Genomic DNA, 540,918 nt, shown 5'->3' on the forward strand with positions numbered 1-540,918 from the left:
TTAATACTTTAGAAAGCCTAGAGGGGTATAGAAAATGCAGGGGTGAAGTAAAAAAGGAAATTAAGAAAGCAAAGAGATGCCATGAAAAATTATTGGCAGGTAAAATCAAGAAAAACCCAAAGATGTTTTATCAGTACATTAAGAGCAAGAGGATAACTAAGGAAAGGGTAGGGCCAATCAGAGATGTATAACGTAACTTACACATGGATGCAGAAGATGTGGGCAGGGTTCTTAATGAATACTTTGTCTTTGTCTTCACAAAGGAGAGGTTTGATGCAGATAATATAATTAAAAAGGAGGAGTGTGAAATATTAGATATGATAAGCATAATGAGAGAGGATGTACTAAAGAGTCTGACATCCTTGAAAGTGGATAAATCAGGGCCAGATGGATTATATTCCAGCCTGTTAAAGGAAGCCAGAGAGGAAATAGCAGATGCTCTGAGGATCATCTTCAAATCTTCACTAGATACAGGCGAGGTACCAGAGGATTGGAGCTCTGCAAACGTTATACCATTGTTTAAAAAGGGTGCGATGGATAGACCAAATAATTATAGGCAGGTAGTCTGATCTTGGTGGTGGGCAAATTATTAGAATCTATTTTGATAGAAATGATAAACTGTCACTTAAACAGGCACAGATTAGTCAGGGATAGTCAGCATGGATTTGTTAAGGGAAGATCGTGTCTTACTATTTAATTTAATTTTTTGAGGAAGTAACAAGGAGGATCGATGAGGGTAGTGCAGTGGATGTTGTGTACATGGATTTTAGTAAGGCATTTGACAAGATCCCACATGGCAGACTGGTCAGAAAAATAAAAACCCATGAGATACAGGGGAATGTGGTGAGTTGGATCCAAAATTGGCTCAATGACAGGAAACAAAGGGCAATGGTTGACGGATATTTTTGCGAATGGAAGGCGGTTTCCAGTGGCATTCCACAGGGCTCAGTGTTGGGTCCCTTGCTGTTTGTGGTATATATTAATGATTTGGACTTAAATGTGGGAACCATAGAAACATAGAAAAATAGGAGCAGGAGCCCTTCGAGCCTGCACCACCATTCAATACGATCATGGCTGATCAATCAAACTCAGTACCCTGTTCCCACTTTCTCCCTGTATCCCTTGATCCCTTTAGCCCTAAGAACTATATCCACCTCTTTCTTGAATGTATTTAATGATTTGGCCTCAACTGCTTTCTGTGGTAGAGAATTCCATAGGTTCACCACTCTCTGGGTGAAGAACTCCCTCCTCATCTCAGTCCTAAATGGCTTCCCCTTATCCTTAGACTGTGAACCCTGGTCCTGGGAAATTTGCAGATAACACAAAAATTGGCTGTGCAGTTGATAGTGAAGCGGATAGCTGTAGACTCCAGAATGATATCAATGGTTTGGTTGAGAGGGTGGATAAGTGGCAAATGGAATTTAATCCAGAGAAGTGTGTGGTAATGCATTTGGGGAGGGAGAATAAAGCAAAGGAATACATAATAAACGGGAGGATATATTGAGAGGGGTAGAGGAAGTGAGAGACCTTGGAGTGCATGTCCACAGGTCCCTGAAGGTGGCAGGACAGGTAGATAAAGTTCTGAAGAGGCATATGGAATACTTGCCTTTATTGGCCAAGGTACAGAATACAAAAGCAGGGATGTAATGCTGGAACTGTATAAAATGTTGGTTAGGCCACTGCTGGAGTATTGCATACAGTTCTGGTCACCACATTACAGGAAGGACATATTTGTTCTGGAGAGAGTACAGAGGAGATTTACAACAACGTTGCCAGGTGTACAAAATTATGAGGGGCCTAGATAGAGTAAACAGGAAGGACCTGTTTCTCCTCGCGGAGAGGTCAATTACCGGGGCGTGGGGGTGGGGGGGGGGCGGGGTGGTGGGCACAGATTTAAGCTGATTGGTGGAAGGATGAGAGGGATATGAGGAAAAACTTTTTCACCCAGAAGGTGGTGGGTGGCTGGAATTCACTGCCAGGAATGGTGCTGGAGGCAGAAACCCTTAACTCATTTAAAGGACATGCACCTGAAGTGCTGTAACCTGCAAGGCTATGGACCAGGTGCTAGAAGGTGGGATTAGGTTGGGCGGCTAGGTTTGTCAGCCGGCGAAGACATAATGGGCTGAATGGCCTCTTCCTGTGCTGTAACTTTTCTATGGTTCTTTGGTGGTATTTTGTATGAACGGTTTTGTTTTTAGTTCAGGAATCAAGGTTAAAGAGAAAGGCCCACAGTTCAAAACAGCAAAGGAGAAAAGGTGAGACAATCAGAATAAAGTGGGTAACACCTTCATCCACTTTTAACTGCCTGAAGATTGTAGGAAGAAAGGAATATTGCAACTCAATAGTTTGACAGTTGAGATCCTGGGGAACAGGAAAAGGTGGCAATGACATAATGGTACATTTCCATCATGGCAAGGATGTAAAGGAGCAGCAAAATGTTAGAGGGATAGTATAGATGTAGATATTGGGGAACTTGGAAGAGAACAGTTCAGACAAGACCTGATATCAATAAAAAAGAAGAGAAGAGGTTATGTCAAGGCGACTGTTGTTGGGACAGGCCCTACTATCACATCTTACTCCAAGAGTACCAGAAATGCATATCTAAAGACTGCACACAGTATTGATTTCTGATAGATTTTTTTTTACAAAAGCAGACATCTATGCATTCCTAACAGGAAAAGTTGCATTTGGTACAAAAGAGGGAACAGCTTTTGGTGGAGATGATTGAGTGAGAAAGAGAGTGATTGAGAGACAGAGAAAAAGAGAGTTTCATGTAACCTAAATGATGTCAGGGTACAAATATTCAAGAGGATTAAGGATGAGCATAGGAAGCCAATGATATGAGCAAGGGACAAAGTGGGAGAGGAGACAACTGAATTAATGGGAATTGAAGTAAGAGCCAACAATAACAGAAGAGAGCAATAAAAGGAAGTTATATAACCAAGTTCATAGTTTCAGAAAAAGGCCATTTCAAAAGATCCTGGGAGATATCCAAAGCAATGATTGATGATTCACCCAAATGTTAAACATTGAGTCAGTGGACAAGACCAGGCAGCAAGGTCATTAGTGCAAATGTCATGACAAACACCATACTGATGATCATGGAATAGTCAAGAAGTTTCAAGCTGATGAATGATTTGAGCACTAACAGCAGACATAATACTAAGTTCCTATGTAAGGCCAATGTTGCACCCACAGGGCTGCGATGAGAAAGGTTTCAGAAAAACTGAACAAAAAGAAAGTTTCAAAATCAAAGACAGGTGGACTTGAGCAATGGTTTAAGATAGGGTTAAGTTTGGAGACAAGTATCTGGAGGCGGAGAAAGATATCCCAGCTAACAACACATGGTAACTAAAGGTTCCTTGGCAATCTTGGGTCATTAACCCACGTAAAACATGTATAGGGAAGCAAGTTTCAGATTGCCTCAGTCTCTTACCAACACCACATTTTTGTGTCAGTCAATACAAAAGTGTTGAGGTAAACCTCAAACTGTACAATCATGGCAGAATGGAAGACCACTTGAATTTGGAATTATACTTTTCGAGTCTGAAGTGCTGTGCCGAGAGTTTTGGAACTGCCATTTTGTATCAATAAAATTTGCACTGTGGTTGTTTCAATGGGAAATCTCTGTATATTAACTGGGGGAAGTAAAAGAGGAGCGGAGCAAGAATCAGAGGGAGGTGAGGGATGCAGCCCAGAGTCCCCATTATGCAAAACCTAGATATCTAGGCAGACATGCATTCACCTGAATTTGTCAGCAAAGTTCTACCTTTATAGACTATGATTCACTATGGAGGCTGTGGCAGGGTTATGTCACATGCTGGAACCTGAGCTCCAGCCAAACAGGGATGGGAACTGCCAGTGTCTGTCAAAGTCCCCACAACACAACTCAACATTCACCTCTGAAGCTCATTTTAAAGTGTTACAGAGAGAATCAGCAATTGGTGTCAAACTATAGTGTGCAGATGTATCAAGCAAATCACTGATGTCATGTTTGCTAGAGCAGGCAAATTCATCACATTTTCCATGGATAACTGGCAGCAGCAAGAGGGCAGGTTTTTTTGCAGGTTTTTGCAGGCCAATTCCCACATCCCAGCTAGTAGTTAGAAGCCTTTACTTGACTGTCAAGAAGAGTTCAAGGCTAGTTTCCAGAAAACCAAGGTTAACTTCATCAGTCCTGGCTCATAAAATTTGTACGGCAAGTGCTGAGCACAGATACAAGAAGGTCAATACATCTGCAAGGATTGCTAGGAAATCTAGCAGGATAGTTTGTATTAAAGAATCCATTTTATGTCAGGACTCTATTTTATGGTTAAAGATAGTCTCTCCAGAAATTTACTGTAACAGGCAGTATTTGCATAATGATAACAAAACAGCCCAAACCTCCAAGGCTACTTGCAAGGCTAGAACTGACTATGGTCAAAAAAGATAGTTTTCTGATTCCTTGTGTAGTTCTGAGCTTCTGGTAGATAAATCTATCTGTTTAATGATGAGATATTTACCTTTTCTGTTTTTGTATAAAGACATGACAGCTTATATTATGTTTATTATTTTATTATATGCTAGAATCTATTATAAAGGATGTGATAACTGGACACTTAGAAAATAATGGTAGGATTGGGCTGAGTCAACTTGGATTTATGAAAGGGAAATCATGTTTGACAAACCTGTTGGAGTTTTTGAGGATGTAACTAGCAGACTAGATAAGGGGGAACCAGTGGATGTGGTGTATTTGGATTTTCAGAAGGCTTTCAATAAGGTCCCACACAAGAGGTTCGTAAGCAAAATTAGAGCACATGGGATTTGGGGTAATATACTGGCATGGATTGAGAATTGATTAATGGAGAGAAAACAGAGAGTAGGATTAAATGGGTTATTTTCAGGTTGACAGGCTGTGACCAGTGGGGTGCCGCAAGGATCAGTGCTTGGGCCCCTGCTAGTCACAAAGTATATCAATGATTTGGATGTTGGGACCAAATGTAATATTTCCAAGTTTGCTGATGAAACAAACTAAGTGGGAATGTGAGTTGAGAAGAGGATGCAAAAAGACTTAAAAGGGATTTAGACAGGCTAAGTGAGTGGGCAAGAACATGGCAGATGGAATATAATGTAGAAAAATGTGAAGTTATCCACTTTGGTAGGAATGCAGAGTATTTCTTAAATGGTGAGAGATTAGGAAGTGTTGATGTCCAAAGGGACCTGGGTGTCCTTGTTCATAAGTCACCGAAAGTTAACATGCAGGTGCAGCAGGCAATTGGGAAGGCAAATGGTATTTTGGCTTTCATTGCAAGAGGATTTGAATGCAGGAGTAAAGAAGTCTTGCTGCAATTGTATAGAGCCTTGGTGAGACTGCACATGGAGTCTTGTGTACAGTTTTGGTCTCCTTACCTAAGGAAGGATATACTTGCCATAAAAGGAGTGCAATGGAGGTTCACCAGACTGATTCCTGGGATGGTGGGATTGTCCCGATGAGGAGCGATTGAAGAGACTGGGCCGATATTCTCTAGAGTTTAGAAGAATGAGAGGTAATCTCATTGAAGCGTACAAACTTCTCTCAGGGCTTGACAGGTGGGGGTGGTCTAGAACCAGGGATACAGTCTCAGAATAAGAGGTTGGCCATTTAGGACTGAGATGAGGAGGAATTTCTTCACTCAGATGGTGGCGAATCATTGGAATTCTCTACCCAGAAGGCTTTGGAGGCTCAGTCATTGAGTATGTTCGAGACAGAGATCAATACATTTCTAGATATTAAAGATATCAAGGGATTTGGAGATAGTGCGGGAAAATGGCTTTGAGGTAGACGATCCGCCATGATCTAGTAAAATGGCAGTGCAGGCTTGAGGGGCCAGATGGCCTATTCCTGCTCCTATTTCCTACGTTCCTAAGTCCTGAGACCCACTATGGACCTTTCATCAGCTCAAATCAAATCTCTGGATTGATGAGTTAATGTTAGTAAATGTAAATCAAGGGTAATGTTACGAAATGCAAGACTTGATGTAATGGTTTTTTAGCTGAGGAATAAAAGTGAGACTAGTGTAACACAAAGTTAGGCAGACCTTAGATGATATTTTGTTACTGAGTTGCGCAACTGTAACACAAGATCTCTTGCAGTGTCTGCATCATGCTGTGTTTTGTTTGTGATATTTCCTTCAGTAAATCTATATGGCACTCTGCCTCATGAGCTCACATTCCTGGCACAGAGACAACAGTTCCAAGCTTGTTTCTCTAGTGTTTATCAACAAGATAATTTTAGAAGATACCATAGGCATATTTAATCAACACATTTAGATTGCTTGACAGATCAGGTGGCATTCTATAATAGAACTTGACCAAAGTCTCTAGGGCCATTTTAGTTTGTTGCATAAATTTGGCATCCAGTGAGGCCTTACTGTGGAGTAAAGGCCTGCCTGGGTCTGCAAAAAAAACTGGACCCGAGCCCAACAGAACCACATACGACCCAAACCCGACCTGGCCCGAGTCCTTCCATCTTTTCCCGCGCTCGACCCACCCGACCCAACCCGACCATCAGTTAACCTACCTTCCGTTTTTCACTTTGTTGCTGATCTGCACAAGCTTAAAATAACTGTAAAAAAACACCTTCCTCGTCAAAAAATTACATTAACAGCACAGCCACTTACCTGTGTTCGAGCGTGTCCGACCTGACCCGACACGAGCCTGAATGCCGGACCTGGAAATGCAACCCGACCCGACCCGAACCCGACATGTCGTTGGGTCCTGTTGGGTTTGGGTCGGGCAGCAGGCCTTTACTGTGCCGTATCCAGAGAAGAGGATAACCAACTGGAACAAAAAAATGAACAATTTAAGCTAAGCAGGATGAACGGAATGATTCCACAGCTGACGCTGTATGCTTAGCTCTCATAGGCAAGACCTTCAGCTAGATCATCTGTCTGTCCTATATGCAGCTACAATCTTCTCCACATCTTCACAAAACCAAGAAAAATTTTAACGGAACAGTTGAATTTCCAATCAACCAGATATTATTTCCTTAAATGTAAAGTGCATTCTTCCCACGTTAGTGCTTCTTCCAGTTTATGATCAGTGCAGTCTAAAACTTAGTGCTCTTTGTAGATGATTCCCAGTGGCAAGAACAAATGAGATGGCCAGCAGTTCTCTGTCCAAGAGACCCTTTTAAGATTAGATCCTTGACCCCTATGACCTATGTCCTGACATGGCACAGCTACTGGCTCTGCCATACCTGTAGCTGCAGGGTCTATTTTGCCACACCGGGAGTCATTGGAGCTCATAAGCAGGAGGTCCCTGATCTTTTGTCATCCTTCAAAATAGCACCATCATCGATGCCCATTCCAGCAATCATGCTGCTGGGCACTATCCTACCATGCCCACTGAGCAGACCTCATGGCATCAATCAGATCAGTGATGTCCTACCTTATGGATCTCTCTAACCCACCCTCAAACCTGCTGAAAGCAAAGAGGTGCCCTATTCTACATGAACTCTAAGGCAGCAGTCTGAGCATTCATGAGAGCTGCTGCAACTGGCCTTCGGATTCTGATAGAGGGGGCTGCCCTGCAGATGTCCCTGGAGTTGACTCGTGTTGACCTAGCAAGGCTGCAAGATTGCAAATCTGTCCTTGATTGTCGCATAGATGTGGGTAGTCGACCCTTTGAAATTAACCCCAAGTGAGTCAGCATGCTTGCCAATAACTGTATCAATAATCTGTATTCAGAAAACACTTTTCTTTTAAACTGTGGCCTTTTGAGGTTGGAATCCCAGGGCTCTAACTGAGGACAGATAGAAAGTACCTGTACACACAACTGGCTCCTACTCATTCTCTGCCACCATCATCTACAGCTGCTCAGCTGTTCACTGTAACTCTATAATTCCCATTGAGTGGATGTATCTGAGATAGTGCGGACACAGGTAGGATGGTGGAAGGCATTAGGCATTTTGTAGGCCCATTCCTACAGCAATGTCCTGGGGCTCAGTGCAGACATAGAGGAGAAGATAATAGACCACAGTCACGATACATCCTGACTTATGTCCTGTAGATGCTGGAAAGGCACTGGGGAGTCAGGAGGTGAGTTACTCGCCACAGAATGCCCAGCCTCTGACCTGCTGTTGTAGCCACAGTATTTAGATGGCTGGTCCAGTTAAGTTTCCGATCAATGGTAACACCCAGGATGTTGATAATTGCGGGGGTGGTGGGGGGGGAAATTCAGCAATCATAATGCCATTGAATATCAAGGGGAGATGGTTAGGTTCTGTCTTGTTGGAGATGGCATTGCCTGGCACTTGTGTGGCGCGAATGTTTAGTTTAGAGATACAGCACTGAAACAGGCCCTTAGGCCCACCGAGTCTGTGCCGACCATCAACCACCCATTTATACCAATCCTACACTAATCCCAGATTCCTACTGCATCCCCACCTGTCCCTCTATTTCCCTACCACCTACCTATACTAGGGGCAATTTTTTATAATGGCCAATTAACCTATCAACCTGCAAGTCTTTGGCATGTGGGAGGAAACCGGAGCACCCGGAGGAAACCCACGCAGACACAGGGAGAACTTGCAAACTCCACACAGGCAGTACCCAGAATCGAACCCGGGTCCCTGGAGCTGTGAGGCTGCGGTGCTAACCACTGCGCCACTGTGCCGCCCAATGTTACTTGCCACTTTTCAGCCCAAGCCTGAAGCTTGTCCAGGTCTTGCTGCATGTGGGCACGAACTGCTTCAGTATCTGAGGAGTGGCAAATGGCACTGAACACTGTGCAATCATCAGCTAACATCCCCACTTCTAACCTTGTATTGGAAGGAAGGTCATTGATGAACCAGCTGAAGATGGTTAGGTCTACTACACTACCCTGAGGAACTCCTGCAGTGATGGCATGGGGCTGAGATAGAGTTTTCCCTCTGATTCCCATTGGCTCCAGTTTTGCTAGGGCTCCTTGATGCCATACTCATTCAAATGGTGCCTTGGTGACAAGGGCAGTCACTCTCACCTCACCTCTGGCATTCAGCTCTGTTGTCCATGTTTGGACCAAGGCTGTAATGATGTCTGGAGCTGAGTGGCCCTGGCAGAACCCAAACTGAGCATCACTGAGCAGGTTGTTGCTAAGTAAGTGCTGCTTGGTAGTACTGCTGTCGATACCATCCATCACTTTGCTGATGATTGAGAGTAGACTGATGGAGCAATAATTGGCCCGATTAGATTTGTCCTTCTTTTTATGCATAGGAAATATCTGGGCAATTTTCCACACTGTTGAGTAGATGCACATGTTGAAGCTGTACACGAACAGCTTGGCTAAAGGCGCGGCAAGTTCTGGAGCACAAGTTTTCAGTACTACAGCCGGAATGTTGTCAGAACTCAGTCTTTGCTGAATCCAGTGCCGTCAGCCCTCTCATGATATCATGTGGAGTGTATCAAATTGTCTGAAGACTGGCGTCTATGCTGGTGCAGACCTCAAGAGCAGGCACTTCTGGCTAAAGATGGTTGCAAATGCTTCAGCCTTTTCTTTTGCACTGATGTGCTGGCCTCTCTTAATCATTGAGGATGGGGATGTTTTTGGAGCCTCCTCCTTCCATTGGTTGCTTAATTGCTTACCACCATTCATGACTGAATGTGGCAGGACTGCAGAACTTTGATCTGATCCGTTGGTTGTGGAATTGTTTAGCTCTGTCTATCGCATGCTGCTTCCACTTTTTAACATTCACATAGTGCTGTGTTGTAGCTCACCGGGGTGGCATCTCAATTTTAGGTATGCCTGATGCTGCCCTACACTCCTCATTGAGCCAGGGTTGGTCCCCTAGCTTGATGGTAATAGTAGAGTGAGTATTATGTCGGACCATAAGGGTTGTCGTTGAATACAATTCTACTGCTGCCCAGTTTTATATATTTATTTAGAGACACATCACTAAAACAGGCCCCTTGGCCCACCAGGTTTGTGCCGACCAACAACCACCCATTTATACTACTCATACATTAACCCAATATTCCCTACCACATCCCCACCATTCCCCTACACTAGGGGCAATTTACCTATCAACCTGCAAGTCTTTGGCCGTGGGAGAAAACCAGAGCACCCAGCAGAAACCCACATGGTCACAGGGAGAATTTGCAAACTCCACACAGGCAGTGCCCAGAACTGAACCCAGGTTGCTGGAACTGTGAGGCTGCGGTGCTAATCACTGCGCCACTCATTTTGAGCTGCGAGATCGGTTCTGAATCTATCCCATTTACCATGGTGGTCATAGAGTCATAGAGTTATACAGCACAGAAACAGGCCCTTCGGTTCATCGTGTGCCGGCCACCGAGCACCTATCTAGTCTAATCCCATTTTCCAGCACTTGGCCCATAACCTTGTATGCTATGCCATTTCAAGTGCTCATCTAAATACTTTTTAAATGTTGTGAGGATTCCTGCCTCTACCACCCCTTCAGGCAGTGTGTTCCAGATGCCAACCACCCTCTGGGTGAAAACAAAATTCCTCAAATCACCTCGAAACTTCCTGTCCCTTACCTTAAAAGTCCCCGGTTATTGACCCCTCCCCTAAGGGAAAAAGTTTCTTCCTATCTATCCTATCAATGCCCCTCATAATTTTATATACCTCAATCAGGTCCCCCCTCAGCCTTCTCTTTTCTAAGGAAACAACCCTAACCTATCCAGTTTCTCTTCATAGCTGAAATACTCCAGCCCAGGCAACATCCTGGTGAATCTCCTCTGCACCCTCTCTACTGCAATCACATCCTTCCTATAGTAAGTGGTAATGACACACAACACTATGGACAGTATCTTCAGTGTGAATATGTGATTTTTCATCTCCACAAGGAATGTGCAATGGTCACTCTTACCAATACTGTCATGGACAGATGCATCTGCAATAGGTAGATTGGTGAGGGTGAGGTCCAGTAGGTTTCTCCATCTTGTTGGTCCTCCCACCACCTACCACAGGTTCAGCATGGCAGTTATATCTCAGGAATCTGCCAGTTCAGTCAGTAGTGGTGCTACTGAGCCACTCTTGGTGATGGACATGGTAGTTCCCCACCCAGAGTACATTCTGTGCCCTTGCTATCCTCAGTGCTTTTTCCAAGTGGTGTTCAACATGGAGAAATACTGATTTTAGCAGCTGAGGGAGAGGGGTAGATAGTAATCAACAAGAGGTTTCCTTGCCCATATTTTATCTGATGCCATGAGACTTCATGGGGTTCAGAATCAATGTTGAAGACTCCCGGAATAAATCCCTCTTGACTGTATACCACAGTACCGCCACCTCTGGTGGATTTGGCCTGCTGGTGGGACAGGACGTACCCAGGGCTGGTGATAGTGGTGTCTGGGAAATTGGCTGTAAGGTATGCTTCAGTGAGAATGACTCTGTCAGGCTGTTGCTTGACTAGTCTGTTGGACAGCTGTCCCAATTTTGGCACAACACCCCAGATGTTAGTAAGAACGACTTTGCAGGTTTGACAGCGTTGGGTGTGCCTTTGCTGTTTCCGGTGCCTAGGTCAATGCTGGGTGGTCCATCCGTTTTTATTGTTTTTCAACTTTCCTGTAGTGGCTTGATACAACTGCATGGCTTGCTGGCAGAGGGCGAAGAGTCAACCACAGCACAATGAGGCTAGAGCACATGAAGGCCAGATCAGGTAAAGATGGCAGATTTCCTTCCATAAAGGACATTAGTAAACCAGATGGGTTTTACAACAATTCGGTAGTTTCATGGTCACCATTGCAGGAGAGCTCAGTTCTGTGATATGCTCCTCCTGCGCTATGTGGGAAATCAGGGATGCTTCCAGTGTCCCTGATGACCATGTGTGCAGGAAGTGTTACCATCTGCAGCTACTGGCTACCCACATTATGGAGCTGGAGCTGCGTGTGGATTCACTGTTGAACATCCGCGATGCTGAGGACGTCGTGGATAGCACATTTAGTGAGGTGGTCACACCATAGGTAATGGCTGCACAGGCAGAGAAGGGATGGGTGACCACCAGAAGGAGTAGTAGGCGCAGGAAGGTAGTGCAGGAGTCCCCTGTGGCCATCCCCCTCTTAAACAGATATACCGCTTTGGATACTGTTGGGGGGGGGGGATGACCTCCCAGGGGAAAGCAGCAACAGCCAAGTTCGTGGCACCACGGAGGGCTCTGCTGCACAGCAGGGGAGGAAAAGGGGTGGAAGAGCTATAGTGATAGGGGATTCTATCGTAAGGGGTGCAGATAGGCATTTCTGTGGCAGCAAACGAGGCTCCAGGATGGTATGTTGCCTCCCTGGTGCTAGGGTCAAGGATTTCTCAGAACGTCTGCAGGACATTCTGAAAGGGGAGGGTGAGCAGCCAGAGGTTGTGGTCCATATTGGTACTAATGACGTAGGCAGGAAGAGAAATGAGGTCCTGCAAAGTGAATACAGGGAGTTAGGCAGAAGGTTAAAAAGCAGGACCTCTAGGGTTGTAATCTCAGGATTACCAGCTGTGCCACGTGCTAGTGAGGGTAGGAATAGGAGGATAAGGCAAATGAATGCGTGGCTGAAGTGGCGGGAGGGCTTCAGCTACTTGGATCATTGGGATCTCTTCCAGTGCAGAGGTGACCTGTACAAGAAGGACGGGTTGCATCTGAACTGGAAGGGGACCAACATCCTTGCGGGGAGGTTTGCTAGTACTACTCGGGAGGGTTTAAACTAGTCTGGCAGTGGGGGTGGGACCCAAAGTAGTAGTCTCTCCGATGAGATAGTTGAGGCAAATGTAGAGGTTAAAGCAAGCAAGTCCAGTAGGCAGGCTGGGCAAGTGCAGGACAGGGAGCGTGGAAGGTCTGGTAGGCTAAACTGCATTTACTTGAATGCAAGAAGCCTTACAGGTAAGGCAGATGAACTCAGAGCATGGATCGATACATGGGATTGTGATATTATAGCTATTACGGAAACGTGGTTGAGGGATGGGCAAGACTGGCAGCTCAATGTTCCAGGGTACTGATGCTTCCGGCGTGGCAGCGGTGGAGGTAAGAGAGGAGGGGGAGTTGCACTATTGATTAGGGAGGACATCATAGCAGTATTTAGAGAGGATATTCTGGGGGGAACGTCCAGCGAGGCCATATGGGTAGGACTTAGAAATAAGAAAGGGGTGTAGGATTTGAGGGGATTATACTATAGGCTCCCCAATAGTCAGAGGGAATTGGAGGAACATATATGTAAGGAAATCACAGATAGGTGTAGGAATTATAGGGTTGTAATAGTAGGTGATTTTAACTTCCTTAATATTGACTGGGACTGCCTTAGTGCTGAGGGATCAGATGGGGAAGAATTTGTTAAGTGTGTCCAGGATAATTTTCTGAAGCAGTATGTGGATGGCCCTACTAGAGAAGGGGCTACACTCAACCTCCTCCTAGGAAACGTGAATGGGCAGGTGGTTGATGTGTCAGTGGGGGAGCACTTTGGGACCAGTGACCATAACTCTTATTAGCTTCAAGATAATTATGGAAAAGGATAGGACTGGTCCTCAAGTTGAAGTCCTAAATTGGGGGAAGGCTAATTTCAATGGCATCAGACAGGAACTCTCAAAGGTTGAATGGGAGAGGCTGTTTACAGGTAAAGGGATGTCTGGCAAGTGGGAGGCTTTTAAAAGTGAGAGAGGAAGAGTTCAGGGCCGGCATGTTCCTGTTAGATTGAAGGGCAAGGCTGGCAAGTTTAGGGAACCTTGGTTGACGAGGGATATTGAGGGTCTGGTCAGGACAAAGAAGGAAGCATACATCGGGTATAGGCAGGTGGGATCAAACGAGTCCCTCGAGGAGTATAGGGGATATAGGAGTACACTTAAGAAGGAAATTTGGAGGGTGAACAGTGTCCATGAGATTTCCCTGGCAGATAAGATAAAGGAGAATCCTAAAAGATTCTATGTATATTGAGTAAAAGGGTGGCTAGGAAGAGAATAGGTCCCCTTAAGGATCAGTGTGGTAATCTATGTGTGGAGCCACGGGAAATGGGCGAGGTCTGAAATGAATATTTCTCGTTCGTATTTACCGTGGAGAATGTCATGGAAGCTAGTGAGTTCCAAGGGAGGGAACAGCGATATCCTGGAGCATATCAACATTATAAAGGAGGAGGTGTTGGAGGTTTTGAAGCGCATTAAGGAGGATAAATCCCCAGGGCCTGACCATGTGCATCCTAGGATGCTATGGGAAGCAAGGGAGGAGATTGTTGGGGCCCTGGCAGAGATTTCTGTATCATCGTTAGCCATGGGTGAGATACCGGAAGACTGGAGGATAGCTAATGTTGTGCCTTTATTTAAGAAGGGCAGCAGGGATAAGCCAGGGAACTACAGGCTGGTGAGCCTTACGTCAGTGGTGGGAAAGTTATTGGAAGGGATTCTGAGAGACTGGATTTATATGCATTTGGAAAGGCAAGGTCTGATTAGGGATAATCAGCATGGCTTTGTGTGTGAAAAGTCATGTCTCACGAATTTGATTGAGTTTTTTGAGGAGGTGACCAAGAGGGCGGTGGACGTTGTCTACATGGACTTTAGCAATGCCTTTGACAAGGTCCCGCATGGTAGGCTGGTCCAGAAGGTTCGAACACTTGGGATCCAGGGTGAGCTAGCCAATTGGTGATAGGAGGCAGAGGGTGGTAGTGGAGGGTTGTTTTTCAGATTGGAGGCCGGTGACCAGTGGTGTGCCGCAGGGATCGGTGCTGGGCCCTCTGTTGTTTGTCATATATATTAATGACTTGGATGCGAATGTAGGGGGCATGATTAGTAAGTTTGCAGATGACACCAAAATTGGTGGTATAGTGGACAGTGAAGAAAGTTGTCTAAGGTTACAACAGGATATAGATCAACTGGGAAACTGGGCAAGGGATTGGCAAATGGAATTTAACGCAGACAAGTGCAAAGTGATTCATTTTGGGAAGTTAAACCAGGGCAGGACATATACAGTGAATGGCACGGCCCTGGGAGTGTTGTTGAGCAGAGAGACCTTGGGGTGCAAGTACATAGTTCCCTGAAAGTGGCAACACAGGTAGACAAGGAGGTGAAGAAGGCTTATGGCATGCTTGCCTTCATTGGCCAAGGCATTTAGTACAAGAGTTGGGATGTCATGTTACAGTTGTACATAATGTTGATTGGGCTGCATTTGGAGTACTGTGTGCAGTTCTGGTCGCCGCACTACAGGAAAGATGTGATTAAGCGAGAGAGGGTGCAGAAAAGATTCACAAGGATGTTGCCTGGTTTGGAGGGCTTGAGTTATAAAGAGAGATTGGATAGGCTGGGTCTGTTTTCCCTTGAGCGAAGGTGGCTGGGAGGAGACATGAAAGAAGTATATAAAATTATGAGAGGCATAGATAGGGTAGATAGCCAGAGTCTGTTTCCCGTGATAGGGGTGACTAAAACTAGAGGGCATAGATTTAAGGTGAGAGGGAGGAGGTTTAAAGGGGATCAAAGGGGTAAATTTTTCACACAAAGAATAGTGGGTATCTGGAATGAGCTGCCTGAGGAGGTGGTGGAGGAAGAAACAGTAGCAACATTTAAGAGGCATCTGGAGAGGTACTTGAATGAGCAAGGCATAGAGGGATATGGAATTAATGCAGGCAGGTGGGATTAGTATAGATAGGCACTATGGTCGGCAGGGACGCAGTGGGTCGAAGGGCCTGGTTCTATGCTGTACGACTCTATGACTCTATGACTCTATTACTGAAACTACATTTTTTTCTAATTCCAGATTTATTAATTAATTGAATTGTTATGAAAGTGCTTCTATTTTTTAATATTTTTTGAGGACTCGTGTTTTAGAATTGTGGAGATGGATTCATTGGAGGACTGAAGTGCTTCATTAGATGCTGGACTTTGTGTTTTTAAAGGGTCACTGGAAGGACTCTGAAAAAATTTACTGGATGTCACATTTCTTCAGCTAAGTAAGCAACAGGTGCCTTCTGACTATGGGAGTTGTTTACAAGAGAAGTGACATGTCTAGATTTATGGTACTCAAGAGTGGGTTTAGTTTTTGAATACTGTTTTGAGTCAGTTGCGTTTGTAGTCTGCTGAAAGGAACATCCATCTCATCTTTTCTCCAACTCTCTGAGAAACCCTACAAAAAATCCAGTGTGTGATAGCTATAATGCCAGATGCTGCATTTCTCCTGCAAAGCTTTTGGAAGAGTTCCTCTCGACATCTCCTGAACGAACTGTTTCTGAAAAGATCCCAGTGATCTGTCTCCATGCACTCGGACACCAGACTATATGCCATCTGAAACATAACATATTTTATCCTTTTTCTTCAAGAATTAACAAGTACTTTGGCCAAAGCATCTTTATTTTTCCTTTAACTGGTGTGTATGTGTGTATGTGTGTGTGCTGAGTATTTAGAAGGGAATATATATTTACTGTCATATTTCAAATTGTGTGTTAAAGCTTTGCATTGTTATTGACTAAGTCTTGTTTTATAATAACTTAAGACTTTCATTGTTCATTAAAGAAACCTGGTAGTGGATTTTATTCTGAAACTAAAGTTGATGGAGTGTATAATTGGCTGCATCGGTAACTGGGTACATATTTAAGTATATGTTGTGACCTGTGGAGAAGTGGAACTAGAGAAACTACAGTGCACTCCTCCCGCCTTAGTCGTAACAGAATTTAAATTCCACCAGCTGCCATGTTGGATTTTGAACTTGTGTCACTGGACCATTAGTGTGGGCCTCTGGATTACTGGTCAAGTAACATTACCACTCCGCTACTATCCCCCTGTTTAGTTGTGTTTAGGAGGGTTGTGTGGAGTTGAAAACATCCTAATTCGTTTAATGTCTTGATATATCTAAGGTGAGTGAGATGGGTGGTGACAGTCAGGGCAGAGTAGACACACGGGAAGGAGGTCCATATGTTTTGAGAAATGATCAGTCTCGAGTGAAGTCCATATGATACTCATTTCAACTGACAGATGTCTCACAGATGTTTGTCCAGAGTGCAAAACTAAAGCACACTTCTTTTCACCATTAGTGAACAGGGCAGGGCAAGCCTAATAACTGCAGATCGCCCTCATTCACTAGGCAGCAGTCTGGGCATCCTTTTCATGAAGATTGAGGGGATTTTAAGATCAGTCATGCTTCTTATGGACTTCAGGGCATTTGTTCAGGAGGCAGTTGAGGAGAAAAACTGTCCTTTGGACAACCAGCTTTTTCTTACATTCTGCCTGGGAATGGGGGTTAGAGCGTAAGCACCTTTCCGATAATTATAAGAAATTTGCTTCATTCAGTCTGGTCCTAGCACAACTAAGTCCCTGTTTTTTAGGTTAGATCCTCTGTCATGGCATGAGTTTTAGAGTGAATATTTCAGTTAGACATGACTGATATTTCAAAGAGATCCTTTCTAAATCCATTATATTATCCTAATCCCATGACTGTGACTTTCCACTCTGAGGAGTTGACACGACTAATCCTATTTAGTCAGTGTTTGAAACCTGGATGGCTTTTGGGCCTCTCAAACAGTTCTAAATAACTGGAATGCTGTACTTTTTAAGAGCATGAATCATGATTGGTAACAGATGCTGAAAGGAATGTGTTATAGTAAATTGGAAATGATAGATATTCTGCTAATTCTTCCTGATAAACAACGACATAATGTTTTAATTGGATCGCAGAATAAACAGTTTAAAATCAGCTAGAAGGAATTTTTCAGGTAAAATTTTGCTTTCTTCCCATTTTTGCATGCAAGATTCATGCTGCCTCTTCATTTGCACGATTTTAACATTCAGCCGAGTGCAGCCAGCACTGCTGGCTGGCTGAATGCTCAACAGAATGCCTAACAGTGCGCATGGCTAGCACATGTTCCAGCTAGCCTGCACCTCTTAAAAGGGAGCTTGTCTCCCTTAAAGGGGAGCTGCATTCATTAGTATGAAGCTGCTGCTGACTGCCTGTAGTGCAATTGGCTACAAGTAGAAGCTGAACAAATGGAGTAACAGCCAAGACAGGAGGCTCCGAGGTTGATGGATACGGCACTGGAGGCCTTAGTGATGGAAGATGATATGAGGAGAAAGGCCGTGTTTCCACAGGTGAACGAGTGTGGGTAGGAAGCCCTCAAGGAACACCCTCTGAAGAAAATGGGAGCAGGAGGCAACGGAGGTAAATTCTCAGAGGCTGGCCTTGAGGACCTGGCAGCAATGTCTCAAGAAGTTCAATGACCTTGCACAGGTGCTGAAGGTTGGTGAATGTATCTTGACATGACATCTCATACCCACCACATCACTAGCCTCTCATGCTGCTCAATGCATCACACCCCCATCACCCAACCATCAACGGTCCCTTGCAGTCAGGATTCAGGCTTAACATTCAAATGTTGCATCTCACCTTCACACACCTTCCAATGATGCAACCCTCACACCACCTCTCACAGCCTCCACATACTGTTCCATTATGACAGGCACATCACTCAAGCACAATGTACAATCACTGACACTCTTCCCTCTCTGTCTTGCAGGTCAAGATCATGCAGGGGTCAGGCATGCCTACATCTCCTGAGCCCTACAAAGGAGATGATTTCCTGCATCGTTGGGTCATAACAGAGCCCATTCCACCTGGCATTGCTGAGGATGTTGGGGATGATGGCATGTTCTTGCCTTAAGCCCCATCTCAACTCCCACCTCACCCTCATCCTGCTATTTGGCATGATGGTCAAGGTGTTTAGGGTGTGACCATGGACTTCTTGCCTTCAACCCCTACTCTACACTTCACTCATCCCAACCCACCCCTTCTGATTTTCTGCATTCTGACATCCAAGAACTGCTGCCTGCCCAGTAACAGCAGCCTAAGGAAGAGGGGTGAGAGCAACACCACAGCACTGCTGAAGAAGCACTGTCTCTTGATCTGACACTCGCAGCCACCGGCTCAGATACTGGCAGTGAGCAAACTTTAGAAGGTGGCATAGAATCAGGATCTTCTTCTGGTAAGTCATGGGGTATGAATGGACTGTATTCAGGCCTGGGGGGCATAGTTCATGAACCAGCTCACCTGAGGACAAGATCGCACACGAGTTCTGCTGCAGGAGACTCAGATGAGGACTTCAATGGGGCAGCATACAGGAGAATGCTGATTGAACATGGGGTATACTGAGAAGTATGGTACATTGGCAGACCTGACAGACTGCTTCTTGTCACTGTCAAGGAGCAGGGAGGAGTCTAGTTCCAATGTAGCACAGGGCTTTGTGCAGAGCTTGGAGCCAAGTGGTGGTCAGCTCCATGACAGCAATTGTGGGCACAAGCATTATGCTGGGTCTGGTAAACGCTGTCTCAGATTCCACTGCAGCACAGGTAGTAGCAACCCAACATCTCAGAGCTGCAGTAGAAGCTCAGATGAAGGTCATGAGATCCATGCTTGCTGCAGGCTCAGACAGTGATTAAAGGGGCATGCAGGCTCTCACAGCAGCCCAGCAACCTGTCCACCAACAGATTACTGAGATCGCTGAGGTGTCACTCTAGAGGACCAGCAGTGGTACCATGGAGCATGAACCTGATGTCCTCTCTTAGGATGTCAGCATTTGTGCTCCCACCACTGCCAGTCAACCAGTGTCCTTGCGGTTGGTTTTCTGTCAGCCAACCAGACTGCTGCTATCCATGCCAAGCTGGTGTAGTCTAAAGCCAGGTGCAGGTCTCAAGGTGCAGAGTTGCTCGAGGTCATCCTGCAAGACCATTTACAGTCTGTCTCATAAGGTTCAGATTATCAATGGAGAAGAGCAAGGAATAATCTAAAGCAGAATTTCTAAATTGGAAGAGGTCTAACTTCAATGCGATGAGAGGGATTCCAGCCAAGGTAAAATGGAACCAAAGATTGACAGGAAAAACTGTTATGGAACAATGAGTAATCTTTAAGGAGGAGATATTTCAGGTACAGGCTAGGTACATTCCAACAAGGGCAAAAGGTAGCGAACCAAAGCCAGGGCTCCTTGGATGATACGGGAGATAGAGAATATGAGGAAACAAAAAAGAGAGTGTATGAGGCATGTCAGGTGAATTCTCCAAGTGACTGGCAAAGATAGAATATGAGAATAGAATGACAGTTAAAGAAAAAAAGAAAGACTTGCATTTATATAGTACCTTTCATGACCACTGGATGCCTCAAAGCACTTTACAGCCAATGAAGTATTTTTTGAAATGCAGTTACTGCTGTAATGCAAGAACATAAAAGGGAACCCAAAAGTCTTCTACCAACATGTAAATATTAAGCGTGTAGTAAGAGGCGAGGTGAGGCCTATTAGAGACAAAGATGGTGCCATATGCTTTGAGGTGCAGGGCAAGGCTGGAATACTTAATGAGTACTTTGCATCAGTATTTACTAACTAAGAGGATGTTGACAAAATATTGGTAGAAGCAGAGATGGATGGGTGGGTGACAATTGACAGGCAGGATGTACTGGAAACTCAGGCTATGCTTAGAGTGGGTAAGTCACCTGGTCCGGATGGCTTGTATCTCAGGTTGCTAAAGGAAGTGGGATGGAGAAATTTGGCTTGCCATAAACTTCCAATCTTCCCCAGATATAGGCGAGGTGCCAGAGGAATTGAGTGCGGCAAATGTGACAGCCTTATTCAAGAAAGAGTGTAAGGACATTCCCAGTAACTATAGGCTGGTCTGGTTAACTTCTATGGTGGGTGAGGTTTTAGAAACAATAATCAGGGAAAATAAATCAACAGGCACTTGGAGAAGTTTGAATTAATTACGGAAAGCAAGCACAAATTTGGAAAAGGCAGATCATGCTTGACTAGTCTAATGGAATTTTTTGATGAAGTAACAAAGAAGATTGATTAGGGGAATGAGGTAAATGTTGTCTATATGGATTTTAAGAAAGCATTTGACAAAGGACCATATAAAACTGGTTAGAAAAATTGGAGCTTATGGAATGGGGGGTGGGGAGGGGGTCAGTGTAAGCTTGGATAAAAAATTGGCTTAAGGTCAGAAAAAAGCATTCCTGTTAAATGGTCGTTTTGGAGACCGGAGAATGGTTGACAGTGGTGTTCTCCAAAAGTTAAGTGCTAGGACCACTGCTTTTTTTGATATACATAAATGACTTGGATATTGGAATACAGAGTAAACTGCAAAACGTGTTGATGATATGAAACTTGGAGGTGTGGTAGACAGAGAGGATGATATCAATCAACTGCAACAGGATATAGATAGGCTAGCAGATTGGGCAGACTAGTGGCAGATGAAATTTAATACAGAGAAATATGAGGTGATGCATTTTGGCAAAAGAGATAGGGAGAGGTAATATAGACTTAATGGTACAGTTCTAAAGAATGTGCAGAGACAGAGGGACCTGGCAGTTCAAGTGCATAGATCTTTGAAGGTGACAGGACATATTGAGAGAGTTAGCAAAGCATATGGTACCTGGGGCTTCATAAATGGATATATTGAGTTCAGAAGTGGGGAAGTTATGCTGAAGCATTATAAAGCTCTGGTTATGTCACAGCTAGAATATTGTGTCCAGTTCTGGTCACCACACTTTAGGAAGAATGTGAGGCCCTTGCAAGGATGCAGAGATTTACCAGAATAGTTCCAGAGATGAGGAAATTTAGCTACAATGCTAGGTTGGTGAGGCTGGGGTTCTTCTTGGAGCAAAGGTGATTGAGAGGAGATTTGATAGAGCTTTATAGGATTCTGACAGGTTTGGATAGGGTAGAAATAGAAAAGCTGTTCCCACTAGCTGATGGCACAAGGACTAGGGGACACAGATTTAAGGTTTTGGGCAAGAGATGCAGTGGGGATATGAGGAAGAACTTTTTTATGCAGCAAGTGCTATTGACCTGGAACTTGCTGCCAACAAGAGCAGTGGGACTAGAGATGATGAATGATTTCAAAAGGAAATTGGATGGGCACTTGAGGGAAATAAACTTGCAGGGCTATGGGGATAGAGTTGGGGAATGGGACTGATTGGATTGCTCTACAGAGAGCTGGCATAGACTTGATGGGCTGAATGGTCTCCTTCTGTGCCATTATGACTCTACCACTTTGACTGTATGCCTAATTCTAATTTTTGTGGGTTTTTAGTGCAATATGCAATTTAAGTGACAATTTATTTTCTCACCTTAGCTGTCAAGATCATTAAAGTTCTTCTGAAATTGTCTGCAGGTATCTGGTATGTGCCTGATGGAATTGACACTGGTAGCTGCTTCTTGATGTTCTTATTGGGCAACTTGCCTGGAAGATTTATGGAGCTGTGTCTGGAAGGCAGTTCCCCATCTAAGCCTCATGTCCTCCATCACAACTTTTAGGCCTGCTCTAACTTTTCCAAGACACATTGCAGCACTTCTTACTCTCACCGATTCTCTTACAAAATCTCAAAACTGTACTCTTTTTAAAACCCAAGTTTGGGGGTCACCAAACCAACATTTTTGCACATATCAGGTCATTCCTATCTCTTTTAAAGAGGCAAAGTTTTTTGTGTGTGCCATAAATGAGCATTTCTGTTTCTAACCAGCTTATTGGCCCTGGACTTTAACCGTCTGTCTGGTAGAGTTCTTCTGTTTCACTGTAACCATACACTCAGTGAAACATGTCCAGCTTTATCCATTAAGTACTGGATTGCAAAATAGCAATTTATCATCTTGGTGGTAAGTGAATGAGGTCAACACATGTCTATGATCAAAAATGCCTTTACATCTGCAACCTAAACAGGGTGTGCGAAGTTTCATCCAGCACTGAGACACTTGGAACTTTAGTGATAGTATTTCTAATTGTTTATAAATGCAAGCTGTGGAACCTCCTGTGTTTACCCTGTTAAATTCTGTTGACAGATTCTGTTGACTTTTTACATTGACGCACAGCAGCAACTCCTCAAATACTGTAGTCTAAACATTTTAAATGAAGAGAATTTTCATTGTACACAGGATTTTTCAAATAATCCCTTAAACAAATAATACAAAATCTAATTATTCAAAGCAACAGTACCCAATCCATTGTGTTTTTTTAAATGTCCTACTGTATGACCAAGGCAGGCAGAGTGCACTGTTAATTCAGTCCCACTTCACCACAGGTCACAACATATTTTTAAAAATTCTCCCACTGACTGAAAACAGTCAACAGATACACTATTTTCCCCAGAATAGAACACACTAACCAGGTTTCCTTAATTAACAACAACATTAACAGTTTATTCTAAAACAAGTCTTAACTAGTAATGTAGTAAAACAATATCACAGAGATCAAATTTTTAAAAATCCAACATTAAATTTTTAAAGTCCCCTTTCTATCTTAACCAAATGTTAAAATCCCTTTTTACATTAATCCCTTCACACACACACACACACACACACACGACTGAATTTTATTGGGGCACCGTGCTCCACAGCTGCGCCCTTTGAACTTGGTGGCGCGCCTGCATTCGTCGACCTCCGCCGAGCCCCCGCGGGGAGAGGCGGGACATTCGGCACAGTGAGAGAGTTTTTGACAGTTGTACAGCAGGTGCTGGGGCCCTATTTTAAGCGCCCCAGCGCCTGTTTCCTGACAGTTGTCAAAGTATACTTACCTGACTGCTGAAGAGTGGGACTGCTGTCAAACTGGCAGCAAAGCAGAAAGTGCTGCAGAAATCCAGCAGGTCAGGCAGCATCTGTGGAGAGAGAAGCAGAGTTAACTTGTCCAAGTTCACAAACCTGAAAGTTAACTCTGCTTCCATCTCCACAGATGCTGCCTGACCTGCTGAGTGACCCCAGCACTCTCTGCTTTGCTGCCACATATTTACCCTGCTGTGTCCCAGTGTCCTGTGAAGTTGCGATCCTCTTCTCCCACTCAAGTGTAACATTCCTTCTTGTAGGTGTGCCACACCTGGGTGAATAATCGTACATTTGCACATTCCAGGACGTGAGACTTAAATAGATCAGAAAAGGTATTACAAAGGTTGACAGAGAACACACTGATACAAATGGGAACACACGGGTGTCACACACCAATGTAAATACGTCTTTCACTAAATGTTCCTCACCGACATGTGTGTCCTTTTCTCTGTGCAAATGATGTGTGCCAGCATGTAGCACCAATGTCACATACCTTTGCACCGTTGACCCTTCAGGAAAGCCAACATAATAACATCATTTGCATGCCACCATTACTCATGAGTGTCTCCACAGATGGAGTGACATGGACATTGGTTCAGTCAGCTGCTGCCTCTAATGGTTTACACAGGGATGCTGAAGATGTGGACAGGTGCAGAGCTCTTGTCACTTCTTATGGAGCAGACAGCCTTTGGCTGATAAGCCACTTCCGTACGTCCCTACCTCACTGCTAGCCCTGCGTGCAGAACCTGGGTGCCATCTGCACTCCCAGGCGTCTTTCATGTTGTAGGTCGTCAGCGTCCTCATAGTCCGAGGAGGAATCCTGTTGATGTCTCTCCTTATCATGCCAGGCCTGGCCCCTATTGGGTGCATAGTTGTGCAGAGCAGCAAAGAAAGGAGCTGGCCTTTTCGGCATTACCCTATCCATCCAGGCATTGGAGGCGCTCTTTCAGCATGCCGATCTCCTGTTCAATGGTGGCTCATGTAGCTCAGTGGCTGGCATTGTATCTCTCCTCTGCAGCAGTGATGGGGTCTCTCACTGGTGTCGGGAGTCATGTCTGCAAAGGATAGCCCTTATCTCCAAGAAACCACCCCTCCATCTGAGCCAGTTCAGTGAACAGCGGTGGCAGCCGGCACTGGCACTAAACCCAGGTGTCATGGCAGCTGCCTGAGAAGTGGTCGCAGCAAGCATCTGCGGTGATCGCATACCAGCTTCACCTAGATTGAGAGGGCTCCTTTAATGGTGACGTCTGCAGGTGGTAGCCTGGCGGGAGGCCTGATGGCCACATGAATGATGTCTATGAACATTACAACCTATGGTTCTCTGGCAATGGTACCAGAACCAATGGCCCTCTGGGCCTGGCTGTGAGAGTCCGTCCTGAAGCAGACATACTCACTGGCCCTCCGGTGCAGGGCATTGGTGACCTCCTTGATGCAGCGGTGCACTGCTGATTGTGTGACCCCACAAAGGTCTCTGGTGGGCCCCTAAAAAGATGCAGAGGCATCAGGCTTGAGAACTGCTGCCATTATGAGGAACAAAGGCATGGGATGTCCACCAAAGCCCATGAGCTGCAGGTCATTCTTGAGCAGGGCACAGAGACGCGTCAACACCCTCTCTATATGCACAATCGCCTCTGACACTGGTACTCTGACATCCGGTGGCATGTCATGTTGGGCCTGTAGATGCACGGCAAACGTAATGACGAGCTCCCCTTGGGGGCTGCTGCTCACAACCGGGGCCTCTACGTGGATCACACCTGCCTGTTGATATTGCCCCTGGTGCACACGGATCCTCAGGAGCAGAGGATCACACAATGTGGGATAAGCCATACCTGTCTCCCTGTGATAAATAAAGTTGAACTTTTCATGTATTCAAAGGTTCCTAACAGGGCAGGGATTGGTGTTGACGGGTACACCAGCTGCTTTCCTGGATCAACTATGTGGCATGCCATGGCATTGCCCATTTTGGCCAACACTCAGAGTGGCACAGCATGACCACATCAATATCCTACCAGCTGAATCGATTGCCCTCACCATCCATACAAACTTAATGCTCCTGCCCTTTCTGGCACCCGCCCACACACAGGGTGCCTAGTGTGCCATTGCTCCCTCACAAACATGAACAAACACAGAGCATACACTGTTTACAGAGGGAGGGTACACAGTACATCCCTTCATACCAGCAGAGCTTTCCCTCCAGTAATCCCAGACACCTTCCCTTTAAGAACGCAGAGTGAGAACCCTGTAATGCCCCCCTCCCTCCTCCCTTTAAGAGTGCAGAGTGAGACCCCTGTGTATCACCCCCTCCCTTCCGGTAAGCAGAGTGAGACCCCAGTGTATCTCCCACTCCCTCCTTCCATCCAGTATGCAGAGTGGGACCCCTGTAATGCCCCCCTCCCTCCTCCATTTAGGTATGCAGAATGAGACCCCTGAAAAAAACTTCCCTTCTGTCGTGAAAACTTCTGCCTCTATGAACCCGCTGGCTTTTGCAATCATGAACGGGACGGCACGTTCATCGAAAAATCTAGAAGTGTCAGTGGCGAGGCGGTGGGGTGCATAATCAGCAAAGGTAAGTACTGTACACCATATGCTAATTGTGGTGCCGCCACCATGCAGCGGGGGGAGGGGGGGGGGGGCTGCACCGAGGTCCCGCCACCGACGGTAATATGTGGCAGACACTTCTCGATGTCGTGGGCCTAGGTGGACTGAAAAAGTGAAAAATGGTTTTTTTTAGATCAGAGCTCTGTTACAGACCAAAAGAACTTGGGCAGATTAACTCATTTCTGAAGGAAGCAGCAGATGGGACACACTGCACCAAACTAGCACACAGTCCAACCTCCGAGCACACATAGATAGGTCATAAGAGTCTTCCAGAATAGTTATCTTCAGGCGGCGTTAAAAAGTAATTTAGCAGGCCTTTCTTAAAAACAGGAACCAAGATGAATTGATGCAGTGAACTTCACAAATCTTTTAGGGAATTGCAGGGAAGTGAGCTGGGTTGTAGTCTTCTGTTCTTCATTGAAATTCTTTCCTTCTGTCCTTTTTTGACATTTCAGCAGCACTTGTCTTTTATCTCCTTCCAGAAGGTAATACACACATGCACTAACTAACAACCAAAGAGCTTGGTGAGTTTTTTCTGCCCATCCCAAGTGTGTTCTGTTTCTATTGGGTTTGTCCAACCAAAGGAGTGCTTGTCACTTTTCTGCCCCGGTTGCCAGTGCTTCTGCTCTAAGCCTAACCTGAGCCATGTGACAACCAGCAACACTGTTGCCAATCCGGCTCCCTCACTGCCCTTGATGGCTTCCTTTTTAAAACAAAAAACCCTGGTCCACAGTTATTCAGCTTAACCATAAATTCTTTAAAAAAAAAATGTTTTAACAAAAAACGGAATTACCTTCATAGCACTACATTAAACAAAAAGTATAAATCTTAGAAAACTGAAACAAAGCCATTGAACTTAAGAAAGAGGATTCCATTCAAGGTTAAATAGAAAATTTCTGAAAACAAGTAGGGGAACTGCAGGATATGATTTATTTGTGCCTTTTATTGTGTTGCAGGCGGCATGTTAAATTAGTGCTGCTTGAATTGTGCTGCACATCATTGCCAGGTGCAGCCAATGCTACCAGTGCTGTTTATTAGCAGCACGCATCAGCAGGAGGCCTGATTTTGTGAGTGGATAGCACTACTTAAAGGCTATCTGCACCTCATAAAGGGCAGGTGCATTGTGCCTGCAAGATGTGGTGGGAGTCCTTTGTGAATTGAATTTGTGCTCCAATATATTAGAGAATGGGTGAACATGAGAAACAGCAAATATCAAAGTCTTCACTGGAGGCCTTGGTGCAAGACATGGAGAGAAGACAGAAAGCAAATGCAAATTGTTGGGGTATGAATACCTTCTGATGTTTTTTGTGTCTGAATCATATGACCATTGGAAGAATCTGCAGGGGAACAGGAGGTTTTAATTGTATGTTAATTGTTTTTTAATTGTATGCAGGTAGTGGGCATTCACTTGTGCTCTTATAAATAGGAACAGACTGAACCTGTGGTTGTTGGATTAGGAGAAGCGTGTTTATAATGTATATCTCTGTGAATAAATGCTTATAAACGTGCATAAAGTTTGGCACCAGTTCTATCCTTCACCATCTGGCTTTCTGGAGTATAACACGGTGGCAAATGATGGTTGCCTAAAATAAAGGTTATTTGGAAACTAAATTACATTTTACAGACATAAACTACAATCTTAGTGGTCATTGTGGAAAATGGCAGAAAGCAAGCGCAAATTGTTGGGGTATGAATACCCTCTGATGTTTTCGGTGTCTGAATCATATGACCAATGGAAGAATTAAGTGCATATGTGGACATGGGTTACAGCCCTACCAAAGAGAAAACAAGTTTTGGTCTAGGCATTGCCACTTCCTACAAGAGGTAAAATCAGAAGTAAAGTCTTTTGTGAGATGGATGATTGTCAGTTGAACAGTGATGAAAGTTGAACCTTCTATTAGAGTTCTTGGTTGGAATCTACAAGAAATATAATTTGCTAAATGCTTATGAGGCATGGTCAGCATTTGATCGATTTCGGAAAACAGATGGTAATTCCATGGAAGAATATATAATGTACTTTAACAGATTGTATAAAAGATTAGCAATTTGGGGATTCCTGGATCAGTACTAGCATGTAAATTACTGAATTGTGCTAAGGTGTCCCATATAGACAGGCTATAGTTTCTAATTGGTGTTCAGTTCTCAGAGAAGGATAGCCTGTTTGATCAGATGTCTGCTGCCTGAAAAAAATCCTGGGGAAATCATCATTTCCTTCAGCCTTCATGGAACAAATGAAACATTCTGTGGTGACCCAAAGAATAAAAGACTCAATAATGGCCAGATTTCGAAATAGTCCAGCTACTGGATTCAGGCAGCAATACAACAGGATTAAATACAGGCAAAGTGAGGATGAAAGTGAGGATGATTTAGTTATTACAGAGAAGACAGAAATTGGACAAAAATAATGGCAAATGAATCCCAGGAATGCCCAAGGAACAGTTTCTAGGTGCTTCAGGTGTGATTCATAGTGTCATTATCTGGTAAACTGGGCAAAGCGCAGGATCCTCAAAATGACACATAACCAAGAGAGTTCTGTGGAAGAGGATGAAGATAATGATGAATCTAAACAAATTACACTGGTCACAAGGAGTTTTAGTCTTGTGATGAAAGTGTTAGTTGCAAACTTCTTTAACTGTGCAGTACTAGACAGTGCTTGTACTTCAACAGTACATGGGACAGACTGGTTAAAATGTTACCTTGATTCACTAAGTAGTGAGGATCCAGACAAGGCTGAGGAATATAAAAGTACTACTTTCTTTAGGTTTGGCGATGACAACAAGTCATTTTATAAGTACTGATGTAGTCTCTGATGAGATATCTATACTGTTGAGTAAACCTTCTGTGAAAAAGGCACAAATGAAACCTGACATGGAGTATGGTAAGGCAAATACTTTTTGGAAAGTCAGCTGAGCTGCAATTTATCCATTTGGGACATTATTGTACCCCCTTAACAAAACCTGATGTTTCTCATCAGTGTTAGACAAGTATTAATGGCATCAGGTGGCAAGAAAGAGAAAAAAAAACAAATTGCCTTAAAGTTACATATACAATTTGCTCATCCAAATTGTCAAAAGTTAACAATCATGCAAAAAGATGCAGGTGTGCTTGATGAAGAATATGCAAAGCTAGTCGATGAAATTAGTGAGAAGTGTGAAATCTGTAAAAAGTATCGGAGGATGCTGCTACATCCTATTGTAAGCCTTTCATTGACACGTGATTTTAACAAGCTAGTTGCCATGGACCAAAATGTATGGGACAAAGACAGAAATATTTTCATCCTATATTTTATAGACCTGGAGGCCAGATTTAGTCTTACTACAATAATATTTAATAAGGCCAAAAGGGTTATTATAGACAAAATCACGGCTAAATGAATAGCGACTGGACTTGGGACACCAGCCAAGTTTCTGACTGATAATAGAGGGAATTTTTCCAAGACAATTTCAGAGATGTATGAAAATATGAATATCATGGTCACGAATGCCGTAGCTGAAAGTCCTTTCAGCAATAGACTTTGTGAATGAAATCATAGGCTGATCAATGGAATACTGCATAAAATTTTAGCTAATCAGCCAGACTGCAAGTTGATAATTGCCCTGCCATGAGTGGTTCATGGAAAGAATTCACTCCAGATGGTTGGAGGATATAGTCTCTTTCAACTAGTCTGTACAAAATCTCAAATTGCCTTCTGTTCTATGCAGTAGTTCACCTGCACAAGAAAGTACTACAATTTGTTCCATTTTTTTCTGGACATTTGTATGCTTCACATTCAGGGAGATGGACTTTCATCAAGGCTGAGGTCTTGGAGAAAAGTCAGAGAGTTCTGAGGCATCGTATCAGGCAATCTGAGACAGAGTTTAATTTGGGAGATTTGGTATAAGATAAAAGAGAGAGTCACAGGGAATGGAAAGGCCCTGGTAAGAAAGCTTAAAGAAGGGCAAGATGGCAGCTCAACATCCCTGGATATAGAGTTTTCAGGCAGGATAGAGAGGGGGATAAAAAAGGAGGGGGGTGGCATTATTAGTTAAGGAATCAATAACAGCTTTCAGGAGGGATGATATGCTAAATGAATCATCAAACAAGGCCATATGGGTGGAGCTCAGAAATAAAAAAAGTAGCAGCCACATTACTAGGAGTGTACTATAAACCCCTAAATAGTGAGAGGGAGAGAGAAGTGTAAAGGACAGCCGTAGACTTCAGAATGATATCAATGGTTTTGTTGAGTGGGCGGAAAGGGGGCAAATGGAATTCAATCCAGAAACGTGTGTGGTAATGCATTTGGGGAGGGAAAGCAAAGTGAGGGAATACACAATAAACGATAGGATTATGAGAGGGGTAGAAGAAGTGAGAGACCTTGGTGTGCATGTCCACAGGTCCCTAAAGGTGGCAGGACAGTTATATAGAGTGGTGAAGAAGGCATGTGGAATGCTTTCCTTTATTGGCCGAGTTATAGAATACAAAAACAGGGATGTAATGACGGAACTGTATAAAATGCTGGTTAGGCCACAGCTGGAGTATTGCGTACAGTTCTGCTCACCACATTACAGGAAGGACATAATTGCTCTGGAGAGAGTACAGAGGAGATTTACAAGAATATTGCCAGGGCTTGACTGTTGCAGCTATGAGGAAAGATTGGATAGGCTAGGGTTGTTTTCCTTAGAACAGAGGAGGCTGAGGGATGACCTAATTGAGGTATACAAAGTTATGAGGGGCCTAGATAGAGTAGACAGGAAGGACCTATTTCTCCTAGTGGAGAGGTCAATTACCAGGGGGCATAGATTTAAGGTGATTGGTGGAAGGATGAGAAGGGATATGAGGAAAAACGCTTTCACCCAGAGGGTGGTGGGTGTCTGGAATTCACTGCCTGGAATGGTGCTGGAGGCAGAAACCATCAATTCTTTTCAAAGGTACCTGGACATGCACCTGAAGTGCTGTAACTTGCAAGGCTATGGACCAGGTGCTGGAAGGTGAAATTAGATTGGGCGGCTAGTTTTTTCAGCCGGCATGGACATGATGGACTGAATGGCCCCCTTCTGTGCCTTAATTTTTCTCTGGTTCTACGGTAAGGTAATAGGTGATGATCATAGAATCATAGAATGGTTACAGTGATGGCAAGACAGTACTTATCAAACATGGTAATCAAACTGTTAAGAATCATTCCTCACGATTAATCGGAATTAATTACAAAATCTCAGACTCTGAGCAACTTATAGAAGTAAACAATGGGTGATCTTTACGGTGGAGATGTTTCAGGTACAGGCTAGGTAGATTCCAACAAGGGTGAAGGAGAGAGGAAACCAAAGCCAGGGCTCCTTGGATGACGAGGGAGATAGTGAATATGATGAAACAAAAAAGTGGGTGTATGATGCGCATCAGGAAATTTCTTCAAGCAAGAAGCAAACCAAAAACACTAAGTTGAGAGGGAAAGTGAAGAGGCAGATTAGGCTGGCAGAGAAAGAATATGAGAATAGAATGGTAGCTAGCATAAAAGGGAACTAGTCTGAACTAGAATCTGGACCCAAACTAGTCAAAAGCATGAGGTGATAGCCAAAGTTCTAATATTTGCATTCCGTACACCATCAACATTCTATGTTAGCAATCTGTCGAGGTTGTAATTATGCTGAAGTTTTTACTTTTCATAAAATCTTGTACCAGCATGTAAATTGTCAATGGGTAGCAGGAGACAGAGTGGATCCTATTAGGGACAAAGGGTGATAAATGCTTGGAGGTGCAGGGCAAGGCTAGAATACTTAATAAGTATCTGATAATTGGTATTTACTAAGGAGAGGATGCTGACAAAATATCGGTAGAAGTGGAGAAGGTAGAGGAAATAGATGTAATGAAAAGTGATAGGCAGGATGCACTGAAATGCGATGTTTAGAGTGGTTGGCATCACAGTTTGCTCTAAGAAGTGGGGGTGGAGATAATGGAAATGTTTGCCATAAACTTCCAATCTTCCCAAGATATGAGGATTGGAGAGTGGCAAATGTGGCACCCTTATTCAAGAAAGGGTGTAAGGACATTCCTAGTAACTACAGGCTGGTCAGTTTAACATTAATGGTTGGTAAGGTTTTAGAAACAACAGTCAGGGAAAAAAATAGACAGGGATTTGGAGAGGTCTGAGTTAATTAGGAAGAGCTAGCATGGGTTTATAAAAGGCAGCCCCTATTTGACTACTTTGATTGAATTTTTTGATAAAGTAACAGAGAAGGTTGATAAAAGGAAAGCAATGGATATTGTTGATATGGATTTTAAGAAAGCTTTTGACAAAGTGTCACATGAAAGGTAGGTTAACAAAATTAACGCTCATGGAATTGGAGAGTCACTGTCAGCATGGATCAAAATATTGGCTTAAGGTTGTTTTTCAGACTGGAGAATGGTAGACAGTGGTGTTCCCCAAGGTTCAATGCTGGGACCAGTGCTTTTTGTCTTTGATATGTATAAATGACTTCCATTTTGGAATACAGAATATAATTTCAAAATTTGCTGATGATTCCAAACTTGGAGGTGTGGCAAACAGTGAGGATGGGCTGCATTTTAAGAGCCCACCGCTGATATTGGCGGCAAGCTCAAAAAATGGCGGCCTGCCTGCGTGGGCCGCATGCCAAAGAGCCGCTGTGATCTCCTGCATGGCAGCTCATTTAAATAGCTGGGGTGGCCCACCCCTCCAGTCATGTGGAAGGGGTAGGCTGTCCGTCCCCAGCAATGGCATCAGCAGCCTGTGTGCAGATGCTGGCGCCATTTTTAAAGGGCAGCCAACACTGCCGGCATATTTAAATTTTAAAGAAGGATCCCCCAAAATTAAACAAATCAATTTCTTATGCCCCTTTCCCACTCCCCTCAATAACAATTACAATAACAATTCGCACTTCCCTGCCAAAACACGTACCTTTTACATCTGACCTTCCCCTCCCCCCAAACTGCACAAAGGTTAAGGTTCAGCCCTTCCCACCATCCCCTACACCCATTACGTGTATTTGACCCTGTTTCCCCTCTCTCACACACTGACAAAGTTACCTCCTCTCCCCTCCCCACCAGTGTGGCACCGCGTTTCCCCGGACGGGGATCTGAAGGCATGGGAGTGCCAGCCACTACACTGAAGATCGCGGCGGGCCCTCAAGATTGGAGGTAAGTGTATTTAAATTAATTAATATTATTGATTTGCATATTTAAATTGTGGTCCCAGCGGCGTGGTGGGGGCCGCCACAGAGCCTCGCCGCCACAGGGAGGATTGGGCAGGGCCCTGCCTGCGCGAAGTCCATGGTGGGCCTAATCCAGAGCCATCTGCAGGCCCCCACTGCCACGGATCGTGATATTGAGGGCTTGTTAAAATGCAGCCTGATGATACCAATCGACTGCAACATGACATAGATCAGCTAGCAGAATGGGCAAACAAGTGGCAGAAGGAATTTAATACAGAGAAGTGTGAGGTAATGCATTTTGGCAGAAGGGATAGGATGAGGCATGAGACTTAATGGTACAGTTCTAAAGAGTGTGCAGATAGAGGGACCTGGGGGTTCATGCGCATAGATTTTTGAAGGTGGCTGGATATATTGGGCCTGATGTTCCTGCTGGGGTCGGCAGACGGATCGTGGGACTGTTTCCAAGTCTTGATCCCATCCCTGGGGGAAGCAGTCATAGCCCCCAATTCTCTGGGGGGCGGGTTGCTAGTTAGCTGGAGGCTGGGTTGAAGCGCCATTTAGCAGCCACGGAGGTGGGAATGGAGGCAGGACAGAAAGAGAGCAGGCCTGATTTAAATCCACCAAGGCTGCCATTACTATGGCTGCATTTTAGAGAATTACTTGTTGTATTACAAACAGGAATGCCAGGGGCTGGAAACTAGGGCTGGTCAGTCCCTTGCTTTACAGATGCCAACCTCAAGGTCCTCCTCAAGGCAGTGAAGGAGAAGAAGGAGGTCCTCTTTCCGGAGGGTGGCAGGAGAGGGCCACCCTCCCAGACCAAGCAGGCCTGGATCGAGTTGACGGAGACTGTGAGAAGATGAAGTGTGATCTGGAGGAACCGCGTCCAGTGAAGGAAGACTTCAATGATCTTATTCACTCTAGCAACGTGAGTGAAATGCCAAACCCTCAGGACAGGTCTCTGGGTATTCAACTTCCACCAGAAACACCAGCTGAGGAACCTGAGGGTGCATGCTGCTCCTGAATATGGGAGGAGTGTGAGCCCATTGCACTTACTGACTCCTCAGTAAGGATCAGAGTCATAGTGCTGCTGAGGACCTGCCAGCACTGATACATGCAGCTTCTTATGGCAATGAGCCGATGGCATTGGTCATGGAAGCCTGCAGTGCCTTATCTCTCTCTGTTTTGTCCTTGCAGGAGAAACGGGCTCACAATGGCCATGAACAGACCCAGACAGGAGGAGGGGTTTCCTTCCTACACAACGTCACCACCATGGAAGAGGGAGCCATGGAGACCATGAGCAAGTCGGGAAAGGCGAGATGGGCATCTCTGGTGGAGAAGGTAAATAGAACCTGGAATGTGTACATTAAGGGAGTGCCTTGCACTCCAGTCTGTCTGACAGTATGCTGAAGACTCAGCTACATTGGGAAGCCTCAGCACTGCAGAGGCTTCTGCTCTCAAATGCTGGTTCCCATGATTTCTTCTTGTGTCTCCTGCAGGTTTTGATGTTGAGGCGCAAAAACAGATTCCTGTTACCATCACTGGGCCAAGCACTGCAAGAGCAGACCTCAGACCATCACACCTTACAAGCGCAACCTCCACCAGCACAGATACAATCACTTTGGTAGGTCCTGGCGCGTGCAAAGATAGGGTGGAACTGGGTGATGAGCATGTCACGAGTGTGCAGGAGGAGGTGAGAGAGGCAGAGGCACCTGTGGGCAGCCCCCTCAGAGGAGGGAGGATAGATACAGCCATGTTCAGGAGGCACAGATGCAGGCCCTCAGGAGTCACAGGAAAGGAGGCTCTATCTAGACCAACAGATGTGCCCCCACATGTCAGAATTCCCTGAGGCAGTGCATGGATGGAGGAGTCCATTCAGCTCATGTGTGTCACCATGGGTCAGGGCTTTGAGTGTATGGGCTCCTCCATGGAGATGGTGGTCAACCTCACAGAGAGCTACAAGTGGCAGCACTCAAGAGTGCATGCAGGAACTGTGCACTGATGTTCACAGAATGCATGCCACACTCTAGCCTTGACTGGTCAGTGGCATTGATGGCGTAGAGATGTTTGGTGGAGATGTCAGATGCGCCCCAACAGGTGGTCCCCTCTAGGAATCCGCAGCGCCATACAAGGGCTGAGGCAGTCACCAAGGAGGATGACTGTGCCACCCCTCATGGAGTGCCATCATCATTAGCAGCCTCCTCAGCCCCTTTGAGGGACCATCTGTACAGCAGGGCCCAGTGACAGAGGCTTCCCCTGCAATGGTGCAAGTGGTCTCTGCAGGTGCCCCCACTGCACCTCCATGATGAGGACAACAGCCATGTGCATCTTAGCTGCAAGCTGAGACAATTGAGGAGGCTACTTGTACTTCCTCTGAGGCTACAAAGGGAGAACCACATGAATGTGGCCAAGAGCAGAGGCTACCACATCGAGCAGAGCACTGAGTACTCACTGGGGCTTCTTTCACCTGTAACTGTGCACTTTTTGCCTTTTTGAGCACCATGTAAACATTGACAAATGAAGCCAGACATGTAAGCCTCCTTTTATTAAAGGCAGGACAAGAAAAGAGGGCTGAAGTGGTGAAGGTGACCAAGGGCCCCTGAACAGTGACAGTGAAACCTCTGGCCAGCCATGGATCATTCATTGGCAGCAGGAGTGGATCTATTCCAGGCTGCATCTTCAATGGAAGTTTTCTCATAGGCAGCAAAATGGGATGAAAGAGTGAAAAGTAAGAAAGCACAATGAAAGTAGTGATAGTGAGTCTGGAAGTGATTCTAGTATCAGTAAATGATCACAAATGAGAGAAAGACCCTCCAATAGTGTAAGAGAGCAATCTTGCAGTAGTAGACCCAACAGACATAAAAGTGGAAGTAGAGGCTGTAGTTTGAATAGATTAGCCAATAAGATAAAGGCCACAAAACAGTCTCACAACAGAACTAGAAGCAGCAATCCTCATGACCATGAAGTTTTGGTGGCTGCCAATAAACTTGAGGATAAACTAATAAGAAAGGCAAAACAAAAGGAGTTGGATAGATGGAGAGAGTTTGGAGTTTATTATGAAGTACTAGATAAGGGGCAACCAGCTTCGTCACCTAGGTCAATTTTATTGAAAAAATCCTTGCAGATTGGACTTATAAGGCTAAAGTGAGGCTAGTTGTGGGGGATTTTGAAGAGTGACTGAACAATACAGATATTACAGTGGACTCTCCCACATCTGCAAGAGTAATTTAAAAAATCTTTTTAGCTTTTTTGGCTACATATTCATGGGAGTGTAGATCTATTGACGTAAAAGCTGCATTTCTGCAGAGTGATACTTGGCACCACCCAAAGAGGCAGCAGATGCAGAAAGGAAACTATGAAAACAAAACAAATGTGTCTATGGCCTGAATGATGCCTCTAGGCTATAATATTTTTCAGTGAGATCAGTTTTGCTGAAATTAGGTTCAGTTTAACTAAAAGCAGATCCTACAATGTTTTAATGGTATCAGACATTCTCATGATACATGTTGATAATTTCTTAAGCAGAATTTGAGAAATGTGTAAATAAGATGAGAACAGAATTTAAAATTAGGAGTCAGGCTTGTGGGGCTTTTAAATATATTGATTTAGATATTAAGCTGAGTAGGTCTGGAATGACTTTAAATCCACAATCCTATTTAAAGAATTCTACTCCCATCCCACTTAATCATAGAAGGCCATCACAGAAAGATGATGCTATATTTAAAGAAGAGGCAGAGCAATTGTGAAACTTAATCGGTTAGTTGATTTGGTTGTGTATTCAGACAAGACCAGATACTAGTTTTGATGTATTGGAGTTAAGTACTACAATGAAACACCTAAAGTGGAAAATGTTTTAAGGGCAAATAAAGCATCAAGAAAGTTAAATCTGAATAAATGCATACTCAAGTTCCCATTCTATGACTCCTTAGCTGAACCAAAGAATATGAAGCTAGTCATTTTGAGCGATGCTTCACATGCTAATTTTCCTGATGGGCATTCTAGTGCAGCTGATTTTATAATATTTATGATGAGTGAGAATGGGAAATGTTGTTCTTTAGCTTAGGAAGCTAAGGAAATAAAAAAGCTTGTCAAAAGTACTCTGGCTGCTGAAACATTGGTTGTTGTGAAGGCAGTGGACATGGGATTCTATTTGTCAAATATTTTAAGTGAGATTTTGTACATTTGGGCTCAGTGAAGATAATATACTTACTGAATGTTATGTAGATAATAATTCACTGTGGGATAAAATACCCTCCACAAGAAGTGTGAGTGAAAAAAGGTTACGGATTGACCTTCTGGGCTTGAAACAAATCGTGGAGAGAAAGGAAATCCCTAAAACTAGTGGGTGGATGCAAGTCATTAACTGTCTGATTGTTTTACAAAAAGAAATGTGTGTACAAAAAAAATTGTTCTGGGCCTTGTAGGAGGGGCATCTCGCAATGTAATGCTTTGTGCTGAATATGGAGATCGTTGATTTAATTTGCTTTGAAATTTTGGTTGCACATATAAACTCTAATTTTTATCTAAAGAGAGAGAGAAAGGAATCTATTAATTGTATTTTTGTTGTATTTAATTGCATGCAGGTGGTAGCATTAACTGAGGATTCACTTGTGTTTGTATAAACAGGAACAAACTGAAAGTGTGGTTTTTGGGTGATGAGGTGCTGTTTGCAATGTGCATCTTTGTAAATAAATACTTATACACATGTGTAAAGATTACAACTGTGTAAAGTGTGTGTAAAGGGTTCTGATGAAAGGTTAATGACCTGAAACATTAACTCTGTTTTTCTCTCCACAGTTGCTGCCTGACCTGAGTATTTACAGCATTTTCTGTTTGTATTTCAGATTTTCAGCATCTGGAGCATTTTGCTTTTGTATAGAGATTAGCTCCAGTTCTATTCTTTAGCTCCTGGCTTTCTGGAGTATATATAACAGGAGGCCCTCCAGACATATTCTCAGGAGGCAGTATGAAGAAGTAGCTGTGGATGTCATTGTGTGTAGATCCCAGAACATGAATGCAGTTAAAGAAGAAGTTAAATAATCTGACATAAGTTGTCAAGGTGAGTGAGTTCACTCTTCAAATAGCCTATCCTATAACTGCAGCACGAGCCTCAACCACTGTTCAATCAATGACCCAACATCACCCACCTACCAAAGATTTCCATCGATCAGCACTCAATCTTTCAATTCATATGGCTTAAGTCATCCTCACAAATTTAGCACTGTGGCAAGTCTCACACTCATAATTCACAACTAGTGCACACTGGCAGCTATTTAACCATGACAACACATTACCAAAGCATATTGCAGGACACTCAGTGACAGAGTGCCCTCTTTCCTGCAGGAGAAGGTGGCACATAACAGGAGGCAGCAGGAAAGCACTGGAGAAGGATGACTAATAAGTTAATAGCTTAAACAAGGTAGTATCTACATTCTAAAAAATGGAGTAGATATTTGATTTTTATATCATGTATGGGCAGCTAATACCTGTCACTTGCAATTCCTGCACAATGTGCGAACTTCAGCGCACTTCATGTGTTTTGAGGGACAACATAGGTAGGAAGTGTCTCCAGATGCATAAGTTTGAGCTCTGGGGAGGCGGTGGCCTCATGGTAAATTTCACTAGATGCATAACCCAGATCCCCATGCTAATGCTCTGGGGACATGGGTTTGAATCCCACCCACGGCAGATGGTGGAATTTGAATTCCATTAACAAATCTGGAATTAAAAACTAGTCTAGTGGTGATCATGAAACCATTTGTGATTGTTGTAAAAACCCATTTGGTTTACTAATGTCCTTTAGGGAAGAAAATTTGTGGTCCTTACCTGGTCTGGCCTACATGTTTTTCCAGACCCACAGCAATGTGGTTGACTCTTAAATGCCCTCTGAAATGGCCTAGTAAGCCACTCAGTTGTATCAAACTGCTACAACGCTGAAGCAAAGGAATGAAACTGGGCGGACCACCCGGCATCAACCTAGGCACCAGAAACGACAATGGCAAACCCAGCCCTGTTGACCCTGCAAAGTCCTCCTTACTAACATTTGGCGGCTTGTGCCAAAATTGGGAGGTCTGTCCCATAGGCTAGTCAAGCAACAGCCTGACATAGTCATACTCACCGAACCATACCTTACAGACAATCTCCCTGATACGACCATCACCATCCCACGGTATGTCCTGTCCCATCGGTAGGACAGAACCACGAGAGGTGGCGGCACAGTTCTATACAGTCGGGAAGGAGTTTCCCTGGGAGTCCTCAGCATTGACTCCGGATCCCATGATGTCTTATGGGATCAGGTCAAACATGGGCAAGAAAACCTTCTGCTGATTACCACCTACCACGCACCCCCCCCCCCCCCCCCACCACCACCACCCCGCCTACCTCAACTGATGAAGCAGTACTCCTCCAATTGGAAGAAGCATTAAGGGTAGCAAGGGCACAAAATATACTCAGTGTGGGGGACTTCAATGTCCATCACCAAAAGTGGCTCAGTAGCACCACTACTGACCGAGCTGGCCGAGTCCTAAAAGACGTAGCTGCTAGACTGGGTCTGCAGCAGCTGGTGAGGGAACCAACAAGAGGGAAAAATCTACAGGACCTCGTCCTTACCAATCTACCTGTCGCAGATGCATTTGTCCATGGCAGTATTGGTAGGAGTGACCACCGCACAGTCCTTGTGGAGATGAAGTCCCATCTTCACATTAAGGGTACCAACCAATGTGTTGTGTGACACTACCACCATGCTAAATGGGATCAATTTCAAATAGATCTAGCAACTGAAAACTGGCCATTCATGAGGCCTTGTGGGCCATCAGGTGCAGCAGAATTGTATTCAACCACAATCTGTAATCTCATGGCCTGGCATATCCCCCACTTTACCATTATCATCAAGCCAGGGGAACAACCCTGGTTCAATGAAGAGTGCGGGAGGGCATGGCAGGAGCAGCACCAGGCATACATAAAAATGAAGTGTCAGCCTGGTGAAGTTACAATCCAGGATTACTTGTATGCCAAACAGCAGAAGCAGCATGCGATAGACAGGGCGAAGCAATGCCACAACCAACGGATCAGATCTAAGCTCTGCAGTCCTGCCATATCCAGTCATGAATGGGGTGGACAATTAAACAACTGACAGGAGGAGGAAATTCCACAAGTATCCCCATCCTCAATGATGGGGGAGCCGAGCACCCTGTACAAAAGACAAGGCTGAGTATTTGCATCCATCTTCAGCCAGAAGTGCCAAGTGGATGATCCATCTCGGCTTCCTCCTGAGGTCCCCAGCATTACAGATACCAGTCTTCAGCCAATCCGATTCACTCCATAGCATATCAAGAAATGGCTGAAGCTACTGGATACTGCAAAAGCTATAGGTCCTGACAACATTCCAGCAATAGTACTAAAGACTTGTGCTTCAGAACTTACAGCACCCCTAGCCAAGCTGTTCCAGTACAGCTACAACACTGGCATCTACCCGGCAATGCGGAAAATTTCCCAGGTATGTCTTGTGTACAAAAAGCAGGAGAAATCCAACTGGCCAATTACCGCCCTATCAATTTACTCTCGATCATCAGCAAAGTGATGGAAGGTGTTGTCAACAGTGCTATCAAGCAGCACTTGTTCAGCAATAACCTGCTCAGTGACGCTCAGTTTGGGTTCTACCAGGGCCACTCAGCTCCTGACCTCATTACAGCCTTAGTTCAAACATGGGCAAAAGAGCTGAACTCCAGAGGTGAGGTGAGAGTGACTGCCCTTGACATCAAGGCAGCATTTGACCGAGTTTGGCATCAAGGGGCCCGAGCAAAACTGGAGTCAATGGGAATCAGGGGGAAACTCTCTGCTGGTTGGAGTCATACCTAGCACAAAGGATGATGGTTGTGGTCGTTGGAGGTCAATCATCTTAGCCCCAGGACATTACTGCAGGAATTCCTCAGGGTAGTGTCCTAGGCCCAACCATCTTCAGCTGCTTCACCAATGACCTTCCCTCCATCATAAGGTCAGAAGCAGGGATGTTTGCTGATGATTGCACAATGTTCAGCACCGTTTGCGACTCCTCAGATACTGAAGCAGTCCATGTCCACATACAGCGAAACCTGAACAACATCCAGGCTTGGGCTGATAAGTGGCAAGTAACATTCGTGCCACACAAGTGCCAGGCAATGACCATCTCAAACAACAGAGAATCTAACCATTTCTCCTTGACGTTGAATGGCATTACCATCACTGAATCCCCCACTATCAATATTCTGTGGGGGGGTTACCATTGACCAGAAGCTGAACTGGATGAGCCACATAAATGCTGAGGCTACAAGAGAAGGTCAGAGGCTGGGAATCCTGCGGTGAGTATCTCACCTCCTGTCTCCCCAATGCCTGTCTACCATCTAAAAGACACAAGTCAGGACTGTGATGGAATACTCTCCACTCGCCTGGATGGGTGCAACACCAACAACGCTCAAGAAGCTCAACACCATCCAGGACAAAGCAGCCCACTTGATTGGCACCCATCCAGCACTTTCAACATTCATTCCCTTCACCACCGATGCACAGTGGCAGCAATGTGTACCATCTACAAGATGCACTGCAGCAATTCACCAATTCAACAGCACCTTCCAACCCCATGTCCTCTACCAACTAGAAGGACAAGGGCAGCAGAAGCATGGGAACACCACCCCTGCAAGTTCCTCTCTAAGACACACACGATCCTGATTTGGAACAATATCACTGTTCCTTCACTGTTGCCAGGTCAAAATCCTGGAACTCCCTTCCTAACAGAGGTTCAAAAAGGCCACTCACCACCACCTCTTCAAGGGCAATTAGGGATGGCCGACAAATGCTGGCCTAGCCAGCGAAGCCCACATCCCATGAATGAATTAAAAAACATGGTTTTCAAGCTTGAAGTGTAGCCGGTGTCTCCGCAGAGCATCAGGGAGGCTGAGAGCTTCCTGGAACGTATGTTCCAGGAGCTGGCCATCCCACAAGCAGAGAGAGTTCAGCATAGTAGACGAGTGGCCATCTGGAAGAATAAGAAGAGGCAGGAAGTGTGGGAGTCTTTGGGGTGTGTGCCACTCTCAAACCAATACTCAGCATTGGAGACTGCTGGGAGTGGTGACATGTTAAAGGAGTTCAGAATATGGCACTAATGGGCAGTGGACTGCACAGGAGAGAACAGCAAAGAGTAGAAATGCATTCATTGTAGGAGATTCCATAGCTAGGTGGGCAGCCAAGTATTTCTGTAAGAGTCATTGTGAGTCCTGCACGATATGTTGCCTCCATGGTGTCAGGGTAAAGGACATCTTGGAGAGTGTGCTGAATATTCTGCGGGAGTAAGGGAGTGAACCAGAATTTGTGGTCCACGTCAGTACCAACAACATAGAAAGGGCAGGTATTGAGGTCCTAGGGTCAAACTTTCAAGAATGAGGGAGGAAGCTAAAATGTAGGATCTCGATGGTAGTTATATCTAGATTACGTCCAGTGCCATGCGCTAACGAGAATAGAAATTGGAAGATAGGGATGATCGATACATGGCCAGAGGCATGGTGCAGGAGGGAGGACTTCAGCTTCTTGGGACTTTGGGACTAGTTCTGGGGCAGGAGGCACCTATTCAAAAGGGATGGTTTGCACCTCAACAGGACTGGGACCAATGTCCTTGCAGTGAGTTTCACTAGTGTGGTTGGAACGGGTTTAAACTAAATTGGCAGGGGCTGGACACCAGCATATAGAAGTAGAAAAGAGGAATAAGGTGCATAAAGGAGTGAGAGTGTTGGATAGTACTAGAGAAGGAAGTAGTAGCATAATAGATAGGACCAGACTAAGAAGGACTACAAGGAATACAAAGGCAGGTTTGCAATGCATGTATGTAAACACACAAAGTGTGGTGAATAAGGTTGGTGAGCTCCAAGCTCGAATAACCATGTGGGAATATGATGTAATGCCAATAACAGAAAAGTGGCTTAAAAATGATGAGGACTGGGTGCTTAATATTCAAGGATGTAAAACGTTCAGAAAAGATAGGGAAGGAAAAAGGGATGTGGGGTGGCAGTACTGATTAGGGAAGAGACACTGCAGTGTTGGAAAGAGAGGATGTCCTTGAGGGGGCAAGGACAAAATCCATTTGGTTAGAATTGAGAAGCAAAAAGGGTATCATCATGCTACTGGGGGTATTCTATTGGCCTCTAAACAGTCCAGGCGGCTTTGCTAGATCTGGTGCTGGGAACTGAGGTGGGCCAAGTGGACCAAGTGTTTGTGGGGGGAGCACTTGGGTAAGAGTGTTCGTCGTATTATAAGGTTTAGACTAATAATGGAGAACAGTAAGGAAAAATTTGAAGTAGAACTTTTAAATTGGAAGATGGCTAACTTCAAAATGATGTGAGGGGATCTGGCAAGAGTAAAATGGAAACAATGACTGACAGGAAAAACTGCAACTGAGCAATGGATGATCATTAAGGAGGAGATATTTCAGGTACAGGCTAGGTACATTCCAATAAGGGCAAAAGGTAGGGAAATCAAAGTCAGGGTTCCTTGGATGACGAGGGAGATAGAGAATATGATGAAAGAGAAAGAGAGGGTACATGATGCATGTCAGGTGAATTCTTCAAATGAGAACCAGGTTAAATACAATACGTTGAGAGGGGAAGTGAAGAGGAAATAGATTGGCAAAGCGGAACTATGAGAATAGAACCCAAAACTCTTCTCCCAGCATGTAAATAGTATGCAGGTAGTGAGAGTTGGCGTGGGGCCTATTTGGAACAAAGGAGGTGATATATGCTTAGAGGCACACGGCAAGGCTAGAATACTTAATGAATATTTTGTATTGGTGTTTACTAAGGAAGAGTTGCTGTCAAAATATCAGTAGAAACAGCTATGGTAGAGGTAATGGACGGAGTACAAACTGATAGTCAGGATGTACTGGAAAGGCTGGCTATGCATAGAATGGATAAGTTACCTGGTCTGGATGGCCTGCATCCCAGATTGCTAAAGGAAGTGGGAGTGGAGATGGCAGAAGCGCTTACCATAATCTTCCAATCTCCCCTAGATATAGGGGAGGCACAAGAGGATTAGAGAGTGGTAAATGTGACACCCTTGTTCAAGGAAGCATTTAATGACATTCCTTGTATCTACTGGCTGGTCAGTTTAACATCAGTGGTGGGTAATATTTTAGAAACAATAATCAGCGAAAAAAATCAACAAGTACTTGGAGAAGTTTGACTTAATTAAAGAGAACCAGCACTGATTTGTAAAATTCAGATTATGCTGCGATCGGCTAGCAGAATGGCAGACAAATGGAAGATGGAATTTAATACAGAAAGTGTGAGATGATGCATTTTGGCAAAAGGAATAGGGTGAGGCAATATAGAATTAACAGTACAATTCTAAAGAGTGTGCAGAGATACAGGGACTTGGGTGTTCATGTGTATAGATCTTTGAGAGTGGAAGAACATATTGAGAGAGCAGTTAGTAAGCATATGGAATCTTGGGCTTCATAAAAAGAGGTATTGAGTACAAAAGCAGGCAGGTTATGCTGAACCTTTCTAAAGCTCTGGTTAGGCCACAACTGGAGTATTACATCGAGTTCTGGTCGTCATACTTTAGGGAGGATGTGAGGGTCCTTGAGAGGGTGAAGAGGAGATTTACCAGAATGGCTTCAGGAATGAGGAGTTATAGCTACAAGATTACTTAGGAGAAGTCGGGGCTGTTCTCCTCGGAGCAAAGGAGATTGAAGAGTGATTTGATGGAGGTTTACAAGGTTATGACAGGGTGTAGATGAGGTAGACAAAGAAAAGCTGTTCCCATTAGCAGGGCTATGGGGATAGAGAGGGGAATGGGACTGACTGAATTGCTCTACAGAAAGCATGGACTCGATGGGCCAAATAGCCTCCTTCTGTGCTGTAATGACTCTATGACAGGGGCGGCTGCATATATGAACCCTCCCAGGAGGAACTAATAATCGCAATCATGAGAAATGTCATCACTGGCGGCACTTGAGGGATCAATGTGGAGGGTCCCTGCTTACATAATCCTCCTTACCTCTTTCTACTTCTCCCTCACCCCACAATCTGTTCTGACTCACAAGTTGCATATGATGTAAGCATGCAGATCTTACTTTCTTCTCTCCCCTTACCACAAACTTGTCATGTTCTCAGTTCAGATACCCAAGAGCTGGAACCTTTCCAATCAGAGGAGAAAGAGGAAGACAGATACTGAGACTGCATTTATTTAGAAATGTGGATACAGGAAGGATCTGCATGTAGTGAGACCCTGGGCATAAATGCGCAGGAGCCAGTGAGCGGAAAGATTAGTACTGGTGCCATCTCACTGGACAGTGAGGTGGTACACTAGTTCTGCTGCAGAGGAGAAAGATGTGGACTCCAATGGACCAGGCTACAGAGAAGGCTGATGGGTGGACATAACCATATGCTTGGTGCACTGGAAAGTCTGTCAGAATGACTGCACTCAATGTCAAGGAGCATAGAGAAGTCCAGAATGAACTTGGCACAAGGTTTTGCTCAGACCTTGGGGCCCAGTCTTTCCAAAATGGTGGGCACCTCCATCATCACACCTTTGGAACCAACCATGATGCAGCGTCTGGTGGCCGATGTCACAGTTTCCATTGCAGCACAAATGGCTTCTATCAAAGGTCTGAGCGCCGCAATGGTGCTGGATACCACTGTTCAAAGGGATGGCCAGGGCAATACATCAATCTATCTATTTATTATTACAATACATCAATCTGTTTTCCAACAGATCAGTAGGGTTGCCGAGGCACCACTCTGGGAGAGTAGCTCCATGAAACACGAACCTGCTGTCCTCGCTCAGGATGACAGCATTTCTGCTCCCACCCTTGCCACTCTGCCAATGCCCTTGCTGTTGCCAGCCAGCCAGACCAGACTACTGCAGCCCAGGCTGAGATGGTGCAGTCTGAAGTCTGGCCTTCTAGACCTAGATCTGCTCCAAGTCATCTGTAGTCTTCTCAATTGAAGGTTAGCAGTATTCCATTATCCATGTTGCAACCACAGGGGAAGCATCTCATAGAAGCAGTAGGTTGGGCAAGGACAGACAAAAGACAGAAATTAAGGATATGAACAAAGGGATGAGTTTAATTTTTAAAATTATTTGAAGAGTGAGTTCATAAAATTGGATTCGAATTTGCATTTCCTGGTTGTTTTTATTTTTCTGCCATCAGCAAAAGGACAATGTGATGGTCAATGATAGAGGAAAGATGAGGAGTGTGGGACTGTTGGTGAATGGGGAACTGCAGTTGAAGTTACCGGCATCACTCATAGATAATCTGATCATGTAGCGCCTGAGCAGAAAGGTCTATATTGTAGCTTCCCTTCCTCTTGCTCCACTCCCTCTTTCACTTCCTGCTCCTTCTCCTTTTTCTTGCACTCTGTGCCACATCTTCTCCCCGATAGATGATGTAGATGATGGCAAGGGCTGTTCCCACTTAATGACCAGGCTGTGCAGTATGCCTGCTGTTCCTGTGTGCCTACGTTCCTGACTGGAGTGTTGAGCCAAGTCATGCGTGTATAACCCTTGGGCGCCAGTTTCCAGCCTTTGGCTTGCCATACTGGTTCAAATACAGGCGGAACAGAGGACTATCTCAGAATGAAGGAATCATGACTGCTGCCAGGATAACGGTCGCACCCCAGCTAAACATTGAGGGAGTGGAATCCCTTTCGGTTGACGCGTCTGGCCGAGTTCAGATAAGGAACTTGCAAGGCAATATGCATGTAGTCAATGGCACTCTGCACCATAGAGAAGTCTGCAATCCATGCAAACACCTCTGTCCCTCCACCTGCTTGTCTCTGCCAAGAAGGAATGAGATTAATGTGTTTCTCTTTGTACTGAGGGAGTGCTGCACTGTCAGAGGTGCCATCTTTTGAATAAGACATTAAATCGAGGCTCTGCCTGCCCTCTCAGGTGGATGTAAAAGATCCCATGGCACTATTTCAAAGAAGAGCAGGGGAGTTATCCCCGGTGTCTTGCCTAATATTTATCCCTCAATCAATATCACAAAAACAGATTATCTGGTCATTATCACATTGCTGTTTGTGAGAGTTTGCTGTGTGCAAATTGGCTACCACATTTCCTACATTACAACAGTGACTACACTTCAAAAGTACTTCATTGGCTGTAAAGCACTTTGAGACGTCCAGTGGTCATGAAAGGCACTATATAAATGTAACTCTTTCTTTCTTGTATAGAGAGCCTCAGTCACCTTGCTTATACTGCAATGCACTGCAAACTACGAGATGTTGCTTATAACTCCAACAACACCCTGAAAGGAATCAGGGACATAAAATAGGCATGATAATCTTGATAGCCACAAGCAATGCTTTGCTTGCCTTGCTTTGAGGCTGAAGTTGTTTCTGCAGCAGTTGGCTAGTTCCACTCATGATCTGTTTGTGAAGCAAAGATGTCTCATGTATTGTCCTCATTAAGGTGGAGGTAAGAGACTTGCTCCCTAAAGACCCTCGATGGATATGCCTCCTGCTAAGAGCCCTTCGCCCTTCCTCCTCCTCCATTTTCTAGCAGATTGCCCTGCTCTGCATTACTTTTCTTCATTGTCCCAGTCATTCAATTCCCAGAGGAAGGCCTACCAGGCCAGCCACATTGGAAAGCTACTTCTTCCAGCTCAAAATTTGTGTGACAAAAACGTGCTTCAAGACTAGTCAGACAATTCCCTGTCGAGTAGTCAAACTTTAGCCAAGTATCAGAAACCTCAAAAAATACTTACAATCGCACCCGCAGCCAGAAGAAATAATCCAGCAACTAACGTGTAAGTAGTTCATGATCCTTTTAAACAGAGCTGGTGCAGGTCCTTCATTCCGTTTGACACTTCTTCAGCTGTGCGAGGTTAAGACAGAGTGTTGGTTGGAGTCCAGAGTTTGAAAATAGCAATGTGGCTTCAAATCAGTGTTGCACACTAATTGGCATCATCATCTCACTGCTCTGCATGCAGTGGCAGTCGTGAGGTGCTCGCATGAAAAACCCTTTACCAGGCTGTTGTCCTGTGCATTTCCTATTGGAAATGTGTGCGCAAATCTTGGACCCATTTTTTGAGGCTAAGTTGCTGCTTAATGCCTAATGAAATGAATTCTACATGGCCTAATTTATAATTAACAGGTGGTGAGCTAAGGTTTCAATTGCAAAGCTCCAGTAAAAGTAGAAATGGACGTCTAATGAGTGGATTCATTCGCTATCATTTTGAACTTTTACGTTTACAGATCTTGATTCAAATTTCAGGTGGGATATCCTCTGTAAAATATTCAAGAGGAAAGAAAATAAGATTAAACAAAAAGCAACATTTGAATTAGGGCAATTACTGAATTGTTGGTTGTTATTGGAGGAGTGATTGCTTTGTTAATGTTTTCAAGTTACAAAACCAAATAGAAGGGCCAAGACCCAGAGCATGGGACACCAGTATTAAATGGAGTAGGAGAGATGTCCAGATATGTCAAGCACAGATGACGACTAGCGGTATAATATTTGCAGCTTGTTGGTAGGAAGGGAGAATTGAAGGAAATAAGGTGCTACACAGTTTTGAAGTCAAGAGAAAGAAGAGATTAAGATGGGAGATGGTATGATGAGACTTAATATGTTGAATATGTGTACTGGTAAGGGATAATTAAATGAAGTCGAAAGTCTAACTGAGCATAAAGGAACATAACATGTAATGTTATAGCATCTGGAATATGTAGTTTACAAGTTTTAGTGCAGCAGGGTGGTTAAAAATAATCATACACTACAATATTTAAATAAACAAATGTTTTATCACTTTCAGATGCTGAAGCAGACATTGTGGCTTTTTTTCAATATATTAAAGTTTTTCATTTCCATTAACAGGTCCTGTTTATTTGGTGCATAATAAAAGGGTCGACATGTTAAAATTCTATATCTTCGGCTAGTGACCATAAAACATTTCTTGATTAAAAAGACATGGCCTGTTTTGGAACATTTATATTTAATACTGATTCAACATTCAGTCTCAAATGTGCATTTATTTTATGTGTTAAAATTCAAAGAACCTAAAAACAATGGAGTGAACTTTACCCCTAAAAATGGGTAGGCTTGGGTCAAGTGGAAGAAAAGCATTAAAAATTTCAAACCTGAACCCAAACTGCCCACTTCCAGTTTTAATGGAGACAAGATGGCTGGGGTGCGAGGGGAGTAGGGGGGGGGGGGGGGGGGGGGGGGGGTGGAGACCAGTCTGCTCTGAAGAAACAGGTCAGTTAGAAAAATGTTATAAAGATGCTGCATGCCTCCATTTTAACATAATTTCATTTTTTAACCCACATTGGCAGGTTTCCTGGAATTCAGAAAACCCGGTAGGTAAAAGCTGGGATCCATGAGGTAAGTGTCTTTACAGCACTGCTAGTGGATCAGGAGGAGTCGGAATGCTTCTCTCAGGTCCAAATAGCTAACATTATAAATTGCCCTTCTACCACATCACCATCTGCATAACCTCTGACACACAATCACTGACAACCCCAAATAAAGCCTGGCTCGGGTATAAAATTAAAATCCGACCCAGGCCTAACCTGACAGCAGCCAATCTGAACCCGACCTGGGCCAGAGTCCTTTAATTTTTTTTAAATGCCTGACCTGACCCGAAAATAACAAACATATTATTGAAACAGAAAAACAATAGTATATTAAAATGAAAACAATACGGAACAAAATAGTACAGTCCAGCCTGACCTGACCCGAGGCTGAATGCTGGACGCAGAAAACAGTTCCGACCCGACATGAACCTGACATATGTAGTTGGGTTTGGTCGGGTTCGGGTTGGGTAGCCAGGCTTTACCCCCAACACTGAACTCGGACTCCAGGATACTGATCACCGACGCCCCCGACACTAATCACCGATGCCCAGACACTGATCACCGACCCACCGACACTAATCACCAACCCCTCCGGACACTGATCACCGACCCTCCCCGACACTGATCACCAACCCCCCCCCCTTCCCGGCACTGATCACCGACCCCCCCGGCACTGATCACCGACCCCCCCGACACTGGTCACCGACCCCCCCCAACACTGATCAGTGACCCCCCCTGACACTGATCACCGACCCCCCCGACACTGATCACCGACCCCCCTGACACTGATCACCGACCCCCCTGACACTGATCACTGACCCCCCTGACACTGATCACCAACCCCCCCGACACTGATGACTAACCCCCCCGACACTGATCACCGACCCACCTGACACTGATCACCGACCCCCCGACACTGATCACCGACCCCCCCCGACACTGATCACCGACCCCCCCGACACTGATCACCGACACCCCCCGACACTGATCACCGACACCCCCCGACACTGATCACCGACACCCCCCGACACTGATCACCGACCCCCCCGACACTGATCACCGACCCCCCCGACACTGATCACCGACCCCCCTGACACTGATCACTGACCCCCCCGACACTGATCACCGACCCACCGACACTGATCACCGACACCCCCCGACACTGATCACCGACACCCCCCGACACTGATCACCGACCCCCCTGACACTGATCACCGACCCCCCTGACACTGATCACCGACCCCCCTGACACTGATGACTAACCCACCCGACACTGATCACCGACCCCCCCGACACTGATCACCGACCTCCCCGACACTGATCACCGACACCCCCCGACACTGATCACCGAACCCCCCGACACTGATCACCGAACCCCCCGACACTGATCACCGACCCCCCCGACACTGATCACCGACCCCCCCGACACTGATCACTGACCCCCCTGACACTGATCACCGACCCCCCCGACACTGATCACCAATGCCCAGACACTGGTCACAGACCCCCCTGACATTGATCACCGACCCCCCCAACACTGATCACCGACCCTCCCGACACTGATCACCGACCCCCCTGACACTGATCACCGACCCCCCTGACACTGATCACTGACCCCCCCGACACTGATCACCGACCCCCCCCGACACTGATCACCGACCCCCCTGACACTGATCACCGACCCCCCTGACACTGATCACCGACCCCCCTGACACTGATCACTGACCCCCCCCGACACTGATCACCGACCCCCCCGACACTGATCACCGACCCCCCTGACACTGATCACTGACCCCCCTGACACTGATCACTGACCCTCCCGACACTGATCACTGACCCCCCCGACACTGATCACTGACCCCCCCGACACTGATCACCGACCCCCCCGACACTGATCACCGACCCCCCCGACACTGATCACCGACCCCCCCGACACTGATCACCGACCCCCCCCGACACTGATCACCGACCCCCCCGACACTGATCACCGACCCCCCCGACACTGATCACCGACCCCCCCGACACTGATCACCGACCCCCCTGACACTGATCACCGACCCCCCTGACACTGATCACTGACCCCCCTGACACTGATCACCAACCCCCCCGACACTGATGACTAACCCCCCCGACACTGATCACCGACCCACCTGACACTGATCACCGACCCCCCGACACTGATCACCGACCCCCCCCGACACTGATCACCGACCCCCCCGACACTGATCACCGACACCCCCCGACACTGATCACCGACACCCCCCGACACTGATCACCGACACCCCCCGACACTGATCACCGACCCCCCCGACACTGATCACCGACCCCCCTGACACTGATCACCGACCCCCCTGACACTGATCACTGACCCCCCCGACACTGATCACCGACCCACCGACACTGATCACCGACACCCCCCGACACTGATCACCGACACCCCCCGACACTGATCACCGACCCCCCTGACACTGATCACCGACCCCCCTGACACTGATCACCGACCCCCCTGACACTGATGACTAACCCACCCGACACTGATCACCGACCCCCCCGACACTGATCACCGACCTCCCCGACACTGATCACCGACACCCCCCGACACTGATCACCGAACCCCCCGACACTGATCACCGAACCCCCCGACACTGATCACCGACCCCCCCGACACTGATCACCGACCCCCCTGACACTGATCACCGACCCCCCCGACACTGATCACCAATGCCCAGACACTGGTCACAGACCCCCCTGACATTGATCACCGACCCCCCCAACACTGATCACCGACCCTCCCGACACTGATCACCGACCCCCCTGACACTGATCACCGACCCCCCTGACACTGATCACTGACCCCCCCGACACTGATCACCGACCCCCCCGACACTGATCACCGACCCCCCTGACACTGATCACCGACCCCCCTGACACTGATCACCGACCCCCCTGACACTGATCACTGACCCCCCCCGACACTGATCACCGACCCCCCCGACACTGATCACCGACCCCCCTGACACTGATCACTGACCCCCCTGACACTGATCACTGACCCTCCCGACACTGATCACCGACCCCCCCGACACTGATCACTGACCCCCCCGACACTGATCACCGACCCCACCGACACTGATCACCGACCCCCCTGACATTGATCACTGACCCCCCCGACACTGATCACCGACCCCCCCGACACTGATCACCGACCCCCCCCGACACTGATCACCGACCCCCCCGACACTGATCACCGACCCCCCCGACACTGATCACCGACCCCCCCGACACTGATCACCGACCCCCCCGACACTGATCACCGACCCCCCCGACACTGATCACTGACCCCCCGACACTGATCACTGACCCCCCGACACTGATCACCGACTCCCCCCCCCCGACACTGATCACCGACTCCCCCGACACTGATGACCGACCCCCCCGACACTGATCACTGACCCCCCGACACTGAGCACTGACCCCCCCCGACACTGCTCACCGATGCCCCGACACTGATCACTGACCCACTGACACTGATCACCGGTGCCCAGACACTGACCACTGACCCCAACGACACTGATCACCGGTGCCCAGACACTGACCACTGACCCCAACGACACTGATCACCGACCCCCCCCGACACTGATCACCGACCCCCCCGACACTGATCACCGACCCCCCCGACACTGATCACTGACCCCCCGACACTGATCACTGACCCCCCGACACTGATCACCGACTCCCCCCCCCCGACACTGATCACCGACTCCCCCGACACTGATGACCGACCCCCCCGACACTGATCACTGACCCCCCGACACTGAGCACTGACCCCCCCCGACACTGCTCACCGATGCCCCGACACTGATCACTGACCCACTGACACTGATCACCGGTGCCCAGACACTGACCACTGACCCCAACGACACTGATCACCGGTGCCCAGACACTGACCACTGACCCCAACGACACTGATCACCGACTCCTCCCCCACCATGATCACTGAACCCCGCAACACTGATCACTGATCCCCCCCGACACAGATCACTGAACCTCCCAACACTGATCACTGACCCCTCCCGACACTGATCACCGACCTCTCCCTGACACTGATCACCAACTTCCCAAAATATTGATCTCAGACCCCCCCGACACTGATCACTGACCCCCCCCGACACTGATCACCAACCCCCTGACACTGATCACTGACCCCCCCCCGACACTGATCACCGACCTCCCCTGACACTGATCACCAACTTCCCCCAATATTGATCTCCGACCCCCCCTGACACTGATCATCGACCCCCCCGACACTGATCACCGACCCCCCCCAACACTGATCACTGACCCCCCGACATTGATCACCGACCCCCACGACCCTGATCACCGACCCCCCCAACACTGATCAGTGACCCCCCCTGACACTGATCACCGACCCCCCCGTCACTGATCACTGACCCCCCCGACACTGGTCACTGACCCCTCCTCCAACACTGATCATCGACCACCCGGCACTGATCACAGGCCCCTCCTCCGACACTGAGCACTGACCCCCCTCGACACTGCTCACCGATGCCCCGACACTGATCACCGACCCACCGACACTGATCACCGGTGCCCAGACACTGACCACTGACCCCAACGACACTGATCACCGACTCCTCCCCCACCGATCACTGAACCCCCCAACACTGATCACTGAAACCCCCGACACTGATCACTGAACCCCCCCAACACTGATCACTGATCCCCCCGACACTGATCACTGAACCCCCCAACTGATCACTGACCCCCCCCCGACACTGATCACCGACCTCTCCCTGACACTGATCACCAACTTCCCCCAATATTGATCTCCGACCCCCCCGACACTGATCACTGACTCCCCCCCCCGACACTGATCACCAACCCCCTGACACTGATCACCAACTTCCCCCAATATTGATCTCCGACCCCCCCAACACTGATCACCGACCCCCCCCCGACACTGATCACCGACCCCCCCCGACACTGATCACCGACCCCCCCCGACACTGATCACTGAACCCCCCAACACTGATCACTGACCACCCCCGACACTGATCACCGACCGCTCCCTGACACTGATCACCAACTTCCCCCAATATTGATCTCCGACCCCCACGACACTGATCACCGATCCCCCCCCGACACTGATCACCAACCCCCTGACACTGATCACCAACTTCCCCCAATATTGATCACCGACCTCCCCCGACACTGATCACCGACCTCCCCCGACACTGATCACCAACCCCCTGACACTGATCACCAACTTCCCCCAATATTGATCTCCGACCCCCCCTGACACTGATCACCGTCCCCCCGACACTGATCACCGACTCCCTCCTCGACACTGATCATCGACTCCCCCGACACTGATCACCGACTCCCTCCTCGACACTGATCACCGACTCCCCCGACACTGATCACCGACTCCCTCCTCGACACTGATCACCGACTCCCCCGACACTGATCACCAACCTCCCCTGACACTGATCACCAACTTCCCCCAATATTGATCTCCGACCCCCCGACACTGATCACTGACCCCCCCCGACACTGATCACCAACCCCCTGACACTGATCACCAACTTCCCCCAATATTGATCTCCGACCCCCCCGACACTGATCACTGATGCCCCCCCGACACTGATCACCGACCTCCCCTGACACTGATCACCAACTTCCCCCAATATTGATCTCCGACCCCCCCGACACTGATCAACGACCCCCCGACACTGATCACCGACTCCCTCCTCGACACTGATCACCGACTCCCCCGACACTGATCACCGACTCCCTCCTCGACACTGATCACCGACTCCCCCGACACTGATCACCGACTCCCTCCTCGACACTGATCACCGACTCCCCCGACACTGATCACCGACCTCCCCTGACACTGATCACCAACTTCCCCCAATATTGATCTCCGACCCCCCCTGACACTGGTCACCGACCCCCCCTGACACTGGTCACCGACCCCCCGACACTGATCACCGACTCCCCCAACACTGATCACCGACTCCCCCAACACTGATCATCGACCCCCCCGACACTGATCACCGACCCCCCCCAACACTGATCACTGACCCCCCGACATTGATCACCGACCCCCCCAACACTGATCAGTGACCCCCCCGACACTGATCACTGACCCCACCGACTGATCACTGACCCCCCCTGACACTGATCACCGACCCCCCCGTCACTGATCACTGACCCCCCCGACACTGGTCACTGACCCCTCCTCCAACACTGATCATCGACCACCCGGCACTGATCACAGGCCCCTCCTCCGACACTGAGCACTGACCCCCCTCGACACTGCTCACCGATGCCCCGACACTGATCACCGACCCACCGACACTGATCACCGGTGCCCAGACACTGACCACTGACCCCAACGACACTGATCACCGACTCCTCCCCCACCGATCACTGAACCCCCCAACACTGATCACTGAAACCCCCGACACTGATCACTGAACCCCCCCAACACTGATCACTGATCCCCCCGACACTGATCACTGAACCCCCCAACTGATCACTGACCCCCCCCCGACACTGATCACCGACCTCTCCCTGACACTGATCACCAACTTCCCCCAATATTGATCTCCGACCCCCCCGACACTGATCACTGACTCCCCCCCCCGACACTGATCACCAACCCCCTGACACTGATCACCAACTTCCCCCAATATTGATCTCCGACCCCCCCAACACTGATCACCGACCCCCCCCCGACACTGATCACCGACCCCCCCCGACACTGATCACCGACCCCCCCCGACACTGATCACTGAACCCCCCAACACTGATCACTGACCACCCCCGACACTGATCACCGACCGCTCCCTGACACTGATCACCAACTTCCCCCAATATTGATCTCCGACCCTCCCGACACTGATCACTGACACCCCCCCGACACTGATCACCGACCTCCCCTGTCACTGATCACCAACCCCCTGTCACTGATCACCAACTTCCCCCAATATTGATCTCCGACCCCCACGACACTGATCACCGATCCCCCCCCGACACTGATCACCAACCCCCTGACACTGATCACCAACTTCCCCCAATATTGATCACCGACCTCCCCCGACACTGATCACCGACCTCCCCCGACACTGATCACCAACCCCCTGACACTGATCACCAACTTCCCCCAATATTGATCTCCGACCCCCCCTGACACTGATCACCGTCCCCCCGACACTGATCACCGACTCCCTCCTCGACACTGATCATCGACTCCCCCGACACTGATCACCGACTCCCTCCTCGACACTGATCACCGACTCCCCCGACACTGATCACCGACTCCCTCCTCGACACTGATCACCGACTCCCCCGACACTGATCACCAACCTCCCCTGACACTGATCACCAACTTCCCCAATATTGATCTCCGACCCCCCGACACTGATCACTGACCCCCCCCGACACTGATCACCAACCCCCTGACACTGATCACCAACTTCCCCCAATATTGATCTCCGACCCCCCCGACACTGATCACTGATGCCCCCCCGACACTGATCACCGACCTCCCCTGACACTGATCACCAACTTCCCCCAATATTGATCTCCGACCCCCCCGACACTGATCAACGACCCCCCGACACTGATCACCGACTCCCTCCTCGACACTGATCACCGACTCCCCCGACACTGATCACCGACTCCCTCCTCGACACTGATCACCGACTCCCCCGACACTGATCACCGACTCCCTCCTCGACACTGATCACCGACTCCCCCGACACTGATCACCGACCTCCCCTGACACTGATCACCAACTTCCCCCAATATTGATCTCCGACCCCCCCTGACACTGGTCACCGACCCCCCCTGACACTGGTCACCGACCCCCCGACACTGATCACCGACTCCCCCAACACTGATCACCGACTCCCCCAACACTGATCATCGACCCCCCCGACACTGATCACCGACCCCCCCCAACACTGATCACTGACCCCCCGACATTGATCACCGACCCCCCCAACACTGATCAGTGACCCCCCCGACACTGATCACTGACCCCACCGACTGATCACTGACCCCCCCTGACACTGATCACCGACCCCCCCGTCACTGATCACTGACCCCCCCGACACTGGTCACTGACCCCTCCTCCAACACTGATCATCGACCACCCGGCACTGATCACAGGCCCCTCCTCCGACACTGAGCACTGACCCCCCTCGACACTGCTCACCGATGCCCCGACACTGATCACTGACCCACCGATACTGATCACCGATGCCCCGACACTGATCACCGACCCACCGATACTGATCACCGATGCCCCGACACTGATCACCGACCCACCGACACTGATCACCGGTGCCCAGACACTGACCACTGACCCCAACGACACTGATCACCGACTCCTCCCCCACCGATCACTGAACCCCCCAACACTGATCACTGAAACCCCCGACACTGATCACTGAACCCCCCCAACACTGATCACTGATCCCCCCCCGACACTGATCACCGACCTCTCCCTGACACTGATCACCAACTTCCCCCAATATTGATCTCCGACCCCCCCGACACTGATCACTGACTCCCCCCCCCGACACTGATCACCAACCCCCTGACACTGATCACCAACTTCCCCCAATATTGATCTCCGACCCCCCCAACACTGATCACCGACTCCCCCCCCGACACTGATCACCGACCCCCCCCCGACACTGATCACCGACCCCCCCCGACACTGATCACTGAACCCCCCAACACTGATCACTGACCCCCCCCGACACTGATCACCGACCGCTCCCTGACACTGATCACCAACTTCCCCCAATATTGATCTCCGACCCTCCCGACACTGATCACTGACACCCCCCCGACACTGATCACCGACCTCCCCTGTCACTGATCACCAACCCCCTGACACTGATCACCAACTTCCCCCAATATTGATCTCCGACCCCCACGACACTGATCACCGATCCCCCCCCGACACTGATCACCAACCCCCTGACACTGATCACCAACTTCCCCCAATATTGATCACCGACCTCCCCCGACACTGATCACCGACCTCCCCCGACACTGATCACCAACCCCCTGACACTGATCACCAACTTCCCCCAATATTGATCTCCGACCCCCCCCGACACTGATCACTGACCCCCCTCCCGACACTGATCACTGACCCCCCTCCCGACACTGATCACCAACCTCCCCTGACACTGATCACCAACTTCCCCCAATATTGATCTCCGACCCCCCCCGACACTGATCACCGACCTCCCCCGACACTGATCACCGATCTCCCTGACACTGATTACCCACCCCCAACACTGATCACTGAGCCCAACTGCAATCACCAAACACACACATTGATTTCCGACCCTTCCACCGTGATCTTCCTGCTACTCCCAATCTCTCCCCAGTCTCTTGTCTGATCTGACTGCTTCCCCTGCCCCCGACCTCTCGGCATCCCCACTAAATGTCATCCCTCCCCTGATGTCTCCCTTTTCAGTGATCTCTCCTCCACCTCTGATCTCTTCCCATTCACAGATCTCTGCTCTTCCACCCCCCACGCCCTCCCCTCCCCCACTGGATCACATCAACTCCCCAATCTCTCTGCTCCCCCAGAAATTTGACTGGGGATGTAGCAGCACAGCAAACATTCTAACACAGGCACATTCCTGACTTATGTCGCGAAGTGGAAACAAGTTTACTGATTATAGTCTAACGAAAAATCAGCCTAAAGAAGATTGAGTGACTGAGGAATCAGTCCAGGAGCTGTAAAAACAGTATTGTTCGACATATATATATAGTATAAACAGAAAATGCTGGAAGCATTCTGTGGAAGCATCTGTGGTGAGAGAAACAGTTAACTGAATGGTCACAGACCTGCAACGTTAACTCTGTTTCTCTCTCCACAGATGCTGTCTGACCTGCTGAGTATTTTCAGCATTTTCTGATTTTTATTTCAAATTTCCAGCATCTGCAGCATTTTACTTTTGTAATATTGTTGAACTCCTGGAAGTAGAAAATGAGCCTCATTGAGCCTGTTTTGCAGGCAGTGAAAGGACACAACTGCCTAATTGTTGTCCAATTTCCTATCGGGGCCTGCAATTGCCATTCCAATTAGAGTGCTGAACACTCTCTGCACAAAGAGCATTTTACAATTATTGACCTGAGCTGATCGTACTGCATCAGGCAAGGTCAGCAGATCACTGACAGCACAGGATGAGTGACTGTTTGTTCCTCCTGATTTATCCTTTGAACTAGTTGGCACTGTGGCTTAATCACACCATTTCTTTCATCTCTTAGCTCCAAGTTCCAATGCAGCCCAGATGGATGCGATGCCAGCTTTGGGAAGGGAATTAAATGAAACGAAGGGTCAGCCTCTCTTCAGACCCTAGTAGGTGTGGGTTGGTAATACCATAACCAGCTACAATTTGGCATTAAATCTGCAGCCTTTCAACTGAAATGTGGGAAATGGAAATGGCACTGTGGTGTGATGATCGTACTTTATGCGTTAGTTAATAAGATAGGGTCAATTTCCCTCTGCCATGCTCCCACATAATAGCCTGAAAAATTTATGAAACAATGGACAATATTTGTCTCCCCATTTTGCTCCTGAACTGTGCTCCTCTTTGGCTTTTCTGGACTGCACCAGGTGAAGATGCAGCAATATAAATTTTGTGCAAATGAATGTCAGATGGCTCTGCACACGGATTTCCTCTAATATCACTAGGAGCAGATCAGGAGAGACGATCCCATTAAAATTTGTCACCAGTGATTCCTGAGCAGCTGTTTCGGCACTAGTTGTTTTGAGGGACAGCCTGTTATTCTTAAGAAAGATCTTTATTTTATTCTGTTGAACAAAAATAGTTTTACACTTAGTAATGAAGGTCTCTCCGAAGCTATTAATTACTATTTTCCTGCCATAAAAGTAGCAAACCTGCCTCTCCCATACCCATACAATTGCTTCATCTCACTGGACTAAGTCTCATATTCATGCTAGACCCCTCCTCCTATTCCCAAACCATCAATCTTCATACCCACACTTGTTTATCTTGTTCCTCCATTTACTGCTCGGCACAACAGGATGACCCTCTTCCAGCTCCCTCCAAGGCAGACTGCAAGGATTCTCAGTCTCCTGCTTGGGTTGGTGTAGCCATAGCACAGCAGCATTAGCACATGAAATAATTGTGAACTGTGAGGAGGCTGGTGTAGAACTCCAAAAAGACATAGACAAGATGGTGGAATGGGCAGACAAGTGGCAGACGAAGTTCAATGCAGAAAAATGTTATTCATTTTGATAGGAAAAACATGGAAAGACAATATAAAGCAAAGGGTACAACTCTAAAGGGGGTGCAAGACCAGAGGGACCTGGGTGTATATGTGCATAAATCATTGAAGGTGGCAGGACAGGTTAAGAGAGCGGTTAATAAACCATTCAGTATCCTGGGCTTTATTAATAGGGTCATAGAGTACAAGAGCATGGAGGTTATGTTAGACTTGTATAAGACACTAGTTCGGCCTCAGCTGGAGTATTACATCCAGTTCTGGGCGCTACACTTTAGGAAAGATATGAAGGCATTGGAGGGAGTGCAGAAAAGATTCACGAGAATGGTTCCAGGGATGAGGAACTTCAGGTATGAAGACAGATTGGAGAAATTAGGACTGTTTTCCTTGGAAAAGAGAAGGCTGAGAGGAGATTTGACAGAGGCATTCAAAGTCATGAGGGGTCTGGACAGAGTAGATAGGGAAAAACTGTTCCAGCTCGTGAAAGGATTGAGAACGAGAGGGCACAGATTTAAAGTGATTGGCAAAAGAAGCAAAAGTGACATGAGGAAAAACTTCTTCATGCAGTGTGTGGATAGGATCTGGAATGCACTGCCTGAGAGAATGGTGGAGGCAGGTTCAACCGAGAATTAGACTGTTATCTGAAAAGGAAGAATGTGCAGGGTTACGGGGCAAAGGCGGGGAAATGGCATTAGGCAAATTGTTCATTCAGCCGGTGCAGACATGATGGGCCGAATGGCTTCCTTCTGCTCTGCAACAATTCTGTGATTCTGTGATTCACTCACAGGACCTGTAATAAATGTAAATATCTCACTAAGAGGCAAAGTGCAGCTTCTGGCAGACATAAGTGAGTGGATTTAAAAAAACAAAAAGACCAGTCTTCCTGAGAGGCTGTCCATATGATCTGCTCCCATAAAGTCCATTTGGTTTTCCATTTCCCCTTTCCGGTTAAGGTTGTTGCTGCTCTTAAGCCCAGGCATTACACAGATTTCCTCTGCATTGCCTTCCTGCACCCAATAATTTTCCCCCAAATGCTTCTGCTTCATGGTAATGAGGCCTGATAGGAAGATTTGAGGATGTCAACATGGCATCGCACTCCTTGGCTTCCCTCAGCATTAATTTAATCTTGTACAGTCCTGGGAGAGGACAATCAGTCCCACTATATTTCTGGAACAGAGAAACAGGAATTTAATCTGTACTTATCCCACAGATTATCTGAAACAGAAGGTCAGAATGACATTTGGTGAAAAATGAAAAATCTGTTCTATTCCTCACCATGACAAAAACAAAACAATAAACCTTGATCAAAAACTAATAAAATAGAAAAAAACAAAAATCTGCACAAGAATCATAATTTATAGCATATGATAATATGTTTGGGAGCTAATTGGAGACTTAGGGCCCTCACAAAAGCACCATTAGCTAGGCTTGCATTTCAACTGATGTTCAAATAAAATTCCACAATGATTCTACAACAGGTCATTAGAAGCTTTGTTAAAGTTTTCATAAAATAATTGATCGAGGAATGGCAGCAGCTGGTGGTAATGACCTGGAACTCGCTGCCCACAAGGGTGGTGGAAGTGGAAATAATCAATGACTTCAAAAGGAAATTGGATGGCCACTTGAAGGAAATAAACTTGCAGGAGTATGGGGATTGAGCAGGGGAGTGGGACTGACTGAATAGCTTCATGGAGAGCCAGCATGGACTTAATGGGCCGAATGGCCTCCTTCTGTGCCGCAAATTACTCTGTAACTCTAGTGGATACGTTGCAAAACTAGCAATCTAAAAGGTTTGAACGAATGATTAGAGACATCGACTGTAATTTTACGGCCCCCTGGGAGCGGGCTAGCAGTGGGGAGGTGGGGGTGTAAAATTGACCGGGAGGTGGGGGATGGGGGGGGTACAGTTCCGGTCGCCTTCCCACCCTGCTGCAATTTTATGAGCGGCAGCGGCAGCGAGAAGTGGCTCACCCACCCTAGGCCGATTAAGGCCCTTAAGTGGCCAATTAACTGCCACTTAAGGGCCTCCTCCTGCCACCATTGGTATATTACCAGTGGTGGGTGGGCAGCTCAAGGCCTTAGGAGGCCACTCAGTAAAACCTGGCAGCTTCCTTGCGGGCTCTCCAGGTCCCTCCTACAGTCCCAGCAGCGGCCACTGCTCCTCATGGCGCTGCTGGGACTGAGAGCTGGCAGCCCGTTGATTGGTTGACAGCTCTTGGAGGAGGGACTTCCTGCCTCAGAGGGGTGGAAGTCCCACCTGAGGCCAATTAAGGGCCTGGGACACATAAAATCATAGCTTGGCTTCCAGGCCCTAGCAGAGGTGGGCTCACCACTGCCTATTTTGGTTAGTAAGCGGGGCTTCCAGCCCAATGTAAAATTTTGGGCATGATTTTGAATCAAAGTAGCTGGGAATTTAAATTCTATTAATGAAATATATCTGCAAAGAAAAAGCTAGTATCAGTAATGGTGACATGTAACTACATGATGGTTGTAAAAAAAAATCTGTTTCTCTTAATGTCCTTTAGGGAAGGAAATCTGTCACCTTACCTAGTCTGGCTAGTCTATGACTCCAATAGATGGGCACAAAATTGGCAAAATGGGTCCAAAATCAATTATGATCTCCCACGTTTAATTGACCCCTAAAATGCACCTCATATGAAATTGTATCAGAAGACTTTTTGTCAGACAGAGCATCCACCTGAAACACAAGCATGTTGACTTGGTTATTGGAATTAGGGTCCTACAACAGCTGTAGGTTCCTGATATGGAACTGGTGGGAAGTTATGCTGACCTTGTGCTGTCCAACATCTGATGTACACAGCATTCTTAAAGTGACCGTCCGACGCTCTACTAAAAGGTCCAAGATAGGCCAGATTTTGCTCTGAGCATCCAATGAACGGTACCAGTCGTTCGCTAAATTTGCACTTGCCCACAGAACATCTATGGGGTTTTGCACTGCAAGTTACTGTCAGAAAATATCCAAAAAGGGTGGTACCCTCCACAGGGCATTTGGGACCTCAGCGAACAGGGCAAACAGCTGTCTATTTCCTTAACTAATCAGATTGAAGAATCATTAATGAGGCACTCAGAGCCTGGACAAGGAACTGTCAATGACAAATCAGCAACAGAAAGTGAAATAGAGAGGGGGAGGAGAATGATTAGATTAATAGATAGAGATAAAAAGAAACAGGAAGAAAAAGTTAAAAAAAAGTTGATAAAATATTAACAATAATTGAAAGTTGAAGGAATGAGACTCCACACTTGTAAAAGTTAATTCAGTGCCAGGGAGGTTGCTTGGCACTAATTAAGACTTACCATGCCGCTAAAAGGTACTTAGATTTGAAGGGACAAGCCCTAACTTTTTTGTGGCAACCTTAGTCTGTACCAATGAGGTATGTACATCAACTTCATTCCATTCCATGTGTGTCAAAACCAAGCCTCTTGGCGAGAAACTGTTTTCCAGCAGCTTCTGGAGGAACAGGGCATCTTGGACAGCGATTTCCAGACTTCCATGTTTAACTGCGCAGGTGTGGTTGCTAAAAGTTGTTCTCCAATTTGCACATAAATAATGGTGAGCGCTGATAGCCTCACCACTACGTTTTACAGCAAAGTCTGGCCCATTATCTTTTGTGCTTTTGGAAGGAGCAGGATTGCTACTCCTCGCTCCAAAAAACAAGTGCTGATGTTGCAGCTGGCCCAGGCTCCCTCCCTCTCATCACTTACAATGAAAATTGCCATCAGTAATACTGTGTAATGCTGGTAATAATTTACATATTTTTAAAAATATTTGCTCAGAGGCCTTTGAGTTTTCTAATGAAGCTGTTTTAGGTGTGAATAACATGGACAAATGTTGGTTGGCACGGCAGGCATGATTTTTAAAAATTCATTCTCGGAATGTGGGATTCGGGGCAATGCCACCATTTATTGACTAGCTCTAGTTGCCAGTGAGCAGTGGTGGGCCTTCTTCTTGAACTACTGCAGTCCATGTGGTGAAGTTGCTCCCACAATGATTCAAAGGCCACTAATAAATAACAGTTAATGCCAGAAAAATGGCAGAAATATTGGATAATTACTTGGCTACAGTATTTACCAGGGAGACTAACAAGGTGGATATGACATTAGAAGAGAAACAAAATTATATAAATACATTTAATATAGAAAGGGGGAGATAATTGATAAACTAATCAAACTTATTGATTATAAAATCTCTGGTCTGGAAGAATTGTCTACACACAGTGCCTCCGGCACAGTGGCGCAGTGGTTAGCACCACAGCCTCACACCTCCAGCAACCTGGGTTCAATTCTGGGTACTGCCTGTGTGGAGTTTGCAAGTTCTCCCTGTGTCTGCGTGGGTTTCCTCTGGGTGCTCCGGTTTCCTCCCATATGCCAAAGACTTGCAGGTTGATAGATAAATTGGCCATTATAAATTGCTCCTAGTATAGGTAGGTGGTAGGGAAATATAGGGACAGGTGGGGATGTGGTAGGAATATGGAACTAGTGTAGGATTAGTAGAAATGGGTGGTTGATGGTCGGCACAGACTCGGTGGGCCGAAGGGCCTGTTTCAGTGCTGTATCTCTAAACTAAACATATAACATGAAGTAAGGGAAGAGATCACAGGGCAATATTACATGTGTATATAAAAATTAATTAGAAGAGGGAATAGTGCCAGAGGACTGGCAAACTGTTGATTCCTATGTATAGAACAAGTTTAGGGAACTATAGACCAATTAACTAAATGTCAGTGGTAGGTAAGATGATGAAATCCTTACTCAAAGATATAATTGAAAAACACCAAGAAACTGAAAATGTAATAGTCAGCACAGATTTCAAAAGGGAAGGTCATACCTCACCGTCCTTACCAAATTCTTTGAAGAAGTAACAGAAAGAGCAGGCAAGGGTAATGCTGTAGATTTAGTATATTTGGACTTCAAACTGCTTTCAAGAAGGCTCATGACTAAGGGGACATGTGGAGGCAAGGTAGCAGAATAAATACCAAACCGGCTACAAAACAGAAAAGAGAGATGAGAGGTTAAGGGTAGCTACTAAGAACGGCAAAAGGTGAGAAATGGTGTTCGACAGGGATCAATGTTGGGGCCATGATTATATTATTATATTAACGATTTGGACTTGGGAATTGGAAGTACAATTTCAAAATTTGCAAACGGCACCAAATTGGAGGGTATAGTTAATACAAAGGAAGAATGTGACAAAATACAAGAAGCCATTAATAAATTTGCAGCATGGGTATGTAATTGGCAAATGAATTTCAATATAGATATGTGTGAGGTTATGGTATTTTGCTAGAATAGTAGGGATGCCACAAACTGCTTGGTTAATGAATCTAAATGGGGTAGATGAGCAAAGGGATTAACAGATCACTAAAAGTAGCAATGCAAGTTAATTAAAAAAAGAAAACCCAGTATTGGGTTCATTTCTAAAGTATTAGGATTGAAAAACAAGAGCAGTTGGGCTGGATTTTACCAGCCCCTTGAGGTCGTGGGTTGTGGCGGCGGCCTGTAAAATGCTTGCAGGAGAGGCCCGCCACGACCCAAGATGATGAGAAGGCCCGGCTGCATATTACCGGTGGCAGCGAGGCCTTGGTGCGGCCCCCACCGCACCCACCACCCCCCCTCTGCTAAGCGGCAGGCCTTCATTTCCCTACTAAAATACATGCAAATAAATGTCCATGAACTTACCTGGACCCTGTGGCCATCCCACGCCGATATTAGGGGCCGCCGGCCACAACTCGCACGCTTTTGGAACTCCATAAGGAGTTCCCAGGCGAGGGACTGGTGGGGGGAGTGGCGAAAATTGGTCTGATTGGTTGTGCGGATGGTGGGAAGGGGTTTAGAGTCAAAAGAAATAAAGTTTGGGGGGGCAAAGGTCGTGAGTGAGAACTCACTTTTTTGGAGGGGATAGGACAAAAAATTAACTGTTTATTCATTGGGGGTTGGGAGTGCGGATTGCAGGTGTGAACAGTTTTTTATTTCAATTTGTAGACGAACCTGCCCCTTGAAACATTTAAATTGCTTTTAAGGGCTTGAAGCCCTTTAAAAACAGCGTCCGGCTCCATCGCGATGTGCGGCGTGCTAATAAAATTCAGCCTGTTACGTTAAACTGTATCGAACCTTGATTAAACCACACATGGAGTACTGTGCAAAACAGATTCAAAGATTGATACCAAAACTAAATGATATGCATATCAGGAAAGGCTGAACAGTCTGGAACTTTCTTTGCTGGAAAAGACAAGGCTGAAGGCTGACTAGATAGATGTCTTAAAAATGACAAAAATGTCTGATAGGCTAGACTTAGAGAACATTGTGGGAGAGTCAAAAACTAGAGGTCTAAATATAAGATAGTTACTAATAAATCCCTACGGAATTCAGGAGATACTTCTTTACCTAAAGAGTGGTCAGAATGTGGAACTCACTGTCACAAGGAGCAGTTGAGGTAAATAGCATAGATGCATTTAAGGGAAAGCTAGATAAGCAAATGAAGGTGAAAGAAATAAAAGGATAGGCTGGCAGTGTTCTATGAAGAACCATGGGAGGAGGCTCGTGTGGAACATAACTGCCAGCATAGAACCATAGAACCACAGAAAAATTATGGCACAGAAGGAGGCCATTCAGCCCATCGTGTCCGTGCCAGCTGAAAATACTAGCCGCCCAATCTAATCCCACCTTCCAGGTTACTGCACTTCAGGTGCATGTCCAGGGACCTTTTTAAAGAATTGAGGGTTTCTGCCTCCATCACCATTCCTGGCAGTGAATTCCAGACACCTACCACCCTCTGGGTGAAAATGTTTTTCCTCATGTCCCCTCTAATCCTTCTACCAATTTCCTTAAATCTGTGCCCCCTGGTAATTGACCGCTCCACTAGGGGAAACAAGTCCTTCCTGTCTACTCTGCTTAGCCCCCTCATAACTTTATATATCTCAATTAAGTCACCCTCAGCCTCCTCTGTTCTAAGGAAAACAACCCTCACCTATTCAATCTTTCCTCATAGCTGCAACATCAAGCCCTGGCAATATTCTTGTAAATCTCCTCTGTACTCTCTCCAGAGCAATTATGTCCTTCCTATAAAGTGGTGACCAGAACTGTACGCAATACTCCAGCTGTGGCCTAACCAGTGTTTTAAACAATTCCAGCATAACATCCCTGCTTTTGTATTCTATACCTCAGCCAATAAAGGAAAGCATTCCACATGCCTTATTCACCACTCTACCTACCTGTCCTGCCAAGGTCTCTCAGTTCTTCTACCTCTCTCAATATCCTCTCATTTATTGTGTATTCCCTCACTTTGTTTTCCCTCTTCAAACGCACTACCACACATTTTTCTGGATTGAATTCCATTTGCCCCTTTTCCGCCCACTCAACCAAATCATTGATATCATTCTGGAGTCTACAGCTGTCCTTTACACTATCAACTACGTGGCCAATTTTTGTGTCATCAGCAAATTTCCCAATCATGCCTCCCATATTTAAGTCCAAATCATCACTATATACCACAAACAGCAAGGGACCCAACACTGAGCCCTGTGGAACACCACTGGAAACCACTTTCCATTCGCAAAAACATCCGTCGACTACTACCCTTTGTTTCCTGTCACTGAGCCAATTTTGGATCCAACCTGCCACATTCACCTGTATCCTGTGGGCTTTCATTTTCCTGACCAGTCTGTCATGAGGGACGTTGTCAGATGCCTTACTACAATCCATGTAGATCACATCCACTGCACTACCCTCATCAATCCTCCTTGTTACTTCCTCAAAAAACTCAATCAAGTTAGTAAGACATGACCTTCCCTTAACAAATCCAGGCTGACTATCCCTGAATAATCCGTGCCTTTCTAAGTGGCAGTTTATCCTGTCTCTCAAAATTGATTCTAACTTACCCACCACAGAGGTCACACTGATTGGCCTATAATTATTTGGCCTATCCCTCGTAACCTTTTTAAACAACGATACAACGTTCGCAGAGCTCCAATCATCTGGTACCTCACCTGTATCCAGTGAGGATCTGAAGATGATCCTCAGCGCATCCATTATTTCCTTCCTGGCTTCCTTTAACAACCTGGGATGCAACCCATCCGTTCCTGATGATTTATCCACTTTCAAGGATGTCAGACCCTCTCGTACTTGCTCTCTCATTATGCTTATCATTTCTAATATTTCACACTCCTCTTTAACTGCAATGTCTGCATCAATCCTCTCCTTTGTGAAGACAGAGACAAAGTATTCATTAAGAACTCTGCCCGCATCTTCTGCATCCATGCATAAGTTATGTTATACATCTCTGATAGGCCCTACCCTTTCCTTAATTATCCTCTTGCTCTTAATGTACTGATAAAACATATTCGGGTTTTCCTTGATTTTACCTGCCAATAATTTTTCATATCCTCTCTTGGCTTTTCTAATTTCCTTTTTTACTTCACCCCTGCACTTTCTATACTCCTAATCTTAATACTTTCTGAAGTATTAAGATTTTTGTGATTGTCATAAGCTTTCTTTTTCTGCTTTATCTTATGTATGCTTCTGTATGCTTCTAGATAACCAGGAGGCTCTAAATTTGGCAGTACCACCCTTTATCTTTGTGGGGATATGCCTACACTGTGTCTGTAGTATCTTGTTTTTGAATGCCTCCCACTGGTTTGCCACTGATTTTCCTTCAAGTAGCTGTATCCAGTCCACTTTCGCCAGGTCACCTCTTCATTTCGTAAAATTTGCTTTCCCTCAATTTAGAACTTTTACTCCTGTTTTAACTTTGTCCTTTTCCATGATGATGCTAAAACTAACTGTATTATGGTCACTATCTCCAAAACGGTCACCCACTGTTACTTCATCCACTTGCCCAGCTTCGTTACCGAAGACTAAATCTAGAATTACGCCCCCTCTCGTTGGGCTTGTTACGTGCTCGCTAAAACAGTTCTCTTGAATGTAGTTCAAGAATTTTGTGCCCTCTGTGCCCTTCACACTGTTTATATCCCAGTTGATATTGGGTTAGTTGCATTCCCCAACTATTATTGCCCTATAGTTTTTGCACTCAGAAATTTGCCGACATATTTGTTTTTCTCTCTTCCTCTTACTATTTGGGGGTTTATAGTACACTCCTAGTACTAGGGCTGACCCTTTTATATTTCTGAGATCCACCCATGTGGCCTCATTTGATGATTCATTTAGCATATCATCCCTCCTCAAAGTTGTTATTGATTCCTTAACTAATAATGCCACCACCCCCCCTCCTTTTTTATCCCCTCTCTATCCTGCCTGAAAACTCCATGTCCAGGGATGTTGAGCTGCCATTCTTGCCCTTCTTTAAGCCAAGTTTCCGTTATAGCAATGATATCGTGTTGCTATGTGTCAATCTGTGCCCTCAGCTCATCGGCTTTATTTACTATACTCCTTGCATTTAAATAAATACCCTTTAATACTGCCAAATTCCTGTGCTGCACACTTTTTAACTTTTGCTTCTTCTGTCTTTCAGAGTCAGGTGCTAATTTTCTGCCTCTTGTTCCCTGCCCTGAGATTGCCCCATCTAAGACGGTGCTCAATTTTCTCATTCCCTGCCAAACTAGCTTAAACCAACCCCAACAGCACTAGCAAATCTTCCTGCAAGGATATTTGTCCCAGTCCTGTTCAGGTGCAGACCGTCCGGCTTGTCCAGGTCCCACCTTCGCCAGAACTGGTCCCAATGCCCCAGAAATCTGTAGCCCTCCCTCCTGCACCATCTCTCCAGCCATGCATTCATCTGGTGTATTTTCCTATTTCTATACTCACTAGCACATGGCCTGGGGAGTAATCCGGAGATTACTACCTTTGAGGTCCTGCTTGCTAATCCCGTTCCTAACTCCCTAAACTCAGCCTGCAGGACCTCATCCCTCTTCCTTCCAATATCATTGGTACCAATGTGGACCACGACCTCTGTCTGTGCACCCTCGCCCTCCAGAATGCTGTGTAGCCGCTCGGTGATATCCATGACCCTTGCACCAGGGAGGCAACATACCATCCTGGAATCACGTCTGCAACCACAGAAACGCCCATCTGTTCCCCTAACTATAGAATTCCCTACCACTATTGCTCTCTTGTCTTTCCTCCTCCCTCCCCGCACAGCTGAGCCACCCATGGTGCTCTGGTCATCACTCTCACTCTACTCTCCAGAGGAACCCTCTCTCCCATCGGTATTCAGAACTGAATACCAGTTAGAAAGTCGGCTGCTCTACGGGGACTCCTGCACTACCTGCCTTGACTTTCTTGTCCGTCTGGCAGCCACCCAGTCCCTCCCTGCCTGTGCTCTCTTAAGCTCCCGGGTGACTACCTCTGAAACGTGTAATCCACGTAGTTCTCTGCCTCGCGCATGCACCACCCTCTGAAAACCGGAGCTCAAGCTTCTGCAGCTAGTGACACTTCCTGCAGATGTGTTTGTCAAGGACACATGGTGTGTCCACGACTTCCCACATGCCACAGGAGGCACATTCCGCTTGGCCGAGCTGCCCTGCCATACCTTAGCTTTACCGAAGAAGGACTGCTAATATAAGTAGAATAACTTACCAGTTATTTGCCAATCAGCTTTTTCCCCTGTACCGTGGAGGCTGAAAAGGCAGAAAAGAAAAGAAAGACAGCAAAGACCACCTCCTTCCCTAGTCAGTAAAATCCCTCACACACAACTCACAGCCTTATACTCTCTCCAAACGGCACTTTCTAATTATTAATTACTAATAAATTACACTATCTAATACCTTACCACTTACAAGGCATGGATCTGTTGGGCTGAATGGCCTGTTTCTGTGCTGTGGACTTGATGTAACTGGATGTAAGAAATGAAAATATTAATATCAGACGATTTTGGGAAAAGCAATTTAATTCTGAACATTAGAAATTTATGGGACTTCAAAATGCAGACACTTTAGAGTAGCACTGACCGTTATGAATTGAGTCTCCCTGGCTCAGTTCCAAATTGATTTAAGTTCAACCTTTTCCATTTACATAGTATGAATGTTATGATTAATTATTCTGCCTTGGATTAGTTTCAGATTTCTACGATTTAATAGTCTTTTAAACAATGGAAAGTATTCTGATTTGACTTAGTCGGAGGAGTTGGATTGATTCATCTAATCACACTGCTTTTTGATTTATCTCATCCTTAATGCCAATATTTCAAAACATTATTCAACCAAACATTCATATTAAATGGAGTTTCATATTCTTAATCAGAAGATGTTGCAAAGCATTTGTGGGTTCTCTGCTGCAGATTTGTTGAGATATGCAGGTAAAGGGCCAAGGCCAATATTTCATCAAAGAGTTAGATCGAAGATGAGATAAAACAGAATTAGTGATTAAACTGTAGGAGGACGAGTATTTTCAGGGTGATGCCACAATTTTGAGATCCAAGCAAGGAATGAATTAGAGTAGGAGATTTTCATGAGACTTGGTTCAATATACAATGAGGAAATAGGGAGGAGGGGAGCAGGCAAGGTCTTTTAAGCTTAAAATATTGGTGACCTTAAGTAGAATGGAATTTAATCATTTCTGAAACAATGAAAATTCATAGGAAAAAAGTGTAAGGAACAAATTTCTGCTGTTTTTCATTCAAGCTCTTGAAAGGAATGTGCAGACAATGGGCGAGCCACAGCACTTCCCTCATTCTTTGCTTAGTTGTTGTGATTGGGGAGGGGGATACTAGTCCAGTTCTAATTCAAAAAGCATATTAAGAGAAATATAGGATTAGCCATTAAAACTATGGATTGAAATAAGCCACATAGGTTTGTTCTGTTGTAACTAACGTTAGATAGTGGACTTTGATGATGGGTAAATGGAAGCTCTTTAGGGCTCGGTGTTTATGTGAGTTGATTTTCTAAGTATGACTTTTCCTGAAGGGTATTTTGCTAAAAGTGGCAAATTGTAAAATATTTTAAAATGGTTGCATAAAATGACACTATTATCCCCGGTCACAATGGAGAGGACTGCTAAATTCTCCTCTCAATTATCCCTGAAGGCTTCTTTGCTGAGTGACTGCAATTGATTTTATACCAATAATTTGTATGCAGCTCTCCTCCACTCACTGCATTTTCTGGAGAGATAACCCTGCTATTATCAGAAGACTTTACTGTAGTTTTGCTCATGATTTCTGTAGTTAGTAGACACTTGTTTTAAATAGACTCTCATGCTTGCTTATTAATTAGACTTTGTTTACTGTAAAATACACTGGTGTAAGCCCTGCCATAAATCCCACCTCACCAACAACACTTTGGTTGATACAGGGAAACTTATTAGCTTACACAGTGGTTTGTATTTTAATCTCTTTGCTTTAACCAGATTGACACATTAAGGTACCATGTAAAAGGCTGGTTACCAAAATTGGTTTAAGTAACATTAAGTGTTACTTTCAAATGGGATAGATGGAGGCTGATAGTAGTTAGACAAGGGAGAGGTTAATCTCTAAATGCTTATCACTCTTCTCTGATTGCAGAATACTTGTGTAACACATAATTTAAAAGGGCTACAATGCTTGACAGAAGTTACCCTTTCTAAAGTGACAAACAGCAAAGAATAGTATAAAGCCCATACTGTGTGAGGGTAAATGTTACATCATAGTCATTCGTGGGTGTGAAAATTTACTGCTGGTAAAGTCATATTTCATTCTTACATTATAAATATTGCTGCTGTACCAAAAGTTGAAATTGTACAAGGCATGGCTTTCACTTTGGCCTTCTTTATCATAAAAGCATGGAAATCCCTCAACTATTTGAATTTAGCACTAACTACATCTATACTTGATGAAGGGAAAGCAATGGATGTTGTCTATATGGATTTTAAGAAAGCCTTTGACAAAGTACCACATAAAAGGCTGGTTACCAAAATTGAGGATCATGGTATAGAAGGGTTAGTGTCAGCTTTGAAAAAAAATTGGTTTAAGGACAGAAAACCGTGAGTCATGGTAAATGGTTGTTACTCAGATTGGAGAATGGTAGACAGTGGTGTTCCTCAAGGTTCAGTGGTAGGACGACTACTTTTTTTGATATCCAGAGTAAAATTTCAAAATTTGCCGATGATACCAAACTTGGAGTTGTGGCAGATAGAGAGGATGATACCAGGGCATAGATAGGCTGGCAGAATGGACAGACAAGTGACAGTTGGAATTTAATACAGAGAAATGTGAGGTGCTGCATTTTGGCAAAAGGAATAGGGAGAGGCAATATAGGCGATATGGTACAGTTCCTAAGAGTGTACAGTGACAGATGGACCTGGGGGTTCATGTGCATTTATCTTTGAAGGTGGCAGAACATATTGAGAGAATAGTTATAAAACATATGGGATCTCGGCTTCATAAATAGAGGTATTGAGTACAAAAGCAGGAAGGTTATGCTGAATCTTTATAAAGCTCTGGTTAGGCCACAACTAGAGTATTGCATCCAGTTCTGGTCACCACACTGTAGGAAGGATGTGAGGGTCTGGCTTGCAGGGATTTCAGAGACTTCAGTAAGGTTGATTCATAACTGTTTATTACATTTCAGGAACTATATACACTTTACTTCAACATGTCTAACTCCTCTGTTGGTCATGATGCTTCTTCTCTCTTCTTCTCAATTCTCCTTCACATGTGATCTCTTGCATCATCACAGTGGAAGGTATTACTCACACTGTCCCAAACATTAACCCTTTCAAACCGTTATACTACATCTCCCCTCAAATCTTTGTCCATATATTTGGCATTCATTTTTACATTTACTTACTACCCCATCTCTGCCCAAGTTTCTGACTTCACAGATTCAATCTGTCAGGAGGTTTCACAATTCTCCCTGATCGTGTTGTTGTCAGACTCGGAAGATCAGTAATCTTTCTCTGAACTCTTGTTTCTTGACTTGGACGGCCTTCATTGAGGTTTGTAGTATCCAGTGCTTTATGAATTTCAGGATCAACATCTAGTTCATCTAAATGTATGACTGATTGATGTCTTTGATGAATAGGAATACGATTTCTTCAGTTTCTCCTTATAGTACCTTCTGCAGTATGTACTAAATAAGATCACTGTTGATTATCATCTCTCTGGATAATTAATCCTTCTCTGCCTTGGTCTCGTACCCATACCTTTTCTCCTTCCATCAACTTGGGTAGGTTCCTGGTACGATATATTTTATTATAGTTAAAAGCTTGTTGCTTTCCATAAGACTTTTCTCTGTTTTGAAGTCTCTGATGATCCTGGAGTTCTAGTCCTGGAGGAAATTTTTTGGGTCAGATAGGAAGTTGTGTTTTGAGCTTCCTTCCCATCAACAGTTCTGATGGTGCTAATCCACATCAAAATGGAATAGATCTGCAGTTCAGGAGTGCTGTTTGAAAATCTTTATTCTTCTTTAACAGTGATTTGATAGTTCTGACTCCTCTTTCAGCTTCACCATTGGATTGAGGATATGTAGGGGAACTTGTAAGATGTACAAATCCATAGTTGTCTGCAAAAGCGCGTGAAGTAGTTGTTTGTAAATTGAGGACCATTATCTGACACAATGTGATCAGGAATGCCATATGCTGCAAAGATCTCCTGTAAAACTCGAATGACTGTCTCAGTTGTCGTTGTGTATGAATGTTTAACTTCAATCCACCTTGAAAAATAATCGCTAACAATCAGGTAGGATTTCCCATTAAACATGAATAGATTCATCCCCAGACGTTCCCACAGTCTAGTTGGAAATTGGGTCGATATAAGGGGTTCCCTCTGGTCTGGTCTGTGCACTGCACATACCTGGCAATTAGAAAGCATTTCTTCTATATCTTTCAATATTCCCGGCCACCACACGGATGACTGAGCCCGTGCTCTGCATTCGTGATACCCATATGGGCCCTGGTGTATTTTCTCCATGATGTCTGTCCAGATCACCAGCTTCTCATCATATACCAGCAAATTATCCACAATAGTAATGTGCTTTCTGTACTTAAAGAAGATTTTCATCATTGTTAACTGGGACCCTGCTGTGGCCAAACTTGCATGCAATATTGACGGATAGGGATGCATTCCTCAACTTGCATCTCAGCATGACAAATTTCTTGGAGCTTTTTTGAGCTTGCCAGCCATTGTGATGCAGTGAACTGAGAATATGACTCAATCTCATGAATAAAGTTCACATCCAATTGAGTAGGATGGCCAACAGCAGCTCTAGACAATGCATCTGCTGTCGTTTGCAGCTTGCCCTGTACATATACTGTTTCATATGTGAATCTCACTCACCTCAGCTGGAATCATTGGATTCTTGGAGGCATTCTCGCAAGTTCCTTTTCATCAAATAAGGAAAGTAGGGGTTTGTGGTCTGTATGAAAATCTTTAAGTTGATGATATAATCTGAAAACTTTTCGCCAGCCCACGTGACTGCGAGAGCTCCTTTCTCTATGACGGCGTACCTCGTCTCAGTCTCAGACAATGCTCGAGATGCATAATAAACTGGGCTACGACATCCATCTGGCTGTTATTGAAAAAGGACTGCCGCAACACTGTAGATGAGGCATCTGCTGCAATTGTGGTTAGTAGTGAGGGGTTATAATGCGCTAAGATATCTGGTGAAATCAGCATTTCCTTGATAATTTGAAATGCCTGCTCCTGATGTGCATTCCAACACCATGCTTAAACTTTCTTTAATAGTTGTCTTACGGGTTCAGTAACTTGCCCTAGATTGGGCAGAAATTTTGACAGCTGATTAACCATTCCAAGGAACTGTTGAAGATCCTGGATAGAAATAGGAATTGGGAAGACAGAGATGAGGAGAAGTTTTTTCTCTCAGAGGGTCATGAGTCTTTGGAACTCTCTTTTTCAAAAGGCAGTAGAAGCAGAGTCTTTAAATATTTTTAAGGCAGAGGTAGATAGATTCTTGACAAGCAAGGGGACAAAAGGTTTTTGGGGGTAGGCAGGAATGTGGAGTCGAGGATACAATCAGATCAGCCATGATCTTATTGAATGGCGGAGCAGGCTCGAGGGGCCGAGTGGCCTATTCTTCCTCCTAATTCATATGCTTGTATGTTTGTATGTATGTTTGTAATAATTCACTAATGGCTCTCTTTTGTGGGTCTACCATTATGCCCTTGCTACTAACAATATGCCCTTGGAAACAAATGGACATTTTCGAGAATTTACACTTCTCATTAAGTGTCCGACCTTCTTCTTGTAGACGATTCAAAACCACTCTAACCCTCAAGTCATGTTCTTTGATGGATTCACCATGGACTACGAAGTTGTTCATATGGCATATTACTCCTTTAAGGCCCTGGAGACCGTTCAACATTGTTCCTTGGAATATCTCAGGAGATGATGTTATACCGAATGGTAAACGATTAAAAGAAAATCTTTCGAATGGGGTGATGAATGTTGTCAGTAGCCTTGAGTTCTCATCTAAAGGGACTTGCCAAAAGTCACTATTTGCATTGAGCTTTGTGAACATAATACGTTTAGGTAACTTTACCAAGCTTTCGTCTACTGAAAACATCAGATGAATTTCTCGTGCGACAGCCTTATTAATTTGGGCTAAGTCTACAAAAAGGCAAGGAGTACTGTTAGGTTTAGGAACTGGAACCATTCCAGAGCACCACTCTGTACATTTAATGGCATGAGAAATGACTCCCATTCTGGTCATCTCTTCTAGCTGAAGTTGGACTTGCTTCATTAGTGGGTGTGGTATCTTCCTCGGCGTGAAAAGACATCCAGGTGTCTTTTCTCAATGTAATGCTGTATTCGTTCTTAAGTCTTCCTAGACCAGTAAATAATTTTGGAACGTCTTTTTGGAAGAGACTCCTGGATTCTTGCTGCTTAACTTCTTCCACTTTCTTAATAAGATGAAGGTCTGTACAAGCTCTTCTACTTAAAAGAGAAAATTCTTTATTCTGTAGAACATTCAGTGTTTCCAACATCTGCTTTCCTTTGTATTGGAGTGTTGCCTGTAGCTTTCCCTTGACTTTCAGTTCAATCCCTCCTGGACTGTGCGACTGAGTTTCTGTTGATAACCACGGTTCGTTGTCTGATAAGACTGTTACGCTTGCTTCAGTGTCTAGTTTAAAGTTGGTGATATGTCTATTGACATATATCCGTAGTGCAGAATGCATGATTAAGGTCATTGAGCTTACCAACGGAGTTTTCTGATTTCTCTTGTGATGGAGATTGTTCAACTTCATTAATAGCTCTATGCTTGAAGATTTTTTTCTTTGAAACCTTTGAAAGTAGAGATTTTATTTTGGCACATCTTCCCAAAATGGCCAACTTTCTTACAGTGAAAGCATTCTGCTTTGTTTGTAGGACACTTTTTGCACCTATGGGTCTTTTTGGTGCCACAGCACTGGCAGGGTTTCATGGAATCTTGCACTTTCTCTCCAAAGTGTACCTTCTTTTCTGGTGTTTCTTTTACAGTCCTGTGCTTAATGAATTGTATGGTCACTGCAGATTTCCTGAACCAAGTTTTTTTTTTACCTGTCAGAATTGCTCTGTTCTGCTTACGGACCTCTGCTCATCTCATCAGCTAATTTGCTTTTTCTAGGGTGAGGTCTTCCTTAGACGGCAATAAATCTGATAGGGATTCATCAGTATACCTACTACAATGCAGTTTCATATTAATTCTGATTTTAGGTCTCCATATTCACATCCTTCATCTAGTCTGGAAAGGACATTAATAAAAGCATCTATCGGTTCACCTGGTTTCTGGACCCTTCTGTTGAATTTGACTCTTCCTAGAATTTTGTTGCTGCTCAGGTTGAAATAGTTATCAAAGACTTTTAAGGCTTCGTCAAACTTATCTGATATCTCATTAATGTTTTGTCAATAACATTGTCTGCTATTGTTCTAATGAAGTAAAGTCTTGACTTGATCTGATTCAGACTTGCTGTCTAATTGAAAAGCAATTCTGTACCTCAAAAATCTTTTTTTCCACTGTGACCAGGTTTGAGGTTGATTTAGTCCTTCCCTGTGTTCAAACCTCTCTGGTAGCGTAAATTTAAGATCCATGGCTTTTCTAAACGTTCTGGGTAGTTTTCTTTTTATTGTAAGTAAATTTTTCTTCCTGTACTGCAAGGTTTTCCGTGCTTTTTGGAAGTTTGCCCATGCTTTTCAGCCCCATTGTCGCGTTATGTAATGGCGCCAACCTCGGATCTGCCCTTGTTAAAGATTTTGGGTTTTTCCCTGTGCTGTCTGTCTAGTGCGCCATTAGAAACACTTTTTTAGCCTTTTTTTAAGGGTTGCTGACCAGATCCACACTATTGCTTGGTTCTTCAACTTCGAAGCCTGTGATCACTAGACCGGGACCTTTTTTCACAAACCCACCACTCCTCTGTGATGCAGCCTAAATGCCTCTGCAAGCCGACTCCCTGATTCTCAGTTTCATCCATGGAGCAGCTCTGGAGCTCTTCGCAGCTTCTTCTTGAGTTCTGTAGGTTCGCTGCTCCTTCTTCAGGTCTGTCGATTTTTTTCATATTTTTCTGGGTGGCAAGAACCGTCACTGTTCACTATTGTCACCATGTTATATGCTTGGGTCAGTCTGGCTTGCAGGGATTTCAGAAACTTCAGTAAGGTTGAACCATAACTGTTTATTACATTTCAGGAACTATATACACTTTACTTAAACATGTCTAACTCCTCTGTTGGTCATGATGCTTCTTCTCTCTTCTCCTTCTCAAGTCTCCTTCACATGTGATCTCTTATGTCATCACAGTGGGATGTGTTACTCACACTGTCCCAAACATTAACCCTTTCAAACCCTTATACTACAGTTCTTCTTGGAACAAAGGAGATTGAGGGGAGGTTTGACAGAAGTGTGCAAGATTTTGATAGGTTTGTGTAGGGTAGACAAAGAAAAGCCATTCCCATTAGCTGATAGTACAAGGACTAGGGGATACAGATTTAAAGTTTTGGCCAAGAGATGCAGGGGGTATTTGAGGAAGAACTTCTTTACGCATTGAGTGGTAATGGCCTAGAACTCCATGCCTACGAGGATGGTGGAAGTGGAGATGATGAATGATTTCAAAAGGAAATTGGATGGACACTTGAGGGAAATGAACTTGCAGGGCTACGGAGATAGAGCTGGGGAATGGGACTGATTGGATTGCTCTGCATAGACAGCATGGACTCGATGGGCCAACTAGCCTCCTTCTGTGCCATTGTGACTCCATGACGCAATGTCTTCTTCAGGAAAGATGTAGGGAGTAATTTCCACCTGCCTACAACTCTGTTCACACTGAAAACTGGATAATAGGCAGAACTCATTTTTAAAAAACGACTGCCCACTGGTTGACCGAGGCCTGCTTGATTCAATGGTCAAGTGGGCCCTGGATCAGAAATTCTCTGTGGGTCAGTAGTGTGCAATTGCAGAGCTTTACATCTACAGCAAGTATTGCAACAGTCAAACTGCAACATAAGGATTGCAATACCTGTTATTGACACAACTGCCCTGAAATCTTTTGTACGTGACTCATTGCCCAACTAGCAATGCAATATCAGTTTATGTGCGGCTCACACTGCTGCTTTGGTCACCACAGCATGCACCGTCATCTTCTTTCCAAATGAATAGTATGATCCAGCTGCCGAACACTACCACATTGCTATGCTTTCCAATCACTGATGGCTTAAGCACACCCTATATGTCACACAGTGATTATGTTTGTGTTTCAATGGTTTGATATGTAAAGCCCTTGGAACAGGCAAGAGTTGCAAGACCTTCCATTGTAAATTGTAGCTTGAAGTTGTGCCTTACTGAAATAGCAGTGTGCACAAATATAATGAATAAGCTGTAGGGTGTTACCAGTAGAACTACTAGACAGTGCATTTCCAGTGCGAATCACAAAAGAAATTGCCCGCTTGGTTATCTGTTCTTATTAGGATTGCTTTGAGTGTAGTAATGAAACTCTCCTCCTATATTTTGTGAAAAAAAACTTGCATTTATTTAGCCACATCACCCTCACACACATTCTAATGATGCCCGCCTCAGAGCCAGCTCTCGTTGCTTCCGCATGCCTGTAGCTATTCAGCTGTGTCAGGCAGATCACTCAAATACAGTACGAAACAATCATTGATGTTTTTACCTCTTTTTTGTATAACAAGGTGGCACACAATAGATGGGAGCAGAGCAGAATAGGCGGAGGACAAGGATGCTTACATCTCCTGAGCCCTGCAGAGGATATGGTTCTCTGCATTATGGGACTGGCTGCAACAGAGCCCATGGAATCCAGCATCACTGAGTACATTAAGGATAATGGCCTGTTCCTGCTTTATGCCCTTCTCAACTCCCCGCTCACCCTCATCCTACTATCTGGCATGATGAGCAAGCTACAGATGGTGTCACTATCGACCTCTTGCTTTCCACTTCTTCCCTCACCACAACTTGCCACTTCTGATTTTCTGCTTCCAGACACCCAAAAACTGCTGTCTACCCAGCAACAGCAGCCCCAGGAGGAGAGAGAGCAACGCCACACCAATGATGAAGAGGCCCTGTCACTTAATCTGACTCTAGCAGCCACCAACTCAGAGGCACAGCATGTACTTTAGAGGGTGGTATAGAGTTGGGATCTGCACATGGTGAGTCACTGGGCACAAGTGGGCTGCAGCCAAGCCAGGAGAAAAGGACAGTTTGTGTGCCAGTTCACCGGGGTGTGAGGTCAGATGAGTTTTGCTGCAGACGACTCAGATGAGGACCTTGATGGAGCATCATACAGGGCAATACTGATGGGCATACACACAGATATGTTGGGTGCATTGGCTGGTCTGCCAGACAGCCTCTCATCACAGGTTCATGGAGGAGTCCGATCCCCAAATTAGAAGAGGGCATCATGCAGAGCTTGCCCCCTCTGCAGCTTCTGCTCCATCTCCCTGTAATCCTGCAGACCCAGAGGCACTGAAACTGCATCCTCTCTACCTGTTGCAGCCCTTGCATGGTCAGGTCACACATTCCTCTGCCCTCCCTGTGCGGATGCAGCAACACTCCTGGTCAAATCCAGGAACTCACCACAACACCTCCTAAAACATTCCACTGTACTTACAGAGACTTTGCAAGAGCAGAAATTCTACAAATTCACCTTCGCTACAATTTGGGTGCCTTGCCCTTTAAGTAATGCTAGTGCTGGGCCCATTTTACAGCTGAATACTGTTCTTTGGCGAGTGACGTGTAAATTCATTGAATGGACCTGTTTGGTCCAAATTTAGAAATAGAGTGCCACATAGACAGTGGGGCTGTGTGATGTAATGTTTGCACCAGTTCAGCTTGCACTGGACAACTGTGCAAGCATCCTTCGCAAGATAGGGCATCGTGCAGGCTGCCTCGGAAACATCTATAGGCACAGCGTGCACCAGATGAAGGCCTTTTGCCTTCTGTAGCACAGTCTCCAGCAGTGCTATGCATCCAGATATCACAACCACTATGTTAAGAAACCTACTGGAGTCTTCTTTCTCCTTCTGATTACCCGATCCACCACCATCCAAGTGCATGCCATTGCCAATCAGAACATCTATCCTTTGATCTACTGAGCAACTGCAAACCAAATATGCAACAGTCTTCTTAAGTTATCCACTGATTTCTTATTGCGACTTCACTAAATTGAAAAATTCTGGAAGGATATTTTTCCTGGGCGGGTATTTTAGAACTGATATAATTTCAAAGGGAAAAGGGCTGATCTCAGCAATGTTTTGGAGGCTTCCATTAACTTGGCTGTGGTTACCTTGTGGCTGGTGTTGACTATGAAGAATTCCCTAGGTTTTCTCTTAAATATTCTAATACATCATGGCAGCAAGACCTCAGCAAGTTCCGAAAGTTAGATTTGTAGACGTCAGAATTAGCTGTCAGGAATAAAGCAGTGCCACCAAATATTTATCACTTCAACTACCAACATGCTTATTAAGAACAGGAATGGGAAATGTTAGAATTGAACAACATTTGAATTGACATTTGAAAGGATATAAAGATGGTATAATGTTTTAGATGAAACCTGATATATCAGCACTCTTTGACTCTGATAAAGGGTCATATTCAAAACCTGTTTTGTATTTTCCAGCTGTAATTTTAACTCAGGGTGGGAATCAGGCAGCAGCTGAGGTTGCCTGTAAATTGTCTTGACCTCGGTAGGATGAAGCCCTGGGCGTTTTAACTCCTTGGTCATAGCTACATGGTTCCTGATCAGTTGCCTGTGCAAATGCAGTATCTGCTAACGCATAAAGTGATCACACAGAGTGGTTGTGAGAAGAATACAGCATAAGTAAGGTGCAAAAGTTGGAAATTCAGTGCAGAGGGGGAAGGACATGCTGCTTTTGTGCCTCCGGTACTTGTATTGGTTTGTGTAAGCTTGAGGCAATAAGTAATTAAATCTTTGGCCACCATTTAATGCTTAGTGCAAGTTAGTGTGTAGAAAAAGCAAAACTTACAACAAACTAATAAGTAGACATAAAGAATATTAGTAACCTAGATTAAAATATGGCAGAGCAGGTTGTGTGGGCTGAATTTTACCGGGACGGGTGAGGTCCTGCTGCCAGGGCCAAAAGTAGGAGGCGACCCTGCTTAAGCCAGTGGCAGGACTCAGAGAGGCAGATTTTGGTCTCACCTTGTAGTGAGGGGCAGGTTCAGAACAGGGTTGGTACGACTGATAGTGTACAGAATATGGGGAGACCAGGTGAGATAGAGGAGGAGGATCCACAGAAGCTGATCCTGTTCAATGGATGCATTGTGCTTACCAGCTATGAGGATGAGAATAAAGACTAACCAGAAGGACAGCCAAAATGTGGAACACGACACCTTGGAGCAGGAGGTGTTACAGAGTTATCGGCACAGAAGGAGGCCATTCGGCCCATCGAGGAATTACCAGCTCACTGGAGCAATCTAGTCAGTCCCATTCCTCTGCTCTATCTCCATAGCCCTGCAAGTGTCTTTCCCTCAAGTGCCTTTCCAATTTCCTTTTGAAATCATTGATCGGGTCCATTTTCACCACCCTCATAAGCAGCGAGTTCTGGATCATTACCACCCATTGTATAAAATGCTCTTTCTCACATTCTCTTATATCTTTTGCCAAAAACATTAAATCTGTGTTCCCTAGACCTTATAGAACAGCTTTTTGTTGTCTACCTTATCTAAACCAGTCATAATCTTTGCTCTAAGGAGAACAACACAAACTTCTACAACCGAACCTTGTGGTTAAAATCCCTCATCTCTGAAACTACTCTGGTAAATCTCCTCTGCATCCTCTCAGTGCCCTCACATCCTACCTAAAGTGTGGTATACTCTAGTTGTGGCCTAACCAGAGCTTTATAAAGGTTCAGCATAACTTCCCTGCTTTTGAATTGAATTATTCATTCTTCATAGTCATAGATGACCATGACATTAACTAGAATTCATTGAGTTAGGTTTCAGGTGCAATGTACCCTATTTTTGTACTCAACACCACTATTTATGAAGCCCTAGATCACACATGCATCACTAATTAAGCTTTCAATATGTCCTGGCGCCTTCAAAGGTCTATACACATGAACCCCTAGATTCCTCTGTCTCTGCACACTCCTTAGAACTGGAAAATTAAGTCTATATTGCCTCTTCCTATTCTTCCCGCCAAAATGCAGCACCTCACACTTCTCTGTATTCAATTCCATCTGCCACTTGTCTCCCATTACACTAGCCTATCCATGTCCTATTGCAGTCAATTGGTAACATCCTCACTGTCTGCCACACCTCCAAGTTTGGTACCATTGGCAAATTTTGAAATTTTACTTGATATTCCAATATCCAAGTCTTTTATGTATATATATCTCAGTAAAAGTAGTGATCCTAGCACTAAACTTAGGGAACACCATTGTCTACAATCCTCCAGTCTGAAAAACAACCATTAAAGGGAACAGATAGGATAGTTAGAGAGAAACTATTTCTGCTGGTCTGGAAGTTTTCAACTTGGGGGCACAATTTAACAAGCAGAGCCAGACCTTTTCGGAGTGAAATTAGGAAACACTTCCACATGCAAAAGTTGGTAGATGTTTAGCATTCTCTTCTGCAAATAGCAATCGGTGCAAGATCAATAGTTAATCTTAAATCTGAGATTGATAGACTTTTGCTAATGTAGGTATTAAGAGATAGGGGCAAAAGTAGAGTTAGACTGCAGATCAGCTATGATTGCACTGAATAGTGTAACAGGCTTGAGGAGTTAAATGGCCAACTCCTCTTCCTATGTTCCTAACTATTGTTATGAACACCCGACATGTCAAATGGGAAATATTAATTTCATCGATTGGAACTTTGCCTTAGACTTTTGCTGGAAATTCTTACAAATTACTTTTTAAAAAAAGAGTAACTTGGCAGCCAAGATGGCCATGGAAATTTACATTTGAGACACCAAAGGATTAGACAGGAGACAACATGACTGATTCAACCTAGCCAGAACAATGGGGTGCTCTCTGATTAAATTACTTGAAATGGTTTTGTCAACACAGTCATCAAGAGCCATCGACACCTATTGACTTTGAAAGAGCCAACCCCTTCCTAGTGTGACTGAACAGCTTAAGGTATGGTGTCTCAGAGAAGATTCTAGAAGGGCGTCATTAACCCAAAAAAGAGTTTTGGAAAATGTCATGTGACTGCTGTGCCATTCTGGGGATACTGATTTTTGTGAGTGAGAAAGCAGAACAGTAACTGTAAGCCATCAAGGGAGCAGCTCTCTCTGTCTCCCTCTTTCCAGTAAAGATCCAGAGAAGCCTCAGCTGCAGCTGGTAAAGCCAAGTCTACCGACCCCCACAACCAACAACTCAGATACAAGGGTCAAAACCCTCTCTTCTGCCTTCCGGAGCCTGAGAAGTAAGCCCAAATTGTGCACGTGGTCCAGTGAGGACTTCAGGACTACAATTTCAGCTAAGGACTCTGGGACTGCTGAACTGTATTTAAATTCCATATATTTCACACTGTACTCCAACTACCCAACTCTGTTTCCTTCTGTAATCTATTTGTGTGTGTGTCTGTGTGTCTCATGTGAATGTTAGCATGGATGCATAGCTTATTTAGTAATATTAAATGGTTTAGAGTGTAAGGATAATAAACTTACATCTTTCTTGTTTAAACCCAAGAAAACCTGTCTGATTGGTCCTTTGGCAATTATATACTGAGGTGGTAAGTACAATCACTGTGTTTAAAAAAGGATAAACCCTGTTGCGATCAAACCAGAGAAGGGGTGAAAGGGGGAGCCCGAGACCCTCCCTTCTCACCTGGTGGTAACACTATATGGATGCGACAGCTGGTTGGTAGGCTGACTGAAGAAACCATCCCCAGTATTCAAGTAAGTCACAGAGATGGAGTTTTGGGAGGCTTTGTAGATCAGGGATTCCTGCTCTTCTTGCCTGTATAAGAAAACAAAATGAAAGTTTTAAAACTTATCTGTTTGGTCCTCTTACTTCCATTAGATTCACCTGTTGGGAAAGTCACAATGGTTTCCCGCTTAAAATAGCTCCAATCATGTCAACAGTATATATTTAAAAAAAGATCCCGCTGATTTCCCTTGGGTGTCTTTCTTGTTTTATAAGGACTGCAGGCTAAAATGAAAGGGAAAGGAGCAGGACGTTGGCAAGTAAATCTCCTGGGTGATTTCAGCTGCCTGCCTGCCTGCCCAGCATCCATGGGACAGGCAGGGTTAAAATCAACCCTTCATTACTATCCTTAGCAATAGTTTTTCCATCTCTAGTTTTTGCACTGACTACCTACACATTGAATAGTGGATGAATTAAACTTTGAAGCATTTTTCATTTGACTAAATACTGACAAAATTCTATAATAAAAAACAAAGGGGGAAAAAAAAGATGAAAGCAAAAGCAAGAGAGGGAGAGGAGAGGTAGAGGTTTAATCCGTTGATCATAGAGCACCATTGCCTTAATACAGAACAATAAAACAATGGTATTTTTCACTTTTGGCAGATATTGGTAGAACACTTAGTGTTGCAACCACACATTCCTAACAGATTGCTTGCTGCTTAACAAATAGCCCAATTCTAGATACTTTAAGACAGGCGAAGGCAGTAAGAGGTGTAAAGCATCAAAACAGCCAAAAAACCCCAAGAGAAATGAAATCTGTCAGAACTTACAAGTATTGCGTACATTCCTAAAATATCTACCAATGAGTGGGTGGATTCTCACACACATCTCATTACAGGTCTCTTGTGCCGAGTTAAATAGAAATGAATTGTAAATAATATCCTTTAAATAATGAGAAGCAGCACCGGCTCAACATCCATCAACAGAAGAGTTTAGCAGATGCACATCTTGTATACATTTACTTCATTACAGCTGCTGTGACGGTAAGTGCCTATTTCACAAATCTAACGAGACAGCAGGAAGTAATTTCTTTAAGAAGCATTAAAGCTTCAATAATGTTTATTGTTTTGTTGTGCAAGATTTTATGGCATTTTATTTGCAAAAACAGATCAGCCTTACCGAGGATCCAGTTTGAATAGGGTTCCGAGTAGTATGTTTGTGAGCTGTTTAAGTATTTGGTTTACAATGATTATTTCATCTTTCTGGAACTATTGTAATAAATTTAGCTTCAAAATGTATTGGGGAAAAAAGTTTACTTTTGTTTTAAAAGAGTTGTCTCAAGGTTTCTGAATTAAGTCTTTTTTTTACATTGATGCTCTCTGAGGATTGAAATCATTTCAAATGTGATTATTTCCTGTATTTCGCCACACACCAGCTGCAGCTGACAAGGCAGTTGAGTGACCTGCTCATAAGCTTCACTAATGTTGCCTGGGACTGTATAATAAGATAATTTTCATTTGTCTCTATGGAAAATATTGGGCCTCTGCTCATTGTCTCCTTGCGAACACTTTAGTGCGGCACTGGGGTAACATTGCACAGTTAGAGCTGTTGTATTTCAGGTGAGATGTTAAACAGAGGCCCTGTATATACAGTATTGACATGCATAGGAACATAGAAATTGCTTGATGAAAAAAGACCAATGCCCATTGAGTTTGCCTACTACCATCCTAGTAGTATAATAAAAGCAAAATACTGCAGATGCTGGAAATCTGAAATAAAAACAGAAAGTGCTGGAAATACACAGCAGGTCTTGCAGCATCTGTGGAGAGAGAAACAGAGTTAACGTTTCAGGTCTGTGACCTTTTATCAGAACAGTGATAATGCAATCAGGCGCTGTCAATTAGTCTACAACAGGCTCAGAATAAACACATGAAAAACTCCAGTGTTGGAGAGCTTTGGGAAACATAGTCACCTTTATGTCCCAAGCATGCTACACTTATTACACATGGAGGGGAATTTTAACTTCAAAGAATGAGTGGGTTTGTGGTTAGAAGCACTGAAATAGACAGCCCGTTGGGAAGCCAGCTCGCACCAGCCGACATCTGTAGTTAGGTGCGGTGCATTTGGCTGCGTGTGGGAAACACCCTCAGGACAGGAGGGTTGTTAATTTAAATATGTTAAGAGGTAATTAGATGCTGTTTTAACATGGGTTTTCAACTTTAACAGTGGGTGCATAGGTTTCCCAGGCTTCCTGGAACTCACCAGTGAAAACAAGGCAAGTGTACGGTGGCAATTGAGGGCGCTGAAGAAATGACAGGCAAACAATCCCATAAATACTGAGACTTCACATCTGGTTACTTGTCTAAGTGAAATTCATTTGTTCACAGTACTCGATCTAAGTATGCTTTCACTACTTTGGAGGTGATTTCCACTACTTTGTTGGTTTGTATATCTGATCGCCAATTTCGTTATACATCAGATCAGCAGCTTATGCTGCTTTATCTTGAACCTCAGATGAGGACCAAGATGAGCAGCAGCATGAACAGCAGGACGACCACCAGTAGCAGCACCGCCAGCGGTCGCAGCACCACGAGTAGCAGCAGCACCAGCGGCCTCCTGCTCACAGAAATAGAAACATGGAAACATAAAAATTTACAACACCGAAGGAGGCCATTTGGCCCAGCATGTTTGTACCAGCAGAGAAAGTGCTAGTTAGCCCAATCTCAGATGGCGGCACAAGATGGAGTGTTGATACCGATGCTGTAACTGGCAGCCACATCCTGACACGCAGCACAATCAGTTTGATCTGTCTGCAGGAAGCACTTCCAATTAAAAGCATTTCCCAGCGGATGTGCTACAAAGTACGATTTGGCTCCTTCAAAGTACCCTCAGCAAATGCCTATCATGGCACCCTGACCTGCCACTGTGCTCTCACCTCCTGTGAGAAGACGAACTGCAGATGCGGTAGGGGTCCCGTGCAATGTTCAGAAAATATCACTGAAGAACCAAAATAGGGCTAATTGCACTTTCAAATACCTTAATTAGTTACCCGCCACTGTCAGGTAGCCGTTGCCACTGAAACACCTCCAGCAAAAACGCAATGAGGCGGAAACATCCCGATGGGATTCTTTCAGAATTTCCCAGTCCCCTGCCTCCAAAGTCCCCTTGGAAAATTCCAATCTTCCAGTCTGCTGGAAGAAGACTTGCCAACAAGTGAACCCAATGGCTTTGAGAGTGTTTGTCAAAGTGTCCACTGTTCTCAACCTCTTTGCCTCAGCCTCCTTCCAGGTTATAAAGTAACAATCCAGCCTAATCCCACTTTCCAGCTCCTGTCATGTGACTGGTCCTGACAATTAAAGCACTCAGGAGCTAAAACACTTTTCCTAAACATTTGCCTTCAGTCAGTCAAGAGATGAAAAGGGGAAACCATCCCTTTCTTCTCTCTCCTGTCCATACCATCCTGAATTTTCACTACATGGTTATGGATCCCTCAACCAAGGGGAATAGAACCTTCCTATCTACTCTATCTAGATTCCTCATAATTTATACACTTTGTTATGAGTGCTTCTATATTTTCTTTTGAGGACTCATGTATTTTAGAGCTGGACATTGGTTTATTTTTGGGAAAACTGAAAAGACTCCATTGATGGGTTTTTACCAGGGTCACTGAGAGGTCTGGCTTTGAAAACAAACAGTTACTCGAAGGCACCTGTTTTCATCAGTGGCGCAGTGGTTAGCACAACAGCCACACAGCTCCAGTGACCCGGGTTCAATTCTGGGTACTGCCTGTGCAGAGTTTGCAAGTTCTCCCTGTGACAGCATGGGTTTTCGCCGGGTGCTCTGGTTTCCTCCCACAGCCAAAGACTTGCAGGTTAATAGGTAAATTGGCCATTATATATTGCCCCTAGTATAGGTAGATGGTAGGGGAATATAGGGAAGGTGGGAATGTGGTAGGAATATGGGGTTAGTGTAGGATTAGTATAAATGGGTGGTTGATGGTCGGCACAGACTCGGTGGGCCGAAGAGCTTGTTTCAGTGCTGTATTTCTAAATATAAAAATAATTATCCAGCAGAGGTTGTTTTTGATTTGAGGAAGATCTGTACAGATAAGTGACAGGCCAAGATTTATAGAGGTCAGGAGGCTTGTCTCTTGTGACATTGTTTATGGTTTTGCTTTGGACAGTGAGTTGGGATATGGACAATGGTTTGAAAAGACAGTTGGAGAAAACTTGTCAAGAAGAACAAACCACCCAACTCAGTCTGTTCCAGCAGTTTGGAAAAAGCCTGCCAGTTTTCCAACTCTCAAAGAGCTGAAAAGCAAGTGTAAGAAGCAGACTAAAACTGTGTCTGCATTCCTCATGTAAGGCCTGTGTCTGAAATCTCTGTTGCTGCATTTCCAGGAAGCCTAGCCAAACTGATCTTCAACGTTGGCTGAAAAGAACTGTTATCGGAAGATCTCAGTGACAGCTGTCTATATGCCTTTGTGCCAAAGCAAAACAAAATACATCTTTCCATACCTTCTCTTCCTTCTTCAAGAATTAGCAAGTATTTAACCCAAGTGTTTTTTGTATCTTTTTTTTTGTAATAGAGCTCTAAAACACAAATCCCTTTATTTTTCTGGTTAACTAGTGTATGTGTATGTGTGTGAGTATGAGGGGCTATGGTAAAAAGGGAACTTTAATATTTCAATCTGTGTGTTTATGCTTTACTTCATTACTGGTTAAGACTTACAATAAACTGATAATTTTGTTGTTTATTAAAGAAACCTGGTTGGTGTGTTTTGTTCTGGGAAAAATAGAGTATATGCTTTACTGTATCGGTAAGTGGGAAAATGTAAATATGTGTTGTGACCTGTGGAGAAATGGAACTAGAAGAAACAGTGCACTCCTCCTGCCTCGGTTGTAACAACTTCAATTAGGTCTTCCCTGAGCATCCTCTTTTCCAATCTTTCCTCATAAGTAAATTTCTTCAGTCCAGGCAACATCCTTGTAAATTTTCTCTGTATCCCTCTGGTGCAAAAACATCTTTCCTATAGTGCAGTGACCAGAACTGTACTGCAGCTGTGGCCTATCTAGTATTTTATATAGTTCCAGCATAACCTTGCAGCTCTTATATTCTATGCCTCAGCTAATAAAAGCTGGTATCCCATATGTCTTCTTGGCACATTATCTACCTGTGCAGCCACCTTCAGGGATCTGTGGAAATGCACTCCAAGGTCCCTCTGTTTGTCTATATTTCTCAGTATTCTACCATTTATTGTGTATTCCCTTGCCTTGTTAGCCTTCCCCAAATGCATTACCTCACATTTCTCCAGATTGAACTCCATTTGCCACTTTTCTTCCCAGCTAACAAGTCCATTGGTATCGTCCTGCAGTCTACAGCTATCATCTTCGCTGCCAACCGTATAGCCAATTTTTGTATCATCTGCAAACTTCTTAATCATACCCTCTACGTTTAAGTCCAAATCATTGATATATACCACAAAAGGCAAGGGATCTAAAACTGAGCCCTACAGAACCCCATGGAGACAGCCTTCCACAGCCTTCCAGTCACAAAAACACTTATCGACCATTACTCTTTACTTCCTGCCTCTGAATCAACTTTGGATTCAACTTGTCACTTTGCTTTGGATCGTATGGGCTTTTACTTTCATGACCAGTCTTCCATGTGGGATCTTATCAAAAGCCTTGCTAAAATCCATATTGACTACATCAAATGCACTACCCTCAACGACCCTCCTTATTACCTCCTCAAAAAATTTAATCATGTTATTCATACATGACTTTTCCTTAACAAATCCTTGCTGTCTTTGATTAATCCGTGTCTTTCTAAATGAAGATTTATCTTGTCCCTTAGAATTTCTCTTAATAATTTTCTCATCACTGAGGTTAGGCTGACTGGCCTATAATTACTTGGTCTATCCCTTTCTCCCTTTTTAAACAATGGTACAACGTTAGCTATCCTCAGCCCTCTGACACTGCACCTGTAGCCAGAGAGGATTGGAAAATGATGGCTTGAGCCTCCGCTATTTCTTCTCTTGCTTACCTTAACAGCCTAGAATACAATTCATCCGGGTCTGGGGACTTATCTACTTTCAAAGATCTTAAACCCCTTAATACTTCCTCTCTCACTATGTTAATTTCATCCAATGCTTCACACTTCTCCCTGATTGCAATATCTTCCCTTTGTGAAAACAAGATGCAAAGTATTCATGAAGAACAATGGGCTGGATTTTAAGGACCGGCTGCCGATCTCGGCGGTGAGCTCAAAAATTTGCAGCCCAACCGTACGGGCCACATGCCAAAGAGCCACGGCAATCTTAAGCATGGCGGCTCATTTAAATAGCCAGGGCAGCCCTACCCCAATCACATGGAGGGGCAGGCTGTCTGTTGTCGGTAATGGCCTGTGTGCAGGCATGGTGCCATTGTTAAAGAACAGCGAGCCCTGCTGGCATATTTAGATTTTTAAAGATGCCCTGCAAAACTAAATAAATAAATTTCTTATGCCCCTTTCCCACTCTCTCAATAACAATTACAATACCTTCCCCCACAAAACACTTAACTTTTACATCTGACCTTTCCCCCCTCAAACCGCACAAAGTTTAAGGTTCAGCCATTCCCACCAACCCCTACACCCATTATATGTATTTGATCCTGTTTCCCCCACCCCCGCACTGACAAACTTCCCTCATCCTCCCTCCCCACCAGTGTGGCACCTTGTTTCCCTGGACGGGGATCTAAAGGCGCGGGAGTACCAGCTGTTGCACCGAAGATCATAGCAGGGCCTCAAGATCTCAGGTAAGTGTATTTAAATTTATAAATTCCATTGATTTGCATATTTAAATTATGGTCCCGTCTGCCCAGCAGCGGGGGTGGGGGGCCGCCACAGAGCATCACCGCCACCGGGAGGATCAGGCCGGGCCCTGCCGATGTCGAGGTCTGTGGCGGGCCACATCTGGAGCCATCTACAGGCTTCCTCCACCATGGATCATGACGTTGAGGGCTTGTTAAAATCCAGCCCAATGTGTGCAACCACAAAACGATCATCATGCAGCCGTGTCCAAGATTCCCAGGCAGCTGCCATGATGCATTCATCCTGTGTCAGCTACCCTTCCTGAGCTCTTTGGACTGTGGAACAGACTTACTAGCTGGATCCTTGGAGACAGGAGCTACCCACTTAAAATGTGGCTGCTGACAGAAGTGAAGAGCCTGAGCACTGAGGCAGGAGCACTACAATCGAAGCCACATGATGACGAGATGTGTAACTGAGCAAACAATCAGGATGCTGAAAGTACACTTCAGTTGTTGGACAGATATAAGACACCCTTCAATACGCACCAGTCAGGGTCTCGCTGTGTGCTGTGCTCTGCATAACATAGGCATAGTAGCCAGGTTTGCAGCTGCAGGAGGAGCAAGGAGCAGAGCACATCACTTCTTCAAAGGAAAAGGGGAAGGAGGAGGAACAGGAGGAGGAATGTGATGTGGCCACGCCACCAGCATCAGTGCACATTGCTGCCCAGGATGCTTTTATAATGACGTGATTCAGTTAGGTTGCACCAGTGCACCTATCTGGCAATCACATTCTGGACCCAACTGACCCCTCCATTCCCTAACATCAAGCAGTCCTGCAATCAACAAAGCATTCCTATTACAGACATCCATTGCTCAGCTTCAAGTCTCGTCTTACCATACGTCACAAGTGAAAAGACCAATTGCAGGCGACATGCAAAAATGGTCAAGAAGGGAATTTTTTAAAATTCATTCCTGGGATGTGGATGTCGCTGGCTAGGCCAGCATTTATTGCCCATCTGTAATTGCCCTGGTGAGTTGCCTTCTTGAACCGCTGTAGCCCATGTGGGGTAGGTACACCAACAGTGTTGTTAGGAAGGGAGTTCCAGGATTTTGACCCAGTGACAGTGAAGAAACAGCAATATAGTTCCAAGTCAGGATGGTGTGTGGCTTGGAGGGGAACTTGCAAGTGGTGGTGTTCCCATGCATCTGCTGCCCTTGTCCTTCTAGCTGGTAGAGGCGGTAAGTTTGGAAGGTGCTGTATAAGGAGCCTTGATGCATTGCCGTACTGCATCTTGTAGATGGTACAGACTGCTGCCACTGTGCGTCAGTGTTGGAGGGAGTGAATGATTGTAGATGGGGTGCCAATCAAGTGGGCTGCTTTGTTATGGATGGTGTCAAGCTTCTTGAGTGTTGTTGGAGCTGCCCCCATCCAGGCAAGTGGAGAGTATTCCATCACAGTCCTGACTTGAGTCTTGTAGATGGTGAAGAGGCTTAGGGGAGTCAGGAGGTGAGTTACTCGCCGCAGGATTCCTAGCCTCTGACCTGCTCTTGTAGCCAGCATATTTATATGGGTAGTCCAGTTCAGTTTCTGGTCAATGGTAACCCCCAGGATGTTGATAGTGGGGGATTCAGAATCATAATATCATTGAATGTCAAGGGGAGATGGTTAGATTATCTCTTGTTGGAGATGGTCATTGCCTGACACTTGTGTGGCATGTATGTTACTTGCCATTTTTCAGCTCAAGCCTGGATATTGTCCAGGTCCTGCTGCATTTCTACATGGACTGCTTCAGTATCTGAGGAGTCACGAATGGCGCAAACTAATAATTTTTATGTAACTCAAAAAATAAATAGAAACTTAACACCCTAACATTGTGTAACACACCCATGCGCATACCCCTGTGTAACTACAAAGCTTTATTCTTTCTTTTTCTGCCTATGTTATGCAACCCCCATGGCTTCAGCAGAGGGTGACACAGGTGGCTCAGATCCCTGCTCTGACTTCTGCAATGCTCTTGCCCAACATTCTCTGGGTTTTGAAGCCTATGAAGACCCTGGCAAAGACTACTCCACCTGCCCCTGTACAGGGGCAGACTCAGGCACTGGGACATGAGGCAGCATATTGGCGACTGACTAAGGGGGTGAGGTGAAATGGGTGAGAAGTGGAATTACTTTGAGCAGAGTCCCCACCTCCATGTCTCCTTTCTTCATGTTCCCTCTCATGACCCACCCATACTTCCCTACCAGCAATGAGCTGGAAAACACGTTACTGCACCTCAGTGGGGCACCGAAGGGCCAAGGCAAGGTTTTGATCATTCCTATTTGGTGGAATTCAGAGTGTTCCAGTTAATAAGGAGGGCCAGCATGCACTTGTTTAACCACTGTGCTTGATGCTTGACATGGTCAATTTTTCCATAGACAAAAATGTCATCACCAAGGTCTCATCAGAGCCTGCCAGTATCTCACGCATCTTTTGTTGCTGCTCCAGAATTATCCTGTCCATCGATGGGCCCTTAGGTTCAGCATTTGCATCCAGCGGAGTGAAAATTGGAGCATCTGTGTTCTCCAATGGTATTCTCCACTGCTGCCCCTGTCTCCACTGCTGTCCCTGTCTCCACCAACCACTCTCCCTCACTTGCATGAGATGCCATGTGAAAACGAAACTACCTGTCATGGTGCTCACAGCAAAATGTGTGTATCTGAGCTGGTGCACAGGCTGAATGAGTTCCATGACAGTGCATCCTCAGAGGAGTCTTTAATCTTCTTATATACCATCTCCTGTGGGACGCATGATGGGTCTGTGGGAGATTAAAGACATGGATTAGAACGTCAATGTAAAAAGGTGCCAAGTTAACATTATGCACATAATCATATTTCACTAGGGACTGACCTCCAGTCAATATGAGTGATTGCTGTATGCCATGTGGATGGCTAATATTTAAATTTGTCACTAGATAGCTGGGGGGTGGCGCACGTCTCTCTACCTTTGATGGCCAGGCACGCTCGGACGACACTATTTCCAGTGTCTTCTGCTGTGCAGCTGTCAGTATCGAGATGACTAGTGGGCCACCTCCAGTTCTCTGCCTCTCCCTGGTGTTCTGTACACTTTTCTACTGCAAGGAGGGAAAGAAGAAACCTATGAAAGAGAAGAATGGAATGTGCTGAATGGATGGACCACATTTGTTGGTGGTGACTATAGGGGAGAGGCATGACATTGTATTAAGATGAGAGTGAGTGTCAGTAGTGGGTGGACAGATGAGGATATGAGGGAGTGCTTTAACGTAGAGGGATGGGTACACCTGCAAGGTACGTTGGTATGAGAAGTGATGTGCAGGAGTGGGCTTGGAAAGGCACAGTAAGGCAGGTGGAGTAATGCACACAGCAGAATATAGTTGAATATGCTACTAAACTCCACTTTTCTGTCCTGATTAGGTCATTAAACTTCTTCTGGCACTGTATCAGCAGCATCGCATCATGCTCCTGCTGCTAACTTGCTCAACAATCTCCAGCAATGCCTTCTTTCTCTCTGTGACAGGCTACTTCCTCCTGTTGGTAAGGAAGAGTATCTCCCTGTGGGTTCTAACTCACCCCAGCATCAGCTCCAGGGAGGCATCTGACAGCTGAGGTGCAGCTTTCCACATTAGAAATCCAGTAGTACAGTTGCTTTCTCTGTTCCCTCACCTCTACAATCCTTCAACTGTCATCTTCCCAGCATCCCTTTATCTTGTTCAGCTGAAATAGACTCATGCAGATCATCATCACACCTGCTCGGGCCAATTGGTCAGGAAACCCAGAAGTTAGATGCAAATGCAGTGGCTTTGTTAAAAAGCCACTGACCGATGCGCTGCACTTACTTCCGGGCTCCCGAGTCGAAATGTTAAAGTTCCCGCCATCATATCTCAAAATACTCATATACTGTATCCCAATTTCCATATAATTTCCACCACCATTAGGATTTCCTGTAATACAAAGGGAAAGTGCACGACGTACATTGGAGAGCTGATTCTACATCTGGCTGCTCCCAATGAGGACAGACACTCCCAGCAAACCATAGTTGGGAATTTTCAAGCCTGGCAGCACCTAACTTTCTCCCCATTTCATTTAATGATCGAACATCAGGGGCTGCAAGCCGTTGACTAGTGCTCCCTGTGAGAGCCATTCCTTATTGTTTCCACCGCTGATCACCATCAAGTGACTGCTGCTGGGAAGTGGAAGCTGGTTGAGGAAAGGATCAGGTTCAGCTGTGCTGCCAATCGTAGTCAAATAGTCAGCCATGCAGCCATGAAACCATACCCCTGCATGAATCACCTACCACCTTCAAATTCTGTGCGACACAAGGAAGTCGATTTCCTGCGAGAACTGTGAAGTGAGAATGTAATATAGAAGATTTTGAAAATGCTCCAAAAAGCTATTTGATTTTTTTAGAATAGAATTATCTGTTTAAATCATGAGACAAGTTATTTCTCTTTTTTGGTATCATTTTTTTAAAAGCCCAGCTGCTGATGGAAATCTTCCCGTTTATTGGTGCCAATTTTGTGGAGAAACAGTTTGTTTACTGGTTACCTTCTCCAGTTTAAAGTGGTTATCAAATCCTTTCCATGATGTCTTCTAAACATGTAATTTGAACACGCTTCTTAAATTGTAATTATCAAATTAACCATGAGAAATGTCATAATATCTTGATGTCAACTGGGTGAAACTCCTCCCAATGAGAACTTTAATGCAAGAGAACAGTGGGACGACAACTAGCAAAAGTCCTCATGCTTGTAAATTATATTTTGAGGATGACTGAATTTTTGAAGATATGAACTTATTTTCCCTCTCTTTGACACTACTGAATCGTCCTATGTACCAGATGACTGTGACTGCATCAGTACTATCTTTTCACCAATGTGGCCCTAAAACAGCCCAATAGGAGGTGACCAAAGGAAAGGCTTCCTAACTTTCTTGCCATCCACTATTAACTGGTAGTCTTCTTCTTCTTCTTTGGCCTCCTTCTCTCGAGAGACAATGGGTAAGCGCCTAGAGGTGGTCAGTGGTTTGTGGAGCCTGGAGTGGCGAGAAAGGCCAATTCTAGAGTGACCGACTCTTCCACAGGTGCTGCAGATAAAATTGGTTGTCGAGGCTGTTACACAGTTGGCTCTCTCCTTGCACTTCTGTCTTTTTTCCTGCCAACTGCTAAGTCTCTTCGACTCGCCACTCTTTAGCCCCACCTTTAATGCTGTCTGCCAGCTCTGGCGATCACTGGCAACTGACTCCCACCACTTGTGGTCAATGTCACAGGACTTCATGTCGCATTTGCAGATGCCTTTAAAGCAGAGACATGGACGGCCGGTGGGTCTGATACCATTGACGAGCTCGCTGTACAATGCGTCCTTGGGGATCCTGCCATCTTCCATGCGGCTCACATGGCCAAGCCATATCAAGCGCTGCTGGCTCAGTAGGGTGTATATGCTGGGGATGTTGGCCGCTTCGAGGACTTCTGCGTTGGAGACACGGTCCTGCCACCTAATGCCAAGGATTCTCTGGAGGCAGTGAAGATGGAATGAGTTGAGACGTCGCTCTTGGCTGACATACATTGTCCAGGCCTCGCTGCCATAGAGCAAGGTACTGAGGACACAGGCTTGAAACACTCGGACTTTTGTGTTCCATGTCAATGCGCCATTTTCCCACAATCTCTTGGCCAGTCTGGACATAGCAGCGGACACCTTTCCCATGTGCTTGTTGATTTCTGCATCGAGAGACAGGTTACTGGTGATAGTTGAGCCTAGTTAGGTGAACTCTTGAATCACTTCCAGAGCGTGGTCGAACTGGTAGTAACACAATGGAAATTGGAAAGGGACATGGGGGTTCATGAGTAGAAATCCACCTACTACCTCTCCGTGGTTTAAGCTCATTGATGCACCAGTGCTGTATAATCCTTTGTAATTTAGTTTTAGATTTCGTTTCAACTTTTTTTACCATATGTACATGACCGTAGAAATGACATGTGTAAAAAGAGAATTAGTTTACTGCTCCATCAGTGAATAATTCAGGAAATGTTAACGAACCTTTACTTATTTACACTTCATTGATGTTGGGATCATGATTGTAATATAACTAAACCATTCAATTAAGATAAAGAACTTTGCATATTCAAATAAAAAAACAACAGTTTGTACAAATGTCAAAGTATCTGCTATAACATCAAAACCAACTTCAAAGCCTTGCCTAATGTTGAGGTTTTTTAAAGAGGTATTGTCACTAGAATGTTAGAACATTTTTTTAAACTATATTTCTTCCTGGGATATGAGCAACGCTGGCAAGGCCAGTATTTATTACCCATCCACTGTTCCCCAGAGAAATTGGTGCTGGGCATTTTTGAACCACCGCAGTTCTTACGCCGATATTTCTCCTGGGGCGATTTTAAGGATGTTGATGCAGCGATGATGAAAGAATCACAGCATATAGTATGTGACTTGGAGGTAATGACATATCATAATGATGCTCAGTTTCAACCCTTATTACAGCACAGTTGCTACAGATAGTCAGAAATACATTTTTTGCAATTACTTGTTGGGCTGGATTTTAACACTGAAAAAGGGGTGGGTTGGGGTGAGGTCAAAGGTTAAAATTTTAAAAATCTCAAACCCAACACCAACCCAACTCCAACCTGTTCATTTCCCGGTTTAATAGCAGGACAACATTTTAAAATATGTGTACCTGAATGTGGAGCGTTCAAAGAATGCAGGCTACTGTTGTACACTGATTTTCCCCATCTCAGTCATTGCTGGTCCCCTAATGGACAGCAATCGCCTTGCGAATGCCACCACTTACCCCTCTACTGGGCACCGATCTAACCGCGATCACCCCTACTCCGCCCTCTGATAGACATCGATCCCCGCACTGATCATCACCATTCCCCTATTTGGACACCAGCTGCCAATGCTACCTCCTATCCCAAACGCCAGCAACCCCCTGCCACTTCCCGGTCACCCCTTCCTCACTTACCTGACGGCTGCTGTGACACCGTCAGCAGCTTGATCTTCCATTGTACTATGTCAGCAAGCTGCTTGTTGCTGTCCAAAGCTCGCCGACTCCATGGAAATTAGGCATAATGCCCAACAGGGCCACTTCAGGCCTCACTATTCAGGTGCAGGGATCGCTTCCTGAGAGCCCAAATTTCTAGGCCACTGTCCGCATCTGTTAAGCTCCAAGTAGTAGAGTGGTGTTGGTTACTTGTCAGTATTCTGACTGAGGTGCCTGCTGTAGGTTGTAGCTTTGGAGACCTGGACAACCTACTGCAGGCACCTCAAAGCATTGGAGAAGTACCACCAGAGATGCCTCTACAGATTCTACAAATCCAGTGGCAGGAAAGTCGGTCCAACAGCAGCACCCTCTCCCAAGCCAACTTGCCCAGCATCAGGGTGCTAATCACCCAAAACCAGTTCTGCTGGGCAGGACTTGTCGTTGACATGCCTCACACCAGACTCCTGAAGCAGCTGTTCTACTCAGAACTTGGTCGCAGCAACAGACTCTCAGAAGGACAGCGGAAACGCTTTAGAGACGTCCTCAGGATCAAGGATGACTTGCTTCCACTCAGTTTTAAGGGTTCTGAGATGGCTGATAAGACCAATATATGATCTGCAGACTCTGCTACATGAGGGACAGGTGGTGCCTGAACGCTCAGGAAGATGTGTAGTTTGGAGGTTTGTGCACTCCCTCTGATGAAGAGATCAAACATCCCTGTTGACTCATAGGAGTCGCTGGCTCATGACGATCCTAGATGGAGAAAGCTCCTTCAGGAAAGTGTTGTGTGATTGCCTTTAAGAGCGATGCCCCTTTAAGATCTTAGTATGCTAATGAGCTAAGTGCTAGTATGTAGTCATGTGATTACTAGCTAGTCTCACTCTATAACTGTAACACCAAGAGGAAAGTCCTGTAAATAGTTAGCTCGACACTGTATATATTAGTTAGCTGTTTAATAAACCTGTTTGAGATCTTCAAATCAACTGAACTCCATGCATCTCATTTATGTTGCTTCAGAACATAAAAAGCTTCTCATTACATGGTGGCAGTGGTCTTCTCATTACAGAAGGCATTGTACACCTCGGGGGACTTCTTCGGGAATATGTGGAGGCGAAGTTAAGGCATCGGAGGGAGCTCACTAACCTCCAAACTACACATCTTCCTGAGCTTTCAAGCACCACCTGCCCCTCAATGGAGCAGAGTCTGCAGATCATATATTGGCTTTATCAGCCATCTCAGAACCCTTCAAACTGAGTGAAAGCAAGTCATCCTTGATCCTGAGGGACTGCCTAAGAGAGAGAGATTTTGTCTGCATTCGCATTTTAAAACTATCCTCTATAACTGAGGTCTCCAGGAACACTCAATGTTTTCAGGAGTCACTTTAGCCTTCTCCTGTACTTCCCTTTGAAAGCTGCTTGTGCCCCATGTAAACTTGGGTGAGTAGGTCGACAATGATTCCACAGGTTTCCCACTTGGTAATCTGTCAATGGGAAGTGTACTTCATTTTTTAAGCAGTGGGTCCTGAAGCCTCACCACAGAGCTCTCTTAAATCACAGATCGGCCCACTTTTCATTATTAGGTATGGGTGACTCAGATGGGTAAGACATGAAGACTTTATTAAAACACTGCATCTGGATATTAAATAGTATCTGGGATTCCTCTCTGCATGCAGCTGCAGATACAGGCATAAATTGACAAGAACAGGCAAACAAAAAGGAAATGCACAGCAAGGATCTGAAAGGAAGAGTGGGTGCCATATTTACCCACATAATAAAAATCACTGTGCTTCACAAGTAATATACTGTTTTCTATACAAATGTGAGTATTTTCATAATTCATTGCACGGCCAGGTATGTATTTTCGGAGCAACATTTTCTGTTTTGTTTCAGATTTCTAGTATTTGCAGTTTTCCTTGTATCAGTAATGAATCTAGTAAATGCTAAGCTTCATACACAGTAAGTACCTTCAGCTACAAGAGGTAACAGGTTTTGTGGGCAGGATTTTGCCTCTGGGGTTGGGAACCCAGCATCGGGGCTATTTCTGGCTCCTGACCTCGCCCGAGGGAGGGGGATGTTGTCACAGCCCTTCGGAGAGAGTGGGCTGGGTGGCTAACCAGCAGTGGCGGATGTGGGATGGAGGCGGGACTTCTCAAGTGTAGGCCTGATTTAAGGGCCTTATTGAGGCAGCCATTTGGAAGCAGGATACAAGCACCAGTGGGACAGGAGGAGAGGCAGAGGCCTGGCACCCAGAGCAGGGCTGCCCCTTGCTTCATTGATGCTGACCTGGAGGTGCTCCTAGAGGCTGTGAAGGAGAGGAGGGAGGTCATATTTCCAGAGGGTGGCAGGAGAAGTCCACCGAGCCAAACAAAACAGGCTCAGTTGGAGGTGGCTGAAACTGTTAGCAGCAGGAGGGTAGTGCGGAGGAACTGGGTGGAGTGCGGCAAGAGGTTCGATGAGCTTTGTCGCTCTGGCAAGGTGAGTGTATCACAAGACTCTGATGACAGGCCTCTGGGTATTCAATCTCCAAGAGACACATCAGCTGAGGAGCCTGAAGGGGCATGCTACTCCTGAACAGCAGAGGAATGTGTGCCCACCATACCGACTGACCCCCTCAGCAAGATTCAGAGCCCTAGCACTGTTGAGGGCCTGGCAGCACTGATACATGCAGCTTCTTTTTTGAAAGAGCTGCTGGCATTGGTGAGAGAGGCCAGCATTGCCTTACTTCGCTCTCTTTTGTCATTGCAGGAGAAAAGGGCACATACTGCCAGGAAGTGGGTTAACACCGGAGGAGGAGCACCCAGCTTCTAAGCACCTGTGCAATGGAGGAGTGAACGATGAAAATCGCCAGGGTGATCCCACAGAACCAAATGGGGGACAGAGAGGGGCATACCTGGAGGAGAGGATGAAAAGATATTGCTCTCTGTAGATGAATGAGGTGGATTATACTCCACCCCGTCACACAGCATGCCAAATACTCAGCTGCATTGGGAAACTTCAGCGCTGCAGAGGCTTCTGCTGCAAAGGCTAGTTCTCACGATCTCCTCTTGTGTCTCCCACAGGGTCAGTCATGGAGGGCAAGTGCCTGAGTTCTGTTGTGTCACCGGGGCCATTTCAAGAATCTGAAACAGCAGAGCCAGCACCGTCTTACAAACGCATCCTCCACCAGCACAGATACACTCACATCGGTAGCTCCTCGCATGCACTTAGAAAGGGTGACACTGGGTGAAGAGCACGGCACTAGTGCACAGGAGGAGGTGAAAGAGGCAGAGATAGCTGTGGACAGTCCCTCTCGGAAGATGGAGGACAGACACAGCCATACGCAGCTGGGTGCATTTGCAGGCCCTTGGAGTCACAAGACAAGAGGCTCTACTTTGACCAACAGTGACAGATGTGTATCCACATGTCAGAGTTCCCTGAGGAAGTGGAGTGGGGGAGCGGTGGTCATGGGCTGCAAATGGAAAAGTCTACTGAGCTCATGTGTCACTGTTGCTCAGGGTTTTGAGTGCATGAACTCCTCCATTGAGAGAGTGCCCGACCTCATGGAGAACGATATGCAGCAGCAGAGTGGATGCAGGAGCAGTGCACTGACATGCACAGAATGCTTGCCACACTTTGTATCATGGACAGGCCAGTGGTGCTGATGGCACAAAGATGCATGGAGTGGATGCAAGTTGAACCTCAGCTGTTGGCCCCCTCCAGTGATCCAGCGCGCCATCTAAGTGCTAAGGTAGTCGCCGAAGAGGATGAGGGTGCCATCCCTCACATGGTGCTATCATGGTCAGCATCCTTGGCCCCTCTGACTGCAGTAACACCTATGCAGCAGGGACTAGTGATGGAGGCTATCCTTGCATTGATGCTGGTGCAGCAGCCTCGGGGGCTGCCCCCACTGGCACCTCCACAACAAGGATGACTGCCACGGGCATCTCAGCTGCAAGCAGACATGTGATCAGGCTGACTCCACCTCATCCGTGCCCACAAGGAACGCACCAAGTAGAAGTGGCCAAGATTGGTGGCCACTGCTTTGGTCGGAGCACTAAATGGGTCACTGGTGTTTATTTCACTTGTAAATGTTGTCACGATCCTGTGTTTTTATTTCTCCTTGGGAAATATTGTGGTGCGCCTTTAAGGCTGTAAAAGATCAATACTTCTTTAAGGCAGCAAGCTCCAGAGACTGTTAGCCAAAGTGCATTCTGGTGGCCTGGCAACAACCATACAGAGAGGGAGAACAGGGCTTCAATGTATCCATTTTGACTTTGAAACTGGCTAGCAGAAACAAATATTTGAAAGATGGATCCAGCACGTGAAGGAAATGGGAGAACTCTCTTTAAGTCAATTTGTGTAGTTTCTCTCTCAAAATTTTAAAATAGCTTCAAGGCAGATTAATTCCTTTAAAAAATAACAAATGATTGATTTGCTGTGTTCATCGTTGGAAGAAAGAAGAGTTTAATACTTCAACTGCTGACCTGAACTGCTGAACCCCTATCTCTGGAAGGATCTTTGGATTCATTGGACCTTGGAAGACTGCAAATGAACTTTGACTGTGTTGTATCAGAAGACCATTCATTGGAAGCGTGATCAGCAAAGACTTTATTGTTTTTTCTATTTGTTTGGGCAGCTAATTAAAAAACAAACACTTGAGCATATGTATGCGAATGCGGGAGTTAGTTTTTTTAAAATGAGAAGTTATAAGGTTTTTAGATATTGGTTTATCTTAGTGGTGTTTAAGATTTTAGTTTTTCAAATAAACAGCTAATTTGTTGATATCTAAATGTACCTGATTTGGTTCGCCTCATTCGGGGGTTACTAGATTGTTTCAATTTGGCTGCTGCTTCCTTCGATTTGGAAAGCTTAAAGATATATAATCCAACCTATGGCGCGACAGGACTGAATTGACAGTGCGTTGCTCCCACCACAATCAGAATCATATATTTTGATTGGGGGCTTTGTCTTGAACAGTCATAACAATGTGCACTTTGTTACCTTTTTGACCACACTTTAAATATTGACACATGATTGCAGATGTGTCAGCTTCCATTTTTTAACGGTAAAACTGGAAAAGAGGGATGTAGTGGTGAAGGGAAGCAAAGATCTTTGAAGGAATCAGTGAACCCACTGGACAGATGTGCATTATTCATTGGTGGTAAGATTGGATCCATTCAAGGCTATGTCTTCAATGGAATTATTTTCACACGCAGCTCAAAGTGGGTTCCAGTCCTCCTGGGTTAGAAGCACTCAAATGAAACGTGCCTGGATCAAATGTTCCCTGATATTGATGGCATCCTGACGAGACCTTCCAGTCCTGTATTGGCCCTGGCCACCCTTCTGCACATCTGGGGCACCTCACTGCTCTGCATCCTCCTCTTCATCCACCTCCTCTTCCTTCTCCTCCTCTTCCAACTCAGCTCCTCCTCTCTTCTGATGAGCTGTGTCGTTCCAGGGTCTCATCCTCTTCAATGTCTACACCTCTCTACAGGGCTATGTTATGGAGAGCACAGCAGACCACCACAATGCATGAGACTCTGTAGGAGTGCACGGCACAATGTCACCTGATCGCTCCAGGTAACGGAACCCAATCTTCAGAAGCCCAATGGCCTGCTCGATGGTGGTCCTTGTGAGAGCTATCTTCTGTTATATAGCCATCTCTTGAAGGGATAATCCTTGTCCCCTAGAATACATCCACCAGTGGTTGGGGGAGTGGAAGGTGGAGTGAAGAACTGGGGCACCCTGGACTGCCAGAGGATGAATGAGTCATGACAGCTGCCAGCATATGAGTGCACACATGCATGAAACACTTCTTGTTGCCGCAGGCCAGCTTGAACGTTGAGGGAGTAGAGTCTTTCCTATTGATGAATCTCATTGGCTGCTCACTTGGCACCTTCATGACCTCATGGGTGCAATCGGTGATTCCCTGCACTGTGGGAATCCAGCGATGTAGGCGAATCCCATTGCCCTTTGTGCTTGCGAAGCCCAATCTGTTTAATATCATATGCACTATGCAGCCATCCATCAATATCAGCGACCATGCTCTGGAAGTGGTTCAAGAGTTCACCTACCTCGGCTCAACTATCACCAGTAACCTGTCTCTCGATGCAGAAGTCAACAAGTACATGGGAAAAGCGTCCGCTGCTATGTCCAGACTGACCAAGAGTGTGGGAAAATGGCGCACTGACACGGAACACAAAAGTCCAAGTGTATCAAGCCTGTGTTCTCAGTACCTTGCTCTACGGCAGCGAGGCCTGGACAACATATGTCAGCCAAGAGCAACGTCTCAATTCATTCCATCTTCGCTGCATCCGGAAAATCCTTGGCATTAGGTGGCAGGACCGTATCTCCAACACAGAAGTCCTCGAGGCGGCCAACATCTCCAGCATATACACCCTACTGAGCCAGCGGCGCTTGATATGGCTTGGCCATGTGAGCCGCATGAAGAATGGCAGGATCCCCAAGGACACATTGTACTTCGAGCTCGTCACTGGTATCAGGCCCACTGGCCATCCATGTCTCTGCTTTAAAGACGTCTGCAAACGCGACATGAAGTCCTGTGACATTGATGACAAGTCGTGGGAGTGAGTCAGTTGCCAGTGATCGCCAGAGCTGGCGATCAGCCATAAAGGCAGGCCTAAAGAGTGGCGAGTCGAAGAGACTTTGCCGTTGCTAGGAAAAAAGACAGAAGCGCAAGGGGAGAGCCAACTGTGTAACAGCCCTGACAACCAATTTTATCTGCAGTACCTGTGGAAGAGTCTGTCACTCTAGAATTGGCCTTTATAGCCACTCCAGGCTCTGCTTCACAAGCCACTGACCACCTCCAGGCACTTACCCATTGTCTTTCGAGACAAGGCGGCCAAAGAAGAAGAAATGCAGCTTTCACAATTAGGGCAAATAGGCCTGTGAGATGCAGTGCTTGAGAGATGCCACCAGGGTCCGCAGCTGATCCTTGGAAGGAGCAAGAGGTGAATAAGGCCACAGTGACATTGACAACTACTGGCAGGGTATGGTGAGCAGTATTGCAAGCTGTGATGTCTCTGTGACAGCTTGTTCCACATTTGCATCATTCTCTGAGAAAAGCAATGCCTTCAAAATTCTTTACTTGATCTGTTAGTGACTATCTTAGATTTATGTGCCCATCACAAACATTTTTAACAAAGTAAACAAAATGGCTACTCCTTGACAAAAATTGCAGTTTTGACATTAATGATTTTCCTGTTTGTTGCAGGCCCTACAGCAAAGTGCATGATACCAACAATGGAAATGCACCGGCCTGTGTTCCTGCTGACCATGCTTGGTCTAGTCCTCTCTTACTTGGTGACTGAAACGCAGCAGGGTAAGAAGCCACTAAAATGAAAGTCATGAGCATCTGTGCTCATCAATGGTGTTGACATGTGAAGAGTAAGCATGAGGGAAGACTATGTGATACCCTTTAGCGGTTTACTGTCATCTGATAAAAGCTAAGAGATTCAAATTAAATGGACAGAAACGTAAATGTAAAACATAGGGGTTTATACTGCAATACTTGTACATTGGTGGTGGAGCTTCCGCAGATAAAGGTGATCCTTTTTTGAGCTGAGCGGTACTGTGATTAAAAACATTTTTTGTCAATATTCAGTTATTGATTTGAAACCGTTATTTCTAATATCAGCATGTTAAGCTCACACAGAAAGGTTTTTTACAGTCTTTTTGAACTACAGATTGGTAATTCTATAACTTGTTTCTGATGGACAACATGATGTTTAATATGTTAATTGTTTTAATGAGTCAAGCTATTATTTTATTAAATCACAAATAATAACACCAACTTGCATTTCTAAAGTGTCTTTATAGGAACATGGAGGTCATTTAGTCCCTCACGCCTGTTCCACCATTCAATGAGCTCTTGGCTGATCTGTGACCTAACTTCTGTCTTTGCCGTTTAATACCTTTGGTTAACAAAAATCAATCAATCTCAGATTTAAAATTAACAATTGATCTAGCATCAATTGCCACTTGTGGAAGAGAGATCCAACTTCTACCACCCTTTATGTGTAGAAGTATTTCCTAATTTCACTCCTGAAAGGTCTGGTTCTAATTTTTAGACTATGTCCAACCAATGGCAATCTCTCTATCTACCCTATCTGTTCTTCTTAATATCTTGAAAACTTCGATCAAATCTAAATTCAAGGGACTACAGCCCTGGTTTATGTAGTCTTTCCTTGTAATTTAACCTTTAGAATCCATGTATCATTTTAGTACATCTATGTTGCACTTCCTCCAAGACCAATATATCATTCCTAAGGTGTGGTCCCCAGAATATAAGAACATAAGAAATAGGATGAAGAGTGGACCATACAGCCCCCTGAGCCTGCTCTGCCATTCAATACGATCTTAGTTGATCTTTTACCTCAACTTCACTTTCCTGCCCATTCCCCATATCTCTGTCTGTCTCACCCTTAAAAATATATTCAACAATGAAGCATCCACAACTCTCTGGGGTCGACAATTCCAAAGATTCACAACCCTTTGAGTGAAGAAGTTTCTCCTCATCTCAATCTTTATCCTGAGACTGTGCCGCTGTGTTCTAGATTCCCCAGCCAGGGAAACAACCTCTCAGTGTCTACCCTGTCAAGCCTCTTCTGAATCTTGTATCTTTCAATGAGATCACCTCTCATTCTTCTAAACTCCAGAGAGTATAGACCTAATTTACTCAGCCTCTCATCATAGGACAACTCTCTCATCCCAGGAACCAATCTAGTGAACCTTCGCTGTACTGCCTCCAATGCAAGGATATCCTCCCTTAATAATGGAGACTAAAACGGCACACGGTACTCCAGGTGTGGTCTCACCAAAGCCCTGTTAAATTGTAGCAAGGCTTCCATTATTGTACTCTTGAAATAAAAGTCAATATGCCATTTCCCTTCCTACTTACTTGCTGTACATGCATGCTGACTTTTTGTGTACCTTGTATGAGTACACCCAAGTCTCTTTGAATATCAACATTTGGAAGTTTTAGGCCTTTTAAAAAATATTCTGCTTTTCTGTTCTTACCACCAAAGTGAATAACTTTATACTTCTTCACATTATACTCCATCTGTCACCTTGTTGTCCATTCACTTAACCTGTCTATATCAGTTTGCAGCCTCTTTGTGTCCTCCTCACAGCTGCATTCCCATCTAGCTTTGTATCGTTAGCAAACTTCGATATTACTCTAGGTCTCTTTTCTAAGTCTTTAATATAGATTGTAAATAGCTAAGACCCCAATATTGATCCTTGCAGCACTCCACTAGTTTCAGCCTGCCAACTTGAAAACGCCCTCCTTATCCCTACTCTCTGTTTCCTGTCTGCTAACCAATCCTCTATCCGTGCTAATATATTACCTCCAGCTCCATGCACCCTTATCTTGTGTGTGCCTTTTGTGTGACACCTTATCGAATGCCTTTTGGAAATCCAAGTATACTGCATCTACTGGTTCCCCTTTATCTACCTCTAGTTACATCCTCAAAAACGTCTAACAGATTTGTCAAACACAATTTCCCTTTTGTAATATCATGTTTACTTTTTCTGATCAGAAATGTGCATAGTATTTTAATATAGGAAAGCATCCCATGGAGATATGAGGAGAAATGGATGCCAAGTCAAAGAAGGAGTTAGTTGGAGTTTGGGCTGGCCAAAAGTTTGGTCAAAGAGGTATCTTTTACAGGAGGAGAGAGAGGTGCAGAGGATTAAGGAGAGAATTTCAGAGCTTAGGGCCTCAGTGGCTAAAGCCAGAACCACCGATGGGGGAGGTTGGGGCATTGTAAGCCTTGAGTAGGTTACAGAGATAGGATGGGGTGAGGCCATGGAGGGACATAAACACAAGAGTGAAAATGTTATATCTGAGGCATTGGGGAACCAAGAGGTAATATTGGTAAGTTGGGACATATATGATGGGCAAGGATGACCTGATAAGATACGTAATGGGCAATTTTGAATGAGCTAAACAAGTTTCTGGAAGTGTGTGGAGAGTGGGGGTTGGAGGCCAACTAGAAGGCCATTTGGGATAAATAGGTTTGGTATTGATAAAGGCATAAATGGGGATTTCAGTGGCAGATGGGCTGAAGTGGGGGTGAAGACAGGCAATGTCACACATGTGGAAATAGACTCTGTGATGAAGTTGGATATTAGTGTTAAATAAGATGCAGAGGCTGCTAACAGTTTAGTTCAGCCTGTAGCAGTGGCCTGAGAAGGGGGTGGTATTGCTAGCAAGGGCATAGAGTTCGTGTCAGAATCTGAAATTGAAGCAATTTGGAAATGTTGGTTATGGATGTCAATCAATATTAAGAATTACTGTTAGGCAGCACTTCCAGATGATAGGTGTGCAAAATAGTCAAGCAGTTCAGTAGGTAGAATTATTTGGTGGGCTTGTGAGTGCAGATAAATAATTGCATAAATCAGATGCTTCATGCCATCCAACATGAGGGCGGCACAGCGGCGCAGTGGTTAGCACTGCAGCCTCACAGCTCCAGCGACCCAGGTTCAGTTCTGGGTACTGCCTGTGTGGAGTTTGCAAGTTCTCCCTGTGACCGTGTGGGTTTTTGCCGGGTGCTCCAGTTTCCTCCCACAGCCAAAGACTTGCAGGTTGATAGGTAAATTGGCCATTGTAAATTGCCCCTAGTGTAGGTAGGTGGTAGGAGAATGGTGGGGATGTAGTAGGGAATATGGGATTAATGTAGGATTAGTATAAATGGGGGGTTGTTGGTCAGCACAGACTTGGTGGGCTGAAGGGCCTGTTTCAGTGCTGTATCTATAAATAAAAAACTGGGGAGTCACTCATCAAACCAGCTATCCAATTCATGTGCTGTGAGCCTGTGTCAGTACAGCCCAGCAGAACGCAGGCAGGTCAGGACAGAGAGACTGTGGCTGGATTGAACTCCAAGGTGGGTTCACCACTTGAGCTGGGTCAGGGCAGGACTGCTGCCTGTGACATTGATCTTACATGTCTGTAATCAGTTTTTCTGGGTTGAGCTCATGAAGTACTCAGGGTGCTGGAATCCTCCTATGCAGAGAGAGCTCACCCACTGCAATACCTCGAGAAGGAAGATGTCTTAAATGGAGCATAAGTACTCCAAAGAATTTTCTTTAAATTTTAAAAGAAAAGGTGCAACGAAAGGAAGTGGCTTTCAGAACAATTGCCAACAAATCCACACAGCAACTCAATGGTGAAGGGAGTTTGATGAGCTCACAGGGATAACTAAGGTAAGAGGAGACAGCCTGAACTTGTAGCAATGCACAGTAATAGGCATTTTTATCATGTGCAGTCACCTTTTGTTCTATTATTGACCCTTATATTCAACTTATCAGAAAGATGCATGAGGCACCACGAGATCCTTTATAACCCCTTTCTTTTCCTGTAAGTGATCCTTCATTCAGAACCAAACATGAATGGAAGCAATAAAAGTCTCATCCCTATTAAGGAATGCTTATTGACATCATGGATTGCATTCTATGTTGATGGCCTCCACATTATTTGTTTTTTTCTTAAAGAAGAAAGAGGTCCAGAACCAATGACAGAGAACAGCTACACGTAGTGCGACATTTTCCTGACCTCATGCTGCAAATGAAAAGAAACTATGGGAATCGTGGGAAGACATGTAGGAGAAGCAAAATAGATGGCAACCTAACATTCACCGTGCCACATCTCTTCAGCTCCTGCAGGGCATATATAATCACAATACATTGTAAATGTTTAAGATTATACCTTGTACGAGAAGTACTGTAGCCGTTATGTATCCACTCCTACGTATTTCTCTCTTTGAGCGCTAAAATGGAGACGACTTTCTCTCCTGCCTTCTTAGGGAGTGGAGTTGTAATATAGTAAACTATCTCTCAGGACTTCACTGTTCTGATCAGTACCACTTGTGCAGTTTTCTTCCTGCTCATTCCGTAACTGGAGTCAAGACCCAGTTTAGTGACATGGCAGATGTCTTTAGCCATGCTGATCCTTTTTTAAGAACAGTACAAGGTGAATTTCCACTGGTCTACCATAGCTTCTCATTTTCTACCTTACCACACTGAAAGTGAGGGAGACAAAGGCTAGAATTTTATGCCACCCCCACCTCCCCCACCACTGGAGTGGGCTGTTAGCGGGGGGTGGGGGACCGTAAAATTGAGTGAAAGGTGTGGGGGGCCGTTCCTGACACCTTCCCGCCCCGCTGCAATTTTACGTGGGGTGGCAATGGCAATGCGAAACAGCCCGTCCACCCCAGGCCAATCAAGGCCCGTAAGTGGCCAATTAACTGCCATTTAAGGGCCTCCTCCCACTGCCTCTGATAGTTTATCTGGTGGCCCTCTTGCAGGGTGAGGGTTGGGGGGTTTCTCCTGATCAGGCACCCTGTGGCCCAGGGCCCAAATGCCCCCACTGCACAACACTCCCCCAGATCCCCCAGCTGACACCCCCTTGCCTCACCGGGGCCCAGCCGATTGTCCCCGGAAAGGCCCCAAAACTTCCATTCTTTATGGGTTCAGCGTCCCTCTTGTTGCTGCTGGCTTGGTGAAGTCCCAGCAGTGGCCATCGCTCCCAGTGGCGCTGCTGGGACTGCTGATTGACCAGCAGCTCTTGGAGGCAGAACCTCCTGCCTCAGAGAGGTGGAGGTCCTGCCCCAGGCCAAAAAAAGGTCTGGGGAGCGAAAAGTCCAGGCCTGCCGGAGGCGGGCTCACCCCCGACTCTTTGGTCGGTGAGCAGGGTTCCTGCCCAATGTAAAATTCCGGTCAAAGTGCGTGAATTTTCCACTTTGCCAATATGACCATGAACCTGTTGGTTGAAATTTTCTTCTATTTGATCATAGGATTTGTGAGCAGCTGCAAGAGGAAATTAAGTTGATGAGACATTCCACTAAATCCTACCACACCCCCCTTCACTACCCACCCCACCCCCACCGCCCCCCCCAGCAACACTCGTAAATTTTCTGCACTGAAAGTAAGGCTAGCAGCCAGAAACACCCACCCAAATATTGTCCACTCTATGTAAACAGCATTTAAATGCTGCTGTGATGTTAGCTGCCTTTTCCCACCATTTCCATCAATGCATTGCCCATTTCTTACATCTATGGTATATAAGGGGAAGGTAGCATAATCGTAACATTACTGGACTAGTAACCCAGAGGATCAGGACTAATGCTACGGAGAAAGGAGTTCAAATCCCACAATGGCAGCTCGGGAAATTTATATTCAATTAAATAATAAATCTTGAATTAAATACTAGTCTTAGTAATGATGATCATAAAACTTCCAGATTGTCGTTAAAAACCCATCTCATTCATTAATGCCCTACAAGGGAGGAAATCTACCATCCTTGCCCAGTCTGGCTTATAAGTGACTCCAGACCCACGGCAATGTGGTTGACTCTTAACTGGCCTCTGAAATGGCCTAGCAAACTACTCAGTTGCACCAAACTGCTACCGAAAAATCAAAAAAGAATAAAAATGGATGGACCAGCTGGCATCATCATAGGCACTGGAAATGAAAAAGGCAGTCCCAGTTGACCATGCAAAATCCTCCTTGCTAACATCTGGGCATAAGTTGGGCAAGCTGTCCCATAGACTAGTCAAGCAATAGCCTGATGTAGTCATACTCACCAAATTAAACCTTACAGCCAACGTCCCTGACTCTTCCATCACCATTACATAAGCGTCGATACAGTGGGGAGGGAGTGGCCTTGTGAGCCCTCAAAATTAAAACGAGACCCAATGAAGTCTCATGTGATGCGGTCAAACAGGGGCAAAGAAACCTCCTGCTGATGAATCAGTACTTCTGCATGTTGAACACCACTTGGAAAGAAGCACTGAAGTTAGCAAGCACAAAAAATGAACTCTGGGTGGGGGACTTCAATGCCCATCACCAAGCAGCTCGGTAGTACAACTGCTGACCGAATCCTGAAGGACATATCTGCCAGACTGGGTCTGTGGCAGGTAGTGAGGGAAATACAAGAGGGAAAAACCTACTGGACCTCATCCTCACAAATCTACCTGTTGCAGATGCATCTGTCCATGACAGTATTGGTTGGGGTGACCACCATCCAGTCATTCTGGAGACTTATGTTGTGTGGCACTTCTTCTTCTTTGGCCTCCTTATCTCGAGAGACAATGGATAAGCGCCTGGAGGTGGTCAGTGGTTTGTGAAGCAGCGCCTGAAGTGGCTATAAAGGCCAATTCTAGAGTGACAGGCTCTTCCACAGGTGCTGCAGAGAAATTTGTTTGTCGGGGCTGTTACACAGTTGGCTCTCCCCTTGCGCCTCTGTCTTTTATCCTGCCAACTACTAAGGCTCTTCGAACGCTGGCAACTGACTCCCACGACTTGTGATCAATGTCACAGGATTTCATGTCGCGTTTGCAGACCTCTTTGAAGCGGAGACATGGACGGCCGGTGGGTCTGATACCAGTGGCGCACTCGCTGTACAATGTGTCTTTGGGGATCCTGCCATCTTCCATGCGGCTCACATGGCCAAGCCATCTCAAGCGCTGCTGGCTCAGTAGTGTGTATAAGCTGGGGATGTTGGCCGCCTCGAGGACTTCTGTGTTGGAGATACGGTCCTGCCACCTGATGCCAAGTATTCTCCGGAGGCAGCGAAGATGGAATGAATTGAGACGTCGCTCTTGGCTGACATACGTTGTCCAGGCCTCGCTGCCATAGAGCAAGGTACTGAGGACACAGGCCTGATACACTCGGACATTTGTGTTCCGTGTCAGTGCGCCATTTTCCCACACTCTCTTGGCCAGTCTGGACATAGCAGTGGAAGCCTTTCCCCTGCGCTTGTTGATTTCTGCATCTAGAGACAGGTTACTGGTGATAGTTGAGCCTAGGTAGGTGAACTCTTGAACCACTTCCAGAGCGTGGTTGCCAATATTGATGGATGGAGCATTTCTGACGTCCTGCCCCATGATGTTTGTTTTCTTGAGGCTGATGGTTAGGCCAAATTCATTGCAGGCAGCCACACACCTGTCGATGAGACTCTGCAGGCACTCTTCAGTGTGAGATGTTAAAGCAGCATCGTCAGCAAAGAGGAGTTCCCTGATGAGGACTTTCCGTACTTTGGACTTCGCTCTACAAACATGCAAAATGGGATAGATTCAGAACAGATCCAGCAACTCAAAACTGGGCATCCATGAGGTGCTGTAGACAGACTTTTATTCAACCAAAATCTGCAATCTCATGGCCCAGAACATCCCTCACCCTATCATTACCACCAAGCCAGGGAACCAACCATAGTTCAATGAGGAGTGTAGGAGAGCATGCCAACCTGGTGAAGCTACAACACAGGACTACATGCATGCTCAATAGCAGAAGCAGCATGCTATAGACTGAGCTAAGCGATCCCACAACAAGCAGATCAGATCAAAGCTCTGCAGTCCTGCCACATCTAGTCGTGAATGATGGTCGACAATTAAACAACTAACCCATGAAGGAGATTCCGAAATTATCCCCATCCTCAATTGTGGGAGAGTCCAGCATGTCGGTGCAAAAGACAAAGGCTGAAGCATTTACAACCGTCTTCAGCCAGACGTGCTGAGTGGATGATCAATCTTGGCCTCCTCCTAGGTCCCCATCATCATAGACGCCAATCTTCAGATAATTTGATTCAATCCACGTGACATCAGGAAACGGCTGAAGGCATTGGATACAGCAAAGGGTATGGGCCCTGACAACATCCCAGCTGTAGCACTAAAGACCTGTTCTCCAGAACTTTCTGTGCCCCTAGCCAAGCTGTTCCAGTACAGCTGCAACTGAGGTATCTACCCAACAATGTGGAAAATTGCCCAGATATCCCCTTTCCACAAAAAGCAGGATAAATCCAATCCAGCAAATTACTGCCCCATCAGTTTACTCTCAATCATCAGCAAAGTGATGGAAGGTGTCGTCGACAGTGCTATCAAATGGCACTTACTCAGCAATAACCTGCTCATCAATGCTCAGTTTGGGTTCCGCCAGGGCCACTCAGCTCCTGATCTCATTACAGCCTTGGTCCAAACATGGACAAATGAGCTGAATTACAGAGGTGAGACCAGAGTGACTGCCCTTGACATCAAAGCAGCATTTGACCGAGTGTGGCATCAAGGAGTACCAGTAAAATTGAAGCCAATGGGAATCAGGGGGAAAACTCTCCACTGGCTGCAGTCATACCTAGCACAAAGGAAGATGGTTGTGGTTGTTGGAGGCCAATCAACTTAGCCCCAAGACATCACTGCAGGAGTTCCTCAAGGTAGTGTCCTCGGCCCAAACATCTTCAACTGCTTCATCAATGAACTTCCCTCCAACATAAGGTCAGAAGTATGGATGTTCACTGATGATTGAACAGTGTTCAGTACCATTCGCAACTCCTCAGGTACTGAAGCAGTCCATGCCCACATGCAGCAAGACCTGGACAATATTCAGGCTTGGGCTGATAAGGGGCAAGGAATATTTGTGCCACAAAAGTGCCAGGCAATAATCATCTCCAACAAGAGAGGAATCTAACCATCTCCCCTTGACTTTTATTGGCATTGCCATCACTGAATCCCCCACTATCAACTTCCTGGGGTTACCATTAATCAGAATCTTAACTGGTCGAGCCATATAAATACTGTGGCTACAAGAGCAGAACCGAGGCTGGGAATTCTGCAGCGAGTAACTCATCTCTTGACTCCCCAAAGCCTGTCCACCATTTACAAGGCACAAGTCAGGAGTGTGATGGAATACTCTCTACTTGCCTGGAAGAGCGCAGTTCTAACAACACTTAAGGACAAAGCAGCCTGCTTGATCAACTCCCCATCCACCACCATAAATATTCACTCGCTCTACCACCGATGCACAGTGGCAACAGTGTGCATGATCTTCAAGATGCAATGCAGCAACTGGTCAGTCTTCCTTCGACAGCATCTTCCAAACCTGTGACCTCTACCACCTAGTAGAACAAGGCTAGCAGACACATAAGAACACCACCACCAGCAAGTTGCCCTCCAAGCCACACACCATTATGACTTGGAACTATATCGCCATTGCTTCACTGTCACTGGGTCAAAGAACCTGAAACTCCCTCCCTAACAGCACTGTGGGTGTACCTACACAAGATAGACTGCAGCAGTTCAATAAGGCAGCTCACCACCACCTTCTCAAGGGCAGTTAGGGATGGGCAATAAATGCTGGCTTTGCCAACGCTGCTCACATCCAAAACAAATTTTTAAAAAGTGGGCTTCAGTATCGCTAGGCAGTCACCAACAGGCAGAACTGTATTTAAAGAGAATCTTCATAGGATCTTTAAACTTCAGTTGTAGCTTCATGCATGCTACCCATTGAAAAGAAGGATGTGGAGAGGGAATAAATACCCCATTGAGAGGAGAGTGAAATTTACACCAACGGAAATAGGTAAGGTGGCATAATTAGCTCATTATGTGAAGACCTCACAAGTAAGCTGATAGATTCCCACGTGAGGGTCCTTTCTAAAAGACAGAAGTGGTACGACAAAAATCTCCTTTATTTATTCAGTCATTGATTTGAAATCATTATTTGTAAGGTTAGCGCTTGTGTTGTTAAAACCTAGGCTCATACAGAAATAACAAAGCCCTTTCAGTACATGAACTGTCTGTGCGGACTACGCAAGTGTAGATGGATAATACTATGGCCAGACCCTAATGGACAATAGCAAATTGAATATATTCGTTTTTTAAAATGTCCTGCGCATAAAAACAAAAACATCTCAGCTACAAATTTACATGCTGTTTTCTACACTTTTTCGGCACCAAATTAGGGCATATTTTTGTTTTGGGTAAAGAAATGCGGCATAGACTATTGACACCAGTTTGCACCTCAAAAGTCAGTTCTTAATCAGAAAATCTGTGTCGAACAAAATCATAAATATAACACATTTAATAAAATCTGCAGTGCTGAGAGATTAAGGAGGTAGTTGCGCAAGGCTTGTGCATGGTGCTTCAGGTTCTGCCAATGATAGTGGAGCGGAAAGAGGGAGGATGCACAGATGACCACAACCAGAAAAGAGGCATTTATACCATAAAACAATTTCATACATTGTTTCCTGGCACATCTGATCAATGGTTGTAAATGTTGATTATGCTTTACTTTTGAAAAGACTGAAAAATACATTGCAGAGCTTTCGGCAGAAAAACACTTTTGGAAAAGTACAATGTTCATTAGTACATCCAGGAATTTTGACTAAGGTTTTAATTCAGGAATTACCATGCAGGAGAGTAGAACTTACACTTTGGCATTACTCTAGTATTAGTATCAGGTAGTTCCAGGCCTGGCATAACATGGTCAGATGTGAAGATAAACTCTCTCTACTCTTTACTGATCAAACATTCCCAGGTCAGAAAAAGCATGAATTAACATCAGACGACAGCTTCCAGAAGTATGCTAAACAATGTACCTAAACCACAGAAAGGCACCCACCACTGTGACAGTTTACATTTCTTCCTCTCACACTGCCCATGTTTACGACACCTCAGAATTGCAACTTAGGACTGAATTATGCACAGTATCACTATAAACTTTAGACTCATTTCACATAGGATCTTTACAGCTGACCATCTTGTTTAGCATTGAATCTCAGGCCCTGTAATGAAAGTATCACCCAGCTGTCCCACCCCAGTCCCTGTTTTCCACACTAGATTCTCTTGTAGTATAAGTTCTACAGGGAATATTTCAATTTAGACATGATGATATTTCAAAGAAATCACTTCCAAGTTCATCATACTTATCGTTGCACTGTGACCAAAGCTTTCCACTTTGACAAGCCAACACCGCTAATCCTATTTTCTGTGTTTGAAACCTGAGGGCATTTGAACCTGCCAAAACATTCCAAATAACTGGGTTGCTTCATGAGTGGTAACAGATGTTTGAAGCTGCATGTTGCAATAAACTGGAAATAGTGTCCTTTTTGTTGGTTCTTTCTGGCCAAACTATTATTTCTTTTATTGGATATAATGATCGCTTGAAATGAACTGTTTAATATAATTTAGAAAAGTCAGTCAGGTTGGGTCAAAACAAGGCAACTATCAGTTGTGACAACCCTCATGACGAATAGCTCACTGACACTCATTGGGCTGAATTTTACGCCGCCCCAGCAGGTCAGATGGTGGCATGGGGGCGGATGGGTGCGGTATAAAATTGAGCGAGAGGCTCCGGGAGGCCTTCCTGCCCTGCTCCTGCCTCTGGCCAAATTTACAGCGATCGGCGGGGTGGGGGGGAAACCGCCCGCCCGCCTGCCCCAGGCCAATCAAGGCCCTTAAGTGGCCACGTAACGGCCGCCTAAGGGCATTCGCCCGCCTCCACAGATATTTTACCGCTCCCGGTGGCGCTGCTGGGACTCAGAGCTGCCGGCCCGCTGATTGTCCGGCAGCTTACTGAGGTGGGACCTCCTCCCTCAAGCAGGTGGAAGTTCCACCTTGGGACAATTAAAGCCCTGGGGTTCCGTAAAATGCAGGTTGGATCTCTGGGCTAGGCGGAAGTGGGTTTGCCGCCGATGTTTACGTCGATGGCGAAGTCCCATCCACCTATGGTAAAATCCAGCTCATTGTCTGGTCTAACACATTAACACACGAAGAAAAATAGACCAGATGATTATCTTCATCTCTGGAAAAATACCCAAGCTAGGTCAGTACCTTCATGAGAGGAGGGAGAAGAGTTTTCAAAAAGTCATTTAGAAATCTGCAAACTTTGCAGAATTCCAGACTATCTGATGTGTACTATTTGCTAAAATGCTCCAAAACATAGCTCAAACTGCAGCGGAAACTCCATTATACCTCATTTCAATTACACATTTTTATTAATTGGTGAATTTTCATTGGAAAGCCTTGGACAAGGCTTCACATTATTGCCCAGACTATTAACACCTACCTCATTTTGTCTGTCATTAAGTAATACTAAAAGTTCTTTCCCGTACTTAGAGTGTTGATAGTAAGATATGTGCAAGTCTGGGAATTCATGGTTCTCAATCAATTTCCATTCTACAAAAAGAGGCTCCTTCATTATGGTATTTAATGGAGTATCTATTTATTGTGTTAGTTTTCTCTGAATGACCCTATATACACTAGATTAGTGTTGCAATCTGGATTGGTTCCACATACACACAGACCTGTTGAGCTTCTGCATAGCTACATCTAATTTTCTTTTCCTTTTAAAACTCACTTCACAGCAGCTGAGCTCCTGCTCGTAGCTGACATTGTTGCAATATTTCTGAGTTTCAAGTATGCATGTTACCATTTACATCTGACTTCATCTATAGTGACATTCCTGACCCCTCTATCTTCAGGATTTCAGATTATTGATCCCATTATCTCCTCTGATTTAAAACTTGTGACCTCTTTATCACTTTGGATTTCAAATTCTTGGCCCCACTATCATCTTTGATTTCACACTCTTGGGCACACACTCCTTCATTGTTCAAGTTGCCTCTAAAAATCTAGATTCCTTTCCTTTTTGATATATATGCAACTTGCATATTGCTAACTGAACACTAGATGGTCCACTGATGGGAGTAAACATTTTGTACCAACTATACTTCTCCTGTATCACCTTGTTATTCTTTGACAGAAGATTCCAGACCATCTTGGAAATAAAAACATCTTATTATTACCTCAAAAATGTTATACCTTATTTGGAATAATTTTGATCTCAGCAACTCTTAATTCCATAAAGCTAATTCCATGCAATATTGGAATACTACTTCCATGCCAGAGAATTATTCTAGAACATCATTCAGATTTCATCTGAAAGTTTCTCTTACCTCTATCTTCCAAGCTTGCTTGATTCCCAACCTTTCTTGACTCGCTCACACTTGTTTTTAATCAATAATACTATGGTATTTTTTTCCCCTGAAATGTCCTTCCTTTCAAACTCACTATTCTAAACACAATTTCTTCTTCCTTTATCTTCATTGTATTGAACTCAGGACTAATTGCACCATCCCCTTCTCTTAAAGTATTATTTCTTGTAGTTAAACATGGTTGATCTCCTTACACCTCAATCTACCCTTCCGCTTACAATCTATAAACTTATTTTTCACTTACTTAGTTTTCTTTCCTACTCTTGGTTCTGCGCATTACTATAAGCCTTGATCTCACATAGGTTCCTGAATAATGTGTCCTGCCTTTCCCTACATTACAACAGTGATAATACTTCAGAGGTACATCATTGACTGTGAAGTGCATCCTGAAGACATGAAATATATAAATGCAAGGTTTTTCTTTTTTAAGGCATTGTTTTGCGTTACCTGTTTGAACACATCGATCTTTTACATGCATCTTTCTTTAAAGTGCAAGAATCAGCTGACCTAATTTTCCTAATTGATGGATCGAGAAATTTGGGAAGTGATGAATTTCAGTTCATGCATTCTTTCATCGCAAATTTCATTGAAGATCTTAATATTGGCCCCAATGCCATCCAAATTGGCATGGTCCAATACAGCACCACCCCCAGGACTGAGTTCTATTTAAACACGTATCCCACAAAAATAGAAATCCTCACTGCCGTAAAAAACCTTCAACAGAAAGGTGGAGGTGAAGCCAACACTGGAATGGCGCTCCAGTTTCTGATTGACAAGCACTTTATTCCATCAGCTGGGAGCAGGGCAGTGGAGGGGGTTCCTCAGGTAATGGTCCTCATGACTTCAAGACGGTCCAGTGATGATGTCAGGCAGGGAGTGTATTCAATAAAAAAACGTGGCACATTTACATTTGTCGTTGGGGTGAGCGACGCCGATGCAGCTGAAGCCAATCAGATAGCGACCGATCCTTCGTTTTCAATGCTTGTTCCTGATTTCCAACGGATGGCTATCACACGACAACAGTTGATGTCACTGTTTTCATTGGTGGCTAGGAAGCAATTGGTTATGGAGGTGGAAGAACGGAAAGTTGAAGGTCAGTAGCTTCTGACTTTTTTAAACACTTTTTTTATCGAAGAATTAATTAATTGATGACATCTTCCCTAATCAAACAGCTTTGCTTGAGCACAGGCTTTCACTCTGGAGAGATGTTGGCCTTTTCAAAGATAAATATCCGAGTGATCAGAAAGTTTTGACTTGTTCTATTCAAGCGTTTGAGCCTAGAGTTGCCACCTGGCAAATATTGGGCAAGAGTTTTGTAGTGACCTGTCGAGAAATTTTAAAAACGTAAACTAGACAGTGAAGTCCTGCTTTTTAAAAAAATAACATTTCCCCTTTCCTTTATGTTTTGGGATACTGAGTCCATTGTTGTTAAATGCTGTTCAGGTTTTAAATGAATTTTCATCAGTAATTAAGAAAACATCAGATTCCAGAAATACTTCCCATTAATAGTAACAGGAAATGCTCATTATAGTCAACAGGTCTGGCAGCATCTGGAGAGAGAGAAACAGAGTTAACGTTTCAGGTCTGTGACCTTTCATTAGAATTCTGTTACACCCTCCACAGATGCTATCTGACCTGCTGACTCTGTTCAGCAGTTTCTGTTTATAGTTAACATTTTAAGCATCCACAGTGTTTTGCCTTTGTATTAAAGCTTCCCATTATTCTGCAGTGTCTGTCTGCCAAAAAGAAATATTGTTATTCAGGCCCATTCAGGGATTATCCAGTAATAGACCACTTCTCCAACTGACAGCTGAGGGCAGTTATATCTCCTTTAATTGGCTTGATCTTCCTCCACCCACACCTCAAACCTGTGGCTGAGGTCCTGTTGACTTCCTTGCCCTTTTATTACTTACTGAACAGAGAGACAGATGTAGTGATGGACACAGACATTGCTTCTGGTTTGTATTGAAATCTTATGATGATTTCACTATTAGGAGCTGTATCTTTTATCTCTCTTTGGTAGACATTTTATTCTTTATGCTGAAGGTATTTATTTAGGTGTTTTATATATACTTATTTATTAAATAAATAACAATCTGTCTAAGCATTTAATATGAATTGTAAATATAAATCTTCAAATGTCTTGGTATGTATAATTGTCAGGATTCATTTTAAATTTTATATCCCTGTGCATGCTAGACCATATCCTTCTTCAGCCATTATTTGGAAAATCCTATTGGGCATGTACTCACATTTCTCTCAGGGTGCTCGAATGCAAATCTATAAAATTCCTTGTTGTGTTTTATGATTAGCCCTGCTTCAATGGCTACTTGTGGTGATCAGTTCAATACTCTTAGAAACATAGAAAAATAGGAGCAGGAGTAGGCCATTCGGCTCTTCGAGCCTGCAATGCCATTCAGTACAATCATGGCTGATCATCCAAACTCAGTACCCTGTTCTCACTTTCTCCCTGTATCCCTTGATCCATTTAGCCCTAAGAACTCTATCTAACTCTTTCTTGAATATATTTAATGATTTGGCCTCAATTGCCTTCTGCAGTAGAGAATTCCACAGGTTCACCACTCTCTGGGTGAAGAAATCCCTCCTCATTTCAGTCCTAAATGGTTTACCCCTGGTCCTGGACTCCCCCGTCATTGAGAACATCCTTCCTGCATCTAGTCTGTCCAGTCCTGTTAGAATTTTGTAGGCTTCTATGAGATCCCCTATCATTCTTCTAAACTCTAGCGAATACAAGCCTAATCGATCCAATCTCTCTCCATATGTCAGTCCCGCCATCCCAGGGATCAGTCTGATGAACCCTCGCTACACTCCCTCCATAGCAAGAACATCCTTCCTCAGATAAGGAGACCAAAACTGCACACAATACTCCAGATGTGGTCTCACCAAGGCCTTGTATAATTGCAGCAAGACATCCTTGCTCCTGTATTCGAATCCTCTCGCTATGAAGGCCAATATACCATTTGCCTTCTTAAACTGTCTGCTGCACCTGCATACTTACTTTCAGCTACTGGTGCACAAGGACTCCAAGGTCTTGCTGCACCTCCCCCTTTCCCAATCGAAGCCACTCAGATAATAATCTGCCTTTCTGTTTTTGCCACCAAAGTGGATAACCTCACATTTATCCATATTATACTGCATCTGCCATGTATTTGCCCACTCACTCAACTTGTACAAATCACACTGGAGCTTCTCTGCATCCTCCCCACAGCTCCCCACAGCTCACACTCCCACCCAGCTTATAACTATTTGCATGAAAAGAAATCTTCAAAACTCTTCCTTTACACTGCTAAGCCTATATTTATTCTTTTGGATTAAGAAATGAGTTGAAGCAAAAGTTTCCATTATTCAACTAGCCTAAAATTATTTTGCAGCTCAAGTCAGCAAGAGGGACATCGTATTCCTGATTGATGGCAGCTCCAGTGTGGGAAACACTAACTTTTTGCAAATATGCAAATTTATCTTAAATATAACTAACAGATTTGTAATTGGACCAGATTCTATTCAGGTTGCAGTGGTACAGTACAGTGATGTTGCAACAACTGAATTTCACTTAAATTCCCACACAACAAAATCTGCTTTACAAACTGCTCTGAAAAGACTCAGACTGAGAGGAGGTTGGACACTTGACACTGGCGCAGCTCTAGATTACGTCTATAGAAACCACTTTACCAGAGCTGCAGGAAGTAGGAAAGAAGATGGCGTTCCCCAATTTCTGGTGCTCATCACTGCGGAAAGGTCTAAGGATGATGTGAAAAGACCTGCAGAGGCCCTGAAGCGAGCTGCTGTAATGACATTTGCTGTAGGAGCCAAGAATGCAGATCCAGCAGAGCTACACGAGATTGCAATTGACCCCAGTTTAGTCTTCAATGTTGATGAATTACATTCTCTACCTGAGTTACACGAACGACTGATGACGCCACTGTCAACGTTAGCTGGTGTAACCATAGTTTATGAGCAGCCAACTGTTCCAGTTATAAAAGGTATCCAAAATTTCATCAATTATTCTGATTGGGTTTGGATGTCCTAAACAACTATTATTGAACACTATGGTACGAAATGATGTAACTCTTCTGCAGGAACTTATTATGTGTTAAAGCATTCAGATTTACTAAAATAACACAGTATCATAGGGGAAAATGCATTCAGTATAAAGTGGTTGCATGTGTTTGCTTTAGATTCCCACATTATGTTTAAGTGAAGCCTACTTTTAATAAATGAATGTTAACTGCAGGTTTCCCCTTTTGAGGTTCCTCTGGAGATAGATGTTTCATTCACGTCAATCTCACTAGACATTGCACTTGAAAGATAATAACAAGTTACTGCGTGGCAATTATTGCCAATGAATGTACATGTTCTGCATGGATCGTCCTGTCTGACATCATTTTCATTTGATTCGAGAAGTATCTTTCAGTGGAACAGGACTTCAACTTTATGCTGTGTAAATCTATTTAAAAAGAAGGAAATTCTCAGATCTTAATTTACTGGCTGAGATGTATCATTGCCTAGAAATTAGGCCAGTTTTCACGCTTCAAGGATTTTGAAAAAATGGTCCTTGGAGCTCATATACAAGTGGTGAGATGCTGGGGCTTGTTGCGCTTCCATAGGTATCTCATCCAACTGAAAAATCACTGATGGGAATCTCAGGTAAGTTCCTAAAAGGTGTCGTAAGTGCTCAATCTTGCAGAATTACCTCTGCACCTTCAGAGATAAATCCAGTTATTTCACAAATCTAATATTAAGAGCAAATTATGCAATTAGTTTGTAGAACTTACAGATATTTGATATTATGTTGTAGTAATTGTGTATTTCATTTGGTAATGGTGACAGAAATGGACAAGAGAGATATTGTGTTCCTTATTGATGGATCATATAACATTGGAAAAAGAAAATTAGCTGCTATCCGTGACTTCATCACAAGAATAATTAGAGCCTTTGACATCGGAACTAATGGAGTTCGCATAGGCCTGGTACAGTACAGCGATGCTGCAGAAGCTGAGTTCTTTCTAAACACCTACTCATCAAAAAATGAACTTTTCTCTCATATAAGAAGATTCAGACAGAGAGGTGGCACCATTCTCAAGACTGGAGAAGCACTGAACTATGTACTGAAATACCTTTTTACCAAATATTCAGGAAGTAGGCAAGAGGAAGGTGTTCCCCAGTTTCTGGTGCTTGTTACTGGTGGAAAGTCAAGAGATGATGTGAAACAGCCATCAGATGCCCTGTTACAAGCTGGTGTTACAACGTTAACAATTGGAGTGGAGGATGCAATAAAACAGCTACAAGAGGTTAGTTCGGACCCCAGTTTAGCTTTTGGTCTGAAAGAATTCCATTCCCTCCCAGAGATACAACAGGAAGTGCTATTACCATTGACAACTCTGACTGGTGTGAGGAAGGCTCCTAAACTGCCGACAGCTCCAACTACCAAAGGTAACTGCATTTTGAACCACCACACTTTGGCTAAATTATTGTTTGCTGCAATAAATTAATTGGAAAGTCTTGGCTCTAAACAATCTACTCTCCTCCCTGAACACTCCAACATCATTCAGTTCCAAACACCAATTTATTTTTATTTTTTCACCCACACAATAAAAAAGCAATATTTGTTATTTTGGAGAGATTGTAAGATGTTTTTATCAGAAGATCATGGTATCACAGCATGGTGCTGTCTGAAATACACACAGAAGCAAGTTACAAAATGTCCTTATATTGGGGTATTGAAGATGAAGGAGGTAATTTTGACCTTGATTGTGTGAAATGGGTGATAGTGAATTGTTTTACGCCTTTCCCAATTTGTATTTCCATTGAAGTCAATGTATTTCTATTAGTTCGCTATCATCCATTTCACACTATCGCACAAAGTCAAAATTACTTCTGCAGAGTCTTGTTGAGGTTCTGTCAGTCCTTTAATGCATTGCCATGTGATCATTAATCATGTGTGAGTCTGGATAGTCCCTGCCAGTTGGCTAAATGACTATGAAAACATCACAGCACAGCCTACACTTGTCCTCAACTGATGCCCACTGCATGTACTTTCTACCATGAGTCACTGGATAGTGATCAGGAGCAGGAGTTTTGGCAACTCTAACCCAGCATTGCTGAGGCCAGTTCTCGTGAGCCATCCCTGTGCTGGCTAAGATCAACTAATGCAACACAGATCAGGGGCCACATTTTTAAATGCCAGCTGGGTTGGCATTTAAATTCTGAATGCCTCTGAATTCTCGTGCCTCTGGGACAGTCTGCAATATTCAAAGTGCTGACCAGGGGAAGGCAACGGGGAAACCACTTGGCTCCAATTAACGGCCCATTAAGCTCTTTGGGGAGGTTGGCATTACAATTTTTGATGGAGATTTCGGTAAACCTGAACAGTCTGGTGCATGTTGGCGCACAGCTGTCAGCTTCACTATGGGGCAAAGGAAAAGTTTTTAATGTTTAAAATTATTGGGCCTTCAGTATCCTGCACTAGAATGTGCACAGTACCTATATTTTGGCCGTTTCCACCCCATCTTATCCCTTTATGCGCTCGGCCCTCTGAGGAGCTGCCTGCTCTCTTTGGCAAGGCAGCATGGCTGCCATTTCGCCTTTGCTGCTGGTGCCAGGCAGGCAGCTGCTGCCTCCTGGAGGTACTCGACGCCATTAATTGGGCACCGAACTCACCTCCTGCCCAGTAAGGATATTTAAAAATAGCATTGCATGAGCGATGCAGTGGCGGTGTGGGGTCAGGGCCCGGAAGTCATCCTTGTGCCGGGTTCCCGACTCTGCTTTGAAAATCCAGCACAAAATATTGAATCTTAAACCTTCGTGGATTCTGTAGGTGGAATTTTATGCTGGTGGTGAGGTCTCGGCACTGGGGGAAACCGACGCCAAGATCCTCATGTTGCCACTTGTACGGAAGGCCCACCAAATTTAGTGCCAATCAGGCCCTTAACTGGACAGCAGTGGACCATCTGTAGGATTTAGGATCCCGTCGCCAGAAGACCCGGCTTTGCAGAGCCGCCGGCCAATCAGAGGCAGGCAGCTGCAGCATTCCCGCGGAGGTGGTGGCTGCTGTTGTAGCTGCAGCAACCAGACACTGAGGAGTTGCCCTGGAACCAGGCTTAAGGTAGGTCAGGGTGGAAGGGATCTGGCAGGGTGGAGGTTGCGGGGGAGGGGGGTCAGCAGCAAGGGCTGGCCCTCAGCGGGTCCCCCCTTCCTGATGCCGGGTCCCTCATTCAGGCATTAAGTGCCTTTGAATGAGGGACCCCACCTCCCCAACCCCCGCACCCAGGAAGCAGCCCGCATAGTTTTTCATGCTGTGCTTCCTGTACGGCCACAGGGCAACCCGCCACATGGGTAATTGCGGCTGCAGCAGGAAGAGGGCCTTACTTAGATGTTAATTACCCAGTTAAGGGCCTCAATTAATGGCAGGGCAGGAAGGCCAATCACAGGCCTTCCCGACCCAGACTAAATTTTGGCAGAGGCGGGATGGTGGCGAGGTCCCCCCCTCACCACCATCCACCCCGATTTTATGCTCTCTCCACCTCCAAACCCGCCAGGAGGGAGAGAATAAGAGTTTCAATATCATTCCATGTGATGCATTTCCTTCACAAGCCATTGGAATAGATAACAAATTTTTTGCCAGTGATTAAATGAAGGGGCAGTTTCTGTACCTTAGTAATCAACCAGATTAGAGGCTCCTACTGTGGTAGTGGAGGGTGTCCTAAGATTTCTCACATGGTTCGCTGACTGCCTCCCCTTTATAAATGCAGTCTAATCCATATGAAACAGATGGGTTAGCAGATTCTCTTTGTAGAAACAAAGGAATACTCAACCAGTCTCTTTACATCTCAATTTGTTGGTGTCCTCCTTATACAGTAGTCTTGTTGCTACTTCAGGAGCTGGTAACATAGGAATTTTTCCTTCTGAATAACAGGCTTGACTTTTGTAAATCTGAATCGATCCTCTATATGGCTAGAGAAAAGGGTCATGAGTTACACATGGTGATAGATGAATCCCTGAATCTCCCTGTCTACATCATGTAGTTTATGGTCTAGTTCAGAGCTGTCCAACTGAAATTGCTGCCGAGCTACAGGTGCAGCTACAATGTCACCGTTTTAGCCACATGCACTGCATTCAGTAACCAAGGAAGTAAAGCACTCACACTCATCATAAGACACCAGTTTGCTCTACTTTCCATCTTGCCATTTTCCCAACAAATGTGCAAAAATGGTTAAAATACGCATGCATATGCTGTGTGAATGAGTATTGAGATCACATGCTCAATGATTACATCTATTACAAGTTTTTATTTACTGATCACAAATGCAATTCACCATTTTGGATTCCCAATTACCCCAATATAGCCAGTGACAAATAAATTGGGGAACACTGGTCTTGTTCAGGAAGTGTTTTCTGGTTCAAGTCTATTAGTTGGGCAATTGCTGTCTTTCTTTGCAGCTGAAGCTATATTATAACACTATATTTACTGTCTCAGAATTCTCCCACAGCATGGAAAGGAAAATCTTGGGAAAGAATTACATTTCTGAAAAATGAATGGAGCTTCCTCTATAAATGGAAGAAAAAAAATGCCCTCCGGAACTAGTTTCCACCTTCTGGGTGAGGATTTGCTGCAGCGGTGCAAGTCCCATGGTCAGGGTGGTTTTTGTGTGGCTGCCAAGCTCAGGCAGCAGACGGGACGTTCCCTGTGATATTGTCAGGAGGAGGCAATTAAGAGCTGGCAGGTGGGGGAAGTGGACAATTAAGGGCAGCGGGTGGGTCTTCCATGCTGCTGGCCCAGTCAAAGGACTGGCAGACCTGGAGCTTTGGTAGTACCACTGAGAGAGGCAGCCACTGCTGAGGCAGCAAGGAGAAAGTGAGGGCATCTCTATTTTAAGGTGCCCTCAGATGGGTCAGCATTAAATACATTTTTACGTGGACCAAGCAAGCAGGGCTTGGAGGATGGCGGGGGAACCCCTCCAGCAACAGCATTGGGGCTGCAAAGATGCTATTTGCTGCCAGTGGTCCCCTCCCTGCACCCTGGAGCCTTGGCTCTGATGGCCGCCCCCCCACCCCTCACTCCTGGGAAGCCTCTGGGAAGCCGCCTCAATGTGACTTTCTTGGGGTGGGGGGGAGGTGGGTGCAATCCACTGCAGGCAAAGTTGGGCCATTAATCATTCAAATTCGCTGCCCTCCTCTGATCGCTGGGCAACTTGCCTGGTGGTGGGACTGTATTGGGGAGCCATCCCGATGTGACTCCCCGGCATTTTAGCAGCCTTCCACCTCCTCCGTTCCTGCCACCTGGGGGCCGGTAAAAATCCGCCCTCTGACTCGTGATCATCACAGCAAAAATAAGCAGGAAAATGGCTATCCTTTTTCACAGGTCAGCCAAACCTAACCACCCACTTGCTGCATCCGTCAATGTTTTTTTCCTTTCTGTACAGATTGTGGTACGAGCCCATTTAGACTGTCTGCATCAAAGGACTTTCACAGCAACTTATTCCATCTCAGAATCATTGCCAGAAGAGCAGCACATGGTCATGGGTCTTGGAATCTCTAAATGATCTGTAGAATACAAAATGGGTCAATGCTTGAACAGAATGGGTGAGATTGGGTGTAGGAGGAGTAGTTCCTCCAAAAACTTAGCTCAAACCTTGCCTCAGTTCCCGTATAGTTTCACTGACAATGGCAGTGTTGAACAATTGAAAGAGGTTGTCTACCTGTCAGTGTGGTGCATTAATGTTGAGATTTGAATGTCATGCCTCTATTTGAAAAATGAATACTACTTTTAATAATCGAGTCACTTCATACTAAGAACAAATCATGCATTTAATTTATAGAACTTATAAATATTTGTGCATATTTCCTGTTTTATTTGTAACAGAAGCAGACAAGAGAGATATCGTTTTCTTAATTGATGGATCATTTAATGTTGGAGACACAAATTTACAACCTATTCGTGACTTCATCACAAGAATCATTGAGCCCCTCGATATTGGAAGTGACCGAGTGCGAGTTGGCCTGGTACAGTACAGCGATGATACAGATGTCAAGTTCTTTCTAAACACTTACTCATCGAAAGATGAAGTTCTCTCTGCAGTAAACGGACTCAGACTGAGAGGTGGCACTGTGCTCAATACTGGAGCAGCACTAGATTATGTCCATAAACACATTTTTACCAAATATTCAGGAAGTAGGAAAGAGGAAGGTGTTCCCCAGTTTCTGATACTTGTTACTGGTGGAAGATCGAGAGATAATATCAAAAAGCCAGCAGATGCCTTGCTACGATCTGGTGTGATGACTTTAGCCATTGGAGCTGAGAATGCCATAAAGCAACAGCTACAACAGGTTGCTTTGGACCCCAGTTTGGTTTACAGTGTGGACGAATTTATTTCTCTTCCAGAAATACAAAAGGAAGTGCTGTTACCATTGTCAACTCTGACTGGTGTGAGGATGATTTCTGAACTGCCGACAATGAGGAGTATGAAAGGTACCTGAAATTTAAACTTTATAGTTTGATGAAAATGTCTTGCGTTGCTATAAATTAATAGGAATCATTAGGCTGCTAACAATTTCTCCTCTCTGAACACTCCTTTGTCATTCAATTCCCAACAACAGTATTGTATTACTCTTCCATCCACAAAGTGTGTATAATTTTGGGGCAATTGTAAGAGGGTTTTGTCAACAGATCATGGTATCACACTATGGTCCTTACTAAAATGCATGCAAAAAGCGTGTTACAAATGTCAATAGATTGGGGATTGTATGTAATAGCTGTACTTAAATCTGTTCAAATTTCTCCTCTTCAGTCCTGTAGATCGTAGGGCAAATTCAGTGATGCCAGTTAAATTGACAGTGTGATCAATGCGTTACAGTGGGATTCTGCACTACTGGATTGAATGAGATCATCGTGAATACATCTTGAACATGATTTGTACCTGTTTTTCACATGCATGCTGTAATTATCAGGGGCTAGCTAGAGAGCAGTAGTTCTTAAAGGGCTACTGCTTCCACTTCAAGGCAGCTATTTTCTGGCTTCAGGAAATCTACTAAATTAACAATAGAATACAGGTATAGGAAAATGGCTAGTACTATCATTAATATTCTGAGGCTTTAACATTCTGTTGCAAGAGATATAGCAAAGGAAAATAGCCACATTTGGGTTTGAAGGGAACCCTTTTTAGTGACATGGATGCAACAAGAATGGCAGGAGCTGGCTTAACCAGTCAGTTCTGTCTCCACAACTGTGTGTCATGGGGGCAGATGAAGAAAATATCCAGGCTGAGGAAAATGTAAGTCTGGCCACAATCTACTTATTCAAGTGAAGCCTTTGTCCTTAGCATGTATGTCACAAACACTGCACTCCAAACATAGTGGAGCTTCAACAAATGAGCATGAGAAGCACTGAGATAATCTCAGATATTTTACACCTAGAATCATTGAATCATACAGCACAGAAGGAGGCTATTCATGCCTGTGCTAGCACTTTGAAAGAGCTATCCAGATCCTCTAGCCCACTCCTCTGCTCTTTCCCCAAAGCTCTGCAATTTTTTTCCTTTTCAAGTACAAATCAAACTTTCCTTTTGAAAGTTACTATTGAATCTATTTCCACCACCCTTTCAGATAGATCATAATTCACTGTGTACAGTCCCACTCCGGAGACTTAAAATGCCAGTGTAATGCTGAGGGAGACTGCACTGTTGAAGGTGCCGTCTTTTGGGCGAGATGTTAAACTGAGCTTTGTCTGCCCTCTGAAGTGAACATAAAAAATCCCATAGCACTATTTCAAAGAAGAGGAGTTATTGATCAACATTTATCCTTCAATCAACATCACATAAAAAGCAGGTTATCTGGTCATTATCACATTCAAGTTTGTGTGACCTTCCTGTCTAAAAATTGGCTGCTGCGTTTCCTATATTACAACTGTGACTACACTTCAAAATGTACTTCTTTGGCTAGAAAGTGCTTTGGGGCATTCTGAGTTTGTGAAAGGTACCATATAGGTTCAAGTCTTTCTTTACAACAGCTTTATCTTTGGCTTTAAAGGAGAAGGTTTCCCAAAACACTGGGGAGACAATGAGAACTGGCGGTGACAATGCCCACTGACATGAAGAGACATTTAGTGGATGCTTCAGGGCAGCCCGATGAGGTAAGTGTTGTCTTTTATTTCATATACTTGCTTCAATTTCAAACTCATTCACTAAGATCCAGGTTTATTCTGCATAGCATAACTCATTGGGACAGCTTTCAAACTATGTGCCCACCCACGATAAAAAACATTTTCATTCCTCTTTTTACAGGGGATTCCTAAGATGACATACCTGACAGAAATCAGGAAACTGATGTATCACTGGAGCAGCAGCCACGATGTCCTGTTTGCACAAGCATCAGCTTAGATACACGTTTGTCACTGAATTAATTTAGTCAGGATCAGGAGGAAGCACCTGATGAAGTACCCAGCACATGAGGAGCAAGAAATGGTGGTGGCGATTGAGGAGCAGAATGGCAGCCCATTCATAAACCTTTCCCTGCTGCAGGGGCCCTGGACTCTTACTGTAACAGAGTTGCCGATAGAATGGAGCTCATGAATGAGCAAAAGTCCATTATTGCAGTATACTGAGCACGCGCAAAGCATGATATGTTGAAGACTTCATAGAATGCAGCTTCAGCATTCCTGCAACTATGTATGAAGTATCTCTAAAGCACGAGTCTACCATAGTGTGAACTCCACAACCATCTGTTGAGGAGCCCCCTATGGATAGAGAACCAAGGTGCTGATGTGGATTCCCTCATAAATGCCATGCTTGTGGTAACTGGGGCTTCAATTTACAAGAAGCTCTCAATTCTGGATTGCATCATATAGAGGATCAGCTAGAGAGAACCTTGATAGTGGCTTTACATTCCTTAGTAGTGGTCAACAGTCTGGTCCCATGCAGATTCATGGCCATTCAGAAGGAGTGCCCATCAGCCAGGGTATGGTAGGAGGTGGCATCACTGAGACAACTACCTCTTGGATATAGCCACACCCTTTGAACCTGGATGCTCCTGAAAAAGACTGCTAAATTGGCATCGAAATACAGAGTAGTTACACCGGGAAAAAGGTTATTCAAGTAGCGGGCAGGGCTGATGGCCAGCAGGGGGCTGGCATGTGCTGCTGAGGTTGCAGGTCCACCATGTAACCAAGCATAAGGAGGTATATGGTTAGTGTCCCATGAGACCACCTTTGGTAAGCAGGAATCTGAAAAGACAGTTCTTATCTCACTTAAGTCTTCTACTTAGGCAGTCCCTCAGGACTGAGGATGACTTGCTTCCACTCTGGTTCAGCGCATTCTAACATGGTGAATGAGTCAGATGCATGAACTGCAGACTTTACTACATGTGGGGTGAGTGGTATTTGAAGACTTGGATAGGAAAGTTACTGGAAGCGTGTACTCCTTCTGCTGCCTGGACTTGACTTCCACATGTTCCCGTCAAAATCTCACAAGGTGCTCGGGACTGGGCCCCCAGGATCGCAAATCTCGTTGCTGGGACTGGGTCCCCTGGATCACAAAGCTCACTGCTGGGACTCCTTGGCTGCCCCTACAATAATTGTTATTGAATCCCTTCCCTCTCCCTCAAACACACCTAACCGACATGGTCCTGGCCTCTCAGCCCACTCTTGGCGATGCCGTTGCTCAGCTCATCACTCACGAGCTACCATCACCCCAGAGCTGTCTAACCTCACAGGAGCACATAGGAGGAACACCAGATTAGGTCGGAAAAGACACGCACTATACGCTGTTACCAAGGGGAAGCATTGAGGAAGCTAATATTAACAACACATTCACAGATCATTAATAGTGAAATAAACTGCTTTATCTCAGCATAGTTCTGAATGTCCTTTTGAGAATGGGCAAGCAAAGGGTTGATGACCATATATAATAGTTGAAGTAGATTTGTTTGCAATGGAGGCAATGTTGCTTATCAGACAACAGTATTGTACTCAGTACAATAGGACTGCTTATACAGAGGCCACTTGGGTTCTTTGGACACATAAACTTCATTTTTTTCAGTGTTCCACATCTGTTTCTGGAGTTCTCAGTAGTTGTGGATGTAGTGGGCATTCTTGTTTCCCTATCAGCGACCTATCCATTCTGCCAACTCCATAGCAGTCCATCGTAAAAGGAAAACACTGTGGCTGCAACCAGGATATTGCATATTCACCTGCATGATTCTGCTCACGTGGTCTGCTACCACCTGCATGTTAATTAATATTAATGAACTATTTTCTATTTATATAGGCCATAGGTTATTGCTAGGGACCTGAATGGCTATTTATTAGGCCCTTCACCTTGGGGATGCATTTTAGCTGGTAAAAGTGTTGTGTTCTCTCATTCTGCTGCCTCCTTTCAATAGGGAAAACAAGGACATTTTTTTCTCTTGGCAAACAAGTTTTCTTTCACTTGTTTAATGCATGTGCAGAGACATCACAGCTCCAGCGACCCGGGTTCGGTTCTGGGTACTGCCTATGTGGAGTTTGCAAGTTCTCCCTGTGACTGCGTGGGTTTCCGCCGGGTGCTCCGGTTTCCTCCCACATGCCAAAGACTTGCGGATTGATAGGTAAATTGGCTGTTGTAAATTGCCCCTAGTGTAGGTAAGTGGTAGGAGAATTGAGGGGATGTGAGAGGGAAAATGGGATTAATATAGGATTAATATAAATATGTGGTTGATGGTCGGCGCGGACTCAGTGGGTCAAAAGGCCTGTTTCGGTGCTGTATCTCTCTATGACTCTATGACTGACTAATCCGAACATTGGGCTGGATTTTGTTCTCCCCCGGGCATCGGGTTCCATGGCGGGAGGTGCCTGAAGATGGCTCCAGATGAGGCCTGCTACGGACCTCAACGCCAAGAGGGCCCAGCTCAATCCTCCCAGTGGCAGCGAGGCTCTGTGATGGCCCCCATGCCGCTAGGCGATGAGAGCTCAATTAAAATATTCAAATCAATAAAATGGATACATTTAAATGGACTTACCTGCAACCATGAACCTGCCATGAACTTCAACATGGCGGCTGGGACTCCTGTGCCTTTAAATCCCCATCCGGGGAAACATGGTGCCTCACTGGTGGGGAGGGGGGAAGAGGTAAGATTTTCAGTGCGTGGAGGGGGGACGGGGTCAAATAAACATAATGGGTGTAGGGGATGGTGGAAAGGGTTGACCTTTAAACTTTGTGCAGTTTGGGGTGGAAAGGTCAGTTGTAAAAGGTAAGTGTTTTGTGGGGGGTGAGGGGCAAATGGTTACTGTAATTGTTATTGAGGAGGTGGGAAATGGGGCGTTATAAATTTATTTATTTAATTTTGGGGGTTTACTTCTTTAAACATTTAAATGTGACGGCACAGGCAATTGGCGCCATTGCCGGCGATGGACAGCCTGCCCCCTCCATATGATTTGGGAGCTGGGCCACCCTGGACAGTTAAATGAGCCGCTGTGCGGGAGATTGTGGCGGCTTTTTGGTGTGCGGCCCGCGTGGGCATGCCGTGGCGGTGAGCTCTTAAAATCCAGCCCATTGTCTCTGATGGTTGCCTGAAAGGACATGGGATTGTAGAAAACTCACACTGTGATCACTTTCAAATCAAAGGGTAGAGCTGTCTTTGTGGTAGAAACTAGCTGGCGGTCTATGCCTGGATCTGAATATGTGGTTTCTGGGACAGGGATGCACAGGCTCCTGGGAGAAGGATGCCAAATATCTAAGATGCAATTGCACTTGCCTTTCTTCCCACCAGAGAAACTTTTGGTCTCTTCTTCAAATGTAGGTCTCCCAAAGGAGTGCCCAAAAGAAGTCTCATGTTGAACAATTTGGCTTGCTGAAAGTGAATTGGCAGTGTTCAGCAAAACCTTCGTAGGAAAAGGATTGTGAACAGTGAGTTTTGCAATGCAAAAAAGAAAGCAGCAGCCATTAGCAGAAGATTTTGCACTAAGTATTTTGCAGATGCAGAAATCCACAACCAAAAAACACAACCCAGATGCAATTATAAACAAACATGTCCTGAAGAGAAAAACTCCAAAAGGATAGAGCATTAATTCCCAGGAAGTTCCTGCTTATTGGTGAACAGGTTAAAAAAGGCAGTGAGTTCAGCATAGAACTTTGTTCATTGGAGTCAGCTTTCTGCCAGATAGTTGACTGTCATGGATCTCCACATCTGTCTGTCCTGTGCTGCCTTTACACATTCTGCATAGGTCAACTGCATTCAGTCCATTATATCCATCATTCATTTTCTCCTCTGTTTCCCTCTCCTACATTTTCTGTCAATTTTTCCTTCCAATAATTGTCTCTGTCTACCTTCTGCTCTCATGATGTGACCAAAATATTGTATCTTTCTCTCTTTGATGTTATGCACTGATTTCCTAACTAGCATAAGATTGAATTTAGAGGTGTAATGAGGCTCTTGCTTGTCCCTTGAAAGGCCTTCACAAGCTAGCGCTTCTTTTTACAGGGTTTAGTCAGGTTTGGTGTGGCACCATTTTGAATCTGTGGATGCACTCACAGTGTGCACATTCATTGAATTGTCTCTTGCTGAAGCATGGTTCCATGCCTATAACAATGTATAAACTTTGCTCAGTGGTCAGTCTATATGTATGAGTATAGATGTTGATAGTCTGTGTGCTGTATCATGGTGGGAGGTGGGGCATTATAACTGAGCCCAATCCTATTGTCATCCAGTTGAAGTGCTCCTGGATAGAAATTGAGAGTAACAGACTTTTGCCTGATTTTTCTCCTCCTTAGCCCAGTGACATTGAGATGTCTCATTGTCTCTATCTTCTGGTGGACTTTTTAACCAACTGGGAAGACGATGGGATTGTCTGCTTTCTGCTTTTTTTCAATCAGCAGAAATCATATGGAGGTATGGGTAGAGCTGGGGGGGAGCTCCTGTTTCTGTTTAAAGGCTAGAAATTATATTTCTATTGCCTGGAATTGAACACAATGCCAGGTTTGTCTAGTTTCAAAGCAATATTGGCTGCCACTTTGCCGTACCACACTGAACTATTGGTGCAACATGTTGGAAATCTCAAGATAATATTGTCGTCAAAGTTTCAGGATAACAACACTATTATATTGTAGATTTGGAAGTGCTGGATGTCACATGTCAGGCTCAAAGAATCACATGTGAAGTCACAGATTTAACTTAACTAAGATTTACTAAGTGTTTAATAAAGACTTCTGTTCACTGCTGCTACGTATATACCATCTGACCTTACATCAATCCCCAGGTCAGGTGTTTTCCCAAAGCATAAAGTTATTTTCAGTTTCTCTTCCAAGTACCATATAGTCTCTAATACTCAAGCCCACACATACAATCATGACACTGGTTTCTCATGCTCTGAGGGAAGTTAAAACATCTATACTGTTGTCTTCGCTGCTCTAAACTTGCCTTTTTTGCTCCAGCAAAACTCCAAATATCCCAACCAATATGTCCTTCCTTTATCTTGCATCCTCCGGGTTTTGAAATTAAGATTTAATACATTGCATCCACTGTAACTGGTACTTTTACAAAACTGTAGAACTCCTTGCCTCCTCTGGTCTTCTCTTACTACAGTCTACTGGATTTGAAAACCTAGGTTTGGCATCATCTAACTACTGTTATTTAATTTACTTTTTTTTCTATCCAAACTTTTGCAGCCTTGATGATTTTCCACAATGTGGGTCTTTGCCCCTTACTTAGATTTGGCACACAACCTGAAAGAATTTGCATTAATAAGTCATGAATCCAAAATTAGGAGAGGAAGGGAAACAATTGAAAAAATAGTCAATAAACAAGTTCAAGGTTCAGCAATGCATTTTTAAAAATACATCTTAACTACAAAATTAATGGCTGTTGTCTTGGTAGATCTTATCGATACCCAGGAACGAGACATTGTGTTCTTGATTGATGGCTCCACAAAAGCTGGTTCTTCATTTCCTTTCGTACGTGAATTTCTGCATGGCGTAATTGAACAGCTCAATGTCGGGTTGAATACGATTCGCATCGCAGTGGTACAGTATAGTGAGGACCCAAAAGTCGAATTTCCTTTGAACGCCTATTCAAGTAAAAATGACATTTTGGATGCAGTGGAAAATCTGAAATCCAAAGGTGGAAGAGTGCTGAATACTGGGAGCGCATTGAACTACGTCATTGGGAATGTCTTCACCACGGCTGCTGGAAGTAGGAGAGATGCTGGTGTGGCACAGCTATTGGTGCTCCTCACTTCTGGAAAGTCAGGAGATGATGTTAAGAAGGCAGCAGACGCATTAAAAAGAGCTGCGATAGTGACATTTGTAATTGGGGCCATGGATGCGGATGGCAAAGAATTACAAGAGATTGCATATTCTACTAATTTGCTGTTTGCTGTCCATGACTTCCAGTCTCTTCCAGACATCCAGGATCAGTTGCTACAGCCCCTGAAAACGCTGATAGTTGAAATTATTAAAATGCCATCCAGTGTCACTGAAGGTATTTGAGTTTTGAGTAGTTTTCAGTTTGTGTTTTTGTGACTTTTAGTGTTAAATCTATGAAGTAACTTAGAGGTTTGATAACTCAGCTAGTAAGTGTGTTGTCTAGTGTAGACTAAAACATATGGACCAGGAAGGTTGCAGGTTTGAGTTAGTAGCTCTCAGCTAAGGAAGGATAAAAATTATGAGTGTTCCCACTCCAATCGTTGTCCATAATATCTTGCTGGAAAATGTGCCATGGTGCCATCTAATGAGAACAGAATTTCATGGTCTAGACTAACACATGAAGAATAGCCACTTGAGTGAGGTACTGGAGGCACAGCATGAATATCAGAGGGTTAGTCTGGGGTTCACTTCAGTCTCTCATTAAATTCCTTGGATAGTGAGATGTGTCTGAGCCCACACTGATGAGAAAGATTCCATAAGAGCAGGGGAAAGCTCTCAGCACTGACTCCCCAGAGTGTGAAGAAACTGCAGTACTCACCCAGATAAATACTGAGAGAGAGCAGAAAATACTGAGAATAGAAAAGAATTAAATAGCACAAGAGAAGAAATATTCAATGCAAGTAGCGAGGAACAAGAGTATTCATAATGAGGAAAGAAATCTAAAGGAAAGGTAAATGCTCAGAAAGAGGCAAAAATAAGCCATAGAGGGAACATTAAATACCACGAGAGGAAAAAAATATTGTGAAAAAGATTTAAATAGAATCACTGGGAATTGAATACCGTGAAAGAGACAAAAAGACAAAGAGAACAATAAATTACATAAGTAATACAGAGAAACAGGGAGTAAAATAAATTGATATTGAGGAATAGAGTGAGATACAAAGGACAGAGAGTGAGGAAGAGCAAAATAGAAATGAAGGAAGGAAGAGAGAGTGAAGACATCTTTTTGCAATATTCCTAATACTTGTATATATAGCTAGATGGGTGCAAAGACTATAAGAATATTTTGCTGTGATAGGGCATGAAAATTACAAATTACAAACAATAACTCCAATGAGCATTTATAAAAAGGTGATTATTTTAGCAGTGCTGTGGCCTGGGGAAGAGGGAGTAAAGAGAGTAACAATTGCTGCTGGGGCAGAAGGAATAGTGACCCTCTTGGGGGTGCTGGGTGGTGAAGCAGGATGAAGGGAGATCCTTCTGAGAGGGAATGAAGAAAGACAGCAAGATATCCCTGGAGTACCAGGGAGTGGGTTGTGAGAAAACTATTCTGGGAAGGCGTAAGTGAGAGGTAAAAATGGAAGAAAAGTAAAACGGTTGCTTCAGCAAATTTTGTCTGCTGGGACCTGAGCTTAGCAAGTCCATGTTTTAAAACAGTATGATGAGCATCATGAAAGTGCATGAGTACTTATAATATTCACTGGATAATCTTGGTGATAATTACTCTTCCTTCATTATTGCAGGCGACAAGAGAGATGTTGTGTTCCTAATCGATGGTTCTTCCAACGTGGGAACTTTTTTTTATTTAATTCGTGACCTTATTATTAACCTAATTCCTAACTTTAATATTGCAAAGGACAAAGATCAAATTTCAGTGGTACAATATAGTGACAATGCAAGAATTGAATTTCCACTAAATGCTCACACAAGTAAAGAACAGGTCTTGACTGCAACCAGAGAGCTTCGGCCTAAAGGTGGAACGATACTCAAGACAGGGTCAGCACTGGAGTTTGTCAAGAACAATGTCTTCAGCAGATCTGGTGGGAGCAGGCAACATTTGGGGGTCTCACAAATTTTGGTGCTCATCACTTCTGGAAAGTCACAGGATGATGTGAGGCGGCCATCGGAGGAGCTGAAGCGGGCTGGTGTTGTGGCGTTCGCTGTCGGCGTCGGGGATGTAGACAGAAATGAACTGCATCAAGTTGCATATTCACCGAGACTGATTTTTCAGGTGGATGACTACTGGGGCCTTTCAGATCTGGACCTGCATCTGCTCAGCATTTCAAAGAATGTTGAGAACGTCCCAATACCACCTATTACCAGCTCAGGTAACCAGCCGCTTTGGAAATTAGGAACAGTTTTGCTCTATTAGAACAACAGCTATGAACTGCTCCTTCTCAGTTTTGGTGGGTGGGAGAGGGGGGCGGAGCAGATGGGGGCTGTAAATATTGCATCAGAGCAAGGTGTTGAACCGTCCAGAGGCAATACCGTCTTTGAAGGGCGCACTGCAATATTAATGAGGCAGCGCACATGGCTCTGGAGATACAGGACACTAATTCCTGAGGTGGTTTTCATTCCTGCTGCCAGGAGCGAGTAACACCAGTGGAAAGTGTACCTGGTTGCAGCCATTTTGTTCTGGTTTTGAGAGACCTGGGCTCTGTCTCTCTTCTGTAGAAGCCAGCAATGCAGTTTTCATATAGGTGGCCATATCATGAGCTACAGCAATTGCAAGTGCACTTCTATTCCAGTGTTAATGATGGCATTCTAAATTTCACATTCCTTCACAAATCACATCAATTCAGAACATGGGTGATGCTATCATATTGCAGAAATGGGGCAATATTTTTCAGTAAAGATTCACTTTAGTTGGCATCAGTCAGCAGTGATAGAGGAAAGATTACTGCAAAAGCCAAAGGTAAAACATGAACTAGAAAACTAATTAACAGGAGAAAAAAAATCATAACACACATATGAATAAGTAATAAGAGCGTCCCAGAGCATTATGTAGAATTTACAGCACCGAAACAGGCCATTAAGTTCAACTGGCCTATGACATGGGAACTGGAGCACGCCATTTAGCCTCTTGAGTCTGTTCTGCCATTCAATGAGAACATAGTTGATCCATGACCTAACTTTGTATACCCGCCTTAGCTCATATCTCTTAATAACTTTGGCTAACAGAAATCTATCAGTCTCAGATTTAAAATTAATCATTAACCCAACATCAACTGCTATTTTTTTGGGAGCGAGTTCCAAACTTCTACCACCCTTTGTATGTAAAAGTGTTTCCTAATTTCATTCCTGAAAGGGCTGGTTCTAATTTTTAGGCTATATCCCCTAGTCCTAGATTCCACAACCAGCAGATATAGTCACTCTCTATCTATCCTATCAGCTCCTCTTAATATCTTGAAAACTTTGTTCAAATCACACCTAATGCAGACCATGACACCTTGGAGAAGGAGGCTGTCCAAAGTTGCAGAGAGAAGGAGGGGAATGTAATGTGGTAGTTGTCAGTCATTCAATAATTAGGACAGAAAGCATCCTTTGTAAGCAGGATCAAGAGTCTCATGATATGTTGCCTTCCTGGTGCAGGGTGAGGGAAATCTTGAACTGGCTTGAAAGGATATTGATGAGGGAGGGGCAGGATCTAGTCGCTGTGGTCCATCTTGAGGTCAACAACATATGGAAGAGTGGATATGAGTTCCTGCTTGGAGAGTACCAGCAACTAGGAGCTAAAGAGATATAGGGCTAGATTTTAAGGAGCCCTCGACGTTGGGATCCGTGGCGGGGGGGCCTGAAGATGGTCCTGAATGAGGCCCGCCGCGGACTTTGACGCTGGCAGGGCCCGCCCGATCCTTCCGGCGACAGCAGGGCACCGTGGCAGCCCCCCTGCCACTCGGCGCCGGGAGCACAATCACCAGATGCAAATAAAGTAAATTAATAGATTTGCACGTAGTTACCATTAACCTTGATGTCCCGCTGCAATCATCGGCCCGGTGGCTGGCACTCCCGCATCTTCAGATCCCCGTCCGGGGAAACGAGGTGCAACACTGGTGGGGAGGGGCGAGGAGGTAAGTTTCACAGTGTAGGAGGCGGTGGGTGATGGAGACAGTCAAATTAACTTCACGGGTGTAGGGGGTGGTGGGAAGGGTTGAAGTTTAAAGTTTGTGCAGTTTTTGGGGGGGGGAAGGTCAGATGGTAAAGGTAAGTGTTTTGGGGGAGAAGGGCAAATAATTAATTCAATTTTTATGGAGGGGTGGGAGAGGGGAAGAAGAGATGTATTTATTTATTTTCATTTAATCTATCTTTAAATATGCCAGTAGGACTAGCAGCCATTTAAAAGTGGTGTCAGCGCCTGCGCACAGGAAGCTGACACCATTTCCGGGGACGGACAGCCCGCCCCCTCCATGTGATCGGGCGGGCCACCCGCCCCGGCTATTTAAATGAGCCGCCATGCTTAGAATCGCGGCAGTTCTTTGATGGGCCATCATTTTGTTCGCCCAGGCTTATGAAATTCAGCCCATAATCTCTGGATTATTATCTGAGCCACGTGCAAATTGGCATAGGGATAAGCAGTTTAGGGAGGTGAATGTGTAGCTGAGTAGTGTGGGCAAGAGGGATTCCGTTTCGTGGAACACTGGCGCCAGTACTGGGACAGGAACAAACTATACCGTTGGGATGTGCTCCACCTGAACCAGGCTGGGACCAAGGTCCCAGCGGAAAGGATAAATAGGGCAGTCACAATGACTTTAAACTAGGAATTAGGAGGAGGCTCAGTTGAAAAGGATAGTATATAAATTATCATTCAAAAATAAATGAAATGGAAGTTAGCGGAGTAACTTTCAGAAATTGTGCTCTAGGCATTACTGAGAAAGGGGAAGTTAAAAGATGTAAAGTAGTTTAACTAGGAGAGAGAGAGATAAGAAATATGTAAGTAAAACATTAGAGCAGAAGTACAGGTTAGGGTGTGTGGCCCAAATTAGTGTCTTTTATTCAAACACAGAGAGTATGAGGAACAAACTGAACGAGTTGCAGGCACATGTGGCGGCACAGTGGCGCAGTGGTTAGCACCGCAGCCTCACAGCTCCAGCGACCTGGGTTCAATTCTGGGTACTGCCTGTGTGGAGTTTGCAAGTTCTCCCTGTGTCTGCGTGGGTTTCCTCCGGGTGCTCCGGTTTCCTCCCACAGCCAAAAAGACTTGCAGGTTGATAGGTAAATTGGCCATTATAAATTGCCCCTAGTATAGGTAGGTGGTAGGGGAATATAAGGATAGGTGAGGATGTGGTAGGAATATGGGATTAGTGTAGGATTAGTATAAATGGGTGGTTAATGGTCGGCACAGACTCGATGGGCCGAAGGGCCTGTTTCAGTGCTGTATCTCTAAATCTAAAAATCTAAAATCTAATGTTCAACTTGGAGGGTATGACATGGTAGCCATTACTGAGCCAAGGCTGCAAGATGGTCAGGACTGGGAATTAAATATAACAGGCTATAAGAGCTACAGGAAAGATAGACAAAATGATAATAGGGGAGCAATAGCTTTAGCGATTAAGGATGAAATCACTTCAATGATAAGAGAGAATATAATGAGAGGTAAGAAGGCAATGGACACTTTATGGATAGAAGTAATAAATAGAAAAGGACTTGACTGTAATGGGATAAAATAAAAACAAAAAGTGCTGGAAAATACTCAACAGGTCTGGCTGCATCTGTGGAGAGAGAGGCAAAGTTAACGTTTCAGGTCAGTGACCTTTCATCAGAACTGTAATGGGAGTTGTGTATAGTTGCCCCGGTAGCAGTTGTAAAGTGGCAAATATAACTGGAGAGATTAGAGAAGCATGTACAAAGGGCAGAGTGCTTTTAATGGGGGATTTTAACTTTCATATCGATTAGGATAAACAGAGTAGCACAAGTCATAAAGGTAGCGAATTTCTTGAGTGTGTCTGGGATAGTTTTCTGTAGCAATATGTCCTCGAATCAACAAGGGGGCATGCAATATTATACTTAGTAATGAGCAATGACCCAGATTTAGTTAACAGCCTCAGGTTGCATGAAAATTTATCTTAATAGCGATTATAACATGATTGAGTTCAAGCTAATGATTGAAAGGGAGAAACACAAAACAGGTGCTAAGAGTCTAGACTTAGGGAAGGCTGACTTCAATAGAATGAGACAAAGACTGTCAACAGTAAACTGAGCACAACTATTTATGTGAAAATGATAGAAAGTCAGTGGGAGGTGTTCAAAAAAGAATTTAATGTGACACATAATCAGTTTCTACCCCTAAGGAGCAAGAGCTTTACTTGCCAAAAAGTATAGCCATGAACAACTAAACAGTTGTCAGTATAAAACTAAAAGAAAAGCATACAAAATGCAAAAAATAGCACAGAATGGGAAAGATACAAAGAACAGCAAAACATGACAAAACAGAAAGCAAGAGCTACAAAAGGGGAGTATGAAAAGACACTTGCAAGGGATATCAAAATGGACACAAAAGATTGTTACAATTACATTAGGAAAAAGAGAAAGGTCAGGAGCCATTTAAAGCAGATAATGTTGATATTATCAATGAAAATAAGAAAATGGTGGACATGCTGAATAATTATTTTACCTCTGTGTTTCCAGTAGAGGAAAAGGTTAGCAGGTCAAGTATCCCAAGGAAACTATTATTGAATCAGGATCAATTACTCACCAAAATGAATGTAAGCAAAATAACAGTAGTGAAGAAAATAATGGCACTAAATAATGAGACTTTAATTGCACAAATATCAGTTGGGATACTGTTAAAGGGTAAGAAGGAGGAGGAATTTCTGAAATGTGTTCAGGTGAACTTCCTTGACCAGTATGTTCTCGGTCTATCTCGGAAGGAGGTATTACTGGATCTGATGCTGGGGAATGAAGTGGGCAGTGATCATATCATAAAGTTTAGACAAACAATGGAGAAGAACAAGGAACAATCGAAAAGGGACTTCTAAATTGGAAGAGGGCTAACTTCAATGGGATTAGAGGGGATATAGCAAGAGTAAAATAGAACCAAAGACTGACAGTAAAAACTATAATGGAACAATGGGTGATCTTTCAGGAGGAAATGTTTCATGTGCAGGCTAGGTACAGTCCAACAAGGGCATAAGGTAAGGGAACCAAAACCCAGACACCTTGGATGAACAGGGAGATAGAGAATATGAAGAAACAAACAAAGAGAGAATATGATGTATGTTAGGTGAATACTTCAAGTGAGAACCAGGCCATAAACAATAAAGTTGACAGGGGATGTGAAAAAGAAAATAAGACTGGTAAAGAGGGAATATGAGAATAGACTGACAGATAACATAAAAGGGAACCCAAAAATCTTCAACCGGCATATAAATAGTAAGTGAGTTCTTATTAGGGACAAAGAGAGCGATGTATGCTTAGAGGTGCAGGGCAAGGCTAGAATACTTAATGAGTACTTTGTAATGGTGTTTACTAAGGAAGAGAGTGCTGACATAATATCAGTAGAAGTGGAGCTAGTAGAGGTAATGGATGGGGTGAAAATTGATAGGCAGAATGTACTGAAAAGGCTGGCTATGCTTAGAGTGGATAAGTCACTAGTCTGGATGGTTTACATCCCAGATTGCTAAAGGAGGTGGGGGTGGAGATAGCAGAAGGGCTTGCCATAATCTTCCAATTTTCCCTAGATACGGGGGAGGTGCCAGAGGATTGGAAAGTGGGATACACCCTTATTCAAGAAAGAGTGTAAGGACACTCCTAGTAACTGCAGGTCGGTCAGTTTAACATTTGAAATAATAATCAGGGAAAAAAATTAACAGGCACTTGGAGAGATTTGAGTTAATTAAGGTGAGCCAGCATGGATTTATAAAAGTCAGATCATGCTTGATTAATCTAATTGAAGTTTTTGATGCAGTAACAGAGAAGATTGATGAAGGGAATGTGGTAGATGTTGATAAAAAGGATTTTAAGAAAGTCTTTGATAAAGTACCCCATAAAAGGCTGGTTAACAAAATTGAGGCTCATGGAATAGGAGGGTCAGTGTCAGCTTGGGTAAAAATTTCACTTCAGGATAGAAAACAGCAAGTTGTGGTAAATAAAAGCAAAATACTGCAGATGCTGGAAATCTGAAATAAAAACAAGAAATTCTGGAACCCTGAAGAGTTCTGATGAAGGATCACTGACCTGAAACATCTACTCTGCTTCTCTCTCCGCAGATGCTGCCAGACCTGTTGAGTATTTCCAGCATTTCCTGTTTTTAAGTCGTGGTAAATGGTTGATTTTCAGACTGGAGGATGGTAGATAGTGGTGTTCCCCAAGGGTCGGTGTTGGGACCACTGCGTTTTTCATATATGTATAAATGACTTGGATGTTGGAATCCAGAGAAAAATGTCAAAGTTTGCCTATGATACCAAACTTGGAGGTGTGGCAAACACTGCCGATGATACCAATCGACTGCAAAAGGACATAGATAGGCTGGCAGACTGGGCAGACAAGTGGCAGACAAAATTTAATACAGAATAGAGTGAGATGATGCATTTTAGCAGAAAGGATAGGGAGAGGCAATATAGACTTACATAAGAACATGAACATACGAATTAGGAGCAGGTATAGGCTACTTGGCCCCTTGAGCCTGCTCCACCATTCAATAAGATCTGATTGTAATCTCGACTCCACATTCCCACCTACCCCGATAACCTTTCACCTCCTTGCTTATCAAGAATCTATCTACCGCTGCCTTAAAATATTTAAAGACTCTGCTTCCACTGTCTTTTGAGGAAGAGAGTTCTAAAGACTCACGAGCCTCTGAGAGAAAATTGTTTGACTCATCTCTGTCTTAAATGGGTGACCCCTTATTTTTAAATCGTGACCCCCCTACTTCTAAAGAGTGTGCAGAGACAGAGGGACCTGGGAGTTCATGTGCATAGATATGTTTAGACATATTGAGAGAGCAAACCTATGTAATCTCAGGCTTCATAAATAGAGCTTTTGAGTATAAAAGCAGGGAAGTTATGCTGAACCTCAATAATGTTCTGGTTAGGCGACAACTGGAGCATTACGTAGAGTTCTGATCACCATACTTTAGGAAGGATGTAAGGGTCCTTGAGAGGGTTCAGAGGAGATTTACCAGAGTGGTTCCAGGGATGAGGAATTTTAGCTACACGATTAGGTTGGGGATCTGGGGTTGTTCTCCTTGGAGCAAAGGAGATTGAGGGGAGATTTGATTGAGCAGTACCAAGATTACAACAGGTTTAGGTAAGATCGACGAAGATCGTACAAGGACTAGGTGACACTTGGTGGCAAGAGATGCAAGGGGAAGGTAACATAGTGGCAATGTTACCGTACCTGTAATCCAGAGGCCCAGACTAATGCTCCAGAGACACAAGTTCAAATCGCACCATGACAACTGGAGGAATTTAAATTCAATTAATTATTAGATCAGCAATAAAATGCTAGTCTCATTAATAATGATCATGAAACCACTGGATTGTCCTAAAAACCCATGTGGTTCACTAATGTCCTTCAAGGGAGGAAATCCTCCATCATTACCTGGTCGTTCCTACATGTGACTCCAGTCCCACAGCAATGTGATGACTCTATGACTCTTAATAGTCCTCTGTAAAGGCCTAGCAAACCATACAGTTGTAACAAGCTACTGCACAAAAGTCAAAATAAAATCAGACAAAATTGGGACAGCTGTCCCACAGGCTAGTCAAGCAACAGCCTATCATAGTCATACTGACCAAGCCATACCTTAGAGCCAATGTTCCAGACTCCTCCATCACCATTCCTGGGTATGTCCTATCCCACTGGCAGGACAGACCCATGAGAAGTGGCAGCACAGTGATATACAGTTGGGATGATGTTGCCCTGGGAATCCTCAACATTCACTCCGGACCCCATGAAGTCTCCTGGCATCAGGCCAAACATGGGCAAGGAAACCTCCTGCTGATTACCACCTATTACCCTTCCTCAGCTAATGAATCAGTACTCCTTCATTTTGAATACCACTTGAAAGAGGCACTGAGGGTAGCAAGGGCACAGAATGGACTCTGGATGGGGACTTCAATGTTCATTACCAAGAACGGCTCAGTAGCAGTAGCACCACTATTGCCTGAGATAGCCGGGTCCTGAAGGACATATCTACCAGACTGGACCGGTGGCAAATGATGAGAGAAACAGCAATCAGGAAAAACCTACCTGACCTCGTCCTCACCAATCTACCTGTTGCAGATTCATCTGTCAGTGAAGGTAGTGGTATGAGTGACCACTACAGAGGCCTTGTGGAGAAGAAGTCCCATCTTCACTTTGAGGATACCATCCATTGTGTTGTGTGGCACTACCACCAGGCTGATGGGATAGACTTAGAACAGATCTAGCAGCTCAAAACTGGGTATCCTTGAAACACTGTGGGTCATTGGCAGAAGCAGAATTATATTCCACCAAAATCTGTAACCTCATGGCTCAGCATATCTCTCACTCTACCATTCCCATCAAGCCAGGGATTAACCTTAGTTCAATGAGGAGTGCCAGGAGCAGCACCAGGCATACCTAAAAATGAGGTGCCAATCTTTTGAAGCTACAACACAGGAATGCATGCATGCTGAATAGCAGAAAAAACATGCAATAGACAGAGCTAAGCAATCATACAGCCAACCGATCAGATCAAAGCTCTGCAGTCCTGCCACATCCAGTTGTGAATGGTGGTGGACAATTAAACAACTAAGAGGAGGAAGAGGCTTCACAAATATCCCCATCCTGAATGATGGGGGAGCTCAGCATATTAGTGCAAAAGCCAAGGCTGAAGCATTTATAACTATTTTCAGCCTCCTCCTGAGGGCCCCATCATTATAGATGCTAGTCTTCAAACAATTCAGTTCACTCCACTTGATAGTAAGAAATGGCTGAAGGCACTGGATACAACAAAGGCTATGGGCTTGATAGCATCCTGGCTGTATTCTGAAGACCTGTGCTCCAGAACTCGCCATGTCCTTGGCCAAGCTGTTCCAGTATAGCTACATAGAGGCATCTACCCGACAACCTGGAAAATTGCCTAGGTATGTCCTGTCCACAAAAGCAGGACAAGTCCAATCTGGCCAATTAACGCCCAATCAGTCTACTCTCGATCATCAGCAGAGTGATGAAACAGCTCTTACTCAGCAAACAACCTGCTCACTGACGCTCAGTTTGGGTTCTGCCGGGGCCACTTAGTTGCAGACCTCATTACAGCCTTGATCCAGACATGGTAGATCAAGAGGTGAGGTGAGAGTGATTGCCCTTGACATCAAGGCAGCAGTTGTCCAAGTGTAGCGTCAAGGAGCCCTAGCAAAATTGACGTCAATGGGAATCAGGGGGAAAACTCTACACTGGTTGGAGTCATACCTAGCACAAAGGTGGTTCTTGAAGGTCAATCATCTCAGCCCCAGGACATCGCTACAGGAGTTCCTCAGGGTAGTATCCTAGGCTCAACCATCTTCAGCTGCTTCAACTCCTCAGATACTGAAGCAGTCCGTGCCCGCAAGCAGCAAGACTGGGATAACATTCAGGCTTGGGCTGATAAATGGCAAGTAACATTCACTGAAGTGCCAGGCAATGACTTCCAACAAGAGAGAATCTAACCATCTCCCCTTGACATTCAACGACATTACCGTCACTGACTCTCCCACGATCAACATCCTTAGGGTTCCTTTGACCAGAAGCTTAACTGGACCAGCCATATAAATACTGTGACTACAAGAGCAGGTCAAAGACTGGGAATTCTGTAGTGAGTAACTCACCTCCTAACTCCCCAAAGCCTGTTCACCATCTCTAAGGCACAATTCAGGAGTGTGATGGAATACTCTCCACTTGCCTGGATGAGTGCAGCTCCAACAACAGTCAAGAAGCTCAAAACCATACAAGACAAAGTAGCCCGCTTGATTGGCACCCCGTCTACCATCTTGAACATTCACTCCCGGAGCACAGTGGCAGCAGTGTGTACCATATACAAATGCGCTGCAGCAACTCACCAAGGCTCCTTCAACAGCATCTTCTAAACCAGCGACCTCTACCACCTAGGAGGACAAGAACATCAGATGCCTGGAACACCACCACCTGCAATTTCCCCTCTAAGTCACACACCATCCTGACTTAGATCTGTATTGCTGTCCCTTTACCGTCGCTGGGTCAAAAACCTGGAACTCCCTAACAGCATTGTGATGGACAGCAGCGGTTCAAGAAGACGGCTCATCACCACCTTCTCAAGGGCAATTGGGGATGGGCAATAAATGCTGGCCTTGCCAGTGAAGCTCACATCCCATGAAAAAATTTTAAAAATTCCACATTTGTCCAAGTGACTATTCTCATGGATTATTGTTCCTAAAAGCTTTCCCACCACTGAGGTTGAACTACCTGGTCTGTCGTTGCTGTGTTTATCCTTACACCCTTTTTTGAACAATATTTGCAATTCTGCAGTCCTCTGGTATCACCCTGTATCTCAGGAGGATTGGAAGATTGTGGCCAGTACCTCCGCAATTTCAAGCCTTACTTCTTTACCCTCTTCGAATGCATCCCATCCAGTCATGGTAACTTAGAGTCATAGAGTCATAGACTTATCAACTTTAAGAACTGCCAGCCTTTCTAATATCCCCTGTATACCAAGTTTTTGCCCATCCAATACCTTAACTACTACTCTTTCACAATGACTTTGGCAGAATCTTCTTCCTTGGGAAGGACAGATGCAACATATTCATTTAGTACCTCAGCCATGCCCTCTGCCTCCATGTGTAGATCCCAGTTTTGGTCCATAATTGACCCCACCCCTCCTCTTACAACCTTTTTACGATTTCATATGTTTGTAGAATATATATTTTCATTCCCAGTTAGCAGCGAGTCTTTGCTAACACTCACTCTTTGCTTCTCTTATTTGTTTTTTCACTTCCCTTCTGGACTTGCTATATTCAGTCTTATTCTTATTTGGATTTTCAACCTGACATCTGATATATGCACTCTTTTTCTGCTTCCTCTTTCTATCTCTTTCATCATCCAAGTATCTCTTTTTTAGCTGCCCTATCTTTCCACCTGTGGGAATGTACCTCAACTAGACCCGCACCATCTCCTCTTTAAAGGCAGCAGATATTCTGTTACAGTTTTGCCTACCACTCTTTGATTCTAATTTACCTGGGACAGATCTGTTCTCACTCCACTGAAATTGGCTTTAGATTGCTCCTTTTCCTTGGCTAACCATGGTACTGCAATCACTGTTCCCTAAAAGTTCCCCAACTGACGCATGATCCACTTGACCCACCTCATTCCCTAGAACCAGATCCAGCAATGCCTCCTTCCTCGTTGGGCTGGAAACATTTTTTCTTAAGTCTAATAAAATAGATCCTGCCCTTGATTCCTCCAGGACACTCTCTCTCTTCAGCACTGTAATAAGCTCTTTAATCATGACAGCCACCCTTCCTCTGTTCATTCCTTCCCTGTGTTTCCTGAATACCTTGTATCCAGGAATATTTCGTACTATGTCCTGCCCTTTTTTTAGCCAGGTCATTGTTATCTCCATTACATCATATTCCCGTGATGCTGTTTGCATCTGCAGCTCACCAACCTTATAAACCACGCTCCATGCATTTACGTACATGCTTTGTAAACCTAATTTAAACCATATTGCATTCCATCTTACTCTGGTCCCACCTAATACCTTACTATTTCTTACTCAAGTGCCATCTGTCTCTCTCAATCCATTGTGCACCTTGTTTATCCTTCCTAATGTACAATTTGGTTCCTATCCCCCTTGCCAAGTTAGTTTAAACCCTCCTCAACAGCACTAGCAAACTGCCCTGTGAGGACGTTGGTCCCAGCTCTGTTGACATGCAACCTGCCTGGCCTATATATGTTCTCCCCCCCCCACCCCTGCCAACAGAACTGGTCCCAATGTCCCAGGAGTCTAAAGCCCTCCCTCCTGCACCATCTCTCCAGCCACACATTCATCTGTTCTATTCTTCTGTTTCTATGCTCACTAGCATGTGGCACTGGGAGTTGAATCAGTGCCTGTAGGGCTAGAGGGGAAAAAAGGGGGGGAAAAAACTAGCTTCTTCAGCAATTATGAAATGTGGTCAAAATTGTTTTGCTATCATTATACAAAAAGCTTTAAAGGGTGACTACTTTCTCTTGTTACAGATGTTGATAGAAGAGATATTGTCTTCCTCATCGATGGTTCTGCTAAAATTGGAAAAGGATTTCCGTCAGTCCGTAAGTTTATGGCTAAAATGGCTGACAGTTTTGACGTTGGAACGGAAAATGTTCAATTTGGTGTTGTACAGTTCAGTGAGAATCCAAGAACTGAATTCTTTCTAAATACTCACTCAACCAAGAAGGAAGTCCTGGCTGCAATCAAGAAACTCAAACTGAAGCGTGGCAAAAAAATCAACATTGGCCGTGCACTGGACCATGTCATAAAGAATGTGTTCACTAGCTCAGCAGGAAGTAGGATGGAGGAAGCTATTCCGCAGATTCTACTGCTTCTTACTTCTGGGAAGTCAAATGATGATATTTCACAGCAGGCAGAAAAATTAAGAAAAATGGGAATCGTGCTGTTTGGAATTGGCCTGAGGGCAGCTGATCAAACAGTACTAGAGCCGATGGCATACTCCGCCAGCTTGGCTTTTCCCGTGAAGAGCTTCCGAGGTTTGCTCGACATTCAGAATCGACTCCAGCAGATAATAAAAACAGTGGCGGTCGAAGTTATTGAAACGCCTGTTTAAGGTATTTGCCCAACATTTTTTTTCTGGTTTACAGCATGGGTGGAATAACTTAATTGGGGAAAAGACAAAATAATGGAAAAGTTATTGGTGCTAGCTGATGCCAGAGCTGTTTTGATTACTGTCCAGTGATGGGACCAGGAAGGCCTAAGCTATGATCTCAGCTGGATTGCTACAATTGGCTTCAGGACCTGCGGGCTAAGTGGCTGAAAAAATTACCTAAGGTTCCACCTGATTGCTATCCTGTGACTAAAATAGAAATTACAAAAGCACAAATTCACACACTCACCCCTTGCTAATATACCTTGACTCTGCTCTGGTAACATTTCATTCTTTTTCTACAATTTTCAGGAAATTGTAAGGCCTTGGTTCTGTGTCGTTTATTATATTAATTTATATATGTCCCAATCTCAAATCTGCATTTATTTATATATTGTGTGCTCAATTAAACATATACAACGATTTAAAAAGAAACCTGCAAAGAAGATGCAGCAATGTGTCATACAGGTATCTAAAAACAAAATTCAGAAGTAAAAGGTTAGGAAAACGAATGTGGTTAAAGGAGGCATTTCTTTAACCGCAATTAGTCGTTTGGAACCTCGGCCACAATACAATCCAATAATTATGACACCCAGATGGAAACACTGAAAATTAAATTTTGAAAAAAAGGGCTGGAATGCGGTTAGTGCCAGTAGAGATATATTCCAGCTCTAGTCAGCGGGCTGGATTTTAAGGAGCTCTTGACGTCAGGACTCGTGGTGAGGGGAGGCCTAAAAATGGCCCTGGATGAGGCCAGCCACGGGCCTCATTGCCAACAGGGCCCAGCCCAATCCTCCCAGCGGCAGTGAGGCACCATGGCAGCCTCCCCACTGCTGGGCGACGGGACCATAATTTGAATATTTAAATCAATTAAAATAATTAATTGAAATAAACTTACCTTGCCTCCTGATGTCCCACTGCGATTTTTCACCCGGAGGCCGGCACTTCCGGGCCTTCGGATCCCTGTCCAGGGAAACGAGGCGCAACACTGGTGGGCAGTGGGGAGGAGGTAAGTTTCTCAGTGCGGGGGGGAGTGGGTGTGGTGGATGGGATCAAATTAACGTTATGGGTATAGGGGATGGTGGGAAGTTTTATAGTTTAAAGTTTGTGCAGTTGTGGGGGAAGGTCAGATGGTAAAGGTAAGTGTTTTTTTTGGGGGGGAGGGCAAATAATTAATTTAATTGTTATTGGAGGAGTGGGAGAGGGGCAAAAGAGATGTATTTATTTAATTTCATTAAATCTTCCTTTAAATATTTAAACATGCCGGTAGGGCTAACAGCCCTTTAAAAATGGTGTAAGCGCCTGTGCACAGGCAGCTGACACCATTGTCGGGGACAGACAGCCCCACCCCTCCATGTAATCGGGGGGGTGGGGGGGAGCGGCCCGCCCCGGCTATTTAAATGAGCCGCCGCACTTGGAAACGTGCTGGCTCTTTGGCGCATTTTTTTTGGCCCGCTGCCGATTTTGGTGGCAGGCTTATAAAATTCAGCCCAGCACCTTTTCATTGGCACTGAAATTGGAGGAGAAGAAAAACAAGTGAATGTAGATTAAAGTATATTAAAGTTTGATAAAAACACAATCCCTTTGCCTAGGCTTCTGTTAAGTGGTTTACTTTTCTAAGATCTCTAAAATGTTACTGTTGACAACTATTGGAAATGACTGGCTACTATGGCTGAGCTGTATCAATGCAAAATGTTCAGCCATCATCCAGCTGAAATCTGAACTTCGAGAGAACCCTGGGCTCTGCTTCCAACATCCCCACTGCATTCTGCCTCAGTTTGGAATGCAGGACCAGACTATAAAGCTACCATTTCTCAAAGTGTCAGACATGACATGTAAGTTTTAGGTTTAGGATAAGGCTCACAGTTTGATTCTTAAGCATTCCCTGGACTATTCAAGACAGTAGGAAAGAGAAATTATTTTGTGCTGCTAGGTTTTCTCTTCCTCTCTTTATTTGCCCAGAAAGAAAAACACATGCTGGAAGTACCCAGCAGGTCACCAAGGCAGTATTGATGTTTCAAGTGTGTACACTTCATTAGATCTTTGAGTTCTCAGCAAAGGTCCTGCACTCAAAACATCAAAATGTGTTTTTTTTTCTTTACAGAGGCTGATGAGGTGCTGTGTATTTGCAACACTTTTGTTTCTGTCAGATTTCCAGCTTTTTAAAAAATGTGTACTCAACGCTTCACATATTGGGAAACATGCTGTGAGTCGAACCCTGGCTAGGCAGTAAAGTTTCGACCACTTCAAACATAGGCCCCAGCACTGATAATTAGTGCCTTCTAAGTGATCCAATTCCATTTCTTTCTTCACAGATTACTAACTTTGCTGATGGCTGTGCCTGTGGATTTATTGCCTTATAATTTGCAAGCTCCTCTTGTAACTCCAGGCATACAGAGTGATCAGAGAAAGGAATTGATTCATGACTCAAAACAGGAAGTCAGTCAACAGCATTTTTTTTTAGCTGCCACTGATAACTGCAGCAGTCATTAGGAGAGACAAGAAATTATCGGTATAAAACTCTACCCTACCACCAGTTTATTTTATAAAACTGTCAACAGTTACTGGTGTGCATGACTTGTGTTGCATGAGATCAAGTGGTTTCAATTTGAACACAATGTAAAGAACTCATATACTCTGTTAGAATTAATCCTGTTCTATTTGATTTAGGTGCACGGCTATAGTTCATGTGTATCAGTTAATGAACATTTTTGTTAGCTTAAATACAAAAGATAAAATATAAATTAGTGTCACCAAGAGAACCTCTTAAAAATATATAAATTACAATTGTTTTCCTTCTTTCTGAGTTGCACATTTCAAATGAAACATTTTTGTTCCAACCAGGAGTGCTGGTATTGTTTTGAAGAAACACTGGCGGTCTGAGGCTAACAGTGTCAAAGGAAAAACATTGAAATAAATAATTGTGCCAGCCTCATTTGCCTATGTTGCCTGATTTGAATCCAGCCCAGAATGAGAGTGTATAAATCTCCTCCCTCTGCTTCCTGCAAGGTTTAATTGCCAAATTACCTGTTACCAGGCGAGTGCAGTCCCACAACATGAAACAACCACCGAGTTTGACATTAATGGGAATTAACCTCCTCTGATAGAGAGAGCAAAGAAGGCTGAGAATTGGAAATGTCACATTACTGCAGTCACGGACGTTTTCCTGAAGCTGGGGTAAATTCACCCTGTCAGGGTAGAATAGCGGAATCTCAACTCTGTAGCTACCTTGCTACACAGTTAAGCACCAGCTCTAACTTTCTGTATTGAGTTTAATTGATATTTAATGTGCAACTGCAGAAATTTCATGAAACTCATAGTAAGGTTGATGGTAAGCTCAGTTTTACGCAAAGCTAACAGCAGTGCAGCACAATCATTCAGCAATTTGTACTATTCACAACTCATGGGGTATCTTTTACTCACCATAATTACTGAACAATATATACATTAGTGATGACGCGCACTAAAAGTGCCATTATTTTACCAGTACATTATGGCCCATTATGTCCAAAAAACACTGGTCTGTGTCCCGAACATTACTTGCACAGCTGGCAGTGAGACAACTCATCACCTTGCCACCATAGGAAATGCCTGGTTTTTAAATGGGGTTCTGATGGTGACACTCCCAGTTTTAATCTACTGCCACATGAGTGAATAACTGATCGTGGAGAACTGATGTATTACAGATTACTATGGAACTTCAAAATTTAAATGAGATAAATTGATATGTAGAAAACACCAATAATGCAGTCAAGTTTATATTCAAATAAACATTATGCTTTAATATTCAAATATGCCTTTGTTATTTCTGAAACTTGTGCAACATCACAAACACCATAAAGACTTCGGAAGCTACAGTCCCCAGCCCTTCTGGCTTAATCTGCCTGCAACTCCAGTGGGAGTGCAACAAAAGGGCTCAAAATAAGACCAGAATCCAACCTAATGTTGGAGATTCTATGGAGCATGTAATGACAGAGCCTCTTACCAAGCCAATGCCGTCAGGGACACCCTACATCAAGAGTCTCCATGACCTCTGCCCTTAAAGGGACCAGGTGCATCTTTGACAGTGAGAGAACAAGTTTTCAATCCACCACATGGTGGAATTAGGGCCACCTGGGTTTAGGCTGCGATTGAGATCTGGGACCCCTGAAGAGAAGAAGCTAATGGCTTAGTGGTCCCCATATAAAGAGAGTCACTGAAAGCAAGTCAGTACACTTTCTGGATGAGATCCCAGCAACCCCTGGACCTGGCAGCAGTTGCCAGATTTCTTGGAGGGTTGGGTAGGAGTATGGTTGAGATGCAATCGTAGTGGAAGCCATGATCAGTTAATGGGATGACCTCGCTCAACCCTGTATACTCCATGGGGCCAGTCGAGTTGATTTTGGTGAAATTAATGGGATCGCTAATCCATGGGATTTCTGGTCCTTAACAAATTTTTTTCCTTTAAAAGATATAGAGATTGTAACAACAACAACTTGTATTTATATGGCATATTTAACATAATAAAATGTCTCAAGGTGCTTCACAGGAGTGTTCGCAAACAAAATTTGACACTGCGCCACATAATATTAGAGCATATCACAAAAGTTTGGTCAAAGAGGTAGGTTTTAAGAAACATCTGAAAGGAGGAGATGGAGGTGAAGCGGCTTAGCAAGGGAATTCAAAGCTTGGGGCCTCGGCAGCTGTTGGCATGGCCACCAATGGTGGAGCTATTAAAATCCGTGATGCGAAAGATGCCAAAATTGGAGGAGCACAGAGATCTTGAAGGGTTCTAGAGCCAGAGGAGGTTAAAGTGGTAGGGAAGACCGAGGCTATGGAGGGATTTGAAAACAGGGATGAGAATTTAAAAATGAGGCATTGCTGATGGAGTTAATGTAGGTCAGTGAGCGCAGGGTGATGGCTGAACGGGACTTAATGCATGTTCGGAAATGGGCAGCAGAACTTTAATAGCTCAAGTTTATGGAGAGTGTAAAATTGGAGGAACATCAGGAGAGCATTGGAATAGTCAAGTCTAGAGGTAACAGAAGTACGAATGAGTATTTCAGAAGAAGATGACCTAAATCAGGGGAGGAGAAGGGCAACATTACAGAGGTGGAAGTAGGCAGTTTTGGCATCAAAGGGGATAAGTGGTCAGAGGCTCATCTCAGGGTTAAATTGGTTGCCAAGGTTGCAAACATGCTGGGGAGGGGGTGGTGTAGTGGTAATGTCACCGGTCTAATAATCCCGAAGCCTACCCTGATGCTCTGGGAATGTGGGTTTGAATCCCACCATGGCAAATAATGAAATTTGAATTCAATTAATAAATCTGCAGCTAAAAGCTAGTTGAATGGTGACCATGAAGTTGTTGTAAAATCACAGTTGGTTCACTAACATCCTTTAGGGAAGGAAATCTACTGGCCTACATGCGACTCCGGACCCATAAAAATGTGGTTAATTTTTAAATGGCCCAGCAAGCCACTCAGTTGTATCAAACCACGACAAAGCCTAATAAAGGGAATGAAACCGCATCAACCTGGGCACTGGAAATGACAATGGCAAACATGTCGACCATGCAAAGTCTTCCTTAATAACATCTGGGGTTTGTGCCAAAATTGGGAGAACTGTTCCACAGGCTAGTCAAGCAACAACCTGACATAGTCATACTCACCAAATCATACCTTACAGACAAGGGGACATGAGTTCAAATCCCAGAAGGTGGAATTTGGATTTAATTCAATTCAATTAATAATATCTGGAATTAAAAAGCTAGTCTAATGATGGCCATGAAATCATTGTCGATTGTCGTAGAAACCCATCTGTTCACTAATGTCCTTTAGGGAAGGAAATCTGCCGTCCTTACCTGGTCTGGCCGACATGTGACTCCTGACCCAGAGCAATGTGGTTGATTCTTAAATGCCCTCTGAAATGGCCTAGCAAGCCACTCAGTTGTATTAAACCATTACAAAGTCGATCAGGAATGAAACCGGAGGGACCACCCGTCATCGACCTAGGCACCGGAAACGACAATGGCAAACCCAGCCCTGTCGAACCTGCAAGGTCATCCTTACTATCATCTGGGGGCTTGTGCCAAAGTTGGGAGAGCTGTCCCACAGACTAGTCAAGCAACAGCCTGACATAGTCATACTCATGGAATCATACCTTATAGACAATGTCCCAGACACTGCCATGACCATCCCCAGGTATGTCCTGTCCACTTGCAGGACAGACTCAGAAGAGTTGGTGGCACAGTGGTATACAGTAGGGAGGGAGTTGCCCTGGGAGTACTCAACATTGACTCGGGATCCCATGAAGTCTCATGGCATCAGGTCAAACATGGGCAAGGAAACCTCTTGCTGTTTACCACCTACTGCGCGCACCCCCCCTAGCTGATAAATCAGTGCTCCTCCATGTTGAACACCACTTGGAGGAAGCACTGAGGGTGGCGAGGGCACAGAATGTATTCTGGGTGGGGAACTTCAATGTCCATCACCAAGAGTGGCTCAGTAGCACCACTACTGACCAAGCTGGCCGTGTCCTAAAGGCCATAGCTGCTAGAATGGGTCTGCGGCAGATGGTGAGGGAACCAACAAGAGGGAAAAACATACTTGACCTCGTCCTCACCAATCTGCTTGCCGCAGATGCATCTGTCCATGACAGTATTGGTAGGAGTGACCACTGCACAGTCCTTGTGGAGACAAAATCCTGTCTTCACATTGAGGATACCCTCCATCGTGTCGTGTGGCACTACCATCGTGGTAAATGGGATAGATTTTGAACAGATCCAGCAACACAAAACTGGGCATCTATGAATCTGTGGGCTATCAGCAGCAACAGAATTGTACTCAACCACAATCTGTAACCTCATGGCTGCACTCTACCATTACCATCAAAGTGGGGGACCAACCCTGATGCAATGAAGAGTGCAGGAGGCTATGCCAGGAGCAGCACCAAACATACTTCAAAATGAGGTGTCAATCTGGTGAAGCTACAACCTAGGACTACATGCGTGCCAAACAGCGTAAGCCGCATGCTATAGACAGAGCTAAGCAATCCCATAAGCAACAGATGAGATCTAAGCTCTGCATTCCTGCCACATCCAGTTGTGAATGGTGGTGGACAATTAACAGCTAAGAGGAGGAGGCTCCACAATTATCCCCATCCTCAATGATGGGGGAACCTAGTACATCAGTACGAAAGATAAGGCTGAAGCATTTGCAACAATCTTCAGCCAGAAGTGCTGAGTGGATGATCCATCTCAGCCTCCTCCTGAAGTCCCCAACATCACAGATATCAGTCTTCAGCCAATTTGATTCACTCCACGTGATATCAAGAATTGGTTGAAGGCACTGGATACTGCAAAGGTTATGGGCCCTGACAACATTACAGCAATAATACTGAAGACCTGTGCACCAGAACTAGCCGCGTCTCTAACAAAGCTGTTCCAATACAGCTACAACACTGATATCTACCCGGCAATGTGGAAAATTGCCAAGGTGTGTCCTGTACACAAAAAGCAGGACATATCCAACCTAACCAATTACTGCTTCACCAGTCTAATCTCAATGTGATGGAAGGTGTCATCGACAGTGCTATCAAACGGCACTTGCTTAGCAATAACCTGCTCACTGATGCTCAGTTTGGGTTCCTCTAGGGCCACACAGCTCCTGACCTCATTTCAGCTTGAGTTCAATCATGGACAAAAGAGCTGAACACAAGAGGTGAGGTGAGAGTGACAGCCCTTGACATCAAGGCAGCATTTGACCAAGTATGGCATCAAAGAGACCAAGCAAAACTGGAGTCAATGGGAATCAGGGGCAAATCTCTCCGCTGATTCGAGTCGTACCTAGCACAAAGGAAGATGGTTGTGGTTGCTGGAGATCAATCATCTCATCTCCAGGACATCACTGCAGGAGGTCTTCAGGGTACTGTCCTAGGCCCAACCATTCTCAACTGCTTCATCAATGACCTTCCCTCAATCATAAGGTCAGAAGTGGGGATGTTTGCTGATGATTGCACAATGTTCAGCACCATTTGTAGTCTGTGTAGGAATGCAGCAAGACCTGGACTTGGGCTGATAAGTGGCAAGTCAAATGCACTCCCCACAAGTGCCAGGCAATGACCATCTCCAACAAGAGAGAATCTAACCGTGTCCCCTCGCCATTCAATGGCATTAGGATTGATGAATCCCCCACTATCTACATCCTGGGATAACCATTGATCGGAAACTGAACTGGAGTAGCCATATAAATACCGTGGCTACAAGAGCAGGTCAGAGACTAGGAATCCAACGGTGAGTAACTCACCTCCTGACTTCCCAAAGCTTGTCCACCATCTACAAGGAACAAGTCAGGAGTGTGATGGAATACTCTCCACTTGCCTGGATGGGTGCAGCTCCAACGACACTCAAGAAGCTTGACACCATCCAGGAAAAAGCAGCTCCCTTGATTGGCATGCTATCCACAAATATTCACTCCTTCCACCACTGATGCACAGTGGGGCAGCTGTGAGTACCATCCACACGATGCACTGCAGCAATGCACCAAGGCTCCTTAGACATCACCTTCCAAACTGTGGCCTCTACCACCTAGAAGAATAAGGGCAGAAGATGCATGGGAATGCCACCACATGCAAGATCCCCTCCAAGCCACACACCATCCTGAAATGTAACTATATCACAATTCCTTCACTGTTGCTGGGTCAAAATCCTGGAACTCCCTTCCTAACAGCACTGTGGGTGCACCTCCCCTCATGGATTGCAGTGGTTCAAGAAGAAAGCTCACCACCACCTTCTCAAAGGCAATTAGGGATAGGCAATATATTCTGTTCTTGTCAGCGATACCCACATCCCCTGAATGAATAAAAAAAATGTCCCTGGCACCACCATCACCATCCCTAGGTTTGTCTTGTCCCACTGGCAGGACAGACCAACCAGAGGTGATGGCACAGTGGTATACAGTCGGTTGGGAGTTGCCCTGGGAGTCCTCAACATTGACTCGGGACCCCATGAAGTCTCAGGTCAAACATGGGCAAGGAACCTCTTGCTGATTACCACCTACCGCCCTCCCTCAGCTGATTAATCAGTGCTTCTCCATGTTGAACATCAATTGGAAGAAGCACTAAGAGTAGCAAGGGCAAAGAATGTACTCTGGGTGGGGTTTTTAATGCCCATCACCAAGAGTGGCTCAGTAGCACCATTACTGACCAAGCTGGCCCAGTCCTAAAGGACATAGCTGCTAGAATGGGTCTGCAGCAGGTGGTGAGGGAACCAACAAGAGGGAAAAACATACTTGACCTCACCAATCTACCTGTCAGAGATGCATCTGTCCATGACAATATTGGTAGGAGTGACCACTGCACAGTCCTTGTGGAGATGAAGTCCTGTCTTCACGTTGAAGATACCCACCATCGTATTGTGTGGCACTACCACCATGCTAAATGTAATAGATTTCGAACAGATCTAGCAGCTCAAAACTGGGTATCCATGAGGCGCTGTGGGCCATCAGCAGGAGCAGAATTGTATTCAACCACAATCTATAACCTCATGGCTCGGCATATCTCCCCCAGCCTACCAGTACCATCAAGCCTCGGGATCAACACTGGTTCAATGAAGAGTGCAGGAGGGCATGCCAGGAGCAGCCAGGGCATGCCAGGTATGTCCTGTGCACAAAACATACCTAAAAATGAGGTGTCAACCTGGTGAAGCTACAACACAGGACTATCTGCGTGCCAAACTGCATCAGCAGCATGCAATAGGGCTAAGAGATCCCACAACCACCAGATCAGATCAAAGCTCTGCGGTCCTGCAACATCCAGTCGGTAATGGTGGTAGACAATTACAGCTAAGAGGAAGAGGCTCCACAAATATCCCCATGCTCAATGATGGAGGAGCCCAGCACATCTCTCTCTCTATGACTCTATCAGTGCAAAAGACAAGGCTGAAGCATTTGCATTCATCTTCAGCTAGAAGTGCCGAGTGGATGATCCATCTCGGCCTCTTCCTGAAGTCCCCAACATCACAGATGCCAGTCTTCAGCCAATTTGATTCACTCCATGTGAGTGGTTGTTGGTCGGCACAGACTCGGTGGGTCGAAGGGCCTGTTTCAGTGCTATATCTCTAAATAAATAAAATAAATAAAAAGAAATAAAATAAATATCAAGAATCGGCTGAAGGCAATGAAGACTGCAAAGGCTATGGGCCCTGACAGCATTCCAGCAATAGTACTGAAGACCTGTGCTCCAGAACTTGCCACGCCCCTACCCAAGCTGTCCCAGTACAGCTACAACACTGGCATCTACTCAGCAATGCGAAAAATTGCCCAGGTATGTCCTGTGCACAAAAAGCAGGTTAGGTCCAACCCGGCCAATTACCACCCTATTAGTCTACTGACGATCATCAGTAAAGTGATAGAAGGTGTCGTTGACATTACAATCAGGCATCACTTGCTCTGAAACAACCTGCTCTCTGATGCCCAGTTTGGGTTCTGCCACAGCCACTCAGCTCCTGACCTCATTACATCATTTGCCCAAACATGGACAAAAGAGCTAAACTCCAGGGGTAAGCTGAGAGTGACTGCCCTTGGCATCAAGGTAGCTTTTGATCGGGTATGGCATCAAGGAGCTCTAGCAAAACTGGAGTCAATGGGAATCGGGGGAAACTCTCCGCTGGTTGGAGTAACACCTGTCACAAAGGACGATGGTTGTGGTTGTTGGAGGTCAATCATCTCAGTCCCAGGACTCATTGTAGGAGTTTCTCAGGGTAGTGTCCTAGGCCCAACCATCCTCAGCTGCTTCATCAATGACATTCCTTCATTCATAAGGTCAGAAGTGGGGATGTTCGCTGATGATTGCACAATGTTCAGCAGCATTCGCGTCTCCTCTGATACTGAAGCAGCCCGTGTCCAGATGCAACAAGCCCTGGACAACATCCAGGCTTGGGCTGGTAAGGGGTAAGTGACATTCGCACCACACAAGTGCCTGGAGAGAATCTAAACGTGTCCCCTTGACATTCAATGGCATTACTATCACTGAATCCCTCACCATCAACATCCTGGGAGTTACCATTGACCAGAAAATGAACTGGGCAAGCCACATATATGCTGTGGCTACAAGAGCAGGTCAGAGGCTGGGAAATCTGTGGAGAGTAATTTACCTCCTGTCTCTCCTATGCCTGTCCATTATCTACAAGGCACAAGTCAGGAGTGTGATCGAATGCTCTCCACTTGCCTGGATGGGTGCAACTCCAACAATACTCAAGGGACTCAACACCAACCAGGATAAAACAGCCTGCTTGATTGACACCCCATCAACCACCTTCAACATTCATTCCCTCCACCACCGATGCACAGTGGCAGCAGTATGTACCGTCTACAAGATGTACTGCAGCAACTCACCAGCACCTACCAAACCTGCAACTTCTACCACCTAGAAGGATAAGGGCAGCAGATGCATGGGAACATCACCACCTGCAAGTTGCCCTCCAAGTCACACACCATCCTGACTTGGAACTATATCGCCGTTTCTTCACTGTCGCTGAGTCAAAATTCTGGAACTCCCTTCCTAACAGCACCGTGGGTTTATCTACATCACATGGACTGCAGTGGCTCAAAATAAAGAGCTCACCACCACCTTCTCAAGTGCAATTAGGGATGGACAATAAATGCTGGCCTAGCCAATGATGCTCACATGCCATGAATGAATAAAATAAAAGCCTGAGATAGTGGCCAGGGAGAGGGATGGAGTCCATTGCTAGGAACTGAGTTTGTCACAGGGACTGTAAATAATGACCTTGCCCTTTCCAATATTCAGTTGGAGAAAATTTCTCCTTATCCAGTTCTGGATGTTGGACAAGCAGCATGACCATTCAGAGACAGTGGAGAGGTTGAGAGAGGTAGTGGTGAGGTAGAGCTAGGTGTCATCAGTGTACACGTGGATCTTGACTTCAGATGTTTTCAGATGATATCACTGAAGAGCAGCATGGCGATGAGAAATAGGTGTGGGCCAAGGACTTCAGAGGTAATGGAAGGAAATCAGGAAATAAAACCATTGCAGGCAATGTGGCTGTGACTGGACAGATAAAAATGGATCAAGGCAGACCGACCCAGTTGGAACACAGAGGAGAGGTGTTCGAGGGCAACATTGTGGTCAACCATGTCAAAGCCTGCAGACAGGTCGAGAAGGATGAGGAGGAATAATTTATCTTGGTCACAGTCATATAGGAGGTCATTTGATAAGGGCCATTTCAATACTGTGGCAGGAGTGTAAACCTCAATGGAGAGATTCAAACATGGAATTCTGGAAAAGTAGGCATGGATTAGAGAGGCGGCAACAACTTCATGGACTTTGGAGAGGAAAAGGAGATTGGAGTCCTCTTGATATATACCAAATCCCCAAGTCATATGAAGCTTTTTCTCCACTAAGCCCAGCAGCCAAGAATGCAACAACATTTTCCTTCACTAATCTAACTTATACCAACTTAGAACCTTCCTTTTTATTGATATTTAAAGTGTATGGTATTGCTGTGCTCAATAGTGCTTCCCACGAGTTAAAATATATGGGGTGTGTCTCGAACATCCTAAGTATAGAGTGTGCCTACGAATTCTCAGTACATCATGATAATGAGTTGACCTCACATTATCTAAAAAGGCCAGCGTCTTGGAGCATATGTATGGCTAGCAGCTGATGTGGTGCCAGGCCCACATTATTGGTCCCATAAAGAAAAGCCATTTGATGAGCTTGTGAAGGGCCATCAGTGCTTGTGATACTATGTATAGGTCCAGGTGAATAGGGAGAAGAATTGGTGGAGAATAAGGAAAACAGTTACAAATCTTCTTCTTTTTGATGGGTATCGACCAGCAATTCCAGAAAGTGAAAGTCTTATAGTTTGAGGAATGGTGTACTCCACAACAGATGGAAGGAAGGGGTGTTATGTAACAATAGAGAGAAAAATAGGGATGGGGCAGGAAAGGACACCATTGTTCAGAATATTTGAAATGTAATTGTAAACACATCATAGCTAATTTACTAGCTTAGGTTTTCTGCTACTCTGACTCCCTCTACTGAAGTTTTCCTTAAAAGCACCAATTTGTGTTTGGATACATTTCCAAGGATTTCAACAGCTCTCCAGTACCTCAATGAAGGAGCCATTATTCAAATGTAAGTCTAGATAACTACCCCTAATTCTGTCCATACCAAGCTTTCGCACATGCACACTGTCCAGCAAGGTTCACAGGATAGCAATCAAGAGCAGTAAACTCAGCTGTTTTTATCTCGTTCCTAGAATGGGAAGCACTCAGGCCAATTGTAGTACCCACGCTGGTGTCCTGAGAATAGTAAACTAAGTGCAGATCAAAGTTTGAAAATGGGGCCTTTGTGGCACATATTGTTAAGCAGAAATGTATTTGGACAATTAGTGATCAGTTGGTGTCTTAAATTGACACACCAATCTGTCATACGATGGTTCATTAAGGACCAGAGAGGGCATAAATTCTGGTCTTGCTAGCAATGGCCATATATTGATAATGAATTTTTAAAAATGATGATTCATCACGGAGTAAATTCCTGACTTGTCTGCGCTGTTAAGTGGCTTCATGAAGTGCTTTCCCCTCTATTTCCTGTTTAATACCAAGTTTTTATGTATCCTTATAATTGTTATATAACCAGGCCTATATAATTTGAGATTTCTCTGTGTCCATTTGTGTGCCACCACCTCTGCTGTGTTGGTCCTGGTGGGACATAGCCTTGCTGCTGGTGTCACATCAATCACAGGTGAAGCAATCTCTGATCATTTCCTTGTATCATTGTCCATCCACATCCCCCTTCCCAACTGTACTTCCTTCTCTGCCTGCCCAAAGGAAAAACTAACCCTAATTCACTTACATTGACACTTTCAAAATCCCAACCATTTAGCTGCAGGCCCTCTGTTCACCACAACCTTTCTGCAGCTACTGATTTGCTTCACCACACCCTCACTTTCACCTTTGATGCCATAGCCCCCACCAAAACCATTACACCCTCTTATTCTGGCTGTTCCCCTATTACGGCCCTCATCTCTGCTCCCTTAAGACTAAGGGATGCAGTCTTGGAAGGATTTGGTGGACATCTGGTTTAACCATTCACTGCCCAATCAGACTGGACCATATCATGTCCTGCTCTTGTCTGTCAAAACTGATCACTATTCCAGGATCATCCTGAAGTGCAAAAATAACATCCAGCTTCTTTTCTCTACTGAAAAGGATCTTCCTAAGCCTCTTTCCCCACCTCTTCCACCATCACCTCCAACAGTTTATGCGAGGAGCTGCTTTGTCACTAAGATTGAGATAATTCAATCAGCTTCCTCTGCCATCTCCCTCCCTTCGCCTAGACCACAGCCTCCTCTAAAGATTAAAAGCAAAATACTGCGGATGCTGGAAATCTGAAACAAAAACAAGAAACGCTGGAGTCACTCAGCAGGTCTGGCAGCATCTGTGGAAAGAGAAGCAGAGTTAACGTTTCGGGTCAGTGACCCTTCTTCGGAACTGACAAATATTAGAAAAGTCACAGATTATAAACAAGTGAGGTGGGGGTGGGGCAAGAGATAACAAAGGAGAAGGTGCAGATTGGACCAGGCCACATAGCTGACCAAAAGGTCACGGAGCAAAGGCAAACAATATGTTAATGGTGTGTTGAAAGACAAAGCATTAGTACAGATTAGGTGTGAATACACTGAATATTGAACAGCAGCAAGTGCAAACCTGAAGAAAAACAACCTGAAAAAAACAGTGGGTAAGCAAACTGAACAAACTAAGATGAAATGAAATAAATGCAAAAAAAGATTGTAAAAAATGTAAATAGGAATGTAAAAAAAAAGGAAGAAAAAATAACTAAAAATGAAAGTAAAATGGGGGGCTGTCATGCTCTGAAATTATTGAACTCAATGTTCAGTCCGGCAGGCTGTAGTGTGCCTAATCGGTAGATGAGATGCTGTTCCTCGAGCTTGCGTTGATGTTCACTGGAACACTGCAGCAATCCCAGGACAGAGATGTGAGCATGAGAGCAGGGGGGAGTGTTGAAATGGCAAGCAACCAGAAGCTCAGGGTCCTGCTTGCGGACTGAGCGGAGATGTTCCGCAAAGAGGTCACCCAGTCTGCGCTTGGTCTCCCCAATGTAGAGGAGACCACACTGTGAGCAGCGAATACAGTATACTACATTGAAAGAAGTACAAGTAAATCGCTGCTTCACCTGAAAGGAGTGTTTGGGGCCTGGGATAGTGAGGAGAGAGGAGGTAAATGGGCAGGTATTACACCTCCTGCGATTGCAGGGGAAGGTGCCCTGGGACGGGGACGAGGTGGTGGGGGTAATGGAGGAGTGGACCAGGGTGTCGCGGAGGGAACGATCCCTTCGGAATGCTGACAGGGGAAGGGAGGGGAAGATGCGACTGGTAGTGGCATCACGCTGGAGGTGGCGAAAATGGCGGAGGATGATCCTTTGGATATGGAGGCTGGTGGGATGAAAAGTGAGGACAAGGGGAACCCTGTCACGGTTCTGGGAGGGAGGGGAAGGGGTGAGGGTAGAGGTGCGGGGAATGGGTCGGACACGGTTGAGGGCCCTGTCAACCACAGTGGGGGGACATCCTCGGTTGAGGAAAAAGGAGGTCATATCAGAAGCACCGTCATGGAAGGTAGCATCATCAGAGCAGATGCGTCGGAGACGGAGAAACTGGGAGAATGGAATGGAGTCCTTACAGGAGGTAGGGTGTGAAGAAGTGTAGTCGAGGTAGCTGTGGGAGTCGGTGGGGTTATAATGGATATTGGTAGACAACCTATCCCCAGAGATGGAGACAGAGAAGTCGAGGAAGGGAAGGGAAGTGTCAGAGATGGACCATGTAAAGGTGAGAGAAGGGTGGAAATTGGAAGCAAAGTTGATAAAGTTTTCTAGTTCGGGGCGGGAGCAGGAAACGGCACCGATACAGTCATCAATGTACCGGAAAAAGAGTTGGGGGAGGGGGCCTGAGTAGGACTGGAACCAAGAATGCTCGACATATCCCACAAAAAGACAGGCATAACTAGGACCCATGCGGGTACCCATAGCGACACCTTTTACTTGAAGGAAGTGCATGGAGTTGAAGGAGAAGTTGTTCAATGTGAGAACAAGTTCAGCCAGGAGGAGGAGGGTGGCGGTGGATGGGGACTGGTTGGGCCTCCGTTCCAGGAAGAAGCGGAGAGCCCTCAAACCATCCTGGTGGGGGATGGAGGTGTAGAGCGATTGGACGTCCATAGTGAAGAGGAGGCGGTTGGGACCAGGAAACTGGAAATTGTCAAAATGACGTAGGGCGTCAGAAGAGTCACGGATGTAGGTGGGAAGAGACTGGACCAGCGGAGAAAAGATAGAGTCTAGATAGGAAGAAATAAGTTCAGTGGGGCAGGAGCAGGCTGACACAATGGGTCTGCCGGGACAGTCCCGTTTGTGGATTTTGGGAAGGAGGCAGAAGCGGGCTGTCCGGGGTTGTGGGACTATGAGGTTGGAAGCCGTAGAGGGAAGATCTCCAGAGGAGATCCTCTAAAGATTCCTCTTTACCGAGCCCTGAACTCACATCGTTCCCTCGTTTCTCTCCTATCTCCCCTCATGCCCTCTTCAAACTCATCTCGTCTGTGAGATCCATCTCATGCTCTCTCACCCTATTACCCCTGAACTGTTTTTTCCCTTCTTGGTTCCCATGTTTGCTGATATTATGAATGGTTCTTTCTCTTCAGGCACTGTCGCTGTCTTCTTCAAATCTACCGTCATCACCTCTGTCCTCAAAAACCACAATTCTTGACCCCTCCTTCCTTACAAACTGGTGCTGCATCTCAATCTACCTTTCTTCTCCAAAGACCTAAAAATGTTGTTCCCTCCCAAATTCGTGCCCATCTTTCCTAGAATTCCATGTTTGAATCATTCCTAGCAGGTTTCCGCCCCTACCACTGTACCAAAATGGCTCTTTTCAAAGCCACAAATGAGATCCCATATAACTGTGACAAAGGTAATCTTTCCCTCCTCATCCTTCTCGACCTGTCTACAGCCTTTGACGCAGTTGATCAAACCCTCCTCTTCCAAAGCATCTCCATTGTCATCCAGCTGGCTGGGATTGCACTCGCCTGTTTCCATTCTTATCTATCTAATCATAGCCAGAGAATCATCTACACAATGGCTTCTCTTGTCGCTCCTGCATTACTTCTGGTGACCCCTCCTATTTCTCTACATGCTGCCTCTTGATGACATCATCCAAAAACATAGGGCTAAATTTTGTTTTACCCATGGAGACAGGGGCGGGTTTGGGCAAACAAAATGGCAGGAGGCGCCATTCCCTACGTTGCCCAGGACCCCTGCCATTTTGTCCGAGGCCCAGGCCAATTGAGGTCCTTAAGTGGCCAATTAATGGTCATTTAAGGGCCTCTTCCCACCTCCACCTCAATTTTGCTGAAAGCAGAGGGACCCTCCACTTTGTGGAGACACTGCCAGATAAAGCCTGGTGGCCTCCTAGCGGGGCCGGGGTGGTCCCTCCTTTGGGGGAAATACAGGGCTCCTGGATGGCGTCTTTGATGTCGGCAGTTAATTGATTTTAAAATTCTCATCCTCTTTTCAAAATCCCTTGTCCCTCCCTATCTCTGTAATCTCCTCTCGCCCTACAACCCTCTGAGATATCTGCTCTCCTGTAATTCTGGCCACTTAAACACCCCTGATTTTAATTGCTCCGCCGTTGGTGGTTGTGCCTTCAGTTGTATAGGCCCCAAGCTCCGGAATTCCTTCCTGCCTCTCTACAGTCTTTCCTCCTTTAAGATGCAGCTTAAGACCTACCTTTTGATCAAGCTTTTGGCCATTTGCCCTAATATATCCTATGTGGCTCTGTGTCAAATTGTGCTTTATGATGCTCCTGTGTCGTGCACTGCAACATTTTATTATGTTAAAGGCACTATATAAATACTAGTTGTTGTTGTTGGCCTTACAGTCATGTTTCTTTACTCCATCTGCTCCCAGCACTTCACTAAATGCTCACACTCTTTCTAATTATTCACATTATTGCCTGTACTGGTTTAAAGGGAAAAAGCATATAAATGTCACGATTGTGAGGAATAGAACCACTCAAAATAGGTGAGAAGAATTCTGGGAAAATGGAATGGACAGTTTCTCCAAGAGACTGCGCTATGTCAGTATTGGGTGCTTCCAAGTCAAGTGCAGTATGATTTGGATACAGAATAAAACTCATCCTACCCTGCGCTAGCAAGCATTTGCATGTTTAGTCCAGTCCAAGTTAAGTGCAGCCGACAACATCTTTTACACTGCTCTGAACATTTTTCAATAATAAATTCAGGACAGCACTCTTATTGCAACAATGTGAACTTTTCCATTTCCCACACCAATCTTCCCATGGTCCCTGAGTGAGAGTGTAATTATATACTTAAGATTCCTAAATTATAGACAGTTTTGTGCTGTGGACTCATATCTTTGTTGGAACTGGGTCAAGACTACATCAGACTTAATCTATGTATGACCTGCATGAGCAACTGAGAAAGAAAACTTTAGCTCCAACAAGCTTACCTAAATTCTGATGCAGTTTCCAGTAATAAAAGGACTAGGTTCTGAGTCAGTCTACCACCCAGCCTCTCCATAAGTCTCAGTACTAAAGATTATTTAAAATGTGCATAAAAGCCAGTAAAGCATAGATATTGGCATCTGGAAAATTTAACTTGGAAACATCCATGTTGCATACTTAACCATAATCATAGACTAAAGAATTTAACTAAAGGCGCCTTTATTAGTCTCAGATGCTTGACCTAGATGTAATGTGTTTTGCTCAAGAAAACAGTATAATTGTTTCCATTTCACTTACTCTTAATACTGCAAAGTCCTGCCTCGTGGAATAAATATAATTGATAGTTGTGTCGGCAGATGCTACTAAACAGACCTTGATAAAAATGACACAGACTCCCAAAGAGCAGTTTACAGTATAGTCATGTTTACATTTTAATTGGAAAATTTACTTAACCGCATTCCAGTTAAAGGTTGTTTTATGTAAGTATTCATGTTTATAATTTTCTTTGATTAGAATGTTATTTATGGTCTGTAAGTTGCGGGTAGGAAATTGGAGTGGCAGATTCCTATCTTTTCCAGTGTTGATCCAAAATGGTTGACTCATTCCTTCCATCAACAACATGAATTCATGTTTTGTTTCAAGTTACTCTTTAGAATATTGCATCTAATTAGAGCTGGAGGCTGGAGTGTAGGGGAGAATTTTAACTTTTTGACTGGTTGGGAGTGGATGGTCCTGTAGCTTGAGTCCGAATTTCCCTGGGGTCAATTCTGGGAGGGGTGGGGGAAGGGATGGGCAGGGATGATTATGGGCTGAGGGTGGGGGGGGGGGTTGCGCTTGAGGGATTAGAGGCCAGTGTGTGAGGTGATCAGAGGCCTCCAGGGGGGCATCAGAGGCCTCGGGGGGGGGGGATTGGGAGGTTGGAGACCTCGGGGAGGGGGTGGGGGGAATCAGAAGAATCGGGGAGGTGGTGGGGGGACATGGGTGTCCCATTGCATGGGGGTTTGTGAGGCAGGTACATTGGATCCAGCAGGTAAATGGAAAGGCACTTACCTCCTGGATCCAAATGTCCTCACTTCCCTGTAGCTGCTGCATTTCCCAAGGCTCGTGAAACCTGGTCGTCCAGAAATAAATTTTAAATGGTACATAAATGTTGGGCACGCAGCCTCATTATTCCACCATTGTTCCAGATCCCGACAATTCCCTGAGTGAAAAGAATTCTCATCTCCCCTCTAGATCTTTTGCCAATGCTTTTAAATCTGTGACCTCTGGTTATTGACCCACTCGCCAAAGATAATAGTTTTTCTCTATCAACTCTGTAAAAACCAATCGTCCTCTTGAAATCCTCTATTAGTTCACCACTTAACCTTCTCGGTCTCAAGGAGAACAGTCCTAACATTTCCAATTAATTGCAAAAAAGTTGTGATTAGCTGATTTCAATTGTTTTTTTCTCTCGTGGCAATTGGGCTATTGAGTAAATTAAAGCTCAGTGTGAGAGACCAGTGGAGCGTGTGGAAGGTCGGAAGAGTGTAGGTGTTATGCCTCAGTGGGAGTTCAGCCATAAGGTGGCATTGGACAAAATGGTTTCTTGCCTAGAATGAATGCTTGTGTGAAATAAATAAGCCATTTTATTCCAGTAAGGGTGATAGTGGGAGTTCACCATCTACATTTATTTTTAAGCTAAACAAAATGCAATTAGATGGTAGTGCAGGAAACCCTAATATTGGCCACGTTATACAATATGTGGGATATCTTAGGTCTTCGGTGTAATCCAGAGAACTCAGTGTCATAAAATTAAATCTTTTGGCGGAATTGTCTGCAGAGGACAGACCAATAGGTTTCTCCATCGTAGGCTGCAAAATTTGGCACAGTAACACCCAGATTTGTGGCGTTATGAATGATGGTTTGTCTCCAAAAAGGTGTCTGCAGCATGCATGTATACTTCTTGTGTTAATTACACCAGACATTGGCTTGGTAAGCATGTTAGCGCACTCGCAGGGAGCGTCCACCAGAAGTATGGTAGATTCTGAGGTTAGTCAGCATGTAATGTGGATTTGATGCCAGCACTGCCATCTTAGAGCTTAGCACTTCAGCTAATGTTGCCTCTTAATCTCGCACAGCTGAACAAGCGTTCAGTGGGAGGAAGGACCCCGCCCTCGCCGCCTCTACCACCAGTGCTCTTTAAAGGGATCATCAACTACTTTCAGGTTAGTTGCTGATTGATTTCTCCTGGCTGTTGCTGTAATTGTAGAAGTGTTTGGTGGTTTTCAGAGCTGTTTAAAGTTGCTGAAGTCTAAAGGGAGTGCTGTGGCACATGGTGAGGACTTTGTCCTGACGTCAAGGATTCTGCACAAATCACTTGCGCCCAATTATGGGTGCAGTAGTTTGCATCTACCTTTGCTTGCATCATGACAGGGAGAATGAGCAGAGCTGACACAGAGCAGTTCAAGCTGCTGGAAGAGGGTGGAGGAGAGATCTCAGCAGGAAGCCATATCTGCCCAGGGTGCTCAGGGAACTCAGCCTCATCGAGACCAATGTGTCAGATGTCTCCGTTTCACTAAGGATGTCCTCATTGAAATCTGACAGCTGTTGCAGCCACAACAGCAGCCTCAGAGCAGGGTGAGGACCTCATTGTCAGCAGCTGTGAAGGTGACCGTGGTCCCTTCCAGGCTGGTGCAGGCAATATTTGCAACATCTCTCAGTTTTCCGACCACAGTTGCATAAGGGAGGTCACTGAGGCTCACTGTGCAAAGAGAGCTGACTGCATTTCATTCTTTCTTGCCAGAGAGCAGCAGGTGGAGTGAGCATGTGGCTTTGTGAGGATTGCAGGCTTCCCCCTGGTGCAGGATGCCATTGTCGCTTCACAGGCATCGCATGTCAAGTCTGTGATGTACCATGACTGAAAGGGATGGAACTCCCTCAAAATCCAGCTGGTGTGTGACTATATGCAAAGTATCCTGCAGGCATCCTGGCAGCAGTCACGATGCCTTCATTCTATGGCAGTCCACTGCACCAGCTACATTTGAGCCACCATGACAAACCAAAGGGTGGTTACCGGGTGACAAAGGATATCCTTTGACGACATGGCTCCTGACTCCAGTTGACAACCCACACGCATATGGGCAGCATGCATATGATGAGAGCTATGCTGCCACAAAGAATGTGATTGAGTTGACAATTGGACTGCCTAAACAATGCTCCCACTGCCTGGATCGCTCTGGCAGTACTTGGCAAGAGCATGTGTCAAGAGTTGTAGTGGTCTACTCAATGCTGCGTAACCTGATCATCATGAGGACACAGCCCTTGCCACCAGCTATATGGCGACCAGCTGAGGAGGAGGAGAAGAGGCAAGAAACACAGCCCTTTTCCGGCAAGGTTGTCCATGATTGGCTCATCTGACTATGGTACCATGGGAAGTGGTGGCATAGTGATATTGTCAGTGGACCAGAGACCCAGGGTATTGCTCTGGGACATGGATCCGAATCCCACCATGGCAGAAGATGGAATTTGAATTCAATTAATAAATATGGATAATATATATTATATTATTACAGTTTATATATGTCATTGTCGATTGTTGTAAAAATCCTTCTGGTTTAGTGGCACAGTGGCGCAGTGGTTAGCACCACAGCCTCACAGCTCCAGCGACCCGGGTTCAATTCTGGGTACTGCCTGTGTGGAGTTCTCCCTGTGTCTGCGCGGGTTTTCTCCGGGTGCTCCGGTTTCCTCCCACGTGCCAAAGACTTGCAGGTTGATAGGTTAATTGGCCATTATAAATTGCCCCTAGTATAGGTAGGTGGTAGGGAAATATAGGGACAGGTGGGGATGTGGTAGGAATATGGAATTAGTGTAGGATTAGTATCAATGGGTGATTGATGGTCGGCGCAGACTCGGTGGGCCGAAGGGCCTGTTTCAGTGCTGTATCTCTGTAACTGTAACTCACCAGGGCTCCTCAGACAGCACCTTCCAAACCCATGACCTCCATCACTTAGAAGGGCAAGGGCAGCAAATGCATGGGAACACCACCACCTGCAAGTTCTCCTCCAAGCCACACACCATTCTGACTTGGAACTATATTGCCATTCCTTCATTGACACTGGGTCAAAATCCTGGAACTCCTTTCCTAACAGCACTGTTGGTGTACCTACCCCACATGGACTGCAGTGGTTCAAGAAGGCAGCTTCCCACCCCTTCTCAAGGGCAATTAGGGATGGGCAATAAATGTTGGCCTCGCCAGAGATGCCCACATCCCATGAATGAATTTTTAAAAATGCAACCCTAATTCCCCATTCACCAATTGTCCCACCCCTTACATTCCCTCTGTCGCTGACCATCACAGTATTCGCTCGGCCACAATGCAAACATAAAAGGCACCAAAAAATAAACATTCCAAAATAAAGTTAGAAATTAAATCATGCCATATTGTGTAAAAGTGTCAACTGATCATCCTTGTGCATTCCCTTTACATCTGTCTTCCATATGCCTTTCTCTATGCAGTGATTGCAGCATGGCTGGTGGAAGATGCTGATTTTCAGTGGGGAAACTGCAGATTGCCTTGCAGGACAATTTCAAGCAGAACTGGCCTTTAGCAGATAGGGATGCAGACTGCACCATCTTGACATGGGTAGCAGCAGTGTGGGCTGGCCAGCTGACAGACAACAGCAAGGGCACTGGTAAATGGGCAGTGGTGGAAAGATGACTGCTGTCATCCTGAGGAACAACAGGTTCATGCTCAACAGCACCACTACAATTCTCCCAAGGGTGCACCTCAACAATCTTAGTAATGTGTTGCAGGACAGATTGCTGGACTGCTTTGAGATCCTGCAGGCCCCTTTGAACACTGGTATCTGCAGCTATGATGGCAGCAGTGTGACCCTGTATTGTAGCCAGCTGAGTTTGCATGACTTCCATCTGAGCTTCTACTGCAGCACCCAGATGTTGGACGGCTTCTGCTTGTGTTGCAGTGGCAGCTGAGACAACGGCCATCAGATGCTATGTCATGGTTAAGTCCGCAAGTCACCATATGGAGTTGGCTACCATTTGCACATTAGAACAGGATGGGTTCCCAGCTCTGCAAAGCCCTGTGCCACGTTGGTGCCAGTCGCCTCCACACTCCTTGACATTGACTGCAGTCTTTCTAACAGGCTTCCCACTGCACCAAAAATTTCATTGTGTATATTGAGTGGCGCAGTGGTTAGCACCGCAGCCTCACAGCTCCAGCGACCCAGGTTCAGTTCTGGGTACTGCCTGTGCGGAGTTTGCAAGTTCTCCCTGTGACCGCGTGGGTTTCCGCTGGATGCTCCAGTTTCCTCCCACAGCCAAAGACTTGCAGGTTGATAGGTAAATTGGCCATTGTAAATTGCCCCTAGTGTCGGTAGGTGGTAGGTGAATTGTGGGAAGGTGGGGATATATGAGATTAATGTAGGATTTGTATAAATGGGTGGTTGTTGGTCGGCACAGACTTGGTGGGCTGAAGGGCCTGTTTTAGTGCTGTATCTCTCTATGACTCTATGACCCAGCAGCTAATTTCTGTAGGCTTCCCTATAGATGTCCTCTTCTGAGTCCTCTGCAGCAGAAGACAAGCATGCCCTAACCCTGTGGGGAGCTGGCACATGTGCTACACTTGTCCCCTGTTCTGGATGCAGCACATGCCCGGTGCCCCACCATGGGCAGATCGGACCTCTATCCTATCCTGTAAAGTACAAGCGGGGTCAACATCTGAGCTGGTGCCTGTGAGTGTGAGAGCAAGTGATGGTGTTTCTTCTTCTTCACTGTCTTCCTGCTCTTACACCTGTTGCTGTTCCACCACTGCCTGGTCAGTCTGCAGATCTTGTTTTTTTTTTGATTCAGTCGTGGATGTGAGCATTGCTGGCAAGGCCAAAATTCATTACCATCCCTAATGGCCCTTGAGAAGGTGGTGGTGAGCCACCTTCTTGAACTGCTGCGGTCCATGTGGTGTAGGTATGCAAGGTATACAAGGCACAAGGGTAGAGTGGTAGTGAGGGCAGAGAGGAAAGTAAGGGGTGCATGTTAACACCATTTGGAGCTTGTACGTCAGAAGAGACTGTGGAATGAGGGGGAAGTGGGATGTGAGAGGAGGATTAGGTATGAACATTAGATTTTCAGCTGCTCTGCTGGCCACAGCCTTAGGCATGGCTGTTCCAATGATGGTGAGCACTGTCTCCTACATGGGAATGAGGATATGCAGCTGTGCCTGTCCCCTGCTGGTTAGACACTGCTGCCTCTAGTTATGCACCACCTTGTCCTGCAAGAGAGGGGGAAATGTGTCAGTATGAGTTTGGTGCAATGTGTTTGGGTGATTTGCCTGTCATAGTTGAATAACTGGCACTGTGTATTAGCTATGAGATGTGACTGTGAGGCTTGCAGCAGTGCTGAGTGTGTAAGGATGAGGTGAAGCTTTGAATTTAGGCATGAGTTCTGATTGATAGAGATTGTTTATCAGTGAGTGATGAGGTGTGGTGCATTAAGTTTTATGTGCAGCACTTGGTGGGATATCTCATTTGAAGCTACACTCACTGATCTTGACTACTTGTGCGAGGTCATTGAATTTCCTGCAGCACCGCATCCAGGTACTCAGGGCTAGACTACCCCAGGATGCTTCAGCAAAATTTGACACTGAGCCACTTAAGACGATGTTAGGGTAGATGGCCAAAGAGGTAGGTTTTATGAAGGATTTAAAGGAGGTAGAGAGGTTTAGGGAAGAAATTCCAGGGCTTAGTGCTAGGCAGCTGAAGGCGCAGCCACCAATAGTGGAGCAATTAAAATCAGGGGTGCTCAAGAGACCAGAATTAAAGGAGTGCAGATATCTTGGAGTGTTGTAGAGCTGGAAGAGATTACAGAGATAGGGAGGGGCGAGGCCATGGAGGAATTTAAAAACCAGGATGAGAAATATAACACTAAGGCATTGCTTGACTGGGAATCAATGTAGGTCAGTGAGCACATGGGTGATGGGTGAACCGTGCAAGTAAGGATGCGGGCAGCAGAATTTTGGATAACCTCAAGTTTAGAGAGGGTAGAATGTGTGAGACCGGTCAGGGGTGTGTTGGCAAGTTTAGAGGTAACAAAGGCATGAATGAAAGTTTTAGCAGCAGATGATTTGAGGCACAGGCGGAGTTAGGTGGTGTCATGAAGGTGGACATAGGCAGTCTTAGTGATGGCGTGGATATGCAGCTCATCTTGGGGTCATTTATGGCACCAAGGTTGCAAACAGTCTGGTTCAACATCAGGCAGTTATCAGGGAGAGGGATGGTGTTGCTAGCCAAGGAATGCAGTTTGTAGTGGGGACCAGAGACAATGGCTTCAATCTTTCCATATTTAATTGGAGGATGTTTTTCTCATCCAGTACTGGATGTCGGGCAAGCAGTATGTGCAGAAGCCAAGAGAGGCAATGGTGAGGTAGAGCTGGGCATTGTCAGTGTACATAGAGTCATAGAATCGTAGCTTCATGGAATCATAATGGCACAGAAAGAGGCCACTTGGCCCATCAAGGCCATGCTGGCTCTCTGTAGAGTAATCTAACCAGTCCCATTCCCTAGCTCTATACGGGTAGCCCTGTAAGTTTATTTCCCTCAAGTGAAACTAATGCTGAATTTTCAGCATGTAGATGAGAAATAGGAGGAGGCTACGGATAGATTCTTGGGGAAAACCAGAGATAGTGGTGCAGCAGTAGGAGAGAAGCCATGGCAAATGATAGTCTTGTTACATAGTTACGGAAAGGGATAATGTTGGGATAAGGCCAATTTTACTAAGCTGAGATGGGATTTAGCAAAAGTGGACTGGAAACAGCTACTTGAAGGTAAATCAGTGTCAGAACAAGGAAGCTTCAAAGGCTCACCAATGATAAGAAGGCGTTAGCTTAGTGGAAGGTCAATCCTGGCTACAATTGGCAGCCATTGCAAGAGGTCATGTGGTATTACAGGGAGGGTGTTAGCGAGTAAACTGCAGCAATGGCAATCTGGATGTTTCCCAAACCTGCCAAGCAAAGCATAGGCATCCTGATTGAGTGTTCTCTCTGACTTATCACAAGTGTGTACAGAGTAAAAGGGGTGGGAGGCCTTGTGAAGTGAATAAAACAATTTGAGGTTGGTCTCATTCATTCAGGTTTTGAGACCTCCAGTAAGGAGGAGCATCAGAGAGGGAGAGAGCTGCAGCCATGGGCAGGAAGGGGGCATGGACAAGGAGGTTGCAGAGGGGCACATCACCAGCCTTTTATGCGCAGAAGATGCTACCCACCAGAAAGGGTTTACTGTCAGAGTCTTTGCTTCCTGGTAATGTCGGAGCAGCAGTGTCGCCGAAGACTACACTTATCCAAGGAGATGGTCACCAAGCTGTGCGCCATGCTAGAGGAGGAGCTGAGACCTATGGGAAGTGGTGGCCACCTATTGCCTTTGTTTGAAGGTCATCGTGATGCTGCATTTCTAAGCCTTAGGATCATTTCAGGGATCTTCTGGAGATATGTGTGCAATCTCCCAGTCTGCGGCTCATCACTGCATCAAGATGGTCACAAATGCCATGCTCAAGAGGGCTGGCCCATCCTGACAGACTGAGAGGGCTATAGGATTCAGGCCCATCGCTGGATTTTCCCCGGGTACTGGGTGACATTGACTGCATGCATGTGGCCATCAAGGCTCCCATAGACCAGGCAGCAGCCTTAATCAATAGGAAGGGCTACCACTCGTTCAATGTACAACTGTTATGTGACCAACCCAAACGGATCCTTTAGGTCTGTGCAAGGTTCCCGGGAAGCTGTCATGACGCCTTCATACTAAGATAGTCCCAGATGCCTGAGCTTTTCAGGCCCCCCCACCATGTGCCTTCAAGGTTGGATACTGAGTGACAAGGACACTGAAGTTGTGGCTGCTGATGCCTGTGCACAGATGCAGAGGGGAGATACAACAGTTGCCACGCGACAGCTCGAGTGACCATCACGCAGGCCATAGGGCTTCTGAAGATGTGGTTCAGATACCTGGATAGATCTGCTGTAGCCCTTCAGTATACCCCAGCAAGGGTCTCACGTGGTGGTGTGCTGTGCTCTGCACAACTTGGCGCTTTAGAAGGGAGAAGCTTTGAACAATGAGGACATCGTGGAGCGAGGTGCCTCCTCCAACGCTGAGGATTTGAAGGGGGATGGTGACAATATAAGGAAGACCACGAGGGACAACAGGCAAGGTGCAATGAAATACGCACAAGGGATAGTTTGTCACAGTCGCATAGGATGTTATTTGTGACTTTCATAAGAGCCATTTCAGTACTATGGCAGGGGTGGAAAGCTGATTGGAGGGATTCAAACATGGAGTTCCGGTGAAGATGGGCATGGATTTGGGAGGCGAGAACACCTTCAAAGACTTTAGAGAAGTGGAGGGAGTTTGGAGATGGGATGGTTGTTTACAAGGATGGTAGGGTTAAGGGTTGGTTTTTTGAGGACAGCGTGATGATAGCAGATTCAAAGGAGAGAAGGACAGTACCTGAAGAGAGAGAACTGTGAACAATATCAGCTAATTTGGGGACCAGGGAGGGGAGTTGGGTGGTCAGCGGTTTAGTGGGAATAGGGTCGAAGGAACAGGAGGTGGGTGTCCTGGACAAGATGAGCTTGGATAGGGCATGAGGAGAGATAGGAGAGAAACTAGAGAAAGATCACAGAACTAAAGTATAAGGCTATTTTAGGAGGTTGTATTAAGACAATCGATATGGATTCACATAAGAAATTGGAACAGGTGTGTACATTTCTTGGTGCGCATTATAGGCAATCAAGCAAAAGAGAGAAGTTCTGCAAACAGTTAACAGCGATATGTAAGAACACAGAGAACTAATATTTGTTTTTTTTAACCATCCCGAGATAGAATGGAATAAAGATAATGCATGTGGTCAAAGTGAGGAACACAGCTTTTCAATAATCATAAATAATTTGCTTTATTTGCTTAAAACCTATTACATTTCTAACATTTGCCAGTTCTGATGAAGGGTCGCTAACCTGAAATGTTAACTCTGCTTCTCTCTCCACAGATGCTGCCAGACCTGCTGAGTATTTCCAGCATTTCTTGTTTTTATTACAGCTTTTGAATATTTTTATTCATGAATTTTGAACGCCACTGCCAAAGCCAGCATTTATTGTCCATCCCTAATTGCCCTTGAGAAGCTGGTGGTGAGGTGTTTTCTTGAACCGTTGTAGTCCATGCGGTGAAGGTGCTCCCACCGTGCTGCTAGGGAGTTCCAGGATTTTGACCCAGTGACTGTGAAGGAACGGTGATATAGTTCCAAGTCAGGATGGTGTGTGACTTTGAGGGGAACTTGGAGGTGATGATGTTCCCACATGTCGGCTCCCATTGTTCTTCTAGGTGGTAGGGGTCATGGGTTTGGAAGGTGTTGTCAAAAAAGCCTTGGAAAGTTGGTGCAGAGCATCTTGCAGATGGCACACACTGCTGCCACGTTGTGCCAGTGGTGCGGGGAATGAATGTTTAAGATGGAGAATGGGGTGCCTATCAAGCAGAGAGCTTTGTCCTGGATGGTGTTGAATTTCTTGAGTGTTGTTGGACCTGCAGTCATCCAGACACTTGGAGAGTATTCCAGCACAATCATTACGTGTGCTTGTCGGTGGTCAGGGGAGTCAGGAGGTGAGTCATTCACTGCAGAATACCTAAGACTGGATTTTACGTGGAGGCAACAACTTCCACCGCTGGGGTCAGAAGCGTGAGATTGCGTAAGGGGTGGGTGGGTGGGTGGTGCTATTATCAGGGCCAACCAATTAATGGCTGGCAAGCGGGGGAGGTGTCCAGTGAGACAGGATGAGCGGGGGGAAGTTCTGGAACATCAGCTGCTGGTGCCATCTTTAAAAGCCAGGCAGCAACACAGGCTAGTGTAGCAGCCCTGGAGGGAGGGCTAAGAGAGCCCTGGCAGCATTGCAAGTGGAGGAAATGGCCAAAGCCCGATCAAGAGTTGCCCCAAGATCCACCAATGCCTCCCTCGAGGTACTCCTCCAGGCTGTAAGGGTGCAGAGGGAAGTCATGTTTGCCCAGGATGGCAGGAGAGGACCAGTGCAGCAGACCAAGCAGGCCTGGATGGAGGTTGTAGAGGTGATCATCAGCCATGGGGGTTGTCCCTCATGCCTGGCTGCATTGCTGGAAAAGGGTCAATGAGCTGATGTGTTCTGGTAAGGTGAGTGCAGTGCTTAACATTAAGCTGGCATCCTTAAATGTGACAGAAGGTGAATAAGAGATAGGAGAAGGGTGCCCACCCAGTCAGTGGAGATGCCCAGGCATCAGCATTGGCACTCAAATGCAAGTCAGTCTCTCTGTGCAGGACACCAGTCAGGCAGAGGTGACTCCAGCACAGCCAATGCTGATTGGCTGCATGGAGGAAGCTTACCTGTAGCACTGTGTTGGACATGCAGGCTGCCACCAACATAGGAAGTTGTGTCTTTCTTTGATGGATGACCAGCAATGGGAATTTATGTGCTTGCAGGAGCGGAAAGCTCATAATGCTCGGGAAATGTTAGGAACCAGAGACGGCATGTCCTACATGACCAGCCTGAATCACATGGAGGAAGATGCGCTGAAACTGGTTGGAATGGAGGCAGGTTGGGCTATTGTGGATGGTGATACGGGTGTGGAGCCCCGAGAGAGTGAGTGGACTAATGGACGGGCGCAAGAAACTCTTTGACGAGCAGAAAGCATTGTGCCCATGTGTGCAATGCTGCTCACACAGACCTCCAGATGATGAGTAGCTGGAAGGACATGTAAGAAAGCATACAGCCCTCTCATTAGTCTTAACTCTCTTGCAGGTCATAGAAAAGAGCGGCCAGCCACCAATCCTGAGAAACAGCCCATCACCTCTGAGGAGGAGGATGAGACCTCACAGGCTGTGCTGTCACATCATTCTCCCACACCCTCCACCAGTGCAGATACTCTCATGACGATGGGTGATTGTGCACGGTTATAACGCGGGACACAATCTGGTGAGCACAGCATTGATGTGCCTGAGCAGCTGATGGATGCACTGAAAGCTGAGGTCACTCATTCGGAGGACTGTGGGAGGGCCTGGTGATGCTCAGCATAGGCTAATGACATGCCTCTGGAGTCTCCTCAAGGTGACGGATGCTGGAGCTGCCGTTTGAGGTGCGTGAACCAGCAGCCACGCACCCACAGCTCTGGCATGTATGCGCATGGCTTCCTCCATTGAGAGATTGGCGACCCTCATGGAGAGCCACATCCAGCAAACCACCCAGTGGATAACAGAGACGTGCGCGGACCTGCAAGCCATTGTCACCTCCATGAGCTCTGTGGAACAATGGCTGGGCGAGATGTGGTCAAGACATTTGGAGCCATCATGGGAACCTCGGATTCCTCAGGTAAGCAGGGAGGGCCAAGTGTGCCCTGAAAGGGTGGAGGAGAGGCTGTCTGCAGCATTTGGGGGCTCCTCTCAGGGTGCTCCCTGTGTAGACGGTGGCTCCTTGACCCCCCTGATTGTGACACAAGCTCCTTATGAAACCGCAAAGACAGAGGGGCACTTGCACTTGTGGAGGAGGCCCTCAATATGCCGGGGCCTTCCAGGCCTCCGGCAATCAGAGGACAACCGCCACAGTTATTGAAGGCCATGGAGCAGAAAGGTTGGCAGGCTGCCTCCATCTCAGCAGTCAGCGCAGGGGGAGCATCAGATCAGAGTACCCACAAGCACGTGAAAAAGCCCACCTAGCTGCATTTGCGTTGCATGGGGTTAGATCCTGATGTTAGATGTCACCTTGATGTATTCTTGTCTGATATGAATTGTGATACTGTGCACCACTGAAAGAATCCTTTACTTTTTTAAACTCTACTGAGCCATTAACAGTTCACTGGCTCCCGCAAAGGATATGATGAGAAGGAGCACACTGAATAAGGTTACAGCATTTCCCGTGCTGATGCCTCATGTGGTGACGGCTGCAGGAAAATGGTAAGGGCAATGAAGGACATTACAACAGGTCTGCAGAAGGTGGGAGATTTACTGGATTGATTGAGTGTGAAAGTAAGGCTCATGTAAAATGTATTTGTGTTATGCGTCTCTCATTGTGCCTTGCTTGCTGTCCCTCGGGGTCTTCATCCTGTTGTGCCTGGTCACCATCCCCCTCTCTTTCTTATTGTTGGAGGAGGCATCTCGCTCCAGGATGTCTTCATTGTTCAAAGCTTCTCCCCTCTGTGGCACCAGGTTGTGCAGAGCACACCACACCACCATGATACGCGAGACCCTTGCTGGGGTATATTGAAGGGCTCCACCAGATCTTTCAGGCATTGGAACATCACCTTCAGAAGTCCTTTGTCCTGCTCGATGGTCATTCGAGTTGCCCGTGGCAGGTGTTGTATCTCTCTACTGCATCTGTGCATGGCTTCCTCATACGTGTCAGCAGCCATCTTTTTAGTGCCTAATCCTTGTCACCCAGTATCCATCCTTGAGATTTCACAGGAGTCCTGGAACTGCCTTAGTATGTAGATGTTGTAGCAGCTTCTCAGGAACCTTGCACAGACCTGAAGGATCCATTTGCAGTGGTTGCAGACCAGTTGTACATTGAGCAAGTGGAAGTACTTCCTGTTGATGAAAGCTGCTGCCTGGTCAGTGGGAGCCTGATGGCCACATGTATGCAGTCGATGACACCCTGCATCTGGGGGAATCCAGTGATGGTCCCGAATCCTATAGTCCTCTCAGCCTGACTCTCCGGATCGGTGTGGAAGCACATGCACTGGCTGGCCCTCTTGAACATGGCAAAGGTGACCATCTGAATACAGCAATGAGCCGTAGACTGAGAGATTCCACAGAGATCCCCAGAAGATTCCTGGAATGATTCTGCAGCGTAGAAATTCAGCACCATGGTGACCTTCAACACCACAGGCATTGGGTGCCCGCCCCTCCCCATAGGGCTCAGCTCATTTGCCATCATGGCACACAGCTCGGTGACCATTCCCTGGGGAGGCACAGTCTTCTGGGGTATTTTCATTTGTGTGCAAGAGGCTGGTTGCGTGCCCCTCTGTCCCCTCCTTCTCCCCATTGCCTATCCCAGGCTCCTGATCCTGATGCTCCTTTGGTTGCTGCTGCCCCGCTGCCTCTGGCTGCAGCTCTCTCCCTCTCTGATACTCCTCCTCACTGGAGGTCTTGAAGCCTGAGTGAATGAGGCCCATAGCAAATAGCTATAATCAGATCTCAGGACCAACCACCTCCGCTTGCTCTGTATATACAGGTGCCAAGTCTGAGAGGGCACCCAAGCGGAATGCCCCACTGTGCTGGGCAAGTTTGCCCCTACTCCTGATTATGACCTCCATTGTCCAACCAGCTCCACCCTGCCACGACACTGCTCGCAATGGCTGGCGACTACGGCCAACACTGACATCCCGCTCAGTCTCCACCTCGATATAGCTGGCGAGGTCATGAAGCGCCTTCATTCCTGTACACCTGTGGAAAAACGAGAAAAACCTGGTAAAATCGCTGTTAATTGCCTGTTTAACAGGTTGAATCACCTTCCCGCTTGCTCCAGTGCATCCTCCTCCTGCTATCCCAGCCGCCTTTCACAATAGCCGGTCGAGACAAAAAGGCTTTGTGCTTCCCTCCCGCACCATCCACCTCAATTTTACCACTCCTCCAGCTTCCCAGCCTCTCTCCATTGGGCTGGTAAAATTCAGCTCCTAGTTTCTGACCTCCTCTTGTAGCCACAGTATTTATGTGGTTGGTCCAGTTAGGTTTCTGGTCAATGACAACCCCCGCCCGCCCCCCCTCCAGCAGGTTGTTGCTGGTGGCCAATTCAGTGATGGTAGTGCCATTGAATGTCAAGAGGATGTATTTAGACTCTTTCTTGTTGGAGACGAAGAACTTCCTGGATTTGGTGCAGTGTGTGCCCATTTTATATTCGATTTTAAAAAAGGGCTGGTTCGAGCACTGACCCCTGTGGCAGACCATTGTTGAGTATGGGTGTTTGGCTAGTCTCATCACCAAGGTAAAAATTCGACCTCCCACAAAGATAGTGGACAGCGATCAACCAAATCCGCACAGGGCATGAGCACCGCGACCACCTGCTCCAATAGTGGAAGATGAGGAATGACCCAAAGTGCGATTGTGGCCATGAGTCCCAGACCATGAAAAACATCATGTTGCATCAACCTGCCTACCTAAGATCTGTGGCACGAAGCACCTCATTTCTCCACATGGCATCTCAGGAGGCCTTCGAATGAATGGTCAAAATAGGCATCCCATTATAAGCTTTATGAAAGAGGAAGGTTGGTGATGACCATTACATGAATATTATTTGCCACTTACCAGCCCAAGTCTGGATGACTGCTTCATTATCTGAGGAATTGTGAATGGATCTGAACACTGCATCCAGAACTGCTTCAGAAGTCAATATGTTTATAATCCTTCAAAGAAGAGGAGAATGAAAGCGGCTGAACTTATGGGAAAACAACTATTGTAGAAAGTGCAACCAATTCTTAAAAAAACAATAAAAGAAAAACAAGGGAAAGCTGGGTCAAATTTCCAAAATATTGGAGTTAGGACTGGGTGGTATGAATGTGAATACATAAAGCATTCAAAACAAATTTGTGCTGGAGGGGGTGGGGTTGGTGATATGATGGAGGATTTCTGATCGGGTGGGTGGAGATTTCAATCACAGGACGGGGGTGCGGGTCCGATTGCAGAGGGCTCCGATCGCGGAGAGGGATGCGGGTTAGCTGCAGGTGCTGGGAGGAAGCACTGCTGCTCCTACTGGCCCACAAGCCATTCTGGAAAGGCACTTACCTCTTCAAGACAGCAGCCCTCGCCTCCCTTTAGCTGTCAGTTTTCCTGAGGTCTAGGTAACCCGGTCAGCCAGCATTCAAGTTGGGAGGCATATAAAATGTGAGACACGTAGCCTTACTGCAATATTATAATGTTGGTTGACCGCCACCTGTCCTGCCTTTGTTAAACTAGGAAGTGGGCAAGTTTGAGGCAGGTTGGGTTCGAGTTTGAGATTTTAAAAAATGATCACATCCCAATCAACGCAAACCCACCCTTTTCTGGAGATGAACATTTTCCTCACTTTTTCAAAGTTTCTCTTATCTGTTAGCAAGTGACAGAGACATGCCAAGTACTGAAAATGAACAATTCTTAATGCCTTTGGAAAGAAGAGATTGATCTATTAACTGGTAGAATGTTTACTTTCTGGGCCATAAATACAAGTATGAAGAAAACCCAGTGAAGAATCAGGATTTCAGGGCCATGTGTGAGGACCCGCTCACTTGGTATGATTGTAAGTCACAACAGTGGACATAGCATAAGATATGTGGATGACCATGCTCATGGTCATTCGATCATGATCCTTCATTATCCTTGAACAGCCGAGTGTCTTTGTTTCAAGTCACTAATTAGAAGAGATTCTAACAGAGAGGTTCCTTATTATTTTTGTGCTGTCTTGAAAACAAGCATAGTTGTGTTATGACCAGGTGAGAAAGGTGACTAGAGGTATTTTACTATCTTCACCTGGTCTTATTGTAACAGGGTTTATTTTTAAACACACTGTGTTCTGAGCTCCCCCTTTGTGAATCCTTGTTCATAGCTTTCCAATTATAAGGCACAGAAATCTTTTCTTTAGGTTTAAAGAAGAAAAGTGAAATTTATTAAACTTTAAACTTAAACTCTAATACGGTTAATGCCTACGGATATAACGATGCTCTCATGCTAGCATGCACATGTGATCTTCTTCTTTGGCCTCCTTGTCTCGAGAGACAATGGGTAAGCGCCTGGAGGTGGTCAGTGGATTGTGAAGCAGCGCCTGGAGTGGCTATAAAGGCCAATTGTAGACTGACAGACTCTTCCACAGGTGCAACAGATAAAATTGGTTGTCGGGGCTGTTACACAGTTGGCTCTCCCCTTGTGCTTCTGTCTTTTTTCCTGCCAACTGCTAAGTCTCTTCGACTCGCCACACTTTAGCCCCGCCTTTATGGCTGCCCGCCAGCTCTGGTGATTGCTGGCAACTGATTCCTACGACTTGGGATCAATGTCACAGGACTTCATGTCGCGTTTGCAGACGTCTTTAAAGCGGAGACATGGATGGCCGGTGGGTCTGATACCATTGACGAGCTTGCTGAACAAAGTGTCCTTGGGGATCCTGCCATCTTCCATGTGGCTCACATGGCCAAGCCATCTCAAGCGCTGCTGGCTCAGTAGGATGTATATGCTGGGGATGTTGGCTGCCTCGAGAACTTCTGTGTTGGAGATACGGTCCTGCCACTTGATGCCAAGGATTCTCCGGAGGCAGCGAAGATGGAATGAATTGAGATGTTGCTCATGGCTGACATACGTTGTCCAGGCCTCGCTGCCGTAGAGCAAGGTACTGAGGACACAGGCTTGATACACTCGGACTTTTGTGTTCCGTGTCAGTGCGCAATTTTCCCACACTCTCTTGGCCAGTCTGGACATAGCAGTGGAAGCCTTTCCCATGCGCTTGTTGATTTCTGCATCGAGAGACAGGTTACTGGTGATAGTTGAGCCTAGGTAGGTGAACTCTTGAACCACTTCCAGAGCGTGGTCGCCGATATTGATGGATGGAGCATTTCTGACATCCTGTCCCATGATATGCATTTTCTTGAGGCTGATGGTTAGGCCAAATTCGTTGCAGGCAGCCGCAATCCTGTCGATGAGATTCTGCAGACACTCTTCAGTGTGAGATGTTAATGCAGCATCGTCAGCAAAGAGGAGTTCCCTGATGAGGACTTTCCGTACTTTGGTCTTCGCTCTTAGACGGGCAAGGTTGAACAACCTGCCCCCCTGATCTTGTGTGGAGGAAAATTCTTTCTGCTGAAGACTTGAACGCATGTGAGAGCAGCAAGGAGAAGAAGATCCCAAACAGTGTAGGTGTGAGAACACAGCCCTGTTTCATGCCACTCAGGATAGGAAAGGGGTCTGATGAGGCACCGCTATGCTGAATTGTGCCTTTCATAGTGTCATGGAATCAGGTGATGATACTTAGTAGCTTTGGTGGACATCCGATCTTTTCTAGTAGTCTGAAGAGACCACGTCTGCTGACGAGGTCAAAGGCTTTGGTGAGATCAATGAAAGGATTGTAGAGGGACATCTGTTGTTCACGGCATTTCTCATGTAGCTGGCAAAGGGAAAACAGCATGTCAATGGTGGATCTCTTTGCTCGAAAGCCACACTGTGCCTCAGGGTAGACACGCTCAGCCAGCTTCTGGAGCCTGTTTAAAGTGATTCGAGTGTGATACACACATGCAAATGGGGACAGAAAAGATCAGAAGAAAAATAAAATGGTGAGGTTTGAGGCAGTCTCTAAAAAGGGTTTCTTGTTACTGTTTCTGTGTTTCCAGCTCACCGTAGAGTCCTAGAGTACTTTTCGTTGGGCCCAGTATTCTTCTTAAACCTTGTTAACTGGAGGAGACTTTTCTCTCTCGGGGCTCATATGTCTTCAATGGTTTCCAAAGCTGGTGAGAGCGAACTGAGAGCAGACAGGAGAGAGGTGTTCTCAGTCCAGGAGCTAACAGCCTAGTTAACCTGAAATGCTTCAATTTTTGGTAATCAAAAGTCCATTGTGGATTAAACTGGAGCAGGGAATAGCTCCTTTGTCCTTTGAAGTACTTGTCTGTTGATATGCTAATGCATCTCTCCAGCCAAAGTCTCCTATTATTTTTAAAGCAAGTTCTTTCTTCACCATCAGCAGTTTAAAATCAATGTTCACGTGGCAAAATTAATTTTCCTCATTCTTGGCAGGTTGGGGGGTGAGGGGGCGGCTTGCCTGACAGTTGTTAAATTTACGTCTTGGTGTTTCCAAGAATTTTGCAGAATACCTTAAAACTCCTTTTTAAGGACACTTCTAGGCAAATTTATGCCCAGTTAGTATATGAACACTCAGGGATGAAGGAGAAAGTCTATTTTTGTTATCCTTCTGTGTCTTCTTGAGGTGAATATATGGCAGAAATATTAAACAGTTTTTTTTTTACAAATGTGATTTGATAGAGGTGTTTAAACTCAGGAAGAGTTTAAGAAACTGTTTCTAATGCTGAACCAGAGGGCACAGATTTAAGGTGATTGACAAAATAACCAGAGGTGACATGAGGAAAAATGTTTTTATGCAATGAGTGGTTAGGATATTGAAAACACTGCCTGATAGGCTGGTGGATAAAGATTCAACAGAAGCTTTCGAAAGAGTGTTGCATAAATACTTGGAGCAAAAATACAGGGGGATACTGAGTGGCACAGTGGTTAGCACCGCAGCCTCACAGCTCCAGTGACCCAGGTTTGGTTCTGGGTACTGCCTGTGTGGAGCTTGCAGGTTCTCCCTGTGACTGCGTGGGTTTCTGCTGGGTGCTCTGGTTTCCTCCCACCGCCAAAGACTTGCAGGTTGATAGGTAAATTGGCCATTGTAAATTGCCCCTAATGTAGATAGGTGGTAGGAGAGCGGTAGGGAATATGGGATTAATGTAGGAGGGGATGTGGTAGGGAATATGAGATTAATGTAAGATTAGTATAAATGGGTGGTTGATGGTCAGCACAGACTTGGTGGGCCGAAGAGCCTGTTTCAGTGCTGTATCTCTCTATGAAAGGATGGAAGAGTGGGATGAACTGGATTGTTCTTCAGAAGAACTGGCACAAGCTTGATGGGCCAAATGGTCTCTCTCTGTGCTGTACTATGCTATGATTCCATGATGGTGTATTTGAGAACCTCAATGTACAAAAGAGGATGTGGAATTGTTGATAGAGATAATTGCATAGCAGAACAAAATATTAGCAGAACTTAAAATGGATAAGTCGCCAGGCCCTGATGACATGAACTTGTGGGCTGAATTTTATGAGCGTTCTGCAAATTGCAGTGGCGTACTCTGATCTCAGTGGTCCGCTCGTGTGGATCTGCCATCGCTGAGCCCCGCGATGTTTTGCGTAGGGGCTCATTTAAGTGGAGGGGGCAGAGTGGCCGTCCCTGATGACGTAGATGGGGCGGCTGCTCCGTACCCGGCAAAGGCGTCCGGCGCCTCCGCATAGGTGCCGGCACCATTTTTAATGGGCTGCAAGCCCTTACCAGCAATTTTAATTTTTAAAGGGGTCATGGAGGGCAAAGTAAAATTTAAAACTTAACCTATCGAAGCCCCTCTCCCCCCATGACCATTAAATGTATTTAATTCACAAAAAAACTTTTCGCCCATCACCAACTTTGCTACCTTTGTCCTTCAACCCCATTCCCAACATCCCCTCAGCCAATACAAAGTGTTTTCTCTGCTCCCCTCCTCCAGCCCTGATAATTTCACTCCTCCTCCCTCCCCACCAGTGTCACACCTCAGAACTCTGAACGGAGTTTCAAAGGCGCATGAGCGACCGGACTATCAGCATGGGACGGCCGCTGGAACAAGATAAGTTAATTTGCATGTGTTTAACTTAGTTTTAATACTGAAATGAAGTCCCCCCACTATGATGCCTGATGTTGGAGGACTCCTTCCACTGTGGTTGACAGAGCCCCCAACAGAGTCAAATGCAATTCCACACTTCTGTGCTCATCCCTTCCCCTTCCTCCCAGGACCAAGATGGGGTTGTCCTTGTCCTCTGATGATAGGTCATAGACCTGAAACATTAACTCTGTTTCTCTCTCCACAGATGCTTCCAGACCTGCTGTGTGTTTCCAGCACTTTCTGTTTTTATTTCAGATTTCCAGCATCTGCAGTATTTTGCTTTTAGAGTCATAGAGAGATACAGCACTGAAACAGGCCCTTTGGCCCACTGAGTCTGTGCCAACCCATTTATACTAATCCTACATTAATCCTATATTCCCTACCACATCCCCACCATTCTCCTACACCACCTACCTGCACTAGGGGCAATTTACAATGGCCAAATTACCTAACAACCTGCAGGTCTTTGGCTGTGGGAGGAAACTGGAACACCTGGCAGAAACCCACACAGTCACCGGGAGAGCTTGCAAACTCCGCACAGGCAGTACCCAGAACTGAACCCGGGTCATTGGAGCTGTGAGGCTGCGGTGCTAACCACTGCGCCACTGTGCCACCCCTTATTCCCTTTTCCTCACCTTCCATCCTACCAGCTTCTAGATTCAACTGATCACCTTCCACCATGTCTGCCACCTCCAATTCGATGCCGCAAAAACACATCTCCCCTCCCCTTTAGCATTGCAAAGGGACCGTTCCCTTTATGACACCCTGGTCTACTCTTCACTTATTCCTTACCAGAAACAAAGAGCAATAAATTAGATAATATCCAAATCCAGGCACAGGAATAGCAATGTGCACTTAACCTATGCCTGTTCATTGCAATGCAGGCATGATGACAATTTGTTGCTACCTGTTCATTTCCATGATGGCTGCATGTTGTCAGCACTCGCTGTGCTGTTGTTTGGCTGCATACATCAGCAGGGGTCCCAATACCGTGAGTGCCTATTACTACTTAAAGTTAGCCTGTACCTCTTCAAGAGAAGGTGCATTGTGGTTCCTGTGGTGCTGAGATCATTCTGAATATTGTGTTGTGGAAGATTCAACAATGGTTGTCCATGAGGGATAGCATGGACCTAGGTTTTCAGTCACTGCACTGCAGGTCTTGGTGGAAGTGATGGAAAAAAGGAGACAGGTCAAGATAAATTTCTTTACAAAAGGTTCCTGGAGCATGGAATATCTTCCCTCATGGTTGAGACAGAAACTATTGCAACTTTTGACAGCAAATTGACAGATATTTATAGCAGCAGGAGATACAGAGCTGTGCGGAGAGAGTGGAGTAGCTGTCCAAAAGGTCAAGTGGCAATTGTTGAGAAAACAACTTAATTGATGTTTCAGGTATAAAACTGTTCCTCAGAACTGGATTAGTTCTCAATTGCTTTACCATAGCACTAGCATGGACATGATGGGTTGTGTTATAAATATCTATGGTTCTACCATAATTATATGACTAATAGATATTAGAGATTAGATGCCATTCATCAATGTTAAATGTGTAATAATCTTTGTCAGTGGCAAGGATGTTGGTGATTGAACAATAAACACCTCAGATAATCATTGTACTGGAGTCCTTGCAGCCATTCCCTCTGGTCTGAGTTAGTGGCTTTTGTTGACTGATGCTTGTGTGATCTTGGGTGTAAATCTCTTACATGCTATTTCTAGCAATACGAAGTGCAAATTAAAAATTGAAAACAGACTCAAAGTGCATTTTTTAGGGCTTATGTGGTAGATCATTTTTATGTTGTATACTCAACAGCAATAAGTATTAAACAAAGAACACTAAATAATAACACTAAATAAGGCTAAAAAAGATTTGATATATACATACACATCAGTATGCCCGATTTTGGTATCAGGGTTATCAAGGCTCTGGAGAAAGTGCAGAGGAGGTGACCAGAATATGATATAGCCTAAGAGCTTTTAGTTATGAGAGCACACTTCAAGGATTAGAGCTAACGAGAGAAATGAAGGCTTCGTGGGGGTTGATTGATATGGATTCACTACATTCCTTTGAAAGGGAACCAGACAGCTTCCTATATGAAGAGGATATTTGTAGTTCTAGGGAATTTGCGAGTAGTCATAATTGTGATAAGTTATCAGAATTGCTGTCTCAAGGAGTTTTGTTTGATTGTCTTAGGGAATGGGAAAAGAATTTCCAGTTTTTCCTGAATTACATGTTCCAGGAGACTATTAGATCAGGAGTGGGTCAATTCTGTACACGGTTACACCATTTTTGGATGGGGATTGTTAGATGGACCGGGTGATCTTTTGCTATCTTTCTGTTTGTAATTTTGTATTTATGTAGATTCAGAGCTCACAGTGGAAGAGAGCTGGGTTTGAACTGTTAGTCTTGGAGGAAAAGAATAACGTCACTGTATTATCATTAGTTGTTCGTTTAGATCCCCAGTGATTTCAGGCTTAAGACTTTTTGCAATTCTCCACATCACTCTTTTGGTCTGTTGAATGTTAGGATTTACATTTTCTATAACCTGGGTAAGTTCTTTTCGATGTTAAACTGCAATTGCACCATAAGCATCAGATGACTATATATACAGAGTATATACACAACCTGTTTACAGAGAATTAGATGCCATAAATCCATTACAAACTCCTTAATTAGCTTATTAGAACAAAAGGCTAGAATGTTCTGCAGCTAAAGGAAACAACTAATCATTTTTTAAAAACCAGAACAGCTTTTAGTACTTACCCCAGAAGACCAAAGCCACATAGTTTGTTGCAGTATGTAATAGTATCATCTGTTTCGGGACACTGCAGCCTCACTGCAGATCGCTTGAGAGTCCCAAAGCAGATGTAATTGAGAGTTATGAGTTGGAGGATTCTGCTGCAAAGACAGCACTAGAATGAAACAATGGAATTATTTGAAATGGGTTGTGGTTAATCAGCCAAGCCAAATTAAGAAGAAAATGACATAATTCCAGTCATGTCAGTGAACCAGAATTGGGCATTAGGTAATAAAGGTGCCAAGTGTTCAACATTGGGTTCCAGTTCTTATCTTATCATTTGTTTCCTTTGTGACTGGAGAAAATAAAATGCTATTCAGATTCACAGCTCAATGTTCAAACATTTGATAGATTAACTACTGGACTTTCAAAAGATGTTTGATAAAGTACAACATGTTCAACTTGTTAGCAAAATTGAAGCCTATGGGAATAAAGGGGCAGTGAAAGTGTGAACCCATTATAGGCTAAGGGAGAGAATGCAGAGAGTAGTGGTGAACAGTTGTTTTTCAGACTGAAAGGAAGTTTACAATGGGTTGGGTTTGGGACCACGGCTCTTGATAATATATATTAATGACTTGGTCTTGAGTATAAAGGGCTTAATTTGAATGTTTGCAGATGACATGAAACTCGGAAATATAGTAAATGGAAAAAAGGTTAACAGCAGACTTCAGGAAGACATACAAACTATCAAAATGTGGAGACACATGCCAGATGAAATTTAATACAGAAAAGTGTGAAGTGATGCATTTTGGAAGGAACAATGAGCAAAGCCAATATAAACTAAATGGTACAATTTTAAAGTGCGTGCGAGGACAGAAACACCTGGGGGTTTACATACACAAAACTTTGAAAGTGGCAGGACGAGTTGATAACATTTAAAAAGTACTTGGATATGCACTTGAAGTGCCGTAACCTAGAAGGCTACGGACCAGGAGCTGGAAACTGGGATTAGGCTGGATGGCTACTTGTTGGCTAGTGCAGACATGATGAGACAAATGGCCTCCTTCCGTCCTGTGAATTTCTATGATTACGTTAAATCTTATAAATCACTGGTTAGGCCTCTGATGTGTTGTGCCCAATTTTGAGCATTCCACTTAAGGAAGTATGCCAAGACTTCGAAGAGGGTGCAAAAGAGATTTATTGGAATAGTACCAGGGTTGAGAGACTTCAATATTGTGGAGAAATTAGAGAAGCTGAAAGACGGTTCAATGGAAATTTAATACAGTTATTTAAAATATTGAGGGGCTTTGATAGAGTACATAGGGAGAAACTGTCTCCACTGACAGAAGTGGAGCCAGAGGACAAAGATTGAAGGCAATTGGCAAAAGAACAAGAAGGGAGATAAGGAGAATTTTTTTATGTAGCGAGTTGTTTGATCTAGAATGCATTGCCTGAAAGGATGGTGGAAGCAGCTTCAGTATTAACTGTCAAAGGGGAATTGGATAAATAATTCAAAAGGAGGCATTTGCAGAGGAAAGAGCAAGCAGGAACTAACTGGAAAGCACTTTCAACGAGCTGGCACAGGCACGATGGGGTGAATGGCCTCCTTTTGTTCTGTATGATTCTATGTCACACAATTTTTGACAGTTCTTTTATTGGATCATTCTTAAATAATGTTTTGTACCTCCCACAGCTTCATAAAGTCATTTGGAATTCAATGCAGATCCAATGATACAGTGCAAATGTTATAAACGTGGGTGCAACATTTTATATAGGACGTTTAAAAATGGCAACAAAATGATCCAAAACAGTTGATCCCTTCCTGCTGTCACAAATGGTGTGCATATATTTATGTATTGTCATAACAGAGCAGCAGAAATATGAGGAATGTCTGAATGGCTTAAGGAAATTAATTCTTGTAACAAGGACAACTCAAGCCAGACATTCTCTCACAATGAAATGCAGTACATAATATCCAAAATACCACTGGGGTCTTCAAAAAAACAATACTAGAACATAAGAAAAAAAGACACTGACCCACATATCATGCTTCACCTAGAACACGAGTTCTTTCAACAACTCGTTGTCTTTACTAAGGGATTAAGTCATTCCCTGAACTGAGAAGATATTCAAATATGGAGTGAAACAGAATCTCTCCAAAGATTTCCTAACGGGAGACAGGTATGTATTGCTTCATCATTTCCTTATAATTGTGTTGGCAACTATGTGCTCTATGTACATGTGAAAATAGGTGAACGTATTCTAATGATATTTGTAAGATGATCTTGCTGAATCTGGCGAGGTCAACTCTCCATGCTAGTCACACTGAGATGCAGAGGAATTGCAGTGGTCCTGGTACTATTTCAGCCAGGATTTCTGAATAAGCCATTATAGTTATGCCATTGTCATTGTCTATTATTTTAAAAAGCTTATTAACTATATTTAATCATGCCCAACTAAATACATTTCTGCCCTTGCCAGAATAGGTTGTGGGTTCAAGTTCCACTCTAGAGACTTCAGCACAACATCTAGGCTGACCGAGGGAGTGCGGCACTGTTGGAGGTGCTATCTTTCAGAAGAGATGTTAAACTGATGCCCTGTCAATTTCCGAGGTGCATGTAAAAGACCTCATGGCACTATTTGGAAGAAGAGCATGGAGTTATTCCCAGTGTCCTGGCCAATATTTATCCTCAATCAACATCACAAAAACAGATTATCTGGTCATTATCATGTTGCTGCTTATGGGAGCTTGCTGTGCACAAATTGACTGCTGTGTTTCCTACATCACAATAGTGATGACACTTTAAAAAGCAGCTCATTGGCTGTAAAGAGCTTTGGGATGTCCTGAGGTTAACAAAGGCACTATATAAGTGCAAGTCTTTTTTTTCTTTCATGTCACAGTTTCTCCAATTGACCCCTATCTTCACTGTCATCTGCAGATTGATTAATGTATAACTCTGCCCAGGGGTGATAATACAGCCAATGTGGAATAAAATTTATTGCAGATATAAGGCAGACTTTCATGATGATTCTACACTTCCCCAAATAGTCAAAGCATCTGAAATGCATTAGCAAGAAGTCAAAGGTCCTCTCACTCACACATAACTGAGTAGAATAATATTGCTGTGCTCTGCTGGAAGATGGAGATCTGGAAAGGAGCTAATTCACTCAGTCTTTAAACCATGCCCAAAAACTGTTAGAAAGAAGATAAACAACATATACGTTTCACTCCACATGAATGCCTAATTGCAAGTTTAGCCAAAGGTTATTTGCTTATCCATATTCTATTATTTTCTGTTTTTGGCTAAAATGGAGTGGCTAAAATGCAAGACAGGCACGGAATTTCCCAAATGCAATGAAATAATTTACATATCTAGTAATAATGGGATTAAAATAAGGAGTTTCACAATTAAGGAGAGAAAGAGAGACAGAAACAACTTGAATCTCTCTTTTGGATGTTATGCCAGTCTAAATACTTTGTAATGGATTTTGAGACTCATCCAACTAACAACGAATGAAAAAAGTCTAAGAGATTTTAAAACTAACAATTTGCATAGCTACTGTATCCCTGGGATATATCATTACATAAATAGTTTCTTTGAAGCCAAGTTTGTACTTGTTGTCCAGCATCAAACCATGGCAGAATAGGTAACTGACAGAAGAAAAAGGTGGCATCACAGCTGTTCTGGAAAGTGGGCTGTGACCAGCGGGCTCTGTTGAAAGTGGTTACTGACTAGCTACATGTTCACAGAATGGAATGTCTTGCAATTCATGAAGGCTCCAGCAATGTGTCCAGGAACACGCCAGGCTGCATGTGTGCAACCTGCAATTCCCCACACTTGAGGAAATCCTGTAATCTTTCTGAACTTCAAAGCCCTATCCTACTGCTTCCTGATATCCACAGGGAAAGAGATGAAGGTATTTGCTAGTGCACCAACATGTCAATCACATGTTTGATACCTGTATGGACTATAGATTGACTGATATTACAGATATCCCCTGTGGCAGGCTGAAATAGGATGAAGGCAAAAAGTGACTTTGACTGCAACAGTCATTTTTGTGCTTGCCCTACAGGTTGGCTGTAGGTCTTCTTTGAGCAGGTGAAGTCCATCACTGCCTGTCTGGAAAATTGCAGCCTCCTAAGTTTTGCTCTTCAATTAAGTGCAGGAATGATTGGCTTGTGCACTAGGTTGAGAGTGTAAAGGTGGATGCTAACAGGTCTCCTCCCATCTCTTGGCTCTCCAACGTTTTCTTCCTGCTCCCCCAAACAGACCAAATATGCTAGGATTTGTAGAGGTAGCGCCATAGATCAGCGGGCTTGGCTGCCTACGCAATGAGCACGCTATAATCCCTCTGCAAACCCCATTCAAAAGAAGAATGTCTCTTATATCACTTGCTGCAGTGACAACATATTTTTCAAGCAGTACCCTCAGCTACCACCCGTAGGAGGGTGGGGGTGGTGGGCAGGAACAGGAATTAATATAATGAGGGTGTGAATGGCACAAAATCTCATCAAGATTCCAATGACTTCATTTTGGCTGGATTTATATATTTTAAAGCATCTCTGCCATGTTTTAAGTCGGCACCCAAACTTGAGGAGTATGGGATAATAAAATCACGCTATGTAGCTGTTAGTTATCTGTGTGAGAGATGTGAAGAACCAAAACACAAAACACAACCCCAACCTGATGTGGATGTGCCTGCTGCTATTTTTACAGAGGTGGGACACTTCATTAACATATTTAAATCAGGCTCCTACAGCACTGCCACAGGTGTTTCCCAAGGCTCAAGAAACCTGGCAGTGAAATGGAGATGGGAGATGCCAATTCCAGAGGGTAAGTGCTTTTTATAGCACTGCTTGAGGGCCAGAGGGAGAAGGAGTCCTGCACCGACCCTCAAGGAGGCCTTTGGCCTCCACCCTGCCAATTATGGCCTGTCTCTCTAGGCCCTGCCAAAATCACAGACCTCCATTCCCCACCACCACCACTCACCACCCACCAATCCCGACCTGCAGTCTGCACACCCTGGCTTGGTGGGAAACAGAATTGAAAAATGATAATGAGATCCTCTTCATCCCTGCCTTAAATGTAAAATTTGTGCTGCAGGAAGTGCCACAGATGCATTTAAGGAAAAGTTAGATCAGTATATGAGGGAGAAAGGAATAGAAGGATATGCTGATCGGGAGAGATGAAGTAGGGTGGAAGGAGGCTCAAGTGGAGCATAAATTCTTGCATAGATCAGTTGGGCCAAATGGCTTGTTCCTTGCTGTAAATTCTATGTAATTCTGTTATATGGGACTTCAATCTCAATTATATTTCTATCCCTTCTTTCTTTTTTGAGCACGCTATACCCTAATTATTGAAATAATTGCCATTCTCTGGTTTCAGCCATAATCTTCCTAATCTTCCCACTAAATCAGTATTTCCTGCTGTCACAATTGGTTCCAATTCAGCCATCTTATTTCTAAGTCTTCTATTTATAAATAAGTATCTGAATGTAGATCTCTCGCAGTGTCATTGTAGAGGAGCTAGTAAAGGTAGTTGTGCAATCAGTACTCCCAATGGGATGTGGCACTCAAAGGGAGGACATCTCAGGTAATCATGGGCATGCAGCCTATGATTTGCCATTGATTAAAACGGAACAATTTCCCAAGGTGTGCGAAATGCAAGTGATACTCACCACTGGGAATTACTCCGAGTATTCACAGCAATCTGGGAATGTCAAGTGTATAGGCTAACAACTGATTGTTGCAATTCATTTTGAAAAATATAATACACATTTGTAAAGCAAACAGTGTCGGGGGACTTTTAACCCAAAGTTGGTGGATTGGGGGTGGAAAGTAAAAATGTTAACATTCTCAAATCTAACCCCAACCTGCCTCCAACTCACCACATCTGGTTTTAACGAAAGCAGGCCAGGGGCATATGACCAATCCATACACAGGAGGCTGGTCAGTCATTGCATGCCTCCATTTTAAGAACACTTTTGTTTGGAATTCATGAATGCCAGAAATCTAGGGCCTCAGGAAACCCAGCAGGTAATAGGAGATGAGTGAGGTTGACAGACAATGCCCCAGACACTGCCATCACCAGCCTCGGGTATATCATGTCCCACCGCCAGGACAGATCCAGCAGAGGTGGCGGCACAGTGGTATACAGTAGGGAGGGAGTTGCCCTGGCAGTCCTCAACATTGACTCTGGACCCCATGAAGTCTCGTGGCATCAGGTCAAACATGGACAAGGAAACCTCCTGCTAATTAACACCTACTGCCCTCCCTCAGCTGATGAGTCAGTACTCCCCCATGTTAAACAGCACTTGGAGGAAGCACTGAGGGTGGCAAGGGCACAGAATGTACTCTGGGTGGGGGAATTCAATGTCCATCACCAAGAGTGGCTCAGTAGCACCACTACTGACCGAGCTGGCCGAGTCCTGAAGGACATATCCGCTAGACTGGGTATGCAGCAGGTGGTGAGGGAACCAACATGAGGGGAAAACATACTTGACCTCGTGCTCATCAACCTACCTGTCAGAGATGCATCTGTCCATGACAGTATTGGCAGAAGTGACCACTGAACAGTCCTTGTGGAGATGAAGTCCCACCTTCACATTGAGGATACCCTTCTTCGTGTTGTGTGGCACTATCACCTTGCTAAATGGGATAGATTTCAAACAGATCTAGCAATGCAAAACTGGGACTCCATGAGGAGCTGTGGGCCATCAGCAGCAGCAGAATTGTACTCAACCACAATCTATAACCTCATGGCCCGGCATATCTCCCACTCTACCATTACCATCAAGCCAGGAGACCAACCCAGGTTCAATGAAGAGTGCAGGAGGGCAGCGTCACAGATGCCAGACTTCAGTTAATTCAATTCACTCCACATGATATCAAGAAATGACCGAAGGCACAGGATACTGCAAAGGCGATGGGCCCTGACAATATTCTGGCTATAGTACTGAAGATCTATGCTCCAGAACTTGCCATGCCCCTAGCCAAGCTGTTCCAGTACAGCTACAACACTGGCATCTACCCTGCAATGTGGCAAATTGCCCAGGCATGTCCTGTACACAAAAAGCAGGACAAATCCAACCCGACCAACTACCGCCCCATTAGCCTACTCTCAATCATCTGTAAAGTGAAGGAAGGTGTTATCAACAGTGCCATCAAGCGGCACTTGCTTAACAATAACCTGCTCAGTGACGCTCCGTTTGGGTTCCACCAGGGCCACTCAGCTCCTGACCTCATTACAGCCTTGGTTCAAACATGGACAAAAGAGCTGAACTCAAGAGGTGAGGTGAGAGTGACTGCCCTTGACATCAAGGCAGCATTTGACCGAGTATTGGCATCAAGGAGCCCGAGCAAAACTGAGGTCAATGGGAATCAGGGGGAAAACCCTCCACTGGTTGGAGTCATACCTAGCGCAAAGGAAGATGGTTGTGGTTGTTGGAGGTCAATCATCTGAGCTCCAGGATATCACTGCAGGAGTTCCTCAGGGTCGTGTCCTAGGCCCAACCATCTTCAGCTGCTTCATCAATGACCTTCCTTCAATCATAAGGTCAGAAGTGGGGATGTTCGCTGATGATTGCACAATGTTCAGCACCATTCATGACTCCTTGGATACTGAAGTAGTCCGTGTAGAAATGCATCAAGACCTGGACAATATCCAGGCTTGGGCTGATAAGTGGCAAGTAACATTCACACCACACAAGTGCCAGGCAATGACCATCTCCAACAAGAGAGAATCTAACCATCTCCCCTTGACATTCAATGGCATTACCATCACTGAGCCCCCGCCACTATTCGCATCCTAGAGGCTACCAATGACCAGAAACTGAACTGGAGTAGCCATATATATACCGTGGCTACAAGAGCAGGTCAGAGGCTAGGAATCCTGCGGCAAGTAACTCACCTCTTGACTCCCCAAAGCCTGTCCACCATCTACAAAGTACAAGTCAGAAGTGTGATGGAATATTCTTCACTTGCCTGGATGGGTGCAGCTCCAACAACACTCAAGAAGCTCGACACCATCCAGGACAAAGCAGCCCGCTTGATTGGCACACCATCCACAAACAGTCACTCCCTCCACCAACGATACACAGTCGCAGCAGTGTGTACCATCTACAAGATGCACTGCAGCAGTGCACCAAGGCTCCTTAGATAGCACCTTCCAAACCCGCGACCTCTACCTACTAGAAGGACAAGGGCTTCAAATGCATGGGAACACCACCACCTGCAAGTTCCCCTCCAAGTCACACACCACCCTGACATGGAATTATATCACCATTCCTTCACTGTCGCTGGGTCAAAATCCTGGAACTCCCTTCCTAACAGCACTGTGGGTGTACCTACCCCACATGGACTGCAGAGATTCAAGAAGGCAGCTGACCACCACCTTCTCAAGGGCAATTAGGGATGGGCAATAAATTTTGGCCTGGCCAGCGACACCCACATCCCATGAATGAATAAAAAAAAATCCATAAGTTAAGTGCCTTTATTGCACTGTTTGTGAGCCAGGAGAAGCAGGAATGATTCCTGCAGGCCCAACAAACTGACCTGCACATGATCAGAACCCAGTTATCGGTCGACCCCCATCACCCTTGTGATGACTACCTGGACTGTGATGCCCAATCCCCATGCAATGACCGACAACCCCAACCCCGTACAATGATTAACCCCTGCCTGTGTGATGTCCACCCCACCCCCGCGCAACGTCCAACACCCTACTAGGATGTCAGACTCACCTGGTATCCTCTCCACGCTTGCACTCATGCCCAATATATAGGCAGCCTGTCAGTTTGACTGGCTGTTGGATGGGAAACCTGTTGAAAAAATTTAAAAGATGCCCCGCAGTTAATTTCCACAGGACATCTAGGAAACCTATGTTTCCAAGTTTCCCATCTGAAAATCCTCCCCATTTCACTCTGTGGTCCTGAGTAAATATTAAGGCCAAAGCATCTGATCATTAGATGTGTTCTAATGGTAAACATAGAAGAGTTAACTGTGACTTTTGATCATTTATTACTACGACAGCAACTTACATTAATATATTGGACCGGATTTGACATCATTTGTTACAATTGTACCTTCCCATAGACATTTAACGGACTTTTGCACTGGAACTTACTGTAATTATAAAGCCATTTCAGTGCAGCCCCCATCTATCGTGTATCTGGGACCTGTATGAGAAGGCCTAGCAACTGTGTTATCTCCTTAGTTAATCAGATTGAAGATTTGTTTATGAGGCATGCACAGTCTGAACCAGGATGTTGGAACATTTAATCCAATGTCAAATCATGTATAGAAAGTGAAATAAAAAGAGGGAAAGATTAAAAGAGAGATAAAAAAGACAGAAAGGAGAGTAAAAATTTGTTACTTTTTTAGATCAACAATAATTAAAATCTGCAGGCATGAGATTTCACACTTGTTACAAGTTAATTTTCAGTGCCAAAGGGGTTGTTTGCTCACAATTGAGAGTTATCATGCCATTCAAAAGGAACTTACACTGGAATAGACAATCAGTAACCTTTTCTGGTGAGTTTAGTGCATATATACCAAGCGAATACAATGGATGAGAATTTTAAATGAAGCGTTGGGAGACTGGAGTCGATGTATGTGAACCAGCACAGGGGCAATGGGGCAGGACTTGGTGCAGCAGAGGATACGGGCAGCAGAGCTTTGGATGAGCGTAAGTTTACGGAGGACTAAGGGTGGAGAATAGAAGGCTGGCCAGGAAGGGGTTAGATTAGTCAGGTCTGGTGGTAACAAGGTATGGATGGAAGCAGGAGGGGGTGTTAGGGAGGTGCAAGCAGGTGGTCTTTGTGATAGAGAAGATACAGGGTCAGAAACTTTGCTTGGTGTGAAATAGTACGTCAAGATTGAGAACAGTCTGGTTCAACCTGAGACAGTGGGCAGGGAGAGGGGTCAAATTCATAGCATGTTGGTGTGACATTGAAACAAGAAATAAGTAGCCCTCATTTCCTAACTTCATTCTTTAAGAAGCCACAAATATGCTGAAAGTAACCAGTCAATGCAATGAGGAGTTTCAAGCTTAGGCAATGCTTACCAAGGGTACTTAATTCTAGGGAAAGAAATATTGGACTGGATTTTAAGAACTCTTGGCCAATCTCGGCAGCGAGCTCAAAAAATGGCGGCCCATCCGTGTGGGCCGCACACCAAAGAGCAGCTGCAATCTCAAGCACGGTGGCTCATTCAAATAGCTGGGCAAGCCCCCACCCCCAATCAGGTGGAGGGGGTGGGTTGTCCATCCCCAGCAATGGCATCAGCCTGTGCACAGGCGCTGGCGCCATTTTTAAAGCCCTGCCGACATATTTAAATTTCTAAAGAAACATTCCCCCCAAGATTAAATAAATATATTTCTTCTGCCCCTTTCCCACCCCCATAACAATAACTATTTGCCCTTTCCCCCCAAAACACTTACCTCTCACATCTGACTATCCCCCCCACAAAATCCCCCCGATGACATGTAGAAGTGGCCACCGTGTCCCCGGCAACGGCATCCTGTGCCACTGCGCAGGTGCTGGCGCCATTTTTAAAGGGCTTCAAGCCCTTCAGTAACATTTTAATATTTAAAAGTCCCAGTCTCTGGGATATAAAAATAAAATTTTATTTCAACTCTAAATCCCGTCTCCCACCCCCCCCAATGGGTAAATCATACATTAATGCCCTCTACCGCCATGATAAAATTTTATTCGTATCACGAACTTCCCCCCCTCCGACATTTGTTCCCTTTGACCCTCAACCCCTCCCCACCATCCCCACAGCCAATAATAAATGTTTTCCCCGCTCTTCCACTCCTCCCACCCTGAAAATGTTATTCCTCCCCTCTCCCTGCCAGATTCTCGCTTCGGAAATCCGTGCAGAGTTCCGAAGGCACGCGAAGGCTGAACAGAGGCCGTAAAATCGGCATGGGACGTCCGCCGCTTGCAGGTAAGTTTATTAGCATCTCATTTATGTTCATTTGAATATGCAGATGAAGGGCCCGCCGCCAGGCAGTGGGGGGGCCGTACCCAGGTCCCCCCGCCACCGATAATATGTGGTGTGCCCTTCTTGACGTCACGGATTAAGGCGAGCCTCTCCCTGCAACATTTTACCGGCCCCCGCGCCATGACCCGAGGCATTAAGGGGCCAGTAAAATTCTGCCCATTGTGTGTATTTGACCCCATACCCATCCCCCCCATACTGATAAACCTACCTCCTTCTTCCTCCCCACCAGTATGGCGCTGCATTTCCCCGGCAAGGGATCTGAAGGCACGGGAATGCCAGCCGCCACGCCAAAGATTATGGTGGGCCCTCAAGATCTCAGGTAAGTGTATTTAAGTGTATTAATTTTATTGGTTTGAATATATTAATTGTGGTCCCGTCGCCTCATGGCGGCGAGGATCGGGTTAGGCCATGCCGGCATTGAGGTCCATGGCAGGCCTCATCCAGAGCCATCTTCATGCCACCCCACCCCCCCACTCCGCCCCCACCATGGATCACAACGTCGAGGGCTGCTTAAAATCCAACCTATTACCTCTTATTACTCATGAACAAATTATATTTGGAATAATGTGCACAATTCACCTTACCTTTAGTAGAATACTAATTTATTATTTTGAAAAACTGCTGAGCTTACTCAGTATTAGGAACCCTGCTTTTCTTGATCTATATTAATGATCTAGACTTGGGTGTGCAGGGCACCATTTCAAAATTTGCAGATGATACAAAACTTGGAGGTATTGTGAACTGTGAGGAGGATAGTGATAAAATTCAAGAAGACATAGACAGGCTGGTGGAATGGCCAGGTATGCGGCAAATTAAATTTAATGCAGAAAAGTGTGAAGTGGAACATTTTGGTAGAAAGAATGAGGAGAGGCAATATAAAATGAAGGGTACAATTCTAAAGGGGTGCAGGAGCAGAGGGACCTAGGGCTATATGTGCACAAATTGTTGAGGGTGGCAAGGCAGGTTGAGAAAGTGGTTAAGAAGACATGTGGAATCCTGGGCTTTATAAATACAGGCATAGAGTGCAAAAGAAAATAAGTTATGATGAACCTTTTGTCATGCTAGGCCCCCACCTGCCAAGCATGAGGCACATTAATTTTGTCATGAACATTGATTTTAAACTGTTACTGGAGTGAAGAAAAGACTTGTTAAACAGATCAGCCGTGGCTGGAAAAGACATTTACATATTAACGGACAGTGTTTGGAAGGACAAAGCAGCCATTCCCTGACACATTCAACACACAATGGCCTTTTGATCACCAGACATTCAAGGTGGGGGAGCTCGCTTTCCAGATTGACTGCTAAGATGGCCGAATAAACAAACGGACATGGTCAAACCAGCTAGTCACATGACGAACCCGCTGGGCAATCTGACTTTTTTAAATTTGTACAAACAGTTTGGGCAGAAAGCAGAATGCTCCTGGACTGAGAAGATCTCTCCTGTCTGCTCCCATCTCTTTCTCACAAGTTTCTGAATCCACTGAAGGCACATGAATCCCAAGAGAGAAAAGTCTCTACAGTGAACAAGGTTTTAGAAGAATACTGGGCCCCAACGAAAAGCAAGATCTACCTACAATCAAGGACTCTACAGTAAGCTCGAAGAACCGTAACAAAAACTCTTCTGATATTGCCTCAGACTTTTCCATTTTATTTCTTCTACTCTTTTCTATCTCCATTTGCATGTGTGTATCGTGTATGCATGGTAACGTGGGCACATCGTGTATCCGTAGGCATCAACCGAATTAGAGTTTAAGTTTAATAAATTTCAACTTTTTTTCTTGAAACCTAAGAAAGCCTGTTTGTGCTGGTTTCTTTGCCTTATAATTGGAAAGCGGTGAACAAGGATTCACCAAGGGGGAGCTAAAAACACGGTGTGTTTAAAATTAAACCCTGTTACAGTAAGACCAGGTGAAGGCTGAAAGGGAACCCGAGACACCTTTCTCACCTGGTCGTAACACTTTATAAAACACTGGTTCAGCCTCAGCAGGAGTATTGTGTCCAATTCTGGACACCACACTTTAAGAAGGATATGAAGGCTTGAGAGAGGGTACAGAAAAAGTTACGAGAATGATCCCAGGGATGAGGAACTTCAGTTGCGTGGATAAATTGGAGAAGCTGGGGTTGTTATCCTTGGAGAAGAGAAGGCTTAAAGGAGATTTGATAGAAGTGTTCAAAAATATGAGGGGTCCAGACAGAGGAGATATAGAGAAACTTTTCCCATTGGCAGAAGGGTCGAGAACCAGAGGACACCAATATAAGGTGAATGGCAAAAGAGCCAATGGCGACATGAGGAATAGCTTTTTTACGCAGTGAGTAGTTAGGATCTGGAATGTCCTGCCTGAGAGTGTGGTGGAGGCGGATTCAATTGTGGTTTTCAAAAAGGAATTGGATAAGCACCTGAGAGAAAAAAAATGCAGGGCTATGGAGTAAGGGCGGTGAGTGCGACTAGCTGAGTTCTTCTTGCAGAGAGCCAGCAGGGACATGATGGGCCAAATGGCCTTCTTCTGTGCAGTAATCATTTTATGACTCTGTGATGCTAGTTTTTCCTTCCTCTATCAACCTAAGCTCTTTACAGCCAAGCTTAACAGCACTTACTTGTTTTTAAATTACTCTCAGTGATGTGTGACACCATATTTATTCCATTCCTGGTTGCCCTGAAAAAGTATTCATGGGCCACCTTCTTGCTTTGTTTTGTACAGCTAAGTGAAGTGCATGATAGGGACTAGAAACAAGTACAGTCTGGTTTGTGTGGCAGGTTTCCTGACTGGAGGACATTAGTGAATGGGTTTGGTTTTGATTGTATTCCGGTAGCTTTCACGGTTAAATTTTTCTGGTTTTTTGCTCTAAGATATCACTTGCTGACTTAACATTGAACTCACAAACCCAGGAGTTCTGGTCCAATAGAATAACCAATACCTACCCTATTTTTGTTGTCATCTGCCCTTGAAACTTCACTTAGCAACTAGGGATCTCAATCCATCCTTAATTTACAATGTTCCCAATCATTGTTGATGAGCCTTTGTGCCAGAAAGAGCGGCCAAAACAAATTAGGGCTGTCAAAAACAACATGGCACCAATTCAGAAAATGTTGCCCACTGCACAACTTATTTATTTACAGTAATTCATGGAATATAACAGATTGAGTGCAACATGAGTGACTGTAATGCCGTTGAAGCTTGAACAAAATGATCGAGGGTGAGAGTGAGGACGAGGGAGAGGATGAGAGCAAATGAGGTCTAATTATTTTCTGTTTCATTATCAGACCAACAGGCCTATTCTGGAATTGAGTGCAGTCCCATAATATGGCAAAGTTAAATAATCACACCTTAAAATGTTTGAGAATGTAAAGCTTATACCGATGGCATCAACAACAGCTGCAGTACAGTTCAGTTTGACTATATATCACTTCATGTAATCTGTTGGCTCCTATTAGACTTGCACATAAAGATTCCAATAATAATGTTTTCATGTCATAGATAGAGTCTTTTGATCAGATACTGGCAGCAGTAAAAATTGACATTTGTTGAGTACTTGGAAAGAATGATTCAAGGGGAGGGACGTGGACGAGCTCAATGAAATGGAATTTCATCTGTCATTTAACAGAAGAATTACATTTGCTTGTAGCAATATCCTCCAATGAGTAGGCTGATTCTCGAGCTCATTACTTGTCTCCTCTTAGGCATGAACACAAATGAATAGTACACTGTACAGAAGAAGTATTGAATGAGAACACATTCTGTACATGATACGGACAGTTCCATCCTACGAGTGCTTCCTCAGCTGTAAGTGATCATTTCGTATCTTTGACTAGACAGCAAGAACTAGGTTCTCTCCGAAATAAGTCACGCAAATTACAATGCTTTTTTTGGACTTTTAATGGTATTTATTCCAAAACTTGTGAGTGCTCTATTGCAACCAGCTGTATTCTTAATTCCATCAAGAAATGTTGGGAAAAGCTATGTCTTGTTAATATTTCACATTTAGATCAAATTCATTTTTATTCAAAAAAATATATAATTTATCTTCAGGTTTTTATCTGTGGAGTTTATTGTTTCACAAGATTTGATAACGATAATGAGTTCTGCGTACTGGTCTCTTTAGAATTTCTGTAAAACAGAGGAAAGTTTGGACTGTGGTGTGCAGAATTTAAACCTAAAAAACATGTTTCACAAAGCTGTCCTGACAGTTTCCTGGGGAAATGTACCACCCAGAGGCTTAGATTTCTTCTGTATGCTATTTGCAGCAGAAGTGTAAATGCAATTCAGTAAAATCAGCAAAAAAAGAAACTCTTTCCCACTGGTGTGTTTCTGTGCCATATGGATTGTGGTCTGTGCTGAGCCACAGATTTTCAGTTGGAACTGCACTACATTTGGCAACAGCAACCCAGGGCTGGACAAGGCAAAATGAAAGATGCTAGGCATGTTTCTGATGCCTGATTTGTATTGCCCCTGGAAAACAAAAATAGGATTGTGCTCAGCCATGATGCACTCCACAGTTGAACATCCTAAAAATTCAGTGTCTAGGCCCATGTTTGGATTAGCACCATGTGGGTGATATGCCTGAGGGTTACAGCTTCCTGTGGAACCACCCACAGTCAGATTCTAGATACCACAGAGGATTCTGCAACTGTGAAGGAAGTTACTAAGAATGTGATTGAAAGTACATAGCCAATATTGTGAAAAGAAGACATTTATTCACTATTTTCAATCAGAAAAATAGTGAAATGATTTTATTTTTGAAGTGTACTCACTGTTGCTTTGTAGGCACACACAGCAGCCAAGTTGGCACAGCAAAGTCTCACAAATAGCAAACAATATTAATGACCAGATGTATTTGGTGGTGTTGATTGAGGGAGAGAATGTTGGGTAGGACTTCGAAAAACTACCTACTCTTCTTCAAATAACGCCTTGCACACCTGAAGAGACCGATGGATGTCCTAATACCTCATCCAAAAAATGGCAACTCCAACAATAACAAATCTTTCAAGAATTCACTGATTATGTGTTCAAGTCTTGGAACATATTGTCATTAGTTTTCTCCCCATTGACAAGCGTGATTAAAATGGCGAAAAGGTTATAGTCTCTCATCTGAAAGAAACTCTTCAATATTTTTAAACACTTGAGCGCCATCTATGTAAATTATATGCTAAGCCATATTTAGCTGCAGGCAGAAGCTACTTGGACTTACAATGTCATGAAAGAATTGCTGAAATAAAATCAAAAAATGATGGAAACATACAACAGGTGAAAGAAAATAAGTACTGAATTAATGGTGAAAGCAATTGGCATATTTGTACTAGACCTGTTGTTTTCCCTTTTCTATAAAGAAATTTCACTCACCTGATAGTTCTGGAGAAGGGTTCCGCCTGAAATGTTTACATATCTTTTTCCCTTTCAAATGCTGACTGACCTGCTGGTCAGTTCCAGCATTTTCTGTTCTTGCTCTTCCAATATTTGTGTTTCTTCTTTTTACCTCTGACAATTGCTTAGAGTTCCACTTAACAAGTAGACTTAACCATCAATTGATATATCCTGAGCTTATGCCAGACTTCTACTCCCTTTAGGAGAGGCAATGCTTTTATTAAAACTTGAACAAATATTTTAGCACTTTGTAGTACTCAGTTGTGTTAGCATAAAGGGTGCATTTCAAAATGTATTTCTTTTGTTTGTGTTTGATTTGTACCAGTGATATGTATCATTCTTTGGGATAATTTGGAGAAAAAATTGGGAGTTCATTATTTTAAATTAGATCGAAAGGACGAATACTGTTTTCCCTATTAGTATAGCAATTGCTGTTTATATTAAGCCTAGTGACTGGTATTAGAACATTCCTAAACAATAATTTGATTCTAAATATTACAAAATTCTGTTGAAAGTTAGAGCTGAGGGCTACAGCACAGAAGAAGCGCAATTCTGCCTTTATCCTTGTTATTGCCAAAGTGATAGATCATTATGAAAACAACATACCACAGGGCTGATCTGTTGATGGTCTTGCCTAATTAACATAGGTGAGGAGCAAGCAGACGTATCCCATGGGAGATTGGATGAGTTGACCTTAGATGACTATTTGAATCAGACCTTCAGACAAGGTTGATGATGGAAGGCTGTGTCAGTGGCTGTGAAGGTGACCATAGGCTTGTAATTTTATACAACTAGATATCCTACTAGTGGGGTTATGTGCCAAATCAGTCCATTTCTAATGCACCAATGCATTCTGCAGGTGATAGGTGCCTTGTTTTCCAGGGCAAATTGTTTCATCCCGCTCCTCATGGAAAGCCACCAGTGACACAAAAGGGCACTGCACTTATACTATATGGTAAGTTTATCCAGTGAATGACATTATAGATTTGACCACAAATCCCAAGTTTGTACACTGCAAGGTTCCACATACAGCACTTTTTTTTAGTGATGTTGTTTGAGGGATAAATATTGGTCAGGAGACAGGGGATAACTCCCCTGCCGTTCTTCAAAATAATGTCATAGTATCTTTTGCATCAACCGGAGAAGGCAGACGGGGCCTGGGTTTGACGTCTCATTCTAAAAGACAGCACCGCCAACAATGCAACACTCCCTTAGTACTGCACTGGAATGCCAGCCTAGATTTTGTTCTCTAGTCTCTGGAGGGGGACAATAACCTACAGCCTTCTGACACAGAGGCAGGAGTACGACTACAATGGCACAGTGGAAGCTCTCTGGCTTGTGTGGTAAGTGCAAGTTCACTGCAACAGTTCAAAAAAGGACTGGACAAGTTCCTTACTATGCCTAGCATCACTACATTTTGAAGGTAAGTTGAATATGATATCTTGGAACTTGATTTGATCCTTTGAGGGTCAATGAGGACTTTCCCAAATTTTCCCTGACCGAGGGTGTGTCTTTTTTTGGCCTCTCCCAGGAAATGTTACAACTGTAAATGGGAGGGTACACAAAGAGTCATGAATCTTTGTTGCATGATGACATCGTGCAGTCATGATGTTGGGGGTTTACTACAGGCCTCCCAACAGCCAGCAGGAGGTAGAGGAGCAGATATGTAGACAGATTTTGGAAAGATGTAAAAGCAACAGGGTTGTAGTGGTGGGTGATTTTAACTTCCCCTATATTGACTGGGACTCACTTAGTGCTAGGGGCTTGGATGGGGCAGAATTTGTAAGGAGCATCCAAGAGAGCTTCTTGAAACAATATGTAGATAGTCCAACTAGGGAAGGGGCCGTACTGGACCTGGTATTGGGGAATGAACCCGGCCAAGTGGTCGAAGTTTCAGTTGGGGAGCATTTCGGGAACAGTGACCATAATTCTGTAGGTTTTAAGGTACTTGTGGATAAGGATAAGAGTAGTCCTCGGGTGAAGGTGCTAAATTGGGGGAAGGCTAATTATCACAATATTAGGCAGGAACTGAAGAATTTAGATTGGGGGTGGCTATTTGAGGCTAAATCAACATCTGACATATGGGAGTCTTTCAAACGTCAGTTGATTAGAATCCAGGACTGGCATGTTCCTGTGAGGAAGAAGGATAAGTTTGGCAAGTTTCGGGAACCTTGGATAACGAGGGATATTGTGAGCCTAGTCAAAAAGAAAAAGGAAGCATTCATAAGGGCTAGAAGGCTAGGAACAGACGAATCCCTTGAGGAATATAAAGAAAGTAGGAAGGAACTTAAGCAAGGAGTCAGGAGGGCTAAAAGGGGTCAAGAAAAGTCATTGGCAAACAGGAGTAAGGAGAATCCCAAGGTTTTTTATACGTATATAAAGAGCAAGAGGGTACCAGGGAAAGGATTGGCCCACTCAAGGACAGAAGAGAGAATCTATGTGTGGAGCCAGAGGAAATGGGCGAGGTACTAAATGAGTACTTTGCATCAGTATTCACCAAAGAGAAGGACTTGGTGGATGATGAGTCTCGGGAAGGGAGTGTAGATAGTCTTAGTCATGTCGTTATCAAAAAGGGGGAGGTGTTGGGCGTCTTGCAAAGCATTAAGGTAGATAAGTCCCCAGGGCCTGATGGGATCTACCCCAGAATACTGAGGGAGGCAAGGGAAGAAATTGCTGGGACCTTGACAGAAATCTTTGTATCCTCATTGGCTACAGGTGAGGTCCCAGAGGACTGGAGAATAGCCAATGTTGTTCCTTTGTTTAAGAAGGGTAGCAAGGATAATCCAGGAAATTATAGGCCAGTGAGCCTTACGTCAGTGATAGGGAAATTATTGGAGAGGATTCTTCGGGACAGGATTTACTCCCATTTGGAAACAAATGGACTTATTAGCGAGATGCAGCATGGTTTTGTGAAGGGGAGGTCGTGTCTCACTAGCTTGATTGAGTTTTTTGAGGAAGTGACGAAGATGATTGATGAAGGAAGGGCAGTGGATGTTGTCTATATGGACTTCAATAAAGCCTTTGACAAGGTCCCTCATGGCAGACTGGTACAAAAGGTGAAGTCATACGGGATCAGAGGTGAGCTGGCAAGATGGATACAGAACTGGCTCAGTCATAGAAGACAGAGGGTAGCAGTGGAAGGGTGCTTTTCTGAATGTAGGGCTGTGACTAGTGGTGTTCCGCAGGGATCAGTGCTGGGACCTTTGCTGTTTGTAGTATCTATAAATGATTTGGAGGAAAATGTAGCTGGTCTGATTAGTAAGTTTGCGGATGACACAAAGGTTGGTGGAGTTGCGGATAGTGATGAGGATTGTCAGAGGATACAGCAGGATATAGATCGGTTGGAGACTTGGGCGGAGAAATGGCAGATGGAGTTTAATCCGGATAAATGTGAGGTAATGCATTTTGGAAGGTCTAATACAGGTGGGAAGTATACAGTAAATGGTAGAACCCTTAGGAGTATTGACAGGCAGAGAGATCTGGGTGTACAGGTCCACAGGTCACTGAAAGTGGCAACACATGTGGATAAGGTAGTCAAGAAGGCATACGGCATGCTTGCCTTCATCGGTCGGGGCATAGAGTATAAAAATTGGCAAGTCATGTTGCAGCTGTACAGAACCTTAGTTAGGCCACACTTGGAATATTGTGTGCAATTCTGGTCGCCACACTACCAGAAGAACGTGGAGGCTTTGGAGAGGGTACAGAAGAGTTTTACCAGGATGTTGCCAGGTCTGAAGGGCATTGGCTATGAGAAGAGGCTGGATAAACTCAGATTGTTTTCACTGGAACGGCGGAGGTGGTGGGGCGACATGATAGAGGTTTACAAAGTTATGAGTGGCATGGACAGAGTGGATAGTCAGAAGCTTTTTCCCAGGGTGGAAGAGTCAGTTACTAGGGGACATAGGTTTAAGGTGCGAGGGGCAAAGTTTAGAGGGGATGTGCGAGGCAGGTTCTCTACACAGAGGGTGGTGAGTGCCTGGAACTTGCTGCCAGGGGAGGTGGTGGAAGCAGGTACGAAAGCGACGTTTAAGAGGCATCTTGACAAATATGTGAATAGGATGGGAATAGAGGGATACGGTCCCCAGAAGTGCAGAAAGTTTTAGTTTAGACAGGCATCAAGATCGGCACAGGCTTGGAGGGCCGAATGGCCTGTTCCTGTGCTGTACTATTGTTTGTTCTTGACTGTTTGGGACTTGATGGACCAGCCCTTTGGAGTGTCTGTCTTTCCATATGTTCGAAACCTGAGTTCTGGGCAGAAAGAATTTTAAGGCAGACTTTAATCAATGAGATCTTCACTCAAGCATCACCTACTGCAATGAAGTGAAGCAATAGAGTAATCCCACCATTGTCCTCTGCTCTATGAGGTAGATTAAAATAGCAGCACAAGAAGCAGCCAAAAGACTTGCAGGTTGATAGGTAAATTGGCCATTATAAATTGCCCCTAGTATAGATAGGTGAATATCGGGACAGGTGAGGATGTGGTAGGAATATGGGATTAGTGTAGGATTAGTATAAATGGGTGGTTAATGGTCAGCACAGACTTGGTGAGCCAAAGGGCCTGTTTCAGTGCTGTATCTCTAAATCAAAATCAAATCAAATGGATTTGTATCTATGGTAGTTATTTTAATCTGCCTCATTCCAAGTGAACTTTCAGGACAAAGCTGAAATAAAATTAACCAATTTTATTTTCCCCTGATACTATGAGTGTCTTACTCTGGTGCTTCATTCCCCTTTATAAAAGCATATGGTCTATGTCTTCTACTACCTGAATAAGTGATCTGAATTTCAGAGTGTCAGTTCAGGACTTTCAGGATGCAATAACTCTGTTAGAGAAATCTCCAAGCCTGTTTATAAAGAAAATACTGAGAGCAGGATGCTTTGATGGCTATTGTTTATTGCCTGTCACAGAGCTTTCTTCTGCCTTCTTAACAACAATCAGTACTGGCTGGCTCTTCTTTATATATAACACTTGAATACAATTAACATCCAACACCTGTTGACCCTATTATCTTGATCTACCAGGTAATTATCATCCATTAACAGAACTTCAGACCCTAACTGACTCTTGAGAAGGGTCATGAGGTGGCTCCACTGCCTGCATTGCAACTTGTGCTGAAGTGAGTGCCTGATCCCACAAGCTATCTGAACATTGAGCCATTTGATTTGGGTAGTTGGGTGAGACAGATGTGGCATTCTCCTGAGAGACAGCTCTACTATCAGAGCCAACTTCTTTCATTTCCCTCCTGTTGGACGGTCCCTCAGCATGCCCAGAAATTTGATTGGGAGTAGACTGTTAGGCAGCAAGGAGATTGTTTAAGACTGAATTATGACTCACTTAGTCTGATTACCCAGCATCTGGGAAGAAGAGATTCCTGTACATTGAAGTTCAAGGTCTCTAGAATTTCTTGGCAAAGTTGTTTCTGGGCTGAGTGCATCAATTACTGGAGACGCCATTATAGATGGGCCTGAAGTGATCACGCCCTCTATGACAGTCAGAAGTTTGGCTAGAGATTGACATATCATGCATAAATGAAGAAGTGGACTCCTCCACTGTTGAGGCTAGACTATGCAGTGTGTGAGACGCACTTTTAAGTGATTGCATGAAACATTGATATTCAGATAAAAATTTCAATTGAAGGTGACTGAAAAAGGATTTAAGGTATTTTTTGGACTTCAAGCTAATCATGGTTTGTCTGAAGGAAGTATATGAATGAATCAAGTGCAACAATGTGCTGCATTAAAGATAACAGGGAAAAATTGGATAAGACCTAGATATGGGCGTGAGGATCCTTGCAATTAACTTATGACCTTTGTTGTGATGCAGGCAGATGCAAACTTCATGCTACCAGCTAATTTAAATGATAGTAGCTTGCAGCTCAGTGCTAAACATGTTGCTGAGTGACTACATGCTTTAGCAGGGGCCCAAGTTTGTGTAAGATGAGCACCACTTAAAGCTAATCTGCAATACTTAAAGCCAGCCTGCACTTATTAAAGGGGAGGTGCATTCTGGTTGCAGCAGCAGATTGGAGTGGCTGGGGAAAACATTCTGGAGGCCTTGGTGCAGGAAGTTGACAGGAGGAAAGAAGTCCTCTACTCATAGGGGGTCAGAAGGCCCTGCAGTCAGACACTCAGAAGGCAGTGGGAGAAGATAGCCATCACTGTCAATCCAAGCAATGTAGCACCAAGGACCTGGATGCAGTGCAGGAAGAAGTTTAATGACCTCACACAAGTTGCCAAGGTCAGTGAATGCATCTTCAAATGTCATATCCTTACAAAAGAAACACTAGCCTCACACACTGCTCAATTCAGCACCTTCTCCCCCCTCCCCACCATCATATACCTATCTACATTCTCTATCAGGTATGATTCATACCTATTATTCACTTCCTCACCTCACAAACTTAGCACTGCTTCAAGCCACACAGCCACATCTCACAGCTTGCACACACTGTCAGCTACTCAACTATGATGGGCATATTACACTAACACATTGCACCACACTCAATGACACACTTCCCTCTCTCTTGTAGGACAAGGTGGCACAGAGCACAGGCAGTGACACATAACCAGCGGGGGACAAGCATGGCTACATGGCCTCATCCTGATGGAGGAGCCTGTGTTGGCCATCATTACATCAACTGTGACAGAGGCCGTGACCAGCAGCAAGGCTGAAACCGTTGAAGATGATGCTATGCTCCCACCTAATCCACCTTCTCAAATCCCACTTTCCCCTCATCCCACACCATCGTCTGATTTACAAGCTGCAGATAGTGTAAGCATGCACCTCTTGCTTTCCCCTAATTCCCTCACTGTAGCCCTACCCTTGTTGCTTTCTCCTTTTAGATACTCAAGAACTGCCACCTGGCCAGACACTGGTGCGGGAGCATGAACAGCAAGAGGAATAAGAGACTGATGATGCTGAAACACCTTTACTCAATCTCTCACTCTCAGCCACCAGCTCAGGTAGTGGCATTGCACAATCTTTGGAGGATAACACAGAGGTGGGATCTGTAGATAGTGAGTCACCAGGCATGAGTGGCTTGCAGTCAGGGCAGGAGAAAAGGATAGTGTGGGTGCCAGCTCCCTGGAGAGCAAGGCCATACATGAGGTGTGCTGCAGAGGACTCAGATGTGGACTTCGATGGGACGACATCCAGAAAAAGGCTGATGGGCATGCACATAGGAATGCTTTGTACATTGGCAAGCCTGCCAGAAAGCCCGCTGTCACTGTTGAGAAGCATGGAAGAGCCCAGCACCAATTTGGCACAGGGCTTTGCTTAGAGTTTGGAGCCCATCTTTTCCAAATCAGCCCATCAGATCCAACCATGATGCAGTTTCTGATGGCCAGTTGTCTCAGTTTCCATTGCAGCACAAGCAGAAACCACCCAATGTCTGAGTGCTGCATTGGAAGCTCAGACTAAGGCCGTGCAAGTGCAGCTTGCTGACATGCAGGCTCAAACTGTTTTCATCGTGGCTGCAGATACCAGTGCTCAAAAGGGACTGTGGGGTCTCACAACCTGTCCTCAAATGGATTACTGGGATTGCTGAGGTGCCACTCGGGATGGTGGCAGTGGCTCCATGGGGCATGAACCCAATGTCCTGTCTCAGGATGACAGAATACGTTCGTCTATCACTGTTACTCCACCACTGCCCTTGCTATTGCCCAGACTGCTGCAGCCCTTGCCGAGGTAGTACAGTCCGAAACTGGCCCTTTTAGGATCACTGCTGATTTGGGCTTCCTGCAAGGGCATCTGCAATCTGCCCCGCTGAAAGTCAGCAACATCCTGCCAGCCATGCTTCAGCCACTGGGGTAGCACTGCATAGGAGCACTAGGACAGTTAAGGGCACCCGCAGGCCAGGCACTAAGGTGATTAGTTGGCTTTTGTATGTAATACTGGATGGCTTGTTTGATAAAGTTGCTTTGGAATGGTTATTTCGTAGTGCCTTTTATTTCAACGTTGTGGTAAGGGCTCTCTGTGATGGTCAGTGACAGAAGGACGAGGAGCTGTTTTAAAATGGGGATTTGGTGTTGTGTTCACTGGAACTGTAGTCAGATGAGGCACTCATGGGTCAGAAAGGAGATATGTTTGTATTCTCATCACTTTCTCTTGTTCCTCCTCTTCCTCCTCCTTCTCCAGCTCCTGAGCTGCTTGCCATGTTGTTGGTGATAAGGGCTGTGCCCTCATGATGGCAAGGTGATGCAGGATACAGCACACTATGATTAATTGTGACACACACTCCGGCGAGTATTGCAGGGCTTGTCCAGAGCACTCCAAGCAGCGAAAGAATCACTTGAGCAGTGCAATTCACTGGGGCCATTTTAAGTGATATGTGCCGAGGCAGTTCAAGTGATATGCACAGATTGTTGTTAAGTGATATGCTCTGTGGCCATTTAATGAAATCTGCTGTGGGCTGTTTATGTGATATGCATTGTATCAATTCTAAATGTTATGTACTATGGTCACTCTGAACTCAATGAAGTCACATGATAGTAAATTAAACACAAGGATGGAAATCTCCTGCTGATCACCCCCACTGTCCTCTCTCAGCTGATTAATCAGTGCTCCTTTATGTTTGAAAAATACTTGGAAGAAGCACTGAGTGTAGCAAAACACAGAATGTACTCTGGGTGGGGGACTTCAATGTCCATCACCAAGAGTGGCTCAGTAGCACCACTACTGACCGAGCTGGCCAGGTCCTGAAGAATGTATTGGACAGACTCAGCCTGCGGAAGGTGGTGAGAGAAGCAACAAGAGGGAAAAATCTACTTGAGCTTGTCCTCACCAATCTACGGTCACAGGTGCATCTGTCCATGCCAGTATTGGTAGGGATGATCACCACACAGTCCTTGTGGAGATGAAATCCCATCCTCGCACTGAGGATACCCTCCATTGTTTTGTGCGACACTACCACCATGCTAAATGGGATAAACTTAGATTTAGCAGTTCAAGACTGGGCATCAATGAGGTGCTTTGGGCCATCAGCAGCAGCATAATTGTATTCAACCACAATCTGTAACCTGATGGCCTGGCATATCCCTCAGTGTACCATTACCATCAAGCCAGGGGCTCAACCCTGGTTCAATGAGGAGTGTAGGAGAGCATGCCAGAAACAGCACCTGGCATACTTAAAAGTGAAGGTACACAACAGGACTACATGCATCAAATGACACATCGAGGTCGGAAATCTGAAGCTCTTCTGGCAAACTCCCTCAATATGTGCAGCCAGGGTGCAATGGAAGGGCCAGAAGTTAGGTTGGGACCTGGTTAAGATTGGTCCAACCTTCTCTACTGGGGCCTTCTATGGGGGAAAGCCTTCTCCAACCCCAAACAAGGATAGTGGTGTTAGAGGAGCACAGTCAGGAAGGATCTCCCACCTCCCTCTGTTGGAGTAGCAGCAGGCCTCTGTATCAATTGAGATGGTTATAGAGCTACGACGGCATAAAGACATTCATTCGACCCATGCAGGAGAACTAAATTGGGGTAAGGTATTCACGGGCTTCCAGGCTGAATAGCCACTCTGGCCAGTATCAAATACACGACTTCTGTGTTATTAGCACCACCAGCCAACACATGCTGGCCCATTGCCCATTGGAAGTGGCCCCCACCAGGGACTCTAGGCCTGGGTCCTGGCCTTGGCTCTTGAGAATCTAGAAAGTTTTGCGTACAGTTTTTACTGTCCTTACAAAGGCACTGTGGGTCACACTTATTTCATTTTTCTGGAGGTCCTTTACTCTGTCAACCACACTTTGTGGCCTTCTCCTATGGGCATGCAAGATACATCCCTAGTGCAGTGGCACCTATTCAGATTATTTAAATTAGGGGACTCCCCTAAAGGCTGTCCTAGGAAAAAGTACTAGGACTAAAGGTTGACAGGTCCCCTGGACCTGATGCCCTGCATCCAAGGGTCTTAAAAGAAGTGGCTGCAGACATAATGGATGCATTAGTTATAATCTTCCAAAGTTCCTTAGATTCTGGAAAGGTCCCAGCAGATTGGAAAACAGCAAATGTAACATCTCTATCAAGAAAGGAGGGAGACAGAAAGCAGGAAACTATAGGTCAGTTAGCTTAACATCTGTCATGGGAAAAGGCTAGAAAACATTACTAAGGAAATAATAGAAGGATATTTAGAAAATCAAAATACAATCAGGTAGAGTCAACATGGTTTTATGAAAGGGAAATTGAGTTTGACAAATTTATTAGAGTTCTTTGAGGATGTAACAGGTAGGGTGGAGAAAGGGGAAACCAATAGATTTGGATTTCCAAAAGTCATTTGATAAAGTGCCCCATAAAAGGTTACTACACAATATAAGATCTCATGGTGTTGGGGGTAATATATTAGCATGGAAAGAGGATTGACTAACTAACAGGAAACAGAAAATCTGGATAAATGGGTCATTTTCGGTTAGTAAACTATAATTAGTGGACTGCCACAGGGATCAGTGCTGGGCCTCAACTATTTGCAATCTATATTAATGACTCGGATGAAGGGACCAAATGTATTATAGCCAAATTTGCTGACGACACAAAGATAGGTCGGAAAATAAGTTGTGAGGAGGAGACAAAGAGTCAGCAAAAGGATATAGCTAAGTTAAGTGAGTAGGCAAAAATTTGGCAGATGAAGTATAATGTTGGAAAATGTACGATTGTCCACTTTGGCAGGAAGAATAGAAAGCAGAATATATTTAAATGGAGAGAGACTGCAGAATGTTGCGGTATAGAGGAATCTGGTGTCCTCATACATGAATCACAAAAAGCTTGCATGCGGGTAAAGCAAGTAATTAGGAAGGCAAATGGAATGTTGGTATTTATTGCAAGAGGGATGGAGTATAAAAGTAGGGAAGTCTTGCTACAACTGTACAGGGCATTGGTGAGACTGCACCTAGAGTACTGCGTACAGTTTTGGGGCTGGGTTTTACCTGCTCGCTGGCGTTCTTGGCGGCGAGGTTCAAAAAAAGACAGGTAGACAAGTTGCCCATGTGACTTGTGGGCTGCTGAGCTGCTGCGATGTTTTGCCCAGCGGTTCATTTGCATGGATGGAGTGGAATGCCTGCCTTTGATGATGTAGAGGGGGTGGCTGCTCCGTCCTCGACAATGGCATCCGGCGCCACTGCGCAGGCACCGGTGCCATTTTTAAAGGACTTCCAGCCCTTCATTTAAATTTAAATATTCAAAAGTACCTTACCTAAAAAAAATTAAAGGAAAGGTTTATTAAGAGTTTCAATCCCCTCTCCCACCTGCCAAATGACTGCACACTTTATTGATTGGCCTTTTCCCCCCAAAAAACTTTTCTTTCGATCACGACATTTACCCACTGAACTTTCTTTCCTTTAACCTTTAACCCTTTCCCACCATCCCCTCAACCAATGGAAGATCTGAAGGCACGGCTGTCCCGGCCACTGGCAGCAGCAGGTAAGTGATTAATTCATTAATTACAACATATTAACATATGTAAATTGTGATGTCACCGCCAAGTGGCCGGGTGGGGGGTTGGTCGGGTGTGCCATTACGAGGCCCCACCGCTGATAATATGGGGCAGGGCCTTCCCAGCATGAGGCCCATGATGGGCCTTTCCCGGAAGTATTTTCCGGGCGCCCCCCGCCATGAACCCCGACATTGAGTATAATAGTACTTAAAGATACAACTAACAAATGACGGCCTGGAATTTGCAGTTGTTCTGGCAATGAAGCTATCAGCGTTGGCCATCATTAATCCTCTGAACTTCTGTAGTCCACACCTGCGCAGTTAAACCTGGAAATCCAGAAGTTGGTGCTGGTGACTTTATGCTTCCCCGTAGTATGCGCTGTTGAAGTCACCCCAGACTGAAATCAAGTAGCAACCGTTGAACTGATGAGATTGTGCCCTTTTAACCTATTGGTCTTGCTATAAAAACCCTTTAAAAAGTTACATATTTTTTGAATAAGGCGTAACTAGGTTTTTAATGGTGCACTAAGTTCATAATTACTGCTAAACAGTCTCACTGGCCCTGAAAAATGAATTTTATATTTGTGTAATTCCAAATTTCTGTATGATAAAAAAAATCACATATTTTAAAAATTATATATCGATTTTTAAGTTTGCTTATATTTCAGTTTCTACATTAATCCCATGGGTGTGTCCCAATCAGTTATTTTGTTCTCTGTCATATTTTAATTAAAGTGAAAAAATGCAATGAATTTTACTTCCTGGTTTGCTGTCTGTGGAATACTTCAATGTAATTGGCTGCTTTCCCTGCTTGATGGATGCCTGGAGATCGCATTGTCTTGGTACCATATTCAAACTAATGTTGTGAATGCGGAAATCAACACTTCAGAACTTGATATTTCTTTGTGGGAAGCTTTCTTCATGATCAGTGTTGAGCACCATTGCTTCACTGTTGACTGTGAAATCTGGACAAATACTTACAACCAGACCTAAAGATAATTGGTTGGAATTCAAACATATTTACAGTTCTGAGTTTGGTACCTTAGGCTTTTACAAATCTTAATGTCATTGCAAACATCCAATTTTTATACATTTCTCTTACTCCTTCCATGTGACAATTTTGCATTACATAATGTTTGTCCTTCAATCACCTCACTAAAACTGATTATCAGATCACTATCACATTACCATCTGTGGGAGCTTGTGTGTGTAGATTGGCTGCCTTATTTCGTACATTGTAACAGTGACATATCTTCAGAAGTATTTAATCGGCTGTAAAGTGCTTTGAAATGTCCTGGGATTCTGAGCCTTCCTTCTTCCCTTCCCTTCCTTTCCTTCCTTCCCTCCTTCCCTTCCCTTCCCTCCCTCCCTTCCCTCCCTCCTTTCCCTTCCCTCCCTCCTTTCCCTTCCCTTTTCTCCCTCCATTCCCTTCCCTTCCCTTCCCTCTCTCCATTCCCTTCCCCTCCCTCCCTCCATTCCCTTCCCTTCCCTCCCTCCATTCCCTTTCCTCCCTTCCCTCCCTTCCTTCCTCCCTCCCTCCCCCCTTCCTTCCCCCCCTCCCTTACCTCCCTTACCTCCCTTACCTCCCTTACCTCCCTTACCTCCCTTACCTCCCTCCCCTCCCTTACCTCTCTTCCCTCCCTTCCCTTCCCTCCCTTCCCTTCCTTCCCTCCCTTCCCTTCCTTCCCTTCCCTCCCTTCCCTTCCTTCCCTTCCCTCCCTTCCCTCCCTTCCCTCCCTTCCCTCCCTTCCTTCCTTCCTTCCTTCCTTCCTTCCTTCCCTCCTTCCCTTCCTCCCTCCTTCCCTTCCTCCCTCCCTTCCTTCCTTCCCTCCCTTCCTTCCTTCCCTTCCTCCCTCCCTTTCCTCCTTCCCCTCCCTTCCCTCCCCTCCCTTCCCTCCCCTCCCTTCCCTTCCCTTCCCTTCCCTCCCTTCCCTCCCTTCCCTTCCCTCCCTTCCCTTCCCTCCCTTCCCTTCCCTTCCCTTCCCTTCCCTTCCCTCCCTTCCCTTCCCTTCCTTCCCTTCCTTCCCTTCCCTCCCTTCCCTCCCTTCCCTCCCCTCCCTCCCCTCCCCTCCCTTCCCTCCCCTCCCCTCCCTTCCCTTCCTCCATTCCATTCCCTTCCCTTCCCTCCCTCCCTCCATTCCCTTCCCTTCCCTCCCTCCCTCCATTCCCTTCCCTCCCTCCCTCCATTCCCTTCCCTTCCCTCCCTCCCTCCATTCCCTTCCCTTCCCTTCCCTCCCTCCCTCCATTCCCTTCCCTTCCCTCCCTCCCTCCCTCCATTCCCTTCCCTTCCCTTCCCTTCCCTCCCTCCCTCCATTCCCTTCCCTTCCCTCCCTCCATTCCCTTCCCTTCCCTTCCCTTCCCTTCCCTCCCTCCATTCCCTTCCCTTCCCTTCCCTCCCTCCATTCCCTTCCCTCCCTCCATTCCCTTCCCTTCCCTCCCTCCATTCCCTTCCCTTCCCTCCCTCCATTCCCTTCCCTTCCCTCCCTTCCCTTCCCTTCCCTCCCTTCCCTCCCCTCCCCTCCCTTCCTTCCCTCCCCTCCCCTCCCTTCCTTCCCTCCCCTCCCCTCCCTCCTTTCCCTCCCCTCCCTCCTTTCCCTCCCCTCCCTCCTTTCCCTCCCCTCCCTCCTTTCCCTCCATTCCCTCCCCTCCCTCCTTTCCCTCCATTCCCTCCCTCCCTCCCTCCATTCCATTCCCTTCCCTTCCCTTCCCTCCATTCCCTTCCCTTCCCTTCCCTCCATTCCCTTCCCTTCCCTTCCCTCCATTCCCTTCCCTTCCCTTCCCTCCATTCCCTTCCCTTCCCTTCCCTTCCCTCCATTCCCTTCCCTTCCCTCCATTCCCTTCCCTTCCCTTCCCTTCCCTTCCCTCCCTCCATTCCCTTCCCTTCCCTCCCCTCCCTTCCTTCCCCTCCCCTCCCTTCCTTCCCTCCCCTCCCCTCCCTCCTTTCCCTCCCCTCCCTCCTTTCCCTCCCCTCCCTCCCTTCCCTCCCTCCCTCCCCTCCCTCCCTCCCCTTCCCTCCCTTCCTTTCCCTCCCTTCCTTTCCCTCCCTTCCTTTCCCTCCCTTCCTTTCCCTCCCTTCCTTTCCCTCCCTTCCTTCCCCTCCCCTCCCCTCCCTCACTCATCAATAACTATAGTTCCAATGAGTTCCACAGCTCCCCTAATTTGTTGTCTCATCGATTAGTTTCACTCTTGTTATATATAAGTGTCATTCCACCAAATTAAACATTTAATTGTAAATTTGTCTTTGTTTCAGTAGCATTTCATACCAGTCAACCCAGATTTTTATTTAATCTGTTTCATGGGATGTGGGCAACGCTGGCCAGGCCAGCATTTATTGCCCATCCCTAATTGGCCTCGAGAAGGTGGTGGTGAGCTGCCTTGTTGTACCTCTGCAGTCCATCTGGTGTTGGTACACCAACAGTGCTGCTAGGGAGTTCCAGGATTTTGATCCAATGACAGTGAAGGAGCTTCGATATAGTTCCAAGTCAGGATGGTCGGTGACTTGGAGGGGAACTTGCAGGCGGTGGTGTTCCCATGCATCTGCTGCCCTTGTCCTTCTAGGTGGAAGGAGTTGCGGGTTTGGAAGGTACTGTCAAAGGAGGCATGGTGAGTTGCTGCAGTGCATCTTATATGTGTGGTACACATTGCTGCCACTGTTTGCTGGTGGTGGAGGGAGTGAATGTTTAAAGTTGTGGATGGGGTGCTAATCATGCGGGCTGCTTTGTCCTGGATAGTGTCGAGGTTCGTGAGTGTTGTTGGAGCTGCACTCATCCATGTAAGTGGAGAGTATTCCATCACACTCCTGACGTGCCTTGTAGATGGTGGACAGGCTTTGGGAAGCCAGGAGGTGGTTACTCATCGCAGAACTCCCAACCTCTGACCTGCTCTTGTAGCCACAGTATTTATGTGGCTGCTCCTGTTCAGTTTCTGGTCAATAATAACCCCCAGGATGTTGATAGTGAAAGATTCAATGATGGCAATGCCATTGAATGTCAAAGGACGATGGTTAAATGTTGTCTTGTTTGAGATCATCATTGTCTGACTCTTGAGTGGCACAAATGTTACTTGTCACTTATCAGCCCAAGCCTGATTTTTGTCTAGGCTTTGCCGCTTATGGATGCAGGCTGCTTCAGTATCTGAGAAGTTGCGAATGGTGCTGAACATTGTGCAATCATCAGTGAACATCCCCATTTCTGACTTTGTGATGGAGGGAAGGTCATTGATGAAGGTAATTGGGCGTAGGGCAGTACTCTGAGGAACTCTTGCAGCAATGTCCTGGGACTAAGATGATTGGCCTCCAACAACCACAAACATCTTGGTTTGTGCTAAGTATGACTCCAACCAGTGGAGAGTTTCCCCCCAATTGCCATTGAATTCGACTTGACCAGGGCTCATTGATGACATAGTCAATCAAATACTGCCTTGATGTCAAGGGCAATCACTCTCACCTCACCTCTTGAGTTCAGCTCTTTTGTCCATTTTGGTCCAAGGCTGTAATGAGGTCAGGAGGCAAGTAGTCCTGGTGGAACCCAAACTGAGCATCAGTGGGCAGGTTGTTGCTGTTTAAGTGGCACTGTCGACGACACCTTCATCACTTTGCTGATGATCGAGAGTAACCTGATGGGGTGGTAATTGGCTGGATTGGATTTGTCCTGCTTTTTGTGGACCATTTGTTTTGCACTTTGTTTTACTCTTTTCTGTGCTTGTTATCAGCTGATTAAAGTTATCTGATGCACTGGAACGTCTTTTAATTAGGTTGATGTAAGTGACTAAACTGACCTTGCTTTTAAGGTCAACGCAAGCTCATTGGTACTTTAAATTGACTTCAGTATCCTGCTGAACAAGCAAAGGCAAAAGGTTACTATCACTACAATATAAAGAGAAATCAATCACAGTAGAACATTAACAGACTTCAGGACTGTTTGATTCACCCTTTCCTTACAATATGTTAATTGCCCCACACCAGCAGCTATCCAGTGCACACAAAGGCCTATGTATTTCAGGGTATCTATTAGTTCAATTGGGGCACTGTCACTCACATTTTCAACTGTAACTTTTTTCCTCATGCATTTTTTTTGCTTCTTGCTATTTTCTACATTAATTTCTCAATGTACTCATATATAATCATGGTAGGCAGTGGAGATTTACCTTTAGTTTAGAGATACAGCATTGAAACAGGCCCTTCGGCCCACCGAGTCTGTGCCAACCATCAACCACCCATTTATACTAATCCTACACTAATTCCATATTCCTACCACATCCCCACCTGCCCCTATATTTCCCTACCACCTACCTATACTAGTGGCAATTTATAATGGTCAATTAACCTATCAACCTGCAAGTCTTTGGCATGTGGGAGGAAACCGGAGCATCCAGAGGAAACCCACGCAGACACAGGGAGAACTTGCAAACTCCACACAGGCAGTACCCAGAATTGAACCCGGGTCGCTGGAGCTGTGAGGCTGCGGTGCTAACCACTGCGCCACTGTGCCGCCCCGTACCTTTCTCTTTCAACATTTGTATTTTCAATCTAATCCCCATTTGATTTGAGTTTACAATGCAGAATAAGCAGTGCGCATTTCTCTTTTGAATTGGAGTGTTTGCTGTTGCAAGTGGGGCTGGTTGGATGTGGGAACAGGAATTGTTGGGATCTACACCATTTTGTATAGAAATCATATATGTGTTTTAATCAGCTTTGCAATAAGAAGGAGGCAACTATTTAGGATTGATATTGACAATTCTTGAGTAAAGTAGATTTTGTGAGAAAATCAGAATTTTCTCCTTTTTCATGGAGACATTACTTAGGAGAATTCAGTGCTTTAACATTTTATAGCAGGTAAATAATGATTTAATTGTTTGGGAAATGTGTTGGGGCATTATTACATAAATATTGTGGTTGCCAACTTTTCTGTTGTTTCTGCTAATGAACTCATGGTCATTAATACCTACAGAAAAGGATCAATAACCTTTTCTCTTCAGAAGAGGGAAATATGGGTACAGTCTGGAATATAGAACTTACCTTTTCTGAAGTGTAATATTACATCTTGTGTGCAATACGTTGGACAATTTTCCATTAAAAGTGCCTAAAACACATAACTTGTAAATGTAGTTGAGTGAGAGAAATTGTTTTGAAGCTAAATCTGGTCAGTGCTATTTGATTATTTCATTATGTGGATTCAGCATCTTTTCAACATATGTTTTAAATAAATTTATGGGTATGGCAGATAGCATCAATGTATTTGAAATGGTACAATCCAAACCATGTGCCACTTTAGTACCACAAAAAAATGGGACCCACAGGATAAACAAAGGCCATATGAATAGATCTTTTCAAAAGCCGCATCACTGCCAATTTGGCGTTTATGTGCAAAATTAGTTTACGTGTGAAGAAATAAATTCTTGGCCAAATGAAAAAGGACACGCTCCAAAGAGTGGTCATAGGACATACTTCCTGGTTGAGTGAATATTCAGTAAGAATTTTCACTGGGTTTTTGAATTCAAGTCATTATGTAAACTGGAAACAACAATGGAGTTTAACACTGAGATTTGGAGCACTCCACTCAGTGCTTCCCTGCACCCATTTTATTCCTCATATGATGAGCATAAATAGTTTTCAAAAATAATTCCAAAGTTACTTCACTCAAAGTACTTTCCATCCCCTTCAACAAACAGCATAAATTACCCAATGGGACTCTGGATGTATCTTCAACAACAACAACTTGTGTTTGTATAGCACATTTAATGCAATAAAACATCCTAAGGTGCTTCACGGGTATTAAAAACAAAATATGATGCCAAGCGACATAAGGAGGTATTAGGTCAAAGAATTAGGTTTTTAGGAGTGCCTTAAAGGTGCAAAGTGCAGTCAAGAGGTGGAGAGGTTTAGAGAAGAAATTCCAGAGATTAAATCCTTGGCAGCTGAAGGTGTGGCCACCAATGTTGAGCAATTAAAACTGGGACCAGAATGAGAGAAGCACAGATATCTCGGAGGATTGGAGATTACAGAGATAGGGAGGGGTAAGGCCCTGGAGGAATTTGAAAACAAGGATGAGAATTTTAAAATGCGGGCATTGCTTAACTGGAAGCCAATGTAGGTTAGCAAGCACAAGGGTGATGGGTGAACTGGATTTGGTGTGAGTTAGGACACAAGAGCAGAGTTTTGGATGACCACAAGTTAATGCAGAGTAGAATGTGGGAGGCTAGTCAGTGCATTCGGATAGTCAAGTCTAGAAGTAACAAAGGCATGGATGAGGGTTTCAGGAGCAGATGAGCTGAGGCAGGGGTATAATTCACCAGTTTACAGAGATGGAACTAGATGGTCTTAGTGATGGCATTGATATGTGGATGAATGCTCATTTTGGGGTTAAACATGGCGCTAAGGTTGCGAACAGTCTGGTTCAGCCTCAAACAGTTGGGGTCAGTTGGTATGGAGCAGTGTTTGCGGTAGGGACAGAAGATAATGGCTTCCTCCCAATATTTAGCTGGAGGAAATCAGCCTGATAATTTAGATGCAGCGGAGGGATCGAGAAAGATGGTGCTAGTGCAGGGTGTCATCAGTGTGCATGTGGAAACTGACATTGTGGCCAGAATTTTATGCCCCTTGTAGGAGCGGGCTGGAGACTGGGGGCGGGGGGCGTAAAATTGAGTGGGAGGCGGGAATGCCATTCATGTTTGCTTTCCCACTCCCACTGTAATTTTACAAGCCGCGGCAGTGGCAAGAAGCAGTCTGCCCAGGCCAATTAAGGCCCTAATTTGCCACTTAAGGGCCTCCTCACGCTGCTGCTGTTGGTATATTACTGGCGGCAGATGCATAGCTCAGCTGCTCAGGAGACTGCTCAGCATAACCTGGCAGCCTCCTTGCGGGCTAGGGGAGGGCCCTCCACATCATACACCCTGTGCTCCATGGATTGTCCCCCCCCCCCGCCACGGCACCAGCCACCCCCACTGCACTACATTTCCCCCCACCTTCTGGGACCTGGTCGATTGTCCCTGGTGAGGTCCCACACACCTACCTTCATTCTAGGGCCGGCATCCCACTTTCTCTTCTGACTGGCTGCAGTCCCAGCAGTGACCACTGCTCCCAGCTGTTGGAGGTGGAACTTCCTGTCTCAGAGGGGTGGAAGTTCCGCCCGAGGCCAATTAAGGGCCTGGGTCGCATAAAATCATGGCAAGCTGTGTGGCTTCTAGGCCTGGAGGAGGCGGGCTCGCCACTGATTTTTTTTTTTTGGCTGGTGCGCGGGGCCTTCAGCCTAATGTAAAATTCCGGCCTGTGTTTTCAGATGATGTCACTGAGGGGCATCATGTAGATGAGAATTCGGAGGGGGCCAATGATAAATCCTTGGGGTCATCAGAGGTAACAGTGCAGGAGCAGGAAAAGAAGACATTACAGATGATTATTTGGCTACCATTAGATAGATAAGAATAAAGCCAGGCAAGTGCACTCCCACCCAGCTGGATGACAGTGGAGAGGCGTTGGAAGAGGATGGTGTCATCAACTGTGTCAAAGGCTACAGAAAGGTCACGAACATAGAACATAGAAGAACATAGAAGAGTACAGCACAGTACAGGCCCTTCGGCCCATGATGTTGTGCCGACCCTTTAACCTACTCTAAGATCAAACGACCTACATACCCTTCATTCTACTATCATCCACGTACCTATCCAAGAGTCGCTTAAATGTCCCTAATGTATCTGCTTCCACTACCACCGCTGGCAGTGCATTCCACGCACCCACCACTCTCTGTGTAAAGAACCTACCTCTGACATCTCCCCTAAACCTTCCTCCAATCACCTTAAAATTATGCCCCCTGGTGATAGCCCTTTCCGCCCTGGGAAAAAGTCTCTGGCTATCCACTCTATCTATGCCTCATCATCTTGTCCACCTCTATCAAGTCACCTCTCATCCTTCTTCGCTCCAATGAGAAAGGCCCTATCTCCTGCAACCTTTCTTCATAAGACATGCCCTCCAGTCCAGGCAGCATCCTGGTAAATCTCCTCTGCACCCTCTCTAAAGCTTCTACATCCTTCCTATAATGAGGCGACCAGAACTGAACACAATATTCCAAGTGTGGTCTAACCAGGGCTTTATAGAGCTGCAGCATAACCTCGCGGCTCTTAAACTCAATCCCCCTGTTAATGAAAGCCAACACCCCATACGCCTTCTTAACAACCCTATCAACTTGGGTGGCAACTTTGAGGGATCTATGGACGTGGATCCCAAGATCCCTCTGTTCCTCCACACTACCAAGAATCCTGTCTTTAAGCCTGTATTCTGCATTCAAATTCGACCTTCCAAAATGAATCACTTCACAGAAGGTTAAGGAGAGATAGTTTACCTTTGTCACAGTCATATAGGATGACACTTGTGACTTTGATAAGAGCTGTTTGGGTACTGTGGCAGGGATGGAAATCTGATTGGAGGGATTCAAACATGGAGTTCTGGGAAAGATGGACATGAATTTGGGAGCGACAACACGTTCAAGGACTTTGGAGAGGAAAGGGAGGTTGGAGATGGAGCAATGGCTTGCAAGGGTCTTTAGAGAAGAGAACAGATGATGGCAGATTTGAAGGGACAGAACCTGAGGAGAGAGAACCATAAAAAATATCAGCTAACACAGGAGCCCGGAGGGGAATTTGGGTAGTTAGTAGTTTAGTCAGGATAGAGTTGAGAGAGCAGGTTGTGGGTCTCATGGCCAAGATGAGCTCCATGCTTAAAAATCTGCACAAATCTAGTTGACTGCTCACATTCAGTGACTTCCCACTGATGACCATAGGTCTAACACTGTGTCTAACTCACATTCCTCAAGGGAACGGTAGCATAGTGGTTATTTTACTGGATTAGTAAGCAAGAGACCTGGACTAATGCACTTGAGATGAGTTTAAATCCCACCATGACAATAAAAAGCTAATCTCAGTAATGGTGACCATAAAGCTACCAGATTGTCATTAAAACCCATCTGGTTCACTAATGTCATTTAAGGAAGGAAATCTGCATCCTTACCCAGTCTGGCCTACATGTTAGAATTTTTAGAACATTAGAATTAGAATTAGAACATTACAGCGCAGTACAGGCCCTTCGGCCCTCGATGTTGCGCCGACCATCTGACCTACACTATTCCATTTTCATCCATATGTCTATCCAATGACCACTTAAATGCCCTTAAAGTTGGCGAGTCTACTACTGTTGCAGGCAGGGCGTTCCACGCCCCTACTACTCTCTGCGTAAAGAAACTACCTCTGACATCTGTCCTATATCTTTCACCCCTCAACTTGAAGCTATGTCCCCTCGTGTTTGCCATCACCATCCGAGGAAAAAGGCTCTCACTATCCACCCTATCTAACCCTCTGATTATCTTGTATGTCTCTATTAAGTCACCTCTCCTCCTCCTTCTCTCTAACGAAAACAACCCCAAGTCCCTCAGCCTTTCCTCGTAAGACCTTCCTTCCATACCAGGCAACATCCTAGTAAATCTCCTCTGCACCCTTTCCAAAGCTTCCACATCCTTCCTATAATGCGGTGACCAGAACTGCACGCAATACTCAAGGTGCGGCCTCACCAGAGTTTTGTACAGCTGCATCATGACCTCGTGGCTCCGAAACTCGATCCCCCTACTAATAAAAGCTAACACACCATATGCCTTCTTAACAGCCCTATTAACCTGGGTAGCAACTTTCAGGGATTTATGTACCTGGACACCAAGATCTCTCTGCTCATCTACACTACCAAGAATCTTCCCATTAGCCCAGTACTCTGCATTGCTGTTACTCCTTCCAAAGTGAATCACCTCACACTTCTCCGCATTAAACTCCATTTGCCATCTCTCAGCCCAGCTCTGCAGCCTATCTATGTCCCTCTGTACCCTACAACACCCTTCGACACTATCCACAACTCCACCGACCTTCATGTCATCCGCAAATTTACTAACCCACCCTTCTACACCCTCATCCAGGTCATTTATAAAAATGACAACCAGCAGTGGCCCCAAAACAGAACCTTGCGGTACACCACTAGTAACTAAACTCCAGGATGAACATTTGCCATCAACCACCACCCTCTGTCTTCTTTCAGCTAGCCAATTTCTGATCCAAAGCTCTAAATCACCTTCAACCCCATACTTTCGTATTTTCTGCAATAGCCTACCGTGGGGAACCTTATCAAACGCCTTACTGAAATCCATATACACCACATCCACGGTTTTACCCTCATCCACCTGTTTGGACACCTTCTCGAAAAACTCAATAAGGTTTGTGAGGCACAACCTACCTTTCACAAAACCGTGCTGACTATCGCAAATGAACTTATTCTTTTCAAGATGATTATAAATCCTATCTCTTATAACCCTTTCCAACATTTTACCCACAACCGAAGTAAGGCTCACAGGTCTATAATTACCAGGGCTGTCTCTACTCCCCTTCTTGAACAAGGGGACAACATTTGCTATCCTCCAGTCCTCCGGCACTACTCCTGTCGACAATGACGACATAAAGATCAACAACAACGGCTCTGCAATCTCCTCCCTGGCTTCCCAGAGAATCCTAGGATAAATCCCATCTGGCCCAGGGGACTTATCTATTTTCACTCTTTCCAAAATTGCTAACACCTCCTCCTTGTGAATCTCAATCCCATCTAGCCTAGTAGGCTGTATCTCAGTAATCTCCTCGGCAACATTTTCTTTCTCTACCTTAAATACTGACGAAAAATATTCATTTAACGCTTCCCCTATCTCCTCTGATTCCGCACACAACTTCCCACTACTATCCTTGATTGGCCCTGTTCTAACTCTTATCATTCTTTTATTCCTGATATACCTATAGAAAGCCTTAGGGTTTTCTTTGATCCTATCCGCCAATGACTTCTCGTGTCCTCTCCTTGCTCTTCTTAGCCCTCCCTTTAGATCCTTCCTGGCTAGCTTGTAACTCTCAAGCGCCCTAACTGAGCCTTCACGTCTCATCCTAACATAAGCCGCCCTCTTCCTCTTGACAAGCGCTTCAACTTCTTGAGTAAACCACGGCTCCCTCGCTCGACAACTTCCTCCCTGCCTGACAGGTACATACTTATCAAGGACACGCATTAGCTGCTCCTTGAATAAGCTCCACATTTCGTTTGTGCCCATCCCCTGCAGTTTCCTTCCCCATCCTACACATCCTAAATCTTGCCTAATCGCGTCATAATTTCCTTTCCCCCAGCTATAATTCTTGCCCTGCGGTATATACCTGTCCCTGCCCATCGCTAAGGTAAACCTAACCGAATTGTGATCACTATCGCCAAAGTGCTCACCTATATCTAAATCGAACACCTGGCCGGGTTCATTACCCAGTACCAAATCCAATGTGGCATCGCCCCTGGTTGGCCTGTCTACATACTGTGTCAGAAAACCCTCCTGCACACACTGGACAAAAACTGACCCATCTAAAGTACTCGAACTATCGTATTTCCAGTCAATATTTGGAAAGTTAAAGTCCCCCATAACCACTACCCTGTTACTCTCGCTCCTGTCGAGAATCATCTTCGCTATCCTTTCCTCTACATCTCTGGAACTATTCGGAGGTCTATAGAAAACTCCCAACAGGGTGACCTCTCCTCTCCTGTTTCTAACCTCGGCCCATACTACCTCAGTAGACGAGTCCTCAAACGTCCTTTCTGCCGCTGTAATACTTTCCTTGATTAACAATGCCACACCCCCCCCTCTTTTACCCTCTTCTCTGTTCTTACTGAAACATCTAAATCCCGGAACCTGCAACATCCATTCCTGCCCCTGCTCTACCCATGTCTCTGAAATGGCCACAACATCAGGATCCCAGGTACCAACCCATGCTGCAAGCTCACCCACCTTATTCCGGATGCTCCTGGCGTTGAAGTAGACACACTTTAAACCAAGTTCTTGCTTGCCAGTGCCCTCTTGCGTCCCTGTAATCTTATCCCCTACCTCACTACTCTCAACAGCCTGTACACTGGAACTACAATTTAGGTTCCCATTCCCCTGCTGATTTAGTTTAAACCCCCCCGAAGAGCACTAACAAATCTCCCCCCCCAGGATATTGGTACCCCTCTGGTTCAGGTGAAGACCATCCTGTTTGTAGAGGTCCCACCTACCCCAGAAAGAGCCCCAATTATCCAGGAAACCAAAACCCTCCCTCCTACACCATCCCTGCAGCCACGTGTTCAACTCCTCTCTCTCCCTATTCCTCTCTTCGCTAGCACGTGGCACGGGCAACAACCCAGAGATAACAACTCTGGTTGTTCTCGCTCTAAGCTTCCACCCTAGCTCCCTGAATTTCTGCCTTAAATCCCCATCTCTCTTCCTACCTATGTCGTTGGTGCCTATGTGGACCACGACTTGGGGGTGCTCCCCCTCCCCCTTAAGGATCCCAAAAACACGATCAGAGACATCACGTACCCTGGCACCTGACACCAGACTCACCAGACAGACCAACCGGTGTCGAGCTACGGGACTGGAACCAACGACGGCAGAAAGTCCTCCTCACTAATATCTAGGGACTTGTGCCAAAATTGGGAGAGCTGTCCCACAGAATAGTCAAGCAACAGCCTGACATAGTTATACTCACTGTCTGTAAGGTATGATTCAATGTCCCAGGCTCCTCCATCACCACTCTGGGCATGTCCTGTCCCACCAGCAAGACAGCTACACAAGAGACAGCACAGTAGTACATAGTCAGGAAGGAACTTTTTTTTAGTCCTCTAGAGTACATCTCAACAATAAAAGTCACCACCTGTCATTCAGTTGTATGCTTTGAGGTTTTTAGTCCACATGAAATTGATTGTACCTATTTGGTCATTTTCTTTAGCTTTACCAGGCTGTTCATGCTGATCTCCTGCTCCTTTAAACAGTGTGATATTCTTCTAAACCCACTGATACGCGTGGAAAAATCATCTGTGGAGATATACGGACAAACGTTTGCTCAGTTGATGTTGAATTATGCATAAGTGAATGAATACATCACAATAAGAGTTAGTAAGAAATTTAATATTAAGGATAACTGCATGAACTGTTGGGAAGCAAGTGACAATGGACCAAGAATATGCTTTGAAAGAGCTGTAAATACTGTTACGACCAGCTGTGAAATGTGTCCAAGGGTCTTTTGCTGTCTTTACTCGGTCTCATTGAGGAAAGATGAAATTTATTAAACATTAAACTTAAACTCTAATGCAGTTAACGCCTATGGATATACGACGCACCCATGCTAGCATGCACACGCAATACAGATCTGCAAATAGGGACAGAAAAGGGAAGAAAAGATAAGTAGAACAGTTCGAGGCAATATCTTGTTACTGTTTCTCAAACTCGCTGTAGTCCTTGATTGAAGATATGGTCTTGCGTTTCGTTGGGGCCCAGTATTTGTCTTAAACCTTGTTCACGTAGGAGACTGTTCTGTCTTTGAGTTTATGTGTCTTCAAAAGATTCAGTTCCGTGGGAAAGAGATGGAGGCAGGCAGACAGGAGAGGAGATGTTCTCAGTCCATGAGCGCACTGTGTTCTCTGTTCCAGTTCCTTTGTTGGGAGTTCAAATTCAAAAAATTCCCAGGTTGCCCAGCAGGTTAGTCATGTGACTAGCTCCTTATGTGCAACAATCTCTTCAAAATCCTTTGTTGGAAGTTCAAATTCTCTGAAACAGCCAGTTACTCATGTGACTAAAACTGGTCTGACCAGTTCTGTGTATTGGGGAAGTAACTACTGGTCCCCATCGTTTCAACATTGTCTGGTACTATGCAAATATCCTTCCAGTCAGGGCTTGCAATTTTAAGTTTTTGTTTATGTTGTGAAATAATCTGTGCCTCAATCTTGGCAGGTGGGGGTTTGCCTAACAATACATTGTTGTAGTCCATATTGTACAATGAGTAGTTATAGCTGAGGCAGCAACTACTTTAGGTAGAAATTTGCTGAATAATGTAACCGTACTGGACTCAATGAAGGCAGTGGAGATGCCAGACCTATGTTCATCCAATAGGATATCGTGAGCATCCATTCCTCCGCCAAGTTAGGATCTGCTTGCTTAGATTGCATTTTAGCTTTGTTGTTGAACAAATAAACTAGTTCTTTTTAGCCTTATGATACTTTATGACTAATTAACATTTTGCATACAGGTGACTTTGGAAAGATTGTTGTGTTTTTGCAATAATATTCCAATGTCTTGATGCCTTCAATGATAGGCATCTCACATCCTGTGCCTAAAAGCAAATCTAATTTCACAAATTGTTTTCAATTACTTGCTAAGGTGAAGGGTCAATGCATGTTTTAGGACACCACCAACCTTGAAGGTAGTTGGTTAAGATAATCAAGAAACAGGGAACAGGTGACACTCAGCTTGTGTATTAAAAGTATGCAGATTATAGAAGGTAATGTAGAGTTTTGAGAACCTGGGAAAGAATAAGTTGGAGTATAAAATGAATGGATGAATCTTGATTTGAAAATAGTGACAATTTTACTAGGTAGAATAAATAAAAAGTTAGACGAAAACAATGTCAGAATGGAATGATCTGAGAACTTGTTAAGGTAAAAATGCTATTTTTTCATCTGTCTTTACTTGTGCGAGGCATTCAAATACAGTTAAAATTCTATTTATTCCAGGTGGCACAGCCAATGGTTTGTTCTAACAATGAAAATGCACCTCTCGATGCCCCTGCTGGCTGTCTATGGTCTGATTCTTTCACTCTTTGTCACTGATACCCTTCAACAAGGTAAGTCGTATGTTGCCTCCCTGGTGCCAGGGTCAAGGATGTCACAGAGTGGCTGCAGGACTTTCTTCTGGGGGAGGGTTAACAGCCAGAGGTTGTGATCCACATTGGTACCAACAACATAGGTAGGAAGGTGGATGAGGTCCTGAAAGCAGAGTTTAAGGAGTTAGGAAAGAAATTAAGAAGCAGGACATCAGAAGCAGTAATCTCAGGATTACTCTCAGTGCCATGTGCTAGTGAGCTTAGGGATTGGAGGATTAAGCAATTTAACACATGGCTGGAGAATTGGTGAAGGAGGGAGGGCATCAGATTTCTGAGGTATTGGGATCCGTTCTGGGGTAGGTGGGACCTGTTTAAAATGGACGGGTTGCACCTTAGCAGGACCGGGACTAACCTCCTCACAGGGAGATTTGCTAGTGCTTTTGAGGAGGGTTTAAACTAAATTGGCAGTAGGTTGGGAACCTAAGCGGGAGCTCAGATTGGAGGGAAGCAAACTGGTAATAGGAAGTAGAAAAGTAGTAAGTGAAATTGGAAGGCAGATGAGCCAAAGGCGAACATCAAATAGGATCTAAATGAGGAATAATGTTCAGACAAAGTTAAGGGCACTCTATCTGAATGCACGCAGCATTCACAACAAGGTAGATGATTTGAAGGCACAAACAGAGGTAAATGGACACGATTTAACTGCCATTAGGGAGATGTGGTTACAGGGTCACCAGGACTGGGAACTGAATATTCAGGGATATTCGTCATTTAGGAGGGATGGGCGGAGGGGAAAAGGAGGTGGGGTAGCACGATTAATAAGGGACCGAGATCAGTACATTAGTGAAAGAGGATCTTAGATCAAAGGAGCAAGATGTAAAATCATTTTGGGTGGAGCTAAGAAATAGCAAGGGGCAGCAAACATTGGTGAGAGTTGTTTATAGGCCACCAAACTGTAGTGTTTTTTTTTGCATGGTATAATTAAGGAAATTAGAGCTGCATGTAGCACGGGGAATACAGTAATAATAGGCAAATTCAATTTACATATAGATTGGGTAAACCTAATTAGCACTAATGTTGTGGAGTCTGTACGGGATGGGTTTCTGGAGTAGTATGTTAAAGAACCAACTGGGGATTGGGCTATTTTAGATTTAGTATTATGTAATGATAAAGGGCTAATTAATAACCTTGCTGTCATGGAACCATTAGGAAATAGTGACCACAATATGATAGAATTTTACATGAAGTTTGAAAGACATATAGTTCTTTCTGAAACTAGGGTCTTAAATCTGAACGAAGGAAACTATGAAGGTATGAGGGGCAAATTGGCTATGGTGGACTGGGAAAATACATTAAAAGATTTGATGGTAGACAGGCCATGGCTAGTATTTAAAGAGGTATTATATGGTTTACAACAAATATAAATTCCTTTAAGACACAAAAACCCGAACAAGAAAGGTGAATCATTGGTGGCTAACAAAAGAAGTTAAAGTGGCGCAGTGGTTAGCACCACAGCCTCACAGCTCCAGCGACCCGGGTTCAGTTCTGGGTACTGCCTGTGCAGAGTTTGCAAGTTCTCCCTGTGACCGTGTGGGTTTCCGCTGGGTGCTCCGGTTTCCTCCCACAGCCAAAGACTTGGTATTTCCAAATTACTTTGTGTTTGTCTTCACGGAGGTAGACACAGAAAATCTCCCAGAAATACTAGAGAACCAAGGGACTTGTAAAAATGAGGAACTGAAAGAAATTAGTATCAATAAAGTGGTAGTACTCGAACAATTAATTGGATTGAAAGTTGATAAATCCCCTGGACCAGATGAGCTACATCCCAAACTATTGAAGGAGGTGGCTATAGAGATAATGGGTGCATTGGTGGTTAGCTTTCAAAATTCTACACATTCTGGAAAGGTTCCTGCAGACTGGAGAGTAGCAAATTTAAGAAGGAAGTGAGAGAGAAAACGGAGAACTACAGACCTGTTAGTGCCTGTGCAGAGTTTGCAAGTTCTCCCTGTGACTGTGTGGGTTTCCGCCGGGTGCTCCAGTTTCCTCCCACAGCCAAAGACTTGCAGGTTGATAGGTAAATTGGCCATTGTAAATTGAGTCAGTAGTACGGAAAATGTTAGAATCTATTATAAAGGATGAGATAACTGGACACTTGGAAAATAATGATATGATTGGGCAGAGTCAACATGGATTTGTGAAAGGGTTTGACACACTTGGAGTGTTTTAGTTTAGTTTAGTTTAGAGATACAGCACTGAAACAGGCCCTTCGGCCCACCGAATCTGTGCCGACCATCAACCACCCATTTATACTAATCCTACACTAATCCCATATTCCTACCACATCCCCACCTGTCCCGATATTTCCCTACCACCTACCTATACTAGGGGCAATTTATAATGGCCAATTTACCTATCAACCTGCAAGTCTTTGGCATGTGGGAGGAAACCCACATTGCATAACCTCTCAGCAGACACCGATTCCCCATCCACTAGGCCCTGATGCCCCCACTCATACCAGGCCCCGATCTCCTACCCTCCATCTGGTCCTGATCATCCCCCATCACCACCACCACCAGGCCCCAGTCCTCCCTCCCGACCAGGCCCCGATCACTCCTTCCCCATGAGGTCCCAAGCTGAACATTTCGTTTTGGTATGCAACAATGTGTTTGAGGATTCAAGGACAGAATCCATTTGGCTTGGGTGAAGGAGCAGAATAAGAGTTGTTTTGCTGTTTGCTGTATATTATAGACAATAAAATAGTGGTAAGGAGATAGCAGAGCAAATATCACAATGATGTAAAAACAGTAGAGTAGTGATAATAGGGGGCTTCAATGATCTTTTATAGACTGGGAAAAACATTGTAAAGGGCAAAGAGGGGCAGGAATTCCTGAAATGTGTACAGGAGAACTTTCTTGATCAGTATGTTTCCAGCCCAAAAAGGAAGGAAGCAGTGCTGGATCGAGTTCTGTGGAATGAAATGGGGCAAGTATCAATGGAAGAGAATTTGGAAAACAGTGATCACAACATCAGTAGATTTAGAGTAGTTATGAAAAGGGACAAGGAACAATCAAAGGTTTAGATACTCAACAAGAGGTCTAATTTTAGTCAACTGGAAAGGGGTCATGATTGGAACAAAGAATTGACAGGTAAATTAATATATGAGCAATGGGAAGCATTCAAAGAGAAAATTTGGGTACAAATTAGACACATTCCTATGAGAGTGAAAAGAAGGGTATCCAAAGCTGGTGCTCCCTGGATTGATTAGAGTTGTCGAAATTAAGATGAAACAGAACATGGAGACTTAAGATAAATGTCAGGTTCTTAATACAGTAGAGAATCAAGCACAATACAGAGAGTGCAGTGGAGAACTAAAAAAGGAAATAAGAGTGGTAAAGAGACTGTATGAGTAAAGGTTAGTGAGAACATATAAGGGACCACTGAAGTCTTTTATCAACATACATATAGTAAAAGGATAGTCAAAAGAAGGGTAGGGCCCATTAAGGACCATAAAAGACCAGAAAGTATGGCTGAGGTACTAGATAAGTACTCTTGCACCTGTGTTCACAAAAGCAGAGGATACTGCCAATATCGCACTAAAGGAAGATGTAGTAGAGAAATTGGATAGGGTAAGAAAAAAGAAGAGGTATTTCAAGGTTGGCAGCACTCCAAGTAGAAAAGTCACCCAGTCAGGATAGGTGCATCCTAGGTTGCTGATAGAATTAAGGGTGGAAACAGAAGAGGCTGAAGCAACAGTCTTTCAATCCTCCTTAAATATGGAGTAGCACCAGGGAACTGGAGGGTTGCAAGTGTTATACCCCTGTTCAAAAAATGAGAGAGGGTAACTAAAGACCAGTCAGCCTAACATCAGTGGTGAGAAATGTTTAGAGATAATATTAATTGTCACTTGGAAAAACATGGGTTAATAAGTGACAGGCTGCAGAGATTTGTTAAAGGCATTTAGTGTCTGACAAACTTGCCTGACTTCTTTGATGAAGTAACAAAGAGGATTGATGAGGATAATACAGATAATGTTGTGTATGTTAATTTTCAAATGGCGCTTAATAGAGTATCACATAATAGAATTGTTAGCAAAATGCAAGTGCATAGAATTAAAGGGGGAGTAGCACCATGGATATGAAATTGGCTAAGGGACAGAAAGTATACAGCGGTGTCCCCCAGAGATTGGTATTGAGACCACTGCTCTTTTATGATATAAATCAATGACCTGGACTTGAGTATAAAGGCCGTAATTTCAAAGTTTGCTGATGGCATGAAACTTGGAAATATAGTAAACAGTGAAAAGGATAATAGCAGGCTTCAGGAGGATTTATAAACTGGCAAAATGGACAGACACATGCCAAATGAAATTTAACCCAGAGACGTGTGAAGTGATGCATTTTGGAAGGAACAATGAGCAGAGCCAATAAAAATTAAATGGTACAATATTAAAGAGGGTGCAGGAACACAGAAACCTAGGGGTCTATGAGCACAAATCTTTAAAGGTGGCAGGACAAGCTAATAAGGCCATTAAAAGGCCAGTGGGATCCTTGGCTTTATTAATCGAGGCATTAAGTTCAAAAGCACGGAATTTATGGTAAGTCTTTATAAATCACTGGTTAGGCCTCAGCTGGACTTTTAGGTCTAATTCTGGGCAGTATTCTTTAGGAAGGATGTTAAGGCTTTGGAGAGGGTGCAGAAGAGATTTGCTTGAATGCTATCAGGGATGAGGGACTTCAGTTATGTGGAGAAACTGTGGAAGCTGGGACTATTTCTTAAAGCATAGAAGGTTAGGATGAGATTTAACAAAGGTGTTCAAAATAATGAATGATTGTGATAGAGTAAATAGAAAGAGCAGAAGAGTGGGATGGACATGATGAGCTGAATGGCTCATTTTTATATGTATATATTTAATTGCATTTTCAACAGCAATAAACATCAATCAATTCTCTGTAAATGACCTGTTGCCTTTTTAAATTGTCAACAAATAACTCAGTCACATTTTTCATTGTTCAGATAGTGTTTATCGGAGCAATTCATTATAGTTAATCATATAAGTTCATAAATTTAAATCAATTTCAGACTTGCCTAAAATTAAGCTTGGAAAATTCAAGCTATAGTTTCATTCAAAGTCTTCTAGCAAAAGCAAAGAAACTCACAAGTCCTCATAACAGGAAAAAACATGCCCTTCCACACCTTCTCCTGTTAATGGCATACGGTGCTGTTTGGAAATTCTGTAAAATGCACATACACAGATTGCAATCTGCATATAATGAGAATTCACAGATGTAGTTTCAAGTTCTTTCCAATTGCTGTGAAGCAAAATATCTGGCCTTGTTCTAATTTGTTCTTGGAATGTGAGCGATTCTGAAAGGCACTGTTTATTGTTCTTCCCTAGCTGTGATGTGGCCTTGGGAGGGTGAGACTGGAGTCACATGTGGACTGGACTGTGTAGGGATGTCAGGTTTTAATTAAAACTTCCACAGCTTTCATGCATATTTTTCTGCTACTGGCCACGTTGGGATTTGAACTCGACATCTGGGATGCTAACCCAGTACTAAAACCAAACAGCTACAGCACCCCATTCTTCTGAGTGAGGTTTGAATCAAAAAAAATTTATTATCCTTTTAAAGGATATAAAAGATAATCCAATTGTTACTGTTACTGTTAGGGACAATTTTTTGATTTTTTAAAAATAATTTGTTTAAAACCTTATTACAGCTTGAAATTTCAATTATTAAGAAAATGGTGGACTTTTTTTTGCTTACCATCTTATGTGATTCAGATGTCTGTCAACAAGTTACTGTTCAAAATGAAATGTTCCATTATAAATGACAGTTTCAATATTAAATGTTCACATAAAAATATGATAAAAGTTGACAAGACGTAGGCACTTACATAAGATTTTTAATTAGATAATAGGCAATTTGCAATACAAAGCGAGTCAAAACCAAGGGCTGGATTTTCAAATACTGTTGGGTGCAGGAGTGGTTGCGGACGTGATTTGAAAATCATGTTCCTGGAGGGCAGCACTGGGTCGTGCCAGCTCTGGATGCAAAGTGATTTTGAAAGGGATGCTAGGAGCGGGGTGGGGAAACGGGAAACCCACACCCGACTAGTTAAGTGCTCCTTGAGCTTGCTGAGGAGCTCATTGAAAGGCTTGTTGGGAACTGTTTGTAAGTTTCAATAGGAGGGCAAGGGGAAAACGCAATGTCTGGAACACAGCAGGGTGTAGAAGTTGTGAACACTGTGGGGGGCTATGAGGGCTATTGGAAGGGTCTGTTTAACATAGTTTAAAAATACAGAATAAAGCTCAACTGCTCAAACAGTGCCACAGAGTAGCCATTGCTGTAGCTGAAAGACTTGTATTTGTGAGTGGTGAGTGGTAGGAATCTGGAGTGGGACATGAGGCCACTGGCATAACTTGGGATCTGGGCTTGGCAGGGGAAGGCCTGGTGAATGAACGAGCGCCAACCGAGATAGTTGAGATAGGAACAGGCTACTCAGATATTGGACAGAGCAGCCAGGATGAGCTTCAGCACATGCAACCTCCTGGACAGGAGGAGACCAGAGGAACACAGCTGGGAGCTGCAAGGGGAAGAAGGCACGATTCAAGGTATTGAGCTTACTGTCCAAAAGTCAGCTACCTGCAAATGACAGAGTGACAGTACCATAGGTGGCTGCGCCTAACCAGGCAGATGGTCTTGGACATTTGTGTTCTGATCCACAATGGCTTGAGGCCTCATGGACCCATGGAAATTCCTTACCTGCAGGCATCAAGGACGCTATGGCATTGGATTTTTATACAACCAGGTTGTTCCAGGGATTAGCTGCGGACCTGGATCACATTTCGCAGTCAGCAGCTCATCACGCCATCAGGCAGGTCACAGATGCCCTATTCTGGAAGGTAGGGGTCTACTTCCACTTTGACACAGATGAACCAATGCAGGCAGAGAGGACATTGGGGTTTGTGCCATTGATGGATTCCCTCAGGTCCAGGGGGTCATTGATTGCAGTCAAGTAGCCATCAAGGTACCGACAGACCAGCTGGTCAGATTCCCGAACAGAAAGGGCTACCACTCATTGAATTTCCAGCTGGTCTGTGACTGCAGGAAGCAAATCTTGTAGGTGTGTGTTTGGTTCCTGGGCAACTGTCTTGACTCCTTTATCCTGCAAGAGTCCCATGTGCCGCACCTCTTCAGGCCCACATCTAGACTCCATGGGCGGCTGCATGGAGACAAGGGTTAGCCCCTAAAAAAATGGCTCCTGAACCCCGACGGACGCCCAGACACAGATGGAGAGAGGTACTATGACTGGAGCCATCTACGAACACAGACCTGCATTGAAAAGACAATTGGCATCTTGAATATGCACTGCTGTTGCCTTGACTGGTCAGGTGGTGCCCTCCAGAATGAGCCATCCAGAGTTTGTCATATCGTGATCATCTGCTGCGCCCTGCACCACATGACACTACAAACAGGTCTGAAGATGGATGAAGAGGAGGACCTAGTATGACACTCTACCTTAGAGGAAGTCTGATAGGAGGAAGAGAAGGAGGAAGGGATTGCTCCAGAGGTGGTCCAGGCATTGGAGAAAGACTGCCAATGTCATCCCAGATCTCAGGGCAAATGGCAGGCTGGCATGGCTGCAAGGGCCATGCTGATTCAGCTGCGTTTCAGCTGATTGCCTTTGAGCCCTTCTGACTGATGACCGCATAATTCACCTTCCAGCATAGAAAGCACTCATTCCATAATGACCTATATCTGAAGAGTCCCATTGGCACCCATCACCATAGAGAATGAGATTTCCACAGCCAACATTCCCCAACATCACAGGGCATGGAGATACCGCAAGCCCAGGCTCCCCCGCCCAACAGACAACCCCACCAAAACTCTTACCCCCCTTTTGATATGAAGCATCAATAATATACATATCAGATTGAATACATAAACAATTGAGATTGTAATGAAAACAAAAGAGAAGACAAATGTGAACAGGACCCAGGTGACTCATTGTGTGAAATTTTCAGCGTAGTACCTTTCTTTCCGTAACACTTCTGCAGAATGCTCCCCCTATAGCAGACGATGAGGTGGAGGCAGCCTGCTCCTTAGTCTCTGCCTCTGGCTGAGATGCCCGTGACTTCCGTCCTTATCTTGCATATGCCCATGGAGACCCCTCCACAGGCTGCCGTGCGTGCGCCATTGCAGGGGCAGCCTCTGTCACAGGGCATTGCAGCACAGATCACTCCTGAGCAGAGGCGGTGAGGGGTTGAAGGGTGACACCAGTGCCCTGAGGGGTGGCTCCTTTGTCTGCTTCTAGGTCCGTCTCAGCCCTTTCTTGGTGCCCTTGAATACTGGATGAGGCCACTGACTGGAACACAGTTGGCATCCACTTCGAGCATCTCAGCACCATCAGCGACACTAAATGGTCATGCTGCAGACAGTCTCACTCTTTCAGTGCACATCGGTGCGCTGTTCCTGCACCCACTCAGAGTGATGCTGCACATGGCTCTCCCAGAGATTGTTCAATCTCTCAATGGAGGAGCTCATGCGATTGAATCCCTGAATCATGACAGATCACATGTGCTCCATTATCTGCCCATGACTCCTCAAAGTCTCAGAGAACTCCGACAAACTGGAACTTATCTGCCTCTGATTCTTGATGAAGACACTCTCACTCCTTCTTTGTGACACCCGATGCACAGCATCTTTGTCCAGCAGAGCATCACTGTGTCTGAGGGGAACTGCCCACAGCTGACTTTGCCTCACCCTCCTCCTTCTCACATGATATGAGGTTCAACCAGTTCTCCTCATTCTAAGATAGTTTGTGACCCGACCACCATGAGTTTGTCCGCACTGGTGGAAGGTGCTGAAGAACGATGTAACGGTGTTGGCGCTGGTAGCTCTCTCCCTGCTGAGGAAGATGACGTCTTTTGCTCCCCCTTAGCTATTGACCCTGCGGGAGACACAAGAAGGTGGTTTTGAGAACTCGGACGGCTCATCGTGTGCCCCGAGCACAACCAACCCAATAGAATACTTCAGTCAAGGAGCCTATGTGCGCATCAGGCAGGGGTCTCCTCCATGCCCTTTAACCCAAGACAGAACTATCAATGACTCTGTTGATCTCGACCTCCCATCTCTTCATTGCCCATGGACTGGTGTGTCAGCACTCTGGCAATATCCAGCACCGCTTCCTCTCTTGGCATTAGACTGTGTAGCTTGAGCACACCAGCACCTGTTCTGGCCATTTCACAGGCATTATGGATTCCCTTTTCTTGCAAGATGAGGAGAGACAGATTCATGAGTAGGATGCCCTCTTTCACCTGTTCCAGCATGACATTCAGATTAACTGGCGCCCTCCTCAGTGATGCCCCCTTCTGAATACCACTTATAGGTGAGGGTGGCTACGATCTCAGTGATATCACTGGCCACTTGATCTGACAATATTCGGGAGATTTATGGATATTCTGTGAGTCCAGGTTCTCCGCATTCTGTTGCATATAGAACTGGTCACCCGACCACCATGAGTTTGTCCGCACTGGTGGAAGGTGCTGAGGAACGATGTAACGGTGTTGGCGCTGGTAGCTCTCCCCCTGCTGAGGAAGATGACGGCTTTTGCTCCCCCTTAGCTACTGGTCATCACCCCGGTGCCGCTTGGCACTCGCCTTTCCAGACTTTTTGGGGTCATTGAATCTCTTCTGACATTGGACCCACGTCCTTCAGGTCACTCCTCTGCCGCTGACCTCACTCGCCAACTCCATCCATGCCTTTTTTGTTTCCTTCGGCGGGTTCCTTCTCCTGGATGGTGGGAAGATGTCTCACTGACCGCTCCATTAATACCTCGAAGGAGGCCTCTGAGAATCATGGGTGAACCTTTGGCTGCCTGCCCTTTCCATCGGTTTTCATGGAAGTCCCCTGCTGCTTCATTTCTTCAGTGAGCAGCAAGTCCGGCCATGGCTGCCACTCACATTTTCAAAGGGCCCACCTTTACCGAGTCCCACCTCATGCTGGTCTCGACACCACCAATTGGGCTTCACTCTTGCCCCGGCCTGCTGTATGATTGCCTTTAAGTGTGATGTCCCTTTAAGATCTTAGTATGCTAATGAGCTAAGCATCAGGATGCATTCGTCTGACTACAAGCCAGATTCACTCTGCAACTGTAACACGTAGAGGAAGGTTCTGTAAATAGTTTGCCCTGTAGTGTATGTAATAGTTTAGCTGTAATAAGCCTGTTCAAGATCTTCAACCAACTGGACTCCACGCATCTCATTTATGTTGCATCAGACAACATAAAGAACTCATTATATGGCCAATTAGGCCCGTTAGATTTAAAAATAGCGTTGCATAGCAACGCAGCTGTGAAGAGGGGTTGGAACCTGGAAATGATCTTGGCATTGAGTTCCTGATCCCAGAATGAAAATTCAGTCCTGAGTGTTAAGTTCAGGTGAAGTGAGATTACAGGATAGAGATAATTCTATGAGCATTTATAACGTTATTCAGTCCCCAGTTTAAAGTCACACCCAATTTTAATCTAGGGTGGGAATCACAGGTGTTGTGAAAGCATGCCACCATCTACCATAATCCCACAGCATGAAGTCAGGGCAAATTTAACTCCTGTGCTTATTTTACTTCCCTCCACCCCCCCCCCCCCCCCCCACTCCCATTGACATCTGTCCTGAAGCCAGTGGGGTGGGTAGGAGTGGAAAATCCCACAACTTGCTGTTTAAAATTGCATCAGTGTGAGAATTACATCATCAGATGCTGACAATTTCATATTCATGAGGACCCTGCCTGCCTACCTCTTGACCTACACACTGATCCCTGCTCCCCTTTCACTCCCATTAACACCTGCCTTCCGACCACCCCTTCATCCCCATCAGTACCCCTACCTATTTCCCTTTAAGCTACATACTCAATCTCTCTAACCTACCCCACCCACCCCCACCCCATCATGCACTCCATCACAATCTTCAATCCAATTCCCCCTCTTGAAAAAACTAGAATCTAACTTACCCTCGATCTATTTCTGTTTTCCCCTCTCTTCCTGTTGGTATACCTCAATTGATTGAAAAAAAACACTCTTCCATCTGCCTCTCTTTTACCTGTGTCTTTATGTCTTTCTCACAGATGTAAGCTATTAGAACATTTTTCTTTTCTAATCATCAACAAAATACACATAGAATAATTAGTTGTCTTCAAAATACATTTTTGTAAAAATATGAACATTATCAAGACGCTTGTTCCTGTTCCCTCAGCTCAATAAATTTTCTGAAGTTTATGGAACTCAAATTCTACAAAGGTTATTTAATTAGTAATTTATTTTTTCACTTTCTCAAACACATAAACACACATCATCTTTGCTTGAAGGATCCATTGAATAAAAACTGTGCTTAAATGAAATTACTGAAAATTTTCCTCTTGTTTTTCTTCAAATAAGTTTGAAAAGCACCTTAACAGAAACTGTTAGAAATGAAGAGAAATATTCCAACAGTTAAACTACTCAAGCACTGCTGCACTCAGGGAAAGTGGCCAACTGCACATGCTCAGATTTCAGAATCATAATTCCTTGAACAACCCTGGGCAAAAATAAATTTAAGCCCAGGCTTTGAGAGAGGCTGAGAACGGCAATTAAAAACTTTAAGCGTTTATTAAAATACACAAAAGATGAGAGTGGATAAATATAGTTATGCTCTTGTGATGAATTAAGTGTTGTTTAAACTACTATTTTGTGACAGGCAGCTCTATAGGTTACTACCTGCGGAGCTTGCATGGCATTTTCCATTGATAATGCCGTGCAGGTAGCCATCCGTGGCACTCCATTTTCTCAGGGCATCAACATAGTCTGCGTAAGGTTGATTAAAGCAGTCCCACGTGAATTAATTTCTCCTCCTAGAAATTTTAGTTACTGAGAAAAAATTGCAATTACAAACAATCTTGATGAAAAATGCTCTGAATTCATTTTGAGCCATTTGTAACAAAATGACGGGAAGTCAGATTGTACAAATACCAGATGCCATGTTTACCTTGTGATTTCCATTATAAATACGATCATTTGAATTTATATTGGAAATAAGTAGGCATAAAAGTGTGGCAAAAAGTCACAACAGGAAGTAAGCTTTGACAGGAAGTGCACACAGACATAAGATTTTTAATAAGCTACAGGTAGATATACAAACAAATTAAATGAACAGAACTATGGTTGAGGGTTAAGCATTTGATTTAGTGAGAACCTTCAGAAAAGGTGATAAATCTAGGGATGTAAATTAGTGAGACCAAACAATAATATAATAACCCATCTATGATCTATGGAATGAACTGTTTCTTGACCTTTGGTAGAATAACACTGCAACTTGATAGCACAGAGATGTGGAAGTACAAGAACCGGTGACAAAATAGGATTGACGACGACGACAACAACGACTTGTATTTCTATAGCACTTTTAACACAGTAAAGTGTCCTGAGGTGCTTCACAGAAGTGGTATAATACAAAATTTGACACCAAGCCACGTAAGGAGATATTAGGGCAGATGACCGAAAGCTTGGTCAAGGATGTCGGTTTTAAGGATCATCTTAAAGGAGGAAAGAGAGGTAGAGAGATGGAGAGATTTAGAGAGGGATTGCCAGAGCCTTGGAAACTGAAGGCATGACCTCCTGTAGTGGAGGGATTAAATTCAGGGATGTTAAAGAGGCCAGAATTAGATGAGTGCCAACATCTCGGAGGGTTGTGGGGTGGTCGGGGATTACAGAGATAGGAAGGGGCGAGGTCATGGAGGGATTTGAAGACAAGGACGAGAATTTTAACTGGGGACCAATGTAGGTCAGTGAGCATAGGGGTGATGGGTGAATGGGATTGGTGCAAGTTAGGATATGGGTAGCCGGGTTTTGGATGGCTTCAAGTTTACAGAAGGTGGAACATGACAGGCCAGCCAGAAGAGCATTGGAATAGTCAAGTTTAGAGCTAACAAAGGCATGAATAAGGGTTTCAGCAGCAGATGAGCTGAGGCAGTGCATAAAGGCCATATCCGACCCGAACCCGACAACATGTATTGGGGTCGGATCGGGTTGCACTTCGGGGACCGGCCTTCGGGCTTCGGTCGGGCCTGGTTGGACACGCTCTATCAAGTGGATCCACTGTTAATTTAACATTTGGACTAGAAAGGTGGTTTTGTTACAGTTATTTTAAGCTTGTGCAGAACAGCAAGAAAGTGAAAAACGGAAGGTAAGTTAACTGATAGTCGGGTCTGGTTGGGCGCAGGAAAAAATGGAAGGACTCAAGCCGGGTCGGGCTCGGGTTGAATGTGGTTCTTTTGGGCTCGGGTCATTTTTTTTTTTTTGCAAACCCCAGCAGGCCTTTACAGCGACAATGTTGGGTGATGTTACGGAGGTGGAAATAAACGGTTTTAGTGATGGTGCAGATATGTGGTTGGAAGCTCATCTCAGGGTCAAATATGACTCCAAAGGTTGTGAACAGTCTGGTTCAGGCTCGGTGAGTTGTCAGGGAGAGGAATGGAGTCAGTAGCTAGGGAACGATATCAGCTAACATGGGAACCAGGAAGGAAAGTTGGATGGTCAGTAGTTTAGTGGAAATAGAGTCGAGAGAGAAGGAGGCGGGTGTCATTGATAAGATGAGCTCAGAGAGGGCATGATGGGAGATAGGAGAGAAACTAAAGATGCAAGTTCAGGGCTATGGCGGTTGGTAGGCGAGCGTTAGAGGAAGGTCGGCCCTGTGGGCTAGGGAAAAGTAGGGAAGTGGCAGAGGAAGCTGATCAGATGGTCTTAATCTTAATAAGAATGAGGTTCATGAGCTCCTTGCACTTGTTGGAGTTGAGAATTGAGGAGACAGGGAAGAGGGATTTCAGAAGACGATTTGCAGTAGAGAAAACTTGCCGGGGGTTATCTTTGCATTCTAGGATGATCTGTGAATAGTGAGCAGTTTTGGGCACATGGGACTGGATGGTGCTTTGTGATGTAGTCATTCACCACCAGATCTGACTCAACCAGTTGTCTGCCATAACCATTCAAGTCTACGTCCCTTGGACTGAAGGAAGTGGAGATGAGGAGGAATAGCCAGGATGAGAGAGAGGGAGTAGACCATTGAAGGTGGAGGTGAGGGTGTGGTTGAGCAGATTGGTAACTGCAGAAATATCTTGGTGAATGAAGGGCCAAAGGCTGTGCTGAGTGAGAACATAAGAACATAAAAATATAAGAAATAGGTGTAGGAGTAGGCCCATTTGGCCTTTGGAGCCTGCTTTGCCATTCAGTAAAATCATGGCAATTCATCAACCTCAACTTCACCTTCCCACACTATCCCCATTATCACAGAGTCACAGAATTGTTACAGTGTAGAAGGAGGCCATTAAGCCCATTGTGTCTGTACTGGCTCTCTGATAGTGCAATTCCCTCAGTCGCATTCCTTTGCTTTCTCCCCATAACCCTGAACATTCTTCCTTTTCATATAACTGTCTAATTCCATTTTGAATGCTTCAGTTGAACCTGCCTCCACCACGCTCTCAGGCAGTGCATTCCAGACCTTAACCACTCACTGCGTGAAAAAGATTTTCCTCATATCACTTTTGCTTCTCTTACCAAATACTTTAAATCTGTGCCCTCCTGTTCTTGATGCTTTCACGAATGGGAACAGTTTCTCTCTATCTACTCTGTCCAGACCCCTCATGATTTTGAATACCTCTATCAAATCACCTCTCAACCTTCTCTTCTCCAAGGAAGAGAGTCCTAACTTCTACAATCTATCTTCATAACTGAAATTCCTCATCCCTGGAACCATTCTCTTGAATCTCTTTTGTACTGTCTCCAATGCACTCACGTCTTTCCTCAAGTGCGGCTCTCAGAATTGGATGCAATATTCCAGCTGAGGCCAAACTAGTGTCTTATACAAGTTCAACATAACGTCCTTGCTCTTGTACTCCATGTCTCTATTAATAAAGTATAAAGTATCCTGGGCTTTATTAACTGCTCTCTCAACCTGTCCTGTCACCTTTAATGACTTATGCACATATACACTTAGGTCCCTCTGCTCCTGCACACCCTTTAGAATTGTGCCCTTTCTCTATATTGTCTCTTCATGTTCTTCCTACCCAAATGAATCACATTTCTCTGCATTGAATTTCATCTACCATCTGTCTGTCCATTCCACCAACTTGTCTATGTCCTTTTGAAGTTTTACACTATCCTCCTCACCGTTCAAATGCTTCCAAGTTTCATGTCATCTGCAAAGTTTGAAATTGTGCCCTGTACACCACAGTCTAGGTCATTAATATAGATCAGGAAAAGCAAGGGTCCAAACACTGGTCCCTGGGAAACTCCATTACAAACCTTCCTCCAGCCCAAAAAACATCCATTAACCACTACTCTTTGTTTCCTGTCACTCAGCCAATTTCGTATCCATGTTGTTACCATCCCTTTTATTCCATGAGCTACACATTTGCTCACAAGTCTGTTGTGTGGCCCTGTATCAAACGCCTTTTCAAAGCCCATGGACACCACATCAACAGCATTGCCCTCATCAACCCTCTGTTACCTCTTCAAAAAAACTCCAGCAAGTTAGTTAAACATGATTTTCCCTTAAGAAATCCATGCTGGTTTTCCTTAATTAAATTGCATTTGTCCATGTAACTATTGATTTTTGTCCCAAATTATTTTTTCTAGAAGTTTTCCCACCACCAAAATTAAACTGACTGGCCTGTAGTTGCTGGGCTTATCTTTACACCCTTTTTTGAACAAAGGTGTAACGTTCGCAATTCTCCAGTCCTCTGGCACCACCCCTGAGTCTAAGGAAGACTGAAAAATTATGTTCGATGCCTCTGCAATTTACACCCTCACTTCCCCTCAGTATCCTTGGATGCATCTCTTCCAGCCCTGGTGCTTTATCCACTTTAAGTTCACACAGCCTATCTAATACTTCCTCTTTATCAATTTTAAACCCCTCTAGTGTCTGACTTAACTCCTCTTTCAACATTGCCTGGGTTGCATCTTCTTCCTTGGTAAAGACAGACGCAAAGTATTCATTTAATACCTCAGCTATGCCCTCTGTCTCCATGTGTAAATCCCCTTTCTGGTCTCTAATCGGCCCCACTCCTCCTTTTACCACCCTTTTACTATTTGCCCATAGAAAACTTTGGGATTTCATTTCATTTAATGGTAGCTGCTAGTGTCTTCTCATGCTCTCTCTTTGCTTCTGTTATTTGCTTCTTTACTTCCCCTCTGGACCTTCTATATTCAGCCTGGTTCTTGATAGTATTTTCTAAGCACACTTTTTATTCTTTATCTTAATTTCTACCTCTTTTGTCATCCAGGGAGCTCTGGATTTGTTTGCTCTACTTTTCCCCTTCGAGTGAACATACCTTGACTGTGCCCGAATTATCTCTTCTTTGAAGGTAGCCCATTGCTCATCTACCAGTTTTCCTACCAGCTTTTGACTCCAATTTATTTGCCCCAGCTCCATTCTTATCCCATTGAAGTTGGTCTTCCCCCAGTTAATTTTTCTTACCCTGGATTACTCTTTGACCTTTTCCATAGTCAGCCTAAACCTTATCATACAATGATCACTATTCCCTAAATGCTCTCCTACTGATACTTGATCTACTTGGTCCACCTCATTCCCAAGATCCAGGTCTAGCAGTGCCTCCTTTCTTGTTGGACGACCAACATACTGTTGTAGAAATTTTTCCTGAACACACTCTAGGAAATCTTACCCTTCACTGCTTTTTACACTACTATTATCCCAGTCTATGTTTGGATAATTAAGTCCCCCATTAAAACTACCCCATAATTTTTGCACCTCTTTAATTTCCTTGCAAATTTGTTCCACCACATCCTTCCCATTAGCTGGTGGCCTATAGACAACACCGAGCAATGTAACTGCACCTTTTTTGTTCCTTAGTTTTAGCCAAATTGATTCTGTCCTCGACCATTCTGGGACATCCTTTTTCTCCAGCACTGCAATGCTCTCCTTAATCAATACTGCCACCCCTCTCCCTTTTTCCCTTTCCTATTTTTCCTGAACACCTTGAATCCAGGAATATTTTACACAAAGTCCTGCCCTTCTTTGAGCCAGGTCTCTGTTATAGCCACAACATCATATTTCCACATGGCAATCTGCGCCTGTACCTCACGATTTATCCCATAAATCCCTTTGTACCCAAATATCTATTGCACTCTGTCTTGAATATACTCAACAACTGAGCATCTAAAGTTCTCTAGGATAGAGAATTCCAAAGATTCACAGCCTTTTAAGTGAAGAAATTTCTTCACAAGCTCACAAATGCTGTGGTTGGGGCTCACCATGCACTATGATCTCTATATAACCCCCTTTTATTTAATTAGTCTTTGTATTTAATCAACTTTACTTATAGTTTTTAGTCATTTTAACAAATTACATGATCTAGTTTTAAGTTATACGTAACTAAATGAAATGTATACCTGTAAAATGAACATATACTAGTAGTGGTGGCAAAAAAGTCCCTCCACTTTCTCTTGTCCACTGAATTTCCACTTGCACCAAATTCCCAACTGTTACACTCTGTTTGCGATGTGCTCTGTTCTGCAACCACTCTGTGTCAGCCAACAACATCTACAGTGGTTGAGGTGAAACTGCTTTACATGGACCAGATGATAATTGTCGATAAGCATGAGTTGAATTTTTCAAATTACAGATTTCCACACACTATCTGTTGTCTAACATGTTAAGAATATTTTTCTTAATGAACACCTTAATTTATCAATGTAAATATTTACACTTATTTAATTTTAAATTTCTTCAGCCAGGAAGAGTGACATTGTCTTCCTAATTGATGGCTCTCCTGGAATGGGAAGATCATTTGCTCTCGTCCGTGAGTTTCTTAAGAAAGTAATCCAGGAGCTCGATATTGGATCTGACAAAGATCAAGTTGCTGTGGTACAATACAGTTCTGACCCAAGACTTGAATTTGGCCTCAATACTTATTCAACTAAAGATGAAGTTTTGGATGCAATAAAAAAGCTGAAATTTAAAACAGGAAAACCCCTGAACACTGGTGCTGCACTGGACTATGTCACAAAGAATGTCTTCAATCCATCTGCAGGGAGCAGAAGAGATGCTGGAGCTTCACAAATCCTGGTGCTCATCACAGCTGGGAAATCCAGAGATGATGTTGGACAGGCAGCAGATGCAGTGAAACAGGCTGGTATAGTGCCCATTGCTATCGGAGCCAAGGGTGCAGACACATCGGAGTTACAACAGATAGTGTCTAATCCTGATTCTGTTTTGAAACTGAGAGACTTCCGGGAATTGCAAAATATTCAACAAGAGCTACTATCTAAAATTAGACCAGTGTTTGTGGTAGAGGAACCAATTCTTCCCACTGAAGGTAAAAGTCTTTGCAACTTTACTTGCACAGTGAGCATAAAACCAGGAGCCTGCATTTTAAAATAACAGTGTCAAAATGGGATTATAGAGCAGAAACCTTTACAGGCCACCCTCACCAGCAGAGTAGTGGGTATTAGGAACAGACAGCAGCAATATCATTTAAGGCTGATTCAATTCATTACTTCAAAGTAAACATAATAAATATCTATTTGAAATCAGAACAGGTTATAAGGGTAGATAGAATGGGCAGCTTTCGACTTGCACTTCTGGTGGGGAGTCTTGCACACCAGAGTGGATGTTGGAAATTCAGTTGTGTGCTGTGTGTGTTTTTCAGCTGTTAATTTTAGCAGTTGGAAAATCATGTGCAGCCTGACCCAAATTACCTATATGCTTACCAAGATGGTGTGGTTCCCCACTGGAAGCACAAAGGGAGGCTGATGGCCTGGATATTACCAAGGGCAAGTTATGAAGGCAGATGGTCAGAGTTTCAGATGGAATCCTTAAGTCCAGGTTTCCTGCATGCTATGGAGTTTTAACTCCAGCGTGCATCTTTTGTCATTGACAGGTTCCCCATCCGGAAATCAGCCTGATTAACCGGCTTCCAGTTGGGCGGGGAACATTCAGGTGTATTCTGGAGCATTCTAGAGCAGGCCGCAGGAGCAGACCGCAGAAACAGGTAGGTCTGATCCACAACCAGGGAGGGGTGTCTGATCCTGGGGGTGATCTGAGCACTGACCTAGGGGTGGCTCCAATCCTCGGAGAGGGTGGGAGGGGTCCAATCCCTGATCCCAGAAGGGGGTCTGAGCCTGGGAGTTTTGTTAGTGGGGTTTGAGGGAGCGGGGAGGGGAACTTACGGGGTTCAGGGAGAAGCAGTCCAGCGCCTCCTTGTTCACAAGCAGTGCTATAAAGGCCTTCTCCTCGAAACTGTCCTGAGGCTTAGGAAATCCAGCTGTTATGTTTACGCTGGGTTGCTGGGTATGGTATATATATCTGATTTATCTCAGAGCAATGCAGTTATCACATTTGTATTAAATCACCAACTGGTTTATTTACAGAACATTAAACTAGATCAGTTTTTACATGATCTCAGTACATGTCTCCTCATAGCATTCAGTGTGTTTTCTGTAAAAGCTCCTAGCTGTGTCTTTTAGTTTCACTTTTAACTCTTAAGCTCTACCCATAGGCTTACGTAATCAAACACAGTGAACATAGATAAGTGGACAGACTAATGCAATCAAACCCAAATCAAACACTACACCAGCCACCCTATTTAAAAACTGCAAAGCAGATTAAATCAGCAACCTAGCTTCATTAAAATATTTAAATTATCAACCCACCTGCTGGCAATGGGTTGACTGCCTGCCTCTTGTCCCAGGAGTGAACAGGTTGGAGGTGGTTTGTGGTCAGAGTTCGAATTTTAAAAATGTTATTATCTGTCCTGACCCCAATTCACCAGATTTTGCACATTAAAATTTAGTCCAATATCTCTATAGGCTACCAAGGATAAATACACAGGTTCTCTGCTGCTGCAGTAGGCAACAGTTGGGAGGGTTAGTCGTGCAGGTCAGGGTTGAATGAAAATTTAAAAATGGATGAATATTCAGAAACTTTGCTCATATCTCTTTTGCAAATCAAAGAATGCAATATTTATAAAGGACTTTCTCTTGAGTGATTCAATGGGGTAGAACCCATCCTTGGTAGATAGATTTCTATTTCGGGGTCAGGACCCTGACATCGCATTCACTGCTGAGTCTCAACCCCACGCATGGATTGCAATTTTAAATGGCAAAGGAATTAATTGGCCCAGAGTCGCATTTGCCACCCAATTAGTGACAACAGATATGGAAAGGTGGAAAGGATCCCAATTTAAAGGGCAAGTGGCAATCCTTGCTGTGTTGCTGTTTGCCTCAAGGATGGAGGTTGAAGCTGAGCAGTGGGCAGCGAGGGCCCCCACGTGAGAGTAGCCACCCATTTTTCTGATGCCTCACCTGAGGTGCTGCTGGAGATGACAACAGCACAGAGAAGCATCCTGTTCCCTGCCAACGGCAATAGAAAGCCTGCAAAGATGACCAGGAAGGCATGGCTGGAGGTGGCTCGTGAGGTCAACAGCAGATGTGTGGTAAGGAGAAACTCGGTCCAGCGCAGGAAATGTTTCAATGACCTGCTTAGGTCTGGCAAAGATAGACCCAGATGCCATACCTCCTGGCAGCAGTCACCAGAATGCAAAAGACAGGGCTTCATGAGGGCGCATTGAGTTCTCCTGACCATAGGAGCGATGCGTACATGGCATCATTGATGACCCATAGGCATAGTTCATAACCCGAATGCTATTGGACAGTTGGCTACGGGGAAAACTGCAACATCCTATGCGAATGAAAAGCTGCAAGTAGTGAGGGAGAGAGGCATTGCCTGAACAGTATCTTTCTTCATCTCATAGGCCAAACTGGAGAACAACGCCAGGAGAACGAGAGCGCATGCTTGGACCATGAAGTCCCCCAGCCCACGTCACTGACATATTTCAAGGAGCTGGCCCTTGATCTGATCAGAGTGGCAAGCCACCGGAGAAATGGGAGTCCAACATAGACAGGGTGAAAAGATCTCAGCATCTTCAGGTTCAGCGGATGCATGGTGATCCTCCCCTTGCAATGAGCTGTCAGTGCAGAAGCTGTTATTGTATGATTTCATGCAGCTCAAGCATTGGTTGATTGTGTTGATTTCTCATAACCACCTTCTCTCATGTCTCTCACAGGGTCAGCTGCAGAGGGGGAGGAGTTGACACATCACCAACGTGTTCCAGAGGAGTCAGAGGAGTAAGACACCTCGGAATCTGCACTGCCACATCTTTCTTTTGCACCCTCCACCAGTGCAGATACTCACACCTGGGTGGGCCCTTGCGCTTTATTAGAGATGGTGGCACAGGGTGCAGCACACATCACTTGAGAGCAGGAGGATACAGGGGAGGCAGAGTCAGCTGTGGTCTGTCCCCTTTGGAGGATGGAGGACAGGCACAGCCCTGCTAAACAGGGTGGAGATGCAGAGACTAGTGAGTCACAAGACAGGTGACTCTACCTGGAGAACCAGTGTGAGATGTGTGCCCACATGTCAGAGTTACCTGAGGCACTGTGGAGTCATGGGATAAGAATAGAAGAGTCCATTCATCTCATGTGCTCAATGTCTCAGCGCTTTGAGCGCATGAGCTCTTCCACTGAGAGGGGCCAACCTCATGGAGAGGCAGATGCAGCATCACTTAGAGTGAATGCAGGAACAGCGCACTGACATGCACAGAATGCATGCTGCAGTCTGTGGCATTGACCAGTCAGTGGCTCAAATGGCAGAGAAGCATGGAGTGTATGCCAGCTGCACCTCCAGCAATCATGGGTGACATGAAAGGTCTGAAGAGGCAACAGATGGTGTTGAGGGGTGACCCCTCACAGGGCTCCATCATCTGTCTCAATGGCTCCTCTGATGGAGGAAGCATCTGTAGAGTTACACACTGTGATAGAGGCTGCTCCTGCAGTGATGCAAATACCTTTGGAGGTTTCCCCCAGACATCTCCACAATAAGGCATCTCAATCCCAGATAGCACTAGCAAGCAGACTGCCTCCACCTTATCCTCAGCCACAGGGGGAGCAACTTATAGGAGTGGCCGCGAGCAGATGCCACCATGTCGATGATGTCATTTTGTGGGTCACTTGGGTATTCCTAGTGTAAATGCTATCAAACTGCAATTTGATAAAGCACTGGGCATGTTGTTGCACTAAGGCACACTTCATCATGGCAAAAAGCAGGAGAATGGAAAATAAGGGTTAGCAAAACAAAGGACTGCGTTCGGGAAGTGTGTGTCAGGTGGTGATTCTGGAGCTTTGCAGTGATTGCACCATTGGAAGGTTGCTGACTTTTGATCTTAATGGATGCTCGCTCTCACACAGATTAAGGAGGATCTCCTCTCTAAATGCCCTGCAGACTCAGCCTTGCTCAGGTTAAACATGTCTGGATCAGTGTGGCCTTAGTGTCCCTGCCAACCTGATAAGCGCTCCACCTCCTGAGTCTACTGTGATGACATCCCTGCCTAGCATGGTGATCATTCTCCAGTTTCCTTCAGCCTCCTCATCCTTGGCTTTCTCCTCCTCATCCTTATCCTCTTCCTCCTCTGCGGAACTGTGCCATTCCAGCACTTCTCCCTCTTCAAGATCCACACCTCTCTGGAGGGCCATGTTATGAATTGCACAACAGACTACCACAATGCATGAGACCCTTGAGGGAGTGTATTGGAGGGCACTACCCAACCGGTCATGGCATCTGAACCTCATCTCCAGGAGGCTAATGGCCTGCTCAGTGATGACCCTTGTGCTGAGGTGACATCCGTTGTAGTCTCTCAACTTCCATGGCAGGGTAGCGCACCAGAGTAATCAGCCATCTCCTCACAGGATAGACCTTAATCCACTAACAGCCATCCACGGATTTCTGATGGCTGCATGAAGAGCAGCAGCACGTGTGATTGCTAAAGGATGAAGACATCATGGCAATTTCCAGGATAGCATGCATGCACCTTGCTGTGGTCGCAGAATAGCTGGTTGGTGCCTTGATGGCCACATGGGTGCAATTGATGAACTCCTGCACTTGAGGGAATCCAGCGAAGGAGGCAAATCCCACTGCCCTTTGAGCTTGAGTGCCGCTATCCACCTTGGATTCAATGTAATCCCTGCTCACTCGAGCAGAGCATCGTTTCCTCCAAAAGCCAATGATGTGCTGCTGCCTGTCAGTTGCCACCAATGTTTGCTGCTTGGAAGGACCTGGTTGCAGAAACGTGCAAGGCTATTGTGACTTTTACAGCCACAGGAAGGCCTGCAAACCCTCGGATACCCCTCATTGAGGGCACACAAGTCAGCAACCAAATGTCTGGGGAGGTGCAACCTTCTGTGGCACTGATGCTCCGATATGCCCCGGCAGCATCTCCTTTGGTGGTAGACCCCATGCTGAGTGTATCAACTTCATTGCCTTCATCCCTTGTTCCTGACCCCTGTTGCTCAGGAGTCTGCCTCTGTTCCTTCAAATGCTACTCCTCATTGCTAGTTGATCCAATCTCAGAGTAGCTTAATCCCATTTCCTCTTATGTCCTTCCTTCCCTCCTATTGGAATGTGCTGTCTTCCTGAAACCCCTCTCATGAACCACAAGGTCCATAAGCAGAGGGACCTGTCAACTCCTCCTCAAAGCCTTACCTCTCAAAATGCCCTTGTCAAGAGTGGAGAGGTATGACAAATAACTCTATTGACTCTGTACAACTAGTTGCTTGTGAATGAAAGCCTTTTCTGAGCTTTCCCTCCTTAATGGAGCCTTTTGCCGCTGTCTCGCTGTTCTGACTGGCTCCCCACTTAGCTTGCATTTCCTCCTCCCTGTCATGGTTCAGATTTTGAGTGGATCACATGCCTCAGAAAGAAAATTCAAAACTGGCCCTTAACAAGCTGACAACAAGCTTGTTAAATTGCTTAACTGGCCATTTATCGATCTCGGCGAGTTGCCTCCACCCGCTCTCGGTGGAACGTTTTAAACTTTGAGCTTGTCGGTTTCATGTTGGGAAACTAGCATGCCAACCCGAGGGGTGGGTTTAAGCCACCACTCACCCCCACTCCCACCCTCTCATATAAATAAAAATCCTACCCATATGGTCCGTAGTTGAAGCTGCTATGGGTTGAATGGCCTTGTCGTGTTCTTATCAGTTAATTAAATGATAGTTTTATAAATGAGATGTTGGAGCTTCACAAATCCGTTTGCTCATTACCTCTGGGAAATCCAGGCAGCAATTGATGTGAATGGTCTGGTATAGTGCCCATTGCTATCAGAGCCTAGTCTGCAGAGACATAAGAGCTATGACAGATTATGTATAATCCAAATTTTGTTTTAAAATTATGAAGCTTTGCGGAGTTCCGAACCAATTGTTCAAACAATGGAGGGACCAACAGTTATCATTGGAGGTAAATGCCTTTGCTAAACTATAACTGTCTTGTTTCACTGAACTTATGTAAGCAAATACCACGATTGTAAGGAGGGGAGAATACACAATCCATAAATATGTAACATCCAGTTAGTTCCAGAACTGAGGTATAAATAAATATTCCATAGCTTCAGCTAATTTCAGCACGTCAATACAACACCACACTACAAACCGTAATAAAACAGAAAATGCTGGAAATACTCAGGTCAAGCAGCATCTGTATAGAGAGAAACAGAGTCAACGATTCAGGCCGATGACCTTTCATCAGAACTCAAAGCTACAAATTGTTGAAATTTTTACATATACTCCTAATTTACAGAGACCATGCAACAATGTTTCTTGTGCTGATCAGAATAAGCCACTCCAATTTCAATTGAATAATATAAAGGATGCAAGAGTGAAAAAGAGCATGGAAGCCGCAGCTGAGATGATAGCAAACTAATGTACAACCAAGAGGGCAGAGAGGTTTACCTACTTCATGACAATGTGCATGCTTTACGATATTGGTGAGATGTGGCCTGTTTCATCAGAATGCTAATAAACTATGACCTTAGAAACGCTATTTTTTTTTCCAAATCAGCAATCCTTGTGGCCTCTGCAAGTAAGATTGTCATATCTGGGGCAAAGAGTTTCTGCAGGGCCATATCCACTAGATACTGTTATGTAAACAATGGGTGGAATCTCATGAGTCCTACGGAGGCAGGTTTGGAGGTAGGACCGGGAGAGAAATAGGAAAGGTTGACAGCAGGACGACGGGTCAACGCGTCCCTGCTTCTGGGTGAGCTTGCTGGAGGTGGATGTGCAACAAATTACCAACTATGAGGATAATTAGGGGAACGGGGAGGACTCCGCCAGGATCTTCCTGGTGGCAGAGCAGGCTTCCATGAGTGCTGAGCCCAGCAGCTCAGCGGAGGCTGCCTCCCAGCGACAGGCCAGGTGGCCATCGGTGGCAGAGGCTCCATGCCCCAATGACGGGGCAGCAGGCAAGCAAGGTTGCACTGGCAGCCCAAACATATCCACCAGGGTGGTTTCCCCTCTGCTGGGAGGGGCCTACTGGCTTTGGCCCTCATCATTTAAAATTTTTTCTGCGCCTCCGAAGGTGCCTCTGTTTTGAGGTGCCCACGAATTCTCCTCACTGCCTGAGTAGTGCCCACCTCTCCCAGTGGAGCTGCCAGTCTTCCAAAGCTGCAGGCCCTCTAGGCATGCAGCTTCAGGAATACACCTGCCGTCTTACAATGGACGGGCCCCCGGAGATGGCCTCTTAGTTGGCTGCCTGTGGGATGATCTTGCACTTGCAAGTGGGTTGGACTCAGACCATTTGTGAAGGAACCCGCATTTGTCGCCAAGGGAGGAATATTTCCAAAGGTGGTAATATTCCGCCCAATGATTCCACGTTTAAACCAGGAACACAAGGATTGTTAACCATAGCTGTACCATTTGATAGATTGCCCCTGCACTCTTCAGCTCAAATCATTTTTACCTACTAAGTTGTTGAAAATGTGAGTTGATAATGGCACAGCGAGGGAAGCAGAACATCTCGTACCTGAGTGAACAGGGCAATCGGCTGTGTATCTCCTTAATGAAATGGATTGAAGGATTGACAAATAAACAGTGGAAGGTCTGAGAAAGAAATGCAAATTAGAATGGGTGAATTTAATGTCAAATCAGGTGCAGAAAAAAAATAAGGAGGGAAGGAAAGATTGAAATTCAGAAACAGAAAAAGAGAGACAGAAAGGAAAAGTGAAAAAAATGTTCTTAAACTTTGACATTTTTAAAATCCACAAAAATTAATACCTGAATGATTGAGGCTCCACACTTTTAAGAGTCAACTTTCAGTGTCAGAGGGGTAGATTGGCCGTAATTAACACTTATCACATCATTAAGAGTTCTTACGCTTGAAATAACAAGACTTGACTTTCTGTGGCAAATTTACTTCATATCTACTGCGCAAATGCAGCAATTCATACATTTAATGCACTTCTATGGTGAGGAAACAGCAAAATACCACTTTTGCAAAGCTGACAGTGTTAGCATGTCAATACAACCGCACATTACAAAGTCACCATTATTTTGAGAGCAAAATTTGGGCCTATGGATCAGAAAGTGATGCATATAAAATGTACCCCTTGTCCTTAATCAGATCCAGTTTATTTTGTTTCCCAACCTTTGTTAATGCTTAATCAAGAAGCCGGTACATATTTCCTGTGCGTTAGTCTTCATTTATTTGTATTGAAATCCACATTTGCCCCATTCATTTAACTAGTCAAATTCCTTTGAATTTACTCAATCTGCCTGTATTTATCATCTAGGCACATAGCTAAATGTTACTGGCAAGCTTTATAGTATTACAAGAGGGTAGGCGGTGGCGTAGTGGTATTATCACTGGACTAGTAATCCAGAGACCCAGGATATTTCTCTGGGGTCATGGATACGAATCCCACCGTAGCAGAAGGTGGAATTTGAATTTAATTAATAAATCTGGAATTAAAAGCAAGTCTAATGATGGCCATGAAACCATTGTTGATTGTTGTAAATACCATCTGGTTCACTTATGTCCTTTAGGGAAGGAAATCTGCCGTCCTTACCTGGCCTACATGTGACTCCAGATCCACAGCAATGTGGCTAACTCTTACATGCCCTCTGAAATGGCCTAGCAAGCCACTCAATTGTACCTAACCGCTACGAAGTCAATAAAAAGGAATGAAACCGGATGGACCACCCGGCATCAACCGAGGCACCGGAAACGACAACGGCAAACCCAGCCCTGTCAACCCTGCAAAGTCCTCCTTACTAACATCTGGGGGCTTGTGCCAAAGTTGGGAGAGCTGTCCCACAGACTAGTCAAGCAACAGCCTGACATAGTCATACTCACGGAATCATACCTTACAGACAATGTTCCGGACACTGCCATTACCATCCCCGGGTATGTCCTGTTCAACTGGCAGGACAGACCCACCAGAGGTGGTGGCACAATGGTATACAGTAGGGAGGGAGTTGCCCTGGCAGTCCTCAACATCAACTGTGGACCCCATGAAGTCTCATGGCATCAGGTCAAACATGGGCAAGTTAACCTCCTACTGATTACCATCTACCGCCCTCCCTCAGCTGATGAGTCAGTACTCCTCCATGTTGAACAGCACTTGGAGGAAGCACTGAGGGTGGTAAGGGCACAGAATGTACTCTGGGTGGGGGACTTCAATGTCCATCACCAAGAGTGGCTCGGTAGCACCACTACTGACCGAGCTGGCCGAGTACTAAAGGACATAGCTGCTAGACTGGGTCTGCGGCAGGTGGTGGGGGAACCAACACGAGGGAAAAACATACTTGACCTCATCCTCACCAATCTGCCTGCCGCAGATGCTTCTGTTCATGACAGTATTGGTAGGAGTGACCACCGCACAGTCCTTGTGGAGACGAAGTCCCGCCTTCACATTGAGGATACCGTCCATTGTGTTGTGTGGCACTATCACCGTGCTAAATGGGATAGATTTCAAACAGATCTAGCAATGCAAAACTGGGCCTCCATGAGGCGCTGTGGGCCATCAGCAACAGCAGAATTGTACTCAACCACAATCTGTAACCTCATTGCCCGGCATATCCCCCACTCTACCATTACCATCAAGCCAGGAGACCAACCCTGGTTCAATGAAGAGTGCAGGAGGGCATGCCAGGAGCAGCATCAGGCATGCGTCAAAATGAGGTGTCAACCTGGTGAAGCTACAACACAGGACTATCTGCGTGCCAAACTGTGTAAGCAGCATGTGATAGACAGAGCTAAGATATCCCATAACCAACGGATCAGATCTAAGCTCTGCAGTCCTGCCACATCCAGCCGTGAATGGTGGTGGACAATTAAACAACTAACTGGAGGAGGTGGCTCCACAAATATCCCCATCCTCAATGATGGGGGAGCCCAGCACATCAGTGCAAAAGATAAGGCTGAAGCAACAATCTTCAGCCAGAAGTGCCAAGTTGATGATCCACCTTGGCCTCCTCCTGAAGTCCCCAGCAACACAGATGCCAGACTTCAGCCAATTCGATTCACTCCACGTGATATCACGAAACGACTGAAGGCACTGGATACTGCAAAAGCTACGGGCCCTGACAATATTCCGGCAATAGTACTGAAGACCTGTGCTCCAGAACTTGCCGCGCCCCTAGCCAAGCTGTTCCAGTACAGCTACAACACTGGCATCTACCCTGCAATGTGGAAATTTGCCCACGTATATCCTGTCAACAAAAAGCAGGACAAGTCCAATCCAGCCAATTACCGCCCCATCAGCCTACTCTCAAACATTGCTAAAGTGAAGGAAGGTGTCATCAACAGTGCCATCAAGCGGCACATGCTTAGCAATAACCTGCTCAGTGACGCTCAGTTTGGGTTCCGCCAGGGCCACTCAGCTCCTGACCTCATTACAGCCTTGGTTCAAACATGGACAAAAGAGCTGAACTCAAGAGGTGAGGTGAGAGTGACTGCCCTTGACATCAAGGCAGCATTTGACCATGAATGAATTTAAAAAAAAATTCTCTTCCATGTAATTTATGTTTAGTGTAAACAAACAGCAAATTTACTCTGTTCATCTCTAACAACATCTAGTTGTGATGAAAGATCACAGACTTAAAACCTTAACTCTATTTCTCTCGCCACAGATATTACCTGGCCTGCTGAGTGTGTTCAGCCTTTTTTGTTTTTATTTCAGATTCCTAACATCCACTGCTTTGTGCCACAGCTTTTATCCCTCTAGCCAGAGCTTTTTCAAATAATCAGTTCCTGCTTCACTTTTTGGGCTCATTCAGCTAGTTGCCATTCTTTCCATAACCTTTGAACCTCCACAAAATGTCAAAACTGGAATTTTGTCAAAAATGTTCTGAAAATTAAGGGAAATTATATCCTCTGCATTGTCATCATCCACTAAATTTGTTACCTTCTCAAAGAATTCCAATAGATTTGTAAGGCATGATTTATTGTTTCTAGATCCATGATGACTACTTCACATAGTCTGTGTGCACCTTAGATGAGTATGATGTTGTTCAGCATAGAGACATGATCAATGTGAATTTAACACGTCCATGATTTTCAGGCTTATGTCACACTCCTTTCTTTTGAATCACAGTATTATTATCTAGTTTCAGGTCCATCACCTGTATCTATGGAAATCTATGGCAGAGTGTTCTCACCTATTTCCTAACGTATTCTAAGGTATCTAGTTAAGTAAATACTTGATGTTTAATAGTTATGAGTGCTTTTCAGCATAATAAAATCTTCATTGATCTCAACAAATAATAGCCAAGACTTTCTCCCAGGAAAATCTAGGTGCACAGGGCTGCCAGCCGGAAAGCATGTGCACAATGTTGCAGCATATGAACAAGTCCAGATCTAACTTGTCTTATGGCTTTGTACAGAGCATAGAGATCTTTCTGTCCAATATTAACAACACAGTGGCACCCACCATGATGGAGCCTCTGATAGCACCTCTAATAGCTTCTATGGTAGCACACACGGCTGGATTTTGTTGATCTAAACTTCTAACGGCATGAAATAAGGTTCCAAAGAAGAGATATAAAGAAGCTATTTCCGCTGATATGGAATCCAGACCATGCAGACATAATCTTAAAATTAGATTGGACCGTTTAGATGTGAAATCAGGGAGCACTTTTTCACACAAGTACGGTGGAAATGCGGAGCTTGCTGCCCAAAAGTCTGTGGATGCTGCATCAATTAAAAATTTTCAAGACTGAAATTGACAGTTTTTTTTATTTGGTAAGGGTATCAAGGGATATGGATCAAAGGCAGGTAAGTGAATTTGAGGTACAGATTAACCATGATCTAATGGAATGGCAGAATGGACTCAAGGGGCTGAATGCACTATTCCTGTTCCTATGTTCCTAATAGCATTACGAGTGCATTAAGCACCAACTCAGGAGGAACAGGATGGAGGTATACTGGGAGCCCAGTTGCACTGAGTTGAGTCAGAAAATATCGAATCGTGGTCGACTTATATGCTTATCATTGGAATGAGCCACCAGTGGAAGTAAGAATTTTTCTGATTTGATGCAATTTCTATGGGTTTTATATAACTTAGTATATATTTGTATCTGTATTTTTTCTAGTTACATCTGAAATCGAGAACAGGAGAGACATTGTGTTTCTGATTGATGAATCAGATTATATTGGGAATTCAAATCTACCATATGTCCTTGACTTTATCACAAGAATAATTGAGAACTTCAATATTGGAAGTGACAGAGTGCGAGTTGGGTTGGTACTGTACAGCAATACTGCAGAAACTGAGTTTTATCTAAACACCTACTCAAGAAAGGATGAAGTTCTGTCTCTTCTGAGGGCACTCAGATTTAAAGGTGGCATGACACTCAACACTGGCAAAGCACTGGACTTTGTCCTCAGATATCACTTTACCAGATCTGCAGGCAGCAGAAGAGAGGAAGGTGTTCCCCAGTTTTTAGTGCTCATTACTGGTGGGAGGTCTGGTGATGACATCAAACCATCTGCAGATGCATTGAAGCGAGCTGCTATAATAACCTTGACTGTTGGAGCCAGGAATACAGACCCAGCACAACTAAAAGAGGTGGCTTTCGAACCCAGTTTGGCTTTCAATGTAAGAGATTTCAATTTTCTATCAGACATGCAAGAAAAGGTGATGACATCATTACAAAGGCTGCGTGTTCAATCGGTACCTATTGAAGAGGCAACAATACCTATCCAAGGGCCACTGGTTACCAGTACCGAAGGTATTTGAATTGTACTTAATTCAATTCTTAGTGCATTATTCATGGTGTTAATATACTTATATATTATCTTTATTCTCCTGTAAAATAATTAATGGCATCCACAAAAAAGACTTGATTATCACTAATGTATCTCCAATGCTTTGCTCATAAGCCAAGATTGAGATTGGGCAAATTCTGGTAGAGGCCTAGATCAACAGAAGGCACAGAATGACTATCAGGCAAAGGCAGTTAGTTCTGTCAGAGGGTGAGAACCTCAGGATTGAGTGGTAGGAAAGATCAAGACTGATGGCAGTAGGTTCATGTTGGACCGAGAACATACTGGCCAACATACTGGTCTCATAAACAGCAATAAGACATTTGTCAAGATAATCTGTTTTAGTGGTGCTGTTTGAAGGATAAATATTGGCTAGAACACTGGAAAAACTACTGTGGGATTTTGCCATCCACCTACAGGAGAGACAGGGCTCATTTAAAATCTCAACTGAAAGATTGTGTACTCAAGTCTCTGAAGTACGACTTGAACTCCTGTAAGACGTAACCTTCTACACTTAACATGTTACTCTACAATTCGGATGTGAGAATTATGAGAAATAATAAGACAACACTCAAAGGCCAAATTAAACACTAATGTCTTTACTAGGTTTGGTAGGAATACCAGTTAGCAATACAATATACCTGTTAGTCACAAATATGGTCAAGATGTTATACGTACGATCACCCAGTGAGCAGTCACCTCCGGTTGATTGTACTCTTCAGCAACTGACCAAGTTGCTCGGCTGCAGCACCAAATCATTCTTTATAATGATCTTTATACTTTTCAAGGTGGGTACGGATGTTCCATTGACAGGGTCTTATTGTCCTGTCATATCCACCTTAAGCTACAATTCCCCAATGTGATGTCTAATTCTTTGTTCACCCCATGGTTTTAGAGCCCGCCCTGATGTTGTACACTTTTCTTAAACTTTTTTCCTGGTCACACTTTCCAGAATCACCAGAATAATTAAACAATCAGAATCCCTCAAATTGCAAGTTGTTGCTTGGTGAATTAAAAAGAGTTAATCTAACAAAGCATAGAGAATAAACATAGCTTCTTGTGGAGTTAGTCTTCTCTGCATTTTAATGAAGACAGACTCTGACATCATCGATCAATGCCAGCTTGTGTCAGTTTCTTGAAGCTTTCAGGTAAATTTTACACTACTTAAGGCAGTTAAATCGACAACCTTTTTCTCTACCCTCTGAAACTGACTTCTATCTCCAGGTTCTTTGTATCCAGTTTTATTTCTTATCAAAATTATTGAATCATGAGGTTTCACTGAGGTTAACACAGCTTTGAAGCATGGTCATCTGTTGTGTTTAACTCTAATTGTATGACCCTGGGCCTCTGGCTAGACATTCCATGGCTTCAAAGTGTGATTTTTCTTCACCAACTAGTGGTTTTTGTTGCTGGTGTAAAATTTGGTCAAGTTTTTAAATTCAGTCAAGTGACATAAAACCTTTTATTCTTATACCCCCTTCCCCTTGCACTCCCCCCCCCCCCCCCCCCACCCCCCCAACCACCCCCACCCACCTTCTGACTTAGAGGCAAGAGTGCGACCATTTCACAAGGCTGACACCTGATGGACAAGTATCTGAAGGAAATTGGTGAGGAAAGGGATGTGCAGGCATTAGGAAAGTCTGTGGTTGGCATTGAGCAGCCCAGAGAACAAGCAATAGGCAATTTGTCATCAAATGCTAGTCTATTTCTTAGTCATATTAGTAGATCTTTCATAACGTTATTCATGATAAATCTCATCTCCCTGGTCCTTGTCTCTCTTTCTTACTCTGTCCTTCTCATCTATCTGTCTCTCTCTGTCATCCAATTTCTCTTATCCAATTTCTCTCACTTGTTGATGTCTCTTTCTACCATCAATCTCTGCCAACTATCTATGTGTCCCTCGTCTCTGCTCCCACATTTGCCTCCTTCTTGGCCTGTCTCTTCCTCAACCTTCTCCCCTCATTTCTCCATCTCACTGCTCCAATTGTTTGCTACCTTCCAGCTACCAGACTTTTTGCCCCATTTTTGTTCCCATATATTTCTCTTTATCTCAATCTCTTCCCTGAATATGTTCCATCTTTCTGTAGCTTCCACAACATCTGCATCTATGTTATCAATCTCTTTTTTGGTGCCAACTCTGTCTGTCTACCACAATTAGTAAAAGGAACCTGGGCCTTGACCAGTCAGGTGGTGAAACAGTTATTTTTGGTTGGTTGGAAAGAAATGCTGAAGAGGCTGCAAAGAGAAACATGGCAGCTAGGACCTCCAAATAACTGTGGAAAAGCCACATAAAGCAGCAGGGTGGATGGGAGATGAAGGAAGATCAGTGGAATGTCTGTGACAGGCTGCGGAGACCAGCAAAATGGTCAGGCCCACAGGGTCTTTGAGGCCCAAGGATGGGGTAGGGGAGGCGGATGATATATGGAATCATGAAAGCCAAATGCCAGACAGAAAATTAAGTAGGCAGGTGGAAATCAAAGCGGATGGGCTGGGACCAGTACATCTTGCGATCCAGAGAGCAGTGAGCAGGTAACCAAAGAAAAAGCCTCGTACAAGCAAATGATGTAGTAGACATGTGGATAAAGGAATTTAAATTACAAAGCCACATTCGAGAAAGGATGCTAAGAAAATATTTCTAGTTATACACTAAGGATCGTCATCAATTCCAGCTGAGATAGATGGGATAAAACTCTTTTGCTCTCGGCTACAAAGGTCCTCTGTGAACTGAGATTAAACACTTTCAGTCCATTATCTAATAAGTATGGGTCCATTGTGCAACATTGCTTCTAGTGACACAATATTGAGCAATCTCACAGAGTAGCATCAGTATAACTGTTGCAGTCTATAGTGTTGTAATCTAATAGTTGAGACAGAATAGGAATTGAAAACCAAAAACTGAAATAAAACTTGTCAAAATTCTACATTCTGTATAAAATTTTTAATAATATTATTGATATCATTTTGACATTTATGTTTATGTTCAGTTTCTTCAGCCAGGAAGAGTGACATTGTCTTCCTAATTGATGGCTCTGCTGGAATGGGAAGATCATTTCCTCTAGTCCGTGAGTTTCTTAAGAAAGTAATCCAGGAGCTCGATATTGGACCTGACAAAGATCAAGTTGCTGTGGTACAATACAGTTCTGACCCAAGACTTGAATTTGGCCTCAATACTTATTCAACTAAAGATGAAGTTTTGGATGCAATAAAAAAGCTGAAATTTAAAACAGGAAGATCCCTGAACACTGGTGCTGCACTGGACTATGTCACAAAGAATGTCTTCAATCCATCTGCAGAGAGCAGAAGAGATGCTGGAGCTTCACAAATCCTGGTGCTCATCACAGCTGGGAAATCCAGAGATGATGTTGGACAGGCAGCAGATGCAGTGAAACAGGCTGGTATAGTGCCCATTGCTATCGGAGCCAAGGGTGCAGACACATCGGAGCTACAACAGATAGTGTCCAATGCTGATTCTGTTTTGAAACTGAGAGACTTCCAGGAATTGCAAACTATTCAACAAGAGCTACTATCTAAAATTAGACCAGTGTTTGTGATTGAAGAACCAATTGTTGTAACTCAAGGTAAAAATCTTTGATAAAATGTGATTGTTTTGTTTAACTCAATTTATGTAGGAGAACATGCAATGAAAGATTGACTGAATGGACTGAATTCTAGATTCAAAATAAGAAAGAAAATGCTTTGTCTTTCTACTCCCAGAACTCAACAGAAGTAAAATGCATGTAATATTTTCCCTTTTGCATTTGTTTCCACCAAACACTTTTCCACGCTATTAATTTATATTAAAGCATCGTTGTATTATTGGGCTATTTGCCGGAAATGGGAAAAGTATAAGGCTATGCTGTTGGCTAGAAGCACAATGTCAAACTGGTGCCTTAGGAAGTATCCTTCTGACTAGGGCATATTTGATATGGACACTGGCAGAACTAGGCAAAGTGCTAAAGATAATATTAGCTTATGCTGTTGGCAGGATATTCATGTTCAGTGTTTAGGAGAGGCAATGGTCTGAGGAAGCTTTGTGCATTTGTAGAAATGTTTCTCATATTGAGCTTAGTTGGTCCTCATAGCTCAATCCTATGGATCTAATCAGGTCCATTTGGATATTACATATACCAGAAACTGCGACTAGAAGAGTAGTCACGGTTTTCTTTTCAAAAGTTTGTTTACGTTTTCTTTGGTCTTCCCTAACTTGAGGCAACTTTTCTTTGTGATGAATGGATTTGGTTTTTTGATGATCTTTCCTGGAGGCTGGAGAAGCACAGAGGAAACATCAGATATTAAAATGCTATTTGTTGTAAAATTTAGGAAATTTTGTAAAAACTGACTACATTTGTTTACCAGGTGTTATTTAATTTTTAGGTACTTTGTATGACCTGATGTGTATTTTTTTCCAGTCCTACCAATGGAAATAAACGGGAGAGACATCGTGTTCCTTATTGATGGATCAGACAATGTTGGAAACACAAATTTGCCCTTTGTCACAACTGCAGGATAGGAGACCCCCGTCCGGGGTTGTGGATCATTCACACCCCCTACCCCTCCACATCCCCAGTCTTTGATGTCAGTGAAGGATAGGAGACCCTATCCAGGGTTGAGGATCATTCACATCCCCTACCCTGCCACATCCCCAGTCTTTGACACCACTGCAAGATCGGAGACCCAGTCCGGGGTTGAGGATCATTCACACCCCCTATCCCTCCACACCTTACAGTTCCGCTCATTCCTCTCTCTGCAGACACCTCACATCTCCATCCAAACAACCAACATTCAAACTCACCCTCAGCCCATTGCCCTCTGGCACCTGTGCCTCACCATCACCTTCCACAAATGGCGTCCTCCCTCCTCTCCACACAAGCCATTATGAACATTCACACCTCTCTGCTTTCTCTCCTTGCAGGAGAAGAGAGCAGACAACTTGGCAAAAGGCAGAGACCTGGGGAGTGGCCCTCCAGTGACAGGTACCTTATCAGCCTCTGGAAATACATCTTGTTCCAGGAGGCTGCATATGTCAGCAGTGACTTGACATTACAGCCTGAGCTTCCTGAGGCACTGGTGCTCAGACATGTCGAGAGATCTGATCCTTTGCCTGTAAACTCTGTTTTGGGGTATTGCCTCCTATGAACTGAATCATGGTGTTCATCCCCTCTGTCCAGTGGAGGAGCATGCGGTTAAGGAGAAAGCATCAGGTGCTGCTGCTGGTCTTGCTCCTGCTGCTGCTGGAGCTGTTGGCAGTGGTGTAGCCTCTGCTGTTGTCCCTCAGCAGAGGTGGAAGGTGGAGCTGCATAATCTACTCCCATGCCCTGTTGAAAGCTGGCAATAAGGAAGCCCAGCTGAAGTTGAATGAAGTGCGAGACAGGTGAAGTGCCTTCCAAGAAGTTGGCAATCACCTATAAAACAGTGATAGCACTCTCTGAGAGAAGAAGTGCTTTGAACAGCAGTCTCTCACCTGGCCAGGGCTGGAGCACTTCAGTGCAACTGATCAAAGCCTTCCGAGCTTGTCAGTTTCACTGAAGAAGCTCTTACCACTATGCACTCACCTCAGTGACCATGGCAAGGTGCAGACACAACATGGAAGCAGTATATTGTTGGGAAAGAAGGAACTCGTGATTAAAAAAGGCTCCTAATTGCCTTTGTGATCTTCTCAATTGCTTTCCCGCCAGATCAAATGGGGGTTTCCCACAGGACTTAGACAGCCCAAGAAAAGCTGGAAGAGGGCAGAATGATGTTGGGATCCCGACCCCACATCATTTTCCAGGATGTCCCGCCCACACGCACCGGAATCGCTTCCATCTCTGGCTGGGAAAATTCTGCACTTACCTCATCCTAATTTTAATTCATTTCTCAAAAAGTGCTGAATTTCAAAGCAAACTTAAAGTCTCTAATTATCTTACCTGTGATTTGTTGAAAATGGAAATGCTCTAATTGCTGATATTTGTGAGACTGAGGGAGAAAAAAAGAATCACAGATATAGTGTCACACAGACAGAACATTGTCCCCATTCTAATTTAATTTTCTTCCCAAAAACAAGCTGTTTCTGTAAACAAAGTTCCCTTTGAGGGAAATGGAGGGGAGGGGAACGAGAGCAACAGGTTGATGATATAAGTGAGGGGATATGACTTTTTGCTACCCATCCCTGGAATAGAACGTTTGGACAGGGATTTAAGGGATAGTTCACTGTTAACCATATGGTGGTAGATCTAGTGGTTAAGCAGGTTGAGCAAAGGGGAAATGTTAGTAAATAGGAAGGGAACTGACGAGGAGTAGGGGTGCAAGTGAATGAGTGGGGGTGGGGCACAAGGTAGCGGGAAGGAAAAGTATAGACATCATTATAGCAGCAAGGCAGTGGGGAAAACAAATGATGGCGAGGAAAAAGGATCTTGGATAAGCCCATAACCCCACTAAAAAAATGTATCATGTTACCACTGGAAATTTCAAAACCGTTAATAACAGGACAAATGTTTACATCCTGTGTGAGACATCTAATGTTAGGGGTATGCTTTGATCTTATACATCTATGTTTATATTCAATTTCAACAGCTAAAAAGAGAGATATTGTCTTCCTATTCGATGGCTCTGCTGGAATGGGAAAATCATTTCTTCATGTCCGTGAATTTCTTAAGAAAGTAATCCTGGAGCTCGATATTGGACCTGACAAAGATCAAGTTGCTGTGATACAATACAGTTCTGACCCAAGACTTGAATTTGGCCTCAATACTTATTCAACTAAAGATGAAGCTTTGGATGCAATAAAAAAGCTGAAATTTAAAACAGGAAGATCCCTGAACACTGGTGCTGCACTGGACTATGTCACAAAGAATGTCTTCAATCCATCTGCAGGGAGCAGAAGAGATGCTGGAGCTTCACAAATCCTGGTGCTCATCACAGCTGGGAAATCCAGAGATGATGTTGGACAGGCAGCAGATGCAGTGAAACAGGCTGGTATAGTGCCCATTGCTATCGGAGCCAAGGGTGCAGACACATCGGAGCTACAACAGATAGTGTCTAATCCTGATTCTGTTTTGAAACTGAGAGACTTCCGGGAATTGCAAACTATTCAACAAGAGCTACTATCTAAAGTTAGACCAGTGTTTGTGGTAGAGGAACCAATTCCTCCTACTGAAGGTAAAATTGTTTGGTAAACTATGAATGATTTGGTTGACTCAAATTTATGCAGGAGAAAATGACAGAATATTTTCGAGACTGTAAGAATGGCCTAACCAAGACTGAGGTTAGACAATCTGTACATTTTACACCAAGTTACTTCACTGGCTGAATTCTAGATACATGCTCCATAGCCACTGCCAATGCCAGCACATTAATATAGTACTGCACAATATACACTGTGGTAGTTCTTAATCATACTCCTAACATGGTATAATTTTGCTGATTCTGATGAAAATATGTGCACTAAAAATATGGTAAACTATGAATGATTTGGTTGACTCAAATTTATGCAGGAGAAAATGACAGAATATTTTCGAGACTGTAAGAATGGCCTAACCAAGACTGAGGTTGGACAATCTGTACATTTTACACCAAGTTACTTCACTATATACATACTCCGTAGTCACTGCCAATGTCATTATTACAATAGTGCACAATATACACTGTGGTAATTCTTAAACATACTCCTAACATGGTATAATTTTGCTGATTCTGATGAGAATAGGTGCACTAAAAATATGTAACCCTGTCATTTAGAATGTAGAGATGAGAAGGAGCATTTCAGCCCATTCAGCTCAGCCCATGTTTCAGCAAATGGTTTGAACAATTTTTCATCTTTTTCCCACCATTACCCATGACTGCCTTTCTCTTAAGATCGAACTTTTCCTTAAACTGGCAAAAACAGGAATAGTTAAACGTGAGACATGAAAGGTATCAAGACTTGAAAAGTGTCACATTGGTGCCTTGGGAAGTACCCTTCTACTGGTGCATATTTGATATGGACACTGCCAGAACTAGGCAAAGTGCCCTTGTTATCATTGACCCAATGCTGTTGACATGATGCTCGTATACACTGAATAGGAGATCAAAGAATCTCAGAACGTTTTGTTCTTTGTGCATTTGTAGAAATGTTTCTCATATTGAACTTAGTTGGTCCTCATAGTTCAATGTTATGGATCATATAGATCCATGTGGATATTACGTATAGCAGCCACTTACGACGATAGGAGTAGTCACTGTTTCCTTTTCAAAAGGTTGTTTAAGTTTGAGTCGGTCTTTTCTAACTTGAGGCAACTTTTCTTTGTGATCAATGGATCTGGTTTTGTGCTGGTCCTCCCTGGAGGCCAGAGAAGCACCGAGGAAACATCAGTTATTAAAACAAAAACAAGAAATGCTGGATTCACTCAGCAGGTCTGGCAGCATCTGTGGAAAGAGAAGCAGAGTTAACGTTTCGGGTCAGTGACCCGAAACGTTAACTCTGCTTCTCTTTCCACAGATGCTGCCAGACCTGCTGAGTGAATCCAGCATTTCTTGTTTTTGTTTCAGATTTCCAGCATCCGCAGTATTTTGCTTTTATATCAGTTATTAAAATCCTATTTGTTGTAGAATTTGGGGAATTTTGTAAAATCTGATTACATTTTAACCTGCCAGTGAAAACAGATTTACCAAGTGTTACTTAATTTCTAAGTACTTTGTATGACCTGATGTGAATTTATTTTCAGTTCTACCAATGGAAATGAGCGAAAGAGACATCGTGTTCCTTATTGATGGATCAAACAATGTTGGAAACATAAATTTGCCCTTTGTCCGTGATTTTATGACAAGAATAATTCAGAACTTGGCCATTGGAAGTGACAAGGTGCGAGTCGGTCTGGCACAGTACAGTGATGACACAGAAGTTGAGTTCTATCTAAACACTTACTCATCAGAAAATGAACTTCTGTCTCATATCAGAAGCCTCAGCCTGAGAGGGGGGACAACAGTCAACACTGGTTCAGCATTGGACTTTGCCATTAAATACTATTTTACTAGTTCTGCAGGAAGTCGAATAAAAGAAAATGTCCCTCAGTTTTTGGTGCTTGTTACTGGTGGAAGGTCCAGTGATGATGTGGAAGCACCAGCAGATGCATTGAAGCGAGCTGCGGTAATGACCTTCGCTGTAGGAGTCAAGCATTCAGACCCAGCACAGCTAGAAGAGATTGCAATTGACCCAAGTTTGATCTTCAATGTAAAGGAATTCCACTCACTGTCAGATATAGAGAATCAGATGATAGTACCATTGACAACACTGACCGTTCCAACAGTAACTATTGTAGAATCAACAAAAAGAACCGAAGAGGAAACTGTTCCTCCTGCAGAAGGTACCTGAATTGTGTTTATTGCTTTTTTTCAGCAATTGCTGCAATATTAGTAGTTTTAGTATATTTACAAACTATTTTTACACACTTGTCAAATATTCTAGAGTCTGTCAAAAATACTACACAAGAATGGAGAGGCAGGGGATTGGGAGGTGTTTCAGTAATTTGTTGCCTGACTCCAGAACACTGAGCATTTCGGATGAAGTCAACTTGAAACTTGGATAAAGTTTAGAAATCTAATACTGCATCATCACCTTGATGAGGAGAATCACTCACCATGATAGCAGATTTTAGGAACTTTATTCCAGTGCTGCTAGAATCCAGACCCTTCCCAGCAACTCACAGATCTTCTTTGACAACCAATCTTGGGGCATCGGGAGAGAATTTATGATGGATCCATCCTGGCAAATAGCTTCAAAGACAGGGGAACCAAACTGAATTTCTGTCAAGCATGATAGTGTACCTGATTAGTAAGCTGTGAGATGGTTGCATTCATCTTTATAGAATGGTTGTAGCACAGATGGAGGCCATTTGGCTTGTCGTGTCTGTGGCACTGTCTGTAAAAGCAGAAATAATTGTCCAATTTTCTTTTGAAAGCCAAGATTGAATCTACCTCCATCACACTCTCAGGCAGCGCATTTCAGATCCTAACCACTCGCCATGTAAAATTTGTTTCCTCATGCCGCCATTGCTTCTTTTGCCAATCAATTTAAATTGGTGCCCTCTGGTTCTGGATCCCTTTACCAACAGCAACCGTTTCTCCCTATCTGCTCTGTCCAGACCTCTGATAATTTAGAAAACATTTGTCAAATCTCCTCTTAATCGTCTCTTCCCCAGGGAGAAGAGCCCCAGCTTCTCCAGTCTATCTACTTAAATGATATTCCTCATCACTGGACCCTTCTCGTAACTCTTTTCTACACCCTCTCTAATGCCTTCACATCCTTCCGAAAGTGTGATGCGCAGAACTGGGCACAATGCTCCATTTAAGGCTGAAACAGGGTTTTATACAGGTTTATCACAGCTTCCTTGTTTTTGTGCTCTATACCCATACTTATATAGCCCAGGATCCTGCATGTTTTATTAGCCGCTTCCACAAACTGCCCTGCCACCTTCAATGATTTGTACACATATACTCCCAGGTCCCTCTGCTCCTGCATCCCCTTTAGAATTGTACCCTTTATTTTATATTGCCTGTCCTCGATCTTCCTACCAAAATGAATCAGTTCACACTTTTCTGAATTAAATTTCATTTGTCACTTGTCCGCCCATTCCACCAGCCTGTCTATATCCTCTTGAAGTTTATCACTATCCTCCCTAGAGTTCACGAAATTTCCAGGTTTTTTGTTATTTACAAATTTTGAAATTTTGCCCTGAGAACCCAAGTCTAGGTCATTAATATAAATCAAGAAAAGCAGATTTCCTAACACTGACCCCTGGGGACCCCCACTGTGAACCTTCCTCCAGTCTGAAAAACAACCATTCACCACTGCTCTGTTTCCTGTCACTCAACCAACTTTGTATCCATACTGCTGCTGTCCCTTTTTTTCCATATGCTCTAACTTTTCTGACAAGCCTGTTACGTGGAATGTTATCAAATGTCTTTTAGAAGTCCATGTCCACGACATCAACCACATTGCCCTCATCAACCCTCTCTGTTACCTCATCAAAAAGCTCAAGCAAGTTAGTTAAACATAATTTGTCCTTCATAAATCTATGCTGGCTTTCCTTAATTAATCCACATTTGTCCAAGTTACTGTTACCTTTATCCCAAATTATTGTTTTTAAAAGCTTTGCTGCCACCGAGGTTAACCTGACAGGCCCGTAGTTGCTGGGCTCCTCCTTCCAGCCTTTCTTGAGCAAAGGTGTAACATATGCAATTCTCCAGTCCTCTGGCACCACCCCTGTATCGATGGAGGTTTGGAAGATTGTGGCCAGTGCCTGCACAATTTCCACCTGAACTTTCCTCAATACCCTTGGAGACATCTCATCCAGTCTTGGTGACTTAACATTAAGTACAGACAGCCTATCTAATACTTCCTGTAAAAGAATGACTAGAGTTAGATTAGGGCCAATCAAGGATAGTAGTGGGAAGTTGTGTGTGGAATCAGAGGAGATAGGGGAAGTGTTAAATTAATATTTTTCGTCAGTATTTACAGTAGAGAAAGAAAATGTTGTCGAGGAGAATACTGAGATTCAGGCTACTAGGCTAGATGGGATTGAGGTTCACAAGGAGGAGGTGTTATCAATTTTGGAAAGTATGAAAATAGATAAGTCCCCTGGGCCAGATGGGATTTATCCTAGGATTCTCTGGGAAGCTAGGGAGGAGATTGCAGAGCCTTTGTCCTTGATCTTTATGTCGTCATTGTCGACAGGAATAGTGCCGGAAGACTGGAGGATAGCAAATGTTGTCCCCTTGTTCAAGAAGGGGAGTAGAGACAGCCCTGGTAATTATAGACCTGTGAGCCTAACTTCGGTTGTGGGTAAAATGTTGGAAAAGGGTATAAGAGACAGGATTTATAATCATCTTGAAAAGAATAAGTTCATTAGCGATAGTCAGCACGGTTTTGTGACGGGTAGGTCGTGCCTCACAAACCTTATTGAGTTTTTCGAGAAGGTGACCAAACAGGTGGATGAGGGTAAAGCAGTGGATGTGGTGTATATGGATTTCAGTAAGGCGTTTGATAAGGTTCCCCACGGTAGGCTATTGCAGAAAATACGGAAGTATGGGGTTGAAGGTGATTTAGAGCTTTGGATCAGAAATTGGCTAGCTGAAAGAAGACAGAGGGTGGTGGTTGATGGCAAATGTTCATCCTGGAGTTTAGTTACGAGTGGTGTACCGCAAGGATCTGTTTTGGGGCCATTGCTGTTTGTCATTTTTATAAATGACCTGGAAGAGAGTGTAGAAGGGTGGGTTAGTAAATTTGCGGATGACACTAAGGTCGGTGGAGTTGTGGATAGTGCCGAAGGATGTTGTAGGGTACAGAGGGACATAGATAGGCTGCAGAGCTGGGCTGAGAGATGGCAAATGGAGTTTAATGCGGAAAAGTGCGAGGTGATTCACTTTGGAAGGAGTAACAGGAATGCAGAGTACTGGGCTAATGGGAAGATTCTTGGTAGTGTAGATGAACAGAGAGATCTTGGTGTCCAGGTGCATAAATCCCTGAAGGTTGCTACCCAGGTTAATAGGGCTGTTAAGAAGGCATATGGTGTGTTAGCCTTTATTAGTAGGGGGATCGAGTTTCGGAGCCACGAGGTCATGATGCAGCTGTACAAAACTATGGTGAGACCGCACCTGGAGTATTGCGTGCAGTTCTGGTCACCGCATTATAGGAAGGATGTGGAAGCTATGGAAAGTGTGCAGAGGAGATTTACTAGGATGTTGCCTGGTATGGAGGGAAGGTCTTACGAGGAAAGGCTGAGGGACTTGAGGTTGTTTTCGTTGGAGAGAAGGAGGAGGAGAGGTGACTTAATAGAGACATATAAGATAATCAGAGGGTTAGATAGGGTGGATAGTGAGAGTCTTTTTCCTCGGATGGTGATGGCAAACACGAGGGGACATAGCTTTAAGTTGAGGGGTGATAGATATAGGACAGATGTCAGAGGTAGTTTCTTTACTCAGAGAGTAGTAGGGGTGTGGAACGCCCTGCCTGCAGCAGTAGTAGACTCGCCAACTTTAAGGGCATTTAAGTGGTCATTGGATAGACGTATGGATGAAAATGGAATAGTGTAGTTCAGATGGTTTCACAGGTCGGCGCAACATCGAGGGCCGAAGGGCCTGTACTGCGCTGTAATGTTCTAATTCTAATTCCTGTTTATCAACTATTATGCCTTGGCTGCCTGTCCAAAATTCCAATGAATGTTCCTGTTGCATTAAGTTCTACATTAGGAGCACCACATTTATTTCATTCATAGGTTATGCGCACGTTCCATTATTTCCTCAAAGAAATGTATTACGTTTTTTAAACTTGCCTTTTACAAATCTGTGCTAGCTGTCCTTCAGTAATCCAAGAACTGAGGGTTCTGCTGCCAAAGCTATTGTTGAGAAATGAGGACAACCTTCATAGAAATGTAGCCAAGATGTCCAAAATTGTATATATCAAAATATCTCTTTAGTTCTTCATAATCCACTTGCAAAGTGATAAGCTTGGAAATTACTATTCGGAATATTAGCAGAGGAAAGTTTACCGTGTTCATGGGACATACCTCTGTTCAATGTATTTACATGGACATCAACCCATTTACTTTAAGTGGAGAAAAATCTGTGCTAAAATAGCAAAGAAAGGAATATCATATAAATAGGTTAACTCTTCAGCCACTAATATCAGCAATACATGTTTCGAAGGTATCATGATATGGTCTCAAACGTACACTATAAAATTCTAATGAGGGTGAACGACAGAGTTTTCTGTAAATATTCACTAAATGGGTTGAAATTTATACTGCTGGCGCCAAAATCAGCGGCGGGCGAAAACAATGGCAGCCCGTCATGTGGGCCGCAGGTCGTGGAGCCGCCGTAATCTTCCCTGTGGCGGCTCATTTAAATAGCCAATTTGGACTGTCCCACCACCGCCCCCAGATGATGTGGAGGGGACGGGCTGTCCATTCCCAGCATTTTTAAAGTGCTTCGAGCCCTACCATTCAATTTCAATATTTAAAGAAACATTTCATTAAAAAATTTAAGTACATTTATTCGGCCCTCTCCCACTCCCCCAATAACAATGAAATTAATTATTTGCCCTCTCCCCCCCACAAAATACTTACCTTGTTCACCTGAACATCCCCCCGCAAAGTACATATACTTTAATCTATAATCCTTCCCACCATCCCCTCCATCAATGATATAACATTGACCCTGCTCCGACCCCACCCACCACACTGAGGATCTTACCTCCTACCCCCTCACCACCAGTGTTCTGTCTCGGTTACACGGACGGGGATCCAAAGGCGGGAGTGCTGGCCAGTGGCACAAACATCGCACCGGGACAGATGCCGGGAACGTAGGTCTCATTAATTAATTCATTTTAATTAATTTAAATATTTAAATAGCAGTCCCATCACCGACGTAGGGGCAGCTACCACGAGGTCTCACCGCCGCTGGCAAAATCGGGCTGGGCTTTCCTGGTATTAGGGTGCGTGGTGGACCTCTCCCAGAGGCATTCCCGGCCCCCAACCCCCGCCACGACCCCGACATCGGGGTTCTGTGAAAATCAACCTGATATTTCCTCAATATACAACATGACTCTTTTCTCAAATATTTATATTGTATTTTTCTATAATCATTTTATTTTGAATTTCTTCAGCCAGGAAGAGAGATATTGTCTTCCTATTCGATGGCTCTGTTGGAATGGGAAGATCATTTCCTCTAGTCCGTGAGTTTCTTAAGAAAGTAATCCCAGAGCTCGATATTGGACCTGACAAAGATCAAGTTGCAGTGGTACAATACAGTTCTGACCCAAGACTTGAATTTGGCCTCAATACTTATTCAACTAAAGATGAAATTTTGGATGCAATAAAAAAGCTGAAATTTAAAACAGGAAGATCCCTGAACACTGGTGCTGCACTGGACTATGTCACAAAGAATGTCTTCAATCCATCTGCAGGGAGCAGAAGAGATGCTGGAGCTTCACAAATCCTGGTGCTCATCACAGCTGGGAAATCCAGAGATGATGTTGGACAGGCAGCAGATGCAGTGAAACAGGCTGGTATAGTGCCCATTGCTATCGGAGCCAAGGGTGCAGACACATCGGAGCTACAACAGATAGTGTCTAATCCTGATTCTGTTTTGAAACTGAGAGACTTCCGGGAATTGCAAAATATTCAACAAGAGCTACTATCTAAAGTTAGACCAGTGTCTGTGGTAAAGGAACCAATTCCTCCTACTGAAGGTAAAATTGTTTGGTAAACTATGAATGATTTGGCTGACTCAAATTTATGCAGGAGAAAATGACAGAATATTTTCGAGACTGTAAGAATGGCCTAACCAAGACTGAGGTTGGACAATCTGTACATTTTACACCAAGTTACTTCACTGGCTGAATTCTAGATACATGCTCCATAGCCACTGCCAATGCTAGCACATTAATATAGTACTGCACAATATACACTGTGGTCGTTCTTAAACATACTCCTAACATGGTATAAATTTGCTGATTCTGATGAGAATATGTGCACTAAAAATATGTAACCCTGTCATTTAGAATGTAGAGATGAGAAGGAGCATTTCAGCCCATTCTGCTCTGTCTGTTTTTGAGCACATGGTTTGAGTTTTAATCTTTTTCCTGTCATTACCCATGACTGCCTTTCTCTTAAGAGCGAACATTTCCTTAAAATGGCAAAAGCATTGATAGTTAAACGTGAGACATGAAAGGTATCAAGACTTGAAAAGTGTCACACTGGTGCTTTAGGAAGTGTCCTTATACTGGTGCATATTTGATATTGACACTGCCAGAACTAGGCAAAGTGCCCTTGTTATCATGACCCAATGCTGTTGACATGATGCTCGTATACACTGAATAGGAGATCAAAGAATCTCAGAACGTTTTGTTCTTTGTGCATTTGTAGAAATGTTTCTCATATTGAGCTAAGTTGGTCCTCATAGTTCAATGTTATGGATCATATAGGTCCATGTGGATATTACGTATAGCAGCCACGTATGACTATAGGAGTAGTCACTGTTTCCTTTTCAAAAACTACGAAGTTTTAGTAGGTCTTCTCTAACTTGAGGCAACTTTTCTTTGTGATCAATGGATCTGGTTTTGTGCTGGTCCTCCCTGGAGGCCAGAGAAGCACCGAGGAAACATCAGTTATTAAAATCCTATTTGTTGTAGAATTTGGGGAATTTTGTAAAATCTGATTACATTTTAACCTGCCAGTGAAAACAGATTTACCAAGTGTTACTTAATTTCTAAGTACTTTGTATGACCTGATGTGAATTTATTTTCAGTTCTACCAATGGAAATGAGCGAAAGAGACATCGTGTTCCTTATTGATGGATCAAACAATGTTGGAAACACAAATTTGCCCTTTGTCCGTGATTTTATGACAAGAATAATTCAGAACTTGGCCATTGGAAGTGACAAGGTGCGAGTCGGTCTGGCACAGTACAGTGATGACACAGAAGCTGAGTTCTATCTAAACACTTACTCATCAGAAAATGAACTTCTGTCTCATATCAGAAGCCTCAGCCTGAGAGGGGGGACAACAGTCAACACTGGTTCAGCATTGGACTTTGCCATTAAATACTATTTTACTAGTTCTGCAGGAAGTCGAATAAAAGAAAATGTCCCTCAGTTTTTGGTGCTTGTTACTGGTGGAAGGTCCAGTGATGATGTGGAAGCATCAGCAGATGCATTGAAGCGAGCTGCGGTAATGACCTTCGCTGTAGGAGTCAAGCATTCAGACCCAGCACAGCTCGAAGAGATTGCAATTGACCCAAGTTTGATCTTCAATGTAAAGGAATTCCACTCTCTGTCAGATATAGAGAATCAGATGATAATACCATTGACAACACTGACCGTTCCAACAGTTACTATTGTAGAATCAACAATAAGAACCGAAGAGGAAACTGTTCCTCCTGCAGAAGGTACCTGAATTGTGTTTATTGCTTTTTTACAGCTATTACTGCAATATTAGTAGTTTTAGTACATTTACAAACTATTTTTACACACTTGTCAAATATTCTGGAGCCTGTCAAAAATACTACACAAGAATGGAGAGGCAGGGGATTGGGAGGTGTTTCAGTAATTTGTTGTCTGACTTCAGACACTGATCATTTCGGATGAAGTCAACTTGAAACTTGGATAAAGTTTAGAAATCTAATACTGCATCACCACCTTGAGGAGAGTCACTCCCCATGATAGCAGATTTTAGGAACTTTATTCCAGTGCTGCCAGAATCCAGACCCTTCGCAGCAACTCAAAAATCTTCTTTGACAACCAATCGTGGGGCATCGGGAGAGAATTTATGATGGATCCATCCTGGCAAATAGCTTCAAAGACAGGGGAACCAAACTAATTTCATGCAAGCATGATAGTGTACCTGATTAGTAAGCTGTGAGATGGGTGCATTCATCTTTATAAAATGGTTGTAGCACAGACGGAGGCCATTTGGCTTGTCGTGTCTGTGGCACTGTCTGTAAAAGCAGAAACTTTTGTCCAATTTTCTTTTGAAAGCCATGATTGAATCTACCTCCATCACACTCTCAGGCAGTGCATTTCAGATCCTAAGCACTGACTATGTAAAATTAATTTCCTCATGCCGCCATTGCTTCTTCTGCCAATCAATTTAAATTGGTGACCTCTGGTTCTGGATCATTCTTCCAGCAGCAACCGTTTCTCCCTATCTACTCTGTCCAGACCACTCATAATTTAGAAAACCTCTATCAAATCTCCTCTTAATCTTCTCTTCTCCAGGGAGAACAGCCCCAGCTTCTCCAATCTATCCAGGTTATTGACGTTTCTCATCCCTGGAACCATTCTCGTGAATCTTTACTGGACCCTCTCTAATGCCTTCACATCCTTCCTTCAGGGCGGCACAGTGGACGGCGGCACAGTGGCGCAGTGGTTCGCACCGCAGCCTCACAGTCCCAGGGACCCGGGTTCGATTCCGGGTACGGTCTGTGCGGAGTTTGCAAGTTCTCCTTGTGACCGCGTGGGTTTTCACCGGGTGCTCCGGTTTCCTCCCACAGCCAAAGACTTGCAGGTTGATAGGTAAATTGGCCATTATATATTGCCCCTAGTGTAGGTAGGAAGTATGGGATTACTGTAGGGTTAGTATAAATGGGTGGTTGTTGTTCGGCACAGACTCGATGGGCCGAAGGGCCTGTTTCAGTACTGTATATCTAAATGAAAAAAATAAAATAAAAATAAAGTATGGTGCGCAGAACTGGTCACAATTCTCCAATGAAGGCTGAAACAGGGTTTTATACAAGTGTAGCATAGCTTCCTTGCTTTTGTGCACTATACCCATACTTATAAAGCCCAGGCTCCCGTATGCTTTATCAACTGCTTCCTTAACCAGCCCTGCCACCTTCAATGATTTGTACACATATACTCCCAGGTCCCTCTGCTCCTGCATCCCCTTTAGAATTGTACCCTTTACTTTATATTGCCTGTCCTCGATCTTCCTACCAAAATGAATCAGTTCACACTTTTCTGCATTAAATTTCATTTGTCACTTGTCCACCCATTCCACCAGCCTGTCTATATCCTCTTGATGTTTATCACTATCCTCCCTAGAGTTCACGATATTTCCAGGTTTTTTGTTATTTACAAATTTTGAAATTTTGCCCTGAGAACCCAAGTCTAGGTCATTAATATAAATCAAGAAAAGCAGATTTCCTAACACTGACCCCTGGGGACCCCCACTGTGAACCTTCCTCCAGTCTGAAAAACAACCATTCACCACTGCTCTGTTCCCTGTCACTCAGCCAACTTTGTATCCATACTGCTGCTGTCCCTTTTTTTCCATATGCTCTAACTTTTCTGACAAGCCTGTTACGTGGAATGTTATCAAATGTCTTTTAGAAGTCCATGTCCACGACATCAACCACATTGCCCTCATCAACCCTCTCTGTTACCTCATCAAAAAGCTCAAGCAAGTTAGTTAAACATAATTTGTCCTTCATAAATCTATGATGGCTTTCCTTAAATAATCCACATTTGTCCAAGTTACTGCTACCTTTATCCCAAATTATTGTTTTTAAAAGCTTTGCTGCCACCGAGGTTAAACTGACAGGCCCGTAGTTGCTGGGCTCATCCTTCCAGCCTTTCTTGAGCAAAGGTGTAACATATGCAATTCTCCAGTCCTCTGGCACCACCCCTGTATCGATGGAGGTTTGGAAGATTGTGGCCAGTGCCTGCACAATTTCCACCTGAACTTTCCTCAATACCCTTGGAGAAATCTCATCCAGTCTTGGTGACTTAACATTAAGTACAGACAGCCTATCTAATACTTCCTGTTTATCAACTATTATGCCTTGGCTGCCTGTCCAAAATTCCAATGAATGTTCCTGTTGCATTAAGTTCTACATTAGGAGCACCGCATTTTTTTCATTCATAGGTTATGCGCACGTTCCATTATTTCCTCAAAGAAATGTATTACGTTTTTTAAACTTGCCTTTTACAAATCTGTGCTAGCTGTCCTTCAGTAATCCAAGAACTGAGGGTTCTGCTGCCAAAGCTATTGTTGAGAAATGAGGACAACCTTCATAGAAATGTAGCCAAGATGTCCAAAATTGTATATATCAAAATATCTCTTTAGTTCTTCATAATCCACTTGCAAAGTGATAAGCTTGGAAATTACTATTCGGAATATTAGCAGAAGAAAGCTAACCGTGTTCATGGGACATACCTCTGTTCAATGTATTTACATGGACATCAACCCATTTACTTTAAATGGAGAAACATCTGTGCTAAAATAGCAAAGAAAGGAATATCATATAAATAGGTTAACTCTTCAGCCACTAATATCAGCAATACATGTTTCGAAGGTATAATGATATGATCTCAAATGTACAGTATAAAATTCTAATGAGGTTGAACGACAGAGTTTTCTGTAAACATTCACTTAATGGGTTGAAATTTATACTGCTGGCGCCAAAATCAGCGGCGGGCGAAAACAATGGCAGCCCGTCATGTGGGCCGCAGGTCGTGGAGCCGCCGTAATCTTCCCTGCGGCGGCTCATTTAAATAGCCAACTTGGACTGTCTCACCACCGCCCCTAGATGATGTGGAGGGGACGGACTGTCCATTCCCAGCATTTTTAAAGTGCTTCGAGCCTTACCATTCAATTTCAATATTTAAAGAAACATTTCATTAAAAAATTTAAGTACATTTATTCGGCCCTCTCCCACTCCCCCAATAACAATGAAATTAATTATTTGCCCTCTCCCCCCCACAAAATACTTACCTTGTTCACCTGAACATCCCCCCGCAAAGTACATATACTTTAATCTATAATCCTTCCCACCATCCCCTCCATCAATGATATAACATTGACCCTGCTCCGACCCCACCCACCACACTGAGGATCTTACCTCCTACCCCCTCACCACCAGTGTTCTGTCTCGGTTACACGGACGGGGATCCAAAGGCGGGAGTGCTGGCCAGTGGCACAAACATCGCACCGGGACAGATGCCGGGAACGTAGGTCTCATTAATTAATTCATTTTAATTAATTTAAATATTTAAATAGCAGTCCCATCACCGACGTAGGGGCAGCTACCACGAGGTCTCACCGCCGCTGGCAAAATTGGGCTGGGCTTTCCTGGTATTAGGGTGCGTGGTGGACCTCTCCCAGAGGCATTCCCGGCCCCCAACCCCCGCCACGACCCCGACATCGGGGTTCTGTGAAAATCAGCCTGATATTTCCTCAATATACAACTTGACTCTTTTCTCAAATATTTATATTGTATTTTTCTATAATCATTTTATTTTGAATTTCTTCAGCCAGGAAGAGAGATATTGTCTTCCTATTCGATGGCTCTGTTGGAATGGGAAGATCATTTCCTCTAGTCCGTGAGTTTCTTAAGAAAGTAATCCCAGAGCTCGATGTTGGACCTGACAAAGATCAAGTTGCTGTGGTACAATACAGTTCTGACCCAAGACTTGAATTTGGCCTCAATACTTATTCAACTAAAGATGAAATTTTGGATGCAATAAAAAAGCTGAAATTTAAAACAGGAAGATCCCTGAACACTGGTGCTGCACTGGACTATGTCACAAAGAATGTCTTCAGTCCATCTGCAGGGAGCAGAAGAGATGCTGGAGCTTCACAAATCTTGGTGCTCATCACAGCTGGGAAATCCAGAGATGATGTTGGACAGGCAGCAGATGCAGTGAAACAGGCTGGTATAGTGCCCATTGCTATCGGAGCCAAGGGTGCAGACACATCGGAGTTACAACAGATAGTGTCTAATCCTGATTCTGTTTTGAAACTGAGAGACTTCCGGGAATTGCAAAATATTCAACAAGAGCTACTATCTAAAGTTAGACCAGTGTTTGTGGTAGAGGAACCAATTCCTCCTACTGAAGGTAAAATTGTTTGGTAAACTATGAATGATTTGGCTGACTCAAATTTATGCAAGAGAAAATGACAGAATATTTTCGAGACTGTAAGAATGGCCTAACCAAGACTGAGGTTGGACAATCTGTACATTTTACACCAAGTTACTTCACTGGCTGAATTCTAGATACATGCTCCATAGCCACTGCCAATGCTAGCACATTAATATAGTACTGCACAATATTCACTGTGGTAGTTCTTAAACATACTCCTAACATGGTATAAATTTGCTGATTCTGATGAGAATATGTGCACTAAAAATATGTAACCCTGTCATTTAGAATGGAGAGATGAGAAGGAGCATTTCAGCCCATTCTGCTCTGTCTGTTTTTGAGCACATGGTTTGAGTTTTAATCTTTTTCCCGTCATTACCCATGACTGCCTTTCTCTTAAGAGCGACCTTTTCCTTAAAATGGCAAAAGCATTGATAGTTAAACGTGAGACATGAAAGGTATCAAGACTTGAAAAGTGTCACACTGGTGCTTTAGGAAGTGTCCTTATACTGGTGCATATTTGATATTGACACTGCCAGAACTAGGCAAAGTGCCCTTGTTATCATGACCCAATGCTGTTGATATGATGCTCGTATACACTTAATAGGAGATCAAAGAATCTCAGAACGTTTTGTTCTTTGTGCATTTGTAGAAATGTTTCTCATATTGAGCTAAGTTGGTCCTCATAGTTCAATGTTATGGATCATATAGGTCCATGTGGATATTACGTATAGCAGCCACGTATGACTTTAGGAGTAGTCACTGTTTCCTTTTCAAAAGGTTGTTTAAGTTTTAGTAGGTCTTCTCTAACTTGAGGCAACTTTTCTTTGCGATCAATGGATCTGGTTTTGTGCTGGTCCTCCCTGGAGGCCAGAGAAGCACCGAGGAAACATCAGTTATTAAAATCCTATTTGTTGTAGAATTTGGGGAATTTTGTAAAATCTGATTACATTTTAACCTGCCAGTGAAAACAGATTTACCAAATGTTACTTAATTTCTAAGTACTTTGTATGACCTGATGTGAATTTATTTTCAGTTCTACCAATGGAAATGAGCGAAAGAGACATCGTGTTCCTTATTGATGGATCAAACAATGTTGGAAACACAAATTTGCCCTTTGTCCGTGATTTTATGACAAGAATAATTCAGAACTTGGCCATTGGAAGTGACAAGGTGCGAGTCGGTCTGGCACAGTACAGTGATGACACAGAAGTTGAGTTCTATCTGAACACTTACTCATCAGAAAATGAACTTCTGTCTCATATCAGAAGCCTCAGCCTGAGAGGGGGGACAACAGTCAACACTGGTTCAGCATTGGACTTTGCCATTAAATACTATTTTACTAGTTCTGCAGGAAGTCGAATAAAAGAAAATGTCCCTCAGTTTTTGGTGCTTGTTACTGGTGGAAGGTCCAGTGATGATGTGGAAGCACCAGCAGATGCATTGAAGCGAGCTGCGGTAATGACCTTCGCTGTAGGAGTCAAGCATTCAGACCCAGCACAGCTCGAAGAGATTGCAATTGACCCAAGTTTGATCTTCAATGTAAAGGAATTCCACTCTCTGTCAGATATAGAGAATCAGATGATAATACCATTGACAACATTGACCGTTCCAACAGTAACTATTGTAGAATCAACAATAAGAACCGCTGAGGAAACTGTTCCTCCTGCAGAAGGTACCTGAATTGTGTTTATTGCTTTTTTTCAGCTATTACTGCAATATTAGTAGTTTTAGTATATTTACAAACTATTTTTACACACTTGCCAAATATTCTGGAGCCTGTCAAAAATACTACACAAGAATGGAGAGGCAGGGGATTGGGAGGTGTTTCAGTAATTTGTTGTCTGACTTCGGACACTGATCATTTCGGATGAAGTAACTTGAAACTTGGATAAAGTTTAGAAATCTAATACTGCATCATCACCTTGAGGAGAGTCACTCTCCATGATCCCAGATTTTAGGAACTTTATTCCAGTGCTGCCAGAATCCAGACCCTTCGCAGCAACTCACAGATCTTCTTTGACAACCAATCTTGGGGCATCGGGAGAGAATTTATGATGGATCCATCCTGGCAAATAGCTTCAAAGACAGGGGAACCAAACTAATTTCATGCAAGCATGATAGTGTACCTGATTAGTAAGCTGTGAGATGGGTGCATTCATCTTTATAAAATGGTTGTAGCACAGACGGAGGCCATTTGGCTTGTCGTGTCTGTGGCACTGTCTGTAAAAGCAGAAACTTTTGTCCAATTTTCTTTTGAAAGCCATGATTGAATCTACCTCCATCACACTCTCAGGCAGTGCATTTCAGATCCTAACCACTGACTATGTAAAATTAATTTCCTCATGCCGCCATTGCTTCTTCTGCCAATCAATTTAAATCGGTGACCTCTGGTTCTGGATCATTCTGCCAGCAGCAACCGTTTCTCCCTGTCTACTCTGTCCAGACCACTCATAATTTAGAAAACCTCTATCAAATCTCCTCTTAATCTTCTCTTCTCCAGGGAGAACAGTCCCAGCTTCTCCAATCTATCCAGGTTATTGAAGTTGCTCATCCCTGGAATCATTCTCGTGAATCTTTACTGGATCCTCTCTAATGCCTTCACATCCTTCCTTCAGGGCGGCACAGTGGCGCAGTGGTTAGCACCGCAGCCTCACAGCTCCAGGGACCCGGGTTCGATTCCGGGTACTGTCTGTGCGGAGTTTGCAAGTTCTCCTTGTGACCGCGTGGGTTTTCACCGGGTGCTCCGGTTTCCTCCCACAGCCAAAGACTTGCAGGTTGATAGGTAAATTGGCCAGTCTAAATTGCCCCTAGTGTAGGTAGGAAGTATGGGATTACTGTAGGGTTAGTATAAATGGGTGGTTGTTGTTCGGCACAGACTCGATGGGCCGAAGGGCCTGTTTCAGTGCTGTATCTCTAAATAAAAAAAATAAGATAAAAATAAAGTATGGTGCGCAGAACTGGTCACAATTCTCCAATGAAGGCTGAAACAGGGTTTTATACAAGTGTAGCATAGCTTCCTTGCTTTTGTGCACTATACCCATACTTATAAAGCCCAGGCTCCCGTATGCTTTATCAACTGCTTCCTTAACCAGCCCTGCCACCTTCAATGATTTGTACACATATACTCCCAGGTCCCTCTGCTCCTGCATCCCCTTTAGAATTGTACCCTTTATTTTATATTGCCTGTCCTCGATCTTCCTACCAAAATGAATCAGTTCACACTTTTCTGCATTAAATTTCATTTGTCACTTGTCCACCCATTCCACCAGCCTGTCTATATCCTCTTGATGTTTATCACTATCCTCCCTAGAGTTCACGATATTTCCAGGTTTTTTGTTATTTACAAATTTTGAAATTTTGCCCTGAGAACCCAAGTCTAGGTCATTAATATAAATCAAGAAAAGCAGATTTCCTAACACTGACCCCTGGGGACCCCCACTGTGAACCTTCCTCCAGTCTGAAAAACAACCATTCACCACTGCTCTGTTTCCTGTCACTCAACCAACTTTGTATCCATACTGCTGCTGTCCCTTTTTTTCCATATGCTCTAACTTTTCTGACAAGCCTGTTACGTGGAATGTTATCAAATGTCTTTTAGAAGTCCATGTCCACGACATCAACCACATTGCCCTCATCAACCCTCTCTGTTACCTCATCAAAAAGCTCAAGCAAGTCAGTTAAACATAATTTGTCCTTCATAAATCTATGATGGCTTTCCTTAAATAATCCACATTTGTCCAAGTTACTGTTACCTTTATCCCAAATTATTGTTTTTAAAAGCTTTGCTGCCACCGAGGTTAAACTGACAGGCCCGTAGTTGCTGGGCTCATCTTTCCAGCCTTTCTTGAGCAAAGGTGTAACATATGCAATTCTCCAGTCCTCTGGCACCACCCCTGTATCGATGGAGGTTTGGAAGATTGTGGCCAGTGCCTGCACAATTTCCACCTGAACTTTCCTCAATACCCTTGGAGAAATCTCATCCAGTCTTGGTGACTTAACATTAAGTACAGACAGCCTATCTAATACTTCCTGTTTATCAACTATTATGCCTTGGCTGCCTGTCCAAAATTCCAATGAATGTTCCTGTTGCATTAAGTTCTACATTAGGAGCACCACATTTATTTCATTCATAGGTTATGCGCACGTTCCATTATTTCCTCAAAGAAATGTATTACGTTTTTTAAACTTGCCTTTTACAAATCAGTGCTAGCTGTTCTTCAGTAATCCAAGAACTGAGGGTTCTGCTGCCAAAGCTATTGTTGAGAAATGAGGACAACCTTCATGGAAATGTAGCCAAGATGTCCAAAATTGTATATATCAAAATATCTCTTTAGTTCTTCATAATCCACTTGCAAAGTGATAAGCTTGGAAATTACTATTTGGAATATTAGCAGAAGAAAGTTTACCGTGTTCATGGGACATACCTCTGTTCAATGTATTTACATGGACGTCAACCCAATTACTTTAAGTGGAGAAACATCTGTGCTAAAATAGCAAAGAAAGGAATATCATATAAATAGGTTAACTCTTCAGCCACTAATATCAGCAATACATGTTTCGAAGGTATAATGATATGGTCTCAAACGTACACTATAAAATTCTAATGAGGGTGAACGACAGAGTTTTCTGTAAACATTCACTTAATGGGTTGAAATTTATACTGCTGGCGCCAAAATCAGCGGCGGGCGAAAACAATGGCAGCCCGTCATGTGGGCCGCAGGTCGTGGAGCCGCCGTAATCTTCCCTGCGGCGGCTCATTTAAATAGCCAACTTGGACTGTCCCACCACCGCCCCCAGATGATGTGGAGGGGACGGGCTGTCCATTCCCAGCATTTTTAAAGTGCTTCGAGCCCTCCCATTCAATTTCAATATTTAAAGGAACATTTCATTAAAAAATTTAAGTACATTTATTCGGCTCTCTCCCACTCCCCCAATAACAATGAAATTAATTATTTGCCCTCTCCCCCCCACAAAATATTTACCTTGTTCACCTGAACATCCCCCCGCAAAGTACATATACTTTAATCTATAATCCTTCCCACCATCCCCTCCATCAATGATATAACATTGACCCTGCTCCGACCCCACCCACCACACTGAGGATCTTACCTCCTACCCCCTCACCACCAGTGTTCTGTCTCAGTTACACGGACGGGGATCCAAAGGCGGGAGTGCTGGCCAGTGGCACAAACATCGCACCGGGACAGATGCCGGGAACGTAGGTCTCATTAATTAATTCATTTTAATTAATTTAAATATTTAAATAGCAGTCCCATCACCGACGTAGGGGCAGCTACCATGAGGTCTCACTGCCGCTGGCAAAATCGGGCTGGGCTTTCCTGGTATTAGGGTGCGTGGTGGACCTCTCCCAGAGGCATTCCCGGCCCCCAACCCCCGCCACGACCCCGACATCGGGGTTCTGTGAAAATCAACCTGATATTTCCTCAATATACAACATGACTCTTTTCTCAAATATTTATATTATATTTTTCTATAATCATTTTATTTTGAATTTCTTCAGCCAGGAAGAGAGATATTGTCTTCCTATTCGATGGCTCTGTTGGAATGGGAAGATCATTTCCTCTAGTCCGTGAGTTTCTTAAGAAAGTAATCCCAGAGCTCGATGTTGGACCTGACAAAGATCAAGTTGCTGTGGTACAATACAGTTCTGACCCAAGACTTGAATTTGGCCTCAATTCTTATTCAACTAAAGATGAAATTTTGGATGCAATAAAAAAGCTGAAATTTAAAACAGGAAGATCCCTGAACACTGGTGCTGCACTGGACTATGTCACAAAGAATGTCTTCAATCCATCTGCAGGGAGCAGAAGAGATGCTGGAGCTTCACAAATCCTGGTGCTCATCACAGCTGGGAAATCCAGAGATGATGTTGGACAGGCAGCAGATGCAGTGAAACAGGCTGGTATAGTGCCCATTGCTATCGGAGCCAAGGGTGCAGACACATCGGAGCTACAACAGATAGTGTCTAATCCTGATTCTGTTTTGAAACTGAGAGACTTCCGGGAATTGCAAAATATTCAACAAGAGCTACTATCTAAAGTTAGACCAGTGTTTGTGGTAGAGGAACCAATTCCTCCTACTGAAGGTAAAATTCTTTGGCAAACTATGAATGATTTGGCTGACTCAAATTTATGCAAGAGAAAATGACAGAATATTTTTGAGACTGTAAGAATGGCCTAACCAAGACTGAGGCTGGACAATCTGTACATTTTACACCAAGTTACTTCACTGGCTGAATTCTAGATACATGCTCCATAGCCACTGCCAATGCTAGGACATTAATATAGTACTGCACGATATCCACTGTGGTAGTTCTTAAACATACTCCTAACATGGTATAAATTTTCTGATTCTGATGAGAATATGTGCACTAAAAATATGTAACCCTGTCATTTAGAATGTAGAGATGAGAAGGAGCATTTCAGCCCATTCTGCTCTGTCTGTTTTTGAGCACATGGTTTGAGTTTTAATCTTTTTCCCGTCATTACCCATGACTGCCTTTCTCTTAAGAGCGAACTTTTCCTTAAAATGGCAAAAGCATTGATAGTTAAACGTGAGACATGAAAGGTATCAAGACTTGAAAAGTGTCACACTGGTGCTTTAGGAAGTGTCCTTATACTGGTGCATATTTGATATTGACACTGCCAGAACTAGGCAAAGTGCCCTTGTTATCATGACCCAATGCTGTTGACATGATGCTCGTATACACTGAATAGGAGATCAAAGAATCTCAGAACGTTTTGTTCTTTGTGCATTTGTAGAAATGTTTCTCATATTGAGCTTAGTTGGTCCTCATAGTTCAATGTTATGGATCATATAGGTCCATGTGGATATTACGTATAGCAGCCACGTATGACTATAGGAGTAGTCACTGTTTCCTTTTCAAAAACTACGAAGTTTTAGTAGGTCTTCTCTAACTTGAGGCAACTTTTCTTTGTGATCAATGGATCTGGTTTTGTGCTGGTCCTCCCTGGAGGCCAGAGAAGCACCGAGGAAACATCAGTTATTAAAATCCTATTTGTTGTAGAATTTGGGGAATTTTGTAAAATCTGATTACATTTTAACCTGCCAGTGAAAACAGATTTACCAAGTGTTACTTAATTTCTAAGTACTTTGTATGACCTGATGTGAATTTATTTTCAGTTCTACCAATGGAAATGAGCGAAAGAGACATCGTGTTCCTTATTGATGGATCAAACAATGTTGGAAACACAAATTTGCCCTTTGTCCGTGATTTTATGACAAGAATAATTCAGAACTTGGCCATTGGAAGTGACAAGGTGCGAGTCGGTCTGGCACAGTACAGTGATGACACAGAAGTTGAGTTCTATCTAAACACTTACTCATCAGAAAATGAACTTCTGTCTCATATCAGAAGCCTCAGCCTGAGAGGGGGGACAACAGTCAACACTGGTTCAGCATTGGACTTTGCCATTAAATACTATTTTACTAGTTCTGCAGGAAGTCGAATAAAAGAAAATGTCCCTCAGTTTTTGGTGCTTGTTACTGGTGGAAGGTCCAGTGATGATGTGGAAGCACCAGCAGATGCATTGAATCGAGCTGCAGTGATGACCTTCGCTGTAGGAGTCAAGCATTCAGACCCAGCACAGCTCGAAGAGATTGCAATTGACCCAAGTTTGATCTTCAATGTAAAGGAATTCCACTCTCTGTCAGATATAGAGAATCAGATGATAGTACCATTGACAACACTGACCGTTCCATCAGTAACTATTGTAGAATCAACAATAAGAACCGAAGAGGAAACTGTTCCTCCTGCAGAAGGTACCTGAATTGTGTTTATTGCTTTTTTTCAGCTATTACTGCAATATTAGTAGTTTTAGTATATTTACAAACTATTTTTACACACTTGTCAAATATTCTGGAGCCTGTCAAAAATACTACACAAGGATGGAGAGGCAGGGGATTGGGAGGGGATTCAGTAATTTGTTGTCTGACTTCAGACACTGATCATTTCGGATGAAGTAACTTGAAACTTGGATAAAGTTTAGAAATCTAATACTGCATCATCACCTTGAGGAGAGTCACTCTCCATGATACCAGATTTTAGGAACTTTATTCCAGTGCTGCCAGAATCCAGACCCTTCGCAGCAACTCACAAATCTTCTTTGACAACCAATCTTGGGGCATCGGGAGAGAATTTATGATGGATCCATCCTGGCAAATAGCTTCAAAGACAGGGGAACCAAACTGAATTTCATGCAAGCATGATAGTGTACCTGATTAGTAAGCTGTGAGATGGGTGCATTCATCTTTATAAAATGGTTGTAGCACAGACGGAGGCCATTTGGCTTGTCGTGTCTGTGGCACTGTCTGTAAAAGCAGAAACTTTTGTCCAATTTTCTTTTGAAAGCCATGATTGAATCTACCTCCATCACACTCTCAGGCAGTGCATTTCAGATCCTAACCACTGACTATGTCAAATTAATTTCTTCATGCCGCCATTGCTTCTTCTGCCAATCAATTTAAATCGGTGACCTCTGGTTCTGGATGATTCTGCCAACAGCAACCATTTCTCCCTATCTACTCTGTCCAGACCACTCATAATTTAGAAAACCTCTATCAAATCTCCTCTTAATCTTCTCTTCTCCAGGGAGAACAGCCCCAGCTTCTCCAATCTATCCAGGTTATTGAAGTTGCTCATCCCTGGAACCATTCTCGTGAATCTTTACTGGACCCGCTCTAATGCCTTCACATCCTTCCTTCAGGGCGGCACAGTGGCACAGTGGAGGGCGGCACAGTGGCGCAGTGGTTAGCACCGCAGCCTCACAGCTCCAGGGACCCGGGTTCGATTCCGGGTGCTGTCTGTGCGGAGTTTGCAAGTTCTCCCTGTGACCGCGTGGGTTTTCACCGGGTGCTCCGGTTTCCTCCCACAGCCAAAGACTTGCAGGTTGATAGGTAAATTGGCCATTATAAATTTCCCCTAGTGTAGGTAGGAAGTATGGGATTACTGTAGGGTTAGTATAAATGGGTGGTTGTTATTCGGCACAGACTCGATGGGCCGAAGGGCCTGTTTCAGTGCTGTATCTCTAAATAAAAAAAAAAAATAAAAATAAAGTATGGCGCGCAGAACTGGTCACAATTCTCCAATGAAGGCTGAAACAGGGTTTTATACAAGTGTAGCATAGCTTCCTTGCTTTTGTGCACTATACCCATACTTATAAAGCCCAGGCTCCCGTATGCTTTATCAACTGCTTCCTTAACCAGCCCTGCCACCTTCAATGATTTGACGGGGATCCAAAGGCGGGAGTGCCGGCCAGTGGAACAAACAGCGCACCGGGACAGATGCCGGGAACGTAGGTCTCATTAATTAATTCATTTTAATTAATTTAAATATTTAAATAGCAGTCCCATCACCGACGTCGGGGCAGCTACCACGAGGTCTCACCGCCGCTGGCAAAATCGGGCTGCGCTTTCCTGGTATTAGGGTGCGTGGTGGACCTCTCCCAGAGGCATTCCCGGCCCCCAACCCCCGCCACGACCCCGACATCGGGGTTCTGTGAAAATCAACCTGATATTTCCTCAATATACAACATGACTCCTTTCTCAAATATTTATATTGTATTTTTCTATAATCATTTTATTTTGAATTTCTTCAGCCAGGAAGAGAGATATTGTCTTCCTATTCGATGGCTCTGTTGGAATGGGAAGATCATTTCCTCTAGTCCGTGAGTTTCTTAAGAAAGTAATCCCAGAGCTCGATATTGGACCTGACAAAGATCAAGTTGCTGTGGTACAATACAGTTCTGACCCAAGACTTGAATTTGGCCTCAATACCTATTCAACTAAAGATGAAATTTTGGATGCAATAAAAAAGCTGAAATTTAAAACAGGAAGATCCCTGAACACTGGTGCTGCACTGGACTATGTCACAAAGAATGTCTTCAATCCATCTGCAGGGAGCAGAAGAGATGCTGGAGCTTCACAAATCCTGGTGCTCATCACAGCTGGGAAATCCAGAGATGATGTTGGACAGGCAGCAGATGCAGTGAAACAGGCTGGTATAGTGCCCATTGCTATCGGAGCCAAGGGTGCAGACACATCGGAGCTACAACAGATAGTGTCTAATCCTGATTCTGTTTTGAAACTGAGAGACTTCCGGGAATTGCAAAATATTCAACAAGAGCTACTATCTAAAGTTAGACCAGTGTTTGTGGTAAAGGAACCAATTCCTCCTACTGAAGGTAAAATTGTTTGGCAAACTATGAATGATTTGGTTGACTCAAATTTATGTAGGAGAAAATGACAGAATATTTTCGAGACTGTAAGAATGGCCTAAACAAGACTGAGGTTGGACAATCTGTACATTTTACACCAAGTTACATCACTGGCTGAATTCTAGATACATGCTCCATAGCCACTGCCAATGCTAGCACATTAATATAGTACTGCACAATATACACTGTGGTAGTTCTTAAACATACTCCTAACATGGTATAAATTTTCTGATTCTGATGAGAATATGTGGACTAAAAATATGTAACCCTGTCATTTAGAATGTAGAGATGAGAAGGAGCATTTCAGCCCATTCTGCTCTGTCTGTTTTTGAGCACATAGTTTGAGTTTTAATCTTTTTCCTGTCATTACCCATGACTGCCTTTCTCTTAAGAGCGAACTTTTCCTTAAAATGGCAAAAGCATTGATAGTTAAACGTGAGACATGAAAGGTATCAAGACTTGAAAAGTGTCACACTGGTGCTTTAGGAAGTGTCCTTATACTGGTGCATATTTGATATTGACACTGCCAGAACTAGGCAAAGTGCCCTTGTTATCATGACCCAATGCTGCTGACATGATGCTCGTATACACTGAATGGGAGATCAAAGAATCTCAGAACGTTTTGTTCTTTGTGTATTTGTTGAAATGTTTCTCATATTGAGCTTAGTTGGTCCTCATAGTTCAATGTTATGGATCATATAGGTCCATGTGGATATTACGTATAGCAGCCACGTATGACTTTAGGAGTAGTCACTGTTTCCTTTTCAAAAGGTTGTTTAAGTTTTAGTAGGTCTTCTCTAACTTGAGGCAACTTTTCTTTGCGATCAATGGATCTGGTTTTGTGCTGGTCCTCCCTGGAGGCCAGAGAAGCACAGAGGAAACATCAGTTATTAAAATCCTATTTGTTGTAGAATTTGGGGAATTTTGTAAAATCGGATTACATTGTAACCTACCAGGTGTTACTTAATTTCTAAGTACTTTGTATGATCCAATGTGAATTTATTTTCAGTTCTACCAATGGAAATGAGCGAGAGAGACATCGTGTTCCTTATTGATGGATCAGACAATGTTGGAAACACAAATTTGCCCTTTGTCCGTGATTTTATGACAAGAATAATTCAGAACTTGGCCATTGGAAGTGACAAGGTGCGAGTCGGTCTGGCACAGTACAGTGATGACACAGAAGCTGAGTTCTATCTAAACACTTACTCATCAGAAAATGAACTTCTGTCTCATATCAGAAGCCTCAGCCTGAGAGGGGGGACAACAGTCAACACTGGTTCAGCATTGGACTTTGCCATTAAATACTATTTTACTAGTTCTGCAGGAAGTCGAATAAAAGAAAATGTCCCTCAGTTTTTGGTGCTTGTTACTGGTGGAAGGTCCAGTGATGATGTGGAAGCACCAGCAGATGCATTGAAGCGAGCTGCGGTAATGACCTTCGCTGTAGGAGTCAAGCATTCAGACCCAGCACAGCTCGAAGAGATTGCAATTGACCCAAGTTTGATCTTCAATGTAAAGGAATTCCACTCTCTGTCAGATATAGAGAATCAGATGATAGTACCATTGACAACACTGACCGTTCCATCAGTTACTATTGTAGAATCAACAATAAGAATCGAAGAGGAACCTGTTCCTACTACAGAAGGTACCTGAATTGTGTTTATTGCTTTTTTACAGCTATTGCTGCAATATTAGTAGTTTTAGTATATTTACAAACTATTTTTACACACTTGCCAAATATTCTGGAGCCTGTCAAAAATACTACACAAGAATGGAGAGGCAGGGGATTGGGAGGGGTTTCAGTGATTTGTTGCCTGACTCCAGAACACTGAGCATTTTGGATGAAGTAACTTGAAACTTGGATAAAGTTTAGAAATCTAATACTGCATCATCACCTTGATGAGGAGAATCACTCACCATAATACCAGATTTTAGGAACTTTATTCCAGTGCTGCTAGAATCCAGACCCTTCCCAGCAACTCACAGATCTTCTTTGACAACCAATCTTGGGGCATCGGGAGAGAATTTATGATGGATCCATCCTGGCAAATAGCTTCAAAGACAGGGGAACCAAACTGAATTTCGATCAAGCATGATAGTGTACCTGATTAGTAAGCTGTGAGATGGGTGCATTCATCTTTATAAAATGGTTGTCGCACAGACGGAGGCCATTTGGCTTGTCGTGTCTGTGGCACTGTCTGTAAAAGCAGAAATAATTGTCCAATTTTCTTTTGTAAACCATGATTGAATCTACATCCACCACACTCTCAGGCAGTGCATTTCAGATCCTAAGCACTGACTATGTAAAATTAATTTCCTCATGCCGCCATTGCTTCTTTTGCCAATCAATTTACATCAGTGCCCTCTGGTTCTGGATCATTCTGCCAGCAGCAACCGTTTCTCCCTATCTACTCTGTCCAGACCTCTTATTATTTTGAAAACCTCTATCAAATCTCCTCTTAATCTTTCCTTCTCCAGGAAGAACAGCCCCAGCTTCTACAATCTATCCAGGTTATTGAAGTTGCTCATCCCTGGAACCATTCTCGTGAATACTTTCTGGACCCTCTCTAATGCCTTCACATCCTTTCTAAAGTATGGCACGCAGAACTGGACACAAAACTCCAGTTGAAGCTGAAACCGGGATTTCATAGCTTCCTTGCTTTTGCGTTCTATACCCGTACTTATATAGCCCAGGCTCCCGTGTGCTTTATTAACTGCTTCCTCAATCAGCCTTGCCATCTTCAATGAATTAAAGAACAAAGAACAAAGAACAGTACAGCACAGGAACAGGCTATTCGGCCTTCCAAGCCTGCACCGGTCTTGATGCCTGCCTAAACTAAAACCTCCTGCACTTCCGGGGTCCGTATCCCTCTATTCCCATCCTATTCATGTATTTGTCAAGATGCCTCTTAAACGTCTCTATGGTACCTGCTTCCACCACCTCCCCCGGCAACAACCTCCAGGTATTCACCACCCTCTGTGTAAAGAACTTGCCTCGCACATCCCCTCTAAACTTTGCCCCTCTCACCTTAAACCTATGTCCCCTAGTAACTGACTCTTCCACTCGGGGAAAAAGCTTCTGACTATTCACTCTGTCCATGCCGCTTATAACTTTGTAAACCTCTCTCATGTCGCCCCTCCACCTCCATTGTTCCAGTGAAAACAATCCAAGTTTATCCAACCTCTCCTCATAGCTAATGTCCTCCAGACCAGGCAACATCCTGGTAAACCTCTTCTGTACCCTCCCCAAAGCCTCCACATCCTTCTGGTAGTGTGGCGACCAGAATTGCACGCAATATTCTAAGTGTGGCATAACTAAAGTTCTGTACAGCTGCAGCATGACTTGCCTATTTATATACTCTATGCCCTGACCGATGAAGGCAAGCATGCCGTATGCCTTCTTGACTACCTTATCCACCTGCCTTGCCACTTTCAGTGACCTGTGGACCTGTATGCCCAGATCTCTCTGCCTGTCAATACTCCTAAGGGTTCTGCCATTTACTGTATACTTCCCACCTGCATTAGACCTTCCAAAATGCATGACCTCACATTTATCTGGATTAAACTCCATCTGCCATTTCTCCGCCCAAGTCTCCAACCGATCTATATCCTGCTGTATCCTCTGACAATCCTCATCACTGTCCGCAACTCCACCAACCTTTGTGTCATCTGCAAATTTACTAATCAGACCAGCTACATTTTCCTCCAAATCATTTATATATACTACAAACAGCAAAGGTCCCAGCACTGATCCCTGCGGAACACCACTAGTCACAGCCCTCCATTCAGAAAAGCACCCTTCCACTGCTACCCTCTGTCTTCTATGACCGAGCCAGTTCTGTATCCATCTTGCCAGCTCCCCTCTCATCCCATGTGACTTCACCTTTTGTATCAGTCTGCCATGAGGGACCTTGTCAAAGGCTTTACTGAAGTCCATATAGATAACATCCACTGCCTTTCCTTCATCAATCATCTTCGTCACTTCCTCAAAAAACTCAATCAAATTAGTGAGACACGACCTCCCCTTCACAAAACCATGCTGCCTCTCGCTAATAAGTCCATTTGTTTCCAAATGGGAGTAAATCCTGTTCTGAAGAATCCTCTCTCATAATTTCCCTACCACTGACATAAGGCTCACCGGCCTATAATTTCCTGGATTATCCTTGCTACGCTTCTTAAACAAAGGAACAACATTGGCTATTCTCCAGTCCTCTGGGACCTCACCTGTAGCCAATGAGGATGCAAAGATTTCTGTCAAGGCCCCAGCAATTTCTTCCCTTGCCTCCCTCAGTATTCTGGGGTAGATCCTGGGGACTAGATCAGGCCCTGGGGACTTATCTACCTTAATGCTTTGCAAGACACCCAACACCTCCTCCTTTTTGATAATGAGATGACTGAGACTATCTACACTCCCTTCCCTAGGCTCATCATCCACCAAGTCCTTCTCCTTGGTGAATACTGATGCAAAGTACTCAGATGCACAGATACTCCCAGGTCCCTCTGCTCCTGCACCCTAATTAGAATTGTACCCTTTACTTTATATTGCCTATCCTCGTTCTTTCTACCAAAAGAATCACTTCATACTTTTCTGCATTACATTTAATTTGTCACTTGTCCGCCCATTCTACCAGCCTGTCCATATCCTCTTGAAGTTTATCACTATCCTTCCTGCAGATCACGATATTTCCAGGTTTTGTGTTATTTACAAATTTTGAAGTTTTGCCCTGTACTCCCAAGTCTAGGTCATTAATATAGATCAGGAAAAGCAGGTTTCCTAACACTGACCCCTGGGACCCCCACTGTGCACCTTTCTCCAGTCTGCAAAACAACCATTCACCACTACTCTTGTTCCCTGTCACTCAACCAACTTTGTATCCATACTGCTGCTGTCCCTTTTTTTCCATATGCTCTAACTTTTCTGACAAGTCTGTTATGTGAAACTTAATCAAATGCCTTTTTGAAAGTCCATGTCCACGACATCAACCACATTGCCCTCATCAACCCTCTCTGATACCTTATCAAAAAGCTCAAACAAGTTAGTTAAACATAATTTGTCCTTCATAAATCCATGCAGGCTTTCCTTAATTAATCCACATTTGTCTAAGTTCCTGTTACCTTTATGCCAAATTATTGTTTCTAAAAGCTTTCCTGCCACCGAGGTTAAACTGACAGGCCTGTAGCTGCTGGGCTCATCCTGCCAGCCTTTTTTGAGCAAGGGTGTAACATATGCAATTCTCCAGTTCTCTGGCACCACCCTTGTATCTATGGAGGTTTGGAAGATTGTGGCCAGTGCCTCCACAATTTCCACCTATACTTTCCTTAGTACCCATGGATGCATCTTGTCCAGTCTTGGTGCCTTATCAACATTAACTACAGGCAGCTGATTTATTCCCTCCTCTTTATAAATTATTATGCCTTGGCTGCCTGTCCAATATTCCAATGAGTGTTTCTGTTGCATTATGTTCTACAGTAGGAGTACCACATTTATTAATTTCCTCAAAGAAATGTATTACGTTTTTTAAACTTGCCTTTTACAAATCTGTGCTAGCTGTCCTTCAGTAATCCAAGAACTGAGGGTTCTGCTGTCAAAGCTATTGTTGATTATTGAAGACAACCTTCATGGAAATGTACTGCCAAGATGTCCAAACTTGTATATATCAAAATATCTCTTTAGTTCTTTATAATCCACTTACAAAGCTTGGAAATTACTATTCGGAATATTCGCAGAAGAAAGTTTACCGTGTTCATGGGACATACATGTTCAATGTATTTACATGGACATCAACCCAATTACTTTAAGTGGAGAAACATCTGTGCTAAAATAGCAAAGAAAGGAATATCATATAAATAGGTTAACTCTTCAGCCACTAATATCAACAATACATGTTTCTAAGGTATCATGATATGATCTCAAACAGACAGCAATGAATTCTAATGAGGGTGAACGACAGAGTTTTCTGTAAACATTCACTTAATGGGTTGAAATTTATACTCCCGGCACCAAAATCAGCAGCGGGCTAAAACAATGGCGACACGTCATGTGGGCCGCAGGTCGAGGAGCCGCCGCAATCTTCTGTGCGGTGGCTCATTTAAATAGCTGACATGGACCGTCCCACCCCCCCCCCCAGATGATGCGGTGGGGAAGGGCTGCTGGTCCCCAGCAATGGTGTCAGCTGCCTGTGCGCATGCAGCTGATGCCATTTTTAAAGTGCTTCGAGCCCTACCATTAATTTAAATATTTAAAGAAACAGCTAATAAAAAATTTTTAATACATTTATTCTGCAACCCCCCCCCCCACTCCCCCAATAACAATGAAATTAATTACTTGCCCTCTCCCCCCACAAAATACTTACCTTGTTCACCTGAACATCCCCCCCCAAAGTACATAAGCCTTAAAATATAACCCTTCCCACCATCCTCTACATCAGTGATATAACATTGACCCTGTGCCCTCCCCCCCACCCACCACACTGAGGATCTTACCTCCTCCTCCCTCACCATCAGTGTTCCGTCTCGGTTACACGGACGGGGATCCAAAGGCGCGAAAGAGCCGGCCAGTGGCACAAACCTCACACTGGGACAGATGACAGGAACGTCGGTCTCATTAATTCATTGATGTTAATTTATTTAAATATTTAAATGGTGGTCCTGTCACTGATGGCGGGGCACTTGCCACTGCCAAAATCGGGCCGGGCCTTTCCTGACTTCCAGGAATTGCAAACTATTCAGCAAGAGCTAAAGTTAGACCAGTGTTTGTGAGTGAAGAACCAATTCCTCCTCCTGAAGGTAAAATTGTTTGGCAAACTATGAATAATTTGGTTTACTCAAATTTATGTAAGAGAAATTGAAAGAATATTTTCAATACTATCAGAGTGACCTCGTCAAGACTGAGGTTGGATAATTTCTACATTTTACCACCAAGTTACTTCATTGACAGAATTCTAAATACATACTCCATAGCCACTGCCAATGTCAGCACATTAATACAGTCGTGCACAATATACACTGTTGTAGTTCTTAAACATACTCTTAACATGGTATAATTTTGCTGATTCTGATGGGAATGAGTGTTATATAACCATATAACCACTGTCATTTAGAATATAGGGATGAGTTGTAGCATGTCAGCCCATTTAGCTGTCTGTGCTTCAGCATATGGTTTGAGTTTTAATCTTTTTCCCATCATTATGAATGACTGCCTTTCTCTTAAGATCTAACAACTGGTGACTAATCTTGATTCTCTTTTGAAACTGGAAGAGTCATAGAGTCATTTACAGCACAGAAGAAGGCCATTTGGCCCATCAGGTCCATGCCGGCTCTCCATGGAGCTATGCAGTCAGTCACACTCCCTGGCTCGATCCCCATAGCTCTGCAAGTCTATTTCTCTCAGGTGGCCATCCAACTTCCTCTTGAAGTCATTGATTTTCTCCACTTCCACCATCCTTGTGGGCAGCGAGTGGTCAATACCACCCACTGCATAAAAAAGTGCTTCCTCATATTCCCCCTGCCCAAAACTTGCAAGCTGTGCCCCCTAATCCTTGTACTATTTGTTAATGGGAACAGTTTTTCCTTGTCTAACTTATCTAAGACTTCCTGGAATTGCTAATTATTCAACAAGAGCAGCTATCTAAAGTTGAAGCAGCAATTCAGGAACCAATTCCTCCCACTGAAGGTAAAAATCTTTGCCAAATTATTTGCACAGTGAGCACAAAACCAGGAGACACAGTTTTAAAATGACAATCCTGACGTGAGACTTTAAATCTTTCCCACCCACCCCTACCATCATACTCGTGCGAATTGGGAACAGCCCTCAGCAATATTATTTGAGGCAGGGTCATTTCACTCCTTGAAATCAAACATGATACATATCCAATTGCGAACAGGTTATAGGAGTAGATAAAAGAGGTAATTTTCCAACTTTACCTCTGCTGGGGAGCCTTGCACACCACAGTGGATATTGGAACTTCAGTCATGTACTGTGCATGAATTTCCAACTGTTAATTTTAATCTTTGAAAAATGATGTGCCACCTGGCACAAATAGCCTCTATGCTCACCAAGAAGGTTTGGTTTCCCACCAGAAACACAATGTCAGAACAATACCTCTACAGCCTCTCGAGGATAAATAATCTGGCTGGAACAGGCAGCAGTTGGGAGGATTAGTTGTGTAGGCCAGAGTTGAAATAGATGTGAAGATGAATGAATATTCTGGAATATTTTGAGAATCAAAGAATGCAATATCTATAAAGAACTTTCTCTTGAGACATTAGATGGGGTAGAATCCATGAACTTATATAGTTCATGGAATTGGCCAGTATAATTTAAATGACTTTGTCATGTTTTTGCCATTTAATGAACTAATAGTTTTATAGAAACAGAAAATAAAGCTGACCTATGATAGATTTCAAAAATAGTTGAATGAAAGACATAAATCATCAATTCTTAACTGACAGAGACAACCCAAACAAAGAAAGCAGCAAATGGGCTAAAATTAAAAGTAATTTTTCCCTTTCATAATTGTACATGCAAGATAGTATAACTTCACTTAGTATTTCCTGTGGACTCATGTTCCATTACGATGTGCTGAAAGTAAAACACAACTAAATGGCAAGCACATGAGTTAAACAGCTGTTGAATCCAATATAAATAGCACACTTGTGCCGATTCAGCTATGGACAGTGTGATTTCCATGAGAAATGAAGGGAGAAAGCAGAAGATATAAATCAAAATTTATCAATTAAGACCTGCTGAAGTACCTGGCCAGATACATCAGGTCCACAAAAGACCATATTGCTCTGTTTGGTAGCAGATTACAAAAACCTCCATGCACTAATTCACGTTGCCATTAGGAACAGGCCCTGTGGCAAATGTTAAACACACAGCACACCTTCATTATTTTCTTCAATAACGACACAACACATTATAGACATTCCCAGGGCACTTTCCCATGCAATCGCAGGAGGCGTAATATCTGCCCTTTTACCTTCTCTCTCCTCACTATCCAAGGCCCCAAACACTCCTTTCAGTTGAAGCAGCGATTTACTTGTACTTCTTTCAATTTAGTATACTGTATTCACTGCTCTCAATGCTGTCTCCACTACACTGGGGAGACCAAATGCAGATTGGGTTTGTTGAACACCTCTGCTCAGTCCGAAAGCATGACCCCGAGCTTCCGGTTTCTTGCCATTTCAACACTCCCCCCTGCTCTCATGCCAACATTCCTGTCTTTGGCCTGCTCCAGTGTTCCAGTGAACATCAATGCAAGCTCAAGGAGCAGCACCTGATCTTTTGATTAGGCACTCTACAGCCTTGCGGACTGTACATTGAGTTCAATAACTTCAGAGCATGACTGGCCTTTTTTAATATTTAATTTTTTAACCATGTGCCTGCTTTCCATGTAGTCAGAGCTGCTCATTATTCCACTATTGATATTCTCTCTGAACCAATGCTTTGTCTTTCACCACAAGTATTAACGCACGCTTTGCCTTTGTCCATGGACAGCTTTGTTATTTAATCACTCCTGCCCTATCAAACACCTTCCCCATTGTTCTCTCCCCCACCCCCCTCCCCTTCGCTTGCTTAAAACCTAATTTTCTTCGAGCCTTTGCCAGTTCTGATGAAAGGTCACAGACCTGAAATGTTAACTTTGCTTCTCTCTCCACAGATGCTGCCAGACCTGCTAAGTATTTCCAGCACTTGTTGTTTTTGTTTCACATTTTAGTCATTGTTAGCTTTCAATATCAATAGTTTCCTCTAAAACAGCACAAATGAGGAATGATCATGGAATAAAAAAATCCAATCATACAAAGGTAAACTTCATGGTACTTGCTGCAGTGACTGCTGAGCTTCTGCTAGTTCTTTATTATCACGTTGTGCTTCCTCCTCCTGTGCCATGGCTGGCTGCTGTTTATTTTCCATAAACATGCACATTTCGTAGCATGCAGCACTCCATTAGCACTTTTCCAACTCTTGCCAGGGCAAATTGCAGAACAGCCCTACTGTGGTGAAGGCATCAGAACTAATGTTTCAGCATGCCAAATACCTGCATAGATGTATTACTGCTTCCTCCTGTTTGTCATTGCATTTGTTTGGAAAGGTAGGAAAGAAGGTCTGCAAGGTAGTGTCTCAATTTGGAGTGGGTATCATTTTTTCTCCATGGATCCAACTGTCTAACATGGAGTAAGTGGGAAAACTTTAATTTCTTTAAGATATGGTCATCATGGACATTCTCTCAAGCCATGCAATCGTGCATAATTAGCTGGTATTGACTATTGCACAGGAGTGTTTAGGAGCAATTGATTGCCCTTCTGTACATAGGCCATACCTTTAAAAAGAACACTGTCAATACTTATTGCTGTTGGATACGAGAACAGAATTTTAGGTGGTTATTTTGGTGACAGGGTGAAAACAAGTGTTAAGTGGGTGCTATGTAGATAAAACAAGCCTGTTTGAGTGTCAGGTTTTAACATGCGTCTTTTGGGCTAATTGATTATTACCGTGATTGAAAATTGCCTAGAAGTGTTCAAGCGGATACCTGCAATTGCAGCACCCAAGTGCAGGCTAGAAGTAATTTTCATGGTGCACCCACTTCCACTGATCATGTGGAGTGGGCTAGCCCTTTAAAAATCCTCTGGGCAGTTGTTCCCTGCACAAGCTTCAGACCTTTTACCAAAAAGCTGCCTTGTGCGAAATGCGACCTTAAACCAGTGTTTCAGATAAAGACCCCATCCCAGCCACCTTGGAGGCTCTTTATTGCCTAAAGGATCTGAGAAAAATTGCCACCATAATGTTTTCAATATCAGGTTGAAACAGGGTGACTGACCAGGGTTATGCGACCATCAACCCACAAACTAGACAGTGCCAAAATTCCTGCTATTGCCTAGAAAAAGCCAACTGTAAAAAAAGAAAAAGATGAACACTAGTCAATTTACCAGTATCGATAATGAAGTGCTTTGGTTGTCCTCTGGGGGACAGGTTTGGGACCAGGTGATGACAAAATTCATCTATGGCTTTTTTGGTGAGACACAACCTTCTTGCACAATGCTTCTGGTGAGATCAAGGTTGCAGTGTCACCAATGGTAGACATGCTGTACAGGGAAGTCGTGGATTCCAATGATTGCCCTGCTGTACCCTTAGTCCTCCCTGGGCTATCTTCCCCTTCTTAGTCTTTTTTTTTAGAGAGATACAGCACTGAAACAGGCCCTTTGGCCCACCGAGTCTGTGCCAACCATCAACTTTATACTAATCCTACATTAATCCCATTTCCCTCTCATATCCCCACCTTACCTCAATTCTCCTACCACCTACCTACACTAAGGGCAATTTACAATGGCCAATTTACCTATCAACCGTAAGTCTTTGGCTTGTGGGAGGAAACCGGAGGAAACCAACGCAGGTCACAGGGAGAACTTGCAAACTCCGCACAGGCAGTACCCAGAACCAAACGCGGGTTGCTGGAGCTGTGAGGCTGCGGTGCTAACCACTGCGCCACAGTGCCACCCTTCCTGTAAGACAAGACTTGCTGTGTGTACTGAAAAAGAGTGCCAGTCCTTACAATGTCTCCTGCTCTGCTTTCTGCTAGACATCAAACACTTCTCTCCACTGCCTGCCCAGCACCTTAGCATTAGCATCATTAACATGATGTGGGTGGAAGACAACCACATGAAGTGTACTTACACAATCATTTCTTATTTGAGTTTAACAAGCTTGTAAATAATTCAAACACACCTAGCAGGACATGTGAGTTGACTTGCATTAAATCAATCAATTGGGGAAAGTGAATAAAAATGTTCTAATGCTCAGTTTACCACTGATGCACCAAATTTCTGCACTGGAACACACACTCAGTATGTGTTAGCTCTAATGCTGAGTCAAACCAACCATTTAGCTTCCACCAGCAATTCGAAGATGTTTTTATGTCAGAGGAATACAGCTGAGAGTGGAGTGTAATTCTTTAGTTTTTCACTGTGTTTGTAAATGTAACTAACACACCTGCCGAAAAACTAGAGCACTGAGACCCACAAAAATGTGGGTCTATGATTATGCCAAGGGTCTAAGTGGCTTCTATCCCACTCTCACGCATTTGTACTGCTTTAACAATTAGATCCGCGCATGTGAAAATGGAGCCCAACAGGCCTCTTAAGACCTCATTCTGAAGAAACCTGACAAATGGGGGAAAGCAGTACATGGAGATTAATTTCACAATTTCCAGCATTTTTTGCTTTTAATTTCACAATACTGGAATGAGAATAATGCTAACGGAAATGCACCTTATAAACACATGGCCATAAAGGCATCCATAACACTGGTTAAACATTACAAGTAAGCTTCTAGGACAGTAACTTAAAAAATGCAGCATATTTCCTTAACAGACAAAACTATGTGATGCAGAATTGATTAAGTTCTCATAGTGCAGTCCACCAATGAGAGCAGACATTTTGCTGCTGTTATACAATATTTAGTGATTTCGTATGATCGTAATCATTTTAATTCTTTCACTTTTTCCAGTTGCACCACAAGAAAGGGATAGAAGAGACATTGTGTTCCTTATCGACGGATCAGTTGGGAATGTTAATTTTATTCACATCCGTGATTTCATCACCAAGTTAATTGAGAACTTGGACGTTGGAAGTGATGGAGTGCAAGTAGCTGTGGCACAGTACAGCGATGATGTAAAAACAGAATGTTATCTAAACAGTTACCCAACAAAAGCTGATCTTGTATCTCACGTGAAAGGGCTCAAAGTGAAAGGTGGCAGAACGGTTAACACGGGGGCAGCACTGCACTATGTTCTGAGAAATCACTTCACCCAATCTGCAGGAAGTAGGAAAGAGGAAGGTGTTCCCCAGATACTGATGCTGCTCACTGGTGGAAGGTCCAGAGATGAGATCAAATCGTCGGCAGATGCCCTTAAGCGAGCTGCTGTAATGACCTTTTCTGTCGGAGCCAGGAAAGCAGATCCAGCACAGTTAAAAGAAATTTCAAGTGACCCCAGTTTGGTCTTCAGTGTAAAGGAATTCCGCTCTCTGCGAGATATACAGGATCAGGTGATGACACCATTATCAACACCAGTGATGACAACAATGATTGTTCCAACAGTTACTACAACTGAAGGTACCTGGATCGTTTACTGTCCTGTTCAATTATTATTGCACTGGTAGTTGTGTAGATAGATGTATTTATCACTCTTACGTGGGAAATACCAGTGTAAATGACTGGTTACCCACAGAATGATAAGAATATGGAACACACTACTACACCAAGTAGTTGGAGTGAATTAATGCATTTATGGAGAAGCTAGATAAACAGAAGAGGGACAAAGTAATAGTAGGATATGTTGATAGGGTTAGATAAAGAGGGGTAGGATGAGGCTCATGTGGAGCATAAATGCCAGAATGGACCAGTTGGGCCTAATGGATTTTTTATGTGCTGTTGACTCAATGTAATTTTATGTAAGTAAAAGTCAGATTTACACTTGTACAAAATCCAAATGACCAAGTCATATCTGAGGATATCTTGCCTTGATTTTTTGGGTGCAGTTAAATGTTGCCAGCAGTTTCAGAATAGGAAAGAAATGTAATAAACAGAATGTTCTGGTGTCATCCATATAATAGGAAAAATAAATCCTCCTGATAGTTCTCCATAACTCACTCACAGCTTCATCTCTGTATATCACCTGAGTAGTCTTACATTTAGATATCTATTGTTGCGTTGCCTTCTATCCTTCAAACATAAACTCACCAATCACTCAAGTAGGACTGGTAAACTATACTGAGTTCTTTATTTGAAGACTACAGTAGTATATACACATTGATGGAGAGCGCTCACTAGTACGTCTTGCTTGGCCATCTAAAACATTCCAACTGCTGTGTCACATGACAGACAACATCATATCCTGTCTGATGATGTATACATGATTATGGACATACCTACTTAAAGACATACTACAATATTCCCCTTTTTTCTAATTTTGAGATTGCACACATATATTAAATAAACAGATAATAGCAGGGATGTCATAACACTATTTACATTACAGTAAAACCTTCGTGCATTGTGAGTTCACAACTTTACGAACTTATGAGTCTCTGAAGCATAAAGGGGGTTTGCTAATAAGACCCAATCTGGTCACATTGAACCTTCTTTGAGATCTTTGACTGTGAGCACAGTGGTCTTGATTCGTATGTGCGTTGCTTTCTTGCACAACAACATCGCGTTGATTGTCTTCACCATGATCTTCCACAGTGCTGTGTTCAAGTCTCGTCTTTGAATGTGTTCTATTTGCAATAGGATTGCTAGATGTTTCATAATTAGACATCTCCCTGAATTGGCATTGATTCCTGCTTAATGTCGCTCCACTTGGTGTCACCACTTCATAAAATCTCAGCTCTCAACAAACTTTAGCTATTTCAGGTGGAAACCAGGTTCCCTCTGTCGGATGTAGAACCTGATCATTTTGTCCTGTGTTCAAATTGGTAATTCTTTACCGGTCATGCATATCCTTCATTCTCCTGTTTTTCCAGTAACTTGTCTCGTACAACTGTACGCTTGGCTAGGTGGTGGCTTGGAAAAGTTGTTCTCACTTGCGTTGCAAGCATGAGCTCAGCTGGTGAGGGTTAACTTGCACTCAAAGGTGTTGCCCTTAGTTGTAGCATTGCGACCTGGAAATCCTGCTTCATTTTCCAGCATTTAATGATCAAGGACTTAACATTATGAACCATTCGCTCCGCTAGACAATTTGATCAAGGATAATGTGGTGATGACGTAACGTGATCAAGGCCCCACTTCGCACATCTGTCTCAAAATGGTTTTTCTGTGTACTGAAGACCGTTGTCTGAGACAATTTCTTGTGGCATCCCAAACAAACTGAAAATGGCACTCAGTGCACAAGCAACTGTTGCACTCAAAATGTCATGTAGTTGTCGAATTATCGGAAACTTGGAAAAGTAGTCTATCAATAGTAAAAAATTGTCATTACGAATACCAAATATGTCTGTAGCAATTCTAGTCCATGGGTGTGATGGAATCTCGTGAAGTGTCATTGGCTCCTTAATCTGGCTTGGCTGGTGTGCCTGACATGCCTCGCACATTGCCACAGCTTTCTCTATATCACTGCTGATCCCTGGCCAGTATACAGTTTCTCTCGGCAGACGTCTGGTGCGCTCAGTGTCCATGAGAGCTTGGTGTAATTGTGTCAAAATGTCTGGTCAGAGTGACTCCGGTATTAGAATCTGACTACCTTGGAATATTACACCTCTGGATATTCCTAATTCATCGAGGTAGGCCCAAATGGTCTTAAGATTCCCTGGACTTCCTGTAGTGCATCAGGCCAACCTTCGATTATGGTTTTCCATAGTGCCTGGAATACTGGGTCTTTGGATGTCTCTTCTTGCAATTGTTGACATTTGTGTTGCCCAAAATTCACCAAATCAACTTGTAACACATCTTCAACTTCTGTATCAAGTGAATCGACTTGCAAATCCATTTGGAAAATCTGCTTTCTTTATTAGATTCAGTAGCCTGCTCAAGGTGTCTCAAGTAACCATCAAGTTGCCTGGCTTATAGCGAACATGGCAATTGTATCCTTGAATTTTGATCAACAATCGTTGCAACCTAGGCGGTGCACTTGCCAATGGTTTTCACCATATCATTTCAAGGGGTTTGTGGTCTGTTTCCACAATGAATCTCTTTCTAAACAAATATGTATGAAATCATGTTATGCCAAATACTAGAGCTTGCATCTCCCACTCTATATTTGAATATTTTACTTATACTGGAGAGAAGCTTTTTGACCTGACTGCAATGCGTTTTCCATCCTACAGAATGCAAGCTCCAAGTGTCGTGTTTGACTGATCACTTTGATTGATTAAACCACCAGGTGGAGCTAGAGAGCAGAAGTGGAATTGTGGGAGATTTCTGGAGAGACATTTTGAATCCGTCTCACAGACACAGGCTGTTGTTAAGACATGTGCCACAATCTGTAAGATCTTTTATAGTCAATGTCAATGTGCTTTAAATAAACCTGTTAGTTTTTTAACAAAGTGTAATATCTGCATTGTTCAGAGTTAAATCGGACATTGAAATTAAACCAGCGTAAACATAACACTGAGTCCCTTCTGTGATGCATCTCGCTCCAAGGTAGTTTCTTTCCTTGGGTTGTAAAATTGGAGTGAGGATGGTTCCTCTGAGTGCGTTTTTTAAAGCCTCAATCATGTGCTGATGGTCCTCTTGCCATATGAAAGGTACTTCCTCAGTAGCTCACAGAGCGATGATGCCTTCTGAGCAAAGGCGGGAATATATGGTGCAAGTAAGTTAAACAATCTCAGACACTGTAGATCCTCTCTGTCCTGTGGAGTAGGCATGTAGTGTATGTCCTCCAATTTGCTTGGATCCGGATGAATACTGTCGCTCAAATATATAGAATTGAAAAAGTTAATGTGACGTACGCTCACTTTACATTTTCAACTATTGAAGACAAGGCTTCACGATGTGCTGTCTTTATTCAAATGTGTAAATTGAGATCGTGTTCTTCCTTCATTTTGCCAATCATGGCAATATCATCAGTGATGCAAGTGCATCCCGACACCTCTCCAGTGATTCAGTCCATGTGCTGTTGGAACACATCCTGGCTGATTGACAATCCAAAAGGCAATCTTTGAAAACAGTGCCTTCCGAATGATGTCCGAAATGTTGTCAACTCCTGTGAGCATTCCACGAGATGGACAGACCAGTAACCGTTTTTAGCATCCAACTTGGAGACGAATTTCTCACTGAGCAAATTTTGGATTCAACACCTCCAACTTTTGGAATCTTGTGTGGGCATCTTTTTAATGCTCGGTTCATTCATCTCAGATCTAGACATATCCTAAACATTCAGTCCTTCTTTACCATGCATGTAATCAAACTGCACAAGTCTGCGATTGTACTTTACGGATAATACTGTCTTGCTCCATTTTTCCAGTTTGACTTTTAATTTGCCTTCGATATGAATGCTGCATTTTCTCAGCGGGTGTATTGACGGAAATGCATCCTCTCGTGGATGTAAGACTGCACCCCCTTTAAAACTGTCGATTGTATTGTTGAGGACTGACTCAATGCGGTTGTTTTTGATACCTGGTACCTTGTTGATCCATTGAATATTAACGAGCTTAAGGTCTCTGCATGCTAGTAGGCCTGCAATAGCTGGACCTAGTGTATTAATGAGATAAAAGATCTGTGATGGTTGCCGATTGATGTTAGCTGGACTTCAGTGTTATTATACAAATGCAATGAAATGTCGATAAATTATATGCAGTTAACTTAGCTGTGGTTGGTTGTTCCATTGCCTTCCAATGTTGGAGGTACATATCCTTCAGTATCCTTAGGGGAAGAATATTGGCGCTCGATCCAGTGTTAATTTTGGCCCTCAATGTGTGCTTTCCAATCTTCCTAGGACACACAATATTAATGGTTGAAAATGCTTCCAGTCGTGTGATTGCATGTATGGACCTAGTAATGTTTACAATGTGGAACACCTGCTTGCTCTCTTTTGTTGAAACTTGGCCATCATCTTTTTCCATGGTGTCTGATGTGTTGGTGACTTTCTGTTTCCACTCGCCACTACGCCTGGTACATTCTGTGTTGCTGCATATGTTTTCTACTTGGTTGTGGCTTGCGGTGACTTCTTGCCACAGCTTTGGAACTGGGTTTCTTACATTGGTATACCCAATGCCCTTTAATACCACATGCCTTATAGTGATCCTGGCATGCTGGATAGCTTTTTGGAAGATGGCTTGGTTGGTTTAGCCATCTTGGCTACTGTGCCAATAGTTGAAGCCACACCTACTGTTTGCAAATTCTGTTGGCCCGCAAGGATAACTTCTTATTTACACCCGCATTTTAATAAAGCTTCAATGTCAAGACCTTTTGGTTTTTCTAAGAGGTCCTTTTGAAAAGCTTCAATGGGTGTCAATGCTATTACCAGCTCTGCAATTCTTTTAGATAACTCAGCTTCAGAAAAGTTGCAGTCCCTGTCTTTGTCCCTGCAGCGACTGACAAATTGGTCGATTGACTCTTTCGGTTGCTGCCTATATGACATAAATTCCAACCAATGTATCCTGAAATTGACTTTCACATTTAGTTGGTCCTCTATGTGGTCCATATGTTCCTAGGGTCTTTCTGATTGTCTTCCAATAAGCCTGAAGTACTCAGCCTATGAAGTCCTTTGTTTCCGATAGCTATCTTAATTTTAACTGCTTGTTTATCTGGTTCTGACACAGACAAATTAAGGAACCACAGCTCTATTCTTTGCTTGAAAAGTTTGAATTTGGAAAGAATATCCGCTGCTTTCCAATTCATACAGTGGGATTTTACGAACATCTTGCTGACATTCCTGGGATTTTCCATGATTTCCTAGGTAGGAAGAAGATTTCCTGCTTTCCTCCACAGAATGGTTTCAATGTGTTGCAGATCTTGTTGTCTGCAGTACTTTTACTTGCCATGGCCTGTTTCTAAACTCTATGGAACTGTGGGTCTGTTACGCTGTTGCTTCCCTTCGCACAATTTTTCAGGCCCCACCCACGAAGCAGTGTTTTGACACGAATGGCACCACGACACCCCAAATAGCTGTAATGGCCGTGATGGCTTTTTGCAGCCTTTTTAAGCCTGCCATTGAATTGACCTGCACTGGTCCAATCTAAATCGACTGGTTGCACCTCTTTGTTGCCAATCTGGTGGCCCCTTTGTACAATTACTTACTGTTCCCAATGGAGCACTGCCTGATGATTCTGCTTCAAATCTCAGAGCTCTGTTGGCAGCTCGTGCTTCCCTTGCAGACTGTTGGTATATTCCCAAATTGAATCTGATGCTCTCTCAATGTGCCTTATAAGCTCAAAATCCCACTGCTGCCACCATATTATGTTTCCTTCTATCCTTCAAACACAAACTCACTCAAATGCACTCAAATAAGACTGATAAACTATACTGTGAGTTATTTATTCAAAGATTACAGTAGTATATGCACATTGCTGGAGAGCTCTTACTAGTACATCTTGCTTGGTCAACTAGCATATTCTAACTACTGTGTCACGTGACAGACAACATCATATCCTGTTCGATGATGTATACAGATTATGGACATACATAAAGACAGACTACAACATCTATTGTATCATTACTTACCACAACAAGTTATTACATAGTTTTCCCACAATTTTAGGACAGTACAAATGATAGGGGGTGGGGGAGGGGGGTTAATTTGGGGCATAATACCAAACTGCCTGGCCTGCATAACTTTAAGGCTGCTCAGCAAATTGCACTCGAGGGCTGGCACTTCTTTGGTTGGTGTCTTATGTTGTGGCAGCACCATTGGCATATTTCTGTTTATGCTCCCAGGCTTTCTTGGGAGTTCTGTTGGCAGCAACACTAATGATTGGCAAAGGTCCCACTGGGTCTACGATCAGGTGTAGGTTCTATTATGGGCCCAGTCATTATGGACGAGGTGGAAGTGACTTCGCCACTGACTTTTCAGTCGGTGGCCGGCTCCCGTTCGCTTAGGGTAAAATCCTGGCCAGGGTTTCCAGACGCAATAGGGAGGGGGATAAGAAAGGAGGGGGAGTGTCAATTTTGGTCAAAGAAACAATTACAGCTGTGAGAAGGGATGATATGTTGGAAAATTCATCAAATTAGGCCATATAGATTGAGATAAGGAACAAAAAAGGGGCAATCAAACTGCTGGGCGTGTACTATAGACCCCCAAACAGTCAGAGGGAGATAGAAGAGCAGATATGTAGGCAAATCTCTGACAAGTGCAATATCAATATGGCAGTAATAGTAGGGGTTTTTACTACACCAATATTAACTGGGATAGTTTATGAGTGAAAGGAATTGAGGGAGCAGAAATCTTGAGGTGCATTCAGGCGAACTTTTTTGACCAGTATATAGAAAGTCCAACAAGAGAGGGTGCAGTTTTAGACTTAGTTTTAGGAAATGAAGATGGGCAGGTTCAAGGAGTGGCAGTGGGAGAGCATTTTGGTGGTAGTGATCATAATTCAGTCAGTTTTAACATAGTTATGGAAAAGGACAGAGATAGAAAAGGAGTTAGAGTTCTCAATTGGGGCAAGGTCAATTTTACTAAACTGAGGAGTGGTTTAGCGAAAGTGGACTGGAAGCAGCTACTTGAAGGTTAACCAGTGTCAGAGCAGTGGGAGGCATTCAAAGGGGAGATTCAAGGGGTTCAGAGTAAACATGTTCCCACAAAGAAAAAGGGTGGGATGGCCAAATCTACAGCCCCATGGACGTCAAGTAGCTTACAGGGGAAGATTAGGCAGAAAAGGAAAGCTTATGTCCGACACTGAGAACTCAATACTACAGAAAGTCGAGAGGAGTATAGAAAGTGAAAGGGTGAAATCAAAAACGAAATTAGGAAAGCTAAGAGAAAGCATGAAAGAATATTGACAAGCAAAATCAAGGTGAACCCAAAGATGTTTTATCAAAACATTAAGTGTAAGTGGTTAACTAAGGAAAGGGTAGGGCCCATGAAAGACCAAAAAGGTAACCTGTGCACAGGGGCGGACAATGTTGGTATTGTTCTTAATGAATACTTTGCGTCTGTCTTCACAAAAGAGGGGGACGATGCAGATATTGTAGTTAAGGAAGAGAGTTGTGAAGCATTGGATGGGATAAACAGAGGGAGAGAAGTATTAATGGGATCATCATCCTTGAACGTTGATAAATCACCAGGGCTGGATGAAATGTATCCCAGGCTGTTAAAAGAAGCAAGAGAGGAAATAGTGGAAGGTCTGACCATCACTTTCCTGTTATCACTGGATACAGGTATGGGGCCGGAGTATTGGAGGACTGCTAACGTTGTACCTCTGTTTAAAAAGGGGGTGAGGGATAGACTGAATAATTACAGGCCAGTCAGTCTAACCTAATTATTGGGCAAATTATTGAAATCAAGTCTGAGAAACAGGATAAACTGTCACTTAGAAAGGCTCAGATGAATCAAGGACAGTCAGCATGGATTTGTTAAGGGACAGTGGCGCAGTGGTTAGCACCGCAGCCTCACAGCTCCAGCGACCCGGGTTCAATTCTGGGTACTGCCTGTGTGGAGTTTGCAAGTTCTCCCTTTGTCTGCGTGGGTTTCCTCTGGGTGCTCCGGTTTCCTCCCACAGCCAAAAGACTTGCAGGTTGATAGGTAAATTGGCCATTATAAATTGCCCCTAGTATAGGTAGGTGGTAGGGAAATATAGGGACAGGTGAGGATGTGGTCGAAATATGGAATTAGTGTAGCATTAGTATAAATGGGTGGTTAATGGTCGGCACAGACTCGGTGGGCCGAAGGGCCTGTTTCAGTGCTGTATCTCTAAATCTAAAAAATCTAAATCTAAAATCTTGTCTGACCAACTTGATAAATCTTTTGAAGAAGTAACAAGGAAGATTGATGAGGGTAGTTCAGTTGATGTGCTCTACACGGATTTTAACAAGGCTTTTGATAAGGTCCCACAAGGCAGACTGGTTAAAAAAAAATAAAATCCCATGGGATCCAGGGAAATGCAGCAAGGTGGATACAAAATTGGCTCAGTGACAGGAAACAAAGGGTAATTGTTGACAGATGTTTTTGCGACTGGAGGGCTGTTTCCAGTGGCGTTCCGCAGGGCGCAGCACTATGTCCCCTGCTTCTTGTGGTATATATGAACGATTTGGACGTAAATGTAGGGGGCATGATCAAGAAGTTTGCAGACGACACAAAGATTGGTCGTGTGGTAGATAGCGAGGATGATAGCTGTAGACTGGAGGAAGATATTGATGGACAGGTCAGATGGGCATAAAAATGGCAAATAGAATTCAATCTGGAGAAGTGTGAGGTGATGCATTTGGGGAGGTCAAAAAAGGCAAAGGAATACAAGATTAATGGGAAAATACTAAGAAGTGTAGAGGAAGTGAGGGACCTTGGAGTGAATGTCCACAGATCCCTGAAGGTAGCAGGACAGATTGATAAGGTGGTTAAAAAGGCATATGGAATACTTTCCTTTATGAATTGTTACGGCCAGGTGAGAAAGAGGTCTAGGGTTCCTTTTCAGCCTTCGCCTGGTCTTACTGTAACAGGGTTTACTTTTTAAACACACCGTGTTTTCAGCTCACCCTCGGTGAATCCTTTTTCACCGCTTTCCAATTATAAGGCAAAGAAACCAGCACAACAGGTTTTCTCAGGTTTAAAGAAGAAAAGTGAAATTTTATTAAACTTAAACTCGAATTTGGTTAAAGCCTATGGATACACGACATGCCCATTCTAGCATGCACATGCGATACACATATGCAAATAGAGACAGAAAAGCGTAGAAGAAATAAAGTGGAAAATGTTTGAGGCAATATCAGAAGAGTTTCTGCTATGAGTCTTCAAGCTTACTGTAGAGTCCTTGGTTGTAGATGGATCGTGCTTTTCGTTGGGGCCCAGTATTGTTAGCTGTAGGAGACTTTTCTCTCTTGGGGTTCATGTGCCTTCAGTGTATTCAGAGGCCTGTGAGAAAGAGACGGGAGCAGACAGGAGAGATCTTCTCAGTCCAGGAGCAAGCAGCAATTTTTCCCAAACTTTTTGTACAAATTCAAAAAACTCAGGTTGCCCAGCAGATTATTCACGTGACCAGCTGGTTTGACCATGTTCCTTTGTGTATTCGGCCATCTTAGCAGTCAACCTGGAAAGCGAGCTCCCCCACCTTCAATGTCTGGTGATCAAAAGTTCATTATGGGTTTAATATGTCAGGGAATGGCTGCTTTGCCCTTCCAAACACTGTCTTTTGATATGCAAATGCATTTTCCAGCCATGGCTGATCTGTTTTAACAACATACGAACATACGAATTAGGAGCACAAGTAGGCCACTCGGCCCTTTGAGCCTGCTCCTCCATTCAATAAGTTCATAGCTGAACTGTTTACTTCACATTTCCACCTACCCTCAATAACCTTCCACCCCCTTGCTTATCAAGTATCTATCTACCTCTGCCTTAAAAATATTCAAAGACTCAGCTTGCACTGCCTTTTGAGGAAGAGAATTCCAAAGACTCACGACCCTCTGACTGAAAAAAATTCTCCTCATCTGTCTTAAATGGGCGACCCCTTATTTTTAAACAGTGACCCCTAGTTCTAGAATCTCTCACAAGAATCTCTCATCCTTTCCACATCCACCCTGTCAAGACCCCTCAGGATCTTATATGTTTCAATCAAGTCACCTCTTACTCTTCTACATTCCAGTGGTTACAAGCCTAGCTTGTCCAATCTTTCCTCATAAGACAGCCTGCCCATTCCAGGTATTGGTCCAGTAAACCTTCTCTGTACTGCCTCCAATGCATTGACATCCTTCCTTAAATAAGGAGACCAGTACTGTACACAGATGCGGTCTCACCAATGCCCTGTATAGCTGAAGCATAACATCCCTACTTTTGTATTTAATTCTCCTCGCAATAAATGATAACATTCTATTAGCTTTCCTAATTACATGCTGTAACTGCATACGAACCTTTTGTGATTCATGCACTAGGACACCCAGTTCCCTCTGCATCTCAAAGCTCTGCAATCTCTCACCATTTAGATAATGTGCTTCTTTTTTATTCTTCCTACCAAAATGAACAATTTCCCACTTTCCCACATTATACTCCATTTGTCAGGTCTTTGCCCACTCACTTAACCTATCTATATCCCTTTGTAGCCCCCTTATGTCCTTTTCACAAGTTACTTTCCTACCTATCTTTGTGTCATCAGCAAATTTAGCAACCATACTTTCAGTCCCTTCATCTAAGTCATTTATATAAATTGTAAAAAGTTGAGGCCCCAGCACAGATCCCTGTGGCACACCACCTATTACATCTTACCAACCAGAAAATAAGCTATTTATGCCTACTCTCTGTTTCCTGTTAGCTAGCCAATCTTCTATCCATGCCAAAATGTTACCCCCTACACCATGACCTTTTAAATTCTGCAATAACTTTTGATGTGGTACCTTATCAAATGCTTTCTGGAAATCTAAGTACAATACATCCAGCAGTTCCCCTTTATCCACAGCACATGTAACTCTCTCAAAGAACTCCAATAAATTGGTTAAACGTGATTTCCCTTTCACAAAACCATGTTGACTCTGCCTGATTACCTTGAATTTTTCTAAATGCCCTGATATAATGTCTTTAATAATAGCTTCTAATATTTTCCCTAAGACAGCTGTTAAGATAACTAGCCTGTAGTTTCCTGCTTTCTGTCTCTCTCCCTTTTTGAATAAAGCAGTTACATTCGCTATTTTCCAATCTAACGGAACATTCCCCGAATCTGGGGAATTTTGGAAAATTAAAACTAACACATTAACTATTTCACTAGCCACTTCTTTTTAACACTTTAGGATGAAGTCCATTCGGACCCGGGGACTTGTCAGTCCACAGCTCCAACAATTTGTTCAGTACCACTTCCCTGTTGATTGTAATTTCTTGAGTTTCCCGCTTCCTTCCATTTCCTGACTTACACCTAATACTGGGATGTTATTTGTATCCTCAATAGCGAAAACCGATGCAAAATATCTGTTCAATTCATCTGCCATCTCCTTATTATTCGTTATTAATTCCCCAGACTCACTTTCTATAGGACCAACACTCACTTTGTTAACTCTTTTCTTTTTAAAATATCTATAAAAACTCTTACTATCTGTATTTATATTTTTAGCTAGCTTTCTCTCGTACTCTAATATTACCTTCCTTATCAATCTTTTAGTCATTCTTTGCTGTTTATTAGATTCTGTCCAATCTTCTGACCTGCCTCCCATCTTTGCACAATTATAGGCTTTTTCTTTAAGTTTGATACTTTCTTTAACTGTTTTAGTTAATCAGGGATATCAGGTCCCACCCTTGGAATTTTTCTTTCTCGTTGAAATGTATCTATTCTCTGTATTCTGAAATATCCCCTTAAATGTCTGCCACTGCATCTCTATTGACCTATCTCTTAACCTGATTTGCCAGTTCACTTTAGCTAGCTCTGCTTTCATGCCCTCATAATTGCCCTTATTTAAGTTTAAAATGCTAGTCTTGGACCCACTCTTCCCTCCCTCAAACTGAATGTAAAATTCAATCATATTATGATCGCCGCTACCTAGGGGTGCCTTAACTATGAGGTCATTAATTAATCCTATCTCATGGCACAATACCAGGTCTAGTATAGCCTGCTCTCTGGTTGGCTTCAGAATGTATTGTTCCAAGAAATTATCCCAAAAACATTCTATGTACTTCTCTTCTAGGCTACTTCTGCCCATCAGATTTTTCTAGTCTATATGTAGGTTAAAATCCCCCATAATTATCGCTGTACATTTCTGACAAGCTGCCATTATTTCTTCCTTTATGCCACATCCTACAGTGTGGTTACTGTTAGGTGGCCTGTACACCACTCCCACAAGTGACTTCTTGCCTTTATGATTTCTCATCTCTACCCAAACTGCTTCACATCCTGGTTCCTGAACTTAGGTCATCCCTCTCTATTGCACTAATACCATCATTAATTAACAGAGCTACCCCTCCACCTTTTTCCAACTTCCTGCCCTTCCTAAATGACATGTACCCTTCAATATTCAGGTCCCAATCTATGTTGTCCTGCAGCCATGTCTCTGTAATCGCTATCAGATCGTAATTATTTATTTCCATTTGCTCTCTCAGTTCATCTGTTTTGTTTCGAATGCTACGTGCATTCAGATACAGAGCCTTTAGTTTTGTCCTTTTATTATTTTTGTAACTTCTAGCCTTATCTGTTGATTTATTCTTAGATTTGTATGCTCTGTCCCTTCCTGTCACAGTCTGTTTATCATTTCCCATATTAATACCTTTCGCTCTTGCCTTGTCTCCACTCCTTGATTTACCATATCTTCCCAAATTTGATCCCTTGCCCCAACTATTCAGTTCAAAACCCTCTCTACTTCCCTTGTTATGTGGCTGTCTAGACCACTGGCCACAGCATGGTTCAGGTGTAGACCGTCCCAACGGTACAGCTACCACTTTCCCCAGTACTGGTGCCAGTGCCCCATGAACCGGAACCCACTTCTACCACACTAGTCTTTGAGCTATGCATTCATTTCTCTAATCTTATTTTCCCGATTCCCATTTGCTCGTGGCTCAGGTAATAATTCAGAGATTATTAACCTCTGATGTTCTGCTTCTTAATTTGGTGCCTAGTTCTTCATACTGACTATGCAGAACCTCTTTCCTTGTCCTGCCTATGTCGTTGTTACCTACATAGGCCATGACAACTGGCTCCTCCCCCTCCCACTGTAAGTTCCTCTCCAGCCCTGAGCAGATGTCCTGAACCCTGGCACTGGGCAGGCAACACAGCCATCTGGACTCTCGCTCTTTGCAGCAGGGAACAGTGTCAATCCCCCTAACTATACTGTCCCCTACTACCATTACATTCCTTTTTTCTTCATCTCCTTGAATGACTTCCTGTACCATGGTGCCATGGTCAGGTTGCTCATCCACCCTTCAGCCCCCACTCTCATCGAAACAAGCTGAAAGAACCTCAAACCTGTTGGACAATCGCAAAGGCTGAGGATCCCGCACTCCTGCCCTCTAGGTCCCTGTACCTGCCTCAGCTTAGCCACACTCTCGTATCCCTGACCATTGACCAAATCAGAAGACTCTATCCTAAGGGGTGTGACCACCTCCTGGTACAAAATGTCCAGGTAACTTTCCCCCTCCCTGATGTGTTACAGCGTCTGCAGCTCAGACTCCAGTTCAATGACTCTGAGCCGAAGCTGTTCGAGCCACAAACACTTACTGCAGACGTGTTTGCCCTGGATCACACTGGCATCCAGGAGCTCCCACATGCTGCAGCTGCGACACATCACATGTCCTGCTATCCTTCATGTGTTTTAGTTAACTACTTCATTATTTTATTCAATTATTTATTTAATATTCCTTTTTAAATATATTTTATTAAGCTTACCACTAGTTCCTTTACGATTTTAAATGTTAGGATCAGAATGGACCTTAATCACTTACCAGATACTTACCAAACAGGTATCTTCTTCCCAAACCAATCACCTACCTGTTAGCCTGTGATGTTTGATGCTATGTTTGGTTTAAATTAAATTAATTTGAAAGCTTATCTGTCTACTCACCCTGGTGGCTCTCTGTTTCCCTGCTCTCACTGTTGATTGTGACGTCACCCTGATGTCACTTTTCGATTTTTTTTTTCCCTGCTCCACTCCTGATGCTCCTGCCGTGCTCCTCTCTCTCTCTCTCCGCTCCCGCCGTGCTCCTCTATCTCTCTACTCCCGCAGTGCTCCTCTCTCTCTCTATCCACTTCCGCAGTGCTCCTCTCTCTCTCTCCGCTCCTGCCATGCTCCTCTCTCTTTTTCTGTTCCCACAATGCTCCTCTCTCTCCCTCCGTTCCCATCGTGCTCCTCTCTCTCCCTTCATTCCTGTCATGCTCCTCTCTCTCTCTTCATTCCCGTTGTGCTCCTCTCTCTTCTCTGCTCCTGCCATGCTCCTTTCTCTCCGCTCCCACTGTGCTCTCCTCTCTCTCTTCGCTCCTGCCATGATTCTCTCTCTCTCTCTCCGCTCCCGCCGTGCTCCTCTCTCTCTCTGATCCCGCCGTGCTCCTCTCTCTCTCTCCGCTCCCGCCGTGCTCCCCTCTCTCTCTCCGCACCTGCCGTGCTCCTCTCTCTGCTCCCACCATGCTCCTCTCTCTCTCTCCGCACCTGCCGTGCTCCTCTCTCTCTCTCTGCTCCCGCCGTGCTCCTCTCGCTCTGTCTCTGTCTCTGTCTCTGGTCTCCGACTCTGGGCTTTTGGCGCACTTTTTATACCTCCAGTCCTGCTGTGCTCCTCTCTCTTTCGCTCTGTCTCTGTCTCTGGTTCTTTCTTCACTCTAGTAGCAGTTTAAAATCAATGTTCATGACAAAATTAATGTGCATCATTCTTGGCAGGTGGGTGTCTAGTATGACAGAACCGAGGTATAGAATATAAGAGCAGGGAGGTTATGCTGGAACTGTATAACTCATTGGTTAGGCCACAACTTGAGTACTGTGTGCAGTTCTGGTCACCTCATTACAGAAAGGATGTAATTGCACTAGTGAGGGTACAGAGGACATTTACAAGGATGTTGCCAGGACTGGAAAAATGCAGCTATGAGGAAAGATTGGATAGGCTGGGGTTGTTCTCCTTGGATCAGAGAAGGCTGAGAGGAGATCTGACTGAAATGTACAAAATTGTGCGGGGCCTGGGTAGAGTGGAGGTGAAGGGCCTATTTACCTTAGCAGAGAGGTCAGTGACTAGGGGGCATAGATTTAAAGTGGTAGAAATATTAGAGGGGAGATGAGGAAAAACTTTTTTCACACAGAGGGTGATGGGGTCTGCAGCTCACTGCCTGAAAGGGCAGTTGAGGCAGAAACCCTCAACTCATTCAAAAGGAGTCTGGCTATGCACCTCAAGTGCAGGGCTATGGACGAAATGCCGGAAGGTGTGATTAGACTGGGTGGATCGTTTTTCGGCTGGCACAGACACACTGGGGCAAGTGCCCTCTTTCTGCGTAGTAAACTTTCTATGATTCTGTTCTATGATACCACTAGTCACAACTTGCCAATTTGAGTGCATACCCATTATCTCTACTCTCTCTCTCCTATCTCCTTCCCAAATCCCTACCCATGATAATAGGTCGCCTCCAATTCCATTTGCTTCCATTTACCCTATCAGCCCCTTGTGTCATGTTGTGTCCAATGTTTAGAACATTTTAAACATTAGTGAATAAGGACAGATTTTAAAAACAAATGTTTTGAGGGCTGAGGGACCAACAATGTTTTGTCAGGACAGGGGTGATAGTGGAGTGAAACTCGGTACTAAATCAGATGCCATACTTTAGTTACCTCCAGATTCAGCTATTCCACTGTTCTCCTGGCTGACCTCCCTTCTTCCATCCTCCATAAACTTCAGTTCATCCAAAACTTTGCTGCTTATATTTTATCTTTTACCAATCCTGTTCACTCATCACTGTAATGCTCGCTGACCTATATTGTCTCGTGGTCCAACAAATCCTCCAAGTTAAAATTCTCATCCTCATTTTCTAATACCTTCATGACAGCACCCCTGTAATCCCCTCCAGCCCTACACTCCTGGGATATCTGCGTTGCTCCAATTCTGATCTCTTGCGCACCCTAATTTCCTTTACCCCTCTATTGGTGGCTGTGCCTTCACTTTTCTTGGCCTGAAGCTTTGGGAATTTCCTCCCAAAAGCTCTCTGTCCTCCTTTAAGAAGCTTCTTAAAACCTACCTCCTCGACCAGCCATTTGGTCACCTGTTCTAGTATCTCCCTATGTATCTCGGTGTCAAATTCTGCACGTTAACATTCCTGTGAAGCACCTTGGAACATTTTACTACGTACAAAGTGCTATACAAAATGCATGTTGTTGAAGTAGTAAAAGATTTGATGAGAAGCAATTCATTTTGGAATCAGGTCTGGAGGTAACAAACGTTTTCAGTCACAGTGGATGAGAAACGGGTGGTGGAAGGTAAATGTTATGGTGGTGAAAGTATGCAGTAAGCTTCCTGTATAATCATTACATTTCAAAATAAACAAATCTGTGTCTCTCACAAACAGAGGTCAAGTTTTGCAGAATGAAAGAATATTTGTTACAAGTTCTCACAGTGCTGTCCACCAATGAGAGCAGACATTTTGCTGTTTTTTCTACAATATTAGAATTAGAACATTACAGCGCAGTACAGGCCCTTCGGCCCTCGATGTTGCGCCGACCTGTGAAACCATCTGACCTACACTATTCCATTTTCATCCATATGTCTATCCAATGACCACTTAAATGCCCTTAAAGTTGGCGAGTCTACTACTGTTGCAGGCAGGGCGTTCCACGCCCCTACTACTCTCTGAGTAAAGAAACTACCTCTAACATCTGTCCTACATCTATCACCCTTCAACTTAAAGCTATGTCCCCTCGTGTTTGCCATCACCATCCGAGGAAAAAGACTCTCACTATCCACCCTATCCAACCCTCTGATTATCTTATATGTCTCTATTAAGTCACCTCTCCTCCTCCTTCTCTCCAACGAAAACAACCTCAAGTCCCTCAGCCTTTCCTCGTAAGACCTTCCCTCCATACCAGGCAACATCCTAGTAAATCTCCTCTGCACCCTTTCCATAGCTTCCACATCCTTCCTATAATGCGGTGACCAGAACTGCACGCAATACTCCAGGTGCGGTCTCACCAGAGTTTTGTACAGCTGCAGCATGACCTTGTGGCTCCGAAACTCGATCCCCCTACTAATAAAAGCTAACACACCATATGCCTTCTTAACAGCCCTATTAACCTGGGTAGCATCCTTCAGGGATTTATGCACCTGGACACCAAGATCTCTCTGTTCATCTACACTACCAAGAATCTTCCCATTAGCCCAGTACTCTGCATTCCTGTTACTCCTTCCAAAGTGAATCACCTCGCACTTTTCCGCATTAAACTCCATTTGTCATCTCTCAGCCCAGCTCTGCAGCCTATCTATGTCCCTCTGTACCCTACAACATCCTTCGGCACTATCCACAACTCCACCGACCTTAGTGTCATCCGCAAATTTACTAACCCACCCTTCTACACCCTCTTACAGGTCATTTATAAAAATGACAAACAGCAGTGGCCCCAAAACAGATCCTTGCGGTACACCACTAGTAACTAAACTCCAGGATGAACATTTGCCATCAACCAACACCCTCTGTCTTCTTTCAGCTAGCCAATTTCTGATCCAAAGCTCTAAATCACCTTCAACCCCATACTTCCGTATTTTCTGCAATAGCCTACCGTGGGGAACCTTATCAAACGCCTTACTGAAATCCATATACACCACATCCACTGCTTTACCCTCATCCACCTGTTTGGTCACCTTCTCGAAAAACTCAATAAGGTTTGTGAGGCACGACCTACCCGTCACAAAACCGTGCTGACTATCGCTAATGAACTTATTCTTTTCAAGATGATTATAAATCCTGTCTCTTATAACCTTTTCCAACATTTTACCCACAACCGAAGTAAGGCTCACAGGTCTATAATTACCAGGGCTGTCTCTACTCCCCTTCTTGAACAAGGGGACAATATTTGCTATCCTCCAGTCTTCCGGCACTATTCCTGTCGACAATGATGACATAAAGATCAAGGACAAAGGCTCTGCAATCTCCTCCCTAGCTTCCCAGAGAATCCTAGGATAAATCCCATCTGGCCCAGGGGACTTATCTATTTTCACACTTTCCAAAATTGATAACACCTCCTCCTTGTGAACCTCAATCCCATCTAGCCTAGTAGCCTGAATCTCAGTATTCTCCTCGGCAACATTTTCTTTCTCTACTGTAAATACTGACGCAAAATATTCATTTAACACTTCCCCTACCTCCTCTGATTCCACACACAACTTCCCTCTACTATCCTTGATTGGCCCTAATCTAACTCTAGTCATTCTTTTATTCCTGATATACCTATAGAAAGCCTTAGGGTTTTCCCTGATCCTATCCGCCAATGACTTCTCGTGTCCTCTCCTTGCTCTTCTTAGCTCTCCCTTTAGATCCTTCCTGGCTAGCTTGTAACTCTCAAGCGCCCTAACTGAGCCTTCACGTCTCATCCTAACATAAGCATTCTTCTTCCTCTTGACAAGCGCTTCAACTTCTTTAGCAAACCACGGCTCCCTTGCTCGACAACTTCCTCCCTGCCTCACAGGTACATACTTATCAAGGACACGCAGTAGCTGCTCCTTGAATAAGCTCCACATTTCGATTGTTCCCATCCCCTGCAGTTTCCTTCCCCATCCTATGCATCCTAAATCTTGCCTAATCGCATCATAATTTCCTTTCCCCCAGCTATAATTTTTGCCCTGCGGTATATACCTGTCCCTGCCCATCGCTAAGGTAAACCTAACCGAATTGTGGTCACTATCACCAAAGTGCTCACCTACATCTAAATCTAACACCTGGCCGGGTTCATTACCCATTACCAAATCCAATGTGGCATCGCCCCTGGTTGGCCTGTCTACATAAAAAAATAATTCACTATTCAATACAAAGCATGTACTCAATCCTAAGGATCCCCAAACATGTACTAATGGCTTATTCATACAGATAACATTTTAAACATAATCCATTGCAAAAATGTTGCACTCCTCTCCTTGGGAGAGAAACGTTTACCATTCTACAAACTAAGAACGAGGACTCTTGCCCATGCCTGCTTCCATTCGCCCTTGCTTCAGACCCAAATAATAACCAGTGTGATAGCCACTCATGTACCATGCTATTAGCATGCTTCCTAAAGCTTCATCATCCTCATCAGTTGAATCAGGACCCATTGGAGGTGGAGGGGGAATTAACGGTGGTCCTGCTGGAATCGTTGGTAACCATCCAGGTAGGAAAGGTGGCGGACCATGAAACTTTGCATCAGGAAAACCAAATATCTCGTGATTTCGCTGTGAATCACAATTCTTTCATTTTTTTCAGCTGCACCACAAGAAAGGGATAGAAGAGACATTGTGTTCCTGATCGACGGATCAGTTGGGAATGTTAATTTTATTCACATCCGTGATTTCATCACCAAGTTAATTGAGAACTTGGACGTTGGAAGTGATGGAGTGCAAGTAGCTGTGGCACAGTACAGCGATGATGTAAAAACAGAATGTTATCTAAACAGTTACCCAACAAAAGCTGATCTTGTATCTCACGTGAAAGGGCTCAAAGTGAAAGGTGGCAGAACGGTTAACACGGGGGCAGCACTGCACTATGTTCTGAGAAATCACTTCACCCAATCTGCAGGAAGTAGGAAAGAGGAAGGTGTTCCCCAGATACTGATGCTGCTCACTGGTGGAAGGTCCAGAGATGAGATCAAATCGTCTGCAGATGCCCTTAAGCGAGCTGCTGTAATGACCTTTTCTGTAGGAGCCAGGAAAGCAGATCCAGCACAGTTAAAAGAAATTTCAAGTGACCCCAGTTTGGTCTTCAGTGTAAAGGAATTCCGCTCTCTGCGAGATATACAGGATCAGGTGATGACACCACTATCAGTATTGCCTGCTTTACAACAAACTACTGAAGAGCCAACTGTTGCCATGAAACAAGGTACTTCAATTAATTTTCCTGTGCACTTATTATTGCCTTGGTAGCAATATTAAAACTTTAAAAAATTCATACAAGATTACTTGATGCTTAATAATTCAAAAGAATCTTCTTTTTTAATGCAGATATAAAGCGTGCAATTAACTTTCCTGTATGCACTTATTATTGCCTTGGTAGCAATGTTAATGCACTTAAAAAATTTTCATACTTGATGCTTAATAATTCAGAAGAATCTGCTATATGTTTTCAAGCAGTTATAAAGCGTGCAATTGATTTCCAGAACCAAGTTGAATGAAGCCTTTGCTTGCTCTCTCATTGGTACTGATCATTGAGTCTGTCACATTGGTCATTTTAATATTGCTCCTCCTATTATTTTCACACTTTTCGAAAATCATTAGCGGCTCTGCTGTTCAACCTAATCCTATTTTTGGCCTCTTAGAATTAGTGCTCATTTCCTGCATTACCGACCTGTCAACTGGCATGGTGTTCAGAACTCATAGATCTGTACACTCAGACCATAAAGAGCCGTTCAGTTGTTGAACAGTCAAAGTGCGTTCAGCCTTTAGTATTTTAGGGAGTTGATCTATGTAATCATAATAGCTGAGCAGTGCATTGGGACCTTTACACAATTTTGCTACTTAAGTTGCAGGTCACTTGTTCAACAGCACTTCTCATCAATACTTCAAACATCTGGGCAGCATTTATTCACAATTTAGGGTTGAAAACAGACCTACAATACATCATGTGATATTCCCTGCTAATTTAGTATTCATTCAATTCTACTGACTATTTGGTGATCTGTCCAAATTAAATATAACTGAATTCACTGAGTTAACCGATATGAACTGCATATGTAAAGGGGGTTTGAATCACTGCTCTTTTTTAACTGAAATGAAAAGGAAGCATTTTGAATGCCTAAAGGTCACTATTTCGGAAAAAGATACAGCTAAGTGACGGGGGAGCTCGAGAACATCATTGTGACAGAAGAAATCCAGCAGCTGAATTTTTGAAAAATTTGGAAATTATCTTATCCTTTACAGAACTACCAAAACACAGAAGCAGTAAGAAATAAAAACAGAAAATGCTGGGAATACTTGTCAGGTAGTATCTGGGGAAAGAGAAACACAGTTAACATTTCAGCTCTGCGACCTTTCATCAGATCTGGAAATGTTACTGATATAACAGGTTTTTAAGCAAGTGTTGGGGAGAAAAGAACGACAGGGCAGGTCTTTGATAGGGTGGATAGCAGGAATAATTACATTGCAAAAGGGATGATAGTGCGAGGCAAAAGGGGTGGGAGTCAATGTTGAGAAGCAGCATCAGACCTGCAATTTAACCACTGAGTCGTCGGAATTACTGCACAGAAGGAGGCCACTCAGCCTATTGCACCTGTAAAGGTGCTAGATCATTAACTTAAGCTTTATACTCTAATTCTATTTCCTTGCCTTTACACCAAATCCTTTTTATATTCTTCCTTTTTGAATACTTATCCCATTTTCCTTTAAATAATGTTACTCTTAATCTCATTAGTTACTTGCACTAAAGCATTTGCTTCAGCGAAAGCAATCATAAGTTCCTTAGAGGCAATGACAGGAGAAACTTAATGGGGAATAAGGAAATGACAGTTATTTGTCATCTATCTTCATAGTAGAAGACACAAAAAACATAACGGAAGTAATGGGGAACCAGACATTGAGGGCTTAAACTCATAAATATAATGAATATATTTATAAACAGTCTAAGAAAAAGTACTGGAGGAATTAATGAAATCCCCAGACCTGATGGCCTATATCCTGGAGTTTTAAAAAAGATGGCTGCAGTGATAGTGGATGCACTTCAGAATTGCCTAGATTTTAGAGTGACCCCATGAATTGAAAAGGAGCAAATGTAATTGCTGGAGCTCAGGATTTTCTGGGCCTGCTGGAGTCACTGCAGAGCATCAGGGAGGATGAAAGTTTTCTAGATCGTATGTTCTAGGAGGTCGTCACCTCACAGGCAGTGACAGTTTGGATTCGTAGTTGGGTGACCGTCTGGAAGAGGCAGGAGTTACAGGAGTCATTGGGGTGTGCGCCACTCTCAAACTGGTACTCAGTATTGGACACTGCTGAGAGTGACGCCAACTTGAAGGAGTGCAGTCCAGACCATGCTACCAATGGACGAGGGACTGCACAGGAGGGAACAGCAAAGAGTGAGAAATGCAGTTGTTATAGGAGATTCCATAGTTAGGAGGACAGTCAGGCATTCTGTAGCCGTCATCGTGAGTCCCACATGGTGTGTTGTTTTCATGGTGCCAGAGTAAAGGACATCAGGGAGAAGGTGCAGAATATTCTGCAGTGGGAAGGGAGTGAGCCAGAAGTTGTGGTGCACATTGGTACCAATGACATAGAGAGAACAGGTATTGAAGTCCTATGGTCAAATTTTCAGGAGCTAGGGAGGAAGTTAAAAAGTAGAAGCTTGAAGGTAGTAATCTCTGGATTACTCTGAGTCCTATGAGCTAGTGAGAATAGACATAGGAAGACAGGGAAGATCAATGCTGGCTTGAGGCATGGTACAGGAGGGAGGGCTTCAGATTGTTGGGACGTTGGAACCAGTTCTGGGAAAGGAGGCACCTATTCAGAAGGGACAGGTTTCACCTCAACAGGACTGGAGCTAATGTCCTCATGGGGAGGTTCATCAGTGTGGTTGGGGAGGGGTTAAGCTTAATTGGCAGGGGGGTGGGCACCAGCAAATAGAAATAGAAAAGAGGAATAAGATGCATAAAGCAGCAAGAGTTTTGGATAGTACTAGAGAAGGAAGCAGTACCATATTAGATAGGAACAGACAAAGAAGGACTATGAGGAATACAAGGACAGGTTTACAATACATGTATGTAAATGCACAGAGTGTGGGAATAAGGTTGGTGAACTACAAGGACAAAGGGCCGTGTGGGAATATGACGTAGTGGCAATAATGAAAACATGGGTTAAAAATGGTGAGGACTAGCTGCTTAATATTTAAGGCTACAAAATGTTCAGAAAAAATAGAGAAGGGTAAAAGTAAGGTGGAGTGACAGTACTGATTAAGAAAGACATTGTAGTGTTGGAAAGGGAGGATGTCCTGTGGGAACAAAGACAGAATCGATTTGGTTAGAGTTGAGAAGTAAGAAGCGTTTGATCATGCTACTGGGGGTATTCTATAGCCCTTCAAATATGAGAGAGAGATAGAGGAGCAAATCTGCAGGGAAAATCACAGAGAGCTGCAAGAATTCTAGAGAGGTGATATTTGGGGACTTTAATTACCCAAATATTGATTGGGATAATATTGGAGAAAAGGGAAAGGAGGAATTTCTGAAATGCGTTCCGGAGAACTTCCTTGAGTAGTATGTTCTCAGTTCAACTAGGAAGGAGGTATTCACAGAATCACAGAATAATACAGTGCAGAAGAGGCCCTTCAGCCCATCGAGTCTGCAACAATGCACTAAAGACACCTGACCTGTCTACCTAATCCCATTTGCCAGCACTTGGCCCATAGCCTTGAATGTTATGACGTGCCAAGTGCTCATCCAGGTACTTTTTAAAGGATGTGAGGCAACCTGCCTCTACCACCCTCCCAGGCAGGGCATTCCAGACCGTCACCACCCTCTGGGTAAAAAAGTTCTTCCTCAAATCCCCCTTAAACCTCCCGCCCCTCACCTTAAACTTGTGACCCCTTGTAACTGACCCTTCAAATAAGGGGAACAGCTGCTCCCTATCCACCCTGTCCATGCCCCTCATAATCTTGTACACCTCGATCAGGTCACCCCTCAGTCTTCTCTGCTCCAGCGAAAACAACCCAAGCCTATCCAACCTCTCCTCATAGCTTAAATGTTCCCTCCCAGGCAACATCCTGGTGAATTGCCTCTGCACCCCCTCCAAATCAATCCTATAATGTGGTGACCAGAATTGCACACAGTACTCCAGCTGTGGCCTTACCAAAGTTCAACATGACCTCCCTGCTTTTGTAATCTATGCCTCGATTGATAAAGGCAAGTGTCCCATATGCCTTTTTCACCACCTTATTAACCTGCCCTTCTGCCTTCAGAGATCTATAGACAAACACGCCAAGGTCCCTTTGTTCCTCGGAACTTCCCAGTGTCAGGCCATTCATTGAATACTTCCGTGTCACATTACTCCTTCCAAAGTGTATCACCTCACACTTTTCAGCATTAAATTCCATCTGCCACTTTTCTGCCCATTTGACCATCCTGTCTATATCTTCCTATAACCTAAGACACTCCACCTCATTGTTAACCACTCGGCCAATCTTTGTGTCATCCACGAACTTACTGATCCTACTCCCCACATAGTCATCTATGTCGTTTATATAAATGACAAACAATAGGGGACCCAGCACAGATCCCTGTGGTACACCACTGGACACTGGCTTCCAGTCACGAAACAGTCTGACATCACTCTCTGTCTCCTACAGCTAAGCCAATTTTGAATCCACCTTATCAAGTTACCCTGTATCCCGTGTGCATTTGCTTTCTTGATAAGTCTCCCATGTGGGACCTTGTCAAAGGCTTTGCTGAAATCCATGTAAACTACATCAACTGCACTACCCTCATCTATACACCTGGTCACATGCTCAAAAAATTCTATCAAATTTGTTAGGCATGACCTCCCTCTGACAAAGCCATGTTGACTATTCCGAATCAAATTTTGCCTCTCCAAGTGGAGATAGATTCTCTCCTTCAGAATTTTCTCCAATAGTTTCCCTATCACTGACGTGAGACTCACTGGTCTGTAGTTCCCTGGCTTATCTCTACAACCTTTCTTAAATAGTGGGACCAGGTATTGCTGGATCTGATGCTGGGGATAGAGGTGGGCCAAGTGGACCAAGTGTCTTTGGGGGAACACCTGGGTAAGAGTGATCATCGAATTATAAGGTTTAGATTAGCAATGAGGAAGAGTAAGGAACAATCTAAGGAGAACTTCTAAATTGGAAGAGGTCTAACTTTAATGGGATGAGAGGGGATCGAGCCAGAGTGAGATGGGTCCACAAATTAACAGGAAAAACTGTCAGAGAAATGGGTGACCTTTAAGGAGGAGATGTTTCAGGTACAGACTAGGTACATTCCAACAAGGGCTAAAGATAAGGGAACCAAAGCCAGGGCTCCTTGGAGGATAAGGGAGATAGAAAATATGATGAAACAAAAAAAGAGCGGCTATGATACATGCCAGGTGAATTCTTCAAGCAAGAACCAGGCCAAATACAATAAATTGTGAGAGGAAGTGAAGAGGAAAATAAGACTGGCAAAAAGAGAATATGAGAATAGAATGGCAGTTAACATAAAAGTGAATCCAAAAATCTTCTACCGGCATGTCAGTAGTAAGTGGATAGTAAGAGGTGGGGTGGGGCCTATAAGTGACAAAGAGGGTGATATATGCTTAGCGAGCAAGGCAAGGCTAGAATACTTAATGTATTGGTGATTTTGAGGAAGAGGATGCTGACAAAATATGGGTAGAAGTGGAGATGGTAGAGGTAATGGATGGGGTGAAAATTAATAGGCAGGATGAATAAAGTGGCTGGTTATGCTTAGAGTGGATAAGTCACCTGGCCCAAATGGCTTGCATCCCAGGTTGCTAAAGGAAATGGGAATGGAGATAGCAGAAGGGCTTACCATAATCTTCCAATCTTCCTGAGATGCCAGCGGATTGGAGAGTGGCAAATGTGACACTCTTATTCAAAATAGTGGGTTAGTAAATTCCCAGTAACTACAGGCTAGTCAGTTTAACATCGGTGGTGGTTAAGTTTTTAGAAACAATAATCAGGGAAAAAATCAATAGGCACTGGGAGAGGTTTGAGGTAATTAAGGAGAACCAGCACAGATTTGTAAAAGACAGATGGTGCTTGACTAATCTAATTGATTTTTTTGGTGAAGTAACAGAGAAGGTTGATGAAGGGAAAACAATGTTGTCTATATGGATTTTAAGAAAACATTTGACAAAGTACCACATTAGAGGCTGGTTAACAAAACTGAGGCTCATGGGGTAGGAGGGTCAGTTTCAGTTTGGATAAAAAATTGGCTTAAGAACACAAAATAGTGAATTGTGGTAAATGGCTGTTGTTCAGATTGGAGGATGGTAGACAGCAGTATTCCCCGAGGGTCAATGCTAGGACCACTGCTTTTTTTGATATATATACAACTGACTTGGATATTGGAATACAGAGAAAAATTTCAAAATTTGCCAATGATACCAATCTTGGAGGTGTGGCAGACAGTGAGGTTGGTACAAAATGACTGTAACAGGACACAGATTGGCTAGCAGAATGGGTAGACAAGTGGCCAAGGAATATAACAGAAAGTGTGGTGTTTTGCATTTTGGCAGAAGGGATGGAAGAGGCAATATAGACTAAATGGCACAGTTCTAAGAGAGGTACTTGGGGGTTCATGTGCATAGATCTTTGAAGATGACAGGATATGTTAACAGAGTAGTTAGCAAAGCATATGGGATCTTTAGGTATTGAGTACAAAAGCCAGGAAGTTATGTTAGGCCTTTGTAAAGCTCTGCTTAGGTCACAACTAGAGTATTATGTCCAGTTCTGGTCACCACACTTTAGGAAAGATGAGAGGGTGCAGAGGAGATTTAGCAGAACGATTCAAGGGATGAGGGATTTTAGCTACATGGTTCGATTGGAGATGCTGGGGTTATTCTTCTTGGAGCAAATGAGATTGAGGGGAGATTTGATGGAGATGTACAAGATTGAGAGGTTTGGATCAAGAAGACAAAGAAAAGCTGTTCCCAGGAGCTGATGATACAGGGCTAGGGTTTGGGCTAGAGATGCAGGGAGGATGTGAGGAAGAACCTTTTTTACACAGCAAGTGGTAATGACCTGGAACTCATTGCCAAGGAGGGTAGTGGAAGCGGAGACAATGAATGATTTCAAAAGGAAATTGGATGGGCACCTGATGGAAATAAGCTTGCAGAGCTACAGGGATAGAGCAGGGGAATGGGACTATTGTATTGCTCTACAGAGAGCTGACATGGACTTGACGGGCCGAATGGCCGCCTTCTGTGCCATAATGACTCTATGACTCTAATGACATCGGTAGTAGGGAAAATGTTAAAATCTATTCTTAGGGACGTGGTAACAGGGTACTTAGAAAATCATAATATGATTAGACAGAGTCAACATGGTTTTATTAAAGGGGAATCATATTTGAAAAATCTATGAGTTTTTTGATGGTGTAACTAGCAAGGTAGATAAGAGGGAATCACTGAATGTAGTATATTGAGATTTTCAAACGTTGTTCAATATGGTGTCACACAGAGGTTGTGACACATGATTAGGGCTCTTAGGATTGGGGGTAATATATTAGCTTCAGTTGTGAATTGGTTAACAGACAGAAAAGAGAGCAGGAGTAAATGGTTCAATTTTGAATTGTCAGGTTGGCAGTGGGGTGCTGCAAGCATCAAAGAACAACAAAGAACAAAGAACAGTACAGCACAGGAACAGGCCATTCAGCCCTCCAAGCCTGCGCCGATCTTGATGCCTGCCTAAACTAACACCTTCTGCACTTCCGGGGCCCATATCCCTCCTATTCATGTATTTGTCAAGATGTCTCTTAAACGTCGCTATCGTACCTGCTTCCACCACCTCCCCTGGCAGCATGTTCCAGGCACTCACCACCCTCTGTGTAAAGAACTTGCCTTGCACATCCCCTCTAAACTTTGCCCCTTGCATCTTAAACCTATGTCCCCTAGTAACTGACTCTTCCACCCTGGAAAAAAGCTTCTGACTATCCACTCTGTCCATGCCGCTCATAACTTTGTAAACCTCTATCATGTCGCCCCTCCACCCTCCGTTGTTCCAGTGAAAACAATCCGAGTTTTTCCAACCTCTCCTCATAGCTAATGCCCTCCAGACCAGGCAACATCCTGGTAAACCTCCTCTGTACCCTCTCCAAAGCCTCCACGTCCTTCTGGTAGTGTGGCGACCAGAATTGCATGCAATATTCTATTCTATTCTATTCTATTCAGTGCTCGGACCTCAATTATTTACAGCCTATCAATGATTTAGGTGAGGGGGACCAATTCTAATGTATTCAGGTTTGCTGGTGTTACAAAGCTAGGTGGGAAAGTAACCTGTGAGGTGGATGCAAAGGGATATAGTCAGGTTAAGTGATTGGGCAAGAAAGTTGGCAGATGGACTATAAAGTGGTGAAATGTGAAATTATACACTTTAGCAGGAAGAATAAAAAGTGTTTTTTTCAAAGGTGAGCCATCAGTAAATGTTTGCATGCAGAATGATTTGGGTGTTCTTGTCCATTAATCACAGAAAACTAACATGCAGGTACAGCAAGTAATTAGGAAGGCAAATGATATGTTATCTTTGATAGTACATTGGAACCGGAGAAGGCCATTTATCCCCTTGAGCCAGTTCTACCATTCAATGAAATCATGGCTGACCTGCAACCTAACTTAAATACCTGCCGTTGTCCCATATCCCCTAATACCTTCAGATAAAAAAAATCCTCAATCTCAGATTCAAAATTTACAATTGATCTAATATCAATTGCTATTTGCAGAAGAGAGCTCCAAACTTCTACTGCCCATTGTGTGTAGAAGTGTTTCCTAATTTCATTCCTGAAAGGTCTGGCTCTAATTTTTAGACTAAATTCCCAAGCCCTAAACACTCCAACTGGTGGAAATAGTTTCTCTTTATCTACATATCTTGAAAACTCTGATGAATTCATTGCTTAACTGTCCAAATTCCAGGGAATACACCCTAGTTTGTTATAACCTCACATTTCTCATTGCAAGGGGTTTGGAAGTCTTGTTGCAATTATATAGGGCTATGGCAAGGCCACACCTGGAGTACTGTGTACAGTTTTGGTCTCCTTAATTAAGGAAGGATATACTTGCCTTAGAAGGGGTGGCGGTGGGGGGGGGGGGGGGGGGGGGGGAGGAGGAGGGAGGAGCTGCAATGAAGTTTGACTAGATTGATTCCTGAGGTGAGATGTCATCCTATGAAGAGAGATTGCATTGCATGGACCTATATTCTCTGGAGTTGAGGAGAGTGAGAGGTGATATCAGCAAAATGTATAAAATTCTTAGAGGGCTTGACATGGTGGATGCTGAGAAGCTGTTTACCCTGGCATGAGAGCCTAGAACTAGCGGGGTCACAGCCTCAGAATAAAGGGTTGGCCATTTAGGACTGAGATGAGGAAACATTTTGTCATTCAAATGGTTGTGAATCTTTGGAATTCTCTACCTCAGGGGGTTGTGAATGTTCAATTGTTGAGTATATTCCTGACTTACATCAATAGATTTTTGGAGTCCACGGGAATCGAGGGATATGGGGATAGGGCAGGAAAGTCGAGTTGAAGGAGAAATCTGGCCATGATCCTCTTGAATGGTGCAGTCGACTCAAGGGGCTGTGTGACCTACACCTGATCCTATTTTTTTATGTTTTTATGTTCCATATTCTAGTAATCAATGAAAGGAAAACATTATTTCTACCCTGTTTTCTAATTTGGTTAAGGCCTTACTGAATTCCTGAGGGAAGTGCTGCATTGCTGGCACAATTCCCATAAATCTCAAAGATTTTGGAAAATTATGTTTTTTGCCTCTATTATTTCCTTCTCAACCTCTTTCAATATTCAGTGTTGTAAATTATCATGGCATACTGACCCTTGTATTTTTAGTCCGATTAACTTTTTTAATATGGTTTCCTTGTCACTCTCCACATCTTCCTCAAGTTAACCTTCTTTTGTACAGACTAAGGCAAACTATTTATTAGGCATCTCTACCTCATTCTGAAGATGTTCATCTCTAGGCGGCCACATCCTTTCTTAAACTATCCTATTTCTTATGTGGTTATAAAATCACTTGCTATTTTGCCTTTTGTGCACTGCCAGTATTTTTCCTGCTCCCTCTTCCTAAACTACTTTTATACTTGCCTTTTTGTATGCTTCATATCATGCCGTGTGTTCTCTTATATTTAAATGTAATGAGTGGGAAGCATTTTGATTTTTAAGTGGGTGCCTAATGGTGAGTGTTCTTTTAAAAGAAAAGAAAAGTAGCATGAGAGGGCGATATGTAGGAGCGCATAATCAAAAACCGTGAGAATTATGGAATAACAAGGATTCATCATGGACTTATGGGTGTAATATCATGCTTGATAAATCTATTTTTAAATGAAGAACTAACAGAGCTGATGGATAAAGTGAATTCAGTAGACATTGCAGCTGGAGTTTTCTGCCTGTACAATTGCCAGCCTAAACTTTTCATGTGCATCAAAATGAATGGGAGGAAAATTGCGGGTTTAGTTTAGTTTAGTTTAGAGATACAGCACTGAAACAGGCCCTTCGGCCCACCGAGTCTGTGCCGACCATCAACCACCCATTTATACTAATCCTACACTAATTCCATATTCCTACCACATCCCCACCTGTCCCTATATTTCCCTACCACCTACCTATACTAGGGGCATTTTATAATGGCCAATTAACCTATCAACCAGCAAGTCTTTGGCATGTGGGAGGAAACCGGAGCACCTGGAGGAAACCCACGCAGACACAGGGAGAACTTGCAAACTCCACACAGGCAGTACCCGGAATTGAACTCAGGTCGCTGGTGCTGTGAGGCTGTGGTGCTAACCAGTGCCCCACTGTGCCGCTAGTAGTGGAAAACTTAGGCCTATATGTTTAGGTTTTAGAAATATTTTTAACACATTGCAAACTGAGCAACAGCAGTAATTAGCAAGAACCTTGCTTTAATTTATCACCATTAATGTGGCAAAATGTCTTTAAATATGTCACAAAGTGGGGACTGATTTGAGTAGGATTAAGGTGACGAGCTAGTGAAGATAGCTGAATATCAAGCCAAAAAGGTTTAAAATAGTCTTTGGAAAATGGGGAGATATGAGTTTAGGAAGGGAATTCTAGAAGTATCCCACAGATCTGCTACTGTTTTGGGCCAGGGAGGAGGAAGGAAGGGATACACACAGTAGACTAGAGGCATTCGATGACACAGAGCAACAATGTAGGGCTGGAGGAGGCTCCAGAGGTACTGGGGAACAAAATCCAAGGAAACATTTGTTAATCAGAATGAGGGTTTTGAAATCAACAGACTGAGCAATTGGGGGTTAGTGGAGCTCAACCAACACAAGAGCCGGAATTTAACGTTGGGCGGGATGCCCTGTCCACCGGCCAAAAGGTTGGTGGCGAGACTTCCTCCGCTGGACCTGGGGAGCCACACCAGGATCTTTCGCTCCCCAGGCCCTTAATTGGCCTTGGGCGGGACTTCCACCTCCTTGAGGCAGGAAGTCCTGCCTAATGGAGCTGCCGGCCAATCAGAGGGCCAGCAGCTCATAGTCCCAGCAATGTACCGGGAGCGATAGCCACTGCTGGGACTACACCCAGCTTCAGCAAGAAGAGGAAGGACGGTCCCGGTAGGAAGGTGAGTTTTTGGGGCCTTGCCAGGGTCAATCAACCAGGCCATGGCGAGGCAAAGGGGGGGTCAGTTGCTGGGGGTGGGGGGGGGGGGGGCGGAGTATTGTGCGTTGGGAGCGTTTGGGGCTTCAGGGGCGGCCCTCCATGGGGCACAGGGTGCCCGATCTGGAGGGCCTCTCCCCAACCCACAAGAAGGCTGCCAAGTTGTATCTGGCAGTGTTCTTGGGGCCTTTGCTACCCACCTGCTGCGGGAAAAATACTTATGGCATGGAAGGAGGCCCTTAAGTGGCAGTTCATTGGCCACTTAAGGACCTTGATTGGCGTGGGGCGGGCAGGCTGTTTGTCGTTGCTGCTGTTCCACATAAAGTTGCAGCAGGGCAGGATGAGGTCAGGAAGGGAACCACCCCCCCCCCCCCCCCCCCCAACCCCCAGTCTCCCACTCAATTTTTCGGCTCCTCTCACCCCACCCCCACCCCACCTGCTAGGGGTCTGTAAAATTCCAGCCCAGGACAATAGTTGAACAAAACTAGGATAGGATATGGGTCAGTTATAGTTTATACAAGGTGAAGTATGGGAGGCCAGCAAACAGTGTGTTGAAAAGTATCACAATGGGATGTGCACGAGGATATTAGCAGCAATGGAGCTGAGGCAGAATGAGGGACAGCCAATAATTTGGAAGGCACAAATTATTTGTCGATGATGGGATAAATGCGAGATTTGTAGGTTGCCTCTGAGTTGAAATTGCCTCAGATCCTCAAGGCTGTGCAACTTTTGTGTTCAGTCAGAAAGCAACTTAAATAGCAGTGGCTTTGTTTTTAGTTTAGTTTAGAGATACAGCACTGATACAGCAGACTTTGTGGTGCGAGCCAAACTGGATAGTTACTTGCTTAACAATGTTAAGATGTAGAAAATTCTGGTTCATCTATAACTTGATCTTGGATAAGCAGTCAGATAGCACAGCGACAGTTCTGAAATCAAGCATGTTCAGAGGAATTTTCTTGATCAGTATGTTTGTTGCCCAATGAAGAAGGAGGCATTGCTGGATCTAGTCCTGGGGAATGAAATAGGTCAAGTGGAGAATGTCGCAGTTGGGGAGCATCTCAGGAATAGTGAGCAATATATTGTAAAGTTTAGATTAATTATGGAAAAGGACAAGGAGCAATCTAAAATGGAGGAAGGCTAATTTCGGCAAATTCAGGAGGGATCTGGCCCAGGTAAATTGGAGTCAAAGACTGGCAGGCAGAAATGTATTGGAGCAATGGAGTTAAAGAGGAGATGGTTCAGATACAGTCTCAGTACATTCCCTAAAGGACGAAAGAGAGGGCAGCCAGAGCTTCCCTGCACTGAGTGGGAAGAAGGGAGTTTGCTAAGTGAGTACATTTTAAGGGTTAATCTGTCAAGACTAGTTTTTGTTTTGTTTTGTTTGCATCTCGCAATTAATTAAAATTCCTCTTTTAGTTAAGAGGTAAGTTAGGTTTCTTGCAGTTTTAAACAGGGGTATACTAACACTCTGAGAATAGCTGCAGCTAGTTAATTAGGTAGCTACTTAAACTGGTTTCAGAGCTCTAGCAGAGCTGACACAGCATTGTTTTCAGAGTATAAATTCAGGGGACTCTCAGTGCTGCTTGTCTCTACTGAGTGCTGCTGGAGGGCACAGAATGTTAAGAAGGGAGTTTGATAATTGAGTGAGTTCGATAAGAAGGGCAAATTCAGCAATGAACTTATTGAATGGCGGAGCAGGCTCGAAGGACCGAGTAGCCCACTCCTGCTCCTAATTCGTCTGTTCGTGTGTTCGGGATTCGACAGTCAGGGGATCAGACAGGCGTTTCTGAGCAGTAAACATGACTCCAGGATGGTGGGTTACCTCCCTGGTGCAAGAAGGTCATGGAGCGGCTGCAGACATTCTTCTGGGGGAGGGTGAACAGCCAGAGGTCATGGTCCACATTGGTACCAATGACATAGGTAGGAAGAGGGATGAGATCATGAAAGCAGATTTGAGGGAGTTAGGAAGGAAATTAAAAAGTAGGACCTCCAATGCAGTAATCTCAGGATTACTCCCAGTGCCCTGTGCTAGTGAGCATAGGAATAGGAGGATTGATCGATTGAACATGTGGCTGGAGAATTGGTGTAGGAGGGAGGGCATCAAAGGCATTGAGACTGGCTCTGGGGCAGGTGGGACCCGTACAAGATGGACAGGCTACACCTTAACAGGACCAGAACTAATATCCTCGCAGGGAGAAATGCTAGTGCTGTTGGGGAGTGTTTAAACTAGCTTGTCAGGGGGATGGGAACCTGAGGGGTAGCTCAAATTGGAAGGAAGTAAAACTGGTAACAGGACGTAGAAAAGTAGCAAGTGACATTAGAGGGCAGGAAAAACAAAGACGAGCGTCAATGAGGCTTCGAATACAGAATGTCAAGAATACGAGTTTGAGGGCACTCGACCTGAATGCATACAGCATTCGCAACATGGTAGATGATTTAAAGGTCCAAATAGAGGGAAATGAAAATGAACTAATTGCCATAACAGAAACATGGCTACAGCTTGACCAAAACTGGGAACTGAATATTCAAGGATATTCGACATTTAGGAAGGACAGGCAAAAAGGAAAAGGAGGTGGTGTTGCGTTGATAATAAGGGATGGTTCAGATTGTATCTGAACCATCTCCTCTTTAAATCCATGGCTCCAATACATTTCTGTCTTTGACTCCAATTTACCCGGGCCAGATCCCTCCTGAATTTGCTAAAATTAGTCTTCCTCCATTAGTAAGGGAGGATCTCGGATCGGAAGAACAAAATGTAGAATCTGTTTGGGTGGAGCTAAGAAACAGCAAGGGGCAGCAAACATTGGTAGGAGTTGTTTATAGGCCACCAAACAGTAGTGGTAGTGTGGGGCGTGGTATTAATCAGGAGATTAGAGAAGCATGTAGCATGGGTAATACAGTAATCATGGGCAATTTCAATCTGCATATAGACTGGGTAAACCTAATGAGCACTGATGCTGTGGAAGACAAGTTTCTGGAGTGTGTTAGGGATGGTTTTCTAGAGCAGTATGTTTTCTAGAGCAGTATGTTGAGGAACTGACCAGAGAACAGGCTATTTTAGATCTAGTATTATGTAATGAGAAAGGGCTAATTAATAATCTCGTTGTAAAAGAACCTTTAGGGATGAGTCACCACATTATGATAGAATTTTACATTATGTTTGAAAGTGAGACAGTTCAATCTGAAGCCAGGGTGTTAAATTTGAACAAAGGAAATTATGAAGGTACAGGAGCAAATAAATTGGTTGTGGTGGATTGGGAAAATACATTAAAAGATATGACAGTACATAGGCAATGGATAGGTTTTAAAGAAATATTACATAGTTCATAGCAACTATACTTCAAGGCACAAAAACCCCAAAAGTAAAGGCCATGGATAACAAAGGAAGTTAAGGATTGTATAAGAAAAGGCCTATAAAGTTGCCAGAAATAGTAGTAAACCTGAGGATTGGGAAGATTTTAGAATACAGCAAAGGAGGATGAAGAAACTGATTTTAAAAAAAGGGAGAATAGAATATGAATGTAAGCTAGCAAAAATATAAAAATGAACTGTAAAAGCTTCAATAGGTACATAAAAAGGAAACATTTAGCTAAGGCAAATGTGGGTCCATTACAGGCTGAGTCAGGAGAATGTATAATGGGGAATAGAGAAATGGCAGAGAAGCTAAATGATTACTTTGTGTCTATCTTCACTGAGGAAGATACAAGAAATCTCCCAGAATTAGAGATCCAAGGGATTAGGGGGGAATGAGGAATTGAAGGAAATCAGTATTCGTAAGAAGGTAGTATTGGAGAAATTAATGGGGTTGAAGGTTGATAATTCCCCAGGACCTGATATTCTAGATCCCAAGGTGTTGATAGAGGTAGCTATGGAGATAGTCGATGCATTGGTGATCATCTTTCAAAATTCTATAGATTCTGGAGCAATTCCTGCAGATTGGAAGGTCACAAATGTCACCCCACTAGTTAAGAAGGAAGGAAGAGAGAAAACAGGGAATTACAGACCTGTTAGCCTTACATCAGTCATTGGGAAAATGCTAGAATCTATTCTAAAGGATGTGATAAATGGACATTTGGATAATAATGATCTGATTGGGCATAGTCAACATGGATTTATGAATGGGAAATCATGTTTGATGAACATGTTGGTGTTTTTTGAGGATGTCACTAACAGAATTGATAAAGGGGAGTCAGTGGACGTGGTATACTTGGATTTTCAGAAGGCTTTTGATAAAGTCCCTCACAGGAGGTTGGTTAGCAAAATTAAAGCACATGGGATAGGAGGTAATATACTGGTATGGATTAAGGATTGGTTAACAGGCAGAAAGCAGAGATTAGGAATAAACAGGTCATTCTCGCATTGGCAGGCTGTGACTAGTGGGGTACCGCAGGGATCAGTGCCTGGGCCCCAGCTGTTCACAATATAGATCAATGATTTGGATGTGGAGACCTAATGTAATATTTCCAAGTTCGCAGATGACACAAAACTAGGGTGGGAATGTGTGTTGTGAGGAAGATGCAAATCGGCTTCAAGGAGATTTGGACAGACTTAGTGAGTGGGCAAGAACGTGTCAGATGGAATTTAATGTGGAAATATATGAGTGTTATCCAGTTTGGTAGGAGGAAGAGATGTGCAGAGCATTTCTTAAATGGTAAGAGCTTAGAGAGTGTAAATGTACAAAGGCACCTGAGTGTCCTTGTCAATAAGACACTGAAAGCTAACATGCAGGTGCAGCAAGCAATTACGAAGGCTAATGGTATGTTAGCCTTTATTGCAAGAGGATTTGAGTACAGGAGTAGTGAAGTCTTGCTTCAATTGTATAGAACCTTGGTTAGACCGCAACTGGAGTACTGTGTGCTGTTTTGGTCCCCTTACGTTAGGAAGGATATTAGACATGGAGGGAGTGCAACGAAGGTTCACCAGACATATTCACAGGATGGTAGGACTGTCCTATGAAGAGAGATTGGGGAAACTGGGCCTGTATTCTCTAGAGTTGAGAAGAATGAGAGATGATCTCATTGAAATCTACAAAACACTTAAAGGGATAGAATGGGTAAATGCAGCTAAGATGTTTCCCCTGGTTGTTCCCCAGGGGGCACAATTTCAAAATAAGGGGGAAGCCACTTAGGACAGAGGTGAGGAGAAATTTCTTTACTCAGAAGGTTGTGAATCTTTGGAATTCACTACTCCAGAGGGCTGTGGAAGCTCCGTCATTGAGTATGTTTAAAGTAGAGATTGACGGATTTCTAAATTCAAATGACATAAGGGGATATGAGGATAGTGTGGGAAAAAGGCATTGCAGTGGAAGATCAGACATGGTTGTGTTGAATGGCGGGGCAGTTTTGATGGGCTGAATGGCCTACTCCTGCTCCTATGTTCCTTGGATGAAGGAGTTAGAAAAAGGTTGAAGCAGAAAAAAATGGCAATATGTCAGATGTCAGCTTGATACTACAAGGAGGAATTAGGCTGAAAATAAAAAGGACCAGTATTATGAAAGTGCTTTTATTTAAAAATTTTTTTTTGAGGATTCATGGTTGAAGATTGTAGAAATGGATTCCTTTGGAGGACTGAAGTGATTCCATAGATGATGGATTTGGTTTTTTTTAAATCACTGGAAGGACTTTGGGACTTGAGCTTTCTGTTTAAAAACAATACTTACTGGAAGTCACATGTCTTCAGCTAGGTAAACAGCAGGTGCCTTCTGATTATGGGAGTTGTTTACAGAGAGGTGTCGTCAAGATTTATGGTGGTCTAGAGTTGGTTTCATTTTGAATACTGTGTTGAGCAAGTTGGGGGTCAGCCTGCGAAGAGAGAAGATATTTTCATCCTTTCTCCACCTCTCTGAGAAACCCTGAGAATCCAGTGTGTGATAGCTGAAACCCCTGATGCTGCATTTCTCCTGGAAAGCCTGCCAGACTAATCCTCAATGTTGCCTGAAGAGAACTGCCCCAAAAAGATCCCAATGACAGCCGTCTATACGTATTTAGGATGCCAGAAAAGGGACAACTGATATCATTCCATATTTTATCCTTTTCCTTCAAGAATTAACAAGTATTTGACCAAAGTATTTTTTTGTCTTTTTTTGTAAAGAGATCTCTGCGGAGAAAACGTCTTTAGTTTTTCTTTAACCGGTATGTGTATGTATGCGTATGTGTTGGATTAATTTAAAAGGGAACTTTCATATTTCAATCTGTGTGTTAATGTTTTGCATCTTTACTGAATAAGTCTTGTTTTATAACAAATTCATAACCTTTTTGTTTATTAAAGAAACCTGGTTGGTGGATTTTATTCTGAAATAAAAGTAAAGTATATAATTGGCTGTATCAGTAACTGGGTAAACATTTAAGTATATGTTGTGACCCGTGTAGAAGTGGAACTAGAGAAAGACAGTGCACTCCTGCAACCTTGGTTGTAACACATTGCATAAGATTAATTTGCAATGTAATTTATTCACCAGTCAGGAACAGTGGGAACCATCCCAGATTTGCCTATTGAAGGGTGGATTTGTTGCTGGGGAATGACTTAGCTTGGGGCAAGGTATAGTGCCTCCAGTAGTTTCGGAAGAACCGGTTGAGGTTGCTGAAATGAAAGTTTTGCAGGAGGAATTTCCTGGAATATTCCCAGATTGTATAGAGACAAAATACCAGGCTCATAAGATTAAACAAGATGAGAATTCAGATGTTGTGGAGGATATTTCGGGTGTTTGGTTGGCTGAGACTTTTTTCAAGAATTTGGATGGGGATGTTGGTGAAAAAGGCTCTAAAGCTAGCAATGGTGAATTGTTCAGCAGATCATTTTCGATTGAGGCCCAACAGGCAGACACTCACTTAAGAAGTTTGTCTCAAACAGCCTGTTCTGAGGAAGAAGCTGGAAAGGTCTCTGAGTGCTGTTATATTAAGTATGACATAATGAGAAAGTGGAGACATCCCCAGAGGTCTGCTGAGGAGGATTGGGCTATAGTTCATCAGGTTGTTATTCCTCTGGGGTACCATATTGAAATTTTGAGAATTGCCCATGGCATCCCAGTGGCAGGTCATGTGGGTATTTGAAAGACTCAACCCAGGATAAGACAGCATTTTTATTGGCCAGATATGCATAAGAATGTGGTTGAATTTTGCAGAACTTGCCATACATGTCAGGTAGTTGGGATGCCACAGCCTCCGATTAAGCCAGCCCCATTGATACCGATACTGCTTTTGACGAACCTTTTAGTAGGGTTCTTGTGGATTGTGTTGGACCCTCATCCACAATTAACGTCACAAATTTGTCCGAATCATCACGGATTTGTCCACTAGGTTTCCAGATGCAATACCTTTGAGAAAGGTCACAGCGAGATTTGTGCTTGAGGGGTTAATTCAGTTTTTCACTAAATATGGATTGCCAAAAGAAATTCAGTCAGACCAGGGGTTAAATTTCATGTCAGGGGTATTTCAAGAGGTCAGGAGTAATTTGAGAGTGAGACCATCTCAAATTATCTGCTTATCACCCACAGTCACAAGGTGCTTTGGAAAGGTATTACCTCTAAAGTATGATAAAGGCCTATTGTTTTGAGTATCCTCATGATTGTGATAAGGGGATACCATTTTTTATTGTTTGACACCAGGGACACAACAAATGAGTCCACTGGTTTCCTTACATTTGAATTGGTCTATGGGTATGCTTAGGGAGTCACAGAATCAGAATCACAGTTCATTAAGGAGAGATTTTTAGCACAGGAAGAGGAAACTACCCTCTTAGATTATGTGTCAGAGTTTCAAGAGAGATTCACAAAAGCATGTGAGATAACCAGAAAACATCTCAAAATTTCTCAGCAAGTGATTAAAACCCAAGCGCATATAACAGCTAAGGCATGCAATTTGCAGCCTGGAGACAAGGTGTTAATTATGTTGCCTTTGCCTGGGGAACATTGAAAGCTAAGTTCAGTGGACCCTACTTCATTAAGAGGAAACTTAATGAAATGAACTATTTGGTTAGTACTCCAGACAGACAGAAAAGTCAAAGGGTGTGTCATGTGAATATGTTGAAAAGATACTATGACCGTGAATCTTGTCAGCCAATAATGTATGTCAAGTGACAGAAGAGAAGGTTAAGGATAGTGTTACTTTTGATGAACAGGATGAAGAGGCAGAGACTGAGATTTCTCAGATTGAACTCCCTGTGGTGAAACTGGCAAACACAAAAGTGTTCAAAAATTTAGATACAGTTCTACACTATCTTTCTCAACAGCATAAAAAGAACATAGCTGAGCTGCTAAAAGAGTTTAAAGCCATATGTGCAGATAAGCCAGATCAAACTTGGTTATTCATGGGGTTGATGTAGTTACAGTCACACCCATTAAACAGAACCCTTATCAACTCAATCCTGATAAATTGGCTTACGTCAGAGAGGAGATTCAATATATGTTAAAGAAAAATATAATTGAACCTAGTCAAAGTAGCTGGAGTTCACTAGTGGTGCTATTACCAAAACCAGATGCTTCCAAAATATTTTGTATTGATTATCGGAAAGTCAATGCAGTGACTAAAACAGAGTCTTATCTAATCTCATGACTTGGGGATTGTATTGACAAAATGGGGAATTCAGTCATTATTAGCAAGATTGACTTACTGAAAGAATATTGGCAAGTCCCCTAGACTGACCAAGCTAAATAAATTTCTGCCTTCATGACCCTAGATAACCTTTTTCAATGTAAGGTCATGGCAGGTTAGAGAAAGCCAACTTGGTAGTAAACTTAGCAAAAAGCGAGTTGCCATGGCTAAGGTTACCTATTTAGGGTATGTAGTGGATCAAGGTCAAGCGTTGCCTAGAGAAGCTAAGGTTCAGGTGATAATAGATTTTTCAATCCCCAAGACAAAAAAAGAGGTACTACGATTCCTAGGGATGTGTGGGTTCTACCAAAAAGTTTATTCCTAACTTCAGTACAGTAGTAACCCCACTGACAAATTTATTAAAAAAGGGTATGAAGATCCAGTGGGCAGAATCCTGTCAAATGGCCTTTGAAAAGTTAAAGGCCATTTTAATAAATGAACCCATTTTAGCAGCACTTGTAAAATTGTAGCGGGGGCGGGCAGGAGATAGGAACGGCACCCCAGCTTTCTATTCAATTTTTGCCCAACCCTTTATCCTCCAGCTCGCTCCCAGGGGGTGGGAGTGTTGGTGGGGTGGGGGGGGAGGGGGGTGTAAAATTCTGCCCAGTAATTCTGAGGATGCAAATATGCATGGCAGCTGCTAACACCTGGAAACAACAGACTTCAGAACGTTTCATTTTGGAAAAGGACAATGAGGTATTGACTTTTGATTCAAGATAAATTTAACAGATTTTCTGAAGGCAGACAGGCTGTAAGAAAGGAATCCAACAGTTGCAGCCTCAGAGCAGGCTTTATGAAAGGAAGACAACCAGCAGTGGCAGTCTTCAGGGAGAGAGATGGAACATCTGCTCTCAGGAAAAAAATGATACAGGGAAAGTCTGTGAAGACTTGAACGCTTTTTGAAAGTCAAGTGTCGCGGAGCTGTGAATGATCAATAGGATCACCGGGATCATCTTATTCATGGAAGTGCAGGTTGAAAGTGCTCAGAGAAGTGAGCAAAGAGGACATTTACTTTTGAGAAAGTTCTCGGAGATCCAACCCATTGCAACTGTAAGCAGTTTGGGATTTTTAACCATAAAGATTTCACCATCAAAGAGGACTGTTTAAACATATAATTGTGGTCTGAGGTTTTCAAGTGTTTTAATAAATAAATAAAATACCTTCCTTTGTAATTTGGGAGTATCAGCTACTCACAAAGTGCTAGTTAGTTAATGGGGATTTCTTTTAGTTGTTATAATAGTCTTAACATTTTGTTGTGCAATTCTTTAAATTGGTCTGGGGATTCATATCTCATATTTTAACATTAACAGTCTTACTGAGATCATAACACCAGTGACAGTGAACGAATGGTGATGTAGTTCCAAGTCAGGATGGCTTGTCACTCTTGCAGGTGATGGTGTTCCCATCTATCTGCTATGCTTGTCCTTTTAGATGGTAGAGGTCACGGGTTTAGAAGGTGCTGTCAACGGAACCCTGGCGAGTTGCTGCTGTGCATCTTGTAGATGGTACATACCACTGCCACTGTGCGTTGATGGTGATTCTGATCAAGAAGGCTGCTTGTATTAAATGGTGTTGAGTTCCTTGAGTGTTGTTGGAGCTTCACTCATCTGGGCAAGTGGAGGGTATACCATGACACTCCTGAATGTGCCTTGTAGATGGTGCACGGGTTTTGGAGAGGCAGGAGGTGAGTTACTTGTCACAGAATTCCCAGTCTCTGACCTGCTCTTGTGGTCCAGTTAAGTTTCTGGTCAATAGTAACCCCAGGATGTTGATGGTGGGGATTCAGCGATGATAGATGAGTAGATGAACTGATGAAGGGCCGGTGTTGGGTGATACTATAGCAGTGGAAATAATTGGTCTTCATGATGGCGTGGATTTGTGGTCAGAAGCTCACCTCAGTGTCAGATATGACACCAAGTTTGCAAACAGTCTGGTTCAGCCTCACACAGTTTCAGGGAGAGAAATGGAGTCAGTGGGTAGGGAGCAGAGTTTATGATGGGGACCCACAGTAGAAGCAGATGTAGAGGTGAAAAACAAAAGAAAATTAACCAGAATAAAAGTGACTTGTTGATTTTTAAAAATTTGTTCCAGAGTAAGAGGGTTCTTTATCAGATAAATACAAGTTTTCTTGATATTTAGCAGCAGGACATTTCTGCTCATTCAGTACTGGATGTCAGACAAACAGTCTGACAATTTAGAGAGAGTGGAGGAATTGAGAGAGGTGCTGGTGAGGTAGAGCTCAGAGTCAGCACACGAATGGAAACTGATGAGTCTCTTCTGATCCTGTACATTCCTATCATCAGAAATAGTAGATTGGGGAGTCTACACAGCCCAAGTACATGGGGAAACTAAGTTTGTGCACATAGTTGATGCTGATACAACTCAACAATGCATGCCTGAATCGCTGTAGCAATTAGTTGAGTCCTCCCACAATAACTTCTTCAAATTGGTGCTTATGATGTCTTCATCAAATTCTGTTCAAAGGGGAAAAATATGTAAAACCCACAGGAGAAAGAGATGGGGAGGAAAAAAAATAAAAGAAAATTAATCAGAATGTGAGCAACTCTGATTTTTTATAATTGGTTCCTGAGTTAGAGGATTCGTTATAAGATAAATGCAAGTTTTCTTTCTTAAATATTTCGACAAATCATAGAGCTTCTTGTCTGTGTCAGTACAGAGTTCCTTGTATTTTCTTTATAATAACTACTAGCATTATATAATCTGCTATGGATTACAATGTGTATTTCTTTCCAGTTTTGCTGAAAGAAGTGAGCAAGAGAGACATTGTATTCCTTATCGATGGATCTGATAATGTCGGGGACACAGATTTCCCTTTTGTCCATGATTTTCTCACAAGTATAATAGAAAACCTCGATATTGGAAGTGACAGAGTTCAAATTGGATTGGTACAATACAGTAATTATGCAGAAACTGAATTCTATCTGAACACCTATTCTTCAGAAGATGAAATTCTGTCTCACGTGGAAGGACTCAGACTGAGAGGTGGGATGCCACTTAACACTGGAGCAGCACTGGACTATGTCCTTAAAAATCACTTTACCAGATCTTCAGGAAGTAGGAAAGAGGAAGGTGTTCCTCAGATATTGGTGCTCATCACTGCTGGAAGGTCCAGAGATTATATCAAACCATCTGCAGATGCACTGAAGCAAGCTGCTGTAACGATCTTTGCTGTAGGAGCCAGGAATGCAGACACAGCACAGGTGACAGAAATCGCAAGTGACCCTAGTTTGAGCCTCAGTGTGCAGGAATTCCACGCTCTACCTCATGTACAGGAACAGGTGATGATGTCGATGTCCACACTACCTCCTTCACATGAACCTACTGACCGGTTAACTGTTCCCATTAATCCAGGTACTTCAATTCATTTACTGCATTAGCAGTAATGTTAATACAACTATTAAAGGGGTTTTATATGAGATTTTGCACTGTGTCAAAAACTTTTAATATTTTTGGCCGAGACAGAGACTTCATTTTTATATCACTGTTTCAAGGAACAAAACATCACTAAACTGGAGAGTTATGTTTCTTTGATGGAGTGCCTTGAGAATAGGTATTAAGCATGTTGAGGGGGTTATGAATTAAGAGTGTTTGTTGAAGTGACAAAACAGAAAATGTAATCCAGCAAATAAACTTTTGAACAATTTAGACAGCAGTCTACAAAATTGGGTCACCTTGTTTTTTGGACATGGGGTCACAATTCGCAATCTGCCCGTGTTCATTTGGACCGAGGTGGGCAACATGCAAATTTGATGCACCCACCTCACCTGCATGATTGTTGTGTAACGCCGAGCAGATCCTATGCTGCTGTCTGCAGCTCCAAATTGACTGCTGCCTCTGTGCTCAGCAGGGGAAGCTGGTAGCGTTGTTTGCAGATGAATGTGTGGCTGGAGAGATGGTGCAGGAGGGAGGGCTTTAGAGTCCTGGGACTTTGAGACCGATTCTGGAGGAAATGGGACCTGGACAGACTGAACAGGGTGAATATCAGCACAGCCGGGACCAATGTCCTTGTGGGGGTGGTATGCTAGTGTATTGGGGACGACTTAAACTAACAGCATAGGGATGGGAACCAGGAGAAAACATTAGAAAGAAAAAACTAGGTGTATAAAGAATTGGGAGAGACAGATAGCACTAGAGTAAGAAATAATAAGGTATTATGTGGGGTCAGCGTAAGACTGAAAGTAGTAAGGTCCAAATGAGGTTTATAATGCATGTATATGAATGCACGGTGTGTGATAAATAAAGGGAGCGTCAGGCACAGGTAGCCACATCAGAGTATGATGTTGTGGTGATAACAGAGACCTGGCTCAAAAAAGGACACGACTGGGTCCTAAATATTCCTAGATACAAAGTGTTCAGGAAAGATAGGGAAGGAAAGAAAGGAGGCGGGGTGGTAGTATTGGTTAAGAATAATGGCCAGAATTTAATGGTGAGGCCGTGGCCCATCTTACAGGTTGGAAAGCTGGGACAAGCCCGCTTCCGTGGGCCTGAAAGCCATGTTGCTATTTGTGTGGCTCAGGCCTTAATTGGCTTTAGTCAGAGCTTCCACTCCTCTGAGGAAGGATGTCTCACCTCCAAGAGCTGCTGGCCAATCAGAGAACTGGCAGCTCTTTCGTCCCAGCAGCACCACCGGGAGCAGTGGCCATTGCTGGGACTGCACCCAACCAGGACCAGCAGCAATGGGAGAGGTGAGATGGGGTGGTGGGGTGCAGGTTGGAGTCTTGGGTGGGGGGTGGCCCATGCTGCTGCGGGGCCTACCATGAGGTGCAGAGTGCCTGATCCCGCCCCCCCCCTCCACCGGCCCTTGAGGATGCGGCAACACTCTCTGTCAAATCCGGGAGCTCACCGATACATATCCAAGAACACTCCTGAGTATTTCCAGGCACTTTGCAATAGAAAAAATTTCAGAAAGTCAACTTACCTGCAAGTTGGGTGCCTAGCCCTTTACATAACGCTAGTGCAGGGCCCATTTTGCAGCTTCATGCTTGTTGCAGAGTGGACAACGTAAAGGCTGCCTGCACATTCGTTGATCAAATTTGGAAACTTGTTGTCAAATCACCGGTGTGACATCAGGATAGCATCCATTCAAGGTTTTCTGGCACATGCAGCGATAGCCCTGTGTGCACCCTTCTTCTCCAGCAATGCTGCACAGACCATGCAGGAAATGGCCAGCGGTGCAGGACAGACAGTTTGGAGCAAAGCCTCCACTACAAGTGATGCTATACCCAGCATCTCTTTAATAGAGTCTTCAAACAGAGAGGTAGAACCGGAGTGCAGATTGCAAGCTGAGTGTGGAGATACGAGTTTGGTGAGTGGGAATTTTAAGTGTTGTTATCTTTCTAAAAATCTGCTCAGCAGTTAGCATTTAGCTGGGATTTACCTTCTATATAAAGTAGGGTTAAGAAAGTAAAGTAGGATTAAGAAAGTAAAGTAAGTTTCTGCCAGTCTTTGACAGGGATTAACCAGCTCTACTGCAGAGTAGCTGATTAGTTAATTAGCTGACCAGTCCAATCTGGTTGCTAGAGTTTCAGCTTCAAAAAGTATAAATACAGAGGTCTGGGTGGAGCCTGTAATCAGAGTGCAGATTGCAAGCTCAGTGTGGAGATACGAGTTTGGTGAGTGGCCAGTTGGGGTGCTCCTTTTTTCTAATTTTTTTGCCCTCCAGTATTTGGTTTTTGCTTCTGTGCAGTAGAAGGAACTGGTTGGTGAGTAACGGATAAGCTATTCTACTTATAATAAATACTTTGTAAAGTTAAGGTATGGCAGGGCAGCTCGGCCGAGTGTAATGCAGCCTGTGGCATGTGGGAAGTCATGGATGCACCATAAATCCTAGACAAACACATCTGCAGGAAGTGTCACTGACTGCACAAGCTTGAACTCTGGGTTTCAGAACTCGAGCAGCGGCTGGAGTCACTGTTGTGCATCTGCAAGGCAGAGAACTATGTGGATAGCACATTTAGGGAGGTGGTCACACCACAGGTTAGGAACATGCAGGCAGATAGGTAATGGGTGACCACCGGGCAGTCTAAGAGAACCAGGAAGATAGAGCAGGAGTCGCCTGAGATGATCTCACTCGCTAATCGGTTTTCTATGTTGGATACTGGTGAGGGTGATGTTTCCTCAGAGGACTACAGTCAGAGCCAAGTTTGTGGCACCACAAGTGGCTCAGCTGCACAGGAGGCGAGGAAGAAGAATGGAAGAGCAGTAGTGATAGGGGATTCATTAATTAGGGGAACAGACAGGTGTTTCTGTAGCAGTAAACATGACTCCAGGATGGTGTGATACCTCCCTGGTGCCAGGGTCAAGGATGTGATGGAATGGCTACATGACATTCTTCTGGGAGAGGGTGAACAGACAAAGGTCATGGTCCACGTTGGCGCCAATGACATAGGTAGGAAGGGGGATGAGGTTCTGAAAGAAGATTTTAGGGAGCTAGGAAGGAGATTAAAAAGCAGGACCTCCAAAGCAGTAATCTCAGGATTACTCTCAGTCCCACGTGCGAGTGAGCATAGGAATAGAAGAATTGAGTGATTGAACACGTGGCTGGAGAACTGGTGTAGGAGGGAGAGCATCAGATTTCTGAGGTATTGGGACCAGTTCTGGGGCAGGTGGGACTAGCGCAAAATGGATGGGTGGCATTTTAGCAGGACTGGGACTAAGTTCCTCGCAGGAAGATTTGCTGGGCAGGGTTGAAACTAGATTAGCAGGAGGATGGGAACCTGAGTGAGGGCTCAGATCGGAGGGAAGCAAAACTGGTAACTTGTCAGGGGTGTGGGAACCAGGAGCAAATATCAGAGAGGAATACCAAGGTGCACTGAATACTGGGGGAGATAGATAGCACTAGAGTAGGGAATAGTAAATTATTAGGTGAAGTCAGAGTAAGGGAGAAAGTAATAAAGTCTAAATCAAGGTTAATGTGCATTTATGTGATTGCACGGAATGTGGTTAATAAGACTGGTGAGGTACAGGTGCAGATTGCCATGTGGAAATATGATGTTGTGGCTATAACAGAAACCTAGCTCAAAGAAGGGCCGGACTGGGTGTTGAATATTCCTGGATACATGGTGTTCAGGAAAGATAGGAAAGGGAAAAAAGGGGGGGGGATGGCAGTATTGATTAAGGAGACCATTGCAGTGTTGGAGAAAAAGGATGTCCTGGAGGAGTCGAGGAAAGAATCAATCTGGCTCAAGCTAAGGAACAAAAAAGGTGCAGTTACATTGCTCGGTGTTGTCTATAGGCCACCAGCTAGTGGGAAGGACTTAGAGGAACAAATTTGCAGGAAGTTACAGAGAGGTGCAAAAATTATATGGTAGTTATAACGGGGGACTTTAATTATCAAACATAGATTGGGATAGTAGTAGTGTAAAGGGTAGTGAGGGGCAAGAGATCCGAGAGTGTGTTCAGGAAAATTTTCTACAGCATTATGTTGCTAGTCAAACAAGAAAGGAGGCACTGCTAGACCTGGTTTTTGGGAATGAGGTGGACCAAGTGGATCAGTATCAGTAGGAGAGCATGTAGGGGATAGTGATCATTGTATCGTAAGGTTTAGGCTGATTATATAAAAGGACAAAGAACAATCCAGAGTAAGAATAATTAACTGGGGGAAAAGCCAACTTCAGTGGAGTAAGAATGGAGCTGGGGTGAATAAATTGGAGTCAAATGTTTGCAAGAAAACCTATAGCTGAACATTGGGCTACCTTCAAAGAAGAGATAGTTCAAGTACAGTCAAGGTATGTTCCCTCTAACGGGAAAGGTAGGCCAAACAAATCCAGAGCTCCTTGGATGACAAAAGAGGTAGAGATTAAGATAAAGAAGAGAAAGTGTGCTTATGACAGATGCCAGGTAGAAAATACTATTGAGAACCAGGCTGAATGTAGAAGGTCTAGAGGAGAAGTGAGAAAGCAAGTAAGAAAAGCAAATAGAGAAGCATGAAAAGAGACAGGCAGCTACCATTAAAGGGAATCCCAAATTTTTCTTTAGACATATAAATAGTGAAAGGGTGGTAAAAGGAGGAGTGGGGCTGATTTGGGGCCATAAAGAGGATTTACACATGGAGGCAGAGGGCATAGCTGAGGTATTAAATGATTACTTTGCATCTATCTTTACCAAAGAAGAAAATGCAACTCAGGCAATGGTGAAAGAGGAGGTAGTTCAAACACAAGAATGGTTTAAAATTGATAAGGAGGATGTATTAGGTAGCTGTCTGTACTTAAAGTGGGTAAAACATCAGGACCAGATGAGATGCATCCAAAGATACTGAGGGAAGTGAGGGTGGAAATCACGGAGGCACTGGCCATAATTTTTCAGTTTTCCTTCGACTCAGGGGTGGTGCCAAAGGACTGGAGAATTGCAAATGTTACACCCTTGTTCAAAAAAGGGTGTAAAGATAAACCCAGCAACTACAGGCCAGTCAGTTTAACTTAGGTGGTGGAGAAACATCTAGAAAAAATAATTCAGGACAAAATTAATAGTCACATGGACAAATGTGGGTTAATTAAGGAAAGCCAGAATGGATTTCTTAAGAGAAAATCATGTTTAACTAACTTGCTGGAGTTTTTGAAGAGGTAACAGAGAGGGTTGATGAGGGCAATGCTGTTGATGTGGTATAAATGGACTTTCAAAAGGCATTTGATACAGTGCAACACAACAGACTTGTGAGCAAACTTATAGCTCATGGAATAAAATGGACAGTAGCAACATGGATATGGAATTGGCTGAGTGACAGGAAACAAAGAGGCGGCAGAGTGGCGCAATGGTTAGCACTGCAGCCTTACAACTCCAGGGACCTGGGTTCGATTCTGGGTACTGCTTGTGCGGAGTTTGCAAGTTCTCCCTGTGACTGTGTGGGTTTTCGCCGGATGCTCCGATTTCCTCCCACTGCCAAAGACTTGCAGGTGTTAGGTAAATTGGCTGTTGTAAATTGCCCCGAGTGTAGGTAGGTGATAGGGAATATGGGATTACTGTAGGGTGGTTGTTGGTCGGCACAGACTTGGTGGGCCGAAGGGCCTGTTTCAGTGCTGTATCTCTAAATTAAAAAAATAAATAAAGAGTAGCGGTTAATGGATGTTTTTCTGGCTGGAGGAAAGTTTATAGTGGAGTTCCCCAGGGGTCAGTGTTGGAACCCTTGCTTTTCCTGACATGTATTAATGACCTACACCTTGGTGTACAGGGCACAATTACAAAGTTTGAAGATGATACGAAACTTGGGGAGCATTGTGAACTGTGAGGAGAATAGTCTAGAACTCCAAAAGGGCACAGACAGGTTGGTGGAATGGGCAGACAAGTGACAGATGAAATTCATTGTGGAGAAAATTTGGTAGGAAAAACATGGTGAGACAATATAAAATAAAGGGTACAATTCTAAATGGGATGCAAGAACAGAGAGATCTGGGTGTATATGTGCATAACTCATGGAAGGTGGCAGGACAGGTTGAGAGAGCGGTTAATAAAACTTCCAGGGGCATTGAGTACAAGAGCAAGGAATATATGTTGAACTTGTATAAGACACTAGTTCATCCTCAGCATAACAATTGTGTCCAGTTCTGGGCGGCGCACTTTAGGAAAGACGTGATGGCATTGGAGAGAGTACAGAAGAGATTCACGAGAATGGTTCCAAGGATGAGGAACTTCAGTTATGAAAATAGATTGGAGAAATTAGGACTGTTTTCCTTGCAGGAGAGAAGGCTGAGAGGTGATTTGATAGAGGTATTCAAAATCATGAGAGGTCTGGACAGAGTAGATAGAGAGAAACTGTTCTCACTTGTGAAAGGATCGAGAACAGGAGGGCACAGATTTAAAGTATTTGGTAAGAGAAGCAAAAGTGACATGAGGAAAATCTTTTTCACACAAAGAGTGATTAAGGTTTGGAATGCACTGCCTGAGAGTGTGGCGGAGGCAGTTTCAATTGAAGCATCAAAAGGGAATTAAACTGTTATATGAAAAGGAAGAATGTGCAGGGTTATGGGGAGAAGGCGAGAGAATGGAACTAAGTGAATTGCTCTTTCAGAGAGCCAGTGTGGACATGATGGGCTGAATGGCCTCCTTCTGCACTGTAACAATTCTGTGATTCTGGAACTAAAAGCTGGCAGCCCGCTGATTTATTTTTAAATTTTCAGGGTTAAAGAGGTTGTTTCGCAGTAATTAAAACTTTTCATACCATTAAAAATTCACTTACCCTTGATTGGAAAAAGTGGATAACCCACCTTTTCCGGTGGGCTTAATGAGTATCTAGTGGGGAAGTATCACAAATACACACCCTTCCATGTATTTGAACAGTGAGTTTCTTGATGAACTGCTGGTATAGCAAAGACTCTGAGCAGAGCAATGCCAACAGCAACTCCCTGATTCCTGTGTTTAATTGCACACTGAAAGTTATTATTTGATTTGCTCCTTAATAATAAGTGCTGATAGCCTCACTGTTATTTCTACCACAAAACCTGGGCCAAAATCTGGTCATTATCACATTGCTGTTTGTAGAACCATGCTGTGCGCAAATTGGCTGTGGCCTTTCTGACATTACAACAGTGATTACACTTAAAAAAATACTTCATTAGCTGTACTGCACTTTGGGATGTCCTGAGGGCATAAAAGGCAGTATATAAATGTAAGTATTTCCTCCTTTGTATCTTTTAAAAGAAATTTATACCAACTGAAATCTTCACAGGAAAAGATAATGCACGTTAGTTTCCAAAGATCAGAAGAACGAAAACAACTGCATTTTTCAAAAGTTATCAAGAAAAAAAAATCACGTGGCATCATATTGTAAGTCTCATTTTTTTCACTGAAGAAGAAAGTATCCCTGGAGAGAGAAACAGAGTTAATGGGCTGGATTTTGAGGAGCTCTCACGTTGGGATCTGTGAGGGGTGGGGGGGGCCTGAAGATGGCCTCGGATAAAGACCTGCCACGGACCCCGACACTGGCAGGGCAGGCCCGATATTACCGGAGGCGGCGAGGCCTCGAGGTGGCTCCCCCCCCCCCACCCCGCCCAGCAATTGCTTGGCGACGGGACTACAATTTAAATATTTAAATAAATAAAAATAAGTGAATTACTTAATCTCACGTCATCTCCCAATGTCCCGCTGCAATCTTTGGCCTGGTGGCCAGCATTCCCGTGCCTTTGGATCCCTGTTCAGGGAAACGAGAGGAAACAATTGTGGGGAGCGGGAGGAGGTAAGTTTTTCAGTGCAGGGGTTGGGGTAATGGGGTCAAATTAGCATCATGGGTGTAGGGGATGGTGGGAAGGGTTGAAGTTGAAAGTTTGTGCGATTTGTGGGGGAATGTCAGATGGTAAAGGTCAGTGTTTTGGGGGGGGGAAAGGGCAAATAATTAATTTAATTTTTAATTTTTATTGGGGTGTGGGAGAGGTGCAAAAGAGAAATATTTATTAATTTTAATTCCATTTCCCTTTAAATATTTAAATTTCCCAGTAGGACTTACAGCCCTTTAAACATGGCATAGGCAGCTGCTGCCATTGCCAAGGACAGACAACCTGCCCCCCTCCACATGATTGAGGGGGCAGCCCACCCCAGCTATTTAAATGAGCCACTGGGCTCAGAATTGCGGCGGCTCTTTGGCATGCAGCCTGCACGGGTAGGCTGCCATTTTTCTCGCCCACTGCCGAAATCGGTGGCAGGCTTATAAAATTCAGCTCAATGTTTCAGATCAGTGACCTTTCATCAGGACTGTTCTGATGAAAGATCATTGTGAAACGTTAACTCTGTTTCTTTCTCTACAGACGCTCCTGCTGCGTGTTTCCAGCACTTTCTGTTTTTATTTCAGATTTCCAGAATCCGCAATATTTGGCTTTTACTTTAGCATCATATTCCTGTTAGTTGGTTGTTTACTAAATTGGACTAAAATTTCAAACTTAAAGTAAAGTCTGGTGTGATACTCTGTTGTTTTCAAAGACTGGGAAAATCCTACAGAGCAATATAATAAATTGCTATTCATTAAGATAACCTTAGTATTTAAAGCTTACCAAAGCAAGGATAGACCTTCTGGAAGTTATGAGGTGCTGGGACTCACCCATGAGAGTGACCTAAAATGTTAGACCTGAAATATTCCATAGCAAGAGGATAGAAAAGATCCAAAATCATATTTTCATCTCCTATGAAATAATTTAAAAAGAAGCAGAAATGGATGGAAAACAAAAGAACATCAGTCAGAACTTGAGCTAATTATTAAACTTACTGATGACAAGTCTCCTGGAACAGATACGGCCAACTATTTTAGCCAGTTAAATATTTCAACTAATTATAGCTCTGCACATCTGTAACACTCTATTTTTTCACTTCTAACAGAAAAAACAAGCAAGAGAGACATTGTATTCCTTATCGATGGATCAGACAATGTTGGGAACGCAGATTTGCCTTTTGTCCATGATTTTCTCACAAGTATAATAGAAAATCTCGATATTGGAAGTGACAGAGTTCAAATTGGATTGGTACAATACAGTAATTATGCAGAAACTGAATTCTATCTGAACACTTATTCTTCAGAAGATGAAATTCTGTCTCATGTGGAAGGACTCAGATTGAGAGGTGGGATGCCACTTAACACTGGAGCAGCACTGGACTATATTCTTAGAAGTCACTTTACCAGATCTTCAGGAAGTAGGAAAGAGGAAGGTGTTCCTCAGATATTGGTGCTCATCACTGCTGGAAGGTCCAGAGATTATATCAAACCATCTGCAGATGCACTGAAGCAAGCTGCTGTAACGATCTTTGCTGTAGGAGCCAGGAATGCAGACACAGCACAGGTGACAGAAATCGCAAGTGACCCTAGTTTGAGCCTCAGTGTGCAGGAATTCCGTGCTCTGCCTCAAGTACAGGAACAGGTGATGATATTGATGTCCACACTACCTCCTTCACGAGAACCTACTGACCGGTTAACTGTTCCCATTAATCCAGGTACTTCAATTCATTTGTTGCATTTGCAATAATGTTAATACAACTATTAAAGGACTTTGGGGATTTTGCACTGTACTAAAAATGTAATACTATTTTCCAGGGCACCTCTTAGCTCAGCAAAGGTAATTATTATATGTTTCACTAGCTAAAGGTCTAGCAAGATTAACAATGTCATTCAACTGGGGATGGCAAGGATTTCTTTGATGAAGTAATTTGAGAAGAGTTATTAAGCATATCAGGAGTTATTAATTTAGGATCTTCATTAAAATGATAAAACGGAAACTGAAGTTTGGAGGATTTAGACACTTGTTTACAAAGTTTCCCAATCAGAAAAGTAACAAGTGTTAAAACAATAATTTTGTTCCTAGTGCATGAGTAGAATCAGTTAAACACTATCCAGACGACTGCAATAGTTACCACTATTTTGAAGTGAGTTTCTACTTTTAAATTATTTTGCAATGTCATCAGTCATTTCAAATAAATTAGTTTTGATTAGCATTGACATTCTTTGTTGAGGGAGTGTAGAACATTAGAAATGTCAGAGTAATGCAACTTACATTGCTTTCATTGATTTTCACAAGACTAAACATAGTGACTCATCTGTCTATTCCCCATGAAGGTGACTGAGTATAGCCTATGGACATACATCACCAAACATTGAATATTATTTGGGTTGTGAACTGAAACTACTGCGAAGAATAGATGGTAAACTCACAGAACCTATCTCACTTGAAAAAGGGATGAGATTGAATTAGCCACTGCCATCCATTATATGCATTATCTTCATCAAGGATGTCTTGGATTGAATCAGAAAGACCTTGTCATAATGTTCTGGGCATTTCAAAGAAGTGCATTTTTCCTTTTTGCAAACAATATTGTATCATTAGTTGAATTATCTGTGAATCTAATAAGAATTTTACTCAAGAATAAGGAGCTAACCAATGAGGTGTAGTGCTGGATGTGCTCAGTGCAAAATTATGGCTTCGCGTAATTGTTGGAAATTTCACATGTGGTCTTTAGATATTATTTTAGGGTCAACATGACCTATTGCATTGCTGCTCTTGTTGGTGAGTAAACTCACTAACAAATCAGTTGTACCTGTGCTGACTGGAATCATGCCTAGACCTGGAGCTTCTCAGTCTCTCTGATTGGCAAGAGAGTATTATTTCTGTATCTCTGAGTTTCAGAGTGCTTATCCAGAGGAGGAGAGCAAAACAATACCATCTAATCTCTTCCAATCAAAGTTGCCAGGATGAATGTAGCCCCTCACATTCTTTGGTGTGCTCATAGCACCTGTATTGTCTGATCAAATAAGTTCCATGGTGGGTGCACTTGATGAAAAGCATTCTATCATCAGAGTGAAAACAGCGATGAAAGATAACCAATTGCATCAAAGCAGATGCAAAATCAAACAGTTCGACAGCTGTCGCATTTTCCCTTCAGCATATTTCATTAAAATGCCTCATCACGCAGTCCATAGGCTTTCTGATGTTAAAATGATGTGGTATGCCTTGGAATTAACCCTTTGTAAAAATAATCAAATGTCATCTCAATATCATTACATAAATTAAAATAAAGTCCCTAAATGTTACAACAGTTCAGAGGGGACTCTTTTTAAAAATTATTTTTCATGGGACATGGGCATCGCTGGCAAGGCCAGCATTTGTTGCCCGTCCCTAATTGCCCTTGACAACTGAGTGGCTTTGCTAGACCATTTCAGAGGGCAGTTAAGAGTCAACCACATTGCTGTGGGTCCGGAGTTACATGTATGCCAGACCAGGTAAGGACAGCAGATTTCCTTTCCGAAAGGTCCTCCAGAGAGACAGTGGCCAACCTCTAGGAGAGTGATTTGTGGCATCACTCTGAGTGGATGCAGGAATTGCGCACTGGCGTTCATGGATCCGAGAGACGCTGGGTAATGTGGATCAGTCAGTGGTGCTGGTGGCACAGAAATATTTGTAAGGGATGCCAGTTGCACCCCAAGCCATGTCCACCGCTCGGCATCAGGCATGCCCGCCAAGGCTAAGGATGTCATGGAAGAGGATGGGGGTGCCACCCCTCATGGGGTGCCCTCATTATCCTCTGCCTTCTTGGCCCCTCTGACTGAGGGACCATCTGTGCAGCAGGACCAAGTGATGAAGGCTTTCTCTGCAATGATGCCCCCAAAGGCACCTCCACAACATGGGCAACTGCTACGTGTATCTTAGCCACTGGCTAAGTCAGGTGAGCGGGGTTCCCCCATCTCCTCTGAGGCCACAAGGGGAGCACAGCCTAGGAGTGGCTGAGTGCAGAGGCCACCGTGTTGCATGGAGCACTAAGTGGGTCACTGGGGTGTCTTCCTACTGTCTCAATGAACTGTTTTCCTCTCTGTACACTAGATAAGAATGATACTTTAAGGCACATGTCTGAGACTCTTTTTTTCTACTGTGACAAGACAAGTGGTTTGAATTGATGAAAGTGTTATGGACTGGAGGGAAATGGGGTGGCTGGGTACCACTGATCACCTCCCAACTGACCACAGATAGTGTTTTGTTAAACTCATGTTTCAGCCCATGTGCTTTGTTGGCAAGTTAACAGTGACAGGTTTTCTCGCGAGTTTAAAACAGAAAATTAAATATTCGTTGAACAATAATCACCTGAAATATTCGCAACAACACCCACACATGTATTCACTCTTTTATACACTCAAGAAAAGATAGATAGTAGGTAAAGGGCAAGAGGCGTTAAGAGTTCAAGGTGTGAAAGTCTGCTGCTTTCAGGAAAAACTTGTGGGATCCTCTTGAATGGTAAGTTTTTAAAGTTGCAGGCCTGTTTGCTGGCTCTCTTGCCCTTGCTGGATTGCTGAAGTTTTCTGGTGGTCAACACTTCATTTCGAAGACGGTGCTAGTATTTCTAAGTTCAATTTTCACAGGTGCAGGGGGTTGTTCAAAAGGCACTTTCTTATTTCTCTGCTGCAGTTGGTTGCCAACTCGTCTTAGCAGGATTCAACTGTCTTAGCTGGAATTGATCTCAGCCATGTGCTGGAATTCAAGATGGCTTTTGATATTCTCTCTCCAGCTGGAGATACCAGTCTGATGTTCTGATAACTGATCACTTCCTTTGTTCTCCAAAAAGGTTACCTTTAAACATAAATTCACAAGGTGTTAGTTTTGCCCATGTGACTTTAGGTTTTTGGTTCCTGAGGGGCTATACAATAGCTTCTAATTTCAGCCCATTTTGATAAGATGGTCACACTTTATTGTGTGATTATAGCTGGAGACAGAGGTTCTTCTACTGCCTTTGTGTTCGCTCATTTATGAATAGCTCACATCCATGTGTGATGAGCTGTTAAATTTCAATGCAGATGGGCTTAATAAGTTTCAATTCTAGCAGACATGGATGTGTGGGGAACATGTATGTCATTTGACTTCTTCCTCCATCTTATTGAAGGCAATTATACCAGTTTTTTTAAACTGTTCATTTTTTTATAACTCTTCAGTTTATTGTTTGTATTTCCATCACTGTACTTCCTGTGAAGATGACAAAAGACATAATGGTGAGGGCAAAGAATCTGAGCAGATGCTCTTCTGTCATTGGTGGTGAGTGATTAAATGTTCCAGTCTGCGTCTTCCATCCATGTGTTTGTGCAGGTATCTCACAATCCCTTCCATGTGATCCCTGGGTCAGAGGGGCTCAGCTGAAAGTGCCCTGAATCAGGAGATCGCTGACATTCATGGCATCCTCGCAAGTCCTATGCACTCCAAGCCATGCCCAGCCTCCTCTTTGTGCAGCAGAGGCACCTCTCTATTCTGCCGGATCTTCCTCCTCCTATCTCACCTCCTGCTCTTCCCTGGAGGAGCTGTCGCCTTCTAGGGCCTCACTGTCCTCAAGTCTATACCTCTCTGCAGGGCCATGTTATGAAGAACGCAGCAAACCACCACAATGGCCAAGACCTTTGCAAGAGGGTATTCGAGGGCTGCAGCCGACTGGCCCAGGCACCTGAATCACATCTTCAGAAGCCCAATGACCTGTTCAATGGTTGTCCTAGTAAGCAGTTTGTTCTGGTCATATTAGCTTTGTGCCTCTGTTTGGGGCACCTGTAGAGGGGTGAGTAGCCATGCCTACAAGAGATAACCCTTTTCTCCTAGGATCCATCCACACACTCTGGGGTGTGGAGTGAAGATCTAAGGCAGCCTGGACTTGAGGAGGATGAAGGAGTCATGGCAGCTGCCCAGATAATGTGCTCACACGTGGAGGAAGCTCTTGATGAGGTCGCAGACCAGTTAGACGTTGAAGGAGTGGAAGCCCTTCCCGTTGATGAGCCTCACTGACTCGTCACTCGGTGCCTTGATGCCACATGGGTGTAATTGATGGTGCCCTGCACTTGAGGGAATCTAGCAATGGAGGAAAAACCCAATGCACTCTGTCCTTGCAAGATGAATTGAATTTACTGTTCAGTTCTGGCAAAGAGACTCATCGGTGTCCTGCGAGATGCAATGGTGTGGTGTGGCTCGTGAGATGCCCCTAAGGTCCACAGCAGATTTATGGAAGGAGACAGAAGTGAAGAAATTCAAGGCCATGGTGACCACTGGCAGGGCATGGCGACCAGTGCTGAGAGGTGCAAGGTCTTCGGCGATAAGGTCACATCTGTGACCATCTGCCTGGAGAGACGCAGTTTCCTGTGACACTGGTTCTTGGCCATCTCCAGGTAGCTCCACCTTTGGCGGTAGATCCTCTGCTGAGAGTATGGCCTCCGTGTCCTTCCTGCTGCTCTTTCCTCTCCTGTGCTCTCCTGCTGCTCGGGGCCCGCCTTTCCTGTGGAGGATGTTGCCCCTCATCACCACTGGAGCCAAAATCTGATGGTCGTACCCCCATTGCCAGCTGGAGCCCTCCTGGGCAGGCGGTCACCAATTGTCGTAAGCAGCCTTGCCTCCTGCTCTTTTGCCCCTGCAATGCCAGGGGGTGCTGACCCCCTGCAAAGCCCGGGCACTGAGTGCCCACTCTCCCTGACACTTGTTCAGTGCCAAGGGCACCCCCTTACTAACAGCTGAGTCCCCCTTTGCCCTGCTGACACTTTTATGTGACTGGGGTGATGCCATGACTGGTTCCCACGCTACACCCGCCTCCCCTAACCTGATCTGTTTTAGAAGGTGCATGTTACCCATATACCCTTTTAAAAATTAGAACTTCCAACCCTCACAAGCTCTTAACAAGCTTTTAAACTGTCTTAAATGTCCTTAATTGTGAGACAAGCAGCATTCCTGTCCCACCTTTCCCCCAGCCTGGTGATTATTGCTGGGACTGGGATCGGCACATTGAAATTGAAACGCTGTCTCGTGCCAGTATTTTTGGGGTCCTCCCTGCCTCCATTACCATTCTTGGCGGCCCCCAAAAATTCAGCCTAAGGAAGAGATAGTGAAGGTTCAGAAGTATTTTCCCTTACTGAAAAAGGGTGGGAATAAAAAATCCAGAACCCCCTGGATGTCACGGAGGTTGAAGGAGAGGATGTAGGGAAAAAAAGGAAGCTTATAATGAATACCAAGGGCTTAATACTGCAGAAAATCTAAAGGAGTATAAAAAGTGTAGGGATGAAATTGAAAAGGAATTAAGAAAGTAAAGAGAGGTCATGAAAAATATTGACAAGTCAAATCAAGGAAAACCCAAAGAATGTTTATAAATACATAAAGAGCAAGAGGATAACTAAAGAAAGAGTAGGGCCTAATAGGGACTATAAGGGTAACCTATGTGTGGAGGTGGAGGATGTGGGTATGGTTCTTAATGAGTATTTTGCATCTGTTTTCACAAAAGAGCGGGATGACACAGACATTGCAATCAGGGAGGAGGAGTCTGAAATATTAGATGAAATTAACATAGTGAGGGAGGAAATATTAAGGGGTTTAACATCTTTGAAAGTGGATAAATCCGCAGGAACTAAGAGAAGAAATAACGGAGGCTGTGATCATTATTTTTCAGTCCTTTCTGGCTACAGGTGTGGTGCCAGACAACTGGAGGACAGCTAAAGCTATACCATTGTTTAACAAGGGAGAAAGTGATCGAGTGAGTAATTATAGGCCAGTCAACCTAACCTCTGTAGTGAGAAAACTATTGGAAACATTTCTGAGGGACACGGTTAATCTTCATTTCGAAAGACATAATCAAAGTTAGTCAGCACAGATTTGTTAAGGGAGGATCATGTCTGCAAACATGATTGAATATTTTGAGGAGGTAACAAGGAGGGTCGATGAGGGTTGTGCAATTGATGCAGTCTATATAGATTTTAGCAAGGCTTTTGATAAGGTCCTACCTGGCAGACTGGTCACAAAAGTAAAAATCCATGGGATGCAAAGCAAAGTGGCTAATTGGATCCTGAATTGGCTCAGAGGCCTTAAATGTAGGGGGTATGATTAAGAAGTTTGCAGATGATACAAAAATTGGCTGTGTGGTTGATAAGAAATCATAATATAATAGAAAGTTTAAGGCACAGAAAGAGGCCACTTGGCCCATAGTGTCTGTGTCGGCTGAAAGACCATCCACCTATTCTAATGCCACTTTCCAGCATTTCGTCCGTAGTCCTGCAGATTAGAGCATTTGAGGTGCATACCCAGACTTCTTTTGAATGAGTTGAGGGTTTCTGCCTCAACTACCCTTTCAGGCAGTGAGTTCCAGACCCCACCACCCTCTGGTGAAAAAGTTTTTCCTCATCTCCCCTCTAATCTTTCTTTCTTTTTTCTTTTGGGCCTCCTTATCTCGAGAGACAATGGATACGCGCCTGGAGGTGGTCAGTGGTTTGTGAAGCAGCGCCTGGAGTGGCTATAAAGGCCAATTCTGGAGTGACAGGCTCTTCCACAGGTGCTGCAGAGAAATTTGTTTGTTGGGGCTGTTGCACAGTTGGCTCTCCCCTTGCGCCTCTGTCTTTTTTCCTGCCAACTACTAAGTCTCTTCGACTCGCCACAATTTAGCCCTGTCTTTATGGCTGCCCGCCAGCTCTGGCGAATGCTGGCAACTGACTCCCACGACTTGTGATCAATGTCACACGATTTCATGTCGCGTTTGCAGACGTCTTTATAACGGAGACATGGACGGCCGGTGGGTCTGATACCAGTGGCGAGCTCGCTGTACAATGTGTCTTTGGGGATCCTGCCATCTTCCATGCGGCTCACATGGCCAAGCCATCTCAAGCGCCGCTGACTCAGTAGTGTGTATAAGCTGGGGATGTTGGCCGCTTCAAGGACTTCTGTGTTGGAGATATAGTCCTGCCACCTGATGCCAAGTATTCTCCGAAGGCAGCGAAGATGGAATGAATTGAGACGTCGCTCTTGGCTGGCATACGTTGTCCAGGCCTCGCTGCCGTAGAGCAAGGTACTGAGGACACAGGCCTGATACACTCGGACTTTTGTGTTCCGTGTCAGTGCGCCATTTTCCCACACTCTCTTGGCCAGTCTGAACATAGCAGTGGAAGCCTTACCCATGCGCTTGTTGATTTCTGCATCTAGAGACAGGTTACTGGTGATAGTTGAGCCTAGGTAGGTGAACTCTTGAACCACTTCCAGAGCGTGGTCGCCAATATTGATGGATGGAGCATTTCTGACATCCTGCCCCATGATGTTCGTTTTCTTGAGGCTGATGGTTAGGCCAAATTCATTGCAGGCAGACGCAAACCTGTCGATGAGACTCTGCAGGCATTCTTCAGTGTGAGATGTTAAAGCAGCATCGTCAGCAAAGAGGAGTTCTCTGATGAGGACTTTCCGTACTTTGGACTTCGCTCTTAGACGGGCAAGGTTGAACAACCTGCCCCCTGATCTTGTGTGGAGGAAAATTCCTTCTTCAGAGGATTTGAACGCATGTGAAAGCAGCAGGGAGAAGAAAATCCCAAAAAGTGTGGGTGCGAGAACACAGCCCTGTTTCACACCACTCAGGATAGGAAAGGGCTCTGATGAGGAGCCACCATGTTGAATTGTGCCTTTCATATTGTCATGGAATGAGGTGATGATACTTAGTAGCTTTGGTGGACATCCGATCTTTTCTAGTAGTCTGAAGAGACCACGTCTGCTGACGAGGTCAAAGGCTTTGGTGAGATCAATGAAAGCAATGTAGAGGGGCATCTGTTGTTCACGGCATTTCTCCTGTATCTGACGAAGGGAGAACAGCATGTCAATAGTCGATCTCTCTGCACGAAAGCCACACTGTGCCTCAGGGTAGACGCGCTCGGCCAGCTTCTGGAGCCTGTTCAGAGCGACTCGAGCAAAGACTTTCCCCACTATGCTGAGCAGGGAGATTCCACGGTAGTTGTTGCAGTCACCGCGGTCACCTTTGTTTTTATAGAGGGTGATGATGTTGGCATCGCGCATGTCCTGGGGTACTGCTCCCTCGTCCCAGCACAGGCATAGCAGTTCATGTAGTGCTGAGAGTATAGCAGGCTTGGCACTCTTGATTATTTCAGGGGTAATGCTGTCCTTTCCAGGGGCTTTTCCGCTGGCTAGGGAATCAATGGCATCACTGAGTTCCGATTTGGTTGGCTGTATGTCCAGCTCATCCATGACTGGTAGAGGCTGGGCTGCATTGAGGGCAGTCTCAGTGACAGCATTCTCCCTGGAGTACAGTTCTAGGTAGTGCTCAACCCAGCGGTCCATCTGTTTGCGTTGGTCAGTGATTATGTCCCCCGATTTAGATTTGAGGGGGGTGATCTTCTTGATGGTTGGCCCAAGAGCTCTCTTCATGCCATCATACATTCCTCTGATGTTTCCGGTGTCTGAGGCCAGCTGAATATGACTGCATAGGTGTTGCCAGTAGTCGTTTGCGCAACGCCTAGCTGTTCTTTGTGCAGTACTTCTGGCTGCTTTAAGTGCTGCGGATGTTAAATCGCTGGGGGCTTTCTTGTAGTTCAAAAGTGCAATGCGCTTAGCGGCTATGACAGGTTCCAGCTCTTCATTATGAGATTGAAACCAGTCTGCATTTCTCTTCGCACTTTTGCCGTAGGTGGTCAAAGCTGACTCATAGATGGCGTCTCTGATGTGGGCCCACTTGGTCTCAGCATCCCCTGTGGGAGTGTTTTGAAGGGCTGTTACAAGTGAATTTAGAAATTTTTGTAACAGCTGTGGGTGAGAAATTCTGCTCGTGTTGATGCGCGGGTGGCCCTTCTGCTTGGAATGATGCAACTTCTTTGGTCTGAGTCTAACCTTGCTGCACACCAGGGAGTGGTCGGTGTCGCAGTCCGCACTGTGGAAGCTGCGTGTGATTTGAACACTGTTTAAGGCGGCTCGCCTTGTGACAATGAGGTCTAGCTGGTGCCAACGACGTGATCTTGGGTGCCTCCATGAAACCTGGTGACAGGGTTTAGTGTGAAAGAACGAGTTGGTGATGCAGAGGTTATGATAGGTACACAACTCAAGCAGTCTCTGCCCGTTCTCATTCATCCTTCCAACGCCATAGCGCCCAAGGCAGGAGGGCCATGAGTCATGGTCGGCCCCAACCCTGGCATTAAAGTCCCCCAGCAGGAATAGGTGTTCGGTGTTGGGGATGCTGCTAATGATGTTATGGAGTTGTTCATAGAACTGGTCTTTAGCTTCAGGTGCGGAACAGAGTGTTGGAGCATAGATGCTGAGTAGGTGTACTGGACCAGAGGTGGTGAGCAGTCGGATGGACAGTATGCGTTCCGAGCCATTTGAGGGAGGCTCTATCATGCTGAGCAAGGAGTTTCTGATGGCGAAGCCCACTCCATGCTGTCTTGGTTCTTCAGGATCCCTGCCCTGCCAGAAGAAGGTGTAGTCTTGCTCTGCTAGAGAGCCACTCGCGGGGAGGCGAGTCTCCTGAAGTGCTGCAATGTCCACATTGAGTCTACTGAGCTCGTTGTTAATGATGGCGGTCTTCCGAGAATCGTTGATTTGTGTAAGGTCTTCCGACAGGCCAGGACACATAGTTCTGACGTTCCAGCTTGCAAAGCGAAGGGCTGGTACCTTCTTTCCTTTTTTCATGTTGTTTGGTGCGGTGTATCAGTCCACCTTTCGGGCAATGACCCTGAGCTCCAAGCACCCATTGAAGCAGGCAGACTGTGGCGGGACAGAACCTTATTGACCGGGGGCTGCCCGGTTTGAGGCGGGCGGTAGCTGTCCAGTGAGGTGCAATGACCTCTCCCACCGACAATCACTTTCTACTTTCTACCAATCACTTTAAATGTATGCCCCTAGTCACTGACCTCTCTGCTAAGGTCAATAGGCCCTTCACCTCCACTCTATCCAGGCCGCTCAAAATTTTGTACATTTCAATCAGATCTCCCCTCAGCCTTCTCTGTTCCAAGGAGAACAACCCCAGCCTATCCAATCTTTCCTCATAGCTGCATTTTTCCAGTCCCGGCAACATCCTCATAAATCTCCTCTGTACCCTCTCTAATGCAATCACATCTTTCCTACAGTGAAGTGACCAGAACTGCACACAGTACTCAAGTTGTGGCCTAACCAATGATTTATACAGTTACAGCATAACCTCCCTGCTCTTATATTCTATAATAATAAAAGCAAAATACTGCAGATACTGGAAATCTGAAATAAAAACAAGAAATGCTGGAAATACTCAGCAGGTCTGGCAGCATCTGTGCAGAGAGAAACAGAGTTAATGTTTCAGGTCAGTGACCCTTCTATACCTTGGCTAATAAAGGAAAGGATTCCATATGCCTTTTTAACCAGCTTATCGACCTGTCCTACTACTTTCAGCGATCTGTGGACATTCACTCCAAGATCCCTCACTTCCCAGTATTTTCTTCTCAGTATTTTCCCTTTAATCTTGTATTCCTTTGCCTTGTTTGACCTCCCCAAATGCATCACCTCACACTTCTCCAGGTTGAATTCCATTTGCCACTTTTCTGCCCATCTGACCAGACCATGAATATCTTTCTGCAACCTACAGCTATCCTCCTCGCTATCTACTACACGGCCAATCTTTGTGTCATCTGCAAACTTCTTGATCATGTCCCCTACATTTAGGTCCAAATCGTTAATATATACCACAAAAGGCAGGGGCCCAGCACTGAGCTGTGCGGAACACCACTAGGAACGGCCTTCCAGTCACAAAAACACCCGTCAACAATTATCCTTTGTTTCCTGCCACTGAGCCAATTTTGTATCCACCTTGCTGCATTTCCCTGGATCCCATAGGATTTTATTTTTTTTAACCAGTCTGCCGTGTAGGACCTTGTCGAAAGTCTTGCTAAAATCCATTTAGATCACATCAATCTTCCTTGTTACTACTTCAAAAAATTTGTTCAAGTTGGTCAAACAAGAACTGCCCTTAACAAATTCATGCTGAATATCCTTGATTAATCTGTGCCTTTCTAAGTGACTGTTTATCCTGTCTCTCAGAATAGATTCCAATAATTTGCCCACTACTGAAGTTAGACTGATTGGCCTGTAATTATTCGGTCTATCCCTCACTCCATTTTTAAACAGAGTTACAACATTAGCAGTTCTCCAGTCCTCCAGCACCACAATGGACTAGCCAAGTGAGCGGAACAGTGACAAATGGAGTTCAGTCTGGAAAAGTGAGGTAATGCATTTGGGGAAGGCTAACAAGGCAAAGGAATACATAATAAATTGTAGGATACTGAGATGTGTAGAGGAACAGAGGGACCTTGGAGTTTATGTATACAGGTCCCTGAAGATGGCTGGACAGGTAGATAAGGTGGTCAAGAAGACATATGGGATACTTACCTTTATTAGCTGAGGCATAGAAGACAAGAGCCGGGTGGTTATGCTGGAAATGTATAAAACACTGGTTAGGCCACAGCTGGAGTACTGTGTGCAGTTCTGGTCACTTCACTGTAGGAAAGATGTGATTGCATTAGAGAGGGTACAGAGGAGATTTATGAGGATGGTGCCTGGACTGGAGAATTTTCATCATGAGGAAAAATTGCATAGACTAGGATTGTTTTCTTTGGAATGGAGGAGGCTGAGGGGAGACCTAATTGAAGTATATAAAATCAGAGTGGAGAGAAAGATCCTATTCCCCTTGGTTCAGGGATCCATAACCAGGGGCATAGGTTTAGGGTTAAGAGGTTTGAGGTTTAGAGGGGATTCAAAGAGAGTGTGTTGACCCAGAGGATGGTGGGGATCTGGAATTCATTGCCTGAAAAGGTGGTAGAGGCAGAAACCCTCATAAGATTTAAGAAGTACTCGGATATGAGCTTGAGGTACCATAATGTACAAGGCTACGGATCAAGAGCTGGAAAGTAGGATTAGGCTGGATGGCTCCTTTTCAGCTGGCGCAAACACAATGGGCTGAATGGCCTCCTTTCATCCGGTAAATTTCTATGATTCTATGATTCAATGTATATGTCCTAATTATTATTCATAGTTATTATTCTACCTGTTATCCTGAGGGATCTCAATTTTACCCTGGACTCATTTCTTTAGAACTACACTGAGAACTGCACTGAGAAGTGACAAGAGAGAGATTTTTCTGTCATGAAGAAAATGAGAAGACCAAAGTCTGAATAAATGCAGATTATGCTTGTGACATTTAACACATGTATCCAAACGTTTCTTCTTCAGGGTTCAGAACTCAGACATGCAACAGAAAGGCTTCCTTAAGCCCAACTGTAAGATCTAGGCTCAAACTTATGGCAAGAAGATTAATGAAGGCTTTTGATATAGATAGAGAGTAGCTGGTTCCACTGGCAGAAGGGTTGATGACCAAACAACACAGATCTAATATAATTGGCAAAATAGCCAGTGGGCAAATAGTGATTTTTTTTTAATGCAGCAAGTTGTTATGATTTGGAATGCACTATCTGAAGGGGTAGTGGAAGCAGATGGAATAAAAACTTTCAAAAGGGAATGGGTTATATACTTGAAAATAAAATATTTGCATGGCTATGGAGAAAGAGTGGAACTAATGTATAGCTTTTTCAAAGAGCTGACACAGGGACAATGGGCCGAACGGCCTCCTTCTGAGCTGTAGGATTCTATGATTCAATCTGTTTATTATGCTGCCTACAATTTTTCCAATCTCAGTTTTCACAATTCACATAGAGACTTAGAAAACATATTAGTTGGGCTGCCAAAGTTGCCCCACAATCAACACTGACTGACCTCTTCTTTGCAAGAGCTGAAATAACGCCCATTCACAGAAGAGGTGAGTGCTGATGAATGGATAGAACAGACTAAAAATTGTACAGTATTTGCAATTTATTACATAATTTGCAATTTACTCTCTTAGGTGACTCATTCTAACAAGAGCTTTAGATGATGGCATTCTTTAGTGATGTAAGAGCAAGCAAGCCTGTTGGTCAACACAATTTTACACTTGGTTATATCATCATGGTTGCCAAATATTTCCAGGAAAGCTCATCTTTTCTGGCCCCCATTCACAGTGGTGCCTAGAAAACAGCTGGTTTAAGACTCCCTAAAATTGCCATATAAATCACATGGCTCACTTCTCCTGCATATGCAGAATGCCAGCTTACTCGGTTGGCAAAGGAGAAAAGTGGTAGGTTGAACTAGTAAGACAGAGAGGGAAGAGTGCCAATGTGCATGGAGAGATTTGGAAACAGAATGTCTCTGAAAGGGTAGACAGTAAAATGGGATGGTCAGCATTTGGAGGAGCTAGAGTGCTTTTGTGAGATGGGATGGTGAAGGGCTAGTTGTAGAAGAGTGACAGTTTAGTTTAGAGATACAGCACTGAAATAGGCCCTTCGGCCCACCGAGTCTGTGCTGACCATCAACCACCCATTTATACTAATCCTATACTAATTCCATATGGAGGTATGATATTGTGTGATAATGGAGACTTGGCTCAAAAAAGTGCCGGACTGGGTATTAAGTATTCCTACATACAGTGTTTTCAGGAAAGATAGGGAAGAAAGAAAGGAGGAGGGGTGGCTGTATTGATTAAGGAGAATTTCACACTGCTGGAGAGAGAGGATGTCCTAGAGAGGTCAACGACATAACCTGTTTGGTTAGATATAAGAAACAATAGAGATACCCATGCACTACTGGGTGCATTCTTTAGGCCTCCAACTAGTGGGAAAGATATAGAGGGACAAATTTGCAAGGAAATTAGAGATGTGCAAAAACCATAGAGTAGTTTAAATGGGGCTTTAATTATTCCAATCTGGACTGGGATTGTCATAGTGTAAAGGGCAGTGAGGGTAAACATTTCTAAAGTATGTTCAGGAAAATTTTCTACATCCAATGAGGAAGGCAGCATTGCTGGATCTGATTCTGGGGAATGGGATCGGAAAAGTGGAAAAGTGACAATAGGGGAACATTTATGAAATTGTGATCATAGTATCATAAGGTTTAGCTTAGCTATGGAAAGGGGAAAAGAACAATCCAGAGTAAAAATTAACTAGGAAGGGCCCATTTCAATGGGATGAGAACGGATATGGCCCAGGTAAATTGGAATCAAAGATTAGTAGACAAAACTCTAATTGAACAGTGGGCTGCCTTTTAAAGAGGAGTTAGTTTGTATATAGTTGAAGTACCTTCCCACAAACAAAGCCAGAGTTTCCTGGATGATGAAAAAGATAGAGAGCAAGGTGAAGCCGAAAAAGAGTGTGTATGACAGATGTCAGGTTAATAACACAAGTGAGAACCATGCTGAATATAGAAAGTGCAGAGGGGAAGTGAAAAAAGAAATAAAAGCAGCAAAGAGAGAATATGAGAAGAGACTGGCAGCCAACATAAAAGGAAATCCAAAAGTTTTCTGTAGGCATATAAATAGTAAAAGGATGGTAAAAAGAGGAGTTGGGCCAATTACAGCTCAAAAGATGGATTTATGCATGGAAGCAGAGGGCATGGCTGAGGTACTAAATAACTGCTTTGCATCCTTCTTTACCAAGGAAGAAGATGCTGCCAAAGTAGTAACGAAAGAGAGACACTGAAGTGAAACACTGGATGGGCTAAAAATTGCTAAAGTGAAGGTATTAGAAAGGATAGTTGTGCTTAAAGTTGATAAGCCACCAGGACCAGATCACATGCATCCGAGATACTGAGGGAAGAAAGGGTGGAAATTTCAGAGGCAGTGGCCTTAATCTTCCAATCCTCCTGAGATACAGGTTTGTGCCAAAGGACTGGAGAATCGCAAATGTTACACCAGTATTCAAAAAAAAAAAGTCAAAAGATAAACCCTACAATGACAGGCCAGTCAGTTTAACCTCAGTTTAACCTGGGACAAAATTAACAGTTACTTGGACAAGGGTGGATTAATTAAGGCTTCTGCAGATCTGCCCCAACCTGGCGCAACTCATGGCTGGGATATGCATGGTGGGCTGAATCCTGCCTGTGTAAGGATATTGTTAGAGCACAAGAGGTGGCAAGGTAGATTAAAGGAGCTGAAGTATCCAAAACATAGCAGCAAAGCTCCCTTTGAAGATCCTAGCCAAGCCTGAAGCCTTCAAAGACCTCTATAAGCCCTCTCTCTAATAAGGAAACTTAGGGCTTTTCTCTCTCATTCCTGGGACCTTTAACTACTTGCCACTTGGGACATAAATGGGACAGGTAGTATTGAAATCCATGGGACCCAGCCCTATTTCCTCCCACTCACTGTCATTTGCATGCGGCAGCCAGGGAACGTGCGGCAGGCACTGGTCCCAGCTGACCAGGGTGGGGAGAGTAGTCTGCTCAGGATGGTAGGCCTCACTACCTGCATTTTCCCTCATGCTCCATGGAGGAGAATTCCCCTCTAGATTTCCTACTGCAAATATGGAATTGTATTATATCCCTGTTAGTTATTTGCTTGTTCATTTTGTTTAATATGTTGGCTTAATATTTTAAACATTATACAAGGTCTGATGTGACGTTCGATTGCATTTAAAGACTGCAAAAAAAATTCTATGCAGGCATATAATAAATTCCAGGGGGTTGAATTCCCTTTTGTTTCCACTAGTTATAACAGAGCAATCCTGGTGGAATCGACTGCATCAGTGCAAAAGATCTGGGAATTTTAAATGTAAGGTAGTTCTGCCCAAAGTCACTGAGTTTCTGTTTTCTGTTATCTTTTATGCTGGATCAAGATTCAATTTACCTGGAATGAGGCGACATCCAGAAAACTGGCCATCCCCAAATCCAAATTGCAAGATTTCGCCGATTGGGCTGGTTCAGGAAGACTCTTCAAATGGCACTTTTTTTTTAGGCATAAGGCATTATGACATGTAGACATGTTTTCAAAGGTTTTTCATTTGAAAAACATATTTAATTGCTGAAGAAACTGAATAGCATACATCAATGAATTTAGGAAAGGCTTCAGTATAGTTTTTTAAAGTTATTTTCAGTGATTTTAAATCCGGTTACTGATAGGTAGAGTACTCAGCTATCTTATTAAAAATGCTTTCTTTGCTTATGAACCCATTTTCAGCTGTAATAATAAAACTGCACCATTTACCGCTCTTAAATATATTCAAGGATTTTTTTGAATGGAAAGAAATGAAAACAATTGCATTCTATTACATTGCATTTCATGGAAGATTTTACGTTTGTGATTGTGCAAATTAGTTGAGTGTAAGCTTGAACCATAACTTCACTTCAGAAATCTAGCACAATTTTGAGAGTCATTTGCACTTGGATTGCCAAAACAGAAGCTATTGTACATATGTGAGAGGGAGAATTTCCCTAGACTTTATATAATTCCTGCTAATTGTATATGCACTGCAAGGAATGACACAATATATTTCTTTCAGTTGTAGCAGACGGAACAAGCAAGAGAGACATTGTCTTCCTTATCGATGGATCAGACAATGTTGGGAACGCAGATTTGCCTTTTATCCTTGATTTTATTACAAGTATAATAGAAAATCTCGATATTGGAAGTGACGGAGTTAAAATTGGATTGGTACAGTACAGTAATTATGCAGAAACTGAATTCTATCTGAACACCTATTCTTCAGAAGATGAAGTTCTATCTCATGTGGAAGGACTCAGACTGAGAGGTGGGATGCCACTTAACACTGGAGCAGCACTGGACTATGTCCTTAGAAGTCACTTTACCAGATCTTCAGGAAGTAGAAAAGAGGAAGGTGTTCCTCAGATATTGGTGCTCATCACTGCTGGAAGGTCCAGTAATGATGTCAAACCATCTGCAGATGCACTGAAGCACGATGCTGTCATAACCTTTGCAGTAGGAGCCAGGAATGCAGACCCCGCACAGTTAAAAGAGATCGCAGTTGATCCCACTTTAGTCTTCAGTGTGCAGGAATTCCGCTATCTGCCAGAGGTACAGGAACAATTGATGACACCATTGACTACGCTGGCTGCCTCATGTGTACCTATTGAAAGGCCACCTGTCACTGAACAAGGTACTTCTAACTTTCTGTTATACTTTAGGTTATTGTATATGCTAATGCACACATCAAAAATAATTACTTTGGTTTGACAGCTCCTTCAGCAAAGGTAATGGTGTGAATTACTGTTTAAATGGCTAATTGTATAAAATCAAATGGATATCAAATTAAAATGAACGGATGGAAGATGTTGGGGAGTATGTTCGATGGATGAGACTCATCACTTGCTGCCTGGTTTCATAAAATTTGGCCTTAACGTATTCAGCATTATTGAAAATTGATTCACAAAGTGACCACAGAAAAGAAGATTAAGAATACCTGGATTTATAAGTGAAGAAAACTAATGCAAGACATTAGACAAAGGGAAGACTGTCTGGTAGTTTAAATGTATGAAATGTTTAAAAATGTTCTTTTTATTCAAAGAAGGAAGTAGTAAGCTAATAATTCAGCTCTTGTTTGGCTTAATAGCACCAACTGTACATTACACAAATTTCCAGGACTTAAGCACATGATCAAATCGGACACTTGAGTGCAGTGCTAAGGAAGTGCTTTGGTGTCGGTGGCCTTTTCAATAAAATGTTAAACCAAGGCCCAGTCTGCTTGTTCAGGTGGACTTCAAAGAATACATAGCACTTTTTCAAGTAAGACAAGAGAATTCTCCCACTGTCATAGCCAATATTCCTCTCTCAATCAGTGCCACTAAAAGATTAACTGGTCATTCCGAATGGCAGGCAGTGACTAGTGGGATACCGCAGGGATCGGTGCTAGGACCCCAGCTATTCACAATATACATTAATGACTTAGATGAGGGAACTAAATGTAATATCTCCACATTTGCAGATGACACCAGAACTGGGTGGGAGGGTGAGTTGTGAGGAGGATGCTGAGAGGCTTCAGGGTGATTTGGACATGTTGAGCGAGTGGGCTAATGCATGGCAGATGCAATATAATGTGGATAAATGTGAGATAGCAAAAACAGGAAGGCAGATTATTATCTGAATGGCTATAAACTGAGAGGGGGGAATATGCAGCAAGACCTGGGTGTTCTCGTACACCAGTCGCTAAAGGTAAGCATGCAGGTGCAACAGGCAGTAAAAAAGGCAAATGGTATGTTGGCCTTCATAGCGAGAGGATTCGAGTACAGAAGCAGGGATGTCTTGCTGCAATTATACAGGGCCTTGGCGAGGCCACACCTGGAATATTGTGTGCAGTTTTGGTGTCCTTATCTGAGGAAGTATGTTCTTGCTATAGAGGGAGTGCAGCGAAGGTTTACCAGACTGATTCCTGGGACGGCGGGATTGACGTATGAGGAGAGATTGAGTCGGTTAGGATTATATTCGCTGGAGTTCAGAAGAGTGAAGGGGGGATCTCATAGAAACCTATAAAATTCTAACAGGACTTGACAGGATAGATGCAGGAAGGATGTTCCTAATGGTGGGGGAGTCCAGAACCAGGGGTCATAGTCGAACAATACAGGGTAAACCTTTCAGGACTGAGGTGAGGAGAAATTTCTTCACCCAGAGAGTGGTGAGCCTATGGAATTCGCTACCACAGAAAGCAGTTGAAGCCAAAACATTGTATGTTTTCAAGAAGGAGTTAAATATAGCTCTTGGGTCTTAAAGGGATCAAAGGATATGGGGCGAAAGCAGGAACAGGCATGACCGATCCCCTGGTGAGGCACCCCAAACTTACCCACTCTCTCGTTCCATGGCGTCGGTGGGGCTGCAGTCCCAGCAGTGGCCACTACTCCCGGTGGCACTGCACAGACTAAGAGCTGCCGGCCCACTGATTGGCCAGCAGCTCACTGAGGCGGGACCTCCTCCCTCAAGTGGTGGAAGTCCCGCCTCGGGCCAATTAAAGCCTGGGGATCCATAAAATATGGGACGGATCCCCAGGCTGGGCGGAAACAGGCTCCTCACCGACATTTACATCGGAGTCGGACTCCCATCTGCCCACTGTAAAATTCCAGCCAATGTTTCAGGTCAATGACCTTTCATCAGAACTGAGCTCACCAAATGTCACTGACCTGAAATGTTAACTCTGTTTCTCTCTCCATAGGTGCTGCCAGACCAGTTGTGTATTTCTGGCATTTTCTGTTTCTATTTCAGATTTCTAGCATTCACCTTTGCTTCATTCAGTTGGTTTAATTCCTTTAATGATTTTAGTTTTATTTTAACCTTGTTTACACACTGGCTTTGAGAATGCAATGAAAGGTACTTAGTGTATTTCAGCTTATTGCCTGCTTGCTCCTTATATAGAGTACAAAAGCTCAATTTCACCATTATCGTAGAGTTTGCTTTCTACAACATTCTCCTTTCCAGCCTCCCTACTCCACCCTGCATAAACTCTAACTCATCCAAAACCTTCAGCTTGCCCCTCTCCTTCACATACATTATGCTTGCCAGTCTTTCATTGGTTCAATGTGGGCCAGCACACCCAATTTAAGATCCTAATTTTTTCTGCAAATCCCTTCATGGCTTTACTCCACCATACTGGTGAGCATATGGTTGTCTATTGTGCAGTCCTTCCCTCTGTCGTACCATGTGCAATCACACTCCCTGTGCTGCAACAACCCCCTGTTGTGTTTGCATCATGTGCATCTTTCTCCTCCCTTGTTTGCACAATTTCTGTCTCACTCCTTTATGTATTGCTTTCAACAAACTCACCCTGAAACTTTCTCCCTAAATCTCTTCACTTCCATCCTTCAAATCCTTCCCCAAAATTGACCTCTTTGATTGTGCCGGCTATAACTTTTGCAAACTTCACTCTTAATTACTGTTCTTCCCCCTTTTCCATTAAAGTGCATTTTTACATTTTGTTATATAATAAAGGCCATGTAAATGTAAGTTGCAGTTTATACAAACTGATACCCATATTATATGATATAGTGTGAATAATAATGCATATTGTTCCAGTTGTGCCTGAAGAAGGAAACAAGAGAGACATTGTGTTCCTTATCGATGGATCAGACAATATTGGAAACACAAATTTTGCTCATGTCCGTGATTTTCTCACAAGTATAATACAGAACCTCGACATTGGAAATGACAGAGTTCAAGTCGGTCTGGTACAGTACAGCACTTATGCAGAAACTGAATTCTATCTGAACACCTATTTATCAAAAGCTGAAATTCTGTTTCACATAAAAGGACTGAGACTGAAAGGTGGAACAAGACTTAATACAGGTGCAGCCTTGGACTATGTATATAAATACCACTTCATTGGCTCTGCAGGAAGTAGGAGAAGAGAAGGTATTCCTCAGTTTTTGGTGCTCCTCACTGGTGGAAGGTCCAGCGATGATGCTAAACTAGCTGCAGGCGCATTGAAGCAAGCTGCTATAATGAATTTTGCAGTAGGAGTCAAGAATGCAGACTCAGCGCAGCTAAAAGAGATTGCTATCGATCCCAGTTTGGTCTTCAGTACAAATGAATTCTATTCTTTACCAAATATACAAGGAGAGGTAACAACACTATTATCAACTTTGCCTGCTCCACGGACCATCCCTGAAGAGCCAACTGCTGTCACTAAACAAGGTATTTGATTTTTTATTCATTCTGCTCAACTTTGTGCTGATGTACATAAGGGTGTATAAGATTTTACTTTGATTAAAAACATCTCTCCCAACTTTTATTTCCACTGGTTTACACAAATAACTTTGAAAAATAATTGAGCATAAACTGTTGGAAGCTTAAAAAAAATCCAGCAGTTTGGCTGACTGACACAAATGTATCGTGGGAAATTGCGAATGCAACTTAAGCTTAAATGGCATTTTCTGAGGAATATAGGAACAGGAGCAGGCCATTCAGCCCTCGAGTCTGTTCTGCCATTCAATTAAATCATGGCTGATCTCTATCATAACTCCATCTGCCTGCATTGTTTCTATAATTCATAATACCCTTGCATAGAGTCATTTACAGCATAGAAGGAAGCCATTCAGTCCATCAGGTCCATGCCGGCTCTCCCTGGAGCAATCCAGTCAGTCTCACTCCCCCCACTCGATCCACATAGTCCTGCAATTTATTTCCTTCAAGTGCCAATCAGTTTGCTTTTGAAATCATTGATTGTTTTCACTTCCACCATCCATGTGGGCGACGAGTTCCAGGTCATTACCACCCACTGTGTAAAAAAGTTCTTCCTCACATTCCCCCTGCATTTTTTACCCAAAATCTTCAATCTGTCCCCTAGTCCTTGTACCATTAGTTAATGGGAACTGTTTCCCTTGTCTAACTTATCTGAGCCTGTCATAATCTTGTACACCTCGATTAAATTTCCCCTCAATCTCCTTTGCACTCGGGAGAGCAACCCTAGCTGTTCCAACCTAACCTTGTAACTAAAATCCCCCATCCCTGGAGCTATTCTGGTAAATCTCCTCTGCACCCTCTCAAGAACACTCACATCCTTCCTAAACTGTGATGAATAGAACTGGATGAAATACTCCAATTGTGCCCTAACCAGAGCTTTAGAAAGGTTCAGCTTAACTTCTCTGCTTTGTTACTCAATGCCTCTCTTTATGAAGCCCAAGATCGCATATGCTTTGCTAATCACTCTCTCAATATGTCCTGCCACTTTCAAAGATCGATGCAGGTGAACCCCTAGGTCCCTCTGTTCCTGCCCACTTTTTAGAACTGTGCCATTTATTATATATTGGGCTGGATTTTAAGAGCCCGACACGGAGCTCGCCCGCTAGCTCAAAAAATGGCGGCCTGCCTTGTGTGCCACGCCAAAGAGCCGCTGAGATCTTAAGCACAGCAGCTCATTTAAATAGCCGGGGTGGCCCGTCCCACCCCAATCACATGGAAGGGGCAGGCTGTCCGCCCCGCCAATGGTGTCAGCTGCCTGTGCGCAGCAATCCCTGCCGACATATTTAAATTTTTAAAGAAAGAAGCACCCAAAATTAAATAAATAAATTTCTTAAGCCCCTTACCCACCCCCCCATAACAATTACAATAACTATTTGCCCTTTCCCCCCTCAGAACACTTGCGTTTTACATCTGACCTCCCCCCCTGCAAACTGCACAAAGTTTAAGGTTCAACCCTTCCCACCATCCCCTACATGCATTACTTGTATTTGACCTCATACCCACCACTCCCCCACCGCATTGACAAACTTACCTCCTACCCCCTCCCCACCAGTGTGGTGCCTCGTTTCCCCGGACGGGGATCTGAAGGCGCAGGAGTGCCAACACCGTGCAGAAGATCATGGCAGGGCTCTCAAGATTGGAGGTAAGTCTATTTAAATTTATTAATTTTATTAATTTGCATAGTGAAATTGTGGTCCAGTCATCCAGCAGTGGGGATCCGCCACGGAGCCTCACCGCCGCTGGGAGGATCGGGCCGGGCCCTGCCGGCGCGGGGTCCATGGCGGGCCTCATGCAGAGCTATCTTCAGGCACCCCCCTCCCCCTCCCACACCATGGATCATAATGTCAAGGGCTTGTTAAAATCCGGCACATGGCCTCTCCCTATTCCTTCTGATAAAATGCATCCTCTCACACTTGTCAATTAAACTTCATCTGCCACCTGTCTGCCCATTCTGATAGCCTATCTATGTCTTGTTGCAGGCAGTTCATACCATCCTCACTGGTTGCCACATCTCCAAGTTTGTTGTTATCAGCAGGTTTTGAAATTCTTCTCTGTATTCCAAGATATTTATATATAGCAAAAAAAACACTGTTTAATTATCCTTCAGTTTGAAAAGCAACCATTTACTATGACTGTTTTCTGTCCTTAAGCCAATTCTTTTGTCCAGTTGGGCACTGACCCTCCTATTTCATGAGCCTCAATTTTGTTAACCAGCCTTTTATATGATACCTTATCAAATGCTTTCTTGAAGTCCAGATAAACAACATCCACCACATTCGCTTCATCAACCTTCTCTGTTAACTTCATCAAAGAATTCAATTAGATTAGTCAAGCATGATCTCCCTTTTACAAATCTATGCTGGCTCACCAGGTGAATTTGATGAACAGTCCTTAATTAACTCAAACCTCTCCAAGTATCTGTTGATTTTTTCCCCCTTATTATTGTTTCTAAAACCTTACCCAACACTGATGTCAAATTAACTGCCCTGTAGTTACTATGAATGTCCTTACCCCCTTTCTTGAATCAGGTTGTCACATTTGCCACTCTCCAATCCTCTGGCACCTCCCCACCCCGTATCGAGGGAAGATTGGGAGATTATGGCAAGCCGTTCCACTATCTCCAACCAGACTTTCCTTTAGCAATCTGGTATACAAGCCATCTGGACCAGGTGTCTTGCCTACCCTAAGCATAGCTAATCTTTTCAGTGCCTCACCCCTCTCAGTTTTTGCTCTATCCATTGCCTAACAAAATTCTGGCAATATCAGCTTTGAACTTTTCAATTGTCTCACCCCAATCCAGCCTCAACAGCTTTTTTTTGGGTGGAGAGAGTTCTTGATTTCCACTATCCTTTGTGAAAAGAAGTGCTTCCTGACTTCACCCCTAGATGGCCTAGCTCTAATTTTAAACTTATGTCCCCTATCAACAATTTGTTTAATCATCTTAACCATCTGAATTGGACCACCCCTTAATCCTCTGTACAGAGAATTTCCCTAGTTTTTACAAAATTTCTACTTATTTTATGTACTATGAAAGCAATGAGGCTGTATATTTCTTTCAGTTATACCAGATGGAGCAAGCAAGAGAGACATTGTGTTCCTTATCGATGGATCAGACTATGTTGGAAATACAAATTTTCCTTTTGTTCGTGATTTCCTCACAAATATAATAGAAAACCTCAATATTGGAAGTGACAAAATTCAAATTGGACTGGTTCAATACAGTAATTATGCAGAAACTGAATTCTATCTGAACACCTATTCTTCAGAAGATGAAATTCTGTCTCATGTAAAAGGACTAAGACTAAGAGGTGGAACGACCCTTAATACTGGTGTAGCTCTGGACTCTGTCCTCCGATATCATTTCACTAGGTCTGCAGGAAGTAGGAAAGAGGAAGGTGTTCCACAGGTATTGGTGCTCATCACCAGTGGAAGATCTAGAGATGATGTTAAACTACCAGCGGATGCATTGAAGCGAGCTGCTGTGAAAATCATTGCCATTGGAGCTGAGAATGCCAACCCAATACAGATAAAAGAAATCACAGATGATACAGGTCTGGTCTTCAGTGTACAGGAATTTCGCTCCATGCCAGATATAATGGAACAAGTGATGATATCATTATCAACACTGGCTGCCCCAGCAGTAACTCATAATAAGCCAACAGTAATTACTGAAAGACCAACAGACACTGTCATAGAAGGTACGTGGATTTTGTACTCTACTTTGTTTCAACCTTCATTACATCAGATTCTTTCTCAACAAGCTGGTAACTAATATAATTATCTCTATCAGCAAAGTTGGTGAGGATTTGGAAACTGTCCCATTATTGTGTATAATGATGTTTACTAGGACAGGCCCTTGAAATTTCCATGGCTCCCTGAATGTGACACCAGTTCACAGAAAATAAACTGTTTCATCCCAAATGGTAAACTTGTCCACGTTATCATTTCACTAGAGACATCAGGTAAACATCGTTGACCTTATTAGCTTTTGTTATAGGCAATAGAACATATGGAGGTGAGTTCCCTTCTGTAACCTTAAAAGAAAATTTGAGATATACCTTGGCAACAGGATGTTTTGGTGCACACAGTATAATTACTTATTGACATATCAGCGTTTTGGGATGCAGAACTACACTGTCCAGAGCTAGCAGCCCTTCGCCAGACAGTATTGTGTATTGCTATTTCCTTAGAATCATAGAATGGTTATGGAACAGAAGGAAGCCATTTGGCCCATTGAGTCCATGCTGGCTCTCTGCCAAAGCAATTCAGCTAGTCACACTCCCCTGGAGTTCCCCGTAGCCCTGAAATGTTTTTCTCTTCAGTTAACTATCCAATTTCCTTTTGAAAGCCCTGATTGAATCTGGTTCCACCACACTCTCAGGCAGTGCATTCTAGATACTAACCACTCGCAGCATAAAAAAAATGTTTTTCTCATCTCGCCTTTGGTTCTTTTGCAAAGCACCTTAAATCAGTGTTCTCTGGTTCTTGACTCTTCAGCCAATGGGAACAGTTTCTCTCAATTTAATTTGTCTCGAGCCCTCTTGATTTTGAACACCTCTCTCAAATCTCCTCTCAACCTTCTCTCCTAAGGAGAACAACCCCAGATTCTCCAATCTGTTCTCGTAACTGAAGTCCCTCAAACCTGGAACTATTCTCATAAATCTTTTCTGTACTCTCTCTAAAGCCTTATCCTTGCTAAAGTGCAGTGCCAGAATTGGACACAATACTCCAGTTCAGGCTCGAACAGTATTTTATAAAGATTCATCATAATTTCCTTGCTTTTGTACTCTATGTCTCTATTTATAAAGCCCAGGATCCAGTATGCCTTTTTAAACAACTTTCTCAAGCTGCCCTGCCACCTTGAATGATTTGTACACATAGACTCCCAGGTCTCCCTGTTCCTGAACCTCCTTTAGAATTGTACCCTTTAGTTTAAATTGCCTCTCCTTGCTCTCCCTTCCAAAATGTATCACTTCACATGTCTCTGCATTAAATTGTGTTTGCCACGTGTCTGCCCATTCCACCAGCCTGTCTATGACCTCTTGAAGGTTATCACTATCCGCCTCACAGTTCCCAATACTTCCAAGTTTTGTGCCATCTGCAGATTTTGAAATTGTATAGTCAAGTCTAAGTCATTAATTAAAAAAAGCAATTGTCCTCATACTGAATCCTGGCGAACACCACTGTGCATCTGCCTCCAGTCTGAAAAAACATGTTCACCACTACTCTGTTTCCTGTAACTCAGCCAGCTTCATATCCATGCCCCCACTATCCCTTTTATTCCATGGGCTTCAACTTTACTGCCAGGCCAATTATGTGACACTTTATCAAACACCTTTTGGAAGTCCATATACACCACATCAACTACAATACCTTTATCAAGCCTCTCTGTTACCTCATCAAAAAACTCAATTAAGTCAGTTAAACACAATTTATCTTTAACAAATCCCTGCTGGCTTTTCTTAATTAATCCACCATTGCCCTAGTGACTATTAACTTTGTTCCATATTCCTAAAAGCTTTCCAACCACTGAGGTTAAACTGACTGGCCTGTAATTGCAGGGTTTACCCTGACATCCTTTTCTGAAAAAGGCTGTAACCTTTGCAATTCTCCAGCCCTCTGGCACCACCCTTGAATCTAAGTAGGTTTGGAAGAATATGGCCGGTGCCTCTGCAATTTCCACCGTTACTTCCCTCAACATCCTTGGATGCATCCCATCTCAGGCTCTGAGTCTGCTACATTTCAGAATCTATTGACCAATTTTTCACAGAAATGGCTTGGAAAAGGATTATTTTTAAATATTGTGTTTCAAAGCATAGTGTATTCAAGTTTAAAAAGGGATACTGAGGTGATAGGTGGTAAAAATGCTCATGAATTATACTTTGATGTGTCTCTCCATAGACTACTTACAATAAGAACTTCATTAGCCTGTTCCAGCAATCAATAAATGCCTCACACCCACTGTGTTTAGGTTGTTGCTGATTTTGTTTGCACTGCTTCACAAACCTCTGACCACGTCTAGGCACTTACCCATTGTCTCTCGAGACAAGGACGCCAAAGAAAAATGAGAAGAAGATTTTGTTTTACTGTGAATGGGGTATATGAAAAAGACAGACGCATGCAGTCAGATCCAGCAAAGCTTATGCAGGGGCAGCGATGCAGGGGCATAGTTAGATATTTTTTTGGTTAAATTATGCAAAATGACCCACTGATGTGAGGAAGTATAGCATATTCATTATTACAAGGAGAAATTGTTTTGATTGAACTAAGCGAATCTGATCATAACTGCTAGACTGTATAAATAGAGCAGCCTAACAACAGTAACTGATCTTGCCTTACCAAGTGTTTTGCTTGACAGCCTGCACAGACGTTCAAGAAGTAGCCATATCAAAGAAACAACCATCCATTTCAGATCACAATGGGATACTATTGTTACACCACTGGATTACCCTACCTTATAGTTGGGCGTTGGTTAATATGGGCACAAGCCTAAATTTAAGACAGTCAGACCAATTATGGAAGTAACTGGCACCACAGTATCCAAGAGAATGTCTAAGGCATGACCCTAAACTTGTGCCAGAGGCAAAGGAGATGCTTTCAGAGTGCAGTTCTGAGAGTTACATTTAAAGTACCTTAGCATTGGGTAAAATACATTTGAAAGGACATAATACTGAGATATTTTATGATCTCAAACATGAAAGAGCCTCCCATGCATCCTAATCTGCACATAGATTACATGTTTCTGAGCCAAAACTTTGTTCACAGCCTTCATTTGTGAACACTGGCATGCAAAATTTATTTAACTTATTCGGAATTTACAGTTCTCTTGCACTGAAAGAACTCAAAATGTTTTTAATCTATCTTACTTATATATGCAATCTGTCTTTCTCTCTCTATTGTATCTTTTATTTAGTTTCATTTTATCTTTTACAAAATGTTGCCTGACTTTGATAATTTTGATTGTTATCTTTATACTTTTCTCCCAACAGCATCATCCTTCAAAGTGAATGCAAGAATCTTCTGCTTTATTCTATTTCTCTGTCCAGCTCTAATTCCGACAATCCCCTTTCCCTAGTTTTATATACCTATTGTGCTATTTGTATGTTTGTTTTTTCTAGTTACATCTGAAATCGAGAACAGGAGAGACATTGTGTTTCTGATTGATGAATCAGATTATATTGGGAATTCAAATCTACCATATGTCCGTGATTTTATCACAAGAATAATTGAGAACCTCGATATTGGAAGTGACAGAGTGCGAGTTGGGTTGGTACTGTACAGCAATACTGCAGAAACTGAGTTTTATCTAAACACCTACTCAAGAAAGGATGAAGTTCTGTCTCTTCTGAGGGCACTCAGATTTAAAGGTGGCATGACACTCAACACTGGCAAAGCACTGGACTTTGTCCTCAGATATCACTTTACCAGATCTGCAGGCAGCAGAAAAGAGCAAGGTGTTCCCCAGTTTTTAGTGCTCGTTACTGGTGGGAGGTCTGGAGATGACATCAAACCATCTGCAGATGCATTGAAGCGAGCTGCTATAATAACCTTGACTGTTGGAGCCAGGAGTGCAGACCCAGCACAACTAAAAGAGATGGCTTTCGAACCCAGTTTGGCTTTCAATGCAAGAGATTTATATTCTCTGTCGGAGATACAGGAAAAAGTGATGACACCGTTACAAAAGCTGCGTGATCCAAAACTAATTATTGATGAGCCAACAGTACATATTGGAGACCCTATGGTTACAAGTACAAAAGGTATCTGAACTATAATTAGATTTTGTTCAAAGATTATTGTAAGGTTGGAGTACTTATAGACTTTTGTAGTGTCCATCAAAAATATTTAATATCATTAATGCCTCTCCATGAGCCTGGATGCAATCATCCTGATTTACAGGCTGGACCAACATGGAATAGGGAATGAGTATCAGGCAAAGTTTGAGAGTAGAAGGGCGAAGCTGTTGGTGGGCAGTTTGGGAAATAAGCTACCAACAGTTATTGTGAGGCCAGCTGTAGAAATTAGAGCAGGAAAATTATCATCATTTCTGAAATTCAGGAAATGTTTTACTTTAACTAATCAGAAACCTCATATATGAGGTCAGTCACAAAATTCAAACATGACTCTGCAGATAGACATTCTCTAGAGATACAAAGGGTGTTATTTCTCTTTAAAAGGACATCTCCCATAGGTCTTCTTGTATGCCAAGGATGAGGTTAGACAAATCATTGGGGATTCTTGGAAACTCAGTTCAAAGGAGGGTGGAGAGCAAGTATCAGGCATGGTTCATTCCCATCAAGAGAGAGGAGCCTGGTGAACTAAAAGGAGGGAAGACCAAGACTACTGGTGGGAGATCCAGCAAACTATACGTACTTTCCGAGAAATGAGTTTGAGCACTCTCAGTCTGTTTCTTAACAGGTATGAGCTAATAGCACAAAACTGCTACCCAGTAAAGTACTGGTTCCAATGTCACAGCATGGTCACAAAATCAGGGGAGAGTGATTGGGATCCTTCTGCTGGAGTCTCTGAAGAGGGAGATGGCAATTGACTCAGTGAATTTGCTGTCCCTGAAGGACCAGCTTCCATTTATACCTTCTCGTAGTTGCAGAAAATGCCAGTCCCTGAGAGAAAGCCCACTCCTGTTCCAGCATCAGAAAAAAAGAAAAGAAAGACTTTCATTTATGTAGTGCCTTTCACTACGCCAGCTTGCCCTAAAGTACTTTACAGCCAATGAAGTAATTTTGAAATATTGGTGCTGTTGTAATGTAGGAAACACTGGAGCCAATTTGCACACATCATGGTCCTACAAACAGCAGTGTGATAATGAGCAAATAATCTGATTTGTGAGGTTAATTGAGGGATAAATATTGATCAGGACACCAGGGATAACACTCCTGCTCTTCTTTGAAATAATGCTGTGGGATCTTTTATGTCCACCTGAGAGGGCAGACAGGGCATCAGTTTAATACCACTACTGAAAGATGGCACCTCCAACAGTGCAGCATTCCCTCAATACTTCACTGAGTGTCAGCATAGATTTTTGTGCTCAAGTCTCTGGAGTAAGATTTGATCCCATAACCTTCTGACTCAGAGGCAAGAGTGTGACCAACTGAGACATGGCTGACACAAAGGGATCTTTTAATGAAGGCACAGTAGTGTCACTATCCTGAGAGACAGAGGGCATAGGAACATAGAGGCAGGAGTAGGCCATTAAGCCCAATGAACCTGCTCTGCCATTCAATTAGATCATGGTTGATCATCTACCACAATGCCACTTTCCCTTACTATCCCCATATCCCCGGATGTCATTAGTATCCAGATATCTATTGATTTCTGTCTTGATCATGCTCAATGATTGAGCTTTCACTCCTTGCTGTCCTCCAGAAGTTCATTTGGGCTAATGGTCAGCAGAAGAAACTGAATAGTCCCTTTAAGTTTTGAAAGCCCTGATCTACACAGCTGTCAAGTCCTTCTTGCAAGGTGTTTATGGAAATAGCGATAGCTGCCACTGCAGAAGCTGCTATTGCCCTCTGAACTTCCTCCACAGCCATTGCCTGAAGTGCCTTAATCTCCAGGGCTTTCTCTGTAGACTGGCAATCTTCCTGCATAGTCGTGCAATTATGCGCAATGGACACCTCCAACTTATTTTTTTTTAATCTTTCATGGGATATGGGCATCACTGGCAAAGCCGCCATTTGTTGCCCATCCCTAATTGCCCTTGACACCTGAGTGCCTTGCTAGTCCATTCCAGAGGGCAGTTAACAGTCAACCACATTGCTGTGGGTCTGCAGTCACATGTCGGCCAGACCCGGTAAGGACGGCAGATTTCCTTTCCAAAAGGACATTAGTGAATTAGTTTTTACGACAATCGATGATAGTTTCATGGCACCATTACTGAGACTAGCTTTTAATTCCGGATTTTTATTCATTAATTGAATTTAAATTCCACCAGCTGCCTTGGGGGATTTGAACCCGTGTCCCAAGGGCATTACCCCAGGTCTCTGGATTACTAGTCCAGTGACATTCCCACTATGCCACCATCTCCCTCATCAAAACTATCTCCACTGCTTGGACATGAGATCAAGGCTTCCTGGCCATTTGCCATTTGAAAACCGTAACCCTGATATCTAAGTCAACAGGCTACTCAACTAAGGGCTGTTGCTTCTCCCTGCTCCCAGGAGACATTTTTGGCTCCTCCTCTTCCCCTCATTGCTCCTTCTCATTAGTGTTCTGTGAATCACCCATTAATATACTCTCTCTCTCTATTGCTGTCTATGTTTCCCTGTATGGATGTATCTGGGCTGGTGCTGGAATAAGTAAGGTGCCATAATGGAGCTGGTGAAGATGTTGCATGAGTATTTTCAATGGAGATGCCAGGGTGCTCTTCAGATTCTTCATCTTCAATGATTGCTGCTCCTAGGAAGATAACAAAGGGAATGTGTTTGGAGGTGGCCTCTCGGATCTGACTTAGAAGAAGTGACTGAGAAATGATAGGAGACATTACAAATAATGTGTTGGTCTGAAGACTGTAGCAACTCAATGTACGATGGGCTGTCTACATCGTTACTACGCCTACGCCTGGCACCTATCCTCCAAATTGTCCATCTGCTCCTGCCTCCCAGTGGGTCTGTCAAGGAGTTGAGGAGCTTTTTGGTTGTAAAAGATATTGGAACAAAATTTCATTTGCATAGTGCCATTTCACGTAGTGCTATGCAAACTAAATTGGTCAGAATTTTAGGTGGCAGCAGAGGCCCCACCCACTGGCTTCAAGGTCAGGGACAAGCCCACCTCTGCCAGGCCTGGAAGCCACGCAGCAATTTTGGGTGGCCCAGGCCCTTAATTGGCCTCGGGCGGGACTCCTGTCCCTCTGAAGCAGGAAGTCCCGTCTGCAACAGCTGCTGACCAATCAGCGAGTCAACAGCTCTTCAGTCCCATCAAAGCTACTGGGAGCAGTGGCCATTGCTGGGACTGCACCCAGTGAGAGGAGCAAGAGGGACGCCGGCCCCGAGGAAGGGAAGTGGGGTTTCAGGCCTTGCCAGGGACAATCGGCTGGGAGTGGAGTTTGATCAGGAGGGCAGGGGGAGGTACACAAGTGGGGGTGGTTTGTGCTGCTGGGACAGCCCTCCATGGGGCATAGGGTGCCCGATCGGTAGGTTCCCCACCACACCCCCCCCACACCCCCGGGCCCGCAAGGTTGGACACTTAAGGGCCTCAATTGGCCTAGGGCAGGTAGGCCATTTGCTACCTCACCCACTGCTTGTAAAATGGCAGCGGGGGGAGGGTAGGTGATGGGAGTGCACACCCCCCCCCATCTCCCACTCAATTTTATGCCCCCCTCCACAGCCTCCAGCCCATTCCTTGGGGTGGGAGTGGGTAGTGGGGGTGTAAAATTACGGCCATTCATTTCCCCAGAGGCAAACAGTGCCACAAGCCCATGTAGTGTTCTTCAATGGTATCAAATGAGGAAACCCAGGCGGGCCTTGAAAATAGCTACCCGCAGCACAGCTAGCCTCCCGCAAATTGAAGTAAGTCTGTGTAGCACCATTTGAAGTGGCACTATGTGAACAAATTTTTCCACCAATCCTTTTCTCCCTTCCCTCCTCTGTGGCAGTCTCCTGCTGATTATGGGCAACCTTTAAGTTTAAAGCAGAATACAAGTTAAGTGAAGCAAACTGATTGACTCAATATTTAATTTCACTTGGGTCTCTGCAGATATTCCATAGTGAGAATATTTTCAGATATAGGCTATGCATCAAGTGCTTAACTTGTTACTCTAACTCCTTGGTCTCAAGGAGTGGGATAAAGTGTAATGGAATCATAGGTTAGTGTAATTTTTGAATGTGTGTGGGGATTTATGATGTCCATTTTGAATATTCATCTACCTATGAGGTCATACTGTGAGGGCTTGATGGCTATGTAAGTCTGCCATGCTTCTAGCAATCTGTCTAGACATGCAGGGGTAGACATCACTTGAATTACCTTGGCCAACCTTGTGAGGCCATTAAACCATTTCCAGCATTATTAAACCATTCACGGGATTGCTGAGGTGGCATTGACCGTCTGCATCACCTGCATCACCCTCTGAAGAGACCACTAATCAGGGATGCTAAAAAACTGATCCTTCCTTGCTTTTATCTCTATTAAGAACACCTCCATGGATTTGCCTGAAAATCTTGGTGCTTTTACCACTGCAGACACTTCTGATACAGCTTCTCCATAGCAAGTCTATTTCCACTTCCTCTTTCCCTTTACTTCTACAACTTCTGATCTTTCAATCTGCTATACGCTTTTAAACACTGCAATTAAACCATATTAATCTCCATCTCAGTGGCAATGATTCAGTCAAGAGCAGGGATACAGATGTCAACCCAAACTGCATTTGAAATGAGAACTGCCTCCAGAAAAATACTGCGGGTTCTTGGTGGTACCAAATGGGTGAGTGGAAAGCCTCCCATAAACCTATAGAAAGAAACCCAGGACAAAGTGAGGAAGCAGTTCCTTTCCCATGGCCTAAATCTGCACCTCAATGAACAGAAAATTACCAAAAGACAAAACAAATTGTACCAATTAAATTAATACCATTGAGATGAATTGAACCAACTTTGTTGAACTTATATTGAGTAGATGTGTACAGAAAATGTTCATGATTCTTTAGCAAGAAACAGAGCACAACCAGAGATAGACAGTAATGGATAATGACAAATTGCAATTTTAAATTTTCCCTTCAGATGGTTACAATGATCCTAATTATATTTCCTGTAAACACAGATTTATTTTCCATGAATTATTTTATTATTTGAATGTTGTATATTAATGTTCAGTTTCTTCAGCCAGGAAGAGTGACATTGTCTTCCTAATTGATGGCTCTGCTGGAATGGGAAGATCATTTTCTCTAGTCCGTGAGTTTCTTAAGAAAGTAATCCCGGAGCTCGATATTGGATCTGACAAAGATCAAGTTGCTGTGGTACAATACAGTTCTGACCCAAGACTTGAATTTGGCCTCAATACTTATTCAACTAAAGATGAAATTTTGGATGCAATAAAAAAGCTGAAATTTAAAACAGGAAAACCCCTGAACACTGGTGCTGCACTGGACTATGTCACAAAGAATGTCTTCAATCCATCTGCAGGGAGCAGAAGAGATGCTGGAGCTTCACAAATCCTGGTGCTCATCACAGCTGGGAAATCCAGAGATGATGTTGGACAGGCAGCAGATGCAGTGAAACAGGCTGGTATAGTGCCCATTGCTATCGGAGCCAAGGGTGCAGACACATCGGAGCTACAACAGATAGTGTCTAATCCTGATTCTGTTTTGAAACTGAGAGACTTCCGGGAATTGCAAACTATTCAACAAGAGCTACTATCTAAAATTAGACCAGTGTTTATAATGGAGAAGTCAACAGTTACCACTGAAGGTGAGCCTTTGTTCAACTGTGGTTGTTTTAGTTTACTGAATTTATGTAAAAGAACACAAACTGAAAGAAAGTGACTGATATTGAAAGGGGGATGCACAATTTGTAAATATGTTCTACCTAATGAATTCCTTGATTAAATTCTAAGCTTGCCAATGCTATATTGTTAATGGCAGGGTAACAATACAAATTGGTAGTTCCTATCCCTACCTCTTACAAATCAAAGACCTTGCAACTATTTCACTTGTGTTGACAAACTAGCACACTAAGGAAGTGTAGATTTAGCTGGAATAATGTAATGTCACGGCATTCAAGAAGTATTTGGATGAGCACTTGAAACGCCATAGCATACAAGTGCAGGGAAATGGGATTAGTTTGGACAGGTGCTTGATGATCGGTGCAGGCGCATTGGGCCGAAGGGCCTGTTTCTGTGCTGTAAAACTCTATGACTTTAAAAATGTAGAAATTAGAAGGAGTCTTTCAGTTCTCCAGCCCCATCATATGTTTCAGCACCCACTGATCCTTTTAAAATCTCCTTGCTCCCATTATCAGCCCTTGTTTTTGCGTTAAGGTTTATTTTCCTTTGGAAAAAGCACATGCTGTGGTGGACACCACCAGGGTTGCATCAGGTAGCATGCAAGCCAAAAGATTCCGGAATAAGGCTACCTATCAGCCAGTGTTTAACGTTTGTTATTATCAGAGGCCAAGAGTAGGAAGCATGTTACCCGGGATGGTTACAGGCCAAAGTGCAATCAGAAAAACATAGCTGAGAATAGCATACAGAAGTCCACTCTTGCCAATACAAATGAGATGTAATAATTCTTATTCATTTCTGTGAAATGATAGCACTAAATGAATTGCGTAAGCTTAAGCTAGACTTCTAAATTTTGCCAGGAACACGAAGGTTAGTGTAGATGAACTTACATCTGCATTTTAACAGTCTTCATCCATCAAAATGTTTGCACAGAACACTAGGCTGAAGTTTAAAGCACCATTTCTCTTGCCTGTAGAAGCCTCAGATAGTGTTACTAGAAACCTTGTCCCTTGCATGTTGAAATTCAATTGCTGACTTAACTATATTGATATAGTTAGATGATGAAGGATGGGAGGAGGCTCGTGTGGAGCATAAACACCAAAAGGACCTGTTGGGCCAAATGATCTATTTCCGCGATGCGGTAAAAACTTTGTTGTACTACTTCCTAAATTGTGTGTACAATCTGTATACCATTCCTCTAATCAGTATATGTCCTCTAGATGTCTTTCTGCTAGCACACTCAGTTTTATGTTGCCAACCAATCTTGATAATGTACTCCCAATGCCCAAGTCCGAACCATCTAGATGTCAAAAGTGGACCCGACATTGACCCCTGGGGTACTTGCAACCTTTCCTCACTCTCAGCAACAGCCATCAAATATAACCTTTCATTTCCTGTCTATTAACCAACTTTCTATCCACATATTACTATTTATGCTACATTTTTGTAGTAAGCCTCCTGTAAGACAAGCTTTTCAATGTACCATTTTTGTGTTATCTGAGGCTTTATACTAATACAAGCACAGTCAAAAGGCTGGCATAGAGTTTGAACACAGAACTTTATTGGGAGGCTTCTTCTTGCTTCTGCTTACACTCGTTATTGATTGAGCAATATGGCTGCAACATGTAATATTATACTACTTGCTGTGATGACATATGTATTTGCATAAACATACATTCAAATGATCATACTTATTCTATCAAACATATTATCTTAACATCCTAACCAATGTACTATCACAGAACATATCTACTGCATTATCATTATTTCTACTATCAGCCACTTTGTCAAATTCTTATTAAAATTATCAAATCTGACTTGTCTGGATACATGCATTTTCTTGACTAACACATACATTGCTAAATTGTCACTAATTTGAAGTTGAATTATGTATTCTAAAGGTTCCCATGACTGATACTTCACTAAACCTATGTTGTAGTCACTATTTTCCAATTGTTCGCCTACTCCCACATTAGTTATTTGCCGCACTTCATTTCCCAGAATTAAATCAAAATCTTTCATTTGTGGACTAGAAACATACTGGCCTGGAAAATAGTTTTGGATTCACCTAGAGTATTCATCATTATTAAATTCATTACTTTTATTCCAGTTTTTGTAGTAAAATGTCCCAAGGTGCTTCACAGAATAATTATCAGACAAAATTTGACACTGATCCACATAAGGATTTAATAACTCAACTGACCAAAAGCTTGATCAAAGAACTAGGGTTTAAGGAATGTCTTAAAAGAAGACTGAGGGGTAGAGAGACAGAAATGTTTATGGAGGGAATTACAGACCTGAGGACCCAAATAGCTGAAGGCACAGCCACTAATGGTGAGACAAAGGAAATCAGGTATGCACGAGAGACAAAAATTGAAGGAATGTAGAATTCTTAAAGGTTTGTAGGGCCAGAGGAGGTTATAGAGATAGGGAAAGTTTGTCACATGAATGGAGATTGTATTGGAATTCTGCCCATTTTCTCTGATTTTTGCCCACTTTGATGTCCATTACATGAAAAATCTACAATAATGTATCATAGTTCACTGTGTAGCAGGAGCTGTGATGTGAGGATGTCATTCTTTGTGCTTGTGTTGAATTGCATGTCTTATTCAGCTTTGAATTCATATTTTCCTCTTAGTTCGCTGTTGTGGACCTGAATAGATGCATTTATTTCATTTTGATATTATGCACTAGAAATTGGTTTATACCAGAATTAGGGACAAACCCAGTGGTGGCATCAACCGCTGCTCCAAAACTGATCCATAAGAGGATCGTGCAAAACTGGCCCTCTTGTACTTACCTTTTTGGTGGCAGTATTGAGGACTGCTGGTTTGGCTGCTTTAAGACCAAGGCAACAGACCGTAGCATTTTCACTGCATATTTTGGTCAGTCGCGAGCCAGTTTCACAAAGGAGCCTGAAGTGGCACTGAACCATCCATTTGCCTGGCAATGGAACTAAGCTTAGTTTCAGGACAGTACTCTGAAAAAATTCTGGATACTCAAACCAAACTGAGAAGCAGCTTTCTCTGGACTATGCTGCATGACGTATTGGACACTTACACACCCATGGTTTACCCAAAAATGGACATTGCAAGATCCACCTAATTGGTCTATGCACTGTAGATATAAGGGAAGCAATGCTCCATTTTTCTGTAGGTTGTATTGTATTTTAGGTCTAGTCTATCTTGAAACACATTTTCTTTGCAGGTCTCCCCTCGAGGCTCAGTAAGTACAGAGGAACCATCAATGATTAAAGTCCCTATGTGTTGTAGAATTTAGGACATTTTCTAGAAACTGATTACATTGCAACCTGGCAGTGAGAACAGTTTTATCAGGTGTTAGTTCATTTCCCGGGATTTTGTTTGATCTGATGTCTATTTTTTTCCAGTTTTACCAAAAGAAATGAGCGAGAGAGACATCGTGTTCCTTATTGATGGATCAGACAATGTTGGAAACACAAATTTGCCCTTTGTCCGTGATTTTATGACAAGAATAATTCAGAACGTGGCCATTGGAAGTGACAAGGTTCGAGTCGGTCTGGCACAGTACAGTGATGACACAGAAGTTGAGTTCTATCTAAACACTTACTCATCAGAAAATGAACTTCTGTCTCATATCAGAAGCCTCAGCCTGAGAGGGGGGACAACAGTCAACACTGGTTCAGCATTGGACTTTGCCATTAAATACTATTTTACTAGTTCTGCAGGAAGTCGAATAAAAGAAAATGTTCCTCAGTTTTTGGTGCTTGTTACTGGTGGAAGGTCCAGTGATGATGTGGAAGCACCAGCAGATGCATTGAAGCGAGCTGCGGTAATGACCTTCGCTGTAGGAGTCAAGCATTCAGACCCAGCACAGCTAGAAGAGATTGCAATTGACCCAAGTTTGATCTTCAATGTAAAGGAATTCCACTCTTTGTCAGATATAGAGAATCAGATGATAATACCATTGACAACATTGACCGTTCCAACAGTTATTGAGGAACCGATAATAAGTATTGAAGAGGAAGTGGTAACCACTACAGAAGGTACATGAATTGTGTCTTACATTTTTACAGATATTACTGCATTACTAGTAGAGTTCAAGGGGAAAAAATCCTGAAAATGTGCATGGGGATCGCAAAGTGCAATTATCCCGCACACATTCATCGTGACACAGGCAGCACACAAACTTGGTGCTGTCTGCTAACTTAAGTGGTACTAGTGAGCAGCCCAGTGCTAAACACTCTGCTGAGTGGATGCACCCCTTAGCGGGGGGCCCAGGTTTGCGCGAAGTTAGCACCACTTAAAGCTAGCCCGCGCAACTAAAAGTGCATTCTGGCTGCAGCAGGTGCTACAGGTGGCTGGGGAAGATGGTCTGACCTGCAAGAAGAGTAAAAATGGTACGACAGGGCAGACAGCGTGAACACTGGAAGCCTTGGTGCATGAGGTGCACAGGAGAAGAGAAGTCCTTTAGCCATAGAGGCCAGGAGGCCCTCCAGACAGACATTGAAAAGGCAGCTGGGAGCAGGCAGCCACTGCAAGCGGTGCAGCCCCGAGGATCTAGATGCAGTGCAGGAAGAAGTTTACTTACCTCACACAAGTTGTCAAGATTAGTGAGTGCATCTTAAAATGCATAAATATCCTTAAAATGAACCACTAGCCTCATACACTGCTCCATTCACCCATGCCCCCTTCATTCACCTACTAATATTCTCTATCAATCACAACTCATACCTACTGTTCATAGACTCACTTCCCCCTCACACACTAAGCACTGCTGCAAGCCTCACACCAACATTTCACAGCTTGCACACATTGCTAGCTATTCAAACATGGCATTAACATCACCCAAACACATTGCATCACACTCACTGGCACACTTCCCTCTCTCTTGCAGGAAAAGGTGGCACATAACCACAGGCAACAGCATCTAACTGGCGGGGGATAGGCATGGCTGCATGTCCTCACCCCGGTGAAGGAGACAGTGCTGGCCATCATTGAAGTGACCACAGCCTCAGCTGTGGCCAGTGGCAGGCTGAAACCATTGGAGATGACGGTTCCTCGCATCTCACTTGCCCTTCATCCCACAATTTTTTCTGATGCCCAAACAGCAGATGGTAAGGGCATGCCCCTCTTGTTTTCCCCCTTTCTCTCACTCCAACTCTACCCTTGTTCCTTTCTCCTTTCAGAAACCCAAGAACTGCCACCTGGTCAGGCACTGATACAGAAGCATGAAGTGCAAGAGGAACAAGAGACTGATGATGATGAAACATCTTTACTCAATCTCTCACTCACAGTCAACAGCTCAGATATTGGCACAGTGTGTACTTTAGAGGGTAGCATAGAGGTGGGATCTGCATGTGGTGAATCTGCATGAGTGGCCTGCAGCCAGGGCAGGGAACAGAGACCCCCAGGTACAAGTTCACTCGAGGGAGAGGTGACAAATAACTTTTGCTACAGGGAACTCTGATGAGGACATCGATTGGGCATTCACAGTGAAATACTTGGTGCATTAGCTGGCCAGTCAGAAAGCCTGCCTGTTACTGTCAAGGAGCCAGGAGGAGCCGGGCACCAACTTGGCACAGGGGCTTCATGATAACGAGGAACCGCCTGCAACAGGATAGCAGAATGGGCAGAGAGGTGGCAGATGAAATTTAATACTGATAAATGTGAGGTAGTACATTTTGGCAGAAGGAATAGGGAGAGGCAATATAGACCTAATAGCACAGTTCGAAAAAGTGTGCAGGAACAGAAAGACCTGGGGGTGCTTGTGCACCGATCTTTGAAGGTGACAGGACGTATTGAGAGAGTGGTTAGTAAAGCTGATGGGATCTTGGGATTCATAGATGGAGGCATTGAGTACAAAAGCAGGGATATTGTGCTGGACCTTTAATAAACTCTGCTTAGGCCCCACCTAGAGTATTGCATCCAGTTCTGGTCACCAAATTTTAGGAAGAATGTGAGGGTCCTTGAGAGGGTGCAGAGGAGATTTAATATCTCAATATATATCTTAATACTTTAGAAAGCCTAGAGGAGTATAGAAAGTGCAGGGGTGAAGTAAAAAAGGCAATTGTAAAAGCAAAGAGAGGACATCATGAAAAATTATTGGCAGGTAGCATCAACGAAAACCTGAAGATGTTTTATCAGTACATTAAGAGCAAGAGGATAACTATGGAAAGGGTAGGACCTATCAGAGACGTACAGGGGAACTTATCCGTGTATGCTGAAGATTTGGACAGGGTTCTTAATGAGTTTTTTGTCTCTGACTTCACAAAGGAGAGGGTTGGTGCAGACATTGTAGTTAAAAAGGAGGAGTATGAAATATTAGATACGATAAGCATAATGAGAGAGGAAGTGCTTGAGGGTCTGACATCCCTGAAAGTAGATAAATCGCCGGGACCATGGTTTGCATCACCACTCTAACACTCAGTGTTAAAGGAAGTCAGGGAGGAAATAGTGGATCCGCTGAGGATCATCTTCAAATCCTCACTAGATACAGGTGAGGGAGGTATCAGATGATTGGAGATCTGCGAACGTTGTACCATTGTTTAAAAAGGGTGCGAGGGATAAGCCAAGAAATTATAGGCCAGTCAGTCTGACGTCGGTGGTGGGTAAATTGTTAGAATCTATTCTGAGGGACAGGATAAACTGTCACTTAGAAAGGCATGTATTAATCAGGGATAGTCAGCATGGATTTGTTAGGGGAAGGTCATGTCTTTCTAACTTGATTGAGTTTTTTGAGGAAGTGACGAAGAGGATTGATGAGAGTAGTGCAGTGGATGTGGTTTACATGGATTTTAGTAAGGCATTTGACAAGGTCCTGCATGGCAGACTGGACAGTAAAATGAAAGTCCATGGGATACAGGGGAATGTGGCAGGTTGGATACAGAATTGGCTCAGTGACAGGAAACAAAGGGTAGTAGTCGATGGAAATTTTTGTGAATGGAAAGTGGTTTCCACAGGGCTCAGTATTGGGTCCCTTGCTGTTTGTGGTATATATTAATGATTTGGACTTAAATGTGGGTGGCATGATTGGGAAATTTGCTGATGGCACAAAAATTGGCAGTGTAGTTAATAGTGAGGAGGATAGCCGTGGACTCCAGAATGATATCAATGTTTTGATTGAATGGGCGGAAAAATGGCAAATGGAATTCAATCCAGAGAAGTGTGAGGTATTGCATTTGGGGAAGGCAAAAAAGTGAGGGAATATGCAATAAACGGGAGGATATTGAGAGGGGTAGAAGGAGTGAGAGACTTTGGAGTTCATGTCCACAAGTCCCTGAAGGTGGCAGGACAGATGGATAGAGTGGTGAAGAAGACGTATGGAATGTATTCCTCTATTGGCCGAGGTATAGAATACAAAAGCAGGATTGTGAAGCTGGAACTGTATGGAGCGTTGGTTAGGCCACAGCTGGAGTATTGCGTGCAGTTCTGGTCAGCATATTACAGAAAGTTACTCTGGAGAGCATACAGATGCGATTTACAAGAATGTTGCCAGGGCTTGAAGATTGCAGCTATGAGGAACGATTGGACAGGCTAGGGTTGTTTTCCCTAGAACTGAGGAGGCTGAGGGGTGACTTGATTGAGGTGTACAAAATTATGACGGGCCTAGATAGAGTGGACAGGAAGGACCTGTTTCCCCTGGTGGGGAGGTCAGTTACCAGGGGGCACAAATTTAAAGTGTATAAAAACAAGAAATTCTGGAAATACTCAGCAGGTCTGGCAGCATCTTTGGAGAGAAAAGCAGAGTTAACATTTCAGATCAGTGACCCTTCATCAGAACTGGCAAATGTTAGAAATGTGATAGGTTTTAAGCAAATAAAGCAGGGGTTGGGCAAGAGATAACAAAGGGCAAGATGTTGATAGGACAGAGGGTCACAGAGAATTAATGACCGGAAGGTCATGGAGCAAAGGCAGACAGTATGTTAATGATGTGCTGAAAGACAAAGCATTAGTGCAGAGAGGGTGTTAATTGACAGGAAAATGAACAGCCTTGGCCCAAAGCACAAACGTGAAAAAAAGTGGGTAGACACATGGTAAAAAAATGAATGATGCAATAAATTAAACTAAAATAAACAAATAAAAAATAATAGATAATAAAAAAGAAAGAATAACTAAAAATAAAAAGGGGGGCCCGTCATGCTCTGAAATTATTGAACAGATTTAAGGTGATTGGTAGGAGGATTAGAGGGGACATGAGGGGAAACCTTTTCACCCAGAGGGTGGTGGTTGTCTGGAATTCACTGCCAGGAATGGTGATGGGGGCAGAGATCCTCAGTTCTTTTAAAAGGTACCTGGATATGTACCTGAGGTGCTGTAACCTGCGGGGCTATGGACCAGGTGCTGGAAGGTGGGATTAGTTTGGGCGGATAGTTTACTCGACCGGCACCGACATGATGGGCTGAATGGCGTCCTCCTGTGCTGTACTTTTTCTATGGTTCTATTTACCAGAATGGTTCCATGGATGGAGGATTTTAGTTACAAGGTTAGGTTGGAAAAGCTGGGTTTGTTCTCCTTAGAACAAAGGAGATTGAGGGGAGATTTAATAGAAGTGTACACGATTATGACAGGCTTAGATAAGTTAGACGAGGAAAAGCTGTTCCGATTAACAAATTGTACAAGGACTGGAGGACGCAGATTGAAAATTATGGGCAAAAGATGCAGGGAGAATATGAGGAAGCACTTTTTTATGCAGCAGCTGGTAATGACTTGGAACTCGCTGCCCACAAAGGTGGTGGAAACGGAGACGATCAATGACTTCAAGAGGAAGTTGGATGGGCACCTGAGAGAAGTAGACTTATGGAGCCGGGGAGTGGGACTGACATCATAGCTCTGTGGAGAGTCAGCATGGACTCGATGGGCTGAATGGCCTCCTTCTTCTGTGCCGTAAATGACTCTATGACTCTAACTCTTGCAGGCGCAACGATGATGCAGCATCTGATGGCTGATGTCTCAGCTTCCAGTGCAGCACAAGCAGAAGCCACAGTAGAAACTCAGACTGAGATCATTGCAAGCACACTTTGCTGTCATGCAGGCTTGGACTGCTGCCATCATGGCTGTGAGTTCCAATGTTCCAAGGGGCTGAATGATGTCACAGCAGTACAGGAGTCTGTCCTCCGACAGATTACCAGGATAGCTGAGGTATCGCGTTGGGGGATTGGCAGCGACTCCGTGGCGCATGATCTTGTTGTCTTCTCCTGGAATGACAGCATTTGTCCTCCCACCATTGCCACTCTGCCATTACCCTTGCTGTTGCTTCTGAGCTAATCAGTCCATACTGCAGCTGTCCATGATGAATGAATTGGTGCAATCTGAAGCCAGGCTAGAGCTGCTCAAGAGGCCTGTAAGGTGGGCAAATGATGGGCCAAGTGGCCTCTTTCTGTGCCATACATTTCTATGATTCTATAAAGACCATCTGCAGTCTCCCCCACTGAAGGTCAGCAGCCTTTCACCAGCCATGCTGCAGCCACTGGTAGTGTAGGAGCACTAGAACAGGCAAAGGCTTCAGCCAGGGAATGCAAAAATGTGAATAGTTGACTTTTGTACGGAATGTTGGATGTTTTGTTTGATAAAGTTGATTTGGACTGGTTACTTTGTGGTGGCTTTTCTTTCAGCATTGTAGCCAAGAGGAATCTGTGATGGTCAGGGAAGGTAAGGCGTAGGACTGTTGTAGAGTGGGGATTTTTTTTTATTCTTTCATGGAATGTGAGCATCACTGGCTAGGCCAGCATTTATTACCCATCCCTAATTGCCCTTGAGAAGGTGGTGGTGAGCTGCCTTCTTGAACTGCTGCAGTCCATCTTGTGGAGGTGCACACACAGTGCTGTTAAGGAGGGAGTTCCAGGATTTTGATCCCAATTGGGGTTATGTTCATTGGAATCATAGTTGGATGAGGTGATCACAGACAGCCCACTTGGAAAGGGGATACATTTCTTCCTCCTCTGTTGCTTGCCATACCCCTGGTGGCAAGGGATGTGCCCTCATGGTGGCCAGGTTGTGCAAGATACTGCAGACCATGATGAATCTTGACACACACTTCGAGTACTGCAGGGCTCTTCCAGAGCAGTCCAGGCAGTGGAAGCATTGCTTGAGTACCCCAATTGTCTGCTCAATGATGTTTAATGTGGCAGCATGGCTCTCATTATGTACCTGCTGCCCATGTGTAACTGGGTTTCACACTGGTGTCATCAGCCAGGTGGTCAGCAGATAGCCCTTGTCGCCCAGCAGTCACAATCTGGTTTGACACGATGGCTTAAATATTGAATAAACATCAAGCAGACTAGCACAGAATAAAGACATCATGACTGCTTTCAGGATACCAGGCTTTTGCCTGCATGATGTCCTCAGCCTGGCCACACACCAATTGCATATTCAGGGTGTTGAACCCTTTGCAGTTGTGGTACATCTGCATTTTGATGTGACTCTCGCAAAGCCATGTGTGTGCGGTTGATGGCACCCTGCACCATGGGGATGCCCACTATCCCGGCAAAGCCACTTACATGTTCTGCCTCTATCTCTCTGCTCAGAGAGAACGCAATGTTTCTTGGTATAAGGAGCATCTGTCACCTCCCTTATGCAAAAGTGGACGGCAAACTGGGAGATGTTAGAGATGTCACCTACCCCAGCATAAAAAGATCCCAACACTTTGCCATGGTTGCCTTCACAGCCACTGGCAGCACCGTCCTTCCCCTGTTCTGAGGCTACAGGTTTGCCTGCAAGAGGGGACAGATTTTAGTGAGCATCTCCTTCTTAAAACTGACTTAGATTGAGGTGAGAGAAAGGCTCCCCGAAGACACTGACTGGATATGGTCTCCCGCTGAGAGCCCTTCTCCCCCTCCTCCTTCTCCCTCTGTGAGTATTTCGTCCTCTTTTATGCTGTTTCTGCTGAATCTCCCTTTCATGTGCAGGCCAAGGGGGGATGATAACTACAGCACCCATGACTGGGAGGGTGACTTCATCAGCTTTAAACAGCACTAGAAAGCTCATAGCACTTCTACAAATTCCAACACAGCCAGTAGAAATCAATCAGTAAGTAACCTGAAAATAGTTGATGATCCCTTTAAAAAATGCTGGTGGGGGAATAGGGGGGGAGGGGGTGGGTGTTGCTGTCCTTCCTGCTGCTGAGAGCACATTCAGCTGTGCAGGATTAAGAAAGGGCATTAGCTGGAGCACTTAGATCAAAAGTAGTACTCCTGGTGTAAAATCAGCATTACATGTTGACTGATGTCATGATCTGCCTACTGTGTTTACTTTTGTCACACACTCCTAACACCCGTGTTAATGCCCTCAACAAATAGCGTCCCGAGAGAGTTATTCTGGAAGTGTGCGTGCACAGTGCGAATGCCATTTTGATACTGAAACAGCAGCTGTAGCTCCAAAACTATAGGTGCTATGGAGCTGAATCTTGTGGCTAGTATGTTTACAATGGATTATTATTCACCTGTGGCATTGCTCATGACTGTGAGGCAGGAGCACGGCTGAAACACTCTATGTTGGATCCCAGGAGAGAAATGGAAAATTTTTAAGAAAGTGAATTGAAATGGCCAAGATCTGAGTTGGCACTTCACTGAGCTCTGAGGATGCACATGTATCAGAAAGACATGCACTTTGGTTTATCTCTTATGAAAGCAAGAACTTAGCCTTCCATACAGCTCCTCTGTATTGTGTTCCTCAAAAACTGTACAATTTTGATGTTCACTTCATATTCTTTATTGCTTATTTTAATTTAAAAATTTAGTATTTAGATGATACTTATTTAAATTTCTGTTCAATTTCTGCAGCCAGGAAGAGAGATATTGTCTTCCTAATTGATGGCTCTCCTGGAATGGGGAGATCCTTTCCTCTAGTCCGTAAATTTCTTATGGAAGTAATTCAGGAGCTCGATATTGGACCTGACAAAGATCAAGTTGCTGTGGTACAATACAGTTTTGACTCAAGAGTGGAATTTGGCTTGGATAGTCATTCAACTAAAGATGAGGTTTTAAAAGCATTACAAAAGCTGAGACTGAAAACAGGAAGATCCCTGAACACTGGTGCTGCACTGGACTATGTCACAAAGAATGTCTTCAGTCCATCTGCAGGGAGCAGAAGAGATGCTGGAGCTTCACAAATCCTGGTGCTCATCACAGCTGGGAAATCCAGAGATGATGTTGGACAGGCAGCAGATGCGGTGAAACAGGCTGGTATAGTGCCCATTGCTATCGGAGCCAAGGGTGCAGACACATCGGAGCTACAACAGATCGTATATGAACCCAATTTTGTTTTGAAACTGAGAGATTTCCGAGAGTTGCAAACTATTCAAAAGGAGCTGATATCTAAAGTTAAAACCGTGTTCATTATTGAGGAAATGACTACTGTTAATACTGAAGGTAAAAGACTTTGGCCAACTGTGATTATTCTGTGCCATTAATTTACTCAGCAGACTCCAAATTCAAAAAGATTACCAGAAATCATGGAATATTAGAAACTTGCAACTCAGAATGAGGCCATTCAACCCATTGTGCCTGTGCTGGCTCTTTGAAAGAGCTGTAATGCTTTGTCCCACTTTCCTGCTTTTTGTCTGGAATTCTTCGTTATCCGCAACAGCTTTCCAACTCCCTTTTAACATGATTTATGGAATTCCTTCCTACCACTCTTTCATGGAAAGCGTTTCAGATCTTGACATTACTCAGTGAAAAAAAATTCCTCATCTCCCCTTCTGGATCTTTTGCCAATGATTTTAACCTCTGGTTACTGACTCACTCTCCACAGGGAAATGTTTTTCCTATCTACTCTATTAAAACGTCTCCTCATCTCGAAAGCCTCTATTAGGTCACCTTCACTTTTCTAAGGAGAATGTTCCGTCTTTTCTATCATCTCATAAGTGAAACATTAACCCTGTTTCTCTTTCCACAGATGCTTCCAAGCCTGCTGAATATTTCTAGCATTTTCGGTTTTTATTTCAGTGTTTTATAAAGTTTTAGCATGATCTCTTTGCATTTACATTCTATTCCTCTGTTTATAAACCCAAGTAACCCATATGCTTTTTTAACCACCTTATCAATTTATTCTGCCACCTTTGAGGATTTTGTGTATGTGCATCAAGCTCTTTCTGTTCATCTACATTTTTAAAAATTTATATTATATTGTCCTTCCATATTAGTCCTCCGAGAGTGTATCACATCGCACTCTGGAGACTTGAGCACAAAACCTAGGCTGACACTCCAGTGTAGTACTGAGGGAGGCTGCACTGTTGGCAGTGCGATCTTTCGCGTGAGATGTTAAACCTTTCAAAGGTGCTTTATAAGGTGGATCTAAAAGTTCCCACCGCACTATTTCAAAGAAGAGTGGATGAGTTACCCCCATTATCCTGGCCAATATGTATCCCTCAATCAACAACACAAAAGATTATTGGTCATTATCACACTGTTGTTTGTGGGAACTTGCTGTATGCAAACTGGCTGCTGCATTTCCTACTTTCCAACAGTGAGTACACTTTAAAAAGTACTTCATTGGCTGTGAAGTGCTTTGGGATGTCCTGAGATTGTAAAAGGCACTATATAAATGCAAATCGTGCTGTCACACTTCTGCACATTGAATGGCATTTGCCATGCTTCTGCCCATTTCATCATGAATTCTCTAACTATCCTCATCACTATCTATTAGAATTAGAACATTATAGCGCAGTACAGGCCCTTCGGCCCTCGATGTTGTGCCGACCTGTGAAACCACCTGACCTACACTATTCCATTTTCATCCATATGTCTATCCAATGACCACTTAAATGCCCTTAAAGTTGGCGAGTCTACTACTGTTGCAGGCAGGGTGTTCCACGCCCCTACTACTCTCTGAGTATTATCTATTATTTTGCCAAGTTTTGTATCATCTTCAAACTTTAAAATGCTGCTCCCTACACCAAAGCCTATTTCATTATTGTCTATGTCAAAATTGAAGAGAGTAATGGATGCTGTTTGACAAATTTATTAGTTTTTTGAGGATGTAACTGATAGGATAGATAAAGGGGAACCAGTAGATGTAGTGTACCTGGATTTCCAGAAGGCATTTGATAAGGTGCCACACAAAAGGTTAATAGGCAAGATAAGGGCTCATGGAGTTGGGGGTAATATATTAGCACAGATAAAGGATAGGTTAAAGGACAGGAAGCAAATATTTTCAAGTCGTCAGGCAGTAAATAGTGGAGTGCCACAAGGATCATTGCTGGGACCTCAGCTATTTACAATCTATATTAATGACTTGGATGAAGAGGCAGAGAGTAATGTACCTAAGTTTGCTGAAGATACAAAGGTAGGTGGAAAGTTAAGCTGTGGGGAGGACACAGAGAAGCTGCTGTCAAAAAAAAAAGAGATATAGACAGGCTAAGTGAGTGGACGACAAGATGGCAGATGGAGTATAATGTCGGGAAGTGTGAAGTTATTCTCTTTGGTCGTAAGAATAGAAAAGCAGAATGTTTTTTTAAAGGTGTGAAACGTGCAAGTGTTGATGTTCAAAGAGACTTAGCTGTGCTTGTACAAGGAATGCAGAAAGTTAGCATGAGGTACAAAAAGCAATTAGGAAGGTAAATGGCATGCTGGCCTTTATTGCAAGGGGATTGGAGTACAAGAATAAAGAAGTCTTGCTATAATTGTACAGGGCTTTGGTGAGACCACAGCTGGAGTACTGTGTGCAGTTTTGGTCACCACATTTATGAAAGGATATACTTGCACTGGAGGCTGTGCAGTGAGGGTTCACTAAATTGGTCCCTGGGGGTGAGGGGGTTATCCTATGATGAGAGTAAATTGGGCTTATACTCTCTGGAGTTTAAGTGATGGAGAGGCGATCTCATTGAACCATACAATATTCTGAAGGGGCTGGATAGGGTAGACACTGAGAAACTGTTTCTGCTGGTTGAGGAATCTAAACCATGGGGCACAGGCTCAGGATCATGGGCTGATTATTTAGGACTGAGATGAGAAATTGTTTCACTCAAAGGGTTGTGACTCTTTGGAATTCTCTATCCCAGAGAGTTGTGAATGTTCCATTGTTGAATACATTTAAGGCTGAGATAGAGGGAATTTTGGTCTCTCAGGGAATCGAGGGATATGGCAAGCGGGTGGAAAAGTGGAGTTGAAGGCTAAGATCAGCCATGATAATATTGAATGGCGGAGTAGGCTCGATGGGCCACATGATCTACTCCTGCTCCTATTTCTCGTGTTCTTGTGAACCAAAACTGACCCTTGGGAAATACTACTGCAATCCACCTCCAATCTGTAAAACATCCATCCACCACCATCTTTTGCTTCTGGTCACTGAGCCAGTTTCATATCCATACCACCATTTTCCCCTTCCACCTTCTTAATAAGCCTTCTGTTTGGCACTTTGTTGAATGCCTTCTGAAAGTCTAGATATACATCTACTGCACTATTTGATGAACCTTCTCTGTTACCTCATCGAAGAATTCAATCAAGTTAGTCAGGTGCTTTACCAATGAAAGTTTATTTTGACCCTGATAATGGTTTCCAATAACTTCTCCATCACCAACGTTAAGCTGACTGGCCTGTAGTTTTCTGATTTATCTCCCACCCGTTTCTTGAATAGTGGTATAACATTAGCAACCTTCCAGTCTTCTGGCGCTACTCTGTATCCAAATAAGGTTGAAAAATTGTGATCAATGCATCTGCTATTTCTACTTATGCTTCTTTCAGCGACCTAGGATGTATTTCATCTGGACCAGATGACTTACCAATTTTCAGTAATGCTTATCTTTTTAGTATGTCTTCTCTATCTGTTACAACCCTAGCCATAACTTCCCACTCCTCTTTTAGTGTAATCTTCACATCATCCTCTTCCTTTGTGAAGACAGATGCAAAATACTTAGTTGATACTTTTCTCATGTCATGATTCAGGGTTGTTAGAACATACATTTGGCTGGATAAAGCTTTGATTTGCTCACTGGTGTCCAAATATAAATTCTTAAAGTTTTGGGAGACTTCGTGAAACAACAGGGTAATGTCTAATGACCCTTCCGAAGAAGGGTCACTGACCCGAAACGTTAACTCTGCTTCTCTTTCCACAGATGCTGCCAGACCTGCTGAGTGATTCCAGCATTTCTTGTTTTTGTTTCAGATTTCCAGCATCCGCAGTATTTTGCTTTTATTATATTAGGGTAATGTCTTTGCTTGTCATCACTCTGGATTCAAATACCAATTTAAACAGATAGATGAAAGTCTAATCTTTGCTGTTTGGAAGGATCCCAAGTTAAATGAAGTCACTGAAATAGCTATCCCACTCAGAAAGGCTGCAACAATTGCTTTTGTGACATTTAGAACTGTTGCAATGGTGCAATAAAGGTTACAGTCTAACCCAGAAGTTTGTAGTGCTAACAGAGTGCCTGAAATGAGAAAGCACTAATCTCCCACACCTTGAATGAGCTGATCTGCTTTACAAGTTGAAGTTAAAGAATAGATTAGAGAAGCTGAGGTTGTTCTCCTTTTAGACGGAAAGGCTGAGAGGTGATTTGATCGAGGTGCTCAAAATCATGAGGGATCCAGACACAGTAGGGAGAGAGAAACTGTCCCTATTTGCAGAAGGGTTGAGAACCAGAGGACCTGGTTTTAAAGTGATTGGCAAAAGAACCAAAGGTGACCTAAGGAAAGACATTTTTACGCAGCAAGTGGTTAGGATGTGGAATGCACTGCCTGAGGTTGTGGTGGCGGCAGATTCAAACATGGCTTTCAAAAGGGAATTAGATAACCACCTGAAGGGAAAAAAATGCAGGGCTATGGGGAAAGGCTGGCAGGGTGGGGGGGTGGGGGGGGCGGTGGTGTGGGGGGTGGGTTTGGCTAAATTGCTCTTGCAGACAGTCCACCCAGGCTTGACGAGCCAAATGGCCTCCTTCTGTGCTGTAACCATTCTATGCTTCTATGTTTTTATTTTTGTGATCCCGCCTAATTTACCACTCCCCTTATCTTTGGCATTAATGGCACCTGATGTAATAGGGATCTATAATAAGTTAAGAGCATAGACTTTCCTGCTCGTATATAATAACTACCAATTTTATATGATCCGCTGTTGATTACAATGGGTATTCTTTTGCAGTTTCGCCTGAGGAAGTGAATAAGAGAGACATTGTGTTCCTTATCGATGGATCAGACAATGTTGGAAACACAAACTTACTTATTGTCCATGATTTCATCAAAAACATAATTGAGAATCTCAACATTGGAAGTGACAGAGTGCGAATTGGTCTGGCACAGTTCAGTCACAATTCACAAACTGAATTCTATCTTAATACCTACTCAAAAAAAGCTGAAATTCTGAGTCACGTAAAAGGACTGAAATTAAAAGGTGGCACAATGCTCAACACTGGCGCAGCACTGGACTTTGTCTTAAGGAACCACTTTACCAGTCATGCAGGAAGCAGAAAAGAGCACGGAGTTCCTCAGTTTCTGGTGGTGTTCACTGGCGGCAGATCAGTGGATGCTGTTAAACCATATGCAGATGCACTGAAACGAGCTGCTATAGCAACTTTCGCTGTTGGAGTAAGAAATGCAGACCCAGCACAGCTACAAGAAATTGCAACCAATCCTACTTTGGTCTTCAGTGTAAAGGAATTTCATAACCTACCACACGTACAGGAACGGGTGATGACACCATTGTCAACACTATCTGCTCCAACAGTAACGATTGGAGAGTCAACAGTAATTGCTGGAGAGCCACTTATTACTAATGAAGAAGGTACACAAATTGGGCTTTGTTCTTTAAATATTACTGCATTACTAGTGCTAATACTTCTAAATGATTTTTAATTTTCTGTAAAATACTTCACCATTCACTGAAAATATTGTGAGTTAGCAAAATAGTTGAAAGATAAAATTAAAAGTTCAGATGCACAAATCACTAAAAGTAGTGACACAGGTCACAAAGGTCACAAAGTACTGAGGTTCATTTCTGGAGAGATAGAATTCAAAGGCAGGAAAGTTAAACTTTATTGAACCTTGGCTACACCACACTTGGAGTATGATGAACAGTTCTGGTCTCTATATTATAAAAAGGACAAATTAATTTACTAAAATGATACTACAATGGAGAGGTTATACTGATCAGGAAAGATTGAATAAGCTAGGGCCTCTTTTCTCTAGAAAAGAGAAGAATGAGGGGTGACCTGACATATTTCTTAAGATTATGAAAAGGTTCAATAAGGTAGACAGAGAGAAGATGTTTCCACTTGCAGGGTACTTTAGAACTAGGGTCATAAATATGAGAGTTGCGAATAAATCCAATAGGGAATTCATGAGAAACTTCTTTACCCAGAGAGTAGTTAGAATATAGGCTGGGATTTTACAGGGCTGCGATGGCCCTATCTACAGGTTGGAAAGTCAGGGGCAACCCCGCCTTTGCCAGTCATGGAGGCCACGACTGGATTTTACATTGTTCAGGCAGTTAATTGCCTGCAGTCGTGGCTTCCACCCCTCTAAGGCAGGATGTCCTGCCTCCAAGGGCTGCCAGCCAATCAGAGGGCTGGTAAAATGCCAGCAGTGGCGGGAAGGTGATTGGCACGGCACCCCCGATTTTACGCCCCCTCCCCGCCCACTCCTGGGGGGTAAAATCATGACCATATAAACCATTACCATAAGGAGTGATTGAGGCACATTTTAAGGGGAAACTACATAAATGCATGAGGGAGAAAAAATGGAAAGTTATTTTTATTCATTGGATGTGAGCATCGCTGGCATCCTTAATTGTTCTTCAACGTGGTGATGAGCTGCCTTCTTGAAGCACTGTGTAGGTCCTACGTTGATGCCATGTGGTCTGTCCAGTTTTGTTCCCAATAGATGCTTTCATTGCAGCTTGATACAACTGAGTGGCTTGCTAAGACAACTAAGAGGGCAGTTACAAATCAACCATCTTGCCATGGGTCAGAGTCACATATAGGCCATACTGGATTAGGACAGCAGATGTTTCTCTAAAGGACATGAGGGCACCGGATGGGTGTTTATGGCAATTCAATATGCTTCATGGTCACCATTACTGATTTTTTTAAATTCTAGATTTATTTAATTAACTGAATTTAAATTCCCCAGTTGTTGTGAGAATTGAACTCATGTCTCTGGAGCATTGGATTACTCATCTAGTAACATAACCACTAGGCTGCCATGCCTGTAATAGGCTGTTGGGGTTAGACATAGAAGTGTGGGAAGAGGCTTGTGGGGAGCATAAACATCAGAATGAACCTATTTGATTGAATGGTCTGTTTCTATTCTGTAAATGCTACGTAATACTATGTAATAACTATTTCATTTATCAGTTAACCTAACTGTAGCATTTATATGCAAATAGTGTGTTATGCCAAATCACTCAAGTGATCAAATCTCTTGAGAAAATGATTGTTAAATATTGGAGAGCAGATCAAGGTTATCTCTCATTTTGAACTGCTGCTGTTTCGAAACTCTGAGTCATTATTTTCAGAAATCATTTCTTTCAATTCCTTTCTGGCTCTGTACTTGTGGGTTTCAGCTCTGTCAGAGAAGTCAGCATTAAATAACATGTTCAGATCAACATTATCAATTCTTTATTTTAAAGGTCTAGATGATGTTACCTTTGAATCTTTGCCCACTGAGAACAGGTAACTTTGTGAGTCCAACTTTTAACCTTAGCCATTTATGTCTTGGCCTCACCCTGTGCTCTCTGTTAAAGCTTCCACTGAAAGAATAAATAACCCTTTGAAGAGAAGGTCCACAAACATACAAACAATATTAAAAATGTATTATTGGGTCTTTGTCATTCACTTACACATTAATCTGTTTATCATTACTCTTGAGGTAAATCCAGGAATAATAATACTCACAAGATATTCAGGAATTACTGAGAGAATAACATTACAGGCAAATTTTGGAGGGGAAAGTTATACTTAAAGCAAACTGGATGTCAATGCATATTGCTAAAATTAAAACATTTCTATTTCCTGTTTTTAATTTTAATTTTTGAAATTTATATATGTTCTTATACATTGGAGTTTACTTTCTCTAGCCATGAGGAAAGATATTGGGAGTTAAATTGACTCGCCCCTGAAAATGAGTATGGGGATCATGATGCACAAATAGCCCATGCCCGCTGATTGCAATGCAGGTACCACACAAACTTTGTGCTGCCTGCTCACTTCCATGATCTGTGTGTTCAGGGAGCGCTAACTAACCATTCATTGGCTGGATACATCAGCAGAGAGCATTATTTAAAGCTAGTCTCTACTGCTTAAAGTTAGCATAGACCTCTTAAGAGGGAGGTGTATTGAAGCTGGAGCAGGTGCTAGGAATTGTGGTTAAAGAGAATCTGACTTGGCTAAGAGTGAGGAATGACATAACTGAGGAGAACAATTTCCAAGGGATTCGTTTGCTACACTGGCGATCTTGGTGACGAAGATGGAAAGGAGGAGAGTTGTCCTGTATCCACTAGGGGGAAGAAGGCCCTCCAGAAACACAGTCAAGAAGGCAGTGAGAGCAGACAGCTGTGGTGGTCAATGTTGCAAGTCAAAGCCCCAATGGATCTGCATGCAGTGCTGCAAGAAGTTCAAAGACCAGGCCTGAATGGTCAGGGTCAGTGAATGTATCTATAAATGCCATATTCTACCAAGTGCACCACTAGCCTCAGCCACTGCTCAAATTACCACAGCCCCAATTACCAACAACCTCTATCAATTAGGTCGCCTAATTTACTTTGGGCTGAATTGTATAGACCCCCTCCGAAGTCTGAGGTCATGGCATGGTGGGGGTACGGGGTGGAAAATGCCTCCGGGTGATGGCTGTCACGCACCTTGACGCCGGGAAGGCCTGGCTCGATATTGCCGGCGGTGGTGAGTTCTCGTGGCGGCCCCCTGCCGCTCGGCAACAGGAGCCCCATTTAAATATTTAAATTAATTAAAATCAATGAATTATTTACTCTTACACTCCCGCCGTCTGTCCCGGTGCGATCTCCGTGCTGCTGGCCAGCACTCCCATGCCTTCGGAACCCCATCCGGGGAACCGAGGCGGAACATTGGTGGGGAAGGGTGAGGAGGTAAGTTTCTCAGTGCGGCGGGTGGGGGGAGTAAGGTCAAAGTCATATCATTGGTGTAGGGGATGGTGGGAAGGGTTATAGTGTAAAGTTTGTGAACTTTGGTGGGGGGAAGGTCAGGTGGACAAGGTATGTGTTTTGCGAGGGAGAGACCAAGTAATTAATTCTCTGGTTATTGGTGGGGGGAGAGAGCCAAGATAAATTTCTTGACTTTTTTAAAATCAATGTATCTTTAAATATTTAAATTGAACAGCAGGGCTCGAAGCCCTGTAGAAATGGCACAGGCAGCTGACGCCATTGCCGGGGACGGACAGCCCGCCCATTCCGGCTATTTAAATGAGCCGCCACATTTAATTTTGTGGTGGCTCCACGACGTGTGGCCCACATGGGCAGGCCGCCATTGTTTTTGCCCGCCGCCAATTTCACCCTCTCTTGTGATTGAAGGCAATGCAGAACTAGAGGCAGCAGGAAGTAATGGGAGGGGACAGTAGTGCCTGCATGACCCAACCAATATGGGGGAGAAGCTGCTGACCATTATTGGTATATTTGGATGGCCATTGCTGAGGTTGCCAGCGGTGGGGCTGATAACATCATACGGAATCCTCCTTCTCACATCCCACTTCCCCCTCATCCCACACTCTCTTCTGATTTGCAAGCTACAGATGGTGTAAGCATCTACCTCTTACTCCTCTGCCCCCACCCTGCTTCCCCTCCCCACCACCTTCACCACAACCTTACCCCTGTGCCTTTTTCTTTCTGATCCCCAACAGGTGGAACCTGGTTAGGCAGTGGAAGTGATGAATGAGACTGTCACTTGATTTCACGTTCACAGCCACCGGCGCAGATACTGACACTGCACAAATAATAAAGATGGATTAGAGGCAGAATCCGCATGTGGTGAGATACTGGGCATGAGTAGGCTGCAACTAGGGCTGGGGGGAGCAAGGATAACATAGGCACTAGCTTGCTGGAGGGTGAGGTCACACACAGGTTCCATTACAGAGCATTCAAATGAGGAAGCCTACATAAGAATGCTGATGGATAAGCACAGCAATATGCTTGTGCATTAAGAAGCCTGTGCTCTGTCAAGCAGCATGAAGGAGTCCAACACTAACTTCTCATAAAGCTTTGCACAGAGCTTGGAGCCTATCCTTTCAGCATGCAGCTGGTGGCCAACTCCATTCGCACATTTGTAGACCTAGCAACAATGCAGCTTCTAATGGCTGATGTCACAGCTCCCATTGAACCACCAGCAGTGTAGCAAATGAATATCTTGGAAACTGCTCGCTCCCCTGTTGTGCCATTCCTCACTCTTGCCCAAGTCAGAGTTTCTTCAACCACGTTTGAGTGCTGTAGTAGAAACTCAGACTTCTGTGATGCAAGGTCAGCTTGCTGCCATGCAAACTGCTGCCATCATGGCTGTGGATTACAGTGTGCAAAGGGGCTTGCAGGGTGTCGCATCTGTCCAGCAATCTGTCCTCCAACAGTGTACTAGAATCGAAGAGATGCCATCCCATAGGACAGGCCATGGCTCCATGAAGCAAATCCTACTGTCCTCTCTCAGGCAGATGGTATTCATCCTCCCAACTCTGATATTACAACAATGCCTTTGCTGTTGCCTGTTGCTGAGATGGTGCAGTCCACAGGTGGACCTTTTAGGCCCAGAACTGCTTGAGGTTGTCCTCAAAGACCATCTGCTGTCTTCTCCATTGACAGTCAGCAGTCCTCCACCAGCCATGCTGCAGCCTTTCAGGTAATACTGCATAGGAGCATTAGTTCAGTCAAAGGCACATGGAAGACAGGCACTAAAGGGATGCACAAAGATGGTTAATTGACTTTTATATGCGATCTGGCACAATTTCATTTATAATTTTGGTTTGGAATGCTTATTTTGAGGTGTCTCTTATTTGTGGTCAAGTGTACTTTGTGGTAATCAGCGAAAGAGAGCGGTACACTGTGCGGCTGTTGGTGATTGGAGAATTAGGTTTATGGTTATTGGTTTTGCACTCATCTTATTTCTTCATGAACAGCCAGGCAGAAAGGGGCTGTCTACATTGCCTCCTCCGTTCCTCTTCCTCCTCTTCCTCTTCCTCCTCCTCCTCTTGCTCCTGCTCCTCAGCTCCTCGCCATAAAGCTGGTGGCAAGGGTTGTCCCTCATGATGGCGAGGTTGCACAGCATACAGCAGACAACCATAAATCTTGACGTCTGCTCTGGTGCACACTGTAGGGCTCCTCCACAGCAGTTCAGGCTGCAGAAATGTTGTTTTGGAGTGCCAATGTTGTATCACATGGCATCATGGCTTTGACATGGACATATATGTGCGGGCTGCGCACTGGAATCATCAGTCATGTCACTACATAGCCCTTGTCACCCAATAGCCACCCTTTGGTTTGCTGTGGTGGCTCAAATGCAGCTGGCATCGCAGACTGCTGCAGAACTAAGGCATCATAACTGTTGCCAGGATACTGAGCATTGGCCTGCACAATTCACTGCCTACGGTCTCATATCAGCTGAAGGTTGACAGAGTGGGATCATTTTAATTTCAGGTATAGGGCAGAGTTGATATGCAGTGCCTGTAAAGCCATGTGTGTGCAGTCAATGTCACCTTACGCCATGGGAAGGCCTGCAACCCGAGTGAAACCATATGCTTGCTTTGCCTGCTTGTTTCTGGCAAGTGAGAATGAAATATTGTTCGTTGTCTTAGAAAGGAGAGCCTCAGTGACCTCCCTTATGCAACAGTGGAAGCAAGCTGCAAGATGTTGCAAATATCTCCAGCTCCAGTCTGGAAGGAGCCAGACGGATAAAAGTTCATCACCATGGTCACCTACACAGTCACTGACAACACGCTGCTTGCCCTGTTCTGAGGTTGCGGTTGTGACTGCAGCAGATAGCAAATTTCAGTGAGGACATCCTGAAGTTTGGATGTCTCACACATAGCTACTCACTGATTAAAATTAATCATCACTCTGGCCAGATATGGCCTCCAGTTGAGAGCCCACCTCCCTCTTCCAGCAGCTTGTCCTGCTCTGCATGGCCTCTTTTCTTTCTCTAAGTTGTGAGTGGTGAGTGCCTGGAACTTGCTGCCAGGGGAGGTGGTGGAAGCAGATACAATAGCGATGTTTAAGAGACATCTTGACAAATATATGTATAGGAAGGGAATAGAGGGATATGGGCCCAGGAAGTGCAGAAGGTGTTAGTTTAGGCAGGCTTGGAGGGCCGAATGGCCTGTTCCTGTGCTGTACTGTTCTTTGTGCTGTATTCCAAGGGGAATACCTACGACTGCACCCATGTGTGGCATACAGTTTGTTGACAGCCTTGAAGTCAGTAAAAAGTCTGTCAGCACTGGCTGCACAACTGGTTGTAGACTTGGCAACTTTAAACAACAATAGAAAGCACCAAACACTTGTAGAGTCGTAGCAACAGGCAGAATAAAAAAAGAATCAAACAGCAACTAACCTGCAAGTAGTTGATGATCCCTTTAAATAGCATTGGTGAAGGGGTCCTTTTTGCTGCTGAGCACATGTTCAGCTGTGTGATGTTAAGAGAGGGCATTGGCTGCAATGTTGAGCTTCAAAATGGCACCGCTGGAATCAAATCAGCACTGCATACTAATTGCTGTCATTATCTGTTTGTTCTGCATAATTACAGTGGACATTCACTGTGCGCATGCTAATGCCTGTATTAACACGGCATCTGATGCAATTCTTGCCACTCTCCATGGATTCCATTTTGGAGCTCTTAGGGCACTTGTGCCCATAATACTGGTGCCATTGGCCTCCATTTCTTGCCCATTGTCTTCCTGATCAATGGTACTCCTGGAATGGGAAGATCATTTCCTCTAGTTCATGGAGAGAGAACTTTTCTGAACTTCAGCATCCACCCCACCAACTCCCACCCTCCAAAAACTTGAACTAATCCATCACCCCTGTGCTCACTGACTTATTGTTGGCACCTGGTCCACCAATGCCTCTATTTAAAATTCTAATTTTGGCATTCAAATCCCTCCATAGGTTCATACCTCCTTATCTCGGTTGCCTCCTCCAGCCCTACGCTCCTCTGAGAGCTCTGTGTTCCTCCAACTCTGACCTTTTATGCATCTGCACTTCCTTTGCCCCTCTTTTGCTGGCTGTGCCTTCAGCCATTGAGTCCCAACTTCTGGAATTTCCTCCCCAGATCTCTCCAACTCTCTTTGATCCTTTAAAAACGACCACTTTTAATATATTTGGCTCAATGTCAATTTTTGTCTGACTATGCTCCGCTGAAATGCCTTGGGATGTTTTACTACACTGAAGGTGCTATAGAAATGTAAATTGTTGCTGTGATATATAACTTCTAATTTTCTACTTTTTCTTTACATTTCTCTTTAGCTTCTGCAGTCAGGCAGAGAGATATTGTCTTTCTAATCGATGGCACTCTCGGAATGGGAAAGGCATTTCCTCTAGTCCGTGCATTTCTTATGAAAGTAATCCAGGAGCTCGATATTGCACCTGACAAAGATCAAGTTGCTGTGGTACAATACAGTCATGACCCAAAAACTGAATTTGGACTTAATACTTATGCAAGCAAAGATGAGGTTTTGGTCGCAACAACACAGCTCAGACGTAAAACAGGAAGAGCCCTCAACACTGGTGCTGCACTGAACTATGTTATAAGAAATGTCTTCATCACATCTGCTGGGAGTAGACAAGATACTGGAGCTACACAGATTCTGGTGCTCATCACGGCTGGAAAATCCAGGGATGATGTTGGACAGGCAGCAAATGCAGTAAAGCAAGCCGGTGTAGTGTCCATTGCTATTGGAGCCAAGAATGCACATTCGGCAGAGCTACGACAGATAGTGTATTCTCCTGATTTTATGTTTGTACTGAAAACCTTTCAGACTGTACCAACCATCCAACAACAGTTGATATCGATATTGAAATTGGTTTCTGGCGAATCACTTGAAGGTAAGGATCTTTTAACAATGCGCAACCATTTGTTAAAAGGAACAGAGAAGAATTTTCAAAGCATCAGACAACTAAGAATAAAAACAGAAGATGCTGGAAATACTCAGCAGGTCTGGCGAAAGAAATGGTGGCCTGCACGGAGCCGCTGCAATCTTCCATGTGGCGGCTCATTTAAATGAGCACCCCTCCCCCCCCCCCCCACCCACCGATCACTGGGGCTGGCTTCCCGTCCCCAGCAATGGCATCAGCTGTCTGTATGCAGGAGCTGACACCATTTTTAAAGGGCTGTCAGCCCTACCGGGAAGTTTAAATATTTAAAGGTACAGTAAATTTTTAAAAATGAAGACATTTCTTCTGCCCCACTCCAACCTCCTCCCCCCCAATAGCAATAAAATAAATTATTTGTCCTTTCCTCTCCCCTAAACACTTACCTGGTCCATCTGACCTCACCCCCCTCCCCCCAAACTGCACAATCTTTACTCTCCAACCCTTCCCACCATCCTTTTGTATATCATTTAAATTATTCAAATGGGGGGCCCATCACTGAGCAGTGGACGGCGGGGTGCAGGCAGCCACCACGAAGCCTCGCTGCCACCGGTAATACCAGGCTGGGCCCTCCCGGCGTCGTGGTGCATGGCGGCCCTCTCCCGGAGGCATCTTCAGGCACCCCCCTCCTGCCATGGGCTCCGCCGCCCGGGGGAGAACAAAATCCAGCCCGCTAAGTATTTCCAGCACTTTCTGTTTTGATTTCAGATTTCCAGCATCTGCAGTATTTTGCTTTTAGATAACCAAGAATATTTGTTTCAAACTGATGGAAAAGACACAGTGATGCATAGTGCATTACAAAATAATTCTTAAGATATAGTACAAGTGAGGAAGACATAATATTATGCCAGGTAGCAATTGAGCATTTTTGGATTATACAATAATCTTCATTGTGCTATCTAGGCCAATGTCCACAGTACAAGACATTAACAAAATTGGAGAGAGGAGAGAAGTGAAAGAGAAAAGTAATGATTAGATAATTGCAAAAGGAAGAGAAGACTTCAGAAGTGAACAGGAGGAAACCAGTTATATAGTTCTGTGTTCCAGGAAAAGAATAGATCAGATTAGGAGATGATGCAATAGGTGTCAATTTCAACACACTGAGGATACAAGGAGAAAGAAATAGAAAATTTCTTATTAGAAATTAGAAAAAAACCTCAGAGTCACAAGTTCCAGGTTTAAGTTTCACTCCAGGGCTTGAGCCCAAAAATCAAGGCTGACACTCCAGTGCAGTACTGAGGGAGCACTTCATTGTTGGAGGTGCTGTTTTTCAGATGAGACATTAAACCTGGGCCCCATCTACTTGCCTGACTGAATATAAAAGATCCCATGGCACTGTTTTGAAGAAGAGCAGGGGAATTATCCTCAGTGTCCTGACCAATATTTATCCCTCAATCAACATCACAAAAACAGATTATCAGGCTTAATAACATTGCTGTTTATGGGAGCTTGCTGTGCACAAATTGTCTGCTATATTTCCTACATTACAATTGTGAATACACTTCACAAAGTACTTCATTGGCTGTAAAGCACTTTGAGACATCCAGTGGTCATGAAAGGCGCTATATAAATGCAAGTTTTTCTTTTTTTTTCACATGCTACTCAAATGACACCAAGTCAATCCTCCAAAGCCAGTTGGGTTGCTTTTTACATTAGTTGGACTACCTCAAACAGCTGGTTGTTCAGCAGACTTATTTAAGAATCATACAGAACTAGTGAATGTATGTCTATCTTTTGAGGTTAACTTGGGATTATCACGACAAGCATTCAAAGGTGAACTCTGGAATGTAACAGCTATTTTGAAAGTGTTCCTTGAAAGCATTTATTTCACATTATATGATGCAGCATTCCCCCCCCCCCCCCCAACACACATTTGTAACATTTCTAAACCATTATACATCTCAAAATACAATGAGAGTTTTACAATGGTGTTATAGCTATGCATACTGTACTCTTTGAACAGAATTTAGTACTCCTTTGTGTGAGGTGAGAAAGCCTTTGTAATTAGTTCATGAGATGTTGCACTTTAGTAAGGACACATCTGTAAAGCAAATACAATGCTGAGCATCTTTACCACATAGTAAATTACCTATTTTAAAGGTTATATAAACAACATATACTATGTTGATATGTTCTCAATGCACACTGATGCAAAATTGGGTTAGATTGCTGATCTGACTGAACACAGACTTGTGCCTCAAGCTGCAAAATGTGGGCAGTATAACTGTAGTCTGCTGCAAAGCCAAGTTTGTTTTCAAGAGGGAACTAGATACATATTTGGTGGAAATCGAGGGTGATGAAAACTGGAATGGGATATGGTTCCTTAACTTTGGAACCAGCCAGTTGGACCACAATGTTACACACACTCACACACACATCTCCTTTGTCTCTGGGCTGAGATTAATATGAAAACTAAAATAAATCAGGCCTACCAAATCCCACTAAACCAGTACTAATCTGAGACTATAATAGAATTACCTGTTAATGAAAGACAAAGAACATGAGAAACCCTCCAAATGGATTTCTTTTTAATGGAAGAAGCAAAAGTATTTGATCTCCAATGAATTCAGTAAATTGCATTATCCACTATAGCAAATATTTAGGTACAGGGCCCACAGTGTTAGCAACAGAGACAGGTTTCTCATCATCCATTACCTAATGGTGTGGAAGAAGACTGAAGATAAAGTTAATTTGTTGTGTTAGTTATCAATGTTACCAGCAATAGCTTCAGAAAAAAGCTCAGATTCAAAACCAAAATGGAAAATATTCCAAGTCTAACTTTTAATATTCCATTCCAAGACTCTGCCTTCATGACAGATAACTGCAGGAAAACAGATTTCTGATTCAATTCCATAGTATGATTTGTTGTTCTGGCAACAGTCAAGTCTATACTCTTTGTTAAGAAAAACTGTCAAATCTGCAGAGGATATGATAAGCAGCAGGAAACACTCCTGGTTTTTTGCATGATTATCATTCCTCTTTCTAGAGTTGTTAAAGGAAACACTGAGTCATAAAAAGAGATCCCATTTATAAAAAGCAGTAGACAGAAAAATAAAGTACTGCACCAGCACAAAAACCTCAGTCTGATATATATTGAATATAATACAATCTTCCCTACATCAGTATTTAGTTAACTTATAATTTATAATAGTTCCTTTATAATAACTAATGATCTAACCTGCAACATTCCTGCTGTGCATGGCTCAGTATTTCTTTAGGGCACAAATGTACCTATTAAATCATTAGAGAAGCGGCATTCTACTCATTTAGAACAACTAGAGTCTCCCAACTTTTTCCTACAAATTTGGATCTCCCGTGCTCTTTGGCCAGAATTTAGATCGAACAGCGCAAGTCTTGGTGAGGTCACCGGTGGCGGGTGCCGTTGTTGCACGAGTGAAATGCAGCCAACTAACCATGATCACGAAGCAGCCAGCTAATTAAGGAAGGGGAGGTAAGGGGCCCATGCAATCAAACACGAGAGGTGAGAAGTGAGGCACCAATGGCGTCGTCATCCGACTCAACAGCTCGTGCCATGTTTACAGGGCTGCCAGCCCTGTATTCACTGCTGCATGGTCTAAAGGAGAGCCTTCCTGCTTCCCCAAGAAAAATTCTGCTGCCTCTCCTTCCTGATTGGCAAGGAGCTGAACACGAGCCTGCAGTGCCCATGGTTGAAGGAAGACACTGGGTGGCTTCATGGCTTAGTGATGCCTCCCTGAAGGTTCTCCTCCAAACTGCAAGGGAAAGGTGTGAGGTCCTCTGCCCAGGGTCGGGAGGAGGAGACCTGCCCACCTGACCAAGCAAGCCTGGAGGAGATGGCGGAGTAGGTCAGCAGCCGTGGGGTCACCCCTAGGACATGGATCCAGTGAAGGAAACGGGTCAATATCCTGATCCAAGCTGCTAAGGTGAGAACTGCAAACACTTTTGACCCTTTGGGCATTGAGCGAGAGGGAGCGTTTGGTGGAAGGGGAGTGACCACCCAGTCATGTGCAATGGGGAAGGGCAGCAGGATATGCTGCCTGAGGCTTGGCTGATCTTGGTGAAAGGCGCACGTCAGTCATTGTTTAACCTCATACAGTCCCTTGAGAGTGGCTGCATGCAGGAGGCATATGTGTGCCCCATTGTGGACTGCTGGACTATCACCATCATTGATCATGGGCTTGTTCCCACTGGGAGTCTGACTGTGTTCATTATTGTGTCTGCAGGCGGAGAGCCCACAATTGAAAAGAGTGTGTCAAGACCAGTGGTGGAGTGCCTTATCTCCATGTCTTAAGCCCAATGGAGGAGGAGGCCATGGAATGTGCAGGGCAGCAAGATGGCCACTCCATAGCTGATGGTGTGACAGGGGCGCCACCCAAGAGAGTGAGTGAGCATCTCCTGAGGCACAAGGGTGCATCTGCTACAAACAAGCCTTGCTGCTCAAATGTTCATCGCTGCATAAATGGAGCTGCACAGTAGGGGTGGCCAGCTATTAAACCTTCAATGTCTCTGTTCTCACCTGTAGGTCAACATGAGCGACAAGAACAAAGTGTTGGAGAGACTGGGGGACAGCCGGCCACCTCTGAGGAGGAGGAGGGATCCTCAGAGGGTGTACCGTCACATCATTCCCCTGCACCCTCAACCAGTGCAGATATTCTCACGTCAGTGGGTATCTGTTTTTGGTTAGATTCAGGCACACAATCTGGAAAACACATCACAGACATGCCCAGGCAGCTGACAGAGGCTGTGACAGCCAAGGCCACTGACAGTCGGAGGACTGCTCGAGGCCAGGCCCATGCTGAGCCCCAGGCTGATGACATGTCATGGTGTCAGCAACAACACGGGAAATGCTGCAGCTGCAATGAGAGGTAAGGCAACATCTGGCAGAGATACCAGAGGCTATGTGTACCCTAGTGCGGACGATGGAGGAGTCCATCCAGACCTTGGTGCTGCCATGTCTCTAACGGGGTGTGCGTTTGGCTTCTTCCATTGAGAGTTTGAGAGCCAGATTCATGACCAATCAGTGGTTTCTGGAGATGCGTGCTGACCTGCACAGCATGGTGTTGTCCGTGAGCTCTGTGCAGCAGTGACAAGGCAAGAGGGGTCAAGGCACCTGGAGTCTCCACCAGTTCCATGTCCCTCTCAGGTCAGAAGGGAGGTACATCTGTGCCTTATAAGGTGGGAGGAGCAGCTGGCTGTGATTCTGGGGGCTCCTCTCAGGGTGAGGCTCCTGATGTGGGCAGTGGCTCCAAAGCCCCTCTGCCAGTGATGCCAGTGCTTCCATCATCCATGATGTCAGAAGGGGTTCCTGCAATCTGTGTAGGGGGCCTTCAGTGTGCCAAGGCCCTCCAGGCCTCAGGCAGCCAAATGACGACCACCAAAGTCATCCCAAGCCAGGGGGATGTAAGGTCAGCAGCCTGCCTCCACCTCCACTGACGATGCAGGGGTAGGACCTCGTAGAAGCACCTGGAAAAGATTTAAGAAGAGCAGCTAGATGCACTTACGGGTTCACAGGTGAATGTACATTCCAGATGGATAGGGTTGCATTTGGTGTCATGCGGAATAAAGAAATTATGTTATCTCACTACACCTCCTTCCTATTGTTGATGCCCTTTGGGACTTCATTTAAACCCTGCCTCTCAATGGGCTGGAACCAAGGGACCAACGCTTCAGCCTTGTTGCTGTGCAATGTGCATCTGGGCACTGCAGTGCAGAAGGAAGGAGGCATCAACAGGGCTGTTTAAAGGTAAGGCTTTGTTGGTGTGGTTCCAGAAGCTGGTAAGGATCATAGTAAATATGAAAGTATAAGGGCATCTTGAGCCTCCCTTGCATGTATCTCATGGTGCCTTTCCTGCTGTCCCTGGGGCCCTTCATCTGGCTCTACCTGGGCAGTATCCTCCTCCACATCCTCATCATTGGAGGAGGCATCGCGCTCCACAATATCCTCGCTGGTCAATGCCTCTGTAGTTCCAGGTTGTGCAGTGCACAGTAGACCACTACGATACACGAGATCCTCACTGGGGCATACTGAAGGGCTCCACACATCTAGACACCTGAATCTCATCTTCAGGAGACCAATGGCCTGCTCGATGGTCGCTCGGATTGACCTGTGGCAGGAGTTGTACCTCTCCTTTGTAGCCGCGCGTGGGTTCCTCACAGGCATCAGTAGCTATGTCCGCAGGGTAGCCCTTTTCTCCAAGGAACCATCCATGAGGTACATGGGGCAGCAGTGGGGGGGGGTGCGGAAATGCTTTGGCACCTGGGACTGCTGATGTATGTAGGCATCATGGCTGCTTCCCAGGAAGCATGCACACACCTGCGGTGGTCACAGACCAGTTGTACATTGAGCAAGTGGAAGTCCTTCCTGTTGATAAAGGCTGCTGTCTGGTCAGTGGGAGCCTTGATGGCCACTTGTGTGCAGTCGATGACACCTGCATCTGGGTGAATCCAGCAATGGCTCCAAATCCTATAGCCCTCTCAGCTTGACATTTTGGATCGGTGTGGAAGCGCACATAGTTGTCGGCCCTCCTGAACACGGCATTGGTGACTTCCTTGATGCACCGCAGACTGCAAGATTCCACACATATCTGTAGTTGATCCCTGGAATGATCCGGGGGCATAGAGGTTCAGTGCCACGGTGACATGTAACACAGGTCAGTGATGGCCTCCCTGGAGAGGCGGAGTCTTCAGAGACACTGTTGCTCGGACATCTGCAGGTAGCTAAGCTCAACTGATAGACCCTCTCTGGAGAGTAGCTTCTTCTGCATGCAGAAGGCTGTTGGCATGCACCTCTGCATCCTTATCCAGTGTGCTGCTCCCAAGGCTGGCCCTCCCCTGACAGTGATTCCAGAGCCCTCCCTCCTCCACCTTCACTGCCAAGTGATGCTGCCTCACCTGATGGCTTCCCAGCAAAGCCAGCACTGAGCTCCCACCTCCTTTAACCTGGTGCGGCTCTGAAGTCCCATGGTTCCAGTGTGCCATTGCTTAAATCTGACCCAGTGAATAAAATTGCTGTCTATTGGGCTCTTAAGTGCCTTAATTGCCTTTCTGCCGCATGGATGTGCGATGTCCATCTGCCATGTCAGTCGCTGACAAAATGCTAAAGGGACGGCAAGACGTCAGACTGCGGTCCATTGTCTTCTGTCGCGATTTTATGCCCCACCACCACTTCCGGTCTCGTCTTCAATGATCCCTTAAAATTCAGCCCTTTGTGGCTAATAATTTTTGTACAGCTTGAGAAACATACATCATTATATGCTTCATGCAGCATCAAACATTATGACCTGCTTATAATGTTTAATCCTCTGTAGACTGAGAAACTGTATTGTGTCAAAGGAACTCATCAATTCTTAATGGCACAGATGACTAGTGGATTCATCCCCCACCCAATTCAAAGAACTATCCCCAATGGATTTGGTGCTGCGTAATCCAAAACTCTGCCTATAAAACCACTTGAGCAGACTAGTCAGGTAATTTGTCCACACCAAAGATCTCCTCCACAAATATGCATGCTAACTGCTTTTAAAAGCAAAGAAAATCTGACCTGGGTTGGGAGTCAAGCATTCCATCTGTATCCAATATAATTTCTCTGAAAACTATTAACTTTTCCATCCTCATAAGCAGACCTCACAACCTTAAGATCTAGACCCTCCCCAATGATGCAGCAAAGGTAGATGTGGAAATGTGCACAGGGAAGTGATACAGATGGAGGAATCTGCAGTCAGAAGCATTTCATTTGTCCTGCAAGGTGTTGGATTACTCGAGAAAGGGCCTTGTATTAGTTAAGAGAGAATCATGTAGTCACAGATGTTCTAGAGATGGTTGCATCTTTTTGTAGATATGAGTGAGAAATTGTTTTTGGCCATATGTGGTTGACACAGAAAACATCTTAAGAAACAGATCATAAAGGTTCTTGCATCTCTCCCTCATGAAACAAAAGGGTAAAGCTGTGACTCAGTTGGTAGCACTCTTGTCTCTAAGTCAAGAGGTTCTGGGTTCAAGTCTTACTCCAGGGCTTGAGCACAAAAATCTATGCTGAAACTCCAGAGAATACTGCAGTGTCAGAGGTGGTGTCTTTCAGATGTGATGTTAAACCGAAGCCCCATCTGTCTGGTCAGGTGGATGTAAAAGATCCCATAGCCCTATTTTGAAAACCAGGGGAGTTATGCCTCTGTCCTGGTCAATATTTATTCCTCAATCAACATCACAAAAAAAACAGATTACCTGGTCATTATCACATTGCTGTCTCTGGGAGTTTGCTGTGTGCAAATTGGCTGCTGTGCTTCCTACCTTACAACAGTGACTACACTTCAAAAGTTGTAAAGTGCTTTGAAAGGTCCGGTAGTCATGAAAAACACTTTTTTTATACAAAATTTCAGCAGTGGAATTCCAAATAATATTTATTTTAAATGAACTGTTGATCTATGTTTCTCTATTTAGCTGGTTAGCCTCAACAAATTTATGTTTATGTATGACATTGTTACACAGGAGCTATACATCAATCTTATAGTTTTAGCTGCATTTACACCACACGGTTGAAGTGGTTTCAGTTGCATGATGCTAAAGTTGACTCCTCATCTGACTCCAGAACAAAGTAGATTGGGATTCCTTACTTTGCTTCCTTACTCTCACTTTGTTTCCACTCTGCTTCTTTCTGGAGTGATATTGGAATGTGACTGACCTTGGATTTAAACGATAACTTCTTAGCTACAGTTTTTGTGCGGGAGCAGTCTTAAAAGACAGCAATGAAGGAAACCATTGCTCCTTGAGCATTAGAGCAAGACACCAACCAGTTCTGACTAATGCAGAAAGCCTTGCTCCTAAATTACAGCTCTTCTGGTATGATAGAGTCATAGAATGGTTACAGCACAAAAGGAGGTCATTCAGTCTGTAAAACCCATGCTAGCTCGTACAAGAGCAATCCAGCTTGTTCCACTTTCCTGCCCTTTGCCGCAGCCCTGATTTTTTTTTTTCCCCCTCGATATGTTTATCTAATCCCCTTTTGAATGCCTTGGCTGAATTTGCCTGTATCACCCTTTCAGGCAGTACCTTCCAGGTCACAACCACTTGCTACGTAAAATAGCTTTTCTTTGTCACCTTTGGTTCTTTTGCTAATCACCTTAAATCTATGTCCTATAGTTCTCCACCCTTCCACAAATGGGAACAGTTTATCCTTAGCTACTTTGTATAGACCCCTCGTAATTTTGAACATCACTAAGAAATTCTTTCAACTTTCTTCACTCTAAGGAGAACAACACCCGATTCTCCAATCTATCTACGTAACTGACGTCCCTCATTCCTTGAACCATTCCAGTAAATCTCTTCTGCATCCTCTCTTTAATAAAGTGTGGTGCCCAGCATTCCAGTTGTGGCCAAACTAATGTTTTATAGAGGTTAATCATAACTTCCTTGCTTTCATATGCTTTGCCTCAATTTATAAAGCCTAGGATCCCACATGTTTTTTTTAAATTGCTTTCTCAACCTGCCCTGTAGCACTTAATGATTTATGCACTATACCCCCAGGTCTCTCTGTTCCTGCACCAACTTTAGAATTGTATTCTTTATTTTATATTGCCTCTTCTCATTCTTCCTACCAAAATGAATCGCTTCACACTTTCCTACATTAAATTTCATCGGTCAGGTGTCCGCCCATTCCACCAGCCAGTCTATGTCCTTTTGAAGGCTATCACTAGCCTTCTCATTGTTCACTACTCTTCCAAGTTTTGAAATAGTGCCCTGAACACCCAAGTTCAAGTCATTAACATTTATCACGAAAAGGAGTGGGGAACACCACTGTAAAACTTCCTCCAGTCAGATAAACAACTGTTCACCACCACTACCCCTGCTTCCTGTCATTTAGCCAATTTTGTGTTCATGCACTGAGAATTGGGAGAGATAGATAGCATTAGAGTAGGAAATAGTAAGGCATTTGGTGGGGAATGTAATAAGGTCTAAATTCGACTTACTGTGCGTATATATGAATGCGCAGAGGATGGTAAATAAGTTTGGTGAGCTGCAGGTGCAGATAGCCACGTGGAAATATGATATCATGCTGATAACGGAGATCTGGCTCAAAAAAGGGCAGGACTGAAGACTAAATATTCCTGGTCAAGGTGGTCAAGAAAGATAGGGAAGGAAGGAAAGGTGGAGGGGTAGCTGTATTGATTAAGGAGAACATTGCAGTGCTGGAGAGAGAGAGGATGTCCTAGAGGGGTCAAAGGCAGAATCTATTTGACTACAGTTAAAGAACAAAAAAGGTGCAATTACATTGCTGGGGGTATTCTTTAGGCCACCAACTAGTCGGAAGGATATAGAGGAACAAATTTGCAGGGAAATTACAGAGGTGCAAAAATTATAGGGAAATTATAATGGGGACTTTAATTATCCTAATATTGACTGGGATTGTAATAGCATAAAGGGCAGAGAGGGGCAAGAGTTTGTACAGTGTGTGAAGGAGAATTTTCTACATCAGTATGTTTCCAGTCCAATGAGGCAGGAGGAATTGCTGGACCTTATTCTGGAGAATTAGGTGGGTCAAGTGAATCAAGTGTCAGTCATGGAACATTTAGGGGACAGTGACCATAGCATCATAAGGTTTAGGTTGCTATGGAAAAGGACAAGGAACAATCCAGAGTAAAGATAATTAATGTACGGAGGAACAACTTCAACAGAGTGAGAACAGATCTGGCCAAGAAAATTGGAATCTAAGATTGGCAGGCCAAACTATAACTGAACAATGGGCTGCTTTTAAAGAGATAGTTAGGGTACAGTCAAAGTACATTCCCATGATTGAGAAAGGTAAACAGATCCAGAGCTCCATGTATTATGAAAGATAGAAAGTAAGATGAAGCAGGAAAAGGGTGCATATGACAGATGTTGGGTAGATAATACAATTGAGAACCAGGCTGAATATAGAAGGTTCAGAGGGGAATTGAAAAAACAAATAAGAGAAGCAAAGAGTAAATATGAGAACAGACACTATCTAAATAGGATTGTTGATTTGTTATTCCACACATACTCTGCTTAATACCTAAACCAATATATTTAAAAGCTCCAAAAGCATGACTCCCAATTTTAAATTCTAATCTAATCTTATTAATAACACATTTCTCAAATTCTGCAGTACCACCCCATAAGAAATCATCAATCTGTGTCATGAAGCTACCTGAAAGTTTCCATTATGATGCCAATAAAATATTGTGACATCTGCTTTTAGCTGACCACGACAACCAAGATTTTGTGTGACCCCCTGAGGTGGGGTTGCAGGCGGGGGGGGGGGGGGGGAGGGAGGCATGGCGTATCGCGACTGGGGGGTGGGGGCAGGGCAGTGGAGGGCCCATCACCTCTCGTTGCCAAGTAATCTTCCCTAGAGCGGGACAGGCCGATGAGAACCTTCCTGCCCAGAAGACAAGTAAGGCCCTTACATGCCTATTAATGGCCAATTAAGGGTAGTAGCGATACGCCACCTTCTTCAGTTCTGATGAAGGGTCACTGACCTGAAACGTTAATTCTGCTTCTCTCTCCACAGATGCTGCCAGACCTGCTGTGTATTTCCAGCATTTCTTGTTTTTAGTTTAGATTTCCAGCATCTGCAGTATTTTGCTTTTATTTTAGTGCCTGGCCATCTGTGACTCCTTAGCACAATCCAGCAATTTAAATGCTAGCACTGAACCAGGGGTTTCTAAATTGAATTTCCTCAATCTTTTATACAATCTGTTAAAGTCTGTGATATATTCCTCTACTGAATAACCATCTGTTTTTCAAAATCTATCAAAATCTAACCATGCCTCTTAGGCATTTAATAGATCATTTTATAAATTCCATCCAAGAATTCTAATATAAGATTCAAACCTTCATTATTATTCAACTGATGGGCAACCTGCTCACAAAATACTTTATTTCTGATTTTACTTCTGGTCGGAAGCAACAATGCCAAGGCCATACCTTGTTTTCTCTTTGGTAGGGATGTAACTCGTATCCCCATATCCACTTCATTCTTCCACTGGTCATGTGGTTCAGTATCCAAGAATATCGGAGGGTAATCATACCCCAACAATTTACACTTTCTTTCAGCAATTTCTCACAATAGCTATTGGGATTGTAGTTTTCTGTCTGATTTTTTTTTTTAGTTTCCAGCCTTCAACTTTAGGCAACCATGTTCTGCTACCATATAATATTCCAGAAAGCCAGTTGGTGAAGGATGATGTTGGAGCCAATCTTTACTCAGTCTTATATTTACAGAGTGAAACATTACATTCATATACCTCCTAACTCAACCCCCACACAGTTTCAGTAAATGTCTCTTTATATGTGCTCAAGTGAGACCCCAATTAATGCCCTCCACTGCAGATTATTAAACACAATTGATATACAATTAACATTGGGTGTACAAGGCACAATTTCAAAATTGTGGATAATACAAAACTTGGAAGTATCGTGAACTGTGAGGAAGATAGTAATGAACTGCCAGAGGGCATAGACAGGCAGGTGGAATGGGCGGACAAGTGGCAGATGAAATATAATGCAGAAAAAATGTGAAGTGGATCTTTTTTTTTTGATACTCTCCTTAACTTAGAGTCATAGAGAGATACAGCACTGAAACAGGCCCTTCAGCCCACTGAGTCTGTGCTGACCAACAACTACTCATTTATACTAATCCTATATTAATCCCATATTCCCACCACCTAACTACACTAGGGGCAATTTACAATGGCCAATTTACCTATCAACCTGCAAGTCTTTGGCTGTGGGAGAAAACCGAAGCACCCAGCAGAAATCCACATGGTCACAGGGAGAAAGTGCAAACTCCACACAGAACAGAACCCAGGTCGCTGGAGCTGTGAGGCTGCGGTGCTAACCACTGCACCACTGTGCCACCCATTTTGGTAGGAAGAATTGGGAGAGGCAATATAAGTTAAAGGGTACAATTCTAAAGAGGGTGCAGGAGCAGAGGAACCTGAGGGTATGTGTGCACAAATCATTGAAGGTGGTAGGGCACATTATGAAAGTGATTAATAAAGCATATGGGATCTTGGGGCTTTATAAGTATGGGCATAGAGTACAAAAACAAGGAAGGCATGATAAACATGCATAAAACGTTCTGCTTCAACCGGAGTATTCTGTCCAGTTTCTGGGCACCACACTTTAGGAAGGATATTAAAGCATTAGAGAGGGTGCAGAAGATATTCACAAGAATGGTTCAAGGAACGAGGAACTTAAGTTATGTGGATAGGTTGGAGAAACTGGGGCTGTTCTCCCTGGAGAAGAGAAGATTAAGAGGTGAGTTGATAGAGGTGTTCAAAATCATGAGGGGTCTGGACAGAGTAGATAGAGAGAAACTGTTCCCATTGGCGGAAGGATCCAGAACCAGAGGACACCGATTTAAGGTGATTGGCAAAAGAAGCAACAGCGACTTGAGGAAAAACTTTTTTACGCAGTGAGTGGTTCGGATCTGGAATGCACTGCCTGAGAGTGTGGTGGAGGCCGATTCAAACGAGGCCTTCAAAAGAGAATTGGATAATTATCTAAAAAGAAAATATTTGCAGGGCTACGGGAAAAAGGTTGGGGAGTGGGACGAGGTGAGTTCCTATCGCAGACATTCGGCAGGGGCACAAGGGAACGAATGGCGTCCTTCTGTGCTGTAACCATTCTGTGATTTCTATGATTATATGCCAGATCATGGATAGGTATAAAGTGTCAAATAGAGTCAAAGTGCAAAAAGCATGTATGAAGCGAGAAGTTTTACTTTGTTGTTTGTAGCAAAATCGCAACTTTGAATATAAAAATGCATTTATCAATCTGCTATTGATTTAAAAAAAAATTTGCTCAAGCCAGATGTGAATTGCTATTTTTTTGCTCAGTGCATATCACACTTTGTATAATACTATTGTGAATCTACGTTAATTATGACGAACAGGAATGGTGATTTAATTATTTATTCCTTTGTTTGCCTCCAGATCAGCCTCACTGAATAACATAACAGACTGTCGTGCCTGTGGATTTTTATATTGCACCATTCAAGCTCCTCTCCACACATTAAACTGCAGAACAAAAGGAAGAACAACAGTCATGAATAAATCACTTCACAATCAGAACATGAAAACCAGCTATCTTTGGAAACCACCATTTCCACAATAATTTTCAGCATATATTCAATGTTTGCAACTATCGGTGTAAAAATGTATCTATACATCTGGCTTATTTTATAAAAGTATTTACAATTTTATAGTGAACAGAATTATTTGGAAAATATGGGCACAGGAACTAGGCAGCACTTTTCACCCAAATCTAACTTGCATTATCTCCCCACACCAGAACATTTTAGTGTTTGAGGGATTACAGTCAAAAATGTCCATGGCATGATTCTATGTTAAGTAATCTTGGTCATGACTAATTCTTATGCTCATTCTTGGGGTGGGTGGGGCGGGGGGAGGGGGGGGGGGGGGAGGTGGTTGTGTATTTACAACAAAGCTCATCAGCTACTCCTCAATATGTTTGGTATTTTCAAATCCAATTTTCTCAGCTGCCTGCCTGCCTGCTTGATAAATGGTCAGAATTTTTGTTCCCTCTTTGTGGCCCTCATGGTAAATCTAGCTCCATCAAATTGGAAATAAGCACTCCCAAACCTTTCTGGGTTCAAATCCCTTGTATTCCATCAGGACTTTTAAAGTAACAAATAAAATTTGAATTTAAAATAGCTCAATCTCTTATTAACTGTGTTATATCATTTTTATGTTCTAAAAGACTTCTGTACAGTTAGGCTTTTTGATAGGGCAGAGAATATGAATAGGGGAGTGTAAGACACCAGTGTTTGATTACGTCCCAATAGTCTGTCATCCTCCAGACACCTGCCACTGTTAAAAGTGGTGGCTTTGATCAGACAAAACAGGGTTAAATAAACTCACAGACTGGCAGGAGAAAGAGAGGGAGTGCCATAATCTTCCAATCTTCTGTGGATACAGGGGGAGGTGCCAGACGATTGGAGAGTGGCAAATGTGACATCCTTGTTCAAGAAAGTGTGTAAGGGCAATCCTAGCAACTACAGGCCACTTAGTTTAACATCAGTGGTGGTTAAGGTTTCAGTAACAATAATCAGGGAAAAACCAAAGAACGCTTGGAGAGGTTTGAGTTAATTAAGGATAGCCAGCAGGGATTTGTAAAAGGCAGATTACGCTTGACTAATCAAATTGAATTTTATGATGAAGTAACAGAGAAAGTTAATGAAGGCAATCTGGTTGATGTTGTCGATAAGGATTTTAAGAAAAGGCTGGTTAACAAAATTGAGGCACATGGAATTGGAGGGTCAGTGTCCAATTCGCTAAAAAATTAACTTAAGGACAGAGTCGTGGTAAATGGTTGTTTTTCAGACTGGAGGATGGTAGAAAGTGGTGTTCCCCAAGAGTCATTGCTCGGACGACTGGTTTTTGTTTTGCTATAAATAAATGACTTGGATTTTGGCATACAGAGTAGAATTTCAAAAATTGCTGATGATACCAAATTTAGAAGTGTGGCAAACAGTGGGGATGATATGAATCACCTGCAACAGGACATAGATAGGCTAGCAGAAAGGGCAGAGAGCTGGCAGATAATACTGAAAGGTGTAAGGTCATGCATTTTGGTGGAAGGAAATAGGGAGAGGCAATATATACTAAATGGCACAGTTCTAAAGAGTGTGCAGGAACATAGGGACCTGGGGGTGCATGTGCATCTATCTTGAGAGAGAGTGGTTAGTAAAGCATATGGGATCTTGGGCTTCATAAATAGAGGCATTGAGTACAAAAGCAGAGACGTTATGCTGAACCTTTATAAATCTCTGGCCAGGCCCCAACAGTATATTGTGTCCAGTTCTGGTCACCACACTTTAGGAAGGATGTGAGGGTCCTTGGGAGGGTTCAGAAGAGATTTACCAGGATGGTTCCATCGATGGGGAATTTTATTTACAAGGTTAGGTTGGAAAAGCTGGGGTTGTTCTCCTTAGAGCAAAGGAGATTGAGGGGAGCTTTAATAGAGGTGTACAAGATTATGACAGGCTTAGATAAGTTAGACAGGAAAAACTGTTCCCATTAACTAATGGTATAAGGACTAGGGGACACAGATTGAAGGTTTTGGACAAGAGATGCAGCAGGAATACAAGGAAGAACTTTTTTATGCAGTGGGTGGTAATGACTTGGAACTCGCTGCCCACAAGGGTGGTGGAAGTGGAGACAATCAAAAGGAAATTAGATGGCCACGTGAAGGAAATAAACTTGCAGGGCTATGGGGATCGAGCAGGGGAGTGGGACTGACTGGATTGCTCCATAGAGAGCCAGCATGGGCTCGATGGGCCAATTGGCCTCCTTCTGTACCATAAATGACTCTATCACTCTATTATAAATGCATACAAGAACTTGCATTTACATAACACCTTTAAAATAGCAAAAAATCCCAAGATGCTCCACAGGAGTATCAACAGACAAAATTTGACAGTTGACCACAAGCTTCGTCGAAGAGATTAGTTTTAAGGAACATCTTAATGGAGGAGAGAGTGATGGAGAGGTAGAGAGGTTTAGGGAGGGAATTCCGGAGCCTGGGGCCTTTGGTAGCTGGGCGCGTGGCTGCCAGAGGTGGAGTGATTAAAATGGGTGATGCACAAGAGGCAGAATCTGAGGAGCACAGATATTTCAGAGGGTTGTAGGGCTGGATGAGGTTATTGAGAGGGTTTGGCCCTGCAGGGATTTGAAAACAAGGATGAGAATTTTAAAGCCGAGTCACTTCCAGACTGGGAGTCAATGTAGGTCAGTGAACACGACGGTGAAGGGTGAATGGGACTTCAGTAGTCATGCCTGACTAATCTGGTTCTATTTTTTGAGGAGGTCACTATGTTGCTGGACAGGGGAGTGTCTCTGGATGTTGTCTATTACATAGTATTTATGGCACAAAAACAGGCCATTTGGTCCAAGCCAGTGTTTATGCTCAACATGAGCATCTCCCCACCCTTCTTCATCTAACCACATCAATATAGTCTCCTATTCCTTTCTCTCTCATGTGTTTATTTAGCATCAACTTAACTATATCTATGCTAGTCACCTCTAGTACTCCTACTACAAAGGTCCCTAGTTTTGGTCTGCCTGGCAAGTGGAAACATCTTCTCACGTCTATATAGTCTTCCAGTAGGCATTTGTTTAGTTTAGTTTAGAGATACAGTACTGAAACAGGCCCTTCGGCCCACCGAGTCTGTGCCGACCAACAACCACCCATTTATACTAATCCTGCATTAATTCCCATATTCCCTACCACATCCCCACCATTCTCCTACCACCTACCTACACTAGGGGCAATTTACAATGGCCAATTTACCTATCAACCTGCAAGTCTTTGGCTGTGGGAGGAAACCGGGGCACCTGGCAGAAACCCACACAGTCACAGGGAGAACTTGCAAACTCCGCACAGGCAGTACCCAGAACAGAACCCAGGTCGCTGGAGCTGTGAGGCTGCGGTGCTAACCACTGCACCACTCACACAAAAGATTATTAGTAAAAATGAGAGCACACAAAATTGGAGGTAATTAGTAATTAATTGAGAGGTAGGAGGAAGAGTAAGGATAAAGAAAACGTTCTCTGACTGGCAGGATATGACAAGTGGTGATCTGTACTGGGGCCTCAGCATTTTAACACATACTTAGATGAAGGAATAGACAGTTGGATATCACATCTTGCACATGGCACTAAACTAGGAGATAGAATAGGCTGGACTTTGCCACAGAGTTGGAGGCAGGTTAGGAGGCAGGCATGCTGACAATTTTGCACAGGAACGCGTGCTGGTTGCCCGTCTTGTTGCCGCCTCTGTGCGATTTTTCCAGAGTGGCATCTCGGGGAGGACACCTACCCAACAGGAAGCGGTGGGACATCAATTAGTCTCAATATTAATCCAGTTGAGTGGTCTGTTTCCTCACATGTGCATTTTTCCAATGGCACATGGGCCCCCTACTGAAGCCAAAGCCCGACTGTTGCCTGGAGACAGCCTCCCAGCGGCAGGCTGTGAGGCCTCCTTTAAATCCTCCCCACCATGGGGATCAACGAGCCACAGCCCTGGCCACAGGCTCACCCTCCACAATGGTGGCCTGGCAGCTGTGGTGTCACTTCATTTAAAAAATTTTAGAATTCTTCGAGAGCACCTCCATTTTGAGGCGCCCTCACCGTCCTCCTGCTGCATGAGTAGCGCCCACTTCTTCAGTGGGCCTGCCAGCCACCCACAGCCTCGGGTGCTCCGATTTTCCCTCCCATCTGCGCAGCCCATCCGCCATCCTGAATTGGCGGGGCTCCCGGAGGTGCCCTGTTAATTGGCTGCCTTTGGGAAAATCGCAGAGGCGAACAGGACTCGGACACCATCCGGATCAGGACCCATATATGGTCCCAATGTCAGGATCCCAACCCCCACCAGAAAATACAGGCATTGGTAGCCCTCCTCCCTGAAATGCCACCTCTAGAAAAATCACACAGAGGTAGCAACACGTTGGAAACTGGCACGCTACAGTCCTGTGCAAAATTGCTGGCAGGCCCCACCTACACACCTGTCTCTGTCACCATAGCAAAATCCATCCTAATATGTTGCATAGGCGGCAGCAGGAAGTTACAAAGGAACGTAGACAAACTAAGTGGTTAACACTATGGCAGATGGGGTTCAATGTGAGGAAGTGTGCAGTCATCTAATTTGGAACTGAGGAAGACAAATCAGAAACATTTTCTTAATAGTGTAAGACTAGGAGCAAAGGGATTTAGGTCTCCATGTACACAAATCACTAAAAGCTAGTGCAGAGGTAAAGAAAGGCTCCTACAATGTTAGCCTTTATCTCAAGGGAAGTGGAATACAAAAATGGGGGAGCAACATGTCAGTTCGATTGAATTTGATTTAATTTATTTGAGGAAGTCATCAGATTAGTAGATCAGGGTAACCTGATAGATATTGTCTACCTGGGCTTTCAGGAAGCTTTTGATAAAATATCACATAAAAGTTTTTTCTATAAGATAGAATCTTGTGGAATTATTGTTAATTTGTGGTAAGTTAAAAATTGACTGAATGCCCAGAGGCAGGAAGAGATTGCCAAAGAATTTAGATCTCCTTGTAGACTGGTTACCCGTGATGTCCTGTTTACTATTTTCATTGATTACTTTATGTAGGTGTTAGTGGAATAATCGACAAGTTGTGGATGATGCCAAAGCATGTGCGAGAGCTGAGGAGATGTAGAGGATGTTCAACTACTGCAGGCAGATGTAGATGTGCTGGGGGATTGGGCTTGTGCTGGCAAAATGCTTTTAAATTCGAAAAGTGTAGAATCACGCATATGGGTAGGTTAAATACTGGAGGAAGAAGGTAGAAGTGTGCTGTTTGAGGTTGTAGGACTCTGAGGTGGGAAGCTGTAGAGGGAAGATCTCCACAGGAATTGAGGTCAGAGACAGGCCTGGGTACAGTGGCTTGATGTTCAGTTGTGGGGTAGTGGCCCGGGGGAGGTAGGAAGAAGTCTGAGAGTTGGCGCTCAGCCTCTGCAAGGTCGAGGTCGGCATGTCAGACAACAACAGCACTACCCTCAAGTGTCTCAACTACCTCCTATTTCACTATAACTTGAGCAGCATCTTGTTTTTTTGGTAAATACAGATGCAAAGCACTAATTCAGGACCTCAGCCATGCCCCTGCCTCCATGCATAAATCCCCTTCATGGTCCCACTCCTCCTTTTACTACCCTTTTATTATTTATATGCATATAGAAGACTTTGGATTCCTTTTATGTTAGATGCTAGTCTCTTCTCATCCTCTCTTTTTGCTTCTCTTATTTCTTTTCTCAGTTCCCCTCTGAATTTTCTATATTCAGCTTGGCCTCACTTGTATTATCCACCTGACATCTGTCATATGCATTCTTTTTCTGCTTCATCTTACTCTCTATGTCTTTTGTCAACCAGAGCCTCTGGATTTGTTTGTTTTGCCTTTCTCCTCTTCAATGGCAGACCATTGCTCTGTTACAGTTTTGCCAGGAAATCTTTGATTCCAATTTCCTTGTGCCGGAACCATTCTCACCCCATCGAAATTGACCCTCCCCCATTTAATTATTTTTTCTTTATTTTGTGTCATGAAAACGTGCTACGCAGAATGATGATTTTTAATTCATTGGTTGGAAACCTGCATTAAACTTTTAAAAGGAAAGCTGGAATCCTAAATTCAACCTCTAAAAAGACAGCAATGAAGATAGTCACCGCAATTTGTATTGAAATACCTCACATTCCAAGGTATCGAGGTGGAGATGTATGTCTGAACAAGCTCTCATCCAGAACAATGGATTCAGCAGTTGAATGAATTATCTGGTATCGCCCTCATTAGCAAGACATTCAAAGCCATCTTTTTAAAAATTCATTCATGGGATGAGGACGTTGCTGGCCAGGCCAGTATTTATTGCCCATCCCTAATTGCCCTTGAGAAGGTGGTGGTGAGCTTCCTTCTGGAACCGCTGCGGTCCATGGGAGGTAAGTGGTAGGTACGCCCACAGTGCTGTTAGGAAGGGAGTTCCAGGATTTTAGCCCAGCGACAGTAAAGGAACGGCAATATAGTTCCAAGTCAGGATGGTGTGTGACTTGGAGGGGAACTTGCAGGTGGTGGTATTCCCATGCATTTGTTGCCCTTGTCCTTCTAGGTGGTAGAGGTCACGGGTTTGGAAGGTGCTGTCTAAGGAGTCTTGGTGCATTGCTGCAGTGCATCTTGTAGATGGTACACACTGCTGCTACTGTGCTGGTGGAGGGGGTGAATGTTTGTGGATGGGATGCCAATTAAGCGGGCCACTTTGTCCTGGATGGTGTCGAGCTTCTTGAGTGTTGTTGGAGCTGCACCCATTCAGGTAAGTGTTCCATCACACTCCTGATTTGTGCCTCGTAGATGGTGGACAGGCTTTGGGGAGTCAGGAGGTGAGTTACTCGTCGCAGGATTCCTAGCCTATGACCTACTCTTGTAGCCATGGTATTTATATAGCCACTCCAGTTGAGTTTCTGGTCCATGGTAGCCCCTAGGATGTTGATAGTGGGGGATTCAGTGATGGTAATGCCATTGAATGTCAAGGGGGCATAGTTAGATTCTGTCTTGTTGGAGATAGTCATTGCCTGGCACTTGTGTGGCATGAATGTTACTTGGAGCATTAACCCTAGTGGAGACGAATCTCCAGAGGTAATCATTGAAACAATAAGACCTGAGAAGGATTGAAATTCTTAGACTTGGATATCATTAAAGTGAAAAAGAGAATACACTGAGACAATCATGTGACAGTCTGTTCATTTCTGTGAAATCTTGGAGTTTCTTTTGAACACAGGAGACATGCTTTGAGTGCTAGTCCGTGCAGGACCCCGGTGGGGGTTGTCTCTCTCTGTCTTTCTCTCCAGGTAATACTGTAAGTTTTGAAATGTGTATGTGGACTGCAAATCATCCAAGTCTATCATTGTTGTTGACAGACACCAGCCCACTTGTGTGGGGGCAGAGGGGTGGGGGTGTAAAATTCTGGCCTTTATTTCTGATTTTACTTCTGGTAGGAAGCGACAAAGCTAAGGCCATACCTTGTTTCCTCTTCAGTAGGGATGTAACCCATGTCCACATATCCACTTCATTTTTCCACAAGCCAGTTGGTTCAGACTCCAAGAATGTTGGAAGGTAATCATACCCCAACAATTTACACTTGCTTCCAGCCATTTCTCACAATAGCTACTAGGATTGTAGACTTCTGTCTATTTTTTTTTCTTAGTTTCCAACCTACATTTTTATAAACATCCTTTGTTACCATGTGTAGGCCAAAAAGTCAGTTGGTGAAAGATGATGTTGGAGCCAATCTTTACTCAGTTTTATATATAATTACAGAATGAAACATTACAAGCATATACCTCCTAACTCAAACCCTGACACAGTTTCAGTAAGTATCTCTTTATGTGCTCAAGTAAGACCCCAATTAATGCCCTCCACCTGCATATAATGAAATACAATTTATATACAATTAAGAAACATATTCAATTTGGGGCACCTACATAATACTGCATCTGTACAATGCTACATGACAGCCTGACCAAGATCCATGCTCATTCCTGAGGCCTCTTCAGCTTCACAGCCTTTGACCACGATCTTAAGTCCAGACTGAGCTTCTAGCACAAATGGTATAGATGGCACCTTGGAGACTCTTAGTTCCAGTATATGTAGTTAAGGTGATCTGAATTCACCCTGTTGGAGGATCAGATTGAAACAGCTAGAAGCAAGAACTTCAGGAACATCATTGCTAATCTAGATTTATGTCACAAACATTTCCTCCTTGCAGTGCAGGAACACATGAGCAGAAAACTGTACACTCGTGAAGAGAAAGCAACAGGGAAAAACATAACGACAGCATATACTGTAAGGATTACTATAATAAAAGCAAAATACTGCGGATGCTGGAAATCTGAAACAAAAACAAGAAATGCTGGATTCACTCAGCAGGTCTGGCAGCATCTGTGGAAAGAGAAGCAGAGTTAACGTTTCGGGTCAGTGACCCTTCTTCGGAACTGGATTACTATAAGCCTGTTTGACAGATACTGAAATGTATCCTTACAGTTTTTTTTTGCCAGGAAGCAGATTAACTTGGTTGGTGGAAAATGTTGTGCTATCCATGGGAACTGATATACATCTGGGTCCTCTGGAGACAATATTTTATTTGGCATTCTAAAGACACTTAAAAAGCTTGGCTGATTAGATACTATTTGCCTTTGGAAGGCTGAACTGCTCATTGTACAGCCATTTCCTCCCTCTTGTGGTCAGCTTTGTCATCACCTTCTACTTGTTACTGGCTCTCTTCCGACTGCTTCACAGTTTGGCCCTTTGCTGTGCTATCTTGTGTTGGGCACAGCCATAATTTTGGAGCTTTTGACTGTGCTTCATTGTAGCATTTTTCCAATTTGTCCAACCTATTGAATCACTGATTGGAGGATGCCAAAAATATGTTTCCCAATAACCCTGTTGACCTTTACTATAGTCATGGAGAGGGACAGGAGCAGACGGGTTGGGAAAATATTTAATTGGGGGAGGGGGAATTACAATGCTATTAGGCAGGAACTGGGGAGCATAAATTGGGAACAGATGTTCTCAGGGAAATGCACGACAGAAATGTGGAGGTTGTTTAGGGAGCACTTGCTGCGACTGCTGGATAGGTTTGTCCCGATGAGGCAAGGAAGGGATGGTAGTGTGAAGGAACTTTGGATGACAAGAGATGTGGAACAGCTAGTCAAGAGGAAGAAGGAAGCTTACTTAAGGTTGAGGAAGCAAGGATCAGACAGGGCTCTAGAGGGTTACAAGGTAGCCAGGAAGGAACTGAAGAATGGACTTAGGAGAGCTAGAAGGGGACATGAAAAAGTCTTGGCGGGTAGGATTAAGGAAAATCCCAAGGCGTTCTACACTTATGTGAGGAACAAGAGGATGGCCAGAGTGAGGATAGGGCCGATCAGGGATAGTGGAGGGAACTTGTGCCTGGAGTCGGAGGAGGTAGGGGAGGTCCTAAATGAATACTTTGCTTCAGTATTCACTAGTGAGAGGGACCTGGTCATTTGTGAGGACAGCGTGAAACAGGCTGATATGCTCGAACAGGTTGAGGTTAAGAGGGAGGATGTGCTGGAAAATTTGAATGATATGAGGACAGATAAGTCCCCGGGGCCAGACGGGATATACCCAAGGATATTACGGGAAGCGAGGGAAGAGATTGCTGCGCCTTTGGCGATGATCTTTGCATCCTCACTATCCACTGGAGTAGTACCGGATGATTGGAGGGTGGCAAATGTTATTCCGTTTTTCAAGAAAGGGAATAGGGATAACCCTGGGAATTATAGACCAGTCAGTCTTACGTCGGTAGTGGGCAAATTATTGGAGAGGATTCTGAGAGACAGGATTTATGATTATTTGGAAAAGCATGGTTTGATTAGAGACAGTCAGCATGGCTTTGTGAGGGGCAGGTCATGCCTCACAAGCCTTATTGAATTCTTTGAAGATGTGACAAAACACATTGATGAAGGAAGAGCAGTGGATGTGGTGTATATGGATTTTAGCAAGGCATTCCTATGGTAGGCTCATTCAGAAAGTAAGGAGGCATGGGATACAGGGAAAGTTGGCTGTCTGGATACAGAATTGGCTGGCCCAAAGAAGACTGAGGGTGGTAGTAGATGGAAAGTATTCAGCATGGAGCTCGGTGACCAGTGGTTTTCCACAAGGATCTGTTCTGGGACCTCTGCTCTTTGTGATTTTTATAAATGACTTGGATGAGGAAGTGGAAGGCTGGATTAGCAAGTTTGCTGATGACACGAAGATTGCTGGAGTTGTGGATAGTGTGGAAGGCTGTTGTAGGTTGCAACGGGACATTGACAGGATGCAGAGCTGGGCTGAGAAGTGGCAGATGGAGTTCAACCTGGAAAAGTGTGAAGTGATTCATTTTGGAAGGTCGAATTTGAATGCAGAATACAGGCTTAAAGACAGGATTCTTGGTAGCGTGGAGGAACAGAGGGATCTTGGGGTCCATGTCCATAGATCGCTCAAAGTTGCCACCCAAGTTGATAGGGTTGTTAAGAAGGCGTATAGTGTGTTGGCTTTCATTAACAGGGGGATTGAGTTTAAGAGCCGCGAGGTTATGCTGCAGTTCTATAAGGCCCTGGTTAGACCACACTTGGAATATTGTGTTCAGTTCTGGTCGCCTCATTATAGGAAGGATGTGGAAGCTTTAGAGAGGGTGCAGAGGAGATTTACCAGGATGCTGCCTGGACTGGAGGGCATGTCCTACGAAGAAAGATTGAGGGAGCTAGGGCTTTTATCATTGGAGCGAAGAAGGATGAGAGGTGACTTGATAGAGGGGTACAAGATGATGAGAGGCATAGATAGAGTTGATAGCCAGAGACTTTTTCCCAGGGCGGAATGGGCTATCACCAGGGGGCATAATGTTATGGTGATTGGAGGAAGGTTTCGGGGAGATGTCAGAGGTAGGTTCTTTACACAGAGAATGGTGGGTGCGTGGAATGCGCTGCCAGCGGTGGTAGTAGAAGCAGATACATTAGGGGCATTTAAGCGACTCTTGGATAGGTACATGGATGATAGTAGAATGAAGGGTAGGTAGGTAGTTTGATTTTAGAGTAGGTTAAAGGTTCGGCACAACATCGTGGGCCGAAGGGCCTGTACTGTGCTGTACTGTTCTATGTTCTAAAGCAAGAGCCATTTAGTACCATTTCTCAGGCCTTGTCCCTGGATGACACTGGTATTATGAGCTTTAGCCTCTGAGCAAATCCTTGATCTTCAAAATCATTCTCGGAGTTTTCTTGGCCCTTCAATTAAAAGGGACCCACCTCCTGTTCCCTCAATCCTATTCTCACTAAACTGCTGATGACCAAACTCCCCCTGCTGGTCTCCATGTTAGCTGATATTATAAATGGTTCTTTGTCTTCGGATGTTGTCCCTCTCTCTTTTAAACCTGCCGTCAGTACCCCTCCCACAAAAAAAACAACCCTTGACCTGACTGCCCTTGCAAACTACCGTCCCATCTCCAACCTCCCTTGCCTCTCCAAACTCCTTGAAGTGTTGTCACCTCCCAAATCCGTGCCCATCTTTCCTGGAACTCCATGTTTGAATCCCTCCAATCAGGTTTACGCCCCTGCCACAGTACTGAAACAGTTCTTATCAAAGCCACAAATGACATCCTATGTGACTGTGGGTCAATTGGACCAAGTGTCTGTGGGGAACCCTTGGGTAAGAATGATCATCATATCATAAGGTTTTGATTAGTAATGGACCAGGAAGAATCTAAAGTAGAACTTCAGTGGCACAGTGGTTAGCACAGCAGCCTCTCAGCTCCAGCAACTCAGGTTCAGTTCTGGGTACTGCCTGTGCGGAGTTTGCAAGTTCTCCCTGTGACTGCGTGGGTTTCCGTCAGGTGCTCTGATTTCCTCCCACAGCTAAAGACTTGCAGGTTGACAGGTAAATTGGCTATTGTAAATTGCCCCTAGTGTAGGTAGGTGGTAGAAGAATGGTGGGGATGTAATAGGGAATATGGGGTTAATGTAGGATTAGTATAAATGGGTGGTTGTTGGTCAGCACAGACTCGGTGGGCCTGTTTCAGTGCTGTACCTTAAAATAAATTGAAAGAGGACTAACTTCAATGGGATTAAAGGGGATCTAGCCAGGGTAAAATGAAACCAAAGATTGACAGGAAAATCTGTAACTGAACAATGAGTAGTCTCTAAGGAGGAGATGTTTCAGGTACAGCCTAGGTACATTCCAACAAGGGCAAAAGGTAAGGGAACCCAAGTCAGGGCTCTTTAGATGACGAAGGAGATAGAGAATATGATGAAACAACAGAAGAGTGTGTATGATGCATGTCAGGTGAATTCTTCAAGTGAGAACCAGGCCAAATACAATCAGTTGAGAGGGAAGTGAAGAAGAAAATAAGACAGAATATGAGAATAGAATGGCAGTTAGCATAAAAGGGAACCCAAAAATCTTCTACTGGCATGTAAATAGTAAGAGGTGGAATGGGGCCTATTAGGAACAAAGAAAGTGATATATGCTTAGAAGCACTGGGCAAGGCTAGAATACTTAATGAGTACTTTGTATCAGGGTTTACTAACCAAGAGGATACTGACAAAATACCAGTAGAAGCAGAGATGGTGGAGGCAATGCATGGAGTGAAACTTGATTGGAAGGACATACTGGAAAGGCTGGCTATTCTTAGAGTGGATAAGTCACTTGGTCTGAATGACTTGCATCCCAGGTTCCTAAAGGAAGTGGGGATGGAGATAACACAAGGGCTTGCCATAATCTTCCAATCTTCTCTGGATGCGAGGGAGGTGCCAGAGGATTCAAGAGTGGCAAATGTGACACCCTTATTAAGAAAGGGTGTAAGGAAATTCCTAGTAACTACAGGCTGGTCAGTTTAATATTCAATATTTAATATAATCAGGGAAAAAAATCAACAGGCACTTGGAGAGATTTGAGTTAATTAAGAAAAGCCAGCAGGGATTTGTAAAAGGCAGATTGTGCTTGACTGCTCTAATTGAATTTTTTGATGAAGTGGCAGAGAAGAATGGTGAAGGGAAAACAATGGATGTTGTCTATATGGATTTTACAAAAGTGTTTGACAAAGTACTACATAGTACTAGTACTTTTACTAGTACTGGTTAACAAAATTGAGGCTCATAGAAAAGGAGAGTCAGTGTCAGTTTGGATTAAAAAATTGCCTTAAGGACAACAGACAGCGAGTCGCAGTAAATGGTTGTTTTTCAAACTGGAAGATGGTAGGCAATGGTGTTCCCCAAGGGTCATTGCCAGAACCACTGCTTTTTTGATATATATAAATGACTTGGATATCGGAATACAAAGTAATATTTCAAAATTTGCCGATGATACCAAACTTGGTGGTTTGGCAGAGAGTGAGGATGATACCAATCAACTGCACGAGGACTTTGGATAACAGAATAGCAGAAAAGTGGCAGATGGAATTTAATACAGAGAAGTGTGAAGTGATGGATTTTGGCAGAAGGGATAGGGTGAGATAGTATAGACTAAATTACACAGTTCTAAAGAATGTACAGGGACAGAGGAACCTGGGGCTTCATGTGCACAGATCTTTCAAGGTGGCAGGACATATTGAGAGAGTAGTTAGTAAAGCATATGAGGGTTCATAAATAGAGGTATTGAGTACAAAAGGAGGGAAGTTATGCCAAATCTTTATAAAGCTCTGTTTAGGCCACAACAAGAGTATTGTGTCTCAGTCTTGTCACCCACTTTAGGAAGGATGTGAAGGTCCTTGATAGGCTAGAATGGTTCCAGGGATGAGGGATTTAGCTACAACGTTGGGTTGGAAAATCTGGAGTTCTCCTTGGAGCAAAGGATATTGAGGGGAGATTTGATAGAGGTGTAGTTTATGACAGGTTTCGGTAAGGTAAACTAAAAAAAAGCTATTCCCATTAGATGATGGTACAAGGACTAAGGGACACAGATTTAAAGTTTTGGGCAAGAGATGCCGGGGGGAATGTGAAAAAGAACGTTTCACACAGCGAGTTATCACCAGATGGTAAGGGTGTGGGTGGTCCCCATAGTTCACCTCCCGACTGACAGCAGCAAGTGTTTTTGTTACTAGGGTTTTAAACTCTTTGTGTTTTATTTGTCAAATAAACAGATAGTGACAAATTTTCTTGTAAGTTTAACATAGAAGATTAACTATTTATTGAACAATATTCATCCTGAAATTGTTGCAAGAGCACCCACACACGCATTTACACGTGTGCACACACACACACACATGAATAGATAGATAGGGAGGTAAATGGGTAAATGGTTTGAAGTGAGGTTGATGTTTGGGTTCATGGTAAACCTGCTTAATCTTCTCAGAGGTCAATTTCTCTTTTAAAGTTGCAGGCCTGAGTTGCTTGTAGATTTCATTGGTGGTTGAGATTTCAGTTTGGAGACAGGGATCACTTTCAGTTCTCTGCTGCTGCAAGTTAAAGTGTAGAATTCATAGCAGGGCTCCTTCTTTGGCTTTTTCTGGGTCTCTCAGCTGTTGGCTGGACAGGCGTTTTGGTGATATTGTTCTGATTATCTCCCTCTCTCTCCAGAGAGCTACTTTTTAGGTCAAAATGTTGCCTCCTTTGGGACCAACAATGTTTCAGAAGAGCCCATTCAATCCAAAGATGTCTCTTAATGAGTTCGGGATGGGTGTAATTGACACCTCGTAGCTTGGAATGTATCCTTATCTCCTTAATGGACATATATATATGTATGTCATGAATATACAAGGCCAGGTCGTCTGACCTTCGGTGGCCATTTTGCAGTACATTGTCCACTTTTTTTTAAAGGAAAAGTCCATTTTTATAACTCTTCAGCTTGGGTTCTGCGTTTTCAATCTCTGCACTTCACATGTGCGTGATACTACATAACAGGGTGGTAGAAGCAGAGACAATGAATGATTTCAGAAGGAAATTGGATGGGCACTTGAGAGAAATAAACTTGCAGAGCTACAGGGATAGAGTGGGGAAATTGGACTAATTGGATTGCTCTACAAAGACCTGGCATGAACTTAATAGACTGAATGGTCTCCTTCTGTCCCATAATGACTGTATAACTTTATGCACATTCATGTAAGAGCAGCCCTTTCTGCTTTTGATGAAATAACATTGAGGGTAATGGCATACATGGTCACATGAGAGTAGTCAATTATGCCATATTCCTGTGAGACAACTGCTACATAGTGGAATTGGGGAGCTCTTTCTTGCTTCTGCTGCTTTCCACAGGAACAATTATTGAAATCACTGGCCTTGATAAGCAATGCATCCATAGCCTGATTAATGAAAGTGTGCACTGAAGGTTGGAAGATTTGCCTTGTTTTCCTGTAGTTGCTTAATAACAACTCAGCACAGTTGACTTCTTTGTGACCAAGACAGGGTCATCCCTGTGCAGGAACTTGTTTGAAAGTTTAGCAGCAGGTGTATGCATCCTTTGGGAATTTTAGTTTGCAACGGGTAGCTGTCTTCAGTCAGGTACAGATGCAAGAGCTTGGCCTGAACGCACAATTGTCAGTGTAAGGATGTGTCCACATGAAGCATCTAAAGGTGCAAATGTATCTGTCTGGCACACCTCCTCTGATCTTGCTCTTCCTACACTGTATATAGAGAGGCAAGGCCATGGAAATTTGCACAGCTGCATGCAAACAAGAACACCAACAGCTATGCCTGTACAACCACAAGGAGATGCAGTACAACTTTAGGAATTGGTCAGGATGGTTCAAAGAAGTTCTTGTACAAACTCCCAACAAGATATCTAATAAGACCAAAGTAATGCCAACATAATGAGTTACAGAGCATACTGCAAGAGCACTTTTAACTAAATGAGGACCTAACTGAAGGGAACAGGCTTCCCTCTCAATGCCTGTTTTATATGAGCCATGTGCACAAGGTTCAAGCACTTTCTGATTGTTTAGATATGTGTAGTGCTCATGAGGGTATTGTAGAGATCTCAGTCCTCCATGTCCAATAAAATGGGTCTCTGGCACCTGAAAGAAATGAAGCCAATTGCATATTTGTCTTCATATGTTTACTGAGATTTAAAAGATGGAATTATTTACATATAATCACCCTTCCCCAGCATCAGAAGATACTCAAATAAAATCAAAACACTGCAGATGCTGGAAATCTGAAATAAAAACAGAAAGTGCTGGAAATACTCAGTGGGTCAGGCTGTATCTGTACAGACAGAAGCACAGTTAGCATTTCAGGCATAGGAGTATCTCCTGATGCTCAGTCACTACGGAGATAAGAAGGGGGAAGGGGGAAATGAAGAACAGCACAGAAATGGACTGTTGACAACTGTAAGCAATTAAACACTGATCTAGTTAGACTGCACAGTTTGTCAGAGATGTCCGTTCTTCCTTGAGCAGCAGCCAAATCCATGAGGTGCAGGAAGAGTTTCCCAGCTTGAAATTACAACTTGTTAACATATGCAATCATTGTGTGTTTACAGCAAGCAGCTATAAACATTTTTTAGAAACATGCATTAGCAGAGTCCAGTGCTAAACAGCTCCAAAGATGTGGTAAACTCTGGCAAATGTTATTTCCGAAATACAGTCCTATAAACTGCAAAAAAAATTGCCTTTCTGATCCAAGCATAATTCACATCATTTCATTCTGCTCAACCACTTCTCATTCAGTCCTGCTCTACAAAAATTATTTACTCCATAACAACATTTAACTAGGAACTCCCCAACCAATCTGAACATATTCTTCAATTTTCCCATAGTTGTACATCAAAAGATACATTTGATTGGCTGGGAGCAATGAATCTTGAAAAGGCTGTTGGATTGGGTCAGAGTGCTCATCTAGAAAGGAATCTGCCTTATTTCCTAATATTTGCTGCACCCAGGTAATCCAGCGCACTTCAGCACAGACACAGGAGAATCTTCCCTTAAAAATTCCAAGGATCAGGATCTTCTTTGAGATTTTAGTTTAACTTTGCCCAATACTTTTCCATGTCTGACAATCTTAATCTGGTCCTTATCCTTGTAAGTTTCAGTGGTTAGATGCACCTAGAAGGTAGGTAAGTTCATGAGAGAGAAGAGAAGGTTATGTTGATAGGGCTAGATTAAGTAAAATGGAAGAAGGCTGATGTGGAGCATAAACACTGGAATAGTCCAGTTGGGCAAAATGGTCTGCTTCTGCCCAGTAAATACTAGGTAAGGTAATGTAAAAACTACTAGATGTAAATGCTATAGAAATTAAGACACAATGATCATTACAGGCCTTGCTGTGCCACCAGATGTGGTGTACTGTGGGACTTCTGGCAGTCACAACAACCCCACACCGATCAGGTCTGAAATCCCAGGATGTCGATTAGCTTTGCATTGTGCAGGCAGCCAACCCAGGGAGGGCCTCTTTGCCATTGTTAGTTAGCTTGGGGGAGGTGGAAAAGAAAAAGCGATGATGGTACCAAAAAAACCCATGTGGGAGCAGAGACTAGCAGTACGACAAAAAGTTAAAAGGGGTCAGTGGCAGCAAAATTGACTGAATGGAATGGCAGCTAGGCCAGTTGGCAAGTAACAGACAGTAAATGTTTCTAATTTAAAAATTAGGGTCCTGGTGAAGATGTGCCAGAGAAAGATGTAATACTTCATTTGCAGTAAAAGACCAGCTCACTTTGTCCTTCATGTGGAAATAAGTGGCAGTGGCTATGAGTGCCACCTCCTTAAATCCAAAGATAGCCCTGCAATGCAGACAGTTTAAAGAAAACCTGGCATTTATATAGTGCCTTTCACAACCTCAGGATGTCTCAAAGCCCCTTATAGCCAATGAAGTACTTTTGATATTTAATCATTGTTGTAATGCAGGAAACATAATAGCCAATTGAGTACAGTAAGCTCCCACAAACAGCAATGTGATCATGACCAGATAAGCTGTTGTACTGATGTTGGATGAGGGATAAACACTAGCCAGGTCTGTGGAGAACTCCAATGCTCTTCTTCAAATAGTGCCATGGAGTCTTTTACATCCACTGAGAGGACGGATGGAGCCTCAGTTTAACATCTCATCCAAAAGATGGCACCTCTACTAGTGCAGCAGTTTCTCAGTACTGCACTGGAGTGTCAGCCTAGCTTTCGTACTTAACTGTAGTGGGCAATAAATCTGGGACTTTCTGACTCTGAAGTGAGAATACTGACTGAGCCGCAGCTGACACCTAATAATGTTAGGAGGGCAGTAAAGGCAAGGGATGAGTTCAGCATTTGGCACAGATGCTGTGTCATATTTTCTGTGACACTGCATCACTCCTGGCTCTCACAGTGTTCAGCTGCTGCCCTATAGTGCTGTGTCCTCTGTCTCCCGCATCATCTATGAATGAACCTGTTTTCACAATCTACCACTGAATGCTGACCCTTCCAAGCCTCACCTCATATGGCCGGGCTGCCTTCCAGCTGATTTCACCTTCTGTTCTTTGTTGCAAACATATAGTTACTAGGTTTGTGTGCCACTTAAGTACTTTAAAATGACTACGTAATTGTTGAAGAAGACAATCTTGATGTAAGATAAAGGCAGGAAGTACATGTGATCTTCTGACATTCAACTGATCTAGTACATGAGGAAGAGGCCAACGCTGTGGGTGATGGAGAAATAGGAGGCCCTGTGCTTGCTGATGGTTCATACTGACAGTCTGCTAATTATCCCTCTCCTGCAAAAGCAGAACAAGCCTTGCTGCAAGAATACTCCATCTACTCTTTTTGTAGTGAGCTACTTACTTTAATCTGTCCCTTGATGCAGAGCTCAATACACGCATAGGGAAAGCAGCTATCACCTTTGGCTGACTTGCGAAACGCACATGGAATAACACCAAGCTGACCCTTAAGACCAAGCTCATGGTATATAGGACCTGTGTTCTCAGCTGTATGGCTGTGAAACATGGGTGACTTACAGCTACCAGGAAAAGAAGTGCAATAATTGCCATCTTCACTGTTCATTATGGGTATATCCTGGCAGGACAAAATCACATACGCAGCAGTCCTCTCAGAAGCAGAGCTCCCAAATGTGTTGGCACTAATCAAACAGAGATGCCTTCGGTGGATCGGACATGTCTGCAGGATGGAAGACAGTCGCATCCCCAAGAACCTTCTGTCTGGTGAGGTAGCCGGGGCCAGACGACCAGTGGGGCGCCTAAAGCTCTGCTTCAAGGATGCTTGCAAGTGTGACATGAGGGCCCAAAATGTCAAATATCGCACCTGGGATTCACCAGCTGGTGAAAGAGGGAAACGGCGACACATCCTGTGGACTGGTGTGCAATACCATGATGATCAGTGGCAACAGGCGCCAATGTCAAAAACAACAACACCAGACCAGATCTGGAGCATTGTGTACAGTATTGGTCTCCTTATTTAAGGAAGGATGTAAATGCATTGAAAGTAGTTCAGATAAGATTTACTAGACTAATACCTGGAATGGGCGGGTTGTGTTATGAGGAAAGGTTGGACAGGTTAGGCTTGTGTCTGCTGGAGTTTAGTAAGAGGCGACTTGATTGAAACATAAAATTCTGAGGATTCTTGACAGGGTGGATGTGACAAGGATGTTTCCTCTTGTGGGAGAATCTAGAACTAGGGGTGATTGTTTAAAAATAAGGGGTCGCTCATTTAAAACAGAGATGAGGGGTCATGAGTCTTTGGAACTCTGTTCCTCAAAAGGCAGTGGAAGCATAGTCTTTGAATATTTTTAAGGCAGAGGTAGATAGATTTTTGATAAGAAAGGGGGTGAAGGGTTATTGGGGGTAGGCGGGAATGTGGAGTTGAGGTTACAATCAGATCAGCCATGATCTTACTGAATGGCGCAGCAGGCTCGAGGGGCCGAGTGGCCTCTTCATGCTCCTAATTTGTATATTTGTATGTATGTACAGCATCACTTGGCAACTTCATGTGCAGCACTTGTGGTAGAACCTGCATCTCAAGGACAGTCACAACAAAGGCGCACCAAGACGCCCCACTTAAATGGATTGTTTGGTGCATGTCCATCATCTTTCGTAGATGGAAGGATGCCAACCAACTTCCTTTAACCCCTTTCCTAGACTTGCAACCTCTTTCATTCCAGATTTAATACAACAGGAAGCAATGGAGGAGGAAGAGGATGCATTGAACTACTCTAGCTCTGGCAACAAGCAGCACATCCTCATCCACAGTCAGTCACCCACTTTCTCCCAGTCACCAGGCTGGAGTACTTCACCTGACAAGGAAACAGACAAATGAACTTTGCAAGTGAAGCATAGAGCACCATGCAGCCAAAGGGAACAAGTGGATATGGGGCCTGATGGTACTGAGTGGAGGCACTTAAGATATCACCCTTTGTCCTGGGAGTGTGTTGACCCAGATATCAGCAGACTTGAAATAAGAAGCATACAGACTCAGCTTTGTACTTACAGGTTGTACAGTAGATGGCCGTCCTATCCATTGCCATCATTGGAACCATTAAGAGAGGCAATTCATGTATAAATATGTGCCCTGCGAAAGACTGCTTAAAACATATGTGTATCTGTCCCCACTACCACTCCTAAAAATGGAGGCTTCCAGAACAGTCTGTGCCTCCAATAGGAGAGGTGTTCACTGCAGGTTTTCAAGCCCAGGTGGGGGTGGGTCGACCATTTAGAGAGAACAATTGCAGGGCACTGCACTATTTCTCAGCATTTCTAGGATCTCACAGCAGCCATTAGACAAGTTCTCCCACTGATCTGTGGGCTGCTGATACAGGGCCTGGTAGCATTGCTTGGCAGGAGTGTGTTCGAATAATGCTGCTTTACCTCAGATTAAGGGCACATACCAGAGCTCCAGCCAACCTCTTCAGATGCATTTATACATGGCAGCAGGAAGGCAAGATCAACCTGCCACAACAGACATGGTTTTCCGCAGACCAGTCCCAGCAATCAAATGCTCAGAGACGAGGGCCAGGTCAGTACCAAGAGACTCATAGAGAGAGAGTAAAGGCAGGGCATAAGCTCAGCATTTACAGACTCACGAGTGGTATGTAGAATAGAGTAGGCCAGAGAACGAGATACAGGGGTACAAATGGAATGCACAATACTGATAAATAGTCGGATGTATAAAGCATCACTTGTAAATAAACCTCATGGTATTAATAAAGTACTGGTTCTACATCTAGTCCTTTCTTAGGTAGATGTGAATGTGGTCATGTGATGGCATCTATAGCTGATGGGATTGGCATACAAAACAGGATACTGGGGAGCTGCGAGAGTATGTAGCAGGAGGAATTATGAAGAAGGCTTGTGGTGCCTTGCAGGAAAGGTCTTCAAGATTGCCTTCACTTGGAATCATAGAACAGTAAAGCACAGAAGGAGGCTATTCAGCCCCTCAAATCTGTACTGGCTCTTTCGAAGAGCAATCCAGTTAGTCCCACTCCCCATATCCCTGCAATTTTTTTTTTCTCCTTCAAGTATTTAACCAATTCCTTTTTGAAGGCTACTATTGAATTTCTATCTACCATCCTATCACACATTCCATTCCAAATCCTAACCGCTGATAGCGTTTTTCCTCATTTTCTTCTGGTTCTTTTCCCAATGACCTTAAATCTGTGCCCTTTGGTTATTGACCCTTCAGCCATTGGAAACAATATCTCTTCACTTACTCTGTCTAAACACTTCAAGATTTCAGACACCTCTATTAAAGCTTCTATTACTCTTCTCTAGTTTGCCCATGTAACAGTGATCCCCCATCCTTGGAACCATTCTAGTAAATCTCTTCTGTGCTTCCTACAAAGCCTTCAGTCCCTCCGAAAATATGATACCCAGGCACAATACTCCAGCTGGGGCTGAACTAGTGTTTTATACAGGTTTAGCATAGCTTCCTTTGTTTTGTAACCTATGGGCTGAATTTTGCTGCTAGCGTGCCGATCCCAACATTGGGATGAATTATGGGTCAGGAACCTGGAAGTGGCCATTGCAGGACACTGGACACGCTCTTCCAGGAGGCAGCAAATTAAGAAGCCGCCTCTGGCACCCCTGTAGATTAGGGATGGTGGCCAGCTTCCAGTGTCAGGAGGTCCAATGGATAAGCCTGCTGGCCACCTTCACAGTGAGCCTGGCCATTAGCGGGAGGGGCAATGGCTTCAGTGAGAGGGAGGCGGCTGCCACTGAAGCAGGGCAAGCATTAATGGAAACATGTCTCCATGAAGTGTCTGCAAGGGCATACCTGCTGCCTGGGGATAGATCCTCTTTGTGAATTACTCCACTCTAATACTTCCACCAATTGCTTTAAATCTATGGCCCTGGTTATTGACCTCTCTGTTAAGAGAAATAGGTACTTCCTATCTAGGCCCCTCCTAATTTTCTGCACCTCAATTAAATCTGTGCTCAGCCTCCTCTGTTCTAAAGAAAACAAACCCAGCCTATCCAATCTTTCCTCATAGCTAAAATTCTGCATTTCTGGCAACGTCCTTGTAAATTTCTCTCGGGTCATCACATCCTTCCTGTTATGCAGTGACCAGAACTGTATGCAGTACTCTTGCTGCAGTCTAACTGGTGTTTAATACAATTCTAGCATGACCTCCTTGCTCTTATACTCTAGGCCTCGGTCAATAAAGAAAAGCTTCCAGCATGCCTTATTTGCATGTCCTACTACCTTCAGGGCTCTGCAGACATACACTGCAAGGTCCCTCTGTTCCTCTACACTTCTCAGTATCCCACCATTTATTGTGTATTCCCTTGCCTTGTTTGTCCTCCCCAAATGCATTACCTCACACTTCTCTTGATTGAATTCCATTTGCCACTTTTCTGTCCACCTGACTAGTCCATTGATATCATCCAGCTATCTACAGCATTCTTCCTCACTGTCAACCACATGGCCTATTTTAGTATTATCTGTAAACCTCTTAACCTTGTACCCTACATTTAAGTCTAAATTATTGATGTATGCCATGAACAGCAAGGGACCCAGTACTGAGCCCTGCAGAACCCCACAAAAACAGCCGTTAACCATAACCCTTTACTTCCTGGTACTGAGCCAATTTTGGATCTAACTCACCACTTTCCCTTGGATCCCATGAACTTTAAATTGGAGGTCTTCCAGTTTTCACAACTTCAAGCCCCAATAGTGTAATAATGATTGTACACCTAGTTGTATTAATTCAGTATTTAACTCACCCACATCCACCCCCACCTTCCCCACCCCCACCACACACCCCGCGCACTCCCCCCCTCCCCCCCACCCCCTCCAATCCCACCATCTCAGCATGACAGTCACAATTCCACATTACTGGCCACTTCTGCTGCTGTTAGTACAGCTCCTTCGCATTGTTGGGCTCAGTAACTACTGTCCTGTGACATGTGCACTGGTAGAAATGCTATGCAAAAGGAAGTCATATGAAACCATCTCTAACTATGTGGGGCTGATGGTACTAAAGCTGCTGGCGCCCTCTGGAGCCATAATGTGGTGTCACAGAATTTGAAACGGGTATTTTAAAATCAGTTCTGCAACTGTTTGTATGCTATGTATGGAGCCATAATGTATGTTGCCTTACAGTAGATAACCTCAGCCTCTCCTTCAGTGCTCCCATGTTCCAGTGCATCGTGCTCCCATGTTCCAGTGCACCGCAACTTTTTCTATGATTTCTGGATTTTCTCAAATAGATCTTGTAGTAGGTACAAATGTGAAAACATACTTTGACCAATCCCCCTCCTCCCTTGCTTTAGCTGAGTGTCAGTCATTTTACTGTCCAGTTACTATCAGGGACAATTGTAGGATCTTAATACTTAAGTTACCTTGAGTGTTGCAAATGCCACTTTACACATTGTGCTAAAGCATTTAATAAGGATAAGAACAAACAAACTAGTATTTACATAGCACAGTTCACAACTTCAGGTCATCCTAAAATGCTTTAAAGCCAAAGATATACTTTTGACATGTGATCATTGTTGTACTGTAGGAAACATGGGAACCAATTTGCATACAGCCAGCTCCCACAAACACCAATGTGTCAGTGGCCAGATACTGGCCCAGAATTTGCAGGGTTTTGACAATGAGCTGCCAGCATTTACCGTCATTACCTCTCTGCATCTGACCGCAACTTCAGGATTTAGAGCAAGCACAGATTAACGCAGAAATCCTGAAGTTGCCCCACCACAGGCACGCTGTGCCCCCCACACACCGCCACCCAGAGCCAGCAATCAGTGAAATCAATTGATTTGGTGAGAATGTCCCCTTTTCCGCTCTAATATTGCTGTTACAAACACCATGTAAAGTTATGCTTTGTTCAATGATGTGTAACTGGGTTTTTAACAGAGATCTGAGTAACAACTACCGTTGAACAACTGATCTGAAACTGAAAAACTAATTTTATATTTGCGAACTGTTGTTAAATGTCCTCATTACAACATTTTTTAAACTATATTTTTTAAATAATTTTTTTTTTCAAGTTTGTCCATGATATTTCGGCTTCCACCTTAACATTAACCGTATGTCCCAATCTTTAATTCACTCACTGTAAAATCTTTTAAAAAGTGTTTTTCTCATTCACGCTTTTCATTTCCTTGTTGGCTGTCTACGAGAATTCTTTAGTGTGATTGGCCACTTGGTCAGCTTGATGACATTACTGCAGCTAGATGCTGGGAATCCCCATTAAAGAACACTACAGTCAATTGCACATTGAGGGAGTTAATGTTCTCGACAGAGAGATTGCTAGATCTCTCAGTGGAGCTTTCTTTGAGGTCAGCAGCAAGCGCCCTTGCTTCACCCTGACAGCAAAATACGGGCCCATCTGTTTTTCAATGATGTTGATTATAAGTCACAGTTGGAACATAGGCTTAACAACATGAGGCCATCTGGAAACAGTACGTTTTACTCACAGTCCTCCCCCACCACTAATCCATAACATGTTTATAAAACTATACCTTGATGTAAGTCAAATTTCCACCTCAATGGCCACTTTGGGGATGCATTTTCCTCTAGGGCATCCCTGCAATGGCACTGATAGTTTGGGCCAGTGTACCACTCAACATAGATGCACTAACACTATTGAGTAAGCTAGTAGTACACCCTGCCAGTATAAAAGGTTTCCTTGGAGTTGGGCAGTGGCAAATCAGAAAAGAGAAGACTGAAGGTTCACCTGGTCTTTAAAATGATGAAGGGCTTTGATAGAATATTCATACAGAAGATGTTTTCACTTGTGGGGAAAACCAAAACTAGTGGCCATAAATATAAAATATTTGCTAATGAATCCAATATGGAACTCAGGAGAAATTTCTTTGCCCATCGCGTGGTTAGTGGGTGGAACTTGCTACCACAAGGAGGTGAATAGCACAGATGCATTTAAGGGAAAGTTGGATAAACACATGAGGGAGAAAGGAATAGAAAGCTATGCTAATAGAGTTAGCAGAAGAGGGTGAGTGGAAGCTCGTGTGCAGCATAAACACCAGTGTGGCCAGTCGGGCCTGTTTCTACACTGTACATTCTATATAAATCAGCTCGCAGAATGACCTGAATTAAAGTTAATGGAGCAAGTTAATATGCCACACACATCTGTAAAATCGACGGTGAACAAAAAGGCTTTGCTTACCCTTTAAGGCAATGTCAAGTTTTTTAAAAATATGTCTGTCAGAATTCAAAATTTAAAAAGATTTTGCTTCTCTTTAAAGGCAATATCAGCTTTTTAAAATTATATATGTATTTCAAAATGTAAAATCTGTAATAAAAATAGTTGTAATGGAATCATCTGGAGAATATGGAAAATATGGTCATGCAAATCTGTACTGCCAGCAGGCTGGAGTAGCTTTTTAACTTGTCTGAGCATAAAGCTGACCTTGCAGATTTGCCACTGGTGTAAAAACTGCCAGATTTCCATTTCCAGTTTTAATTTCCGTTGAATGGTCGATCTGCAATGTCAGCTTTATGCTCAGGCAGCAAGTTTTAAATCTAACCCAACACAAGAGCAAAATACTGAGGATGCTGAAAATCTGAAAGGCAGAAAATGTTGGAAGAACTCAGTTGGTCTGGCAGCATCTGTAGAGAGACAAACATGGATAATGTTACAGGTCAATGATCCTCCATCAGAGTTGGGGAAAAGATTTTGAGCAAGGAGAGGGTGGGAAAAAGAACAAAAGGGAAGGTCTGTGTTAGGGCGGAAGACAGGAGAGATTTAATGTCAGAAGAGTTAGTTGTGCAGAGTCAAAGGGAGTGGTAATGTAACAAGAAAAGAAACAAAGAAACAAAAGATGTGCCTAGAACAGGTATGCTGCCATCTGAAAGCAAAAACAAAAGAAAAACTGAGACATATAAAGACAAGGAAACAAAATGGGGGCAGAGATTACCCTCTGATATTGTTGAATTTAACGTTGAGTCCGGAAGGCTGTGAAGTGCCTAATCAAAAGATGTACTTCAAGTTACATTGAGCTTCACTGGAACACTGCAGTAGGTTAAAGACTGAGAGAGGTCAGCGTGAGAGCAATGTGGAGAACTGAATTGACAGGTGACCGTCAGCTCGGGGTCATGCTTCAGACTGAATGAAGATGTTCCGCAAAGTAGTCACCGAATCTGCATTTGATCTCCCCAATGTAGAGGATACCGCATTGTAAGCAGTGAATAGAGTATATTAAATTGAAAGAAGTACATGTAAATCACTGTTTCACCTGGAAGGAGTGATTGAGGCCTTGGACTGTGAAGAGAGAGGAGGTAAAAGGGCCCCTCCTGCACTTGCATTGAAAGGTGCCATGGGAAGACAAGGGATGTGGGGGGGTGGGGGCACAAAGGAGTGAACCAAGGTGTTGTGGAGGGAACAGTCCCTTCGGAATGGTGAAAGACGAGGGGAAGGGAAGATGTGTTTGGTGGTGGCATCACATTGGAGGTTGTGGAAATGGGGGAGGATGGTCCATTGAATATGGAGGCTAGTGGGGTGGAAGGTGAGGACAAAGGGAACCCTATTATAGTTCTGGGAGGGAAGGGAAGGCGTGAGAGTAGAAGAGTGGGTAATGGAACAGACACAGTCGAGGGCCCTGTCAACCATGGTGGGGGGAATCCTCAGTTGAGAATAAAGGAAGATATATCAAAATAGCTGGTATGAAAGGTTGCATCTTCAGAACAGAAGCAACAGAGACGGAGAATGGAATGGAGTCCTTACAGGAAGCGGGGTGTGAGGACACGTAGTTGAGGTAGCTGTGGGAGTCAGTCGGCTTATGGTGAATATTAGTTGACAGCCTGTTTCCAGAAATGGAAACAGAGAAGTCGAGGAAGGGAAGGGAAGAGTCAGAGATGGACCATATGAAGGTAAGGAAAGGGTGACAATTGGAAGCAAAGTTGATGAACTTTTCCAGTGCAGGGTGAGAGCAGGAAGTGGCACTGATATAGTCATCAATGTACTGGAAAAGGAGGTGAGGGAGAGGGACTAGTAGGACTGGAACAAAGAACGGTCCACAGATCCATAAAAATGCAGGCATAACTAGGACCCATGTGGGTACCCATAGCATCACCATTTATTTGGAGGGTGTGTTGTGCTAACGGGGAAGTTGTTCTATATGAGAACAAGCTCAGTTAGGTGGAGGGTGGTAGTTGTGGAAGGAGATTAGTTGGACCTCCGTTCAATGAAGAAGTGGAGAGCCCTAAGACCACATGGTGGAGAAACAGTGGGTGTCCAATTAGACTGTGGTACATGGATCCTAAAATGTCATGGACGGGTACAGAAAATAATTTTAAAAACTGATCTTTATATCTAGAGGATTAGAATACAAAGGCCTAGAAGTTATGCTACAGATATATGAAGCCCGAGTTAGACCACACCTGGAGCACTCTGTGCAGTTCTGGGCACCACACCTTAGCAAAAATAGCTTGGTCTTGAAAGGATTACAGCATAGCTTTATCAGAAAGATACCCGGATTCCAAGGATTAAATTACGAGGGAAGATTACACAAACTATAGTTGTATTCCATGGAATTTGGAATATCAAGAGGTGATTTGACTGAAGTTTTCAAGATATGAAGGAGAACTGACTGGGTAGATAGAGAAAAAGTACTCCCACTGGTTGGGGAGTCTAGGAACAGCAGACATGACCTAAAAGTCAGAGCTAGGTCCCTGTTCTTTCCCCAGTCTCTTCAACAATTCATCCGATTCTCCTTTGAAGGCCACCATTGAATATGCATCCACCACCACATCAGGCAACAAATTCCAAATCCTATCCACTCATTGTGTAATTAATGTTTTGTGTCATGACACCTTTGATTGCTTTGTCAATCATCATAAATCTGGTCATCGATGCTTCAACCTTTGGAAACAGCTTCTCTTCATTTACTCCAGCTAAACCGTTCATGATTTTAAACACCTCTATCAAATCTCCTTATAGTCTTAGAGTCATAGGGCTCGATTTTGTGAGGTAGGCGGGGCTCCTTGCGCCAGGCCGAAAAGGTTGGGGGATCCCCACCTCTGCATTTTCTTGGCACCAGCCCCCATGCACCCGCCCCGCCCCCCCTCTCCCCCACCGCCCCACCCTCCGGAGTGATCCTCCAATCTTTTTTTGTCAAGCTTTTAGAAAGCGGGATCCCCATCCCTTTAAAGTCTTTAAAGCAACGGGGATTCTGCCTCCAAGAGCTGTCGGCAAATCAGAGGGCTGGCAGCTCAGCAGTATTGGCAGCACCACTGGGAGCAGTGGCTACTGCTGGTACTGCAAAGGCCTTGGATCCAGGCCCAGCGGTGGAACCCCGGAACAGAGGTGGGGGAGCGGGGTCGCTGGGACCAGTCCAGAAGGCTCCAGGAGGAGGGGCTGGGATGTGGTCTTGCAGTCCAGGCCGTGGGGGGTGGGGGGTCCCGGGGGGGGGGGGTCCCAGAGGGTAACTGGTTCCCTGTGGGGCCCCTCTGTGGGCCACAAATTGCCCAGGGAGGAGGAACACCCCCCAAAGCCCACAAGCAGGGCACCTCATTTTCCAAGGCATCCTCCCTGCACACAGAGGGCCTCCCCACACCCCCCCCCCCCCCCCCCCCCCGCCGCTGGTAACATCCCAGTGGTGGCAAGAAGAGACCCCTAGTTGGCCGTTAATAGGCCACTTAGGGGCATCAATTGGCCTCTGGGTGGGAAGGCCATCGTTGGCCTAACCCGCCCCCAAGAAGATCGCTGGGCCACAGGGAGGCGATGGGCCCTCTGTCCCCAGCCCTGTCACTCATCGCAGTAGTCCGTGACCCCCTCCGCAGATACCGCCTTTGGGGTGGCCCATAAAATCCAGCCCATAGAGTCATTGCGGCACAGAAGGAAGCCATTCGGCCCATTGAGTACATGCCGGCTCTCTGCACAGCAATCCAGCCAGTCCCATTCCCCTGTTCTATTCCCCTAGCCCTGTAAGTTTATTTCCCTCAAGTGCCGATCCAGTCTATGACAGAGTTCCCAACTTCAATTTGTAGTCAGTCCTGGGAACTGGGGAATGGAGCATTCATCTACCGAGAAATTTATCTGCTGGGAACATCAAACAGTCCCTGTTTAGGTATCCTGAATTGAACACTTCTCCTCCCACTCTCACCCCGCCCTCAATTTTTCACTCCAATCATTCTTAGGCAGAAATGAGTGATATTGCCATTTGGTGGCATGTATGGTACAGTTTTAAACTATAGACCATAAAACTGTGTAGTCTATGGAATTAAATGACTCAGGTCATTTCAGCTGCCCGCCAGATCAAACTTCTGTTCCATGTCAGGGATGGATTTAATCCCAAGTTTGGGGTGCAAAGTTACTGTCTAGTTCACTACACCGACCAGTTCCATTTGCACTTTAAAAAAAAATCACTGATTTGTTCTGTTTTTGTAGTTAAGGGTAGTTATTCGCACAGTTGTCTCACTGGTGAATGAACCCTAACTCAGGAAACCAAGATGTAGTAAGATTGACACCAAGAGGCAGATAGGCTAATAGGAACATTAAACATGTTCCATGAGGCTTTATGGAATGTACATTTGTTAGCCCGAAAGGAAAAAGCTTGGACGCTGTGAGGCAATGGTACAAACATGCAGTTCATTATCCATTGTTAGAATTACATTCCCCTTTACTGAGATATCCAAACTGCTCAACGAATACTATTTTGTTTTGCTTTATTTGAGCAAGATAGAATAACTATATTTGAAATCTTATTAAATGAATATTATAAAGGCACTATCAGAAACCAGTGAATTTGAGAAACTGCACCACCTGCTGGTGATCTATTGGATATCATGAGTTTGTGTTATTGTCACAAAAAGTCTCCAGAGTAAAAGTGAAACAAGACAAATTGGAGGTGAAAATCTTGTCTTTCCTAATGAAAGCACTTATTATTTTTAAAATACTTCTTTCCTCAAGTTAAAGATACAATAATTTTGCCCACTCTGTGCCCTAAAATATGCACTGATGATTGGAATGAGCCCAAAAATACATACACAGCTTGCAATCCTTCCTGGTTTAGAGGAGGCATATGCTCTAATGCATTAAAGTAGCAGCTAATATTTGGTCACAGTCCTCTAAGGAGTTCAGTGCAGGTATGTGCCTGCTAATATTAAACATGCACACATAGTGCTAATTTTGCTTTATTTTTGTTCAGTGATAGAAAAACTGCATTTATTGTCCTGCCTAAGTCGCCCCACAGTGGTGAACCCCCTTGATCCACTGCAGTGCTATGTTGACAGTGTACACATTCTGACAGGTAAAAGATTCCAGGATATTTACACAGTGATACACTTCAGTACAGAACTGACGGAGTGCTGCACAGTCAGAGATAGCATCTTTTAGATGTTATGTTGAATGAGGGCCTGTGTTCCCTCTCAGATGGATGTAAAAGAGCCCAAAGCACTATTTGAAGAAGAGCAGGAGAGTTGAACCTCGTGGAATTGACCTTGTTAGGAAATTGGCTGAGTGGCAGGAGACAGAGAGGAGGGATAATGGGCAGGATGTGACTACTGGTAAACCACAGGGATTTGTGTTGGGACCTGAACTATTCACCATATTTATTTATGACTTTAATGATGAGATAGAAAGCCACATATCTAAGTTTGACGATGACACAAGATAGGTGGCAGTGTAGATGAAAGCAACAAATTGTAAAGAATAGATTAAGTGAAAGGGCACAATTGTGGCAAATGGATTTCAATGTAGGCAAAAATAAGGTCATCCACTTTGGACTTAAAAATGATAGATCAAAGTACTTTTTAAATGGTAAAAGGTAGAAACAGGAGAGGTCCAACTAGACCATATAGTACATGGATCCTAAAATGTCATGGAGAGATACAGAACATAATTTTTAAAAGCTGGCCTTTGTATTGAGAGGATTAGAATACAAAGGGCTAGAAGTTATGCTACAGCTATACAAAGTCCGAGTTAGACCACATCTGGAGCACTGTGAGCAGTTCTGGGCACCACACCTTAGCAAAGATAGCTTGGTCTTGGAAAGATTGCAGTATAGATTTACCAGAATGACACCCGGATTCTAAGGATTAAATTTTAAGGGAAGATTACACAAACTAAATTTGTATTCCATGGAATTTAGAAGGTTAAGAGGCGATTTGACTGAAGTTTTCAAGATATTAGGGAGAACCGATTGGGGAGATAGAGAAAAACTACTTCCACTGGTTGGGGAGTCTAGGAACAGCAGACATGGCCTAAAAGTTAAACTAGGCCTTTCAGGAATGCAGAGTGAAGGAAACACTTCCACACACCTTGAACTTTTCTGTCTATACACCTAACCATAATGCTTCATCCCTGGAACCATTTTACTAAATCTCTAGCCTCTCTAAAGCTTGATGCCTTCCTAATGTCTGGTGTTAAGAATACTCCAGCTAGGGTTGAAACAGTGAGTTATATAGGTTTACCGTAACTTCTTGGCTTTTGTACTCCATGGGGTTAAAAAAGGTCATGGGGATCACTATGCATTTTTAATCTGCGCTTGCTGATTGTAATGCAGGCAAGACGCCAACTTCATATTGTCTATTCATTTGAATGATCTCTGCGTTCAGCTAGTGCTAACCAAGCTGTTCATTGGCTGGACGCTTCAGCAAGGAGCCAATAACATGAATGGCTAGAATCACTCACAACTCCTCAGATACTGAAGAAGTTCATGTTCATGTGCAGCAAGAGCTGGACAACATTCCGGTAACATTCGTGCCACACAAGTGCCAGGCAATGATGCTCTCCAACAAGAGAGAATCTAACCATCTCTCTTGATATTCAACGGCATTACGATCAACGAATCGCCTCTATCAATATCCTGGGGGTTACCATTGACCAGAAACTTAACTGGAGCAGCCACATACATACTGCGGCTACAAGAGCAGGTCAGAGGCTGTGAATTCTGCGGTGAGTAACTCACCTCCTGACTCCCCAAATCCTGTCCACCATCTACAAGGCAAAAATCAAGAGCGTGATGGAATACTCTCCACTTGCCTGGATGAGTGCAGCTCAAACAACACTCAGGAAGCTCGACACCATCCAGGAAAAAGCAGCCCACTTGATCAGTATCCCATCCACCACCTTAAACATTCACTCCCTTCACCACCGATGTACAGTAGTAGCAGTGTGTACAATGTACAAGATGCATTGCAGTAATTCACCAAGCTTCCTTCTACAGCACCTTCCAAACCTGCAACCTCTTCCACCTAGAAGAACAAGGGCAACAGACACGTGGGAACACCACCATCTGCAAGTTCCCCTCCAAGTCACACACCATCCTGACTTGGAAATATATCATTGTTTCTTCACTGTAACTGAATCAAAATCCTGGCACTCTCTCCCTAACAGCACTGTGGTCTTACCCACACCAGAAGGACTGCAGTGGTTCAGGAAGACAGCTCACCACCACCTTCTCAAGGGCAATTAGGGATGGGTAACAAATGCTGGCCTTGCCAGCAATGCCCACATCCCATGAAACGAATAATAAAAAAGTTAGCCTGCAGTGCTGAAAAGGGATGCGCATTGTGGCTGGCGCAGGCGCTGGGAGTTATGGTTAAAGAGAAACTGACCTGGGAAGGATTGAGGAATGGCACAACAGGGAAGAAAACGGGTTCCAAGATTTTCAGATGCCGCACTGGAAATCTTGGTGGAGGAGTTGGAAAGGGGATGTCCTGAGATAGCAAAAGGTTCACCAGACGCACGCACAAAGGACAATGGGAGAAGATAGCAATTGAGGTCAATGCCCAGAAGTCAAGTCCTGAGAATCTGGGTGTAATTTTACAAGCAGTTCAATGATCTCACACGAGTAGTCAAGGTCAGTGAATGCATCTTCAACTGCCATATCCAACCAACTGTACCACTAGCCTCAGATACTGCTTAATACCTATACCCCATCACTCACCAATCACCAATCTATTAATCAGGATTCATACCTAGCATTCGTATGCTTCACCTCACCCTCACAAACTTAGGACTACTGTAAGTTTCACATCCACATCTCACAGCCTGTATGCACTGACAGCTATTCAACTATGACAGCCGCATCAGCCAAATATTTTGCATGACAATGACACACTTCCCACACTCTTGCAGGACAAGACGTGGCACAACTGGAGGCAGCGGAAGCTAACTGGATGAGGACAGGTGTGCCTGCTTGTCCTGGGCCCTATGAAAGTGACATGTTAACCCTGATTCTCTCTCGATAGATGCTGCCAGACCTAACATTTCTAACATTTTTTGTTTTTATTTTAAATTTCCAGCAACCTCAGTATTTTGTTTCTGCAAAGGCACACAGAAGACAGATATTAGGAATGCATAAGGATGATTATCATGTATACTCGTGTAAAAGTCAAATTTTTGAAACCAATTTTCAAGGCTAAAGTTTGGAGGGTCAATTTTTACACAAGTCATATTTTTGAACTATTATTCAAAATAAAACCCACCATGGATACAGACAGACTGATGCTGATATCTAATGGTTGGACCATGCTGATAATCACTGCAATATCGATGCTATATGATCAAACCTCAGCGACAGCATTATCCACTTGGTGCGATTTAAACATGTCCCAGATGGGCAAACTTTTTTTTCTTTATGTAATCCACCTGGTCTTTGTTGTTCTTTCTTGGTGCTATATTGAAAAAAATGTGGGGGTCCTAGCTGAATGTCAGGTATTTATACTAGTGAGTGATTGCATGATTAGAATGTGTGTCTGCGCTCTGAAAGTTAAGGTCGACTTTTAAGCAAGGTATAGGAAATATTCAGGAATTTTTGGCCTAAGGTCATCACAGAATCACAGAATTGTTGCAGTGCAGAAGGAGGCCATTTGGTCCATCGGTGTCCGCACCAGTTCTCCGAAAGAGCAATTTACTCAGTTCCATTCCCCCGCCTTCTCCCCGTAACCCTGCACATTCTTCCTTCTCATATAACAGTCTAATTCCCACACAAGATCGACTTTTACATGAGTATATATGGTAATTGACATTTGTACACAATATGACCATGGTCAGCAGTGGAGCTGCAACCATTGAAGATGATGGTATCCTCACACAATAATCCTTCTTCTCACTTCCTCCTCATCCCACACTCTCATCTGATTTACAAATTGCAGATGGGATAAGCATGTGGGTCTTACTTTCCATCCTTCCCCACACCATCAGCTTGTGCCTTTTTCATTTCAGATACCCAAGCGGTCCAATCTGGCCAGGCAATGGAGGAGCACCAACAAGAGAGTGATAATGAAAGCAAAGCACCTTCACTCAATTTCACACTCGCAGCCATCAACTCAGACACTGATACAGTGTGTATCTTAAAGGGTAGATTAGAGACAGGATCTGCACGTGATGAGACACTGGGCACAAGTGGGCTTCAGTCAGGGAAGGGGACAAGGATAATGCAGATGCTAGCTCACTGAAGGGTAAGATTGCACACAAGTTCTGTCCATTGGGAAGCCTTCTAGAAAGCCTGTGGTCAATGTCAAGGAGCATGGAGAGTCCAGCACCAACTTGGCACAGGGCACAGAGCTTGCAGCCCATCCTTTCCAGCATGGAAGTGGTGGCCAGTACCCTTCACACTCATGTACACCCAAATATGATGCAGCATATGATGACTGATATTTCAGCTTCCATTGCAGCACAGGCAGCAGCCACCTAATGTCTGAGTGCTGCAGCGGAAGCTCGGAGTGCTGTCATGCAAAGTCAGTCTGCTGCCATGCAAGCTTAAACTGCTGTCATAATGGCAATGGGTTAATCTGCAAAGCGGCTTACAGGCTCTCACAGCAGTCCAGCAATCTGTCATCCTGCAGATTATAAGGATTGCCGAGGTCCCGCTGCAGGGGAGTGGCAGTGGCTTCGTGGAACACAAACCTTCTGTCCTCTCTCACTCTGCCAGTACCCTTGCTGTTGCCTGTCAGCCAGCCAGTCTAGATTACTGCCGCTCACACCAAGATGATGCAGTCCACAGGTGAGCCTTCTGGGACCAGAGCTGCTCGATGGCATCCTCTAATTCCATCTGTAGTCTCCCCCAGTGAAACACATCAGCCTTCCACCAGTCCATGCTGCAGCCCCTGCAGTAGCATTGCAAAGGAGCACTAGAACAGGCAAAGATACACAGAGCAAAAACCTAAAATGCTGGAAATACTCAGCAGGATTGATAGCATCAGTGGAGAGAGAAACAGAATTAACGTTTCAGGTCAATGATCTTTCATCAGCGGTTCTGAGGAAAAGTTATTGACCTGAAATGTTGACTCTCTTTCTCTCTCCACAGATGCTGCCAGATGTGCTGTTTAGTTCCAGCACTTTTTGTTTTTGTTTCAGATTTCCAGCACCTGCAGTATTTTGCTTCTGTAAAGGCACACAGAAGACAGGCACTAGGACTGCACAAGGGTAATTAGTTGGCATTTGTATGTGATATGACATGGTTTGATTTATAAATTTGGTTTAGAATGTTTATTTTGTGATGGCTTTTTTTTTTGCATTGTGGCCAAGTGAAAGCTGTGGTGGTCAGTACCAGAGGAAAGGTAAGGTTGGGGCTGTTGGTGAATGGGGAATTGTGATTGCCTTTACTGGTATCAATTTGATGAGTTCTTCACAGAAAGTTCAGGCAGAAAGAGCCTTCTAGTCCTCATCCCTCTCCTTTTCCACCTTGTCCTGCTCCATCAACATGTCATGAGCTAATAGCCCTTGTCACCCAGTAGTCAATCTTTTGTTTGCTGTGCTGCTCAAATGCAGCAGACTGCCGCAGAATGAAGTCAACATGGTTTTATAAAAAGGAAATCGTATTTGACAAGTTTATTAAAGTTCTTTGAGGATGTAATGAGCAGGGTGGATAAAGGGGAACCAGTAGATGTAGTGTATTTGGATTTCCAAAAGGCATTCGATAAAGTGCTACGCAAAAGGCTACTACACAAGATAAGAGCCCATGGTGTTGGGGTTAATATATTTGCAAGGATATAGGATTGATTAACTAACAGAAAACAGAAAGTCAGGATAAATGAGTAATTTTCAGTTTGGCAAACTGTAACTAGTGGGGTGCCACAGGGATCAATGCTGGGACCTCAACTGTTTACAATTTATATTAGATTAGATTAGAGATACAGCACTGAAACAGGCCCTTCGGCCCACCGTGTCTGTGCCGAACATCAACCACCCATTTATACTAATCCTACACTAATCCCATATTCCTACCAAACATCCCCACCTGTCCCTATATTTCCCTACCACCTACCTACACTAGTGACAATTTATAATGGCCAATTTACCTATCAACCTGCAAGTCTTTTGGCTTGTGGGAGGAAACCGGAGCACCCGGAGAAAACCCACGCAGACACAGGGAGAACTTGCAAACTCCACACAGGCAGTACCTGGAATCGAACCTGGGTCCCTGGAGCTGTGAGGCTGCGGTGCTAACCACTGCGCCACTGTGCCGCCCTTATTAATGACTTAGATGAAAGACAGGTGGGAAAGCAAGTTGTGAGGAGGGCACAAAAGCCTGAATTTTACCAATCGGGCGGATGACCCGACGCGGAGGGATTATCTGGGTCGGTGGCATGCACGGGTGGGCGGCAGAACGTCCGCAGAGATTTTACAAGAAAGAACCAATTGTGGACCAGGAGGCAGGGGAGCCAGCATATAAGGGTGGCGGGCAGGTCATAGTATTGGCAACTTGCTCTGAGGTGCCATTTTTAAAGCTACATGTGCAGCACTCAGGCAGGCTGAAGACACAGGCAAAAACGAGGGGGTCTACGACAATGGAAACAGTGGAGGAATGGCTTCATGATTCAGCTATGCCTCCCTGGAGGTGCTCCTGCAGACAGTCAAAGAAAGGAGAGATGTCCTGTTCCCAGCAGACAGGAGGAGGAGGCCAGAAAGCCTAACAAAGAAGGGATGGCTGGAGATGGCAGATAGTCAACAACCGAGGAGTCCTTGCAAGAACCTGGATCCAGTGCAGGAAGAGACGTAAATACCTGGTGTGGTCTGGAAAGGTGAGTGACCTTTAGAATTGCAAACTGGAAGCCCAGCATGAATTAAAAGGCACCCATGAAGTGAGTCCAGGTGGTAGATACGTGCATGGGGCAACACCAGGAACCAATGTCCACACTGAGGTGCCCAGTTAAGGTGAATCTAAATCCCATGGTCAGTGATGGTTAAAGCTGCATTGAGATGGTTGAATGGCTACATAAGATACTATGCCAGCGGGGTGGTGCTGCACATTTACAATGTGTCAGAGTGACCAGCACAGATGGGCCATGAGACAGGAGTGATACTGTATATCTGTGCTAGCAGGAGAAGCACACTCAGAATGCAGGGACCGTCAACGCAAGGGAGGTGGAGCATCTTTCATCGCCGTGGTGACACCAATGAAGGAGGAGGGCATGGACATTGGATGAGTCACAGCAGGGCAGCCTGTGGCTGAGGGCAAGGCAGTTGTGGAAGCAATGGAGAGTGAGTAAAGTGATAGTTGAGTCCATCATTCCCTCGACCATGTGTGGCCTGTGGCACCTGTGTGGGCCTTAAATGCCACTGGAAACTCCTAACCAAGGGGAGGCACCAGGGGTTAATTGAAGGAGCAGCTGTTTCACTTAAATCCTGCCTCTCCAGCCAATGCAGCAGCAGATGAGGAACAGACAAGGACTCTTGCCACACAGGAAAGCTCAGAGGATGCACCGCCATCTCAAGACACTGAATCACAGAATCGTTACAGCACAGAAGGAGCCCTCTCGGCCCATCGTGTCCGCACTGCCTCTCTGAAAGAGCAATTCCCTCAGTTCCATTCCCCTGCCTTCTCCGCATAACCCTGCACATTCCTCCTTTCCATATAACTGTCTAATTCCCTTTTGAATGCTTCAATTGAACCTGCCTCTACTACGTTGTCAGGTAGCGCATTCCAGACCTTAACCACTCACTGCGTGAAAAGGATTTTCCTCATGTGACTTTTGCTTCTCTTACCAAATATTTTAAATCTGTGTCCTCTCGTTCTCGATCCTTTCACAGGTGGGAGCAATTTCTCTCTATCTACTCAGTCCAGACACTTCATCACTTTATTCCAGCACACCCTCCACCAGCGCAGATACAGTCACGTCGGTGGGCTTTGTCGTGCATGTATAACAGGTGTCACAATCTGGTGAGCACTGCACAGACATGCAGAAGGAGGTAATGGCTGCAGTGACAGTAGCGGCCACTTCCCTTCAGAGGAGCGAGGAGAGGCCCAACAATGCTCAGCTCCATGCAGATGGCAAGCCTCAGGTGTCATCATCAAAGCAGCAGATGCTTAAGCAGCAATGTCAAATGTGTGAGCATCTGTCAGAGTTTCCAGAGGCAGTGCAGTTCCATGTACAAACAATGGAGAAGTCTATCCATCCTGTGAGTGGCAGCCTTTCTCTGGCATGTGAGTGCACAGCATCCTCCATTGAGAGAGTGACGACCCTCATGGACAGACACACGGAGCATAGCACCAAGTGGATGCAGTGGGTATGCACAGACCCCCATAGCATGGCATCTCCATGAGATCTATGGAGTGATGGGTGGGCAAGACGGATCAGCCACGCATCTCCCTGTTGCCAGGAGCTGAACCCTTCCAGGCAACCTCAGAAGTGCATGTGGGGCCTGAAAGGCCTGAGGAGGGTCAGGCTGAAGGCAGTGGGGGCTCCTCTTAAGGTGCCTCAATAGCTGAAGGCACCCTTTGACAGTCACACCAATGTTGCCTGCTGGTCTGATGACTGAGACAGCCCCTGCATAGATACAGGGTTCCCCAAATGTGCCAGGCCCCAGTAGGGCTCAGGCACTCAAAGGATGAAGGCCATAGTCATCTCATGGACTGGATCAAGAAAGGCAGCAGCCTGCCCCCACATCAACTCCAGGAACAGGGGGAGACCCCGCCGTAGAAGTAACCATAACCAAGCACATAAATGCATGGACTAGCACTTGAGGTTGATTGGGTGATAATTATTTGTTAACTGCAGAAGATCTTAATGTTTAATGAGAGTTAAAGGTCTGGACATTCAATGCATAATTGACTATGTATGCATTTTTATGGACTCGTTAATAGTGACCAGATGTGGAATCAAATAAATGAGCTCCTATGTTGACAGAGACCTTGCCATATAGTGCTGACAGGTACAGAGAGATGGTCAGGGCCTGTTATGAAAGGTCAGCATGGCCGCCTCTGGGAGAGAACTTCTTGATTCAGTGGCACCTTGAACTTGTCCTCATGTGAAGCATCTGCTGATCAGAGTTGTGAGTCTCCCTGCTGTGGCGTCATCTTCATCGGCGGCAGCTGTTGAGGTGCCTTAAGCTCATCCTCTTCCTCTGAGGATGCCGTTTGCTTAGTCTCTTCCTCTGGCTTCAGCACTATTCCCCGCTGGAGCGTCAGATTGTCCAATGCACAGCAGCTGACAATGACACAAGATATCCTTGATGGGGTATATTGCAGGGCTCCCCCAGATCTATTGAAGCATCTAAACCTCATCTTCAGAAGGTGGCCTGCCCGATAGTGGCCCTTGTAGTTATATGGCAGCAATTGTATGTGTCCTCTGCCTGTGCGCTGGGTTCACCTACAGGGTTCAGAAGCCACGTCATCACTGCATACCTCTTGTTCCCCAGTATTCAGCCATGAAGGCGTTTGGGTGGCCTGAAGTAAAGGCCTGCTCAGATCTGCAAATAAAACCCGACCCAAGCCCGACCCAGCCCGAGTCCTTCCATTTTATCCCGACCCGACCCGATCCAACCCGACCATCAGTTAACCTCCCTTCCGTTTCTCACTTTGTTGCTTATCTGCACAAGCTTAAAATAACTGTAACAAAACCATCTTTCAAGCCTAAAAAGTAAATTAACATTGGAGCCACTTACCTGAGGTTGTGATAGAGCGTGTCCGACCCGGCCCAACCCGACCTGAGCCCAAATGCCAGACCCAGAAGTGCGACTCGACCCGACCCGAACCCAACACATGTCGTTGGGTTCAGGTCGGGTAGCCAGCCTTTAGCCTGAAGAGCTGAGGCAACTGGGACTAAGGATGAGAGAGTCATGGCAGCTTCCCGGCAACCTCGTGCACACCTGCATGATCCACTTATGGTGGTCGTAGATCACCTGAACATTGAGGGAGTGGAACCCCTTCCTGTTCACAAAAGCAACAGATGCTCGGCGGGAGCCTTGATGGCCACATGAGTACAGTCAATGACCCCTGGACTGAGGAAATCCAGCCAGGGCCCCGAAGGCAACTGCCCTCTCGGCCTAATTGGCCTAATTGATTGTGAACTTGATATATTGGCCAGCCCAACAGTTCTTGGCATCTATGACCTCCTTTTCGCAGCGATGGGTTGCTGACTGAGAGATGCCACATAGATCTCCAGACAATCCCTGGAACAAACCATATGTGAAAAAAGTTGAGTTCCAATATCACCTTTAACGCAACAGGCATTGGGTGTCCACCACTTCCAATTGGCAGCAACCCCTGCTCCAGCATAGCTCTGCCACCACCGGCCTGGAGAGTTGCAATCTTCTTAGACGTTGGTGCTCAGACAGGTCCATGAAGCTGAGCCTCTGACGGTAGACCGTTGGGCTGGGTAGCACCTTCTGCAACAATGAGGTTGCCCTCTTGACACCTATGTCCTCCTCGTCCACGTGCAATGGATTTTTCAACCCACAGGAGCTCCCCGGCCACTGCAAGCTGCTCCATGTGGTTGAATCCCCATTTCAGTGTCACTCCCGTCCTCACTGGAGGAGTCAAAGTCTGAATGCATTGATACCATAGCCAAATGAAGCATCCACTGCTAATGAGCATCTCAAGGACCTTGTCCTGCCTCCAACAGCTGCTATGGACCTGGGAGACACTCTTCCACTAACAGCACTTCACTTTGGACCCACCCTCTGCAGTGACTCAAAACTTGACAGCGTCACTTCTTCAAGACATAGCCTGCAGACAGCATCATAATCTGGCTGCCAGTTCCAGCCAACATTCAACTGCTGCTCAGATCTTGCCTTCTTTGCGTAGGCGAAGCTCTGAGTCTCTGTGCACCCAGTGTACCATTCATAAAATCTGAAAAAAGGTAGGAAAACATACGATAATTGGCTGTTTAATGACCATGATTACCTGGCTGCTGCTGGTAGGTCTGCCACTGCTCCGTCCCACCACTTGCATTTCATTAAATTGGTCAGTGGTGGGAAGACATCATGCAGCCGGGCTGAAGGGGACCCACACCATTTTATTGCCACCACCACCACCCACCCCACCCTGCTACCCGCCTTCATTCCTATCACCATGTCACCGGTAAAATTCTGCCCGAAGAGTCTGCAAAAGGATATAGATAGGTTGAGTGAGTGGACAAATATTTGGCAGATGGAGTATAATGTGGGAAAATGTGAGGTTGTCCACTTTGGTAGGAAGAATAGAAAAGCAAAATATTATTTAAGTAAAGAATACAGACTGCTCAGGTACAAAGGGATCTGGGTGTCCTCACACATGAAACACAACAAGTTAGCATGCAGGTACAACAAGTAATTAGGAAGGCAAATGAAATGTTGGCTTTTATTACAAGGGAGATGGAGTATCAAAGTAAGGAATTCTTGCTAAAATTGTGCAGGGCATTGCGACTATACTTAGAGTACTGCATACAGTTTTGGTCTCCTTATTTAAGGAGGGATACACTTGCATTGGAGGCAATTCAGAGAAGGTTCACTAGGTTGATATCTGGGATGAAGGGGCTGTCTCATGATGAAAGGTTGAGCAGGTTGGGCATGTACTTATTGGAGTTTAGAAGAAAGAGAGATGATCTTATTGGGGGCTTGACAGGGTAGATGCTGAGAGGATATTTCCCCTCATGGGGTAATCTAAAACTAGGGAGCATAGTTTCAGAATAAGTCGTCACCCATTTAAAAGGGAGATGAGAAGGAATTTCTTCTATCAGACGGTCATAAGTCTTTGGAATTCTCAGAGAGCTGTGGAAGCTGAGTCTTTGAATAAATTCAAGGCTGAGATAGACAGATTCCTGAACAATAGGAGAGTCGAGGGTTACAGGGAATAGGCAGGAAAATTCAGTTGAGCCCAAGATCAAATCAGCCATGATCTTATTGAATGGCAGAGCAGGCTCGAGGGGCCCTATGGCCTACTCCTGCTCCTGTTCCTTACGTTCTTACGTTGATCAGAGTCAAGTTCACCACCTGTGAGTGACCTGATTTTAACTAACTGATAATGAATTAAAAAACTATACAAAGCCATTTGCTAGTTATATTGGTGTACAGTAATCAGTTTCTTAGTAAATTTTAAAAATCATATTCAAAAGCTTTTAAAATGTGTCTAATCGTGTCCTTGTGCCTAAAAACATTAAATTTAAGAACCTCCTTGAAGGCCCACAAACAACCTCAATTAGCAGAAACTCACAATTATTGTTAATTCCATCTGGGGCACTGCCAGGTTTGTGGATGGGGCCAGCTTCTCGCATATTGTGTTTTCTAAACTAATGCAAAAGGTCATGAAAACTTGATTTGCGCTGGATGTAATTTGCACTTAAAATCCTGTGATCTTTTTCACTCTTTTGGCCAATTTCAGGGGCATGTTGTGCGGAGAAAGCTAGCGCAATCTAGAAACCCGGGGCCATTTTATTTTTCTTTAATGGACAGGACATATCTGTTCAATTTTCCTCATTATGAGGTAGATGCCAGTATCATAGCTATATTGTGCCCACTAGACTACTAGACTTCGTCTTCACAAGGAAAGTGCAGGGGTCATTAATGCCAATACCATCATTGACAGAGATGTCTGCAACAGGTAGATGGTGAGGGTGAGGTTAACCAGGTTAATTTACATCGGTTCCTTCATCACTTGACACAGACCCAGTCTAACAGCGATGTCCTTCAAGACTCTATTACAACTACAAGGCTACTCATGGTGTTGGGCATAGGACATATTCTGTGTAAAGAATTTCAGTGTCCTTACCTTCACTCAGAGCATCCTCCAAATAACATTCAACTTTGAGGAGTATTGATTTGTCAGTTGAGGTTGGTAGGCGGTGATCAAGCACTCTTGACTTCATTTGACATGAAGCCATGGGGCTTCATACCTCTTGTTTCAATGTTGAAGACTTCCAGGGCTACATTGCCTAATTATATAGATATATATATATCAGTATTTTCACCTCTATTAGGTCTACAGAGCCCATGGGACGGGACATACCCAGGGATGGTGATGGAAAAGTTTGGCATGTTGGCCAACATATGATTCTGTAATAACTATGCCATTCTGTTACTTAAACAGTCTGTGGAACATCCCCATTTGAACACCAATCCTCAGCTGGTGGGGAGGATGAATTGCATGGTTGAGTCAGCTGAGATTGCCTTCATCTTATCCTGATACAGTGCCTGGGTCATTGCGTTATAGGTCTCAGATTTCCTTTTCCTGTCGATCATTTCTCAAGAGAAATTTTTACTCAGGCTTGGATTCAAGTGCATGTCACATTCACCATGTTCACATTAGAGGCTGATGTGCTTTTACGAAGCTGCAGCATGCCCAGGATACCACATGCACATAGAGCTGGGAATTGGAAGTATTTAAGAACTGGTTGAAATAAGAGTTGCCCTAGCTCTGAAAAATTCTTTCTCGTCCTTACATCGAATTGAAGAATTAATTTTCAGGAAACATTCCTTATTACTGTTAAACTGGGAAATGATAATTCAAGTGGAAATCAGACCAGAAGCAGGTGCATTTACTTGAGTAGGTGGAATCCCATTAAACTGATTCGAGCTTTGACAAAATTAATGATAACCAAATCAGAAGGTAGAATCGCCACTGCCTAGCAGTTCAGTAAGCCAAAAATGGACACTTGAAGTAGTGCTCAGCTTTTGCGAGGCCCAAAGCATTGCTCAACTGTTATTATCTACAAATCAAGCTTCGAAATATACCAAAGGCTTCAATGTCCAGGGATTGCTGTTCAACAACTGAGCAGTAGACTGGGCTTTTACAGCTGGATCTGATCATCACCTTACTGGAATTTTAAACAGCTGAGAAATGTTTTACTCAAGCACTGGTTTCAGTCTGAGACATCTTGTGTGCACAGATGCAACGAAAGACATACCACTCAATAGATAAGGTGGACAAGAATTTCAAGAGATCAAAAGGTGGATCAAGATGAAAAGCAGAGCTGCCAGTGCTGTGCAAAGGAGGTATGAAAATAGGAGCAGCACCGAACTGAACTGATCAGAAAAATTGACTTGTCCAGAATATTTTTCGGTGGCAGAAGCGGATCACTCAATTCAATTGCTGCCATTCAGATTAGAGAGAATGGCAAAATGGAGGCAGTGCTCACCTGGAAAGGGTGCACTTGTGCTGGCAGCGGGGAAGCTGCCCTCAGCTGAATCTTGAGGCACTTTTCTCAATTTCAACATGTACAGGAAGCCAGAACTAGATGCCAATTGGCTAGAATTTGAAAAATTTGCAAGCCAGCAGCTCATAAAGAAATTGCTGTTGACTGCTAAAAATAGGGAGCTAGCTATGTAATATTGCAGCATTACAAGGGGCGAGGTTACATTTATGTAGCACTCTCCATATCCTCAGAATGTCCAAAAATTATTCACTGATGAGGTACTATTGAAGTGCAGTTACTGATGCTATGCAAGAAAACAACCAATTTGTGCATAGTCCCACAAAGCAAGTGAGATGAGTGATCAGTTAACTCATTTTGGTGCTGTTAGTTGAGGACAAATTATTAATCAAGATAATAGTAGTAGTTCAAATAGTGCCATGGGATTTTTGTTTGTCCAGCTAAATAGATGGGCAGAGCCTCGGTTTAATACCTCAGCCAAAAGCTGGCACTTGACAATGTAGCAGTCCCTCAGCACTGAAAGGTCACCTAGCTTAGCAGCTCAAGTTCTAGAATGGAGTTTGAACTCATTTATTGATCCAAAAGGCAAAAGTGTTACTAACAGAGCCAAACAGCTGGGAGGAGGCATGCCATTGGTGCATTGGCAAAATAGAGGTCAGTATAGCAGGTTCTCTCATTTAGCAATGAGTCCTCCCTTCCTCATAGGTTTGCAGCAAGATAGTGATCCTCTATGGAGGAAAAGATCCTCATCAGCAAAGGCAACTGCATTGGTAGCAATAGCCAAGAAAATGCTGTATTCCAAGTACCTGGCGAAAATCTGTAAGTTCAGTGGTGTCAAGAGAACTGTAGAGGTAAGTGTACCCACCTTTATATGTATCAGATGTTAGTTCTGCCTCAGTGATAGTGCTCATGCCTCAGAGAGGTTCTGAGTTCAAGTACATTAGTGAGATAGGATCTAAGATCAAAAGATCAAAATATAGAATCAGTTTTGGGGGAACTAAGAAACAACAAGGGACAGCAAGTATTAGTAGGAGTTGTTTATAGGCCACCAAACAGTAGAAGTAATGTAGGGAATGGTATTAATCAGGAAATTAGAGGAGCATGTCACAAGGGAAATATAGAAATCATGGGGACTTCAATCTAGACATAGACTGGATAAACCTAATTAGCACTAATCTTGTGGAGGACAAATCCCTGGAACGTATACGAGATAGTTTCCTAGAACAATATGTTGAGGAACGAACTAGAGAGCGGGCTATTTTAGATCTGGTATTGTGGCAGTGAGAAAGGGCTAATTAATAATCTTGTTGTAAAGGAACCTTTAGGGAAGAGTGACCATAATATGATAGAATTTTACTTTAAGTTTAAAAGTGATGCAGTTCAATCCAAAACTAGGGTCTTAAATCTAAACAAAGGAAACTACGAAGGTATGAGGGGCAAGTTGGCTGTGGTAGATTGGGAAACTACATTAAAAGGTATGATGGTAGATGGGCAATGGGTAGCATTTAAAGAATGAATACATGGTTTACAACAAGCATGCATTCCTTTGAGGCACAAAAAACAGGAAAAGTGATCCAATCATAGCTAACGAGAAGTTAAAGATTGCATTAGATCAAAGAAAGAGGCTTATAAAGTTGCCAAAAAAGTAGTAAGCCTGAGGATTGGGAGCATTTTAGAATTCAGCAAAAGAGGACCAAAAAACTGATAAAGAAAGAGAAAATATAATATGAAAGTAAACTAGTGAGAAACATAAAAACAAACTGTAAAAGCTTCTATAGGTATGTAAAAAGTAAAATGTCAGTAAAGACAAATGTGTGCCCACTACAGGCAGAGACAAAAGAATTTAAAATGGGAATAAGGAAATGGCAGTGAAACTAAACAAATACTTTGTGTCTGTCTTCATGGAGGAAGATACAAAATACCTCCCAGAAATATTAAGGAACCAAGGGACTAGCGAGAATGAGGACTGAAAGAAATTAGTATTCGTAAAAAATTAAGACTGGAGAAATTAATAGGACTGAAAGTTGACAAATCCCCTGGACCTGATGATCTGTAAAAATGCATTTGAGATCGTCTTCCAAAATTCTATAGATACTGGAGCGATTCCTGAAGATTGGAAGGTAGCAAATGTAACCCCACTATTTACTCAAGAAGTTATTTCCAGGGCTACAAGTCCATGATTATCAGAGAGTTCAAGAAAGAGAAAAGTCTTACTGAAAGCAATAAGCTTACAATTATAACAGGAAATACCATACCAGGAACCTACCGAAGTTGTCAGAAGTGCAAAAGATATGGGTATGAGACCAAAACAGAGGAGTAATTGTCCAGAGAGAGAAGAATCAACAGCGATCTTATTTAGTAAGAATTTCAGAAGGGACTATAAGATGAAACAGAAGGAATCGTATTCCTATTCATCAAAAATGCCAATTGGTCATACATTTGAATGTATCAGATGTTGAACCTGAAATTCAGAAAACACCGGATACTACAAACCTCAATGAAGGCCATCCAAGTCAAGAAACAAGAGTTCAACAAGAAAGACTACCAATCTCCCACATCTGACGACAAGAAGATCAGGGAAAGTTGTGAAGCCTCCTGACAGATTGAATCTATGAAGTCAGAGACTTGGGGGGAGATGGGGTAGTATGCAAATAAAAAGTGAATGTATGTAAATATATATGTTTAGATAAAGTCTTGGGGGGGGGGGGGGAGATGTAGTATAGGGGGCTGAAAGGGTTAATGTTGAGAGAGTGTAAAGAATTCCTCCTACCATGATGATGTAAGAGATCACATGTGCGAGAGATTTGAAGATAGATGCAGTTTGGCTTTAAAGGAGTCACACAGACTGGTGTGAAGCTGTACATAGCTGTAATGTAATAAAGGTTAATGTTCTAATTACTCCAGACTAAGCTAGACTAACTAGGCATATTAATGTGGCATCATACCAAACAAACATGCATAGTGATCACTAGATACAGATTCTACTGGCAGAGTTTTGTTAAATAGTCACAGAAACAGTCAACAAAGTTGACAGGAAGGTAAAAAAAAAAGCTCGTTCCTCAAGCCTACCCCACACACCATGATGGCTGGACTACCCCAAGTTGTCCTGAAATGGTGGTGATGGTGGCAATGGCTAGGCCACTTCAGAGGGCAGTTAAGAATTAACAACATACAGGCAGGTTTCCTTCTGGAAAGGACATGAACGAACCAGTTGGGCTTTTATAATAATTCAACAGTTTTATGGTCACTTGTTTTTCAAAAAAACACCAGCTTTTCATTTCCAGATTTTAACTGAATTCAAATCCTCAAACTGCCATGGTGGCTTTGAACTCACGTTCTGTGGATTATGGCTGCAAAATTGGACAAGGCCCTAAACCTGGCACAGATATCACAATCCGTAATTAACCCACGCCCATTGCTTCTAATGTAGGCAAACGCTGTGCTGCCCACTGATTTATATGATAGCTGTGGGCAGCCGGTAGCTAAACGTCCTGCTGAGTGGCTATAGCCTCAGGAGGGGGCCCAAGTTTGTGTGAGCCTAGCTCCAATTAAAGCTAGCCTGCACTGCTTAAAGCCACCATGTACTTCTTAAAAGGGAGGTGCATTCTGGCTGAAGCAGGGCTGGATATGGTTGCAGAAGACAGTATGAGTAAGAAAAACACTGAACAATGGCACAGTAGGACAGAGAGTGTACTCCAAGGTTGTCTGACACTGCGCTAGATGCCCTCGTGTGTTATAAGTTGGGAGGAACTTGTAAACAAAGACAGACAGATGGCAGATCACATGTTATATGACATCATCACACACTGGGCATGCTCAGAATATAGGAATACATTACACTGCTTTCCCTTTTTAAAAATGACCATTGACATGTACACTAAATATACAGCTTCATAAACAAACAAATCTTGAGAATATGCATACTTGGCAAAATAACAACTGACTCTTTTTCTTTAAATGGTATCTATAAATCAAGTCTAACAAGTGGTTTACAAAGTCTTCATGACCTTTTCACAGGTTTTGGTGTCGGGTCAGGTTTTGGATTGTCTGGTTTCAGTTCAGGACTTACAGAAGATCTTGTTTCTTTTCCTGAAACTGGTACTTCTGACATGGAAGTCTGAACTGGCTCACACTCTGGCAAAAGCTCGCTATCAAGTAAGTCATGCTCAAGGTTTGGATCATCCCTTGCTGGAATCATGTGATCTACATGAACATTTTGAAATGGTCAGGTCACCCATGGCAACGATTGTAAAGGAGATTTTGACAGCTTATTCCTGCAGTTTTGGCAAATGGTACATTTGTTAACCAATGATTCTGGATCACTGTCTAGATCAGGCCAATAAACAAAACTTCTGGCTATGGATTCCATGCTAACTATATCCATGTGTTCAGTATGAAGTTCTACCAGAATCTTGTCTCTTAAAGAACTAGGTACTTCCACTCTGTGACCCCACTCAATGCATCCCTGGTCACATGACAACTTGTTGTGTCGCTTGTGGAATGGTTTCAGTTCCTTAGCTGTACACTGATCAAACTCTGTTCATAGACTCTTGTCTTTCTGAGTTTCAGCTGCAATTTCAGTTGTAGTGATGGAAAGTCCTCATCCATAACTCCTACTGTGAAGATTGCACCTTCACAGCCTACTTTTGAGTCTTCATGCGGCAAACAGGACAGAGCGCCAACTATAGCATTCTCCTTTGAACTATGATATTCAATGTTGTAGTCATACTGTGAGAGAAGTACAGTCCACCGCTGCATCCTTGATGCTGCCATTGTCAGTATTGCAGACTTTGGACTCAGAATAGCTAATAGGGGTTTATGATCTGTAACTAGCGTAAAATTTCAACCCAATAAAAATTGGTGAAACTTTTTAATTCCAAAGATGATTCCAAGCACTTCCTTACCTATCTGCGTGTAGTTACATTCACTCTTGTTCAGGGTATGCAATGCAAATCCTATGGGCTTCTCTTGACCATCATCCATGACATGACTGATCACTGCTCCAACTTCACAGTTTGAAATGTCATATGCTAGCTTCAGGTCATGACTTGTGTCTTAATGAATCAGTAGTACATCACTGGTCAAACTTCTCTACAAGCACCATAAGCATCTTGCTGTGCTTTTGACCATTCCCATTTCACATTTTTCTTCAGCAACCCATGTTGTGGATCAAATACCATTGCAAGCTCAGGCAGAAATCATGAGTAGTATTGAACCATGTCTAAAAAATATCTAAGTCTAGACACATATTTTGGCTTTGGGACATTAACTTCACTTACTTTCAGGAACAGAGAGCAGTCGGACCTGTGTGAAAACACTGAGAACTGGGAGCAGAGAAATCCAGCACGAGGCTCGGAGCCTTCACTTACCTTCAGGAGCAGAGAGCAGGTGGACCTCTTCAAACGTGCCGGAGTTTTGAAAAAAAAGCCAACAATGACATCACAGGAAAGCTGCAAGGTTGGTGAGTCACTGCTGTTAGGGAATAACTCTAAATAGCTGGGTAAGTAAGTAAAGGGAAAGATCTACAGTTTTTTTTCCACATAGTAGGTAGTTTTTTTTTAGGGAATCAAGGTCCCTAGTGTAAATAATCTAATTATTGGGTAATTTAAGGGGATAAATTAATACTAAGTCATTGCAGGGCAGCTCGGCAACGTGGAGTGCTCCTCCTGTGGAATGTGGGAAGTCAGGGACACTTCCAGTGTCCAGGGCGAACACGTGTGCAGGAAGTGTCTCCAGCTGCAGCTACTTGAAATCCGCGTTTCGGATCTGGAGCGGCAGCAGGAGACATTGTGGAGCATCCGCGAGTCTGAGAACATCGTGGATAGCACGTACAGGGAGGTGGTCACATCACAGGTAAAGACTGCTCAGGCAGAAAGAGAATGGGTGACCGCCAGGCAGAGTAGAAGAACTAGGCAGGTAGTGCAGGAGTCCCCTGGGTCCATCTCCCTTTCTAACAGATTTTCCACTTTGGTTACTGTTGGGGGAGTTAGCTTCTCAGGGGAATGCAGCAAGAGCCAAGTCTGTGGCACCACGGGTGGCTCAGCTGCACAGGAGGGGAGGAAAAGGAGTGGGAGAGCTATAGTGATAGGGAATTCTATCGTAAGGGGTACAGATAGGCGTTTCTGTGGCTGCAAACGTGACTCCAGGATGGTATGTTGCCTCCCTGGTGCTGGAGTCAAGGATGTCATGGAGCAGCTGCAGGACATTCTGAAGGGGGAGGGTGAACAGTCAGAGGTTGTGGTACACATTGGTACCAAAGACATAGGTAGAAAGAGGGATGTGGTCCTGCATCAAGAATTTGGGGAGCTAGGTAGCAAATTAAAAAGCAGGACCTCAAATGTTGTAATCTCTGGATTACTCCTGGTGCCACGTGCTAGTGAGTATAGCAATAGGAGGATAGAGCAGATGAATACGTGGCTGAGGAGATGGTGCAGGAGGGAGGTCTTTAGTTTCCTGGATCACCGGGACTGTTTCTGGCAAAGGTGGGACCTATACAAGTTGGACGGGTTGCACCTGAACTGGAACGGGACCAACATCCTTGCTGGGTTTGGCAGGGGGATGGGATACAGAGTGCATGGCACAGTCAAATATAGAAGAGAAACAGAGTCAGTCTGGAAGGCAGAGCAAATATCGACCTGTTAAGGCACAAGTGAAAAATGCAAGGCTGGATTTCATCTATTTTAACGCAAGGAGTCTTACTAGTAAGGCAGACGAATTGAAGACATTTATTAGCACATGGCATTATGATATTATTACTATCACAGAGACATGGTTGAGGGAGGCACAGGACTGGCAGCTCAATATTCCAGGGCAGAGGATAAAAGAAGTGGTGGTATTGCACTGTTGATCAAGGAGTCAATTTCTGCAGTAAGGAGGGATGAATTCTTAGAAGGTTCCTCAAAAGAGGCCATATGGGTAGAGCCTAAAAACAGAAAGGGGGCAATCACTTGGCTGGGAGTGTACTACAGGCCTCCAAACAGTCAGGGAGAGATAGATGAGCAGATATGTAGGCAAATCTCTGAGACGTCTAAAAATAATTGGGTAATAATAGTAGGGGATTTCAACTTCCCTAATATCAACTGGGATAGTCTTAGTGCAAAAGGCTTAAAGGGGGCGGAATTCTTAAAATGCATACAGGAGAGCTTTTTGAGCCAGTATGTAGAAAGTCCTACAAGAGAAGGGGCAGTACTAGACCTAATCCTAGGGAATGAAGCTGGATAAGTCGTAGAAGTGTCAGTGGGGGAGCATTTCGAGGATAGTGACCATAACTGTGTAGGATTTAAGGTAGTTATGAAAAAGGTCAAAGACTAACCGAAAATAAAGGTATTGAATTGGGGGAAGGCCGATTTCAGTATGATAAAACAGGATCTGGCCAAAGTGGACTGGGTGCAGCTACTTGTAGGAAAGTCTACATCAGACCAATGGGAGTCATTCGAAGAGGAAATAGTGAGAGTTCAGGGCCAACATGTACCCGTTAAAGTGAAGGGTAGGACCAACAAGTCCAACAAAGCAACTCAACTTATTTTGCGCATATCTAGTGACAAGTGAAAAAACACAGATTGTTCGTCTATCTACATAACTTTCAGTTCCCTGGATGTCAAGGGATGTAGAGGATTGGATCAGGAAAATAAAGGAGGCTTAAGGCAGATTCAGAGCACTGAAAACAGCGGAGGCCCTAGAGCAGTATAGAAAATGTTGGGGTACTTAAAAAAGTAATTAGGAGAGCGGAGAGGGGACATGAAAAAACACTGGCGGGCAAGATAAAGGAAAGTCCTAAGGCATTTTATAAGTATATTAAGGGCAAGAGGATAAGCAGGGAAAGAGTAGGGCCCATTAGGGACCAAAGTGGCAAACTGTGTGTGGAGCTGGAGGATATAGATGAGGTTTTAAATGATGACTTTTCATCTGTGTTCACAATGGAGAAGGATGATGTAGGTGTAGAGATCAGGGAGGGGGATTGTGATATACTTGAACATATTAGTATTGAAAGGGAGGAAGTATTAGCTTTTTTAGCGGGCTTAAAAGTGGATAAATCCCCAGGCTCAGATGAGATGTATCCCAGGCTGTAATGTAAGGCAAGGGAGGAGATAGCACGGGCTCTGATACAAATTGTCAAATCCTCTCTGGCCACAGGAGAGGGACCAGAGGACTGGAGGACAGCGAATGTGGTACCATTATTCAAGAAGGGTAGCAAGGATAAACCAGGTAATTACAGGCTGGTGAGTCTAACACCAGTGGTTGGAAAACTATTGGAAAAAATTCTGAGGGACAGGATTAATCTCCACTTGGAGAGGCAGGCATTAATCAGGAATAGTCAGCATGGCTTTGTCGGGGGAGATCGTGTCTAACAAACTTGATTGAATTTTTCAAGGAGGTGACCAGATGTGTCGATAAGGGAAAAGCAGTTGATGTAGTCTACATGGACTTCAGTAAGGTTTTTGATAAGGTCCTGCATGGGAGATTGGTTAAGAAGGTAAGAGCCCATGGAATCCAGGGCAATTTGGCAAATTGGATCCAAAATTGGCTTAGTGGCAGGAGGCAGAGAGTGATGGTTGAGGGTTGTTTCTTCGAGTGGAAGCCTGTGACCAGTGGTGTACCGCAGGCATCGGTGCTGGAACCCTTGCTGTTTGTAGTGTACATTAATGATTTAGACGTGAATATAGGAGGTATGATCAGTAAGTTCGCGGATGACACGAAAATTGGTGGTGTTGTAAATAGTGAGGAGGAAAGCCTTAAATTACAGGATGATATAGATGGGCTGGTAAAATGGGCGGAGCTGTGGCAAATGGAATTTAATCCTGAGAAGTGTGAGATGATGTATTTTGGGAGGACTAACAAGGCAAGGGAATATACAAAGGCGGGTAGGGCCCTAGGAAGTACAGAGGGTCAGAGGGATCTTGGTGTACTTGTCCATAGATCACTGAAGGCAGCAGCACATAAGGTGGTTAGGAAGGCATATGGGATACTTGCCTTTATTAGCCGAGGCATAGAATAAAAGAGCAGGGAGGTTATGATGGAGCTGTATAAAATGCTAGTTAGGCCACAGCTGTGTACACTGTGTACAGTTCTGGGCACCACACTATAGGAAGGATGTGATTGCACTGGAGAGGGTGCAGAGGAGATTCACCAGGATGTTGCCTGGGCTGGAGTGTTTCAGCTATGAAGAGAGACTGAAAAGGCTAGGGTTGTTTTCCTTGGAGCAGAGAAGGCTGAGGGGGGACATGACTGAGCTATATAAAATTATGAGGGGCATTGATAGATTAGATAGGAAGAAACTTTTTTCCTTCGCGGAGGGGTCAATAACCAGGGGGCATAGATTTAAGGTAAGGGACAGGAGGTTTAGAGGGGATTTGAGGAAAAAGATTTTCACCCAGAAGGTGGTTGGAATCTGGAACGTACTGCCTGAAGAGGTGGTAGAGGCAGGAACCATCACAACATTTAAGAAGTATTTAGATGAGCACTTGAAACGCCATAGCATACAAGGCTACGGGCCAAGTGCTGGAAAATGGGATTAGAATAGGTAGGTGCTTGATGGCCAGCACAGACACGATGGGCCGAAGTGCCTGTTTCTGTGCTGTTTAACTCTCTGACCTCTATCTTCTCTTCCACTGGCTGTGTAGTCCTTTTTCAATGATTTTCAAGTCAAGGTGAACTACCTCAGAGTGCACAAAAACACACTTGCTCTTTTTCAACTTCACATTGTGATCATTGCGCCTTTTTAACATTTCATCCAACACCTGAAAATTCTCTTCCTCTGTTGAGGCTGTGACCAACACATCATCCTGATCACACAGGTAATGCAGCACCCCTTGCAAATCTTATCCATTGTAGCCTGGAAGATATTTAGAAAAGACTTCACACCATAAGCAGCTTTGTGTAGGAGCATAACCCCATGTATGTGTTCATCATGAGATATTGCTGACACTCTTGATCCACATTGAACTGTGCATGGGACAAATCCAACTTCATGAATAGCTTGGATCCCGCTAACTCGCCTACAAAACATCCACTGCTTGGTGACTTTTTAGTCCCCGCAAAGTCTTACGGTTTTGTTTGACCTCGGCACTACTACAATTGGGGTTGCCCAATTACTGTGATCAGTTTTCACTAACGCACCATTTCTCTCTAGCTTCTTTAGTTCCTCTTCAGACTGGGCTATGAGAGCATAAGGAACTGACCTAGGCTTGCAATATAGCAATATACTGGTTTTGCATCAGACCTGATTCAGACATGCGCTTTCATATGATTATACCTTCATCGCTGTCCTCGACAATGTTCCTGTAACAATTCGATAGCTGATCAAGCTTCTTGGTCATCTCAACTTGGAAAACATGCTTCCAATCTAATATAAAAGCAAAATACTGCGGATGCTGGAAATCTGAAATAAAAACAAGAAATGCTGGAACCACTCAGCAGGTCTGGCAGCATCTGTGGAAAGAGAAGCAGAGTTAACGTTTCGGGTCAGTGACCCTTCTTTGGAACTGGCATTCCTGGAAGAGAAGTGGCAGTAAATTAAACACTAAAATAAAAGCAAAATACTGCAGATGCTGGAAATCTTAAATAAAAGAAGTACCCTTCCAAAGAAGGGTCACTGACCCGAAACGTTAACTCTGCTTCTCTTTCCACAGATGCTGCCAGACCTGCTGAGTGGTTCCATCATTTCTTGTTTTTGCTTCCAATTTAACTTCAGTTTACAAAGTCAGCCTTTGCCCATTAATGTTGGTCTGTTGACATATCTCCCCACAACAATGGGTAAGTTGAGGGAGTTCCCCTTATATTGGACATTGCACTCCATTTCACACATTTCTATCACCTCACCAGAGTAGGTTTTCAGTTGAACTATGCTCTCAGTTAGAGATATGTTGCCGAATTTGCTCTCTATTGTATCTACTCATAATAGAGCAATCTGCAGCTGTATTGGTGCACATGTTGATGTACCGTTGATTACCAACACCTTTGTACAAAAGTCTCTGTCATTTGAGTGATTGCTAGTGGAATAAATGCTGTACAACCCTAGTTCCTCTCCACTAAGGCACTCTGGATTCACTTCAAGATTGTGAACTCCATCCTTGTTATGCAGCTGCTTTCCATTACTATGAGAAAGGGTTTGGCCTTGGTTCAACAAGCAGTTGCAATATGGTGTATCTTTCGGCAATTAAAGCATTTAGCATTTCTATACTGACATGCTTGTGCCATGTGGTTGCCATTACAGTGATAACAAGTCACTAAACGTTTATCAGCAGTGCTCTTCTGATCATGTCTCCCCACTTTTCTGACAGGGGAAAGAAGTTGTAGAGGATGAAATTCCCAAGCATTCTTTGATGCCATATCTATGGTAGAAGCAATCTCACATACGAGCTCAAACGTAAGATTTTGTGTGTTTAGTAACTTCAACTAGATTCTATTATCCATCAATCCACACAAAATCTGTCTTGTAATGCACAGTCTTAGATTGCTCCAAAGTTGCAATGTAGTGATAAATTCTTCAGTGCCACAATGTACTCACCAACTGTTTGCTACTTCTCTGGTTTCTGGTTCCAAATTTGTAGCTTCCTCCTATTTCTAGTGGTTTAGGATTGAAATATTCCTCCAAATTGGTGATAAGTATTTTGATTGGCACATCATTTGTCTTGTTGGGAGCAAGACGTTTTGTTAGTGTGCTAAACACTCCCAGGCCAATCTCCGTTCGTAAAATTGCTTTCTTGTGGTCAAGAATTTCCTATTCTGAGTCTGAGCCGCTTCACTTACATCTATGAGTTCTGATATATTATTAACGCTGAAGAACGTGCCAATTCTTTCAATGTATCTTTCAAACTCTATCATACATTCCTAGCCTTACGATGTATCCCATGGGTGCAGCCATTTTGTCCTTTTATCAATTGTAACAGTGACCAAGTAAACACTTTACTGAGGCTGTCTGGAAACAGTGACACAGAAGCTAAGTCAGCCGAATCAGAACAAACTCATCCAAGCCAACGTAGTTGTTAGTTGAATCAGATGGACACTAGAACTCTGCAGAATCCATTCAACTGCATGCAGCTTCATGTCTTCAGAAACAATGAGGAGCAACACAATCTAGTCAAAAATCTTCACCGTCCTTGCAGCTAGGTCACTGGGAACTAGTTTATTTTGTTCATCATGGTCTCTACTACCATTTGCTGCAGAAATTTTCTGCACTTTAATCCCATTTTGTCGCCAAAATCTGTTATATATTTGGGAGGAATTTGTAAAGAAAGACAGACACCAAGATGACCAGATCACATGTTTTATGATGTTGTCACACACTGGGCATGCTCATAACATTGGAATATATTACATGGTGGAATAGGTGGAGTGGAGGAGAGAGATCCTCTATCCACAGGTGGACAGGAGGCTCTCCAGACAAGCTGTGCTACGGCAGTGGCAGCAGATCGCCCTGGCACTCAATGCCAGGAGTCGAGTCCAAGGACCTCTTTGCAGTCCCGCAAGGAATTCAATGCCCTCAAATGAAAGTTCAGTGAATTCATCTTCAGGTGCCATATCCCACCAATTCGCACCACTAGCCTCAGACACTACTCAATGCACTACACCCTCTTCACTCACCTACCAACAACCTCTATTAGTCACCATTCATACCTTACATTCATATTTTCAGCCCATCCTCACATACTTAGCAGTGTTGCAAGTTTTGCACCCACATCTCACAGCTTGCACACACTGCCAGCTATTCGACCATGGCAGGCACATCACCCAAACACTTTGCACCACACTCACTGGGACACTTCCCTCTCTCTTGCAGGACAAGTTGGCACTTAACTGCAGGTAGCAGCACCTACCCAGCAGGGGATGGGCATGGTTGCGTGGCCTAACTGTGATGGAAGAGACCATGGTCACCATCGTTGGATCATGTCATTGCCAGGGATGAGCTGAAACAATCAAAGATGACGGTATGCTCATACCTAATCCTTTGTCTCATCCCACCTCCCCCTCATCCCACAACCTCCTCTGATTTACAAGCTGCAAATGATGTGAGCATGATCTTCTTGCTTTCCACCCCTTCCCTGACCGGAACCCTAGTCTTGTGCCTTTCTCTTTTCAGAAACCCAAGAACTGGAACCTGGTCAGGTACTGGTGGAGGAGCAAGAAATGGAAGAGCAGAAAGACAGTGAAAAAGTAACACCATCACTCACTCTTACACTTGCAACCACAAGCTCAAATATTGACACTGTGCAAACTTTAGAGCATAGATTAGAAGTGGGATCTTCATGTAGTGGCCCACTGGGTATGAGATGCACACAGTAGGGCAGGGGACAAGGGTAGCACAGGTGCCAGCTGTCAGAGGATGAGGCCATACACAAGTTCTGCTGCACAGGATTCAGATGAGGACTTCAATGGGGCAGCCTACAGAAGAAGGCTATTGGATATGTACAATGAAATGCTTGGTGCATTGACAGGCCTACCAGAAAGCTTGCGGTCAACACAAGAACACAAGAAATAGGAGCAGGAGTGGACGATATGGCCCATCGAAGCTGCTCCACCATTCAATACTGATCTTAGGCTGCCCACTTTCCTGCCCACTCGCCATTTCCCTTGATTCCCTGAGAGGCCAAAAATCTATCTATCCCAGCCTTAAATGTATTCAACAATAGAGCATCCACAACCCTCTGCGGTAGAGAATTTCAAAGATTCACAATCCTTTGAGGGAAGTAATTTCTCCTCATTTCAGTCCTAAATGATTGGCCCCTTATCCTGTATCTTAGCCAGCATCAACTTTGCACAGGACTTTATACAGAATGGAAGTGATGGCCAACTCCATTAACACACTTGCAGATCCAACCATGATGCAGCATCTAATGGCCGGTGTCTCAGCTTTCTTTGTAGCAGAACAGAAACCACCAACATCTGGGTGCTCCAATGGAAGCTTAGACTGAATTCATGCAATCCAAGCTTGCTGCCATCATTACTGTGGATACCATTGTTTAGATGGACTTGCAGGGTGTCATAGTCCTCCAACAGATTTCTAGGATTGCTAAGGTGCCGCCCCAAGGGACTGGCAGTTTCTCCGTAGAGCACATGCCTGCTATCCTCTCTCAGGAATACAGCATTCATTCTCCCACTACTCTCACCCTACTAGTACACTTGCTGTTGCCATCAGCCAGCGAACCCAAACTGTTGATGGTCCATACCCATATTGTGCAGTCTGAAGCTGGACCTTCTAGGGCCGGAGCTGCTCAAGGTCATCCTGGAAGGCCATCTGCAGTCTCCCTCACTGAAAGTCAGCAGCCTTTCACCAGCCATGATGCAGCTATTGGGATAGCACTGAATAGGAGCACCAGGCCAGGCAAAGACACATAGAGGGCAGACACAAAGAGATGCATAAGGGTGCCTAGTTAATGTTGGTACGCAATATGGCATGGTTTGATTTAGAAATTTGATTGTGAATGTTTATTTTGTGGTGGCTTTTATTTTTGCATTGTGGCCAAGTGGGCACTGAGATGGTCAGTAACAGAGGGAAGGTAAGGCATAGGACTGTTAATGAAGGGGAATTTTAATTGCATTTAATATTGTGGTCAGAGGAATCAATTACAAACAGCTGAGTAGAAAAGTCATCTCCTCCTCCGCTGTTTGCCATATTGCTGGGGCTGTGGCCTCGTTATGGTGAGGTTGAGCAGCGTGCAGCACACCACCACAACTGGATTGATGTAAATGTTGATATGGAGCTACAATAACTCACTCTCCTTGCATTAATATGAATGTTTGGCTTGTGTGCCTGCATGTGTTATGGTGCCACTTTATCAAAGAGTGATTGTAGCACAGGTTGATTCTTCTGGAGTCCCCAGGCTTTTCATTATGCTGAGTCTGGGATCATAGAAATGTAGCATCCATCCGGCCTCAATGCATGAATGCACATTGAAAGCCAAATATTTTGTATTGTGTGAGTTTAGGTATAGACAGAAACAAAGCTTTATGCAAAGCTTCCCTGAAATTCAAAATATCTTGCTAACAATTTTAGGAGATACTTAAGTGCTTTGGTTAGACAACCTTCAATCTTTTGCAGTTGCAGTTTTTGTTTCCCAGTCTTCCACCCAATTCAGCTCAAGACCACTGTCTCTTTGCAACATCTTCCCTGTCTCACTTCTGCCGATACTAAGCTCATCTCATGAGATCAACTTCCTCAATCTCCACCCACATTAACCACAACATCAAACTGTTTCCTCTTCTGCAGGCTGTTCTCTACCAAATCCAGTGTTATCTCCTGAAAAAAAAAACTCAATCAATCTATCTCCTTGATAGATAACTTGCCTCTAAAGGGGTGCTCAAGGCTGTCATCCCATCCCAATTCCAAACTACTAGGTGGAGACTTAATACGTTGAGTTGTTTAGTGAGTTTGATTTCAGCTGTGAAAGGTAGGTGTCCGCAGAATGAACTGTGCTCATTTCTCCGAAAACTCCTTATCCGGACCCCTCCTTTCCAGCTTGTTTCAACACTAAAATGGTCCAAATCAAAGTCACACATGACTTTGCCAGCTGCCAGACCTGCTGAGTGGTTCCAGCATTTCTTGTTTTTATTATCACACATGATTTCCTGTGACTGTTATACACTATTCCTTCGCATTCTCCATGCAGCATCCTCCATCCACCCATCATGGAACTGTCCTTTCATATTTCCATTCTTACCCATCCAAATACAGCTCATGCATTTCTAACAGTTGCTTCTCTTCCATTTCCAGTCCCGACCACCCCCCTCCCCCTCCACCACCACCACCAACCCCTATTTCCAGCCCCACGCCCTCCTACCTCGGCTTTGCATCAATACATCTAGGAACTATTCTTGGCACCTTGCAAGGAGCAGAATCCTGAAGTTAATTTAATGGAGCAAAGGGAGTCAGTGAAATTTGGAAAAAGACTTACACTTATATAACGTCTTTCACAACCTCAGGACATCCAGAAAGCACTTTACAGCCAGTGAAATATTTTTGAAGTGTAGTCACTGTTGTAAGGTTCAAAACATGGCAGCCAATTTGCGCAGGTCCTGACAAACAGCAAAGTGATAATGACCAGATCATCTATTTTTTAAGCGATGTTGATTGAGAGATAAATATCGACCAGGAATGGAGAGCATACGGACCACAAAATAAATAGGATGGAGGCAGGAAGTAGAGCTGTCAAGGTTAAATGCAGGCAAGAAAGCTCCACAGGAAGAACAGTGGAAAGATTTTCTGCTGCCAGCCTACATGGACTTCTGGATTACTGCATATGTTGACGTGGAGCTACAATAACTCACCCTCCTGAAATAAATATGAAGGTTTGGCTTGAGTGTCAGCAACTGTTATGGTGGCAATTTATCAAAGATAGACTGTAGCACGAGGTTGATTCTTCTGAAGTCCCTTGGCTTTTCATTATGCTGAGTCTGGGAACAAGACATAGGTTTATCTGCCACTTGTTAAAATGAGCTACAATATTCCAACATTGGATGACTACCAGGGCCAATTTCTGGGAAAACAGTGAGCTTACCATTATATTCACACACTACTTAACACAGTGTCTTAAGAACTCAATGATCCCATGTGGATTTTATTGAAATCAAAGGCAAGTTGGCAGCAATCACTTTCTAATTAATGGAGTTAAATTAAACAAAATATTTTACCATTACATTGAATGCAGCTTTAAAATAAAATGACTGGAATCTTGATCCTAACACATAAGTTTATTTACCGTGTAATTAAGAAGAAATGATTTTAACACTCACCTGTGCTGCTAACTTTGAAATTGAATAAATAAACTAAGAAGTACCATAGTTTGATTCATGTCATGATAAGAAGTGAGTGATTTTAGTCAGCTTGTTGCCCGAAAAACACTAACATTTATTTTGCACCTTTCACAACCTCAAGAACTATACTTAAACATGAGTCTGTAGGAGCAGAACAATAACATTCCAATGTATTTTGCAACGAGTTTTTCTGCTTACTTTTACTGTCAGCAAGAATGATTTCAGATGAAAGGTACCTTAGGTCTATCAATGTTAAAATTGAAAGGCCACAATGCCCTCACACCCATATTTCAGAAGGTAGGATTCATATGTGACCTTTAACATTGCCTGCCTGCTGTGAATGCCAGGTTCTTTGGAGCTCTAAGTCTTCACACTACTTCCAACCTCAACTTCAAGGGTTTCACTGGTATCCATTATAGCTGGTTATAAATTGGTTCATTAGTGTATTTGCCTGTACATGCAGCATTAATAAAAAAAATACATCTCATATAGAGTCATGGAGTCATTTACAGCACATAAGAAGGCTATTTGGCCCATCGAGTCCATGCTGGTTGTCCGTGGAGCAATCCAGTCAGTTCCAGTCCCCCAATTCCATAGCCCTGCAAGTTTATTTCTTTTGCGTGTCCATTCAATTTCTTTTTGAAATCATTGATTTTCTCCGCTTTGACCACTCTTGTGGGCAGCGAGTTCCAGGTCATTACCACTTGCTGCATAAAAAGTGCTTCCGCACATTCTCCCTGCATCTCTTGTCCAAAACCTTCAATCTGTGCCCCTAGTCCTTATACCATTTGTTAATGGGAATAGTTTTTCCTTGTCTAGCTTATCTAAGCCTGCCATATACTTGTACACTTCTATTAAATCTCCCCTCAGTCTCCTTTGTTCTAAAGAGAACAAACACAGCTTTTTCAACCTAACCATGTAACTAAACTCCACCATCCCTGGAACCATTCCGGTAAATCTGCTCAGTACCCTCCCAAGGGCCTCATATCCTTTCTAAAGTGTGGTGACCAGAACTGTACACAATACTCTTGTTATGGCCTAACCAAAGCTTTATAAAGGCTCAGCATGACTCCCTGCTTTTGCACTCAATGGCACTATTTATAAAGCCCAAGATCCCATATGTGTTGCTCACTATTCTCTCAATATGTCCTGCCACCTTCAAAGATTGATTCACATGCATCCCCAGGTCCCTCTGTTCCTGCACACTCTTTAGAACTTTGCAATTTAGTCAATATTGCCTCACCCTATCCCTTCTTCCAAAATGCATTACGTCACACTTGTCTGTATTAAATTCCATCTGCTATTGTCTGCCCATTCTGCTAGCTTATCTACGCCCCGTTGCAGGCAGTTTTTATCATCCTCACTGCCATTCCTCCAAGTTTGGTATCATTGGCAAATTTTGAAATTCTAATCTGTATTTCAAATTCAAGTCATTTATATGTAGCAAAAAAAGCAGTGGTCTTAGCACTGACCCTTGGGGAATGCAACTGTCCTCCAGTCTGAGTTTTATCTTTTCCTAGGCTTCAGCATCACGTAACTCCCATAAAATAGCCTCCACAATCTGGATTCTGCTTTTACATTGTCATATTCATACAAGGAACAGTTATGAACTAAAGTGAACTGGAGCAATTATGAACTGTATAAATTAACTGATGAACTAAACTCTAAAAAATGGACACACTTTTGCTGCAGACAAGATGAAGTAAGAGGTCAGGTCACCTCTCCTGTACTGCAAATATACAGAGTGATTGCTGGAGACTAAACCCATCATCACATCTGGCCTGGTTCTGGGGAAGGCACATTAAAGTGCTCAACAGCCCATTCAATGCTAAATTGCTCCTATTTTCAAGAATTGGATTGACAAAGGCCTTCGTAGCCTTTGTCGGATTCAAATCCAAGATAATAGGTGGGACATAACACCACTTTATCAAGATAAGCCACAATGGCCACACATTCAAAGACATTGTATGAACTCACCAGGAGAGAGCATTTATGGTCACCTGACCAAAACCAAGCCTGATAAGGTTTTTTCTTAAAAAAGAGCTCCCTGAAAGACAGAGACAGAAAGACAGTCAGACAGGAAGCTGGGAAATACATTTGATCCAAGAACACCCTTCCTGTAACCTCTTTAAACCACAGAGGAAGAGACCGCAAGATGACCTTGAAAACTCACCACCTGAGCAATCGTAACAGGAATCTTACCACCGACTTTGACTAATCTTAACCAGAGGAGTCTGCAATACTTCAGTGAACCAAGAAAAGGAACACCAGGCCTGCAGCATTGTTAAAATATTCCTCACAGAAAACCAAGAAGGTTTCAAAGTGAACTCTTTTTACAACAATTGGACTTCAATGCATTCTATCCTCTAATCTCTACCTCTTCTGGTGTCAGTGCATGTGTGTGCATGTTTGAATGGGTGAGGTTGTGAATATTTTCAGGTATTGTTTAGTGAATAATTTATCTTTCTTTTCTTTCTATGAACAAACCTGTCATTTGTCTATTTGACCTATAAAACACTCAGGGTCTAAAACAATATTTTTAAAAACACTGTCTACAGTCAGTTGAGAGGTGAAAAGTACAGGTCATCCACACCATCTCTCCCCCACCCCTCCCAACCACCACCCACCCCCCACCCCCCATGCACTATCTGTAACAATAGTTCCAATTTTTAACAATTTAGTGAGCCCCGGGGTCCAAGAGGAATCTGATTACTATAGTGTCTTCTTGAATATTTCAGGTGCTGCTAAGTGGTTTCCTCATTTTCCCTACCAAATTGTAGCTTAACCTTTAAACTAGCAGAACAAGTGAACAATAGACAGATCAGTGAACTTAATGGTCACAAGAAATACAATAATCATAGATTTACTATAGAAACAGGACAAGAGAAGTGACTTTAAGAGTCAATATAAATTTGAACTATGAAACAATCCCTGATTCGTCCCACTCTCCCACTCTTTCCCCATGACCTTTCATTTTTTTTCCTTTTCAATTATATATCCAATTTGCTTTCGAAGCGTTTACATAGGAACATAGGAAATGGGAACAGGAGTAGGCCATTCGTGCCCTCAAGCTTGCACTGCCATTCAACTAGATCATGGCTGACCTTCTACCTCAAAGCTATTTTCCTGCATTATCTCCATATCCCTTGATATCTTTAATATCTAGAAATTTATTGATCTCTGTCTGGAACATACTCAATGACTGAGACTCCACAGCCCTCTGGGGTAGAGAATTCCAAAGATTCACCACTCTCTGAGTGAAGAAATTCCTCCTCATCTCAGTCCTAAATGGTCTACCTCTTATTCTGTGACTGTGCCTCCTGATTCTAGACCCCCCAGCCAGGGGAAAGATCCTTCCTGCACTAACCCTGTCAAGCCCTGAAAGAATTTTGTATGCTTCAATGAGATCACATCTCATTCTTCAAAACTCTAGATAATCTAGACTCAGTCTGCTCACATAACAGGACAATCCCACCATCCCAGGGATTAGTCTGGTGAACCTTCATTGCACCCCCTCTATGGCAAGTATATCCTCCCTTAGGTAAAGAGACCAAAATTGTACACAATACTCCAGATGTGTTTTCACCAAGACTCTATACAATTGCAGCAAGACTTATTTTCTCCTGTACTCAAATCCTCTTGCAATAAAGGCCAACATATGATTTGCATTCTTAATAGCTTGCAGCACCTGCATGTTAGCTTTATGAACAAGGATACCAAGGTCCCTTTGGACATCAACACTTCCCAATCTCACCATTTAAGAAATACTCTGCATTTCAGTTTTTCCTACCAATGTGGATAACTCCACATTTTCCATCTGCCATGATTTTGCCCACTCACTTAGCCTATCTAAATTCCCTTGAAGTCTCTTTGCATCCTCCTCACAACTCACATTCCCACCTAGTTTTGTGTTATCAACAAACTTGGAAACATTACGATTGAACTCACATCCAATTCACTGATATAGATTGTGAATAGGGGCCCAAGCACTGATCCTTGCAGTACCCTACTAGTCACAGCCTGCCAACCTGAGAATGACCTGTATCTTCCCACTCTCTGTTTTCTGTTCGTTAACCAATTCTCAAGCTATGCCAGTATATTACCCCCAATCCCATGTGCTCTAATTTTGCTTTCCACCCTCCTGTGTGAGACCTTATCTAAAGCCTTCTGAAAATCCAAATGCACCACATCCACTGGTTTCCACTTTATCTATTCTGCTAGTTACATCCTCAAAAAACTAATAGATCTGTCATTCATTGTTTTCTCTCTCCCTCCTTTCTTAACTGGTGGAGTTACATTTGCTATCTTCCAATCAGCAGGAACCATTCCAGAATCTATTGAATTTTGAAAGATTACCACCAACACATCCACTATCTCTACAGCCATCTCTTTCAACAATCTGGGATGTAGATCATCAGGTCTAGGGGATTTATCAACTTTCAGTCCCATTAGTTTCTCCAGTACTACTTTTCCACTAATACTAATTTATTTCAGTTCCTCATTCTTGCTAGTTCCTTGGTACTCTAGTGTTCCTGGGAGCTTTTTTGTATCTTCCTTTGTGAAGACAGACACAAAGTATTTGTTTAGTTTCTCTGCCATTTCCTTATTCCCATTCTAAATTCTCGTGTCTCTGCCTGTAGTGGGGCCCACATTTGTCTTTGCTAATCTTTTACAAACATACGAATTAGGAGCAGGAGTAGGTCACTCGACCCCTCGAGCCTGCTGCACCATTCAATAAGTTCATGGCTGAACTGAATTCTCCACATTACCACCTACCCCGATAACCTTTCACCCCCTTGCTTATCAAGAATCTATCTACCTCTGCCTTAGACATATTCGAAGACTCTGCTTCCACCACCTTTTGAGGAAGAAATTTCCTCTAAGAGAAATAATTTCTCCTCATCTCTTGAAAGGGAGAAGGATAGGCTGATCTCCGTAGCTGGGGGCTCATCCTCAGGTTGCTCCAAGTGTGGACAGGTGTTCCTCTGCCAGTGAATCTAGCTTCAGCAGCCTCAATGCCTGAGGAGAGTCCTGCACTGCCAATGTATGACTGCTGAAGTCATCACAGACCAAAGGGCAACATGATCAGAGCTTGCCTCCAACTCAACTGCAGTTGCTGGGATCACACCTCGTAGGAGCACTCACAAAATTATTAAGAAAACCACCTAGCCATACTTGGGGATTCACAAGTTTCAGACATCCTACATGTAATGATTAATATAACATTCTTTTGCTCAAGTAATTAATGATCATTGTGTAAAAGTCATTATTCCATTGCTGCTTAATTGTGAGCTGCTGATTTCACCCTTCCGCCTTCATGGAATGCCAATGTAACCACAGCCCTCATTAACATCAATATCCCATGGGCATTAGCGCGGTTTACAGCTGGGCACAAGTTAGGGAATACAAATGGAAAGGAGGCAACAGACTACATGCATTGAGGTGAGCCTTTATTGGTATCTCTGAGTGGACATCAGGGAAGCTGGAAGCAGGTGATTATGAAGTTGTCTCTTGTCTCAATCTGCCTAGCCTCCAGTGCAAGGACTTCACCATCCATTGCTGCTTATCCCTCTCTCTCCTGATACCATTTCACAGCTGCTACTAGGGAGCCTGTACACAATTCCTATTACAGGCTTAAATCCTTTTCTATTTCTTAATTCCAGCCATAAAGTCTCCACTGCCTGTTTACCTTTCATTAATTCCTCTCTTATCATTGACGTGGTTTCATCTGTAATCGCTAAGGTTAATCCTCCCTCTCTACCATTTTCCCTATCTTTCCTGTAGACCTTATAACCTGGTTTATTTAGTTCCCAATCCTGACTATCTTGCAGCTATGTGTCGGTAATGGCTGCCATGTCATACCCTCCAAGTTGAATTTGTGCCTGCAATTCATTCCTTCTACTCTGTGCATTTGTAGAAAGAACGTTTATTTGGGCCACACATCCTAACCTGTCCTTTAGCTGCAATGTTTCACTTACATATTTCTTATCCTCTCTCCGAGTATAATCACTTAGTCTTTTAGTTTTCCCTTCGTATCAGTGTTTCTTTTGCTATTCTTCATCCATATTCTATTCCCCACTGAGTCCACAAGACTATACTTCTTTACTTTTTTTTAAGAGAGATACAGCACTGAAACAGGCCCTTCATCCCACTGAGTCTGTGTCAACCAACAACGACCCATTTATATTAATCCTACATTAACCCCATATTCTCTACCACATCCTACCTACACTAGGGGCAATTTACAATGGCCAATTACCTATTAACCTGCAAGTCTTTGGCTGTGAGAGGAAATCGGAGCACCCGGCGGAAACCCACGCAGACACAGGGAGAATTTGCAAACTCCACACAGGCAGTACCCAGAACTGAACCCGGGTCGCTAGAGCTGTGAGGCTGCGGTGCTAACCACTGCGTTACTGTGCTGCCCCTACTTTATGGAATTAGCGTAAGATTCTAGACAATTTTTAAGCAATGTTACTTTCTAATCAGCTCAGAATTTTGCAATTTATTCCACAAAAATTACATCTTTCAGATTCTATGCAACGCTTACTATTATGGTCTGGTCTACATTTATTTTCTGGGAATCCCGCCACCAACTATCCCACCTTACCACAATTTCTATATAACTTCAGTATTCAATAATATATTATAAGATCTGGTATAATCCCAAACCATTGCTACTGCTCAGTATTTACCTCAGTGCTCCTGGACTTGCCAGATTTGACATTAAATGGTTCTTTCCTTACAACATTCTGTTCTATTCCATTCTTAATTACTTCAACATTTGTGGCATGATGGTTGTCTCTACAAGATAGTCACATATGGTTTCATTGTAAAGTTGAATTTTTACTTGCCTATCCTAAAACTCCCAAACAAGCATTCAATGGCATTAAATGCTTCTTTACATCACACAGTACATGATATTATATTCAACAATATTCATAGAGTTTATACATGCTTAAAGCTCACCTTCATCTCCCAGGATTTCAGTTGAGGAGTGCAAGCCACGTGGCCTAAGACAGATCACTTTTCTGTACTACTAATACACTCAATTCAATCCCCGAATCTTTCATTCCACTTATTTTTTAAAATAGTACTATTCACCTCCTCAAACTTTGAAATTGATTGTTTCCTGAAGGGTTTAATTAAAAGAGAGAAACTGGTTTTGGTATTTACTCTCGCAAATGGCCACCACACATCAACTTACAAGCCAATAATTTCAGCAGCGTTCATTATTAACTGCCTCACCCCAGGAGTTTCAATATACAATAATGCGTAACTTATTGCAGGTGTAGTTAGTCAATTATAGTATTACACATTTAATCGTTACAATAATGACATATATTGTGCTGTGTTAGGTAGTTTGCCACATCTGTCAGAATATAGTTCAGTTATGTGATTAACAAGCCAATGTGTTGAATCTTTGTAAATGAAGAGAGGTTTCTTCCCTTAGATAGGAGAAAGTATCTTTGAAAATCTTCATGAATTAGCTCTTTGAGGAAAGGAGATGTGAAAACTGGAAGGAAAAAGTGTATAAAAATACTCTTTTCCACTAGTTTCCAATACCTTTATATGACACATTAAAACCTATTACTCATAACTCCCAGCACCACAGTTTATGCTCACATTGCTGTTTCCAGAGCAACTACACCTCAAAACAGTCATAACCCAGGAATGGTTTCAACAATTGCAACTATAAAATACACAAGGATTATAATTTAAATTTAACCAATAATTTCCAGACTTCCTCCCAAAAATGAATGAAGATTTGCAATAAATACTCCCAATAAATATTCCAGGAATCCTAAGAGAGACCACCATAGAGAAATTACCATGGAATACAGAAACCCAGACTAGAAAAAAAGACAACCACAAGCTACACAAGAATCAGGAGTAATTCGTGTGTGAAGTATTTTGCAACATTTTGACAAAGCACTCAAGGCAAATATTATTTATTTATTATCACTTGTAATATGTCACTAAATATACAACAGTCAAGACCTAAACTGCAATACAATGAGAACCCTTAACCACAACCAAGAAGCAACAGCACCCTTTATGTTTTTCAAACTTCACTAGATATTCCTCTCATGTTCAAGGTCAAGGGCCACTCCTTTAAGTGAGCCCCTGCTACCAGAAAAAGAAAGCTTGATCTTACACACACTATATCTGGTAATCTAGCATTTCCTAGAGACAAACAGAATATCCTTGTGACTTGATTTGCATAAATTGATCACTAGAACTTTCACAGGACTTGCCTTGCCTTCTAGTCTTCAGGTAACAGAGGAATAATGATGTTGCCAGTCAGTGTGGATTAGACTGCAATTAGCAATTGGGTTTATTACCTTAAAAGTTCAATTTCTAGTTGCAAAATAATAAAAGGTTATTAACTCTATTAACTCTTCCAATGAGACTGAACCTGAACCAGTGACCATAACACAAAATGTTTCCTTCCATTAAACAGGAAGAACTGGCGAATTAGCCAAATACAGCAGTTTCTCTGTCTGGGCATGGAGCTGTCAATCATCAATTAAAATATAGCATGGACTCTAGCTGTCTGAAGTACCAGCTAACAGCAGGTTCACCTCCCTTGATGGGATGGCAATTAATTCTGTCTTTATAAACAGGCTCTAAATCAAAGACAATTTCCTGGCTTGGCTGAGCATCAAAGGTTATTGGCATCATTTGATGACAACTGCATGTTCTGTCACTTAATCTTTCTGAGTTCTTTCTTGTAAAGACCAAAAAAAGACACCAAAAACTACCTTTGAGCTCCAATCAGACATATGGGTCCAGTTTGTGCTCTCGGGGATGATGCTCGCTGATCACCTCACTAATTCCGACCCACATAAAGGCCTGCTCGGGTCTGCAAAAAAAACCTGACCCGAGCCTGACATAACCACATCCAACCCAAGCACGACCCGGCCCGAGTCCTTCCATTTTTTCCCGCCCCCGACCTGACCCGACCCGATCATCAGTTAACTTACTTTCCGTTTTTCACTTTGTTGCTGATCTGCACAAGCTTAAAATAATTGTAACGAAACCATCTTTCTAGTCCAAAAATTACATTAACATTGGAGCCACTTACCTGTGATAAAGCGTATCCGACCCGGCCCAACCTGATCCTGAGTGCTGGACCTGGAAGTGCAACCCGACCCGACCCGACCCAAACCCGACACATGTCATCAGGTCCCGTCGGTTTGGGTCGGGTAGCAGGCCTTTATACCCACAGACTTCTTGCGGGTTTTTGAGCAGACATTTCCTTGAATAAATCTCTTTTCCAGCACGGTGCCCTCTACTGGTGATCTTTGGTGTCAACAGGCTAAGTAACAGCAAGGTCCTTCAACTAATCAGATTGAAGTATCCTCACTGACATACACAGGCTAGAATTTTACGCACCCCCAAAGAGTGGGATGGTGGCGGCACGGGGGGTTGGGGGGGAGGTGGGCGTAAAATGAAGTGGGAGATTCGGGGGGCCCTTCCTGACCTGCCATTTTATGTGGGGCAGCTGGAAACAGCCCGCCCGCCCCAGGCCAATCAAGGCCCATTAAGTGACCAATTGATGGCCACTTCAGGGCCTTCGCCCTCTGCCATGAGGATTTTGCCCTTGGCCGGTCGGGCGGCCCAGGCCCAAGAAAAGCCACCTGACAAAAGCAGGCGGCTCTCTGCTGGCCTGGGGGAGGCCGTCCTGATCAAACACCCTGTGCCCGATGGAGAACCGCCCCTGATGCCCCAACCACCCCCAACATCCATCACGCCCCTAATCCCCCCAATCAACCACCCTGGCCTCGCTGGGGCCTGACCGATCACCCCCAGTGAGGCCCCAAAAACTTACCTTTTCCTGGGGCTGTCCTTCCTTGTCTTCGCGAAGCTAGGCTGCAGTCCCAGCAGTGGCCACTGCTCCCGGTGGCACTGCTGGGACTAAGAGTTGCCGGCCCGCTGATTGGCCGGCAGCTCCATTAGGCGGGGCTTCCTGCTTCAGACCTATTAAGGGCCTGGCGACTGTAAAATCTGGACTGGATCCCCACGCCAGGTAGAGGTGGGATCGCCACCCCAGCAGCTCCATAACATGCTCCTCATAGCACATGGGCTCCTTAAAGTTGAGGTTTCCTCCTCTGATCTTATACTTCTCATGGTCATTGACTGCAAGTTTTTCTGCAGCAAGGTTGAGCAAATTATGTGAAGGAAAGCAATTGAGGGATGTCTCCCTGTGACTTTGGACAGCAGATGTAAAAAATCTGGAAGTATTACCTTGTTAAAGTGGAGGAACAAATGTTAAGGTCCTACATGGAAGTAAGTACTTTTAGGGAAGGTGGCAGTTCACGATCTTGAGTTAAAAACCCCTATCCATCTCTTAGGCAAAGTATGATGTGAAGGAAAACTGAAAATGCTGTTAGCACTCAGCATATCAAGCAACATCTCTGCAGAGAGAAACAAAGTTAATGTTTCAGGTTGATCATCTTTCATCAGAACTGTCCTGAAAGGTTAACTCTGTTTTCTCTCTCCTTGGATGCTGCCAGACCTAATGAATGTTTACAGCATTTTCTGCTTTTACTTCAAATTTACAACATCCGCAGTGTTTTGCTTCTGTTTTTAGAGTACATTGTGAAATGTTAGGATCTTAATTTTAGAGCATGAAGTTTGTTGGCCCCAGGATGAACAAGGACAAAAAAGGAGAGTGGCTGATCTGTTATCTTCCCTTCTCTGATCAGGTCATTGAACTTTCTGTGACACGAGGCTGCAGTCCTGCATGTGACAAAGTTAGCAGTCAGTGCCAGCTCCCTACACATGGTACAAGGCACATTTTTGTGGCTTAGTCGCATGAAGATATGTCTGTCTCTCCTCTGCTCAGTCACTTTGGGAAACATCGGGAGGTCAATATAACTCTGTTCATATTTTCTTCCATTTTTCTGCACCCTAGTCCTTTGTCTGGCTGTTTTTCCTGGAACTTGCAAGTAGAAGACATTTTCATAAAGTGGGACAAAATCCCACACCACACAACCAGCACAGCTACCCGACACTGAACTCAGAGAGCTAAACACTTTTTGACATACCTGCTGATTCCCCAAACCTTCAACTAGACTTAGCTATCTAAAGGCTGCATTCTGATTTCCAAGTACCCCAACACATTACTTCCATTTTACACGCAATTTTTTTGGAGAATTACCAAAGGATATTTAACTGAGGACATTTTAGGAAATTCAGTTCTGCAGAACATTAGTTGGAGGAACTTCAGACTTGTTGGTGCAAAGCCCAGCCCAATTCACAGTGTAGAATTTTACTATTATAATATAAAGATTCTTAGGACATTAAACAGGACAGATTTCAGATTTGTCACTAGCACAGTAAATAGAAAACAATTGTATGTTGACCATTAGAATTGTTTGACAAAAATTATACTGGGAATATTACAAGGGAAAGAACAGATGATCTACTATTTTGCTTTTGCCATTAATTTTACGTGGATCGAAAGCCAGTTGTACACTTTAGGTTGGAGCTTTACTAGTATTTCAGAGCTTTCACTTGGCAAAATACACAAGTGGTAGTGCCAACTGAATTTGCAAATTCTTCTGATTGCTAATTTTTTGTGGAATTAATGCCAACTGTACTGTAGAGATTTTACAGGCCTACTTAGCACTATTAACCAGTGGTAATTTTATTTAGAGATACAGCACTGAAACAGGCCCTTCAGCCCACCGAGTCTGTGCTGACCATCAACCACCCATTTATACTAATCCTACATTAATCCCATATTCCTACCACATCCCCACACCACCTACCTATACTAGGGGCAATTTATAATGGCCAATTTACCTATTAACCTGCAAGTCTTTGGCTGTGGGAGGAAACCGGAGCACTCGGTGAAAACCCACTCGGTCACAGGGAGAGCTTGCAAACTCCGCACAGGCAGAACCCAGAATCTGGGTCTCCGGAGCTGTGAGGCTGCAGTGCTAACCACTGCGCCACTGTGCCACCCTAATGCCAATTGCAATTGTAATTGAGGGGAATGAATTCTAACACTGGCAGAATTTTGTACCTAATAAAATTGGCCAACATGCCAGAGGTCTGTAGAAGATAAAGAACAGAGGATGATCACTTATCAGATGCTAAGTGTTTCTTTTCTTGTTTCCTTAAACAGAGAGAGGATCAGAAGTATCTCACCAATGAGTTAGTGCCTTTGATCCATGGCCAGACTTGTGCTCGATAAAAAGTTAAGTTGGGGGCAATTCTCGGCAGTGGGCTGAGGCGCTAATGATGCTCTGAGGTGGCCAAGATGGGGTCTTGAGCTGAAGCACCAGTTTTAACACAAGATGCTCTCTAGGTAAAGGAGTTGAAGATTGTACTAGGAATGGCCACCCAGAAATTTGTTAAACATTCATTATACATTCATTAAAATAACAACTAATGCTCATTGAAGAGGTTGCATGGCATTTTGGTGGACTCACACTTGTCCTAACTCCCTCTCCTAACAGCGACCAGCTGTTTGTGAGTAAACACAGCGTTGATGGTGATTTCAAGTACCATTTAAAGAGATACCCACCATTTCATAGAAAAACAGAAAATGCTGGAAATACTCAGCAGGTCTGGCAGCATCTATGGAGCGAGAAAGTGAGTTAACGTTTTAGACCAATGACCTTTCAACAGAACTGGGAAAAGGTAGAAATGTAGCATAGTTTTAAGTAGGTCAAATGAGGGAGGGTGGAAAAAGAACGAAAGGGAAGGTCTGTGATAGGGCGGAAGACGGGAGACATTAAATGACAAAAGGGTTGGTGGGACAACCATTTCAAGTTCACTTGCTGCTGGACCTGTGAAGGAAACCTCTGAAACACATTGGGAGACTTTCTGGGACACTTTGTCAAGACTTCATCAACACTCTCGCAATATTTATTCCAGAAATTCCCTGAGGACTTCACCTAAAAAGAGTAAATGCTGTGCTATTCCACCTTATTGGACACCTTATAGGAGTTACCAGGAGAAAGGGCATGCTCAGTCACGTGTATATTGTTAGGAGCCCCCCTTGGTCTGGACAAGGAATGTGAGGAGGATTTGATGCCAGGCAGAGAAATACCAGCTGCTGGGGAGAAAGGGACAGGAGGTCAATCTTGCACTCCTACAAGTACATGACATCCCTCCTCCACCAACAGGACCTCCAGTGCCACCTCTGAGGTGCCTCGGTACCTGAGCTATCCTCTAATGTGCTGCTGTGTGCCAGCTAGAACTCCACACTTCAGTACTGGAATAGCTTGCCTAGTGGCACAGCTAGTCCTGGACCACAAGTCTTCAGTGCTGCAATCAAGATGTTGCCTGAGCCCACACCTTTGCTATATCCAGTGCCTTCAGCCATTTCTTGATATCACTCAGAGTGAATCAAATTGGCTGAAGACTGGCATCTATGATGGTGGGGACCTCAGGAGGAGGCCAAGATGGATCATCCACTTAGCACTTTTGGCTGATGATGGTTGCAAATGCTTCAGCCTTATCTTTTGTACTGACGCTGGGCTCCTCTATCATTGAGCCTCCTCCTCCCATTAGTTGTTTAGTTGTCCATCACCATTCATGACTGCATGTGGCAGGACTGCAGAGCTTTGATTTGATCCGTTGGTTGTGGGATCACTTAGCTCTGTCTATTGCATGCTGCTTCCGCTGTTTAGCATGCATGTAGTCCTGTGTTGTAGCATCTTATTTTTAGGTATGCTTGGTGCCACTCCTGGCATGCTCTCCTGCACTCCTTATTGAAATAGGGTTGGTCCTCTGGCTTAATGGTAATGGTAGAGTGACGGATATGCTGGGCCATGAGGTTACAGATTGTAGTTGAATACAATTCTGCTGTTGTTGAGGGACTACAGTGCCTCCAGGATGCCTGGTTTTGAGCTACTAGATCTATTCTGCATCTATCCCATTTGGCATGGTGGTGGTGTGATACAACACAACGAAGGGTATCCTCAGTGTGAAGATGGGACTTCATCTCCACAAGGACTGTGTAGTGGTCACTCCTACCTATAAAGTCATGGACAGATGCATCTGTGACAGGTCAATTTGAAGGATAAAGTCTAGTTTTTCCCTCTTGTTGGTTCTCTCACCACCTGCCGCAGACCCAGTCTAGCAGCTATGTCCTTCAGGACTTGTCCAGCTTGGTCAGTAATGGTGCTACCGAAACACTCTTGGTGCTGGACATTGAAGCCCCCACCCTGAGTACATTCTGTGCCTTTGCTACCCTCAGAGCTTCTTCCAAGTGGGGTTCAATATGGAGGAATACTGATTCATCAGTTGAGGGCGAGCAGGAGGTGGTAATCAGCAAGAGGTTTCCTTGCCCATGTTTGACCTGATGCCATGAGACCATGGGGGTCAGAGTCAATGCTGAGGACTCCCAGAATCACTCCCTCCTGAGTGTATACCACTATATATAGGTCTGTCCTGCTGGTGGGACAGAACATACCCAAGGATGCAACAGAGGGGTCTGCGACATTGGCTGTAAGATATGATTTCGTGAGTATGGCTATGTTGCTATGTTGTTTGAATAGTCTGTGGGACAGCTCTATTAATTTTGGCACAAGTCCTCATATGTTGGTGAGGAGGACTTTGTAGGGCCAACAGGGCAGGGTGTGTCTTTGTTGTTTCTGGTGCCTAGTTGATGCTGGGTGGTCCGTCTGGTTTTACTGTTATTCAACCTTTACTTTCCTGTAGTGGTTTGATACAATTGAGTGGCTTGCTAGGCCATTACATAGGACAATTAAGAGTCAACCACACTTCTGTGGGGTCTGGAGTCACATGTAGGCTAGACCGGGTAAGGACGGCAGATTTCCTTCCCTGAAGGATATTAGTGAACCAGATGGGTTTTTTACAACAATCCAGTTGTTTCATGATTATCATTACTGATTGGAGCTTTTTATTCCAGATGTATTAATTAATTGAAGCAATTGTACCCTTTCTCAGGCCTTTATATCTTTCCAAAAGTGTGATGCTTGAAATTATCCGCAATACTCCAGCTGAGGCATAACCAATGATTTATAAATTTCTAGCATGACCTCCTTGATTTTATATTCCATTTCTCTATTTATAAATCTCAGAAATCCATATGCTTTTTCAACTAACTTACCAATTTACCCTTCCAGTTTTAAGGATTTGCGAAAAAGGACACCAAGGTCACTCTGCTTATCTACGCTTTTCAAAATCATGCCATTTATTGTATACTGTCTTTCCAACACAGGTTTAACTCCCTCCCAAACCCCATGGGCTGGGGCAGGAATCGGGCCAAGAGTAATGCTGTCACTGAGAACATACGGGAATGGTCTCCGGCAGTGAGGGAAATGCATTGGGGATAGGTTGGCAGGTAAGCATGGTCAGGGTATTGAGGGAACCCTGGGACACAGAAGGCCCAAGGTTTCCTCTGGGCCCATAAGGAAACAATAAAAAAAATTACTGAGCTACTTGACCCTCTTCTGGGCATGCTCCTGAGAGGTTCCAGGTTACACTGTTCAGGTCGGCACTGTGCAGCAAATATGCAACTGTGCATCTGTGCATTAAAATCATGCTGGGGTCCAAATGATATCATTGGGCTACTATTTGCATTTTTAATGAGGCCTTTGCATGCTTGCCTCCAAGGGTGCTCAAAATGTGTTGAATAAAATTGAACATTGCGTTAATGCGGATTAAACAAAGTGAGTACTTTGCTGCCAATATTTTAAATACCCTCCCCACACCTCTCATTCTCATTCTTTGAATATGGGGTGTTAAAATTGTATCTTACACATTTACAGAAAAATAATGCATCGGATATCCAGGAGTCGATCAGTTCAACTAGCACTCTAGTTAGTGGGTCAACTTGCTCAGCTCCTTGTAACTAGCTGTTTGTATTGTTGTGTATGTGTATATATGTTCTGAAACATTTTTAATGCACATATCAGACAATTTGAAATTGGAATTCAGGAAACTATCTTCTTAATTCCCATCACCCGAGTCACTTGATCTTCCTTACCACTGGACAGAGACTCAGCTCATTGTTCTTTGTTAAATGACTGTCCATTCAAGGTCACCTCAGGCAACATTTTGACTTGATTCTTCAATTGTAGAACGGGAAGACATGCTGTAAAACATAAAATGCAGCACGTATGAAATGTATGCATTTTGCTCTTGAACTCTTGTAGTACTGTTGGTGTACCTACACCATACAGACTGCAGCAGTTCAAGAAGGTGGTTCACCACAGGCAATTAGGGATGGGCAATAAATGCTGGACTTGCCAGCACTGCCCACATTCCACAAATGAATAAAAAAGGAAGTCATACATATCAAAGGGAACAGCTATTATTTTCCAGCTTGAAAGTATTTATAATAGCCTCTTGTATTGTTGCCCATAGGTGAATATGCACTCCAATACAAATAATAGCAATGGATGCACACTTATTGATCTTGCATAGCATGTAATGTGTACAAGGCCATGTTTGAATGTCATGATTGGTCAATTCTATATGGTGCTCAGAGTTTGACTGATACAAAAACATTAAAGCAGAGGCTGGATAGTTTTGTAATATGCTGTCCAAGACTCTAATTTCCCTCTGTCTCTCCCTTTCAGGCTCTCTTTGGTTTCACCATTCATGCTCTTTGTACCTTCTCTGTTCCTTCTCCTTTCAGTAATATCTTTTTCTTCTCTTAGTCTCCCTGCTGCCCCACCCATTTCGCTCGCTATCATGTCTCTTTCTCTCTCTCTAGCAATGCTTTTCCCTTATCACGGAACTTTCCATTTCCCTCCCTGGATCTCTTACCCTCGCTCTGTCTCTCACGCACTTTCTGGCTCCACAGTGAAGAGGGTGAATGGTTTCTATGTCTGGCAATGTGATGGTTTGGCAATGTTAAGGAAAAAAAACCTAAAACTTGGCCATATTAAGAGTCTGGTACTCATTACTCTGAGAAGTGGGTGTTGGAATGTCAGACTGATTGCATTCCAAAATAGGATTATCAACATAATGGAGTTAGTGCCATCCATATTTTTGTAAATTTAATCAGATATTTGCTTTTCATTGATTCATTTTGTTGCAAGAATGATTGGTAATTGTACAAGAAGCATTTGTTAATGTTATAGTTTGTACCATTGGATTGAATTGAAATTATGGTAAGTTATTCTTTTTCCTGCTCCAAATTCCTCCCTTCCTATCTTAAAAGTGTTGCCTTATGCTGGGATATAGGCCACAGATGCCAAGCACTCTCCTGCACATTAACTGTGTGTCCATTTTTCACTTTTGTGAGCCTAGCCAGTGAGTGACAGCCTGTTTGGACCATACAACACATCAAAGCCAAGCCACACCCTGTTGGCACTCAATAGACATTGCTCACGTATGCTCACGTAGCCAGTTGTCCTTAAATAAGTCCCATCTCCATAAAGAAAGAAAGACTTGCATTTATATAGTGCCTCTCATGACCTAAGAATGTTCCAAAGCACTTTATAGCCAATTAAATAATTTTGAAGTGTTGCCACTGTTGTAATTTAGGAAATGCGGCAGCCAATTTGTGCACAGTAAAGTCCCACAAACAGCAATGTGATAATAAGCAGATTGTTGGTTATTAGGTATAGATTTGAGAATAAGTATGGGCCAGGACATCAGGAGAACCCACTGCTCTTCTTCAAATAGTGTCATGGAAGCTCACCTTAGACTGAAGATGGGGCTTCGTTTTCATATCACCTCTGAAAGACAGCACTCCTTCATTACTGCACTAGAGTGTCATGCTAGATTATGTGCTCGCAAGCCTCTAGAGTGGGACTTGAACCCCCAGCCTTCTGACTAAAAGGCAAAGGTGCTATACTGAGCCACAGCTGCCACAAGCAAGATACATAAGTACAAGACTGGTTGATTATTTTACAAGGATCAGCTCTGAGTACTGGGCCTGATATGTGGTGAGCAGAGCAGCAGAGGTAAAAGTGCACAGATCTTCTGATGCATGCTCACCTGATGGTGAGGCTAATTGTCAAGAGCAGAATTTTACAGAATTACCTTTGCAATATAATTGGCAACATCCAAAATTCAGGGATCAGACTTTTATGCGTTGTTATTGGTGTAGCTGTGAGAGTGATCTATCATTGTATGTGTAGGATGTTGCTGTTGGATGCCAGTTATGTCTGTCTTTAAATGCAAATAAACTGTTAAAATAATGGATGCAATGGGAAAAGATTGCTCTTTTTAAATTCATTTTTGGGATGTGAGCATCAATTGCTCTTAAGAAGGTGGTGGTGAGCCACCTTCTTGAACCTCTGCAGTCCATCTGGTGTAGGTACACCCACAGTGCTGTTAAGGAAGGAGTTCCAAGAGTTTGCCCCAGTGACAGTGAAAGAACGGCGATATAGCGACACGTCAGGATGGTGTGTGGCTTGGAGGGGAACTTGCAGGTGGTGGTGTTCCTATGCATCTACTGCCCCTGTCCTTCTAGGTGATAGAGGCTGTGGGTTTAGAAAGTGTTGTCGGAGGAGCATTGGCGAGCTGCTGCAGTGCATCTTATAGATGGTACACACTGCTGCCACTATGCGTTGGTGGTGGAGGGAGTGAATGCTTGTGGATGGGGTGCCAATCAAGCAGGCTGCTTTGTCCTGGATGGTGTCGAACTTCTTGAGTGTTGTTGCAGCTGCACCCATCCAGGCAAGTGGAGAGTATTCCATCACACTCCTGACTTGTGCCTTGTAGATGTTGACAGGCTTTGGGGAGTCAGGAGATGAGTTACTCACCACAGAATTCCCAACCTCTGACCTGCTCGTAGCCACAGTATTTACATGGCTGGTCCAGTTAAGTTGCTGGTCAATGGTAACCCCCAGAATGTTGATGATGGGGAATTCAGTGATGGACATGCCATTGAATGTCAAGGAGAGATGGTTGGATTCTCTATTGTTTGAGATGATTATTGCCTGGCACTTGCATGACATGAATGCTACTTGCCATATATCAGCCCAAGCCTGGATATTGTACAGGCTTTGCTCCATGCAGGCAAAGACTGCTTCAGTATATGAGGAGTTACAAATGGTGCTGAGCACTGCAATCATCAGCAAACTTCAGCTGGTGCACCATAGAGTCATTGAGCTGGATTTTGGGCTGGAATCAGGGCTCCCACTGCTGGGCCAAAAAGTCAGGGGGAACCCCGCCTCTGCCTTCTTCACAAGCCCCCGGAGTGATCCTCTGGTCTTTTTATATCAAAGTTTCAGGAGCCGGGATCCCTGTCCCTTTAAAGACAGGGATGCTGGCACCATGAGCTTCAAGCCAATTAGAGGGCTGGCAGCTCAGCAGTATCGGCAGCGCCATTGGGAGCAGTGGCCACTGCCAGTAATGCAGAGGCCTCGGACCCAGGTCCAGCAATGGAGACCTCGGACAAGAGGTAAGTGAAGCGAGGTCCCCGGGACCAGTCTGGACTGGCCCCAGCGAGTGGGGCTGGTCATGCAGTGCAGCGGGAAAGGGGCACTGGGGAGTGAATTGGTTCCCGGTGGGGGTTATCCATGGGCCACAAATTGCCACGGAGGAGTGACGCTCCCCAAGCCTGCAGGGAGGGCACCTCGTGTTACAAGGTAACCCCCTGGCAGCAGGAAGAGGTCCTTAATTGACTGTTAATAGGCCACTTAATGGCCTCAATTGGCCTCTGGGCAGGAAGGCAGTTGTTGGACTATCCCGCCCCTGGGAAGATCGTCTGGTGACCAGGAAGCATCCGTCGCGATACTCCATGTCCTTCCCCACGGCCTCCGATCTCGCCTCATGGGACTCACAAAATCCTCCCCTTAGAGTCATTTAAAGCACAGAAAGAGGACATTCGGACCATCGAGTCCATGCCACGGAGTTATGCTGTTAGCCCCACTCCCCGGCTCAATCCCCCTAGCCCTGCAAGTCTATTTCTCTCAGGTGGCCATCCAGCTTTCTCTTGACATCATTGATCGTCTCTACTTCCACCACTCCAGTGGGCAGCGAGTGCCAGGTCAGTACCACCCGCTGTGTAAAAAAAGTGCTTCCTCATATTCCCCTGCACTGTAATCCTGTCTTTGCAGGATACACGCAACAGAGGTAAACTGAGATAAAAGGATAAAATTCTGGAACTACTCAGCAGGTCAGGCAGTTTCTGTGGTGAGGGAAACAGAGTCAAAAAGTCATTGATGTGAAACGTACGGGGAATTTTAACCATAAATTTTGGATCGGGTGGGGGCAGGTTAAAGTGTTAAAAAACAAAATCGCAAATGCCTCCTTCTGTGCCAAAATATTTTCTTTATTTTTATTTACAAACTTGCTTGTTCTAACACAGGAGGCAGATGGGGTGGAGGCAGGTGACCAACCCACTCCAAGGAGGGAGGTTTGGCACTTTACATATTACACTTTACAGACTGTAAGCCTCATCATTATTCAACATTTTGAACTGAACTGTGTACAGCCAGGTTTCCTGAGCCTCGTGAAATCCAGCAACTAAACCCAGACGAGGACTGTTGAATCCGGGGGTAAGTGCCTTTCCACTGTTGAAAATGGACCCCACCACCACCCCCGGGGATCGACCACCTCCCAGGATTGGCCCCTTACCCCCACCCTGGGATCCGGGATAGACCCCCGCCCCTCCCCGGGGCACAGGGTGCATATCTAGCTGGTCCTAAGGCGTCGTCTGGATTGCTCCCCATTTGACTGGAAACCAAACCAGCCTGATTGGCAGGCTGCTGGAGAGGGAAAACTGTCAGTGACATCGCACACACACTATGGAGTTGAAACTCCTTAACATGAGTGGAAACTCTGACTTCTGGGTTCCTCGTGCTCTACAGACTCTACTCCCCTGCTCCCAGTGAGTCAGGCATGTTAAAATCCAGTCCATTAATTCTGTTTCCCTCTCCACCGACCTGCTAAGTATTTCCACCATTTTCAGTTTTAGGTTCAGATTTCCAGCATTCTCCCTCCGACCTCCCCCCACCCCTCCCCCAGTACTTTGCTTTTGTATGAGAGATAAATTGAAGTTGCCTGAATTAATGCTGCATCCCATCCACTCAAAAAAAGTCTTGTATTGCTGCTAAAATTGATGGACAAACAAATCGTAATACTGTTTGTACACTGAGCATTGTGGATTATGGTGCAAATGCAATTCAGCAGCAGTGTGACTCCACTAACAAATGACCCTGAGAACTGAATCTTTTCACAACATTTGCATTCATATATTACCTTATCTCATCGAAACATTTTGAGGAACCTCACAACACGAATTACAATGAAAGTGCAGTGATGGTTTTAACATAGGAAACTCCATAACTGTAAAGCTATGTTTTCATATTTCACCCATTAGCAAATTGTCAGATCAGAATATAACTTAACAATATGGTTTGGGTAGGAATCAGATTGCCGTGATACTATATTCTGCTGATTCCTTTACTCGATCACCTTGAGGACAATGAACAAGTTTTCAGTATCTGCAGTATTTATAAACCTTTCAGAGTGTTTTATTGCAGCAATGACAATAAAATTCCTTGATTTTTAACAGACATGGCTTAATAAACATTAAAAAAATCTACTAACAGGTCCACGTACTCGCAGTTCACTGGTGGACATTGAGAGGAATGATGCCATCTTTCTCTTACATGTAAAACCTTACTTCCCTTCCAGAAAATGTCTGTGGGCCTTGCAACTCAGAACAAATTCATTAAAAATTCACAGACTTAGAACCATGAAATCTGTTGCATCAAAGCTCATTGCAAGTGTTACTGTTACTCTGCCTGATCTCTCACTTGGCAAATACATTACCCAATGTACTACTAAACCAGCAGACTAAGGTAGCAGACTAAGGTTCAGATTTGTGCTGAGCCTACTGATGTTGGCTGGAATGGTGGTTGGGATGATGCAAATGGGCTAGGCGGTGGAGGGCTGGGGGGGGTGGGGGGTAAATTCAATTCGGGTTGCCCTTACTCATTGGTCTGTAGTAGCTCCTGTTTAATTGCTTAAATGTAAATGTGTGTGAACTTCATGTGAGAAAAGAAATAAGCACAGCTATGATGCCCCTGATGGCGAGTAGCTTGCCAACATTCTGCTTGGGCAGGGTGTCAGAGGGCAACCGATAAAACTGATACAGTATCCCAGTCAAAGTCAAAACTCATGCCTTTGCAATTCTGACTAAATATAAATTATTTGTGGAATGTGTGTAATATTAAGGTGATTGTAAGTTTAACAATGGATCAATCTCAAGTCTAATTAAGTCATGCCAGTGTATTCAAACTGAAACAGAAACACCAAAGGTAAGTGGATTAACAGTTAAAAAATGTGCACTAGGTCAATGTGATCTCCTAGACTAGTTTCAATCACCTGAGAGGGTGGTAGAGGGATTTTCCAGTTTTCTCCTTGCCCTTATTTGGCCCTGGGATTTGTTTGCTTTTTTTGTGCCTCTCAGGTGATTAAATAAATGAGAGAATTTAGGAAGTGCCAAATCATGAAGCTCCAGCTATCATGAGTATGGAGCAAGCTTGGTGTGTGATGGAATATAGGTGTAACAGACTTAACTAAGTAGAATTTAGAAATAGTTAAAATATTATATCTTTTAGAATTAAAGATTGAATAAATGGTCAGTAAATGGTCAGGTTTTCAAGACTCACTGACATTCCCCTTTAAGAAGGTAGAGTTAAAATGTGTCAAGGTCCCTGTTATGAACCAGAAACAAGATGGGAAATCCATTTGTGTCTCTGTTATCAGGGGCTTGGAAGATAAACACATACATTGACATATCCTGTGTGACATCAGTAAGAGGTAACAATAAACTTAATTGGTTTGTGGGGTTGTTAATGCAGACAGGTCAGCTCTGGAGGTTGCTTTGGGGTGCCATGGAAAGGGTAATTATAGATAATAAAACAATAAATGGAATAGACTTACAGGAACAAGAGTCACATAAACACAACTATAAACATTTTGGCCAGATAAATGCTCTCAACTTCAAGAGCAAGAGAATTCCAGTAAAACATTAAGTAGAGATGGTAGTTAAAGATATGAATTTTAAAAGCAGGATAAACACACACAGGAAGGTAACATCTAAATGCTAAAAGTCAGATGGCACTTCAGAAACAGTATAAACATGAGAGGTTTTGAAGCAAAGATTCGAAGTGTTGAATCCTCAACAATGCTTCTCAACTACGGGGAATTTAAAGTTTACTTTAAATTTTGATAAATATTCTGGATATTCTAAAATCTTTTGCTGTAACATTAGCAAGGTTAAACTTTTGGATTCAATGTTAGAAATAAGATTATGTGTTACATCTTTTAGTAATATTTGATATTGTTACATACTTATCCACTTAGAACTGTATTGCATGTTAAATTCTTTAATAAATCTATAAAAGTTAATAAATCATCTCATGTAGCATTCTGTATACAACTCTGTGTCTCTTTAAGTGGAGAGATACGTATTGAAGAGAGTTCCCAGACCCTAATAATATCTGGGATATTTATGACTTAGCCATAACTATTAAAAATAGGCTATCCAAAAGATGGTAATATTCTCTGTTGGTTTTCGTTCTTTGAGGGAAAGCTAATACAATTCTTTGGACCAAAATAAGTGTCTATGAAAATTTGTCCGGTTTGAACTTGATTAAAGGAGATTCATAGGGATGTACTCCTGATTTGGTTTAGTCCCTATAAGGGGTTAAAGTCATAAATCACTTCAGATGGACAAGCTGGTCTTTTGCCGCCCCTCATTTTTGTATGTTCATATAGTTGTAGTGAGTTTTAATCTTGCAATTCTATAAAAGTTAATTCTGCATTGAAGTCTTTGTGCTCACTGTGCTTTGTTTTTTCCCTGGATCTCCTGCTCTGGCCTTACAATGGTGTAGTATTCAGTAGTGATTTCGTGAGTCATCTATTAAGTCTAACTTAACTGTGATTAATTGAGAATGAAACATTTGATTACTAAATAGGGCCCAAAAAATCATCTGTGTTACATTAAGCCGCTCAGGCTATTTTTGTATCCTTATTGAACCAATAGATCATTGCTTAATACAGTTTAAATCAACTGAAGTCCGCATAAACAATGCAGTGGATGTATTTTTTCTGAAAGCCAGTCTATAAACCCAAAACTCTGGAAAGTCTGTCTTTCATTAAGACTAGGGAAAAGAAGCTCTATAATACATAGAATAAAATAATTCTGCCTGACATCAGTACTTGGATAGCCATACAGAACAGAACAAAACTTCAGACGCATTTAACTTGCAATTGATTAGAGACAGACTGAATCAAACTTACCGCATAATATTAAACTGCTGAAATTTACATAAGAACAATTGAGAACATATCACAAGTTGATCTGTGTCCATCTTCTTATGAATCATACTTTGAAATATAAAACCATAATTAAATTGTGAAAGGTTCATTTTCTATTGGTATGCTTGAAATCTCTAATGAATGATAGTCCTTGATCACTTCCTGAAACCTCTGCACTTAATAAATGTTTGAAATAGAGTTGAACAATTAAAGTAATTTTGAATTTCCGGCCATGTAAGACTGAAAGCCTGTAAAGCGAGTGCAGAGATTTCCTACAAAACTACACCAGGCTACCCTGAATTACATAAGAGATGGTGACCAGTGCACGCATTCCCACCTAGTTATTCTTTTTTACTGCCAGTTTTCTGCCTTCTTTTCCTGAACACACAACACAATTCAATGGAAAAGAACACTGAGCAGGTTGTAAACTGTCTATTGACTTGCAACTGCCCGTTTTGTGCCACTGCCCATGGCCGGTTGCACTCTCACTGACTGTTGCTAGAGTTCAGTTCTTCTGGCGCTGACCACCCACTCACTAATGCTTCACCATACAGTCACTGTATAATAATCAGAATCAGAAACAGTAATTAATTTTTCCTCTCACTAGCCTGAGCTTTGAGGATGAGTTCCAGATGACTCACCACAGACTGGGGATCAAGCCTAGGATTAGGCCCATAGGGAATTTCAACAGAGGCAAATGGGTGACTTTATTTTTTCCTAGTCCTTTTTGTCTCCCGAGATAACAATTTAGTTTTATTTGGTAGAGCGGATATCAGACATTTTCAGAACAGCTGCACAACATAGAGACTGTTAGCAATGTTGCTGTGACCCAGTTTTTTGGAAGAATGTGAAAATGCCCAAAAAGGGTGATTCTGCTTCCAGTTCTCCTTCCTGCTATGGAGACTGCCTGGTCTATCATTCAATGGAGATCATTTTCAAGTTCACCATTTGGACCGTAACCTAATCCTTTAAATAACCCACTGAATTTTCATTCCACTGCAATCAATGGAACAAATGTCGGGTGGGCTCTGCAATGGGTGGGCTGTGACATGGCAGGCAGACTCAGTATATTCAAGAGAAAAATTAAGCCTGCACCCATCTAGAACAATTCATTTCTAATCGCTGTCACATATGTGGAAGAGACGGGATGATTAGCCAATGGAAAACCAAGTTTTCTCAAGCTATCTTCAATAATTATTCTGCACTACTTGACCATCTGATGGGATCTAAAACATTTTAAGTTTTAAAAAAATCATATATCAGTAAGAAATTTATATCTAGAGACACATTTGGAATTTATTTTCTTACTGTAATGAATCAAAAACAATCTACAGTCTTCTACTCTAACTTATTCTTGGTTAGGACTTTAAAACAGCAACAACTTGCATTTATATAGCACCTTGTAACACAGTAAAATGTCCTAAGGTGCTTCACAGAAGCATTATCAAACAAAATTTTATACCAAGTAACATAAGGAACAAGGAGACAGGTGACCAATTTTAAAAAAAATTTGTTCTTGGGATATGAGCGTCACTGGCAAAACCAGCATTTGTTGTCCATCCCTAATTGCCCTTGAGAAGGTGGTGGTGGGCTGCCTTCTTGAACCGCTGCATGTCCATCTGGTGTAGGTACACCCACAGTGCTATTCAAGAGGGAGCTTCAGCATTTTGATCCAGTGACAGCAAAGGAATGGGGATATATTTCCAAGTCAGGATGGTGAGAGACTTGGAGGGGAACTTGCAGATGGTGGTGTTCCCATGTGTCTGCTACCCTTGTTCTTCGAGATGGTGGAGATTGCAGGTTTGAAAGCTGCTGTTGAAGGAACCTTGGTGAGTTGCTGCGGTGCATCTTGTAGATGGTACACAATGTGCCACAGTGCGCCAGTGGTGGAGGGAGTGAATATTTATTGTGGTGGATGAGGTGCCGATCAAGCGGGCTGCTTTGGCAAGGATGATGCTGAGCTTCTTGAGATTTGTTGAAGTGGCACTCATCCAGACAAGTAGAGAGTATTCAATTACATCCCTCATTTGTGCTTTCTAGATGGTGGATAGGCTTTGGGGAATCGGGAGGTGAGTTACTTGCCACAGAATTCCCAGCCTGTTCTTGTAGCAATAGTATTTATGTGGCTGGTACAGTAAAGTTTCTGGTCAATGGTAAGGCCCCAGAATGTTGATGGTGGGGGATTACGTCATAGAAATTAGATTAGAGATACAGCACTGAAACAGGCCCTTCGGCCCACCGAGTCTGTGCCGAACATCAACCACCCATTTATACTAATCCTACACTAATCCCATATTCCTACCAAACATCCCCACCTGTCTTTGTCCATATTTGAATCAAAGCTGTAATGTGGTCTGGAGCTGAGTGGCCCTTGCAGAACCCAAATTGAATATCAGTAAGCAGGTTATTGCTGAGTAAGTGCCACTTGATACCACTGTTAATGACATCTTCCATTACTTTGCTGATTGAGTGTAGACCGAGGGACCTGGGGGTGTATGTGCATCGATGTTTGGAGGTGGCAGGACATATTAAAAGAGTAGTTAGCAAAGCATATGGGCTCTTGGGCTTCATAAACAGAGGTATTGAGTATAAAAATAGGTGAGTTATGCTGAACCTTTATAAAACTCTGGTTAGGACACAACTAGAGTATTGCGTCCAGTTCTCGTCATCCCACATTAGGAAGGATGCGAGGGTCCTTGAGAGGGTGTTGAGGAGGTTTACCAGAATGGTTCCAGAGATAACGGATTTTAGTTACAAGGATAGGTTGGAAAAGCTGGGATTGTTCTCCCTGGAGCAAAGGAGATTAAGAGGAGATTTGATAGAGGTGTACAAGATTATGACAGGTTTGGTTAGAGTAGACAAAGAAAAGCTGTTTCCATTAGTTGATGGTACAAGGACTAGAGGACACATATTTAAGGTTTTGGACAAGAGATGCAGGGGGGATGTAAGGAAGAACACTTTTACACCGCAAGGGAAATGATCTGGAACTCACGGCCTATGAGGGTGGTGGAATCGGAGATGATGAATGATTTCAAAAGGAAATTGGATGGACCCTTGAGGGAACTAAACTCACAGGGCTATGGAGATGGAGCCAGGCAGTGGAACTGACTGGATTGCTCTACAGAGAGTTGGCATTGACTTGATGGGCTGAATGGCCTCCTTCTGTACTTTTTTGACTCTATATGTCCCTATGACTCTATGATGGGGCAGTAATTGGTTGGATTGGATTTGTCCTGTTTTTTGTGGGCAGGACATACCTGGGCAATGTTTCACATTGTCAAGTAGATGCCTGTGTTAGAGCTGTACTGGAATAGCTTGGCTAAGGGTGCAGAAAGTTTAGATTAGATTAGAGATACAGCACTGAAACAGGCCCTTCGGCCCACCGAGTCTGTGCCGAACATCAACCACCCATTTATACTAATCCTACACTAATTCCATATTCCTACCAAACATCCCCCACCTGTCCCTATATTTCCCTACCACCTACCTATACTAGTGACAATTTATAATGGCCAATTTACCTATCAACCTGCAAGTCTTTTGGCTTGTGGGAGGAAACCGGAGCACCCGGAGAAAACCCACGCAGACACAGGGAGAACTTGCAGTTCTGGAGCATAAGTCTTCAGTACTACAGCCGGGATATTGTAAGGGCCCATAGCCTTTGCTGTATCCTATGCCTTCAGCCATTTCTTGATATCATGTGGAATGAATCAAACTGTTTGAAGATTGGCATCTCTGATGGTGGGGACCTTAGGATGAGGCTGAGATCGATTATCCACTCGGCACTTCAGGCTAAGGATGATTGTAAATGTTTCAGCCTTGTCCTTTGCACTGATGTGATGGGCTCTGCCATCATTGAGGATGGGGACATTTGTGAAGCCTCCTCCTTCCCTTAGTTGTTTAATTGTTCACCACCATTCATGACTGCAGAGCTTTGTTCTGATCCATTGGTTGGGAATCGCTTAGCTCTGTCTATAGCATGCTGCTTCTGCTGTTTGATGCGCATGCAGTCCTATGTTGTAGCTTCACCAGGTTCGCACCTCATTTTTAGGTATGCCTGGTATTTCTCCTGGCATGCTCTCCTACAGTCCTCATTGAAACAGGATTGGTCCCTGGCTTGATAGTAATAGTAGAGTGGGGGATATGCAGCCTCATGAGGTTACAGATTGTAGTTGAATACAATTCAGTTGCTGCTGATGGTCCACAGGTCCTCATGGATGCCCAGCTTTGAGCTGCTAGATCCGTTGAGAGTCTATCCCATTCAGCATGGTGGTAGTACCATACAACACGATCAAGGGTGCCCTCAGTGTGAAGTGGGGGCTTTGTCTCCATACAGATTCTGTGGTGGTCACTCTTACCAATGCACTCACGTGACAGGTAGATTGGTGAGGGTGAGGTCAAGCAGGCTTTCCCTGTTGTTGGTCCTCTCATCACCTACCACATGCCCAGTCTGGTAGATATGTCCTTCAGGGCTCGTCCAGTAGTCATGCCACCGAGCTACTCTTGGTGATGGGCATTGAAGTCCCCCATCCACAGTACATTCTGTGCCCTTGCTACCCTCAGTGCTTCTTCCAAGTGGTGTTCAACATGGAGGAGTACTGATTCATCAGCTGAGGGAGGGTAGTAGGTGGTAATAAGTAGGGGGTTTCCTTGCCCATGTTTGACCTAAAATAAAACTGGATAGACCATCCCGCATCGACCAACTCACTGCAAACGACAAAGGTTGACCCCGCAAAGTCTTCCTCACCAACACCAAGGGAATAGTGCCAAAATTGGGAGATCTGTCCCACAGGATAGTCAAGCAATAGCCTAAGATAGTCGTAGTCACTGAATCATACCTCCAGACAGTGTCCCAGACTCCTCCATAGGATCTTCATAGGGGCTAGAGTCAATGTTGAGGATTCTCAGGGCTACTCCCTCATGACTGTATACCACTGCATCACCGTCTCTCATGGGTCTGTCCTGCCAGTGGGCCTGGACATACCTGGGATGGTGATGGAGGAGTCTGGGACACTGTGTGTAGGTATGATTCGGTGAGTACGACTATCTCAGGCTGTTGCTTGACTATTCTGTGGGACAGCTCTCCCAACTTTGGCACTATTCCCTTGATGTTGGTGAGGAAGACGTTGCATGGTCAACCTTTGTCGTTTGCAGTGACTTGGTCGATGCGGGGTGGTCCATCGGTTTTATTCTATTTGACTTTCCTGTAGTGGTTTGATACAACTAAGTGGCTTGCTAGGCCATTTCAGAGGGACGTTAAGAGTGAACCACATTGCTGTGGGCCTGGAGTCACATGTAGACCAGTCCGCGTAAGGACAGTAGATTTCCTCCCCTGAAGGGCACTAGTGAACCAGATGGGTTTTTATGATACTTCAGTAATTTCATAATCATTATTAATGAGACTAGTGTTTTATTCCAGATTTATCAATTAATTGAATTTCACTTTCCCAAGATGCCATGGTGGAATTTGAACTCATATCTCAGGAGCATTAGTCCGGACCTCTGGAATACTAGTCCAGTAACATTACCACTACACAACCATTCCCCTGTTGTGGGAAGAGAAGTGTGAAGTGATACATTTTGGTTGGAACAATAATTTTAAATGAGGTGCAGGAACAGAGAGACCTGGGGGTTTACGTACACAAATCTTTGAAGGTGGTGGGACAAATTGATCAGGCTGTTAAAAAAGCATATGGAATTCTTAGCTTTATTAATGGAGGTATAGAATACCAAAAGCAAGGAAGCTATGCTAAACCTTTATAAAGCACTGGTTAGGCCTTAGGTACTGTGTCATATTCAATTCTGAGCACAACACGTTAGGAAGAATGTCAAGGCCTTATAGAGGGTGCAGAAGAGATTTACCAGAATGGCACGAGGGATGAAGGACTTCCATTATGTGGAGTGACTGGAAAAGCTGGGCTTGTTCTCCTTAGAGCAGAGAAGATTAAGAGGAGATTTGATAGAGGTGTTCAAAGTCACGTATAGTTTTTATAGAGTAACAAAGGAGAAACTGTTTCCAGCAGCAGTGGGGTCAGTAACCAATGGACAGATTTAAGGTGAATGGCAGAAGAAACAGGCAATTTGTGGAAACACTTATTTTCTTTTTAGACAGCTAGTTACTGTGCTCTCAAGTGCTCAGCCTGAAAGGGTGATAGAAGCAGATTCAGTAGCAACATTCAAGAGAGAATTAGAGAAATAGTTGAAAGGAAATAATTTACATGGCAACAGGGAAAGAACAGGGGAGGATGGGCTAATTAGCACAATGGGTGGATGGCCTACTTCTGTGTTGTATCTTTCTATGATGCTATAATTTTTAAAATTGGTTAAAGTTATAAGGAGCATCTTAAAGGAAGATATTGAGACAAAATGTTTTAGGGAGGGAATTCCACAGCTTAGGGCCTAGGCAGCTGATGCCACAACTGTCAATGGTGGAAATTGTGGATACACAACAGGCCAGAATTGGAGGAGTGTAAGATATTACAGAAATAGAGAGGGGGTGAGACCATGGAGGAATTTGAAAACAAAGATGAGAATTTTAAAATTGTGGCATTGCTAGAGCAGGAGCCAATGTCGGTCAGCAACAACAGGAGTAATGTGTGAAAAGAACTCAGTGAGAGTTAGGATCTGGGCAACGGAGGTTTGGGCGAGCTCAAGTTTGTGGAGGGTGCAAGGTGGGAGGTCAGCCAGGAGAGGAATAGAATAGTAAAGTCTAGAGGTAACAAAGGCATGGCTAAGGGTTTAAGCAGCAAATGAGCTGAGAAGATGAAAAAGATGAGGAGAGTTTTGGGATATTTGTGGAAGAGATTCCCTTCTCCAACAGGATCCTGACATATATACTCCATGTTTTCCAATTAGCACTGACTCTACTTCAATATTTGAATAATTGCTATTAACTTCTGGACTCTCACTGATAGTTTCTTTCCTTGGTGATTTTTTTTTTTGCTCATCATATTATTAGCATTGAGAAATGGAGCAGTTTCTGGGCGCACAGCTTCAGCTTCAAATACTCCCAGGTCAAATACAGAACAGGTTAGATGCAGACCAAATCTCCATCAACTCTGCCCCAACAATGTGTTTTAGTTCTGATTTCCGTGACAGTATCAATTTAGGGGTAGTGTGGTATTTGGCTCAAACCCACTATGAACTGCTTTAAACTATTCAACCTCATTCATATAGAGGCATCAGATAAGAGAGACTTCAGGGCTGGGTTGGACTTAAGTGAGGTTCCAGAGTGAAATGCTATTACACTACCCAATGTGCTATCCAGTCTGTCTGTTTTTGAGAACTTTGAGTCTTGCACATTTACCCAATAGAGGGTTAATGGCCTGCTCATTTAGGGTTCTTTTGGTTGTTATGATTTGGGATCCACAACCTGATTGACAATTCCCATAAGGCAATTCAATCCAAAAATTATGCCAAGAGATGTTATCATACAAATATTTTACATGTTCATATCAAACTGCTGACTATTTCAACAGAGAGGTAATTTTCAGGCTCTCCTTATTCAACTTAAACCACTTGAAACAATGAAGGGGTTTGAATTAATCCAATCGGCCCTTTTTTCTAGCATACTGCAAACAGAACACCATGCTTTCACGATGCTTAACATGACAAAAAGGAAAATACAATTTGGAAATATTCAGTAATTATTTCCATCCAATGCTGAATGCCAAAGAAAGCACTCAGCTCAATGAAAGTGAGTGGGAAAACATATTTTATGATATGGAAATGTTTTGGCCGTACATACAGTATTACTTTTCCATTTTTATCCCTTCTGAATTGGCTTGCTCACAAATTAGCCTATTACCAAGTATGGCAGATGCCTAACGGCAATTTGTTCTATTATAAGGTTTACACAGCAAAAACATTCCTTTCCACTTCCAGTGCAAGCAATGGTGTTTCATTGCTATTTATTTTAATTTAAGAATGTCCTGTAACTTATGGTGTAAGATTTAAGAAATAACTAAAAAAAGTGCACAGAGTAATAAGACAAGAAAGAAAGAACTCATAATAGAAGCTAGTTTGCAACATGAAAAGTTTTTTTTTACACTAACACACACTGCAGTCCTGGGCTATATTAAACTATTAACCAGAAGAGTAAACTTGCTGCTTGTGCACTCCAGTGCGGAGTATATATCTGGAAATTTTGTATTCACAGTTCATGATTGTCCATCTATTAAACTGAGTGAATGGAAAATTATAGGTTACATGTGATACTTCCCAATATCTGTTACCAGTAAATTGACCCTGAAGGGCTACAGACATGATCAAGAGTATGCTAAATGACTGTACATTCAAAATCATTCTATAGCCCTCCAGCACAAGTCTCCATTCTTTATATGGAGTCATAGAGTCAGGTACGGTACAGAAGGAGGCTCTGTCCCTGGCTCACCACAGAACAATCCAGTCAGTCACATACCCCCACTCGATCTCCACTGCCCTGCAAGTTTATCGCCTTCATGTGGCCATCCAATTTTCTTTTGAAATCATTGTCTCCGCTTCCACCACCCCTGTGGTCTGTGAGTTCCAGGTCATTACCACCCGCTGCGTAAAAAAGTTTTTCATAGGAAGATAGGAACAGGAGTAGGCCATTCAGCCCCTCGAGCCTGTCCTGCCATTCAATGAGATCATGGCTGATCCGCGGCCTAACTCCATATACCTGCCTTTGGCCCATATCCCTTAATATCTTTTAAACAAAAATCTATCTATCTCAGATTTAAAATTAACAACTGTTCTAGCTTCAACTGCTGTTTGAGGAAGAGAGTTTCCCACCTTTTGCGTGAAGAAGTGCTTCCTAACATCTCTCCTGAACGGTCTGATCCTACTTTTTAAACTATGCCCCCTAGTTTTAGAATCTCCACCCAGTGGAAATAGTTTATCTTTATCTAGCCTGTCTTTTCCTGTTAATATCTTGAAGACTTCAATCAGATACCCCTTAACCTTCTAAATTCTAGCAAAAACAGGCCTAATTTGTGTAATCTCTCCTTGTAACTTAACCCTTGTAGTCCAGGTATCATTCTTGTAAACCTATGTTGCACTCCCTCCAAGGCCAATATATCCTTCCTCAGGTGTGGTGCCCAGAACTACTCACAGTACTCCAAGTGGGGTCTAACCAGGGTTTTGTAGAGCTGCAGCCTAACTTCTGTGTCTTTATACTCCAATCCTCTAGATATAAAGGCTAACATTCCATTAGCCTTTTTGATTATTTTCTGCACTTGCTCGTGGCATTTTAAAGATCTATGCACCTGAACCCCCAACTCTCTTGGGACATCCACTGTACTTAACCTCTTCCCATTTAGAAAGTACCCTTCTCTATTCTTTTTTGGTCCAAAATGGATAATCTCACACTTGCCCACATTGAAATCCATCTGCCACAGTTTTGCCCACTCACCTAGTCTGTCAATATCTTTTTACAATTTTATGCTATCATCTAGACTGTCCACAATGCCGCCTAACTTTGTATCATCAGCAAATTTGGATATATGACTTACTATGCCATCATCCAAATCATTAATGAATAATGTGAATAATTGAGGCCCCAACACAGATCCCTGCGGGACACCACTAGTCACATCCTGCCAATCGGAGTACTTACCCATTATCCCCACTCGCAGTCACCTACCCCTCCATCTCCTGCCCAAAACCTTCAATCTGTTTCTCCTAGTCCTTGCACCATCAGTTAACAGGAACAGCTTTTCTTTGTCTAACTTATTTTTGCCTGCTGTAATTTTGTACATCTCTATCAAATCTCCCCTCAATCTCCTTTGCTTTAAGGAGAATAACTGCAGCTTCTTCAACCTATCCTTGTAGCTAAATTCCCCATCCCTGGCACCATTCTGGTAAATCTCCTCTACACCCTCTCAAGGTCTCTCACAACCTTCCTAAAGTATAGTGACCAGAGCTGGGCGCAATACTCCAGTTGGGGCCTAACCAAAGCTTTATAAAGGTTCAGCATAACTTCCTACTTTTTGTACTCAATGCCTCTGTTTATGAAGTCCAAGATCCCATATGCTTTGCTAACCATCCTCTCAATATGTTCTGCCACCTTCATAGATCAAGTCACATGCACCCCCAGGTCCCTTTGTTCCTGCACACTCCTTAGAACTGTGCTATTAAGTATATATTGCCTCTCCCTATACCTTCTGCCAAAATACATCACCTCACACTTGTAAGTATTAAATTCCACCTGTCTGCCCATTCTGCTAGCCTACCTATGTCCTGTTGTAGGCGGTTCACATCATCCTCACTGTTTGCCACAACTCAAAAGTTTGGTATCATTGGCAAATTTTGAAATTCTACTCTGTAATCCAAGATCCAAGTCATTTATATATAGCAATAAAAAAAACAGTGGTCCTAGCCCTGACCCTTGGGGAACACCACTGTCTAGCATCCTGCAGACTGAAAAACAAACGTTTCCCACAACTCGCTGTTTTCTGTCCTTAAGCCAATTTTTTTATCCAAGCTGACACTGACCCTTCATTTCCATGAGCCTCAATTTTGTTAACCAGCCTTTTATGCGGTACCTTATCAAATGCTTTCTTAAAATACATATAGACAACATCCACCACTTTCCCTTCAGCAACCTTCTTTGCTACTTCATCAAAAAATTCAATGACATTAGTCAAGCATGATCTGCCTTTTACAAATCCTGGCTAGCTCTCCTTAATTAACTCAAACCGCTCCAAGTATTTGTTGAATTTTTCTCCCCTGATTATTGTTTCCAAAACCTTACCCACCAGATGTAAATATGACTGACCACCCATCTACTATTCTGAACTCTCATTGCCTGTGGGATCACCACCTACTGGAACGTATGATCCAGGAAACTCTCCTGCCCCCCACCCCACCACCACCCCCCCCCCACCCCCCCGATGCTCAGCAATAACTCCAGCTGCCCCTCAAGCTCAGAAATTCTGAAACTGAGCTCAAGATCTCAGCTGACCATCCAAGTTCTAAGAAAAAAAATCTTTATTCCCTCTTTTATAAGCTAGTACTTTGTATAAAATAATAATTTTAATGCTAATACTCGTATTAATTCACTTACTGTTATACTTACCCCAACTGAATTTTTATTGAGTAAGCTAAGCTGTAAATTTACTACAGTCATTTATAGTTTCCTCATTCTAGTTTAAATCACTGCCAATCTATCACCTACTTGCTGTTCTCTGATGACGCTCCTTGCTTTTTTTTTGGAAAACACGGTCTTTCCCCTTTCTAATTTATCAGCCCCCACCACTGCTGCTGCCTCCAATCAGGTCTGCTCTTCCCCCGCTCTAATTTATCAGCTGTCACTGCTGCTACCTCCAAGATTATTCCATCATGGATTCCCACCCTGTTGTTCCCATGCTTTAAAAAAATTAATGGGATAATTTTCATACCTTGGGCGATTTCAAAGAATATCAAAATGGGATGGGGGCCCGAGGGAGATAAGCTTCTCCAGTTTACTGCCCAGACAGTGAAGTTGAAAATTTCCCACCAAGTTTTTTCTCCTACCTCTTTAGAAAGATATCACTAATATATCAATAAACCACAATTCTCCTTTTCTAATGCCCAATACCAATCAGTTCTATTTTATCAGTGTCAAGTTCACATATTGTGGAGACTTTTAACTGAATTATAACCAAATAAATTAAAAGTCTCAGAAATAAAGTTACCCGTCAGAAATGCTTTTAGTTACTGTACTGAAACAGCAGATGCATTATACTATAAGACCATGTAGTCTGCAAATATTTGTGTGTTGTGTGGTTAGTCCAAATGATAGAGTTAAAGATTTTCCTGGATTGGAAAGAAAGACTACAGTGAAATATCTGAATTGTGGGATTTGGATTATAATCAACCATAGATTGGCAACCCACATACGCATATATGTGCATGTGTGTCAAACTGAATAATGCACACCATATTCGTTGGCTCCTATAAATTGGAATTCATACAGATTTTGCAGGAAATTTGATTAGAAGAATTCTTAATTGGTTTTATTCTGTTTGAAAATGTAGCACTAGATTAATTTACATCAGGAAATGAAGGCACCCTTATTTCATGATCTCCATACCTGGTAATCTACAATACACAAGCTTTAGACAAAGATGACCAGTTACTTCACTTTGGTCTGAAGCCCCATAACTGCCCATGGGAGTCCCACTAACAGTAGTGAGTTACTGTTTATAGAATCATAGAATGATACAGTGTAGAGTTCATTCAACCCATCATGCCTGTGCTGGCTCTTTGGAAAGTTATCCAATCAGTTCACTTTATTAAATTAGTTAATTAAGGAGAGCTGGCACTGATTTGTTAAAGGCAGATCAGACTTGACTAATCTAATTATATTTTTAATGAAGTAACAGAGAAGTTTGATGAAGAGAATACAATGAAAGTTGACCATATATGGATTTTAAAAAGCATGTGACAAAATACGACTTAAAAAGCTGGTTAACAAAATTGAGGCTCATGGAATAGGAGGGTCAGTGTCAGCTTGGATAAAAATTGGCCTAAGGGCAGAAAACAGTGAGTGATGAATGGTTGTTTTTCAAATTGGAGGATGGTAGACAGTGATGTTCCACAAGGGTCAGTGCTAGGGCCATATATATATATTATGACTTGGACATTGGAATACAAAGCAAAATTTCAAAATTTGCTTATGATACTAAACTTGGAGGTGTGGCAAACAGTGAGCATGATACCAATCGACTGAAACAGGACATAGATAGGCTAGCAGAATGGGCACACGCATGGCAAATGGAATTTAATACAGAGAAGTGTGAGGTATTGCATTTTGGCAGAAGGGATGGGGAGAGGCAATGTAGACTAAATGGTACTAAAACGTGATCAGGGACAGAGGAATCAATGGGTTCATGTGCACAGATCTTTGAAGACGGAAGAACATATTGAGAGAGTAATTAGCAAAGCATATGGACTCTTGGGCTTCAGAAATAGAGGCATAGAGTACAAAAGGCGGGAAGTTATGCTGAACCTTTATAAAGCTCTGGTTAAGCTACAAGTAGAGTATTGTGTCCAGTTCTGGTCATCACACTTTAGGAAGGATTTGAGGGTCCTTGAGAGGGTGCAGAGGACATTTACTAGAATGGATCCAGGGATGCGAGATTTTAGCTTCAAGATTAGATTGAAGAAGCTGAGGTTGTTCTCCCTGGAGCAAAGCTGAGATGTTTGATGGAGGTGTAGAAGATTATGACAGGTTTAGATAAGGTAGACAAAGAAAAACTGTTCCTATTAGCTGATGGTACAAGGACGAGGGGACACAGATTTAAGATTTTGGGCAAGAAATGCGAGGGGATGTGAGTAAGAAATTTTAATCAGTGAGTAGTAATGACCTGGAACTCACTGCCTACGAGTGTGGTGGAAGCAGAGATGATGAATGATTGCAGAAGGAAAAACTGGCAGGGTTACGAGGATAAAGAGGGAAAATGGGACTAACTGGATTGCTCTTCAGAGAGCTGGCATGGACTCGATAGGCTGAATGGCCTCCTTCTGTGCTATTATGACTCCACCATTCTATGGTTATATGGCATCCCTACTCTTTCCCCAT

The 540,918-nt window shown here is 43.9% G+C and overlaps 1 protein-coding gene across 1 annotated transcript; it reads left to right on the forward strand.

The window, feature by feature from the left end:
* The first annotated feature begins 86,824 nt into the window (after nt 1–86,824).
* col6a3 (collagen, type VI, alpha 3) lies at nt 86,825–442,102 on the forward strand. Its single transcript, XM_068036295.1, has 72 exons — nt 86,825–87,102; nt 107,071–107,178; nt 121,109–121,711; nt 124,011–124,619; nt 125,467–126,069; nt 130,499–131,104; nt 138,478–139,080; nt 140,489–141,073; nt 152,895–153,472; nt 153,827–153,832; nt 155,136–155,349; nt 166,555–166,645; nt 173,957–174,068; nt 174,158–174,244; nt 174,309–174,417; nt 174,624–174,716; nt 175,138–175,384; nt 176,798–176,919; nt 177,002–177,210; nt 177,683–177,769; nt 181,112–181,252; nt 182,597–182,668; nt 183,516–183,630; nt 183,835–183,985; nt 184,236–184,401; nt 184,529–184,765; nt 184,900–184,982; nt 186,352–186,494; nt 189,052–189,203; nt 191,870–191,936; nt 193,324–193,430; nt 194,799–194,867; nt 197,300–197,355; nt 198,926–199,092; nt 199,249–199,255; nt 206,031–206,122; nt 206,409–206,498; nt 218,908–219,040; nt 220,131–220,338; nt 227,082–227,186; nt 228,910–228,952; nt 231,238–231,311; nt 237,378–237,513; nt 237,819–237,930; nt 238,545–238,654; nt 256,411–256,995; nt 269,099–269,737; nt 272,756–273,349; nt 276,324–276,908; nt 278,453–279,091; nt 284,389–284,973; nt 286,032–286,670; nt 290,536–291,120; nt 292,181–292,819; nt 296,669–297,253; nt 298,312–298,950; nt 300,786–301,370; nt 302,413–303,051; nt 313,912–314,517; nt 333,873–334,484; nt 357,285–357,902; nt 366,849–367,457; nt 384,103–384,717; nt 387,618–388,235; nt 391,343–391,981; nt 395,402–396,040; nt 401,102–401,695; nt 405,115–405,750; nt 413,485–414,072; nt 418,778–419,416; nt 427,097–427,675; nt 441,652–442,102. The coding sequence occupies exons 2-72, from the start codon at nt 107,088–107,090 to the stop codon at nt 441,663–441,665; spliced, it is 24,435 nt and encodes an 8,144-aa protein (XP_067892396.1). The 5' UTR covers nt 86,825–87,102; nt 107,071–107,087; the 3' UTR covers nt 441,666–442,102.
* Nucleotides 442,103–540,918: the final 98,816 nt, after the last annotated feature.

Source organism: Heterodontus francisci, chromosome 7 (genome assembly GCF_036365525.1).
Source record: "Heterodontus francisci isolate sHetFra1 chromosome 7, sHetFra1.hap1, whole genome shotgun sequence".
In the NCBI taxonomy this organism is placed as follows: Eukaryota; Metazoa; Chordata; class Chondrichthyes; order Heterodontiformes; family Heterodontidae; genus Heterodontus; species Heterodontus francisci.

Coding starts and splice junctions, on each gene's coding strand:
- col6a3 (XM_068036295.1), top strand. CDS start 107,088: ATGATACCAACAATGGAAATGCACCGGCCTGTGTTCCTGCTGACCATG. Junction 184,983..186,351: donor GTGACGGCTGCAGGAAAATG/GTAAGGGCAATG, acceptor TTGTCCAACCAG/CTCCACCCTGCCACGACACT. Junction 189,204..191,869: donor AGCCATCTCAAGCGCTGCTG/GCTCAGTAGGAT, acceptor TGCAAATTGCAG/TGGCGTACTCTGATCTCAGT.